Source organism: Enhydra lutris, unplaced genomic scaffold, assembly GCF_002288905.1.
Source record: "Enhydra lutris kenyoni isolate GAN:26980312 unplaced genomic scaffold, ASM228890v2 scaffoldscaffold21, whole genome shotgun sequence".
NCBI lineage: Eukaryota > Metazoa > Chordata > Mammalia > Carnivora > Mustelidae > Enhydra > Enhydra lutris.
In genome coordinates, this window is record NW_019154105.1 from 27,566,996 (window position 1) to 28,080,622 (window position 513,627).

Here is a 513,627-nt window from a genome sequence, read left to right on the forward strand (position 1 = left end):
TGCAGAATTTGTACACAAGTGTTCATACAACCATATTTATAATAGGCAGAATGTGGGAACAACCCAAATGTGCAACAAATGATGGATAAATAAACAAGAAGTGGTATAGCCATACACTAGAATATTATTCAGCAAGCAAAAAGGAATGAAGGTCTGATATATGCTATACCATGGATGAAGCTTGAAAACAATGCTAGGGGCGCCTGGGTGGCTCAGATGGTTAAGCAACTGCCTTCATTCAGCTCAGGTCATGATCTCAGGGTCCTGGAATTGAGCCCCGCATCAGGCTCCCTGCTCAGTGGAGAGTCTGCTTCTCCCTCTGCCTGCCGCTCCCCCTGCCTGTGCTCTCTGTGTCTCTCTCTCTCAAATGAATAAATAAAATCTTTAAAAAAAAAAAAAAAAGAAAGAAAGAAAAGAAAAGAACAGATTACTCTAAGTAAAAGAAACCAATCACAACATAAATCACATATTGTACAATTCCATTTAAATGAAACTTTCCAAATAGGCAAATTTATAGTGACCAAGAGTGAATCAATTGCTTAGGGCTGGGGTGCAAGTGGCAAAAGAAAGGGAATGAATGGGTATACAGTTTCTTTCAAGGTGGGGTGGAATGAAGTGTTCTAAAATTAGATTGTGGCTATGGTTGTACAACTATGAATATACTAAAAATATTGCATTACACATGGTAAATGGGTGAATTATAGGTGTGTGAGTTATGTCTCAAGAAGACAGTTTTAAAAATGCAATACAGGGGCGCCTGGGTGGCTCAGTGGGTTAAAGCCTCTGCCTTCGGCTCAAGTCATGATTCCAGGGTCCTGGGATCAAGCCCCACATTGGGCTCTCTGCTCAGCAGGGAGCCTCCTGCCCCCCCCCCCCCCCCCCCGCCTTTCTGCCTAGTTGTGATATCTGTTTGTCAAATAAGTAAAATCTTTTTTAAAAATGCAATACATTCTAGTTACATTTTGTAAAAATGTTTTAGTTCTGTTCATCATTTACTCTCAGCCATCCTTCAAAATGTAAAGGATTTCAGTGAATAGAAACATCAGATCCTGCATTTTCCTTCATCATTTCCCACATACATTTATTTTTCTTGCTCCCATATGAAAAGCATCGTATTTAGTGCTGTGAGTGCCATGTAGGCGCTCTGTAAAGTTTGTCCCTTTCAACGCCAAGTTCTAGGGCAAACTTTGCTTCTATTAAGGATGCATGGTGTTTTCTCTTTTCCTGAAAGCTCGGTTTTTAGTCTTAGTATTTTTTTTTCTCTTTAACCATTTGATCACAACTACCTTCAGGGGAGTCTGGAAAAATGCATTCTAGCTGCTAGCCCAGAAAGGAAAAAAAAAACAAGTTGGGGTGAGCTGCTTTCTGCTTCTGCTATAAACACCTACTTTATGCGTAGTTGTTTTGAGGTTTAAATAGATCGGGTACTAAGGCATTCAGCATGTCGCCTATGGTATTTACAGCATTTAGTAAATGGTAACTTGCATTATTATTTGTATATCTCTTCATAATACTTGACATTATGCTAAGCATATTGTAGGTTAAGTCCTTGCTTGGCCGTTATGTCAATAACCTCTCCATTCTGAGCACATTTTAATTGCCTTCTCTGGGCATTTCCTAATTCATTCTGACTTCCTTCCAACTATAGAGAGAAGAATGGCATCAGTATGCCAGGGAAAATTTCATTAGAGTTTTTTTTTCCCCCCTCCCTGTCTACAAAGGAGTAATAGTATTTCGGTTGTGTTGGCAGTCATTTTTCTGATTGACCATGTTGTCCCTCCGTGGCACATTGTGGGAACATCTATCATGATTCCTTCCTATGTAGCTTATCAGTGTAGCTTGAATTATTGTTCCTCTAGCAGGCTAATTAGGAAGTTGTTTTTAATTTCATTCCCAGATATCCTAAGTCAAAGAGATGAACTTTTAATTACTTTGCTCTCCATTTAATTTCATTGCTATTTAACTATCTTTACTGTGTAACTTTTACTCATCTCCTCCAGAATATAAATTACTAGACAAATGATACCAGTGTTGTCAGCTTGCTCTCCTCTGTGAACGTGCCCATTACATGGAAGTCACTGCCGCTACCTCAATTTTTGTATTTACAATCTGCCTGGTTTTAATCTAATTTCAAAGGCCACGGTCTTTTCATTTTTGTCAGTGTCTCTTCTCTGACCTCCAAATGCCATTTGCATTCTTATTTTACATGGAAATGAATGAAGCTCATTATGGCTGTGCCCACTGCTTCTTTTCTCTCTTCCTTCCCTATTTCTTGGAGCATGAACACGTCAAGGTCAGTCAGAACATAGTGAGACTATTTTTATCAGAAGACAAGAATCTCTTCTACAAGGAGAGAATACTTTTTAGGGAATGACAAAGATCCTCTGGTCTAACAAAAAAGAGAAATGATTTCCTCTGAAAAGGCAAAATAAGAAGGAACTCCTTCGTGTCACTTCAAGCTCTCAATTATGCCCTTTTTTTTTTTTTTAAACATCCAGGCCACTTTAGTATAAGCTGAGTTTGTGTTTTGCAATGACGGATGTTTGTTCCTCACTCACATGACATCTCCATGGTGGGTTGGTTGCAGCTGCTTTTCATCATCATGAATCTGGGACTCGGGCTGAAGCAGCCTCTACCTGCGTGTGTCATCGAAGACTACATCACCCTCAGCCAACAGAGTGGTCAAGCAGACCTCAGTGGGGCAAAGCTATACAAGAGAAGCAAGAAGTATTTTGAACAATAATGCAATCTATTACAATTCATTACATCTGATATATATATATATACACATATATACACACACACAAACACACACACACACAGAATTTATAGTTGTTAGTCCTTTTCATTTTAATTAGTAATTGATTCGTAGGTATTTAATTATTTTGATTATTTTCTTTTTTTTTTTTTGCCCAATACATTAAGAATTTTTTCTCATGGCCATCAACAATCTTCTGAAATGTGACTTTTAATGGCTTTCTGTTATTTCACAGCATGGTTATATATCATTTACTTAACCATTCCCCTTTTGATGGATATGTAGGTTGCTTTGTTTATGGTAATATTCAATAAACAGACTCCCTACCTAGAAAACATGAACATTTTCCCCCCATACAGTTCATTCAAAAGAGAGAGGTTACACGTCTCTAACAAAATGAAAGTGTGATGACCTTCTCTCCAAGAAACAGATGAACGTTGGCTTTGTTTTAGCCAAAGTCTTGAAGGCATTGGATTTTGCTTGAGATCGGCAGGCTTCAGCTTGTGGCTCCGAAGAAACAGAGGAGTGCTCCTCGCCTGCCTCTCTCCACTCTGGGCAGCTAAGTTTCTTTCCTTGAGTGGAAACAAAATGGAAGCTCCCTATGGCAGAGAAGGTTAGCTATCTGCCCAAACATTCCTGTCTGTCCTATGCTGGCCGGAGAACAGAGCTGTTACTGGAGAGGAGCTGCCGGCCAGAGGCTGCACTTCTCAGCTCTCTGGTGTCTTTGTGGGTTCTTAGGTGGCTGGTTCTCAGCAAAGGAGTGTGAGCAAGGGACGTGTCACTACCAGTTAAGGAGGTTGGAGCTGCCTCTCTCCTTCTCTCCTCTTCTGCCGGTGATGAGGCCCTAGGGAAAGGCTGAGCCACCAAGAGGAAGAGAGCCAAGGTCTTTGACTCATTACAAAGAGGAAAGCTAGCCTGTTGACTGGGAACACCGCCCTTGAACTGGTGAATGTGATGAAGCCACTGAAATGCTGGGGTGTATTCGTTATAGAACTAGGATTGCCCTAACCAACATGACCCTACCCATCTTTTTCCCCGGAGGTTAAGGGGGTATAAAAATTAAAGGGGATGCCATTGAGCACTCATTCTGTGCCCTTCTAGGCACAGGAAGGAGACAAAGAGGAATAGTCAGGTTATAAAATGTGAATGTGATGCTTGAACTAATTCTCTGGGCGTTGTTTTGCTGCCCCTCATGAATATTTGCTCAATAAATGCTCTCTAGAGAAATCAGTACAGCCAGGGATCCCGTCTCCTCAGTTGCCAGAGTCTTCTACTAAGTAACTCTTAGTCTTCAACTAAGGTTACCAGGAAGATCACTACATTCTTTTTGAACTGGAAAAATGGGGACCCTATTACAACTCTGAAGAGTGGGGCTTCAGAGAGAACCCAATCTGTATTCAAATCCCAGCTCATGCGTGGACTAACCTACAGCTAAACCAAAAGCCAAGCTGTATTCCTGATCTGTGGAGAAAATCTCCACTGCACTGAGCACTGGCTGCCACAGTTAGCTCCTCTGCCATGTCCTTGTCCATGCTAGGAACTCAACTCTCCTGTGCCCACCACCAACATCAGAGCCACCACGGCCACCAGACCTTGCCTTTTCGGCTGCCCTATCCACCAGTATGTCCAGAGAGGGTGTGTCTGTTAAGGTCCCTAGGGGAGAAAACGCTGGGACAGAATTAGAAGGGAAAGATATCTATGAGGGGAATACCCATGAAAAACAAAAGGGGGAGGGCACCTGGGTGGCTGAGTTGGTTAAGCCACTGCCTTTGGCTCAGGTCCTGATCCTGGAGTCCCAGAATCAAGTCCCACATCAGACTCCCTGCTCGACAGGGAGTCTGTTTCTCCCTCTGATCTCTCCCATCTCATGCTCTCTCTCTCTCTCTTTCTCAAATGAATAAATTTTTTTTTAATCTTAAAAAAAAAAAAAAAAAAAACAGAAGGGGAGGGAGCAGCGGTGGGCAGAGAGAGCCTTCAGAGGGTGATGCAGGTTTGATGGTTGTGAAAAAGAGAATGGGGAGGAAGGAGGACAGGGTGGAAAGAGCCAGAGACTGTGGTGACCTCTGCGAAAGTCTCAGCTGGCCAGAATGGGAATCTGTTGGAGGACCCTGCCCTGGAGAGGACTAGTCCAGGTCCCAGGCATCCCTTTCCCCCTCCACTGAGTGCAGATGCCTGGTTTGAGCAGAGGCATGGGATGAATGAAGGCAGTGGAGGCGAGAGGCTGTTAATATGCCCCTCACAGCAGGTTCTCTTGAGGGAGATCTGAGGGGCACCCCTCCCTGCCAACCAGAGAAGCACTCCAGTCTTTTCCTCACCGCCTCACCGGCTCCTGAATCAAAGTCGGAGGGATAGAGATTAGACCGTGTGCTCCTAATGCAAGGAAGCCCAGGGGAGCAAGTGACTGGCCTTTCAGCACCAAAGGAGGTAATATTCTCCTTAGATACAGGTCGAAACAAATGAGCTTAAGCATGCAAAGCCCTTAGCCCAATGTTTGCCGTGTATCCACTGTTATACTCACCCTCCCCCGCCAAGAATGTCAGGGAAGGTCATGGAAAGAGAGGCATTGTTACCTCAAGCTCTCCGAGGTTCAAATCTTGACTCCAGCTTTCCAATGCAATTGGGCAAGTGTCTTACCCTTTCTGGGCATCAGGTTCCTCATCTGGAAAGCCTCCTTTGTGGAGTCATTGTGAGGATTTGCGTTACCATATGGAAAAAGGCCCCAGGTAGGCTCCGAGGAAAAGAACAATGCTATAAGTCCTTTGTGGTGAGGGGAGTAAAGAGCACCAAGGTTAGAGGGTACACTCCGTGGGGCTGGGCACTATGCCAAGTTTATCCTTATAAGAACCGTGACATATTCTAGGACCTCAATAGATACTTGTTGACGAATGAATGAATGAATGAATGAATGAATGAATGTATTTTTTCTTATTGCTAGATAACAAAGAGAAAGCTACATAAATCCTTTTTTTAAAGATTTTATTTATTTGAGACAGAGAGAGGGAGAGCACAAGTGGGGAGGAGGGTCAGAGGGAGCGGGAGAAGCAGACTCCCAAATGAGTAGGAAGTCTGATGTGGGGCTCGATCTCAGGACCCTGAGGTCATGACCTGAGGCAAAGGCAGACACTTGACAAATGGAGCCACTCAGGCAGCCCTTCATAAATCATTTTAAATTGGGATTTTCTTTTGCAGACTCATTCTCCCTGATAATGTCTTCCCTTCCTATTTTTTCCTAACGTTCTTGTGTGCAATCCCACCTCTCCAAACAGTTTAGGGATTATATAGTCAAATAGTTTTATTTTATTTCATTAATCCAATCTTTATTCTTTTTTTTAAAGATTTTATTTATTTATTTGACAGACAGAGATCACAAGTAGGCAGAGAGGCAGGCAGAGAGGAGGAAGCAGAGAGCCCGATGTGGGGCTCGATCCCAGGACCCAGGGACCATGACCTGAGCCGAGGGCAGAGGCTTTAACCCACTGAGTCACAGGTGCCCCCTCAATCTTTATTCTTTTTGAAGTAGTAGAATACATAGTTTTAAGAATCACAGTGACAAAACATCTTTCCCCTGGAACACCCCTCCCTGCCCTTGAACCCCCCTCCTCAGGGACAACCAGTCTCGATTCCTTAGCTGTTTTTTTTTAAGACCCTCCCCCACTTTATTTTAGAGAGGGAGTGCATGTGCTCATGCATGAGTGGGAGGATGGGCAGAGGGAGAGAGAGAGAGAGAAAGAATCCTCAAGCAGAGTCCCCCCTGAGCGTGGAACCTGATGCAGGGCTGGCATGGCCCAATCCCAGGACCCTGAGATCACGATCTGAGTTGAAACCAAGAGCTGGTCACCCAACCAACTGAGACACCCAGACATTCCCCCCCCTTAGCTTTTTTTGGGGGGGGTATTTATTTCCATATTTCTATGTTGATTTTAAAAAAGAAGACATCACTAATTTTTTTATTATAGGACATGGGAGGTTAAATCTCTTCTCCCTACACATAGACATGCACACACATGCACACACACACGTACTTCTTGCCTTCTTCTATGCAATGTAGTTGTGACTGTTATTTCACAAATCTTTCATAAATCAGCAGGATTATGTTACTGCTGCGTCGCACAAAACACTGCAATTTTATTTTACTTCTCAGATAGTTTCTGTGTCCTCTTAGGATTATAATTAATTTCCTTTTTTTCCTTTACTTGTCTGTGATAACCACAAGTTCATTCCCAAACTATCCCCCCGAGTTGTAAAACCTCACGATCGTCAAACCCATGAGGCCTTCTACCAGTTCCCTTCTTCCTCTGGAATCTTCTCTCCTGGTGGTGCTCTCTACTCATGTTCCAGTCTGGACAGGCTGGTCTTCACACTTGCCCCAGACCTCTCATCCTGGAGCTTCCCATCAGTGCCATTTGAGAAACTGCTTTTGCCCCTCTTCTGTGTCGGACTCCCTGTTTCCAGGATCTCATCTCTTCCCCTTCATCGGTTGACTCAGTGGCTTCCTGAGATAGAGTACCTAGGAAGCAAGTGGGTTTTTTCAGGTTTTATCTGCAAATGTTGTTATCTATCCTGCCAGTACGATCCATTGAGATCGAGAAATTATTAGAATAGAAAACATGTCATGGCAATTATTCATCTCATTGTTTGAACAAATATGATACAGACACAGAGGAACAGTGACGTCAACAAGTTGAGGTGTTGTCCCTCTCACATAACTGTTGGCCTCCGCTGTCCTGGGTTGATATGATGGCTCTAGAGTCATCAGGATCCCAGGCTCTTGCTATTTTGTTGCTCATCATCCTCAACAGGAAGGTTCCACCTCGTGACTCAGAATAAGAGCTTTAGCGCCACACTCCGTATCCTCATTCAAACCAACAAGAATGAGGAAAGGGGAGAAGGACATTTCCTAAAAGTTGCGCACACTACTTCCACTCCCTTCTCCTATGAACTCTGTTGTATAACTGCACTGACAATTCTTTCCTTATTTTATTCTTGTTTTTAACCTTACTTTTTATGGTACCTCACAGAGATTTTATTGTACCTATACCTCTGCCTCACAACTATTATTAGTTTAAGCACATGGTGTGAGGTAAACAAGCATCTTAATTTTTATTACTTTTATAGCTTTAATTTGTGACCCAGATGTGGGGTCTCATCAAACCACCCTTCTGTTTAATAGATTATACCCAGTTTGAAGTACAGCGTCATTATATCCCCCTACAGCGTCATTATATCCCCCAGAAGCAAACCCGCTCCACAATTCAATAAGGATATTTGAAGGTTGGCCAGTTGTGTTCCAGTGGAGCTTTGCCCATGTTGATGGCTTCTTAGCCTCCTTGGTGGATGACGCCAGGCAATGGAAGGCAGGGGAAAGCTGCTTGTTTCCCACCACGTGGAGGAAAGTGGTTTGCAGTGGGACAAATGATGACATGAAAAGAAGGAAAGAGAAGAAAGAGTCTTGGCAGCATTCAGGTCCCTCTTTCCATTTGTTTCTAAGATCCAGCTGCACGTTTTCCCGTCCCATAGTTTGCTTGTTCAATGCATCCATGGATCGTATTAGAAAATAAATCCTCCCCTTTGCCCAAGCCAGTTTGGTTCCGGTTTTTGTCACTTGAAAACACAGTAATCTTAACTGGCTCATATTTAAACAAAGTAGCTTCTTGTCATTGCAACAGAGTTTTCTCACTGGGCACACAGTTGGGATGTGGGGGGTCAGGGAATGAAGGTTGAAGGATACAAAGTTTCTTTTTGAGGATGAAAAATGTTCCAGAACGGGGAGGGAGCAGGTTGGTGGTTGCACAACTCTGTGACTACACCAAAAGCCACGGAATTGTATACTTTGCATAGGGGAATTTTATGGTGTGTGAACTAAATTTCAAGAAAGCTGCTTTTAGAAACTAGTATAGGGGCACATAGGTGGCTCAGTGGGTTGAGAATCTGACTCTTGGTTTCTTCTCAGGTCATGATCTCAGAGTCATGAAATAGAGTCTGACATCCGGCTCCGCACTCCGTGTGGTGTCTGTTTCAGGTTCTTTCTACCCACCTCCCACTCCACCCCTCCCCACTCGCACTCTCTTAAATAAATAAATAAAACCTTAAAAAATTAAAAAAAAAAAAACTAGCATAAGTTGTAGAAGATGCACCTCTCAAAAATTAGCAAGGGATTCTCGTTATATCTACCCGGAGCCAATTTCTACTCAGAGTCCTGTAAGAGTGGTGATCAAGGTGATAACCATCATCCCCACAGGGGACAAGGCAGGTTGTGTTCTTGCAACAGCAGAGCAGGAAGTGCCTGTTCTCAGGAACCAACAGGAACAATTACCATGGTGGGGGGCCAAGAGGGCTCCTCAAAAGAGTGGAAAGGAAATCAATCATGTTGGCCAAAGTAAAGAAGATCTGCTTGAGTGAGCGCTTTCAATACAGTGAAAACAGAATTAGAGAGTCTCAAGAAATATTGAATATATATAATATAAGCAGTAAGTTTCCTTTCATTTAGACTTGTATTCAAAAGCACGATTGTAGCACAGGTTACAAAAAAGAATTACTCAGAAGACAGGCCTGGAAAATCCAGAATCAATCAGGTTTTTCTTCAGTTTGTACATTCTTCCTCATTCATTCTAACATTCCGTGGGGGCCTTCTGTGTGGGAGGGGCTGTCACGACCCATGAGTACACAGAGGGCATCAAGATACCGTCCCAGCAAGGGAGGAGCTCATGGCCCAGTGGTGGAGCCAAAGAGCCCAGCCTGGCCTGGCCTGGCCCAGCATGGAAAGTTCTGCGGTTCCTCATGGGAGGGAGCAGACCTGTGGGCCTTTGCCCTCGGAGTCATGGCTGTTATAGTCTGTTTATACACGGAATAATGTGATGCTCATTTACATGCCTAAGCCTCCATTTTCCCACCTACAAAGAGAGGGTAATTATAGAACATGAAAAATGATGGCATCTACACGCTAACTGGTCTGACTTGAAAGAGATATGGATCAAACGTATCATGCTTTAAGTTAACTCCCTCGGAAGACTGTGAACCGATATATAAATTTCTGGAAACAGTTGCCTAAATACAAGAATTTCATTCGTGTTGTCAGATTTGGATATCATGTATGTATCCGGTAAGTATTTATTGGACATCTATTATCCATGCTTCTCGAACTGGAATATATAACAGCGGTGAACACCAGAGTGACAGTGAATATGCAGACTCCGCAATTCAAGATTGCACACCTTCTCAGAGCATTATGGTTACTCAGTGTAAGCATTTCATCGTGCTTTTATGTTAAAATAAATGTGGATATTACACAGAAGGGTGCAAAAGGCATATGAAGTTTTAGGATCGAGCATTTAAGGCTCATAGTAGACTTCTTTGACATGTCTTCCAGAATTTGGCAGAGGGAATTTGTTGTCTTCTGCCATTATTTGAACCCCAGTTGTTAAATAGGCATCTTAGAAGATGCAAAATAGGGGGCTCCTGGGTGGCTCAGTGGGTTAAAGCCTCTGCCTTCAGCTCAGGTCATGATCCCGGAGTCCTGGGATCGAGCCCCACATCGGGCTCTCTGCTCGGCAGGGAGCCTGCTTCCCTTCCTCTCTCTCTGCCTGCCTCTCTGCCTACTTGTGATCTCTCTCTCCGTCAAATAAAAAAAAAAAAAAGAAGAAGAAGATGCAAAATAACATCCCTCCAAGAACCTGAGCTGAAACAAAATAGTTGAGCGAATGAATCAAATAGATCTCCATAGATGTGTCTTTTGAGAAGGGTTAAGGGATCACTGCTGTGTCTATGAAATCATTTTCTGTTAGACTCCTATATGGCAGAACTCTGAAAGACAAATTCAGGGGCCCCACTAGAGAAACTTCAAGAAGAGAATGAAATTCATCAGGTAGATTATTGAGGAAACAGATTGAAGTAGAGAAAACAAAGGGTCCTTCTTTTTTTGTTTTTAAGATTTTATTTATTTATTTGACAGACAGAGATCACAAGTAGACAGAGAGGCAGGCAGAGAGAGGAAGGGAAGCAGGCTCTCTGTTGAGCAGAGAGCCCGATGCGGGGCTCAATCCCAGGACCCTGAGATCATGACCTGAGCTGAAGGCAGAGGCTTTAACCCACTGAGCCACCCAGGTGCCCCAAGGGTCCTTCTTACATAGAACAAAATCTCACATTACTAAGGTGATCAGGGCAGATGGGCTTGGAGGTATGGAGAGGATGACAAAAGGCAGGGATTGGGAGAAGCCCATTCCAGACAAATGGAGTGACATCTAGAAAAGGGACAAAGTCAGGAAAGAAAAGTTATATATGGAGTTCAGGGAGTGAGCAGTTGATCTAAAACAGAAGTTTCACCAAGCACGCCAGCACAGTCTACTGAAGAAAGCTTGAACCCAAAGACAAAGAATGTGAAATGTACCTGCCCCTTAGCACGTGCTCAGAGGAAGCTTCCTAACTTCTGGGAAAAGGACGGGGCAGATGCGATGATGTACTCCTCTGCTCCCTGGCAAGTTAAAACGGCTTCAGCACCAGAATCAGCTTGAAATGGTTCCAGCCAGCTTCCTCTCCTCTCCTCTCATCTCATTAGCTATCCTCTCCCATTCTGACACACACACACAACACATTTTGCAATCCTGCCCACGCCATTAGCTTCATCACATGCAGTTAGGGCCAGGAGTATGTGATGGTTCAGGGAGAGGAGATCACAGCTTATACTGCTGGATGAAGGGGAAAGAGTGGGCTTGTCCAGCTTGGCAATATGGGACCCATGCGGTTTTGTAAGTTTTATATCTTCGTAATTGCTAGACTGTCCGCTCACCCTGGGAAGGAACACTGTCTTGATGAACATAGTTCCCTGCATCTTGGCACACCATGTAGCAGTTTGAAGGAATTGATAAGTAATCCCATTCTTCCCCACCCTATACCTGAGCCAACTGAGAAATACAAAGGAAGCAAGCAGATGGAGAATACAAACCTGGCAGCTTTGTTACTAGTAAAAGCTGAATGGGAGCAAGCGGTTTAGAGATGCAGCAACAATGCATGTCCTAAAAACAACTCAAGAAGTAGGCAGACTCACCCACACAGCCACCAGCACCCTAGAAAACCACAGGTCTCAACCCATGGGGCAGATCCCTTATTGGGTGCCCAACAGCAGAACAGAGCCTCTGCTTTCTGCTGGTTGATTCCAGAGGGAAGGGCAGAAGGAAGGACTGAGCATTGCATGTTAGGAACTCCTTCTGAAATCAATAGCCCTTGGAGAGACTTGAACAAGGTGCCCTGCTGTTACCTATTAGGTGTTCTTAGGGGCCAAGAAGTCCTTCCCCGGATATGTGGCATTCTGCACCACGTGTACACTGGATCGTCTATGCCAGGGAATTTACTAAGGCCAACTTGGAATAAGAGGCCCATTAAACAGAAGTGCTCAGTTGTTCTAGCTGATCCTCTGTCTGGTGATGGAAGCCGCAGGTCCCCCTCCTTGTCCGGGGAAAAATCATCTCAACAGCCCCTCTTTGTTATGATGTACATCATCCAGGAGGCACTGGAGGAGGACAAAGTTTGCATCAGAAGGAATCCTGGCACTGTTCTTCCCAGAGATCTCTGGAGTGCAAAGCAGGTTGCTGGAGAGAGATGAAATGAGTTTGCACAATGAGCCCAGGGCCTTCTAGGAGAGAATAAACCAGGGACCCAACACTTTGAGCCTCAACACTTGCTTTCAGAAATCTGAGATTTTGCAAACGGCTGGCCATGGTGGAAATAGCATCAATCTTTTCTAAGAGATAATAAAATTTAGGAATGCCAAACAGATTAAAGCAAAAAGGCTTTTATCTTTTATTTAAGTTATTTTTTATAACAGTATTTTTCCCTAGAAGGTGACACATTTTTTAACAATTAAAAAAAAAGCCTAATGACACAACGTTTGCCTAGTATTATATACATATATACATACAATAGTCATTGGACAATATTAAATCAGTGGCAATCACCATGGGACTGGACTGTAAGTAAATTACATACTATAACAGAAGAAAGTGAGATTCTAGGTCAATTAATAATATATAAGATCGTGACTAAAGCAAATGTCTAGACCATTTATTATAGTCAAAGTGTTTAAGCCTAGTAGCACACAAATAAGAAATAATCCCCTTAATTATAAATAATTACTACAAGTTCGTTTGTTAGAAAAAGGTCTGATTTACTCTCTTCTTAGAAACAGCCCAGTGTGTGTATATATGTACATCAAGTTTACAGAGGTTTTGAGTCAAAAAGGATCATAAAAATCATCTAGTTATTTAGTTCAGCAAATACCCCAGTACTCTCACTTTACAGATGAGTAAAGTCACTACAGATGAACCAAGGTCAAGTTGTTTCAGGGAGAGAACCAGACCAATCTCTTGTTTTCTAGCTTATACCATAAAAAGTATATTTAAACATATTTCCTAATTCTGAATTTCCTCTATTTTAGATTGACTTTCTATCCACCCAATCTAAATTAAAGCAGTTTTCTGAACAGACAGGAACCACAGAACAGAATCAGTACATAATACCAGGTTGTCCCCAGAAACAGCAGCACTTCTTGGGAACAGAAATAATTACAGTAAGGTGTGGAGATTTCCTGTGGACCTAATGCCCCCTGCAAGGGGTCCCAGCAAGGTGCTCACATGGGCATACGTTTAGATACAATTTTCAAAAGTAAACTATTTTAACCACCATTGGTGCAGACGGCTGTCCCTTTCCACTCCAACTTCCTGTCTGTGGCATTTCTCACCTGCCAAAGGCATTAGAGCATCTGAACAAAGTTTGGGGATCCTGCTAAGGAGAAATTGAGTGGGAAATAGGTCATGTTTCCCACTTGAAACATGCAACTTGGAAAGTGTTTTGGAAAGTTTCAGCAAAAGAGATATCATCGGACTTCTTATTTATTTATTAAAAAACTGAAAGAAAAACATTGTCTAGCGTTATTGAAGTATAATTGACAAATGAAATTGTGTTCATAGCAGCAACGGCCACAGTCACCAAACTGGAAAGAACCGAGATGTCTTTCAACAGACAAATGGGTAAAGAAGATATGGTCCATATATACAATGGAATATTATGCCTCCATTGGAAAGGATGAATACGCAATTTTTGTATCAACATGGACGGGACTGGAGGAGATTATGCTGAGTGAAATAAGTCAAGCAGAGAGAGTCAGTTATGGTTTCACTTACTTGTGGAGCATAAGGAATACCACGGAGGACATGGGGAAATGAGGAGGAGAAATGAGTTTGGGGAAATTGGAGGGGGAGACAAACCATGAGAGACTGTGGACCCTGAGAAACAAACTGGGGGTTTTGGAGGGGCGGGGGTGGGGGGTTGGGTGAGCCTGGTGGTGGGTATTAAGGAGGGCATGTATTGCATGGAGCACTGGGTGTGGCGCATAAACGATGAATTTTGGAACACTGAAAAGAAATAAAATAAAATGAAAAAAGACAAATGAAATTGTATAAATTTAAGGTGTACAATGTGATGATATATGTATATATGGTGAAATGATTACTCCAATAAATAAAGTTACTTAACACACCCATCACCTCCCAATTATCCTTTTGAAAGAAAATTCAGATAAAAAGTTAGTAGAATATGAAACAAAGGTGGTTACTACGAAGAATGAAATCAATAGAAATTAATCTGACATGGAGAAGCCGCCTGTGATAAAAAAATTTTGGATCATACCAAAAGCAGTAATTCATCAAGAGGAAGAGATACATTTCCGATAGAAGTAATAAATAGGTTTTTGGATTGTTTGATAATCCCGATAATGAAGAGGAGCAAAAATATATTTAATTTTAAAATATTTAAATTTCTTGCTCTCTTGATGTGAAATAGTGCCATCTAAAATGATAATGGGGGGCACCTGGGTGGCTCAGTGGGTTAAGCCTCTGCCTTCAGCTCAGATCATGATCTCAGGGTCCTGGGATCGAGCCCCGCATCGGACTCTCTGCTCAGCGGAGAGCCTGCTTCCCCCTCTCTCTCTGCCTGCCTCTCTGCCTACTTGTGATCTCTCTCTCTCTCTCTCTCTCTCTGTCAAATAAATAAATAAATAAAATCTTTTAAAAAAAAAACTTTAAAAAATTAAATAAAATGATAATGGAAATCATAGTATATTCCTACGAGGGGCTCACAGAGCCAAAATGGTTAATAATTGTTGTCCCTTCAAACCGTACTCCAGATTAGACACTGTACTATACAAGGAAGCTAGAAAATGTCCTGAAATCTTACTGCTGGTACATGAATGCTAGACTCGTCCCCAGATTTGACCACAGGCCTCAGTACGTACATGACATTACAAATGAATTGTGAGGCTGAGGGAAATTCTTCTCCACTATTAAGACTAAACAACTCCGACGAGCCATGATCGGGGAAAAATGGGATTATCTTTCTATTCTCACTGAGAAAATATTACAGAATCATTTTTAATGATTTTATTTATTTGACAGAGAGAGGGAGACAGAGCGCACAATCAAGGGGAAGGGCAGGTAGAGGGAGGAGAAGAAGCAGGCTCCCCTCGGACCAGGGAGCCCAATAGGGGCTCAATCCCAGGACTCTGGGATCATGACCTCAGCCAAAGGCAGATGCTTAACCGACTGAGCCACCCAGGTGCCCCCAAAATCATTTTTCATGGAATGACCACTAATGTTTGAAACATCGGGGAAAAGAGTGTTAGAGAGTGTTATTCAAATTGAGTAAGCTGTCTACAGGTCTCATGAAACCAGGACCTGGCCCTGGATATAAATTAAAATGTGTTTTCTTTTCTTTTTTTTTTTTTTAAGATTTTATTTATTTATTTGACAGAGGTCACAAGTAGGCAGAGGCAGGCAGAGAGGAGGAAGTAGGTTCCCTGCTGAGCAGAGTCTGATGCGGGGCTCGATCCCAGGACCCTGGGACCATGACCCGAGCTGAAGGCAGAGGCTTTAACCCACTGAGCCACCCAGGTGCCCCGAAAATGTGTTTTCTTAATAGGAGGACGTGAGGGCATCTTTTCACAACTTTGGGGCGTGCTCAGAAGGCAACCAGTGCAATCACGGTCACAGGACTGTAAGTCATCCGATGATTGACCAGCAGGTGGCAGTGAGGGCGAACAATTCCAATAATCACCCCAGCTGCCCTTAGAAATCGCAGCGAGGTAGAAGGCTAGTTTTTGCATACTGCCGGGTACCAGATGTTTTTACTCTGGTGCTTCGGAGTGTTGTAGAGGAAGAATGTTTTAAGAAAGATATGAAGCAGAAATATCGCTTCTTAAACAGCAATATATTTAATAGCATGGAGAACCCCCCATATTATATTTACTTCATTTTACCATTATGAGTACCATCCTTCAGAGTTTTACTATACTAAAACCAGTTACTCCTAAAAGGTGTCTTTTTCCTTATTACCCTGCAGGAGAGGCCATTGTTTTTCCACTAAAAACAGCCTCTTTTGGGGCGCCTGGGTGGCTCAGTCAGTTAAGCATCTGCCTTCCGCTTGGGTCATGATGCCCAGGTCCTGGGATCCTGCCCTTGCTCAGCGGGGAGTCTGCTTCTCCCTCTCCTTCTACTCCTCCCCCCTGCTTGTACTCTCCCTCATGCTCTGCCTCTGTCAAATTAATAAATTTTAAAAAATATTTTTAAAAGAACAGCCTCTTTTCATCTGGAAGAGCAAATATTAATTTACAGGGTCTGCTACACATGAAATTAAAAGAATTTCATGTTGAGGGAGAACAGCTAAAGCAATGGTAGCTGCAACATAGGCTGGTGGCAGGTGGAAAGGTCGTGGTCAGTGAAAAAGAACTGGGTTCTTTCAGGGCTGATGCCCAAGATCCTTGGCATAACAATTAGGAGTAGCAGCTAGAGACTTCCATGGGTCCAGCTCCGCCCCAGTGTTGTTCCAAGTCATTCAGTTTGTTTCCTCAGTTTCAACAACGCTCATAGCAATCCTGTCAGGTGGTCCTGTCATACTCTTGTTTTCAGATGAGGAAACTGGGCAACGGAGAGGTAAAATAATTTACCTTATGCCACACAGTAAGCGGCAGAGCTGGGCTTTGAGCCTAGGCAGCCTGGTTCACGAATGGAGGTACTAAAGCCACCTGCTACCGCCTTTGCTATAAACCCGTCCTATGTTTGTCCCTTCCAAGGAGGAACATCCCCCCAGAACAGTAATACTGCAATAGTCCCATTTTTTAACAATGATAAAAAGGATGCTACCACTCAGTCGGATTCCCTCCTCCACATTCAAAAAGGGGCATTGCCCAGGAGTGGAGCAGAGAGAACACTGTTTCACTCGCTTTCCTTCTGCAGCGACCGCCCACGGCGTCCATCAGCTGCACCACGCACACAGCATCTCACGGAGTTTCTCCCTCTGCGGCATCCTTTCTCGAGTCTCAGCCTAGCCGTGGACCTCTGGTACAACAGGCCGTGCTGACCTTCCCTACTGCCTCATCGCCTTCTCCACTCTCAGTCCCCGACCTAGCTCCTGGCCCCACCCGTTCCTGGGAAGCTGAGATCACCAAGATCATCAAGAACCTTCAGTCCCCCCAAAGCAGGACCTGTCTCTTCCCTTGGCTTATGTACCCCTTCTCCCTCCAGGCCTCCTCCTGCAGCCCAGCCCTACACTCCTTAGCCATGTTGGTGGCCTCCTCCCCCTCCTCTGCTTTTTCTTCTCTTTGCTTTTCTTACACCCACCCTGCCGTCCAGTCCCCTGACCCTGTCCCCCTTCTCACTTCATGCTTTGTATGGACTGGAGGTTTCTTTCTTTTTCTTCTTTTCAAAGATTTTATTTATTTATTTGACAGAGGGAGAGAGAACACAAGTGGGCAGAGCAGTGGGCAGAAAGAGAGGGAGAGAGAGAGAGAGAGAGAGAGAGGGAGAAGCAGACTCCCCACTGAGCAGGGAGCCCCATGTGGGACCCAATCCCAGGATCCCCAGATCAAGACCTGAGTCTAAGGCAGATGCTTAACCGACTGAGCCACCAGGTGCCCTCAGACTGGAAGTTGGAAACCCTTTCTGGTTCTGCAGCTCTCCTTGGCTCCTTCTGTCCATCATACATCTCTCTTTGGACATGTCCACTAGAAGGGCCCAAACGTTATCTTCTGCCCACCAGTTGCATTCCTTTTCTTATATCCCCTGTTTCAGCTCACGACATCATCCTTTACCCAAGCTAGAAATCCCAGCCCCATCCTACATCCCTTCCTCTCCCTCAGATCCACCTGTCAATGAGCACTGGTGACTCCCCCCGCCCACCCCATCATGCATTTTTTGTCTCATCCAGCATGGACTCCGATCTCCACTGCCCCAGCCCCTGCTCTGGCCCCTATTCCTCCTCATCGGTCTTGGGCAAATGTGTTTCCTCACTTGCCTGTCAGTGGCAAGTGACCCTTTACCTTTATCTTCTTGGCCTCTGCCCTATCCTCCCCCACCCTCCCACCACCTCCCTGCCCCACCCACCACCGGCCACCCTGTCCCACCTGTCTCCCTGAACAAAGACTGCCGGCATCCCTCTCCTACCTGAAGATCTCCGATGGCTTGTCACGAAGACTATGTATGTCCCTTAGGATGTCCGTTCGGGACTGCTGCTGTCTGGTCCCCCTCTGGCTCTAATGGGCACCTTCCAGGTGAGCCGCACATGGGCACCCCAGTCACATAGCTGGCAAAGAAGATAAGCCTGCCACGCAGAAAAGCCTGGGGTCTGCATCTAACTCCACCATTTCTAGTTACGTGACTTTTGAAATGTTATTTAACCTCTCCATGACTCAGTTTCTTTACCTACAAGATGGCTGTAATGATTTTTCTAACAAAGATGCTTATTCACTGAACAAATATACTTACAGCGTATCTACTACGTGCCACATGTTACATTAAGAATGCCGTAAACATTAGCTCCTTCCCTGGGTACCTACTTCCTCTTCACCTTTTGAATGTGCTTTCTATGTGAGCAGGATCGCCCAGCCCTGTTCTTCAAGGCAGTTCAGTAGTTCTTTGTGACATTGACTGAGTGCTGAGCCTTAGCAGGAGGGCTGGGGGCATCCCAGAGAGGTATACAGGGGATTTTGTTGGGTTTTCTGCTGGCTTCTTCCTCTAGACCCGGAGCTCTTTTGAAAGTAGGAATGATGCCCTAGGTATCTGCATGTGATGCCTTTAAAAACACATATAAATACATGCAAGAGGAAAAAAATTACAGGGTTATCTACCGTTGTCAAGACTTCATGACCCTTAGCATGAGTCTCTGGAAATTAATTATAAACAGACTCGTGTTGAAGCATCCCCAACATTTTCAGATTGCCTTTCATGTTGTGGCCAATAACTTCCTGCCTCCCTACCACAAAACCTTATTAATCTGATGTATGAAGCACTGATTGAACTGTTTGCATTTACTAATATTTGTATTAGATGACAGTTATTGATTAGTTAGTTAGAAAATGGGCCATTGTTAATGTGTATTATTTTGAATAAATAGTTTTGAATTAGTGATGTTTACCTACACTTGTTTCTGCTAATATTGAGCACATTTCTGTTACTTGGGTTTTTTCTTGTTGTTTTTGTCTGTCTCTCCTACTAGAAGGTAAATGTTCAAAAAGGAACGTTTGTCTGTCTTGCTCACTGTTGTGTCCCCAGTGCTTAGTAATATTTGTGGACTAGATGATGAGTAAGGAATGTATACGACATTGTGATTTTTAAGAGAATATGAATTATAAAATGCAAAATATGTGCACCAACATGTTTAAGAAATTAGTTGAATTTCTTAATTCAACTAATTTTTATAGATCTAATATTTGTAGATTTGTGGTCCAATGTTCGTAGACCTCCATTCATGTGACCCTCCAGCAGCCCAAGATCTCATGCCTTAATGTCTATTTGAGTTGTCAACCCATATCCTACAGCCAAACCTTTACCACACTCTTCTGGACCCAATCACACCGCCATTTCTTTCCTCTTTGAATATACTCCTGCTTCCTTCATTACTTGAAGGTTTAGGTCATCTGCTGTGATCTGTTCCATTTCCTCCTTTTCTATTTCAGAGTTAACTCAGTGTCGACTTTACTCATGGTTTCCTCTCCGTCTCCCACTGTTTCACCTCTGTACACGTCCCCGTTTCCCAGAATTCTCTTTCCAAGCCCACATGCTGGAACCCTGTTTATTCTTCGCTGCTCACTGCAGAAACCCGTTTGCCCCATGAAGCCTTCTGGACCTCGCCAGCCAGATATAACCCATCCCTCATCTGACTTTTCTCAGCGCTTTATCTAACATTTTTTTTTTTAGGGTTTCCTAGCGAAAATAAGACTGACTTTGTGCAAAGCATGGGAGGTGTTGGGAAGGTTACCAGAACATGGTTCTAGCCCTTGAGGAATTTACTGTCTAGGAGTGAACAACTACGAAGCATTATCACTAGGAATGTTCTTGATCTCTTTGTAGAATATGAACTGATCTAGAGCAGGTCTTTGGTTTTCTCATCTTCATACTCTATGAAACATCTTATATGCTGTCGTGCATTCAGTAGATGCATGTTTCTAGGTTATTTAAGAAAATTCCGGCTTTCTGCCCAAAAAGCGGGTTGCCTGCCCTTCTTACAACATTGTCCAGACCGGAGGTCCTCCACCATCACTCTCAGAATAAGGTAAGTTTTCCTATGATCAGTCAGCAGATACAGATGAGAAAGCCGTGTGCTAAAAAAAAAAAAGAGATTGTTCTTTTTTGTTTGTTTGTTTGTTTTTAATTAGCCTGCCCTGGGGCTAATAATACATTATATATTTATAAAAAATATTTAAAAATCAAATTAAAAAAAGAAAAAATAAAATAAAATTAAAAATAATGTAAACTAGTAATAAACAAGGAATTGGACAAACAAAAGTATAACTCCCATTAGAATTGAAAAAAAATTAAAAAATAAATTAGCCTGGATGGAATGGGGACTGGAACAGAAAAGGGGAAGGAGATGAAGGATGTGATCATTAAGATAAGCTAAGAAGAGCTGAAGAGCTCTGAGCAGGCAGATAGTTATTTTCCATAAGAAAAAGGGAGAGAGGAAAGGGGGTGGGGCACCAGAGAAAGAGAGGAAGGGAAGGCTAAGGCAAGGCAAGGCAAAGGAGAAGAGCTTCTGGGAAGAAAGCAGTGCTATAACGGTCAGAAACTAATTGGAAGAATTTTTTCTTTTTTAAATAAGAAAGATGTGGGGGGGTTTTAAAGTGCTTTCCTAATATATGCTTTAGCATGAATGAACCTTGGAAGCATTGTATTAAGTGAAAGAAGCCAGTCACAAAAGGCTACATATTATCGCTTCTGTGGATATGAAATGTCCAGTTTAGGCAAATCCACAAAGAGAAAGTAGATTAGCAGTTGGGAGGAGGGGGAGGAAGTAGGGAGTAAGAACTAATGGGTATGGGATTTCTTTTTGGAGCGGTGGAAATGTTCTGGGATGAGTATGATTGGTTGTGTCATTTTGTGACCATAGCAGGAAAAAAAACAGCAATGACAAAAAAACCTCACTGAATTGTGCATTTTAAGAGGATGGATGTTGGGACACCTGGGTGGCTCAGGTCATGATCTCAGGGACCTGGGATCAAGCCCTGCATCAGGGAGCCTTCTTCACCCACCCTCCCCCACCCCCCTCTGGCTACTTGTGATCTCTGTCTGTCAAATAAATAAATAAAATCTTAAAAAAAAAAAAGAGGATGGACTTTATGGCATGGAAATTACATCTCGATAAAGCTGTACTTTTTAAGTAACTATCCTTGACAATGAGAAATTTAACATCCAGGCAAAGAGATCTCTCTCCACCCTGCTAAGGCCTTCACCACCCTGGCCTTTACCAAAGCCCTAAGCAGCAGGAATTATTTAGCCAATCGTAATGCTAATAATTCAATCTAAAATTAGGGAGACTTTCTTCCTCCTGGAGAAACCATTCTTAAAAGTCTGTAGAGATTCATTCATGTGTCTGTTTTTAACTGAGCTACTTTGTGATCTGTTAAGTGGTCTTTAAGAATACAGAAACTTGGAGCGCCTGGGTGGCTCAGTGGATTAAGCCGCTGCCTTCGGCTCAGGTCATGATCTCGGGGTCCTGGGATCGAGTCCCGCATCAGGCTCTCTGCTCAGCAGGGAGCCTGCTTCCCTCCCTTCCTCTCTCTCTACCTGCCTCTCTGCCTACTTGTGATCTCTCTCTGTCAAATAAATAAATAAATAAATTTTAAAAAAAAGAATACAGAAATTTGGGGGTGCCTCAGTGGCTCAGTGGGTTAAAGCCTCTGCCTTTGGCTCAGGTCATGATCCCAGGGTCTTGGGATCGAGCCCCCCATCGAGCCCCCCATCGGGCTCTCTGCTCGGCAGGGAACCTGCTTCACCCACCCTCCCCCACCCCCCTCTAGCTACTGGTAATCTCTGCCTGTCAAATATATAAAATCTTAAAAAAAAAAAAAGAATACAAAAATTTGTATAGGTACAACTTCTTTTCTCACTTTTATACTCTAGTCAGATAATGAAAACCTCATTTATATTTATTTATATATTTTATTTTCAGTGGTGAGTTGTACAAGAGCCGACCAGCCGAGGTTCGCAGAAGGACCTCTATGAATAAGGAGGCTATTTCGACAACATCCAAAATATTGGGTACAGGTCAAAAGTTTAACATTAAGAAATGATTAAATTGGGGCGCCTGGGTGGCTCAGTGGGTTAAGCCTCTGCCTTCAGCTCGGGTCATGGTCTCAAGGTCCTGGGATCGAGCCCCACATCGGGCTCTCTGCTCAGCAGGGAGCCTGCTTCCCCCTCTCTCTCTGCCTGCCTCTCTGCCTACTTGTGATCTCTGTCAAATAACTAAATAAAATCTTTAAAAAAAAATTAAAAAAGAAAAAAAGAAATGATTAAATTATAATATACCGCCCAAAAGAAAAAATATTTTTGAGGGGCTATAGAGTAATATGGGAAAATGCTCATGAAGTTATCATAAATATCAAAGAAGATACAGTGTACAACGTATAATCCCAACTTCACCAAATACGTGCACGTGTAAGTAAAGACTAGAGGGAAATGCTCAAAATAGTATCAGAAGTAGAATTACAGGCTTTGCGAACTTTTGAATAGAGCTTGCAGTTCTTTAATTTTCAGTATGTGCTACTTCAAACAGAAAATACAAGCATATCATAATGAATGTAAAAGATACAAGAGGGTAATGTATAGAATGGTCGAATCATCCTACTGGACATCTGAAACAAATATAACATTGTATGTTAATTAGACTTCTATAAAAATTTTTTTGAAGATACAAAAGGGTATACAATGAAGGGTAAATCTCTTTCCCTTGCCTGTCCTTCATTTCCCTGCCCCAGAGGAAACCACAGTGATGTCTGGGCTTCTCGCGTGCGCTTGGAGAGAGATCTGGTGTGTACACAGGCAAGCATGATGTCCAGCTGTAGCTAGGGTGGGACAGTCCCCTGGGTGAGCAGCTACCCCTGGAGAAAAGAGACTAAGGACAATTCCTTCTAGCTACTTCCCCTCCCTACAAATTCTCTCTAAAAGGATCATAACATTTGCTTCTCCACAGCAATAAACCTAGCCTGATATTTTGGGATTCCTCCGGCCCCACAAGTTTTCCCCATGCTGCTCCCTGATGTCTAACATCCCTTTAACTGGAATAGAGCTTCTCCCATCCTTCCCATCTCTTACTCTTCCATTCCTCCCTTAGTACCATGCCCTGCTACCACCAGCTGTCTCCATCCATCAAAATAATACACAGCTTCAGGGCTCAGCTCAAAAGATTTCTCATCCATGAAGCCATCCTATGTCCTTCTGAACCAGAAATGGTCACTTCCTCCTCTTCTTTCCCATGGCCTTTGGCTATCTACAGGGTGTTAAAGTGTATCATAGTTACATTCAAGCTTGACTTCACTCCCTTACAGAATGTGAATATTCCTGGCAGCCATCTTGCCTGGTTGAGCCTCCCCGCTCCTCCCCAACGTCTAGTCCAATCCCCGACATCCATCATTTAATACTCTTTCTTGGACTCAACCTAACATGCAAACTGTCCCCTAGCGATACCCCTACCTACTCCACAATATCTCGAGTTTAAAAATGCAAATTAGCCCTAGGACCTATACTGGTTGAGTTATCATTTGTCCAGAGATATCTGTATTAAAAGGTTTCCCAAAACTTTGTACCTGCTTGGCAAGCCACTCCATTGTGTTCCTTTGGCTTGTATTTTGGGGTCTGACCAGAATGCTTCAAAGGACAAGGAAAAGAAACTGGGGGAAATTGAAAGATCCATAAATCTTACCTGTGCCAACAAGTTGCAACTAATACTCCATGTAAAAGGCGCCAAGAGGGAGAGTCTCTTGTGAGTCAGCCTTGGTGCCCATGTGAAAACAAGGGAAAAACATTTCCAGATGCTTGGCCTTTGGGAAACAGCACCGTCATTCCCTCTTAATTTCTCATAGAGTTGGAAAGGCCATGAAGTGCTTTGCAAATTTATTTCTTGGGCTTTCAGCCATGTTAAACTTCTATGCTTTGTATTTTCCCTTCTCGATTAAAAACTATAAAACTCAGCTCTAATTAGGCCTTAAGAAAGTGGCATAACATTAATTCAGAACTTCCTAAATGTGCACCTGCCTCATAGTGGGAGAAGAAATCCAAAAATCCATAGGAAGAACGATATTAGCAAAACCATCATCGCTTCTGAAGGCGTTGAACATTTGAAGCCTGAATCTTTGACTCTCCAGGTGGGACACCACAGAGTTCCATTTCCCTTACAACTCTGTTGCTTCAATTTCTAGTGCTACCTTCAATCCCAGTAGCTTCTAAGGTCTGCTCGCTTCTCCTCTAAGAACCTGTGTTGTGCTTATCCAAGAAACATTTTCTTACCCCTTAGCACAGCTGAGACAGGGCAGGATTTTCAAGAGGACTTTATAAAATGCCAAAGGGCAAACAAGGGAAGTTAAGTACAAAACAACATAAGAAAGAGTCTAGCTCAGTGGTTCTCAAACAGGCTTCCCCAGGGGACACTTGGCAATGTCTGGAGACATTTTTTTGTTGTCACAGCTGGGGAGATGCTATTGACAACCAGTGAGTAGAGCATTCAATTTCTCCCTGCTTTTGGTACCTGCAGTATGATATTGTTAACTCTCCCACAATGCCCACAATATCCCCCTGCAACAAAGAATTATCCAGTCCCAAAAGCCAATAGTGATGAAATTGAGAACCCCTGGTCACAGGTTAAGAACCAAGAGAAAGAAGAGGTCCCAGCTCTTTGAGGGAGCCAGAGAATAGCTATCTCAGATGGCAGATAGAATCAGAGGGCTAGGACTCAGAGAGAACATAGCCACATGGAGGATATCGTGTAGATATCCTTCTCATAGTCTCTCCCTCATCATCTTGACATCTCAGTGGGCATGACCGAGAGGAAGAAAGATCCCCATTCTGTTACTCCTCTACACTTCTCCCACCCAATTCTGGGATCCAGGCTTCTTGCCCCATGGACGACACAATGAATTATCTTACCCTTCAGGTATGACCTCACTCCTTAGTACATGAGAGTGGCTTGAACCTTATGCCCAATAGCACAAACATACATAATGCAAAACAATTATCATTGCATTGACATAACACTGAAGCTCCATGGACGGTCCTCAAGCAAATCATTTGGGCACAGGTGACATCCAACATCGACAGCTCTAGCTGCTGGGGAACGGTACTCCAACTATTACCACGGGTTGAAAGTCATTCAACAAGTCTTGGTGCCCAGCCCTGTGCTAGGTGCCAGATAAAGTCCACTGGATGATAAAAATGAATCAAGAAGTTGGTGATTCTCATTAACTGTGTGCCAGGCACAGTGTTGTCTACTTTATATATATAATTTCAACTAATTATGACAATAATCCCATATGTTGGGTCTTTAAAGTTGAGAAAATAGGATCAGAGAGGTTGGGTAACTTTCCTGATAGTCATGCTTTTTTTTAAGGCACAGAGGCAACATTCAAACCCAAATCTGTGTGAGGCCATACCCTAAACTCATAAGGCCCAGTGGGATGGGGATGTCAAGAGGCATTTTTAGAGCACCAGCCTCCTGTCTGGTGAACACAAATGTTACATCTCTTCCATGGCAACAACAGGAGGGGAGATGAAAGGGGGTGAGGGCTGCTGACTCATGCTTCTCCTTGCTCCTTTGGAACATACACTGGTTCATTTGCACTAAGCACCTGTTTTCTGCCCCTGAGGTTATATCCAGAGGGAGTGATCAAGGCCTTCTCCCACCTGTACCTACATCTGCCGGCCTGCTACTAGCAAGAGCTAGAAGCTTCTGGAAGAGCCAGAAGATAAGAAATGAAAATGTCTCCAAGTGGTGACCAGGGTGAAGCAAGAAAAGGCACTAAAATATCAGACAGGAGGAGCAGAAGAAAGAATAGAGAAATAAAGCATTAGGAAATAAATTTGTTAAGTGTAATCCAAAAGGGGGATGCAAAACTCCTTCTTCACAAATGTAATGGGAAGAGTCCGACATGATCATCTGTGACATGGAGCATGGAACCCTCAGGTCTGTACCCTACTTTAAATGCCAGTGCTGTAGCCAGGAATGGCTGGTCCAGAATAATCTAGATGACACAAGAGGGTACAATTGCTCCTGGTAATTGAGTAAATGCTTTTTCAACCCTGGAAAAGAATGGAATGGAAAAGAGATGAAGAAGCAAGGCAAAGCCAGAGACAACAACTTTCTAGTCCCTTTGGGAATCAACTTTGTAATCCCTGGGACCATCTGTAAGTGTTCTGGAAAGGGGTAGAAAATATGGCGGATGAGAAAATCCAACAGATTAGATTTGTGACTTCTGTGTGAAAGTTGTAATTTTAAGTTGCAAAGCAAGAGTAATCTTGAAGACATGTTTAGCCAGTTCTGAAATATTTAAGAGAGCAAAAAGGTAACTACATTTACAAATTTATTAAATCTACAAGAGTTATGTTAAGTGCTCAGAAAAGTTTTGTTTGCGAGGTCATAAATTTGTCTTGTCAGACGTTTGAAAAGCACTTAAAAAATTAAATATATTATACATACATATAGGCTTTGAAAAGTTTAAGGGAATTTAATTAAGTTTGTAAGCAAGACGGATGTTTGGGGGAAATTAATCTGTTCAAATTGATTTATTCTAATGTTACCTTGATCTTGTTTTATTAGGTTTATAAAAAGTCTAACAAGATTTCTAAATTTAACATAAAGGCTTAAAAAAAAGAAATTTTAATATTTATGACTTTAAAATAGTTGGAATTTTGAATACAAAAAAAAAAAAAAAAGAAAATACTCTTCTCCAGACAAAAAGACCACTCCTTGAGCATTTAAAAAAAAAATAAAACTCAGGTAACAAACAGTTCGGAAGAGGAGGAATGCTTCCCAAACTTTTTCAAGGACTCCAGAAGGATGGGTGGCAGTAGAAGAGACCACTTCTACTTCCACCATCTTTAGGGTTTTTTTAAATCTAAGAAGTAGATTTTGCATCCCATTCTGTCATATATTTTTTTCCATATGAACATTATTTTCCCCTAAAAACCCTCCAACAAAATTGACATTCCACTAAAAGGCCCCATGCTTAACCTGCAGGTTCATGCACTTTCTGGCATTCTTCTGTGTCCCTCTGGGGGACAAGCACCCTTGGTGGAGAAGCAGGAGCTTAGCCCATCCACCCAGCTCTGCTGGAGAACATCCCTCACAAGGACACATGAACAGGTAGTCTCTAGCCCCAGCAGCCATGCCTCTACCACCATTCCAAGGTTTCTCTTGCAAGAGAAGTCTGTCCTTTTCAGATGACCTTGGTTCAGAGATATCTGCTGAGGACAAAAGGGGAGTTGATAATAAGCCAGCCATCTCGCGTCTGCACCCCCAGCTACGATCTTCGAGTCCTTCAAATGACCTTGGGCTTCCCTGGCCTGCAGTGGAAACAACCTGTGCTGGTTATTAAGACCTTGCTTCTTGGTTCCAACCCCACCTTTTCCTAAGCAGAGACAAGGTGGCTGGACTCGACAAACAAGATTTTTCTTTTGCCTGCTTCCTCCCCTATTAGGTTCTACCACTAGAGAGACCGCAATGCTACCAGTGGCCTTTCACCCCAGCTGGAATGTTCCAGGCTCCCGCTTTTTCCAACATGACCAGAACCAGCCTCATTGTACCCCCTTCATGGTGCCGGGACCACGGAGACAGAGCTTCTTTCTCGGTTATCCACATCCCAGCTCCTAGAGGCCCATTCTCTGAAGGTCTGGATTCCGAACCTCCCGACTTCTTTGTTTTATCCCAGCAGCCCTGGGGGGTGGTGCTACTTCCTGGAGTGGTTGTCTATTTGAGTCATTGTGCCTTTTCTGCTCCGTCAGCCCTCCCACATCTATCTCTATATTAAATTCTCTCTGTTGGAATAGACAATATGGCTTCTGTTTTCCTGGCTTAATCCCACCTGGTACATTAACTCCATCCCCTGTTGCCCAGACCCCCATTCAGAGGCCCTTGAACTACTAGCTGTGTGAGATGCGAGAAAGAGAAGTCCCAGGCTGGGAGCTCGTGGGAATCTATCGTTGTCAGAGTCGCATAGTCTGTTGGCACTTGGCAGGCAAGCCCCTGTGGGTAGCTTGGTGCTCCAGAATTTGCTTCAGTCTCAGGGGAAGTGTTCTCTATATATCTTTGGGGAATGAAAAAAAAAATTTTTTTTTCATTCAAAAAGCTATATATTCTATTTAGGAAAATCCCTATGAAGAATCTTATAAGTCCTGAAACTCATATTGTTATAGTGTTTCTTGGGTTTATACCCAACTTGGAGTCCTCAAAAATCCCATGAGGGGGGCGCCTGGATGGATCAGTTGGTTAGGCATCTGCCTTTGGCTCAGGTCATGATCTCGTTCGGAGTCCTGGGATCGAGCCCCGCGTCAGGGTTCCCACTCTTCAGGGAGTCTACTTCTCCCTCTGCCTTTCACCTCACTCATGCATATGCTCTAGAGAGAGGGAAATTTGTTTCCAAGTTCATTCTTGTCATTGGTGGAAGTCAGGCCCTTGCCACTGGGGGACTGAGGTCCCTTTTTCACTGCTGTCAGCTGGGGGCCGCTCTCAGCTGCTGGACGTAGTCCATGTTCTCTGCCACTCCTTTATCCTCAAGCAGCCCCTCCCCTTCTATCTCTCTCCTGCTTCTAATCTCTGACTTCCTCTTCTGCCACCACCCTGAGAAAACTCTCCACTTTTTTTTTTTTTATTTGACAGAGAGATCAAAAGTAGGCAGAGAGGCAGGCAGAGAGAGAGAGAGGGAAGCAGGCTCCCTGCCAAGCAGAGAGCCCAATGTGGGGCTCGATCCCAGGATCCTGAGCCGAAGGCAGAGGCTTTAACCCACTGAGCCACCCAGGTGCCCCGAAAACTCTCCACTTTTAAAGGGTTGTGTCTTTAGGTCCACACACCCCCCAGATAATCAACTGTGTGGTATGATCTAGTCTAATCACAGGAGTAAAATCCCAGTAATCCTGGGATCCTGCAGGATGTGTGTACCAAGAACAGGATATCTTGGCAACTTCTCGGAATTCTCCCGTCACGGTGTTATCTGCGGACTCCTGCGTCAGAATAACCCAAGATACTTGTTAACAATGGAGATTTTCATCACAACGCAGACCCCTGAACCAATCTCTGGGGGCACGGGGTCTAGGATGCTGCCCTTTACTTCTCAGATGATTCTGATGCTCACTCAAATTTGAGAATCTAGGGGTGCCTGCCCGGCTAAATTGGAGGAGCATGTGACTCTTGATCTTGGGGTTGTAAGTTTGAGCCCCATGTTGGGTATAGAGATTACTTAAAAATAAAATCTTTAAAAATTTTTTTGAGAATCTAAAATCTGAGTTTAGCATTTTGTCAGCTTGGAATAAATGCAGCATGTTAGCCACTTTGATGGAAGTAAGGGTTAAGGGGATTCTAATGGATGCTGTGATGTACCATCCATATGCTTGAGTTATGATCTAGGCACTCACTTCCCAGACACTGAGAGCGCCAGGTCTGGACAACCCCCAGCTGAGTCCCTCTCCAAGAATTGCCATCCTGTGAAGGGAGTGGCAATGCCCAAGATCATGTCCTCCCTCCAGAAGCAGCCCCCTTCCAGTGATGAGTCCACCAGGGAAAGAAAGACCTACCCCTTCCTTGCTTCAACTGGGGACATATCCCAAGAGCCACTGCAGCTTCGGGTCTCTCTCTGCGATTGTCTGAGGCCATTGTTATAGTGTGGATCCACATCTCTGTCTGTCCCACCCTGTGCTTCTCACTTTTTCAATGGCTTTCTAGAGCATTCCTCAAAAAACTCCTGCTTTCAAATCTCCATCTCAGAGTCTGTTTCCAGAGTCTAACCTAGATAGCCTGACATCATCTGTCTGAGATCTACCACTCTACTTCACATTAGATCCCAAATCTGCCTATTTCTCTCCATCTCCATTGCCATCACTCTCATTCAAGCCACCACCTCTCTGTCTTGGTCATCTATGTCTGCTATCTTGGCCACTACCCTTCCCTCCTCCCTTCCCCATCACATTCCACCCTCCACACAGCAACCCCAGACAATTATAACAGCCCTTGTTACTTTGTCTGTTTACAGTCTAATTCCTCCATTGCAATGCAAGCTGGTGGAGGGCAGGGACTTTTTTGTGGTTGAACTTCTTCACACTGTATCCCTGGCATACAGTAAATGTCAATGAAAGCTTGTTGAATCAATTAACAGATTAAAGCACCAACCTCCCACCGATAACCAGAAGACACCATCAGATATTCAAGTACAACAAATTAAGATTAGAAAACACCCTGTGCTTTCTTCCCCAGAATTAGTGAATGAAGTCCACAAAGTTGTTTTCATACCAGGATTTTCTTCTGGAAACTTCCCTTTAATATCTAGGATTTGGGGTTACCCTTGGAAAATGTCGGAGAAAGGAAGACACTTGGGCCTCTAAGTCACCTTGGGTTCTAGTATCCGATTGTCATATCTTTTCTTTTTTATAATAGTTACATTCCAGCAAAATATGTTATAATAGTAACATCTGAAAAGGAAATCTTATTCTCTCAATGACTAGCAAAACTAGTGATATTTCTTGGGTGGGATGGGAAAAATCATTCATGGATAGATCCAATAGAAGACTCTTCAGGAAGATGTGTGAGGCTTCTCTTGCAAATTCTAGAAATTTTAACCTAGCTACAGTGGGTTTATTTAAAATGGACTATCACCGGGTAATGTCTGGGTGACTTGGTCATTTAAGAGTCTGAAGACTCTTGATCTCAGCTCAAGTCTTGATCTCAGGGTGGTGGGTTTGGGCCCTGTGTTGGGTTCCACACTGGGCCTGGAGCCTACTACACAAACAAACAAACAAATAAAATGGAGCATATCTGTATAATGTAACTTGCCAAGTGACCTTGAGAAATGAAAAACAGTTAATTCATTTTTACTGATAACTTCCTTTTTAGAAACATTCTAATATTAACTACTGTGATTAGTCAGGAATGGGGCACCCAGTCACTGAAATCATCATCCCTGAATCAGGATTTAGAAAAGGACAGCTTTGTGATACAAGTGCAATTTTGGAATGGCTATTATTAAGGGGAAAAAAAATGTTCTCTGGGTAGTCAGAATGATTCGGACTCCAAACGTATCACATGATTTATAACAGTAATTTGCCAGCCTTGGCTTCCTCAGGAGGAAAACAATCCTTGAGAATAAATAAATTTTAAAAATATATAGGTATATATATATATATATATATATATATATATATATATATATATTCTGTGTAATATATATGTTATATATGGCAATTATATATAGTATGTAATATATATTATAATATATAGTATTATATATAATATGTAAAAGCTAAAGCCAAAAAGTGCATGATATCACCATTAATTAATTAATTTATTTTTATTTTATTTATTTATTTGAAAGACAGAGATCACAAGTAGACAGAGAGGCAGGCAGAGGGAGAGGAAGGGAAGCAGGCTTCCCATCGAGCAGAGAGCCCAATGCGGGGCTCGATCCCAGGACCCTGGGATCATGACCTGAACTGAAGGCAGAGGCTTTAACCCACTGAGCCACCCAGGTGCCCCTCACCATTAATTTAAAAGCCAAAAAATAAAATAAAGAGAGAGAAATAAAAGGAAAAATTTGAGAACAAGAAAAGAACAACAACCCCATCCATTGACCACGGCAATCTTGTGAGACACATAGAGAATGAAATCCTAGTCTGTGTTTTGGAGCCACCCATGGCGCACAGAGCATCTTTGGCAGGTACTATGGCAAGTTACAAAGTAACAGATAATAGAACCACACATCCTGGTGTCCCATGGACCTAGTTATTCCTGCCTAGGTGTCAACATCAGACAAAAATCCATTGAAATTGGTTAGACTCAATACCCAAGGAAGAAATTGGAAACATTGTCAGAGAATTGGCTTTAAAAATGGACTTTAATACCAAGCAGTCACGTTGCCCATATTCCCGTACTTTCAAAGAACAAGTCATTCCCGTGCAATGCAAGTTGCTCCAACACATAAAATAGAACTACCTAACGTGTTCTAGAAAATGACTGGTAGCAAACCCTGACATGACTAGCCTCCAAAACAAAAAGTAGGAATACAGCATTTCTTCCGGAGAGCCCTTTTGGTTTTTATTAGCCAAATGAAGTATGTGTGTGCCCTCTGACTCAGAAGTTAACTGCTGAGCATATATCCTGGGGACATTCCCACCCAGGTCCATGGAAAGACATGGCAGGTCCCTGCGGCATGGTAGTGGAAGGAGCTAAAGGTTTGGGCATGCATCAATGGGAGGATGAATGGTAAAACATGTAAGCCTACCAGATTATTTTGCAGCAAGGAGAAGCAATGAGTTGGACATACTTATAGCAGCACGGATTGATTTTTTTTTAAGATTTTATTTATTTATTTGAGAGAGAATGAGAAAGAGAGCATCAGAGGGAGAAGCAGACTCCCTACCAAGCAGGGAGCCCAATGTGGGACTCAATCCCAGGACTCCAGGATCATGACCTGAGCAAAAGGCAGTTGCTTAACCAACTGAGCCACCCAGGTTCCCAGTATAGACTGAGCTTAAAACCATGGTGCTTAGTGAAAAATTCCAGAAACAGAATAATACAACACCACTTCAATGAAAAATATATTACGCAAAAAATAATGCACATTTTCAAAAACACAAAATAGAAATAAATATACACATTAAAAGGGTTGCTTAACGGGGACAACAGGACAGAGACATATGATAAAGGGTGTGCATACATGCAGGACTACATTCTGACTTCCACAGGCTCTGGGCCCTTCTGCATTTGTCTGCCAAAAAAAAAATAATAATAATAAAAATCGTACTTTTAATAATGAGCCCTAAAGCAGCATGCTTACTATGCCTGATGATAAATTGGGTCCAGATAAATGAATGAATGAATGAATGAATGAGAGAGGGTCCTTGCAGGACCCAGGAATAATTATGTATTATAAAATGAGGAGTAGGCTTCCTTCAGTCCTCTGCCCCTGTGTTCCAAAAGCCCTTCCCTAGTGTCAGGGCAGATACTGGAATTAGAGTCCTGCCGCACTATCCTAAGACTGCCCTGTAGAGTCCTAAAACTCAGGGGGCCTGTGGGGAAAATTCTGTATCAAACTCACCACAGAGTCATAAAAAAAAAAAAAGTGCTACGTTGAGAAACACTTCTTTGCATCACAAGACAAATTCAGGGCAGGCTAGCCCTCCAACCCTACCCATTTACAACCCCTTGATGAACTGAGATGGAATTATCCAGACTGAGCTTGGAACAACTCAACCTGGATTGGGTTTTTGATAGCTCACGCACGTGTTTTTATATTTGAATAACCTTGCTTTGGAGAAATGTGCTAATATCAGGCCATGATATGATTATCTTAGAGAGGCCATAGGGCTCGACCATTTTCTCCCGTACAGTTGCCCCAGTAAGAAATGAGCATTTCCAACTCTTAATCATCCATGCAATAGAACAATTGTCTGCAGTACGGAGGCCAAAGACAGAAGTGAGGAAGAAACTCCCCTTTCTCTCTAGGGATGGGAGACGATTGGCATAAACCCTACGGAATTTAGAACCTTCAGTACAGAGTGAGCTGCCCCAGCCCAGGGAAGGGAGACCTGGATCAGGCAGGGAGCTGGAGTATTATTAGAGAAACTGAGTCCTTCTGGTCTTTCTCTGTCTTGTGTACATCCCTTCTACTATCATCAAATCTTCAGGAAACTACCCTTAAAACAGAGGCTGAGGGAGTGAAGATATGGGAATGTGAGCAGTGCCTGCCTTACCAACTCCCTGGTGAAAATACCACCAGCTCTCAGGAGAAGACCACTTTGGCCAACAGAAAAGACTCCGTGAGGGTCAGCCACACACAAGGTCAGGAGCCGGTGAAAAGACAGTTGAAGTGCAGCCCGGGGATGGCTCAGAAATCACTCAGGGCAGCCTGCAAGGGACTGATTCCCCGATAATAATAATTCAAGTTACAAGTAGGACAGATCAGTTCAGATAACTGAAAAAGAGAGCCACATTGCTCATACTTCATCTCGAGATACTCATTCGGTTTGGGGATTAAACTTCAAAAACATCACCCTAAATCCTACGTGATGGTTTTTCATCCAGAGCTCGCCTAGGATCATTCCTAAATAGGTGGGTGGGTGTTTAAAAATTCTCTTCCTGTATTTGAAAAATGGGACAACTTTCCACTCCCAAAAGCCAACTCGCCTCAGAGCTATAAAAAGAAACAACCCTTTCAAAAGCTAGCTACCTAAATCTCTCGTGCTCCCGAGACATTAAAATAATCAAATGAGATTGCACAGTACCTGATCAATGACCTTGCTTGTAAGACTCCTTCCAAAGTGCATTTGGGCTTGTGGCTAATAACAGCCATGAATCACACGAGCCACACAGAAGACTGGGCAAGGGGTAATTATATCAGGTAATAAAAGTAAGAAATAGTCAGCCATTAAAACTGGGAAGCTATTTTTGTACAAAATACAGGATCAGGGTGACATATTTAGGATGTAGCCATCTGTGTATGAGCAGCAAAAAGAGGAAGTTCTGATCCCAGAGTAAATGATTCTACCACAGAAAACCAAGGAGGACTTAATGCTTGAAGCCAGCCCTGGTGTGAGACAGGGTCCAGGGACAACCACACCACCCACAGCAACTGACTGGGTGTCCTTTGTAAGTCACTTAGCCTCTCTGGCCTTCAGCTTCAGCTGCAAAAGATGAACTTGGAATAAATATTCTCTTGGTTCCTTACCAACTCCAAATTTCTCTTTATAGTTGATGCAGAATTTATTCAATACTTGGGAGGCAAAAAACCAAAAAAACAAACAATAAACCCTGAAATTGCTCATGATCAGCAGTTCTTTTCTTCTTCTTCTTTTTTTAAAATTTTAAATAATCTCTGCACCCAACGTGGGGCTTGAACTCACAACCCCGAGATCAAGAGTCGCAGAAAACTTGCTTTATGCCAACATTGACTCTGTGTGATCTCATTTCACCTTCGTGACAGTTTTTGGTTTGGGAAGAAGGGCTGTCTTTCCTTAGGAAGAGAAACCAACCCCAGTAGAAAGTAAGGCAATAAAGAATCCCGGATGATCCCCATAAATGAATTTCCCTTATGGATTCTTACCCAGTTAAATAAATGATGAAGCTAATTGCATGCATTCTTTGTACACTTTCTTCTTTTGAAGTAGGCTGATAGATAAAAGGAAAAATAAATTTCATACATTCAACATAGTCGCGTAAGTATAGCATACTTGCTTTGGAAGTAAGCTAATTGAAACAGCAAAAAAAAAAAATCAACAAGATTTAAGATCTTCCTTGGGTAAATTAAACTTGTCAAGTCATAATTGAAGTGTACATTTCATCTCGTGTATGCCAACCAACTGGAGCTCCAAAGATACTCTCAGCTGCAACGGAAAATGAAGATCTCTCATACCCCACGCCTGATGCTTAAACTCTCCATTTAATGATGTTTGGGTTTCTCCCTTTGGATATGCCAACTGCAAGGGAAGACTAATAAAAAGTTTTAAACTCCAGGTTGCTAGGATACATTATCCATTGATTTTGAAGTACAAATCTCCATTCTTGCTCAGGCTGGGATAAATTATCATTACTAAGAAATCTTTAGAAATACAGTCAGTTCTCAAAGTACTTTCCCCAGAATATTTATTCAAATAGCACTGTTCTAAAAAGGCTCTGTGTTCTTTATTCTTAGGAACTTGGAGGGTGTACAGACAGTCCTATGAGTTAGTATTGGGTAAGCCATTTGCACACTAGTGGTAGTTCACCCACTGGAGAAGAGAAATGTAGAGATATTTTGAAACTTCAGGGTGAAAAGAGAATTTGGACTTTGGAAGGATGGGGTGAAGTGAAGGGAATTTTTTCCAATATTTATTTTTAGTGTCCTTTCAGATCTAAAGTCATTCTGTCCGGGAACATGAAGATTGAATTATGACTGGTTAGTATAATTACCAAATTATCATGTGCGTCTTATATTTTAAAGTGTAATTTATTTAGATATTTTCAAATGTATTACTTGGGGGCTCTTCTCAACATTCCAAATTGTTCCTACAGGTGGAGCTATATATTCCCAAATTGAAAGTAATCCAGCACCTTCAGGTTTTGTTAAAAGCAAGCCAAAATCTACAGAGAAGAGAGGAAAGAAGCATTTTATATTTTTAAAAGAAATCTATTTATTTGCTTATTTATTTATTTATTTGACACACACACAGAGAGAGAAAGAACACAAGTAGGGGGAGTGGGAGAGGGAGAAGCAGGCTTCCCACTGAGCGGGAAAGCCCAACATGGGGCTTGATCCCAGGACCCCGGGATCATGACCTGAGCTGAAGGCAGACTTTAACAACTGAGCCACCCAGGTGCCCCAAAGATTTTATTTATTTATTGGACAGAGTCAGAGACACAGCGAGAAAGGGAACTCAAGCAGGGGGAGTGGGAGAGGGAGGAGCAGGCTTCCCGTTGACCAGGGAGCCTGATTCGGGGCTTGATCCCAGGACTCGGGGATCATGACCTAAGCTGAAACCAGACACTTAACCAACTGAGCTACCCAGGCACCCCGGAAAGAAGCATTTTAGAGCATTTCCTGGATGCAGGTGCTACACGTAGGTGATCTCATAGATTATCTCATAGAATCCTTGAGAGGTAGGGCTGCTGGCCCATTTTCTAGGTGAGGAAGGTGGGGCTTAGAGCAGTCTAGCAGGTTACACAGCTAGCAAGTGGTAGAAGTGGGTTGGAACTCAGTCTACTGGACTCCGCAGATGGCTTCTTCTCTCCCATCGCCCAATGACTATGGGGGCCCATTAGCCACCAGGGGCCTTTGGAGAGAGTGTGTTTGTCCACTAGCTTCCCACATCCTCTGAGGGTGATTAATCTTTCTGCCTCCACTGTCACAATGGCACCCGTGAATAAACCTGTGGGGGGCAAGAAAAGAAGCACGTTCTAAAGTTCACCCTTGACTGCATTCACCCTGTAGCAGGTGAAATCGCAGATGCCACCAATTTTGAAGACTTTTGAGGGTTAAGAATCAAAGTGAATGGAAAAGCTAGAGGTCTTCGTGGAGGGATTGTGTATGCTGAAAGGAGCAAAAGCAAGATGACCATAACTTCTGACGTGACTTCTTCCCAATAGTACTTGAAGTTTTTTCACCAAGAAAGATTTCTTTTTTATTAAAGATTTTTATTTATTTATTTATTTGACAGAGAGAGAGAGAGAGAGAGAGAGATCACAAGTAGGCAGAGAGGAGGAAGCAGGTTCCCTGCTGAGCAGAGAGCCCGATGAGGGCCTTGATCCCAGGACCCTGAGATCATGACCTGAGCCGAAGGCAGAGGCTTTAACCCACTGAGCCACCCAAGCGCCCACCAAGAAAGATTTGAAGAACAGTCTGCATGCTTGGTTGCACACAGCTGGTAACAGGAAAGAGAGTCACCAGTTGCATGACTGCTAGATTAGCAAGGATGAAGAAGAGGAGGAAGACAGGATCAAAACTCGTTTACCTGGAATGGTTTTGCGGGAGTTCTTGAATAAGACTTGGGAACCAAACCGAACAAACCAGAAGTGCCACTAACCGCTCACCATGTATCAGTGAGCTCCCACCATGGGATTCTGCTTCTGTGAGTCTCTACTACAAAGGGCCTATTAGTGCAGGACAGATGTCCCACATGAAGAGGGTCAGCTCCTTAGCCGGACAGCTCAGCCTGGGGTCTCCAGGGTAGCCCGGCTCAGGCAGGGAGGAAAGCTGTCACAAGACCAGCTCCTGCCAGCAGCTGGGAGCCGGCTGTTGCATTCAAGAAATGTGAGCCCTAGAAAAAGCATAGTAATGTGGATCCGGGAAAGTGATCCAAATTTCCCACTCTCCTGTTTGAAAATGTCACCTCACTCCTGATGTCGGGATTGGGCCCATGACACCCATCTGGCCAATCATAATCCTGTTTCCCTAGACACAATGGGTGATCCAGGAGTGGGCAATGACCCAAGCAGAGCCAGAGATTTTTTTTCTGAGTCTGATTCATGGATAACGGGAAAAAGAATTTCCCAGTGCGGAGGCTGTGACATTTCGGCTGCCTGGAACCATCTTCCCCACCAAGCCCCTGGGGGAGAAAGCATCTCTGCAAAAGGAAATGAGAGATGAGAAATAGAGTGAGGAAGAAAGAAAGTTCTGGTGGTGCCCAGTCCTGAGAACAGAGACTGGTACATGAAAGCTCCTCGTCAAGTCCTAGGAACTAACCCAGAAATCAGCTCAGTCATGTGAACCAATACTCCCTCTTCTGCTTTTAAACAAACTCGGGTGGTTTTCTGTGTCCTGGACTTGACAGAGCTTTGATTAATGCACTTGGTTACCTTTCCCAGGAACTGAAATTCCCTTGGTTTTCCTCCATGTCTCTTGCACCTCCTTGGCCTGGGTTAGCTTACAACGTCACCCAGTGAGCCCCTTGAACGTGAGCCATAGGGCCACACTTACATCCAGCTCTTGAATCATGCAGAAATAAATCACCCTGAAGAAAACAAGGGCACTGTATTCCAGTTAAAATATTTACGGATATGCAAGATATGCTATGTGGCACGTGATGCCACATAGAGTGATGATTTATCGTCTGTCTGCAGAGGTGGCTGAATCCCAGATAAGGGATGACAGATGAGGGGCCTCTGTGGTGCCAGATGCTTCTACTTCAGTTTGGAATCTGTCCTCATGGAATTCCAGCCTTATTATCTGGTTTCACTTTTAGGATGGCACATTTTGTATGTGCCTTTACAGAACGTGTGCTGATTACCTACTTTCCATGTGGGTTTCCACTAGGGTTTCTCACCAGTGGCACTACTGACCTTTTGGACCAGATAGATGACTCTTTGTTTTGGGAACTGTCCTGTTCATTGTAAGACGGTTCACTGGCCTCTACCCACTGGGTGCCAGAAGCGCCTTCTTCCATTTGTCACAATCAAAAAATGTGTTTGGGCATTGCCAATTATGCCCTGAGGGACAAAACTTCCCCTAGTTGAGAACCCTGGTTTAGAGAAATCACCAAGTTTGGACATTTGGTCTTTGGAAGATACTTTTTTCTTCCATCATTGTCCTCAAAAAAATACATGCAAGTTCATCATCTATGTATCTTTATTTTTTTTTTTTAAGAGAGAGGGGTGGGGCAGAGGGAGAAGGAGAAAGAGATGTGGGGTTCGAACTCACAACCCTGAAATCATGACCTGAGCTAAAATCAAGAGTCAGACGCTTCACTGACTGAGCCCCCGAGGTTCCACACCACCACCTGTCTGTCTTTAAACTCCCAAATAATTGAGAAGTTTTCTCTGGCAACTGCTAGGCTTAGGCCATTATTTCAAGTAAGTTTCTGTAACTATTGCTTCTGACCTGTTTACCTCCCTCTTATGAGGGCCCTTGTGATTACATGGGGCCTACCTGGGTAACCCAAGACAATCGTCCCATCCCAAGAGCTCTAATTTAATCACACCAGCAAAGAGCCCTTTGCCACATGAAGTGACATATTCACAGGCTCTGGATATTTTTGGGGACGATTATTCTATCACAGTCCTTGAGAGATTTCAATCAGCAAAACCCCACCTGCCAACCAGCCCTAGACATGTAGTATGAGCAAACGATAAACATTTATGGCATCCACTCACTAAGATTTAGGGGCTCATCTGTTATGGGTGCACAATTTAGCCCACATTTACACTGAGTTTCCTTTCTGTCTCTGTTTGTATGTTGCAAAGTTTAAAAATAACAGTATTAAATATGGCCATTTTCTACATAAAGCACGCTTTTAAGTAGTATACCCATAAATAATCAATCTATGGACAAACCAAGGAGATTTCTGTTGTTGTTCCTAAACAAAAGTAACGTTGATCTGCAAACTAGACCTAAAAATAAATATTGCACATATTCAAGACCCTAACAAAAGTCTTTTCTGAATCTGAAAAATCTTCACAGATTCCCTTTGGCCCAAAAAACTAACCGTTAGCAATGTGGATTTACTTAGATGTTGAATCGGATGAAAGTGAGGGAGAAAACAACTCACTGGAAGATGATTAAAGTTAATTTTGTTTTTCCTCGAAGTTGGGGGGAAAGGGACCTGACCATTGAAATGAAAACACTGAGTTTCCAAACACAATCCTTTTCTTAATTTCTGTAATTACGTCAAAGGTCATGAAAAGTAGAGTAACTAATATCTGACAATGCTAAAATGCAGAGTCCGAGGTGGACCACGACCCATACATCTTCTTCGTAAGTCAGGTGGACATGTGGATACGTCAGTCTCTGTCCGAAGCAGTGTTTTGCCCCTCTAATCGGTCTTCAGTACATACCTCTAATAGTGTACTCACCGAAGTGTAATGAGCATTACAATACCTACAGACACAAAAAGAACATACAGTGAAATAAATAACATTTCTAAATGCCCTGCTAATCATGATGGTATCATACTACACTCATTAATATTTTAGGACACAATATGCCTTAAGGAAGGGCTCTTTGTTTGGGCCCCTGGGTGGCTCAGTCGGTTAAGTGTCTGCCTTCAGCTCAGGTCATGATCCCAGGGTCCTGGGATCAGCACCACATTGGGTTCCCTGCTAAGTGTAGAGTCTGCTTCTCCCTCTTCCTCTGCCCCGCTCCCTGCTTGTGCTCTCCCACACTCTCTCTCAAATAAATAAATAAACCCTTTAAAAAATAGAAGAAAATTCTTTAAAATTTAAAGAAAAGAGGAGAGGCTCCTCGTAAATGATAGCAGGTGTGAATCCAATTGTAAACTTGGTAATTTTGAATATTTTTGCCCAGCTTTTCTGTCAGATCTAATTTGGCTCATGTTATTTTTACCTTTTAATGTGGATAGCCAAGAGTTTGTTTTAGGAGTGAAAGTGTCTGTTTTGTCATTTTTGTTGTTTGTTTGCATTTGTGTTACTGTTTTCACTTCGATCCATGGTTTCCTTGCAGGAAATCTTTTCCATTGTTTGTCTATTTTATGAGAGTTATTTTAATTAAAACCAGTGACTGTTATTGAAAAATGTGCTCATAGACCTGGAAAGGCATAAACCGTAATACATCACACTGTACTGAAAGCAAATGCAAGAATGAGGAAACCACCTTCAACCCTCCTGTGTTCTGGAACTCCCAGAGTCTCCTCAGAGTGGCTCCACATGATACAACCAGGACACAAGAGCATCCAACGTTTGGATCAAGTGAGGTTGCCCATGTCAATCCAAGTTCTTAGTATTCTAGCACTTTTGGAATACACATGCCATACTCTATAGAACTCTATACAATCCCCTCTTACTGATGGGGATATGCCCCAAGACCCCAGTGGATGCCTGAAGCCATAGGTTGGACTGAACCCCATATTTACTATGTTTTTTTCCTATACATACAGTCAAGTTTAACTTATAAATTAGGCGCAATAAGAGGTTAACAATAACTAATAATAAAATAGAACAAATAACAATATACCATCATCAAAAGTTACGTGAACATGTTCTCTCTTGATCAAAATATCTTGTGGGGTACTTACCCTTCTTCTTGAGGTGAGATGATAAAATGCCTCTGTGATGAGACGAAGTGAGGCGAATGACAGAGGCATTGGGACATGGCGTTTGGCGGCTACTGACCTTCTGACCATGTGTCAGACGGAGGCTCGTTGGCTTCTGGTCTGCAGTTGACTGTGGGTAACTGAAACCACAAAAAGCAAAAGCTGCCTACAAGGGGGGCATACTGTATAAATAACTGAAATGCAAGTTTTTAAAAAGGCTTTTGCAAGAGCAATGAATTCAGGTCCCTGACAGAAGATCTATAATCTATTCAATTAGCATTGCTCTCATAAACACATGACAAAAACCTGAAGCCCAGAGAGGCTGGCTGACTTTGCCTTGATCCTACAGATGGCTCTTGGCAATTAGGACCAGACACCAAATCCTATGCACCTCAGGCCAACATGATTCCCATTACACCACAAGGTTATGAATGAGTAAATTTAGCCATTTGGTGACTTGAATTAAGTTCTGCTGGTCTCCCTTCAGCATAGGGCTACATGATGAGGTAGAAACACTCAACGCCAAAACAAGGAGAAGAAGCCAGAAGCTCCAGCTCTGGAGATGGGAGAAGATTTTTAGCTCTTTGCAAGATATGAACAGGGATAGTTTGTCTTTCCACAGTGTCTCTCGTCCCCAGTAACTGTTTGTCTCACTGACACGGTCTTTAGTTTGATTGATTGATTGACTGACTGACTGATTAAGATCCTCCTGAAAAGAGCTCTTTTGTGTCTCCCCTTCCAGAGAGTCAAGGACATTATATTCAATGTCACATTGATTATATTGATATATATTGATTATATTCAAGGACAACCATCCAGAAAAGTGTCTGGTGTAGCAATATATGAGGAATGATGAAATGTCCCCGGAAATGTAGTAAGATGAAGATAATTCTGTTTCTCTCCCGTATCAGTAAATTTCAACCAGGGAAGCAAGACTACTAGGAGTATTGTAGGATAGATTAGTATTATGGTGCTAGAATTACACAGTTTGGGGAGGAGCTGAGGAAGAAAAGTTTCCAAAAGTACCAGAGGAAAATCCTACCCAGCCCTGGTGGACAAGTCAGAGCTCGCTGATGTTGGGTGAAATCAACGGCTGGAAAGGAACTACTAAGAGGCTGGTGTAGAAGCATCTGGAAGGTTGTCAGCTCTTTGTGGCTTCCACTTCTGTGAGATCACAGCAGAGCACCTCATGGTAGGTCTGGAGTCACCGCTGGTCAGTAGGGCCAGGAGTCGGGAAGAAGAGCTGGATTCAGAGTGGGAAAAGCATGAACAAAATGGAACCCACTGGGACCTCTGTGGCCATTCCTGGCTGTTCTGCTGACTTCCAAAATGGCTGCTGCTTTGTTTCCGCCTCTCAAATATCCTACATACGTCTCTTGTGGCAACCATAACTCTGAAGCATCCAGGATATTCCTGTACCCGGGTATCTGGACACGGCAGTTCCAATTTAGCTAAGTCGACACCGTACAAAGCCACTGTAACTCTTCTCAGGAACAAACACCGTGTGGCTGAAAGCGACACTTTGATAAGCTGCTTGGGGTAGAGGGCAAGATACCCAAGGCTCCGGCCCCAGTTACGATCCACGATAAATATGTTGCCTTCTGAGGATGTGAGGCTATCTGCATGGCTTTGTGTGTGGAATATTCCAGTTTGGAGCCAGACCTGAATCATGGAGGGGAGGAAGCAAGGTGCCCCCTATGGCACTTCTTTGCTGTCTTTGCCTGCGGCAGGGTTCAGCTTCCCTAGGACGAAACCTGGAACAATTTATAGAATATAGGTTTGGAGAGAAACCTACAATCACTATTAAAAATTTCCATGTAGGGGCGCCTGGGTGGCTCAGTGGGTTAAAGCCTCTGCCTTCGGCTCAGGTCATGGTCCCAGGGTCCTGGGATCGAGCCCCGCATCGGGCTCTCTGCTTGGCAGGGAGCCTGCCTCCCTTCCTCTCTCTCTGCCTGTCTCTCTGTCTACTTGTAATCTCTGTCTGTCAAATAAATAAATAAATAAATAAATAAATCTAAAAAAAATTTTTGTTTACATGTAAGTGCTCTTGCTCTTTGGGCCAGCAATACCCCTGCTGAGAATTTTGCTCTCACCACTTACGAACCATGTGAACTTGTACATACTTACAGATGTGCAAAATTCTGTTACTGGTGAATTCCTTGCAGCCTAAGCAAAAATGAGAAACAACCCTAGCATTTATCTAGGGGGACCTAGTTAAATAAAATGTGGTACATCCACAGGACAGAATTCTATGAAGCTAGGAAAAAAAAGAATAAGAAAATTTTCTATGGTAGGGGTGCCTGGGTGGCTCAGCCGGTTAAGCCTCTGACTTCAGCTCAGGTGATGATCTCACGGTCCTGGGATGGAGCCCCGGTCAGGCTCTCTGCTCAGTGGGGAGTCTGCTTGTCCCTCTGCTCTCTACCCCCTCCCTGGCTCATGCTCTCTCTCTCTCTCAAATAAATAAATAAAATGTTAAAAGAGAGAAAGAGAGAGAGAGAGAGTGTGTGTGTGTGTGTGTGTTTTCTTTGCTAATGTAGAAATACCTCTGGGATAGGTAGGGGAAAAAAATGAAAAAAAAAAAAAAGAGATAGATGCAGAAAAATGTTTATAGTCTCCCGACTTTTGTGTAAGACAAAAAGGAAAATAACTCTACACATTTGGATTTGCTCATATGTTCAAGTCATGGAAAGGATCCAAGAAACTAACAGAAGTGGTTGCCTATGGGGTGGGGGTGGGGATGGGGTGGCAGGAGCATGGTAGACGAGGACAGGGATGGGAACCAGAGTTCTCCGTGAACATCTTTGTCTATAGTTTTGATTTTTAAGCCATCTTAGTGTTTCACATATTCAAAAAATAAATTAATGAAAAAATTAAATTCAGGTTGCCTTCAAAGAAAGAGAAAAAAAAGAATTTGAGGAAGCATCAAATTACTAGCCTGCCTGGAAAAGCCAATATCTAGGTCAGACCCTGTCTCCTCTTTGCCCAACCACTTGTCTCAATGTGGGGGACAAACTCTGTCACATGGGTCACAGTCCAGAGCCTCCTGTGGGGCAGCCCATACCAGCTGAAACCACGCTGTTGCACAGTTCCTTCATTCTCTCTCTTCTGCTTTCCTCTCCTCCTCTTTTCAAATTTATGAACCCCATTTTGTTGATGGGGAAACTGAGGCACGGAGAGGTGAAGGACTTTCCCAAAAGTCACACAGCTTGCAAGGGATGTACCCTTGACCCCAGGCTGTTTGATTCCAAACATTGGGCCACTACACTGCATTACTGTACTGATTTATTTATTTACATTATTTACTTAACTATTTTGGTTATTGTGTACCTCCTCCCACTGAAATACAAGCTCCTTGAGAAAATGGATTTTTGTTCTCTTCAGTCCACAGCTGTATCCCCCGGGACCTACAGAAGTCCCGGGCTATACTAGGTCCTCAAATATTTATTAAAATTATATAGCTCCTGTGACTTCAAGCCCTTCTTTCTGGATCTAAGGTGAAAACAAGAATTTTTTAAGGTTTTATTTATTTATTTGAGACAGAGCGAGAGAGAGAGAGAGAACACAAGCCATGAGAAGAGGCCGAGGGAGAAGCAGACTCCCCAGGTGAGCAGGGAGCCTGACTTCGGGCTCGACCCCAGGACCCTGAGATCATAACCTGCACTGAAAGCAAGAGTTGGACGTCTAACAGCATGAGCCACCCTGGCACCCCGGGGAAAACACATTGTAATAAGGGTAGATTGGTTATGCAGCATTCACCCAGCAAATAAGAACCTCTTCCTCCCCATCTTGACTCTGTTCTGTAGTAAACAGGATGCATATATCTGAGGCACACAGTGATTGTTTTCAATATTGGGCTTCCGATTTAGAACCGAGAGTGTCACACAGCTGTGTAATTGCTCACTAAGATAATAATCTGGCATTCTGGATGCCGGAATTTGCAGTGATGCTGTCAGGGCCTTCCCAGAGACAATCGAAGCTGGGAAGACCTGTATGAATCTAGGTGGAAAGTGCATGGAAGTTCATGGCCAGCATCGTGTGTTATTACAACCCAGTACTGCTTGTGGTGACTTCAGGGGACCCCCCAAAATAGCACCTCATCTAATCTCAGAAGTGCTTGAGGGGAAACAGACAACAACAACAAAAAGACAGAAGGAAACCAAAACATCATGTTTACGCCTAAAAAAGCTGACATTGCAGAACGTGTGGCTTGGATGTAAGAGAGAAATGTTTTCTTAATACTAAACCCCAGAACTAGGCAAACTCACCCATGGATGACTACAGACCTCCCCAGGCAGGGCCTTGGCTTTAAACTTATGCCGTGAAGGGGCGTCTGGGTGGCTCAGTCGGTTAAGCATCTGCCCCGGGATCGAGCCCCACATCATGTTCCCTGTTCAGTTGGGAGTCAGCTTCTCCCTCTGTCCCTCCACAACCCACCCCCTCCCCCAACTCATGAGCTCTCTCTCTCTCTCTGAAACAAATAAAATCCTTAAAAAAACAAAACAAAACACGGGCGCCTGGGTGGCTCAGTGGGTTAAGCCGCTGCCTTCGGCTCAGGTCATGATCTCAGGGTCCTGGGATCGAGTCCCGCATCGGGCTCTCTGCTCAGCAGGGACCCTGCTTCCCTCTCTCTCTCTCTCTCTGCCTGCCTCTCTGTCTACTTGTGATCTATCTCTGTCAAATAAATAAATAAAATCTTTAAAAAAAAAATAAAAAAATAAAAAAATAAAAAAACAAAACAAAACAAAACAAAACAAAAACAAAGAAAACCTATGGCGTGAAGGAACAGAGCAGGATACACATTTTGTGTAGGTCCACCAGCTCCAAAGAGGACTACAGAGGGAAGGGTTGGTTACTCTATCCAGCTGTGGGTACCCTAAACCTGATGTGGGAAACAAAGGCAAATGAAAAATGAAATTTACTTACTACTTACAGCCCACTGACAAGTCCTTAAAACAGGCAGAGTGCCATTCCTCTAGGAACTCAGCTGCCTTGATGTTAATAATTTATTAACGGTGAAAAGCAATCTTAGCCCAACCTCCCAAGACCCTGAGTCGACTTCTGCATAAAAATTCCTTTGGAAACTTCCTTTATCTCTACCCCCCACCAAAATATATGTTGGCAATCATCCCCCAAGCACATGACCCACCAAGATACATCTGAAGGGTCTCATGACCAAGGTTGTACTAGATAGTAATAAACGACTTTTCCCCAACAATAGCTAGCCCCCTCAAGGTACTGGAAACCTTGCTTCCAACATTCCTTAGAGATTTTTGCTATCCTTAAGCCCCTCTGAACCTGAGAGTATATAACAGGCCACTCCTCATGACCCAGTGCAGCTCCTTCTGCCAATGGGTCCTGTCTTGGTGCTTTCATAAAGCCACCTTTTTGCATCAAAGATGTCTCGAGAACTTTTTCATGGTTGTTGGCTCCAAACCCCAACATCTTTCCTACATCAAACCCACTAGCTACCCAAGTCACTGCATCTCCCCAAGGAAAGAGTGGGTGAGAATGCAGAGATGGGAAGGTATCACATGGTGGATACCCCCTTCAATGGAAGGAAGCGTTAAGAGTGGGGATGACATTTAACTTCAACAGCAGTGTCCCAGGGGTCACTGGACTGCTCTCAAAAGAACCTCAATTACATTTCCGCCTTATGAATTTGGTGTTACAGTATACGCAGTAATCTCCTACAGTTACCATGTTGTCTTGTAGTTATCACAGCTAAAACTGGATTGAAATCCTAGAATTTTCCAGTCAAAATCGAAACTTCAAAGTTAAGCTAGACTACTGCTCTCCTTTCTGCAGATCATGAGACTGAGGCTCAGAGATGTGGTGGGATGTGTTGTCCTATCACAGAAATGCTGGTCACCCAGACCCAGAACTGGAAGCCTTGTTTTTTTGTTTTGTTTTTTTTTTTAATCTCAAGCCACAGCCTTTATCTATCCAATGGCCTGTTTTTCTGCTTGTCATCAAATTGTCCCTCATGTCAAAAAAGAGAAGGAAAGGAAAACCTACCCCAATAATGAGAAACAAAAATATAATACACATGTCTATGTCACGGCCAAGACTATGCAGTGGGGCTATGAAATGTTCCTGGAGAAGACAGAAGTGGTTTTTCTAAATGGTGGAAGATGAGGGCCTCGTCAACTCTCACTGTGCCTTTTGTGATTTGATACTCCTCACTGAAATCTTTTATCTATCCAAGTCTGTGGTACTATAGTTAGCTAAGTCTCTCTGTTCAGGGAGACTTAGCTTTCTACTGCCATAAAATTCAAGAGAACTAGGCAGATTTTTATGGGAACATAAGCTCAGTATCCTAATGACGTCTGTTTTAAATTATTTATGCACAGCTCAAACCTCCTAGGCATTGTTTTAAAAAAAAAATCCTACATTATTATGAATCATATGAGCTCATTCTCAATGAATGGTAAAAGAAATGAGTGTTATCTTCAGAAACCTGAAGGAGAGGGACATCTTATTTCAAGATTCTTTCACTTCCTACAATGCAATGTATACGTAGGGATGGCTAGAAATAGGGCCCAGTATAAAGATCATAAATCATCATGTTTGAAAATAGAAATAAAGAATATATTCAACATTATAATAGTATAGTATAATAATAGCAATGATTTTTTTCTTCTGTATATCCATAATTACTGCAGAAGTCATCCAATTTATTTGTTTATTCCCATGCTTACTATAAAAAGTTAATGGTATATTTTAAATTATAGAAAGTTTAGGTGGGTACAGAAACTTTCTATGGGGCTCCTGGGTGGCTCAGTTGGTTACGCTCCAACCCCTGATTTTGGTTCGGGTCATGATCTCAAGGTCATGAGATGAAGCCTGTGTGGGGGCTCTGAACTCAGTGGGGAGTCTGCTGGAAGTCTTCCTCTCCCTCTGCCCCATCCCCTGGGCTCACATTCTATCTCTCTCTCAAATAAATAAGTCTTAAAAATAAAATAAAGGGACGCCTGTGTGGCTCAGTAAGTTAAAGCCTCTGCCTTCAGTTCAGGTCATGATCCCAGGGTCCTGGAATTGAGCCCCGCATCAGGCTCCCTTCTCAGCGGGGAGCGGGCTTCCTTTCCTCTCTCTCTGCCTGCCTCTCTGCCTACTTGTGATCTCTGTCAAATAAATAAATAAAATCTTTTTTAAAAATAAATAAAATAAAATAAAAATAAATAACATTCCTGATCAAAAAGGACTTGCCCGTGTTACAGCCCAAGCAGCAGCCTTGAACCATGGCCGGTGGGATGGATGTGCATGTGGCTGTGATGTTTGGGGACCCACATGCTTCTGTGTGCTTGCTTCGGGCTCCCCAAGTAGGTCAGGTCATTACAAGGATGATTATACGCTGCAGCACGAGGGCAATGTGGTTGCTAAGGGAATGAAACCCTTACCCGACAAAGTACAGGCTCTCCCAGCAAATTCAGGTCACTGTATTGTGGAAACGCACTGTGATGTCTTTTTTTATTGGCCTGTATGGCAATTGTCGCAATCAGATATCTGTAACAGAGAGAACTAGTTCCACCGGCCTGGCAATCCTGATTTGTAAAGCTATTGTTCATTGCCTAGAAAGAGAAAAAAATGCTTTTAGACCTCACCAATGTCGGGTGGGATCGGCTGGGATATTTCTCAGTGTAGTGTAAGGAGGACCTCAAGAGAGGGGTCCCCAGGAATATGGATCTCCCATGGCGACTAACAACATATCAGAAAACCCTAGAAGCTGCACTGGTTTATGTCAACCCAGCATCTTCTAGGGTCATTCTCCTCAATAACAATAACAATAATAATAATAATAGTTAACGCTTATTTAGCAATTACTTTGTGCCAGGAACTGTTTTAATGGGCTTATATATCTCTAACTCATTTAACTTCACAATTTACTCTAGGCAGTAAGTTTACTAATATTACACCTAATTTACAATTGGGGAAACGGAGACACAATGAGAGGTGCCTTGGCCAAGATCCTAGTCATTAAATGGCAAAGCATGATCAGATTCCTTGTACTTTCCCTTCCCAGGTAGAGAAACTGTTTTAATGTGTTGCCTCTTATTGGTACACACGTATACAGGCCCGTATGAACCGACCCCTTATCCGAGTACTTTAGCAAAGCAGACCTTCAAGTTAATTGGTCAAGTAATAAAGATCTAATGTGAAAGCTTCCACATCAGTTCAGTTCTTCCAGATTTCATCCTTTTACGCTCATATTACTATTTTTTAAAGATTGATTTATTTTTTTGAGAGGAGGATGTGGGGGAGGGGCAGAGGAAAAGAGAAAGTAAGAAACCTATCTAACACAGGGCTCCATCTCATGACCCTGAGATCGTGACCTGAGCCGAAACCAAAAGTCGGACACTTAACAGAGGGCACCATCCAGGCATCCACACTCACCACCTGATGTATTTTACTTGAAAAAACAGGTTTTTTTTTTTAAAGGGAATTACTTTAAATTGCATATATCATGATGTTTCACCCCTAAATACTTCAGTATGCAACTCAAAAAAATGAGCACATCCTACAAAACCAAAAGAAATACTCATCATGCTTAATACACCACAATACTAATCATCTTAATGAGTTTTAATATCATTCATGACCCAGGCCATGTCCCAATTTCCATAAGTGTTCCCCAGATAGATTTCATCATGGTTTAAAACTGTTCACATTGGGCTCTAATCCAGGACCACATGTCCCATTGGCACTTGGGTCCCTCAATTTCTTTTCCTCTGTAACAACCTCTGTCTTTGTGATTGACAATTTGCTGAGAGTTTAGGATGGTGGACCCATAAAATGTTTCACCTTTGAGATTTGCCTGAAGGCTCTGTCATAGTGTTTAGCTTGTTCCTACTTTTTCCATTGACTATCTTCATTTTAGATACTCTTCTGATACTTAGAAGGGCAAAAAAAAATATATCAAGTCCGCAGACATAACAGCCTAGAAAGAAGTTTCTGAAGACTGAGGAGGGGAATGAGCAGAAACAAATGACTAAAGAAACACTTTGGGGTTATTTCTAGCCTTAGTTCATTTGGGTGATACGTGGATAAATGACCACAAGTAATTGAGAGTAGAAAAAAGAACAGCCCCAACAACTTTCATTCGGAGCAAAGACGAGGCACTGTAGCAGGCACAAGGCAACTTTGTGACATGGACGCCAACAGGCACAGTAGGATTTGGGATTTTAGCCTAACAGGCTTTATCACATTAGGTGGGGTTTGGTGATACAAGTTCTGATTGGAGATGCCAATCTTTCCAGAGTCAAAGTGTAAAAGAGCCAGGCTTAGTTGCTTAGGCAACCAATAATGTGAGACGTGATGAGTCATAAATTCAACTTGTTGTTAACTTGCAGTCATGAAAGTCTTTTGAAGCTTTGTTCCAAGACATCTCATTTGAATGCACTTTAAATGCTCAGGAAATGGCCCTGAAAAACATTTATTCAAGGCAGGTAAACAAAAGCTGTTTCTATGGTATTATCAAAATAGACTGGACACATTGCCAGATACCTCCCGCCTCCATCTACTCACCAAACAGTCTATCCTCCTGCTTTTTCCAGGATCATGGACGTGTCGCAGGTGTTCACCGGGGTTCAAAACAAGCCAGGATTCTTTGGGTCTCAAATAAAGTTATATTTGTTCTGAGCCCCCATTCACTCAGGAAATTCAAGTTTGTGAATTGTGGGAAGGTGGGGAAGAGGTAAATCTTCTCCCTAGGGTCAGGAGAAAGACTGTCCCTGCTTTCAGGGATCTTTATATCTTATAATAGAGGCAAAGAAAGAGGTTATTAAAATATAGCACACAGGAGGGAGCCCTGCACTAGAAGCTAGGAAGGGTTTTTCTGAAGGAAGTGGTTCTGAACACTGAAATGACACTTCCTACCTATGTACCAGACACTGTTCCAAGCAAGTATTTTGTAGCTATCGATATGCAGAGGGGCTAAGATCAGAGCCCAGGCAGTCTGGCTCCAAAATCCACCCTAAATCCTTAGACTCTACAGAGAGAACTGAAGGGTCTGCGTGGGCTTGCCACAGCAAAGTGTAGGTGTCTGAGGGTGGGGTAAGGTGGACGCGGTGTGCAGGTGCCCTGGGAGGCATCAGGAACAGGCAAGCTAGAGCTCAGCTCCCTGACACGACCCAGCTGAGGCTCCAGCAGCTCTCCCAGGGTACTGACCTGGGAAGGGGACTCCCAGGATAATGACCTTTGTTTCCCTAATGCTGTGGAAAGTGATCAGGTGTGGGAGGCTGACTCAGGTAATGAAAGGATTCTAGAAAATTCCTCTCATAAGTAAATCTTTGCTGACAATGCCAGATGCTGGCAAAGTATAAGGCAACAGAAACTCTCATTCATTGCTGGTGGGAATGCAAAATGGTACAGTCACTCTGGACACAGTTTGGACAAAGCTAAACATACTCTTTAACCAAAAAGTGGGAGGGGGGGTGCCTGGGTGTCTCAGTGGGTTAAAGCCTCTGCCTTTGGCTCAGGTCATGATCTCAGGGTCCTGGGATTGATCCCTGAGTGGGGAGCCTGCCCCCACCCTCCAGCCTGCCTCTCTGCCTACTTGTGATCTCTGTCGTCAAATAAATAAATAAAATCTTTAAAAAAAAAAAAAGATTTTATTTATGGGGCACCTGGGTGGTCATGATCCCAGGGTCCTGGGACCGAGCCCCACCTAGGGCTCTCTGCTCAGCGGAGAGACTTCTCCTTCTGCCTCTGCCCCTCCCCACTGCTCATGCACGCTCTCTCTCTCTCTCTCTCAAATAAATAAATGGAATCTTTAATAGATATACTTTTTTGAAAAAGATTTTATTTATTTATTTGAAGCCAGGACGAGAGAGAACACAAACAGAGAGCAGAGACAGAGGGAGAAGGAGAAACAAGCAGGGAGCCCTGTGCAGGTCTCAATTCCTGACCTCTGGGACCATGACCTGAGCCAAGGAAGACACTTAACCGACTGAGCCACCCCGGTGCCCCAGAGCTAACCATACTCTCACCACATGACCCAGCAGTCATGCTCCATGGTATTTCCCCAAAGGAGCTGAAAACTTCATGTGTACACAAAACCTGCCATAGATATTTCTAGAAGCTTTATTCCTACTGGCCAAACCTCGGAAGCAACCCAGAGGTCCTTCAGTAGGTGAGTGGTTAAATAAACTGGGGCACGACCAGACCATGGAATATTATTCGGGGCTAAAAAGGGAATGAGCGATCAAGTCATGAAAAGGCAGAGAGGAAAGAAACGTGTCTTACTAAGTGAAAGAAACCAATCTGCGAAGGCTACATGCTGAAGGATTTCAGCTGTTGACATTCTGGAAGCAGTAAAAAGGTCCATGGTGGCCAGGGGTCAGGGGGAGAGAAGGTTGCGTAGGCAGCCCACAGGGGAGTTTTAGGATAGCGAAACTACTCTGTATTACACTATAATGGTGGATACAAGTCATTATATATTTTTACAAACCCATGGAGTGTACAACCCCAAGGATGAACTGTAAAGTGAACTATGGACTCTGGGTGATCACGACCCACAGTCATTAGTTATAACAAATGCACCATTCTGATGAGGGATATTGATAATGGGGAAAGGTGTGTGTGAGTTGGGGGCAAGGGAGATGCAGAAAAATCTCTGTACCTTCTACTCAACTTTGCTATGAGTCTAAAACTGCCCAAAAAAGAAAGTCTATTTTTTTTTTTAAATAAGTCTTACCCAACCTTCTGTCAATTAGATTTTGATGACCACATGTCTGTTCTAGAACGGCGTGATGCCCTGCCAAGAGATAATCCCTGCTCGGATTTGTTGTACCTTCCACGGTAAAATCTGATTGCTTTTCTCCTACCCTGACTCCAGCGAGGCTGGAGGCCGCCCTAGGGAGAGGCTTGGGGCAGAGCAGGACACAAAGATGACAATGCGCCGTTGGAATGAGATCAGAATCTCCGCTGTAAGGTACCACTGGCCTCCCTTTGACCACATATTCTCTCCGCTCTACTGGGAGCATCCTGGGTTTTTGCACTCAAAGGGCTTTGTGTGTCATGGGCTATGGAAAGCAGTTCTGGAATATTAAAACGCTACACTGACTTCCAAGATGTCAATCACCGGCCTTCTATGAGTGAAATAAAGGCTAAGGCTGTCTCAAGGCAGACCGGGGACACCCAGCCAAATCAACATGCTCTCATCTTCATATTCATCAGATGTTCTCTGTTTGGGCCGAATTATGATCCTCGGGGACTGCTTTTCCTCTTGCGAAGTCTGGCAGTCTCAGCCTCAAATCCAGATGAAGCTAAAGCCGCCAGGGCTCTGGGTCGATGGCCCAAAGTCTCCAGCCGAGAGCCTGGCACCAAGCCTTGCCCGACAGTAGTGTCCACGCGTAAAGGAAAGCAGAGTCCGCGGTCAATCCTCGTGTGACACCTCCTTTCAACCCGACTGCTCTGCTTTTGTGTGACTTGACGTTATTTATTCCTCAGAGAGGGAATGAGTGACTCACAAGATCTTGTGATTCACAGAGCCTCTCGCAGAACTAGGCAGATGGCAAGTGGAGAGCTGGGACGAGAGAAAGGATGACAGGAGGGTGAGGGCCTCTCTGGTCCCTCTGAAGTCATCAGAGATGTCTCCCCCCCCCCCCCCGAAACTGGTCCACCAGGAAACCAGCCAGACCCCCTTTTACCCAGCAGGGAGGAGGCGGTTGGGAGGGATACTGGAGCTCCCTGTGGTGTGGATCTAGAGTTCATCTCCCCCCCGCCCCCCACCCAGCTCCCCCGCACCCTACCCCTGCCCAACCGAGACCCTCGGTTCCAGCCAACAGCATGGAACTATGTACAATGCTTTCCCCTTCCACCCCACTCTGCTTGCCTGGGTCCCTCGTCCTCCCTTCCTGCCCAAATCTCTTTCTGTACCTTCGTCTTGTCCTGTTACCTGTTCATGTGTCTCTTCTGCCCAGTGAGGCTATTGATGACATACGTAATGCAGAGGTTAAGGGCGTGAGTCTGGGGCCAAGCCACTAAGGTCTGAGTCCTGGCTGTGCCAATTCTCAGCTATGACCTTGGCCACATTGGTTACCTTCTCTGGGCACGTACATGCATGATACGTACATATGCTCACACACATATGCAATTTCCCATTGCAGAGCACACTGAGAGCCCAGCAAGTGGGAAAGTAAACTTGAATCTGGTAGGGCTGCCAGGAGGAGGTGACTCCCAGGCCCAGTCTTTAGGAACAAGTGAGAAAGGGGTAGAGAAGCAGAGAAAGGCTGAAATGCTGGCACAAGCAAAAGCAAAAGCATGAGAAGAGAGAACATCAGTCACTCCATAGGGCCCCAGGGGAGTGGGGGGGTGGCACAGATAGATGTGTTAGAGACTCAGACGGGAGCTGAATCATACAGGCCCTGCTAATGAATGTGGATATTGCCTAAGGCTAGTGCAGGGAAATGGAAAGAGTTCAAGTTGGAGCCTGCTGTGAACATTTTGGCACTTTCTAGAACACCACATTTTTCATAGCATTAGCCAGCGATAATCTCTGTGGTCATGAGCGTGAAGCCCCATAGGGTGCTGAAGAAAAGCCTGAAAAAGGACTCTGTTCAGTGTCACAGTCTTCTAGGGCCAAAAATATTTTATTGTACTCTAATTCTTTGGGAAATGATAAATTCTTTCTGGGAAGGATCTATGTCTTTTTGTTTTTTAATCACTAAAAACATCTAGAACAACATGTAGGTATACCAGATTTGTCCAACAAATAGTGAAGGGAAATTCATATAATCCCTACACATTGTATATTGGTAATCTCTGGTTATTTGAGGCAATTAACTGACCATTCTGTTGGAAAGTGGAATCGAGGATTGGGACATGGACTTGATTTTAACAAGATGTTAAAGGAAAAATGTCCCCCTAGGGTATTCGTGGGACATTAGACTTCTGTGTAATGAGGACGCTGTTCATGTTTTTCAGTAAAACCAGTTACAAAGCTTTTCCTTTGGTACCACGAAATGGCAGAGGTTAAACTTCTGACTCGTGGTAACACAAGGTGAAACTAGCAATAGAATGATATCACTTTCACTTGGAAAAGGAAAAGGGAGTGAAAAGAAACTGGCAAATTGCAAAAAGTAATCCAGTCTGGGGGATCTACTAGGGAACACTGAGCCTCCAAAACCACAGTATCTTGACACACAGCCTTCGGATCCCGGCTCATCCATCCATCCATTCATTCTTTCCACTACTATTTCGGGGCCCCTCCCGTATCTGGCATGCTAGGTATACAACAACGAACAAAACAGATATCATCTCCTTCTGTAGCTCAAGAACATTACACGGAGGCAGAGCAAACAGGCTTTGAAAAAAATAAGCTCAAAAATAAGTATATAAGAACAACACATGATACGCGGCAAGGAAGAAAATAGGGACTCCTGCTATGAACGAGAAGGGAAACCTACTTTCGGCTGGATGGGGGTCAAGGCAGGCTTCCTGAGGAAGAGTCAGAGAGGGATGAGTAGGGAAAAGCCAGGACAGGACTGATGGGGAGACGACTTCAGTCAAGGGGAGGCTCCATGCCAGACCTCAGGGGGACAGAACTGAGAGAACCTGAGGAACAGAAGGGAATAGAAAAGAGGCAGGAGTGGGTGGTGGAGGGGTCGGCGAGAGGATGAGCACCATGGAGGGGCTGAAGCCAGAGGCATAGAGACCAGTTGGGATAGTAGGAAACAGTGAGAAATGCCGGAGCCTTCTACTTGGATTACAACCTGTCTTCCAACTCAACACACTCCCTAAACCCCAGTGCCCTGATCCCAGGGGAGAATCTCAACTAAGGTCAGGATGAGCGATACAGATGACAAAGGCACCCAGCAGCTTCCCTTGTCAGACGTTGGGAGTGGCAGGAAGCCGGAGCATGTGGACAGAGAACAACAGAAAGAGAAGGCTTGGGAACCAAGCTGACCTGGCTCTCACTCCAGGCTCCCAGTGTGGCCTTGCACCACTCGATCTATAAAATGAGCTTAACGGTACTCATCCTAAAGGTCGTAAAAAGGATTGCATGGGGATGGGTGAAATGGTTGAAAGTGGGCAAATAGTACAGACTTCAGTTATAAAATAAATCACAGGCACTTAGTGTACAGCAATGGTGATGATAGTTAATAATATTGCATTGCACACTTGAAAGTTGCTGAGTGAGGGGCGCCTGGGTGGCTCAGTGGGTTAAGCCTCTGCCTTCGGCTCAGGTCATGATCCCGGGGTCCTAGGATCGAGCCCCGCGTCGGGCTCTCTGCTCAGCAGGGAGCCTGCTTCCCTTCCACTCTCTCTTGTTCTCGGGGTGGTGAGTTCGAGCCCTACCTTGGGTGTAGAGATCACTTAAATAAGTAAGTAAGTAAGTAAATAAATAAATAAATAAAAGCTCTTTAAAAAGTTGCTAGATCTTAAAAGTCTTCATCTTCAGGGGGAAAATTTGGGGGGAGGGTATTACTGTATAGTGAAGGATGTTACCTAGACTTATTGTGGTGATCATTTCACAATGTATACAAATATCTAAGCATTATGTTATACATCTAAAATTAATACAATGATATACGTCAATTATACCTCCATAAAAAACAAACAAGAAAGGCTTGCCTATAAGTGGAAGTAAACACTTGACCTAGGGGCAGCGTTCAGTAGATGGTTGTTGCCGGGTTCTTTAGGATGAAAGGAGGTAACAGGTGAACCCCACCGAGAAGGCAGAACCTACTAGGTGTCGGGACTCCGAGTGAGGCGGGAGTCTGCGAGAGCCGGATCTCAGCCTGAGCAGCTGCGGGTGGGCGCTGATGTCACCCCCCGAGAAAGGAACCGCAGCGGGGGTGGGGTGCGCTCGCAGAGGGGCGGAGCCAGAGGAGGAAGACGCGGCCCCGGCAGCTGCGCAGGAGGCGAGGACCGGGCGGCGGGGAGAGAGGAGCCGGGAGCCGGCTGCGGTGGGCGCGGGGACTGCGCCGGCAGGCGGGAGCAGTCTGGCTGCGGCTGCGGTCGCGGGAGGAGGCGGGCTCCGCTGGGCTCGGCGGGCGGCCGGGCGCGGCTGGCTCCGGATCCCTACCTGCGCAGGTGAGCCCGCCCCGGGTGACAGCTGGAGGCATGGCGAGGAGCTGGGGGCGGGGGGTTTAGGGGCGACGGCTCCTCTGCCGCTTTACTGCCGGGGTCCTCAGCGGCGGGGGGAATCCAGAATCGTCCCTGTCAATCCCTCCTGGCCTGGCTCGAGCTCTGGCCCAGGTCCCGCAAGCGTGGGGGGCTCCGGGTCGTGAGGCGGCCTGAGGCTGGAGATGAGGCGACACCTGCGGGCTGATAGCCGGCTTCCCTCCCCCGCCACCAGGAAGTGCCGCGACCCCCTCCGCTGTCCCTCTGAGCACGCGCCGGTCCTCTTCCTGCAGCAGGCCTCCCACCCCCTGCCCTGGTGTCGGCGTTCCTGCCGCCCCAACCACTGAAAAAGTGGAGGGACCCCAAGCCCGACCAGGGCATGGTGGTGGGAGCTGCACCCGGATGGCAAGACCCTCCCAGGAGGCTTGCTCAGATGTGCACCGGGGATTCAGTGGGTGCGAGGGGGCCTGACCACCAGAGCTGAGACATGGTACCTTTGCTCCCTGGTTTGAGTTAGCCGCCTAATGCCTGAGCCAAGATGATCTAATTTGGCTTTAGGTCAGCAAAATCTTCCTGGAGCTCATCAAGAAATAGGTCAATCTGAGGGCAAAGTTGCCCTTTACTGTTCATTGTGGCCATTGTTGGTAGAGGCGGGGTTGGGAGGGTTCAAGATCCACCTGGAAACATGCCCATCATTGCTAAATCACTTTTCTGAGCCATGTGGTACCGATAATTCGTTTTCTCCTTTGGGAACCCGCCCCCCGCCTTATCAACTATTCCTTCTCAGTCATTTCCTTAGCCTGTTTTGTTTCCTTTTTCTTCCCTTGTTGGTATTCCCTTGGCCTCAAATGTTCACATTTTCCAATACTCTTTGTAGACAACTTTATTTGTTTCTTGCTTTACCTCTCATCTTTATGATAGCTGCTCCCAAATTCCTGTTCCCTGCCTATCCCTAATCTGTAACTCCAGAACCAAATTATCAAATATTCTCATTCCTACTGGCTAATCCCAATGTATGCCCCCACAGGCACCAAATCCCACATTTCCAAACTCAAATTGATCATCGCTATCCTTCCCCAAGGTCTTGGTTCGGGTCTCCTCAGTTCCTTGGCTGGACTATTACAGCACCTTCCAAACTGGTCTTCCTGACTCCGAGTCCATCCATCCCTTGAAAACTCAACAGTCTTAGTCTTTGGTGTCTTCAGAACTAACCCGAGAGAATAGTACTTTCTTCCTCTCCTTCCTTAGTACCCTGTATACCCGTGAAGGAGCCCTTTGCATGTTGGATAGCTGCTGACTTGTCTGTCTTCCCCTTTAGACCAGGAGTTCCTTCAACACCAATTTTTGTCTTCCCCTGGCCTGGCACATAGTAGACACTCAATAAATATTTCTTATATAGTTAGTGACCTTGTAACAAATTGAAACCTTTTGTAGGACACAATTTTTAAGTAGTAAAACTGTGCATGGTGTGTCATTTCACTCCAACCTAAATCCTATTTGTCCCCATAGTGAGTTAATTTGTGTGTGTTGGTTGGGGAAGAGCATTACATGAGTCTGCAGGTGGTTGGAGACTAAGACTAATGACAAAATGAAAGTAAGTTTTCCAAATTGCTGAGCTGATGCTAAGGGTGTTTTTAAGGTTGATCTCAAATTCAGCCATAGTGACTGGATGGTGACCTAGCCAGCATGACTCCCTTCTTCTTTCCTTAGACATCGAGTCAACGAATAAGCTGAGCACATTCAACTAGAAGAGAATCAAAGACTAGAGTCATCATGGCTTCAGTGTCTACTCACGGAAACCAAGATAAAAGCCACCATTTGCCACCACCAAGCAAGCAGGTATATTTTTAATTCGGAAGTCTGCCAACTGAAGAGGACCATCACGTAGGACTTTCCTTAAACCTCATCCTTGAGCAGTCAGTCTTACTGTGTTCAATCTGGCACTTTGCTGGATGGGTTCAGAGACAATGTGACAGGGCAGGAAAGTTTTGTTTTGTTTTGTTTTGTTTTTTTGGCTTCCTTGAAAAGGAGCCTTTTAAAATTTTATTTATAAAATCCTTTCTTTTCTCTTTCCTGTTGAGAATCCAGCCTAACTAACTCTTATGTAGGCTGTCAGTGACTGAAGAAGTTTCCTTTGGCAGAGCAGCTCTCTTAATTGAATCTAACAGAATGATACATCATGCTTGTTTTTACATTTTGTTGCCAAGGCTAACCATATGAAGTGTATATGCTGCTGACAGGTGTTCCTTAACTACTAAAGTAGCATTCAGCTTGAGAACCGTAGCGTTAACAGGGGCACATCCTTACAAAGGGTGAAGAATGAATATTGTATGTTTCAGGGACACATACATGAAGCAAAAAGAAAGTATTTTGGTGGGTAAATGGAGTTCATATTCTCTAGCATCAACTTTTCCAGCTAAAAATGGTTTCATGAAGGAGGGGATGTTTAAGGAGCGAAGTTTAGGAGAGGCAAACAGACAAATGGTATCAAGTCACAAGGAAAATGTAGACGCCCGAGTTGCCTCTGTGAAATAGAGAGCCATGAAACATGTATAGCTATACAAGAAAGGATCACCAGAGCTCCTCCGGGGAGACAATGCAGAAGCATCGGTCTTGACAGCAGGACTCACAGCAGCTGTAGTGGTCAGGGTCCCTGACCCCAGATGTGGATATATATGGGTGTGTTTGGGGCAGATGAGGAAGGGAGGCGTTCCCTACCTCTGCCGCAGCCACTGGCAGAACCAAGAAGAAATTTTGACACAGGGATAAGGAGTGCTTGCTGAGCAACTAAGGTAAGTGGAGAGGGGAAACAGCTCCTCTCACTGCCATGACTCACCCTGACCTCCATCATCTGTGTGCTGTGCTGTGGGGAATTTTAAAGAAAGAAGATGGAGGTCTACCTACTTGTAGGTAGAACTCTGAAGGCATAGATGCCACAGGGTCCTTCCACCTTATCATCATGCATGTAAAGTGCTTAGCACAGTGCGTGGCCCATGGGAAAGTGCTCAAGAAATGGTGACCATCGTCCACATTGACATCTACTACAAAGAGTCCAAAAAGGAACATTGGCAAAATCAGCAAAGGAAGACTCAAAAGCCAAAGAGCTGCACCTCAAGAAAAACACTAAATATCCAAGTGGTAAATGGCAGAGGTCCTACATAAATAATTCACAAACAAGGAAATACAAGTGTGACTTGTTTAGCAAGGAACAAATTAAATAAAATTTGTTTTAAAAAAAATGGATGAACCACCCAGAGATGGATAAAATTATTTTCAAATCACATATCTGGTAAGGGTCTAGTATTCACAATATACAAAGAGCTCTGACAACAACAAAAGGACAGCCCAATTTAAAAAAAAAAATGGGCAAAGGACTTAAATTAGTATTTCTCCAAGGAAAATATGTGAATGGCCAACAAGCAAAGGAATAGATGATCGATGTCATTGGTCATTAGGGAAATGCAAATCAAAACCACAATAAGATACCATTTCACAATCACTAGCATGACCATAATTCAAAACAGAAACAATTTTGTTTATTTACCTTAAATTAACTAAATAAGTTATATTTTTAAAAATTTAATGTGCTAATTTGGAAAGGAACAGAAACAAAAGAGAAAACGAGAAGTGTTGACAAGAATGTGGGAAGACTAGAACTCTCATACTTCGTTGGTGGGATTGTACAATGGTGCAGCTGCTGTGGAAAATAGTCTGGCAGTTCCTCAACAAATTAATCATAAAATTACCATACGGCCCAGCAGAATTGAGAACAGATGTTCAAACAAAACTCACACATCCACGTTTAGAGCAGCTCTACTCACAACAGCCAAAAGGTAGAAATGACCCAAATACCCATCAGTAGGTGGCTGGATAAACAAAATGTGGTATATCAATACAATGGAATATTCTAGAGCCACAAAAAGGAAATTAATTACTCACACATGCTCCAACATGGATGAACCATGAAAACATTATGCAAAGGGAGAGAAGACAGCCATGAAAGGAAGCATAATGTATGATAGCACTTACGTATCCATAGAGACTTAAAGCAGATTCATGATTGCCAGGCAGCTAAGGGTTGGGGGTAAGCAGGGAATGAGGAGAGGCTCTTTAATGAGCATGCAATTTCCTCTTGGGGTGACAAGAAACTTCTGGAACTAGACCGGGGTCGTGGCCGTACAGCATTGTGGGTGTCCTTAGTGCGTGTATTGTGTACTTTAAAATGGTTAAAATGACAAATATTAGGTTTTGTGTCTTTTACCACAATGAAAAAGTATGGAGCCACTGTATAACCCAAGATGACAACCGAGGTTAGTTGAGGGATTGCTTCAACATGCGAGGAGAAGGGCATTCGGGCTGAAAAATATGTATATTCTCAAACACATTAGTTACCAGAGAAATGCAGGTAAGAATGAAATAATTGCATTGTACTTAGACTATCAACATTTAGAAAACTAGAGAATGCCAGATGTTCCAAAGTCTGTTCTTTACTCTAACCTGCTTCGAATCCAGCTTAACTAGCTCTCAGGCAAGATCTGCAGGCACAGAGGAACATTCAGGAACTGCTGGTGTGAGTCGATACTGATGCAGCCATTGGGGAGAGAACGCCAGCAAGACTGTGCAATCGGGAATACACATGTCCTCTATTTTACTTCTAGGTATCTATCTACACATGTTCTCATGGGAGACTGTAAGGAGACGTGCTGGAGAATTAGTTAGCAGTTAGAACAGTAACAGCGGCAAGAACAATTAGAACAGTGACCTAACAGCAGTTAGATCTTAAGCGCATAGGGCTGAGTTGAAAACATTTTTTGAGTAATGTTAAATATATAAAACAATGCCATTGGCATAAAATAGATGTCCGTGCCCGCAACAGTGACCATTGTACAACAACGCATACCAACAAATGAGCCCCATTAAACCCCCGGAATGGCAGTGATGGGTAGAGGAGAAAAGGAACGGAGAATGTAGGCAAGCACGAGTGAATAATACATGTGCGCAAAAGGGGGAGGGTCATAAATGGTGGGAGTTAGTCCAGATTATAGCGTATTGATAGGATAAAAAGAATACTACAGATCTAGTAAAAAATGATCACGTCAACCATGTCAGTATTTCCACCAGAAATTATGTGCAGACCACTCACAAACATGTAAAAGAACCTGTTAAGACAGAAAGTAGAGGGGCACCTGGGTGGCTCAGTGGGTTAAGCCTCTGCCTTCAGCTCAGGTCATGATCTCAGTGTCCTGGGATCGAGCCCTGCATTGGGCTCTCCGCTCAGCGGGGAGCCTGCTTCTTCCTCTCTCTCTCTCTCTGCCTGCCTCTCCGCCTACTTGTGATCTCTGTCTGTCAAATAAATAAATAAAATCTTTAAAAAAAAAAAAAAAGACAGAAAGTAGAATAGACAGGGCACCTGGGTGGTCAATCCTTAAGCGTCTGCCTTCAGCTCAGGGTCCTGGGATGGAGCCCCGCATCGCATCGGGCTCCCTGCTCCGTGGGGAGCTTGCTTCTCCCTCTCCCACTCCCCCGGCTTGTGCCCCCTCTCTCACTGTGTCTCTCTCTGTCAAATAAATAAATAAAATCTTTAAAAAAGAAAGAAAGAAAGTAGAGTAGACAAATAAAAAGCAGTCTGTTGATGAGTTCATGGCCTTAAAATGCAAACAGAAGTAGAAATAGGTGAATCCGAATGCCCGGTCTATAAATAACTATGCAGTCCCCTGCTCTGAGTGGGATCTCAGATACATAAACATCGTGCCTGAGGGGAAATCTCTTCTTCACCCAGGAGGCAATACTGAGTTGGGTCCTAAGGACGCCAGGCAGGCAAGGGGCGCGAGAAGCCTTGCAGGGAGAGTGAGCCGCGTGGACAGAGAGGCTGGAGGTTGGAAAGAAACTCGGGTCTCAGCGGTCATTCATTCTGACCAGATACCTGTTCCATGCTTGAGTCAGTGAATCACTCTGCTTCTCCCGCTGGGATTCTTTCCTTGCCTAAACCCATCCAGCATTCCGGGTTGGAAGGTACTGGCTGAGACCGGTCGTGACTGCTAGCAGCCACACAGCACACACGCTGGGTGACCAGAGTCCAGAGTCCGCCCTGCGCTCCTCTAGGGAAAACAGTGCACGTGCTTTGCTCATGATTCCGGTCAACTCACCACACAACTTTCCTTACAGAGTCTGTTGTTTTGTCCGAAATCAAAACTGCACATCCACAGGGGAGAGATTTCGAAGATTATCCGAGAATGTCAAGAAGAAAGTTTCTGGAAGAGAGGTAATTGCTCCCCTCTTAATCTTAGTTAACATTATATTTGCCGCAATAAACAGCCCTCAGTGTCACATTAGAACCATGGTAATGACTCACTTTTGAGCAGGGACTTTGCACTTCCTCCTGCCCGGCCTGCCTTATGTAAGACGAGGGTGTGAATTCACACTGTGCGTTCAAGTCTCTTCCAATTTAAAAAATTCATGATCTGCCATTTGAAAATGTCATGATGGGGGCCTATAGATATAGTCCCAGTGTTTTGCAGCATTGGGATAATGTATACTTTGAAATGTGCATCTTGATTTCTAAGATCAGTCAAGTTCAGTGTCAAAGGATCGGAAAGGAACATTTTAGAACTTGATATTCATTATACATTATTATGATTATTGATTGTGCTCCTAGAAATGCATGGTGTGTGTGTGTGTGTGTGTGTGTGTGTGTTTACAGCCAATGAGTCATAACTTAAGTGAGCACTAGAAGATTAACATTTCTGTATGACCCACTCATCTACCATCAGGTAGATAGGAATGGGGAAGTCGGTTGCTCTTTGATTTTTCTGGGTCGCCAGGAAGAGCTAGATGTTCATCTGCACTCTCTGCTCTTGGAAAAATTGTTGCGTTTTGATAGAACTAGAAACTGCCTTTGCCAGACTAACTTGCCTGTTTTAAAAATCATAGCTCAACACCACCCATGTTTAACACGAGTATGACCATCTTGTAATCTTCAGAAAACAGACCTCCCCAAATTGTGCAGCAAAGTATCACTCAAGACAAAAAGCTAGGAAGGGTCCTAGATGGGGTATGACGGAGTTTATAGTGTTTTTTTAACTTTTACATAGGATTAAAAATTTCCAAAGCCACAGCTCAAAGCAAACTCCCCAGTTCAACGGCTAAGTGGGCACACATGCCGGGATGCCTTTGTCATAGGTCGTGCTCCGAATCTGGTGCATGGGGGGGGGCATCTGTAAAAGCAGATGGCAGGGAGGGAGTAGCATGGATAGTTTTATCCCCTTCATGCTGGGCTTCAGGTTGAGGGACTGGGGCAGATCTCAAGAAAACTCTGCCTGCGGCGTTTAATAAATATTTGTTGAATAAGTGAAATAACAAATGACTGAAAACACGTTGCCCAGCATATTACATAGAACACGGGGTATGGTACATAAACAATGCATTCTGGTACACTGAAAAGAAAAAACAAAACTCGTTGCCCAGGTAGATAAGAGGAAAAAAAATCCCAGACTAATTTCCCATGACTTTCTGGATGGGGTGCCAAGCTTGGAAATAGCGATAACGAAAGACACTTTTCTTTTACAGCTTTGCCTTTTTCTCTTATGAGCATGCTCGCCACCCAAGGACTAGTCCACCAAGGTAAGATTCTAGATCTATTGAACAATTAAACTTAAGAAATCCCAGTTTTCCCTGGCCCTCCTGGCAGCTTTTTGGCACTTGGCCTTTGTTTTTTGGTGAGGGATTTATTTCTGCCGGTCTTTGCTAATTTTCAGACTAAGTACGCCGCTCTCCCGAAGATGTCCTCATCTCCAGGCTGAGTGTCTATAGTAGGTTATGTGGCAAAGGGAAATTAAGGTTGCAAGTGGTCATCAGCTGACCTTAAAATAGAGAGATCATTCTGGATTATCTGGATGGGCCTGGTGTCATCAAAAGGCTCATGAAAACTGCAGGAGTGGATCAGAAGGCGGAGCAGAGGGGTGGCAGCAGGAGAAGGGCTCGGTTCAACAGCACTGGCTGTGAAGACGGAGGCGGGGCCCATGAGCCCGGATGTGGCTCCCTCTAGAAGCTGGAAAGGCAAGAGACCCTCGAGCCTCCGGGAAGAAGGCAGCTCTGCCAATACCTTGACGTTAGCCCAGGACTATGGTCTGAATTCACATGGTGAACTCTTTAAAACCCCATGCAGTGGTATTAGGGGATGGGGTCTTTAGCGGGGAGGTAGAGCGCTCATGAAGGGGGTTAGTGACCTTGGAAAAGAGACCCCACAGAGCTCCCTAGCTCCTGCCATCACCTGATGAAACAGCAAGAAGTCTGCGACCCCAAAGTGGACCCTCACCCAACCATGCTGGCACCTGACCTTGGACTTCAGCTTCCAGAACTGAGAAATGAGTTTCTGTTGTTTATAACCCCTCCTCCCAAGTCTGCCATCTTTTGGTATGGCCACCCCAATGGACTGAGGCATCTAGGGAGACCCGTTTTGAGCTTCTGACCTCCAGTACTGTAAAGGAACAAATTTGTGTTGCTTTAAACCACTAAGTTTGTGGTAACTGGTTCAGAGCCCAGGAAGCCAATGCCGTGCCTTTCTGTGCACAGGAGTCCCTGTGTTTTCCTCGGGCTCTGCTACGGTTAGACAGAGTGTCTCCTTCAGAAGTGGGTTCCAGAGAGGAGATATGTGGCATGGAACTCCACCTGCGTGCTGGCACCCTGTCCAATCTGAACAACAGATCCAGAAACTAGGAGCGCCCAGCGTCTCCTCAGAGGGCCTCTCCCTGACTCTTAGAATTTTCCACATTTCCCATCTAACTCTCTTCTTTCTTCTTATTTCCATCTACGAGAGCACGTTTAGGCCTTGCTTGGGCCCCAGACAACAAGAAGGCATTTGACTTTGTTGAAGCTGTACTGAACACTATACTGAACACTGCTGATCACCAGGACTTTAAAAAGCGTATTATACCCAGCAAATGTGAGAGAAAATGTTCTAGTTCTTTCTGGGGTCTCAAAGACCATATATGTCATGCGTCTAGGAGAATCCCATCTCACTCAGTGTTACTCTTGTCTTTAAAGTTGATTTATTAAATATGATTTCATTTTTTAAAGATTTATTATTTATTTTAGAGAAAGAGATCACAAGTAGGGAGATGGGCAGGGGGAGAGGGAGAGACATCCTCAAGGAGACTTCCCACTGAGCATTGAGCCTGACATGGAGCTTGATTCCAGGACCCTGAGATCATGACCTGAGCAGAAGGCAGAGGCTTAAACCACTGAGCCACCCAGGCACCCTGTCAGACCATTTCTAACAACAAAAAAATATGGCCACAATATCTATGTTATGTTTTATAGACACTAAATTGCTTAAAATCTGCAGTCTCCCACATGTGTGCAAATATACTTTTCCAGGTTTGTGTATTAGTTTTCTATGGCTGCTGTAATAAATTACCACAAGCATAGTGGCTTAAAGCGATATAAATTTATTATCTCAAGTTTCGGAGGTCGGAAATCCAAAACAGGTCTTGGTGGGCAGAAATCAAAGTGCCAGCAATTCTAGCTTCCTTGGGACTCGGGAGAGGTTGGTCTGGGCCTTTCTTTCCCTTTCTAGCTTCTGGAGACCACCTACAATCCCTGGCTCATGGCCCCTTCCTCTGTCTGCAAAGCCAGCAACACTGAGGCAAGTTCTTGTCATCCTGCCATCTGTCTGGTTTGTCTCTGAATCCCTCTTCCACATTCAAGATGATTACATCTTGATTACATCGGGTCCACCCAAATGATCCAGGATAATCTTCCTGTTTTAAAGTTATCTGGGGACACCTGGGTGGCTCAGTTGGTTGGGTGTCTGCCTTCCGCTTGGGTCATGATCCCAGAGTCCTGGGATCGAGTCCTGCTCAGCGGGGAGCCTGCTTCTCCCTCTGCCTGCTGCTCCTTCTGCTTGTGCTCTCTCTCTCTCTGACAAATAAATAAAATCTTAAAAAATAAATAAATAAAAATGAAATTATCTGATTAGCAACCTTAACTCCATTTTCTTCATAGTTTTCAGGGATTGGGATGTGGACATGTTTAGGAGACCATAACTCTGCCTACCACAAATTTTAATGTTTTCATGTAAAAATTATGATCAATAGGCTATGAATCTCTAAACTGAGACTTTGTGTTCAGTTACTTAAAAGGAGGAGGAGGCGATGCCTAATTGCTTGGAACTAAGTTGTTAGTTCTGCCTTTGCCTTGATAGCTTTTTTTTTTTTTTAAGATTTTATTTTTTAGGAATTTCCACACCCTGCATGGGGCTCAAACTTAAAACCCTGAGATCAAGAGTTGCATGCTCCATGGACTGTGCCAACCAGGAGCCCCGCCTTGATATCTTTATTTATTTATTAAAATTTTACTTATTTAGAGAGCGACCCCGTGACTGTGAGAGAGCACGAGCTGGTGGGGGGGGTGGGCAGTGGGCAATGGAGAGAATCCCAAGCCGACTCTGCTGAGCAGGGAGCCTGACATGGGCCTTGATCTCACAACCCTGAGCTCATGACCTGAACAGAAACCAAAAGGCGGCCTAGAGCCAGCTGAGCCCCCCTGCCCGCCCCCATCTTGGTATCTTTAAGTCACTCTTGAATTTTCTGTTTCATATTCTTTTCCTACACATTTTGGCAAGCCAGTACATGCTACTCGCCGACAAAGGTGATTTGAGAGTTAAGCTCCATCAAGGACTGACTTTTAACTCTTTAAAAACCTTCTCTTTAGATTGAGAATCTGCGCGTATTGTAAACATTGACGTTTTCTTTATACTTTATAAATCTGAATAAGTTATAAAATGAAATAATAATGTATTTCTGTATTGTTCCTTAGGTTATTTAGCATCTAACCCAAGATTTGGATCATTGCCCAAAGTTGCACGTAAGTTATAGAAGTTAAAAAAACTAAATTCTTTTTTTTTTGAAGGATGTTTATAGCAACTGGATATATGGATTTTCAGGCCAACCAAATTGCATGTGTTGACACTCTGAAAAATCGGTCTCCATGTTTTTGTCTCTTTGCACTTCTTAGTTCCTGCAGCACTTTCTGGTATAAGGCTGGGCAGTAGGGACCCCACCTTCGACAGGCCTCTTTAAAGCTTGGACCAAAGAGAGACCAACAACAGAGCCTCCAAATGATAGAGCCGTTAAGGTTTTGAATTTTCTCCTTTTGGCCATCTTTTTCAAAATATTTTGTATGACGGACCTAGCCAATGAATACTTTTCAGAAAGCAGGGACTTTCTAATTCTACATTAACCACAAACGTGGGGGGTCGTCTTATTCGAATAACTCATGGTACATAGACCCGTTAGGTACAAAGAGAATGCAGTCCAGTGTGTGGGCTGAAACCCCATTCCCAGCAAGAAGAGCAGGTTGGGTGTTTCTCCCTGGGAGGTTCCCTCTGCCTCGTGACCGCTCCTCCTGGCCAGCAAGATGGGTCGTGGCTCCCCCTTCTCTAACCCATTGAGAGAGTTAAGGGGATTTCCTGCCAAGGAATTTGGAAGCTACCTATAGCCACAACCCAAACCCCATCCCTTCCTTCTGTGGTGGCCTCAGACATTCATTTGCCCGCTGGGCCTCCCTCTGGCTGCCAGTGTCTAAGACAGCACCTTCTCTTCCTCTATCCCGGTCCTTCTACCACCAGCTCAAAACTGAGGAGATCAGAAAGTCTCCATTTCCCAATCCTGCTCTTTAATAGGGAGATTCACTGGCAGAGATTTTGTTTGTTGATTTATTGTGGTACTTTTCACGTAAAAATTACTACGGTTCATGTAGAAAGTTCTAGAAGATAATTAATGGAGGAGATTCTGAACTTTTAAATGATTTGTCCTAACCTGCTTTTACAGTTGCAGGTGTCTTGGGATTTGCCCTTGGAAAGGCGTCATACATACGAGTATGCCAGAGTAAATTCCATTCCTTTGAAGACCAGCTACGTGGGGCTGGTTTTGGTCCAGGACATAACAGGTTTGTAACTTTTTAAAAAAATGTTATTCAGTTCTTATTCCAGTACAGTTAACATACAGTGTTCTGTTAGTTCCGGGTGTGCAATCTAGTGATGGTCGGTGCTCATCATGATAACTGTCCTCTTACTTCCCATTCCCTATTTCACCCATCCCCCCACCGACCTCCCCTCTGGTGACCATCTGTTTGTTCTCTAGAGCTAAGAGTGTTTCTTGGTTTTTTTTTCTCTCTCTCTCCTTTTCCTCTTGTTCATTTGTTTTGTTTCTTAAATTCCACATATGGGTGAAATCATATGGTATGTCTTTCTCTGAGTGACTTGCTTTGCTCAGCATAATACGCTCTCACTCCATCCATGTTGTTGTAACAGGTTTGTGACCTTTTTGATTGAGGGATTGTAAAGAAAGGACTGATAACAAGTTAAACGAAGGCCCTTTCAACACTTATAATATTAAACAATTATCTAAGTATCCATATATTGGGGAAAAAACCTCTTTAACTCTCCATTTTTGAGTTGTTGCTATTCAATTTCAATAATAATTACTTATTACTCAACTTACTCAAATAATTACCTATTTCATTTGCTCAACATTTCATGAGCACCTACTGCATTCAAGGCAATGTGCAGTAGAAAGAATGCCTTCATCAGCAGACATGGCTTCTACCATCACCGGGCCACACGCAACGGGAACAGGTTTCTCTGCTGCAGGACTTCTCAGAACCCTTCTAAGTTAATGTGTATCATGATTCCTATTCAGAGGTGTGAGCTCCATTAAGGACACATAAGGTGTCCTTAAGTCCAGAGCCCTGGACTTAACGACATTCCCTCTGCATTTCGAGTACCTGTTTGAAACCAGTTCTACCACTTACAAAGCTGGCTAACCTCGGACAAGCTTCTCACATTCTCTCATCTTCAGTTTTCTCCTCTGTAGAAAATGGTGATCAGAACTGTTTTCATGACATGTTGTAAGGAATAGAAATGATTATTTAGGACAGTAAGTGCTCAGTGTATAATAGCTATTTAGAAATAGCTATATATTTAGAGCTCTATATATATAGCTATATAGAGAGAGAATATTTATAGGACTAGTGGTGGGGACACATTTCTCCAAAGACCCTCACTTGTCACAGTGGATTCTATTCTAGAGGCAACATGGAAACAATGGACATGAAGATCGTTATTGGCCCTTTTGGGGGGATGAAATTCTGGGAGTCTCTCACCAAGAAACAGCTCCTGTTTTTCCTTTAAAAAATTAGACTTGTGAACTTTAATGTAGACGATGTCTCTTAGGGGATACCTGGGTAGCTCAGTTGGTTAAGCATCCGACTCTTGATTTCGGCTCAGATCATGATCTAGGGGTCATGGGATCAAGTCCCGCACTGGCCTCATGCACTGCATAGAGTCTGCTTGAGATTCTCTCCCTCCCTCTCCCTCTGCCCTTTCCCCACCGCTCGAGCTCTCTCTCTGTCTCAAAAGAAAAGAAAGACAAAAAGAAAAGTCTTTCGGCAATGTTGTCTTAAGACTAGACCTTCCAGTGTCAAAGCACAAACTTCTGTTTTTGCCTCCATTCTAGGCACTGCCTGCTCACCTGTGAGGAATGCAAAATTAAGCATGGATTACATGAGAAGGGAAGTTCACAGCCTTCGGCTTCCTAAACTTCTATCTATGGCTTTTGATGTTTCTCAAACCTCTGAATTTGTACACATTTAAAATTTCCAGTGTACTTTAAAATAATATATGTAGAGTGGAACAGAAACATTGTGATTTCTCGCACTCTTTTGAAATGCTTTCTGGGGAAGATTCCCAGTTGATTTGAGCAGTATGTGTTTGTCTATTTGAGAACATGTCCCGAGCACTCACACACCGAAAAAGAAATTATGTGGCACTCAGTAACTTGCATACAGCTAAGTTAAAAGATCTTAGAGTCTTCTCTCATCCAATCTTTCAGTCCGCATTTGTTCAGGGTTTTAAGATCTCTGATAGAGGATGAGAATGAGTGTTGAGGAACTTGGGAAGTTATGCCCCACCCAAAACCAATGTATATAGAGGTAGAAACAAAGGGCACAGAAGTGTGTGTCTTACAGGCTTGAGAAGTGCTTTCTAAAATGGAGGGACCAAGATTTTTAATTTAATAAAAAAATATCTCCCTTGAAAGAGTCAGAATCTGAATCTGCTGCCCTTTCAGTGATCCAGATCACTTCATGCCTGGTCAGTGGTGAAGTTTCGAAAAGCTTTACGTTACGTTACTTTACGTTATGAAAAATCTTTAGGTCACTTGTTTAGCTAACGGGTTCATGCTCACGGTCAACACTAGAGAACGACGTTCTTCTGTATACTGCTAGTGGCCTGTATATAAGTACATACGACTTTCCAAACTGCCTCTCCTCTCCCAAGGAACAGTTTGTTTATGGCAACAATCACTGGAAGAATTAATTCATGGAATGATAAACTTTAGAGCTTAGAAGCAGCCAATCCAGCCAATAGGTGGATTCCTATCCTCCTACCAGATTTTTTGCATGAAAAAAACGACCAACCAACCAACCTCTTCCAATGGGGACCTTGTGTTTTATGGCAAGTTGTCTGAGCCCTACATAAAAATTTCCCTTGCATCTTTGCATTTTCTCGGGAAAATGCTTTATGTATGTGTCACCATTTATATATTGGGCATGTGTGTGAGTGTGTGTACATGTTTGTATTTTACTTAATACATCTTAAAACCCATACCATGGAGGTAAAAAGGGAAATCTCATCAGAAGTTAAGAATTGATATAAAATATTTTATTTTAAATATCAAAAATATTTGGGAGTTTTTGTTTTTACATGAACTTAAGTGTCTGAAATGGAGTGATTTTGACTTTGTCTCCTGGCTGATTACATAGCGTGGTCTTTCAGTAAAGAAAATGCTGTTTCTGTCCATCCGAGCACGGAGCCAACATCCTAGCTTCACCTATGCACTTAAACTCCTGGTTTCGACAACTAGCAATTTGACTCTTTGTTCTCTCAGTGACTGGCAACAATTCAGAATGAGACACATTTATTTCCTGCGTGCCAGAAACTGATTTCCCAGGGATCACAACATCTTCACATCGCTAAGCACAGCGAGTCGATGTTGAAATCAGTCTTGGAGTACTGGGAAAAAAAAAAAACAAATTATTGGTGAGAGGGCCCATTGTTTTCACAGCTGACATCTTCGTCACTCTTCTGAATCCATTTGGATTTATGATTTGGGCTCTCTGCTTTTCCCAGGCAGGTAACTTATTCACCGAAACAGTTTATCACAGTGATCTTTCCTTTCACAGTGTGAAAGGAAATCAATAAATCAAAAACTGGAAGGTTATTGAAGAAATCTCAAAATTTTTGCGCATTATCTATCGTTTATGTTAGGAAGCACGTGTCTGAGGCAGAATGTCTGTTTCTTGTAGGAGGATGTGTCCAAGGAGTGGCATTTGTCTTTCAGCATTTAGAAATTATCAAGACTCATCAGCACCCTGGTCATTAGCTTGTGAAAGCAGCACTTTCATGATTTAAAAAAAAAAAAAAAAAGATATACTGTATATAATACTTATATATTTTTAAAAATTCTCACTTCACAAAGACATTCTCAGGGGCAACTGGGTGGCTCAGTCGGTTAGACATCTGCCTTCAGCTCAGGTCATGTTCTCAGTGTCCTGGGATCCAGCCCCACATTGGACTCCCTGCTCAGCAGGGAGTCTGCTTCTCCGTCTCCCTCTGCCTCTCTGCCTACTTCTCCGTCTGTCAAATAAATAACATCTTTTAAAAAAATTATATTCTCAAAAAAAATTATATTATCTTCCCTTGCTGTCAGAATAGATGACTTATCTATTTTCTGCTAATATTACGAAAGTAATAAAATTTATCTTGAGTGACTTGATTCATGAAAATGTCAGGTAGAGAATTTTCTTGATATTCAAATAATGCAATCTGTTAACTGACAAAATTTCTCCACTTTATTTTTTAAGATTTTATTTGTTTGTCAGAGAGAGAGAGAGCACAAGCAGGGGGAGTGGCAGGCAGAGGGAGAAGCAGGCTCCCTGTTGAGCAAGGAACGAGGTAGGCAGGACTCGATCCCAGGACCCTGGCTGGGGTCATGACCTGAGCTGAACGCAGATGCTTAACCGACTGAGCCACCCAGGTATCCCAGATTTTTCCACCTTAGAACTCAACTGCAGAATTCGATTTCATTGACATTGAAAGTTTGCAGAGATTTCAGTGATTAACCCAGAGGCAGTAAAGCCCAGGCCCAGACAGAGAACAGAACTGGGTGAATATGGGCGGGGGTGGGGGGCAATGCCAAACACTGGTATAGCGTTCACTTCCCACACACACAAATATGTGGGCCCACTGTTGCCAAATCTTCCAGCTTTTGAAAACAAGTAAGCACAGGTTTTTATATGAGACATCCTAGTTTTTGTGTGTTCATCCTTTCGTATATTCAATGACTGTGCTCCCAGTCTGTGCCTACACACTCTCCTAGATCCTGGAAATGGAGGAGTGAACACCACCAACAAAGCTGTTCTTATCACGAGTTTGTGGCTTGAAATCCAGTCCAACCTCCAGCCACAGCAGGAATCCCTTCTGTGGTCTGGGCAGTGAGATTATAGGAGCCGTGTACCTGCCTTCCCTGGGGAGCGACGCGCCTCTTCCTCTTCCTCCTCCTTCCTTCTTTTTTCTGGTCCCACCCAGCCCTACAAAATAGGATTCTTCCTCTTTCACACAGTAGCCTTTAAATATTGGGACACATGTGCCTCTGAGTTTCTCCAGCCATTGGAGTGGGTTTCCAGCCCCATCACATCTGGCCTGGGGACACCTTTTGGTTTTACTGTTCTCTCGATACCAAGACTGCAAACATGTATTGATCAGTTCAGGAGAGACCCAGATTATGGTGCTTTTCATTTCCAGCACTTGAACTGCTAGCAAGAGGCCCTGCATCACACCCCGTGCTCCTCTCAAGGCTCCACGGCATGTTGACCTTGAGTCAGCTACACATCTGCTCTGTGCCTCCATTTTCTCATCTGTAAAATGGAAACATTTTAGGCTCTCCTTACAGGTTGTCCATGAGGATTAAATGAGCTAATCCTTTAAAAATGCTTACAACAGGGCATGGCTTGAGTAACCACTCAAGGGATGTTAGCTATTACTACCACTACTACTACTGTCAATGGAGTCCAAAGATATGTGATTGTGCCACACACTTGGCCTGTGCTAAGCTTTCACATGACCCACCTTGAGGTCAAGTCTTCCCATTTTATGCTACACAGCCGGTCATTCTGAATTTGTGTAACTCCATTACACTCTTAGCTTTTTTTTATTTCACGATGCTATGATCTGTCCCTTTCAGTTTAAAATTTGTGATTTAACAGGTGAGTCGTGTCCATTAATCCCTTTGCTTTCTTAATGTATGGCATTCATAGTAAGTGCCCAAAGAATCTTTATCCACTGAATGTTTGAAGGATTTGTTGTAAAATACAAACCTGGAAGAGTGGTTAGGTTTATTAGAGCAATTCTCTCATCTCTAGATGTGGGTGGGACAGGAATGAGGGTAGGTATGGGAAGGCGACGAAAAGAAGGGTGGGAGGGAGAAGTTAATGATGGTGGGAAAGAAATACCAAAAAGGTACCTCACTGAATACCCCCCCAATTTTGAAAATTGGGGCTGCCACCACAGGCCTTATGATTTGAAAGCCCAGAAACGGCTTCACTCATTAACTTGACATTTTTCAGGATCTACTATATGCAAGGTAATGAGCTAGGAGAAATAGGGGTATATTCGTACGGAAGACAGTCCCCGCCCTTAAAGTAAGGAGAGGAGACAGGATCTGTAAATCAACAGCTCTACTACAATGTGATGTGTCTGGTCTGGGTGAGGTAGATACAAACTAAAGGCCACTAGAATTCGGGGCAGAAGTGGTTACTTTTGCTGCCCTTACGGATCATTTTCCTGGCCCAATTCATACACTCTTTATATCCACACCTCTTGACATGCAATTTTGCATTTCCTTCCCACTGTGAGCCGGGCAAACTACAGATCTTGACCTGGTTAGTCCACACGACTTGCCTTAGGCAAGCTGTGATGCAGAAATGATGGCGTGCCAGTTCCAAACCCAAGCCTAATGAACCTTGTGTTTCCACTTGTGTCTCTACTGTGACCATGACACAGGCCCAACCCTAGATGCGGAGCCAATAGCCTGCACGCTGCCTGCACACACCAGCGCTACCACAGCCTGGGATCTAATCCCTGTAAGAAACCCCTTACTATCATTCAGTACAGCAAGGTCCTGAAACCTAATGGAGGGAGAGAACCCCTGGCCAGACCCCACCGGCTCTGGTTCCCTGATGTCTGCCACATCCGGCATCTGAATGACCTAAGAGACACACAGCCAAATCGCTGTGATTCCTTCCTTCCTCAGGACTCAGAGAAAACAGATAATAAACGCCCGCTGTCGTAAGCCACTGGGTTTGGGGATTTACAACAGTTAACTGGAACGCTGTTTCTGGTAGAACTGCAATACGAGTAAGTAGAATTTACATGAGACCAGTGTCATTTTCCGTTCACCTGAACCAAAAACAAACATTAGGTCGATAATGAAAAAAGTATACCAAATTTTTATTCCTGGGGAATCTGCCAATTTTTCAAATATGACCACTGCTTAAAGGTGCTGAGCTATTTACCCTATGTTTATTTACACGCGCCACACTCATTGTACTATTAAATATTCAGAAACAGATGACTTCATTTCCTGTCCCTACCAACACTGCTTACTTATAATTATACTTAACAATAGAGATTACAAACAATAAAACCATGAAATCAACAAAGACGCATGTTCCTTTATGTTTTATTTACCATAAACATTAATAAGTGAATACAGCAAACACTGGAGAAAGGCTTTTTAATAATTTTTGGATGTAAAGCTTAACACTTAAAATTCCGCTTGCCCCCCCCCACTTCAACATGCAGGTATGTATTTTCATATATGCTGATGCCAGAGCGGACAATCTCTTTACAGTTTCATAAGAGAGTATCCTTACCCTGTAACTTAAACAATTTCACAAACTGTATGTGATCCTAGTATGATACCATCATTCAAACAGTTCTTCAAGAATATAGCCACACAACATTCACATTAAAATCTGTGTTTTTAAACATCATTTTAATAAGCCAAACCACAAGAACCCAGGTTCTAGTTTTAAATGTGTTTATGAAGACTGCTGCTGAGCTCAAGGCATGCAGATTTTCACGACCACCTAGATGAAGCTGGATATTGAAACGCCTTCAGTAGGTCCAATGATGCAATTTTTCACTCATCCCAAGTATCTCCATATTTGTTTACTTTGACTAGGAAAAAAGCACAAATAATTGATGATTCCAAATATTAACAAATGAAAGATACTATTTCAAGGCTGCTACTATGATGCAAATTACGTTTCAGTCTCACTTTCAATAAATGCGCATGAGAAAAAGGGGCTAGCTAGACTTTTGTGAACTGAAGGTTGGACATAAATAATGATGCACTCTACCAAGAACTTTACATCAATACTTGATCCTCGTAACAACCATCCCCATTCGAAGGGGGAGAAAACAGATTAGTAACTTGCCCAAGGTACAAACCTAATAAAGCAAACAGAGCCAAAATCTGCACACAGGTCTACTTAGGTCCAAAGCGTGGACACCTTCACAACTTTACCATACTAAGTGTGGTATATACTACAGCACATACAAAAAAAATTACCACGAAATAAAAAATAATAACAAACATTTGAATTTTGTTTTTCACAAAAAAATAGAGTAACAGAAATGATCACGTCTTCACACTGTGGTTAATTCATTCTTCTCCCCCATGAGCTGTAATACTATACAAGAAGGAAATGGTTTCCAATATTCCTGCATTTTACATGAAACTACATTTTGTAATAAGCTCCTTTGTCTTCTCTACTCTTTGGCTCTCAGCCTCCCTTCTACATAGCCTTCATCTGTGGATGACAACGCTTTAGAAGACTCGAGTATTCCTGACCACGTAAAGCAGCCATTCTCAAAGTAGGGACGAGGGACCCCTCCCCCCAAGATTCTTTCAGGAAGTCTAAGTTGAACTACTGCATTATTATACTCAGATATTATATACCTTTTCCCTATTTTGCCCTTTCCCCTGGCCTTCATTCCCTCATGAGCACAAGGTAGGCTTCTAGAATTTATATGATATATGGTGCGGTCATTGCCCTGATGGCTAATTGATAATACGCTTGCCTTTCTGAAATTTCTGTCTTCATTTCTAATTTAGGTAAATGTCAACAAACATAATTGACACAAACTGAAGGTGAAAACTTTAAGTGATACTTTCTGACCAAGTGAAGCTACACTGTACTAACGTCAAATTTCCTGTCTAGATTCTAAAAAAGAACATTCTAAAAAAATCACCCAAACTATAACTGTTTTTTTCTTTAAATTATACAGAGCACATGCCAAAAAATCCGTTTTCTTCTTACAAAGAAAATAATTATTCCACATTACTGTGTCATGTAACAGAGCTTCAAGGTTGTTCAGTCAAAACCACAAATGTCAAAATCCAGCAAATCCCAAAGATCTACCTTATTTCCTTTTGTAAACCTTTATTATTGAGGCCCGACCAAAACATTTCATATGCACTGATACATCAGTGCGTCCTATACTGTGCAGACATACAATAGAAAAGATTACAAAAATGAGAGAAATGCTACGGCCTGCCCTCATGGAGCTTACAGTCTAAATCCTCAAATTCAGAAAAAAGTACCAGTAAGTCTTTACATATTACAAAATAATGGCCACTGAATGCAAAATGTTTATGCTACAAGTTTTCTTCTAATGATAAACATTAACAGGTATTTTTTATTATAAATCTATTTTAAAGCTAGATTTTTTACATTAATAATAGGACAGCAGTATTACCCATGATTATGAAAATAGAATTCTAAATGAAGCAACCACTAAACAGAAATAAAACTGGTTCTAAAAGAATAATCATAATAAAAAATACTCAAAATTTTAATGTATTTTTGCATTCTTTGTGGCATAGGGCTCTCAAGAAGGTATTAAGGATCTTTTCTTTCCTTCCCTTTTTTTTAAAGTAATAAATAGAAAACCTTAAAACAATGACACTCAAATTCTTCAAAAATGTCATAAAATTCTACACTGATATAGGTACAAACCCCTGTTCAAAATGTCTTCTTCCATTAGGAGTAAACTTGTTTCAGAAAATTTATTTTGGCTTATGTACAGCTGCTCCAAAAGGAATGAAAACTATGATTTTTAAATTTGTAATTAATTATAGAGCAAAAGTGCTACTGAAAAAAAGGTCAAACTCTTTCAGAAGTGCCCTAAAAGGTGGTTTATGATGCATATAACTTCTATTTCAATTTCACAAAACATGTAAGAAAATCAATTTCATTATTCGAACAAGATTCTCTCATTCTGCTTAAAGCGGCATTACAGCCCGTTATCAATCTCAGGCAACCAGATCTGGTTTTATGCATTCGATGCATCATTTAAAAAACACTTATTGGGACGCCTGGGTGGCTCAGTTGGTTAAGCAGCTGCCTTCGGCTCAGGTCATGATCCCAGCGTCCTGGGATCGAGTCCCACATCGGGCTCCTTGCTCATCAGGGAGCCTGCTTCTCCCTCTGCCTCTGCCTGCCATTCTGTCTGCCTCTGCTCGCTCTCTCTCCCTCTCTCTCTCTGACAAATAAATAAATAAAATCTTTAAAAAAAAAAAAAAAACACTTATTAAGTCCCAAGGTGATTTCTGATAAGAGAAAACTTCATAAGGATTTAGAATTTCTACAGCATATTAAAACTAGTCTTACTCTCTTAATTCATACCACTATTTGGACTTTATTATTTTTTTAACACAAAATGGTCTTTGGAACAACTTAGAAAAGGAAGACTAATAACTGTGACAGAACTATTCTTTTTTTGTTAAAGTTATTTTTGTTAATTGCGTGCGGAATTAAATCACGTATTAGTATAATTAATATTTTTAACTAATGCTGCAGTTCCCAATCCTAAAGAGTAAAGTGATTCAGACTAAACTATCATACCTTCTTTTTTTGGCATTCTTTCCTGCATAGGCCTGACTGAGGGGTCAGTCTTATGTGTTAAAGTTACTTCATATGACTCTCTGTTCTTAGTCCTTAATTCCTCATATGTAATATTTTTTTTCTTAGGACTTTCTTCAGGGTTGGGATCAGGTCCTAAAACAACAAACAGTTAATAAATGGTGATAAAAGGATTTGAATAAACCCAAAGCAACTAAATTTTCTAAATGCTTCTTACCTACAATAAAAACAGAATAAAGTAAAATAGTCAAATTATTACCACCATTCCAAAGGTACTATATTTTCCACAAGATAATTACAAAATGAAAACTTTCTTAGACGTTTAAGCTTTTATTTCGAAAGTTTAAAATCCACATAAAAAAATTAAAAAGTAACCATGGCCAGAAGAATGGATATCATAATATATACCAGTGCAATTTATTCTCACTAAAATACTAGTGTTTTAAACTGGAAAATTATTCGCACTGTTTGTACAATTAAAAATTATACAAAAAATATATCCTACTAGTGGCAATTAAAATTTGGCATTACATATATTTTACTTAATAATATTTTACATAGTTGAACATTCCTATAACCATTATCTATACATGAACAGCTATTTAAAAAAAAGTGCCATCTTTATACTTAAACAAAAACACTTGGAAATAGCTTCTGAAAAGTATAAAACATAGCCTTTGATCACGATATGCATCATTTTTACTCAGGTCTAATGGAGCAATACTGTGGCAGAAAAAAGTGGCAATGATAATTTTGGCCAGGGAACCAGCATTAATTCTTTATCTCTCCCAAAGAAAGTCAAGGTGGCAACATATATATATCATCAAAGAGTTAAATACTGATGTAAATAGGGGACTGGTTACTCTTACTATTAGATGACAGGAGCAAATATTAAACATAGTTTACAAAATGTATAACGAGCAAAAAAATTCATATAAACATTTTAAAAGAAATGAACTAATGCTAACATAACATTGAGTCAACAACTAATTAACTTACAAAGTCTTACACACCACTCCAGAAGTAGTAATTTTCCAAAAAGGTTCTCACATACAAATTGGACATATCATTTTATTAATATAATCATTATTAATTAAGATAATTTTTTGAAAAGCAGTTTCTTGTAAGTGGTATTTTGGAACTCTGCAGTACGGTCCCAGTGAATAATCAGAATTTTCAAGTCAACATAACTACACTTTAAATGTTTTCAAGCATAACCTTTTATTTTGCTACAAAGTATACTGCACTGATACAAAGCAAAAGGCTTTAAATATTAATCTGGATATTATACCATTCTTGAAAACTAAATTTTTGCTAAAAAAGAATGTAAAGAAAAATATTATAACCTTATACTGGGTTTAAAAAGCACCTGTATTTCATCATTAATGAGTAATTATTAAACTCCTTGCCCTTTACCATAAATGATATTTTTAAGATTCTGAAGGAGACAATATGCACTAGATTACTAGTTAGGAACTACAAGTTCTTATTCTCATGTTGCCAACAATCAGTACATGTCCTTGGGCAAATCACTAAACTTCTTTGAATCTTGGTTTTCTCAGTTGCGAAATACAGACATTTGACTAGATGATCTATCTCTTAAGTTCCTTCCAGGTCTAAAACTTTTTCTCACTGAAAAGAAAATACTTCTCTGTTCCAAAATTCTGTGACAAATAATGGAAACATAAATCAGAAGATTAAGGAGAATTTTTTCCACTTACAAAGCCCAATGAAAATATTCTGCATTGTATAGGGAGCATGACTTACTATTTAGGGAAGGTTATGAAGAGCTGGAAGGAATAAAATATAAAACAGCAATGATCTGAATCTGACTGTAATAAACTATGATAAGTCCAACAGCAACGAAAGAGTGCTTTCTACTTTGAAAGATTAGTAACTCTATCAACTCCTAGTAAAAGCAAGCAGAATCAAATAGGGCCAACAGGACTTTAACAAAAGGGGTGAACGTCCTGGCAAGGGAAGACAGCAGCTGGGGCAAAGCACAGGAGGCTACAACTGGCCCATGTGGGGAGTGGTCAGAGTGGCAAACTTGATTTAGAGAAGGGACTGAGAAAGCAGAGCTATGGATGGATAGAAGGCTACTCTCAAGGACATAAAATATATTAAAATATGGGCCTTGCTGTAGTCTGTGGGCAGATACCAAAAGGCTTTTATGTCTGTCTGCTTTTATTTGGAAAAGGAATTGTACAACATAGTATGGAATTTTCTAGAGCAAATGGAAGGAAAGATAAAAGTCATTACAAGGGAAGAAGTGATGCATGGCTAAAACACGAGTAGAATGGATCTGAACTTGAGAGACTAGGAAAATGAGAGCTGCAGTGAGAACAGCTGCCTGTGCAGATAAATCCTAACCATTCTCTCCTAACTTGCCCACCTCCTTCTCTCTGACCAACTGGGAGGTCTTTGTTTCCAAGCCCTGGCTGGGGAGAATCAAGACTCTTCAATACCTTTCATCCACTTAAGAATGTCTTTAATTACTTTAACTTCCATGCTCTCCTGTTTCTTCTTTTCCAAGATGTTAATACTTACTGTCCCCCCCCAACCCGCTCTGAAGCAATGCTGTCCAATACCATTTTCTGTAATGATGAAAATGTTCTGTAACTGCACATTCCAACGGAGCAGCCACTAGCACATGTGGCTACTGAACAACTAAAATGCTACAAAGCAACTGAGGAATTGAAGTTTCAATCTGATTTAATTTTAATTAAGTTAAATGGCCACATATATTTAGTGGCTACTTTATGTTCTAACCTACCTGGAAGCCCTTCTACAACTTCTGCAACATTACTTGACCTATAATCAACTTCTCCCTTCCCACCGTGTCCCCTCCCTCCCTTTAACCTACGCATAGATCCCAATTTCTATCCCAAGCAGCAAGTGTTCCTTTAACCTTCTTTGTTCCTCATAGTTACTGGCTTACGGTACTTGCATTAAAGCAAACGTTTTCAAAGAATATTCTATCCATAATCCCTTATCTAAAAGTTGGTAGTCAGAAATGCTTCAAAATTCAGTTTCTCAGATTTTAGAAAGATTATCATGGTATACAGCTTGTTAATGTGTCACTTAACCATACAGTCAGAGGTTTGAAGCAGCAACGCATAACCAAACATTAATATTTTGTACAACAAAATGCAGGACACATCATATTAAGATAAAGATGATAAGGTCACGGTTTGAAATGAGTTAAGTCAGATTTCATCACCAGTTTAATTATAAAAAAAGCTTTGTAGGGTGGCTGACTGGCTCAGTCGGAAGAGCATGTGACGCTTGATCTTGGGGTCATGAGGTCTAGCCACATATCAGGAAAATAAATAATAAAAAAATTTTAAAAATAAAGCTTTGTGGTTTTCAAAGTTTTTTGGATTTTAGGATTTTTAGATAAGGAACTGCAAACCTGTACTTCCTGATTCTTCACTTTTCACCGCAAATTAGATTGAAAAAAAAAAAAAAAAAGAGGGAAGTGAACATCTGTTAAGAGCCTATGACTTGGCAGGTTTTACCTCTGATTATTTCATCTCATTCTCGAAGTTCTTTAAGAGAGGGATTATCAGCTCCATTCCAGTGATCAAGAAACTGAAGGGATCACAAAGTTACTTGCCTAAAGTCCCACAGCTAGCAAATGTCAATCATTCAAATCCAGGCCTTAATCCAAATTTGATGTTGTTTCACTTACATTCTGCGATCTTCAAAGCTAGCATTTACACAAACTTCACAAAGCATTTTCACATGGATTTTCTCACTTGACAAGAGTTCTGTAAGGCAGGTAATTATTATTTTTCTCACATTACAGACAAAGAAGCTGAAAGCCTTTAAGACCAGCCTAACAACTGTAACCTCTCCGAAGCCTCCCCGTGGCCCAATTTACCACTTCTTTGCAATCATCACTAAACTCTGTTAGTATTTTTGATTAGTGGGACATATTGGTAATTTTTTCTTATATTTCTATATCTTCTAACAATCTGAGAGAGTTTCTCAAGAACAAGAACCAGGTCTTACTCATCTATACTTCTTTCATGCCTCATTGAGTGCCTGACACCTACTGGATGTCAAAAAATGTTGAATGAATGAAGAATCAGATGAACAAACATGATGAGTTTAGGCAGATGGTGTACATACAGGTGATATCCAGCAGAAAAGGTCATCAAATAAAGTTTATACATACGTTGGACCATATAATGCTGAAACTCATTTCAAGAGAAGTTTCTACCTTGGGCAACATGATCAGTAATACCAGTGGGAGTAGATTCATTCATAGAAGCACTGAATGGAATTGGCTCATAATGAGGAAGCATCTCTTTTTCTATGTTGTCTGCTGCTGGAGACGTCACAAAGGATGAATGACCACTCAAATTTGAGTCATATTTTGACTTCTGAGAATAGTGCCTGTAAATCATATTGTATAAGAAACGCAAATTAAAAAAAAAAAATTAAAAAAAAAAAAGAAACGCAAATTATTGCCTATATCCTAAAAAAAAAAATGTGTTGAAGTATGAAGCTACTTATCTTACTTTCTAAGGAATTACGTAATTTTTACACAGTTATCTGTAACAGTAAAATGAAGTCTCTTTCTCTCTGCCACAAAAACCTTACAAATAAGTTTTGACCCATTTATACAACTTAAAAACACCACTCTTAATACAGAAGAGAAATGTATATCCAATTTTCTAATTCCCAACCTTCAGAGACCATTCTTTAAAAAAATATTTGAGAGAGAAAGAATGTGCGTGAGCGGGTGGAGGGAGGGGCAGAGGGCGGAAGAAAATCTCAAGCAGACTCCCCACTAACATGGGCTCCAAAGTAGGGCTCAATTTCATGACCCTAGATCATGACTTGAGCTGAAATCAAGAATCAGCTGCTTATCCAACTATGTCACCCAGGCACCCCACTTTAGAGATCATTTTAATGTGTTTAAAGTCCTTGGAGGGGTGCCTAAGTAGCTCACTCAGTTAACCATCTGACTCTTGGTTTTGGCTCAGGTCACGATCTCAGTCAAGGTCATGGAATTGAGCCCCATGCTTGAGATTTTTACTCCCTCCCTCTCCTTCTCCTCTGTACCTAGCCCCACTCGCTGGCACACGCTTGCTCTCTCTCCAAAATAATAAATAAATCTTTAAAAAAAAAAAAAAAAGGTCCTTGGAAAGAAAAAAGTATTTCAAATTAGAAAATATGTCCAGTTCCACATTAAGGGAAGTTACTTCCACAGCTAGCCGGCCATAAACGCTATTTTGTTAAAGCAGATATATAAGTAATACTAGCTTTCGTAGGGTTTACCATTTATAACAATTTAGGTATTATATCTACTTAATTACATTATTACTTATCTACCTATCCAGATGGACAGATTCATTTATTTATACTTACATAATTGAAACAAAACTTTGGAGAACATACTTAAAATAATTTCCCTAATTTAAACAGAAGGATTAAGAAGTTGAAAGTTTAAGGGAGCACGTGAGTGGCTCAGTGGGTTAAAACCTCTGCCTTCGGCTCAGGTCATGATCCCAGAGTCCTGGGATTGAGCTCCGCCTTCGGGCTCTCTGCTCAGCAGGGAGCCTGCTTCTCCAGTTCTCTCTGCCTACCTGTGATCTCTCTCTCTCTCTGTGTCAAATAAATCAATAAATAATCTTAAAAAAAAAAAAAAGTTGAAATTTAAGAAATGGGATGATAAAATTTAGGAATTCAAAAGAAAAGTCCAAAATATAGTAATCAAAGGTATTTGCCAAATTAAAAATCCTTTATTCTCATATAAGCACTACTAACAGGATGCAACTCTATATTTAAAACAAAGACTGGGGGGTGCTTGGGTGGCTCAGTCAGTTAAGTGTCTGCCTTCAGTTCAGGTCATGACCCCAGGGTCCTGTGATCAAGTCCCATGTCGGGCTCCCTGTTCAGCTGGGAGCCTACTTTTACCTCTCCCCACACCCAGCCCATGCTCTCTCTCTCTCTCAAATAAATAAATAAAATCTTAAAAATGAAATAAATAAATAAAAATAAAACAAAGGTAGGGGTGCCTGGCTTGCTCAGCTGGATAGAACATGGTGGCTCTTGATCTTGGGATCCTGAGTTCAAGCCCCAAGTTGTGTGAAGAATCTATTCAACTAAGTAAATACAAATAAATAAAAATGAAACAAAGGTAGACATATTTTACTCCCCTTTTTAAAACAAAATAGCTTTAGCTCGCTGCAAACAGCAAGTTCCCAATAGTCCTTCCAGTTACACAACTGTTTCATGCCCTGAATTATGGCAATAACCAGTTATAAGTTTTTTAGCTAAAATTAAAAACCCACAATAAAAATTAGAATTTGGCCTACCCAGATGGTGAAGATCGCCGTGCCTGTCCTGAGCGTAAAGCTTCTCCAAGAGGGGAATTCTCAAGATTTCTGAACTTCTCTTGGCAGGTTTTCACATAAGAAAGCTTTCCAGCAAAGTATCCCATGATACAAGCAACTTATTTGTAAAAACAAACAAAAAAATGTAACTCAATGTCCCATTTAAATAAAAATCTTTCCTAAAAAAACACTTTTTTAAGAAATGTGATCTTAAATAGGTCTTGATATGGGAAAACTGAGATCACATTAGATCAGATTCAGAGTACACAGAAAGATTTTGTAGACAGATCACTTTCACAAAAGGAAATAATCCAAAATAAAACTGCTCCAAGATATATAAATCCCACTTTACTCATTATTAATATAGTCAGGAAAGATGTGGTACAGGAATTAAGAGTTCTAGCCTAGTCATAGGATTTCAGGCCATTTCTTTTCCTTTAAGATGGGAATCATACTATTTGTCCAGCTAATTTTCTAAGACTGTTTTTAAAATTAGGTGCAACAAATTCCTTAAAGTAGTAAATTATGAAGTGTACCTAAATGTGACTACTGTTGCTTTATGTGTTTATTTACAATATGTAAGTGAGGCTAATCTGGAAAGATTCATAAAAAGTCTTAGGTGCTCTTTTTTAAAGCAATTTAGCTTCTTTCCTATAATCATACCATAACAGTAGATAAAGTATGCTTATTTACATCTTAAAATGTAAAGAGATTTTTAAAAGTTAGACTTAATTTTAAAAGACAATTTATTTCCCTACAGCTGGACAATTTTCTTTCCTCCAAAGACTTTATTTTAAAATACTATATAGTTTTACAAATTATTTAAAAGTAGCAGTTTTATTACATTATAAAAGAAAAAAATTCTCTTTCAAATAACTTGTAATTCTTATTGCTAACAGTAAAATGCCCAAGTAGTTGACTAGTCCATTTAATGAAAAGCTTAAATAAGCTGGTCAAAACAAATAACCAAATAACTGTTATGAGTTAGACAAGACAAAACATTTGGTAAAAACTAATTATTTTACTCAGGCAAGAAAGCTAAGAAAATGAGTGTTGTCCATACTTACATATAAGTTTAGGGATGGAACCATATTTGGGATGACTTGAAAGGATTCCTAAAGATGAAAGAGCAGATATTTCTAAGTCATATTAACTGTTAGAGATAGACACATTTAGATAAGTTAATTAAGATGTCTTATCTTTTATTAAAATAAAATAGGCATATGCCAAGTTTATGCTAAAAGTATGTTAAGAAAATGACAGAAATGATTAAAAAAATGCAAGAAAACTATTTCTCTGAGCCAGAATCTAATCTCTTCTAATGTGAGCAAATAGTAAAAAGTTTAGTAATATAAAGTTTAAAAAGTTTAGCATCTATTTCTCAGCAGCCTTGGGCAACCCACAAAGATAAAAGGAAAAATCAGGACAGACTATCTTTAAGTATTATTACCTGACTATATTAGCTCTTTCCATTACCTCAGAGAAGTCTAAAAGCTACAGCTATTTAAAAAGAGAACCAGGGGGGCGCCTGGGTGGCTCAGTGGGTTAAGCCGCTGCCTTCAGCTCAGGTCGTGATCTCAGAGTCCTGGGATCAAGCCCCGCATCGGGCTCTCTGCTCTCTAGGGGAGCCTGCTTCCTCCTCTCTCTCTGCCTGCTTGTGATCTCTCTGTCAAATAAATAAATAAAATCTTTAAAAAAAAAATAAAAAATAAAATAAAAAGAGAACCAGGAGCACCTGGGTGGCTCAGTGGGTTAAAGCCTCTGCTTTCGGCTCAGGTCATGATCCCAGGGTCCTGGGATGAAGCCCTGAATTAGGCTCTCTGCTCAGCAGGGAGCCTGCATCCCCCCCCCCTTCTCTCTCTCTGCCCACCTGTCTGCCTACTTGTGATCTCTGTCTGTCAAATAAATAAAACCTTTAAAAAAAATAAGTAAAAATAAAAATAAAGATAAAAAAGAGAACCAAGTAAATTCAACATCAACAGAAATATGAAGACAATCCAAAAGACTCTACAAGCTATTAGAACAGGTGAATTTATTAGCAGGATCACTTGATACAAGGTCAATATAAAAAAAATACTATACTTCCTGTATACGAGAAACAAACAAACCAAACCTTTTTCAAAGATACAATTTATTATAGCACCCAAAGACATCAAAGATCCAGGAGCAATCTAATGAAAAATGTGAAGGATCTGTGCACTGAAAACTACGAAACTTACTGAGAGAAATGAAAGCTAAGTAGAGGAATAATACATTCATGCCCATAAAGGGAAGACTATAAATACTGCCAGTATGACAACTGTCCATAAAGTCATCTATAAATTCAATCCAATCCCAATTAAAAATCAAAGTGTTCCTAAAAATTGAAAAACTTATTCTGAAAATCATGTGGAAATACAAAGAGCTGAGAACCAAGGCAATATTGAAAAACAACAGAAGTGAAAAACTGACTACCAAATACCGAGATCTACAATAAAGCTACAGTAGTTACGACTGTTTTAAGTGCAAGAACAGATAAACCCATCAAAACCAGAAGAGTCAAGAAACAGATTCATACACAGTCACTTATGACAAAGGCAACACTGCATGCAGTGAACAAAGACAGTTCTTTCAAAATACAGTGAGTGGTCACCTCCATATCCATAAGGGGGAAAAATGTACCTTTACCCTACACCTCACACAATATAAGTGTACCTTGGAAATACTGCAGGTTCAGTTCAAGAGCACCACAATAAAGGGAGAATCACAATAAAGTAAGTCCAATGCATTTTTCTGTTTTCCAGTGCATACAGAAGTTAGGTTTACACTGTCCTATATTAAACATGCAATAATATTATCTTAAAAAGTGTATATAAATATTTTACTGCTAAGAAATTCTAACCATCATCTGAGCTGTTGTAATCACTGATCACCATTACAAATATATAAGAGGAACATCTACTGTGAGAACTGCCAAAATGTGACACAGAGACACAAAATGAACAAATGCTGTTGAAAAAATGGCACCAATGAGACTTCTTCAAAGCAGGGTCGTCGTAAACCTTAGATTTATAAAAACCACAGTATCTGTGAAGCTCAATAAAACAAAGCACAATAAAACAAGATGTGCCTATATTCAAAAACAATTCCTGGGGCACCTGGGTGGCTCAGTTATCGTCTGCCTTCGGCTTGGGTCACGATCCCAGCGTTCTGGGATTGAGACCCATATTGGGCTCCCTGCTCAATGGAGGGCCTACTTCTCCCTCTCCAGCTCCCCTGAGCTTGTGTTCTCTAGCTCTCTCTGTCATAAATAAATAAAATCTTAAGAAAACAAAAAACAAAACAATTCCAAATGACTTGAAAATTTAAGTATGAAAGAAAAAATAAAGCTCATAGAAAAAAGCGTTAAGAGATTCCTCATGTCCTGTTATTAGGCAAAGGTCTTAGAGCGCATAAAGCCTTCATCATAAAAAACATGATAAATTATTTTATATACTAAGAACTACAGTTAATCAGAGGGAAAAATAATCACAAGACATACATCTGACAAAAGATTCACTTCTAGAAGATACAGAAAACCTCACAAAATCAACAGAAAAAGACAATCCAATGAAAAATGGACAACAGACCTGAACAGACAGTTTGCTAAAAAGGAACATATTCAAGTGAGCTATAAACAAAAGAAAAGGTCCCCAACTTCATTAGTCATTAGGAAGATACAACTTAAAACCATAATCAGTCTTAACTATTCACTCACCACAATGGCTAAAATTCAAAGTACACGAAAAGAGGAAGTGACAGCGATAACGTGACACAAACAGAACTCTACTAATAAATTGGTATGAGAGTGTACATTGGTCCAAACAATTTAGAAACTCCGGCAGTACCCACCACAGCTGAAAATATACCTAATCTATGACCCAAAACGACTACCAAAAGGTACCGTATTCATAGCAGAACCATTTGTAACAGTCAAAACTGGAAATTACCCAATTGCCAATGTACAACAGAATGGATACACTGCTGTGGTGTATTTACACAGCAGAAAACTACAGGGCAACCAGAATATATAATCTATAATTACATGCAACAATGTGGATGAATCTAGTGATGTGTTAGAAAAACCAGCTCTCCAAATAAAAAGCTCTGATTTGGAATGTCGGTTGATTTCCATGGGGAAAATACTTGCACCATGACCAATTTCAAGCTATCAATGGTTTCAACACTGGCTTGCCAAGCTGTTGAAAATTTAACAATCAGCTTTCTGGAAGTGGTACAAGCCAGCTCTAGTATACCACTGGATGAATCTAATAACTCTGAAGGAAGATATACAGAGGAATACTTAATTGTAGGATTTCATGTATATGAAATATGAAAACAGAACTAAGTTATGCTATTAGCTTCAGTTACACAATCGGTATGAGAAAAAGGAAGATAGTAATGATACCTACCTTCATTCAAAACAACTGTTCCTTCATTCTGTCTCCAAATAGTTACAGACCCCTTACAACATACAGACAATACCTACTAGAAAGTAGGAGTATAACAGTAAACAAGATGTTCTCTCTTGCTCTCAGAGTTTTAACAGTTTTGCCCTCTGATCAGTGCCAGAGATAGCCTGTTTCCTAAGATGAAGTAGCAAGAATAGAGGCAAATAGACCTGTTGACGGCTAATTCAATACTCTTGGCAACAGACGGCTGCACTAATTACGCTGGCAGGGCAGATGGAGGTAGACAGTTTATGGAGAGATTTAAGAGCAGGACTAGAACGAACATTCACTGGGCAAGGCAAATAAGGGGTAGAGGTTAAGGATAACGCCTTAGTTTCCTAGATGAAGAGTGTACCATTCAGACATGGGGACAAGAGAGAAACTGGTTTGGAGGCAAATGAACTCAGTTTGGGATGAAATAAGTCAGTCTGAAGAGTCTGTAAGAAGGGCCATTCCTGTGAAGATATGCAAAATACGGGTCTGGAGCAGAGATGGAGGCGAGGGAAAATCACGGGGATTTAGAGCAACAGACGGTCCTGAAGCCCACACCAGCACTCCCGTAATAGTTTACACAGACTGAAGACTGAAAGGCAAAGCAGAACTCTGAAGAACAAAAGTGGAGGATGAAAACCCACATTAAAATATTAAGTACTAGCACTTCTTGAATTTTTGTCTGTTGGTGTTATCTGCCCTAAACAGTGTATAATACATATTAGACTCTCAGAACACATGAAAAAATGGAGGAGTTTCCAGGGACAGAAGAAAAATCAGAATGTGCTGTCACAGAAGTCTGGGGAAAAGAACCATTCCAGAGATTGGTTAAAGTCCTATAATCATCAGGAACAAAAACTGCCCATCGAATTTAAGCAACAAGGAAGCTGTCCTCGTAACCTTCTGAAGTGTTGGTAAATCTCAGAACATATGCATAATCTTTTCACACAGATTGTAATGGGTTAAAAAAAGTAAAAATTGGGGGCACCTGGGTGGCTCAGTTGTTAAGTGTCTGCCTTCGGCTTAGGTTATTATCCCAGGGTCCTGGGATCGAGCCCCAGAGCCCCACATCGGACTCCCTGCTTGGCAGGAAGCCTGCTTCTCCCACTCTCGCTCCCCCTGCTTGTGTTCCCTCTCTTGCTCTCTCTCTCTCTCTGGCAAATAAATCAATAAAATCTTAAAAAAAAAAAGAAAAAGTGAAGTGCTCATTTGTGAAGTTTGACTTCAAATGCAAGACAGCTGGGAACAGCTGGAAAGGGATATGAGGGAAGATTTTTCTTTTTTATGTTCTCAAGTTACAACAGACCTGGGCATGTTTAAATGTTTTGGAAAAAAAGAAAAGAGAACAAGTAGTGATAGAGCAGCTAAGACTATGTTGAGTATGACATGACACACTGTGGATGAAAGCACATATAAAATGCTAGGCATTCTGATTAAAGGCAAAATGTCTTGGTGGATTCTGAATTCCTTTTCTAAAGTCTTCCCAATTTCTTTTTTTTTTTTTTTTTGAGACTGACTTTATTAGGACACTGCATCCAAAACAAATCCTCAATACAACTTAACAGTAATAAAATCCCTTAATCCTGGAAAATAGTTATATGAATAGCGCATCAATGTATTTTTTATAGTTTTATTCCAAATTATCAAAACCCCAAAAGGAACAACTCTGACAAAGTTATTGTATTATACAATAAACATCAGTCCATAAATTAATCATTTTCAGCAATTCTTTCCAAAAAATGGAGGGGCCCCTGGCTGGCTCAGTTAGTTAAGTGTCTGACTCTTGGTTTCCATTCAGGTCATGATCTCAGGGTCATGAGATCAAAACCCACGTCGGGCTCAATGCTGGGTGTGGAACCTGTTTAAGATTCTCTCTTCCCCTCTCCCTCTGCCTCTCCTCTCCACTCACAGCATGCACACACTCTCTCTAAAATAAATAAAATAAAATAAATAATTAAAAATGGATTATTAAATTCTACTGTTAAGGCTCCAGGCTCAGACCTTACAATTACAATCCTTTGGAACAATGTCGTTGATCATGGTATGACTTTTGCAAATGAAATCACAGAGGCATAAAGTGCCATTGATGACAAGTCAAATCATCACCAAATGGTGACTAAAAATCCAGGAAGATTTTACCTCTAAGAAAAATCTGCCTCTTCAGTTAAAAGTTCTAACATTTTCAGTGGGATTCACCCTATCCAAGAACAGTTCTATCATGATATATCTGCCAACTTATAAAAGGAAATTTCTGCTTCAGTTGTGTGTGTAATTAGTTACGTAGGAGGAAGGCAACGTAATATTCACACCAATAGAATCAGGGACAGAAAGTGGCCCCAACCCCCTTTCTATAAGATAAAACTCTGGTTTTAAGGAGCTAGAGAGCTACTGATCTTTAAACCAGTGCATTAAAAATTACCTGGAGCTTGTTAGAACAGATTCCTAGGCCCTACCTCAGAGATTCTGATTAAGGAGTTTTGGAATGGGGCCCATGAACCTGCATTTCTAGTAAGATCCTAGGTAATAGTAATGGTGGCCTTCCTAGACCAGGTTTTTTCCTCTACCTCCCTGCAAACAGTCTGCAGGTTTTTAGTTACTTTTTTGCTCTTGTAGATTGTGAATGTTGCTACAGTGTCAGAGGACATCAAATGCTTAAGTCTATTTATGAGTCGGGGTCCATGGAACATAACTCTCCTGATGTTGGAGAAGCATACCAATGATCATGTTTAATATGACATTATTATACTTTATCTAAAAATCAGGAAAACAACATAAAAACATGATATCCAAAATGCCAAATAAATCTGAAGTTTAAATATTTACCTTTACTAATTAATCCTTGAGTAATCAACATACTTGTTGCAGCCAAAGGCACAGCTAAAGGAAGAAAAAGAACTTGTCAATATCAACAAAAGGAAAAGACTTTATCTGAATTCACGAGGATAAATATGTATCAGTACAACTATCTAGGAAGATCTTTACAAGAGATTTTTCCGGGGCACAAAAATCTGGCTCAGTTGGTTAAGCGTCTGCCTTCAGCTCAGGTTATGATCTCAGGGTCCTGGGATCAAGCCCCACATTGGGATCCCTGCTCAGTGGAAGTCTGCTTCTCCCTCTGTCCCTTCCCCCTGCTCATGCGTTCTCTCTCTCTCAAATAAAAAAAATCTTAAAAAAAAAAAAAAAAAGATTTTTCCATTTTTAAAAGCTGTATTTTAGGGGCACCTGGGTGGCTCAGATGGTTAAGCATCTATCTGCCTTTGGCTCAGGTCATGATCCCAGAGTCCTGGGGCTCCTGGGATAGCCCCACGTTGGGCTCCTGGCTCAGCAGGGAGTCTGTTTCTCCTTCTCCTTGGCCTCAGCCTCTTCCCCTCCCCCTACTCATGCTCTCCCTCTCTCTCTGTATCTCTCGGTCTCAAATGAATAAATAAAATCTTTAAAAAAATAAAATAAACTAAGAGCTGTACTATATACAATCAGTAGAAATAAACTAAGAGCTGTATTATATACAATCCATAGAAATATTTAAATTTAAGAAAATATTATAAATATTAAACAATGTAACTCAAGAACCATCTAGATTTGGCTCTAAAAGGGCCATTCATTAATATCACCAATAAAGACAATATTCTAAATAGGGACCAAAAGTCATTTCTGAATTAGAGTAAGAGGGAATTAATAAGAGGCAAGAAGTAGTATTACACTAAGAGCTACTACTGAATAAGTACAAAATCCATAGCCTGTGCTAAATGCCTTATATACGTTTTCTCACTTACTTTTAACATATCTCTAGAGTTATTTTTTTTTCATTACTGCCATTTTAAAGGTAAGAAAATTGAAACTCAGAGATGTTAAGTAATTTGCTCAAGGCCATACAGCTACTTCAATGGCAGTTCCAGATTCTGTCTGATACCGTTATCTAAAGCTTTTAAGTTCTGTAGTACACTGTATGAACCAAAACACAAGAAATATTTGTCGACAATTACACAGTGATAGGGGCAAGAATACACAAGAATACATTTTAAATACTAGAGTTTTTTCTTCTAAACCAGTGAATTCTTCAAAATTAAGTGAAAATATTACATAATGCAACAGTGTCAACTACACTTAATTTTTTAAAAATCTATATATGTACGCATATTAACCCAGACTGAAAAATCCAAAACTCGCCATCATAATCTCCAAAAAGCTCATAATTAAATATCACTGTTTTTTCCACCAGCACTGTCCAAAAGAATTTTCTGTGATGATGGCAGTAGTCTGTATCCGTGTTTTCCAGTTAGGTAGCAGGCAGAAAAGATTTAAAATAGGAACCCTGAGACTGCTATCCTTAAAAAGACCTCCTTACAAGGTCCTTGGCTGATATGTGGGAACGTGGCTAGTAAACAGTTCTCTACAAGTGATAAAAAACTTGAACTGAGTAAGTGGCTCACTGTGCCTAAACTGCTTATACAAATATAGCTTATGCTGAACACCTGCTTTCCTTCTGAGAATCTGGAATTTTGGTACTTGCTAGGCTGAGTTCATGGGACCAGCCCCCAGTAAAAACCCCAGGCATGGAGTCTTTTTTATTGAGAGTCCTTGGTGGGTAACACTTCACTCACATTATCACAACTCACAGCTGGAGAAAATTACCACGTCCACTGGTGTGTGACTCTACTAGCAGAGTCCTAGAAGTCTTGCCTGGCCTGCCTGGTCTACCTGGTCTTCTTTGGACTTTAACCCACACTGCATTCCTTTTGCTGATTTTGCTTCGTATCCTTTCTGCTATAAAGTATTTCAAATTTAACTAGCTATATGTGGCTGCTACGCTGGAGAGCACAGTTTCAGACCAGGGGTTGGGAAATGTTCTATAAAGACCCAGATGGTAACCAGAGCCTCCGGGGCGCCTGGGTGGCTCAGTGGGTTGGGCCGCTGCCTTCGGCTCAGGTCATGATCCCAGGTCCTGGGTTCAAGCCCCACATTGGGCTTTCTGCTTGGCGGGGAGCCTGCTTCCTCCTCTCTCTCTGCCTGCCTCTCTGCCTACTTGTGATTTCTCTCTGTCAAATAAATAAAGAAAATCTTAAAAAAAAAAAAAAAAGACCCAGATGGTAAATACTACAGGTTTCACAGGCCACAGGTCTGTCTCATCTACTCAACTGCCAATTACAACCAAATGCATTGAGACAATAGTAAACAAATGAACACATGGATGCAAAAATATAAATTTAATGTGATTTTCACATGTAACAAGATATTGTAACTCTTTTGATTTGTCAACCATCTAAAAATAAAAATGTAGAAACTATTCTTACCTCATGGCCATACAATAACAGATTTGGCCCTTAGGCTATAGTTTACTCAACTTTGGTCTAGACTCCATGAGCATTCAAAAACTAAGGTATTTAAGACATCTAAACTATTAGAGATCTCATAATTGAAATCCATTAATTTTGGAATAAAGCATTAGCTTTGCCCAGACACAATCTGCAGAAACCCTAAGGTTTAAATCCTCGGTCTACTACTTATGAATGGATTTTACTTTTGCTAGAAAAATACATTCTTTAAGGTTGGTTGGTTAAAATACTTAATGAATTATCGTTTAATTGTTTTTTGAAGGACATGTCTCTTTCCATTACAGCACCAGTATAATCTGTTATCATTTTCCCCCTCAGCTTGACTCAAGGATGGCAACATGAAGCACTGAAGAATCACATAAGGATAAAACGTACTGAGTCAGCCCACCATCTCTATAATGGACGATGCCGTTCCCATTTCACTTTGTCCTTAGACCAAGATGGTATAATACAGAGAGTAACAGTTTGGTTAAAATTCTAGTACTAGTTTTGCCATTCACTACTACGTCTTTATATAAATTTCTTAACTTCTTTTCGTGCTATAATGGATAATGGATTAGAACTAACATCTGGTCTCATGTATTGTGTCACAGTAAAAGAGAATGGTAAAACCAAAACAGACTTCAGAGATTATCTAATCTTTATCTTAACCAGAGTAAACTGATAATTGGAAAAAATAAGTCATGTGCTCAAAAGCAACAAAGACAGGGGCACCTGGGTGGCTCTGCCGGCTAACTGACTGCCTTTGACTGCTTTGGCTCATGATCCCAGGGTGCTGGCATCGAATCCCATGTCAGGCTCCCTGCTCAGTGGGGAGTCTGCTTCTTCCTCTCCCTCTTCCCCCAACTTGTGCTCACTCTCTTTTGCTCTGCTCTCTCTCTCAAATAAATAAAATCTTAAAAAAAAAGGAAAAAAGCCAACACAGGTGGATAGTTTACGGTAGAGCTGGGTCTAAAACCCAGGTTTCCTGACCCCCAGGTCCACAGCCTTTTCCACTGCAGTATGACTCCTATCTCAAAGTCTGTTTTAAAATGTTTCTTTATGCAAACCTATTAATACTGCTGACCAGAAGCTTTTTTGCACTATGACCCCAGTCCTGACCATATCCAATATGAGGACCCTAAAATTCCTTAAACTCTTCTCCTCTTACAATAACAAAACGCTAATCTAAATTAGTAACTGTTCAACTGAAACATTTATTTTGTAAAATCACGGTAGCACAATTAGCCAAATACAGACAGTTAGCACTTATAAAATAAATTGAGTCAATCCTCATAATAATCCTATGAAATCAGTTATTATCCCCATATAGATAAGGAAACTGAGGCATACAGGCATCAGGTGCTTGTCCAAAATATGAAAGCTAAATAATGGATGGAGCTGGGATCTGGATCCAGACAGGCACCAAAGTCTACACTCCTCAATCAGTATATTATCTCATTAGGAAACCGATAGTACAGCGGCACCTGGCTTTCTCAGTCAGTGGAGTGTGCAACTCCTGATCTTGAGGTTGTGGGTTTGAGCCCCACGCTGGGTGTAGAAATTACTTAAAAATAAAATTTAAAAAAAAAAAGAGAGAGAAGAAAAGAGAACTAATAGTACACATGTGTATTAAACACAAAATCTATAAATGATGCATAAAACCGGTATGAATACATATACTTTTTCACTAATTCCTGTACACATTAAACTACCCTTTATGTAATAGATTCCTTCATTACCTCTACGTATGGGCACAGATATAACCAGTTTGTGGTTAGTGCATAAGACGACAATTTTAAGGGCACTGGAAATAAAATCCCCTCATAGTTGTATTTTAAAATTAAGTAGATTAAAGTAGAAATAAACAAGTTACCATAAAGAGAATGAACCCTAGATCAAACCTAATTTTAAACCAAGAGGAATATATTTAACAGATCTAAAAAAATGTGTAAAAATTACCCTAGGAAGTACCTTTTCTACTCACTCCTACTTCCACCACACCTTTTTTAAAAATCAATGGACATAAAATGATACTCTCCAAAGTAACATGGATTCCATAAATTCATTGATATAAAGTTAACATCACATATTGCATATTTAACATATATAAACATGCATATCCTTATACGAAGACACAAATATTAATGTATAAAATTTCCTAATACATGACTAATAGTTCTGATAACCATATGTTGAACTGCCTATTGTCCACGGTTACAGCCAAGGTTCTGTGTTTTCCATGCTTGATGTTACTGCAACATGCAACACCTACCCTATCTGCTTTAAAAAGTAATCATTACTTACTCATGTCCTAGTATAAGCTATTCGGTAATTTCCCAATAATCGAATATGGTATGTAACTAACAAGCTGAAATACAACTAACGAGGTATGCTTCCCAACTTGTGATTAATATGATTTTTTAAAACATTTTATTTTTAAGTAATCTCTACACCCAACATGAAGCTCGAACTCACAACCCCAAGATCAAGAGTCACATGCTCTACCGGATGAACCAGCCAGGCCCCCACGATTCATCTGTTTGATACACAGAATTACTGAGGCTCCCACTGTTCATATACTTCACATCCTACTTTTAATAGTCAGGCATACACGAGACCTCTGCCTACTGATCGCTGCTCTTCCGCACTTCTAGCATAATGCTGTTACAGCTGTTTAGAATGTTAAACCTGTACAGCAAGTAGCTTAAATTTATCAGCCAGAAATTAATCCGGACACCACAGTATCTACGTGGCCATGAGCCCAACATTACAATGATCCCAAATCCCTATCCACCAGACTTGTCTTCTTAATTGTGTCAAAAGTAGACTTGAAAATAGATCATTGTATCTATCTACTCTAGGCAACCCACAAAGATAAAATATCTGTTGCCAGAGTACAACTGACTTCCCTGAGAAATTATTGCCTATGGGCCATGAAAACGTTTTACAGGTCCCTGATCCACGACGACTGCGGATCTAAAAGAATTGTTCTCACCTGCAGATGTGCATCATCATCTAATTCTTACTCGGGTTCTTTCTAGCTTGAAAGCTCTGTAAGTCTCTGAATATCTGAACTGAAGATAAAATGGCACAAGCTTATATGACACTCCTATTCTCTTTTCAGTCTCTGTTGATTCTTTTACGACCACCTGTTGCCTTACCCAGGGGTGCCACCCAAACTTCTGCCTACCATTCCTACATATCAACCACATGACAGATATTATGCTTTTATTCCTACACTTAATTATTAATTAATCATTAAATACTTTATAATTTAATGATTATTCATTATGTATTAATTATTATTCCTACACTTAACTCCTTGAATTCACCAATACAACTATACCTCCAACCCTAATTTCTCACATACACCTTTGCTCTCTAGGTGCTTAATGTCATCATTAGTCTCCTAAGATGGGTATCTTGAAGTTAATATCGTTATAGCAGTTTATTTTAAAATCCTGTTATCTATCCTTTAAAAAAGATGCCATCCCATCTTCTGTAGTCCAAATGCACTACACTCAATGACTGCGTGCCTGAGGCACTGCCAAAAGCTCTAAGACTTCACAGTGCTACCTCTTATCCTTCTAAGCCATCCTGCACACTGCTACCTCATCTCCCTTTTAAAAATCTGCAAACCAATCCCTTGGCCACAGAACCGAAAACATGTAGTGAATCAAATCTTTAACTTTTTGGTATTGTGTTCATTTTCCACCCCCAACGAAAGACCCCGTTCCAATCAATTCAGCCTCAAGGCTCCAGTTCAGATGAAGTTATCATAGACTCTGCCTTTGCTCACTTTTCCTTTATCTAAATGTTCTTCTAACCCCATTATTCTTCATTTAATTCAAGTCCTATTAGTTGTTGAGTCTCATTTGTTTGATAAGGTCTTTTTTAGCTAAATCAACTCCAATTAATTTATCCCTTTTAAAAATGCCTACTGCCATTATGTATTTTATCTTTCTCCATGTGTTTCATGTGTTAGCTTTGTCTCAATTACAACAAAAAACTACTTTAGGACAAAGACTAGGTCTCATAAAACTTATCTACCAGGCACTGAAACCGTAAATGTCAGGCCAACTGATAAAAATGTAGGTCATTCTTTAATTATTTAAGTCGCCCCTTCCCTTTCTAAAATTCCACTGTTTTTGTTAGAATCACTTTATCTGAGGAGCACCTGGGTGGCTCAGTTGGTTAAGCATCTGCTTCAGCTCAGGTCATGATCCCAGAGTCCTGGGATCAAGCCCCACGACACCCCGCCTCGGGTTCCCCGCTCTGGAGGCAATCTGCTTCTCCCTTTCCCTCTCCCCCTGCTCGTTCACACGTTCTCTCTCTCTCTCTCAAAAATAAATAAAATCTTAAAAATATATATATAATACGAAAGGACTGCAGTGATCAGATGGAGCAACTTCAGGACTCTGTTCAAAAATAAGATTCTATTTTATGCTGCTTTCAACATTGTATTTAAAAAATAAAATCTTCATGGATGAGGTCTCTAGTTGCAAATGAGGACCCAGGAGCATAACAATATTTCACAATATAAAGTGGACACTAACTAGGTTTTGTAATAGTCAGAAATCTAAGAGTTAAAATCACACACTTCTGTCTCAGACAGACTTGGCTTCAAGTCCAGACATTATGACTCATAAGCTCATTTAAAATCTCTAAACTTCAATTTCTTCATTTGTAAGGTGAGAGTAGTAGTTATCAATCTAATTGGGTTGTTTTTATATAATCCACGTACACTCAGTAAATGCTAGCTGTTACTGTTACCAACAAAATTAACTCATGGTCTTGAACAAAGTTCTAGGAATTATTACTTTAAATATGTACAATTTGTTTCCCTTAATCAACCTTTCTTTAGCAGTAACCATACTACACCAAAAGTGTGCCAATTTTTTCCATACGAAGTCACAATAATTTCGGGTACTAAAGGTAAAATTTTGTTGATTAGAAAACTTAACTTACATCTGAACCAGAAGCTTTCATCGTTGCACTCTGCGAAGACTCTTCTTTCTTCCTCTGTTGGAATGTAATCAGCCCCTATGTCTTTTTACCAAGGAAAATTGGCAAACATTAAAATGCCCATGGAAAAGCTAAGCCTAAAAATTTAACTCAGTCTAAACATTAACAAAACACATCCAATTTTTTTAAATGAATGAAACAAATGCCTCATAAACTTTTTTTTTAAATTTAAATTCAATTTATTTAGTTTCAGGGGTAGAATTTAGTGATTCATCAGCTGCATGTAACACCCAGTGCTCATTCCATTAAGTGCCCTCCTTAATGTCCATCACCCACATACCCCATCTCTCCACCCACCTCCCCTCCAGCAACCCTCAGATTGTTCCCTACAGTTAAGAGTCTCTAAACGGGCTTATAAACTTGAAGCAAACTGACTTCAAAGAGAAGTCAGTGCTACTATTAGTCAGGACTGATTACATAATGTGCTGGTCCAGTGCAAAACAAAAATTTGGGACCATTTACTCAAATTATTAAGAATTTCAAGATGGGGGTGCCTGGGTGGCAAAGCCAATTAAGTGTCCTGACTCTTGGTTTTGGCTCAGGTCGTGATGTCAGGATCCCGAGATCTAGCCCCATGTCAAGCTCCACACTCAGCAGGAAGTCGGCTTGGGCTTCTCACTCCCTTTTCCCCTCCCACCATGCACACCTGCATGCGTGCTCTCTCTCTCTAAAATAAATAAATAAATCTTTAAAAAAAGAAAAATTTCAAGATGGCAACAGATCATTAAACAGAGTGAATCCCTGTCTGACTGCACAGGTCACACACCCCTAAACCAGGCCAGTTGCTGCTACTCAAGGCAGTGAGTTTTTATACATAGAAAGTGCTTCTAATTATAAATATTTAATTGATAGTTACGGGGAATTGGTCTTGGAACTTCTGCATTCCGCTCTTGAAAATCAGCCCTCCCATTCATTTTTCCTGCATCAAAAACATTTCAGTATTAGAAATCATTCAACAGACCAAACTCAATTAAGATATAGCATAGTAAAATCACTAGTCTATAGGCCAAACAAGCAACAAATACTTACTAGACACTACCAAATCTGAAGTACCTGACATAATAAAAAGTGACCTAAATAAAAATGTAACAAACCTATTAACTTATTTGGATCTGATTACCCATCTTAGGTCCCTTAACTGAAAAAGAATAGGTCCTTTATACCTATTGTACCAAAGAAATACACGTATCTCTCCTGAAGCTTGGTTATGTCACACTACCCTATGTTGTCCTTTCACAAATATATGCACAAAGATTACGATGATTTCCCAAATTAGAAGAAGAAACACCTCAAAATTCATTTCTGAATCTTCCATCTTTTTAAAAAAATGAAATAATCATCAGGAAATACACAACCTCTTCCACAAAGCACTACTCCACAAAAACTGAACAACAAAGACGTCATATCCTTCTCCCTGTGGTTAAAGCTAACAGCAAATTCTGCATCCTCCAAACTTTCCTCGCTCTCTAGAGACTCAAAATGTATGATTTCAAAATGCAAAATTTCAAGAACATACGTTATTTATTTTTTAACCCCATATCTCAGGACTTAAGAGACCAACAGATTGGATAACTGCGTATTTTACAGAATGTTCACACAGGACCATGATTATTCCTATCTTAAAAGCCATTTACATGAAAACGTGAAATGGCATACACGGCGGGAATAGCAACTGAGGCTATTTCACTCAATAAATTTCACTCAATAAACCATGACTGAGGGCCCACTGTATGGCAATCCCTTGTATAGAAAAAGAAATAGAAAGGGTAAAATGAACTCATGGACGGATGGAGCTTGCTAAACAGACTACCTATGAAACGTTATTTTCCGCAACAGCATCCTACTTAGAAACCCTAGCTACAGGGCCGTCAAGGCCCCTTCAACAACACAATTTTAACCTCTTAATGCTACAAAAAAAGGCTGAACAGAACCCTCGTCGGCCTACGGTCGAATCCCACACTGCATAGTCACAATCCCCGCGTCTCCCACCTGCAACACCCCGGGACACAGATTAGTCACCAAGAAATCACCCCCTCGCCTCCCCCAGGCACCCACACTCGGGAGCCCGAGAGCCAGCGGGCGACCTGCCCACTCTCGCAGGCGGGAAAATGGCGGAAGGTGCAGGGTAGCGGCTGGCCGCTCGGAGGTGGTGAGTGGGCAGGTGGGGGGCGGAATCGAGGTTCTTTGCGTCACCTCACCCACCTCCGGACCACAGCGGCGATCGCACGGCGAGCCGGGGCGATCGGGGGCAGAAGGCCTCGAGGGGACCCGAGAGGGCTCAAGGAGGAAGAAGAGCCCACGGAAACCCTCAGGCGCGCGGCACCGCAGCAGAGTTGGGGGTGGGGAGCAGCCAGCCACTCTGCCTCCAAGAAGTCACCCAAATACGGGCTCAAAATGACCGCGACCCGGAAGCAATGGCGACCTACGGACGGAAATTACGTAAAGACCTCCCTGCAGAACCCAAAGGCTCTCAGCCTCGGACTGGAAGGCAGCGCCTGCGTCTGTCGGCCCCGCCCTCCTCTGCCCGCCCCGCCTCCCTTCTCCCCCGGGCCGTGGCGCTCGCGAGCTTGCACTGCGGCTGCGCGCGCCCCTCTGCGGGTCCGGACCCCGCCCCGCCCCCTCGTTGAGGGTCCAGGGGTGGCTTGATTTCAGGCACTAGTGACGTACCTTTGTGGCCTTCCAGTGACAGGTTGACAGGAAAGTTCAGGAACCCCTTTTTAAACCCGTTATTAAGAATAGCCGGTTTTCCTTGATTTATTTGGTTTGGGGCTTTACATGATCTGTTTCATTCTTGGAGCCTCTAAGTTTAAGTAATGGAAAGTGATTATTAAGCCTGCGAACTTGGCTGTGTCATGGTGTCTTGAGTCCAGCTGCGGACTAGTTCTAGAACCTCAGGCATGGCACGTTCTCTCTCTGAGCCTCAGGTTTTTCTCCTCCGAAAAAATGGAAATTACACTTGCCTCATAGGGTTATTAGGATTAAAGCAACACGCTGAATAGAGACCAGCACTCAGTGGTTCTCTATTAATGGAAGTCTCTTGGAATGAGGGCCTCATGACTTGTTTCATCAGACATCTGCTGCCATAGCCGGCCACCATTGATTCATTTATTCATTTTTTACAAGTATTTATTAAGTGCCTACTATGTGCCGGATACTGAAAGTAACTGGTGAGCCGACAGTGAACAATTAGCTCTACTTGGTGGTTTTTGTTTCGTCAACTCCTGAAAACCTCTTTGGTTTCTTCCCTTTTTTCTGAGCAGCTCTGCCACTGGCCTCATTTCACCTTTCTCACTGACTGTAGAGCTGCCCTATATTTATTCTCCCACAGGCATATTTAAGAGAGACAGCCTACTGTGATCCATCGAAAACACAAATCCGGCCCTGTGGTTTCCTTTTGATAGCTCCCATCATGCACAGACTATTAAGGCCCTGCATGGCTCAGCCTCTGTCCTCTTGAGCCTCACTTTCTTCTATTGCACGGTTCAACGAGAAACACAGCCTGCAGCCCTTTGCACTCGCAGCTCCTGTATGCTCTTCCCCCCAGCTTAACCCTCTTCCCTGCCTGGTTCACTCTGTTGGTATTTCAAAATCCTACTTTTACATTACTTTCTTTGTCAAGCCTTCATGGAAACCCAGCCCAGAGAATTTCATTCCTCCCTCTTAGCACATCTTTTCTTTGTGCATACTTCTGTCATTTCAGTGTAGTTCTGCATTATATTGTGATCTTTTTGCTTATGTCTCTCTGTTACAGAACTCTTTTAGGACAGAGAACTTGGCTGATAAATATTTATACTCCCAAAATAATAATACTCATTTTGTTTCTGGGACATGCTAAGCTGAGCCTGGAACCAGGGACTTTGCACTTGCTGTTCTCTCTGCTAGAACACTGTTCTTCGAGGTGTTCACATGCCTTCTTGTCTCAGGTTACAGCTGATGTCACCCCATCAAAGGGACCTTCCTTGATATCCAATTAAAATTAGAACCTCAGTCACTCTCCATGTTACCATGTTTATTTTTTTAAGATTTTATTAATTTATTTGACAGAGAGAGAGAGATCACAAGTAGGCAGAGCCAGGCTCCCCGCTGAGCAGAGAGCCCAATGTGGGGCTCAATCCCAGGACCCTGAGATCATGACCTGAGCTGAAGGCAGAGGCTTAACCCACTGAGCCACCCAGGCGCCCCACCATGTTTAGTTTCATAGCACTTATGATCTAGAACAATTACTTGGTTTTTTATTGCTTTTCCCTCTCCACTCACTAAAATTTTAAAAGATCTATAAGAGTAGAAGTCTATCTAGCATCAAAATGAGTGGCACATAGTATGAAATCAATACATATTCTTAAATGAATTCATCGAGTACATCGAGTATTTTTATGAGAAAATAAACATAATTAAAAGACATACTGTGTGAACTTTATGGTAGAGCAAAATCTGATCTTTGCTTTCTAATTAGATAGTAAGATTCTGGAATCCAGTTCTGTCGTATTCTTTACTGATCCGGGCCTAACACATGGCACGTGGTATTTTGATGAGTACATTTTCTGTTGCCCCTGTATTTCTCAGCAATCAAGTCAATTAATAAGTTGGATTTCTATCGGTGAAAGGATGTGGTGCTCTTTCTGTGGAAACAAATAAGATTCTAAACACTCCATCGTGGGCAAGGAGCTCTTTGGGCTACCAGAGATCATTTATGTTCTCAACACCCAGAGAGCATGGCAGGCGTCCTAAGGTGCAGCTAGCAGGGTGGAGACCCAAGGAGAGAGGACCGGGGGTTCTGGTGCGTGTAGTTTCAGGGAGTAGCCCCAGAGAGCAGCCCCAAATCTCAGTCTTCAAATAAATTCAACATATCTGGCCTTTTGTTGTTGATGCATCCTTTTTGCGATGGCCAGGTCAGTTGCAGGTGGACTGCTTAAACAATGCAAATTAGAGCTCATCATTATTTTTGTATACTTAAAATCTAAAAGCTCATTTAGATTCAAAATGCACTGGAATCATTGCAAGACATTTCTGTGTCACATCTGTTAGTGAAAGATAAGAAAATTTAAGAGTCTTTAAATAAAATTTAAGTTGTAAATGTTGAAAGGTTATTACATTCAAAAGTTCTCATTGATAAGAACTACTAAGAATTCATTAGGTAAAAATAAATAAGTAAATAGAGGCATCTGGGTGGCTCAGTCAGTTAAGCATCTGCCTTCAGCTCAGGTCATTATTTCTCAGGGTCCTGGGATCCAGCCCTGCATCAGGCCCCCTGCTCAGTGGGGAGTCTGCTTCTGCCACTGCCCCTTCCCTCCTTGTGCTCACTTGCTTGCTCTCTCTCTCTCCCTCTCTCAAGTAAATAAATAAATAATCTTAAAAATTAAATAAGTAAGTAAATAAGATTTAAGGGGGGGGGCACCTGGCTGGCTCAGTGGGAAGAGCATGCGACTCTTGATCTCAGGGTCGTAAGTTCGAGCCCCATGGTGGTGTAGATGTTACTTAAAAATAAGTACATAAACTTAAAAAAAAAAGAATTTGAAGAGCTAATCATTAAAAAGAAAATTTGTGTGGCCATTTCAAATTTAAACCTACAATTAAAAGTTACATTTAGGGTAGCAAGTTCAAATTTATAAAATATATTTGGAGGTTTTATACAATTTAATATTTATTCAAATAGAGACAGTGTTTTGTTTTATACTCTTCCCTTGTGTTTTGTATTTTATTTTTATCACAATTATGCCATAAATAAACATGTGCCTAAACATATAAATAGATGTGTGTGTGTGTGTGTGTGTATTCTATACATATAGAATCCCAGTATAGATGCCTCAATCCCTTCCAGTTTATTTTAGTGACTTGCACAAATACTGTCATTTTTCTGTGTTTCCCATGATGTAAGAAAAAGTTGGGACATGTATAGAACTTCTGAGAAAAGAGAGAGAGGACAGTGAATCAAGATCCATCTTGATCTATACTGGGATTCTGTAGAATCCCAGAGGAGTATAGAGGAGTAAGCATACAGGTGATGTAGCCTAGACTATGAATTGCTGGTTAACAACCTCAAATACTTTGTCCAGCCTTCTAATTAAAATTTAGAACAAACATTTTATTATCTAGGGAAATATAGGGCTTCCAATGATGAAATATTTCAGTTCTAATCTATGCTGTTTGAGGGCTAATAAATCCCAATGATATTATTTCTTTGTTCTTTCATTAATCTCAGCTCTATCTTCAGTATCCTGAGTTTTGCACTCAAACATATATTTGTCCACTTTGTTATAACAATACAGAGTCAACTCTTTGTCAAAAGTTAGAGAAGGAGAATTTTTTCCACATCTAAGTGACTCTCTTTTGCTGAGAATCTTTTCACTACAATGCATATTTGAAGAGAAAGGCTTTCTTACTTACATCCCCTGCTTCTCTTTCTTGTATGAAAGTTTCATTTGTAGGCAGAAGCAGGAAGAGGGAGGGGGAAATCCTTCACAGGAGATGACCCTTGCTGGCGGTGCCCCTCATGCTGTCAATCAACCAGAGAACCATCTGTCCCACTTTAGATTTCAGGAGCCATCTTGCACATCTGCTGAGCCTTTTCTAATGTCACTTATAGAACCCACTAAAAGCTGTTAGATGAATTAGGGGAAGCAGAATGCAGCTGCACATAGCTGATTTTGAATTTTTGCAGCTGGGTCCTACATGGTACTCTCAGTTTTGAAGTCATTTTTTTATGAGATTGGAAAAACAAAGAAAGTAATTCATTTTATAATAATAACTCCTAGGGTCTTAAAATTTTGTTCTCTGAAAGTTTAACATATATTTTTAAAACTCCCACCAAATGTTTAAAATTTAAGCCAACTGTAAATATTTAAATAATTATTCAAGAGCTCCTCTTCAGAAAAAGTACCACATGGGGAAAAAATATTTTTAAAACTGATTCAAGAGTTTCTGCACTCATGCTTGGGCAGTAGGAGCAGGTGTACTCTGGACATACAGAACAATTCCAGTGAGTTGGTAGACCTGTATATGCTGCCAAGATGCTCCCTCGGCAAGGGCATTAGCTGCACCAAAGACCACGTGTCCATCCGGATGAACATGGCCAAGGTCGACAAGGTGACATGCAGGTTCAACAGTCAATTTAAAACCTATGCTATCTGTGGGGCCATTCGCAGGATGATGAATCAAATGACTCCAAGGCCAACAGCATCGTTTCAAAGAATTTCTGACTGGAGAGGATAATGAAGGTGGAATATTTTCTTTAAAAGAAAAAAAAAAAAAAGCAAATACCCAAAGAAAGAGAGAGAAAAATTGATTCAAGAGCCAAGTACTTTCTGAGATGGAAGCAGTTTGGTATCTAAATGCTAGAAGTTTGGATGACTTGAAAGTCATCTCTCCAGTTTATTAAGCTAAAGTATTTGGAGGCATCCATAATTCTTCTAGAAATCTAAAGTATTTTCACCTTCAGGACAGTTTCCCTATATCAACTTCAAATGGACTGAAAGACACAATATTTACTTATTTGTCTATGCAGGAAATGAGAATTTTCACATACTTAAAATGTTATATCATAGAACTTAAAAAGCTTGCTGACCCAGAATATTAAACCATAGGAAATTAGTCCTAGCTGCATGCTATATACTCTGAACATTCTGTTCAGAGTTTTTCTCAGTATTTGCTCCTGCAGTATTTTCATATGCCTTTTTGATAACACTACATCAAAATTACTTACCCACTTCACCCACAATACTGTTCCTTGCAAGAAAAGGGGACACTTCCATTTGCAAATCAACAGTGCCATGCATTCTAGGCTCTTTTAAGAAAGCATATTTAACTAAAGTGACTTACAGGAGCACCTGTGTGGCTCAGTTGGTTGAACATCTGCCTTCAGCTTTGGTAGTGATCCCAGGGACCTGGGATCGAGCCGGGCATCGGGCTTCCTGCTCATTGGGGAACCTGCTTCTCCCTCTCCTCCCACTCGTGCTCTCTCTTGCCATTCTCTATCTCTTTCAAATAAAATCATTTTTAAAAAGCGATTTGTATATGTAATAGAAAAGTGCTCTAATATTTCTTGAAAAGGTCTTTAATGCGATTAGAAACCACAAGCTCATCACAACCTCTACCTGCTTACCTGCATCGGTGCCCATATATTATGTCTTTCCTCCTATTACTACTAGGATCTTCTGCCTGGGCTCCCATCCAGGACCAACTCTACCCTTGTGGTTGTGAAGTAGATCCTATCCTCTCTTGTTTGCTCAAGGATGTCTCCTCAGCAGTTCTACCCACTCTTTCCCATATCCTTTGTTTCCCTTCATTGTTGAAGAAGTTCCCGTCAGTTTATAAATGAGCTATAATTCTCATACCATTAACAACAATGAACCTTGTAAAATGTCTCTTGGCCCCCAAATCCTCATTTATTGACTCATTTATAGCAAACCCCCCTGAAAGAACTCTCTATATTTCTGTCTCCAATTCCTGTTCTCCTCGTCTCTCTCAGACCTGCCTCAAGCATGCTTTTATCATTACCTTTCCATGGTAAATGGCCTTATAAACACACTATGATCTCCATGTTACTAAACTGATTTCTCATTTCTCAATCCTTGTATTAGTTCACCTAAAGCAATCGACACAGCTGATCACTTCTTATTTAATTATTTTCTTCACCCTGTTTCAAAATATCTTTTACATTTTTTTTCTATCTTCAGGAACTCTCTTTGTCAGTCTCTTTTGCTGGTTCCTCCTCATCTCTGTATCTTCTAAATTTTGGGGTGCCCTTGGATTCAGATCTTGGACATCTCAATGGTCACTTCCTAATCTCATTCAGTTTCAAGGTTTTAAATACCATCTGTACTCAGATAACTTCCAATTTTAGATTTCTAGTACAGACCTCTTCCTCTGGAACTCTAGACTCATATATCTGTGTACATATATCTACTTGGCATCTCAAACTTGACATCCTCAAACCAAATCCTGGTCTCCAACTCTACAACAGAAAAAAGAACCTCTCATTTTTAGTCTTCTCCATCTCACTTGAAAGTCATCTCTCCAGTTTATTAAGCTAAAGTATTTGGAGGCATCCATAATTCTTCTTTGTCTCACACACTATATACAATCTCTTGGTAAATCCTATTGGTTATATCTTCAAGTCATTTCTTTTTTTTTTTTTTTCATCCAACAAGAAGCCATAACTTTATTAATGATAGAAACAGTACAAATTTCAAACCAAGCTGCGGTTATTCTTTTGAAACACCAAAAAAAAGTCCTCGTTTTCAGATGGTTACATTGTTAATTCCATAATAGCATTTACAATGTCATTACTGTTGTTCTTCAGGGCTCGGACTGCCTTTGCTCTTGACACATTTGCTTGTGACATGACCAATTCTATGTCCTTAACCTCTACATCGGTTTCACCAACCTCTTCCTCTTCACTCTCCTCTTGTACAGTTGGAGTCTGTGTGTTTTCTTGAATGTTTGAGACAGCTTCACCTTGAACTTTGAATTTCTCAGCAGCTGCCAGTTGTGCTTGCTGAGATAAATCCTCGATCTTGGCTTCCCCAAAAACTATGTAGGTATCTGAAGCTGGGCTCTTGTAGACATCTGGTTTTGTGATGACAAAGAGGATATTCTTAGATTTCCGGATAGTGACTCTTGTAACCCCTGTAACCTGTCGAAGACCCAGTTTGGACATAGCCTTCCGTGCCTTCTTTTCACTCCGGCTCTGTTTTGCTTTACTGACTGGTTCTTCGTCAATTTCAGCGGCTGCTGCCAGCTGGGCTTGCTGTGTGGTTGCCTGTGTGGAATCCTGTTCCTCAAGCTCTGGTACTGATTCATCACTGTCAGATTCTGTTCCAGACCCTGTCTCAGCCTGGGGCTGTGGCAACTCCTGCTCTGTAGCAGGGACGGTTTCTGTGGCTTCACCAGGCATTTTGTGCGGGGGACGCGGAACCAAGATGGCGGCAGAAAGAGAGCGAGCGAGGTCATTTCTATAATCTGATCCCTTCTCCCTAGACCCACCACCACCACCCTTGTCCATGTCACCATCATCTCTTGCCTAAATTCTTGCACGAGTCTTCTAATTGCTCTCCCGACCTTGCTTCGTTTTAATCTCAACATCTCAGCCATAATGATCTTCTTAAAGCCCAATTCAGATATTTACTCCTCGGGAACCTCCAATGGCTTCTTATTGCTCTCCAACAAAGAACAAAATCCTTACAATGGCAAACAAGACCCTGTGGCCTTTTTCAACCTCCTTTACAGAAGTCACATTCTCCTACTCTTTCTCTTACTTATTACACGTCAGCAACACTGCTATTGCATTTTCTCAAACATCCCAAGCAGGAGCCCATCTTAGGGTGTGTGTAATTGTTTCTTCCTCTGGGCGAGACATTTGAGTTCCCTTGCATATCCACCTAATTCAATCTCTCTTCTACTTCAGATCTTTGCTGAAAGGTCATCCTCTCCATAAGCCTTTCTTTATTATCCTGTTTAAAAATTGCAACCCCTCTGTGCCTTTTTTCTTATCCTCAACACTTTCCCATCAGTAGCATTTCCTATCCCGCCAACACCTTGCCCATTTCCCCCCCTTCCATATCACTATTACTTACCAATTGTTTTACTTAATCCTTTTTTCCTCTAGGAAAACACTATGAGGGCAAGATTTTAATTTTTCATTGATATATCTCTAGTGCCTAGAAGTACCTGACAGGTGCTCAACTAAAATATGTTAAAAGACCTAATGAGTAAAAGAATTACAGTCACCAATGAGTACCATATGCCAGAGACTGGATAAAGAAGGCAGAGGTTTAACAACAAAACACAAATACAAACACAGCCTCCATTGCTAAAAAGCTAAGTTCATCAGCAGAGATAGTAATCCTACCTAATGTTTGTCAAGCACTTAACTTTGTGCCAGGCATTGTTCTAAGAATTTTACATTTCATAGCATTTAATCCTCAAAACAAAATAAGAGGCGAACCTTACTAAAATAATCTTTTCACAAAGAGGAGACCCAAGCATGGAAATTAAGTAGCACACTCAATGTCATGAAGCCAGTAACCATTGATACCAGCATCCAGATCTATACAGTCTGACTCTGGAACCCATATGCTTAAATTAACTAAGTAAGTATGCAATTTATAATGCAAGAAAATCACTACCATAATTAAGGGAAACCTAGGGCATTATAGGAGAACATAACAAGGCAGGGTTTCTAAGAGAGGTGATTTTGAAAAACAAATGAATTAGTGGAAGGAAATACAAGGGAATTGGTGCATAAGGCAGAAAGTGCAGCCTATTGCACCAACATTTGGAAAGTGGGGTGCTTTGGGCATCCAAAAAATAATATTAGTTATACCTAGAGAAGAGAGTGGTAGACAAAAATGGGTAAATGGGGTATACAGAGGTCATACCATGAAAAGTTTGTATGTCATAGTAACGATTTTGCATTTTTATCTTGAAGGCAATAGGAAAGGCATAGATGGATTTTAAACAAAGGAATGGAAATAAGATGAGATTTGAATTTCAGGAAAAACACTATCAGCTGTCTAGGTAATATTAAATTATAGGCAGGAAGAACACCTACATTAATTGAAGCTCTTTTGATATTTTAAGGAAGAAAAGATGAAGGCCTGAACTAGGATGGCTGAAGGGGTGACAAAGACAGAAAAAAAGATTTTGGAAATAATAAAAATGTATTTTTTATTTCTTTCATTAGTTAGTTGTTATTATTTTTATTTATTTTTCTTTTTTCTTCACTTTTTTAAGTAATTTCTACACCCAGTATGGGGCATGAGCTCACAACCCAAAGATCAAGAGTTGCATGCTCTACAGAAATATATGATATGCAAACAAACAAACAAACAAACAAAAATCAGAACAGATCAATGAAACTAAGAGGTAGTCCTTCAAAAGAATTGATAAAAGTGATAAAAACCCTAGCCAGACTTTTCAAAAAGAGACACAACCCAAATAAATAAAATCATGACTGAAAGAGGAGAGATCATAACCAACACCACAGAAATACAAATAATTATAAGAGAATACTCTAAAAAATTCTATGCCAACAAACTGGGCAGTCTGGAAGAAATGACAAATTCCTAGAGACTTAAAAACAGCCAAAATTGAAACAGGAAGAAATAGAAAATTTGAACAGACCCATAACCAGCAAAAAAAATTGAATCAGTCATGGAAAATCTCCCAATGAACAAAAGTCCAGGGCCAGATGGCTTCCCAGGGAAACTCTACCAGGTATTTATTTATTTATTTATTTAAAGATTTTATTTATTTGAAAGAATGAGAGAAGGAGAGAGAGAGAGAGCATGGAGGGGGGAGGGTCAGAGAGAGAAACAAACTCCATGCTAAGCAGGGAGCCTGCCCGACTGGGGACTGGATCCTGGGACTCCAGGATCAGGACCTGAGCTGAAGGCAGTCACTTAACCAACTGAGCCACCCAGGTGCCCCTCTACCAGACATTTAAGGAAGAGTTAATATCTATTCTTCTCAAACTGTTCCAAAAAAATAGAAATGGAAGGAAAACTTCCAAACTTATTGTAAAGGGCAGCATTACCTTGATTCCAAAATCAGACAAAGACACCACTACTGAGGAAAATTACAGGCCAATATCCCTGATGAACATGGATGCAAAAATTCTCAATAAGATACTAGCAAATTGAATTCAATAGTAAAAGAATTATTCATCACGATCAAGTGGGATTTATTCCTAGGCTATAGGGTTGGTTCAATATTTGCAAATTAATCAACATGATACACCAGATTAATAAAAGGGATAAGAACAATACAATCCTCTCAATAGATGCAGAAAAAGCATTTGACAAAATACAGTGTCCATTCTTGATTAAAAAAAAAAAAAACCCTTAACAAAGTAGAAATAGATAGAACATACCACAACATCATAAAGGCTTTATACAAAAGACCCATAGCTGATATCAGCCTCAATGGGGAAAAGCTGAGAGCCTTTCCCTTAAAACAAGGATGTCCACTCTCATCATTACGATTTAACGTAGTACTGGAAGCCTTAGCCTCAGCAATCAGATAATAGAAAGAAATTTAAAAAAAGAAATAATAGGCATCCAAATCAGCAAGGAAGAAGTAAAAATTTCACTATTTGCAGATAACATTATACTCTGTAAAAAACCTGAAAGATTCCACTAAAATATTGCTAGAATACATGAATTTAGCAAAGTTGCAGGATATAAAATCAATGTTCAGAAATCTGTTGCATTTCTATATACCAATAACAAAGCAGCAGGAAAAGAAATTAAGGAATCTATCCTGCTTGCAATTGCACCAAAAACAGTAAGATACTTAGGAATAAGCTTAACCAGAGAGGTAAAAGATCTGTACTCTGAAAATTATAGAATATTTATGAAAAAAAACTGAGGAGGACTCAAAGAAATTAACAAGCATTCCGTGCTCATGGATTGGAAGAACAAACATTATTAAAATGTCTATACTACCAAAAGTAATCTATATATTGAATGGAATCCCTATCAAAACTACCAACAGCATTTTCCACAGAGAACAAACAATCAATTTGTATGGAACCACAAAAGACCCTGAATAGTCAAAGTAATTCTGAAAAAGAAAAAAACCTGGAGGCATCATGATTCCCGATTTCAAGCTCTATTACAGAGCTGTAGTCATCAAGATAGTATGGTACTGGCACAAAAATAGACACATAGACCAATGGAACAGAATAGAAAACCTAGAAATGGACCCACAACCATACGGTCACCTAAGCTTTGGCAAAGCAGAAAAGAATATCCAATGGAAAAAAAAGACAGTTTCTTCAATAAATGGTGTTGGGAAACCGGACAACAACATGCAGAAGAATGAAACTGGACCACTCTCTTACACCATACACAAAAATAAAAATTCAAAATGGATGAAAAACCTAAATGTGAGACAGAAAACCATTAAAATTCTAGAGGAGAACACGGCAGCAACCTCTTTGACCTTGGCCGTAGTGACTTCTTACTAGACATGTTGCCAGAGGCAAGGAAAACAAAAGCAAAAAGTGAACAAGATGAAAAGCTTCTGCACAGTGAAGCAAACAATCAACAAAACTAAAAGTCAGCCTACAGAATGGGAGGAGGTATTTGCAAAAAAACATATCTAATAAAGGGTTAGTATCTAAAATCTATAAAGAACTTATTAAACTCAAAACCCGAAAAACAAATAATCCAGCTAAGAAATGGGCAGAAGACATGAATAGACACTTCTCCAAAGAAGACATCCAGATAACTAACAGACACGTGAAAAAATGCTCAACATTACTCATCATCAGGGAAATACAAATCAAAACTATGATGTGAGGGGCGCCTGGGTGGCTCAGTCAGTTAAGCGGCTGCCTTCGGCTCAGGTCATGATCCCAAGGTTCTGGGATCGAGTCCCGCATCGGGTTCCCTGCTCAGCGGAGAGCCTGTTTCTCCCTCTCCCTCTGCCTGCCTCTCTGCCTACTTGTGTTCTACTTGTCTGTCAAGTAAATACAATCTTTAAAAAAACAAAAACAAAAACAAAAAAACTATGATGTGATACCACCTCCACCTGTTAGAATGGCTAAAATTAACAACATAAGAAACAACAGGTGTTGATGAGGATGCACAGAAAAGGAAACCCTTTTCAACTGTTGGTGGGAATGCAAACTGGTACAGTCACTCTGTATTTGGAGGTTCCTCAAAAAGTTAAAAATAGAACTACCCTACTATCCAGCAATAGCACCATTATGTATTTACCCAAAGGATACAAATATACAGATTCATAAGGATACATGCACCCCAATGTTTATAGCAGCATTGTCAACAATAGCCAAACTATGGAGAGAGCCCAAATGTCCATCAACTGATGAATGGACAAAGAAGATGTGGTACACATATACAACACATGATGGAATATTACTCAGCCATCAAAAAAGAATGAAATCTTGTCATTTGCAATGACTCAGATGGAGCTAGAGTGTATTATGCTAAGGGAAATAAGTCAGAAAATGACAAATACCACATTATTTTACTCATATATTGAATTTAAGAAACAAAATGGATGAACATGGGGAAGGGGGGAACAAAGAGAGAGAAACAAATGATAGAGAACAAACTGAGGGTTGATGGAGGGAGGTGGTGGGGAATGGGCTGGTTGGGTGATGGGTATTAAGGAGGGGACATGTTGCAATGAGCACTAGTTATCATATGTAAGTGATGAATCTCTGATTTCTACTCCTGAAACCAATACTGCACTATATGTCAACTAACTTGAATTTAAATACAAATTTTAAAAAATAAAAAATTTTAAAATAATATGAGGCAAAAAAAGAAAAAGAAAAAGTTGCATGCTCTACCTACTGAGCCAGCTAGGCACCCCCTACTTAGATATTATTAACTAAGTAGGAAATTTCAAGGGCACAAGAGTGACTCCCAGCTTTTCAGGCTTGGTAGCAGTATCAGATAGTGGAAACACTGAGTGACAGAGAAAATAGTGGAGGGGGAGAAATTTGATGAAGGGCTGAGTTTTGGACATGGGGATTTTGCAATGTCCATAGGATACCCAAGGTGGGAGGTTGTAGCGAGCAGTTGGATATATATTGGTGTGGAGCTCAGCAAAAAATCTGGCCTAGAGTCATCAGGCCATTGATGGAATTTGTGTCATAGAATGTGCACATTTAAATGCATCAATATTTAAAGCAGTGATTCCCATTCCAAAGATTTTAAGCAATAGATCGCCTCAGGATCTAAAAGTTTAAAATCTTTTTAAAATTTAGATTTAAAAATATAGATTCTGTGGAACCCCTCTCTAAATCTACTGAATCAGAATCTTCAGAAATGAGACTGAGCGAGCCATACATTTTTAAAATTTACCAGTTGATTGTGCTACGGCTAGCCTGCAGCATGCTAAAAAGGGAAATGAGAACCATTGATCAAAATGATGGATAGAGAAGTCCAGGAAGTATTACTTAAAAGAAAAGGTAATTAATAATAATTAACATTTGCTGTGTACTTCCTGGGAGGCAGGCACTCTTCTAAATATCTTAGGGCAATATCGTAGGAAATCCTCCCAACTCTGTAGATGGTAGGCACTATTATTATCCCCACCTTACTATCCTATTCTTCTTCTTCTCTATTTATTATTCCAAATGAGGAATTGGAGCCACAAAGAAGTTGAGTGATTTACTCAAGGTCACAATGCTAATTAGTGCTAGAGCCAGGATTAGAATCTAACCCATGCTCTAAATCAATACCTCTCAAACTTGAAAGTGCTTTGAAACAAATCACCTGGGGATTTGTTTTAAAAAGTATATTTCTGATTGAGTGGGTCTGAGAATCTGCATATGTAACAAACTCCCAGGTGAGGCTAATGCCGCCATTCTTAGGATCACAGTTTGAAGAGCAACGGTCCACTACTGGTTCTCAGCTTGGTTACATATTAGAATCACTTCGATAGATTTTTTTTAAAGTAATGAGGCCCCTACCACAAACTAATTCAAGCAGAATCTTTGGGTGTGGGGTCCTGGCTGGGGAAGAAAATGGGGGTGGGGATGGAGCATTAAAAGTGACTGAAGTTAATTTTTTTTTAAGATTTTATTTATTTATTTGACAGAGATCACAAGTACGCAGAGAGGCAGGCAGAGAGAGAGAGAGAGAAGCAGACTCCCCGCTGAGCAGAGACCCCGATGCGGGGCTCGATCCCAGGACCCTGGAATCATGACCTGAGCCGAAGGCAGAGGCTTTAACCCATTGAGCCACCCAGGCGCCCCTGAAGTTAATTTTTTTAAAAGGGGCGGGGGGATAGTGATCATCCTAGGTCATCAACCAAAGAGTGCGATTAATCAAATCAATCTAACTCTGTGGTCTGTGTCTGTGGTCTAATTTTTTAAAAGCCACAATTTCAAATGATTTTTTAAATATATTTCTAAAGAAAAAAGTCTTCCTGAGCAAAGATAAATAAAAGTAATTTAGAAAGGATGAAAACCAGCCAAGTATAAAGTCCAAAGTTGACAATATTCTAATGAAAGCAATAAACATTGATTATTTTCTTTCAAATACTTGTTCCAACTTTAAATGACGAATGCTAAGGCTGAAATATAAGGCCGAATGAATAAAATATGGGTGGTTCTAATTTTAGAAGAAAGGTATATTGTCTTTTCTGGAGACCATTAATCCATAAAACCCACATAAAATGTACATACCCACATACCCACGTCATAAAAAACTTAAATTGCTCACCACTTAAGTTTAAATGTTGCCATTTTCTTCAAACTAAACAGATATGAATATACAGTCAAACCTGGTTAAAAGACACAAGGGAGATTTCTGATAAATCTTTTAATAAATGTTGCTTGTCAGATCTACCCAAAATAAGTCACACTGTTAGCCAGACAAGGATTCAAATTATTGACTGTGCCTATCTGTTGCTATCCAGGCTGAGAAGACAGTGTTTCCTAGTTTTATGTTGTGGAGTCCTTGTACGGTGGGTTTTCAACCCTGGCCACACGTAGCAATACTGAAGACCTCCTTGAACACCCACTCTTGGATTTCTGTGGAAATTTTTTGGAACTTAAGTACCCAACAGGAGAATAGGCATACCTGTTCTTTACTGAACTGATCTCTGGCAGATTGCTCTCCAGAATGGCTGTCCCAGCTGTGCTTCCAGCACAATGCATGGGATTTCCTGTATATATCACCCCATCCCCACCAACTCTTGGCATTCCCCAGCTTTCTAATTTTTGTCAATTTTTTATTCACAAAGTAGTGATCTCATTGTCGTTTTTATTTCCATTTCATTGACATTTTGAGGTAGAGTCCTCTAGGAAAGGCAAGCATGATAGGTTAATTTCCTAAGGATACCGTAAAAGAGTACCAAATACTGGGGGACTTAAAACCAGAAATTTAGGGGCGCCTGGGTGGCTCAGTGGGTTAAAGCCTCTCCCTTCCGCTCGGGTCATGATCCCAGGGTCCTGGGATCCAGTCCCGCATCGGGCTCTCTGCTCAGCGGGGAGCCTGCTTCCTCCTCTCTCTCTGCCTGCCTCTCTGCCTACTTGTGATCTCTGTCTGTCAAATAAATAAATAAAATCTTAAAAAAAAACAAAACAGAAATTTATTGTCTCTCAGTTCTGGAGGGTAGAAGTCTGAGGTCAAGTTGTCAGCAGGGTCACCATTAGCTACTAGTCACCATTAGCTACTAGGATTTGCCAGCAATCCTAGGTGTTTCTTGTAGATGCATCACTCCAGTCACACAGCTGTCTCCTTCCTGTGCCTCCACCTGGTCTCCTTCTGTGTGTCTGTCTCTGTGTCCAAATTTCCCCTTTCTATAAGGACACCAGTACTACTGGATTAGGGTTCACCCTAATGATCTCATTTTATCTTGATTACCATTTTAAAGACCCAATTTCAAAAAAAAAAGCCACATTCTGAGGTACTGGGGCTTGGGACTTGTATGTATTTGGGGGGTATGCAAATCAGGTCATAACACACACTGTGTTTATTTCCATGTGAAGCACTCCAAATTACTGAGAGGGTGGTGATACATTATATGCCAAATGTGAAACCAGTTGAGTACTAGAGGTACTTAAAATTTAAAAATCAGACATTTAGGTATAAAATATACTAGTTTAGACTATTCGATAAGAACTGCTCACAGTTAGTTTAAACTGCTCGATATATTAGTTAAACCAATCATGATCCAATCACTACGTTAAAGAATAAGCTATCGCACTTTGTGAAACAGATCTGCCTGTGCCATAGTACACATCTACCATTGCAACTGCTGGCCTCCCTTCTTCCTTCTTTTGAAAATAGGCAGTATCCTGATTTTCCTTTGTGAAACCAAGTGCTGCTCACTTTCAGTTAGTATGGTGAGGCAGAGGTCCATACCCCTCAGTTCTAGCTATGGGCCCACAACACAAGCTAGGCTGGTGATGGTCTACTCTGGGACTGTGGCTGGAAGTATTGGGGAAAAGGCACACTCCCTTTGCCGGGGTTGCTAAGCTGCTGGTGTCTCCTGGAGAAGAAGCCACCACAGAGGAAGGCAGAAACCGGAGTGGAAGAGAGAAGGTTGATACTATCTTTAGACTACTTGAATCCAGCTGCACAGGAGTAGAGCTCTACCTCTGGACTTTGCAATTTACATGAGCCAAAAGGAAATCCCCTTTTAATTTAATTTGGTTTGAATTGGTATCTAATTCTTGCCACAGAAAGAGTCCAGATGAACGCTTGGACTGGCAGGGAAATGTGCCCATGACATACTACAAAGACAAAACAAAAAACAAAACAACAACAACAAAAAAACCCCCCAGAAAACCAAGATGCAATTCACATATAGGAATATTCCATTTTGGGGTCAAAAATAAATAAGAAAGGGGCGCCTGGGTCGCTCAGTGGGTTAAAGCCTCTGCCTTCGGCTCAGGTCATGATCCCAGGGTCCTGGGATCGAGCCCCCCATCAGGCTCTCTGCTCAGCAGACAGCCTGATTCCTCCTCTCTCTCTCTGCCTGCCTCTCTGCCTACTTGTGATCTCTGTCAAATAAATAAATAAAATCTAAAATAAATAAATAAATAAATAAAATAAATAAGAAAAACAATCCTGAAAAAAAAAAGAAAAGAAAAGAAAAGAAAAACAATCCTGGAAGAATAGAAAAATAGATACAAAACTGTTAGAAGTGATTATCTCAAAAAAAAAAAATAAGAGGGGGTGGTGGAGTTTCTCTTTGATGAATGGCACACAGGGGATTTACCTTCTATATGATATATTTCCTTATTTAACAAAATTTTGGAGACTTAGCATATACTTATTGTTAAAAAGAAATATGATAGTGAAAAATTGGAAATAATGTATCCCACAATAGGGGGTGGGGGATAATTAAATAGATAATGACTCATCCAAACAAAAATGATAATTAAAAACACATGTTTTTTAACATTTAAATTCAATTAATTAACATATAGTGTATTATTAGTTTCAGAGTTTAATGATTCATGAGTTGCGTATAACACCCAGTGCTCATTACGTCATGTGCCCTCTTTAATGCCCATCCTCCAGTTACCCCATCCGCCCACCCCCCCTCCCCTCCAGCAACCCTCAGTATGTTTCTGAGAGTTAAGAGTCTCTAATGGTTTGTCTCCTTCTCTTCGTCTTAAAAAATCATGTTTTTAATGAATATGTGGTAATATAGTATGATGGTCACTATTTTACAGTAAATAAAAAAGGTGGCATGGAATTGGAACATGAGGATCCCAGTACTGCAGATAGAATAATGGAGTGCTTCACCGTAAGTTATATGACCTTTGGCAAGATTATCTCTCTGAACTGATTTTTCATCTGGAAAATGTAGAAGATGCTCAAAGTACCTACCTCACAAGGTTGTTCTGAAGAATAAATTAGATAATTAATGAAAAGCATATGCCCCATAGCAAATACTTCATAAAGGTGTTAGAAAAACATAAGAAAAATATACCGAAATTTTAATAGTTGCTTTTTTTTTTGATATGAGCTTACTGATAAATTTTATTCTCTTCTATATACTTTCTGTGTTTTAAAAATTACAATAATGGGGACACCTGGGTGGCTCAGTTGGTTACGCTGCTGCCTTCGGCTCAGGTCATGATCACAGGGTCCTGGGATTGAGTCCCGCATCAGGCTCCTTGCTCAGCGGGGAGCCTGCTTCTCTCTCTGCCTTTGCCTGCTGCTCCGCCTGCTTGTGTTCTCCCTCTCTCTCTCTCTCTGACAAATAAATAAATAAAATATTTTTTTAAAATTACAATAATGAGGAGCACCTGGGTGGCTCAATCGGCTAAGCTTCTGACTCTTAATTTCAGCTCAGGTCTGGATCTCAGGGTTGTGAGTTTGAGCCCTGTGTTGGGCTCCATGATGGGCATGGAACCTACTTTAAAAATAAAAAAAATATAATAATGAAAAAATGTGGGACACCTGGGCGGCTCAGTCAATTAAGTCTCCGACTTTTGATCCTTGGGTCTCCATCTCAGGGTCGTGAGTTCAAGCCCGAATTCGGGCTCCATACTGGGCATGGAGTATACTAAAAAAGAAAAGAAAAAAAATTATTTGGTTTCCTATGAAATGCAATAATGATAGAAGAAATTATCAGCAACAACATTCAGTGTCTCTGGAAGATTTATTGCAGTTTCCTGTTCAGAGGGTAGGTCTATAACTACACTATCACATTTGTCTCCAGATAATAATGGTGGGAAAGGGGAAATCCTGGGTAAGTTCTCAGTCAAAAGGAAAAATTTGAAGGAAATAATAATAATATCTTTATTTGTGTAGCACTTTTTACTTTACAAAGTGTGTTTACAAATGCTATTGAATCATCAGAAAAGGTCATATAGATACTGTTATTTCCACTTTATAAACAAGAAGGTGATGTTCAAAAAAGTTAAATGACAACAATAACTGAATTTGCAAATAATCAAGATGGGGCTTGAGTTTAGATCTTCTAGGTTAAAAAAAAAAAAAAAGAAAGAAAGAAAGAAGAAAAAAGAGCAGAGCATTAGTGTTGTTTCAGAACCTTTTCCTAGAAGTCGCCCATGATAAAAATATTAGATATTTTTTCCTGTGACTCATTCCGAATAATCTGTTCACTCCTTGGGGAAATTCCACAATATTATTTTAATCATTTATGAGCATTTTGTTTTTGATGTTGTTTGGTTTTTGCTAGACAAAAATTTTCAGTGCAGATGATTATTTGTATAGTTCTTGCAAAAATAATCAAATTTCAAGAGAAATTTGAATAAGGCAAATAGCACTAGAGATTTTTATGTGTGTATGTGTTTGTGTTGGGGTGGGAGTTAAGGGGAAGGTAGAGATAAAATGAGGAACTCTTATTAACAAAAACTGAATTGAGTTTACAATCGGAACATTAATGAATATTAAAAAAGCTGAGAAGTTGAAAGGTACTCAAGCTACATAGAGAGGGAAATGGAATGTGGATTTGTAAAACACACACACACACACACACACACGCACACACACAAGGTAGGAGCCTTAAATAAATCTGGGCAGGAATAATGTGTTTGTCCTAAAGTCGGGGGAAGAAGTCTGCTGCTCACACAAAGACCAGCACATGCCATTAAAGGGTATTTTAGAAAGGGGGTGACATTGTCAGAAGGGCGACAGAGGAAGTTGATTTTGGCAGCAGCTTTGGGAAAGGACTTGAGGAGGAAAAAGTCTGAAGAGGAGGCGTTTCTCAAAGGGAGTAATGACTGTACAATGGACATAGGGGGAATGGTAAAAACGGAAGTGTCTAAGCATACAAGAGTCATCTGTTTTAAATTTTTATGGAACCTTTCTAACTTCAAGTCCTTTTAATCCATCTTATTTTTCACCTGTCTCTCCACTATAAATTTACATTTAACTTTCAGTCATTTCCTGGCAATCACTGTAACAACAGTGCATTTAAAAGCTGACTGTCTGCTTTGACCACCTGCGTTAACCTTAGTTTGTGTCCCAACAAGACTCAGGCATGTTTAATCAGTTGCTGAGCCCAACCATCTGGGCATTCCAAACTCCAGTAGTAAGATTAACACCTTGGACTTGAAATTTTAGAACAAAACACCCATTGTTTCAAACATCATTCTGTGTTAAGAGGTGTTGGAGCGGGGGTGAAAGGCTGTTACTCAGGCTCTTTTAATAGCTTTTAGCTTGTTGGGACCCGAATTTCAATTCTTTGAACACTTGTCTACCTCCTATTTAACCAGAACAGTTCATTGTTGGATAAACACCTAGCAGCCTCAAGGTTTTCTCTTGTTTTGTTTTTTTTCTTTTTTTTGAAACTGTTACTAATTTATTTTGCACTAAGCTGCTTTGTATTTTTAAACTATATCCAGACTAATGGTAACGGTAAATAGGTGGTTGAAGTACACAAAGTAAGATAGCAACTGTCAAAGAGAAAATAATACAATTTAAACAGTTATTATTTTCATATATACTATTTTTTATCATGAAATTTAAGAAATTTAACCAACATCCATGATAGGACTTTTTTTTAGCGATTTAAGTGCTTTGGGATAGAGCTGTTCCATCACATCAGTTTTCACTGGTGTAACTAAGGAAAGGCCAATGCCGTTCCTAAGCTGCTCTTTCTTCTCAATACTGGAGATCTATAAGGTAAACAGACTACAGTAGAACTAATTAAGCTGTTAATGAATGTGCCTGGGAGCCATTGCATGTACCTTTGGACACCAAAGGAAGGAATTTTCCAAGACAATGTGTTCTTGATGGCTTAATGGAATTATCTGTGGAAAGACTCAGAGGATTTAGGCATAGCCAGGAGAACTCATTGGCCTTGGTAAAATCAGCCCTTTCCCTACTGTCATATCACCTTCAGTAGGACCAAAGAAAGGACCACAAAGCTGCCACTTCTTAGTGATCATGATACCACCTGCCTCTCTCCTGCAAAGTGTTATAAGCAGGGTGCCCATGGGGCTTAGTTGGTTGAGCATCTGACTTCTGATTTTGGCTCAGGTCATGATCTCAGGGTGATGGGATCGGCCCCGCATCGGGGCTCCATGCTCAACAGGGAGTCTGCTTGAGATTCTCTCTCCTTCTGCCCCTTGCCATGCCCCCACTTGCTCTCTCATGCTCTCTCTCTCTCTCTCTCTCATAAATAAATAAAACTTTAAAAAACAAACAACACCCAGTTAGGAAGAAATCAGGCACAAAGCAGAGGTTACAATGAAGACTGATACCCACCTTCTCTTAAGCCACCATCAGAATTAATCACATTATGCCAAATGCCTTATATACATTTCCATACAAATAGCCCAAGCCCCTGGGCCATTTATTACCATTCATAAAGTTTAGTACAACCACTGATCTGAATCTCCCACTCCTCACTGACCAGCCAAACCCTTCCACTCAGTGCTTTGGAATGCATGGTTCCTCTCTCCTTCACTGAAGCTTGTCTAGCCTTTGAAGACACTTCTTCCTCCTCCTGGACTCTCACATGGCAGCGGTATTTTCTCTCACACCCCACTCACAAGGACCTAGAGGTGGGGTCTGTGTTTCTCATTGCTGCTTTTAGGTACTTTTATCATTCTTCCTCCCAGAACAACAATACAACTACTACTGTCACAACCAACAACAATAACAACTACCACCACCACAACCGCCTACTCAGTGACTTTGAAGCACATGCTGTCAGACCACCAACCCTCCATGTTGAGTCATCTACTCGCCTCTTGCTGACTTCTTTAGTCAACGAAGACTTGTCATTCTAGTCTTCTTTCTCTCTACCACTAGTCTGTACTCTGTCTGTACTATGCTCCTTTGCTGGGTGACCATCCACAAAAATTATCCATGAACCCTTATACATACCCATGTATTCCCTAGCCTCTGTGTTCCTTAATCTTCGCACCTTCAATATTATTATCCTCCACTACATTTCAGCAACACGCTGTTGTAATCATATGCCTCAAAGAACTTTCTACCACATCACTTTATCATTTTCAAAAATTCTTGAGTCTTGGTATTCCCTATTCTTCTGATCAATTATCTGTTAACCTTTCTAGCTGTACCATTACCACCACCAAAATCAACTCCTTTGGAGCAGCCCATCTATTGGTCTATCGCTTTGTCACTGTCCATTTTTCCACTCGTGTCTTTTCTCCTTGTGCAGCTCACTGTAATCAGGTCTATTGCATAGACCCACGATTGCCTTGCCCCTCTCACTTTGCCTTGCCCCCTCACTCTCTGTCTTATTGGAAAAACCCAACGCTGCCTTAAACATAACTCCTTACTTCCCGTCAACATTGATATTCTGAATATCGCTAGAGAATGATATACAACCATGTGAATGGCTCTTCCGACATTCTTCGAGACAGTCTTACCCTGTGCCATAGTCTTGTTACATTTCTCTGGGTTTTCCCCACTGTCCTGGATAGTTACTTCAGTGTCTCCACCATCTTTCAACCACAAATATCCCCCACTCCCCACTTCTTGTTCTTAGATAATGACCACTCTTCTAGTTTGACTGAGAAAATAGAAGCAATTGGAAGAAAATTGCCTCAATTTTTTCTTTATTTAATCTATCCATCTACCAGCATCTGTAGCTATGCACTTCGCCTTCCCTTCTGTTACCGGACATAACCCTCCGTGTTCCCATCTGAAGACAACATGCGTATCAGATCCTGCCCTTTTGGCCCACCAATGTTTTCAATCAAGTAATATCCTCTCTCCCCTCTGCATCCACCATTTTCCCTTCTCTTCTTAATCATCCCCATCAGCATACAAACAGGATATAAATTCTCTCTAGTGTTCTTGTCCCCTTCAATGAATGTCACATTTTCCTACCTTTTTTTATTGCAGTAGCCCATTAAAATGGTTGATTATTACTGTCTCCACTTTGTCACCTTGCATTTTCAATTCCAATCATTCCATTTCTGGCATTTGCACTGACTATTCCTCCAAGAAGGCTCTTGTCAAAAACAAGTAATAGCCTCTATCTTGCCAAATCCAGTGGTCATATCTCAGTTTTCACCGTGCATGGCTTCTTAATAGCATTTCATTTGCTGATCATTCCTTCCTTAAACATTTCTTCACTGAGCTTCCAGATCACATCTCTTTTCTGCTTCTCCTACTTCACTGGCCAGTCCTTCTTCCAAGACTATTAATGGTTGGCATATCAGCACTCAGTCATTGGCCGTTTAAAAAAAATCATCTCTGCTCTTTGTGCTCATTTCTTAGATGCTCTTACTTAATCCCATGGCCTTGAATACCATCTATGCACTGAAGCTTCCCAGTTTATCCTTCTGGCCCTAACAACTCCTCTGACCTCCAGACTTACAGTCCAGCTCTAACTTGATAACTCACCTTGTATGTCAACTTGGTATCTCCAACTTCAGCTCTTGATTTCTTTCCCCAAATCGCTCCTTTCCATGTGTTTCCCTTCTCAATAATCAGCATTTACCTTTCACTTCACCAACCTGCGAATCATCCTGAACTCCTTTATTTTCATTGTACTCTGTCCATCATCAAGTCCTATCAGCTGTATCATCATAAAATATCCAGGATCTGATGAAATCTCACCACCTCCATTGTTATCACTCAAGTCCAGAATAGCATAATCTCTCCTCCAGTCTTTTGCAAGAGTCTTCTAGAAGGTCTCTCTGCTTCAATTCTTACCCTTACACAATTCATTCATTACACAGAATCCAGAATGATCTCTTTTAATTGGTAAATCAGATCATGTCATTCATCAGAGTCAAGGCCTACATGGTTTTGCATTGCATTTAAGAATACAAACTCAGTCTTTATCCGTGTTTACAAGGTCCTAATGACCTGGCCCACCTCTCTGACCTCATCCCTGTACTCTCCCTCTCCTTTACTCTTATTTGGTGACTTGTACTTCCTGCTCTTCTTTGAACATGCCAAACATGTTCCTGTCACAGGAGGGAAATAGGGCTTGTAGAGAATCTGAATTTGCTCCTAGGATAGACAAAAACTTAGCAGTGTTGTGGTTGATTAAGCATGCTTGTTGGTCTCAGAGCTAGATCTATCAATTGAATCAAATTCCATTTGCAATTGTATACATATTTGTTGATTGATTGTTGACGAGGTAGTGAACTCCATGGACATGTCTGAAAGCTCATAATCATATCATATAATTCCTCAGCTGCTGCTGATGGTAGTTGATCTTCAGCCAAGACTGCCTTGATTTGGATTATTTGTGTCACAGTGTACTTCTCTTTTCCAGTGGAATATGACGCAGAAGATGCTGCCCTCATGATTAATATATTAATAAACACTCATGAAATCTGGGTTATTTTTTAATCAACTCAGGACCCTTCTTCTTCTCTACTCCCTTGTTCTTCATCTCTCCTGTGGGAAAAGGCCCATGTGTTTCTTTTCTAGTTACTACTTTTCCCTTCATTCTCATTCTCCTTTCAAAATCTGTTAGCACACATTTTTAAGAAAGATTTTATTTATTTATTTCACAGACAGAGACCACAAGTAGGCAGAGAGTCAGGCAGAGAGAGAGGGAGGGAAGCAGGCTCCCCACTGAGCAGAGAGCCTGATACGGGGCTCGATCCCAGGACCCTGAGATCATGACCTGAGCTGAAGGTAGAGGCTTAACCCACTGAGCCACCCAGGCGCCCTGTGTTAGCACAAATTTTACTTGCCTCAAATTCTTAGTCTACATTACAGGTAACCTGAGGGCAAGGCCATGCTTCTGTTGTTCACTGCATTCACAGTACCTAGTACATTGCCTGGCACATAATTGGCATTAATAGTAATTGTGTGAAATGCACAGATGGAAGGAAAACAAAAATTCCCCAGTTGGAAAACAAAAATTCCCCAGTTTGAAAACAGAAACTTGTTGTTGGGGTAATGGAGAAAGAGTTCAATCTTGTAGAAATCAAAATGTTTCATTTGGTAAGAGGATTGTCATGACAGAAAGGCCAGCAACTGTCCTTGAAGACACTTCCCAGGAGTGTGCATTACCCAACCGGTGGAATTTACAATCATCACAGCAGTCATTGTCAAGGAACTCGGTCCTAGGCTTAATAGGCTCTGAAATCCCATTTTATCAACATACAAAGAGTAAATCCATTTCTTAAGACTGGACTGACCTTACCCAAATTTATAATAATGACATATGAGCCAGAACGCCAACTTATTAGTTTATCATGAGAACTATAATCATCATGAGAATTAGAAAATATGCAGTCTGTATAATCACTACATGCCTGTAGTTGTCCTTCATAAGAAGATGTATTAAATAAAATGGTTGCTTGATGAATAAGAATAAGAGATGCATTACAACATAGTGATTAAGACTCAGACAGACTTGACTTCAAATCCCGAGACTGCCACGGACTAGCTCTGTGACCGTGGGCAGGTTGCGTAAGCTCAAATGCCTTAATTTTCTCACCTGTAAAATGGGGATAATAGGGACGCCTGGGTGGCTCAGTCGGTTAAGTATCTGCCCTCATCTCAGGTCATGATGCCAGAGTCCCTCTGCCTGCCGCTCCCCCTGCTTGTGCTCTCTATGACAAATAAATAAAAATAAAATCTTTAAGACAAATGGGGATAATAATGGTCCATACTTGTAGAAGATACTTTTTGGAATGTCTTTTTTTTTTTTTTTAAAGGTTTTTATTCATTTATTTGCGAGAGAGACAGGGAGAGCACAGAAGGAGAGTGAGAGGGAGAAGCAGACTCCCCGCCAAGCCAGGAGCCCAGCCACATGGGATGTAGGATCATGACCCCTACGGAAGGCAGATGCTCACCCACGGAGCCACCCAGGTGTCCCTGGAATGTCTTCACAGGTCACTTCCTTTAAGAATAAGGATATTCGGGCGCCTGGGTGGCTCAGTGGGTTGGGCCTCTGCCTTCGGCTCGGGTCCTGATCCTAGGGTCCTGGGATGGAGTTCTGCATCAGGCTCTCTGCTCAGCGGGGAGCCTGCTTCCTCCTCCTCTCTCTCTCTCTCTTTCTCTGCCTACTTGTGATCTCTGTCTGTCAAATAAATAAATAAAATCTTAAAAAAAAAAAAAAGGGCATTTTCCCTTTACCCCTCCCTTTCTTCTTCCAGAAATGTGGGCCTTTACTATCCACATTATGTTGTAACCTGGAACCACTGGGCACAGGAAAATGGTGGGGGTGGATTCCTTATTTAGGTGGGACTAATCAGTTTCTCTCACCCAGACATTTGCAATTAGACTCAGAGATTCCGTCCGGTCTGGTCTGTTTGCTTGAATGAAGTGATACAAACTTTGGATTGGAGGCTGTAACTACAGAGCAAGTGTGCCTGTCTGTGTGCTGCCAGGACCAGCTGAGGCTGGTCTGCAGGGAGAGGGAAAGAGGAATGAAGCAGACTTGCCCAGAGAAGCAGAAATCAGAACCACAGGCACCAGAGAGAAGCTGGAGCAGTGCCCACTGGCTCCCTATTCTGGTCCTTCCGAGGCTCAGCATCCTTACCCTTTCTGGAGACATCCCTGTGTTCTCTCAAAAAGCTCCTCTTCTATCTTAAGCTTCTTAGGGTTGGTGTCTGTCATTTTCAACACAGAACCTTGAACAATATAGCACTACATGGTATTTTTAAAAATTTAAATACTATTAATTAACATATGATGTATTATTGGTTTCAGAGGTAGAGTTCAGTGATTCATCAGTCTTATATAACCCCCAGTGCTCATTATATCATGTGCCCTCCTTAATGCCCATCACCCAGTCACCCCCCCCCAACCCCCTCCACTCCAGCAACCCTCAGTTTGTTTCCTATGATTAAGAGTCTCATGATTTGTCTCCCTCTCTGATTTTGGTCTGGTTTTACTTTTTTTCTCTCTTCCCCTATGATCCTCTGTTTTGTTTCTTAAATTCCATATATGAGTGAGATTGTATGATAATTGTCTTTCTCTGACTGACTTATTTTGCTTAGCATAATACCCTCTAGTTCTATGCATGTCAATGTAAATGGCAAGATACCATTTTTTAAAAAAGATTTCTATTTATTTATTTGACAGAAAGAGACACAGTGAGAGAGGGAACACAAGCAGGGGGTAGTGGGAGAGGGAGAAGCAGGCCTCCTGCCGAGCAGGGAGCCCCATGGGGGGCTGGATCCCAGCACCCTGGGACCATGACCCTAGCCGAAGGCAGATGGCCAGTGACTGAGCCATTCAGGCGCCCCAAGATATCTTTTTTTTTTTTTTTAATGGCTGAATAGTATGGAACAAAATGGTCCAGTTTCATTCTTTTGCATGTGGCTGTCCAATTTTCCCAACACCATTTGTTGAAGAGACTGTCTTTTTTTTCATTGGCTATTCTTTCCTGCTTTGTTGAAGGTTAGTTGACCATAGAATTAAGGGTCCATTTCTGGGTTCTCTTTTCTGTTCCATTGATCTGTGTCTGTTTTTGTGCCAATACCATACTGTCTTGATGATTACAGCTTCATCATAGAGCTTGGAGTCTGGAATTGTGATGCTGCCAACTTTGGTTTTCTTTTTCAACATTCCTTTGGCTACTCAGGGTCTTTTCTGATTCCATATAAATTTTAGGATTATTTGTTCCCTGTGAAAAAAGTTGATGATATTTTGATAGGAATTGCGTCGAATGATAGATTGCTCTAGGTAGCATAGATATTTTAACAATATTTGTTCTTCCAGTCCGTGAACATGGTATGTTTTCCATGTCTTTGTGTCTTCCTCAATTTCTTTCAAGAGTACTCTATAGTTTTCTGAGTACAGATTCTTTGCCTCTTTGGTTAGGTTTATTCCTAGGTATCTTAAGATTTTGGGTGCAATTGTAAATGGGATTGATTCCTTAATTTCTCTTTCTTCTGTCTCGTTGTTAGTGTATAGAAATGCAACTGATTTCTGTGCATTGACTTTATGTCCTGCCATTTTGCTGAATTCCTGTATGAGTTCTAACAATTTTGGGGTGAGGTCTTTGGATTTTCCACATAGCGTATCATGTCATCTGCAAAGAGTGAAAGTTTGACTTCTTCTTTGCCGATTTGGATGCCTTTTATTTTTTTTTGTTGTCTGATTGCTGAGGCTAGGTCTTCTAGTACTGTGTTGAATAGCAGTGGTGGTAGTGGACATCCCTGCCACGTTCCTGACCTTAGGAACTGAGAATGATATTCACTGTGGGTTTTTCGTTTATGGTTTCTATGATATTAAGGTATGTTCCCTCTCTCCCTACACTTTGGAGAGTTTTAATCAAGAAAGAATGCTGCACTTTGTCAAATGCTTTTTCTGCATCTATTGAGAGGATAATATGGTTCTTGTCCTTTTTCAAATTCATGTGCACTACATGATATTTTTAAGAAGTCAGTAAGTTAGGGAGCACCTGGGTGGCTCAGTTGGTTAAGCATCTGACTTTGTCCCAGGTCATGATCTCAGGGTCCTGGGATCGAACCCCAGGGTGGGCCCTTGTTGGGCCTCCTGCTCAGCAGGGAGTCTACTTACCCCTCTCTGTCTGCCCCTCCCCCTGTTCATGCTCTCTCTCAAATAAATAAATAAATAAATAAAATCCTTAGAAAAAGTCAGTAAGTTAGCTCATGTAGAACATGGGTAACAATAGTATTTCTGCCACCGGAGTTGACAAACTGACTCCTTCACTTACGGTGTTCTCTCTCCATAAGGGCTTGACGAAGGCTGTCAGCAGTTTTCTGGGACTCTTCTACTCCCCAGCCTCAGTGGCAAACCATCCTCATTCTGTTGGACTCTTGTCTTATTAGATATGATGGCACATTTTATCCATTTCAGACAAGTCTTACAGTGTTAGGTGACTTTGGATTTCTCCTCTGTGATTCATTTTGTGCTTGCTGTACAATGAACTCCAAGATGACCTTTAGGCACTTCTCATTTCCAGATTTCTTAAAGACACTTCAGTGCAGTCTCCAAACGATGAAAATAATTTATGTTTCACTTGGCTTGTCGGTTCATGGGTATAGAAGAAGCAGCACAGTCTTAATGATTCTGTTGTCTATCTAATTCTCACCCTCTTCAGATTCATTTATAGATTTCTTAGGGCAGTTTATAGGGTCTTAAGCCAGACTTCTCTGTCTCAGCTGCTCTAATGCCACTATGATTAAGGACTACTCTCTTCACTTCTCCATTAACCTTGGACCCTACTCTTGTGAGAATTTTTTTTCAGTGCCATAGGCAAGGGCGATAAAGGAACCTGGAGAACAGCGTATAGACCAATTTGGTCCAAATATTAGGGAACAGTGGAAGTGGGAGCTAGGAGAAAGGGTTGGGGTCTGTAATGGCATTGCCATTAAAAATAACACCAACTCAGATCCCCTGAGGTGGGCAGAATCTCCACGTGGGGGGAGATTAACTGGAAGCATAGATGCTTTTTTCCTTCCCCTCACACAACAATGATCACGCGCGGCAGGAAGAACCACTGCCCTGCCATTAGCAACGCCACTTTCAGACATGCTATTGCCACCATTTTTACTGCTTTTGCTGGAAGCTCTTCAGTCACAAGTTCTCCAGTGTGAAGGACACTTTTGATGTCAGTACCATTTCGGAGGCTGGAACAAATTGTTTTCTTACTTGCATGAAAATTACCAGGCTAACATCGTACAGGCTAAAAATGTTCACATAGCAGGACTTCTATAAATAGACCTAAAATACTAAATTGTGTTGAGTGGGATTTCACAACAGCAATCAGATATCTACATATGGTTTGTAAAAAAATTTTTTTTTTCTTATGGAAAAAGTGACCTGCTAAAATACCAAGATGTGGAAGTTTGAGGATTTTCTTGAGGGGGGGGGGACCCTCATAGATAAGGATTTACACTGTTTTCCTGACCAAGTGAAAGAGCCTAATTCTCTAAAGGTAAGCTGTCTCTTTAAAAGATAATTTAACATAGCGTTCAGTTGTTGTGACTTTTTTTCTTTTTCTTTTTTTTGTGACTTTTTTTTATGTTAAAGGAATAGTTTACTGAAAGACGATTTTCTTTTTCAGTTGGTTGATAAAAATATTTACTATGTTGGTATTTTTATTATACGTAGAAGATAATTTCTGAGGTGATAACGTTCCCAAAAAAAAAAAATGAGAAATCAATTGCATTTTGTTCTGCTCCTTGAACTTGAGCTTGTGCTTCTCTATGATTATATGACTGTCATAGCTACCAGATTACTAATCTGCTTGTCATTTACATAATTAATATATGTGATATACATATATATTTTTTCAGTTTCTCAACATTGAAATTTAGGCCAAATTTACACTTGCAGAAAGGCAGGAAAACATTAAGACTTTTGTTTCTACAGTTCAAACAAACAAACAAAAAATACCAACTAATCAACAGACAGCTAAATATCAAGAGAATTGTAGCAAAGCTATTTTTAAATGTACCTGTATGATTGACTAAGTACTTCATTTCATTTTGCTGTAGATGACCTCACAGGAACATGCACTCATAAATCTTCATTATTATTCTAGTTGGCTGGTGGGATCTCTGTACATACCGGGTATCTGTACATGGTTTTGCAGTATCTTAGGACAACCTGGAAAATAGGCAAGTAAAGGCAAAGTTAGAAGACAATCCTTGGAGGGGTGCCTGGATGGCTCAATGGGTTAAAGCCTCTGCCTTCGGCTCAGATTATGATCTCAGGGTCCTGAGATCAAGCTCCGCATTGGGCTCTCGGCTCAGCGGGGAGCCTGCTTCCTCCTCTCTCTCTACCTGCCTCTCTGCCTACTTGTGATCTCTGTCTGTCAAATAAATAAATAAAATCTTAAAAAAAAAGAAGACAATCCTTGGAAAGGATAATGGGATGGGATGTGAGCCAAGATAATGATTCCACAGAGCCCATTTTTTTCGTATCTTTCAGCCTCCTGAGGAGTTCATGTGATAGCATATTTTATTCTTTTTTTTCTCCCTAAAAAGAGCAGGCTGTGTTTCCAGCTATAGCAAATGGTGATGTGTTTCCCAAAATGTTCTTTCTTTACCTTGAGAAAAGTAACTGGCTTTAATTTTGAATTAGATTTCAAAGCAGAGAAAAAAGACAGGTTTATCTGGAATCTGTAATGGCATCCAAAGTTGCTGATTTGCTTTTTTCTGAACTTCTGATGTATATTGTCACAGGGCAAGAAGCAGTGAAACTTCTCCCAAGGAAAAGGATCATATAACTAGTAAAAACAGACCCCATTGGATACAACCAAAAGAGATATCCTTTTTCCTGCAGGCCAGCAGAAAATTACTGCAACAAGTTAAGAAAAAGTGATTATTGTCACATTCGCTAGCATCAGAATTCTTCTTAGGGAGAATTTCAGTCTGTCTCGGTTTTGAAAGAATATTTCAACAAGTGGCTGAGATCCTGAGGTCTTAGAAATCAGCTGGTGACAGAGCATTAGAAAAGGAGTCCAACCTGCTTAGTTTGGGAATTTGCTCTATAGGAGGAGAGAAATTCTTGGCTGCTGTGAGAAAGTTGAGAAGACAGAGGAGGGGAAAAGGCATGTCAAGAGGGTGAGCAGGACCCGGGGATCATGGCCCAGGGCCATGAGAAAGCATTGGTACTGGGTGGCAGAAAGGACTCTGAGCACGGCTCGGAGCTGTTTGCAAGGCTGTGTCTGATGGAGCGGCTCCATTCAACTCCACTCTCCCGTGAATTCTTTTACCCTCATAGTGTTTCCATAGGTTTGCTGGCTTTTGTGATATTAAAAGAGCTCAGAAGGCAGTCTTCCATGAGAAAGAATGAGCCAGGAAGCAAAGGTGAAATCAGAACCCCCAATTCTATACCCTTGCGTGGGTAATTCACAAAAATCCTTGGGAAAGCACTTTGGAGTTTTATAAGGTATTCAGGCTCGTTTTTTCTGTTTCTGTTTTTGTTTTTTTGTTGTTGTTGTTGTGTTTTGTTTTTTAAGACTTTGTTGATTTGACAGAGAGAATGAGCGTGAGCTGGGGAAGAGGAAGAGGGAGAAGGACAAGCAGACTCCCTGCTGAGCACGGAGTCTGATGTGGGGATCAAGCCCAGGACCCCAAGATCACCACCAGAGCTGAAGTCAGACACTTAACCAACTGAGCCACCCAGGCGCTCCATCAGGCTCATTTGCTAAATCTGAAGGTTCCAGGTGTCTCCAGCTGATGTCTAGGTTTTATAGGAGGGAATGTTTTGGTTTCCACAGCGTAGGTTTGCCAGATAAAACACAGGATGCCCAGTTAGATTTGAGTTTGAGATTAAACAGGCGGGGCCTTTTTAGTGTAACTATGTCCCAAACATTACATGGAGTACTTTTCTGTAGAGAAAGAATGAATTATTATTTAAGATTTTATTTACTATACTTTTATCTTTGGGGTAAATAGCCAAACTGTGGAAAGAGCCTAGATGTCCATCAACAGATGAATGGATAAAGAAGATGTGATGTATATATATATATACAATGGAATACTATGCAGCCATCAAAGAATGAAATCTTGCCATTTGCAATGACATTGATGGAACTAGAGCGTATTATGCTGAGCAAAATAAATCAATCAGAGAAAGACAATTATCATATGATCTTGCTGATATGTGGAATTTAAGAAACAAAGCAGAGAATCATAGAGGAAATGAGGAAAAAAATGAAGCAAGATGAAACCAGAGAGGGAGAGAAACCATAAAAGTCTCTTAATCTCAGGAAGCAAACTGAGGTTTGCTGGAGAGGAGGGGGATAGGAGGGATGGGATGGCTGGGGGATGGACATGGGGAAGATATGTGCTATGGTGAATGCTGTGAATTGTGTAAGACTGATGAATCACAGACTTGTACCCCTGAAACAAATAATACTTTATATGTTAAAAAAATAAAATAAAATAAGATTTTATTCATTTGAGATAGAGAGAGAGTGAGAGAGAGAGAGAGAGAGAGCATAAGAAGGGGGAGTGTCAGGCAAAGGGAAAAGTAGGATCCCCACTGAGCAGGGAGCCCGACTTGGAGCCAGGACCCTGGGATCATGACCTGAGCCGAAGTCAGACACTTAACCAACCGAGCCACTCAGGTGCCCCAAGAATGAATAGTCTTCACGAGGGCTTCCCACAGATACCCAAGGCAGCCACCTCCTTGAATTCAAGCCTCATCCCCAGTAAACAATCTAATTTCTTGAAAAAGAGACTTGGGTCTGAGCCATGGCTATGGTCCCATAGAATACACCTTCATTTCTTTCTGACTCTTTTTCCTCACTCTTTAACTTTTCTCCTGCAATTACTTCCCCTAATTCTACAAAGTAGAGACAACTGAGGGCGTAGTAAGGGAAGTCTCCTCTTCCCTAACGGGAAGTGGTAGTGCCTTCTTATGGGATTGTTGTGAAATTTCAGTGAGTTAATACATGTGAAGTATTAAGAACAGTGCCCGGCATAGGTGAAATAGTAGTATTTGGCTCTGGGGCATAGAGTCTAGGGCCAAGAAGCCCGTAACTACCTGTAGTCACCACTGTCCCCCTCTGCTAATCTATTCTCCATCCTAGAGCCAGCGATCTTTTAAAAATTCGAATCAGGGGGCACCTGGGTGGCTCAGTTGGTTAAGCGACTGCCTTTGGCTTAGGTCATGATCCTGGAGTCCCAGAGTCGAGTTCTGCATCAGGATCCCTGCTCGGCTGGGAGTCTGCTTCTCTCACTGACCTCTCTCTTATGCTCTCTCTCTCTCAAATAAATAAATAAAATCTTAAAAAAAAAATGCGAATCAGACCATGCCATGACTTCCTGTGACTCTGAATAAAAACCTACCATGCCCTGAAAGCTTTTGCTTTTACTTTTTTCTCCAATTTAACTGCTTGTCTCATTTCCCTTCACTTTGCATTTCAGGGACAGAGGCCTTTCGTGGCATGTGCTGTGCTTTCTACCCAAAAGATTTTTCTCCTCCTCACCTGTCACTTCCCCATGTCAATTCATACTCATTTATCAGTCCTTGTCAAAGCCTGCTTTTTTTTTTTTTTTAAGATTTTGCTTATTTATTTGACAGAGATCACAAGTAGAGAGGCAGGCAGAGAGAGAAAGGGGGAGCAGAGAGCCCAATGCGGGGCTCGATCCCAGGACCCTGAGATCATGACCTGACCCAAAAGCAGAGGCCCAACCACTGAGCCATGCAGGTGCCCCTAAAGACTGCTTTCTTAGGGAAACCTTCCCTGACCTCCTCATCTGGATAATAAGTCATGATTTAGAGCTCTGGACTCTTCCTTCATTGCCATGTATTACACTCTTTAATTGTATATTTGTGTGCTCCCTCCATGAGGACAGGGACCATGTCTATCTTGTCACTTGTCAGCCATTATGGTCCTTAGGCCTAGCCTAGTACCTGTCACTCACTAGGCACCAAACAAACAAACAAAACATAGAATTACGTTAGACCTAAGACCAGAGCTCTTAGGCAAATCTGACCACTAATTCTGAAAGCTAGGAATGGTTTTTAAATTTTTAAATGATTGAAAAAAAAAGAAAGAGTAATACATCTTGACATATGAAAATTAAAGTTCCATTTCCATGCCCATGAATAAAGGTTTATTGGAATACAGCCTTGTGTGTTCACTTATATATTTTCCATGGCTACTTTTGTGCTACGGTGACAGAGTAGTTGTGACGGAGAGCAGATGGCCCGCAAAGCCAAAAATACTCACTATCTGGCCCTTCGTAGAAAAAATTGGCTGACCCTCGTGCGAAACAATAGTAATTTTGGTCTCGGGGTAGCTTGTGTTCAAAAACACCTGCAGGTGGCTTTTCTCAATTGTTAACAGTTTGCTTCTGTTGCTGAAACAAGTGATCTATTTATTTTGCTTGGCCGGGAGGATTAATTAAAGAGACTTTCCTTTGTCCTTTGTTTTTCCGTTTCTCTATCAGCAGACAGAAGTCCCCGAAGGAGATTAGTCATATGGCATACCCCTTTGCTAGTGGTATGATCGTGTAACTGTCCCCCACCATCAGGCTTCCCAGTTCACTGGATAATTCATGAGTTTCTTTCCCAAATGAGATCACGAGTTTGATAGGTGGTAGCACTGCATTTAAACAGAGTACCTCCATTTTCCCACCACCTTTCCACAAGCCAGAAATGGACTAAAACTTGTTTTGCCTTCTTTTAAAGGGACTATATCCCTTTCCAGTTACAAATTCATACTCAACCAGAGCAACACTTTAAAATCTAACAAGGTTTTAAGATAAGTTCAAAGTGATTTCATCAGAGTACTAGATAAACATTTCATCAGAGACAGATGATGTGTTCATGCCTTTAAATAATTTGATTTAAAAATTGGATCTGAAAAGTAACCACTATATAGGCTCTTGGCTGCTGAATTCAAAGATATTTTTACTAAGAAATAGACAAGGGGGATTGTACCGAATATAGGTGTCTTTCATTAAGTCATGCCTTTTATTTCTGAAAAGCAGTTTGTTGCAGGAAAATAGACCTAGTTGAATAGTATTCTAAAAATTCCCTCAGAATAATCCACTTATAAAGTCAGGATTCAATCCTTGATTTATCTCTTATTTAAATTCACATTTTCACATAAAATGGATCTGTTTGGAATGGAAGCCCCTTTGTAATGGAGAAAAAGAAGAAAAATGGCAGAATACAAACAGACCACCAGTAAGATATTTTGGACAAAGTTAGGATTTTATTGATAAAGGTTTAATAAAATAATATTAAGATATAAAGCTTCTAAATGATCTAAAATATGTATGGAAAATGAAGTAAGACAAAATAAACATAATATTTTATTAATGAAAGATAATTTCACATACATTAATCATGTATTCCACTGAATAAGAAATCAATTATTTTAAAAAAAGGAAATCGATTATTTGACCCCGTTTAGAAGGTGATATTTCTAGACCTTAATCATAGCACCAGAAGATTTCTTCTATAGGATGCTTAACCATTATGAGCTATCCCATCATAAAGAATTTATGTCTGATTGGGTTGCACTATTTAGAAGAGCACTTTTATATATAATTATGTATACTTGAGTGTATATGTACATATATATATTTGCATTAGTATAACACAAAAATTTCTTGATGTGTTTTAATATGATTTATATTATCATTATTACAATTGACACATGATAGACTTCAAGGTATTTACTGATGGTTATCAGGCACTTAACCTAAATTTTTGGAAGTTCAGAAAATATATGTGCTCTATGGGTAAAAATAATTTTTAAAGCACATAAGTTTTTATTGTTTGATTCATTGATGAGCAGTGGGGGAACTTTCTAAGGATTAAACAATAGTTTTTAAAAAGTGGTAAGCTTGGGGAGCTGGGATGGCTCAGTTGGTTAAGCATCAGCCTTTAGCTCAGGTCATGATGCTAGGGTCCCAGGATGGAGCCCTGCAGGGCAGACTGCCTGCTCAGCAGGGAGGCCGCTTCTCCCTCTGCCCTTGACCCTGCTCTCTCTCTCTCTCAAATAAATAAAAAATAAAATAAAAAATAAAACTGTTAAAAAATCAATAAAATATAAAAATAAATAGTGTTAAGTTTAAAAAAAAGTGGCAAGCCTCCCAAAAGGAAAGGGACTTCTACATGACATGGTAGATGAAGAAAAGAATTCAAGTAGCATTTTGCAAGCACTTTCATAAATAAGAACTTGTCTACAAATATTCTGGCAGGAAGCTAGCAGGGTAAATAGTGTGATGCTATGACATTTATTCGTGGGTAGAGGGAAAATTAACAAAAAAATCAAATAGTTTTTCCCTTGTATGGACACCATAGGGGAAAAGAAAACCTTAGGAATATTTTCATTTCTAAACCATTGTTTAAAAATACATGAAAAGAAGCATCAGATCAAGTAATCTGAAGTGCAAAGAATATTTTAGTCTCAACTGGAGGTTTGTGCAAGTGCTTTATAATGTCAAAGGTATTTAAAAGTCTTTTATTCTGAAGTTATAACCTTCCCAATTTTTGGTGGGTGTTTGTTTCTTTGTTTTTAAGTAGGCTCCATAATAGGCACGAGCCCAATGTGGGTCCTGAACTCATGACCCTGAGATTAAGACCTAAGCCGAGATCGAGTCAGGTGCCTAACAGAGTGAGCCACCCAGGTGCCCCCAAGTTTTGAATTGTTTTGTTTTGTTTTAAAGATTTTATCTACCTATTTATTTATTTAGAGTGTGAACAGGGGAAGGGGCAGAGGGAGAGGGAGAGAGAATTCCAAGTAGACTCCAAGCGTGGAGCCCTATGTGGGGCTAGATACCAGGACCTGAGACCGTGACCCAAACCAAAATCAAGATTTGGATGCCCAACCTACTGAGCCACCCAGGCATCCCTCAAGTATTGGTTTCAAAATATTTTTATTTTATGAAATAATGGGAAGAATAGATATTTATTTATATTTACTTTTATGCCTTTACTTTGCAAAATAAAAAGTTATCAAGGCTGTGTCGGTTACCAAAAATTCCTTGCAAATTTTAACAGTCCATGAAACAAAGTCTGGAAATCAGTGATCTAAACTCATTTCCAATCTCTAGACAGATTTACAATAAAATATTAAGAAATTAAAATATTCCTAGAGTAATATTCTGGTTAATTAGATTTTCACATTGTAAGTTAACCTTTTCATTTCAACCTTGCTCATTCAACCCAATTTGAAATGCATTTATCGAAAGCATAAGTTATGCCGATGCTGATACAAATTGCATTAAGTATGGCCTTTGATCTTGGAAAACAATTCAGATTGGTGCAAGAGACAAAAAAAAGAAACATTTAAGGCTTGTCTTCAATTTGATACCTAATCAAGTCAGGGAAGGGGGTGCATTCTGAAGTCTTCACAAAGAAGGTAATGCTTCGTTTGGGTTTTGATGGACGGATATATGAGACTCCTCCAGGTTAGCGTGGAGGGAAGGCTATTCTACACAAGGGAACCACATGCCCAAAGGCACTGAGCCTAGCTTGAATGAACAGCATCATTGACACAGAGCGGCCATTTTAAGTGTCAAATGAAGGAGTGGCCAGAGGAGAAACCCGAAATGTAGCCTGCAGTCAGATTATAAAGGGAGATGTATGTTTTGCTGAGTTGCTTGGACCACATTCAGTGTGTGCCTTGAGAATCTGAAGGATTTTGAGCAGGAGAGAATTGGAAATCTTTCTGAAAATATATTAGTATCTCCTTTCTGCCTCAGTAGATAGAATATACAGAACAAAAATGAATCTTTTACTGATGATTAAAGGTCGTTCAGTGATATCCTCAATGAGTATCGGTTCTCATTTTACAAAGGAACACACTGGAAGGTGTGAGGACATGGATCTCCTCTGTAGAGACCCAGGAACTATTTCTTTGAGATTAAAAAAAAAAAAAAAATCAAATTACTATGAACTTATTTTCTCTTAATTTGTCTCGTTCTTGTTACTATTAATAAAGGGCTGGGGGAAGGAATTTTTGCCGATAGCTTCTAGGAATTGGATTTTTCTTAATTTTACTGTAGAAAATCACTAGTTAATCACTAATTAACTAGTTAAAAATTAAACTAGTTAATTAACTAGTTAATTAGTTAATGTAGAAAATAATTAGTTAATAACTAGTCAATTAATAGCTATTATCCACTTAAGGACTAAGTGAGGGGTAAAGTTGTGCCACTTTTGGATGGAATTTGGAGATTCTGTCTCTGAAGAATGGAGACATATTCATTCTCCCCGCCTTCTTTACTTAACACATAATAGTTGCTATATAAGTGTACAGTGAAATGAACAGAATTTGCAATATAAATGGTAACAAATTTTCTAAAGAAAACTACTGGTTTCACTGGTAGTTCTTTGAGGTGGTTTACCTATATGTATAAATAGGGAGAATAAATGATTATAACATATTTCGCCTTTTAAAAGGGTTTTAAAAAGATATGTATGCAAGGATGTTAAAAAGCTTTAGTCAGGCTGGCACATTGGTAGAAGATTTTTTATTTTTGATTTGTTTAAAATAATCGCTACACCCAATGCGGGGCTTGAACTCACAACCCCCAAGATCAAGAGTTGCATGCTCTGCTGACTGAGTGAGCCAGCTAGGCACCTATGGGAATATTTCTTTTTAAAGAGTGGGGATCTAGCTTAGAGTTGAGAAATAAATGTATGGGATAATATCCCTCTAAGGGGAAAATGTAAATTGTACATTTCTGCAGGGACTGGTTCAGTAACACTGAACATCGTTTTTTTTTTTTTTTTTTTTAAGTTTTTTAAATTAAAAAAAAAAAAAAAAAAAAAAGATTTTGAGGGAGAGAGAGAGCATGAGAAGGGAGAGGAGAAATGAGAGAGAAAGTTGAATCTGAACTGAACATAGAGCCAGCCCCCAGGCTTGATGCTACAACTCTTGAGGTCATGACCAGAACTGAAATCAAAAGTCAGATGCTCAACCGACTGAGCCACCCGGGTGCTCAAATACTGAACATTCTTAAGAATGATTTGCTAATTGGAAGCTCTAGGTTTGCAGATTTTCTAAAAATTTCCTCTATGTAAATACTAATAGTAGTAGTAGGAGGAGGAGGCTGGGTGTATGAGCTGAAAAGTGATAAACAATCCTGTTGTGGGCAAGTGTGAAATAGAGAAAAAATAATATAAATTGTGTTTGTGAGGTGGTGATCTCAGCATGATTGGTTAAAGTAGGGAAGAGAACTTAGAGGTTACTGAAGACTGCCTTCTGGAGTTGCTGAGCCCAATGTGCTAGTGTAACAGAACAATCTGGACATCACAGAACAGGTGCTTTACAAAGAACCTGAAAACATCACCCAGACCTTGAACAAAACCTGCAGCTGTATACACATCTGAAATAGTAGATGTCTTTATTTCCAGAAGATCATACTAGATGTTAGATATTAGAATATAGAATATTCTTATTCTATTCATAGTCTAATATAGAATGTCAGAACCCAGAAGCAGCCTCAAAGCTTGACAGCTGTATATCAGAAGAAAGCCAGTATTACTTTATCTTGACTATAGTTTAAAAAAAAAAAAAAGGGGGCTAACAACCAAAAACCAAAATGGAATAGGCTGAAAATGGGGGTTTAGTTACAGACACTTAAGAGATTTATATTAGCATCTCTGAAGGCTATACAAATATAACCTAGGTAGTTCCTTGTCTCTTGCGCCCTGTAGAAACACCCGAATGACCTACAACCTTTCCCTGTGCTCACCCTTCTTATGGATATGTCCATAAGATTTTTGAGCTGAACTCGCGGAAAAGTCATTTGAGCTACCGATGTTTATTTCCCCCTTTCTGCCACTAAACTCCTTTCTAGGGTACCGCTGAGAGCTGTCACTTTCTGGGCACCACTGGGTTCCACTGCAAATGCACGAAGAGTCCTGAGGTCCGAAGGCTCTCAAAGCTCATCGGCAAACAGGGCCGGAACACTTACCCTTACCCTTATCCTTCCCTGGTGGGAAACCCACCAGGCTGTCGAAGAATTTTTCTTCTCCTGGGGGAGGTTTTGCTGCAAGGTCAAGCTTCCGATGCCAGACTCCCTCTTTCCCTCAAGGGATAGCTTTCTGGTGCCCGTTTGGGCTCAGCCTGGGCTCCCCCGGCTCCGTGACGGACGTCTTCTACTTTTGAGCTTGTCACGAGGGACATCACTTATTTAGTAATTTCAGAAGAGTAACTTAGCTTTCGTGGGGAACGCCGAGATAACACAAAGGACTTGAATTAAGCGGAACTTTTTAATGGAAATGATTTAAATGGTTTTTTCAATGAACGTTTGCGAGATGCCCCCTCCAAGTTTGCAGATGCCTTTACCAAGGCTCTTCGGCGCAGCGAGATGCCAGTGGAATCGACGGTGAGGGTAGAGTGGGCAGTGAGTGAAAACTTGAGCGAGTCTCAAGAGGAGTTAGGACCAGAATTTAGGTCTTCTAGCTCACTCTCACCAGTCCATTCACTAGACAGCGTGCTGGGGCTCCGCAGAATCCCAGCTCGCGATGTATTACCCAACTGGAGAAGATTTGGAATTTCTCTCCCCTCCCTTCCCCGCTTTCCCCAATACAGGCTGTGAGTTTGTCCACGACCCCTACCACCATTTAAAGGGACAGGCGCTTAGATGAAGGCAAAGCAGGGAGGACTTTGCAGCTGTATTTCTCAAACCCGTAAAGGCAGAGCGATAATGGGTAAGGGGCGTGCAGACTAACTCCTTTCTTGCCCAATCAGGTACACAGGAAGATGTCCTTTTACCAATAAAAATAAAGTTCGCTTTCCGGAGGCGGGAGGGTGAGCCTTGACTGCCAGGTCTCCAAAGCAACGATGGAGTAGAGGACAGAGAGTGATTAGAGGGAGGACCAACCCGGAGAAGGGGGCGGGGATGGAGGGTGGGGTCTCGGTGAGCGGCGGCCGGCTGGGCCAGTGGAGTGCGAGGATTGCTGTTCCTGTTGTAGTGCTTCTCGCCAATCAGGAAGGCGAGGGAGTAGGCGGGGCGGGGAAGGGGTGGGAAGAGCTAGCAGCACCGCCGGGCGTCCGTCGGGCTCAGGGGGGAGAGAGAGAAATCCGGTTAAAATCAGAGTCGGAGGTTTAACCATACATCGGTTCCGATCGGATTATTCCTTAAAGGGGACGCGCCATTGTCAAGAGAACGGAGCTCGGGGGCCGAGGGCGGGGACCGGCGGCGCCCGAGGAGCGAGGCAGCTGCACTTGGACTGGGGACGGGTAGGTGTTGCCGGGGGAAGGACGCTTCATTTCACTTTCTCTTCCAGCCCCGGGGCAGGCGCCGGGATGCCCGCCGACCGGCGGCCACAGCCCTGGCAGGAGACGAGGTCGCCGGTCCTCGCCCGGCTGCCCTTCCTGATGGGAGCCGAGGGGGAGGCGGGCCAGGATGGCTGGCAGGCTGCGCCGCCCGGGCAAAGACTACTAACGGACGGTAGACGGCGGCGCAGCCCCCGCCTCAACCGAAAACCCGCCGGAGCGGCTGCGGGTCCTCGGGGAGCGCCGCGCGCCCGGCTCCTCTCGCGCGCGCGGCTAGCCCGCGCGCCCCCTGCCCCTCGCGCGCCTCCCCTCGCGCGCCCCCTGCCCCTCGCGCGCCCGGCACCCCTTCGCGCGCGCGGCTCCCCTCGCGCGCGCCGCCTCCTCGCCGACTCGCGGGAGCCGCCCCGCGGGGAGGAAGGCGGTAGCGGCCAGGCGGAGGGAGGCCGGCGTCCACGGCTTCGCCGGCCCGGATCGTGAAGGGAGGGCTGGGGAGTAAACTTGGCGCGGCTGCAGGCGGCCCGGGGCGGGAAGAGGCGCCGGGGGGACCCTTGGAACGCGCGGAGTCGCCGGCCCGGCCCATCATTGTCCCTCTTTTCCTCTGCTCTCGTTTCTCCGCCCACTCTCCGCGGTCGCACCCCGAGACCCGGAGCCTGCGGGAGCCGGAGTCGGCCCCACGGACGCCGCAGCCCGGGCTTGCCGGGCTCCCGGGCCTGATGAGTGTCTTCGCCGACCTCCGTCTCCGCTCCCGCGCGGGCTGCCTGGGCGCTGAGCTCTTCTTGCAACTTTTCTTTGCCGGTTGATGGAAGTTGTGGCTTCCGGGCAGCAGGTTCTTTGGGGAGAGACTCTTCCTCCTTTCCGGAGAGGGTGATTTCTAGGGCGAGCTGGTTCTTGATTGCTGTCGATCGTTCTTCCCATCCCAGTTTCATTCCTCGGCACCTACAGTCGCTTCCCCCATGGACTTGAAGTTATACCGGAGCATTAGCCTCTCTCAGACCAAGATAATATGAGAAGAGAGAGGGAGAGAGGGAGAGAGAGAGAGAGAGAGAAGAGGGAGCTGTGTTGACGAGGAGCAGAAACTCTCTACGTAGAACTGAATTTACCTTAACCTTTGAACTGCAAAGTTACCTCGACTTACTGGCGGAGCTTCTTTTGGAATGAAAACAGCAACAACAAACCAACCTATTAGGTTGCTAGGGTCTGTAGGATTAGGAAAAAAAGTATTTTTGGTGGGGGGGATAAACTTAGTTTTTTGTAAAGTGCTGTTCTGACTAGCAGGGATCTACCACAGAGTTAATTTCTAGTACTGAGCTCATGGGCATCATAATTAGTAACAACAGCTTTTACTATTGATAAAACAAGAGATTTTTTTCTCACCCTGAGCATTATTGCTCTGCTATACCTGTCAATACTTGCTAAAGAAATCATTTAGAAACAGCACAGCCCTTGTTAGAGACCTTATTTAGAAAAGGAATGTTTTCATAAGCATTCATTTTTGACAGTTTCTTCTTGAGCAATACTTTGTAGAGTACTTGCATGTGCAAGTTACAAGCCTATAAACAAAGTAACAGTGGGTGTGTTACTCTGTAGTCTTTTTTGTTGTTGTTTTTGCTACTCATTATCAAAAATAGCACTCCATCCTGTCTTCTCTTCTGAGTTATTTTGTAAAATTATTTCTTTGGAAGAGTGAATTTTGTTGGAATGCCTGGCCCAGTGGTTTTTTTTTTTTTTTTTTTTTTTTTTTTTTTTTTTCTTTTAAAACAATACTAACAACTTCCTGAAGGGTTCCTTGATTAACTCACTGGTAACTTTCTGAGTGGTGTGGAACATTATCAGTTCACAGGCTCAGCAATAACAAGAAAGGAGAAACTGGGCAAACTGAAAGCCAATTTTGGATAATAACATTTGAGAAGTACTCTGTTCTTCCCACAGAATTTAGGAAGTGTAGGCAAACATGTTCTTTTGTAGTAATCTTGATGGTATCTGGCATTGTTACACCTATATTCCTCTCCTCCCTCCCCTTTGATCCTCTTCTGTGATAAGGATGTCAGGCCAGCTTGCTGGTATAATCTCCCTTTCCATCTCATAATACAGTTGAGTAGAAAATTAAAACAAGTTTCCAAATTTCGATCTTTGTTTACTTCCAGCTTAAACAATAGAGGAGAGAATTTCTGAACTTTAAAAAGAGCACATTCAGAAAGAATTATCTTTGAAACAGCTAGGCTATGCTTCCTGGAAAACATTTTTCCTTTGTGCTTTTCATATTGTTTTAAACACATTGTCTTATGTATACACATTGCCAAGACATTTCTTGAGTTTTGAACTGTCCCTTGAGATCCTTGGGAACTAGCACTGTCCTTCATTTCTCTGCAAACCCACCGTGTCACAATAAATGTGTTGTCTTAAGACTTTGTGACAAAGAAAGATAATGTTCTATAAAGGCTGCTTGAGAGATTTAACTTTTTTTTTTTAAGGTTTTATGTATTTATTTGACAGAGAGCACAACTAGGCAGAGAGGTAGGCAGAGAGGCGGGCGGAGAGAGAGGAGGAGGGAGCAGGCTCCCTGCTGAGCAGAGAACCTGATGCAGGGCTCGATCCCAAGACCCTGAGATCATGACCTGAGCCTAAGGCAGAGGCTTTAACCCACTGAGCCACCCAGGTGCCCCAAACTTTTTTTTTTTTTTTAAAACAAGCACCCTTTCTGAACAAGTCACACTAAAGCAGAGCAACTAGTTTAGTGTCTATGGGTAGATATTACTAGTCTAGATGCTTTTTGTTCTCTTGCAAAAACATGATTTAATTATTTATAGTATCTGTTCCTCAGACATCTTTTGTGTTAGTGATAGCTTATTGTCATAGGTATTAGAACTAGGTTTAGCCTGTCAACCGTATCTGTTGAGTATGTATTTATTTAAGAAGTATTACGGAAAGATAAGATAGAAATGGATTACAGTTATTGCTTTCAAAGGTATAACAGTTTAATGGGAAGACACAAAATTATCAGCCATAGGAAGAAGAGTGCATATCTCATCACAGTAACAAGTGCAAAGTGACAGTGATGCAGGATTCATGCCCAAATGGTAAAAGAATAGTGGAATAATAGAAGAAATCTAGGTGAGGTGGGACAGTTCTCATTGCTTTATATAGCAGGTTTTACATTTTAAAAGAAATTTTGAAAGATAAAGTATGTTGGGGTTGGCTTAGTGTATGTTCTCTACTTGAACTATTTTTATCTATAAAATATTTTTGTTGGGGCAGAGCAGGTGTTCTGAATTTCAACTGTTGTTACCTCACTAGAGAGACCATCCATCTAACCCAGCTCAAATGTCACCTTGTCTGCAAGCTCCTCTTCTTCTAACCATAAGTGATTGGTCTTTCTTCTTGCTCTTGTAAAACCCTTTTACAGCACAGACCATGTTCTGACTTACAATATGGTTATGTTTTTTTTTTTTTAAGATTTTATTTATTTGACAGACAGATCACAAGTAGGCAGAGAAGCAGGCAGAGAGAGAGGAGGAAGCAGGCTCCCTGCTGAGCAGAGAGCCCTACGTGGGGCTCGATCCCAGGACCCCGGGATCATGACCTGAGCCGAAAGCAGAGGCTTTAACCCACTGAGCCACCCAGGCGCCCCTATGTTATGTTTTTATTTTCTGCATTAGAGTGTAGACTTTGCTAAACCATTAACAAAAGTTGGAGGTACTCCCCTATTTATTTGTTCGTTGTTTATTTTTTACTGTTGCCTAAAGTGCTTGAGCACTTTTGTTATCCCACCAGTATTCTAGAAAACCATAAGCTGTAAAGAAGTTCAAATTGTTTTACTTGGGGAAAGCGTGTGTGTGTGTGTGTGTGTGTGTGTGTGTGTGTTTAGCAGTAAACCATTTTTTTCCCTTATCACCAGAGCTTTGCATGCTCTTGAGTACAAGGCTACTACTGTATGTGTTCAAAACATTTCAAAAAACTGGTCAAAATCTATGTCCCTGAACAGTTTTACCTGCCTTTACCCTGACATACTTTTGGAGTACATACTCCTAAACTTAATCTCTTCTCATTTCTTGATTCTTTTAATCTCTAGAGAGCATTAAGAATTGTTTGGAGCCTGCCAACAGGCACTTCTTTTTTTTTTTTTTTTTTAAAGATTTTATTTAATTATTTGAGAGAGAGAGAGCATTAGAGAGAGCATGAGAGGAGAGAGGTCAGTGGGAGAAGCAGACTCCCTGCTGAGCAGGGAGCCCGATGTGGGACTCGATCCCGGGACTCCAGAATCATGACCTGAGCTGAAGGCAGTTGCCTAACCAACTGAGCCACCCAGGCCCGCCCCCGACAGGCACTTCTCATAGTAGCCCAAGGAGGAATGTGGGAAGACATTTCTTCATGATCAAATCACATACGGAGGTTTTTTTTTTTTTTAAAGATTTTTATTTATTTATTTGACAGAGAGAGATCACAAGCAGACAAAGAGGCAGGCAGAGAGAGAGAGAGGGAAGCAGGCTCCCCGCTGAGCAGAGCCCGATGTGGGACTCGATCCCAGGACCCTGAGATCATGACCCGAGCCGAAGGCAGTGGCTTAACCCACTGAGCCACCCAGGCGCCCACATACGGAGGTTTTTACTCATACCTCCTGTTGCTCATTATGAGAAGGGAGCTACAATTTGGGCAGATGATGTAGGTGATAAGATTTTATTGTTCTAGGTGCTTCTGTAAACTAGCCTGGGGGGAAAAGGATTTTCTAAAGGTTCCTAAATAGGAAACCCAGCTGTAAACAGCCAGTTGGCTTAATCAGCTGAGAAATCTCCATTCATTTGGCAAATTTTCATTGAGAACTGCACCTACTTTGTGTACCTTGTCTAGCATTGAAGGTAAGATTAAGTCTGCCTCTGCCACAAGTTGTGAGCTCAGACTGGTACATGTGGATTAAAAATAGTGTAAAAAGTGCACACCTAGGTGAATTTATTATTCATTCTTGTTTATTGTTCTGCATAGCTTCTTCCAAAGTACACTAGCAAACAAACATGTCTTCCATTTGAGGTGGGTAGGAGTTCATGCACACTGTTAAATAAGTCTGTGAGTTCTAGAATTTTTTTTTTTTTTAATTTAAACCCTGTTCTTGTGGGGCAGAATATTTCTGAAATTCTGCAAACATAAATGTGTCTTTTTCTCACACCCTACAAGGGTTATCCGTTTCAAAGACCGGCATTATGAGACTATACCTATATGCTAGCAGATAACTGGTAGATGCCTTTTTCAGTTGGTTTTTTTTTAATATATTATGAAAATAACCATTTTGAAAAACCACTTACATAAAAATACTGTGTGAATTATTTTTAACTTTTATAAAATATACTGCCCTCCACCTCTCCCCACGTGTCTGCTGCTTGCTGTTTGTATCTTTGGGGAAGGAACTGGATTGTTAATAAAGGGACTGTGTAGGACTGTCAGTGATGAGGTCAGCCAGGTCAGGAAGAATATCTGACAGAGGGCTATATCCTATGGAGTTTGACCATAATGCAGTAATTAGGATTTGTCAGCTTTTGCAAAGAGTTCAAATTTTAAAATAACAGGGTCACCTGGCTGGCTCACTTGGTGGAGTATGTGAGTCTTGGTCTCAGGGTTGTGAGTTTGAGCCTTGAATTGGGTGTGGAGCTTGCTTAAAAATGAAATATTAATGGGTGCCTGGGTGGCTCAGACCATTAAGTGTCTGCTGTCTGCTCAGGTCATGATGCTGGGATCCTGGGGTGAGTCCTCCATCAGGCTCCTTGCTGAGCGGGGGCGGGGTCTGCTTCTCCCTCTCCTTTTGTCCCTCCCCCTTGCTCCTGTGCACGTGCGCGCTCTCTTTCATGCTCGCTCTCTCAAATAAATCTTAAAAAAAAAAAAAAAAGTTATTTTGTTGTTGTTGTTGTTGTTGTTTTAAGAAGAAAAAAAAAGAGAGAGACAGCCAGATAGGGAACACAAGCTGGGGAAGTAGGAAAGGGAGAAGCAGGCTTCCTGCAGAGCAAGGAACCTGATCCCAGGACGCTGGGATCATGATGTGAGCTAAAGGCAGATGCTTAATGACTGAGCCACCCATAAGCCCCTTAAAAAAACAAATCTTTTAAGAAGTTAAAAAAAAATGAAGGGCTCTATGGAGATGTAGTAATTTACATATCATACAATTCACCTATTTAAAGTATACAATTCAAGGGCACCTGGGTGGCTCAGTCCCTTACATGGCTTGCTCTTGATAGCCGCTCTCATGACCCCAGGATTGTGAGATCTAGACCCGTATCTAACCCATATTGAGCTCCTGCTCAGTGGAGTCTGCTTTTTTCTCTCCCTCCCCTTCTGCCCCTTCTCCTGCTCACATGCCCACACACTCTCTCAAATAAATAAATTACTATAAATTAATTAAATCTTTAAAAAAGAAGTAAAGTGTTCAGTTCAGTGGTTTTTAGTGTATTCCAGAGTTGTAAACCACCACCACAATGAGTTTTAGAACTTTTCATTCACCTTCCCCATCTCCCTCACCAGCCCCAGGTAACCATTGATCTCCCTTCCATCTCCATGCGTTTGTCCATTCTGGACATTGAATATAAGTGAAAGATAGCATTTTAATAAATGTGCATTTCTGTATAAACTGGTCCCTTTCAATGTGTGTAAATCCTAGGAGGGGAGAGATTCTTTCAATCATGTGTGCAGCTCCAAGTTTAGAAGGATTTGAAGAGGCAGTTTATCTACAATCCTTATTCTACCTAAGCCTGCAGAGTGATGGGCAAAGAGATTTTTTTTTCCCCTATGAAAATCACAAGATTCATTTTGGTGACAGTTTTTTATATTCATTTGATCATTTGGTGGCTCTCAACAAGTAAATAATTTATGTCTCAAATTTCTGCTTGCTGGACCTACATAAAGAATAGTACTTAAAAAAAAAAAAGCTGAGCGGTGCCTGGGCGGCTCAGTCAGTTAAGCGGCCTGCTCTTGATTTCATCTCAGGTCATGATCTTGGGGTCCTGGGTTGGAGCTCTGCATAAGGCTTCCTACTTAGCAGGGAGCCTGCTTGGATTCTCTCTCTCCCTGTCCCTTTAGAGCTCGTGCTCTAAAATAAATAAATGAATCTTTAAAAAAAAAAAAAAGTTGAAAATATTTAGCAAGTTTTGTTTTGTTTTTTTTAAGATTTTATTTTTAAGTAATCTCTATACCTAACGTGGGGCTTGAACTCACAACCCCGAGACTGAGGTACGTGCCCTGCAGATTAAGCCAGCCAGGTGCTGCTTTAGTAAGTTCTGATCATTGCTCGGTGTAATGTGATGCTTTACCTTATTGGTCCAAAATGTTTTGCTCCTGCTGTGGCACTTACCATTTATTTGATCAAAACTAGTGCTGTGTGGGTTCATGGCAGTGAACTTTTATTGCTCCCATGTGGTGCTGGTGACCCAACTTGAAAGCACTTAATAAATGCTTAATGATTGCCTGATCACTATGATCATAGATATTTTCATTAGCTCTACTAGTCCTTATTTGTCATTTTGAAATCATAATGTTAGCTAAATTTATAATAATTTATAAATAAATAACAATAAATAATGAAATAATACATATTAAATATATCGGTATATAAATAATTTAAATAAAATAAATAATTCCTAAATAATAGCTAAATTGAGTGCTTACCAAGTATTGTGATAAGTACTTAAATGTACTATCTTTTTTTAAAAAGATTTTATATATTTATTTGACAGAAAGAGATCACAAGTAGGTAGAGAGTCAGGCAGAGAGAGAGAGAGAAGGAAGCAGGCTCCCTGCTGAGCAGAGAGCCCAATGCAGGGCTCAATCCCAGGACCCCGAGACCATGACCTGAGCCAGAGGCAGAGGCTTAACCCACTGAGCCACCCAGACACCCCTTAAATGTACTGTCTTTTAAGGTAAAAGGATGCAATTTATTTTTGAGAATTTTCTGTAATTTACTCCACTGATTATAGTTTTACAGGTTTCTGATCATTTCTTCGTCTTTTTAACATTTTTGAATGAGGGGCGTCTGGGTGGCTCAGTCGGTTAAGCATCTGCGTTCAGCTCAGGTCTGATCCCAGGATTCTGGGATCTAGCCCTGCCTAGGCTCCCTGCTCAGTGGGGAGTCTGCTTTTCCCTCTCCCTCTGCCTGCTGCTCCCTCTGCTCATGCTCTCTGTCTGTCAAATAAATAAATAAAATGTTAAAAAATGAAAGTTTTTTTTGAATGACCGTTTTTGGTCAGACCTAAGACACTTTGATGCTGCTGCTTTCTTGATCTTTCCAGGAGATAAGATTTTCACCGATTGCCTCCTGCTGTTGGGTGACAGCAATGGTAAGATCCATCTCTAGTTCAGAGCATCTGTACCTCAGAGGGTTGAAGTGTTGTGTTTTGTTTAGTTTATTCAAGGGCATCTGGGAATTGATGAGGAAAGGATAGTAGTTACACTCACTGCCATGCAGCCTCACGTTTTAATTCATAAAATATTCACATGTATGCTTTGTTGCTTGAGTAAATTGCAGCATAATAGTTCAACTTCTCAGGATTCCATGTTTTGTTTTGTTCTGTTTGGAGTTCTGGTGTGTCTCTGTTTCATGGTAAAATTCAGATGTGACGGAATTTAGTTCAGTACTAAAGAATGCTGGGAAGATCATTTAATACAATTTTCAGTTTTGTGTATCTGTTTAAAAATAGAAGATGGATTGTGATGTTTATAATCCTGGTTAAAGAATATCACTGTGGTGGTTCCTTTTGTGTGTCTTGGGCAGTGGTGAACACACGATGATTTATTTGCAGAAAAGCGCTGGCCATCAGTTTCCTCAGTTAGCAGTCTACAGACCACCACTGGTGGTCAGACCGTGGCTTGTTCACTTGTCGCGAAACTCTTCCTTTCTAAATCATCTTGGTTTGGGGATTGGTTTGTGTATTACTTTACTGTTAGCTGTATCTCTCTGCTCTCATTATGCCTGCCTACTGTACCTACCATGCCTTTCTAATAATTTGATAGTTTGGTGTGCCATGAGTAGAACCCATAAACACACTTGTGGAATGGTGGATAAAAATATTAGAAGGTTCTGAAGAACGAGCCAAAGAAGCATAGGGCTTTAGTACTAGGACCTTGTTATATTGATTTTCACTGCTTGGAGGACTCTTGGCTTCTTTCCTGGTTTTGGACTCTGTTTCAGGTAGGCAATGTCTCTGGATAGCAGGTGGTGTAACGGGGTGGTACATAATTACCTTGTAGATGTTTAGCTTCCACTGAATAATAGACCTTTTAAAATTCTGTCCTACTCAGTCTAACTCCAGTGGATGGCGAATAATTAAGTGGATGGGAAAAAGGAAAAGTTCTCTCTTGGAGGTCTTGATATTCTTTTTTTTAAGATTTTATTTATGTATTTGAGAGACAGCATGAAGTAGGGGAGGGGCGGGGGGAGGGAGAGGCAGACTCCCCACTGAGCAGGGAGCCTGACATGGGGCTTGATCCCAGGACCCTGAGATCATGACCTGAGCTGAAGGCAGACGCTTAACCGACTGAGACACCCAGGCGTCCTGGATATCTTGATATTTTACATCTTGAGAGAACTGTCATGATCCCCAAGCTTGTACACCAGGATATTTGAATGCACTGGTGCCTGCTTGTAATACAGAGCCTCATATAGTTCCATGAGCAGAAGGTAGAAGCCTTCAATGACAGAAAGGCTACATGCAAAATAGCCACCTTTGCCTAGTATCTGGATATTTATATTTCTTTTTAAAGATTTTATTTATTTATTTGACAGACAGAGATCACAAGTAGGCAGAGAGGCAGGCAGAGAGAGAGAGAGGAAGGGAAGCAGGCTCCCTGCTGAGTGGAGAGCCCCATGCGGAGCTTGATCTCAGGACCCTGGAATCATGACCTGAGCTGAAGGCAGAGGCTTAAAACCACTGAGCCACCCAGGTGCCCCTGGATATTTATATTTCAACTGGATCTTCTGGTAATCTATTTTCTTTGAGGCAAAATTGTCTGTGCAGGTGCTGTTTTCTATGTTTGTGTTAATGATAACTTGGACTATGTGTTATATTTAATATTCCTGGCAATCATGAGACTTCGGTATACTTTCAGTAAATACTGGTTAGAGTTTAGTCATACATTTCTTGATGGTTGCTGTACTTTTTCCTGTTGTAGAACTCACGGAGTTACAGTGTTTTCAGAGCTGGAATGTCTTGGGAATGATCTGATAGAATTCTTACATCTTGTGGATGACAATGAGATTGTGACTTGTTTAAACTGTGGATAGAATAGAGTACTTTTTGATTCTCAGTCCGGTGTCTGTCCTGTTTTTGTGTATGCTTCCCTAAGTAAAACTTTGAAGGGTTAGATAGAATCTCAGACTTTTGTAGCTTCTGTAACAGAGGTCTGCACGTTTGTTTTGGTCATACTCCAGCAGTATCAAGAACTGTGTCTGCATTCTCCATATGTATGTTTGTTGTAGACTATATATTACCTATACTGTACATAGTAAGACGTTCATAAGAAATGAGATAAAGATGAAAAGACATCGTAGAACAATTTAAAATGTATTATTTTCATGTTTTTGATTCCACTTAAAATATTAGTAATTTTAAAAATAAGTATGACTGAATGTCATCACTCAAAGAAACTATTTTGGGGCACCTGGGTGGCTCAGTGGGTTAAAGCCTCTGCCTTCTGCTCAGGTTGTGATCTCAGGGTCCTGGGATCGAGCCCTGCATCGGGCTCTCTGCTCAGAAGGGAGCCTGCTTCCTCCCACCCCCCTCTCTGCCTGCCTCTGTGCCTACTTGTGATCTCTGTCTGTCATATAAATAAATAAAATCTTAAAAAAAAAACACCTTTATTTTAAAATAACTATAGACTCATAGGAAATTGTGAAAACAGTGCAGGGAGTGTGTGTAACTTTCGTTCAGCTTCCCCAGTGTAATATCTTACATAATATGACATTAACAGTCATGTTTAATCAGGAAACTGGCATTGGTATAATACTGTTAAGTAGCCATATTCCGTTTTCATGGTTTTTAGTGCACTCATTCATGTGTGTGTGTACGTGTAGTTATGTGCAGTTAATAACATTTCATGTCTAGATTTGTTTCACTACCACCATAATCACCTCCACCACTGTTCAATCACTGCCAAGAAACTCCCCCATGCAGCTCAAGGTCCCCCCCCACCACCCCGTCCCTGTTTACTGGCAACCACTCTTTGTTCTATCTCTATAATTGTGTCATTTTGAGAATGTTACATAAATGGAATCCAACTGTATCTTTTCGAGATTGACTTTTTTCCACTCAGCACAATGCCGTAGAGAACCTTGCAAGCTAACCAGTGTAGCGGTAGTTCATTTCTTTGGATTGCTGAATAGTATTCGTTGTATGGCTGTTCTACCGTACACAGTTTGACTACTCACCTGTCGAAGAACATACGAGTTGTTTCCAGTTTTTGTTGTTATGAATAAAGCTGCTGTGAACATTCATGTATAGGCTTTTAGGTGAACCTAAGTTTTCATTTCTCTGGGGTGAATGCCCAAGAGTGCAGCTGCTGGGTCATATTGTAAGTGAATGATTAATTTTATAAGAAACTGCCAGACTGTTTTCCAGAGTGTCTGTATGCTCTCACTAGCTGTGTGTGAAAGATTTGGTTTCTCCATACACTTGTCAGAATTTGGTATTTTCACTTTTTTTTTTTTTTTACATTAGTGATTCTAAGTAGTTGTGTAGTGGTAGCTCACTGTGGTTTTAATTTGCCTTTCCCTAATGGGCAAATTGTTTCCCTAACGAGCAAATTGTATTGTTTTTCACTGTTGAGCTTTGAGAGTTCTTCCTAGCATCTGGATATAAACCCTTTGTCATATAAATAAATAAAATCTTTGTCAGATGCGTGATTGGCAAAATTTTCTTCCCATCCAAGCTTGTCTTTCTATCCTCTTAACTGGGTATCTCAGAGAGCAAAAAAGTTTAAAATTTTCATATACTGCATCCAAAAATTTTCTTTTTTTTCATTTATGAATTGTGCTTTTCATGTCTTATCTGTAGACTCTTCATCCAGTCCTAGGTCTCAAAGATTTTTTTTTTCCCTGTATTTTCTTCTAAAAGTTATATAGTTTTAAAGTTCACAAGATAATCATTCTTTTACCTTACAGTTTTGGTAGAGCACTGGTATTGGTAATAGGCATTTGGCAGTTCCTTCATTTTCTTGTTGTGAGCTTGTATTTTGCTTTATTTATTTATTTTTTGAAAATATTTTATTTATTTATTTGACAGAGATCACAAGTAGGCAGAGAGGCAGGAGGGTGGGGTGTGGGGGGGGGAACCAGGCTCCCTGCTGAGCAGACAGAGCCTGATTTGGGGCTCGATCCCAGGATCCTGGGATCATGACCTGAGCTGAAGACAGAGGCTCTAACCCACTGAGCTACCCAGGTGCCCCATGTATTTTGCTTTATTATGTTTAATCTGCCTTTCTTTGCAAAAAACCCTTTCTTATTTATTATAGGGATAGCTAAATATCCAATTCTGACAGTTTATATTTATTTCTTTAAATTTTAAACATTTTAATTCCAGTGTAGTAGATATCCCGTGTTAATATTCATTTCAGGTGTACAATATATGATTCACCGCTTCCATATATTATTCAGTGTTCATCAAGAGAAGTGTATTCTTTAATCCCCATCACCTGGTTCACCGCCCCCACCACCAACCCCCCCTTCCTCGCCTCTCCCCCCCCACCCCCCGCCGCCCTGGCAAGCACCAGTTTGTTCTCAATAGCTAAGAGTCTGTTTTTTGGTTTGTCCCTCTCTCTTTGCCTTGTTCATTTACAAAAAATCTTTTAAAACCCATTCGTGGGTGACATGATAATTCTACCGAGATCTGCAGATGTGCTTACTTGGGCCCAAGGAAGCTGCAGGATGTTGGAGTTTGCTAAAAGTGAGCCCACAGGTGAGGGCATCACAAACAGCTCCTCCTGGGTGTGGAGGGGCTGCCTTTCCTTTAGGGGACATTTACCTACTGGAATACTGGGTGTGTGTTCAGGGCCACAAACAAAAGAAATTTCATCCGGAGATGAGGTGCTTACAGAGTTGTTAGAAGGGCCTAACAGTTGCTCTGGGATGGTGACACAGAGGGAACCCATAAGGGGGGGCTCAGAGGGCATCCCTGCCCCTAGACTGGGACCCAGAGCTTGGGTCCCCTCAACAGCTGCTGCTCCAGACGCCCTGGAAACTGCCGGACATGCCAGAGCTGCAAGTCAGGACTAGGAGGGCAGAGTGAGAAACCGCTGGTGGCCTGCCACACTGCTGCTCGCCACCCAGGAAGCCGGAGAATGGACCCTGCAATGATGCTGTGGTGAGGTCTTGTATGTCCATGACTCTGCTTGCCCCCCACACTGCCCAAAATGGTGCCTTTCTGGTCACCTCTAGGTAGACGGGAGGTCAAGTGCGCCAAGATGCGTGACGGGCATTCTTCACCAACGCGCCCGGCCACAAGGTTGACACTGTCTGCGCAGGACCAGAGACGGTGCTGGTGTCGGTTTCACACACTGAATATGAAAGCTCAGTTTCCAGTTTAAGATAACGCACGTATGTTCAGTCTTAGAGTATTTTCTTTTCACACCAGCAGCATGATCACCCTGCCTCTGTGGGCACATGTACCCCACTTTGAACTTTAATACCTTCTGGATTTCCAAGTAGTAGGAACAGAGTAGGTCTGGTATCCTTTTTTTTTTTTTTCTCAAATACTTGGATTTATCTGAATATTTCCCAGTTTCTAAAACCATATCTATCCTAGGGGCATCTGGCTGGCTCAGTCAGTAGAACATGAGACTCTTGATCTCAGGGTGGTGAGTTCAAGCCCTACACTGGGCATAGAGCTTACTTTAAAACAAACCAAAACCACCCACGTCTTTCCATTTTATAAATATATAAAAGTATAAAATGTTACTGTTTTGGGAAATCCTCATTAAATCAGTCAACATAATTTTTCCTTACTCTTGGGACCCGAGCCTTCTCTCTAACACCCATGTCTTCCTAGCTGTCCTTGGAGAATAATGTACAAGAGGTGGGTTTTTTCTTAGAACTGTGCTTTGGTGCCAGAGGCCCTACAGCCAACTGTCATCATTACTTTGGTATCTATTTGTCAAAAATGATTAAAGTTTGGTTTGTTTTATTGCATACTTCAGATTTTTATTCCTGGGTGTAGCAAATTTTGGCACAAACTCAAAAGTGAGACATACAGATATCCTTCTGAAGACTAGTTAGCTACGGTCTGTGATGGCAACAGATTTAAAATGCAATAAAATAAGTTGTATGAAAAATTTTGAGTATGTGTTCATGTGCCTTTTTCTAGTGAGAGGTCCATAGGTTTATCAGATTTCAAAAGCAGAGCCCATGATCCTGAGAAGACTAAAAATGGCTGCTCTAGAGGTAAAAGTTCAGTCAAGACATTTGCCAACAATTGAACACCAAGTCTTTTGCTGTCAATCACAGACTGTTTCCCTGATCTCTGTCCTGAGTCTGTAGCCTTTTTTAAGGACATATAAAGAAAATTATTGCTACTCAAGTGTTTAGGGGAGAGTGAAGGAGTATCACAAGAGTTCATTATTAAATGAGGGTGGCTAGCTGGAGCTCAGTTATATTGCCCCAGTAATCATTTTTGTCAAAAAGGATCCATTCCTGTATGGTTGATGGGATCCTGAAAAATGATGGGTTTTATGTGTCAAGATATCTTAAAACATTGATAATCTCTAATCCAATATATTTTGCCTTAGGGAATCTATCTGAATTTTTGAAATAGTTATAAAAATATTTATAACTTCAAATCTGGAGCCTAAAATTATATAATTTAGAGAGGAATCTACAAATCACATAATTTTAGCCTTGCTTCTTAACATTCTATCATATTATCTCTTCTCATAGACCAAAGCCTAGATGGAACCGATGTAGCATGGCAGAGATTTAAGCACTTTTTTTTTTAAAGATTTTATTTATTTATTTGACAGAGATCACAAGTAGGCAGAGAGTCAGGCAGAAAGAGAGAGGAGGAAACAGGCTCTCCACTGAGCAGAGAGCCCGATGTGGGGCTCGATCCCTGGACCCCAAGACCATGACCCGAGCGGAAGGCAGAGGCTTCAACCCACTGAGCCACCCAGGAGCCCCTAAGCACTTTTTAAACAAAATCATGCACAGAGATTTCTGATGATGAAAGGAGAGATGGTTTTGGTTAAAGTAGGGGGCAAGTAAAGCCTTTTTCCCTTTACCCCCAAACCAACACACACACACACACACACACACACACACACACGCTCGCGCGCGCAGTAAGAGGATAGTGAGGGCTTTAGAAACAGGCCAGTGGAGGCTGTGTCATCTGAGTCCTGGTTCCACTGGTTCAGCTCCGCAAACATTATTAAAATAGTATCTCTTATAAGCCTGACTGTTTGGGTTGTTATTTAAAGTCTCTCAAAGTGTTCTGGGTAGTCTCAGATTCCTCATGTATAAAATGAGTAAAACATTATTTCCCTCATAGAGTGGTTGTGGGGACTAAATTAAAAGATACAAATGAAGCAGGGCGCCTGGGTGGCTCAGTTGGTTAAGCCACTGTCTTCGGCTCAGGTCATGATCCCAGAGTCTGAGGATCGAGTCCCGCATCGGGCTCTCGGCTCTGCGGGGAGTCTGCTCCTCCCTCTGACCTTCTCCCCTCTCATGTTCTCTTTCTCTCTCAAATAAATAAATAAATAAAATCTTAAAAAAAAAAAAAAAGATACACATGAAGCACATAGCCGAGTGCCTGTGGCAGGCCGAGTAATGTCATCATCCCTCCACATCTTCGTCCCTGGAACCTGTGAGTGTTCTATTACAGAGCTGAAGGGAATTGAGGTTTCAGGTGGAATTAAGGTTGCTAATCAGCTCATTTTAATAGAGTATCCTGGGTTATTACATTAGGGTGGGCCTAATGTAATCTTTAAAAGAAGTAGGAGGCAGGAAAGTCAGGACCAAAGAGACGGCATCATGAGAAGGAGCCCAATGTCTGTTGGTGGCTCTGAAGATAAAAGTGGGCCGGAGCCATGTGAGGTGGGCGGCCTCCATAAACCAGGAAAGGCAAGAAAATGGAATCTCCTTAGAGCTTCCAGAAAGGAACCCAGCTCTGCCGACACTTTGGTTGTAGCCCAGTGAGACCTGGGTTATTTTGGACTTCTGACTGCCGGAACTGTAAGATAGTGAATTTGTGTTATTTTAAGCCACTAGTTTTGTGATAATTTGTCACTACGGCAATTGATTTTACTGCAGGAAACCGATACAGTGCTTTCTTAATAAATATTAGGAGCTAAATAAACCTCTTTCTCTCTTAAAACCACCTGCTGATGGGGCGCCTGGGTGGCTCAGTCGGTAAAGCAGCTGCCTTTGGCTCCACTGCTTTGGCTCCTGATCCTAGAATCCTGGGATCGAGCCCCACATCACGCTCCCTGTTCAGCGGAGCACCTGCTTCTCCCTCTGCCTGCCGCTCTGCCTGCTTGTGCTCTCTATCTCTCTGTTAAATAAATCTTAAAAACAAAACTGCTGAATTTAACCCTTGTCCACTTCAACATATCCTGTACCTAGTTTTCCCTTTTCAGAAAGAAATATGTCCTTTATCTTTTGACTTGAGCCCCAGAATCTCATTCCTTCCCCATTTTCTGTCCCCTCCTGTATCTTCATTTTTTTTTCTTGTCTCTTTGCCCGCTACCTTGAAATACACACAGAGCTATTTCGTCTTGGAGAAGCCCCTGTTTGGCATTGCTTTCCCTTTTAGTTACCACCCTGCAGTCACCCTCCAAGAACCACAAGACCTTAAAAGGTCTTCAATTTTTATGAGATAATTTCCTGTTTAATTTTAATTCTGTGTAGGTTTATAACTATTATATGCGATATAAATTCATACAAGAATTTGAGTGCTTCCCTTTTCATAAGCTTTATACCATGATGGTTGTGATGAGGTTAGGAAAGAAAGAGAAGGCGTCAGTCCTCTGAGGGATTCTGTTGCAGACGGTAAGTAAATTAGCAAACAGTTCACAAGCAGTAAATGCCAAGCATCAGGTGTCAGTGAGTGGTAAGGACAGTAGTAGATACCATTAGAGGGCAAAGTAGGGAGAGGCTATTTTAGAGTGCAACAGACTCTGAAGGTTTTTTTGTTTTTGTTTTTTTTTTAAGATTATTTATTTATTTATTTGACACAGAGAATGAGAGAGAGAGAGAGATCACAAGTAGGCAGAGAGGCAGGCAGAGAGAGAGGGGGGAAGCAGGCTCCCTGCTGAGCAGAGAGCCCGATGCGGAGCTCGATCCCAGGACCCCAGGATCATGACCCGAGCGGAAGGCAGAGGCTTAACCCACTGAGCCACCCAGGTGTCCCCAGACCCTGAAGTTTTTATAAGATTTTATTTATCCACTTGACGGAGAGTGCAAGCACAAGCAGTGGGGAGCGGCAGGTGGAGGGAGAGGAAGAAGGAGGCTCCCCATGGAGCAGGGAGCCCGACCAGCGGTTTAATCCCAGGACGCTGGGATCATGACCTGAGCCGAAGGCAGCCGCTTAACTGGCTGAGCCATCCAGCTGCCTCAGAAGGCTTTATAGAAGAGATTCTTGAGCCTTCTGCTCAGGTCATGATCCCAGGGTCCTGGGATCGAGCCCCGCATCGGGCTCTCTGCTCAGCAGGGAGTCTGCTTCCTCCTCTCTCTCTGCCTGCCTCTCTGCCAACTTGTGATCTCTGTCTGTCAAATAAATAAATAAAATCTAAAAAAAAAAAAAAAGATTCTTGAGTGAGGAATTTGCTCTTAAAGGAATTGGGGAAATTGGTTTCAATGAAATCTATATTATTAGAAACAGAAAACAAAAATTTGCTTATTTATTTTTTGTGAACACATGTGGAAAATATTTTTTTCCCTATTGAATTTTTATGGTTGAGGAGAGACTCCTGTAGAATTTTAAAGATGTATAACCCTAAATTACAGGAAATTGGCAACACATTTGTCTTGATACTCTCCAGTAGAACACCTGAGATCTTTATTTTCTCCATAGCTGTAAGTGATACGTATTGCTTTTTTCATTGTATTTATATTTGATGTGGTTATATAAACCTCAAAAAATGATTTGAAACATAGTATGGGGGCGCCTGGGTGGCTCAGTGGGTTAAAGCCTCTGCCTTCGGCTCAGGTCATGATCCCAGGGTCCTGGGATCGAGCCCCACATCGGGCTCTCTGCTCAGCAGGGAACCTGCTTCCTCCTCTCTCTCTCTCTCTGCCTGTCTCACTGCCTACCTGTGATCTCTATCTGTCAAATAAATAAATAAAATCTTAAAAAAAAAAAAAAAAGAAACATAATATGACCCAGTCTGGGTTCATTGTGTTTTATGCACTAAAAACGTTGCGATTACATTTTTAAAGGAAAGTATTACATGGGCTCACTAGAGACAGTATGATAGACTAACCTTACGTTTTAGGTAGGGTTATTAGGTTGTGGGTCAGGAGAATGCAGAGGATAACAGTATAAATGAATTTCTGCCAGGCATTCGGTAACATTTCTCTCTTTCGACAAGTGGGAGACTGGGGGCTGGCTGACCATAAAATTAGGTAGACTTGTGATTGCTTGAGTAGCAGCTCTGAAGATAAGTGAATGGTGAGTTGATGACAACTGGGGAAAAATTTCTCTTGCTGAAGGTTACTGTTAATATGTTTATAATGTGAATAAGAACACTGGTACTGGGGCGCCTGGGTAGCTCAGTCGGTTAAGCAGTTGTCTTCCGCTCAGGTCATGATCCTGGGGTTCTGGGATCGAGTCCTGTGTTGGGCTCCCTGCTCAGCACAGAGTCTGCTCTTCCCTTTCCCCTGCTTGTGCTCTCCTCTCTTGGTGGCTCTCTCTCAAATAAATAAAACCTTAAAAAAAAACCCAAAAAACTGACACTATGCTTTTGAAATTTTTGTATGGAATGAATTTTTTAGGGTTAACTTTTGAAAAATCTTCCTGACTGAAATGGTGGGCCAAGGCTAACATGGTAACTTAATGGGGCTTGATACAAAGTCCCCTATATGGGTTGAGAAGAGAGCTGCATAATCATAGGGGCGAGAGATGTGGCAGAATACAAATAAGTATGTTAATGACTGTAGTGAACTCAATATGGATATAAAATGTGATGTGACTACGAGGAAGCCTGCAGAGACCAGTAGTCTGGACTCCCAGGAGAAGGAGGTTCCAAAGAGGAAAGGTGGTAGTCTTACTCTGTTCTGTACTGTCCAGATGACACCGGGAGTGTTGTGTTGAGTTCTGGATGTCACCTTTGAAAACGAATGAGAAAACAGAAAATCACCCCTGTTGGTGAGGATCTGGAGAAATTGTTACCCTTGTACGTTGCTGGTAGAAATGGAAAAGGGTACAGCTGCTGTGGAAGACAGTTTGGTGGTTATTCAAACAGTTGAATCTAGAATTAGGATATGAACCAGATATCCCACTCCTACGTATGTACCCAAAAGAGTTGAAAACAGGTATTCAAACAGTTGTACATGAATATTTATAGTAGTTCTGTACTTACCTAGCGGTTCACATTAACTAAAAGGTAGAAACATCCCAAATGTACATCAACTAATGAGGGGGTCACCAAACTGTGGCATATCCCAAGAATGGAATATTATTCAACCCTAACAAGGAGGTAAAACTGATAAGTGCTGCAGAGGGCATGAACCTCCCAAACATTATGCTAAGTGGAAGAAGCTGGAAACAATATCCTACATTATGATTTCACTGATATGAAATATCCCACACAGTTAAATGCACACAGATGTAAAACATTCCTGGTTGTCAGGGTCATAGGGGATGAGGAGTAACTGCTGGATGGATGTGGGTTTCTTCTTGGGGTGGTGAAATGTTTTGGAACTAGATAGAGGTGTTAGTTGCAAAACGTTGTGAATGTCCTAAGTGGTATTGAGCTGTCCACTTTAAAATGGTTATACTGGGGCACCTGGGTGGCTCAGTGGATTAAGCCTCTGCCTTCAGCTCAGGTCATGATCTCAGGGTCCTGGGATCGAGCCCCACATCGGGCTCTCTGCTCAGCAGTGAGCCTGCTTCCTCCTCTCTCTGCCTGCCTCTCTGCCTATTTGTGATCTCTCTCTCTCTGTCAAAAAAAAAAAAAAAAAAAAAGTAAAATGGTTATACTGTCTGGATTTCACCTTAGAGTGTCAGTATGTAGAAATTAACTGGATAGTCTTGAGAATCCAGAAATAAACTCCATGATCAATAGATTTTTTTTTTTTTTTAACAAGTGTGCCAAGAAAATTCAATAGGGAAAGAATAGTCTTTTCAGCAGATTGTGCTGAGACACCCGGAGATTTGAGATTTATATGCAAAAGAAGGAATTTGAACTGCTTCCTCCTCCCATCATACACACAAATTAACTAAAAATGGATCATAGACCTAAATGTACAGCAGAAATGATAAAATTCTTAGAAGAAAATATGAATAAATCTTAATGACCTTGGCTAGGCAAAGCCTTCTTGGGGCACTGACAGCACAAACAACAGAGAATAAAATCGGTAAGCTGGACTTTATCAAAATTAAAAACTTCTGTGCCTCAAAGGATACCATTAAGAAAGTAAAAAGACAACCCACAAAATCGGAGAAAAATATTTGCGATTTCTATCAAATACGGGACTTGTATCTAAGGTCTATAAAGAACTCTGACAACTCAGTAATGAAAAGACAACCTAATTAAAAATGATGAATAAACTGGTATATTTTATGGTATGTGAATTATATCTCAACAAAAATGGTTAAAAAATGAGTCAAGTGGAATTATGTTTAGTGGTTTCTAGTCTTAAGGGATTCAAAATCAAAACCTTGGCTTTTTCCACTGATTCTCCTTTTCGCTTTTGCCTTCCTGCACTCTGGCTTCCAACTTCTGTCAGCTGTGCCTTTTAACTGACAAGTTCAAGAACATTTACATTCTGTTCTGTAACCTTAATGAAGTCTTTGGTGCTTCATTTTTATGTTGGTCTGATGTCTTTTAATTATTGTGCAAATACTCATTGCAGAGCAGAGAAGTTATGGTGACATTTCCTTCTCATGATACTGTATAGAATATACAGTATAGATACTGTATATAATAACTGTATAGAATATACAGTATAGATACTGTATAGAAGGCCGCTGTTCCTAGCTTCAAAGACCAATAGATTCTCTTCCTGTAATCCATCAGCTGCTCAAAATCATGTCACATTTTTCCACACTTGATCCATGACTTCCTTTTTTAAATTATTTTTAATTTTTCTTATGTAATCTCTACACCCAACGTAGGACTCAAACTCATGACCCTGAGATCAGGAGTTGTATGCTCTACCAACTGAGGCACCCAGGTGCCCCAGAACCATGACTTTCTTGAGTAGGTTCCCCCCCCCCGGTGTATCACTTTGGTTCTTTTGGCAACATTTTGCAGAATATCTAACTACAGGGGATTTAGGGGATTGTCTTGATCTTTCTTTTATTGGTGGTGGTTCCTATTGCTCCCAGCATCTTTTTCTCACTTACTAGAGGGTGGGACGAAGGGGGATAGGATGGGCACTGATTCATCATGATCTCCCCACCCTTTAAAAAAAAAAACAAAATGAACTAGTTTTGAAAAGTTTAAACACTTAGAAAATTTTGAGAATAGTAATGTGAACTCTTATCTAATTTTTACCTTGATTTATCAGTTTTAAGCATTTTGCTGTATTTGCTTTCTCCTTTGTGTATATATCTGTAGTTTTTTGGGGAATCTTTTAAGAGAAAACTGCAGAGATCATGACTTTGCTTTTTTTTTTTTTAATAAAGATTTTATTTATTTATTTGACAGAGAGAGTGTGAGCACAAGTAGGCAGAGCGGCAGGCAGAGGGAGAGGGAGAAGTAGGCTCTCTGTTGAGCAGGGAGCCTGATTTGGGGCTTGATCCCAGGGCTCTGGGATCATGACCTGAGCCGAAGGCAGCCACTTGACCCACTGACACTGAGCCATCCAGGTGCCCCATGACTTTATTCTTTTTTTTTTTTTTTTTAAAATTTTTTTTTTTATTTGACAGACAGGAGATCACAAGTAGGCAGAGAGGCAGGCAGAGAGAGAGAAAGGAGAAAGCAGGCTCCCTGCTGAGCAGAGAGCCCGATGTGGGGTTTGATCCCAGGACCCTGGGATCATGACCTGAGCCGAAGGCAGAGGCTTTAACCCACTGAGCCACCCAGGCGTCCCCCATGACTTTATTCTTAAGCGCTTTACTACACATCACCTGTGAAAAGGATTTTCTCGTGTGATCATGGAACAAGGATTAAATTCAGGAAATTGAACATTTGAGTTCACCGGGAAGCAGATGCTGAGGCCAGGAGTAGGACTCCTAAAAGCAGAAGCAGGATTGGGCAAGTGGAGCTGTCATATTGCGATGATGGTCTGTCTGCCCACCAGAGAAGCTGATCTGGAGTCAGGATTGTCCATTAGAAGAGTTCTGTGTTGGCTAGAAATTGCTTGGCTTGTACCTTGCCTTTCTCAGTTACATGAGCTTGAGCTGTTCGGAGATTATCGAGACCTCCTCTTGAGAGCTGAAGCCAACTCTGATGAAACTAATAGCTTAATCATACTCCTCACATCTGGTGGTGAGTCTTTGGCTGTGGGTGGTACATTTCCATGTCTACCATGATACAATACTATTATGTAATATACAGTCTATGTTCAAATTCATCAATTGCCCAGTAACACCCTTTGTAGCAAATTTCCTCCCCATCAGATCTCTTTTCATCTTGGAAGATCTTTCAAGAAGCTCCCCAGGTGATTTTTCCTATATGTCTCATTGGCCTGAAATGAATCACTTCTCCACAGTGGGACAGGAGAGGTTGCTCAGACCAATTGCCCGCAAAGGAGAATGTGAGTTCTCCGCTTAGTTTAGACCTGTTGTGATTTCATCCCATGGGTCTGGGGGAGAGGCTGCCGTTTCTAATCATGTGCTTCTCACCTGATAACTCGAAAAAGAGAAAGGAAAAAATGTAGGTTTCTTCAGCAAGAAGGAAGGGAGGAAAACTGGGTAGACAATTAGCATTCTGTGGGAATTTTCTGTTGCATAATTTTTTTTTCTATTGAGAAGGGAAACACATGCATTCCTGTCATTAAACCAGCTTCTTAGTTATTCTGCCTTTTGAATGGAATTCACTCCTTTCTTCCTTTCATGGAGTTCACTAATTTTCTGTTTTAATAGGATGAATTATTGTCTAGTCCTGCCGCACAGCTGCCATCTTGGGACGTCTTTTTCATTTCATTCTTGGATCATTTCCACTGTTTCTTGTGTTCTCATATCTACTTTATTGGTTTTCATCCTTGTTGCTAGAGAGTAACCCCAAGTAATGTCCTTACATGTTTGGAAGTGTCTTTATTCTGCTTTCTTACTTGATGGATCATTTGGATATGAAAACCTGGGTCAAAATTATTTTGCTTTCGAAATTTCTGAGGCATTGTTCTGTCTTCTGCAACTGAGAGTTCCTGATTTCAGTCCGATTCTTCCTTTTAGTCCTTTTTCCTCACATCCTTTAGAATCTTTTCTTGGTGGCTGTGTAATTTCACAAGATTTGCCTGGATTGGTTTTCATGGACCAGAAGGTAGGTCAATTCCTCTCATTTGTCACCTGGCTTCCTGTCTTATTTTGTTAAGTGCCCTTTATTACTAATCTTTCCTTGGGGGCGATTTCACCACTGATGTAGATGGTTCATCTGCTACTTTGGACAGACACTGTACTTACTGGTCTCTTTCCTCGCTAATGGAAGCCCAGTTTTGTTTGGGTGTTTAGTGCTCATGTGTTTCCTGGGCTTCCCCCGTCCCCATCCCAAAGAGGACAGTTTGTGAATGTGGCTCAGCCTAAAGCCAACTGTGTTAGTTCCATTCTCCTTGCCCATTATTGGTTTCGGACTTAGGACACGTCAGAAAGTCTGTGGGGAGTCTGGTGTCCTTTAACGTACAAAGGGATAGCCCTCCTTTTGGATGTTGTTATATGGGCTCATGATACTTGGAGCTACTGGAGCCATCTTGGATTGAAGACAGTGAGTTGGGAATAACCCTTACCTCAAAATTATCTACAGTTGAACTCCCAGTCTCCAGTCCTTCCTCCATCCCATTTCCCCCCTCCATCTTTTCAGTTGCTAAGGCCAGAAATGTTGGTGTTATCCCTAACTTACCTTTTCACATCCCACATTTTATTTATTGGAAGATCCTATGAGTTCCTCCTTCAAATTATAGTGTTACTGCTTTTTCATATTTGCCCCACAGCCATCCTGGTCCATGCTACTGCTGTTTCTTGCCTGGGTTACTGCAGTAGAGCAGTGCCTACCCAGGGAATTTTATTAGGGTTTAGCCAGACCTGTGGCCTATGGCAATCCATATTTGACATCCCATTCGCTTAGGTTATAGGAGAGGAGGGACAGGAAAACCAGCTTACCAGCAGAGAAGGACGAATGTTCTTTGGGGAGAGGGGAATGTCCTTGTAGCAGTGCAGAAAGAGAACAGCCAGGGGTACCTGGCTGGCTCAGTTGATAGAGCATGCAACTCTTGATCCCAGGGTTGTGAGTTCAAGTTCTACGTGGGTCCTGAAACTTACTTAAAAAAAAAAGAAAGAAAAAAGAGGAACAGCCAGAACTATTCTGTGCTTCTGCTTCAAGGTAAAGCTTAGGTGTGAGTAATGAAGCTCACCTGAGTGGGTATGTAGCTACCCTGGCTGAAGAGCCCCAAGTTCCACAAAGGCCATGACCTTGGAAAACCGCCCATGCGCATAGCTTCTAGAATTCCAACAGGATACATGCCAGACTGGAGGAGTCCCCACACTAAGAGCAGCCCAAAGTTACAGCCACTCTCCAGGTATTTATAGTCCCTCTCAGGCCCAAGCAGTTTACCAGTGGGTCATTTTTACCATAAGCCATGTTGCCTAGTAACACAGCTGACATTCGGTGGTTTCTGACATTCATGGTTTCCTGGGGAACAGAGCTCGAAAGTTAACTGAATCCAAGAGCAATCTCTCCTGCTGAAAGACAAGGGTTTTTGTAACACTTCAGTCGCAAATTGCCTGCCACCGAGAGGTCCCCCACATCGGGGCTTCTCCCCCTGCGCTCTTTCTCGGCACATTGGCCACAGCGCTCCTTTTCAAACAGATGATGATCATGTCCTTTTCCGGCAGACTCTGTGGTGACTCCCCAGCTCACAGCACATTGGTCTGTCGGCCTTCCGGGTGTTAGTCTCTTACTATCTTTCTGATCCTTTTTTTCCTGCTACCTCTAACCCTTGCCCATCTGCAGTTATTGCCTTTGTTCTGACTCTGATGTGCCAGGTTCGTTTCCGCCTTGGGGCTTTGGCGTGGCTCTTTTCCTGTGGCTGGAACGTGCTCGCTCCTGCTCCCCACCTGGCTGACTCTTCAGTTCTTTGTTCACCTGTCACCTTTACAATATGCCGTATTCCATTTAAAAATTGCAGCTCCTGCCATGCAGAGCGCTTGACATTCCATGATCCTTTTTTTTTTTTTTTTTAAATAGCTTCTTTCACCTTTTCATTCTCCATAATGATATGTGTTGTCTATCATCTCCTGCTGTTAACGTGTAAGTTACAAGAGGGCAGCATTCTTCGTTGACATAGTCCTCATTGACCTATCCCGGCTGCTTAGGACAGTGCCTAACTGAGTTGATGGTTATTAATTTTATTTTTCATATATATTTTTTCTTTTTTTTAAATAAGATTTTATTTATTTATTTGACAGAGAGAGACACAGTGAGAGAGGCAACACAAGCAGGGGGAGTGGGAGAGAGAGAAGCAGGCTTCCTGCAGAGCAGGGAGCCTGATGCGGGGCTCGATCCCAGCACTCTGGGATCATGACCTGAGCTGAAGGCAGACACTTAATGACTGAGCCACCCAGGTGTTCCTATATTTTTTTCTTAACAGTTTTATTTATTTGTCATAGAGAGAGAACACACAAGCAGGGGGAGCGTCAAGCAGAGGGAGAAGCAGACCCCCGGCTGAGCAGGGAGAGCCGACATGGGGCAGGATCCCAGGACCCTGAGATCATGAACTGAGCCATAGTCAGACTTCCAACTGACTAAGGCACCGAGGTGCCCCAGTGTGCTGGTTTTTGTGTGGACATGTTTTTAAGTCCTGTAAATACCAAGGAGCACAATTGCTGGGTAATATGGTAAGAGTATCTCCATTTTCTAAGAAACCTCCACACTGTCTTCTGAAGCATTAGTTCCATTTTGCATTCCCACCTGCAATGAGGGAGAGCCCTTGTCACTTCTCATCCCTTCCAGCATTTGTTGTCAATTGTTGCAGATTTTGGCCATTCTAATAGAAGTCTGGCAACATCTCATTTTAATTTAGCATTTCCCCGTTGACATATGATTTGGACCTTCTTTTTGTAAGTTTATTTGCAGTATGCATATTTTTGGTTAGGTATCTGTTAAGGTCTTTGGCTTATTTATTTATTTATTTATTTATTTATAAGAGTGAGAAAGAGTACACATGTGTGTGTGTGCCTGTGCAGAGGGGGTGGGGAAGGAGAGGGAGAGAAAGAGAAAATCTGTGTGGGGCTGGCTTTCTTGACCCTAATATCATGACCTAAGCCAAAACCAAGAGTCCAGTGTTTAATGGACTGAGCCAACCAGGTGCCCCTTTGGCCCATTTTTAAATCAGATTGTTTTCCTCTTCCGTTTTAAGATTTCTTTGTGTATTTTAGGTAACAACCCTTTCTTAGGGGTGTGTGTGTGTGTGTGTGTGTGTGTGTGTGTGTGTGTGTTTCGTAAATATTTTTTTTCCAGTCTGTGGCTTGTCTCCTCATTCACTTGATGTTGTCTTTTGCACAGTAGGTTTTTCATTTTAATTAAGTTAGTTATCAATTATTTCTTTCATGGATTGTGCCTTTGGTATTTAAAAAGTCATTGCCATTCCCCAGGTCATCTAGGTTTCCTCTTTTGTTATTTTCTAGTTTTAGGTTTTGCATTTCACATTCAAGACCATGATCCATTTTCAATTAATTTTTGCGAAGGGTGAAAGGTCTGTGTCTGGATTTTTTTTTTTTTTTAAGGTGGATGTCCAGTTGTTTCAGCCCGTTTGTGGAAAAGACCATCTTTGCTCCATTGTATTGCTTTTGTTCCTTTGTCAAAGGTCAGTTTGGCTGTGGGTCTTTTTCTAGGTTCTCCATTCTGCTCCACTGATCTTCCCCAGTATTACACTGTCTTGATTATCCTAGGTTTATTTTAGGTCTTGAAGTTGGATAATGTCAGTCTTCCAACTTTGTTCTTTTCCTTCCATATTATGTGGGCTATTCTGAGTCTTTTGCCTCTCTGTATAAACTTTACAGTCAGTTTGTTGGTACCTACAAAATAACATACTGGGATTTTGACTGGGATTATGTTGAATCTGTAGATTAAATTGGGAAGAACTGACATCTTGATGATATTAAGTCTTCTTGTCCACGAACATGGAATATCTCTCCATTAATTTAGTTCTGTGATTTTATTTACCAGAATTTTGTAGTTTTCCTCATATAGGTCTTGTACACATTATGTTAAATTTATACTTATACCTAAATATTTCATTTTGGGGGGATGCTAATGTAAATTGTATTGTGTTTTTAATTTCAAATTCTGTTTGTTCCTTTCTGGTATATAGGAACACAGTTGGCTTTTATATATTAACCTTGTATCCTCTAACCTTGCTATAATTGCTTATTAGTTCCAGGTGTGTGTGTGTGTTCTTTTGGGTTTTCTGTTTGGTGATCAATCATGTTATCTGCAAACAAAGACAGTTTTATTTTTTCCTTCCCAAGCTGTATATAATTTATTTCCTCATTGCACAGCTAGGACTTCCAGTACAATGTTGAAAAGGGGTGGTGAGAATGGACATCTTGCCTGGTTCCTGATCTTACTGGAGAAACTTACAGTTTTTCACACTTAAGTATGATATTAGCTGTAGTTTTTTTGTAGATAATCTTTATCAAGTTGAAGAAGTTGCCCTTTATTCCAATATAATGAGAGTTTTTATCATGAATGGGTGTTGGGTTTTGTCAGATGCCTTTCCTGCATCCATTGATACAGTCATGTCATTTTTCTTTTATAGCCTGTTAATGTAATAGATTACATTAACTGATTTCAAATGTCTTTTGGTACTTCTGGCTGAATAGGATGAGTTAGGAAGTATTCCCTCAGCTTCTAATCTCTGAAAGTTATTGTAGAGAATTATTATAGTTCTTCCATAAATGTTTGGGAGAAATCGCCAGTGAACACATCTGGGCCTAGTGTTTTCAGTTTCAGAATAATAGTTCAATTAATGATTGATTGAATTTTGAAAGGCCCATTCAGATTATATTGTCAAAGAATTAGTCCATTTCATCTAGATTATTAAATTTGTGGGCATATATTGTTCATACTATTTATTTATTTATTTATTTAATATTCATGGAATCTGTAGTGATGTCTCTGCTTTCATTTTTGGTATTAGTAATTTGTGTCCTCTCTCTTGTTTTTTTGTAGCCAGCTTTTGGCTTCATGATTTTTCTCTCTTGATTTTATGTTTTCAGTTTCATTGATTTCTTTCTTTTTTTTTTTTTTTTAAAGATTTTATTTATTTATTTGACAGACAGAGATCACAAGTAGGCAGAGAGGCAGGCAGAGAGAGAGGAAGGGAAGCAGGCTCCCTGCTGAGCAGAGAGCCTGATGCGGGACTTGATCCCAGGACCCCGAGATCATGACCCGAGCCGAAGGCAGCAGCTTGACCCACTGAGCCACCCAGGTGCCCAGTTTCATTGATTTCTGTTCTAATTCTCATTATTTCTTTCCTTCTGATTACTTTGAATTTAATTTGCTCTTCTTTTTCTGGTTTCCTAAAGTGATTGCTGATTTTAGATCTTCTTTTCTAATATACGCATTTACTACTATAAATTTCCATATAAGCACTGCTTCTGCTGAATCTTGCGAATTTTAAGTATTTTCATTTTCATTCAGTTCAAAATATTTTAAATTTTTTTTGAGATTTCTTCTTTGACCATGTATTATTTAGAAGTGTGTTCTTTAATCTCCCAAGTATTTTGTGATTTTCCAGTTAGCCTTTCTTTCTCCCTTCCCCCTTCACCCCAAGACTTTGTTTATTTATTTGAGAGAGAGTATGAGCAGGGACAGGGGAAGGGGCAGAGGCAGAGGAAGAAGCAGTCTCTCTGCTGAGCTAGGAACCGTAAGTGGGGCTGGATTCTGGGACCCCGGGATCATGACCTGAGCTGAAGGCAGCCACTAACCTACCGAGCCACCCCTCCAGTTATCTTTCTGTCATTGATTTCTGGTTGAATTCCACTGTGAACTGAGAGTAGGCGTTGCAGGATTTCTGTTCTTTTAAGTTCGTTAAGTTGTATTTTGTGGGCCAGAATGTGGTCTGTTTTGGTGAATGTTCCATGTGAGCTTGGGAAGAATGTGTATTCTCTTTTGCTGAATGAAGTAGTCTAGGGATGTCAATGATATCCAACTGATTGATGGTGTTGTAGAGTTCAGATATGTCCTTATTGATTTTCTGCCTGCTAAATCTGTTCATTCCTGAAAGAGGAGTGTTGATGTCTTCAACTATAACAGTAGATTCATTTATTTCTCCTTGCAGTTTTATCAGTTTTTGCCTCATGTATTTTGATGTTCTGTTGTTAGGCATATACACATTGAGGATTGTTAGGTCTTGGAGAATTGACCCTTTTGTCATTACGTAATGGTCCTCTTTATCCTTGACAATTTTCCTTGCTTTTAAATCTGCTCTGTATCAAAGTAATATAGCTGTTCCATTTTTATTTTGATTAGTGTTAGCATGGTATGTCTTTCTCCATGAAGGTTTTTTTTTGTTTTTGTTATTGTTTTTTTTTTTTAAAGTCTCCAAGCCCAATGTGAGGCTTGAACTCATGAGCATGAGATCTGGAGTCCAGTGCTCTACTGACTGAGTTAGCCAGGAGCCCCTCCATGCAGCTAACTTTAATCCAAATCTGTCTTTACATTTAAAGTGGGTTTCTTATAGACAACCTGCCTTGCTTTTTGATCTACTGTGACAGTGTCTTTCTTTTAATTGGTGCATTTAGACAATTGATGTTCAAATTGATTATTGTTATAGTAAAATTAGTAACTATCATATTTATTGCTGTTGCCTAATTGTGGCCTTGTTTTTTGTTCTCTTTTTTGGGTTCTGATCTTCTTCTGCCTTTTATGGTTTTAATTTAAACATTTTATATGATTCTGTTTTTCTCCTTTCTTAGCATATTGTACTTCAAAAAATTGTTTTAGTCCTTGCCCTAGAGTTTGCAATATACATTTACAACGAATCCAAATCCACTTTCAAGTAAGACTATCCTAAATGGGTAGTGCAGTTACTTTATAATAAAATAATCCTGATTCCTCTCACCCTTCCCTTTTCTTATATCATTGCTGTTTTTCATTCCATTTCATTTATATAAGTGTATATAATCAAATACATTGTTGCTAGTACTTTGAACAAACTGTTGTTAGCTCAATTAAGAATAAGAAAAAGTTCGGGGCACCTGGGTGGCTCGGTGGGTTAAGCTGCTGCCTTCGGCTCAGGTCATGATCTCAGGGTCCTGGGATCGAGCCCCGCATCGGGCTCTGTGCTCGGCAGGGAGCCTGCTTCCTTCTCTCTCTGCCTGCCTCTACCTGCTTGTGATTTCTCTCTGTCAAATAAATAAATAAAATCTTTAAAAAAAAAAAAAGAATAAGAAAAAGTTTTAATTTTACCTTTCCTTATTCCTTTTTTGATGCACCTCCTTTCTTTATGTACATTAAGAGGTCTGTTGGCAACAAATTACCTTCGTTTTGTTTGAGGAAGTCTATATCTCCTTCATTTCTAAAGGACAATTTAGCAGGGTACAGAATTCTGGATGTTTTTTTTTTCCTATCAACATGTTAAATATTTTACTTCACTCTCTTCCTGCTTGCATGGTTTCTGAGACGTAAAATGTAATTCTTATCTTCGCTTCTCCATAGGTGGGGTGTTTTCTTCCTCTGGCTACTTTCAGGACTTTTTATTTTTTATTTTCTGCATTTTGAGTGTGTTATGCCTGGTTAAAGTGGTTTTTCTTGGCATTTATCCTGCTTGGTGGTTTCTGAGTTTCCTAGATCTGTAGTTTGGTGTCTGGCATTAATTTGGAAAAATTCTCAGCCATTATTGTTTCAAATGTTTCTTCTGTTCTTTCTTCTAGTATTCCTGTTATGTATATGTGACCTATTTTGTAGTGTCCTACATTTCTAGGATATTCAATTTTTTTCCAGTCTTTTATTTTCAGTTTTCTTTTCTTCTCAGATTTATTTATTTGAGAGTGTGGGAGAGAGCGTGCAAGTGCACGTGCAGGAGGAGGGGCAAAGGGAGCGGGTCCTAAACAGACTTCTTGGGGTGCCTGGCTGGCTCAGTTGGTAGAGAACGCAACTATTGATGTCAGGGTTGTAAGTTCGAGCCTCATGTAGGATGTAGAGATTACTTAAAAAAAAAAAAATTCTTAAAATTTCAGATTTTCTCACCCTGGCACTGATCTGCATGGAAGTTTCTGTTCCATTAAGTTGTGATTCTCTGTATTTGTCTATCTGCTTCTTCAGTTCTGTGAATAGTGATTTTCCCTATGATCGCACTTTTTTAATGCATGTCCTAAGAAGTGTTTTGCTTTTCCAGTTCACCTTTTCACTTTTTGTTAGGATGAAGTGGTAACTTCTGGAAGTATTATTTGCTGAAGTGCAATGCTGGGGGTGGTGAATATTTAGGGGAATGTATTAAGAGCTGAGTTTGAAGTCCTAGTTGGTGTCCAAATAGGTAGTTAAATTTTTGAGGTTCATGCTCAGGAGAAAGAATGGGGCTAGAGATACCATCTACATGCCCACAAATCCCAAATTTGAATATAAGGCCTTGAGCCTGGATAAGTAAGGTCACTCTGTGCTCTTCAGGGTTCTGAGGTGGGAAAGAGGCAGAGGAATTGCAGCTCATAAGGAAGAAGAAGAAAACCAGCAGTGTGGCATTTTGCAATCCATGTGAAGGTCTTTCAGACAGGAGGGAGAGAAATGTTGCTGTAGAGTCAAGTCAGATGAGTCCTGATATTGACCTTTAGATTTCATGAGGTGTGGAAGTCATTAGTGACATTGACAAGAGGTCCTGTGGAGTAGAGGGTAGAAAGCCATGGAGTGGATAGAAGAGAAAATAGGACAAAGAAGGGAAGCTGGTGAAGTACTGCATAGAGGCAACCATATGGGAGACTTTTATTATGAAAGGGAGCAGAGAGCTGCTGTAGTCACTGACAGGTCTAGGTCTAGGGAGGTAAGTGATCTGGTCGCCAGTTCCAGTATGTGTGTATATGGGGTTTTCCCACACCACCAAGCAATTCTTAGACACTTCCTGGGAGTCCTACAGTTCATCTCAATTCTGACACTACCTAGAGATATCATCAGATCCTACAGTTTAAGGGCTGAGTCCTATAAGATCATCTCCTTCAGCCCCTATCCTCAACCCCCCAGACACACTTCAGATACCAGTCCAGGTTGTCAACTTGTGCCCCTGGACCTATAGGCTATAGACTAGGGGTTCTAGCAAATTCCTCCTCAGGTTCAATTCATTTGCTGGAGTGGCTCACAGAACTCAAACGAAACATTTTACTTACCACATTACCAGTTTATTATAAAACTCAGGAACAGCCAGATGGAAGAGATGAACAGTGCAAGGTATGGGGGAAGGGTGCAAAGCTTTCATGCCCTGAATGTGCCACTTCCCCCACATCTGCGCTTATGCAACACAGAAGCTCTCCAGACAGACCCCATCCTTTTGTGTTTTTATGGAGGTTTCTTTACACTGGCATGATGATTATATCTTTGGCCATTGGCGATTGATTGAACCTCCAGCCTCCCCACAGACACCACGTGAGGGGGCTGGTGACAGTGAAATTTCCAACCTTCTAATCACAGGGTTGGTTCTCCTGGCAGCCAGTTCTGATCCTTGGGTGTGGTCCAAAAGTCACCTCGTGAACAACAAAAGACACCTTTAAGGCTGTCATCGCTTAGGAAATTTTAAGGGTTTTAGGAGTTCTGTGCCAGAAATGGGACAAAGACCAAATATATATTTCTTATTTTAAATCACAATGTCATCGGAGGGCTCTTTTTTTCCTTCCCTTGGGGTGGGGATCATTATAGAATTTATGCTGATGGGAATGGTCCTTGGTAAGGGAGGAAAGAGATGGGGATTTTTGTCAGTTTGAAACCACTGTTTTAAAAATGGCTTGGATTAGGCGCCTGGGTGGCTCAGTGGGTTAAAACCTCTGCCTTCGGCTCAGGTGGCTTAGATTATGATCCCAGGGTCCTGGGATCAAGCCCCGCATCATCATCATCACATCATCGGGCTCTCTGCTCAGCAGGGAGCCTGCTTCCCTTCCTCTCTCTCTGCCTGCCTCTGTGCCTGCTTGTGATCTCTGTCTGTCATATAAATAAATAAAATCTTTAAAAAAAAAATGGCTTGGAGATGGTTGGTGTTAGCTTGAGTTTTCTCTACCCCACCCTCTTTACCGAGCCTTTATAATTTTATTTTTCTCTTTTTGGCTTGCTTAATCTTATTGTGTATCTTGATAGATTTTTATCTTTCACATTTCTGGTAAATAGTGATTATTAGGAATTAGAACCAATTGTGTGTAAAAAAAATGTAAAAGACATTTAGCGGGGAATGTGTTTCCTAAGACCCATTGTTTACCACAAAAAGGAAACCACTGACTTTGTATTACATCAGTGAAGATAAAATTATTTTGTGAACACAGTACTTCTTTTATGAGTAACATTTTTCATACTGTGCTCAAAAGGAATTATTTTATGAAAACAATGTTAATGGGAATTGTAACTTTGTTACAAGTAGGAATTTATTTAGAGAGAGGCCTTAAACAATCATATTTTGCTTCATAACGTTTTAAATTCTTTTAATTGTGGAGTTATTTGCCGTAATTTTAATCATGGAAAAATATAGTTTCAGCAGCTTAAACGTTAGGTATTTAATTCTTAATTTCTTGAAGTGTGATAAAAGTTTTAACTAATTTGAGGGAGAAAATATAGCAATACAGGATAGTGGGAAATATATACTTTGATTCTGAAGCACAAGGAAATCAAATTACTATAAATATAGCTAATATTATAGTGAGAATATATTTAAGCTGTAAGTAGGCCATACATCATAACCTTGTATCTCCATGTGTATCATAAACCCATGCTTGGTAGAAAAATTCTCCGTAAAGTTTGATAGAAACAACCATATTTATAGAATATAGGGATGTTATACTAGATTTGGGGTCATTGAAGAGAAGTCTCCTTGGACTTTTCAGTTGGAATTTTATCCTCCACTCCTGCCCTCCCCTGCCTTCCATTTCCCATTCCTGCTGGCTGGAAATATCTCTAAATATATCTTTGGCTGTAATAAAGTCTCCCAAATTCTGAGTATCTAAGAAATGTACCTATGGAGAAGCATCTCAGAAAAGCCAGAGATTGTAAGATGTTTAGATGTCGTATAATAGATACAACTTTTTTATATAACTATGACCCTTGCACTCGTGGTGTAATGATTTCCAACTTTATTTGGTCTACATATAATTTGCACATAAGGAGATAAATGTACATGTGGATATATGTCAGATAGTGGTAACTTCTATGATAAAAACAAAGTGGAATTAGGAAAGTAACATAGGAGGCCTACCTTATACTACATAGTCCCTTGAACCTTCTTTTTCTTTTACCGATTGGGAATAATAATAACCACCCTACCTCCTCAGGGTCATGTAGATTTAACTGTCTGCGAAATGCACCTAGCAGAATGCCTGGTATACCAGATGACCCACTGTGTGTCATTTTGCTTTTCCCTTTCTTTTTGTAGTTCAAGTCCTCTAAATCTCCAGGGTACAGAGTATGTGTAAACCATGCGTTTAAACTAGAATGTGTTTAAATCATGTCCCTTGTGTGGTTTTAAAGTTCTTGTTGAAGAAGTAGATGATAAGATGAATGAACCTGGAGGATATCCTGCTTAGTGAAATAAGCCCATCACAAAGGACAAATCCTGTGTGATCCCACTTGAGTGAGGTCCCCAGAGTAGTCAGACTCCCTGACAGAGAAAGTACAATGCTTTTTCCCAGGGGTTGGGAGAGGGCAGATGGTAATGGGGAGTTGGTGTTTAATGGTCACAGAGTTTCAGTTTTGCAAGATGGAAAGAGTTCTGGAGATGGATGAATGGTGATGATGTTTGTGCAACAGTCTGAATGTACTTAATGTTACTGAACTGTACACTTAAAAATGGTTAAGATGGTGAATTATATGTTATATGTATTTTACTACAATTTTTTTTTTTAAAACGTAAATGATGAAACTACTGTTTTTGGTAAGCTTGTTTTTGGTGGATATTACTGAATCAAGTTGTGTCCCTCCCCACATTTTATCGAGATATAATTGACATACAACGCTATATAAGTTTAAGGCATAATGACTTCACATATATGGTGAGATGATTACGAATCAAGTTGCTCTTGACTAAATAATGAAATAGTGGGTTACTGTTCTTACGTCACGAGTCTGTTTGAGATTCCCATGCATTGAAAACTGTTGATTATCAGAAATTTTCATCATCTTAACTTTTAGAGTTATCAAACCTTAAATTGTTCCTTTTAGGGCAAAGAGTGTAGTATGGCTAGAAAATAGAATTTGTTTTTTTTTGTATGTCAAAAAATATTTATAGCGTACTTATTCTCTTGGGTGAATAGCAGTAACTGCATTTGTTGAATGATATATGCTGCCTCTTAGTTTATAGTTAATAATTATAATGCTTGTAGCACTTGATGATTTTTATAAAGTAGTCCTTGAAGATGTGACAGTTGAGAAATCCAACACTCAGGTTGGATAAGTGAGTTTCTACTTTAAAAATGATTTTAGAGGAATTGCGGTGCATAGAAACAAAGAGTGGACATTCCATGCGGCGCTTGGGTGGCTCAGTGGGTTAAGCCTCTGCCTTCAGCTCAGGTCATGATCTCAGGGTCCTGGGATTGAGCCCCGCATTGGGCTCTCTGCTTGGCAGGGAGACTGTTTCCCCCTCTCCCTCTGCCTGCCTCTCTGCCTACTTGTGATCTCTTTCTCTCTGTCAAATAAATAAATAAAATCTTAAAAAACAAAGAGTGGACATTCCAGATGGAAAGAAAGATGTGAGTGTAGGAATGGAATACTTTTGCACAGTCAAGTTCAGACAGTGTTAGGGAGATATGCTAGCAGTTTACTTTCTGACATTAGGATCTTGACATTGAGGCTTATGAATTTCTGAACTCTATTCTGTAGGAGTTAGGAGTACCGCTGTATATTACCAAGCCTGAGAATTTTGTGATCACGGTTGTGCACTTGGCAGCCATGTCTGAAGTGCATTGGAGTAGTGAGAGAGGTGAGGTCAGATACAAGTCAGAACGGGCACTTAGAACTCTTCTGACGTCATTAGGAAGAGTATTTTAGTATTTAGTATTGGCGTCAGAGTGCAAGTGACTGGAAATTGAGGGTAAGTTGATAGGTGAGAACGGAGAGGCAGAGATGCATGCTAAGAGAAAATCAGGAGGAGAGTGTATGGTTCATGAATATAAGTGAGAATTTTTTTTTTTCCTCTTAGCGGTCATCTGACTGTACAGGTCAGATGTTAAGTGTAACTTTGAAAAGGGACGATATGGAGACCTTTAGAGGATGGGAAGAGGGAGTTCAGCACCCTTGAAGAGTTTACTTTGGGTATTTTCTTTCAGTTTAAGAGACAAGTCATCTGTAGAGTTCAGAGTATGGTGGGGCCTGGGAGCGTAAAGGGTAGACAAGTTTCAGCATCTCTAAGAACTCAGTAGGCTCAACCATCACTCTTTAGAACATGAGCTAGAATGGTGGGAATCGTGGTGTACTTTGTCACTCCTTTATATCAACTACTTCTATAGAGTAGACTTTCTGTGTCATACAATGGGAGTATGTATAATCAACCAGTATTGGGTTGGTTACATGGAAAATTTGTTTCAAGTGAGGAGTCTGAGAAAGATACAGAGCTTCCGTATTTCATAACTGGAAATTTAACATGCTTATACCTCATCAATCATTGGTATAACCCAGGTCTTCTCTTTAGGATATTTTTCAAGGGACTTGGCTTTTACAAATCATAGAGCTTAATTTTCAGAGACAAAGCATTTTTTTGCACTCATATTTTTGATGTAATATTTAATTAAATGACATAATTATTGCAAATACAATAGACATAAATGGATTTTGGGACAAATATAGTTTACTCTGGTAAGCATGCAACTCAGTTATTAGGGGAAAAATAAGATGGTGTAACAACAGAGGATTCCCTGCTTCCCCCGAGAGGAAATTGAAACTTGAAAGTTCTGGTTCATTTATGGTTTAGAATTAGCAAGAGTACTGTTTTATCTTGAATCCAATGCCTTCCCTATTGTATAGTGTTGCAAGGTGATAAGGAATAATATGGAAAATATTGGTTAGTGGTGAAGAAGTTACAGACTATATATATATATATATATATATATATATATATATATATATACAGCAGCTTGATTAAGATATAATTCACATACCATGCAAATCACCGAAGTGTACAGTATTCACAAAATTGTGCAGCCATCACCACAATTGATTTTAGAACATTTTCATCATCCCCAAAAGAAACACTGTACCCATTAGCAGTCACTCCTCATCTCCCCCCACCCCCGCCCTAGTCAACCACCCATCTATTTTCTTTGTATGTAGATTTGTCTATTCTAGGCACTTCGTATAAATAGACTCATGTAACATGCGGCCTCTGTGGCCTTTTCTGATTAGTTTCTTTCGCTTAGCATAACATTTTTAAGATTCATCTATTTCGTAGTGTGTATCAGTACTTTATTCCTTTTTGTGGCAGAAATATTCCATTGGATGGGATATACCACATTTTGTTTGTCCATTCATCAGTTGGTGACATTTGTGTTGTTTCTACCTTTTGGTTATTACAAATAACCTTACTGTGAACATTTATATCCATAATTTTGCATGGATGTATTTTATCATTTCTCTTGGTATATCCTACCCAGGAGTGGAATTGCCAGGTCATGTGGAACTTGGGTTGTTTTCAGTATTTCATTTTTACAGATAATCCCACAGCGGTCCTGCCGTACACTTGATTTTGTGAGTGTACAAGTCTGTCTATAGGAGAATGTCCCAGAAAGAGGATTGTTGGGTCAAAGGATACATTCTTAAGTTTGTAGATACTGACATTACCACTGGCAACAGAAAGTGCTTATTTCTTAGGATACTTGGGGGTGTACTTTTTTTTAAAATTTAAATTATTTATTTATTCATTTGACAGAGAGAGAAAGAGAGAGAGAAAGCGAGTGCACAGGCAGGCAGAATAGCAGGCAGAGGGAGAGGGAGAAAGCCCAACATGGGGCTTGATTCCAGGACCCTGGGATCATGACCTGAGTAAAAGGCAGACGCTTACCCAACTGAGCCACCCAGGTGCCCCAAGGGGTGTACCTTTTGAAATAAAGGCAGTTCTGGGGTCATTACCCCAAGTCCTGTAAAGTATATGTCCTCAGGTACTAGGGAAGTACTCTTACGATGATTGGTCTTGTGTCATTAAGAAACAGTTCGTTATGTTTAGATGGTAAGGAAATTTATAATACATTTGAGAAAGATGTTAGGGTGGCAAAAAAATCTTTAATTTAGAACCTTCAAAAGACAAATTCTCATTTTGTTTTCTCTCTCTTCTTTCCCTTTGTAGTTGAGATTTTTATATAAGAAAGTTCTTCTTGTCTAGATTCTCAGTTATAAAAACCAATTTCAATAATGGTACTTGTTCTATGAAAACCGTTCTATGAAAACAACTCCTGTTTTAAACATGGGTGTTACTAATAACCAACCATATTTCTTTCTTTTCTCTCATTTTTTTGTCTTCCAGCCTTTAACATTCCATATTCTGCTTTGTACATGGTGAATCACTACTGCTTCGCACCCGTGTGCCCACTTGTGTGCCTGTAAAGTACAAGCTCCAGATTGAAAAAGCTTCTAGATGGATCCTTTCCAAAATTGGTGTCTTTTCTACAAACTCTGTGCCTCAACAACCTGTTCTAAGTGGTAAGGATATGTACTTTTTATTTTTTCTATTTATTCAGTTATTTTAAAAAATATTTTTAAAGATTTTATTTATTTATTTGACACAGAGAGAGAGGTCACAAGTAGGCAGAAAGGCAGGCAGAGAGAGATGGGGAAGCAGGCTCCCTGCTGAGCAGAGAGCCCGATGCGGGGCTCGATCCCAGGATCCTGGGATCATGACCTGAGCTGAAGGCAGAGGCTTAACCCACTGAGCCACCCAGGCGCCCCTATTCAGTTATTTATTTATTTTTTTAAAGATTTATTTATTTGAGAGAGAGACAGAGAGCCCGAGGGGAAAGGAAGGGCAGATACCCTGACCCACCCCCCCCAACTGAGTGCAGAGCCTGTCTCCATCCCTAGAACCTGAGATCATGACCCAAGCTGAAACCAAGAGCCAGACACTCAACAGACTTGAGCCACCCAGGTACCCAAGGATATGTACTTTTTAACAGAATAATAGAAATTTATAAAAATTTTTTTTTGGATTGCCTTCCCCTTTATTATGCCTTCTCTCCTTATAGATGAGTAATACCTGCCTTTTTTTTCTTGCTAATTTTTAAAAATCACATCTAAAAATAGCAGTGACATCAGGTTTTTTGAGGCTGCAAAATGTTCTTTCCATATGAGATTCTAGGTCCAGTATAATATCAGATATTTATAAAGAGTAAATATAAAAATATGTAAACCACTGTGTGTGTACATTATGTACTCTGTAAGTACTCCATTAATCTGTTATTGGAAGGTTGAGGTAGTTCATCATGTTATTGTATTTTCCTATCTATTTGGGTATGTTGGGTCCATTGGGTCAAGAACATCTTCTTACTTCCCATTGATGTATGTTATGCAGTTACATATTTATGGAGATGATAAGAGAGGTGTGTGATGCCAACTCTTCTTTTTTTAGCCTGGCACTATGTGTGCCTTTTCATATTCTAACAGTTTTTGGAAGCATAGATGCTGGTTAGCCAACATGTTTTTTGAACATCCCTGAGATTTACTCAATACATTTTTGGCCGGGGTGGGGGTGGGGTGCGGCAGAGGCATAAAGTTGAGCAGAACCAGTTGCTTCTATAGGAGACGTTTAAGAGAAAATTATTGAAGTAGGCTCATTTTGAGTGTTAGTCAACAAATATTTACCAAAATGGAAATATATGACGATATTTAGCATTGTAGAGAAGTAAGTCACTAAGTGGAACCATGGTGTTAGATGAGGATGCAAGGTTGGGAGGTTGAGTGAAGAATGGGGTACATTATAGCCCTAGTTCTAATCATTAATTGCATAGTGTTCTTGAGTGTGAGTTAATTAGCCTCAGTAGACCTCAGTTTTCTCATTGATGAAATGAGTGAATTAAACTAAGTGATTTAGAAGGCGTTTTGGTGCCGTCATACATCTAACCCTTTTAGGATTGTAATGAAAATATTGGTAGATTGCTCGTTTTTTGAGGATACCTTTCTTCTGTAACCCCTTTGATAGAGACATTTTTAGACTGCATTCTGTGAATTATGGAGTTACAATAAGGCTTCCACTAACAGAACATTTTTCAGTTAATCCTTTTGTTTTGAAGTTGATGTCTTTTATTTCTCTCCACGTTTTTATTTTTCTCTTGACCTCTAGAATTTTCCATTATTTGATGCCGATATTCCCTTTCTTTCTCTTGTGTCATGTTGGTGGCTCTCATCATGCTTCTTTGATCTGCCTAGCCTCCATCATTCTCACCTGACTGATTTTCCAAGATCGCTATATCTTATACCAGAGCTTCTCATCCCGGGCCCCTTACCCATACAGACACCTTTTGAAATACGCTTGGGAGAAGGGTATGATTCTTTGGCAGGTAGCTGAAACCAATTAGTTAACCAGCATTAGTTCACTGGGACTGGAGACCCAAAGTTCTGTGTATTGCTCAACACCCCACCCCTTCTTACCTTCCCCATCACCTGGAACGCTTCTATTTCTGAGGTTTTGGAAAGTTTCCTGTCATGATCATTACCCTCTGTCACATCCCACTTCTCAAATCTGTTCTTAATCTTCATTATGACTTGCAGTTTCTTGGCATTTTTTTGTTTTTCTAACCAAGTGAGCTATTTCCTAGCCTCATTAGCTTTCCTCTTACCCAAACTCCATGATCATTCTTGCATCATATATTCTCTTGCCTTTTTAAAATTCTGAGCAACTGCTTTACCAAACCTCAAACCCAAGTTCCTTTGCCATATATATCCTTTCCCCCCTAGTTCTGGATGCTTGATATAGTTGGGAAAGGACACATGACTAAGTTTGGATCTATTCAGGAGTCATTGACTTGATCTCTGAACTGATTCTTTTCAAAGTCGGTTTCTTATCATTCCTTTGAAAGATTCATATCTTGTCACAGTCCGGTTGCCTTTTTGGAGTGATCTAGCATACTTCTCTGACCTATTCTTCTTTTTTATTTCCAATTTTTTTCTGTGTCTGAATAAGAAATGTTTTCTTTATTTGTAATTTTTATTAAGGAAAATTTTAAATTTATATAAAAGTAAATGGACTAGTATAATGAACCCTCTTGTATTCATCACTCAGGTTTAATAATTATCAAGTCATGGCCAAATTGTTTGTCTGTTTCCCACTGACTTATCTGCCACTCCTGTATCATTTTAAAGCAATGCTAGACATCATATAATTTATTTGTATTTCAGTATGTATTCTTAAAGTAGCAGACCTTCTTTTAAAAAATACAACTACAATACCATTACCACCTTTTAAAAAAAAAAAAAACCAGCAACAATCCCAGTGTAATAAAATATCCAGTTGGTGGTAATTTTGATTCTCTCATACATTTTTTTAAAGCAGGTGACTTGATTGACTCAGCATCTAGATAAGCCCTCCCTTCAGTACAGTTTGTTAATTTTTCTCCTAAGCTTCCCCCTCCCCGCTTGTCCTTAAAATTTATTTGTTGAACAAATTGGGTCTTCGTCCTGTAGATGTGAATGATCCTGATTACATTCCTGTTAAGTGACTCAACATACTCTTCTGTCCTTTGTATTTCTTGTTAATTAGTAGTTGAATCTAGAGACTTGCTCAGATTCGGGTTCACTTTCTTTTGGCAAGTCTGTGTGTTTGACAAGTGTCTGTCTGGTGCACAGAGCTTCTAGTTCTCCCTCTTTTAATGTTGATTAGTTGCCCTTTGTACTCAATGCTTTAGATCAGGAGACGGCAAACTTTCCCTGTAAGGGGCCTGACAGCGTGTGTTTTAGGCAAAGTGGGCCGTCTGGTTTCCTCTCACGCAGCTACTAACTTTGCCCTTGAAATGGGAAAGCAGCAATAGACAAAACATAAATGAATGGGTGTAGCTGTGTTCTAATAAAACTTTATTTACAAAAACAGGTGATGGGCTCCCTGCTTTAGGTCTGTTAAATAATTAGGGGTTGCAAGGCAGTGATGTGTTAATACTATAGCTTTACTGTTCATTTATCAAGTGAAATCTTCTATAAAGAGAAACTGTTCCTCATGTACTATTTGTTACCTAGTTGTATAGTTTGTATAGGAAAGGTTGGAGAAAAGCTTGATAGTTTCCTCTGGCTTACCAATTTCAAAACAGTGAGTTGGTTATATTAACCTTCTCTAACAGTGATCAGTTAGGGTTGCCCCTTCTCCCCTAGACTCATTATGGACTCTTAGATTTGAACATAATGGATTATTTTTATTAATGCTTAAATTATTTAAACCTCGGTCAGTGGGAGCCTTTTAAAGTCGCTTACTGAATTATTTTGACGTGACTCTAGTAGTTTTTGATAGCTTCTTGATTATCTGGTATGACAAGGAGTTCCAGGCACATCATGTACATTTCCTCCCTACACCTGGTATTCCTGGACCCTAGGGACCCCTGACTGCTTTAGTGGGGAATGGGATTTCAAGACTATAATCTGGGTTCTACGGGTTCGCATTTCTAATAGATTGATCATTGTTTCTAGGTATTTTCGGTAGTCAAAATTAGGGGAGTTTTTTTTAAGATAGAGAACCTCATGAATTTATACTGATACTTCCAGTTCTGTTTCAGCTCTATAAGATTTTTGCTCAGTCTTTTTTTTTTAATTTTACATCTATCTTTTTCTCTGCTGAGAATCCTGGTTCTCAATGACACCAGGAATAATACAATTAGAACATTCCATAATTCCTCATTTTGAGTACCCCTGTGTGTTATACACACAGCAGTCTTAGACCAGCAGTACAAGTTGTTAAAGCTTTGTGTCTGCCTTCTTTTGCCCAACATTTTATCTGTGAGATTTACCCATGTTATGTGAAATAGTTTGGTTTTTTTTCATAGCTGTATAGTATTCTATTGTGGGAACTGCTACAATCTATCTATCTGTTCTCCAGTTGATGGCTATTTTAGTTGCTTCTAGTTTGAGATAATTATGAATATGGTTGCTGGGAACATTCTTGTACGTGTCTTTTGGTGGACATAGGTGCTTTTTTTTCTGGGTAGGTACCCAGCAATGGAATTTGTAATTATTTTTTGATAAGGGTCATATTCCCTTGGGAATGTTTAGTCAAAGTACTGTGTGTGTTATCTCTTGCTGTGTAATGAATCACCCCAGAACTTAGTGGCTGAACGTAGTGAGCCATATCTCAGTTGCTGTGGGTCATTTTCTGTAGGGCACAGCATAATTGGGAGCCTCTCACTCAGGGATTCTCATAAAGCTGCAATCTTGGTGTCAGCAAGGGCTGCATTCATCCCAAGACTCAGTTGGAGGGGAAACAAAGGAGCCCCTGGGGGTGCTTTGAAGCACAGTGTGGTGATTATTGGCAGGTCTCAAATCCTTTCTAGCTCTTGGCCAGAAACTAGTTCCCTGGGCTTCTCCCCAGGGCACTTAACAACATGGCAGCTGGTTGTAAGGTTGGAGCAAGGGAGAAACCCAAAATGGAAGCCATGACCTTTTCAAAACCTGTTCTTGGAGTGACAACCTGTCACATATGCTGCATTCTTCTAAAAAAATTTATTGTGTTAAAAATATATATAATATGTAAAATATATAACATGAAATACACCATGTTACCCATTTTTGAGTGTATAGTTCATTTGCATTAAGTACATCACACAACCATCCATCTCCAGAACTTTCTCTGTCTTTCCAAACCAAAACTGTAGACCCCTTAAATATTACTAATGCCCCATTTCCCTCTTGCCTCAACCCCTGACAGCCCCTCTTTTGATTTCTTTCTCTGAATCTGACGACTCTGGGTCCTTCATGAGCAAAATCATAATGGTATTGGTCCTTTTGTGACTTATTTCAGCTTAGCAGAAGGTCTTCAAGATTTCATCCATGTGCACGTGTCAGAATTTCATTTCTTCTTTTAGGCTGAATAGCATTCCATTGTACATATACACCGTGTTTTACTTATCCATGCGTTTGTTGGTGGACATTTGTTTCCTCCTTTTGGCTAATGTGAAAAAATGCTGCTAGGAACATGGATGTTCTGCTGCATTCTGTTCTTAGAAACAAGTCTCTAAATACAGTCCTCACTAAAGAGGAGGGAATTACCTGAGGGTGTGAATACCAGGAAGTGTGGGGATCATGGGGCCCCTCCCAGAGGCTGCCTACCATACTGTTGAAGGCAGTCTTAATAATTATTCTCTGTTCAGCTATGCCACCAACTGGATATACATTTAAGCTTATTTATTTTAATTTTGATACTTAGTAATTGTTCTAAAATGTAATTTTGGTTTATAATCATGTATAACAGTTTCATAGTTCCACAGTCAAATCTGCAAAACAAGATTTATACAAAGGAGTCTAATTTCCATCTCTGGTTTCTCTACTTTCCCTTCCAAGTAATTGCATTCTAAAAATTTGTTCTTCCATTCTGTTTGTTTGTTTTTTTAAATATAATCAAAATATATATTCATAGTCTTCCTTTCTCATATAGAATACTATATGTATGCCTTACTTTTTTCACTTAATATATCCCGGAGATCCCTTCTTTGTAGTAAATTACTCATTCTGTTTTACAGCTACATTGAGTGAATAGACTGTGTGGTTCATTTAGCCGGTTCCTAATTGGTGGACATTTGAATTGTTCCCAATTTCTTGTTCATAGTACTGCTATGAATAGCTTTGTGCATATACATGTCTTTTTATATTTTGCCGTTGTGTATTTGGGACAGATTCCTAGATATGGAATTGCAGGGTCAAGGGGTAAATGAGTATGCAATCTTAATAGATATTGCCAGATTTATCCTCTCGTCTCTCTCTCTGTATTCCCATCAGTAATGTGTGAGAGTGCCTATTTGTCTATACATAACCTCAGCAACAGAATATGTTGTCAGTTTTTTGGTTTTTTTTGCCGAATGGGTATCCTTGTCGTTAATTTCCATCTCCTTATGAGTGAAATCGAATATCTTTCTTTTTAAAAAGATATTATTTATTTATTTGACAGAGATCACAAGAAGGGGGAATAGTAGGCAGAAGGAGATTTGAGCGGAGGGGAGGGGGGCTCAACCCCAGGACTCTGGGATCATGTCCTGAGCTGAAGGCAGACGCTTAACCAATTGAGTCACTGAGGAGCCCCTGAATATATTTTTTTAACTTTTTAAAATTTCTTTATCTCTAGACATTTTAGAATCATTTAAATCAACAATGAATTTCTAAAGATACTATTACACCAAATTTACATTGAGGTATACATTGGACTGAATATATTTTTATATGGTTAGGATGTAAGTGCATTCCTTTTTCTGTTAACTATCCATTTTTTTTTTAAGCCCCGTTTTCTCTAGGTTTGTTGATATTTTCTACTTTTTAACCCTTTTACATATTAGGAATATCAGTCTCTTTATCTGTTTTCTTCTTCCTGGCAGTTATATGGACATTTTTCTGATCTCCTTGCTTTATTTTGCTTCTCCTTTCCCCAAAATGTTACATTTACTCTTTCCCCTTTGGTATTCCACATCATACAGCTCAGACCTAATCCTTGACTTCTTCAACTTAACATTCCCCAGATAGAATTCCACTTTATCCCCAAACTTGTTCCTGTATTCCCTTTATTAGGTAATGGCGCTATCGGTAATTTTTCCCAGTAGAGCACCTGAAGCGGTCTTTCGTGGTCTGTTTATCATTCAGCAAGCATTTGTTAAGCCCCTGCCAGCTACTGGTACAGATGCCAGGGAACCAATGATCATAGTCCTACCTCTCAGGGAATAATCTAGTGTGTTGTTGGGGGGGGGGGGGGGTTGATCTGATATATACACAAACCCATGTCTAAATTTGTGGTGCGTATTTCAAGCGAGAATTTAAAGGTTGGGACATATGACTAGGTTGGAGAGGTTAGGAGGCTCACCTCTTTGAGTCATTTAAACTGAGATTTTTAGGCTAGTTAGGGTTCACCTGGTGGAAAACACCGGGTACCAGTTTCCGGATATAGGAAACAGTGCGTGAAGGATCCTGAGGCGGGGAGAAGTTGGGCTTCTAGGAAATGAAAAGTTCCGCCTGACTGGCACGTAGGGAGGAGGGGTGGAGAGCCTTGAGATGCAGAGTGGTTTACGTCATAAAAAAATCACTCTGGCTGGGGTGGGGGGAATGCATGGGAGGGGGAACATGCCAGTTGGTTAGGCGGCTGTAGTAGCATTTGTGAAAAGTGTTGGTCTCCCATTCGCCTGGCTGTGAAATTCTTTGAGTTTTACTTCGGTTCTTAGTGCCTCCCACAGCCTTCGTTCCAGGAAGTTCTCTCTTGACTACTCCCGTAGGTTTTTACAAACTGGTTCTGCTCTTTCAGTCTTTCCTCCTATCTGCTTCAGAAGGTAATTTTTAGAAATCACAGGTCTGTTCCTATCACTTCCTTTCTCAAAAACTCATGGCGGCTCCCTGCGTTGGTTAATTTTGTGTGTCAGCTTGACTGGTCTAAAGGATGCCCAGAGAGCTGGTAAACATGATTTCTAGGTGTGTCTGTGAGGGTGTTTCCACAAGAGATTAGCATTGAAGTCAGTAGACTCAGTAAAGAAGATCTACCCTCACTGGGGATGGGTGGGTATCCCCAGTTCTCCCAGGATCCAAATAGAACAAAAAGGCAGAGAGAAGGTGAATTTGTTTGTGTTCCTTATGCTGGGACCTCCATCTTCTGCTGCCCTCAGACATTTAAATTTTAGGTTCTTGGGCCTTTAGAGTCTAGGACTTACACACAGAGCAACCCCTGCCCCCACCTTTGGCCTCAGATGAGATTTACGAGAGTTACGCCATTGACCCCTCTGGGTCTCAGTTCCTTGTGGGACTACGGCTGAATTATACCACTGGCTTTCATGGTTCTCCACTTTGCAGATGGTACATCATGGGACTTCTCCATAATCACATGAGCTAATTCCACAGTAAACCTCTTATATATTTTTCTCTCTTTTGGTTTTGTTTCTCTGTAGTCTCTGAACCCTGACCAGTACACTCCCTCATTGTGGGAAGATGAATGCCCATCTGAAATTGAAGGCTCTGTCATTTTCTTTAAGCTTCAAAGTGTGCTACTCTGACACTACTTTCCTTTAGACAACCACACCGATATGTTCCTACCTCTTTTCTTTAGCTCTTGTTCATCTTCTGTCATGACATCTCTGTTTCTAGAACCCTGTCTTCTCTCTCTCTCTCTCTTTTTTCCCTAAAGGTTCTCCTCAGATCCTAACTATCCCCCAGTCCTCCTTACACCTCTTCAGTCAGGTTGACTTTCAACCCACATGCATACCCTATTTTTCTTTTTGATACGTCAGTTCTAAAATTTGTCACAGTGTCTGTTGTATTAGAAATATTCACGTTATTTATTTGGAGTGCAAAGAAGTGTGTGTTTTTCATTTTTCTAACCGATGACTCAATAGATATTTTAATTGATGATGATGTGAAATTCGGGGGCATTCAATGTGGTAGATCATGTATCAAAATCTTTTGTAAAAGAGATAAGTCTCAAATACAATTTAAAAAAAAATCTCATATTAAACCTTCAGGGATAGGAAAATCTTCCCTTTTAGACCAGTCTTCGCAATTTAGTGAACACCAAGTAATACTTAAACTGTCTATACTAGTTTGACAAAAATATGTTTATATGGTGATATCAGAGAGCTCTTACGACTTCTGGGGAGGGGGGAGGTGGGAAAATGGCTTCTTTAGAGAATTCAGTATTTGATTTCTACAGTGGTGGAGAATGGCCAATAAAATCATGACTATGTAGCATATCTGAATCTCTTTTTTTACCTGAGGTGTCTTGAGGACTAATCTACTTGGCTAATTTTTTAATCAGGTGTCTTGCTGGGTTGAATGCACTCATCTGCATGTTGACAAATCTTACTATACTTGCTTCTCAAGTGTGATTTTGTTTGTACATCAGGGCCGGCCTGCGGGTTTCTTTTGTGAATAGTACTAGCATTTACTGCTTGCAAAAACAATTTTATGTTATCCATCTTTCTTTTTAATTCTTACAGGTGTTCTTACTTCTTTTCTCCTTTCCTCTCTCTCTCTCCCTCTCCTCCTATAAATGAGGTTAAGTCACTTTGTTAATATTGCTTAATATTGTATAACTCTACTACATACATCGTGCTGCCTTCTCATCTGAGGTCATTTCTCTGTAATTATAATGGAGATGGGGTTTCTATAGATTGGTTTTACATGGGACTTTTTAGATACTAATGTAAGCTTTAGTCTGTTTGGATCACCTCTTGAAATAAATGACTATTTTTTGTCTTCTTACATATTGAAGCAATAAAATGGTTGGGTGATTTTAATAATTTTAATAATTCCATCCTGAATGGGATTTGTTTTTGTCTTTGGAAATGCAGTGGGGACTAAACCTTTTAAACCTATTTTAAAAGTTAATTTCCCAAAGTCATGTTTCACGTTTTTGGTGTTTCAGCAGTAATAACTAAAGAGAAGTGTCTGGTTATATTATTTTAAGGTAAAAATACCTTCATGGAAATTCTTAGTGAGCTTACTTAAGATGAAATTAGGGCATTAAGTGTGAGTTTCTGCAATATGATTTTTTAAAAAAATGGGTTTGAAACCTTACCCAGGAAAGGTGGTTATAGGTAAGAATCAAATCCTCATTTGATAGTGTGATCTTCAATAATATTGCATTTGGTTTGGAGTGGTGAAAGTTTTTATTTTTAAAACTGAGAATCTATAAAACAAAGAATGTTTCCTATAGCTCATGGTTTGATAGGTTTATGAAAGGCTTAAGTGATAAAATTGTCGCAAGTGAAATACTGCATTCCACATAGGATTTATGTAACCAGTAGTCAGGTGAAAAACCTGGTGAGGTAGGAGAGTGACTCACTTCCTTGCTTTGCACTCTCCACTGTTTCCTCTCTCCTTTCCAGTCCTTCATGAGAATTCTGGTTTCCAGTACAATCACAGCCTTAATCCACAAGCCCAATCTATTAAAATTTAAGCATTTGTTATTTTGTAATGAGTTCCATTTGTACCATATTGGAACTTTCTAAACACTCTCCTTGTAGGACAGTTGAGGAGGGATGGTCCTAGAGCTGGATGGATCTCAGATTCCATAAGGTCATAGATTTGTCTTATTCATTCTTTGTGTCCTTCACTGCCTAGCTTGATAAACCATCAGGCTCAGCGAAGGTAGTAGAATTATGTCTGTTCTTATTTATTACACTCTACCTGGCTTTACGAAAGCTTGAACTTTTTTTCTTCCCTTTTTTGCTTTATTCTAATAAATCATCTAGTTAGTATTTACATCTACCCTTAGTATGATTTCAGTGTATATCAAGATTCTTAAGAAGAAGAGTATAATATCTAAATTGGGAAGTTGGTGCAGAGACAGCATTCCAAGGGTATTATTCTGATGACCCTGAACTGTCCACTAAACTGAGCCAGGGACCAACCAACTATTATCCCAGCATAAAGGAGGAATAAAGGAAAATGGGCCTATCCGGCACTAGGAGAAAAAGGATGATTTAAGTGTAGTGCGGAAAAGTTTCATTTTAAATCACAGATGTGGCAATTGATACTTGTATAGTTCGTCAGTTTTCCCTGTAAATGTAGAGACTGCTAACTGTGTTTTGCAGCTGATTGAATTATCACCGGTGTTTAAACTGAGCATCCATCTTTGAGAAACATTTTAGGTGAAAGATAATTTTAAGAACTCTGGCTACAACAGAGGAATTTCACTTTCCTCTGTAAAGTTGTTCTAGGACTTTTAAATTAATAATAAGACATTAACAGAAGATTGAATTTAGTCTTAAAATAAGCAACAAAGCTCTGTGATTTGTTGGCCATAATATAATTTCTCCTTTCTCCCTCTTTTTTAGACTTAAAAAAAAAAATCGATTTGTAGCTTCATATCACTGTGGTTAGAAAAGATGTTTGATATGATTTCAGTCCTCTTAACTTTGATCATACTTGTTTTGTGGCTTACCATGTGAGCTGGTCTAGAGGATGTTCCCTGTGTACTCGAGAATGTACTGTTGCTTTTGGATGGGACATTCTGTATATATATCTGTTAGGTCTGTCTTGTCTAACATGTCAGTTAAGGTTGATGTTTTCTTATCATCTGTCTGGATAATCTATCCATTGATGTAAGTGGGGTATTCAAGCTGTTTTAGTACAGCTATTTCTCCATTTATATATGTTAACGTTGGCTTTATGTATTCAGATGCTCCTATATTAAGTTCATAAGTATTTGCAAGTGTTGTATTCTCCTATTGGTTTGACCCCTTTATCATTATATAAGGCCCTTTGTCTCATCTCCTCTTCTTACAATCTTTGTTTTGAAGTCTGTTTTTTTTTTTTTTTCTGAAATAAGCATAAGTATACCAGCTTTCTTTTAGTTTCCATTTATATGGAGTATCTTTCTTTTTTTAGAGAGTGTGTGCTTGCAATAGGGGGTGGGGTGGGGTGGGGATAGAGCGGGAGCGGTGCAGAGAGGGAGGGAGAGAGAAAGAATCTTAAGCAGGCTCCATGCCCAGCTTGGAACCCCATGCAGGGCTTGGTCCCAGGACTCTGAGATCATGACCTGAACCAAAATCAATAATAGTTGGATGCTTAATCAACTGGGCCCACCCTGGTGCTCCCAGGATATCTTTTTCTATCCCTTCACTTTCAGTCTGTATATGTTCTTACAACTAAGGGAGTCTCTATTGGGCAGGATTTAGGTTTTTTTATTTTCTTATTTTTATTTTTTTTAAAAGATTTTATTTATATATTTGACACAGAGAGAGATCACAAGTGGCAGAGAGTTAGGCAGAGAGAGAGGAGGAAGCAGGCTCCCTGCTGAGCAGAGAGCCCAACTTGGGGCTCGATCCCAGGACCCCAGGATCATGACTTGAGCCAAAGGCAGAGGCTTAACCCACTGAGCCACCCAGGTGCCCTATAGGTTTTGTTTTTAATCCATTTAGCCACTCTGTCTTTTGATTGTAGTATTTAGTCCATTTATATTTAAAGTATAGTTATTGATAGATATGTACTTATTGCCGTTTTGTTCATTGTTTTTTGGCTGTTTTTGTAGTTCCTCTCTCTTTTCTTGCTCTCTCTGTGGGGTGATGACATTCTTTAGTGGTGTATATTTACTGTAGGTTTTGTTTTGTAGTTAAGGTTAGCTTTTACTTTAACAACTTATATCTGTTTATATCTATAACAGCCTGTTTTAAGTTGATAAAATAGTTGCCAACTTAAGTTTGATCTGCATTTGCTCCACATTTTTACTCCTCCCCCGCATGTTTTTGATGTCACATTTTACATCTTTTCTCCCCTCCCTTTCTCTTTTAATCCTCTCCCTTCTCCAACTCTCAAAAAAGTACCCAGAGATTAAATGCAGGGAAGCTCAAAGAGCCAAGGTGAGCCAGCCCAGCATTAGCAGGTTCCCTCCCACAGGGGCCAGAGTCTGGGCACAGGGGTCTCCCTTCAGAGCCTGGTAGTAAAAGCTGGTGTGGAATAAGGTGGTTCCAGAGGCTAGCCATAAATGGGGCACCCCCAGCAGGGCCAAGCTGTGTAAGAAATGGTGTCTGTTGGCCTTGTCAAAGAGCTCCTTCCCTTGGCATCTGGAAACCTGCCACTGTGTGCCCCATAGGAGGCCAAGCCTAAGGCCCTGGCTCTGAACCAGGCACGGAAGCAGTGGAAAGCAGCCCATGGCAGTGGGTGGTCATGTGCTCAGAGAACTTACATCTTTTTATCTTGCGTATCTCTTAGCTAATTATCGTACTCATAATAACTACTTTTGTCTTTTTAAGGTTAGTAATAGGTGATGAATACATTATTTTTATTATCTTTCCAGTGAGATTTACTCTTTGATAGGTGTTCCTTTACTGATCAGTGCTCTTTCTTTTCAGCTTAAAGAGGTCATTTGAATGTTTCTTGTAAGGCTGATTTAGTGGTGATAAACTCCTTTGTGTTTTGCTCCTCTGGAAATCTCTCTCCAATTCTGAATGACAACTTTGCTTGATTGGAAGTTTTCTTCTTTTCAGCATTTTGAATTTATTATGTCACTCCTTTTAGGGCTGCAAACTGTCTGCTGGAAAATGTGTTGATAGTCTTATAGGGGTTCCCTTTTACAAAACAAGTTATTTTTCTCTTGCAGCTTTTAGGGTCTCTTTGGGTTTTTCCGATTTGGAACACTGGGCCTTCTGGATCTGGATGTCTGTTTGCACCTCCAGGTTAGGGATGTTTTTAGCTGTTCTTTTTTTCAAATGAGATTTCTGTCCTTTTTTTTCTTTTCTTCTGGGAGCCCTGTAATGAGAATATTAGTCAATTTGATGTTGTCCCATAAGTCCCTTAAGCTATCTTCACTTTTCTTTTTTCCCTACTTGCTGCTCTGATTGGGGGAGTTCTCCTGCCTTTTCCTTGAGTTCACTTATCCTTTCTTCTGCTTCATCTAGTCTGCTGGTGAACCCCTCTCTTGTCTTTTTCCATTGAGTTATTGTGTTCATCAGCTCTGGGACTTCTGTTTAGTTCTTCCAGAAGTTTTCCATCTCTTTGTTGGTGTTCTATGTTCGTCCATTCTTCTCCCCAGTTTGGTGAGCATTTTATGTCCATTACTGGGAACTCTTTATCAGGTAGATTACTTATCTCTGTTGTCATTAAGGGATCTTTTTTTTCTGAGGTTTTTATTAGAGCCAGATCTTGGCTCTGTTCCATCTGGCGAAAGTCCTTCAGGATCCCCATCATATCTGCAAAGCTGTTGGCCTTGGACAGAGAGACACAGTTACCCTCTTCAGATGAGCCGTGGTGGGGGGCTCTGTGTTGTGGTTTGCAACATTTGGGGCTGGCAGAACAAAGCAGTGGGACTGGTGGAAGCTCAGGGACCTCTACCTTGGTCTCCTTGGGGATGTCAAGGGAAGTTGTACAGTGGGTGGAGGATCCTAAAACAAGGTAAGGGAGAAGAGACATTTAAACTTCCTGGAGATAAGACATCTGGTGTTAATGAACCCAAAGCTGAATCATCTGCCAGTATCTTAGCAATCTGGCTGTGCAGGTGGCTTAGCTCATCTTGTGCTTCTGTGGTGTGGCTTAGGGCACTGGCAAGGCTGGTTTCTTCAAGGTCAGGAACCTCTCCTCCGACCCCTGCAGTCTGAGCACTGAGGTATTGTGCTGCATGACCATCTGAGGGTTCGGCTGCCAGGTACGCCTTAGGGGCTGTGTGTCACCCCTGACCCGGGCACATGTCTCCTCTTGATCTGCAGCTATCGAGGCGATGTCACCCTGAGTGGGGACGCAGGTTGGACATGTTGGGCAGGGTCTTGAAGGGTGCCCAGGGATCTGACTTTCGGGACAGGTTGGTCCCAGTTCTTCTCACTAAACTGTGAGTAGCCCCATGTGGCTTGTCTTGCCATATTGGATGGTCACATTGGCTACCATTCCTGATATTTCAAATGGTTCCTGCACTTGAAGGACAAAGTAGCCAGAGGGCAGCTCTGGGGGCACGGGTTGGCTGGAAGCATGACTCCTTTCTATCAGGCCATCTCAAGGAACACCAGATTTCTCTTCCTAATGGCCCCTCCTACCACAGCAGGCTCCCCCCCACCATTTTTTTTTTACTTTCGATACAGCCAGTTTGTTCTTTCTTTATTAAATAATTAACACACAGTATAACTATGCTTAAATCTTTAATTCTGATGTTCAGAATCAATATAAAAACATTGAAATCATAATTACATTTTAGATTAAGAACTTTATTGCGTAGAACTCTATATATAACAGCTTATTTTTTTTTTTAAAGATTTTATTTATTTGACAGACAGAGATCCACAAGTAGGCAGAGAGGCAGGCAGAGAGAGAGGGGGAAGCAGGCTCCCTGCCGAGCAGAGAGCCCGATGTGGGGCTTGATCCCAGGACCCTGAGATCATGACCTGAGCTGAAGACAGAGGCTTTAACCCACTGAGCCACCCAGGTGCCCCAACAGCTTATTCTTTTAAAAGATAAAAGAATCCAGATGAATGGTATTCTTAGTTCATTTAGGAGCTTTGTCAGTTTCCGTAGCTGCGAAGTTGAACATTTACAGAAGTTATGGGTTTGTTCCTTATGCATAGTGGGCCTCAGTAATTAGTGGTTGTTTTTGTCATTCTTACTGGCTACTTAATTAATTCGGATTTTTAGGGCACCATTTCTTTGGGTGCAGTGAACCAGTTCTGAATTCTACCCTCTTGTATTTGTCACTTGTTTAAACTGACTTAACCGCTGTGAAGAATAAAGCCTATTGGTGGAGTAGGGTGGGGTTTTTGGACTTTTGTGTGCAGTCCTTTTAGAGTTACTGCGTGTGCTGGAATGTGAAGGCTGAAGCTTTGTGGCATGTTCTATATGGTCATCCATAGTGACCAAACTCATTTGGAATGTTGTTTTGTTACTGACTTTGAAACGTGTTATTTTCCATACAGAGGATTTTGATCTGAAGAAATTGCTTCTCATCTTCTATAAATTTCTAGAGCGAGAGGACCTGTCAATCAGTGTAAACCTCACCCTACACAATACTTCCTTTCAAAACATGGGGAGGAGGCGTCCCCAAGATCACTATTTCTGGGATAAAGCCAGGCACCGTTGTGTAACAAGGATGGTATGGGATAGCACCCAACTTCGGAGCTTGTCACATGGGAAAGCTGTGGCTCACAGGCCTACAATGATTTTTTTTTGAGCTTTAATAGGTTACTTAAATGATTGGCTTTTTTGTCTTTTTTTTTTAATTTTATTTTTTATTTATCTTATTTATTTAAAAAAATTTTTTTAAAGATTTTATTTGTCAGAGAGAGAGAGAGAGAGAGAGCAGGCAAGCATAAGCAGCGTGGAGCAGCAGGCAGAGGGAGAAGCAGGCTTCCTGCTGAGCAAGGAGCCCTGTGTGGGACTTGATCGAGGACCCTGGGATCGTGACCTGAGCTAAAGGCAGACGCCTTAACTGATTGAACCACCCATGCGTCCCAGGTTTTTTTTTTTTGTTTGTTTGTTTGTTTGTTTGTTTTTGATCAACAGCTAGCTATCTCCTCAAAGAGAGCCAAAAGCTGTTCGTAGAGTTCCAGATTGTCGATGCAGTGAGTCTTCTGACTGCAGAGATGGTGAGCCCCGCTTACTTGGAGCAGTCTTTCCGGTCCCCTCCTCCACTTACACTGATGATTGTCTCCCTTGTTTGCACCTGATTGTTGCTTGCACGTATTTGGGTAACTTTTGCCAAAGCACCTGAAACTGTCATCACACGTGTCTCTTTTCTGGCTGGTCTGTAAGTTTCTGGGTGATGGTGGTTGTGTCTCTGTAGGTACCACTTAGTGCACATCCTGGGAACTCAGGCTTGACCATGAGTCACTGTTAAGTGCGTGTCTCCCTGGGGCTTGTGGAGACTCCTCATTAACTGGTCCAGTAATATGGTTGGATGTTATCTCTAACAAATCTTTAATGAAAGACCTCAAGAGAAGCTAATCCCATCCTGTATCCTCTACCACCCCCATCATACCCATTCTTATTTCTTTCTCTTATGCCAGTGCAAGTTCTCTATTTCCTTTATTTCTTTCAAGGAACATTTCAAGTCCTTCTCCATGAAGCTTTTTCAAGGTATGTTTAATTTTGGTTTTTAGTAGTTAAAATTTAGAAATCTGTGAAAAGGTGAGAAATGTTAACCAGAACTGGAATTTGGAATTTCTCATTAAAATACATTATTCTTGGGGTGCCTGGGTGACTCAGTGGGTTAAAGCCTCTGCCTTCGGTTCAGGTCATGATCCCCCAGGGTCATGGGATCTAGCCCTGCATCAGACTCTCTGCTTAGCAGGGAGCCTGCTTCCCCCCCCTTTCTCTGCCTGCCTCTCTGCCTACTTGTGATCACTGTCTGTCAAATAAATTAAAATAAATAAATAAATAAATAAATAAATAAAATACATTATTCTTTTAGGGGTACCTGGGTGATGCAGTTGGTGTGTCTAACTCTTGGTTTCGGCTCAGGTCATGATCTCAGGGTCACGAGGTCAGTCTCTGCGCTTAGCACATTCTCTCTCCCTCTGCCCCTCCGGCTTGTGCTCTCTCTCCCCTCAACATAAATAAATCTTAAAAAAAATACATTATCCTTTTAGTAATGAAAACGTTTGTAAACATTTTCCTCATTTAAAAATCAGAAATGTTAATTATGTTAAATTTTCAAATTTTTTTCCAAGTAATTCAAAACCTCAAAGTAATAGGAATTTTAGGTAGACCTTATGGAAAGAAGGTGAAAGTTGGTTTATAATTTTCAGGTTATCATGAGAAAGGGGTCTTTTGTTGCATCACTTGGCATTTTATATCTTACAAAAGGTATAGGGATTGGCTTTATTGTCCTTATTTATAAAAGGTTTCTTTTTCTTTTTCTTTTTTTTTTTTTAAAAGGTTATTTATTTTAGGGCACCTGGGTGGCTCAGTGGGTTAAGCCTCTGCCTTCGGCTCAGGTCATGATCTCAGGGTCCTGGGATCGAGCCCCACATCGGGCTCTCTGCTTGGCAGGGAGCCTGCTTCCTCCTCTCTCTCTGTCTGCCTCTCTGCCTGCTTGTGATCTCTCTCTGTCAAATAAATAAATAAAATCTTAAAAAAAAAAGATTATTTATTTTAGAGAGAGAGAGCGCAAGAGAGCAGGGGGAAGGGTAAAGGGAGAGGGAGAGAGAGAATTCCAAGCAGACTCCGCACTGAGCATGGAACCATGAGGAGTTTGATCCCAGAACCCTAAGATCATGACCTGAGCCAAAATCAAGAGTTGGCAGCCTAACCACCTGGACTACCCAGGAACCCCTATAGAAAGTTTTATTGGGATTTAAAATTGAAAGTCCTTTATGTAGGCTCTTTTTTCCTTCCCACCACTGCCCTGCTTCAATTAAACTATAATAATTTACTGAAAGTTAATATATATAGGCAAAAACTTTGATGTCATTGAGTTTTTTTTTTTTTCGGAGAAAACTGCTCCTCCTAAGACAAAACCAGAGGAGATCATTTGAACCAAGAACTGGTGAACCTTGGCGTACTATAAATCATGGTTGAATTATGAAAGTTTTATATTGCCCAGTTGTTTGCTGTTATTTTTTGTTTGTACAGGGCCTAGTTTTGCTGATTTCTTTACTAATTAATAATATCATTAAGCAGGTAGGGGGAAAAATATGATTGAAACTAAAAGTTAGTGTATAATTTGATTCTGAGTTTTAGAATAATTTTACAGTGAATTGTTTTATCCCTTTATGACAATGTGATAAAAATGGTATTTGCTTTGTCACACAGATATTATATATACAGATACATATGTAGACATACACATAATACATTTTACATTTTTATGCTTGTGAGTTTTCAAATAATACACAATAGCATTGATTTTTTTTTACATTTAATAGTGTGTAGACAACATAGGTTTGACGAAACCTTTACATTTATATGTAAATATATAATATAATAACTAATATATAAAAATATGCTTAGTTGTATAAATAAAATATGCTTAGTTTGCATATTAATAGTCAAATTTAATTTTTATTTAGTGCTTTATTTTTATGAAAGCCATTTTGCTAGGCACTGTGGGAGATGCAACGATGAATTTCTTACCCTTTAGGGACTCATACTGTCAGAGCCAATTCTTAGAACCATAGAATTTTAGAACAGGAATAAATGTAAGAGATTATCTTCTCTTGGATGGGTGTGTGTGTGTGTGTGTGTGTGTGTGGGTAAGCAGCAGTCTTCTGATTCCAACCCACTTCATTGTTTTCTGTCCCCCACCTCTCCATCCTCCCAGACATGTAATAATGTCATTTTCTGTGCAGGGGAGAGAGTTCAAGCAGGCAGATGATTGGCTGGTATGAAATGTGTAGCTTTTCAAGTATCTCTTCCATCTCCTTTGTTAGTAAGCAGTAGGAATTGTGGGCCATTTTTTTTTTAAGTCTAGGGATTTAAAACTATGAACTCAAGAAATTGTTTTAATGGGTAGTGACTAGAATGTAACACTTTTTAAAAATAGATTGGAGACTTATCAAAATGTATTGCGGATTATTATTTCAAGCGTATCATGTGGGTGTGTGTATGTATACATAACACACACACATATATATATATATTCTGGGTTATATAAAATGTATTATAAGTACATTTATATACAGTGTGTTTTGTTTTGTTTTTTTAATTTTTTTTACGGCAGAGGAGAGTTCGGAAACATCTCTCTAATCTGTCCATTTTACCTTTGTTTTAAACCTGGGGAGCAGCCATTGATACTTCCCCTAGATATATGACTTCTTCTTTTTGCAATGCTCTCTTGCTATCATGACCTGACATCAAGGTACACTTTTCCACACAGGTAGAAATATACCAGGTAGAAATATACACAGGTGATATTTTACCACAGTTCATCTGAATAAAAGTAATGCAGTGAGGTTTTTGTTTGTTTGTTTTTTGTTTTTGTTTTTTTCATCACACTGCCTCTGGGTACAAAAAACATGTCGGTGGATCTAACTGTTAATCTGTAAGTGTTGTTTACAATTTGCCTAACTTGGTACCAAGATGTGATTTAAGCACCAAGAGAATTTGGATTATTTAATACTAGTACATAATAAAACTGCTTATCAGATATTCATGTGGGCACATACAGAGGCATAATTGTATTCTTGTAATGCACAATATAAATACTAATATTGTTTTGGAGAATCAGCATGGTATGCTGAAGCCATGGTTTGGAAAAAGGCATTGTAGTATGTTTTTATCTGTGGGAATTACTGGCAAGTATAATTGAGAGATTCTAAATACTGTGGTTGTTTACTTCGCTTTTGAATTTGGCTTAAATATGTTTGGTCTTGCTTTTTTTTATTGATCATTGAATTACTCTGTAAGAGTTATGGTACAAGCTAAAACTTACCATTGTTTTATAGATTTTAATAATTATATCTTTTGAAGATTTAAAAACAATGTCTCCCACCAAAGGTAATTAAAAAATGTAATTTTTTTTTTACATGTGACCATCCCCAGCTTCAACATTTGTCAACTTTTTGTTACCTTTACCCACTCCCTTTCTCCAGTTCCCAGGTACCTTGATGCAGTCTCCTGGCCATGAAACATCATCCATAAATATTTCAGGATGTGTTGCCAAGAGACCAGGACTTCATTTCTAGACCTATAAAGCTAGAATCTTCACCTTTTGGGGAAGGTACTGAAGTTCTGAGTACTCCGATTGTGTTGGGGATATTAGAGCGATACAAAGGAAATGTGAGATCCTTTAAATGGGCTAAATGAAAGAAAGTGAAATACTTGATAAGCATTTGTGCCAAAAAACAATAGAAAAGTTACAGTGAGAAAGCAAATGAATATCTTCTAAGTGCCCCTGGAGAAAAAGGAGAAGTCAGCATTTTTGAACACCTAGTGTGTGTCTGCATTCCATACAGGTCAACAGAGGAAAGAAGCCAAGTGCCTTTCACACGGCTTGAGATAGAAATTTTGGTCCTAGATTCTTTCTTGAGGGAATTTAAAAGATGTATACAGGGGCACCTGGGTGGCTCAGTGGGTTAAAGCCTCTTCCTTCAGCTCAGGTCATGATCCCAGGGTCCGGGCATCGAGCCCTGCATTGGGCCCTCTGCTCAGCAGGGAGCCTGCTTCCTCCTCTCTCTGTGTCTGCCTCTCTGCCTACTTGTGATCTTTGTCTGTCAAATAAATAAATAAAAATCTTAAAAAAAAAAAAAGATGTATACAAAGACTGCCAATTAAGATATAATACTGCAATATTATTTATAACAGTGAAGAGTTGAACCTCACTCAATAATAATGAAATGATTAAATGCACATAATATATTTATAAAATATTTTGTAATTGCTAGAAATGATACAGTGTGACACCAGTTTTATAAAACATCTAGTCCATATCGGAAGACCTGAAAGAAATGAACCCAGATATTAACATGAATTAGTAAGCGGCTCTCTCTAGGTGTTAGAATTATGACCGATTTTTATTTCTTCATTACATTTTTTTGAAGGTGTTACACATCAGGCTGTCAGAATATGTGATCTAAATTAATAAATAATAAACATTTATTCAGTACTTACTGTGTGTCAGTCTCTAAACATTTTTCATCTTTTATACTTAATTCTCACAATAGCTGTGAGGTTTTATTATCCTTATTTTGTAGGTGAGGCAATGGGAACACAGAGATTCAGTGCCTTGACAATTTGATTCTATTTTTCTATGTTTATATTGTTTGCTTTTTTTTTTTTTCCAGTTTATTTTTTGTAGTAATCTCTACACCCACCATGGGGCTTTAACTCATGACCCTGCGATTAAGAGTCTCACAGCCTTCCTACTGAGCCAACCAGGCTCCCATATTCTTTGCTTCTAAATGTAGTTTTAACTACCAAACATTTGGAAAGATACTCTAAATACTGTTCGGTTACTCTCTTTTTACCTTAAGATATATGGTGACTATTGTGGTATAGTAGTAAAAAGTCTTCTTAAATTGACAAATAACACTTTATTTCCTGAATATACCATGGTTTGTGTTTGTTCTGTGCCTCTTCTATAGCTTTCTGCTCATAGGAATAATGGTACAGTGAACATCTTTGCGATACTTCTGATTATCTTCCTAGAAAAAAGGTCTTTATATAAGTAGAATTATTGGATCAAAGAATATAAAACATTTTAAAAGCTTTTGATACAAATCGTGAGATTGCGGATGACAAATGATCATTCCTCCTTAGACTTAAGTTGTTTGGGGGCTATAACTTTGGGAGAAATAGATCATCTAAACATCAAGGGGAATTTGTGCTTTCATAGTTGTTCTTATAAAAAGTCAGGCTTCTCTAAGCCTGCTGGAGACCGTAAACAGGAAAAGAGAAGAGACAAACTTTGGGAGTTTATATGGTGGTCATTTACTTTTATGACCTTGCGACCATTTGCTTTTTCATTTTTCTGAAAAACTTAAAACTTGAATTAGCCCAGCAACCTTTTTATTGGAAATTGTTTTATAAAAACGTACAAAATATTCATATCATTATTTGCATGCAGTTTCTTTGATGTTTCACCTGATAGGACCTCAGGGTGTGACTTCCATTGTATAATTTTAAAAATTATACATATAAAACATACAGCACCTTGATTAGAGACTGTAGTGACCCCAGAAAGTACTTTAGATGTTGCATTTTTAAATAAAAAAGACCTTTCCCCACTTTTTGTTATTTTCTAAGGAGGCACTCTTCTTGTGACAAGCAAAACCAGAAAATTTTTGGTTAATTAGTTGATAGTTTCTGTTAAATGATTTAAGGTTTTATTGTGGTTTCTCTTGAGCATATTTCTTCCAGAGATTCTGTAGGCAACCTTGCTTCAAAGACTAACAGGAGATTTGGGTAGTGGGAAGGGGATTTTAACTCAAGGGGGTCCAGAGAATAATTAATGAAATCAGAAAATTTCCCTGTGAAGCTACCAAAGACATTAGGATCGAGTTTCTAGAAAGACCAATGTTGATAAAAGGTAATCTGACAGCCTAGAAATTTGTAAGAGGTACGATTTGAATAAATAGAAAACATTACATTGAAATTTGAAGGCTATAAGTGTTTTAATGGAGAAAAAGTGTTATTTTTTTTTACTATGAACAGTAAAACTATGAAACTGCTATAAATGGCAGAGCTAGAAAATAAACATAAGGAGGATTTTTATCAGGGGTTCTTAACCCATGATTAATGATTGGATTAGAAAGGTTCATACACTGCAAAATTAGGTATATATGTGCATTTTGGAAGGAGAGACCTTCAGCAGTTTTTTCAGATTCTTAAATGAAAGACTCCCAAAAACTCAAGCTTCTGTTGGAGGGTGTGCCTCATGAGGTCAGGGATTTTTGTCTGTTTTATTCACTTCTCTGTCCCTGGTTCCTGGCATGTAGGTCTGCTTAATAAGTCTTTGTTGAATGTATGATTTCTGTACATTTATATATGGCATGGATAGTGATAGATTTATAGAAGTTAGAGATTGGATGGAATACATTCCAGATTTAGTGAGGTTGATGTCTTAATGGTCTGCTTCTACATTTATTTAAAATTTTTCTCTTGGGGGCGCCTGGGTGGCTCAGTGGGTTAAGCCGCTGCCTTCGGCTCAGGTCATGATCTCAGGGTCCTGGGATCAAGTCCCGCATCGGGCTCTCTGCTCAGCAGGGAGCCTGCTTCCCTCTCTCTCTCTCTCTCTCTCTGCCTGCCTCTCCGTCTACTTGTGATCTCTCTCTATCAAATAAATAAATAAAATCTTAAAAAAAAAATTTTCTCTTGGGTATGCCTAGGTGGCTCAGTTGGTTAAGAGTCTGCCTTTGGGTCAGGTCATGATTCCAGGATCCTGGGATGGAGCCCTGTGTCGCCTCTCCCTCTCCCTGCTCTGCGGGGAACCTGTTTCTCTCTCCCTCCGCCTGCTGCTCCCTGTGCTTGTACTCTTTCTCTGTCAAATAAATAGATAAAATCTTTTTAAAAAATATGAAAAATAAAATTTTTCTCTTGGTGTTTAAATCTAGATGAGTAGGCAGAACGTTGATATGATACTTTTGGGATTGAATTCCCCTTTTTTTTCCATGCCAGTATGGAAATATAATAGGAAAATTATTCTAAACCATACATATTCTTCAGTATATTAGAAAATGTAGTGCTAGTGCTCTGGTGCTGTTTTCATTTGATTCAATGAATGAAACCTTTGTACAAAACTTCCCCTTAAATTTTTGAATGGAAAATTTTGCCACTTGTTTTCATTAGATCAAGTAGTATGATAACAACTGCTATTCTGGGTAAAAATGTAAAATCAACAAAATGTTGATAAATTTACCTACAGAGAACGTTGCTTTATCAGCAAGAAATTTAGATTTTTTTTTTTTTTTTTGCAGTGAAACCCTATTTTAGCTCAGTACCATTATACAGCATTTTTAGCAGGTAATATAGCATAATCTGTGATTACCTTAGTGTAGTAAGTTTCTGTACTTCTTAAAATTGAAATTTGGGAGAAGGTTAAAAAGAATGACAGAAGGGTAAAGGTGCAAGCCCACTTTAAAAATCGTAAAAATGATAGCATTTCTAAAATTAGAGAAAAAGTGAATTTCTAAAAATTGAACTGTGATGGAAGCTGAAGATTTTGTGAATCATCAGTTTTCTTTGTTAATTAAAGGGATGATGCTACTTTTTTTATGTTAATGATTTTTACCAGTCAGACATAAAAGATATTTGAATAATTGTTTGCTGCCTGCACTTGATTTTATGTGAATAGATTTCCCATACTTTATAAAATTTTTGGCAGATTAAAAAAATTACTGGATTTTATATTTTTCCAAATTATTTTGCTACTGTGAATAGGAGCTGTGATTATTCTAAATTTATTTGAAAATGATCACATCCTTATTCTAAAAGGCTGTCAGAACATTTGAATCATTTTGGTCTTCTGCATCATTTTAACAGGCCTTGTGAGATTCCCAGAATAATTTTAATAGAAGGGCAGGAATTTGCCCTCATAGATTACATATCTTGCAATCTGGTTTCTTTCTTTAGTTGAAATATAATGAATTTCTAGTCCCTACATATTTTAGTGTTCAAGCACAGTTGACCCTTGAACATCACGGGTTTGCAAGTGTGCCAGTCTATGTAGACATGGATTTTTGTGAATAAATGCAGTATGTCTTTTTTCTTACGATTTTCTGAACATTTTTCTCCTTATTGTAAGAATATAGTATATAGCACATACAACCTACAAAATATGTGTTCAGCGACTGTTTGTTATTGATAAAGCTTCCTGTCAATGGTTGACTCTTAGCAGTTTAGTTTTTGGGAGTCAAAGTCTAAGCAGATTTTTGACTGTGCATAAGTCAGCACTCTTCACTCATGTTGTTCAAGGTCAACCGTGTAAGTATCAAATACATCCAGAAGTCAAATTCAGAGTTTTGAGTTGGAATCCTTGAAGTTAATCATTTTACCCAGTGGGATAACCATTTCTATGGCATTTTCTAATAGCTTTTTCCTTAAAAACACAGTAAGCAGGGATTTCCATTTCTTTATGAAGCAGCCTTCTCATCAATTATGTAATAATTAAGTTTTTCTTTTTTTTTCTTTCTACTTTGTGCCAGACATCATAACTGCCTTGTTCTCCTTTTGAAGTTATGAAGTATATAGACAAGCGTTAAGAATATTATAGTGAACATCCCTAAGATTCATTTACTCTTAATTTTTCCTCTGTTTGCCTGAGATTATTTTCTGTATCATTGTATATCATAGACCTATACTTCAGGTGTCTTCCTACAATTAAGATACATTAAATTTGTAGATTTCTGTTCTTTATAATTCTGGTAATCCTGTCAGAAGGGAAATGAGGTTAACGTGCTATCTGAACACCCATTCAACTTTCTCTTTTACTTTTGGACTGAAGTGAAACAAGGCTGTCCTTGGAGGACTTCATTTGACCTGAGATCCTCCCGAGCACCAGACCTGGGCCACTGTTCTCTTTATTTATTGCACATGGAAGCTTCTAGACCATTTTTCTTGCTGCAGGTTTAAAGCCTTGCTCCTCAAACCTTGTGCTGTTTGACTCTTTACAGTTTCTTCAGTGTTGCCCAATACCAACTGACCTCTGCAGGTCACTCTTGTTTATATGACTTTTTTCTTAAAATAAGAAACTATAGCATTGATTACATGTACACTAAGACCTCAGTTACAACCTGTTTGACCTTAACCATGTCAAAAGTAGTATTATCAAAGTAGTAATAGAAATGACTCTTTTTGTAGATAAAATATTCTCCAAATTAATCAAATGAAAGGAGGGTTAAAATGAGTCCCATGTTAAGTGAATATATATGGACACAAGATGGAGAAGACAATTGACATGCAGAAAGAAACCCCAAACCAAAAGGAAAACAATAAAACCCAAACCTGCTAAAAATGACTATAACCCATAATGAAGGCCAGAGAGGTATAAACCAACCATTTCCCAAAGGTAACCAAAGACCTATGTTTATTTTATCAAAAGTGGAAGTTGGAAATAGGAAGGTTTTGTATCTGTTAAGGAGTCATTGAAAATTCTAGACAGACATTGGGAAGTCTTGAAATGACACAGTGCTCTGACAATGTGGTTACAAGAAGAGAAAACACATTTTTATAAAAAGTATGGCATTAGCTTTTGCTGTGTCTGAGCAAGAAATTCCAGACAGAAGCACAATGAGAGACCTGGGCATCCTAGTACAAATCGGTCCTCTTTGAAGTTATAGTATTCCTAAAACTGCTTTGTACTCTAGGAGTAATTGGTTTTGTGATTCGTCGTAGAAGAGGAAGTGAAAGTTTAAATTTCATTAAATACAGACTATTCTGTGACTGTACTACCCAATATAGACAGGAAAGATGGGCTGTTTGTCATAGAAGCTTTATTTGCTTTGAGGGAGAAATGACAGTATCAAGAATTATGGTAGAATTGTGGATATTGCTTTGTTTACAGATTCAGAAATACTTGGTGGGGCAGTCAAAATATTCATATTTATAAGTTCTTTAGCTTTGAAGATTTGGTTTTAATCATGATTTAATCAGTTGTGCCTGTTAGCAAATAGAATATCATATTTTTCTAACTTGGCTAAGGGAATTTTAAATTAAGGTTAAGTTCAAAATTAATATTTCAGAGAGTAGTTAGTCCTTTCTCTTGGGTTGGAGATTAAATTCATTAAACAGAAAAAAAGTAGTAAAAAACCGGTTATGATTTCAAATGAAGTTAATTTGAATATTCAATGCCAGTTTTAAAATGTGGCCTATTTAGCTATTGAAAAATGCCAAGACTTTCAATGTTATTAAAAACATGGAATATGTACAATTACCTGAGTTCTTATGTATAGTAAAAGGAAAACTCTCTGTATTGATTGGTTTTATTCTTAGTAACCATCCAGTTGTTTTTATTATTTATTTATTTATTTATTTTTAAAAGATTTTATTTATTTATTTGACACAGAGAGATCACAAGTAGGCAGAAAGGCAGGCAGAGAGAGAGGAGGAAGCAGGCTCCCTGCTGAGTAGAGAGCCCGATGCGGGGCTCGATCCCAGGACCCTGAGATCATGACCTGAGCCGAAGGCAGAGGCTTTAACCCACTGAGCCACCCAGGCGCCCCCATCCAGTTGTTTTAGATGTGGTATAATAATTTATAACCCATAACTCCATCAGTTAATATAATAGGACTTCAAAAAATATGTATCCCATAACTTTTCTGTAAATGAAGTAAATACTAGGCCTCATGGGTATATCAACTACTTTGCAAATCTGTTTATTTTCATGAGTAAAATAAAAATGTATTAAATGTACTATTGTATAATGAAGGTATTGACATGTTAGTTCAAGCATTGTCTAGTAAAAGCATTACTTGTCCTGTGAAGAAAAGAAAGGAAGGGGGGAAACTGTAGATTAAAACGGATTTAAGAGACACGGTAACAATTGCCTATATGGATTTTGTTTAGATCTGGATTAGAACAAACTTAAAAAAAATACTCTGATACAATTGGGGAAATTTGAGCACTGATTGGTATTTGATGTTATAAATTATTATTATTAATTGTAGATATTATCATAATTGGCTTATGTTTAAAAAGTAAATTTCTACCTTAAAGAGATGGCATATAGAATTATCTACAGGTGAAGTGGTACGATGTCAGGAATTTGCTTCAGGATAATCCAGAGTGGTGGGCTAAGGAGTTAAGGGGTGGGTGGAGATATCAGTGAAATATGGTTTGCTAGGAGTTCATAAGGGTGGGGGTCATAATACTATTCTCAATAATTTTGCATTGGTTTGAGTTTTTTCGTAATAACAGATTTAGAAAAAATACAGTGCAACAGTATTAAAGATAACTGACAGTACTAAGTTACTCTGCCTTATCATCTGTTCAGAAGTAAAGACGTGTATAAGCACCACAAAGGTACTTAGAAATGTATCTTATGTGTAAATCTTATATTTTGTTTCCCTTTAGAGCTGAAGCCATTTATTTGAATCTTGGATGATTAACACCTAAATGCTTAACTCTCAGAACTACTGCTCAAGAGTCCCACCACAGTCAGGATTAGATGATTCAAGTTACCACCGAGAAATTACTGTCTTGAGTTCTCCGGTAAGACGATAATAAATATTCTAAAGACTAAATAATGACTGTGCGGTCTAAAAAGATTTTTAAGTGCTGGATGTGAGTGACTGACTTCTAGTATAATTTTTTAATCCTGACTCCTGTACCAGCAGTTGGAAGCTATGATCATCAACCAGAGAGCTTAGAAATATCAACAAGCAACAAGACTTCATGGCCTTTCCGGATAGATTTAGCTAGCGATGGGCACAGTCTTGTCACTGGAATGTCCCTGGAATGCTACGCTTTCCCCTTGCTGTATGTCTCAGGGTGGGTCCTTCCAAAGCTGATGCTGAAAAAGTCTGGCTTCCAGGATGTTCGTTAGGGATCCACACCTGCCAACAGGAGAGGTGAGGAAGCAGATTAGGCAGAGGAAATCAAACCACAATGCCGGCTTAACAAAGCCTTGGCCAAGCCCACAGGAAGAACTGTAGTTGTGAGAGTTTCTTTCCCTTCCTAAATAAATAGTAAGCTCCTTGGGAGCAGAGACATATTTTCAGTGCCCTTGTACGTTGCACAGGCCATTGTAGAAGGCACTCAGCAAACATCTGTGGAATGAGAGAAATCTGAGAAAAATCTTGTGACTTCTTCCGTAACACCTTGCCTTTTCCTTCGCCGGTTGAAAGTGCCGTTGAGAAAGTGGGGTTCGTAGAGACACAGGCAGTTATCTTGTATATCATGAACAAAGAAGGGAACTTGCCCTCCATTATCAGCCTGTGTTATAAACCACTGTTTCTGGGCTCCATAAGATAAGGGAGACCTATAACGGGACCCCAAGAGAACCGCAAACCGAAGTTGGAAAGGATATGTGATCCTATCTATTGAGAAGTAGAGGGAAAGACCCTGGCAGACACAGCAGTAGCTTCTCAGATCTTCAGACATACCGATTACGGTTCTAACCAGTTGTTTTTTTTCTGTGTGTGGGGAATAGGTTGTTCAGATAGGAGTTTTTATCCTTTCATGCTCAGGGGTTAAGAGAACATCCATTTCTTAGGAGCATTTTTTGAAAGTCAACATTATTTTCTAGTAAGTACGGTCCTGCTTTAGGGTAAGAAATTTAAGTCTTTCATTTGATTTCCTTGTTTATCCTTCATTTTTAATGTAGGATTCCCTGAGACAGGATACGCATTAATAAATCCTCTTAATTTTCCCTGAACCTTAGTAATATATTGCTGCTTTACATGTAGAGGACCTTCAATTAATATCTTTTAAATGAATGAAAGAAAAAATAGTTGACTTCACAATGTGGTAGAATAATAAGGATTAAACACTCAGCAATTTAGAACCAGAAGTTCTGAATTTTTCTTTTTTTTTAAAGATTTTTTTTTCTTTTTTCTTTTTAGATTTTTAATTAATTAATTATTTTTTTTTAACATTTCATTTATTTATTTGACAGACAGAGATCACAAGTAGGCAGAGAGGCAGGCAGAGAGAGAGGAGGAAGCAGGCTCCCTGCCGAGCAGAGAGCCCGATGTGGGGCTCGATCCCAGGACCCCGGGACCATGACCTGAGCGGAAGGCAGAGGCTTTAACCCACTGAGCTACCCAGGTGCCCCTCTTTTTAGATTTTTTAAAGATTTTTCTTTTAAGATTTTATTTACTTGCAATAGAACGAGAGAGCGAGAGAGCGAGCATGCAGGCAGGGGAAGTGGCAGAGGGGGAGGGAGAAGCAGGCTCTCTGCTGGGCAGGGGCCCCATCTGTGGCTCTATCCCAGGGCCCAGAGATCATGACCTAAGCCCAAGGCAGACAGACGCTTAACCGACTGAGCCAGCCAGGCGCCCCTTTATATTGCAATTTTTCCTGATAGCTATATAAACTTCTATGCTTCATCTTTTAAAATAATGTAAGTTATTTTCTTCGTGTTGAGTATTAGAATGAGATTGTGCTCATTCACTGAGTGAATCAGGTTTTTTTAAATTATTACTAAAATGTATATCCTTCGAAGTTATAAATTTGATTACTTAGGGAGTTTATACCTTACGTGATCCTTCTGTTTATTTACTTCTTGCTCACTTTGTACCCCCACCAGAGGGCAGGCAAAGAAAAGGAGAGAAGGAGATACTAATTTCAGTTCTCAAAGTCTCATGTAGGCACACTTCACTGACATATTTTGTCCTGCTTCTGGACTACAGTAAGGCAGTAGGATCAGCTGCTTTTGTTATTTCAAAATATTTAGTAGAATGCTCAGTTATTTGGAATTAAATTATGTAAGGTTGATTACTGGGTTTATAGCACTAAATATTTATACTTTAAATTCTTCAATTTTGCATTCTTTAGACCCATGTACTTTTAAATTATCAATCCTTTTTGATAATTCACGCCAAAGTTTTCATTGCTACTATCAATAATCACCATTGACTGCAGTGAGTTCTTTTTGTGTTTAAAAGTACCTTGGAAGGTTCGCAATACAGTATCAAGTTTTAAATTACTGCTTTTAATCTCCCATAAAACTTGATGTTTCTGAGGTCTCAGTGAGTTTTCAGAATGATAAGAATTATCTTTTGAATATAAGTTACTGTTTTGCACTTCAGTTGTAAGTTTCTTTAAAAGTAAGACACTCCCCAAAGTAAAGTAAATTTGTCTTAACATTATCCCAGCTTAGATTTTCAGTCTAAATGTTAAACCAAGTGGATGCTAGGCATTTTATAGTCTCCATATTGCTGTTAACACCCATTGTGCACGTACATGTATGGCTGTGTATGAACGAAGTGCGGTTTCATGGGCTAGAGCTGTTTGGTTTGTTATCAGTGTGAACAGCAAATGTCTTAAAAATCAGCTTTGGAACAGCTGGCAGTTGACCTGCTGGTGTTCGGCACCACCTAAGTTCACGTGACGTTTCTTTGCTCTTTGACACTAATAGTGTAACTGACCTTCTCATCAGGAAGTTGGTGCAAACATCTTTCCATGTGCTTGTGGGTCTAGTAATGCAGAAGAACCTTAAAATGGATTTTTTAAAGAGAGTCATTCCTCCCATTCTTCCGGGAGATGTGGTTTTGGATACTAGAGATAGTTTTCTGGAAAGCTCTCCAAGATTACTTAAGATGAGACGTCTTAGTTGGCTTTCATCAGAGAAGATCATAGCTGAGAAAGATGGAATCCATTTCTGTCACAGTAATTATGACAGACACCCACATCAGCAACTGGGTAAAGTAAAGATGCATTCTTTTCAATTCTTTAAAATATTTTAGGAAAGTAAAATTATTTTTACAAGTATGAAGTCTGGTGAGCATACATCTTTATTTTGAAAATCAAGCATAAATAGTAAAAATGTTTAATATAGTAGAGGTGTATTTGATCTAAAATTTTTTTAGTATCAAAATCGTTGTTTTGAGTTTAGATGGAGAAATATTGATGCCATACATCAAGATTAAAGCCATTAGTAAAAGAAAAAGTTTGGTGATCTTTGGAAAATATTTTGATGAACGAGTGTTATACTTACTGAAAAAATGTTATTGGTACAACCTATGAGATATGTAAATGAAAATTAAGATACGGGTTTTATCTATCATTATAGAATCCACTTAAATTTTGTTTAAAAATATATCCCATTCTCACTATATATATATATATATATATATATATATATATATCTCCCATTCTTTTGTTCTGAAGATAAATATTTAGGGTAAAATATTAAAAAAGTCACATCTTTGAATATAATTATTATTTTGTGTCATTGTGCCTTTTTTTCCTATAGTCTTGCAAAATTGAATATAACACCTTTTAAAGTCTGAGAGGATGACAGTTATTATGTATTAGGAGAAAAATCAGTTTTGCGTATAGTAACTAGAAAATATTAAAAGACAGGAAAATTGTTTAGGAAGAAGATGGAAAAATGCTTTAAGTTTTTACATTTTTGACTTAAACATTTTAAAATGGTGAAATGTTCTGTGTTAAGTATGAGCTTTGTAATCTTAGGGAATAAATGTGGGCTCATATAAATTAATGTAATATTTAGTAGAAAGAGGAGAGTTCCTGTAAACCCTCTGCAAGTGTGATACATATTTTTATAGTTGTTTTCTGTGTATATTTTAATATGCACATACACATTTTTACTTATAGCATTAAATAATGAGATTTACTCTCCCAACTATTCTTATACTTGCTTTTTCAGTTAATACAGCATAAATATGTCTCACTTAAAATGCTCTCCATTGTGTGGTTATAATAATATATTCATTCAGTGTCTTATTGATGAACATTTAGGATGATTTTAATTTTTAGTTATTAAAAAATTGTTATGTAGTAAATATCCCTTGGTATATCACTTTATATTTTTGTGTGATTACTTCTCAGTAGAAATTTCTATCTGCATTTTTAAAAGATTTTATTTATTTATTTATTTGACAGAGAGAGAGAGAGAGAGAGAGAGATCTCAAGTAGGCAGAGAGGCAGGCAGAGAGAGAAGAGGAAGCAGGCTTATCCCTCGAACAGAGAGCCCAGTGAGGGGCTTGATCCCATGACCCTGTGATCATGATCTGAGCTGAGGGCAGAGTCTTAACCCACTGAGCCACCCAGGCACCCCTCTATCTGTATTTTAAGTTTTTACAGACAATGCCAAGTAACCTTTCAAAAATTTCTCCATGTAAGCTCCCCAGGGCAGGGCGTTTCCCTATTTCTTTTTTTGTATTCTCCCTAACACTATTTCTTGTCAGTTTAAAACATAGGGTGATATTTCTGAGAATCCATATATTTTGTTTTAAAAATATCCATTTTTAAAAGAAAGGAGGAAGAGCTTTTAAGGTTTAAGAAGAAATATATGTTGGCATTTACAGTGTACTGGTAAGAAGTCATTTTCCATGCTCTTCACTTAATTGGGTGGATGAAGTGGAGGTAAGGCCACTGATGGGTTAGTGTGTCTTAATTTAAATTAAAATCTGTGAGTTGTTCAGCCCCTAGTTCTGTGTTCAGCAGTGTACGCATATGTGAAACATATTAATATATTTATATGTGTACTTATTTAAGTTATTAAAAATTTACCTTTCCTTTAAGTTTCCCTCTTGAACCATTTGATTTTCTTTACTGTGCCGTGAACAGTATGGTTAGACTTGATGCTGAAATGGAATGTGCCATGCCCATTAGTTTCATATGACTCTTTTTTTAGTTTAAAGACTGTCTTACACATTTTTGAACAAAGCACGCATATTATGAAGTGTGATCATTAGAGGCGCCGAGGCAGCTCAGTTGGTTAAACGTCTTGAGTCTTGATGTCGACTCAGGTCATGATCTCAGTGACCAGAGATCAGGCCCTACATCGGGCTCTGTGCTGAGCATGGAGCCTGCTTGAGATTCTCTTTCCCTCTCCCTTGGCCCCTCCCCACCACTTGTGCGCGATGCTTTCACTCTCAAAAAAAAAAAAGGTGTAACAGTTTTGTAATTTATGTGAATTTGCAAATAAACACTCAAGTTAATGATTAAGAATTTTCTGTAGTATCTTTTTTTTAAAAAAAGATTTTATTTATTTATTTGACAGAGATCACAAGTAGGCAGAGAGGCAGATAGAGAGAGGGGGGAAGCAGGCTCCCCGCCGAGCAGAGAGCCTGATGCAGGGCTCTATCCCAGGACCCTGAGATCATGACCTGAGCCGAAGGCAGAGGCTTAACCCACTGAGCCACCCAGGCGCCCCTCTGTAGTATCTTTTTACTAATCACGGTCAAAGCAAAGCAGAATCATGGAGTACTGAAGAATCTGTTGTCTGAAAATTCAGGGGCTGCAAGTTCTTTGCAGAACTCTTGCTTGGTTTTTCTCTTCAAGAATAAAATTCAGCTTCATGGAGTGACTTAAAATTAATTGACAGGACTTCTTTGGCAATTTCTGCACAGGGACTCAGTTTTAAAATGTTTGGTTCTTAAATTTAAATTTACTGATCAGTTCCTTTTCTTGCATCTCAAGATTTGATAATAAATTTATATCGTACATAAAAATAAGACACACATGCTGGCAATTTGCAAACCTGTACCCCTGGGGCTAATGATACATTATATGTTAATTAAAAAATAAAAATAAAAAAATAAGACACACACGATTCACAGCAATGTGCAAATAGGTTGCTTGGAACTCAGCTTGAGTGAATTTTATTTCCTGTTTACTGGTGGTTCTGGGATAGAGATAATGCATTAGTTTAGCCAGAAGTCATGCAAATATGACTGTTCTGCAAATATGACTGGGTACATAGTTCTTCTAAGGGGTGTTACCGTTTTGTTCGTGCCGTGAAAGGAGAAATCAAGACTATGAAAAGATTTCATATCACTAATGCCAAGAACAAACTATGCTTTTACAGAGAAACTAGTGTGATATCTCATAGCTTTGTACTTGGATCAGTTGCCAACTTGTTTACTTGCTAATTCAAAGTGGAAGGTGTGATTTCTAAGGAATGTTAGACAAGGTTGTAATATGGATAGATGACACTATACTTTGTGAGAGAATCAATTGAGAATAAGCTAGTCTGCGATATACAGAAATTTACTTGCTACTTGTAACTCCAGAAGTGTTCATAGATGCGTAGGGTTTCCTTAACAAAAAGATGTATAGAATTTTGAGGTATTTCCAGGATTGACATTTTGAACGTTTTTCTTTGCTTTTGATCAACTCTTTCATTTTTTCTCCTAAATATTAAGTTAACCTAGTATTTTAAGAATTTTGTAGAAATTCTCAAACAGCTCACTGGATTTGCCGGAAATCCTTTGTTTCTCTGTAAAACATCTATAAACAGATGCCTGTGGTACACTGCACATTGTCCAAAGCCTTTCCCACCATTTTTGCACCCAACAGGTTAAGTTGTGTGGGCTTACCAAGAGTTGGCTGTGTTTTAAGCTAAACCTGTTTATGCCAATTATGCTTGTAATTGTGATCCTGTAACTTAATTAGGTATTACGTAATTCACTGAAGTATGAGACTGAAAAGAAGGGGTTGTTTTGGTATAAACAAGGTTGACTGGTTGGGTGAGACTCCACAAACATCAATTCCTGAAAAAAATAAATTGCGTTTGAATTACAGGTTGGTCAGAGAAGTGTATAAGATTGGAAGCGTTTTTTTCCTCAGATACTTTCAACTTCCCTTTCCACTTTGAAGAAATTTAAATTGGAAATCATAGGCAATGTATATGGGTTGGACTTTAGGCAAGGCAGACAATGCTGTGATCAGCAAATTCATCTTAAGGACTTGGCACTATATCAAATGCTAGGGAACAAATTATGGATTTTATATTTTAAGTTAAAATAAAACTTTTAGTGGACCTATTGATCTTTGTTTCCCCTGATTCCAGCTTTAATAGAGCTTTTTGATTAGATGATTAGCTAACAGTTGTAATTTATAGTAAAGGAACTCTGCTGTATATAGTTCTGTAAAGTTGCGGTTTTGTTAAAGAAGTAAATCATTTCTGTTCCAGCTTCTTTGATGAAAAAAAAAAAAGGAATCAAGTTGTTCATGGTATGTAATCTTATTCATAATGTGCTTAAGTAGCCATGTATTTTTGGTGTAGAGTCCTAATCATGTGATCAAAGACTGATTTCACTGATAAATATTGGTAGAATTGGCATAAATGATATCTATCTTCAGACATAAAAGTTGGTGGGGAGAAGATGCCCTTCACTGATTCAGAATATACCACAATGTTGTCCAACCACTGAAGAACAGTGACTGTTAGGCACGGTCATGAGTCAGATCCTAAGAATCAGGCAGTGTGTTTCCCCAGGCTTCTGTTGTGACACATGCAAGCCCTTCCATCTCCAAGACTGGGTTATTTTTATTCTGATGGAATCAACCTTTATTTTGTTGTTGTTCATTCTGTTTGGAGGCAAGAATAAGTGAGTGTAAATACGTTATAAGATTGGTTTTAAAATTCACCAGGAACAGAGATGATTGAACGGAATTGAGTATATATCACTGTTAAGGATGGAAGAAACTTTTGAGCACCTTCTGTATTCTGGGCACTGTTTTCTTGTTTTGTTTTACCAGTAGCTTAATTTTGTCTACCTATTTAATGTATACCACAAGTATAAAGGAAGTTGAAAATAAACTCTACCTACTGATGTGTTCCAGGATATGGCACATAATAGTTGCTCAATAAATGACTGGTTGAATGAGAAAATGTTCTCTTAAGTCCTCCTGCAAACCTTGTGAGATACGTTGTTATACAAAGTTTTAAAACTTCAGAGAGGCTGAAGCGAATTATTTGAGGACTTTTAGTTCCTAAATTGTAGCCCTTGCTTTTTTTTTTTTCCTCCCCTTAAAGATTTATTTATTTATTTATTTGACAGACAGAGATTACAAGTAGGCAGAGAGGCAGGCAGAGAGAGGAGGAAGCAGGCTCCCCGCTGAGCAGAGAGCCAATGCGGGGCTCAGTGTCAGGACCCTGGGATCATGACCTGAGCTGAAGGCAGAGGCTTTAAACCACTGAGCCACCCAGGTGCCCCAGCCCTTGCTTTAAAGTCAAGCATTTGTTCCTTGTACTCCATCTCGGTGCAGTGTTTGAGGTTTTCAAATCTTTATTTATAAAGTATTATTTTTTTAAATTTACTTATTTATTTTTTAAAGATTTTGTTTATTTATTTGACAGACAGAGATCACAAGTAGGCAGAGGAGGCAGGCAGAGAGGGGGGGTGAGCAGGCCCCCTGCTGAGCAGAGAGCCCAAGGTGGGACTCGATCCCAAGGACCCTGGGATCATGACCGGAGCCGAAGGCAGATGCTTTAACCCACTGAGCCACCCAGGCGCCCCTAAAGTATTTTTTTTTTTAAAGAGGGAGGGCATCTGTCAAGTTTAATTTTGCCGGTAAAGTGCATATCCTTTTTTTCCCAGTGATTTCATTTTAATTAAGAGCTATATTTCAATAGGAAAACACTTTAATTTCAATATAAAGCATTACTGTTTGAGGCCCCGTGTTTCATTTTAATGAGCAGTTGATAATTATTTTTATAACACTCTGGTTACCTAAGCTGATGAAGTGAATAGCTGTTTCACGTGACTTTTACGAAAACAATTAAGAGGCATGCATTGGGATGCTATTCCATTTCATTACAAAGCATTCATGACTCCATGGGATGGAAAATAAACTTTTAAATGGTACACTGGTATACCTCTCTTGAGGTACTCAGCACAGCTCACTAGCAGGGACAAAGCAGAATGTAGCATTTAGTATAAAATTCCAAATGCATCTTGTTTGAGTTTAATTTATTTATCTTTTTTTTTTTAAGATTTTATTTATTTGTCAGAGAGAGCACAAGCCAGGGCAGGGGTGGGGAGCAGTAGGCAGAGGGAGAAGCAGGCTCCCCGATGAGCAGGGAGCCTGATGCAGGGCTCCATCCCAGGACCCTGGGATCATGACCTGAGCCGAAAGCAGATGCTTCATGGACTGAGCCACCCAGGCACCCCTCTTGGCTGACTTTTGAAGGCTGCTATCTATATACGGCTAGTAAAGAAAAGGGGGTGCTGTTATTAACTGGATTTCCTTAATAAGGGATCTTTCCAGTTTTGTTTTTGCAGAACTGATCTCAGTGGCCAGGTTTTGTTTCTCCAGAACAGCTCAGTTTTGTCTGATACGACCTGTATTGGCTAGAGGACTAGCATGGCAGGTCAGTCTCTTGTGAGAACGGAATGAGATGGGCAAAGAGCCATTGAAGTCTTCCTCAGAGAGTGGACCATTAGTAGGGAGTTTAGAGGAGATCCTGGGAGAACACGGAGATGAGGTTTTCTTCTGGCACTTCTGCCTGTAGACAGAACAGACCTAAGGAGATGGGAGAATCGTTTGGAATTCAAATGTGATGAAAAGGATGGTGGGCAAGGCAATGTCTGGGAGGAACCTGAGCTCCAAATGATAATCCGTCTGCTCTGGGATTTCTGGCCTGACCCACATGATAACTTGCTGTAAATATGTGAAGGAGCTCAGGAGTTTTTCTTGCTTATACAAGTGGGATTTGGAAGCATTGGGGCTTTCATAGTGTCATGAAATCAAGCAGCGTCCCTGACTTCAGAGAGCCTTGGGAGCACTTCCCAGGCTGTAATCATCAGAGGACATAGAAGCCTTATTGGGTGTTCTGTTCGCGCCTTTTCTGTCTCTTCAAGAATTCCCGTGGCGGAGCTATTGGGAAGACCCCCAGCAGCGATAGCAAAGGGGCGGTGGGGTACCATGAAAGGAGCAGAGTGGGCTTTCATCCAGATGGAGCTGAGCTGGCGCGGTGACCGGCTGCGTGTCCTTGAACAAGTTACTTCATCTCTCTCGGCCAGTTAACCTCCCCTCTCAGTCTGAATGATAGCTTCTTTTGTAGCTTTGTTTTTGAGATGATAAAAAATGGCAGCAGAATCGACACATGGTTGAATACACGGTGGCTTTTGTTACTTACAAAAAGTTTTGGAGTTTTGACCTGGAGGTAGATGAATCATGTCTAACTAGCATTCATGCCTGGATCACTGCGTACTGGGAAACACTCTAGGAATTTGGATCTAGGTCTTTTACTGTGCCTAATTCCAAAGCTTTAGCCTGTGATTTACGGCGACGGGACAGTTCACAGGAGCTGGAAATGCACACTTTTTCTTGTGCTCCCTTTGTCCACAGTGTGTGCTCCGCCAGATAACCACCGCCAAGTGATTGCACGATGCAGATACAGAGGTTTTTGGAAGTCAGTGCTACAACGTGACCTTGTACTTCCTTGTGGTTGGGTGGTATTTCTTAAAAAATTATTTATTTACTTTTAAAGATTGTATTTATTTGTCAGAGAGTGAGCACGCACAAGCAGGGGGAATAGCAGAGGGAGAGGGAGAAGCAGGCTCTCTGCTGAGCAGGGAGTCCAACGTGGGCCTCAGTCCCGTCCTGAGTTCAGGACCTGAGCCGACGGCAGATCTTAACTGACTGAGCCACCCAGGTGCCCCTCTCTTGGTTGTTTTTGTTTGTTTGTTTGTTTGTTTTTTATTTTTTTAAATATTTATTTATTTATTTGTTTGACAGACAGAGATCACAAGTAGGCAGAGAGGCAGGCAGAGAGAGGGGGGAGCAGGCTCTCTGCTGAGCAGAGAGCCCGATGCGGGGCTTGATCCCAGGTCCCCAGGACCATGACCTGGGCCGAAGGCAGAGGCTTTAACCCACTGAGCCACCCAGGTGCCCCTGTTTGTTTGTTTTTTAAAGATTTTATTTATTTGTCAGGGAAAGAGAGAGAAAGAGTGGAGGGAGAGGGAGAAGTTCCATGTGGGACTCAATGAGCTGAAGGCAGACGCTTAACTGACTGAGCCACCCAGGTGCCCCTCTCTTGGTTGTTTTTAAAGTGAGCCTAACACTTCATAAGAAAGATCATTTTAGACCGTCTCCTCAAGTGACTTGGATGTTTATTTTTTTTTAAGTTGGCACAGTTACGTATGGCTTCGGTTAGGGTCAGAGTTTTACTTCCTTAGGCTTTAGAAAGGACTTGCAAGAAACTTAACTGAAGTAAAGATGTATCTGTCTCACTTTTTTTTTTTTTAAAGATTTTATTTGTTTATTTGACAGAGAGAGAGATCACAAGTACACAGAGAGACAGACAGAGAGAGAAGGGGTGGGGGTAGCAGGCTCCCTGCTAAGCAGAGAGCCGGATGTGGGACTCGATCCCAGGACCCTGGGATCGTGACCTGAGCTGAAGACAGAGGCTTGACCCACTGAGCCACCCAGGCACCCCTCTGTCTCACTTTTTAAGGGGCCTGGAATAGCCTCTCCTCTCTCCCCATTTACTGGGCTGTTTCCTAATCACAGAATTGATACGGACCTGGTATGTACTGGTACAATGATAGTAGTTGTTAAAATATTACAATTCCTCCTCTCAGTTGAAGGTATTATATCTAGGATAAAATAGTTGAAACAGAGTAGATAAGAAAAATATATAACTGGAGCACCTGGGTGGCTCAGTGGATTAAGCCTCTGCCTTCGGCTCAGGTCATGATTTTAGGGTCCTGGGATCGAGCCCCACATCGGGCTCCCTGCTCAGCGGGGAGCCTGCTTTCCCTCTCTCTCTGCCTACTTGTGATCTCTCTCTCTGTCAAGTGAATAAATAAAATCTTTAAAAGAAAAATATATAACTAAATAGGGTGGCCTCAGTGGCTCAATCGGTTGGGCTCAGTCAGTTGACCTGCCTTCAGCTTAGGTCAGGATCCCAGGGTCCTGGGATCGAGTCCTGTTTAGGGTTCTCTGCTCAGCAGGAAGCCTGCTTCTCCTTCTCCTGCTCCCCCTGTGTGTGCTGTCTGTCAAATAGATAAAATCTTTTAAAAAAAAGAAAGAAAAATATATAACTAAATAAATACTAGAGGAAATATGCTGAAATAATAAAGGCATAGAAAGGTGAATAAGATGATACATAATATCTATATCAGAAGACATTAAGGAAACAGTGAAGATGAGGTTAAAAACAGAGGCAGTAAAAGTAGGTACAGATGAGTAAAGCTGAATGTAAGTTTAAAATGTAACTAAAGGAATATACTGGAGAAGTTAAACAAAAAATAGTGTGCTGTAAAAGGAGTTTAGGAAACAGCAAACAGGCCAAGGGTTAACTCCACCCACATACAAGCAGGAGCCTTTGGATTGAAACAGCCTTGGGCTCAGCTTCCAGTCCTGGCCACCCACCCCCCCCCCCCAGCTGCAGCTCTGCAGGCGGGAAGGGGCGGGGTGGACACGGGACAGGATGGGGGGGTGGGGGGATGGGGGGTGGCGAGACACACGACCGAGGTCTCTGCGTCTGCGTCCTTTTCCTTGGCTTCCAATCTTTTCCTCACCCTCAACCTCAGTTAATTATTCTTTGTGACAGGACTAACTCCTAGTCCATGAGTTTCTGTTACTCCATTTAATAATGTAAAAGCATCGTTTCTTTTCACCCGATGGTGAGTTTTTTGTGATCAGAGTTGATCTTACTTCTGTGGGGAGCCCCAGCGCTTAGCCTGATGTCAGGTGCTTAGGAAACAGTAAATGTTGGCTGGGTTTTTGAGGCCTCTCTCCTTTGGTTCTTGTCCTCTGTGTCCTAGAGCAAGTTTTTACTTGTTCCTGAGAGCTGCTGTCAGTTGCCATAATTAGGCCCCGCCTTTTTCTTCAAAGTCGTCTAGTACATTGCTCAGTAGGCCATGGTTGCTGAGGCAGAACTAACCTTCCAGTAGCTTCACAACGAAAACAAACAAACCAAAGACCCCAAACAAAATCCTCGAAGCGTGCAGACAGTGATCTAGAACATAGGTCAGCAAACCTTCTTGACTTCCTGGAGCGAAGGGGCCAGATGATATGCAGACAATGGGCGGAGTTGTGTTCCAGTAAAACTCTGTACAACCACAGCCGATGAAGCAGATCTGGCCTGTGGGCTGAAGTGTTCAAAGCCCTAAACTAGATATGGAAAGGAGTCTTGTTGAGGTCAGAGGGCTCCCTGTGGGTAACTTACCTGGGAAGCAGAGAACGGAAGGGATCCATCGGAAGAAGGCATCTAGCGTTATACTTACTTCTATTTTCTACAGCCCCTGAATAGTGCTTTATCCTTAGCAGGTGTTCAGTAAATATTTGTTGATTGAGTTCGGGATCCTGCTCTGTTGCTTGTGTTCCCTGGCCTTCGGTTGTCTCATCTAAAACTTAATGGATTATGTTATGTGATGTTTAAAGTCTCTCCAGTTAGGAAAAAAAAAATCTGTGACTCATCAACTGTTTGTGGAAGGCCAGATGGTTTATTCTTTAAAGACAATAATTGTTGGCTTTATTACATTTCCCGTATGCCCTTAGTGCCCTCCTGAGTTCTGGAATGGTCGCTTTTATCAGATGGTTTATAGTCTTTCCACATTGGAACTCCCCATCCATGAAACTCTTCTCTCTCACTCCATCCGACCACGTATATGAACAGAACACACACTCTGTCTGTTTTAATCATCAAATTTATTAAACCTACTCATTTTTCTTTGTTATTTAAAAGAATAAAGTAGCTATAAAGTTAAGTAGATAATCTCAGGTGATTGTAGAAAGACGGCAATGAAGATGAGGATCAGTCTTGTGGCTTAGAATTATATTTTTCTAAATTTTGTATCAGCAAAGTGAACATTGCATCATTTGATTTATTCATTTAAATTGTTAAAGAGAAACAATCCAAAATTAACTTACTTATTACAGATATAAATTATAGTCACCTTAACTAAATTCTAAATTCTTTCTCTTAGATTTTTTAAAGAAGATTTTGTTTACTTATTTATTTTTTTGTCAGAGAAAGAGAGAGAGAGAGGGAGTGTGCACACAAGCAGGCAGAGAGGCAGGCAGAGGCAGAGAGAGAAGCAGGCTCCCTGCTGAGCAAGGAGCCCAAGGCAGGACTTGATCCTTAGACCCTGGGATCATGACCTGAGCCAAAGGCAGCAGCTCAACTGACTGAGCCACGCAGGTGTCCCTTTTTCTTAGATTTTTAATAGCTTTTTCTGTTTTTAAAGAATGATTTACGACTAGGTAAGCTGTGTGATGATCTCTTACACTATTCTCAAGAAGTCTAAGCCAGGGGGTGCCTGGGTGACTCAGTGGGTTAAGCCTCTGCCTTTGGCTCAGTTCATGGTCTCAGGGATCTGGGATTGAGCCCCCCATTGGGCTCTCTGCTCAGCAGGGATCCTGCTTCCCCCCATCTCTCTGCCTGCCTCTGCCTACTTGTGATCTCTCTCTCTCTCTGTAAAATAAATAAGTAAATGTAAATTTATTTATTTATTTGTAATTTATTTTGTATTTGTATTTGTATATTGTATTTATTTAAAATTTATTTATTTATTTATCTGTAAATAAATAAAATCTTAAAAAAAAGTATAAGCCAGTATATACTTCTAGTCTACTTAATAAAGAAACTTAAAAAACAAAACAAAATAAAAAAAAGAACTCTGAAAAGTTCTTTGTAAGGAATACAGAAAATTTATTTTTTAGGCCTCTGAATTTTTCTAATCTCTATTCCTTTTTTTTTTAATTTTTAAAAATTTTTTTATTTTTATTTTTTTAAAGATTTTATTTATTTATTTGACAGAGATCACAAGTAGGCAGAGAGGCAGGCAGAGAAAGAGGGGGAAGCAGGCTCCCCGCTGAGCAGAGAGCCCGACATGGGGCTCAGATCCCAGAACCCTGGGTTCATGACCTGAGCTGAAGGCAAAGGCTCAACCCACTGAGCCACCCAGGCGCCCCCCCCCCACCTTTTTTTTAAAGTAGGCTCTGCACCCACCATGGAGCCCAATGCTGGGCTTGAACTCACAACCCTGAGATCAAGACCTGAGCTTAGATCAAAAGTCGGATGATTTTTTCTTTCTTTCTTTTTTTTTAAGGTTTTTATTTATTTACTTGACAGAGAGAGAGACAGCGAGAGAGGGAACACAAGCAGTGGCAGGAGGAAAGGGAGAAGCAGGCTTCCCTCTGAGTAGGGCACCCGATGCAGGGCTCGAACCCAGGACCCTGGTATCATGACCCTAGCTGAAGGCAGGTGTTTAACAGCTGAGCCACCCAGGTGCCCTGAATCCGATGCTTAACCGACTGAGCCACCCAGGTGCCCCTTCCAATCTCTGTTTTTTTAAATGAGTATAGTTGTGTGCTAAAAATGGCATATACAAAATAATAGTATATTTTAAAATAAAAATAGTATATTTTAAAGTAGCTCTTCTTAAACTTTAATGTGTTTGAGAATGACCTAGGGAACTTATAAAAATGTGGATTCTGCTTTACTGGGTTTAGAGTCAGGCTTTAAAGAATATTAAGATTATGAAAGCAGGTTTTTCCAAATTCCTTTTCATGCAGTTTATGGTAAGGTGACCTGTGCATAAATATTTTTCTGTGTTTTGCCTGTCTAATTCTGCTGGACAGGATCTTCATCTTTTCTTCCTACCCCTACTGGTATTCCGCTTGCTAAGTGTGGTTTTTGTCTGTCCATTTGGTTTCCTGTGGAGTTCATTGGCATCTACTTTCCTCTTTGGTTTTGACCCTTCTACTTGACGGGAGCCTTGCTGACTCACTCCTTTGTTGTGAAATCAAGAATGGTATCGAAGGTGGCTTTAATGATAAAAAGTTCTAGTTGATTGAAAACTTACATGCTCCTGGCAGTGCAGGAACAACCCGGAAGGGCTAGTGTTGGCAGGAAATAGTGAGCCTTCACTTGGTAATGGATGGTTCGTGGGTACAGTGACCACAGGTCTCCGGAGACCCTGGGTGTGTTGTGGTTTAGTCTCTGCTCTGGCATGTCATTAATAGGGGCTACTTTCGTGCTCAAAAAAGTCTGGCCTTGGTCATTTTGTGTTCACCCTGTTCATAGCTTATAGAATTTTATCTATCTTTACCAATAGGATTGGCCGATTATAATGCATATAATAATACCCTTTTCTTTCCAATACATCTGAATAATATATATTGATGATAGTGACAGTATTTTAGTACTAACAATTCTATTTTTTGGGGGGTAGTGAATATATGTTACATGTATTATAATAAAAGTACAAATCTGATAATGAGTAGTCTTTTGAATGGAAATTTTAATTTTAATTTTTTATTTTTAATTTTTTTTAAAGATTTTATTTATTTATTAGACAGAGAGAGATCACAAGTAGGCAGAGAGGCAGGCAGAGAGAGAGGGGGAAGCAGGCTCCCTGCTGAGCAGAGAGCCCAATGTGGGACTCGATCCAAGGACCCTGAGATCATGACCTGAGCTGAAGGCAGCGGCTTAACCCACTGAGCCACCCAGGCACCCTATTTTTATTTTTTTAATTATTTTTTAAAGTTTTATTTATTTCAGGCAATCTCCGTACCCAACACGGGGCTCAAACTCAAGACCTGGAGATCAAGAGTTTCACCCTCTTCCAACTGAGCCAGATAGGCATCCCTAGAAAATTTTAAATCTGGGTTTTTATTAACAGTGTCTTCAAAATTTTTTCAGGCAGTTGAAAACAATTTCTGATATCCAGGTAAGGATCTCAAGAATTAATTTTAAATCTATTTATAAACATTTTTTTCATTCAAGAAATAATAATATCTTAGCACTGAGCCAAATAATAGCAAGTTGGTATGGTTTGTGAAGGCAAGGAAGAAAGTATGATTACAGGGTCTGGGAGGTTTCATTTTAAGCAGAGGAAGCAATTTTTTAAAATATGTGAAATATATAAAAATAACTTAAACCAAAAGCTAGGAACAAGTTGGTCTATTAATAAATGCCCCGTGTCAGGAAGGTAACAGTAATTGTACCTTACCGCATACACAAGTAATATAATTGCTGCATAGGTTACCACTCCCAAAATTATAGAGTGTGGTTAAAAATGCTTCTTTACAGATTTTATGCTGCTAATTTGTGAATATATTGACGCCTTGACCCAATCTGTGAAATTTGCGTAAAACTTATCTTTATTAGAAATCCTTTTATAGCTATATCTATTAATTCAGAAACTCGATTTACATTTCTAGAATAAGCAGTTAATGTGGATGTAACCTGAAACCTTACTACCCAGAAACAGATGGAATTCTGGTTCATTGAGGGAGCAGTTCCCTTCACTCCTGACTTTATTTTGTCGGTTCATTCATAGTGCTGTATTTGAATTATTGTCTCTCTCTCGCTCGCTCTTTTTTGTTTCTTGGTTTGGTTTGATTTGGTTTTATTTCTCTTGAGCGGAATCCATTAATTTCTGGTTATTGTTGGCTAGGGATTACTTGAAAATAATGAATTAGTTTTTCCCCCTCTTCAGCAGAGAAGACAGGCAAGAGAGCTTGTGGGGTCTGTCTACTTGTCCTCTGTCTCTGTAGCCTCTGTCTTACCTATAGTCCTGACATCTCCTGTGTACTTTTGATCATTGTAGTCCATACTCTTGCTGTGACCTACATCTGGTTTTTCCATGTTCCGTGCACAATCCACGGACTCACCTAAACCTAGGGTTCACTCTTGACTATTTGAGCTTTATTTTTTTTTCCCTGTCCTGTTGGTCACCAAATATATCAAGAAGTATCTAGTAGGAAAAATTGGAATCTCTCTTATTCTCGTCTTTATTGCTTTTTTCCTATTTTTTTTTCAAGATTTTATTTATTCAACAGAGAGAGATCACAAGTAAGCAGAGAGGCAGGCAGAGAGAGCGGGGGAAGCAGGCTGCTTGCTGAGCAGAGAGCCCGATGCGGGGCTTGATCCCAGGACCCTGGGATCATGACCTGAGCTGAAGGCAGAGGCTTTAACCCACTGAGCTCCCCAGGTGCCCTATTGCTTTTTTCCTAATTACTGCAAGTATACTATGTATTTTTTAGTCCCTTTCTTTCCCCTCGGCAACTTACGCTCAGTAGACTTCAGGAGAACCTCCACCTAATCATCAGTGGGTCTGTCTCTCCTTGTTCCTGTTCAGAACTCTTCTCCAGTATCCAGCCAATGATTTCAGTTTTTCTTGGAGCCCTCCAGATATTTCAGGGGGTCTTTTCAGATTTTCTCAGGTAAGTGAAAGGAAAAAAGTGGGCATGACGCTGGTACCCTAATCCTTGGTTAGCCCAAATTACTTTGAATTTTTTTTAAAAAAGATTTTCTTTATTTATTTGAGAGAGAGAGGGAGAATGAGAGAGAATGAGTGAGAGCATAAGAAGAGGGAGGGCCCAAGGGAGAAGCAGACTCTCCCTGCAAGCAGAGAGCCCGATGTGGGGCTCGACCTCAGGACCTTGGGATCATGACCTGAGCTGAGGGCGGACACTTAACCCACTGAGCCACCCAGGCACCCTGGACTTACTTTGATTTTAATCTGTTTTTTCTTTTTGGGTTTAAGCATAAAGATTCATTCTTTAGGAGGTACATGCCAAACAGATTTGAGAGTTGCTATTGTCCCCTCAGAGTGGCTGTCCCCGATCACACTAACTCAGTAGGGCCTCATCTGTTTTTTTATGTAAGGAGACCCACTTTATTACCTTCACAGCCCTTAGTCACAATTTGTAATTTTATATTTGCATGTTTGTATGTGGGGACTTCCTCCCCCACCCCCAAACTCCTAATCTGTACCATTGTATCCTAGCCTTCCCAAGGGCACACAGATCTGTTTTATTCATTAAATTATCATTTAGCACTTGGCAGGGTGTTTCCAGTGTTTAGACAACTTATATCTAATATAATGGGTGACATGGTTGGGCTTAAATGTATCTTGTTCTTATTTTCTATTTGTTCCATCTGTTTTGTTTTTACCCCCTCTTTTGTTGCCTTCTTTTGGACTAATTGTATATTTTTAAATTGTAATTCTACTATTGGCTTTTTAAAAAACTCTTTTTTTTTTTTTTTAAGCTAGTTGCTCCAGAGTTTACAGAATGAATTTTGGCTTATCACAGTCTACTTTCAAATAATAATAACATTTAATGTATAAATGTAAGATCCTAAAATCTTCTATTTCTCTCCTCTATTCTTTGCACTGTTGTAGTCAGATTTTTTATTTTTACATGTTATAACCCTGACAGTATGTTAACCACTTCTGCTTTAAGCCGTCAATTAACTTAAAGAAATTTAAAATGAGAGATAAAGGGTCTCTTTCCCTGCAAATGTACCATTTCTGGCATTCTTCCTCAATTGTGTGAATTCAAGTGTTCATTTCATATGATCCTGTTTCTGCCTGAAGAACTTTCTTTAACATTTTTTGTATGCAGATCTGTTCGTGACAGATTCTTTCAGCTTTTTTTCTGTGTCAGGAAAATTTTGCTTATATCGTTGCAAGCTATTTTCACTGGGTATAGAATTATAGGTCATCCGGTTTAAGCTGTAAGCTTTTCAGCGATACCATTATGGGTGAAATGTTACCAACCAGAGAAACACATTAGAGACTCAGTGCCCAGGACAGAGCCTTGTTGGTTTCAGACGAAACATCTGTGTTGGTTTTTATCTTTTTCCTCTGTGTGTAAGTTATTTTCTTTGACTTTTTTAGATTTTCTCTTTGTCATTGGTTATTGGCAGTTTGCGGTGTGCCTTGCCATCGGTTTTTGTTGTTGTTGTTTGTTTGTTTTTGTCTTTGTTTTGTGTTCTTGCTTGAGGTTTGATGACAGTTTGGAATTTGTGGGTTTGTAGGCTTCCTCAATTTTTGAAAGTTTTTATTTATTTATATTTATTTTATATTATATATCTATTATATATATCATATATATTATATTTATTTACATTTATTTATTGAAAGTTTTATTTATTTCTTCAAAGAGTATTCTCTGTTCATTCCTCTCAGATTCCAATTACACATACATTGGACTGTTTGATGTTGTTCCAAAGGTCACTGAGGCTTTGAGCTTTCTTTTTTTTTTTTATTGTTTTGACATCAGTACTTCAGTTTGGAGCTACTGTTTCCATTTCTCCAAGTTTACTGATTTTTTTCTTCCCCCAAATCTGATCTTTTGTTGGTCCCATCTAGTGAATTTATTGTTAAGGACAGCATGTATTTTTTTTTTATCTTTCAAAGTTCTATTGGAGTCTGTCTCTTATATCTTCTGTTTTCTCTTCGTGAGTTCGTCAGTCTCATATTTTCTCTTCATTTTGTTTATTTTTTTCCTTTAAGTCCTTGAGCCTATTTATAATAGCTTCTTAAAGAGCACTTATGCTGATATCCATCATTTCGGTCATTTCTAGATTTCTGTTGACTGATTTTATGGGTCATATTCTCTTAACATCTTGACAGATAATTTAAGAGTGATTTTGAAGATTTTAAATTATAATTTTTTCTTGGATGCTGGACATTGTAAACATGACATTGTTGAGAGCTAGATTTTGTTATATTCTTTTAAAGAGTTATTTGTTCTGGAAGGCAGTACTTGCAGATAGCTGAATCCTTTGAGGCCTCTTGGATCCTTTGAAGCTATGTTAAGGAGGGCTTAAAGTAATCTTTAGCCCATTACATTTCTGAAGTATCTATAGAAAGCCCTGGCTATTCAACTAATGTATTTTCTTAGGCTTTTCTTATTTTTAATTGCCTTGATAATGCTGAGGAATATTGGTTTGGCAATTTGTACACTCTTCAGTTTAGGTCTTTGTGATTTTATTTTTTTTTTCATAGTTAGACGGAGGTGATGGCTTTTTAGTAGGAAGAACACAGAGGTAAAATGCCATTTTCATCATAATCATATCAAGAGCATGTACTCTTATCACAGATGATGTTAACCTTGATCTCCTGGCTGAGATAGGTTTCTCTAACAATAAAATCACTCTTCTCCCTGCTGTCTATATTGTACCTTTGGAAGGAAGCCACCAAGTATATAGCTCACGCTTTTAAGGGTTGAGAGTAAGGCTCCTTTTTCTTGAGAGTGAATTATCTACATATATTATTTGGAATTCTTCTAAATATGTCTCAGAGGTCCATGAGGCCATTCTCAGAGTTAAGGATCTACTCGAAAGACTCATAGGACACAGCATGTAGTTGTACTCACAGCTATGATTTATTATAACATAAGGGTACTACACAAAATTAGCAAGTAAAAAGGCATGTGGGGCAGAATCCAGGGGAAACCAGGTGCCTGCTTCCAGAATTTCTTCCAGTAGCATTAGAGAGGAGGGAGTTGATTTCCCAGCAGTGAGCTGTGACATCCAGGTGGCATGTTACCAATCAGAGAAATTTATTAGAGACTCAGTGCCCAGCATTATTATTGGAGCTGGTCACGTAGGCATCCCCTGCATGGCACATCCCCAAATTTTAGACTCTGAGTGACAGCAGATGTCTAGCATAAACCATATTGTTCGTACCAACAGTTTAGGCTTAGTGAGCCATGCTTTTTAGTTCTGTGAATGGTGGGGCCCTCTGAAAATCGAAGTTCTTAGATGGTAGCTACGAGCCAATCTTGTAAGCAGACATTTCAAAGGATAACAGACCTGCTAGGTTAACTCTTTTCTGTACAATGTGAGATTTGTCTCTTCTCTCTTAGTTATTTACTTACTTATTTAATCATTTATTTATATCTGTGTAGACTCATGGATATTTATTTTATACTTGGGATTCTATTCCAAAACTACATTGTTTATTTTGTTGTTCAAATTGCTACAGCTTTGGCTCTTGGCAGCTCTCTCAGTGGGCTCCCATATCCTCTTGATATACCCACATTATTTTGTGTTTTGAGCCCTTTCCTACTCTCTGACCCTACGAAAGATGTTCTAGGCTTATCATGTGCGTGCTCTGGCTTTAGGAATCCGCCGTTTACCCAGGGAGCCCTGCTCCCTTTTTGTAGTGAAGTTTTAAAATGTTAAATTAATTGTGGAAAGTTTGGAAAATATATAAGAAGTAAGTAGAAAAGTAAGTGCAGGGGCGCCTGGGTGGCTCAGTGGGTTAAAGCCTCTGCCTTCGGCTCAGGTCATGATCCCAGAGTCCTGGGATGGAGCCCCGCATAGGGCTCTCTGCTCAGCAGGGAGCCTGCTTCCTACTCTCTCTCTCTGCCTGCCTCCCTGCTTACTTGTGGTCTCTGTCGATAAATAAATAAAATCTTAAAAAAAAAAGAAAAGTAAGTGCACTAAGAAGCAAATGTTAATTACTGACATCATTATAGATAATTAATGTTAACATGTTTTGTTGCATTACTTAATAAGAATCCAAAGAAAACTCTGAAGAAATTTTATAACCATTTTTTCTTTTTTTACAAATTTTATTTATTTTTATTTTAAATTGGAGTATAGTTAACATACAGTGTTATTATATTAGTTTCATGTGTACAATAGAGTGATTTAGCACTTCCATACAACACCTGGTGCTCATCACAAGTGCACTCCTTAATCCCTATCACCTATTTCCCCCATCCCCCCCCCCCGTTTTCTTCTTTGTATTTCATGTATAGTATTAATTACCTAGCAGACCGGAGAGACTCTTTCCTTCTATACCTAAAGCCTTTCAATCTCTTTTTTTAAACTCCAGAAAAGATAAGGACTTTTTGAAGAGGCTGTAGAAGGCTCTAGGAGTGATAGGGTAGTTGACATTTTATATAGAAAAACTTGCCAAGTTTCTGGGTTTTATCATATTATAATTGTTTTGGATTACCAGTTTAATAATTTCTGAGGTATTTTAAAAAGTGTCAATATAGGGACGCCTGGGTGGCTCAGTTGGTTGGGTGACTGCCTTCGGCTCAGGTTGTGATCCCAGGGTCCTGGGATCGAGTTCCGCATCGGGCTCCTTACTCTGCCGGGAGCCCACTTCTCTCTCTCCCTCTGCCTGCTGCTCCCCCTGCTTGTGTTCTCTCTCTCTCTCTCTCTGTCAAATAAATAAATAAAATCTTAAAAAAAAATGTCAATATAAGGGATAATGCTTATATTTTGTACCTTTTTTAAGGATGTTAATAATTGAAGACTTTTATTTCCTTATAGATAAATTTCAGTGAATTGTATGATAGTTTCTATTAAATCCAAACTCCATTATATATTGGGGAACATTTTGTTCAGATCCTATATTTAAATGGAGTATTTCTGAAGGATTTATTGAGATTTTTTCCTGGTACACATTCTTTTAGTGTATTAGAGTGTACCTCTATCTTCCTTCTACTTAGACATGTTAAGCAAGTAACTAATTCCATGAATCCCTAAAATGCCAGTGGAAAGGGCATGGAATTAAATGGAAATTGATTAAAAGGAAGAGGGAAACCTACTTTCTAACTCCTTGAGGGCAAGAGAACTATCATGGTCAACCTTTGTACATAATGCTTTATATTATCTGGTCCAGGCCAAGAGGCTGGTAATATTGAAATTGTGAAATTCTTAAAAATATTCTAAATCTTATTTTTATTTTTAAAGTCTCATCTTTTTTTTTTTTTTTTTTAAAGATTTTATTTATTTGACAGAGAGAAATCACAAGTAGGCAGAGAGGCAGGCAGAGAGAGGAGGAAGCAGGCTTCCCGCTGAGCAGAGAGCCCGATGCGGGGCTCGATCCCAGGACCCTGAGATCATGACCCGAGCTGAAGGCAGAGGCTTTAACCCACTGAGCCACCCAGGCGCCCCTAAAGTCTCATCTTTTAAAAGCATTCTTTAATATATTGTAACCTAAATGGTGGAAAGGAGTAGAGTTAAAGGAAGTGATCCAAAACAGACTTTTCTGTTTTGCCAAGGATATGCCATTGAGAAATGATATCTATCACTATCTTCCCGTGGTGAGGATACCGAAAAATATATATGTATGATACAACTTGGAGAATTCTGAAGTTATAGAAGGAGTAAAATCGAGGACTGATGTTTAGACTGGTCTTCAGCAAACCTGCATTAAGCCGTAGGGTATGTGTTTTTGTGATTAATCTATAGATTAAAAATAGAGAACTCACTTGAAGAAAGGTGGGAGTATTATTATCTGTGTAATATGAAAATATGACTAGTAAACTGAGGAATTGAGAAAGCATTCAGAATACTGTAGGTCTCTGCTACCCTAGTCTTCTAAAAGGGTTGTTGGGCCCATATGTAATTATGGGTGGATATGTAGTTCTTCTGATTAATACTTGAGTGATTTGGGTGATAACATTTTGGGAAGGGTTAGAAAGGAAATACTTATTCCACTAAACGTTTTTAATTTATCATTAATATTTGGAGTAGTAATATGACTTATTATTTGCATTTCAGAATAAAGTTCAGAGCCCAGGCTCTGCCCATACAAGTGGGCTTGTCAAATTATTTCCCATATAAATGGGAAGTGCCATTTTCACTCCCCCTCTGTCTATAAGGAAATCCTGATGTCAAGTAGAGCTTCCAAAATAAGCCCAGAAATTGATTTTATACATCTGTGTCCCGGAGAAGCTGTAGATTTGCCTTGGCTATATTTACAGAGTAACAGACTGATTAGATATAATAGAAACTGATATATTCTTTTAGATCCATGCAGACAAAAGTTAGGCAGAAGAAAATGCTTTTTTTCAAGGTTGTGAGAGACTCGCCCATTATTTAATCTCTACCCCCCACTCTCAAAAAAGTTCTCATACTCTCATGTTCTATAGCATGTTCATTTTGCTAGTTATGGTTCATATATAACTATAGTTATAGTTATATACAGTTCATTTAGCTAGTTATAGTTTTTAAAGGTTTACTAGAAATGAACTTTAACTACTTTCGTGGGCCATTCTAGCCAAATGGTGTTGAGTAGCTTTTAAGATTGATGAGGCTAGCAGTCTTAGCTCAATAGGGGTAGAAAAAATATGGCAAAATAATCTGGGTACACGCCCCCTAACTTGTCTGCTTGTTGACATGGTTCAGTTCTGAGTCTTGGTGTTTAATAGCATAGTTTGCTTGGGTCTAGATCAGCTTATTCCCTGAATCTGATAATAGTTGTTCAATGAAAAGAGGATTGTATTGTCAAATCACTTTAGGGAATACTTTAATTAAAGAGAAAAACTGGTTTTGTATACCACTCAGAGCCCTGTGTTTGTTAATATGCATTGTTAATGTATAAGAATGGAATGTAGGAGGTCATGCTTTTGGACTGTGGAATGCCCTTCATGCATGCGACACTGAGTCATTTGTGTTTAATTTGACCAGGGGGAACCCTGCTCTTTACTGAGGTCTCTGATCAAGAAGATGTACCCAGACAATGTGTTTTGGTCCCTGGGGGTCTGTTTGGTTAGCCTCTGCAGCCCTGGTTTGAATTTAGGTTTGGGGCCTGTTCAGGAGTAGGAATGGCTCAGACTTACTCCGTATTTCTTGAACTCCTCTGAAGAAGCACAAGCTTTAAATGAAATTCCCAGCAGTCCTGTTACCTCCGACTATGTCTTAATGGATAGGATTATCTTTTCCCCTTAGTATATGGAAGGATGTTCTTTCAGCTTTGAATAGAGTGCCTAGCCATTTGGCTATGAATAAATTTATTCAGTTATGCTTTGATCATTGAATTTACTTATTCCTTGTGGTATTTAAAGGATACGGTAGCATAAATGGGTCAATTCAAATGTATTGCCACATATGGAAAACCACATGCTCTCTTGACCTTCAGCATCATAGTGAGCTAATTATGGGGTCCAGACTTTTTCTTCTGACAGTAACAAAAAATTTGTTGGGTTTGATTAGGGAATTTTCCTACTCTTTTGAAGAGCAGATAGGCTTCGAACAGTGTCAGTTTCCAGTTTCAGAACGATTCCTATGGAATACAGTTTTGAAAATGTGCATTTTATTTGACCAGAAGATCTCTCGCTATTTGTTGATATTCCGACTGTGAGATTCCCTAGGGGAATTATGTGCTCTATTAAGAATAGAAGGCCCTATGTTTTGAAATAATCCCATTATTATAATAGAGTTCCCTCTTCTGAATAAGTTGCATGCAGCAGAGGAAACTTTGTCCTGAGCTGAGCAGTTTAGAAGGCTGATGGGGGCTCCGCCACAGCGTTCATTACATCATCTTTTCATCCCATTAGCCTGCGTTCTCTCCGGTGGGTTAAGTGAGGCAGTGGACTCTGTACCATTAGCCTGCTGAGAAAGTCACCGCTTGCTGCTTGGGGGTGGAGAGAATGTACTCCCAAAATCACCTAGAGAAGACTGATGTTGGAGTGGGATAAATACCACCGATCCTTTTTTTTTTTTTTTTCTTCTTCTTCTTCCGTTTGGTCGGCTGTTCTAGGAAGTGATTTAAAGACCTTCTGCTAGACCCGAATTTGTTTTGATCCCGAAGGCCCTTAGTGAGAAAAGTTGGCCTCCCTTGTCTGTTTACTAGCAGTCAGTAGTGAGTGACTCCACTGGAGGCAGCGGGAGACACAGCTCCTCAGAACGGCAAACAGGAACAGAAGCGGAAAAGATCATTGGGGCCACGTGTATGGCCACCTCAAGAAAGGTGACGCTGTCCTTCAGGCCACTTGTAATAAACTCGTAAGCTTTTATTCAACGGGCGAGTTCATCTGCATTCAGCAGCCTTTCCACTATAGTCGTGCGTCACTGCGAGACTGCATGGTAATGAAGCCAAAGCACTGTGGGCCAAAACTCTGCTGCTTGTGAGAGGAGAAGGGACAGCGGCTTGGGGAGAGAGATCAGCACATCCGCGGCTGCTGCTGCTGCTGCTGCTGGGGCCGCTCCTGCTGCTGTAGCCCAGTTGAGACACAATGTTGAGCCTACAGGATTCTGTGTTTTTTGAAATTAGCATAAAGTCCTTGTTAAAGTCCTGGAGCAGCAGCTGTAAGTATAAATATTCCTAAATGGGAGAAATGCTGATGTATGATCATGGCCCTTCCTTGCATGCTAATTCTTTAGACCAGTCCAAACGCAAGAAAAGCTGTTGAAAATAACACGAGGAGTATTTTCTTGGTTGGCAATCAGGGAGACAGATCGAAAATCTGGACGTGCACACGCTGGGCAGTTGTAATACCGGCAGTTAAAGAGTCTGAGGCTGAAATTGACCGGCGTTGGTTTTCTTGGTAATCTGTATCATTCTGGCAAAGTTTCTCTCAATTGGTCCAGTACAGGGGGGGAAATGACAGATAGCCTCTGATCTCTGCAGGGTCATCGGATCCCAGTACTATTCCACAGTTCTGTTAGGACAGGATGTTTGCTTGAAACCACATCAGCTATCCAAAAGCATCAGACAATTTAATATAATGATCACAACTTTCCCCTGTTCCTATAATTGAAGTTACAGTGAGTAATTTTCGTGTATATAGTGAATTTTCTGCTAAAGAATGTTCAAAGTTTAGGTAGCTCAGTAAAACTAACGTCACTGAGTTACTATTTTGTCTGTAATTCCCTTCCTAATACATAGGTTTGGCAGAAATGCTAATTTTTTTCAGTATTTCTAGTTTTTTTTCCAGTGGTACTTGTCTCTGAAGACCTGAGAGCACTTATAGCAATGATTTATTACCATAGCCTGTTTTTTTCCTTTTTGGTCAAAATTACCTTGATAATATGATACCCAACTAATGAAGTACTCAAACAAAGATTCTGTTATAATGTCTGTTTCGCCCAAAGAAAACTGAAATGTAGAAAAAAAATATGAGTCTTCCAAGGTCATACAGTGGCAGAGAACTGGAATTAGAACCCAGTTGTTCTTGCTCCCAACTGTGCTTCTGGTGCCTGAGCAAACTGATGAATAAAAGATGAAAGACTATATTTAATTTTTTCTGGTTAACTCCTTACCAAAATATTTATTTAGTGTAGTTTTGTTTTGTAAGCAAATAATACAGATGGCCAAATGTTGACATAGGGGGAGAAAACCTCTTAAGGTAAAGCCTTATGGAGTATAATTTGAGGAGATTTGTGTTTTGCCAAATAGACTGCATTTACAATCTCCGTATTTCTTTTATTTTTGATCTGTAAGGAATTCTTCCATATGGAGATATTGTTGTGCCAGATGGCAGAAAGTTATCTTAGTTCTAGGAAAGTTTCTTTTTTTTTTTTTTAAAGATTTTATTTATTTCTTTTGACAGAGACAGATCAGAAGTAGGCAGAGAGGAAGGCAGAGAGAGGAGGAAGCAGGCTCCCTGCTGAGCAGAGAGCCCGATGTGGGACTCGATCCCAGGACCCTGAGATCATGACCTGAGCTGAAGGCAGAGGCTTTAACCCACTGAGCCACCCAGGCGCCCCTCTAGGAAAGTTTCTAAGTGAATTAAAATATTGGGAGAATTATAACTGAATTATAATTACTAATTTAAATTAAATACTTTTACTACTGCAAAGTGGAATACAAGAATGCATTTTTACTAAAACAGACTGTAGTTTCTAATCTTTCTTTCCCCCCATCCCTCCTTCCCCCATCCTCACCATGTACTTTTTTAAAAATAATAAGACAGTTTTATAGTGAGAAGGAAGCTATAATTAATGGGTTCTTCTATAGGAACAGTGCTTTAGATTATATCACAGCAGCTTGTCTTGTAAAAACTTAGTTCACTTAGATATTTTTGAATTATGTGGTTATTTTGTTTTGTGACCATTTAAACATTTCTTCATGTCATTGCCTGAACCGTGTAACCAGCCACCGCCAAATCTCATGTAATCACATCCCCTGAATCCAAAAGTGAACCCAAAACAGATGTTTATAAAACCTTTACTGTTAGCTGTTAGTAGTATAATGATTCAGGTTGTGGGCATCCCTTTGCCCTTGGCCGTTCATGGTACGTATCTCCTGAAGGTGTTCTTACAGTTGTAAAGCGATAGGTTAATATTGAGAAGACAACACAAAGTCTCACTGTTCACTGAGGCCCCCACTAGGTCTGTTCTAGCCCTGGAAATTGGGAGAATATTTGTCTTTTACCATTTATCTGCAGATGGTCTTTTTAAAATCTCCCCTTAGCCCTATTGTATTTAAAAAGAAGAGAGAGAAGATTAAAATATGTTTAAAACCCTAGAAAAGGACAGCAGTTATCTGTCTCTGCCGAGGACTGTGTTAAGAATCCAGCACTTGCATCAGCCAATATTGACTGAGCATATACTATACTGTAACAAATGGACGTGATCTTTGCTCAAAAGGAGCTTCTAGCTTAGTCGGAGTGCTAATATGCATAGGACGTTAACAGTAAGGAAGTTCAGTGAGCACACTTGCATATGTATCATGTCTTACCACGTGACTTTTACACGTGAAAAGAATGGGGGGTACAAGACCGAAGGAATCCTATTGGACCACAGGGGACACCCCCTTGTGGTAGACAGCACTGCCACCCACAGTTTCCCTGAGCCAGAAAGCAGGTTTGGGTTCACAGCCCTCTCACCCGTACACCACCTACCCTCCATGCCTTTCATCCACTTACCAAGATGTATCTTGCACAATTTCCTTAGACTCTCCTGCCTTCTCTTGCCAGAGCCACCTAACTTAGTTCAGGCCTCTCTTCCTTATCATCTGGAATACTGTCATAGCTTCCTTTTTGTCCTCATAGCCCCTTCCACGGTGCGGCCAAGGGCTCCTTCTAAAAGCCCACTCTTAAAGTCTCTCCCCTCCTTCACAGTCTTTTTTATCGCCTGGGGGATGAGCCCCTGCTCATTCTGTGTCTCCTGTTGCTAGGCTTGCCCAGTTCCTGCTGTATTTGTGCCTTGTATCTGCTGCTACCTTTGCCTGGAGTGCGCCCCCCTTGTCCCCTCTGCCCCCCTTGTCCCCTCCGCCCTCCTTGTCCCCTCCGCCCTTAGGCCTGCTTCAAAGTGAATTCTCCATCTTTGAAGACCCATCCTTTTCTTCCCTTAAACATCACGGAATCATGCTTATTATCACTTCCTTCATGGCTTTCTCTACCACTTCAATGTAAGCTCCCAGAGGGCAGATTGTCTTTTTTGTTCTTTGCAAAGTTAATACTTCTTTGTATACTTAATGCTTAGTTAAGTTCTCATAACTGTGTAGGCAACTAAGAGCAAGCTTGGGGATGCAGTCATTTTTGTTGGGTTGGATTAATAACGGGAAAAAGGAGGATAAATATATGGTCCCTCTTCTACTATGTGTTTATTATTATACTAGAGAGGTCTCTAAGGGGAATAGTTCCTGAAGCAGGAATTTATTAAATGATACCTTAGTGAATTAAAAAAAAAAATTCAGCATTTTACTCAATTCCGTTTAGTGAATTTCCCAGGAAGAATAGAGAAAAACCCAATTTATAATAGCTTTTGTGTTAAACAAAAAAAAAAAGGAAATGGGAAATAATTTTCCCATTAAGTAAACTGTATATTTCAAATGTTACCCTTAGCGTTGGTGGTATAGTGGTGAGCATAGCTGCCTTCCAAATGTTGCCCTTACTCTCCTTAAAAAAGAAAAATTAAATTTTTTGTCATTGAACAAAACTTAATAGCAGTGCATGTTATAGTTCTTGATCATTAAATGACAGTGTTTCACGTTTATAAGATGCGTTTCCCATGATTTGTATTATTGTTAAATGCTACCTTTTATATTAATCGCGAGAGGCCCTCTGGTTTCAAGGCCTGCTTAGCTGGCAGAATGTTGATACAGCGCTGCTGAAGTTTGATTATAGTTGAGCTTACTTCTTTCAGTAACAACAATGAAGTGACATTCATATGGCCTAAATTCAGGATTTTGTCTTTGTGCCAACCGTTTTAGGCATTACTTCTTTTAAAAACTGAATCAGGAACATTCTGTTAAACCAGCTGTGTAGTGAGGATGTTATCATTAAAAGATTGGCTTAGTTCCCTAAAATTGCTAAGACAATGCAAGATTCAGTCCTGAGATCTATTCAGTTACACATCTGCAGTGTTAATTATGGTCACACACACATTATCAATATAATACTTCTTGTAAACATATTTATAAGATTTATTTTGCATTCATAATTTTACAACAGCTAGTGTTTCAAAAAGTTCAGTTATCACAGACATAGAGGAGATACGGACTTATATTTAACCACAATTTTTATAAATTAAAATATGAATGAGGTATGGTATGTTAAACAATCTGCATAAATTACTTGGGCTTTTGCACAATGAACAAAGTTCACAGAGTTTTTAACGCTCAGAGATGTTTTTCCTGGATTGCAAAAATAGTAAATGTCAGCCCCAGAGGCACAATTATGCATTTATCTAAACTTCAGTTAAAATTTGTATGTCTTTTGATTGAAATATTACTACTTACCATGTATTGAAGTAATTGTGAGTCAGGTATTGTGGTAAGTACATATATTGTGTGTGTGCGTGTATGTGCATATACAGTCAAGTTATGTGTACATACATTTATTCTATCTCATGTAAGCATCTTGAAAATTTGATGGAGCAAACTATTATTGCCATTTAAAAAATATTGGGTTTATGATATGTAAGATATCTATAATTCACATACTATAATGTCATCCTTTTAAAGTCTGTCATCCAGTAGTTTTTAATGTGTTAACTAAGTTGTACAACCATCACCACTCTCTAGTTGTAGTACATTTGTGATTCCTAAAAGAAACCTCATACTCATTAATTTACTGTCCATCTCTACGGATTTGGCTCTTTTGGACATTTTATGTAAATGGAATCCTAATAGGTGTCGTTTTGTGACTATCTTCTTTCACTTTCCATATTTCCAAGGCTCATCTATTAGTAGCATGCATCAATTTATTTCATTACTTTTTCTGACTGAATGATATCCCATTGTATGGATATACTACATTTTGTTGATCATTCATTGGTAGATAAATTGCTGTTTTTTTAATAGAAGAGTAAATTGGTGTTCATATAAGTTTAAGAGTAGTAAGAACACCCCCCAAATACCCAAACTCCCCCCACCCAAGTTTTATTGAGATGTAATTAACAAATAACATTGTCTAAGTTTAAGGCATGTAACATAATGATTTAATATATATGTACATTGCAAAATAGTTACCACAATGAGATTAAAATCCATTACTTCACATGGTAGCATTTTTTTCCTTGTGATGAAAACTTTTCAGACCTACTCTTCTAGTAACTTTAAAAAAAATACAACACAATATTGTTAATTTAATATTTTCAATAGAGTATAGTTACCATTGTACATTACACACCAAATTCTCTAGCTAACATCCTTTAATTCTTCATGTTTCAATGGAAAGTCATCCCTGATCTCTAGTGATACTTCAGAATTAACAGTTTGGGGGAAGGGTGGGTGGGCAGAAGGGATATGACATGGTGGGCAGTAGAGGACACATGACCAATCTGGCTGGAGCGGAGAAGCATGGGAATGAGCTGGAAAGGTAGACCTGGGCCAGAGCGTGTCTTGAAGACTTAACTATGGATTTGGAGAACTACTGATGGACTCCATGACAGTGGTTGGGATGATCTCATCAGGCTAATGTTTTTCATGGAATGGTGGTGGGGGTAGGAAGAGAGAGGGAGGTACTGTGTATGGGAAGGAGTTAGGATGTGACTGCTGCAGATCAGACGTGAAAGGAAGGTTGAACAAATGAAGAAAATGTCATTTCTTTCTTTCTTTTTTTTTTTCAGCAAACATGTATATAATGCCTACTACATGAGTAGGTACTCTTCTGAGTGCTTCATGAAATAGGAACTCATTTAATCATGGCTATGAGAAATATTTAAGAGCTGGGAACAATAGATATGGGAGGTGAAGGAGATTTTTAACTAAGTTTCTACACATGAATTCAGTAGGGTAATTTATGTTCTCAGTAACATTAATTTCAGAGATGGAACCATTGAGAGTTAAAATTGATCACAGTGTAAAAGAATCACTTATTGCTTATTGCCAAAATACTCTCTCATCCCTCAGAGAAATCTGTCTGCTTTGGGAAATGAAGCCTAGACAAAGAAGCCAACTCATTGTGCTAAGTGAATAGTTTGAACTCTGTGATGGTCCCTGAATTTAGAGTTCTAGCTGCAGACATCATTGAATTTAGGAATCGTGGGTCTGCTTTATCCATTTAGGAAATACAGATTCTAACTCCTTAAGCTAGTTTTACAAACTCATTTGGCACAGATACTTTATTTTCTTCTTCTTCTTCTTCTTCTTCTTCTTCTTCTTCTTCTTCTTCCTCCTCCTCCTCCTCCTCCTCCTCCTCCTCTTCTTTTTTAAGATTTTATTTATTTGTCAGAGAGAGTGAGAGTGCGTGAGTGAGCGCACAGCAGGGGAAGCAGCAGGTGGTGGGAGAAGCAGGCTCCCCACCGAGCAAGGAGTCCCATGTGGGACTTGATCCCAGGACCTGGGATCATGACCTGAGCCGAAGCCAGGGACTTAACTGACTGAGCCACCTAGGCGTCTTGATACTTAATTTGTGTGTGAGAAGTGTAACTGATTCTATAACTCATTAAATATTTAGTTTCATGGTTTGTTTGAAAATTTTGTATTGGTAAGTATTAGAATAAAGCATATAATTTACTCATGAGAAAATTCAAAAGTGGAAAAATCTAAGATGAATGGTCATAATATTCATAGGTGTCTAAGATTATTCAAAAAGGACAGTGTAGGGGCACCTGGATGGCCCAGCTGGTTAAGTGTCTACCTTTGTTAGCTCAGGTCATGATCCCAGGGTCCTGGGATCGAGTCCCACATCGGGCTCCTTGCTCAGTAGGGAACCTGCTTCTCTCTCCCCCTGCTCTTGCTCTCTCTCTCTCTCCCCCACTCAAAAAAATAAATAAAACTTAAAAAGAAAAAAAAAAAGACAGTGTAACATCTGTGGCAAGTTTCCGATCTGCTGTTTTATAAACCTGGGTGTCATAACCTTCCCCTGTTTGTACCTTCTGTTGTAGTTGTTTCTAAACTCCTTCTTGGGGTGCTTGGGTGAGTCGGTTAAGCATCCAACTCATGATTTTAGCTCAGGTCATGATCCCAGGGTCATGAGATCAAGCCCCGCTCAGGCTCCACTCTCAGCATGGAGTATGCTTGAGTCCTTTTCTCTCCGTCTCCCTCAGCCCCTCCTCCATACTGCATACTTGCTCTCTCTCAGATAAATCTTTTAAAAAAGAACATAAAACCTCTGTCTTATTATCAGGCCCTTGGTCCTATCCTATGCTAAGATGGTAGGTTTCGGAGAGCCCTAGCTTTCTTGTCCAGACAATTCAGCATCGGCCCAGCCTCACTACAAGCTTTGGCCTGACTTTGTTCTTCATTTCTAGTGTCTGGGCTGCTACTCCTTCTTGTGTCAAAGAATGGAGGTCAAAGCCCTCACCTCTACTTCTTGGTACTTCTTCCTTCCAGAGCCTTGCCTTGTCAAACAAACTCTTTGGTAACTGTTTCCATTAAATACGGGGTTCTGCTTTGCTCCTCAAGAAAATGAAGTTCTCATCCAAAAACAACTATTAGGACCCGAAGAGAATCAAGTTCTGCTGATGTACCTTTTTATTTTATTTTATTTTATTTTATTTTATTTTATTTTTTTTTTTTTAAAGATTTTATTTATTTATTTGACAGAGAGATCACAAGCAGGCAGAGAGAGAGGAGGAAGCAGGCTCCCCTAGAGAGCAGAGAGCCCGATGCGGGGCTCGATCCCAGGACTCTGAGATCACGACCTGAGCCGAAGGCAGCGGCCTAACCCACTGAGCCACCCAGGCGCCCCTGATGTACCTTTTTAATGATGAGATATACCTCCCTTATCACATGTCCATGTACTTCCTGTACTTAGACTTTGTGGAACATACCTGTTCGCTAACACGTAACTGTTGTTCTTTCATGGGTCTCCATGGTGCTTTTTACCTGTTATCAGACTCTTTCGATGCCATGTTCTGCCTCCATTACTAGATTTCTCAACTACCTCCAGCATGACTGATGTTCAGCCATTATGCATCCTTATGGCTGTACTGGGATTTGTAGTCAGAGTCAGTTCTAACTGTCCCTCTGTACCAATGGCTAAATATTTGAAATGTGACAACTGACAGGTACCTGGCCTACATTAGTGGTTAAGCACCAAATCATTATCATTGAGTTCTGGCTTGTTCCAATGTTCCAAGACTGGCCATATTCTTTTAGGTTTCTTTTCTGGAAGGAACCATGTTTATAGTTTCATCACATTGATGAGACAGAGTTTGCTAGCCTTTTGCAGGATGGAATGGGGTTTGTTCTCTTAATTATTCCTCCTCCTAATCTTTAATGCATGATGTCACAGGACACAGCCTAAGTGGAATTTCTTATAATTTTACTTTGAATCTTCTAGTTGATGGAAGCATGGTGTTCCCCAATTTTAAAAAACTTGCTAAATGAGTAAAGTTTTAAGGGTTTTTTGAAAAAGAGAATTCAAGAGAAATCTGTTTGGGGGAAGACTGTGGAAGCCAGATTCCAAACTGTCAGACCCATTTCTATTAGATGATAATGCATTGGAAATGTGATGGCAGTTCATAGTAGAAAATCATATGGATGGTTTAGAAATAATGCATGTATTTATAGACACCTGTGGCACAGAAAGTGAAAATAGCCATAAAAATGAAGGATGAACTAATACCTATTAACATATTAACAGTGTAACAATTTATAAATTATATATGATAAATGCAGATTTACCTTAAATGCATTAAATGAATATTTTTTATTTAAAGTAATCTTCACTGATGTTTAGAGCAGCTTTAGTCATACTTGCCAAAACTCGGAAGCAACAGAGCTGTCCTTAAGTAGGTGAGTGGGTAGATAAACTGTGGCCCATCCAGACAATGGGATATTAAGTGCTAACATGAAATGAACTGTCAAGCCATGAAGAGATTTGTAGGAAACTTAAATGCATTATTACTAAGTGAAAGAAGGCAGTCTGAAAAGCCTACATACTGTAGACTTCCAACTATGGATGTTCTAGAAAAGATAAAACTATGGAGACAGTAAGAAAAGTAGTTGCCAGAGGTTAAGGGGAAGGTCAGATAAATAGATAGAGCTCAGAGGATTTTTAGGGCAGTGAAACTACTCTGTAGTATACTATGTTGATGGATGCCTTTGTTCAAACCCATAGAATGTAAAACACCAAGAATGATCTCTATGGTAATCAATGGCCTTTGGGTGATTATGACGTGCCCAGGTAGGTTCATCAGCTCTAACAAATGGACCATCCCGGTAGGAGATGTTGGTAATGGGGGAGGCTATGCATGCGTGGGAGCAGAGGCCTATGGGAAATCTCCATTCCTTCTTGTTTTGCTGTGAACCTAAAAGTGCTCTTAAAAAAAAAAAAAAAGTGAAGTCTTAAAAAAAAATTGAAAAACTAAAAGCTTCACAGAAAATGTTGGGGCAATATATGAATGAGTCATTCTTATTGTAGGGAGACTGTGGAAGAAAAGAAAATGATGATTCCAATAAAATGGCCTTAGTAACACCCTTGAAGGTAAGGCTAGTGGTGCATTTTTATGCAGAATACAGAGGCGTGCATTCCACGGTTTGATGGGCCCGGCCTCACTTGGTTCAAATCGGAGTCACTTTGGCTGCTTTGTGACATTGTTAGCTCATCCGCTAAGAAGCACAGGTAACTGTGAAGGAAGTTTTTTCAGGAGTCCACGCGGAGTATTCTTAATGCACTCAAAGCTTAAGCATGCAGGAAAAAGAAGGCATTCCTTTCAGTACGCTGGGGTTTGGTGACTAGACTGGTTAGAGGATACAAGGCATGGGGGAAGGATTGATGTGATGGTTCTCGAGTTCTCGTCACTGAAACCTCACCCCTCAAAATCACCGAAAACGGGAGGCAGGGGGTTCTTAGGGCACCAGGATACGTGTTTTGGGGCGCGGTTCGGGGCGTGGTTCGGAGAGCAAGGGGAGGGGGCTGAAACCACGAGAGAAAAAGCAGTTTGTCGAGATTTCTAGCTTGAACTGGGAGAACGACGTATGACTTTTTAAAATTAGGTTTTTGAATTGTTTTATTGATCCTTCACTCTGCTTCCTAGAGCGTTCCCCCAGTGACATGCTTTTATTTAACAACTCTCCGAATTGCCTGATGGATGTTATTTGTGGTTATTCTGTACCCAGGTTTCCTTATTTCTGGTGTTTTTGAAACTTTCTATTGATCAGAATTAGTTTTAAGTAAAATCACTGTAGAGAACCAACTCTTCCACCGAAGATGAATAGTGTAAGGCAATGATTCTCAACCTTGGCTGCGCCTTATAATCGGGATGGGGGCTTGTCAAAATCTTACAGATGCCTGGGCCTCCCTCCAGAGATTTTGATTGTGATTTAAGGAATTACCAGAGAAGGCCAGCAAAGACCGGGATCGGGTCAGAAAACTTGACTTTGCCTTAATGCTGAGAGTGGATATGAAATCTGTTTCAGGAGGTGGAATTGTAATAAACAGTCTGACAGAGACAAGTTTTTAAGTTTGCCAGTTTACTAATTTACAATGAGAAACGTGCCAAGTGGGTGTTAATGCTAGGGCTGGCGGGCACTCCTTCCCTCTCCTTGTGGGGTAGGTCATAGGAAGCTAAATTCTAATCAGAAAGTTGCATGGAAAGCCTGTAGATCAAAGAAATTAATATCTGTGGAGCTTCCTTTAGGGGCCAGAATACTCATCTTTTTGTTCAGCCTACTGGACTGTACTTGGGTGGACGTTATATTTCTGTCAGCAGTAGGTAAAGTGTTCAGTTTCTCTGTACCTTGCCAACAATAGAGCTGATTTTCTCTTTAATATTTGCCAGTCTGATGTGTAGACAATGAAAGCTTATTGCTACTTTTGATTTGCATTTTCTGGGTATACAAAGTTTGAATATCTTTTTCATATATTGTCTTTTCAGATTTGTTCTTATGTGAGTTGCCTAATTACATTTTTTTTGCCAATTTTTGTCTATTGTGTTGTCTTTTTCCTGTTAATTTCTAAGAGCTCTTTGAATACTTTATATTAGCTCTTACCTACATTATATTTTTTTCCAAATTTGCCCTGTCTTGTTTATGGTATTGTTTGCCTCATGAATATTTAAAATTTTCATTTGGTTGAATGCGTTAATCTTTTTAAAATAATTTTGGGTTTTCTTCCTGGGCCAACAGTCTTCTCTCTCCTGGATTCTCTATGTTGATTCCTAAGTTTTTTCTTTAAAACATTTTAAAAACTTAAAAAAACTAATTTTCAACATCCTGTTAATCTAGAATTTGCTTTTTGAATATAGTGTATTTTTTTCAGATGCATAGTCAGGTGATATTCCAAAATTATTACTAGATCATCTTCTTCCTTCCGATTTTGCCCCTGTTGAATTCTTATTCTGGGATTTTTTAGGAGGCTGTCTGGTGTTTTACATTAATCTGATTAATCTGTACTTATGTTTACTGAATTGATTACTGTTATATTATGTTCTGAAATTGTTTTATATTTTGATGTAATGTTTCAAATATAGTTATAATGTGTTCTGATTATAGTTTTGTGGTTTTCTGATTAGGAGATTCTCTCTCTCTCTCTTTCTCTCTCTCTCTCTATATATATATGTATGTATTTATTTTAGTTTTTTGACAGAGAGTGAGCGAGCAAGCACAAGTAGGCAGAGCAGTAGGCAGAGGTAGAAGGAGAAAGAGGCTCCATTGAGCAGAGAGTCCCATGTGGGGCTCGATCCCAGGACTCTGGGTTCATGACCTGAGCCAAAGGCAGACGTTTAACCAACTAAGGCACCCAGGCGCCCCTCTTTATATATTTTTTTAAATAATTTTTTAAAGCTTTTCTGGGATACGTATCAGTAGTAACAAGAAATCCTCATTATGTGTACCCTAAGATGGTTTTTTCCCAGTACAACTTAAAAAAATAGTATTGAAATCTTAAATTGGAATTGTCATGATTGATATATTAATTTTGTGAGAACTGACCCTTACAATAAAAAGTATTCTTACCCACAAATAAGTCTTTTCATTTGTTCAGGTCTTCTTTTATGTTCTTTAAGAGGTTCTCTTAGGGCGCCAGGCTGGCTTAGTCAGTAGAGCACAAGATTTCTGATCTTAAGGTCATGAGTTCAAGCCCCATCTTGGGTGTAGAGATTACTTAAACGAAAAAAAGAGGTTCTTATAGTTTCCTCTATAAAAGTCCTGTTTTCCTTTTTAATTTATTGTGACTATTTTTATATTTGTGAAGAGAAGATTTTTATCTACTTTCCTTTCTAGGTAATTATTGCTTTAATAAAGAAAGCTTTGTTTCTTTTTCAGTATTTATAACAATGATTTAATGTTTTTGTGCTGTTGCATTTACTTATCTCTTAACCTTCTGATGTTAAGTAATAAGGCAAGAGCCTGCATTTTTGTTTAGTTTCTGTTTTTAATTGAAATAGATTTGGTGTGTTGAAACCCAGAATGGTGTTTGCTCCTCATGTTTGGTAAATAATTTTGTTTTCTTTGTCTCTGGCCCCTCAATTATCTTTAGAGTGCGGTTATATCTCTTTGCCTGCTTCTGAAGGGTGGGCCATACAGTTACAGTGCTTTCAAGAGTAATCCCAAGAGTGATAGAAGGAAATCTAAGGCAGTCTAAGCCCTTGTGAGCCCCTCTTAGTTGGCTCCCAGTTAAGATATTAGGAGGAAACCCCTCTGGTCCTGTCTTCTCCCACCGTCTCAACCTCATGGGAATGGAGGATTCAGCCCCCTTATTAGACTGCGCTTAGCTTCTTGGAAGGCAGAGAAGATGGTTATACATCCATATGTAGTCGGTGACTTCCCTCAGGCCCTGAGTCTACATATATTTGCTGGACGAGGTCCTGCAAGGTCCTGGTGTTCCCATATTCCCTTCAGGGCTGTCCTTGTCCTGATCCCCAGATTCTTGTCCCGCTAGAAGAGGAAAGTCTGCCACAATAGCTTTTTTCACTGGCAACAAATGTTTTTATGGGAGGAGGAGAGGAGAAGAAAAACGAAAACAACTTTCTTGTTACTACTGATACGTACCCATGGTTGAGATAGAATTCAACCCATTCATTTTCTCAAGGGAAAACAAAAGCTTAGAAAGGTTAAATAATATGACCAAGATTATAATGATACCAAGTAGCCAAGTCAAGTTTGGGCCCTGGTCTTCTGACTCCTGGGTTCATGCACATTTTAAAAAAATACCACATTATTTCTAGATTTTTAGAATAGTTCCTTAGCTGAGTTTCTGACCGTTCAAAGAGTACAAGGAAATAATAACCTCAGGGAGATTCTAGCTGAGTGAATAATGGATTATTTAGAGATAGGTCATTTTTCTTGAGCTTTATAATAAGCGTTATTTCTGTAGTAGACTTCAAGTAAAAAACACTGGAAATGTGCCAAGGATGTCATGGGACTTCTATGTTTAGAAACTGTTTTCAGTAGGAATAGTTTAGAGTAGGATAAATAAACATTTTAGGAACAGATGTCCAAAGAACAAGCAAAAGTCTTAATTTTTCTATCCATTGTAATTCCACCAGAAGAAAAAAATGTTGGACTGAATGGTAAGAAAAATGATGGCATTCACACAATAGAAATTCAAAGTATTTATGATTAGAATTAGTAAGAACTACATACTCTGATTTTAAACATTAATAGCTTGAAGAGTGAATAAAAATTCAAATCCAAAAAAAGAATTCTATAGATCTCTTATGAAAGAAAGTATACTTTTGGGGGGCAGTTGAGGTACACAAAGGAAAATAAATTAATGACGATATGCCAGGTTCCAGACAAGAAGTCTTAATTAAAATGTCAGTTTTTTCCCAATTACTTTATGAAGATATGCATAAGCCTGGAAGTATAAGTGAAAAACAGTAGCTGAGAAATTACTGAAAATGGTGAGTAAACAGCAGTATTTGTGCCAACAGATAATAAAGCCTATGATAAAGGTACAGTAATTAAAAGGAGGTCCTGATACAAAAGCAGATTTTAAAAATTTGATGATGCTTATATTTTATTATCTCACCATGATCTTTCTACATTTGTTATTATGAGACTGTAGTTTCACTGTGTCATTAATTTGGTAAATTTGTGATCAAGAAAGGGATCACAGCCTATCACTCCTCAAAAAGACAGGTATCCAGGTACGAGATTTAAAGGAACAGTCCAGTACAAATAGGCCTAAGAGGTATTTGCAGCCTATGTCCTAGGCCTAATTCACCTCCAGTCCTTTTCCTCTTTAAAAGAATCTCTTCACAGGGCACCTGGTGGCTCAGTCGGTTGAGCATCAGACTTTTGGGCTTAGTTCAGGTCATAATCTCAGGGTCGGGGATTGAGCCCAGTGAGGGACTCTGTGCTCAGCGGGGAGTCTGCTTGAGATCCCCACCCCCACCCCCCGCTTGCCCACTCTCTCTTTCTCTCTCTCATAAATAAATAAATAAATATCAGTCTTTTAAAAGAAATTTATTCTCTCAGCTTCCCTCTATGTATATAACCAGGCAGGGCAAAGCATCCAAAACCAGAATCTTTTTGTTGTTGTTGTTGTTGTTTTGTTTTGTTTAGGATTTATTTATTTTGCTCTATTTACTTATTTATCACTCCAAATAAACTCCAGTTGGATGACAGATTTAAATGGGAGAAGTAAAACTAAGTAGATAAAAAGGAGTTAAAAGAAAATATAGGCAAATATCTGTCAAAGTGGGAAAGCTTTTTCTTTATAGCCCACTTTATGTAAATGAACTTGAAGATGCAACCAACAGATTTGATTTGGGAAGCAGTTATTCTAAGCGAATAGTATGTTAACGATCTAGACCTTTAAAGAATTAAAAAAAAAAAAAGGATGTATCAAAATCTGGTGATTCTCAAGAAAGTAAAGCCACTGATCTGAAAGTTCTTAGGAATTGAGGACCTGACTTCATTATTTCATGCCCATGTGACAAGCGACTTTAATTAGAAGTCAGCTTCCTCATCCTAATTGGACAGTAATTTGAAGAGGTATATTCTGGATCTAGTCCCTGCTAGGAATTTTACCACCTTGCTGTTAAACCCATGGTGGCTTGAAATCAACCATGATGACTATATTTACACAATAGAAATGGGCAAATGATGTGAATCAGAACTTTTTTTTTTTTCCCAGAGACATTTACCAGCATATCATTTGAAATAGGAATAAGTTTGTGAGAACCACAGAGAACAAACTGATGGTTACCAGAGGGGAGCTGGGCGGGAGAAGGGCTGATAAATGTGATGGAGATCAAGGAGAGCACCTGTGGTGATGAGCACTGAGTAACGTGTAGAACTGTTGAATCACTGAATTGTACACCTGAAATGAAGATAACACTGTATGTTAACTATACTGGAATTAAAATAAAAAATTAAAAAACAGGTTTTTTAGGGTAACAAGATTATATGCAAAATACCTTGATAACATATAGATAATGTTTCATTTCTGTCAAATAAGATGCGAGTTTCCTGCATTTCTGAAGAAATTTTGAGATTACAGCAAGCTATGTGTGTGTGCACTGAAGTCATCAAATGACGCTTTCATATTATACCTCAACACCCACAGCATACCTATTATTTATCTTTATTTCTTCTTCTGATACAGTTGCTTCCAAATGTGCAGTTTTTCTCTGGATAGTTTGTTGAGAGCTTACAACAACCTAATTGGCCTCACCACCAAAAGTTGAAATTTGCTATTATTCCCTGATACTGATTTTGCTAACTTTGTTTCTCCTTTCAGTCTACCATGTAACCTGATTTGTGTTTTTGACATTTTTATTTTTAATTGATTTATAATCTGTTTCCTTTCTCTCAGCTTGATCCAAGTACATTATTGTTTTAAGCTTTAGCTTGAGCTGTTGTTTATTTTGACTCTTCCCAGGCGTCTTTGGTTCTGGCTGACAGGGATAGAATGGGCTTTTCTTTTGGTGTTTTTTGTTTTTTGTTTTTTTTAAGATTTTATTTATTTATCTGAGAGAGAGAGCGCACAAGTGGGGAGGACTGAGAGAAGCAGGCTGTCTGCTAAGCTGGGAGCCCCATGCGGGACTCATTCCCAGGACCCTGAGATCGTGACCCGAGCCGAAGGCAGATGCTTAACTGACTGAGCCACCCAGGTGCCCCTTCTTTTTGAGTTAAAAAAAAAAAAAAAAATTAACAGACTTTATTTTGTAGCGCAGTTTAAAATTTACAGAAAATTTGAGCAGAAAGTACAAGCAACTCCCATGTACCCCCTTATCCTGCCCCCATTTCTCCTATTATTAACATTTTATATTAATGTGATATAGTTGTTATAATTTATGAACCTACTTGACACATCATAATCACCCAAAGTCTATAGTTTACATTAGGGTTCACTCTTTGTGTTGTCTATTCTATGGGTTTTGACAAATGTAATGATATGTTCCCATCATTACAGTATCATACAGAATAGTTTCGGGATCCTCAGAATCACCTGTGACCCCCTATTCATCCATCTCTCCCTCCAACCCCTGGCAATCATGCTGCTTTTTACTGCCTTCAAACTTTTGCTTTTCCTTTCATGGCATACAGTGGGAATCATGTAGTTTTTCGGATTGGCTACTCTCGCTCAATAATACACATGTAGGTTTCCTCTAAGTCTTTTCTTGGCTTAATCATTCATTTTGTTTTAGCACTGAACAATATGCCATTATCTGGATGTGCCAAAGTTTATTTTTCCATTCACCTACCGAAGGACATCTTGGGTGATTCCAGGTTTTGGCAGTTATGAATAAAGTTGTTATAATTATCCATATACAGGTTTTTATGTGGACATGTTTTTAACTCCTTTCAGTAAATACTAAGGAGCATGGCTGCTGGGGTCATATGGTAAAAGGATGTCTGGTTTTGTAAGAAACCTCTAAACCATCTTCCAAAGTGCCTGTACCATTTTATATTTCCACCAGTGATGAATGACAGTTCTTGTTGCTCCACACCCACCACCTACATTTCATGTTTTCAATGTTCTGGATTTTTGGCCATTCCAGTAGGTGTGTGGTCGTATGTCATTGTCCTTTTAATTTGCAGCTCCCTGAAGACCTGGTGTGGAGCATCATTTCATATGCTTAATTGTCATCCCTGTGCCTTCTTTGTTGAGGGATCTGTTCAGATATTTGGCCCCCCCTTTTTTTTTAATTGGGTTATTTTCTTGTTGACTTTTAAAAATTCTTATATATTTTTGGATAGCGGTCCTTTATCAGATATATATTCTGCAAAGATTTATTTTCCCAATTTGTGCCTTGTCTTTTCATTCTCTCTCACTTTTAAAAAAATATTATTTATTTGTTTGAGAGAGAGAGATAGAGAACGAGAGCGAGCACAAGCAGGTAGAAGAGCAGAGGGAGAGGGAGAAGCAGACTCCCTGCTGAGCAGGGAGCCCGCTGTGGCTCCATCCCAGGACCCTGAGATCATGACCCGAGGTGAAGCTGGACACTTCAACTGACTGAGCCACCCAGGCGCCCCCTCTTTTCATTCTCTTTACAGCGTCATTTGTAGAACTGAAGTTACTAATTTTAATAAAGCTCAGCTTATCAATTTTTCTTTCAAAGGCTTCCGTTTTGGTGTTATATCTAAAAAGTCACTGCCAAACCCAAAAACACCTAGCTTTTCGTCTGCCTTATATTCTGGGAATTTTGTAGCTTTTTATTTTACATTTAAATCTATGATCCATTTAGAGTAAATTTTGGTTAAAGGTGTCTGCTCTGTGTCTGGCTGACAATTTCTCTTCCGCCTCTGGCCGTTGATGTCCAGTTATTCCAGCATCATCTGTGGAAAAGTCTCCTTTTCCCATTGATTGCCTTGCCTTTGTCAGAAAGCGGTTGACTCTGTGTGCATCTATGCCTGGGCTCTCTGTTCTCTTCCACCAATCTATGTGTTTTTTCACCAATACTACACTGTCTCTTTACTGGAACTTTTTTTTTTTAATTATTTTATTCATTTGTCAGATAGAGAAAGAGCACAAGCAGGGGGAGCATCAGGCAGAGGGAGAAGCAGGCTCCCTGCTGAGCAAGGAGCATGATGCAGGGCTCTATCCCAGGGCCCTGGGATCATGACCCGAGCCAAAGGCAGACGCTTAACCGACTGAGCCACCCAGGTGCCCCTTTCCTGGGACTTTAAAGTGAGCCTTGAAGTCGGGTAGTGTAGGTCCTCCAGTTTTTTCCTTCTCTTTCAGTGTTGTGTGGGCTGTTCTGGGTCATTTGCATCTCCATATAAACTTTAGAATCAGCTTGTTGATATCCACAATAGAACTTGCTGGGATAGGCTTGCTTTTACAAACTAAAAATTTTGGTTTTGCTTTTTAAATTCAGAAATATTTTTAACATTTGTTCTTGTTCCAAGGCCATTTACCTCATACTTTTTTTTTTTCCTTGGGTGGTCATCAAAATTTTTATTGTTAGCTTGTGTAAGTAGTAATGATAATTTTTCAAAAAAAGATTTTTTTACTTGAGAGAGAGGAAGTTGGGGGAGGGGCAGAGAGAGAGAATCAAGGTGAGGCTTGATCTCATAACCCATGAGATCATGACCTGAGCCAAAACCAAGATCAGATCCTTAACAGACCGAACCACCCAGGTGCCCCATTGTGAAAGTAATAATTATGATAGCAGTTGTATGGAACTTTGTTATTCTTCTGCATTTTTATACATAAACATATGTGTGTAATATGTCCGTACATATAGAAAATTGTGATGATAAAGTAGGAATTTTTACCCCTAAAGAACTTTTCTCAGAGGTAAGCCAACTGTAGGCATTTTTCATAGACTCCACTGGGATCTTTTTGAACTACAGCTACCTGCCCCCAATCTGAAATATCCCAGTTGTTGAGAATCGCTCTGTATTTTGAGAGATGTTACTGTTTAGAGTGCTGTGCATAGGAACATAGTGGAAGCAAAAAAAAAAAAAAAAAAGCTGAGAATCGTTGCTATAAAGTAAGAAAATGGACACCTGGGTGGCTCAGTTGCTTAAGTGTCTGCCTTTGGTTCATGTCATGATCCCAGGGTTCTGGGATCAAGTCCCACATTGGGCTCCTTGCTTAGTGGGGAGCTTGCTTTTCCCTCTGCCCGCCCTCCCCCCTGCTTGTGTTCTCTCTGACAAATAAATAGATAAATTCTTAAAAAAAAAAAAAAGTAGTAAAACCAAACACATCTCACTTTCGGAGTTACGTCTTCTCATTTGTCTGCTCTCTTTGACTGAATTTAAATTTATTTTATAAGGGTCTAGGTGTCTTAAAAACATGAAAAAGATAACTATTTTAGTAAATATGCTAGGTACAGTGCTATATAGAATAAGCTGTCCAAAAATATCATATTTATTTTTTAGTTGCACTTTATCTAAAAGAAAGAATACACGTGCGAGCTTATAGTCCCATGTTTTAGTTACTCAGGTCTTGCGTTATTTCCTGTCAGTAGTTAGAGTTTAGTGAATTATAGTCCAAGGATGCTTGATATGACATTGGGCTCCTACAATTTGTAATTCAATGCCTGAACTGCGTTCTTAAGAATTATGCTCTAGGGGTGCCTGGGTGGCTCAGTCGGTTGGACGTCTGCCTTCGGCTTGGGTCGTGATTCCAGGGTCCTGGGATCAAGCCCTGCATTGGGCTCCCTGCTCGGAGGAGAGCCTGCTTCTCTCTCTCCCCCTCTGCCTGCTACTCTGCTTACTTATGTTCTGTATCTCTCTGTCAAAAAATGAATAAAATGTTCAAAAAAAAAAAAAGAATTATGCTCTAACAGGTATGTCTTCGTTCTCTCATAAGCTTACATAAAGTTTTCAAAATTTTATGATAACATATAGGGAATTCTTACTATTTTACATTATAAAACGTTTAACTCAAGCAGTGAGATGATGTCAGGTTAATCTAGTTATGTGGAAACTAGTCTTCTCACCTTGCGTAGAGAGATGACCCTTGTTCTTTAACTATTAGCTGAATGTGAGAAAAATTCACACATCTTTACCAAAGCTGAACATTATAGTGAAATACAAAACTGGGAGAGGGGGTAACCACTTTGAGAAATGTTATCTAATTTTTACTTGTTTAAAAAACATTAGTAGAGTTAAATATTGTCTTTTGTCTAGTTTTCAGTTTGGGGGTGAGGGTTTTTTTCTAACTGACTTCATTAAAGCTTTGTGGGTGGAGGTAAATTGATTAGCTCTGTGTTTGCTCTATGTTGCAGATACTCTTCTTGCCTTTTAATTTTTTTTAAAGATTTTTATTTATTTATTTGACAGAGAGAGAGAGAGAGAGAAAGACATCAAAAGTAGGCAGAGAGGCAGGCAGGGGCGGGGTGGAAGCAGGCTCCCCACTGAGCAGAGACCCGATGTGGGACTCCATCCCAGGACCCTGAGATAGTGATGAGCCGAAGGCAGAGGCTTTAACCCACTGAGCCACCCAGGCGCCCCTTATTTTGGTTTTATGTACTTATTGTCTTACGACCTTTTCACACCTAACTCTATACATTGAATATTTTCCCGTGCCATTCAGTATTTTTTTTAACAATGTCATTTCAACCATCTACAGAGCATTCTGTTTATTAGATTATAAAGATAATTTACTTTGCCAGTCCTTAACATCAACGTTAGATTGTTTTGTGACCAGAAATCTCATTGAGTAGGTATGTTCTGTATTACTTTTTGATATTAATGGAGTCAACAAGCATTCATGAAATACTAAGAAATACAATTGAAATAAATTAATTTGTTTGATTTAAAAACATTCATTTTTCATAAAAATTGGATTTTCTCAAGCTTGAGATATTTTTATTTTGAAAGGTAGTGCCGATATTTGGAAGAGAAATCTTTAGTTAGAAGATAAGTGTAGGTTGTTCTGAAACTTTTGGCTTTATTGGCAAATTTCTTTTTTTTTTTTTTTTAATATTTTGTTTATTTATTTGACAGAGAGAGATCACAAGTATGCAGAGAGGCAGGCAGAGAGAGAGAGGGAAGCAGGCGCCCTGCTGAGCAGAAGAGCCGGATCCGGAGTGGATCCCAGGACCCTGAGATCATGACCTGAGCTGAAGGCAGAGGCTTTAACTCACTGAGCCACCCAGGCGCCCGGCAAATTTCTTAAAATATGCTATTTTGATGCCTAGAAGTATTTGTTTATGCTTAATTTATACTTTTTAGGAAGTGTAAGACGGTAAAGGCAAATTATTTGAGAGGTCATTTTAGCTAAAGTTTTTTTCTTTTTTGGAGAAACTGTTAAAAAAAAATGTCATTTAAAAAAGGTTATACCTTGGGGCCTGAATGGCTTAGTGGGTAAAGCCTCTGCCTTTGGCTCAGGTCGTGATCTCAGGGTCCTGGAATTGAGCCCTGCATCAGGCTCTCTGCTTAGCAGGGAGCCTGCTTCCCCCCTACCCCCGCCTGCCTCTCTGCCTACTTGTGATCTCTCTCTCTCTCTGTCAAATAAATAAATAAAATCTTAAAAAAAAAAAAAAAGGTTATACCTCATCAAAGTCTAGAATTTAAATACCAGATTTATTACAAGGCTTCTTCGGTTACGTTTATTGTAAAGTTAAAGCCAAAGAAACTTTGTAACTGCTATGATCTTATGAATCTCATTTCAAGGTTTACAGATCTTAATTAAAAGAAAAGATATATTTTGTTAACTATGACCTTAAGTCAAAGTCTTGAAAATGTTTATCCTCGTTTTTATGTCTAAAATATAAATTAACCTTCTGGAAACTATCTGAGTAGTTTTTGTTGTCATTGTTGTTTACTATTTTATGATTTCCTATGGTTATCCAACATAATATGGATATAAAATATAGAGTTCTATTAATGATCCAAAATAATTTCTTTTAAGATCTCTATTTTTCACAGTAACAGTTGTGAACAGTTTCTCTCTTTTATAATACACAATGTTGGATCATGGAACAGAGTAAACAAACAGGTCATTGTTTAAAATAAATAGTGTGTACTGTGTTCAAAGGACTGTGAATTTTTGTTTTGAATTGTTCTTATTATATAATTTTAGTTCTAGAATACAATACATAACATATTTTGATTTGGAAGTGTTGCAAAGATATTTAGTTTTAGGTGCAATATTAACAATTTGTAATATTCTTTAGATTATTTTTTAATATATAAGCATCATGCATGACTAATTTTTAATTTTGGTTTTGGAGGGGAAATACTCTGTTTTGTGGGAAAATAAATAAATAAAGATTATGACTAGGACATGAAGGGAGGCCAAGTATTTGGAAATTCTTTCAACAATTTTTTTTCTTAATTTGCAGTTATTTTTTCTGAAGTAAAATATTTGTATTTTGCATTACTTTCTAGAATTTTCTTTTGGCGTTATCATGCGTCACTTTTATTTATTTTGGCACACTATGGTATAGTAGGGTTGGGTTGGTTTGCTTTTTTGACAGAACAGTTTATTGGTTTGGAGAGTATGTATTTAGAATAAATTTGCCCCATAGTTATGTAAACACATACGGAAATTCGGCATGTTTCATGTTTTCATGGAGGGGTTTGCTTTGGGGACACCTAATGCAAGGGCATTACCTGGAGATCAGGTTGGGGTAGAGAAGTACAAATTTGCAGGTTTTCAGTGAATATCTAGGCCACAGTGACGTGAGCTGAAGTTTGGGAAGGGAAGGGTCTGTGTTACACAGCCGGCTGAAAGACCGAGGTGACTGGATAAAGTGAAGATAGGAGGCCCAGCAGTCAAGAGGACAAAACCTGTGACGATAAAGAGCCTGTAGCAGTCGACGTGTGCTCTTTTTATACCCCAGCTGGGGCAGGCACTGGGACATCCCTATCTGAGGACATGGCACCACTGCCCTTTGAAAGATAGCAATAAAAATCTTACAAGTCTTTGCCAGTTCCTTTCCTTCACCTTAATGCCAGATTCACTAACACGTAACAAATGTCAAGTCCTTTCCTTCTCTCCTGTGCATTCCATCCTCTTACCCTGAGCTAGTATTGTCCCACCTGGGCCTGTGTAGTAGCGTCCCTGAGTACCCATGCCACCTTCCAGTCCATTCTCTGGAGGAGCTGGAGAGATCTTTGAAGAGAAGCAAGATCCTATCCCTCTCCAAGTTAATACTTTCCACTGAATTTTAATTTCACTTAGAATAAAATCTGATTTTCCTACAAAGTTCTAAATTCCTGACTAATGATTTTGACCTCGTCTGAAATTGCCCGTCACTCCCTTAAGCTCCAGCCACACTGGTCTCCTTTCTGTTTATCAAACATGTTTATCAAACATGCTCACTCAGTTTAGCGCTTTCTGTTCCTGGTGCTTTGCCTTGCTGCCTCTTTTTTGCTATCCAGATGAGTTCAAATGTTGCTTCTTCAGTGAGGCCTTTTCCTAATCATGCTTTCCCAAATAGATTCTTTCAGTGCTCTAACCAGTCGTGTTTCCTTTATTCCCGTCTGTTTTATTTCCTTCATTGCACATCACTTTGTTTAGAATTGATAAATTAGTATGTATTTATTATATACCCAGTATATGCTAAGCATTGTTCTAGGCACTTGGGATTTATTGAGTGAACAAAAAAGACAAAAGAAAATCCCTGTTTTTAGGAAATTCACATTAGTAGGGTCAAAAGAAGAACAGTACATAATAAACAACACATAATTACAGTTGGGCAGTTTGTGAGAATGTAGCAAGTGTAATAAAGAAAAATACAGTATGATCATACAGATTGGGAGATCTGGACAGGGTTTAGGGACAGGAAGCATATTAAATAGGGTGGTCACGGTGGGTCTCATCCTTGTGTTGATAATTAGAGTTCTTTTGTTTCTTTTATTTTTAGCTTCAGCACCAGTCAGCAAAGTGAATAAGTACTGTGCTTCCGCCAACTTTCATTCCACTTTGGGAAAAAAGAATATCAGCATGTCAAGCATTACGATTGACCCAGATGTCAAGCCTGGTGAATATGTCATCAAGAGCCTCTTCGCAGAATTTGCTGTTCAGGCTGAAAAGAAAATTGAAGTTGTAATGGCTGAACCCTTGGTGAGTAGAGCTGATCTATAAATCTGAAATATTTTCTTAACTTTTGCATGAACCATTATAATACAAAGTTTCCAAAGGAAATAATGTACTTGAAAAAGAATTAAAGGAAGCCAATCTAAAAAGGCTGCATACTGTAGAGTCCCAACCCTGTGACATTCTTAAAAAGGCCAAACTATGAAGACGGTAAAATGACCACTGGGGACAGGAGCTGGGGGTGGAGGGATGAAGAGGCAGAAGGAGGAGGATTTTTAGGGCAGTGAAAATAGTCTGTGTGATACTGCAGTGGTGGACACATGTCATCATACGTTTGCCCATACCCACGGAACGTACAATGCCAAGAGTGGACTGTAATGTCAATTATAGATGATTAGGAAGTTGTCATTGTAGTTTCATCTGTAATAACAAATGTACCACTCTGGTGGGGAGGCTAGGCCAGTGTGGGATGGGATATATGGGAAATCTGTACCTTCCACTCAGTTTTGCTGTGAACCTAAAACTGCTCTAAAAAAATAAAGTCTAAAAATTAAGAGATAGATTAGTAAAGTGATGATCTAGAAAGCTGTAATGACTTCAGACTGGACCTTGTTAAGTCACTGCAGGTCACCAGAGAACAAAAATGGATTTTACCAACAGGAATTGTTGAGACCAGATAAAAACATAAGAGAAAATAAAGGTAAATCTAGAATATTCTGCAAGTTGATGATACTGCAGTCGCCAAACTTATAATAAAACTGTAAACTTCTTTTTAGACATAGAGTGCATGCATAAGGCAAACTTAAGCGTACTGAGAAGCTCCATGTGATTAGAGCTTACGGTAAAGAGGAAGGAAGAGAAAGAATGAAAACAAATATTTGAGTCAGATTCTGAAGGGCTGTCAAGGCTGTTGTGATAGATAATACAGTGGACACTCATAGGGAGAAGAGATTAAAAGCAGAGGGTAGAGGGGGCCCTGGCTGGCTTAGTGGGTACAGCATATGACTCTTAATCTCTGGGTAGTGAGTTTAAGCCCCATGTTGGGTGTTGAGATTACTTTAAAAATACAGTCTTTAACGGCAGAGACTACTGTTTAGTTGTTGTATATAATTCAGGCTGGAATGAAAAGAGTCTTGAATTAGGGCATTAACAGTGGCGTGTTTGAAGAAGAGAGTAGGATAACAGAATTAGTAGAACTCAACAAACAGGAGTAGGTGTTTCAAGGGAAAGTGAAGGTTAAAAGTTCTTTGACATGTTAGAAGAGACAATATTAGATTAAAGAACACGAGAATGTTATTGGGGTAGGAAAGGAGAATAAGATAATTTTTCTTGTGTGAATGATAAGCTCGAGATACTGGTAATGTAAACCACGTGGAATTACTTTATTGGTAGCTGAGAATTCTTTGTCAGTGACCAGAAATGATGACCGGAAATAGAGATTTTGGCATCATCTATGAGAGAGAGTGGTAAAGCCAAGAGAGCAGATGATGATCAAGAGAGAGTGTAGAATGGTATTATTACTGTCAAATGATATGGAGGGAAAGAGTACAATGAACAGTGAGAGAAGTTACTGGACTTGGGAATTAAACAGCCTGAGAACAGTTTTAGTAGGGTGATACAACTTTAGGAACTCCCTTTGGGAGTTTGAAGGGGTTGGATCTGTGATGTATCAAGACCACAGTGTCAGTTAAAATTAGGATGGTCACAATGAAGATGGAGGTGGGGTATGTCACCGCTGGAATTTACTTACTCCTTACGCAACTGGGTTAGGGATAGGTTTTCACCAGCGATCTGAGACCCCAGGGGTTTGTTCCTTGCCTGAAGCTCAAAGCCACGGAATGGCAGAATGAGAAGTTAGGCACACTAATGGCTTCAGAGTCTGTATACTTACTCACTTTGCTGTACTTCCTGCCTAGGAAGGAAGTGGGGAAAGGAACAGAAGAGAGAACAGGTGATAATCTAAGAAGGGTGGGAAGTTGAAGGAGGTAATGTTCTGTGTTCTTAATTCCTACTTCACTAAGAAAAGTAACATGGCTAAGATTGCAAAGGGATGTGAATGGGTCTGCACATGCCTGCAAGCTAGTTTCTTGCTGTCTTTAAGTAGAGAAGAAACTACTGTGAAGAAAGCAGCTCCGCAAAAAGTGTTTGGGGTACGGTAAATAATAATATATAAGAGAGCATTAGCCACAATGTATGTTTTAAAACAGCAGCTCACTGTATTCCATTTAAATCATTCCACAGTTGCTTTCTATGTACCACATTAATGATTTTGTTTTGATCGGTGCGTATACATTTACAGCAGTTCCCCCTTAGAAACAAGGTTTATAAGGACTTGTAGGTATGAATTAATGGTTATGAGGTTTGATTATTGATGTGCTTAATCTATAAAGTGTTATTTTCTTCATCGGTGCTCTGTGAATTACTCTATAGTATGCTACAGTAGCTTGTTTAACCGACATACAGTAAGAAAGGGAACCACTTTAAAAAAAAAGAAACATTAAAAAAGTTTTTGGAATATGGTCACTAGTTGATAATACTGTATTATAAACTTGAAATTTGCTGAGAGTAGACCTTAAATGTTCTCATCCCCCCCCCCAAAAAGGTAAATATGTAAAGTGATTGACATGTTAATTAACTCAATGTGTACATACACCAAATCATCACATTGGACACTTCAAACACATTATAGTTACATTTGTCAGTTCTATCTCAGTAAACCTGAAAAAAAGAAAAATGTTTATGAAAAATTTCAAGTTATATATAAAAGTATAGATTATAGTGTAATGAACCCTTTAGGACCCATTGCCTGGCTTCAACAGCTTTCTTTCTTTCCTTGTTTTTTTAGGTTTTTTGTTTTTTAAGATTTTATTTATGTATGTATTTATTTATTTATTTATTTTAGAGTTTATTTATTTATTTGGCAGAGAGGCAGGCAGAGAGTGAGAGGGAAGCAGGCTCTCCGCTGAGCAGAGAGCCCGATACGGGGCTCGATCCCAGGACCCTGAAATCATGACCTGAGCTGGAGGCAGATGCTTAACTCACCTGCCACCCAGGTGCCCTCTATTTATTTATTTTTTAAAGATTTTATTTCTTTATATAAATAAAAGAGAGAGAGAGAGTGAGCACAAGTGGTGGGAGGGACAGAGGGAAAGGGAGAAGCAGACCCCTGCTGAGCAGGGAGCACCTTAAGGGGCTCAATTCCAGGACCTCAAGATCATGGCCTGAGCTGAAGGCAGATGCTTAACTGATTAAGCCATCCAGGCGCCACTAAGGATTTTGTTTTTTAAGTCATCTCTTTTCCCAACATGGGGCTCAAACTCACAACCCTGATATCAAGAGTTACACCTTCCACCGACTGAGCCAGCCAGGCACCCCTGGCTTCAGCAACTTTCAACTTGCACAGCACTTTTAAAAAACACTCTACCTATTTTATAAAATATTTATTTATTTATTATTTTATAAAATATTTAATAAATAGCAACATGTGGTATGGTCCTGTCAGCTCTCAAATATTGTATGTTAAAGGAAGATTAATTTTGACATATAAAGTTCTTGAGAGTAAAAGTGTTACAAGAAAATATGGGTGAAATTACCTAATTTGAGTTTATAAAATGGTGATTTTATATCTTCCTCCTTTCTTTTTCTTCCAATGCCGTGGTCACTATCCTAGCTCAGGGTCAGCTTCGCTCATAGTAGGTCATTGCAATAACCAGTAAGTAAGTGTTTTGTCACCTTTCCATTTGTCTTGCTCTCACCAGACTTTGCTTCATCTAAAACAAATACTATTACCTTTTTCCTTTAAAAGTCTTGCTGACTTTTTGTTGCCGTGGAATGAATTCAAGTTCTTGGTGGGTCGTTCTGGCCTCTTCACAGTCTTATTACAATTTGTATAATGTCTCATGACTCTCTTACCCTCATGTCTCTATGACACTTAACATATCCTCTATATATTCTTTTGTCCTGGTGTGTTCTTCCTTTTCTCTTGATCCAAAATACTCTTAACTCTTCTCTATTTTAAGCCTCTACTCATCCTTCCAGACTTCCCACATGTTCCCTTTCTCACAGTGATTCTCTTCAACCTGTACGAATCTTCGTTTTATCATCATAATTTTTCATACTCCTAGATTCTGACATTGTCCTGTTAATTGCTTATGTGTTTATCTCCTCTGACGTGAGCTGCTTAATACCAGGACCCAGGTCTCCTTTGCCTTTTTACAGTCCTGCCTGTGGTGGTAGATGCCCAGTAGAAGGTGAGGGTGAAGAGTCGTATTTTAACTTGACTTTAGCCTTACAGAACATCACTGTGTCGTGTACTCTTTGTTCTCTAACAAAATAGAATATCCTCATTCTAGCCATAGCTTTTAATAGTTCTTTTATAACAGTCTGATGCTGACTATATTTTATTCTGTAATTTAGTAGCTAATTAAAGAGACATCTGCTATGTAGTCTGAGATTATAAAACTTGGTGAACAGTGGTGAGGTTTCCATCAGAAAATTGATGTTTTTACCCCACCATTGTACTTAGAAGAAACACTCCCTGCTTACTCTTCCTGACATACCAGGAAATCCCCAGTGTAATGGACTGTAGCAAACAAGGACAAAGTCTGTTAAGCATCCGACTCATGGTTTCAGCTCAGGTCATGATCTCAGGGTCCTGGGAAGGAGCCCCACATTGGGCTCTGGGCATAGGGTGGAGTCTGCTTTGTCCCTCTCCTTCTGCTCCTCCCCTGCCCCCCCGACCCCAGAATAAATTAAAATTTTTTTTTTCAAAAATTTTAATCTAATCTTTAAAAAAAATTAGACAATGATACATTTAATCTAATACTCTGACAGTGTTGATATTATAGCTTTAAATTTGTTTATCGTGATTTCATTTATTGTGAAATTTATTCAGTATTTTTATTTTAGTTAAAACAACCATCTAAGATGAGTCTCTTGAGTTCTTGAATGAAACTCTTGCAGGCTCACTTCAAAGAAACTAGCATCCATGGATTGTTACATAAAAGGATACTAGCATGTCTCATCATCAGTCGGACAGAAAGTTACATAAAAACGTAGAAGCACAGATGTGAAGGGATTTTGCTAAAAGAGTTAATCTACCACTAAATGAGAGACCTGGCCTTCTCATTCTCATATTGGAAGCCATAATAAAATTAGTGGAGCTTGATTTTTAGCCACAACTTCGTTTTCATTTTAGGGGGAAGACTGGGGAAGGAAGGCAATCACTGATTGAAATTGCAGTTTGCAAACCACAATCCAGTACCTTAGGTCTCTTCCCCCCTGAAAGGAGGTGGATCAATTCTTGGTTAATGATCCAGGCACGCTCTAGCTTATCTGTTAATCTTTTAGATTGCCAGTGACTAGAAAAGAAGATAAGAAAAAAGGCTTTAACCAATCACCTGCTCATTTAGACTTCATTTGGTTTAGGCCCAGCATTTTTACAGCTTCGAAATAGCCAGTATTTTTTTTTTTTAGAATATTAAGTACATATATGTAATTAAAAAAAAATTTCTCCTCATATGATCTGTTTCTTCTTCTTTTTTTTTTTTTTTAAAGATTTTATTTATTTATTTGACAGAGAGAGATCACAAGTAGACAAAGAGGCAGGCGGAGAGGGAGAGAGGGAAGCAGGCTCCCTGCCAAGCAAAGAGCCCGATGCGGGACTCGATCCCAGGACCCTGAGATCATGACCCGAGCCGAAGGCAGCGGCTTAACCCACTGAGCCACCCAGGCGCCCTGATCTGTTTCTTCTAAAAGTTTTGCCTTCTCCTTACATGTATGCCTGTTGTAATTTGTTCTATTTTATAACCACGGCATAAAACAGACCAGAAACCTGGGTGGATAGGCCTTTTTGACTGTGGTCTTCAGTGTGTAATCATCTGAATGAATCATCAATGTCAGGTCTATTTCTGGGGTCTGTCAGGGTCCCTAGGGAAGGTCCTTCCAGTACCCCAGATGGGAGGCTTTAGCTGATGACCTAGAGGTCTCGAGGCTGAAGATAACTGGGTTTGTTGGTATTTGGTACATAGATGTTTACTTGAGCTCCCTGTCTTCAGTGTGTTATCTTGTCTTCGACTGTAGCGTCCCCCAGTCAGCATTTCTGTTTCGCCCTGTCCTGAGAAGGACAACTGTTCCATGGGGAAGGTGAAAAGACAGAGCTGGTGAAGGGAAGGAAAGGGAGGGTCTCAGTTTTCCTTAATCCTTCAACCAGCCCTCTTGTTTTTGACTCCACCTTTACCTATACTTTCAGAGCACTGAAGTTCTCCAAATCCACAGGAATTGCAAAGTACTGACGGGATTATCTTTCTCCACCCTGTGTGGCAAGCTCACCCACTTTCCCCCTGTTGTGACTCAAATGTCATCTTCTCAGTGGTCCTTCTGTCTAAAATCTCACCCTGCATTCCAGCCTCCTATCCTGAAATCTATCTAAGAGAATAGACATTTTAGTTGGTTCTCTCATTAGACTTTTAGCTTCATGGGGATGAGGATTATTTTCCATTTTGCTCATGGTTGTGTCTCTAGAGCCTAGAACTGTGCCTGGCATACCGTACACTCAGTAAATAATTCAGGTGAATGAGTGAGTGGCCGTGTGGAGAATAGACACCCAACTTTCCCCCTTGCCTACTTAGGACGCACTCTTGTTGGCTGAAATGTCTTGGCTGGGCTTTACTGTCTCTCGCATTCTCTCTACCCTTTGGTTTTAATTTTTAAGTCTTCTAAAAATTCTTTTACTGTTGTCTTGGTCGGGTTTTAGGAGAGAATGGAGGCTGTGTGTGTGTTAAGCCTGCTCTCTTTAATTGCAAATTGTTGAGGTATTTCCACATCATTGTTAACACTACCAGAATCCTTTCAGTAAATGCTCTTGCTGTCCCTGCAGGCTACATGCTGCTCTTGGTACATATGTGCTACTTAAAGAATCAAATTAGAACATAAAGATTGGGAACCTTAGAATATTCGATCTTTAGATTTTTTTTTTCTTTTCTTTTCTTTTTAAGATTTATTTATTGATTTATTTATTTGGGCGGGGGCATAGAGAGAGGGAGAGAGAATCCCAAGCAGACTCCCTACTGAGTGTGGAGCCCACTGCAGGGCTCTGTTCTGCAACCCCGAGGTGCATGACCTGGGCTGAACTCAAGAGTTGGAAGCGCAACTGACTGAACCACCCAGGCGCCCCTCATTGTTAGTTTTTTATATTATTATGAAATAATGACATTATAAAAAGTGGAAATAGTTCTAAATTTCATGTAACAAGAGTAAGGACTCTTACTTGCATTCTATATCAAGATAAACACTGTCCACAGTTTGTAGTCTATCATTTTCCATGTCTGTTATCCCTCTCTGTAGCATCTGCCACCTTTTTTAAAAATATTTTTTATTTTTAACCTTTTTTGCCACCTTTTTTAAAAGCACAAATGGGAGGTTTTATATGTGTGTGTTTGTGTGTGTGTATTTCTGTACTTACATATTTTGAACAAAGTAAATTGGAGATTATTCTGCATTAGCCTGTCTAAACTTGCCTCGTTCTTTTTAATAGTTCAATATTATTTTTTTCCTTTTTTAAAAATTTAATAGTTCAATATTGTTTTATTAATTTTTAAAAAAGATTTTATTTATTTATTTGACAGAGAGAGAGAGAGACCACAAGTAGGCAGAAAGGCAGGCAGAGAGAGAGAGGGAGAAGCAGGTTCCCTGCAGAGCAGAGAGCCCGATGCGGGGCTCGATACCAGGACCCCGAGATCATGACCTGAGCCAAAGGCAGAGGCTTAAGCCACTGAGCCACCCAGGCATCCCTGTTCAATATTATTTTGATAAAAGAATGTAACATGATGTTTTTTACTAGTCTCTATTGATAGTCGGTTTGGGAATTACCTTAATTTAGGGCTACTTTAAAAAAATATGGTAAAAAAAATATGGTAAACATTCTTGCACAAAAGGCTTTGCATATGTGCATGAAGATAGAGAATAATTTCTATTCTTTTTTGTTGTTATAATGGGTTGCTTATGCTATAAACATTTTTCAAGGGTGTATCTTTTTAAATGTCTTATTGGAAGACACCCCGACTGCTTCCGCAATGATAAGGGTGTCCTCAATCACCCTATGCTTAAATTGAGAGGTTAGTACAGATTTCTTGGTTACTAATTTCTATTTAGTACAGTACACTTGTTTTATGTTTTTGTACTTATGGTAACTTGAGTATTCTTTTGCATTCAAAAATCATTTCTGAGTTCTTCTTCTGGGAAAAATAGTCTACTTCCATTTCTTGGTTTAGGGAAAGCTCAGGGAGGATGTCAGATCTTTGAGGAAACATGAGCTTGTTGAGAAATAAAATATGTTAATATGAAACAACATTTTGTTTCTGAAAAGCTCTCCATTGTGCTTGGCCATTACTCTAGTGTATAAACATGTTATTTGAGTAATAAACCATTTAGGTCAGCAGTCCTCAAGATATCACTGAAGACCTTTAGACAGAGTGTAAAAGGGGATTAAATAAGTGCGAAGAAGCCACTTACTGTCTCCCCCAACCTCCCATTTTAAATAGTTCATATGAGGATAGTAGAGGCCCTTTAGCTCACTATTTTTCAAACTTCTAGATACTTTTAGAAATGGTGTTCTATGGAACTGCTATAAGACTTTGTGTTTTACTGAAATTTTAGAGCTAATTGGTATCATCCATATGGTTGTGCAGAATCATCGTGTTGGATATAAATGATGTCTAGGTTGGTTCTTGAAATACAGAACTTGTCCTGCAAGATGATCACCCAAGTGTGCTTAGCCTGTGAAGGCCCAAGTACCAAGGACACGCCAAAAACCTATCCTTATTAAGAAGGTAAAGTGCCCCAGAATTCAGGCACTTTCCTGATCTCGTTTAAATTAGTTAGAAACAGGTTGCACTGATAGCCAGACTGGGAGTTTTTACAATTTCACTGGCAAATATACTTGCGGGTGTATTTCCATCAAGATTAGCCATGAATGCCAGAAAGTGATAGGACTCTACCAGGTAAAGAAACTTCAAAATATACGTATTTCTAAATTCTCATTTCTTTCAAAGAAGGATGTTTGTTTTTCTTTGATACATGTTTAATATGTATTTAAAATTCAATAAAAAAGCCTAACATAGAGAAGTTTAGAAAATCATCCTAAAAATCAACAAAACAGCCATCGTGTATTTGAATATAACCCTAGCTGTCTCCTGTATTTAGTAAGTAAGTTAGGTAAGGATAGGTGGGGTTGCCGGCAAGGCAAGTAGGTAGGAAGACGCATGGAAGGGATCACACTGTCTGTGCTATCTTAATTTAAATTCATTATGTTATAAATTTTGTTTGAATTAAACAGAACAAAAAGAAACAAACTAGAATGATTTAACTTCTGAATTTCAGGTAACATTTTCTTTTATAGAAAGAACAGTTCTTGAGAGATCTTTAAAGTTGGGGCACCTGGGTGGCTCAGTTGGTTAAGCATGTGCCTTTAGCTCAGGTCATGATCCTGGGGTCCTGGGATCGAGTCCCGCATTGGGCTCCCTGTTCGGTGGGGAGCCTGCTTCTCCTTCTCCCTCTGCCGCTGTCCCTGCTCATGCTCGCTGTCTCTCTGTAAAATAAATAAATAAAATCTTAAAAAAAAAAAAAAAGATCTTTGAAGCTAAATGTAAAGAAATAAACATGTGTACATGGAGGTTTAGTGACAACTAGATTTGAAAATGAGGAAATTAAATCACTTCTTCATAATTCATGATTTTGTTTAGTTACATTGTTTTTTTCTCATATTTTAAAACACGTCTGTTCTGTAACCATAACTTTCATGGTTGTACCCTACATTGTTCTAAAATTAAATGAATTTGCTGGATTACCACCAAGCATGGGAAACTCAAGAACAACCCTCAAGTTTAAGAATGAGAGGAAGTAATTTACGTTCTTTGTACAAAATACAGAAAATAAATGTAAACTAATTGTTCAACCACAAAACAACCTGTTATTCTGTTTTTATTACTAAGGTGTGGTAAATATGTTTCTGGAGCTTTAAATGTATTTATATGTATAATACCACCATATATGCATTTTATCCTTTTATAGGAGAATTAAATGTTATTCTCTAATTTGATTAATACATTGAGAACATTTTCCCAATCTACCAATTTAGTTCTACCTGTCACTACTCTAATGTGTAGCTATATCATGATTTTTTGACCCAAATTCCCCATTGTTGTACTTTGATGTTATTTCTTATTTTTGACTGCTTAATGTCCCTTTATGTGCTTTTTATAAATGTGGAACACATTACCCCCCACTCACCCTGGATCAAAGAGGAAATTAAATCAGAAATGATGTTTTTACTAGGATTCTCCAGAGAAACATAACCAATAGGTTGTGTGTGTGCGTGCATGCGCGCGTGTGTGTGTGTGTGTGTGTGTGTGTATGTATGTGTGTGTATAAAAAGATATTTATTGGAAGGCATTGGCTCACATGATCCTAGAGGTTGAGAAGTCCCTTGGTCTGCAGTGGGCAGGCGGGGGACCCAGGAGAGCAGGTGGTGTGAGCTCCAGCCTGAAAGCCAGTCCAAGAAGAGCTCCTGTTTCAGTTTGATATGGGAAAAGTGGTAGGGCTGGGCTAGCCTGATGCTCCAGCTCAGTGTAGTCAGGCAGGAGGAGTCCATCTTACTCCAGGAAGGGTTGCCATTTTGGCTCACCTCGGGTTTTCAGCCTGTTGGCTGAAGTCCACCCACATGAGGGAGTCTCAGTCTACTTGCTTAACTCAGTTCACCAGTTCAAATGTTAATCTCATCCCAAAACATCCTCACAGGCAAACCCAGAAGATGCTATCACAGGGTGCCCTGTAACATAAAATTAACCATCACAGTGTCCAGTGTCGATCAAAATTTCTGTCTGTCTAGGATTTACTTTGCTCCCTCTTCCTCTCAATCCATTGCAACGTAGTATCACAGCCCATTCCTTCACTCCTTTGTTTTCTACTGTGTGGAGGCCCCTTTATGTCCCAATGTCATCCATCCATCCATCCTTCCTTCCTTTCTTCCTTCCTTCCATCCATCCATCCTTCCATCCTTCCAGAGAGGGAGAGAGTGGGGGGAGAGAGAGAATCTTGACGTGAGGCTGGAGCTCATGACCCTGAGATCATGACCTGAGCCAAAATCAAGAGTGGGATGCTTAACTGACTGAGCCACCCAGGTGCCCCGCCATGACACTCTGTCTATACTAACTTTAGACACTGATCTGGACTGACCTCTTTTGAGTCATTTCTTCATACAAGCAAAGAAGAGTGCACATACAGGTGAGAGGGTAGAGAGTTTACTATCAGTTACGTCCCCCAGGCCCACTGGGTGAAGGGTAAAGGGTCTAAGCTTTCCACAGTGAGTCCTCTGAGCGCTCTTTGGGTCACAGATGTTGCTTGCTCATAGTAGGAACTCAGTATGTGTATTTTCAGCAAATAAATGAACAGAACAAATAGAAAGTTAAAAAAAAAATTCCAGTACTGTTGTGTGCTGAAGGAATACACAACACTAAATTAGAAGATTAAATTAATAGGAAGCAACCATACTGAAAGGTCACCTCATGAAAGTATCATGTTTCACTGTCAGTATCTTGCTCTTTCTTTATGTAGTACTCTTTTCCCTTGGCTTCTGTGATATGCAATTTAAAATGGTACAAAAATCTATGTAGTAACAACTTTCCATCCCGAGCCCCCAACCCTCCCTTTATTCTAACTGTCCAATTTCTTTCCCCATGTGCAAACACATATTTCTTTCTTTTTTTTTTTAAAAAAAGGTAGTCTGTGTATTTAGTAGCAAGTGTGTGTGTGTGTGTGTGAGAGAGAGAGAGAGTCTTACCTTTGTTTAAAATAAATCTAATTACAAATGAAAACAAAAACACAACCAACTCATGAATCTGCTTTTCATATATAAGATTTCTAATATTTTGTATATATACTTTTTTTTTTTTTTTAACCATAGGAGAAGCCATTGTCTAGATCTCTTCAAAGAGGTGAAGATCTTCAGTTTGACCAGGTATGCCAATATTGGGGGGATATTTTTTCTCCAAAGGAAAATGTTTATTCTAAGAGTCTGGTCCAAATAAATCCAATATTAAGAAATTGTTTTATTTTGTTTAGTGAACCTTTATATACACATTAGATTCAGTCTGAAATTGGTAGTTTGTTTTTTAACAAATAGAAGGAGTTTTGAGCTATGACCTTTATAGTTCATGGAATGATCTGTGAACTTGATTGGTTTCTGTCATTTATTTATTTACTATTTTAAGATTTTATTTATTTGATACAGAGAGAGAGAGAGAGAGAGAGAGTGTAAGCAGGGGGAGTAGGAAAGGGAGAGGGAGAAGGAAGCCCCCTACTGAACAGGGAGCCTGATGTAGGTCTTAATCCCAGAACCCTGGGATTATGACCTGAGCTGAAGGCAGATGCTTAATTGACTGAGCCACCCAGGCACCCCAGTTTCTGTCATTTAGCATCTGAAAACTTTTTACTTTTCATTGGTAATCTCTTTATTGTGTCCTTTGAAATTTTCTTTAAATGTTTCCAGTTACATACCTCAATCTTGTGTACCAATTCATAAAATTTTTACATAATAATATTTTACCCTTTTTTTTTTTTTTTAAAGAGAGGGAGAGAAAGTGGTGGGTAAGGAGCAGAGGGAGAGAGAGAATCTTAGGCAGGCTCAATGCCCAGTGTGGAGCCCGATATGGAGCTCTGTGTCACAGCCCTGAGATCATGACCTGAGCCAAAATCAAGAGTCAGACACTTAACCTACTGAGCCACCCAGGTACCCCATAATATTTTACCTTTTAATGTTTGGTTTTGTCTCTTTGGGGCTATCAGAACCTTAAAATAGAACATTAATATTTAAAATTGAGTGCAGTATTCCTAGGATGTTAATTCTTTCCTCTTGCTGAGATTAAATGTTTGATCAAGTGTTATTTTTGTCATAATTATGTTCATTCAAGAATTATTTTGTTATATATTGTTTGCAAAAACCAATAACCCAGATTAGCTATTTGTTTCTAGTATTCCTGTACTACTTTTCTCATAATTATATATCTAGAAAACAGAAATTTATGTTCATGTTCATCTCATTGACTAGATAAAGATGACTGGCTACAATTACCTGATAGAGACTTAACAGCATATTGCGTTTCTGGACTCTAGCCCAGTTCTGAATCAGAGTTACCAAGAGCAGGCCTCCAGCACCTGTATTTTACAATTGATCCCTGGGGGATTCTTAGTGAGTAGCCATTGACCTAAGAAGAAACCATAGATAGGAAGCCTAGTTTCTGTTAAAGTAACGTCATGATCACTTTATATAATGCTCACCAAATCTCAGTGTTACTATAAAAGGTTCTAATTATTACAATAATTAATTTTATTTATCTGTTACTAATATATTATTTTAAAGATATTTAGATTATTTAGATCTTAAATCCGCTAATGAATAAATGTATAGTCAGAATTTGAAATTCTATTAAAGTATTTTAAGGAATATTTCCATTTTTTAATGTAAACTATTAATAAAACTTTAAATGGTTATGCCCCATAGTTCAATTTTGTTTTCCCTCCCCCACAATAAAAAACCAGGTGTGGGAGAAACTGTTTTAATATATACTTAAAATAGTAGATGGTATTTTATTGTTCCTTCTTTAGATATTAAAAGGATTTGCTTTGAGTGATCTTTATTGTTTATGAAATACAAATATGAAAAATTAGTTAAATAAAATTAGAATCTTGTTTTTACTTTAATTTTCTATATTAGAAACCATTACCTGTCAAATTATGGTTAATTATAAATAAAAGTATGACTAGAGGAAGGCAGAGATAATGAAAAAGAGAAGAAGAGCTTATACAATCAAATAAACTGTTTTATTCTTTTCTATTTCCTTGGATGAAGTACATTTTGAAATTATATGAATTAGGAAAATTAAAGGTTTAATTCCTGGAGGTACCGATTTATCTTCTTTAACTGACACTTTCTATAATCCTGGACCTGAACAAGACTTGAATATTCCTGTAACCCATCATTTTTTAGTTAAGAAAAACAAAATAAAGCATGTTTGACTGTATACTTTGAAGTATTATTTTTACAAGCAATGAGTTGCATCAGATATGGAAATTCCTATGCAGAGCGATTTTTTTGCTTGAGATCCTTCAGATGAAGAGTGACCTTAGGGACTGCTTGCTAATGATAGCTGGTGTGCCTCTTACTGCCACTGCAGGAACGCTGGGTTCATTCGTGAAATGCATCTGGCATTCACCTAGAATTCGGATGGTTTCCAGGATGCCTCAAATTGAACAACATTTGTTCATCCCACTACGTTTATCTTTACGCTGTCCTCTTGCATATCCTAAGCTTTAAAAGCTTGTTATAGCACGTTTCCAATACGGTCATGTGTGGGTGTCACAAATTAATAATGCAGTTATAACTCTCCATTCTGCGGTAGAGTGACACAAAGTTTACTCTCATACACTTCTCACATAACACAGTCTTCTCCGTTCTTCATCTCTTCTTTCATTCTAGCGGCAATATTTCCAACCTTTTGTTCTCATGAGCATGGAGCAGGAACTGGCCGGGGGAAGGAGGCAGGTGTGGTTTTCTCATGATACGCATACCACTTCCCCCACAGGTATCCTTCTGTATAACCAGAGATGTTACTAAGGGTCATGTTTTTACACACCTGAGTAGTATATAAAGGCAGGAAAAAGGTGGACAGCTTAGCCCACTTTGTTACTTGGATAAACCCCTAATTCTTATTTTTATTTTAAAACACGTTTATTGGGGCACCTGGGTGGCTCAGTGGGTTAAAGCCTCTGCCTTTGGCTCAGGTCATGAGTCCAGGATCCTGGGATCGAGCCCTGCATCGGGCTTTCTGCCTAGCAGGGAGCCTGCTTCCTCTCCTCTCTCTGCCTGCCTCTCTGCCTACTTGTGATCTCTGTCAAATAAATAAAATCTTTAAAAAAAAAAGACACGTTTATTGCATTTGAATTATTCAGTTCATCTTAGAAATATCAGTCATTTCCAAATGATGGCTAATAAAGTTAGGAGTATGATACCTCAATGATGTGTTTTAACTTCCGGTGACATCTTGTGTTTTCAGTTGATAAGCTCTATGAGCTCAGTAGCAGAGCACTGTCTCCCTTCCTTACTTCGCACCTTGTTTGACTGGTACAGACGCCAGAATGGAACTGAAGATGAATCCTATGAGTACAGGCCTCGATCCAGCACAAAGTCTAAGGGGTAAGGGGCTCATTTTCTACTCCTCTACCTAGAATTGAAACGCTTTCAATGAAGGGGGCGTTAGTGTTCTCAACCAAAGACTGGTATTGTTTGATTTCTGAGCAAGAACATGGACTACTTTTGTTATGAAACTGATAATGAAAGCAAAGCATAGTCCATACTTAAGTGTAAATCAGGGGAAGGTACCAGTTAAGGTCGATGGAACTCCATGTTACCGATCACTGGGATAGTCAAATGAATTTCAGGAGCGCCATTTCAGTAGTTCAGTGAGGACCTTTAATGGTTCTAGAAGAAGTTAAAATATTCAAAGAAGGTCCAGTTCATATGGCTTGTGATGGAAGCAATTGTTGTGATACAGGAGGACTGCCAAACCCTGTATTATGATACCGTGAGACTCTCCCTGTTGCTCAAGTCCCCGAATTTCTCTTCCCCTCCTTCAAATTTGCCAGGGAGATGTTGGCTTTGCATAAAACATCCATCTGGGTTCAAGAGATGATCCATAGTTCAGAATTAGGTTTTAGTTGATGCCACCTGTGATTTTTCACATTAGATACGCAGAAAGTTTCCCGGCACTGTATTTTCATTAGAAAAGTTATTATTTTTGTTTCAGTTCTTAATTAAAAAAAAAATACTAATCAAATATGGAGTAATATTAGATTTTCTAAATAAAATTTAAAGTATATTCGTTAACTGATTCCTTTAGAATGGATTTAATTTCTGACAGATACAATAGCGACGTGTTTATCGATACTGTACAAAATACCCAACACGAGAAAGAAAACGAGAGCATACAGACGTTGGGTAATTTAAAAACAACTTGAACTGTCAGTAGCCATAGGACACCATACATACGAGGAGCTCAGGAAATAACCAAACTGTTAACCAATAGCTATTTTAAAATGTATGGTCTTAAATGCAATCCTAATTTGGGGTTCTTGTTGCAGGGATGAACAGCAACGTGAAAGAGATTATCTTCTTGAAAGGAGAGACTTAGCAGTAGATTTCATTTTTTGTTTAGTTTTAGTTGAAGTTCTAAAGCAGGTAAGAAGCTTTCTTTCTGCAGAGTTTGTGTTCCTTATTCTTATTTTGCCTTCACGTTTCATTTACCTTATTTAGGGTGTTACGTCTAAAATTCTGGCCCACGTTAAGTAGATTTCTACAATATAATTACACATCTTTCCGTTGCCCGGGGCTTTCGTGGCCCGTACCTATCACTTCCTATTCTTTTTACCTTTGCAAAATGCCGTTTAAGATAGGAGATCTTGTTAGCAAAATTGAGATGAATAGAAATTGGGTTACATACGGGCTTTTGGCTGTGAATACAGTCTGCCTGTCATCCATCAACTTCAGTCCAGTTTCGAAAAATTTCTCTTCCAAAGTGATCAAGCCTGTGTTCCAACGTGTAATCATCGTGCAGTTACAGTCAAGGGATAGGGACGTGTTGACCTGGGGAACACCGAATTGTCAAGTGCAAGTGCTTTTTGGACAAGTGAAAACCCCTCAGGATAATAGATGTTTCATGTCTATTCAGTGTCTGGTGGGATGCTGGTATCGTGTTCACACTGTGCTTGTGAATGTGACATCTGATGTCCGGCATCCTGTGTATTTGTACTACTCAAAGTCAGTGCAGGTATACCTTTAAATACACCTAAGTCCTTGTACTGATTTTGAAAGTGGGGGTTTTTTTTGGTCATTTTTTTTTTTTTTTATTTACGAAAATCAACTACTTTGTTCAAATGTGTGAAAGTATTTTTTGTTTGTTTGTAGTCTTTAAAAAGCTCTATATCATTCAAAGTCAAGCCATGTATTTCCAGCCACGTACATTGTAATGTTTGAAAAGGTTAGGAAACCTAAAAGAAAAAAAAAATCACATTTTGCATGTGACATATTTGGACAAGGATTTTGTTTTTGTTATACAGAATGAAATAGAATGTATACTACGAAAGCAAATAGCAAATGTTAGATACAGAAGTTAATTGACAGCCAGTTTTTTTTTGACGGAAGCAATATAAAATTATTTGAGTTATTTTTTTTTACACTTTGCCTTTGTTTTTATAATGTATGTGAAAAATCATTGAAATCTGAATAGCTGAAATTCACAAATAAAAATTTGAAATATGAAAAGCAGATAAGTACATTAATCAGTGGTGAAAACCATTTTAATTAATTTGTACCTTTCTTAGAGTTCTTTCTGTAGGTTTAGGAAAGAAATTTGCTGTGGGAGTTGTGCTAATAAACCAGGTTTGCTTTCTGTGATCTCAGTTTCACTGGGATCCTAAGAGCCTGAGGCCAGCATAATTTGGGGTAGAAGAACTTAGGACCAGAGCAGCCATTGACCATGACTGGACTTTGCCTAGGACTCATTGTGGTTGATCTCTAGCATCTCCTGTGTGCTGATGTAGGTCATGTGAGTGATTGGGTAACCAACATTTTGCATTGCCTAGTTAAATAATCCAGGGTTTTTTCTTTGAGCAGGAGAAATTGTAAATTCCCCTAGACATTCAGGCCCGTCTCTGATCTGGCTCCATGGTACCTTTTCTCCTTTGTTTCCCGAGGCATTCTTTTGCTTGCCAATCAGTGTCTCCTCTGAAAGTTGCCCCTCATTGCAGGTTCAGAGCTTCTGTGCACAGATAACCCTATGTAAGTTTTCTCTCTCCTGTTCCCCTTGCTCTCACCTGCTCTCTCCCCTTCCCCGTTCTCTTGGTCTTTATCCTCCTTCCTTCCTCCTCCTCTTAAAAAATAATGTAGATAGCTCTTCTGGTGGAGAAGACCATAGGATTCATAAACTTTCATTGGGCCCATTTTTTAAAGTCCATTCCACAAAATCCCTTCAGATCCATGGTGCACATGGACTCAAAGTGTGGGGAAAAAAGAAGTAGCTCCTTTTTTTTTTTTTTTTTTAAGATTTTATTTATTTATTTGTCAGAGATTTCGAGAGAGAGCAAACACAAGCAGGGGTGTAGCAGGCAAACAGAGAACAGGCTCCCTGCTGAGCAGGGATTCCGATGTGGGACTGGATCCCCAGGACCCTGGGATCATGACCTGAGTCAAAGGCAGCCACCCAGGTGTCCCTACAACAACTTTAATAACTAATCTCTGTTTTTTGGTTCTGCCACCAAATTGTTCCAATCTATAGCAGCCTTTCTACTGTTTTTTCTCTTTTACCATTATCCTCATACTTTCACTCAGATGCACCCATGAAAGAATAAAATCTGTCACAAAGAACAGTGAGATACTTTATTTATTAAAAATCATACATAGGTTTTTTTTTTTCTTTTCCCCAGTAAAAGGGAAGTCTTTTTAGCTTCTTCAAACTAATAAAACCAGAGAAAATGAAGTAAAAATCAATAGAACTTTCTGAAGTATCATGACGATCTAACCCAATTTTCTACCGTGTCAAAGTGATGTAGGGTTTAATAGATCTGGAGACTAATCAGTGTCATATATCTTTAATAGGACTTTTACTTTTGTCCTCCATAAGAGACACATATTAAAACGTGACTCAGTTTTATTTTGATGAGACAGACGGTCCCAGGAGTACTGAAGTATTGATACTTGGTTGGGCCAGTCATAAAGAGGAGTAAATATTCTTTACGGGTTAGTCCTTGACATCCTATATTATAAATTTTTTGTTTCTTGAACAATCTGTTGTGTCTTCATGCGTGTTTAGAATTCTTCACGATGCGTAAAGGCTCTATATCCTTTGTATCAGCCGGTCATTTTAATAAAACTAGGAAACAGCCAGGACAAGTGTTTTCGTTCCAGCTGTCATTTTTTTGCTGCGTAACTTGGATAAGTTATTATTCACTACCTTTTTCCCCCTCTGTAAAAGAGGGATGATAATATCATTTTTGTAGAAGCGTGAGTGTTAAATACAGTAATGCCTGGGACATGGAAAGGGCTCTGTCAGTATATCTGTTATTTTCATTTTGCAGATGAAGAAATGTTCTGAATTTAGTGACTTGCTGATGATTATAAAGTTAGTTCACTTTTTTATTCCAAGTTTTCTGCCATTAATAATAAGAATATTGGTAAAATCAGTGATACAAAATTGGGTGAAATAGGCAGCATCTAGGAAAATTAAAGTTTTAATCATAAATTAGAGAAAGAATTGAGTTAGTGTAAATATGATGAAATGAGTATGATTCATTATGGGAACAAAATTAATTCAAGATGATAGAGGACCTAATTTTATTTTTTCAAGAAAGTCAAACATAATCTTGGGCTCATGGCCAACTACAAATTTTAGCATGTCAATACCAAAGGCTTTCAAATTCATAGTAAAAGCATGTCTAAACGGCAACATCAACATTTAGAAAGTTTGAAGCAATTTTCTTTCCATATGAAATTTTAGTCAGACATTTACTCATTGAAATAAACAAGATTGGGAAACTTGGTTTGTAAACCTTCTCCGGCTCTTGGCTTAGTTTTATTCGTGCTGTTGCAAAGTATTAGAAGGTGGAGTACATCCTTAGTATGTTCAGATTTCACATGTGCATTTTTGATGTGGATGAGTTCCCTGAAGGCTGTGCGGTTATTTGTGATTTTTCTGAGGTTAAATGCATTCCTTCCCCTTGGCACTGAAAGCTGGTCGTTTAGGGAATGAATGAGCCTCATTGACTCCGCAGTGTCCCTATTGTAACCTGATTTTGTTATTTTTCACTTTCGTGATGTGATAAAAGCATTAAAGTTTGGGAGGTGGTGGTGGGAAGGGCCTTGGAATAAAACTCGGGTCATCTTTTTTTTTTTTTTTTTTTTTTAAGTTTTTTAAAGTTTTGTAACCAATCTTTGTATGCAACGTGGGGGCTGGAATGCATGACCCTGAGGTCCAGAGTCCCATGCTTCCTCTGATGAGCCAGCCAGGTGCCCCTGGGTGTTAAGATTCTGCCAGATATATATCCTTCTGGAATGTTGAAGAAGAATTAGTGCTGCTTCTAAAATCACAAATGACAAGGCCTGAAGAAGTCTTGACAGTATGGGTGGGAATATTACTCCAGGCAAGTAGACCTCTTCCTCTGTAAGCGGAAAAGGGGTTCTGCTCCCTGCCCCCCACCACTGTTGCCTTTTTTTTGAAATTCAGTTTGAGAATGTTTTTATTATTATTACTGTTATTACTATTCTTGAAAATAAGGGGAGAAATAGGGATTTCGAGAATGTCTATGCATCCTGATCTTGTTTGTTCTTAAAATTAGGTAAGACCTATTTCTTCTTTCACTTCTATTTCTGGCTACATACAATATGATAAAATTGAAAGCTTTGATTTCTTTTGCCTTTATCAAATGCATTTTTATATGGCAGAAACTGGGCGTGCAGTATTTTCTAGAGAAGTACACATCAGCTTCTGAACTTTAGTTCCCTCATCTGTAAAATAGGGAACCAGTATCTACCTTGTAAGACTCAGTGTTACAAGCGATACTTACAAAAATGCCTATCTAATGCCTGACACACATACACATACCAGGTGTTGATGGTGGCCATAGGAGGGGAATAACTCAGAGTGTAAAGCATGACTAAGCAGTGTCCCTAGCTGTCATTGTTAGACATCAGACATCACTGGACCAAATAAGACAGTTTAGGAGAAATTGCAGGTTTAAGTTAACCTGTATTTCATATCTCTGGCCTAGAGCGCACTGAACATCCCTGTGAGGAAATCCATATGGTAAAACCACAGCACAGAACAGCAAATGGAGTATAAAAATTAAATCACATAAAATGTAGTGATGCATTATTGCAAGGTTAATGAGATGTCTGGGACCCAGCCTGTATAATTAGCGCCATGAATTCTGGAATAGGTTCTAGAAGTCAAAATGCTTGATCCAGGTACAGCCTCTTCCCGACTGGTTTGTCATCCGCTGGTGGTAGGTGTCTGCTCCATTTTAACCATCAGTGGGTAGCCACAGGGCTGACCCAGTGCTCGGGACAGCAGCCTTGATGGTAGTAAGTAACTGTTTCTGTTACCTTAGGGCCTATTAATGGGCCCAGTTGCGGGGAGATCAGGCTGGGAGACGACATCTGCCTCCTTGCTTCTCGAATGGGCCCTGGTTTCCTGCCATTTTCCTTACCAGCCTTTCCCCTCAGTATCTCCATCCTTATATTCTAGCCCCTTTGTGTGGCCTGCTTTCTCAGGAGGTAAGAATTTTGGCCTAGTCCCTTTTAGAAAAAGATGGAAAAGGGGAGAGGACAAGAATCAATGTCCAATTGTATTATGCTCGATTTTTCATTCTCTCAGTACCAGTGATTATAGGGTTCCAGTCTGTTGTCTATGTTTTATAGGTGGGGAAGTGGAAACTTGCTCAAGGTTATATAACTAGTAAAAAGAGAAGCTGTGGCTTGATTAAACTAAGCCAAAATCCACAGTCTTTCTATACTTTTATCATGGTAGTGAAGAAAATGTTTTTATTTATTATATAAAGATTTGATTATAGTTTATTTACAATAAATTTATCAGCTTGGTGTGTATAAATGGAACACTTGGGGAATACTGTTTTGAGTTTCTTCTTAATATAAGAGAATAGTATCATCCTAAAAAGAGGTATTTGGGGTACCAAGTAAAAGATTGTAATGCATCTACTTGATTGATCAGCTACTATTCTGAAATTCCTGTATCAACAAACATGATTGTTACAATTCTATAAGGAAGCGTCTGCCTATAAAAGATTGAAAAGCGGGGCGCCTGGGTGGCTCAGTGGGTTAAAGCCTCTGCCTTCGGCTCAGGTCATGATCCCAGGGTCCTGGGATCGAGTCCCGCATCGGGCTCTCTGCTCAGCAGGAGCCTGCTTCCTCCTCTCTCTCTGCCTGCCTCTCTGCCTACTTGTGATCTCTGTCAAATAAGTAAATAAAATATTAAAAAAAAAGATTGAAAAGCTTTTAAAAAAATTTTTTTTAAGATTTTATTTATTTGGGGCGCCTGGGTGGCTCAGTGGGTTAAGGCCTCTGCCTTCGGCTCAGGTCATGATCTCAGAGTCCTGGGATCGAGTCCCACATCGGACTCTCTGCTCAGCGGGGAGCCTGCTTCCTCCTCTCTCTCTGCCTGCCTCTCTGCCTACTTGTAATCTCTGTCTGTCAAATAAATAAATAAAATCTTAAAAAAAAATTTTTAAGATTTTATTTATTTGTCAGAAAGAGAGAGAGCACACAAGCAGGGAGAGAGGCAGGCAGAGGGAGAAGCAGGCTCTCCGAAGAGCGAGGAGCCCAATGTGGGACTTGATCCCAGAACCCTGGAGTCATGACCTGAGCTGAAAGGAGACGCTTAACCGACTGAGCCACCCAGGTGTCCCTGGAAAGGTTGTTTCGTTGTTGTTGCTGTTTTTTTTTAAGATTTTGCTTATTTATTTGAGAGAGAGAGAGAAGGAGCCAGGGGGAGAAGGAGAAGCAGCCTCCCTGCTGAGCAGGGAGCCTGACCTGGGGCTCGATCCTGGGACCCTGGGATCATGACCTCAGCCAAAAGCAGATGCTTAACCCACTGAGCCACCCAGGTGCACCTGAAACATTTCTTATAATTTATATAGTCAATCATAAAATTCCTAGTTAACTATTTCTAATGGCTAAAGAAATTCTGGCTTTAAAATTTCATCTTCCAATGTGGGATGAAGGTTAAGATTATTCTTGTAGAGTGTGAATTCTGTAGAATAAATTCAGTTTCTGTGCAATTTATTAACACGGGATTTTCAATCTCAGCTTCTACAAACAGATGAATAAATATCTTTCCTCTGTCGTCAGGCTACTACTTTTAAAGGTTCATTGAGAGCTAAGACAGGTAGAGTTTGGATGACAGCTGCTTCCTCACTTAACCCTATTTGATTTTGCAATGGAGCACATTTTCTTCAAACTGGATTCCAGGTACAGGCCTTTAGGACGGTCCCAATTTCTAGGAAATCTGAGACATGCTCTCTCTGATCCTCTTCGGTCAACAACAAATTATCAATCTGCTTAGCCAAGATAAAGCTATAGCCTTCCGTCCTGGAGTTAAAGGTTCACCATGAGCCTTTCCAGCCTTTCATAGCTGCATGCCTCCCTCTGCTTGGACAGCACTTTAAATATAGTGCCAGTATTCTCATTGAGCTGAATAAATGGCAATGAGTAGTTACTGACTGGATTTCTTGTATCTCTTGTCCCTCATTACAGTGTAATCATGGTTACTGTTACTGATGCCTCTCTCCTATTTACTAGATTTGAACTAGCTTCCAATCATTATTCAGGACTAAATTCAGCTCCCTCCTGATAGACTCCTGATTTACCTTTGTAAAAAATAAGTTATCCTGGAGTGACTGGGTGGCTCAGTGGGTTAAAGCCTCTGCCTTCAGCTCAGGTCATGATCTCAGGGTCCTGGGATCGAGCCCTGCATTGGGCTCGTTACTCTGTGGGGAGCCTGCTTCCTCCTCTCTCTTTGCCTGTCTCTCTGCCTACTTGTGATCTCTGTCTGTCAAATAAATAAATAAAATCTTAAAAAAAAAATTATCTTTATTTTAAATTAAAATGTCTCCTTTATCAAACCCTCACGAAACATTCTCTGACCATCTCTGAATAATTAGTGTTCCCTGCTGTTCTTTACCCTAGGCTAGTTTGTGGCTTTCTTGATAAATTAAAATCTCTATTATGATTTTATGCTATTAATGAATTTTTCTCTAATATATATAGTTAAATTTTTTTAAGGAAGTGTGGAATTCCTGTGTGTTTTGTTTTGTTTTGTTTTAATTGGACTTCAGGGCCACAGAATGGGAGAAATCATGATCTTGGTTCAAGATATGCTGTTACCATTGGTCTCTGTGTGGCTGCCTCTGTATTTGTTTACAATATAATGGTTACCTGTGGGCCCCCACATACCTAGAGCTTAAGCCTAATAATATGAATCTCTTCTAGTTCAATCCCTGGCTACCCTCGTACCATTACACTGATCTTTATGTTAATGATTCTCTTTTAAAGATTTTTCATATATGTTTGAATAGTAAGTTTTCCTTGTCTTCGGATTTTCTTAAAGAACATATCATACTATATATTGTCCTCTGGGACTTACTTTTTCACTCAACATTATGTTGCTAGGATTAATCTGTGAAGTGTGCAGCTATACACACTTTCTTAGGTTTTCTTAGGCCTATAATTGCTAGTGTAGTGGAGCCCCACCCTCTTAAGTTTATTCCTGGAGCCCTGCAAATTAAATTGACAACCATCACATGAACAGGAGGAAAGGTGTATTACCAACACATATTGAGGTCTTCATGGGAAAGAAGTTGAAGACATAAAGAATGGTTAGACCCTAAAATTTAACAAAGAGCAACACATTGTGAATGACAAAACAAAGGAAAAGTGTCTGGGCTTCTGGGGGTGGTAAGTTGGGGGAAGGAAAATATGTGGGGGAACTCATGGAAGGTAAGGGCTGTTTAGTAAGTTTGTGCAGTCCTATCTCATTGTCAGCTTTCTGTTTCTGATGATAATGGTTGTTTTCTTGGTATGGGAAAGAGGAGGGGAGACTGCATTTAGGCAGAAAGGGGGAGGCTAGAGAGCTTTTCCTGCACCTGGAAAGTGCAGTTGGCTTCAGCTCAAAATAATTCCCATGCCAAAGTGCCATGTTTTGTGGTGGCATACTTTGATCAGCTTCACTAGATTGTGGGCTGTATAAAATACCGATTTGAACTTAACACCAGCAATGTCTGTGAAACCTCATTTATTTATGTTATCTCTACTATTTGGTATTGTCAGACTTTTCTCCACTGAGTGGGTGTAAAATGATACCTTGTGTATGTTCATTCTCCTTATTACTAATTAAATCAAGCATCTCTTCATACTTATTAGGAATAAGCCCACCCAAGGACAAAAACAGAAAATTGTAAAGCCTTGATAAAAACCTTTAAAGAAGTGAAGAGATATTCCATGTGAATGTAGAAGAATACAGTTAGCCCCAAATTGATCTGTGCATTGACTGCAACTCCAACAGAAATCCTGACAGTTTTTCTGTAACTTTGAAGGGTTACTCTAAGTTGAATATTGAGGAACAATGGGCCAAAAATGGCTAAGCTCTCTCTGAAGAAAAATAAGGGGTACTTTCAGTACCAGACATCAGAACTTATTCATAAAGTCTAATAATGAAGACTACATGATTTTAGTACCAACATATAAAAACTGATAGAACAGTGAGTTCAAAAACAGACCCACACATGTATAGAACTTGAATATATATCAGTGGTGACTTGTGTAATCTTTGATCTATCAGTTCCTCCTTTTGGGCTCTTTCCCATGGAATTACACAAGCATTTAACATTAAATGTACAGGATATTTATTGTATAACATTATGTATACTGATTATTGAAAATCAGAATGAAATGTTCAGCAATAGAAAGCTCATTAAATAAATTACAATACACTGAGTAGTATATGGCCATTGAGAAGAAAGGAGGAACTCTAAGTACTGACATGGAAAGATGCATCATTTTGTTAAGAAACCTAAAGTTTGTATGTATGGGTGTGTGTAGGAAAGAATCTGAAAGGATGTACACCAGGCTATTAGTAGAGATTATAAAAGGGAGATGAGGCAGGGTTTTTACTTCCTGGTTTAAATATTTTGGTTTGTTTTATGTATTAGGAAGTAGCATATAACTTTTAAAGAACCAAGCAAAACAAAGATATTTAAATGACAAATTTCTAATACGAATAAGGCCATACATAGTTTTAAGTTGTTGAGAAAGTTGGTATTGTTTTGGCTGCTGTTTATGATAGAAAATCAGACTAATGGAATGTGTGGCTGGCTCAGCTAGAGGTTGCTTTTCTGTATGTGTTGCAAAGAGGTACGTGTGGGTGTCTTCGTAATTTCTGGGCAGTGATAATTACAGTCACACCAGCAATCATGTCTCCTTGTTCCCCTTTATGGGCTGTAGTTCAAGGAATTTTGATTATGAAGCTAACATTCTTAAACTTAGAGCTTATTAAATTAGACGGGTAACTGAATTCTCAGGGAAAATAATAACATCCTTAGAAAAGGGGAAGATTGACTAATTAGTAATAGATCCTATCGTGGAAATGAAAACTGGTTTTTGATTTAATTAGTTGAATTGTGGAGAATACTCAGAAAAGATTTGTAACCCACTTAGCTCTTGCCAACTTGACAATTTGTTTTGTTCCAGATTCCTGTTCATCCTGTACCTGATCCCTTAGTTCACGAAGTTCTAAACTTAGCTTTCAAGCACTTTAAACATAAGGAAGGGTAAGTAAAATGCTAGCTTGGGATCGATGCTTTTCTCTGCAGGCCACGTTTGGACCATTTAAGTATGATTCAAACTCTCATTGATCTTTTGTTTTTAGAGTTCAAAGCATTTTCCTTCCCTTCCTTCCTTCCTTTCTTCTTTTTTGAATCCACACCAAATGCTTACAAGAAAGGTGTTTTGTTTTGTTTTGTTTTGTTTTTAGGCTGTGTCCCCATAGGAAAGATTTTATTTAAAAAATTCTTAAAACTATTGATTGGATTTATAAGAATTAGAAGGTTAAATTTCATGACAAAGTAAAATCCAGATAGAAGAAAATTCATGTGGTTTTTATTATCCTATCGATGAATGTTTAGAGAGGGGGAAAAAAAAACCGTATAACACCCTGATGAGAGATTTTCAGATTTATTAGGGAGAGTTTATAGAAAAATTTGATAATACATTTGTTCTTTTGTTGTTGTAGATATTCAGGAACCAACACTGGGAATGTGCATATTATCGCCGATTTATATGCAGAGGTGACAGGGGTTCTTGCCCAATCAAAGTAAGTGTTATAAATCACTGATTTCAGTTTGTGTTTTAGAATGCTTCCTTGCTTGGGGTGCCTGGGTGGCTCAGTCGGTTAAGCATCTGCCTTGGGCTCAGGTCATGATTCTGGAGTCCAGGGATGGAGTCCGTAACCGGCCTCCAGCTCTGCAGGGAGTCTGCTTCTCCCTCTGAGCTTCTCCCCTCTCATGTTCTCTCTCTCTCTCTCTCAAATAAATAAATAAAATCTTTATTAAAAAAAAAGGAATGCTTCCTTACTAGTATAATAGATACAGTTTTAGATCTTTTTTTTTTGGTAGTTATTTTGTAAAGATGTTTATTTATTTATTTGACAGACAGAGATCACAAGCAGGCAGAGAGGTAGGCAGAGAGAGAGGGAGAAGCAGGCTCCCCGCTGAGCAGAGAGCCCGATACAGGGCTCGATCCCAGGACCCTGAGATCATGACCTGAGCTGAAGGCAGAGACTTTAACCCACTGAGCCACCCAGGTGCCCCCATAGTTATTTTGAACTCCATCTTATATTACTTTGCTGCTCTAGTCCTTAGAGGATTTCAAAGTTACATTCATACATTAATTTCACAACTTGTTTTCATTTATTTGGGGTTTTCCATAAATTCTGAATTAAGGAAATTGGAAATTACCAGGAATAGTCAGGACATTACCTTATTGCCTATTTTTAACTATTCTATGAGAAGTGTTTTGTTTTGTTTTGTTTTTAAGATTTTATTTATGTATTTGACAGAGAGAGACACAGCGAGAGAGGGAATACAAGCAGGGGGAGTGAGAGAGGGAGAAGGAGGCTTCCCGCTGAGCAGGGAGCCCAATGGGGGGGTTGATCCCAGGACCCTGAAATCATGCCCTGAGCCAAAGGCAGTTGCTTTATGAACTGTGTGACCCAGCTGTCCCCATAAATGTGTTTTTTTTTTTAAGGTTTTTTTTTTTTGTTTTGTTTTTTGTGTTTTTTTTTAGAACTCTACAGAGCTAGTAATGACTTTTCTAAAAAAGATTTTATTTATTTATTCATGAAAGACAGAGAGAGAGAGGGAGGCAGAGGAAGAAGCAGGCTCCCCAATGAGCAGGGAGCCCGATGTGGGACTTGATCCCAGGACCTTGGGATCATGACCCAAGCTGAAGGCAGGTGCTTAATCACCTGAGCCACCCAGGCACCCAATAATGACTTTTAATACTTTCTAGTTGAGTACTTCCATTTCTGAGTACAGTGTCTTCCTCCTAATTATCTTATTTGTTTTAGCACCAAATAGTGTTTTGGATAGATAGAAGAGATACCAAGAAAGAAAAAGGAGATAATAGATTACTCCATAACGGTGTTCATTAGGAGTTATACTCATTGCACTACCTTGAACCATCAGTATAGTAAACAGTAAAAATGTTTGTCTTTAGTATCTCGTGGTTGCTCTGAAGACTATGGAATTTGAATTTCCTTTGTTGCTACTGGGAAATTTGTGAGGTAAAAAGTTATCAATGAAGATTTTCTTGGATGTCATTTAAATAAATGAGTCTTTGGTCCTGAAATCATCAGATGAAAACCTTTCTGAATTCTAAGAAGCCAAGTCCACTTCTTGTTAATGTTTGGTTCCTGTGATTTTAGTGACTAATAATTATTATGAGAAATTTAATAAAAAAAGAAAAACCCTTGGATTTTAGTGTTATTACAGTGGGAAGGGTTTTATCTACTTTATATTTTCTTTATGAGATGCAAAAGAATATGTTCATGAAAAATGGTATTGTTTTCCCCAAGACTCAAATGGAGGTGGATAAGTAGTGTTTTCTATCATGTATCCATATTTCATTAGTATGCACTATTTTTTTCCCCTATGTAGTCAGTGATGATTGGAAAATATGCCTCATTTGTTATTTTTACTTTCAGGAACTGGTTTCCCCAAGTAACATTAATAGTAAAATCTTTAGCTCTTTCATATTCTATAGAGGGGGGAAATTAAGTATTATTGGTTATTAAATTGTTAGGTATCTCTTTGTAGTGTAAGCAGAGAAAATAGTTTTGGTCATTTGAATCCAGGATGGTGCTTATATTTTAAAGCATTTCAGTTCTTTCACTTATTCACTTTGTATGAGACCATGTCCTCCCAGTCCTCTCCTTCAGTTTTTCTGCAGTGTAAGGAGATAATAATTTTAAGTGATGGTGGTCTAAAATTGTTTGGTTCATGTCTTTGAACAAATTTGTGTAGTCCCTAATCTGTTCTCTGTATACCTCAAATTACAGACTTTATAAAAAGGAGCCTTAAACATTAAAGATACTGTCTGATTGCTAAGGGGATGTTTTATGGGTGGATTATTTGATTTTGTTTTTATTATGATTATTATTAAATGGCAATGGAGCTGTATGGATGCTATGATAGGAAGAAAGAAATCTTGTTTTTTTTTTAAGATTTTATTTATTTATTTGACAGACAGAGATCACAAGTAGGCAGAGAGACAGGCAGAGACAGAGAGGAAGGGAAGCAGGCTCCCTGTTGAGCAGAGAGCCAGATGCGGGGCTCGATCCCAGGACTCTGGGATCATGACCTGAGCCGAAGGCAGAGGCTTTAACCCACTGAGCCACCCAGTTGCCCTGAAATCTTATTTTATCTACTTACGGAACATTTAATTTTACAATAAATGAACAGCAGATTTGGAATGACAAATAACTATGTTTTTCTCTATGCTTTTCTGGTAATTTTGAGGAAGGCCAAGAAAAGAGATGATGTCTAGGTGTAATATCTTTAGATTCCCATGTCGAATATCGTGTGGGACCCTAGTGTTTTAAATTCATATCCTGTTATATATTCGTGTATATTGCAGGTTTCAGGCTGTGAGGAAGAAGTTTGTGACAGAGTTGAAAGAGCTACGGCAAAAGGAGCAGAGCCCACACGTGGTACAAAGCATCATCAGCTTAATAATGGGAATGAAATTTTTTCGAGTAAAAATGTATCCTGTAGAAGATTTTGAAGCATCCTTTCAGTTCATGCAGGTGATAAACCTTCTCCATTGCAGGGATTAGAATTAGCCTCATAGTGGTTATTCTTGCTCTTTAGGACTTTTGAAAAGAAACAAAATGTATAGAAATTAATGACATCGTTATTAATTCCTAACAACAAGTGTTAAATTGGTCACAGGTGTGAATTAACTTTTTTAATTTGAGCGTGTTTTGACCTTAACTTTTCAGTAAAATGACAGTACTTAGAAAATTATCATGATCCTAAAAATTCTTAAATCTTCCTCTTTTGTGAACCTAATATATACCTCTTTCCCCCTCAAGGAATGTGCTCAGTATTTCTTAGAAGTAAAAGATAAAGATATAAAACATGCACTTGCTGGTTTATTTGTGGAGATTCTTATCCCTGTAGCTGCTGTAAGTATGTTTTAATTTTTATATTCTATGTTAAAAAGTACCTTTTCACTGAAGAAGTTGCCACATGAAATATTCTTTCTGGTAATTTCGTAGACTAATAAGTGGAAACTTGGAATGTAATGTGGAAACGGGGAAAGTGGTTATTCGCCAAATGCCAGTAGAGCACTGGTTCGTCTTTTAATTAAAAGAATGGGCCCAGGCCCTTAGGATTCAGAGACTGTTAGGAGGGCAGAGTATCTGCAATGTGGCCTCTAGGTTATGCTTCTCTGTCATGGCTGCCCAAAGTAGCTCAATGCATTTACTCGTGGTTTTGCTTCTAAAATGTGACGGCCATTTTAATAGCCTCTGAAGATACTCCATATTCAAAGTACTGTAACGTGTACCTTGGAATTTACAGGACTGATTCGATTGTAAACATTCTGTTCTGTAGTTGCTGTTGACATTCATCATATTTGTTGAACTATATATGCTAAATTATTTAGAAGATAGGATTATTATAAATATGATTGCATTAACATCTAGGGAAGCAGATTTATAAAAGCCTTTCTTGGTGTAAAAGGAGTGTGTTGTTTGAAAATAATTTTTGCAGTGACTAGTAACAGCATGCTATAAATAGAATTAAGGGATTTTATAATACTTAGATGCCAGGCTTTTTATTTCCCATGGGTTTTTTTTTTCTCTAACCCAACTTAGTTGTTCTGTATATGTTATACACTACTCACTTTCAGTATACTACACATGCTGTGTAAATATTCTTTTCATGTATATCATTATTTTTAAACATGAGGTCAAATTGACATACAATAACTATGCATACTTAGAGTATATGGTTTAACATCCGTATGCACCACTGAAACCATCACCACAATCAAGATAATGTACATATTTGGAGCTCCTGGGTGGCTCAGTAGGTAAAGGCTCTCACCCTTGATTTCGACTCAGGTCATGACCTCAGCATTATGAGATCGAGCCCGGTGTCGAGCCCTGTACTGGGTATGGAGCCTGCTTAAGACTCTCTCTCTCTCCCTCTCCCTCTGCAACACCCCCCCAAAGATAATGTACATATCTATCACACCCTAAAAGTTTCCTTATTTTTTTTTTAATTACCCCCTTCCACTCACCCCACCTTGGTGAGTGTAACTATCGATGTTCTATCACTCTACATTGGTTTTGGTTTTCCAAGAATTTTATATCAATGGAATTTTACAGAACAAAGCTTTTTACTCTGAGTAATTTAAGTTCCAGCTGTGTTGTGGAATATATCAGTGGGTTTTCCTTTTTTGAGTAGTATTTCATTTATGTAGCTATGCCATGATTTGGTTATGTGTTCACCTGTTTTTGGACATTGGGTTGTTTCCGGTGTTTGGCTGTTACAGATAAAGCTGCTGTCAATATTTATGCACAACTCTGTGTATGAGAAAATAAATTTTTTTTTAATTTCTTTTGGGGGAAATGTCTAGGAGTGGAATTGGTGGATCGAATGATAGGTGTATGTTTGGTTATTAAAGAAATCGTTATTTGGTTATTATATACATTAATATGTATAAAATATATATATAATATATATATTAAAGAAATCGTCAAACCATGTTCCAAAATTGTTACACATTTTGAGTTCCAAGGAGCTGTGTGTGAGAGTTCTAGTTCCTCCACATCCTCACCACCCCTTGTTTTAGTCAGTTGTTTTAGTTTTAGCCATTGTAGTGACGCACCAGCAGAAAGCCCAAATCAGGGCTCCATCCCACAACTCGCGAGATTATGACCTGACCTGAAACCAAGAGGCTTTTTTTTTTTTTTAATTTATTTATTTAACAGAGAGCGAGGGATCACAAGTAGGCAGAGAGGCAGGCAGAGAGAGATGAGGAAGCAGGCTCCCCGCTGAGCAGGGAGACCGATGTGGGGCTCGATCCCAGGACCCTGAGATCATGACCTGAGCCGAAGACAGAGGCTTAACCCACTGAGCCACCCAGATGCCCCCAAGAGTTGGAGGCTTAACCAGCTGTGCCACCCAGGCATCCTAATGCATTTTTAAAACATGTTTTATGTGCAGATATTTTATCAGATATATGCTCCGTGAATATTTTCTCCTAGTCCATGATTTGTCTTTTCATTCTCTTAACTCTCTTTGGAAGGGAAGTTTTGATGAAGTCTGATCTATCATTTTGTTCTTTCATTAATTGTGCTTTTTGTATCATAGCTAGGGAGTCTTTGCCTAACCCAAGGTTGCAAAGGTTTTCTCCTGTATTTCAATTTTAGGGCTTAATTTTAGGTCAGGATTCATTTTGAGTTAATTTTGTGTATGATTGAGGTATGAGCTGGTTTTGTTTTAAGTTTTTGTTTTTTTACGTATGCAATCCATTTGTTCCATCACCATCTGACCTTTTGTTGACAAGACAATTCTTTCTAAGTAGCTTAGTATTTTGTTCAAAAAATCAAGTTGGCTGAGGGGCACCTAAGTGGTGGCTCAGTCGGTTAAGCATCTGCCTTTGGCTCAGGTCGTGATCTCAGGGTCCTGGGATCGAGCCCCACTTCAGGCTCCCTCAGGAGGGAGTCTTCTTTGTCTCTCTCTCTCTCTCTCTGCCCCTCCCCACTGCTCATTCTCTCTCTCTCTCAAATAAATAAAATCTTTTTTTCTTTTTCTTTTTTTTTTTTTTTATTTATTTTACAGACAAAGACCACAAGTAGACAAGAGAGGCAGGTAGAGAGAAGTGGGAGTGGGGGGAAGCAGGCTCCCCGCTGAGCAGAGAGCCCGATGCGGGGCTCGATCCCAGGACCCTGAGATCATGACCCAAGCCGAAGGCAGAGGCTTTAATCCACTGAGCCACCCAGGCGCCCCTCAAATAAATAAAATCTTAACAAAAAATCAATTGGCTATATGTGTGTGGGTCTATATATCTGATTCTGTCATGTTCCATAATGGTTCTTTAAATGATAGGTTTATTTTATAAAAAACAGAACAGACTAACTGGAGTGGAAGGCTATCTGACTCAAACTACCTGCAAAGCAATAATTCTTGACTTTTGTTCATACCCATTAAAAAAAACTTCAAATATTTAATTATAAGGAAATAGTTTCTGTAAGTAAGAATTTCAAGAAAGGTGTAAAAAATCATGCCTATCACTGTCATAAATATTTGAAATTCTTCACTTTCCATACAATTGTTCCCTGCCCACCTTTTCTAAGTATGCTCTAGACAGGACCTGAATGCCACAAATCAATTCATAGGAATATATAGATCACAAGCCATTTAATTCAATATTATAAAATCAAAGTCTAAACTACAGTTTGATTCTCAAGATGAAAATAAATTTCTCCTTTTAAATTTTCAACTAAAATAAAGCCTGAGTAAATGGAAAGTTACTAACTTCCATTTCTAGCCAAGATGATACAATTTATAAAATCCTTTCTAAAACCATCAGTTTTAGTCTATTATCATTAGTACATGTGCTCAATTTGTTTTTCTAGAAGTAGTTTGAATTACTGCCTATCCAATCCCAGATTGTCATTGGTTTTGCCAGTTACCTGAGATTAGGTTTTTTTTTTTTCAGGTAATTAAAAGGAGCAGGTTGTAGAAAGAAGGACCCTTGACTGTGGTCCATTAATACTGTGTTGCCTGATTCTTCTTTTTTTGCCATGTTTGCTTTGTTTGTTAAGGCAGCCCTAACAAAATACCCCAAACTAGATGCTTAACCAACAATTATTGACTCCACAGTTACAGTGGCCGGGTGTCCGAGACCAACGTGTTGGCAGGTTGATCCCCCCCTGACGGCTGAGAAGGAATCTCTTCCAAGCCTCTCACCTAGTTTCTGATGTCTTTGACCTTCCCTGGCTTACACAACCATCGCCTGAGCTCTGCCTTTATTTTTACATGGCGTTCTCCTATGTGTGTCTTTGTCCAAATTCATTTTTTTTTTTTTTAAGGACAGCTGTCATGTTGGATTAGCGTACCCTAACCCCAATAGGACTTCATCCTAACTTAACTAATTACATCTGCAATTTCCAAATAAGGTCACACATTATGAGGTACACAGAGTTAGGACTTCAGTATCCGAATTTGGATTGTGGGAGAGGTGACCCTTCAATCCATAGCGCCCACTCTGCACATAGAGCTCCTTCCGTCTGGAACCTTCTTGCCTCTTTAATAACTTTCCTACCTCCTTTGTCTGGTTGGACCCCACTTACTCATTCATTACGTGTATGGAGTGCTTTCTTTGGATCAGAACCTCTTCTGTGCAAAAGGAATGCAGGAATGATCAAGGGAGGAAAGACTCCCTGCTCTTAGCTACTTTTAGTGCAGACAACAGATAGTCATCTAGTAGGTACAATATATAGTAAGTAGATGGTGATCAGTACTATGGAGAAATGTAAAATAGGGTGGGGGGGAAGAATTGCTGAAGGAGTAAGGAAGTTGAAATTTTAGATAAAGTGATTAGGTGAGACCTCCACCTGGAAAGAGGTGATTGTGTGGTAACTGTTGGAAGAGCTTCTTGGGCATTGGAAACCAGTGCACATGCCCGGAAGCAAGACCATGCGTGGTATGTTCTAGGAACAGCTAGCTGAAGAAGCTAGCTGATGTGGCCAGATCCCAGGGCAGGAGGGCAGGGTAGTGGAGGACAAGGCCAGAGGTTACGCAGGGAACTGTTGCACTCTTTTCAGGCAAGAGGAGCTGGATTCAGCTGAGGTGTTGTTTCCTTGCGGAGGTTTTCTCTAGGGGCCTCTTATGCGAGGCAGAGTACCGAGAATTTCTCTCTTGCAGCCGTCTGTTTGCTTTAGCGCATGCGCACTTGTCTGCTCTCGTTCCCCAGTTCTCAGGGCAGGGACCCGGCTTATCTTCTTTCCTGAACAGTGGTCATTAGGCAGTTTACAGGACTTCAGTGAGATAGTCGTGAATTATTATTATTTTTTTCAAGATTTTCTTTATTTATTTGACAGAGATCACAAGTAGGCAGAGAGGCAGGCAGAGAGAGGAGGAAGCAGGCTCCCCCCCAGAGCAGGGAGCCCTACTTGGGGCTTGATTCCAGGACCCGAGATCATGACCTGAGCCGATGGCAAAGGCCCCAACCCGCTGAGCCACCCAGGCGCCCGGATAGTCGTGAATTATTAACGAATTTTGAACTTTACAGAAGTTTCTTGTAATTCTTGGATCATTTAACTTAATGTTTGTAACCATTTTCTTTCTTTTTCTATTATCTCTTGACCTAGGCTGTTAAAAATGAAGTGAATGTTCCCTGTTTGAAAAATTTCGTGGAGATGCTCTATCAGACTACTTTTGAACTGAGCTCCAGAAAGAAGCATTCATTGGTATTGAAAATCACTTCAACCCTTTACATATTTCATTAGGAGTTAGAGTAATTGATTTTATGAATTCAGGAGAGATTTAAGAGAATTATAAAAGCTGAAATTATAAAATATCCAAAATACAGCATAAGGGCAAGTTTTTTTTATATTTTTCCTGCTCTTTTTAAGACTTTCTAGTCCTAATTGGACTAGCTCTACATTTGATAGGCGATTCAGATTTCATTTTAGGTATTGGCTTGTCTTGACAGCTGCTTTAAATTATGTATTATACTATGTGGAAGGTTGACTATACTATTGAACCATAAATTCCCTTGTTTTACATTATAATAAGTTGCACTCAGAAGTATTAGATTATTTAGGAACCGTTGTCTGTCTACTGACATCATTCCTATTTAGAGATTTAAGATTTATCCCCTCCCTCCCCCGCCGCCCCGCTTAACCACCCATTTCATATAATGTTAAAGGAGTTTCTGTAAATTTTTATGCAGCTCGGAGAAAGTGTGGAGAATTAGACATATACTTGACCACTTAGGATAGAGATCTAATGAATAAATAGTGATTGTGCCAGGCATTGAACTAAGTGCTTTGCATGCTTTGTTTTACTTTAAGCCTCACAACCCTGTAGAAGACACGTAATTATTATTCTGAGCTCCGCATGTTAGGAAAGCGAGCCTTGGAGCACATCATGTATCTGCCCTGAAGTCACGCACCTGGCAAATAGCTCAAATTTTAGTGCCAGTCCCTCCTTGATCCCAGAATCACTAACCCCTGTATTGCTTGAAGGAGCAATGGGTCTGTGGAAAAATAAAAGCATGAGAGGAGATAGATTAAGGAGTTTTACTGATAGAAAATTTGCCTTTTATCATGTTTTTGTTAGATTCCTCTGTGAGATCTTACCTCTTATGACAAATGGGAATCCTGCCTAAAAAAACCGTACTTCTCTTTGTTGATGAGAATAAATATAATTAACAGATCCAGTGCTTTTCCCTGAAAAATGTTAATCCCCCTTTCCCTGTCTCCTACAGGCTCTATATCCACTAATTACCTGCCTTTTATGTGTCAGTCAGAAACAGTTTTTTTTAAATAACTGGCATATTTTCCTACAGAACTGTTTGTCACATTTAAAGGTAAGACGTAGTCACGTTTCTGACCTGTAAATATTCTTGACTATAGTATATTCACTTATGTGTGTATATATATATTGAACAATATGTATTAAAATGTTCCTTGTTACTGGTACATTTGAATAGTAATACTTTACCATATTGCTTTTCTTATAATCATTCTTTCTGTGAGAAATCATGTATTGATATGAATAAACTTGTGATTGAAAATTTAGTTTGACTTAACACAAAATTATACATTTTTAATAGCTGTTGTTTATATTATCTTAGATCTAGCAGTATTTGTTAATAAATACATTCCTTTAGAATTGCAGAGTATTAATCTTACAGAACCTTCCAGATACTTATTTTGTGTTTCATTTTGAAAAAATTAAGTAACGTTGTCCCCAGTCTGAAAAGGAAACAAGCCTTGATATTAAATGTCACTAAAAGCACATTTAATGTAAGTATGCCCAGCGGAATCAAAAAGCCTGGTATTGGATCCACATGGGTACGAAAGCTCCTTAAATGATTCTGCCTTGAACCAAGAGATGGTTGTTACTAACACTATATGGCATATCCATGTCCGGTCTCTCACTGTTGTCTACAAAACTGTGCGATAGTAGGATCTTTATCTTCCCAGGGTACTCTGCTAGCAGGATCTAATGGGATTTTCCTTTCTTCTGTGGATAGGAGCTCAGTTCGTGTCTGCATAAAACATGGCACTGTTCCTCACCTGAATGTCATGGAAATGCTTGATATGAACACCGTTTTTGATGCATGGATAGATATGTTTGAGTATTTGCTTACAAGTTATAGAAACATGATGGACATGACATTTCATTTCCTGTTACTCCTCTAAGTTAGGGATAACATCAAAAACTTTTATACTTTGAAGACAATGAAAGCAAGCACAGATAGATTAAATGACGTTTCTCTGACCCTATAGGTCATTGGGGTATTTGAGAAATAGGTCTGGCTCTTCTTTCCCACTTTGGGAATGGTCCACGGAACCACATTATCCTATATATACTTTCCATGACATTGTATATCATTTTCCAAAGTGCCTTGATCACTTAAAGAGGTATACAGAAAAATATCAGTCTTTGAAAAACAGTTTTGGTTATTTTTCTCTTAGCTACACATCAGTATTACTCTTACTTAGATGAGAATTGATATGCTCTCTTTGCTTCCTATATGAAGATTCTCAGGACCAGATCAAGCTTGTTAAACTTTTTTTGTCATGCAACCAGAAAATAGGTTTTATTTAATTAATTGCATTAAATTGTTTTCTGTCCTCATTTTGAAAAATTCATATAGATATAGATACTGAAAGGGAATTGATCATTTTCTGGGTGGTATGATTTTTCCATACTTGTAATAAAATATTGTAAGACATGCATTTAAGTGTTTGCTAAAAGGTTGCTTTGTTTCATGACAACTCATACTTTTCTGTTGCTTGTTGGAATTTTTTTATATATATACGTTTCCACCTAACATATTTGCAATTCTTTCGCAGTACCTTAACTTTTATTTTTTGTCTTAAGGCTTTCATTTAAAATGCTGTTTTCTTTGAACCCTTACCTCCTATTAAATATTTCTGGCATATTGTCCATTTTCATTAATGGCAATGTCCATCTGCCAGGCTAAAGGAGATAAGAGCCACCTTAGCATGAATATTTGGAATATAGTTGTCTTGGCCATTAACCCTTAACTTACATTAAGGCTCTATTCAGCAGAAATTTTCTGAATCGGCTCCTGTTTATTAGGCTTTAGAGACTGTGGCTACACTGCAGTTGAGGTAAGACATTGAGTATGCAGGGAAAAAACCTACACTAGGTAACTGGTACGGCAGATATGATTTATTTGTTTTATATATAGGAAAAACTGGTTCAAGATAAAGGCCTACAGTGATTTTGTTTTGAGATTCAAGTAACCTCCTGATTTAAAAAAAAAAATCTATAACAGTTTTTAATTTATTAGACTATGACTTCTTAAAGCTTGTTTTTATTAATATTTACCATATGCTAGATGCTCTAAATATAGTATCTCTTAATTCTTACTGTAACTGAGGCTATAAGAAGATAAGTAACCCATGCCAAAAAGTGGTAGAGATAGGATCTGTATCTCGATCCATTCAGTTCCATAACTTTTGCCTTTTTGAGGTCCACCTTTTAATGGTCTCTAAGGAATTTTGCTATACTGAAAATTTTCAGAAAATATTTGGCTACAATTCTAGGATAGTAAAAAGCATTATTCTCTAGAGCCCTAAAAATAAATAGGAGACATTTTCAAAACACTTCACTATTGTCCACTTTTTTTTTGAATGACCCTACTAGTTTTTCAAGTTGGCGGCCATGAGAAATGGGCGTTAGTCCTGTTGGCCCATAACTGCCATGAGAAAGCATCCATTGATATTCACAGAAAATACTAAATCTGTGTTTTGTGTCCTAAACAGAATTTAGTAGTTTCCTATTTCCTGATCTTTATATCCGTTAAGGTCACTGTGTGAAAAATGCTGGCCAAGTTTCTGAAGAATAATTGGAGAGGGATTGGGGGAAGGGGACTAATAAGAGTAGATTTCCTATAGAAATAATTGAAGATTTTTTTTTTCTACAGTGCATGCTTATTTTCCTTTAAAAATTTACCCTTGCTCAGACTCAAAAGCTATGGTCTGAGGAACATTTAAGATAGTTAACAATTTAACCATTTTCTCTTAGTTCGAGTACTGTAGATGTATCCTGTGATCCCCGAATTGTAGGATTTTTTTTTTCCCCTTAGTGTTTCTGGCCACTGCCTTGGAACTTTCAGATTTCTTCTAAATAGAGACCTTGGTGAAGAGCTGTCTTGTTTTGTGCTTATTTTCATCTAACATGCATGTGCCGCATCTCACGTTTACGTTTGCTGTCTCACATTGCTTTATTTAGATGCCATCTAACAACAGTATCAGAAAACAAATAGAAACACTCCAGGTGAGTTGTGTTGACGGTACAAAGTAAACTACTGCTTTATCTCCTTTAAGTGTGGCTTTTTTTCCCCCTCTGACCCATTGTTGCATTGCATGTCTGATATATTTATTCCAACCTGCTTCTCTTGCTGTCAAAGACTAGCTCCCAGCAGGGACACTCTCCAGGGTTCATATTAACGTGGGCCCAAGAAGATGAGCTTACAGGCTGGAAGGGATATGAATGTGGATTCTTAACCCACATCCTTGATTTTAAAATAGTCTGTTTAATTTATTGTCTAACATTAATTACATTATTATAAATGAAACTTTAAGAATTTAAGTGAAATTAAGGTGATAGTGGCTTAGATTGTGACTGTGATTTTTGATGCATGACTTTTCAAAACTTTCATCCTATTGGTTTGGGTTTTAAACAAAATATTTTGGTTTTGGTTCCCAGTAGAAAAAAAAGGGAAACATTAAAAATGATTGCCACCAGACATATTGGATTTTAATTTACGTAACAATCTGATTATTCATTTTATACCAAAAATTGTGACTAGGGAATTATATATATATACATCTATCTTTGTTTAAGGCTCAGATCAATTTAGGATGTTTTAATTATTCAGACATGTAGAGCAGCGTTTTAGTGACTGAATAAGTATCATTGCTTGATCATTTTTCATGTGGTTTTGGCTTTGTTCAGTATAGAGTAACTCTGCTTTGTAAACATCGTAGTCCATCTTAGAAAAGTTTGAAAGTCAAGTCGTTTTCATTCTGGATACCTCAACTTTTAACATGAGATAACCCAAATACTTTATTAGCCATTCATACAAGAACATTTTTTATATGAAATTGGACTTAAATATTTTTAATATATTTTGAAAATAGAATGTGATAATGTGAAAATAGTACTTGGAGTATACATATTATATTTTGATATCTTGGATTTAAATGATAGATAAGAAAGTACTACAGGGACGCCTGGGTGGCTCAGTTGGTTAAGCAGCTGCCTTCGGCTCAGGTCATGATCCCAGCGTCCTGGGATCGAGTCCCACATCGGGCTCCTTGCTTGGCAGGGAGCCTGCTTCTCCCTCTGCCTCTGCCTGCCATTCTGTCTGCCTGTGCTCGCTCTCTCTCCCTCTCTCTCTCTGACAAATAAATAAATAAAATCTTTAAAAAAAAAAAAAAAAGAAAGTACTACAAAAAACTTGGTTGTAACTAGTAACAATGGATATATTCCTTGATACTTCATATGTTACTTTAGTTACATTAGTAACAAATTAGTAACCACTAGGGAGTGTATTTGAAATTTGGACTCATTATGGATTTAGCAGTGGCAGGAGATTGATGTTGAGACACTGACCAGCAAAATAATTGATACTCCATTCCTTTTTTTTTTTTTTTTTTTTTTTGTTCCCTTCAGCGGTGGGAAGGGGCAGAGGGAGAGAGAGAATCCTTAGCAGGCTCCACATCCAGAGTGAAGCCCTACCTGGGGCTTGATCTCAGGATCCAAGGTCATGACCTGAGCTGAAATAAAAAATCAGTCCCTTAACCAACTAAGCCATCCAGGCATCCCAGTATTCCATTCTTAATTATATCAATTCTTCATATAGATGTGTAAAATCATATTTTCTAGTGGCTGTTTTTTTCTTAATCCCAAGTTGTTACTGTTTTGCATTGCTTTTCATACGTAGTTGTCCGTTTTTCTGCATATTAAGAGAATGTAAAATAGAGTGGCTAAATTATTTAGTATTTTAAAACTACCTTTTATTCCTTGCTGTGTATAAAATAATTGTTTAACAATAAGAAGTCCCCAAACCTGGGGCACCCAAGTGGCTCACTCAGTTAAATTTCTGCCTTCAGCTCAGGTCATGATCCCAGGGTCCTGGGATGGAGCCCCTCATCAGGCTCCCTGCTCAGTGAGGAGCCTGCTTCTCCCTCTGCCCCTCCCCTTGCTTGTGCTTTCTCTCTCTCTCTCTGAAATAAATAAATAAATATTAGGGAAAAAAAAATGTCCCAAACCAAATTAAATGAATGCTAATTTATAGCAAATCAGTGCACCCTAGAACCAATCAACATGCATGAAGAAATGCTTCTGGGGCACCCAGGTGGCTCAGTCGGTTAAGCATCTGACTCTTGATTTTGGCTTGGGTCATGATCTCGGGGTCATGTGATCAAGCCCTGTGTCCGGCTCTACGCTGGGCATGGAGCCTGCTTAGAGGTTCTCTCTCTCCTTCTCCCTCTCCCCACCACCCTCCCCCCAGAATGCTCCTAATGAAAGTGACCAATTAGCTACATTTTGAAAATTCACAATTACATCTCATTACATGACTCTGGTCATTTGAGAACTTAACTTTCTAGTAGAAGTAGCATGAAGAAAAAGTTTACAGATCAAAATGTGATTGAAATGGAATAATTTTCTCATTCTAAATGATAATTTAAGTCATTTCTCATTCTAAACAAAATGTAAAGGTATAACAACTAACATATTGAGCATTTAACATGTGCCAGGCAGTGTTCCAAGTGCTTCTCACATAATAACTTCCTTAATCTTTGAGGTAGGTACTATTTTGTCTCCATATGAGAGATGACAAAATCGCTTGTGACACCAAGTGATCAAACAGTGCCCCAGGATGGACTCTGGCCGGTATCATTCCTGATTTCAGAGTCCATGCTTTTCGCCCTCTATTCTGTTTTCCCTTATAAGGATAATCACCTTATAATCAAAAAACAAAACAAAAAAAAAAAAACAAAAAATAAAAGGATAATAGTTCTCATTTTTTCATAAATGCAAGTATCTAAAATAACTTTTAGTGTTCTGAATTTCAACTATGTATGGGCTGCAGTGAATTACTCCAAAGACGAGTAATCCTTCCATCATGATGTCAATATTGTGTGAACCATTTATTATCAAGTAAGTTGATGGGTGTATAATTGAGAAGTTCTTTAAAGTGTTAATGTAATATTAATATAATACTAATATTTTACTATTTTGTTTGAGCATTTAAGGAATGGCTAAGGATTTCCTTATTTATGGTTACCTTTCAATTTTCTGTACTTTCCATATACCCGGATGTGTATTTACATATCTAGCCTGCTTTAGATTGAAAGACAGAAAGGAGTAGGGCAATGGCTTTTAGTTCTTGATAGATTGTATTTGGTCGGAAATGATTACAAGTGGTTTAATAAGTTTATTTTTTTTCTCTTTTGTTTTTAAACAGAATAAAGATCCTAAAATGTCTCGCGTTGCACTGGAATCTTTGTATAGATTGTTGTGGGTTTATGTAATTAGAATAAAATGTGAAAGCAACACTGTAACTCAAAGGTAAGTGCCTTTGTATTAAAGTATATATTTAGGGGTGCTTGGGTGGCTCAGTCATTAAAAGGCTGGCTTCGGCAAGGGTCGTGATCCCAGGGTCCTGGGATCAAGCCCTGCATCAGGCTCCCTGCTCCGTGCGGAGCCTGCTTCTCCCTCTCCCGCTCCCCCTGCTTGAGTTCCCTCTCTTGCTGTCTCTCTCTGTCAAACAAATAAACAAAATCTTTAAAAAAAAAAAAAAAAGTGTATGTTTTTAAATATCTTGGTTAAAAAACATCACACTGAATGGGCTTTAGTGAGCCTTGCAAAGACCTTAAGAAGGAATATGAATTCTCTTGACATCTTCGAAGAGTAGGAAGAATGTGGTCAATGTCATTAGCTCTTTATGACAGAGTCTTTTCTTTTTTTTTTTTTTCCTGTAGTCGTCTTATGAGCATAGTGTCAGCACTTTTTCCAAAAGGTTCACGTAGTGTGGTTCCTCGTGATACACCTCTCAATATATTTGTGAAGATTATTCAGTTCATTGCTCAGGTGAGTGCTGTACCCGATAATACACATATACCTGCAACTTACACATAATTTATTATAGTAATTTGGAGTTTTAAAATTTGTTGCCCATCTAAAAGCATGATAACAAAACACTTACTAATTGTGAATAGTGAAAACTGAGCGTATGCTAATAATTTTTTTGTGACAAAGTCAGTTTATCCTTGATCTGCACCCTTGCAGAAGGCAGTGAGACCCACAGGCAGAAGAAGCACGTAATTTAGGAAGGGTCCAGGAGGTCTCTCCCAAGATTTTTGGAAAATTGTTCTCTCGTGCATTAATCTAATTTCTTAGGGACAGATATAGAATCCACTGCAGCTAGCGGAGCCCAGAAGGATCTTTGAAGCAATCTGGATGGTTCACAGAGTTGCTAGTAGGACAAGTCTGAATGACTAAGAGGAAATTGCAGAATTGGGCTATCAGGGTAGCTGCTGCCGTGGTCCCCATCAGTAGAAGATTCCTTCTGTCCCGTCCTCCTTTTCCTCAAGTATGCCGGTTCCCATGGACTCACATGGGTATATGCCCCTTGGCAGGTTCTAAATCACATCCCAAAGCCCGCTATAGTAAGGAGCTCTGGGAAATACAATTTGAGCTCTTAGTCTCTGCAGTAAAGGAGGGTTTATTACACAGTGATAGAAGCTGAGAGAGCAAATCCCAGGTTTTGGTCCCCTTCCCTTTGGGGACATCAGCCTTGGAGAAGCATAGGTAGGGTTACCTCGCCAACTAAGGAAAATGCTTTGATTTCAGAATATTCATTGTGTTCGCTCTGAACTAAAACCGTGACAGTTTTGACAATTGAGATCATCTATAATGTAATAATTTTGAATAGTGAAGAAATGAGGAATATTTAAATACAGTGAATGCATTACTGTATACTGGAGCACAGAACTAATGATGATTAAATGAGTATAAATGTTTCCTTAAGGTGAATGAAAGCAAACTGCTTTCGCCCTTGTGTTTGGAAAACTTTTGCCACTGTGCACATCTGTGTTTTTTTTCTTTCCCCTCGGATCTTACCTACTCCCTTGGATTAATCACCACACACCAGTGAGAACTCTGTGACTCCTATCAAACCTCAGTTAATCTTACTAATCTTTCATGTCCTTGGAGGTTTCCCTGGAGACCTATTCTGCCTGTCTTACTATGAACTCACCACTCTCTGGGCCTGCTACATGACTGTTGCTTTGGGACTCCCTTTTGTCATCATTCTGGGAATTCCTTCGCGTAGATATTCGGGTGTGATTTTGGTAAATGAGTGTTTGAAATGTTTATCCTATTTGTTGGAATACTAAATCATTTGATAATTAAGTAATATATTTATAGTCACATTTTTCCCCCCTGAATTTGTAGGTATTTTTCTTTTGTCCAGCTAGGTTAATGAAGTTCTTATGGGCACAGACCTGTGTTGTTGCTATTATATGTTTAATTCTTAACATGATACCCAACACATAGTAGAAGGTTATAAGGATTCCTTGATATTTTTTTCTAGGAACGTTTGGATTTTGCAATGAAAGAAATAATATTTGATCTTCTCAGTGTTGGAAAATCTACTAAAACTTTCACCATTAATCCAGAGGTAAAAAAAAAAAAAATAATATGGTTAATACCCTATCCTATATAATCTTTTTATTTTATTTTTTTTAAGAGCAGCTTCTGGAATCAGAATGCTTAGGCTCAAACCACTAGTTAGAAGCTTTGCTTTTAATTACCAGTGTGATCTGGGACCAGTTATTTCACCTTTCTGATGGCCAACTCAATGGTTTCATAGCATGGTGAAAAATAATCAAGAGAGGAAGTTTTCCAGATCAATCAGGTCAGCAGACTTCTACAGGTTGTGATATGAGCTCAGGTTCCTTTTATCAATATCAGTATCAGATTTTTATTTATTTCTTTTTTAAGATTTTTTTTTTATTTATTTGACAGGGAGATCACAAGTAAGTAGAGAAGCAGGCGGCAGGGGGTTAGGGAAGCAGGCTCCCCGCTAAGCGGAAAGCCTGACACGGGGCTCAATCCCAGGACCCCGAGATCATGACTGGAGCCGAAGGCAGAGACTTAACCCCCTGAGCCACCCAGGCACCCCAGTATCAGATTTTTAAATAAATAGTATTTATTTAGCATTTAGTTTAGTTAAAAGCCAGAAAAAAGTTACACACTTAATCAAATATTGGCAAATTGCGATACATGGGAAGAATGAATAAGTGGGGGTCCTTCTGTGAACCCCAGTATATTATGGACCTTTCCCACTTCCTTCATGATGTTTTCTATGACTGTGTGACATGACCATGTGATATTTAGACAAAGGGAGGACACCCGTGCTATGTCGTATATAAAGACGAGTAAAGCTTAAAACTTTAATCTTATTTAAATTCAAAAATACATATAAATACAAGTTTTTATTTTCTTCTGGTATTCCAGTGAGCTTGTCTTGCACACCCATCAGGATGCACATGGCCACTTTAGAGACCACTGGCGTAGGGCAGAGAAAATGGTGGCGTAGGGCAGAAACAATGGCGGCGTGAGTGGAGAACAGTGGTGGTGCGGATGGTGAGAAGGTTGTTGACCATGGAAGGAAACCTCGAAAAGGGATCGAGGTTGAGGGGAAAGTGCATTTGGCTTGAATGAGTCGAACATGAGGCATTTTGACATCCAAGTAGAGCTGTCATGTGGGTCTGAGGGTCCGAGTTCAGAGAAGTGAGGCTTCAAATTGGAGGGCATTGTGGTATGGGTGGTAATGGAAGCCACGTGGACTGAAGTTGCCCTGGGAGAGAAAACCTAGTGATAGAGGAGAATGCTGTCTCAGACCTCGTCCTGAAGCAGTCTCACATTGACTCTGTGGCGAAAGGAGGCCAGAGCTACAAGGCTGGCAGAGATGACTCAGCCAGCCATGGCACAGATGAGTCAGAGGAAGGGAGTGTTGCAGAAAACAAGGACGAGTTGACAGAGTCCTGTGCTGCTTGAAAAGTCACTGCTGAAGCAGTTGCTTCAAGGAAGTATTATAGAAAGGACTTACTCCATCAAGATAATTGAACATAGTTAATGAAAGTTAACAGAATATATCCAGTTGAAAGGGAAACACTGGAGATGCAAGCACGAGAAGGGGAAATGGGTGGTGTGCCATTGCCGGGAAAGCAAGAACAGATGGGATCCCAACACCAGGGAAGGCCAGCACCCCCTTGACTGTCAGCAGAGCAAAGGAGAGGGAGAAGAGGCGTTACCTCGTGAGAGACTGAGAACAGTTGATGGTTTTTTCTGCTGTGAAGTAGGAGACACATCATCCCTTAAAGGAGGAGATGGTAGAAGGGTAGGATTGCTGAGGAAGGAGCAAAGAGGATGGAAATAAACTTTCTAGAGAACAGGAGAGCCAGCTGGCCTCGGAAGTGAGGGGGTGGCATTCAGGAATTTGGTATTAAACCGTAATGCCCAAACTACGTAAAAAACACCAGACAGAAAAGTTAGATTTCCTCGTGTCCTCGTGCCCCCTATCCTCCCCAGGGTTAACAGATAAGATGTTTTCAATGTGAAAAAAGGATATCTTCTGACTCTCTGATTTCATTCTGAAACTTTTTTTTTTTTCCTGAAGAGAATGAACATAGGCCTCAGAGTCTTCCTTGTAATAGCAGACAGCTTGCAGCAGAAGGATGGGGAGCCACCGATGCCCACCACGGGAGTTATTCTTCCCTCAGGAAACACTCTTCGTGTCAAGAAAATTTTCCTCAACAAAACCTTGACAGATGAAGAAGCAAAAGTCATAGGTTAGTGTTAACTGGGCCAAATAAACTGCTTTGTGATAGAGTTTAATTTTCTTTTGAAAAAGTTTATGAACAACTAAATCTAAAATTAATATGTTGGTCTAATGTGGTTATTCCAGTATAGAGTGATACAGAAGGTGAATACAATTTTGATAAGACCTCCAAGGTTTCTCATTAAGAGTCTTCCAATTCAGTCATTATTTTCTTACATGATACTATCCACTGCATTTTGTACTTCCCTCCAAGTAATTTTAGTTCTGTGCGTGAGTTGTACACATTTTCTTCAATATACTGAAGCTGATCATTAGGGAGAAGAGTGTAGCACAATGGACATTCCTTCCTTGGTGCCAACAATAGCTGATGTCCTTGAAAGATAGGCTTTTATTTTTTATGGAAAGTAACTACGGCTGTTCTTTATGTAATTTCTGACATTTTATAACCACGAGGCTGTTTCCCTAGGAATGTCAGTGTACTATCCTCAAGTACGAAAAGCATTAGATAGCATTCTCAGACATTTGGACAAAGAAGTTGGGAGACCGATGTGTATGACCAGCGTACAGATGTCCAATAAGGAGCCCGAAGACATGATCACGTATGTAGTTCACTATTTCTCTTCATTGCTATTTCAGTTTTCTTAAAAAGGTAGATATGGTTCATTCTTGCTTCCTTTCTTTCTCCTCTGGAGTTGCCCCATATTGCCATCTGCTGCACTTCTTAATACAGCGATTTCTTCCACCTGCTCCGTTTTATTCTTTAAAATGCTATCATTGGGCACCTGGGTGGCTCAGTCATTAAGCATCTGCCTTCGGCTCAGGTCATGATCCCAGGGTCCTGGGATCGAGCCCCACGTCAGGGTCTCTGCTCGGCAGGAAGCCTGCTTCTCCTTCTCCCACTCCCTCTGCTTCTGTTCCCTCTCTCACTGTCTCTCTCTCTGTTTCAAATAAATAAATAAAATCTTTTTTAAAAAATAAATAAAGTGAGGGGTGCCTGAGTGGCTCAGTGGGTTAAAGCCTATGCCTTTGGCTCAGGTCATGATCCCAGGGTCCTGGGATCGAGCCCCGCATCAGGCTCTCTGCGCAGTGGGGAGCCTGCTTCCCCCCTCTCTCTGCCTGCTTCTCTGCCTACCTGTGATCTCCATCTGTCAAATAAATAAATAAAATATCTTAAAAAAACAAAAAATTTTAAAAAAAGATAAAGTGCTATCAAACGAGTTGAGAGAACAAAAGTCCTCCTGAATCTCAATGTCATTGTCAGTGACAAGGCCCTGTCCTTGTTCCATGACCGATAGATAAATTCTGGTTACCCTTGACATGTGTGGGTGTTGATGGTTTAGTAAGTCAAACACATAGTCTTGTTTCCAGAATCCCAACAAAAAAGAAAACCTAAAAATCTCCCGGTAACAAGAGGTACAGAGAGGAATAATATGAGTTGTTTTCTTGAAATACTACATCAGCCCCCGCAAACACCCCACCCCCGCTGGCTTGTTGCTGCTTGTCATTCAAGCATCTTTTTTTGTTATTGTTGTACGACAATAACTTGTATTTGCTAGTAAGTATCTATGTATCCTATAATAAGAGAGGATTTTTTTTTTAGATATTAATATCTGCATTAATAGGTTTTAGAACACCAAACTGGATATTTGATCTGTCAATTTAATTAATGTAGAGTTATTATATACTGGCATCTGCTAACATCTCTGAGAACTTATCCAGTGTTGACGTTTGTCCCCTCTGCATTCCTTTCCCTGGAAAGTCTCTGTCCTCTTCGTCACAGCCACCTTCCTCACTTTGTGACCAAGTTGGCCCTCACTAGCTTCCTCTGGCTGTACACATGGGGTCTGCAAACACAGCAGCGTGCACACTCCCTGCCAGCTGTCCCCTCTGTAACGCCATTCATGTTTGGTTCCAGTTTCACCTACAGTGAGACCACTTTTCCTTTCTCTGCTGCGCTTGTGTCCTTGTCGGCCAGTTTCTTCTTCTGATGATCCGTGCTTGTAAAACATAACCTGTTTATCCCGGGAGACAAGGAAACAGCACAGTTACCTGCTTTGCTGTCTGTGTGAAGGAGTAACAAATGTGCAGTGACCAATCACAGCAGACTTGGACATGTCTGGGGCCCCTGGCTGGCTCCATTGGAAGAGCATGCGACTCTTGTTCTCCAGGTCATGAGTTCAAGACCTGTGTTGGATATAGAGATTACTTAAATAAATAAAACTTAAAAGAAAAGTAACATGATTCATCAGGGATTATGATGCACATCTGTTACTTACATAGTGCTTTGTGGGCTGTAGAGCTAGCAGGGAAATGGGTAGTATTCAACTGAATTGTTGTAACTGGAATTCATGCATATTGGAACCATCTAAAGAGAAGGTGGACTATATAAAATGTTTAAAAGTACGTTAGCAAGGCTTTTGCCACAGTAACGAATACTGACCCAAAATGCTGAGAACATCCAAATTCTTTTCTACCTGAGAGGATTTTCGGCCACTTCAAGAACAATTTGGATAAAATAAACTAAAATCCTCACCTTGAAATATAGACCAAAATAAAAACAAAAACCAGTGCATTAAGAAGATATTTCAAATAAGATTTTAGAAATCATTGAATAACCAGAAGAAAATATAGTAGAAATAAATTGTATTGAGCCTCTGAAGGAACCAGGGTTTTCAGAATTGACATATAATTAGATAAAAAGGTAAGTATATTTGTGTGTATTTGTGTATATTCTAAAGTAAAATAAAAAGAGAATAGACAGTACCAACAGTGGAATGTGAGAATGTCTTTAAGACCCTGTTAATTATACAAATACTATATGTATGTATATGTGTATATATATGTATATATATATATATAATTATACATAACTATACATACATACTAATTATACATATTAATGTATAATATTAAGTATTATACATTAAATATTAAATTTTGTTAATCTTATATGTTCCTAAAATAACCAGTGTTTTTTTACTTAATAATATCAATTGTATTTCCTATAATTTAATAATTAAATATACTTTATTAAAGGTTAGATATTGATTAAATTATATTTTATTTTTAATTTAAAATAATTGTATTCTAAATAATTAAATACTATTTATTGTTTAAACATAATAGTTCCTGTGGCTTTCTAATTACTGAAAATCTTTTTTGCTTGCTAGTGTTTTCTTTCCTGAATTATCTCTTTATTCTTTTGTCGGCTTGTAAACTGATGACTTTTCACTGCATTTGCATGAGTTCTTTTTATATTAAATACATTAAACTTCTTTAGGGGGAGGAGACTCCTATTTTCTCTAATTATTTTTCCAGCTTTGCTTTCGTTGTCTAGCATATGTAGTAAACTTACTAAATCCTGTTATATATTTTTCAGGGGGGAAAGAAAACCCAAAATTGATTTGTTCAGGACTTGCATCGCTGCTATTCCAAGGCTGATTCCGGATGGTATGAGCAGAACTGACCTCATTGAACTCTTAGCAAGGTAAATGAGAATGACTCTTTGCTCCGTTACTTTTTACCTCTTTCAGTCCCTTTAAATGTCGAATACACCCCGCTATTGTTCTCATGAACAGAAAGACATGTTCAATTCTTTAGTTGATATACTTTCTTTTTTTAAAAATTTTTTTAAATTTCTTTTCAGTGTTCCAGAATTCATTGTTTAAATGTGATATACTTTCTAGACTTCCATGTTGTCTTTTATGTTTTGTTAAACACATTCTCCCCACTCATTTTTAACTATTTAAAGTTCTTTTGGATTCCTCTACAAATCCTATTTTTCTGTTTTCCACCTTTTCCACCTAGTATATTTCTTAGAATTTAGATAACATGTTATTCCTTAACAGATACGAGGTGTTGCCCAGCAGGCAGTTAACTGTTGGGCCAACACTTGGAGTCCTTCCCCTAACACCCAGGGCGGTGTCCGGATCTCATGGTCACTTACTTCTCCCATCACAGAGCCCATAGGGTTTATGCTGCTCTTTCCTCTGTTGGGCTTCTCATAGCTTTATAAAATAAGAAATAACATGACAACCGAATTTGAATACTTGCTCCCAAAACTAACTCCAAGCTGAGGTGAAGGTTTATTGAAAGCTGCTTCTTTGTTGATGGACTTAGGGATTCCGTAGATAAGGGGTTGGCAAACATTTTTCTGTGAAGGACGAGATGGGAAATATTTTAGGATCACAGGTCATACTCATCTCTGCCAGTGGCTCAGGAGCAGCCTTGGGCAGCCGGTAAAGGAGAGGGCATGACCACGTTCCCATGGTGCCCTTGGCCCTTGAACTATAGTTTGCTGGCCTCTGCTCTAAATGAAAAAAGTCAAGTATCATGGCTGTCACAGAGCAGGGGTGCTTGATGTTTTGAAAGTTGTTTACTGGTTGCCAAACACTTATCTCTAAGACTTAAGTTAAACTTACCGTGAACAGCTAAGACTTCTTCAGAAACCCTTTTTACGTCCTCCTCAAAAACACCTAGCATTTCACACACCTGTCACTACCCTGTCCTCAACCCGTGCAGGTTGCCATCAAGATACAGAACAGCATTTGTCTTCTCCTCCATTCAGGGTTATGAGGGGAGAAAGGAGTCACTTGGAAACTTTGCACCATGAGCTAAATTCCTCCCATTCCACTCTCTTAATTTTTGCTGTGAATTGGATTGAAGAGTTACAAAGTTCATGTCAGTGTTAGGGCAGGAAAGGAGGTTTAATGATTTGTAATGTTATTGCTTGGAAAAACAGAAAACATCTCTTACACGATTGTACGCTTACTCCTCCCCCTTGGTAACTCGTCTACACCTTTGTGGATAAGGATCCCATATCCCCCACCAAACGGAAACTGCATCTCTAAGGGGCAGGGACTGGGGGGCCCAGTGAAGGGAACAAACATCTGAACGGTGAGTGAGTGACAGCTTTGCCACTTGCTTTGCTTCCTTCTCCTGTGAGATTCATTTGCAAGTTAATTTACTTCACCAGAAAGGAACATTCTAGGGTCTCTTCTATTTTGTGCCTCATTCTTACCATTTGGAGTTACGATCTCTAAATCTTGGGTTTTTGGGTTTTTTTTTTTTAATGAAAGCAAGTAAACAAAATGAAGATGCATTCATAGACTTGTATGCTATGTCAAAGAAAGTTAATTCCTCTGTCTTAAATTAGCCTGACTGCATTGTTGTTCTCTATGCAGTGGGTGGTTAGCTCCTCTGTGTAAATTCTGAGTTACACAGATGGGTGCAAGGTGGACATGTGTACATTTGGGGATTTGAGGGCGGTTGAAATCATCTTTAAAATGAGCATCATGGAGACAGTCATTCTTCTTCCACAGAATCTCCCTTGGTGCCACTATCAGAGACAGAACACTGGGCTAGAGAGCCTGAACCTGGCCCCAGATGATACGTCTGCTGCTCCAGGTTCATGGCTTACTTTCAAGTCTATCGAGCTGTAATAGATGTTCTCTTCCATCTCCCTGTCAGCTGAAGGTTGACTTAGTGAAGACCAGAACTGAGTTGAGCAGGGTGAAGACAGTGACATCTCCTTCCACCTAAAGCACGCAGCTTTCCTCCTCTGTCAGTGAGGATAATGCCGCTGCCCCAGCCTCCTGTCAGCCTGTCATTGTGGCGTAGTCTAATATTACCTACTTAGCCGTTTCACTCAGCCTCTTCCTAACTCCGATGCCTGTGTCCTGATGGTCAGTCACTAAAGGAGTCCTCTTCAGCCCCAAATCAGAAACTCTTGCTCATGGAGGATTATATATTCGTAGCTTCACTGCTGCAACCATCTTTTATGGTTTTCTGATTCTCTGCTTTATGTTCTGGTAAAATCCTTTAGCTAATATTACTTTCATGTCCTCTTATTGCTTTGATATCTTTATTTTATTTTCTTTTTCTTTTTTTTTTTTTTTTTTGCTTTGATATCTTTAAAGGGTGATTTTTTATAGCCTCTCCTCAGTCTCTTTAGGGACTTGTATGTTAGATCAGCACTTTTTTTTTTTCCATTTTTTCCCCTACATATACCCCATTTATGATGTTACTCTAAAATTTACGCTCACACTTCGGAATGATTTCTGTTGAATTGCTTTCATCTTGGTTTACTGTATTTTCTTGTTTACAATCAGCCATCTTGTATATAACTGTAACCGCAACAGCACGAAGAAAATGACCGATAAATCATGTTCTTTCCAGTGATAATAAGGGACTGAACATCCGAGAGATAGGGCTAAGGTATTATATGACTGGATATAATTTTTGACTGATTACAACATAATATACAGCATTTCAAGGACTAAAGTGTCTTTAAAATGTAATTCTGGGGGCGCCTGTGTGGCTCAGTAGGTTGAAGCCTCTGCCTTCGGCTCAGGTCATGGTCTCAGGGTCCTGGGATCGAACCCTGCACCGGTCTCTCTGCTCAGCGGGGGACCTGCTTCCTCCTCTCCCTCTGCCTGCCTCTCTGCCTACTTGTAATCTCTGTCAAATAAATAAATTTTTAAAAGTCTTTAATAAAAAGTAAAAAAAAGATAAAATGTAATTCCGTTATGTCAAGCTCTATTTTTTTAAAGTACAGCATTTTAATTATGATCAAACATATTATCTGAATTACAATAAAAGTACCAACTACTATTAATAGATTTATATGGGAATTTAAATAAGTGAATGTAAAATAACATAGGGGTGAATATATATGAAAGGGGAACATTGGTTCCCATCTTCAGACTTAGAAATCAACAAAGAGGACAGATTCTTTAGGGTCTTAGTTTTCAGTTTTACATGATAAAACTGGATAAAACTGGGAAGGTTTTGAGGTTTGCTAATAGACTTCTGTTCTTGATAGGCTCACCATTCATATGGATGAAGAACTTCGTGCTCTGGCTTTCAATACCCTGCAGGCACTAATGCTTGACTTCCCAGATTGGCGGGAGGATGTTCTTTCAGGATTTGTTTATTTTATTGTCCGGGAAGTGACGGATGTCCATCCCACGCTCCTTGATAATGCTGTAAAGATGTTGGTACAATTAATAAACCAGTGGAAACAAGCAACCCAAGTGCATAACAAAAACCAGGACTCCCAGGTACCAAATTCTTTTGTCTGGTCCCTTTGTACGTGGTCAGTGAGAAATGCCCAGCAATGGTGTTAATATATGTTGCTTTCTCAAAAACCGAACATTGGCTTAGTGTTGTTGACTTTGGAAGTATTCATAGTCCCTTAAACTGAACCTTCCTGCAGTTCAGATATTAAATATAGTGTTTGTGTGTCCAGCCTTTCCAACCTTTGGTAACAGTTTTGAATGAACACAGAGAGTGGAGGCCATCCTAGCTTACATTTAGGCTATTTCCAATATATTTAAAGCTGATAGAATAATAATTTTTGGTAGTATTCCATTTGAGCTATTTGATTGTTTTACCCACGGCACTAATCCCTGCTTCACATATGCAGTGTGTCTGTTTGTTTAAATGAAAGGTTCTCAGATTATTGATTTATGTAATGTATTGTCTTAGAACCTTGTAATTTTGGAGTTGGATCATCCAAATCCGTCTAGCTTCTCAACCTTAATTGAGCATAGAAATCACCATGGGCTTGGGCGCCTCAGTGGCCTAGTTGGTTGAGCATCTGCGTTTGGCTCAGGACATGATCTTGGGGTCCTAGGATCGAGCTCTGCGTGGGGCTCCCCACTCAGCGGGGAGTCTGCTTGACCCTCTGCCTCTCTCTCTTGCTCTGTCTCTCAAATAAATAAATAAAATCTAAAAAAAAAAAAAAAAAAAAAGGAAATAAAGAAATCACCAGGGGCCTAAGAATCTCTGTTTTCTACAAGCTTCTAGGTGATGCCATGCTGCTGGTCTACACTTTGACTTCAGATGGTCCAATTCAACCCCCTTATTTTCCACAAATAAATGTTAGACCACGAGTCATTAACAGTGTCAGCTCCAAGATTACAAAGTAGCCAGAGAACAGTAGCAGTTCAGTACAGAATTCAGAGACTGCCAGTTAAATGCTTCTTTTCCTCTGTGTATACTGTTAAATTTTGATAACTTAAGTATTATTTAAATTGCCTGAGCTGAGGCAGACCTGTTGCTGTAATCGAGATAATTTGCTTTCCTCTTTATTAATGGTTGCACCAGAACATCTACACATATTATGTTGTTTTATTGTTAATTTCTGTTTATTTTTCAAGCATGGTGTGGCTAATGGAGCTTCACATCCCCCTCCTCTGGAAAGGAGCCCGTATTCCAATGTATTCCACGTGGTCGAAGGGTTTGCACTCGTCATTCTCTGTAGCAGTCGACCTGCCACTAGAAGGTTAGCCGTCAGTGTCCTTAGAGAAATAAGGGCTCTGTTTGCACTTTTGGAAATACCTAAGGTAAGATTTAGGTATATTGCTTAATTATCTATTGAAAGTACTTAAGAACCCTCCTGTTGTTCATTCTTGTGCCTTTTGCATTGCTGCCGTGTGGTTATAACTTACCTTCATAACAAAGGAACAAAGTCTTTTTGACAGGGTTTAGACTAGCCCACCTGCCCTCAATTCCATTTGTACAATTCCATTTTTACAAAAAGCGCTAACATGAACTTTGTTATGTTTTCTTAGATTTGGTTACTTTTCTTAATCATTCCTAAATCTTTTTAGACATGTGATACTTTTTTATAGGGTGATGATGAACTAGCCATCGATGTGATGGACAGGCTGAGCCCATCCATTCTCGAGAGCTTCATACATCTCACTGGGGCCGATCAGGTAACTAGAATGATTTCATGCTATTCAGTCTTGAATGCTGTTCAATCTTGGAACTTTAGATAGACATCTCTGATTTCCCTTTACCACTTTAATGCATTGGAAAGTATTTTATGTCCAAGTCATAAGTGATTCGACTCAGTAAGATGAAGAAAAACACTTTGTCAGCACACACAACTAAGAATGGGTTGATTTTTTTAAAAGGTCATACATCAAGATTTCAAGATTGGATGTAAACATAACTATCCAACTTGATTACCTGAAGTTTTTTTCTTCCCCTTTGAAATACAGGGACAAAGTTTCTGTTCTCTGTCTGTGACACTTGGCTCTGATAACTCACAACTTAATAATATATAACCGAGGGACATAATAAAAAAAAGTTATAAACCTAAGTGATGATTATAAATCTGTACAGTTTAAAGAATTCTGTTTTAGAATATTAACTATGATTTATGCCAACAAAAAGAATAGTGAAGCACTCTCTTCTAGTGCCTGAAGTCTTGCCTTCCTGCCTCAGAGCAGGTGTTTCGTAAATATCTGTTGACTTGATAGAGTATGAATTGAGTTTCTGTTCAGTTTAAGACTCCATTTGTTTTTGTTGTTGTTGTTCGAATGACACATAGTTTGCTGTGAAGGTCAGTCAGTATAAGAGCTTAGAATATTGTTGAACAAATATGTAAGAATAGGTACCTCTGTGAAGTCCCATTTTCCAGTCTGTTCTACGAATGCCTATTTCAGGCATGTCAGCATGAAGTTAATGGTCCCTTTTTCAGTTCCCAGCAGCGTCAGTATGCCCATGCAAGTTGCCTATTCCTATATGAATTACGTAAGTCGTGGTTCTTCACCCTTTTTGGTCTGTAGAGCCTTTTCAGACTAATGAAAGCTGTGAAATGTCTCTTCAGAAAAGCACATGTACACACTTAAACACAAAAATGGTGTGTGCAGTTTCAGGAATTCACTACTCCCTTAAACCCACTTTGGACCTCATCATTACCTCTGTTTTAGAACCTCTGTTCCAGAAACTACCAATAGGCCACATATAGTTTAATATAATTCATATGGCAGAATTTTGAAAATTACCGAAATGTGTGATAACCCATTGTTGTTGTTTTTTTTCTCTTCATAGACTACTTTGCTGTATTGCCCTAGCTCGATAGATTTACAGACATTAGCAGAGTGGAACTCTTCTCCCATCAGCCACCAGTTCGATGTGATTAGTCCATCCCACATATGGATATTTGCACACGTGACCCAAGGCCAAGACCCGTGGATTATAAGTCTCTCCAGTTTTTTAAAGCAGGAAAACCTCCCCAAACACTGCTGTACAGCTGTGAGCTATGCTTGGATGTTTGCATACACAAGACTTCAGTTGTTGTCCCCACAGGTTGATATAAAGTAAGTAATTTCCTAGTTGATATAAAGTACATTTTTAGAGGCACCCGGGTGGCTCAGTGGGTTAAAGCCTCTGCCTTCAGCTCAGGTCATGATCCCAGGGTCCTGGGATCGAGCCCCATATCGGCTCTCTGCTCCGCAGGGAGCCTGCTTCCTCCTCTCTCTCTCTGCCTGCCTCTCTGGCTACTTGTGATCTCTGTCAAATAAATAAAATCTAAAAAAAAAAAAAAAAAGTACATTTTTAAATGTGTAGACTGTCAGTTTTTATAAGTATGTATTTGAAAAGTCATATAAGTTGGAAATTCCACAAATAAATGACGTGCCATAATTGGACTGATGTATTAAAGAGGGAGATGAAAGATGTGAAAGATGTAGTCTTATAATCCTATCTTCCTTTTCATGTCATTCAGTCTCACCAGATTGTTAGTTCACTTACTAGGACAGTGCTTGGTACATGGTGTGTGTCTGATGAATCCGTATGGAAAGAAAGAACTAAGGAGGGAAGGGTCAGAAGAGGAGGATGGATGTGGATATAGGGAAGTTTGTAGATGAACGGTGTGAAGTGAAGAGACACTGATCTCAGGGACCTGACTTCTCCTGATGACATCAAGAGGAAGGCCATTTGCTGATAGGCAGTGACAATGGCATTGAACTTCCATTTGGAGGCTAATGGTAAAAATTTGGAGTAACTGATGGTGTGATAGAGTGTGGAGGCAGGTCATCATCAGCTGCAGTTAATTTCTTCTTGCTCTTAAATAGGACAGAGAATTTTTGAACGTGAATTTGAGTTCCTGGTTTCATTTGATCCAGTATGCCATTCATCAGATGGCATAGAATGAGTCCTCTCTTCATAGATGTTGCCACGTAAACCCAACACCCAGACAAACTCAACACCTTAGGCTCACGTGAAAGGCTCTCCGAACTTGGTTCCAGTCTATACATTTTTCCTTACTTTCAGTCATGGCTACCTATGTGCTCTTATGTTAGAACAAAAAAAAACTTCTCAGAGTTTACTGTGTGGGTCTACAGTTTCTAGTCTCTTGAGTTTTTATTCACATGAACCTAGAATGCTTTCTGTCTTCTCCATGTTCTATGTGTTGATATCTGATGTAGCTCAAATTACACCTTATTTTTAAAGCTTTCTTCTACATCTCCAACCCAGAGTAGTCATTCCTTCTTTTGGACCTGAATATAGCTATTTTTGGTATTTCTCTATGTGTATACACACTTATTATATATCTGTCTGTGTTCTCAGGAATTGTGTATTAAATGGTTTTTTGTTGTTGGGTTTTTTTTGTGGTTTTTTTTTTTTTTTTTTTTTTTTTTAGTGAAAATTGACACCTGTCACCTTGCACAAATAACCTTTATGACTTTATCTCATTGGGTCTCCCTAATTGCCATATTTTAAATTGGAAGCCCCTCTCCTACTACCATTCTCTGTCTCTTTTATTGTTCATTATCACACTGGGCACCATCTGACATTGTTTTATTTATTCTGTGTTGTGTATCTTCCCCAACACACATGATGGTAGTGATTTTTTACAGGGTTTGTTTTGTTTTACTGCCATCACAATATTTTCTAAAATAGTAAAACACTGTCGGTGAATTAACATAGTGGTATATTGTTTTGCTTATCTTAATATATAAATGTATTGAAGCCAAGGACAATGTATCTTTCTGCTTTGTTTTGCTCTGAATCCTTAATCCCACCAGCATTTTGGTATTTAGAAAAATTTATAGAATTGTGCCAATATATTTTATTGGTCTGATGTTTCAAGACAGAAATTTGACAGAAGCCTTAAAAATGTAGCTGTCCTTTTGTTGTCGCAATTTCAATTTCAAGAGTTTACCCAAGAAAAAAATGAAACTTTTATTGTAATTAAGCATATATTCAAATGTATAGTGCTGTGTATTATAGGGGAAAATTGCTATTAGCTAAAATGTCTAATAATGAAAATTTGGACAATAAATTCTGATAATCTTTATAATAACATAGCATACAGCCATCAAAAATGATGTCAGAGAAGTATATTCATTTAATGGAAGATGTTTAAAACACACATTAAGTACATATGAAAATCAGCCGTATTATTCAGCTTTTATAAGTTAAGGGAGATATATTCATTTTTTATATATCTGTGTATTTGAATTGAAAATGTATAAAAGAATATACAGTGCTTATATTGACATGGGACTAAAGGTGATTTTCATTTTGTTTTCCCAGTTTTTTTTAACACTGAGTGTGTATAATAAGTTATAAAATGTGACCTGATAAAAATATTAACTTTGATCACAGGAACAGTAGATTATGTTAAAATGATCCTACGATGTATTTAAATTTTCAGATAGTCATTTATATCTTATACCATCCCACAGAGACTTAGTGGTTAGTAATAAAACTTTATTAACCATCTTTCCTAAATTGATAGAATTTAGCTTTAGTTTTAAAAAAAAAATTCAGAACACATTGAATTATTTTCAGCTCCCTGTTTCTCTTCTTCTTCTTCTTCCCCCAGTAGCCCCATCAATGCCAAGAAGGTAAACACCACCACCAGCAGCGACTCCTACGTCGGCCTGTGGAGGAACTACCTGCTGCTTTGCTGCAGTGCGGCGTCGTCCACATCCTCTTCCACATCCACGGGGTCTGTGAGGTGTTCCCCGCCCGAGACGCTGGCATCCACCCCTGACAGCGGCTACAGCATTGATTCCAAAGTAAGCTTTCCCTGTCCGCCACTGAATCTGAAGGGCACCACAAAGTAATGTTTTCAGATTTCTTTTCCAGGACAGTAAAGTAATGTGGTTGAAAAGTGTGTTACTTGTATGAATGAGGAAAATAGCTCAAGGAGTCCCATTACTATGGATTCCTGGTTGGAATCAGTTTTATATATGTGTGTGTGTGTTCCTGTATATTTGTGTGTGTGTGTGTGTGTGTGTATAATTGATTCCAACCAGGAATATATATAATAAAAAACTATATAAAACTATATATATGTATATCGTTTCTCTTTGGTGAAAAGCTGATCATGCACATTAAATTCATCATAATATTTTTAAAGTAATTTTCACCCCCATTGTTGCTCACTTGATTTCCTGTAGTTCTCACAATATAAAAGAAATCATTTAAATAATTAAATAATTTGTTGACTTTCCCTAAATTATGCAGTGACATGTGATACTTGGTAAGAACAGTTCTGTAGTCTTCATGATGTGACACAAAATATTGTGAGGTGGTTGAAGAAAATTTAGAAAACTGAGTAAGATCTGAGTGTCTTACTTTAACACCAATGACCTGGAAATAATTTTGTTTAATTCACTTTCACGGATCAAAAGACATAGAATATCAGAATATCCTCCTACAGTGGAAGTGAGCCTATTATGTAATGGTAAGTATCTGTAAGAAATTAAGAAACCCACAGAGCCCAAATTCTTTCAGTGAACTTAGAGTGAACCATTGGACAAATCATTTAATGTTCTTAGATTATGTACACCACAGGTGAATTTTGAAGTTCCACTCACAGTAAAAATTCATCTCTCCGTTGCCCTTGATGAAGTATTAATGAAATGCCAAGTTATTTAGTTGGATGTACTGTCAATAATGGCTGCTATAAATACATATTTTTTTTCCAGATTATTGGCATTCCATCCCCTTCATCCCTGTTTAAGCATGTAGTTCCAATGATGCGCTCTGAAAGCATGGAAATCACAGAATCCCTTGTTCTAGGTCTTGGCAGGACCAACCCAGGAGCTTTTAGGTAATTACCTTCATATGTTTTCTCTATGCACTAAAATAGCCAATATACTACTGGAGAGGTGAGATAGAGTCCTTACAATCAGGACTGTTCATATCAGTCCTGACATTTACCAGTTAACTAACCATGTAACATTAAACGAGTCATTTAATTTCTTAGATCCTTTTTTCCTTCATTTTGACTGAGCAAATAAGATCTCCCCAACGTTCTTTACAGAATTACTATGAAATCTCATATATACTATATATAAATGTGTTCTAAAAATGATAAAATGCCACATAAATTTTTAATATTTTCCTACCTATTGACACAATGATATGATTATTTTACAGTTTTGGTCTATTGGTTGAAACTATAGTTTTTCCTCTTCTTGTTCAAAAGAATTAGATTTTTTTCACTTTTTTTTTATTAACATATAATGTATTATTAGCCCCAGGGGGTACAGGTCTGTGAATCATCAGTCTCACACATTTCACAACACTCACCATAGCACATACCCTCCCCACTGTCCATAACCCAACCACCCTCTCCCTACCCCCCTTCCCCCAGGAACCCTCAATTTGTGTTTTTTTTGGTTTTTGTTTTTTGTTTTTAGATATTTTATTTATTCATTTGGGAGAGAGAGAGAACACAAGCAGGAGAAGAGGCAGAGGGAGAGGGAGAAGCAGACTCTCCCCCGAGCAGGGAGTCCGATGCGAGACTCGATCCCAGGACTCTGGGATCATGACCTGAGCCGAAGGCAGATACTTAACTGTCTGAGCCACCCAGGCGTCCCCCTCAGTTTGTTTTGTGAGATTAAGAGTCTCTTATGGTTTTTTTCCCTTCCGATCCCATCTTATTTCATTTTTGCCTTCCCTACCCCCTAAGCCACCCACTTTACCTCTCAGATTCCTTATATCAAGGAGATCATATGATAATTGTCTTTCTCTGATTGACTTATTTCACGCAGCAAGAATTAGATTATTTGTAAAAGAAATATTTTTTTTATATCATCCTTGATGTTCTTTATCTTGACAAAGTAAATCCTTCACTTTTGCATGAGATTCTGCTTTATTGTTGCCTGCTGGGCCTTGTATTTATTCTTTTGAGGTTATCCTCTATTGATCTAAGGTGATGTTTGTTTGATATCTTATCTCTGAGATAACACGTACAACAGAGATAATAGGTCAGTATTTGTGGGATGGCATTCATCATAAATGAGCTTTTGAAAGATTATTTTATGATAAAAAATACATTATTTTGCTAATAGCAAAAAAAAAAAATGGGTTAGAAAAATGATCTTAGCTTCTTAAAAAAACGAATTTTCATAAACAGAAACAATCCGGAGGCAAATACATTAAAGTCTGCAGTAGTTTTATAGATGATGAAATAGTGGATGCATTTTACTTTTTTTCTTTTTTATTTTCCCCATCATCTATGATCTACATCTATAATGAGCACATTTTCAATTTAAAATCAGATTATAAGCAAAGATGAGATTATCATTTTCATGAAGTTCGTGCCCTTTGACTCAATTCCATTTGTAAGAATTAATCCTAAGGAGATAATCAGAAATGAATACAAAGATGTTCACTGAGGCAGTATTTATAATAATAAAAATTAGAAAAAATTGGAGCACCTGGCTGGCTTAGTCAGTAGAGCATTTGACTCTCGATCTTGAGATTGTGAGTTTGAGCCCCACATTAGGTGCAGAGATTACTTAAAAATAAAATCTTTAAAAAAATTTAGATGAAATTTAATGAACCAGTAATAAATGAAAATGTTTAGAAAAACTATGGTATCCCATAGTTTTGGGATAATGTGTTATCCCATATGGTATCCCATGTGGTAGGATGTTGTGAGTTAACTAAGGGCACGTGGATGTCATTATGCTAGCGTTGGAGGAAGAAAGGATATCTTCTCATATCTGCTGGGGCTTCAACTATGTAAAGTACACCTGGGCTGCAAAATGATGGAACACCAGTGTTGATGATATTTACCTCCGCAAGTTAGAATAGGTGGGCTGTACCATTTTTTCTGCTTTCCCAGTGGTCTACAGTGTGCATGTGTTCTTCTGTAACCAAAACAATGAGGACTGTGTTAAAACAGTAGAACTGGGATTAACACTTTACTGTGTGTCATTAAATGAGTATTTACGTATTTGTGCATCAGATTATACCTGTTCAGCCATTATTTAACAATGTATATAATTTTTCTTCTAGGGAACTAATAGAGGAATTGCATCCCATAATTAAAGAAGCACTTGAAAGAAGGCCAGAGGTAAATGTAGTTTTCCTCATTAAATAGTTATTTGGCGGATACTTATTTGTCTTCTGTATTCCCTACATTATACCAAAAGTTAGCGATTGAGAAGTAGATATGTAAAAGACGGTCTGATGCAGTCTTCAACCCTTTCTTTTTTTTTTTAAGAGAACATGCAAGGGTTGGGAGGGGCCACGGGAGAGGGGGAGAGAGAAGCTTGAGCAGGCTCCACGCCCAGCACAGAGCCCAGCGTGGAACTTGATCTCATGACCCTGAGATCATGACCTGAGCTGAAATCAAGAGTCAGACACTAAACTGACTGAGACTCCCAAGCATGGTGCTCCTGAACATTTTTTTAATGTACAGAATTCTTCCCTGCCCCCTCATAGAAGATCTTACGCAGAAACTCATTGTAGAAAACATATTAAATTGCTCTAACTCAAGTGGGCCCAGTCAGAGTCTAGATTGGGGTCAGCAAAGCTTTTCTCTAAATGGCCAGATAGTAAATATTTTCACCTCTTTGGGCCCTGCTGTCTCTGTTGCAACTACTCAGTCTGCTCTAGACAATGAAACAAAGGGGCATGGCTATATCCCCCCCAATTCTTTTTTTAATTTTATTTTTTTTAATTTATTTTTTTAAGTATTTTTTTAAAAAAGATTTTATTTACTTACTTATTTGACAGAGATCACAAGTAGGCAGAGAGGCAGGCAGAGAGAGAGGAGGAAGCAGGCTCCCTGCTGAGCAGAGATTTCCCCATGCGGGGCTCGATCCCAAGACCCTGAGATCATGACCTGGGCCGGAGGCAGAGGCTTTAACCCACTGTGCCACCCAGGCGTCCCCACTCCCCCAATTTTTTTTTTTAGGCAGCAGTGGACCAGGGTTGGCCTGAGGGCTGTAGTTTGCCAACCCCAGGTCTATGTCCCTAAATCTAAAAATCTGCAACTTTTAGAAACCACAGGTCTGGTGGGGACAGGTAGATACGTGAACCATAATTATGACAGCGTATTACACACTGGAATGAAATCACAGATATGAGGTGGCTCAAACCGCAGAGAAGAAAGCCTCTGGCTCTGCCTGTCGAGGAAAAGTAGGTCTGAAGCACCAATATTTGAGGAGAAGTTTGAAGCATGTTCCCCAGTGGACAAGCATGGGAAAGACATTCCAGGCAGGGAGACGGCATTTGCAAACTTTATAAAAAGAATGTGGATGTTGCAGATTCTTTTGCATGATTATGTTATGGAGAAAGTGATTGATGATCGATTAGGCTGCAAAGCAAGACAAGAACTATCTCATGAAGGACTCCTGGTCTCAGCTTTATCCTGCAGACCACTGGGCACCATATGGCGTGAGCATTAGAACTGCCTGGAGGAGTTCCTACACATTATAGATTCCTGGGCCTATGGAGTGAGATTCCCTGGAACAGAGCCCAGAAATCTTTTAAAAAGCACCTTAGATGAACCTAGTATAGGAGACTGAGAGCCACTGCTGTTGATGTCCCAGAGGAATTAAAACAGGAGAAGGACATGGTGACAAGAGCCACCCTTTTAGAAACTTTAAGATGGCATCTGTAAGGCTTCAGTTCCTTTCTTTAATTCAGCCCTGTAGAGTAGTGATAGTAATTGATTGGACTTTTGTTTCAGAATGATCATGTTGATTACAGTGTAGGATGATTCATTAGAGAGACTTGGAATTGGCAACAAAATTAAGTAGCAATGTTTATATTTCAGAATTTCAGGGGGAAGAAGTCCTCCTAGCAAGTGAGTGGGTTAGCTCAGTGTTGTACCTGGAATGTAAGATTTGATTTTGAACGCTTCACACTCAGGATCTTTCTGTAGTGACAGAATGGAAACAAGTCAACTAAAACTTCGCAGAGATCATCAAAGACTGCTTAGAAACTGTCCTGTGCAATACAAATGGCTGTAAACTTTATAAAGAGCGATAAGAAATAGGAAACGTGGGGCGCCTGGGTGGCTCAGTGGGTTAAAGCCTCTGCCTTCGGCTCAGGTCATGATCCCAGGGTCCTGGGATCGAGCCCCGCATCTGGCTCTCTGCTCTGCAGAGAGCCTGCTTCCTCCTCTCTCTCTCTGCCTGCCTCTCTGCCTACTTGTGATCTGTCAAATAACTAAATAAAATCTTTAAAAAAAAAAAAGGAAATAGGAAACGTAACAAGCTGGTCATCAGCAAATTGGTCTGCTCTAAAAGGCAGGAAACTGCATTGTTGCTCTGTATTGTGAAAATCACCTCCCAGTGATGTAATGAACAGTAGAAGGAAGTGGTAGAGCAAATCTGTCTCTTCCGACTACACAGGTTCCCTCAGAATCCGGGGGAGATATGACAGCTAAATGTGCTAACCATTAGTCCTTCGGGGCTAGTAAGACCAATTTATTCAGACCGTAATGATCAGGGAAATTTTTTCTTCTGCATTTAGTTTCTGTGTCAGAATTAACTATTGAGTGGAAAACTTCGGCGTGAGCAAAATCTGTGGGGTTTCTTCATTCCCCTATGTGTTCTTTTCCCTGTCCTGTTGTTGTATTTTGGGTAATATCTTAGGGATTCTTAACCATGCAGTGGGAACAGTTTACTGACTGCTTCAGTGCTTCCAAGTTGCCAGATTAGCAAATCACCTGAAAGTAACTGAGAAGTAACTATAGGATTTTATTTTCTCCCCACACAAGGAGTGTTGCCACGTAAAACATCATGTGATTTATTTTAGCTCATTAATTTCAACTATTCACACGTATCTCTGATTCAGTAGCCAGTAGAGTGATCGAAGTGTGCATTACACTTATTCTTCCCAAGTTATACGGGAAAGTTTTCTAGCAACTTCTCTGAAGGATGTTTACTGAATGTCTTTCTGTCTTTGGAATAGAATATGAAACGGCGCAGGCGTCGAGATATTTTACGAGTACAACTGGTACGAATATTTGAACTGCTGGCAGATGCTGGTGTCATTAGTCACAGGTCAGTATTGGATTTTGACTTTTCTAAAACTTTGGAATGATTAGGGAACATATTTTTTCTCTTATGAACTATATAGAAACAGAAAAGCACCTTTGCAGCAACAACAAAAAACTGCTACCCTGTGAACATTATTTACAGAAGATGCAGCCAATACGTTAAAAGTGGCTAAAAACTGTATTGAAAAAAATCCACCACTAGTACCAGATTGCTTCGGGCAAAAATCAGCTATAGTGTTCCTAGGATTTTTGATATTTGCAGGAATCTAGTAAGTCAGGCAAGTGGACAGTGGCCTTTTTTGGTGACTAACTTAACGATTTCTTACCTTATTTTAAAGATCTGTTTCTTTTGGATTGTAAAATCATATATATAAAGGCTAAATGCTCGCTATAAGGTTTGTAAATTTATTCCAGTCGACTCTTAATCTCTCCAAAATCCACGAGCATAAATCACAATTCATAACTTACCACGCTTCACCAATGAAAACATAAAACCTGGAGTTATTGCTAGAATAAAGGCGTGTGGACACTAAGACCAGGAAAATTCCATTGACTTTGGAAGGGTAACTGTGTTGCCTGACTATTGAAGGAGGAAAAAAAAAAAAGATCTGATATCTCCAAAAGTAACTGGAAACGGAAAAGAGATCTCAAGGGAAAAAGAATGTTCATAAACTAGTGCCGTATTGTGACTTTGGCATTTGTCCTGATTATTTCTTAGAGTACCTCATACCTTCCGTAGTTAGCATCAAATGCTTTTGATGAGTGCTTTCAAAATTGAGCTTTAAGGGGCACCTGGGTGGCTCAGTGGGTTAAAGCCTCTGCCTTCGGCTCAGGTCATGATCCCAGGGTCCTGGGCTCGAGCTCCGCATCAGGCTCTCTGCTCAGTGGGGAGTCTGCTTCCTCCTCTCTCTCTGCCTGCCTCTCTCCCTACTTGTGATCTCTGTCTGTCAAATAAATAAATAAAATATTTTTAAAAAAATTGAGCTTTAATTAAAGAGAATTTAGACCACTGACTTACCTTTTCTTTTATAATAAATGAAAAGAAAGAAAAAAAGAAACAGCATTCTTTTTTTTTTTTTTTTTTTGTCCTACACAAAAATAAAACAGTGGAAGTTAGGAAAAGAGAATTTGAAACATACTGGGCTTATCTCTGTATCTTTTTTTTCTTTCTGTTTTGTTGCTTTCAATGTAGTGTTAGTGAATGAAGAATCTTTGGCACTATTTGGGGAAACTGCTGGATGTTGGTATATTTAATATTTACAAAAGCTGTAGTCACTATTGAGCAGTAATGGTTTTGAACACGGTTACATGTTTTGTTTTGGTTTTGTTTTTTTAAGAGAAAGTAATCCTGTAAGGCTGTTAGTACTATGGACTTTTTATTTCCTTGATTAAGGGAAAAAAATGAATTCTAGAGGCCAAGAAGGCAGGGATCTTGGCTTTGTTCAACCAGCCGATCTGATGTGCCTGATGCATAGGAGGGATTCAATGAATAGTTGTTAAATGAATGAATGTTTTTTTTCTGAGTCAGGTTGCAATCTATTAAATTGGTTTCCCATCCAGTAGTAAATCACAACTCAGAAATTAAAAACATTCCTTTAAGGAATGAAGAATAACATTTCATTTTGAATTTATTCAACATATTTTTATTGTTGTAGACTGGTATTTTTAATACATTGTAGTACCATTGTGACTCCTTACTTTTCTTTTCATGGCCACAACTCCTAAAAATTATTTTTACCTTTTTTTTAACTTTTTATTTTTTAAAGATTTTATTTATTTATTTGTCAGAGAGAGAAGGGGCATGCACAAGCAGGGAGAGCTACAGGCAGAGGGAGAAGCAGGCTCCCTGCAAGGAGCCCAATGAGGGACTCAATCCCGGGCCCCTGGAATCATTAACCGACTGAGCCACCCAGGCATCCCTATTTTTACTTTTAAAACCACATATTTTAGAAGTACTTTTCAAATATAGCAAGGAAAAACCGATGAAAATAAATGTAAATGTAATAGCTAACCATTTATATAACATTTATGGTTTACTAATCCTTTATTATATAGTAACTAATTTATATTCTCACTAAAATGCTCTGAAGTAGCTGCTGGTCAAATCCTTAATAAGTGTGGGAACAAGACCAGAATCCAAAACTTCTGACTAACCCAATGACCCCCTTTCAGTCTGTGGTTTCCAGGCTCAGGACCCTTACCTCAGAAAATTACTACAGAGAGTTTTGAGGCAACTCCATAGGTGTTAGAAGACTTGAAAACCAGCACTCTTTCTTGAATTCTCTTAAATTTTTGTATCCTTGATACTCCCTATGCTAGAATCCTGCTGAGAATGGGTACCTAATGGATATTTGATTGCTTGTACTAAAGGCATAATGTGAATTTGCATGGCAGCTCTGAGAATATATAGAACTAGTCTTTCTTCTTTCTACCCCCCCCTTTTTGTAAGTAAGTTCCACCCCCCAGTGTGGAGCCCACTATGGGGCTTGAACTCACAACCCTGAAATCAAGACCTGAGCTGAGATCAAGAGTTGGCCACGTTACCAGCTGAGCCACCCAGTCACCCCTCCTCTTTCCACCCTTCTAAATTGATCCTCCCTATCCCATATACCTCCTTATTTCCTTGTTTTGAAAAGCTATGTATTTTGCCAGAGGGAATAACATTCAGCACTCAGAAGAGTTGATTAAAGGTAGATATGGAATTGAATAATATAAATTGAAATAGCAGTTTCTTGATTGAGAAGCACCATCTATTTTGTATTTGGAAGCCAAATCACGTTCATTTAATTTTTGTATATTAAGTTGCACATTATCATATTGTGCCAAGTTTAATATACAGTTCACCTTTGAACATGGATTTGAGCTGCATAGGTCCGCTTGTATGTGGATTGTAACAGCACAATACTATAAATGTATTTTCTCTTACGATTTTTTTAATACTTTCTTTTCTCTAGCTTGCTTCATTCCAAGAATATAGTATATAATACATATGACATATAAAATATATGGTAATCGACAAGTTTCTATTATCGGTAAAGTTTCCAGCCAACAGTAGGCTATCGATAGCTAAGTTTTATGCAGATTTTTGCCTGGGGTGGTGGGGGTAGGTGCCCCTAACCCTGACATTGTTCAAGGGTCCACTGTGTATTATTCTGATTTTGATTACTAGGAATTTATTTTGATTTGAATTATAATTTAAAATCACTTTCTTTTTCAATATTTTCAGTGCAAGTGGTGGCCTTGATAATGAAACACATTTCCTCAACAACACTTTATTGGAATATGTAGATTTAACTAGACAACTCCTGGAGGCAGAAAATGAAAAAGACTCAGACACACTGAAGGATATACGATGCCATTTTAGTGCCTTAGTGGCGAATATCATTCAGAATGTTCCAGGTACTCTTTCCAGTTTCTTAAAACACTATCGACTATTAAGGAACCATCGTGTGCTTTCTTCCCCTGAGGGTTTGCAGGCTAAGGTGATAAAGCAGCTTGGGAACATAGTGGGAAATATGTCAGCGTAACATGGGTGGCCAAGAGTTTGTTTGAGCTTCAGTGAGTGTCACGAGTAGAAATCAAAAAGCAACACCACATCGATTTTTAATGATAATAAAGACATTAACAAAGAATTTAAGAAATCAATAGAAGAAGCTTCTTTAGGCAAACTTGCTCGAGGTGCAGTGAGCAAAGAGCCATTATGTCCCAAATGGTAATTGAACAGAATTAATAAGATACTGCTGAATGACGGAAGAAGGGCATAGCCACAGTTACGAAGTCTGCTAAGGATACCGTGTTACTGACTGATTCCTTTAAGGTATATGTGCCTGTTACTCCAGTACCTACTATAAGCCAGGTCCTGGTTTAGGCCCTAGGAACATTGATATATACACTTACATTTTAAAAAGCCATAAATCGTTTACAAGCATGAAACATAAAATGTGACTGTAGCCTTTGGTAGACAATGTCATTGCAAATGTTTCTTTTTCTTTCTGAAAAGGAATTACTTTATTACCTTTAAGAGAACATGCAAACAGTTGACTCTCTAAGTGAGAGCATGGGTTATATTTTATAAAAGACGCCTGTAAACATTTCTTTAGGTCCATTAATTTCAAGCGCAGGAGGCCTATTTTGAACTTCAGAGGGAAATGATTTCTTCATCTGAAGCTCAGTTAGCATAAAGATATAATTTAGTCCATTACCAAACATTTGTCTACAACCTCCAGATTGGTTCATTAAGGTACTGTTGAGTTTCTTCAACAAGGATTGATGCAGAGAACTTGTAGATAGAATTTTCAAGTGGAAAGAATTCTTGGAGATCATCTCAATCAGTGGTTTTCAAATGATGTTGTTTTTCTTCTGCCCAAGAGACAGACCAAGAGGCAGCAGAATGGGTCTAGACTCTGGGCCTCCCCCCTTACTTGAAGTAGATCAGCCCCTCCTTTGTCTGTTCCATATATCAAGATTCCACGTAAGGATTCTTTGAAAAAGATAGCTGTGCAGCTGAAAACATACAAAGCTCAGAAGCAGCTTACCTATTCCAAAGCTTTGTCTTGGCAATGAACCAAGATCCAGACTTGCATTCGTGTTGATGTCTCGGCCAAGCTTGCCATGTAGCCAGCAGCAGCTGGGGAGAAGCAGGGGCCCGACTCCTGGCTCTGTGCCTGCCTCTGGGCAGTCCTGCGCCTGCCTTGAAATCCTGCTTGCAGAGATACTGTATCTCTCACCGTGCTGAGCTACATGCTGTCAGAGACTGTTGCCCTCTTTCCTGGTCCTGCACGTGCGTCAATGATTGCCATCACCGAGGAGGTGTTTGGTAGGCTCAAAGGAAAACCTTTGCTGGCTTTCTTGCGGTGTTACGTACTCAGTACCAAATAAGTTGACATGCATGTTAAAATAAAAAGAAATGGAAATAAATTTTTTCCCTTTTTTTTTTTTTTTTTTTTTTAATGCACAGTGCACCAGAGAAGAAGTATCTTCCCTCAACAGAGCCTTCGTCACAGTCTGTTTATGCTGTTCAGTCACTGGGCAGGTCCCTTTAGCATCATGTTTACACCTTTGGACAGATACAGTGACAGAAATATGCAAATTAACAGACATCAGTACTGTGCACTAAAGGTATTGCTTAGAAATCTAATTTCTTTTTTCTCCCGTGAAGAGTGCAGTTAAATATTTTGGTCTCTCAGTGTCTAGTAGTATAAAAAGGATGGATTTCTTCTACCCTTAGAATATTTGCCTGCCGTATTCGAATATTTATACTGTACATTTCTTTAAATACATAAAAGACGATGCAAAAAAGTTACAGAATCTACCCAAAACTTAAATGCCATTTTCTTAAAGAACTGAGAATTGCCTCTTTTTTCCTACTTAAGTACTTTTTCTTGGTCTTTTCTTCCTCTTCTCTTCCAGTACTGTCCAAGCTCATGCCTTATTTCATATCATGTATTTACTTACTACTCATCATAAATTACTTAGTTTCGAAAACTGCTATTATACTCTTCTTTGTAAAGGAAAGAATTAAAGATACTGTGGCTACATAATCATGAATAAAAATATCCTGCCTCTTCACATTAAGCAACCAACATAAAACCTCTTAAATGTTTTAAATGTAATTCTAATATTATTGTTTGAAGGCTATGTCTGCTGTACTATGTTGTGGCCCTGTTGCAGATAATGTAGGACTTTCATCAGATGGCTATTTGTACAAATGGTTGGATAACATTTTGGACTCTCTGGACAAAAAGGTGATTATGACGATTCCTTTAAGATTTCATAATAATCCACACTGCTTTATTTGGAATTATAGTATGACCCATTAAAAATAAGTCTTTTTTTAAAATTAGGTGAGAATTATATGCAGAAGGCGTGTTTTGTAAAATTAAATAGGATGCAATAATTTAAGAAATGTCTAATTCTCATTTATTACTTATTTAAATAATGTTAATTTCCTTTTTGTATTATATGATTAATGCGGTTGTCTCATGAGAGAGTTCTAGATCTGTAAATAAAATATTAATATACAATATGTTGAGCTCCACGGAAGAAATGTGTTATTTGTTATGTTTAATATCATTTTTTTGACCACTCTCCAATTAATCTTTCTTGCCTTCCCTTTTCCTCACTCCCCTCCTGTGCATGCCCAGACTTCACAATTTAAAATAGGACTTATTTTTTTTCCCCTCCAAATAATTTTTCTACTGGGTTATCAAAAACAAGAATAAAGCTTGATAAAAATAACTGGAGAGGTTAATAACTCACTTTTCTGAAAGCACTTAATCATTGTTCATACTCATCAGCCGCCTTCAGGGCTCTGCTGGAGGAGAGAATCGTACTACTTAAGAATCTTGTATAAAAAGCAGGAGACCAAGTATAATTTATCCGTGTCATTTTTTTTTCTTTTGTCTGAATAAAATGAGAAGGACTTGAACAAAAGGAGATTGAGTTTTGTGCTTAAATATAGTAAATATATATACTATATTATGGGTATAGTATATATACTACATATACAATATAGTATATACAATATATACAATATAGTATATATACTATATATACACACTATAAATACAAAAATACATATATACTATATTGCTAAATACATAACTATACTATGTATACTATTATGTATATATATATAGTATATATACTGTAGATATTGTATATATAAATTTTTTTGTCCTGGGCATTGTTGTGACCTTTACGTAGGTTCACCAGTTGGGCTGTGAGGCAGTTACATTACTGCTGGAACTGAACCCGGACCAGAGCAACCTGATGTACTGGGCTGTGGATCGATGTTACACTGGTTCCAAGAGAGTGGCAGCCGGCTGCTTTAAAGCCATAGCTAACGTATTCCAGAACAGGTACCCTACATACTGTCTTTCGTATTTTAGTTAGCTTTTGTTTGTTTGCTTCTTTCTTTCTTTCTTTCTTTTTGTTTTTAAATGTTTCCTTTTGAAGTCAGAAATACTAAGAAACCAGTATTTTCTTTCCTTGAGCTTTAATGAAATTTAACCAGAATAAGAATAATGATCACCAAAAATAAAATTTAAAAAAAAAAAAAAAAAAGAATAATGATCACCTTGCATCTGTTGTGTACCTTTTGCCTTTAAAAAAAAAAATAAAACAAAACAAAACAAAAAGCAAAAAAAAAAAAAAGAAAAAAAACCCACCTAGCCATAGGCTTAACACTTGATGTCTGCAGCCTTGCCCTTTGTATATCGTATTTATGAATGATGTGAAAGCCTCTAAAATTTCTCTAACATGTAAAATTTATCCCTAGGGATTATCAGTGTGACACAGTGATGCTTCTAAATCTGATACTGTTTAAAGCAGCTGATTCTTCTCGAAGTATCTATGAAGTTGCTATGCAACTGTTACAGGTTTGTAAGCAAATGTTAGTTAAACTATAAGTTATTGATGATTTAATGAAGCCTATAAATATTTAGCCTTTTCTTTTTTTAAGATTTATTTTTTAGAGAGGGAGAGCGTGGGGCAGGGAGGGGCAAAGGGAGAGGGAGAGAGAAACTCTAGCAGACTTTGTGCTCAGCGCAAAGCCCAACACAGGGCATAATCTCATGACCCTGAGATCACAAGCTGAGCCGAAACCAAGAGTTGGTCGCTCAACAGACTGTGCCACCCAGGCACCCTTGGGCTTTATTTTTAATAGGGAGGCATGGCACCAATTCCTGATTATCATTAAAAATAGAGGACAAAGAGAAGAGATGCCTGGGTGGGGCTCAGTCAGTTAAGCATCTACCTCGGGCTGAGGTCATGATCCCAGGGTCGTGGGATTGAGCCCCATATCTGGCTCCCTGCTCTGTGGGGAGTCTGCTTCTCTCTCCATCTCTGCCTACTGCTCCCCTTACTTGTGTTCTCTCTCTGTCTCTGTCAAATAAATCAATAAATAAATCTTAAAAAAAAAAAAGACAACAAAGATAATATGGGTCACTTAAGTCTGGAAATAATACAGACTATTCACAAATGAAACAAGATGGGATCGGGAGGGAGACAAACCATAAGAGACTCTTAACCTCACAAAACAAACTGAGGGTTGCCGGGGGCGGGGGGGCAGCAGGTAGGGAGAGGGTGGTGGGGTTATGGACATTGGGGAGGGTATGTGCTATGGTGAGTGCTGTGAAGTATGTAAACCTGGCGATTCACAGACCTGTACCCCTGGGGCTAATAATACATTATATGTTTATTAAAAAGTTAAAAATTATTAAAAAAAAATACAGACTTTTCAGAAATGTATTACAAAGGGCTTATGGATCTCCTCCGACATATACACACATATGCGCCTGTGTGTGTTCAAATGAAAATGGAGTGGTTAGGACTTCTGTGTGCCTGGAACTATCTCTGTCCAGCAGAGAAGAATATTGTGAGCCAAAGGTTTTTTTTTTGAGAACCAAATAAAAGTAATTAGCCCTTTTATGATATGCTTGTATAAATTTTCTTTATTAGACCTAGAAAAATAACCTAGAAAGTTAACTTACCAAGCATGGAGATTTTATAGTTATTATTATACAGTTGTTATACATTATTGTGTAGTAGACATTATTATACAGTTATTATTATACAGTATCTAACCAATTGATAATAAGATGTGGTTCTTCCCTCTTAACCAAGTTAAGAATGAGATTCAAGTAGATGCTGATTTTTCCAGAGGGTTTGACTAGTGGTACTGATGCTGGTAGCCACCATCTTGGGAATTATACCCTCATGGCTTTATTAATTATGAAAAAAGTTCAGTGCTGTACATTTACTTGGTATAACATTAAAATAATTTTTAGCTCATAGTCCATATTTAATCTTTATTTAACCAAGATCTGTTTGAGGATTTTTTTTCACTTATACATGTTTTATATAATCCTGTTTTTGAAATGGAAAGTGGCAAATCTTCTTCAAGTAATTGCAAGTTGCTAAAGTCATTTTCAGACTATGCTCCTAACCCAGACCGGTGGCATTAAGCACAAGGAGTGTAAAGCCTTCCGAACAGTTAAAGATCTTTTGCAAACATTCCTGGGAATTAGAAATTAACCTCTGAAATACTCTACAGTATGCATAACTATGTAATTTTTGAGCTGGAATAATTCTTAGAAGATTTTATGTTACAGTTATGGCTGAAATTCAGAGGACTCATAAAATCTCGCGTCTACATTCCTGCAGATCCTGGAACCGAAGATGTTTCGCTATGCCCACAAATTGGAAGTTCAGAGAACAGATGGAGTCCTCAGCCAGCTGTCTCCTCTGCCGCACCTGTACTCTGTTTCATATTATCAGTTATCCGAGGAATTAGCAAGGGCTTATCCTGAGCTAACTCTCGCCATATTCTCAGGTATGACCGTTGAACTTGTCCGTGGGTTTTCTTTAGCAGTCATTTCTAAAAAACTACTTGTAGGAAATTTAAATATAAGAAATTTGAGGTTGATTCAAAACAGAACATGTCTTTATGTAAAAAAATAATTTTTTTCCTTTAGTAAGAACATGTAATACTAATCTATCGTGGTAGATTTCTTATTAATGTAGTCTTTCCAAGGCTTCTTACTTTACCTTCCCTTCTCTACCCCGGGTGGGGGAGGGCTTCACATACAACTTTAAAATGTTTCTTTGATAGACACAGAACTTTCTAAATCTTCTAGTACGTACTTCATCTTGTGTATTGGTCTGTCTTTAATACTAGAAATGGGCAGCAATAAAGATACAGGTTTCTTTCCATAAGTAACACCTCTCATCATAGGGAAAGGTCCTGCACTGCTTGGAGCAAAACTGTTGCTAAGGGGGCACCTGGGTGGCTCAATGGGTTAAGCCTCTGCCTTTGGCTCAGGTCATGATCTTGGGGTCCTAGGATTGAGCCTCACATCGGGCTCTTTGCTCAGCAGGGAGCCTGCTTCCCCCATCTCTCTCTGCCTGCTTCTCTGCCAACTTGTGATCTCTCTCTCTCTGTGTCAAATAAATAAATAAAATCTTAAAAAAAAAAACAAAAACAAAAACCTATTACTAGGATTCCACATTGCTTTCTATTCCCATTTCCTTTTCTTGGAGAAATGACAGTTCCTTCCAGGGGTTTCCAGAACAGCAGCACTATGTGTCAGGCAAGATATCCTCTTTATCTGCATCTCTCAGGACTCAGATTTAAGACAGTTTTTTGTTTAAAATCTAGTTTAACCTTCCACTCAATGAACGTATTATTGTAAGTGTTCCTAGAGTGCTTTATCCTTCTACTGAAAATTTAATTTTAACACAGCACACTTAGGTAGTTTTTCTGCTTTCACTTGCTGTGAGATCTTATTTTAACCTGAAAATTGAACATGCACCGAAATGGCCATCCAGGAGATGACAAGATTCTGCTGTGGATCTTTCTTTCATTTGGCCTCAAGATTTAATGACCTTAGTTAGCCTTCTTGGAGCATCCTTCCACGGCGCCCGCTTCAGCAGTAGAAATAGTTTCCCATCCCTCACTAACCTGAACGGGGAAAAACCTATGTAAATCCTTCTAACAGTTCTTGAAGCAGTTTACCTGTCTGGTTTGCACTAGTAGACGGCAGTGATCGTGCCCCTTCCCTTTTCGTACTGCCCAGAGTCCTGATAGCCCTTTCGGGATCAGTGCGGATGGTTATCAGTGCAAAGCAGTGGCTGCCATGGACCCTGATTCTGCTCCTGGGCTGCTTCTCAGGGCTGCCACACACAAGGCAGAAGAGTCCAGCTGAGTCTCAGAGCTCAAGAAATTGGTGGGGATGGGGGATGGCAGCCGGGACATGTGGAGACCACGCCCACAGCTCAGTCGCCTTGTCCTTCACTTCTGTCTTCAGATAGTCTTGTCGTTAGGACCTGCTAATTATAACTCCTTTGCTGAAAATGGTCTGTTCTAAACCAAAATACAGCCTGTAAACCTGCTCAGTGCAGTTTTCACTTTTACTGCTTCTGAGGTAAGATGAGCAGAGTGTTTGTTAGGGATTGTATGGGGAAGGCTATCAGTAGAAACGTTGTCCACTTTGAAATTTGAGGGTCCTGCTCCTTCCTTTCTCTGGGACCAGTTGCGGTGATCTTTAAATGTTTTTCAGCTCCCTGGCTCTTCTCATCATTTTCTTCCTTTACACCCACTTCTGACCCTTTCCCCACCCACTTTACCTGCCTTGAGTGTCCACATTCACTTTTTCTCGTCCCTTATGCATCTTCATAAATGGCCTTCAGACTCCATTAGTGTGAGTTTCTTCTCTGTAAAGTTATTGAAGACTTCCTCACTGCTAACCCTAATCATCAGCTTTTGGTCTTCAATCTGTTGGCTACTTTGCCAAGCAATTGGTGTTAGTCACCTTACATTTCTTTAAATCCTGAGCTCTCATGATTTCTAGAAATTTTAATGTTTCCTGGTTTTCCTTCTGCTATGAGATGTTCCTTTTCTGTCACTTTTGATGGATTCTTTTCTTCTATCTTAAATATTTGTGTTCCCAGGCCACCTCCTCAAGAGACCCTGTCTCCCTGAGGGAGGTCATTGCTATCGCTGGGGCCTCCCCCGCTCCCACACATACCGCCGCCGCCTCCCCTGGTCAGGATCTCTTCATTCAGCTACTTTCAGAGCTCCAGGTCTTTCATTTCATACCAGAGGTAATTACAAATCAAAGGAAACAGAAATGATGCCGGTTGTTCCCTCTTTCGGCTTGTTTTTAATTACAGAGATAAGCCAGAGAATTCAGACCGCTCACCCCGCTGGGAGGCAAGTCATGCTGCACTATCTCTTACCCTGGATGAACAACATTGAGTTGGTCGATCTGAAACCTCTGCCCACAGCAAGGCGACATGATGAAGATGAGGAAGACGACTCCTTAAAAGACCGAGAGCTCATGGTGACCAGCAGGCGCTGGTTGCGAGGAGAAGGCTGGGGCTCTCCACAAGCCACTGCGATGGTTTTGAACAATCTAATGTACATGACAGCGAAGGTAAAGTGGAGTTGGTGTTCACAGTTGCTGCGCAGAACTATTTTTTTTTTTTTTTGGTTTGTCCATTTAAAAAAATTTTTTTTCATATTAACATATAATGTATTATTTGGTCCAGGGGTACAGGTCTGTGAATCATCAGTCTTACATACTTCACAGCACTCATCATAGCACATACCCTCCCCAATGTCCATAACCCCACCACCCTCTCCCTACCCCCTACCCCCCAGCAGCCCTCAGTTTCTTTCATGAGAAGAGTCTCTTATGGTTTGTCTCCCTCCTGATCCAATCTTGTTTCATTATTTCCTCCCTTCCCCACAGCCCCACTCCCTGCCTTTGAAATTTCTCATATCAGAGAGATCATATGATAATTGTCTTTCTCTGATTGACTTATTTCCCTTAGCATAATACCCTCTAGTTCCATCCACATCATTGCAAAATGGCAGGATTTCAGTGGGGGTGGGGGGTTGATGGCTGCATAGTATTCCATTGTGTGTGTGTATATATATATATATATATATATATATACCACATCTTCTTTATGCATTCATCTGTTGATGGACATCTAGGCTCTTTCTGTAGTTTGGCTATTGTGGACATTGCTGCTATAAACATTCGGGTGCATGTGCCCGTTTGGATCACTACATTTGTATCTTTAGGGTAAATACCCAGTATGCTGAACATAACTATTAAGAGGAATCATAAAGGGTAAAAATAGATGAAGAGATCAGATCATCCTGTGATAACCAAACAGATAATGGTCTGAAAAGAACCAAATTCCTTCCCTTAAAACACTTCTCATTGGATACAGGATATGGTCTTGAAGGGAGGAGAGAAAATCATGTATGATTAATGATGTTTATGTTTAGATTTAAAGAAATGTTTATTCCTCTAGAGGATGGAAAAGATTAAAGCTGTCTCTAAAAACATGAGTTTCTAATATTTCACGGTGTGACAAAGTTGGGTACTGAATACACAGTCATCACTGAAGTGTGTGCTGTGTGTCCTGCATCTAGTACGGGGACGAGCTGGCCTGGTCGGAGGTGGAGAATGTGTGGACCACGCTTGCAGACGGCTGGCCGAAAAACCTGAAAATCATTTTGCACTTTCTGATCAGTATTTGTGGAGTGAATAGTGAACCAAGCCTCTTGCCTTACGTATGTATTCAGGTTTATTTAATTATTATTTTATTTTTTGTGGCTTAGATTCTTTTTTTTTCTTTTCTTTTCTTTTTTTTTTTTGACAGACAGAGATCACAAGTAGGCAGGGTGTGGGAAGCAAGCTCCCACCAAGCAGAGAGCCTGATGCAGGGCTCGATCCCAGGATGCTGGGATCATGACCTGAGCTGCAGGCAGAGGCTTTAACCCACTGAGCGACCCAGGCACCCCTATTATCATTTTTTTAAAGTAATACTTACCTGGTTTCTTATAATACCAGAAGGTGGGCAGCAGGAGAGCAGCAGAAGCAAAGGCCCACAGTAGGGACTCTGCCTGGAAATCAGCACATGCCTTTGTCCGTTGCTTCATTCAACCGCTGTCATCTGGCCTTGACCACAGGCCAGTTGCTTTTCTAGATTCTGAGCATTTCAGTCCAAAGGGTGATGGAGATTTTATTCTTTGAACCTCCGCCTAATGTATTTAATGAGTAAACCAGTAAATTAATACAGTACAGTCTTGATCAGGGCTACAGAGGAAAATTGCAGGGTACTGAGCATGAATAACTGAGAAACCACAGCTCTCTGGGAGGAGTAGAGATGATCCCCAAGGTGAAGTCATCTAGAAGTGAGACCAAAAAATTGAGAATGTTCATGCTTTCTTCTAGGCAGGAGCTGGATAGGAGATCAGTATGGTGAGTGAGAGAGCTCAGTGCTTGTAGAATGGCGCTGACAGCTTCCAGAAGCAGGGGGAAGCGTAGGAAAGAGGTATGCAGTGAAGACTGTCACAGTCTTTACCTTCTGGAGGGGAAAGCATTGCTTACATCTGCTTAAGTGGAGAGTAACACGAGAATGTGAAACATGAAGGTTCGACTGGAGGCACACAGGCGGACCAGTGCACACGTGTATGTGCACACATCGATGTCAGGCAGGACCCTAAAATCATGACCTGAGCCTAGATCAAGAGTCGGTGCTTAACCGACTGAGCCACCCAGGCGCCCCGTCCCTGGGCACATCCTAAAATATGCTTCATTATATCATACCAGAAATCTTACAATGATTACCCATTGATAACTGACCTACACACAGCTCTGTATCTATTGCTGTCTTCCCAGAGCCTAGACTAGTGCCTAGCACATAGAAGGCACCTGTAATTGGATAGAAGGATGTGTGAGTTGGGCTGGAAGAAGAAACAGGCATGAAGTAATAATGCCAAGAAGCCAAGATGAAATTTAGGGAATAACCATTTGCCAGGAACTTAAAAAAGGAGCGATTTTTAATGACCGTCATAATTTCTCAATTTTCATTCTTAATCGCTTATTCTAGGCCAGGCATGGCATAAGCACCTCATCTACATTGTTCCATTGAATTCTTAGATCCGCGTGTGTGAAGATTACGGCGCAGTTCTATGGATGAATACAACAGGGCAGAGAGAAGAGTAACTTCTTCAACAATGAGCAGCTATGAGCTCTGTCACTTAGTAGAGTGAATTCCTACTTTGTGGAGAAGCCTGGCTGCTTTCTCACAGTCAGATGGATTAAAGGCACAGAGGCAGGAATGCATCTAGCAGGGTCAGGAGGTGACTGAGTCTGAGAACAGAGACTTAGCGAAGAGTTAAAGCGGTTTGGATAAAGACAGAGCTGTGTGTAGGTCTGTTATCAATGGGTAATCTTTATGAGATTTCTGGTATGATATAATAAAGCATATTCTAAGATTTGCCCAGGGTGGGGCTCCTGGGTGGCTCAGTGGGCTAAGCCTCTGCCTTCAGCTCAGGTCATGATCTCGGGGTCCTGGGATCAAGCCCCGCATCGGGCTCTCTGCTCAGCAGGGAGCCTGCTACCCCCCTCTCTCTCTGCCTGCCTTCCTGCCTACTTGTGATCTCTCTGTCAAATAAATAAATAAATAATCCTAAAAAAAAGAAGAAGAAGAAGAAGATTTTCCCAGGGTGGGGCGTCTGGGTGGCTCATTTGGTTAAGCACCCGAGTCTTGATTTGGGCTTGGGTCATGATCTTGGGGTCCTGGGATGGGGCCCCGAGTTGGGCTCCACATTCAGTGGGGAGTCTTCTTGAGCTGCTTTCTCTCCCTCTCCCTCTGTCCCTCCCCACTCTGTCTAAAAATCAATCAATCAGTCTTAAAAAAAATAAATAAGATTTGACCTGGGGTCACGTAAAGCAGAGTTGCCCAGTTGTCTGTGGGTTGGTGAATCACCAGGGTATCTGGTTCTGGCTCCGGGGGGTGAGGGTGGGGCCCGAGATCCTGTATTTCTAGCAGCTCCCCCTCCCCCAACCCCCATGATGATGCCTGTGCTGACAGGACCACGTTTTTTAAGCGCAAGGATTGAAGTACAAAGAAAAAAAGAGGCTGATTAGTTAGTATTGTAACATATTCATTAATATATATTACCGAGACAGAATGCATACTGCTGAAATTTTTTTCACTTATTTAACTCAAACTATGTACTAGGCATGTTTAAAGTGCATTCTTAAATTTACTTAATCCTAACGACTCTAGGAAGTAGGTGTCGTCCCCATTCTACAGAAGAGAAAACCGAGAGTAACTGTGCAGTCACATAGCTACCAAGTGTCTACACCCCAGTCCACTCTGTGTGGTCTGGGTTCTAGTTCAGCTCTAGTTCTTTGCTTGTAATCACTACTCTGCACCTGCTGGGTTAAATACAGAGTCTTAGTAGGGGAAGCAGAATAAAAAATTCTGTGTTTGAAGTCTAAGGGAAACGTTGGGATGATATTATTAATTGAAATCTCTCCATTAAAAAGACACTGATTTATAGGAAAGCAGTTATCTTTTGCTTTTTTAAAAAAAAAAAAAAAAAGCAGAATAGTAAGGAAGTAGATAATGTGGAAACCATTAAACAGGTCATCCCGATTAAATCTAACTCTGAGGGCCAGGGAACACCGTCTTTATAAAGCCAACTAACGTCTTACTGCCAATTGATGTTCAGATTTAAGTTGGGCTTATTTAAATACCATTTCGAATGGATCTTAGCTGATAAAATCTGCTTCGAGACCCAATTTATGAAAGAAAAGTTGTCCTTTTTCTCTTCTGAACCGTTTTCTCTTGTGACAGGTGAAGAAAGTTATTGTCTATTTAGGTAGAGACAAAACCATGCAGTTGCTGGAAGAGCTGGTGAGTGAGCTCCAGCTGACCGACCCCGTCAGCTCAGGCGTCACTCACATGGATAACCCCCCGTACTACCGCATCACTTCCAGCTACAAAATCCCTTCCGTCACCTCAGGTAAGAAGTCCCTTAAAACCGACCCCTTGGTCTCCGAAGAGAAGCTTTACCTAACTGTTCAGCTCAGCGGGCCTTTGCTTTCAACAGCGTCAGGAAACACAAAAGCCATCATGAGTCCCGTGTGGGGACCAACTTGACAGGACTTTGTAAATCCTCACAGGAGTGAAGAAGTTGGACCGCGAAAGGGTTCTTAGTATTATAGAGGGAAACAGACTTACACATATGTGTGTGGAACTGGAATATAGATTTATATACCCTTATACTACAAGCATTTTTAAAATAAGTATAATTAGTATCTTAAATATAGAAAAGGCTTACTTATTGACCTACTCTGTAATTTCATATTATAATTATTTGGGCGTATATGATACCTAATGTCCAGTCATGTGAGTGTTATATGTATGTACAGATATAATCACAGTAATATTTTCAGTTGCAGAAACTACATCCCTGAGGGAAGAACTGCCTCTGAAAATCAGTGTAATATCAGGACTATTTTCGATTATATTTCCGTGAAGTTCTTTGTCACTCAGTTTCTATGAAATGTTTCTGGCATGTTAATAACATCTGTGTAATTAGAAATATTTCATAATTTATTTCTTGTCATCTATTTTCATCTCTTAGCTCCTTTTGTTCTGCTTTCTAAGGGATTTCTGATAACACTTCCCTTGAGTTTTTCATATCTGTCAGAATGTTAATTCCAAAGAGTTTATTTTTTAATGAATTTTTTTTAGGAGCGCCTTATTCATGTTTCATGGTTGGGCTGTCATCTATAATTAATTTTCTTCTCCCTGCAGAAGAGCCTGTTTTCTCTATATTGCTCTGTTTTGATTTGTCTTAGTAAAAGCTTTCCTCAAAAGCCTACCAATTCTAGATCTGTATTTTTTGATACAGAGTAGAATATTGAAAAGTTGATTGGATATTTTATAGGTATATATGGAGCTTGTTGACTTTGTCATTTGTTGTGTGATGATTTCACTGATGAAAGTGTCTATAGGTCTCTTCTCTTGGACTAATCCAGTTACGCAGACAAAACTCTACTAGTCGTCTACCCAAAGTAGAGTGTATAGGGCTGTGTGTATGTACACATACATAGAATCCATAGATAGACATACACACGTACACGCAACATTGTCTTCATGCCTTCTGGTAGCCCAGTGGGGTGAGAAGCTTTCAAGGGGATACCATCTCATGTTTTCGTGTGTGTATTTTCCCTCAATCCCCCTATTCTCAATGAAGTTCTTCCTCTTTCAGCTGTTAAATAATGTGCCCTAGTCCAGACTGTTAAATAATGTGCCCTAGTCCAGAAATCTTTGATTTACTCTTATCAGAAAAGAATCCTGGGGGCACCTGGCTGGCTAAGTTGGAAGAACATGCACCTCTTGATCTCAGGGTCATGAATTCGAGGCCTATGTTGGATATAGAAATTACTTAAATGCGTAAAGTTGAAAAAAAAAAGATTTCTGGAAGTGGAGGGGCATAGATCTTGGGGACCAACTACTTCTGAAATAGATTTTCAACCAAGCCCGCTATTTTAGTAACATTTCTAACCTCTACACCCAGAGATACTCAGTGCTGCTAATGCCTGAGTCTTTGGGAGGTTCAGCAATAAAGATATGGATGCTTCTTGGTCTCCCCCACTACCAGCTTAGGATTCAGCCTTCTCAAAGCTGACTTGCTTCTTATCCCTTTGTTTTCAAGCTTCTAAACTTTGGTTGCTGTTGTCTCCTTTCCCTCTTGGTCATTATGAGTACATTTCTTTTGAAAAATCACCTTGCTCTCATTTTAGTGGAGTTTTAACATCTGTAATTTTGAAATCTTTTGTTCTTACTGAGTTATCCCAGGCTTTAAGCTCACAGATAACGTTTCATTTCTGATTGCAGGAACTACTTCCAGTAGCAATACAATGGTAGCTCCCATAGATGGCAATCCTGATAATAAGCCCATTAAAGAGAGTATTGAAGAGAGGTAAGTAGCTCTCTGTCCTTCATTAGCCTTTCAGGTTGACAGATACTATTAGCACCAGAATAAATGATCATTTCTGCATTGCAATGTATGTTTCATTGAATGTATATTTCAAAATTCTAGTGAAGAAATATATTTCCGTTGTGGAAATTTTCCACCATGACTGTTGCATCATCAGAATGCTGATGTGCTAGATTCTTTTATGTGCTCTAATGGATGATAGATTATGTCCAGTCTTTTTGTGTTGTCTGCATTTTTAGAGCTTTCTAAATGGCTGTTTACTCTGTTTTTGATAAACTGGGTTTCACCAGAACATTATTACCACAACAGTTTAAGAAAAGTCTTCAGGTAGAAATAATTGACTTAAAAGCTTAAGCTTGGGGTGCCTGGGTGGCTCATGGGTTTGTGTTGGCTCTATCTCGGTTAAGCGTCTGCCTTCCGCTTAGGTCTTGATCCCGGAGTCCTGGGATCGAGCCTCGAGTTGGGCTTCCTGCTCGGCAGGGAGCCTGCTTCTCCCTCTCCTTCTGCCTGCAGCTCTGCTACTTGTGCTCGCTCTCTCTCTCTCTCTCTCTCTCTCGCTGGCATATAAATAAACAAAATATTTTTTAAAAAATAAAAAAAAAAGCTTAAGCTTTTTAACTATATGGTGGAAATTAGGATATATCATAGGAAGCTTTTGTCAGTATTTTCTGTACTGTGTTCTATTTTAAACATAGAAAGTGAAAGTACAAATACCATTCTACCGTGAACTGTGACTAACTGCCATGATCATTCCCATAGCTATGTGCACCTTGACATCTACAGTGGACTAAGCAGTCACTTAAATCGTCAGCATCACAGACTAGAATCTCGATACAGTAGCAGCTCGGGAGGATCTTATGAAGAAGAAAAAAGTAATAAATTCCACATGTTTTTTTTATGACTATAATGGCGAGGTGTATTATTATGTTGATGCCAGTGAATATATTTTTCTGATAAGTTGTTTTTAAGAGGAGTATTTAAGTGCCACTGATGGTGTTCCAACATAATCCGAAATGTCCTGATTTTAAGCAGCAGCTCGAATGGGGGAAATTTGTTTTCAAAGCACAGGTTCCCTTATAGATAAATCAAAGGGAACATAAGAATTGGTTCTCGAGAAGCACCGTAGACACTGGCTACAGCCTGCTTTTTCTACCAGGTTTGCTCTTTCTCTGTGGATTCACATTTTACTGGAAAATTCGCCCTTGCAGTCACAAAGTGCATGTCCACCCAAGTCTCCCTCTTAACACTGGGGGAGAGTGGAATAGAGGCACCAGCCTTCAGACTGGGAAGGGACCCTGAAGGTGATCTGGTCCAATCTCCTCACTTTGCACATGATGGAACTGAGGTCCAGAGAGGTTAAGTGACTTACCCATGTCACACAGAATTCACATTTCCTGATGTCATTTTTTCACCGCACCCTACAGCCCCGCTGCGGTAAAGCAGATTTCCTTTTACATGGGTTTGTGTTGGCCCTATCTCAGGAAATTTAGAATGGAGTAACTTACCAAGAAGGCCCTTGCTACAAGGCAGCTTCACCTCTGATGGGGTTCATGGCTTGGACATCAATTATGGAGTCTAACAGAGTGCGAATATAGTTTTGCTTTGCTATAAACGATGGAATCTAAACTGATAGTTCTTTCTGTCTCTGATTTGCTTAACTTGACAATAGTTGTGCTCAGGTCTTCCTAGCAAACCTATGTCAAAAAAGAGTGGGAAGTTATTTTCTTATCACTTTCCAATGCTGTAAATAGATGGTGTCTTACTAGAGTTTGCTTATGTTGGCAGAAAATAGATGGTGTAGAAAATGAGATCATTTTATTTTGATAGGTGATTCAATGCCACTTTATTCTAATTGGCGACTGAAAGTGATGGAGCATAATCAAGGAGAGCCACTACCCTTCCCACCAGCTGGAGGCTGCTGGTCACCACTGGTGGATTACTTGCCTGAAACGTCATCACCTGGATTACCTCTTCACAGGTGGACCACAGCGTCATTCCTATTTCATATGAGCCAAATCGCTGCTTAACACTTTCAGCTTTCTTTTTGCTATCTGACAACACGGCATAAGAGCAGTTTCTTTCTTTTGGTACTGCAACAGATGAGATCCATGTGTTTAGAGTTCAAGAAATCTACAGACTCAGAATTCTGTTTACAATTAATATTATTAAATCTCCTTCTGCCGCTGCTTTTCTGGGTGTCTGGCATAGTTACTTGACCTTTCTGGGACCCAGTTACTACATCTGAAAAATAATCTATGGCACTAGGCATTATTATTTTGAATTGTGTTAAAACTGAATTCTACTTAGCGAAATCACAATAGAACAGTTACCGCATTCTCTCAAAATTTATTAATGTATCAGACACGTACTGAACACCTACTATGTGGCAGGCAGTGTGCTAGGTGTCAGGGTTGAAGATGAAGAAATTATGGCCCTTGACTTTGGGGAGCCCTTAGCAGGTAATGTTTTATTCTAAAACTATCACTTAATGGTTTCTTCAGCTATATTTCTTTTCATCTTTTTTTCTTGAGAAGTTGTATTTTTCCATAAAATACATTATTAAAAAGTCTTCAAGTAACTGGCGTAAGATTTTCTCCAAGTTGACTCGGATAGAACATTAATAGCACTCTCATTTGTCACAGGTGTAACATAGCCGTGATCCTTTTGACTGATCTGATCATTGATCACAGTGTGAAGGTGGAATGGGGAAGCTACCTCCATCTTCTTCTTCATGCAATTTTTATAGGTAATAAATATTGCTTCTAACTCAATGTCACATTATATTTCTACAATAATTTAAAGACAGTCTGTTTTTTTGGTGTTTCTACTGTCGTTCTGTTGTATATCATTTCCATAATGCCTTTTATAGTGATTCTCATGGCCCAGTAGGGACTTAGTCCTTACCTCTCTCTTAACCACAAATAGGTCTTCTGTCCTCATTCCCACTCCTGTTCTGCGGCCCCTCCACTGCTCACAAACACACCCTCTATTAGGAAAAATTCGGGAGCTATAGCAAGAGTAAAGTTAATTTACCTCTGGAACCGGAAACTTCCAGTGTAAATGGAAAATTAAAATGGGTCCTAAGTGTTTCCCAAAAGAATGGGATTTTGGACAGCCTGATTATTGAAACTCCACTGGGCCCTCAGTCACAGACACATGGGGTCCATCCCATCAGCAGTCCTTTTCATGCTCATAGAATTGACTTCCTGAAGCAGGTCAGGGTAGCCATCTTCTCCACAGTTTTCCTGACATGCACACTTATTATATATGTATTCATTTCTTGGATAATCAAACATCTACTGACTTTCTGTTATATGCTAGGCACAAAAAATCTTGCCTTTATGAAATTCATTTACATAAAGTGTTATGTAACAGTAATTTTTTTTTTTTTTTTTTTTTCATTTTAAGAGAGAAAGAGAAGGGGAGTTGGAGAAGGGCAAAGGGAGAGGGAGGAAGAGAGAATCCCAATCAGGCTCCACGCCCAGCATAGAGCCTGATGTGGGACTCGATCTTACAACCCTGAGACCATGACCTGAGCCGAAATTAAAAGTTGGACATTCAGCCAAATGAGCTACCCAGGCACCCCCAGAGTAATAATAATCCCTAATAGATTGCTAAATTTTAGTCAGAAATGCATTGAAAACTTGTCTTGATTCTCCCTGCTGCTCTAAGACAATAATAAACATTCCAAACCAATAACTATTTTTGTGTCTTCTACATCGTCTTCTACAAAACATGTTCTGTAATGTCCGCTTTTCTTTAAAATATGTGTTTGGAAGCAGGAGTAGTCATTATTTCTCTTTATTGATGATTATTTTCTCCTGTCCTTTCTAGGGTTTGACCACTGCCACCCTGAGGTGTATGAGCATTGTAAACGCCTGCTTCTGCACTTACTAATAGTAATGGGATCCAGCAGTAACATCCGCACTGTTGCTTCTGTCCTTCTCAGGAACAAGGAGTTTAATGAGCCCAGGGTGCTTACAGTCAAACAGATTGCACACTCCGATTACACTTTCACAGGTATTTGCTCCGAATGCCCAATCTGACTGACAGTGGAATCGCACTTCATTAATTTGAAGTCTGCGGTGGAGAAAGTCAACGAAATCAAAGTTGAAGTACATTTTTTTAAGTGTAGTTTTATTCGTTTAAGGACCATTTACATTATTTATTCACTAGTAAAAGAAATAAGCATGGAGTATTTGAGTGTTTTGCCTTTTAAGGGTCTTCGTTGTACAAATTTTAAGTTCTCAACATACAAGTTGAAGATCAGTGAAAGAGAGCTTAGCTGATTGAGCACAGTTATGGAGAAGACGTTGAACTTGTATTAGATTCCTCGTACTCTCAAGATCTGAAAAATGGACAGAGGAAGACATTTAAAGTTTTTTATTAACTTGATTATATCTACTGTATGTATGTATGTATTTTTTAAAAGATTTATTTATTTGAGAGCGAGAGAGCACATGTGAGTGGGGCCAGAGGCAGAGGGAGAGGGAAAGAGAATCTCTCGATCTCTTGACCCTGAGATCATAAGTTGAGCTGAAGCCAAGAGTCAAGGACACTTAACTGACTGAGCCGCCCAGGTGCCCCTATATTTACTGTATTTAAAATGTTATGCGTTTTTAAGTCAAGTAAGTTCCAAGTTATACATTTTGGATAATGAGGTCCAAATTATTGACTTTCATATAAAAGTTGTTTCATTGTTGGTATGAATTTCTTTACTTTGCAATTTATATTTTCTTCTCTCCTGATAGCCCTAACTTACTACATTTGTCTGTATCATCAAGTTAATAATAGATGATCTAGAAAGTGTTTTTATTTTTTTTTTAGTACTTTTTTTTTTTTTTAAGATTTTATTTATTTATTTGACAGAGAGAGATCACAAGTAGACAGAGAGGCAGGCAGAAAGAGGGAGGGAAGCAGGCTCCCTGCTGAGCAGAGAGCCCGATGCGGGACTCAATCCCAGGACCCTGAGATCATGACCTGAGCCGAAGGCAGCGGCTCAACCCACTGAGCCACCCAGGCGTCCTAGAAAGTGTTTTTAAAAAGTGAAATAAAACTACCTTTTTTAATAAAACTACTACTAGTCCTATAACAGATACAGGGTTAAAGTACTTTGTTAAAACCCTATTATTTACTTAAAACCGTGTAGTTAGTAAGGAAACAATTAGGAAGTATTTCACCTTTTAAAATGTGATTAGAGGGACGCCTGGGTGGCTCAGTTGGTTAAGCAGCTGCCTTCAGCTCAGGTCATGATCCCAGCGTCCTGGGATCGAGTCCCACATCGGGCTCCTTGCTCGTCAGGGAGCCTGCTTCTCCCTCTGCCTCTGCCTGCCATTCTGTCTGCCTGTGCTCGCTCTCTCTCCCTCTCTCTCTCTGACAAATAAATAAATAAAATCTTTAAAAAAAAATAAATAAAAAAAAATAAAATGTGATTAGAAGATCAATAGAATAAAGCTTACATGTAACTCTTTTATGTTGAAGCATCTTTATTTAAAATTCCATAGTTCGTTTTTGTTTTTTGTTTTTAAGACCCCTTTTGCCATCTTGTGAAGATCAGCGTAACAGCCTGTAAAAGAATTTAGTAATTGACATAATATCAGTATTACAAAGTTTTGAAAATTATCTTTCTTCAAGTAAAATGAAGCGGAAAGTGTCAAATCCTTTCCCTAAGAAAAATCAGTTCACGTTGTGGAAACGCTGCTGCTCAACGCATGTTGAGACAACGTGCCAGAACATTAGGAAAGTGCCACTTTCAGTTCCCTCAGCAGATGGCAGCAGAGCACTTCACAGTAAATCCAGATAGTTAAGTTTTGGTTTTGTTTTTTAAGATTTTATTTATTTATTTGACAGAGAGAGAGATCACAAGTAGGCAGAGAGGTAGGCTCCCAATGTCTCCCAAGCAGACAGCCCAATGTGGGGCTTGAACCCAGTACCCCGGGATCATGATCTGATTCAAAGACAGAGGCTTAAACCCACTGAGCCACCCAGGTGCCCCAGTCCAGATAGTTAAGTTTTAATAGGAAGCTGTGGAAAACAGTGTTGGCCCCCAGACTCATGCACTGGAATTTGGTGCTGATGAGGCTCACAGGGGAGGAGTGCTGATTTGCACCAGCGGGTGCCAAGATTCCCACGTGGGTCCCGTATAACCTGTGAGGAAGGAGGGTTTAACTGTAGATAGTGTGTGAGATCCTTTCCTGTCTGGTATTCATGCCATCTTTTCTCTTGCAGCGGGCGTTAGTGACTTTATACCTGATTACCAGCCCTCCCCCATGACTGACTCAGGGCTTAGCTCAAGTTCTACCTCTTCTAGTATCAGCCTAGGAAATAACAGCGCTGCCATTTCCCATCTGCACACCACTATCCTCAATGAGGTCGACATCTCAGTAGAGCAGGATGGAAAAGTCAAAACCCTCATGGAATTCATTACCTCAAGGTAACGTCACAGCTCTCGCCATTCTGGCAACTGGGCTGTGTTAAGTCGTTCTTGCATTTGTCAGCTACGGGGAACCCTGTTTTTCACTGCTGGCGGGCCACTGATTTGGAATACACAGGTGTATACTGTGTGACACTTGGAAAAGTTGATGCCTCCAAAGACTTCTTTTGTGTTCACACAGTTCTCCCTGAGGTGGACCTTAATCGTGTCTGAGTACCAAGTGGCCAAAGAGAAGACAGTATTATCAGAATACATGTTCCGCTTCCATTAGCTACATTGCAGTCATCAGATTTTTACTTACGGCCTATTCTTTACAAGGCACCATAAGTAGGGGAGACACCTAGATGGGGACAAGGGGGTTGGTGTTCCACAGCAAGAGAAAAATCACCAGGAGCCTGAGAAATAAAATGTGTTTGGAAATGGTGAGTAAGCCAGTCTGACTGTAATGCTGAGGGAGATGTTTCTAGACGAGAAAACTCTGTAGGCACGGGAGAATTCAGACTGGAGGGCCATGAGGCCTAGGCCACAGGCTACAGATCTCTCATCTTTCCAGAAAACAGAAATTATTGAATATCCTTGAGCTAGACAGAAAGGGGTGGGAGGCACAATTAAGTACGTTGAGAACAATCCGTCTCATGGCAATGAACAGGATAAATTAAAGGTTTTGGAAACTAGTGGCTGTGTGAGCTCCTAAGGTTTTCAGGGCCCTCTGGGCCTGAGGTAATGAGGAGTTTAACCCTTACTAACCAAGGGGCAGCCTTGAGAATGCAAAGATATTTTAAAGAATCAACAGGAAACCGTTCCGTCGTAAACATTACCTATATTTTTAGCTAGTAAATTATTTTCTTTGCATTACAATCTAAATACAGTGTAGCCTCTCCAAATTATGTTGTGACCTGTCACACAGAAACAGTAACCAGTACTCTTCTCACTTGGCAGAATTTGTCATCTTTTCCTACCATCTCCGGGAGAATTTAACTGTAATGATGGAGGCTGAAATTTCTTGTAACCCGGATCTTCCTCTACTTGAGAGAGACCATTACACATTCAAGTACATAAATAATAGTGGACTGTGTGCTATTTGATTTATTCCTCTGGTGTCCTTTCTAGTGGCAAAGGCACATTTTAGGTGACTAGGAGTGAAACTGTTAATGCCAGTTTAAAACCAAGGGAATTATGTCTGTTCTCTGTTTTCAGAAAAAGAGGGCCCCTTTGGAACCATGAGGATGTTTCTGCCAAGAATCCTAGCATAAAGAGTGCTGAGCAGTTAACTACGTTTTTGAAACATGTGGTTTCTGTTTTTAAGCAGTCAAGTTCAGGTATCTTCTATTAAATATTTCAGATGATGCTGACTTTCAATGAGATATTTTAATGTGATGTGACAACTTCTGATACTGCTTAGCAGAGAGTTGACAGTTGACATGTCTGCATTAAAAAGTTTTAGATGGGTTTTTCTTTCTTCTTCTTCTTTTTTTTTTTCCTTAAGATTTCATTTATTTGAGAGAGATGGAGAGGGAGCATGGGCGGGGGGAAGGCAGAGGCCGGGGTGGGGCTGGTGCTCGAGACTGGATCCCAGGACCCTGGGATCATGACCAGAGCAGAAGGCAGATTCTTAACCAACTGAGCCACCCAGGCGCCCCTAGACATCTTTTTGAACTCTTTTTTTTTTTTTTTTAACTCATTTGTGATAACAGATTTGTTTTGGTTCGAGAAAAACTTAGTCACTCCTTAAAAAATAAGAAAGTCACTTGTGACATTCTGGGGTTCTTCTTTTCATACGTGATGACAAAGTTACAGTGCGGTGACATATTAGGAAACAGTTACGTGACGGGAGCATAGGCGGAGATGACAGACTCAAATTCTGTTTTAATCTGTAACAGTCTTCTATGATCTCAACTTGACCTTTGAAAATCAGAGTAAAAATGTATCTGTTTAAAGCACTGGTTCTCAACTAGGGGTGATTGTTGACCCTCGGACATCTGGCAATGTCCGGAGCCATTTTTGTCACAATGGAGGGGGGCTGGGAGAGGCAAGGGACCACCGGTCACTCTTGGTGTCCAGCTGGGCAGAGGCTGAACCACTGCCACACAAGTATGCCGCACAGGTCCACCTTCACAACCAAGACTTGTGCAGTCAAAACGGCATTATCGCTGAGGTTGAGAAACCCTGTTCTCCAAGAACACTGCCCTGGAGATGGGAGCCAAGCGTCCTCTAAAATGCACATGAATGTAGTGCAAAGACAAGGCACTGACTTCTAAAATCTGGGTGCCTGCCCGGTTTGCCAGGCAGTGTGCTGGGCGCTGGGTTTAGAATGGTTCACGTCTGGTGATAACCCTGCCTTCCAAGCAGCGGGAAGCACTCACTGGTACCCTTTGTCTTCGCAGAAGGAATGCACTTGGAGCATCACCTTAGTGAAGTTGCTCTGCAAACAGCACTTTCTTGTTCTTCTCGACACTATGCCGGGAGATCCTTCCAGATTTTCAGGGCCCTAAAGCAGCCTCTTTCTGCAACTACACTTTCTGACGTTCTCTCCAGACTCGTAGAAACTGTAGGGGACCCAGGGGAAGATGCACAGGTATTGTTTTAAATTCTTCCCACGCCATTGAGCTACTCACTGTCAAGGTCTCATTTGCCGAGTACAGAGCATAGCAGGTGTGACGGTTACGTAGAATTCGTGTCAGATACTCACAAGCAGGCAAAGAATTATGAAACAGAGTTCTGTAAATGATATTTAGTAACATACTAACTGAATCAAATATCTGGTGCCTGTTAGAGAAAGCTTTACATTTACACACGCACACACACACTTGGATATTATTTTGGGATGACCACAAGGTAAAAGAGATGGGAAATTAAATTTAAATGGAGAGTGCTGAGTTTTTAAGATAAATTAAGTGAAGTGATGCAATTGAGAACTTAACACCTATACAGAGTAGAGATTTTATTAACACTGTTCTAGATACTGGGGATACAGTAGTGAACAAGGGAAAGTTCCTGGCATCTAGAGCTCACATTCTAGTGGGAAAATAAGCCTCTAATCCACCAAGAATATGTAACACGATTTTATTTAGTAGTTAATGCTTTGAAAACAATAAGGTGGAGTAACAGGTTAAAGAGTGGCAGGGAAGAGGGAGTTGTTTGTATATATGATCATCTGAGAAGGTGAGTTTTAAACATACATGTAAATAAAGTGAGGCCTGAGAAATAGGACTAACAAGTGCAAAGGCCCTGAGGCAGAAACAGTAGGCCTTTCTTTGAAGAACATGAAGCAAACCAGTATGGCTAGCATATTGGATGGGGTAGTCTAGCGTCAGGAGTTGACATGGGCAGGTCCAGATTGTGTGAGGTCTAGTAGACACTGGTGTGAGGTGGGCATTTGGTTTGGGTTGATGACAAACAATGCTCCTAGGCTTTGAGAGGAAAGTGATGGATATAATTTGCTATTTAGAAAACTTCAGAGCCCAGGTAGAGTCCTTAGGAGGACAGTAGGACTCAGCTAAGGTGCTTATCATAAAAGTCCACACTGAAATGGGGGCAGTTTAGATTAAGGGAAGCTGTGGAGGTATAGAGAGGGGTCAGATTTTGGATATATTTTATAAGTAATATTTTCATGACTTGCTGATGGGTTTAATTTAGATGTGAGAGAAAGAAACAAAAGTGACTCTGATTTTTGGCCTGAGCAATTTTGGGTGAATTGTGCCATTATAACCATTAGTTTGATGAGTTTTCATCAGTTAGCAAGATCATGTTGCTCAAGAGTTTAATCATTTTGTAACATTAGTGTTGAGTTTGTTCTAATTTTAAATCTCATCGGGAAGTCCGTTACAATATTTTTTCTTCCAGAGCATAATTAATGAAAATCTGCCCTTTCTTCGCCCCCTAGGGATTTGTGATTGAGCTGCTTCTCACATTGGAATCTGCAATTGATACTTTGGCTGAAACCATGAAGCATTATGATCTTCTTTCTGCCCTTTCTCAGTAAGAATTTAAGCCAGACAAACTGTAGATTTGTAGTTAGAACTCCAATAGCTAAATATGTGCATAACTGTGACATTATATTATTATTATATTGGTGGTGAGAATAATACCGAACAACTCAGATGAGTTACCAGTGGGAACGAGAGCCTCCGACAGGGAGGCCGTGTGCAGTCTTACAGAGCTGTAAGTGGCGGGGTGTTCTTCTGAGGTCCTGGTCAGAGATCTTTCTGCTGCATGACGGGGCATCAGCGCCACTTGCCCAGCTCCGTTCCTGCCACACCCAACGTCCCACTGCCCCACACGCAGCAGGCCAGCCCCCTCCCGGCCCACAGCAGCCGCAGAATGTCCTCTCCCACTTTGTCTTCCTCGCAAATCCAAATTGGCTTATCCTTCAAGACCCATCTCACCACCTAGCCAAGCATTTCGAACTCCCCAAGGGCGGTGTAAATTATTCCATTTTGGGGGTTCTCTTCAGAGTTGGATAACGGTAATTAACAAGCTATAAATGTTTACATCTCCCTGTCTCCCAACAGACTTCAGTATTCCTAGCGCTTTGCATGCTGCTGGTAACTGTAAGCAGCATTCTGTCATTATTTTTATGAAATCAATGATAATTGGATGTGAGGGAAAAGGAGAGATCAAAAATAAATTTTTGAGCTTGATTTTTGGGGGGAAAGAGTGTGCATTGACAGAAATAAGGACACGGGAACCATCAGGTCTGGGGATAAGACAAATGAGGTCTGCTTTGGACTAAATCCTAGAGCTGAAAGTTGCCAGTGATTATTGTGGCAGAATTTTTACTTCAAATCAAACGTCATCCAGCTCACGGGACACAGTCAGCCACGGCAGGAAAGATACTGTTGTACATTTCACTTCCATATGGAGGAAAGAACCGAAATTTGAATAAGCCAAGTCAGATACACTCTAACATAATTTTTCCTGATTAACAGTGCTTTTTCAGTGTTTTCAAGAGTAAAATTGAGCTAGCCCAAGAAGTGATGGTACATGCATTTATCTTTTCTTTCTTTCTTTTTATTTTTTGGTCCAGAACCTCATACCATGACCCTATACTGGGAAACAAGTATGCAGCTAACAGGAAAAGCACTGGACAACTCAATCTAAGCACAAGCCCCATTAATAGTAGCAGTTACTTGGGATACAACAGCAATGCAAGAAGTAACTCTCTGAGACTAAGTTTCATCGGTGACCGAAGAGGTGACCGGCGGCGGAGTAACACACTGGATATAATGGACGGACGGATAAACCATAGCAATAGCTTAGCAAGGACTAGAAGCCTCTCCTCTCTGAGAGAGAAGGGAATGTATGACGTGCAGTCCACTACTGAGCCTACCAACTTGATGGCCACCATCTTTTGGATAGCAGCATCGTTACTAGAATCCGATTATGAGTATGAGTACCTCCTAGCACTCAGGCTTCTGAACAAACTGCTTATCCACTTGCCTTTGGATAAATCGGAGAGTCGAGAGAAGATCGAAAATGTACAAAGTAAATTGAAATGGAATAACTTTCCAGGCCTTCAGCAGCTCTTCCTTAAGGGTTTTACCTCAGTCTCTACACAAGAGATGACCGTGAACCTCCTCAGTAAACTCATCGCTGTCTCCAAACTCACGCTGGTGGATCCTTCCCAGCTGTCAGGTGATGTTAATAGAATTGCACCAGCTCTCTGCTTTTGAATGGAGTGAAGTGTAGACTAATGTGTTTTGAAGTCTACTAATTTCCGCTTTTCCACACAGGGTCACGGGTTGATTTGTTTGCTTGTTTGTTTGAGTATGCGAGATAGCTTCAGTTCCTTGGTAAAAGCAAAAAACAAAACAAAACAAAAAAGAAAGTAGAAGGTCAGGTGTTCCAAGAAATAAAAAGAAAATGGTTTCCGTGAACCATGAAGAAAATACCTTTGGTTTTTAAAGTCATGTGCAATAAAATTGGTTATTGTTTGCTTTTTTTTTTTTTGATAGGCTTTCCTCTTAACATCCTTTGCTTATTGCCTCACTTAATCCAGCATTTTGACAGCCCAACTCAGTTTTGCAAAGAAACAGCTAGTCGAATAGCAAAGGTAAGCAAATGTTATGCTGACAGATAACGCTAAAGGGAAATTTTTCTGGAGTTTATCTTAAAGGGGGGAATCTCTTAAGTCTTTCTACTGTCACTTCCTCTGTGAATTTCACGTCTAAATTTTTATTCTTTTCATGCATCTCAAGGCGTTTTAAAGTAATGATGTAAGCTACTACTCTTCAAATCGCAGTGAATAAAATTATTTGTTTAGCGTAATGCTCCTCTGAGTCGAGTCTTTTTCTGCTCCGTTTCCCTACTTTATCTTCTACCTTTCTGTCAGTCTCCAGTTCATTCATTTGTTTTACCAGATATTTGCTGAGCACTGGGCTGGGTGCCAGAAATGCAGTGATAATCAAAGGAGACAGAATATTTGCCCCTGTGGGTCTTAGAGTAGGGATCCTAGCAAGTAAGTAGACAGTCCCCTAGAGTCTGATAAGTGTGCAATGAAAAGACAGGTCTCCAGGGGCACAGAGAGCAAAAGTCTGCCTAGACACCGAAGGCTGAATAGGATAAATCAAAATAAGATCCCTGGATAAGAAACAAGGAGCAGGGGGGTGAGGTTAGGTTTCCAGGCAGGAGAAATTGCATTTGCAAAGGCCATGAGAAGAAGAGGGCATACTACACTCTGTGACTCCAAAAGTTCTCTCTCCCTTTACTTTTGCCCTTTTCCTTTTAACATTCTCTTCACCTCTCTTTGTTGGCTTCATTCTGTTCCTTATTTTCTTTCCTTCGAAGGTTTCTGAAACAGGGATGTACCGATTTTTAAATCATCCGTTAACATTTGTTTGAAAGTGTTAGAGCTCTTAATCATAATTTTAAAGAAGAGTATGATTTTTATTAACTTTTTAATAATTTCAAGAACAGTAAAGAACCTTGCCTTCTGCTTAAACTTAATTCTTAATTTTCTTTCTTCTTCCTTTTATTTTTCTGTCAATTATTGAGTCTTGGAAGAAGGGCTTTACAGACTGAAAATATAAACAGTCATGAGAAGGCATTCTCTAAATTTCCAAGCCTTGTACGTACAATAGGAAATTAGCTGAACTGGGGGAGATGAGTGAATAACAGCAGAAAGAAGATAACCCTTTTGCAACAAAAGGGAATAAGCAAGTGAAATTCTCTGAACGAGCTTTTTTATATAAGCAAATCTTTAAATAGCTACAGGTCATTTAACAAGTAGCACAACAGTAGATGGAAAGGGCAAGCACGCAGAAAGCCAAAGAGAGTACCCGCCTCTCCAGGGCCCGGATCCCAGCACGGGCAAGTGCAAAGTCATTTCTGAGCTGCCCCAGCGCCATGAATCCTGTTAACAGCCACACACAGAGAATCCTTTCTGTTAATTTGAGAGATACTCGTTAGTAAATGACAAGGTAATATTTAATAAAGTATGCTGTTGAATCCCTCTCTGATTAAATTGCTAAATTAATAAATTAGATATGGAGAGATCTTTAACATAACCGTTTGAAAAGCACGCATTTAAAAAGAAGAGCCATTGGGGCACCTGGGGTGGCTCAGTGGGTTCAAGCCTCTGCCTTCGCTCAGGTCATGGCTCAGGTCATGATCCCAGATCGAGCCCCGCACCAGGCTCTCTGCTCAGCAGGGAGCCTGTTTCCCCCCGCCCCCCTCTCTCTGCCTGCCTCTCTGCCTACTTGTGATCTCTGTCTGTCAAATAAATAAATAAAAAATCTTTTTTATAAATAAATAAATAAATAAATAAATAAATAGAAGAGCCATTACTGTAGTTAGTGGAAACATATCTTAATTTTGAAAACGATTGCCTAATAAAGCCCCAACAACATGTATTTGCATTAATGAGTTCTGAAAGTGATATAAAATAATTTACTTACTAGACAGGAGCTTTAATAAAATAATTTATTAAAATATTGTTCACTTTAATATTCTAATAACCTGTCATTAAAAGAATGTCGTAAACAAGTTCTTTTTTTTTTTTTTTTTTTTTTTTTTTTGGTGAGAGGTAAGAAAGAACATATAAAGGGGAAAAAAAAGTAAATTGGCTTACTTTGGGATTTCAAAACATAAAAAGCACCAGTCCTTTAATGAGGGAAGTAGGAGCATTTAGTTAGAATGGCAGGGGATGCCGTTGGAGACCCTCCTTCCGAATGCTTACCCAAGCCAGGAGCCCAGCCTGGGCTGGCCAAAGGCTGTGGAAGCACGGGGAAACTCCCAGATACCTTTCTGTTATTAAGAAACCAAACACAACTTTCTATGAGTCATAAATTGTTTCTAAGTCTGTTTTCTTCCTGCCGAGTGGGACACAAAGGTTCCCTCTGCTTTCAGTGACCTGTAGGGTATAAATTAAATCGATTCCTTAATTATCCCCTCACTTAAAACTGTTGAACGTCATTTTCTGCCATTATGTGCTTCCTCATTATGCAGATATCCCCGGTTCTGTGTGAGAGCACAGAACTTCAAAGTAAGGCAACACTTAGGACAAACATTGTCCTTTTAAGCTATTCATTATAGTAAAAATAGTATGCTAAAAATATTTGCTTATAAGACATACTCTTCTGGGGTCAGACTTTAACCCGGTCATTCAAAAATTCCAAAATTAAATCTAAGCCATTGTCTTTACAATTACACAGCATCTATTCCTAACAATTTCTTCCTCTTCAGCAACAGGTTTTTTAAAAAATCATGCTTTAAAAAAAATATTTTTTAAGGACAGAAGAGTTCTTTAAGAATGACTTATTTTTCAGGAAAGAATGCTTTAATATTAAAGAACTTACTTTAAAATAGTAAGATGATTCCTAAAAAGATAATAAGTTGTAAAATTTTAAAATTATGTGATTTTTAAAAATAGTATGATTATTGGATTTTGAAATACAAATAAACATCAAGAAATTTTTTTTTTCTGCCTACCCCGTCTGTCTTATGGGTAAAAGGGTAATGCATGAAACTAGCTTCTTTTAACAATCTTATAAAATAACTTCCAAGATACTATTAGGAGTCCGCAGTCTCGCATGCCTTCCTGTTTCAGGCCTATCCAGTGATAACATCCACATGATGAGTCTGAGTAATAGTTACGTCCATCTGAAAGTTGAAAAGTACATATATTTTAAAAGGTAATATTCTGCAGTTGACCTTGAACAACACAGTGGTTGGGGCACAACCCCCTGCACTGCTGAAAATCGCAAAACACTTTTTACTCTCCCCAAAAGTAATTGCTGATGTCCTGTTTACTGTAAGCCCCACCGATAGTGTAAACAGATCAGTTAACACATATTTTGTTTATTACCTGTATCATATACTATATTCTTACAATAAAGTAAGCTAGAGCACGGAAAATGTTACTACAAAAATTGTAAGAGAAAATACCTGTACAGTCCTATCCTGTATTTATCAAAAAGAATCTGCATATAAGTGGAACCGCACCCCCTCTGCCCCCGCCGTTGTTCAGGGGTCAAGGGTACTTGATTGAGGTTCTGTAATACTGGATCAGACAAACTCTAGGAAGTCTGCACATTTTGAAGTGGCCTTAACTTACTGGCCAAGGACCTTAAGAGTTTGTGGAGGTTTCCAGAAGAGCGATCTGGGGTCCGTCCTGCAGGCTCTCATGCACGGGGTCCTGCAGGATGGCCTGGAGAGGCAGAACTCAGGGTTTCATCAGAGCCCCAAGGAAGTCCTTTGAATAGGTCACGCATGTGAGCGCCTCTGCAATTGACTGTCCTACTCAGAGAACCAGGGGAGCTTGAGACAAAAGCCTTTCTGCTCTGGCTCAGCGTCTCTCAACCCCGTGGAGCCTGCCTGTTGCGTTAATGTGCACTGAACCAACCACATAGGGATTTTACAAAACAAAACTCTTTACAAGACAGCTGCTAATGATATGTACCATTTCCAAAACCACGTATGGGTTTTGCCAGAGGCAGCTTTACAAAGCATCAGACTGACAAAAACAGAAGTCCTACTATTTAACCCCCATGGGAGTTCTCGACATCATAATCATCTTTCCATGTTACCCATTAAGTTACTCTCTCAAGAATGCCTCTTGCTATTTTCCTCTCTCTTCTACTGTATTAAAATAAAATGCATTAAAGCTTCAACATCTACCTCTAAATTATTGAATAAACACGTTTAGTATAAAATAAAGTTTGAAGGGGCGCTTGGTGGCTCAGTGGGTTAAGCCTCTGCCTTCGGCTCAGGTCATGATCTCAGGGTCCTGGGATCGAGCCCTGCATCGGGCTCTCTGCTCAGCAGGGAGTCTGCTTCCTCCTCTCTCTCTGCCTGCCTCTCTGCCTGCTTGTGATCTCTCTCTGTCAAATAAATAAATAAAATATTTTAAAATAAAATAAAATAAAAAATAAGGTTTGAACTTTGAATTGGCTTTCTTTTAGGTGAGTGAAATTTTTTCCTTTGTTTTTTTAGGTGTGTGCAGAAGAAAAATGCCCAGCGCTTGTCAACCTGGCTCACATGATGAGCTTGTACAGTGCGCACACCTATTCTAGGGACTGTTCCAACTGGATCAACGTCGTATGTAGATATCTGCATGACTCCTTCTCAGATGCTACGTTCAATCTTGTGACTTACCTTGCAGAGGTAAATTTACCAAAAGGGAAAAAAAAAGTCCTTTTTAACTCTTCTGTGGGAAAATTTTCAAGTAGACTTAGTTCTAGAAGCAGTACTGATACTGATGAATCTTGAAACTGTCTTTGAAAGTGAATATAGATAACATCCTTTTTGAAAGGAAAATATGGGTAGTTCCTTTCAAGTAGAAAGAAAGTATAAAGTATACTGTCAAGTATAAGGGTTTGTTTGTTTTTTTTTTCATTTTCATTTTCAGTGTGTATTTTCTCATTCACTGTCCTTAAGTGACATAAAACTCAAAAAAATGTATATTTCACCTTTATTTCAAATTAAAAATGGGTTTTCAGTGGTCTTGATCCTAGAGGATGGTTATAATTTTTGCTTCTAAAAAAATTAGTTCTTGACTTTGAAATCCATTCTAGAATAATATAGCATGCAAAGGCTTTTTCTCCTGGCTAAGTTCTTATTTTAATGATACTTTTGCTTCCTGTTCGAAAATATGATTTGGGTGGCTAAAGATGGAATTATAAAAACACTAGCCCTACAACAACATAGAAAGTAAATATTTATTTGTTGAGGAACTAACTTCATACCTAAAAAAGTAAATTGTTAGATATCCACAAAGAACCTCAAAAAGTCCTAGTTACTAAAAATGCTTGTCCACTTATAATAAAGTGATACCTTCCTTTTTAAAACTTGACCTCTAGGGTGCCTGGGTGGCTCAGTGGGTTAAGCCGCTGCCTTCAGCTCAGGTCATGATCTCAGGGTCTTGGGATCAAGTCCTGCATCAGGCTTTCTGCTCAGCAGGGAGCCTGCTTCCCTCTCTCTCTCTGCCTGCCTCTCTGCCTACTTGTGATCTATGTCAAATAAACAAATAAAATCTTTAAAAAAACAAAACAAAACAAAAACTTGACCTCTAAAAATTAAATGTAAAACACTGTATCAGCTTAAAAGAAATTATTCATAACTCAGTAAACATTTTAAATATTGCTCATGACACTGTTAAGCCTAGCTGTGTCGCAGATACTGACTTTAATAGCATGCTTTAGGACTGGTGTGCATTTTTAAGGTGTTGCTTTTGATAGGTTTGCTACCATCAACCTTAGATTTAGGAGAGATTCTGATGGGGCAGGGGCACCAGGCTGGCTCAGTCAGTGGAGCATGCAACTCCTGATCTCAGGGTTGTGAGTTCAAGCCCCACATTGGGGGGTGTAGAGAGTACTTTTTAAAAAGAAAAAATTTGAAACAACAAAACAGAGCTGATAATGGAAACTATCTCTGTAGCAGCTTCTTAACCTGAATAAATGCAAGTCTCTAGCTAGGCTTATCTTATTTTATTTTATGTTGGCTCTTTAGGACAAGAGCCAACATAAAACCAAGGCTAACTTCTTCAGCCTGTTCCTTCATTAGCTTTGAAGTCAAGCTCCTTAGATCAGCTTTACATTGGTATCGCCATCAAGCTCACCACTAAGGTAGCCCTAGTTCTCCCATCCTGGGGTCATGGAGTCTGGAACTGGGACAGGACAGCCTGTGTGTACCACATATGTGACTGGTTTTCACTCTGTAGAGAGAATGCTTTGCCCCAGATGTTACCCTCAGTAGTGTGAGTTATCCTTGTTTTATTATTATTATTAATTTGGAAATTATTACTGACAACAGTACTGAAACCAGTTACATAAACAATATGAAGTTTAGATAGTATTTTCTTTTTTTTTAAGATTTTATTTATTTGAGACAGAGTGAGCATGAGCGGGGGTGGGTGGTGAAGGGCAGAGGCAGAGGGAGAAGCTGACTCCCCAGCAGAGCAGGGAGCCCGACATGGGGCTCGATCCCAGGACCCTGAAATCATGACCCGAGCCGAAGGCAGACACTTAACCAACTAAGCCACCCAGGAATCACATGATTATTTTATTATTTTTTTAAAAATCTTATGGACATTGGGGAAGGTATGTGCTATGGTGAGTGCTGTGAATTGTGTAAACCTGGTGATTCACACACCTGTACCCCTGGGGCTAATAATACATTATATGTTAATTTAAAAATTAAAAATTAAAAAAAAAAATCATGGTTAATCAGAGGTTAAGAAACTTGTCCAAGATCACATAGCTGATAGGTGCCTGGTATGAATGGTTTGGGGGTAGGTATTCTTTGGTGATGGTGGTATAATGATTTTTTTCTTAACCTAGAATAAATGGTGGTCAACTTAAATTAGTTAAGGAAATGAAAAAAAAACTAAGATTAAAATGAAAAGTAATTATTGATCCTTTCTCAACCAAGGACAAGTAATAGTAACAGACATTATCTTTTACCTTTATTATATATTATTTTGTGGATTTCTCATCTAACCATAAAATCATGGATTAAATCTATTATGTTTTCAATATCATAAATATAAATATTGAATTTTCCTTAACCTAATGAAAGTATCCTTTTTAATACTATTTTAGCTGTTAGAAAAAGGATTGTCCAGCATGCAGCAATCGTTACTACAGATCATCTATAGTCTTTTGAGTCACATTGACCTCTCTGCGGCCCCAGTCAAGCAGTTTAATCTGGAAATCATAAAGATTATTGGCAAATACGTACAGGTGAGTGAACACAAAATTTATGTACAGAATCATTCATTGCAAAACCATTTATAATCATAAAAAAGCCCTGTAAAGGTCCCAGAGTAGAGAAGTAGGTTAGTCCATAAGTCATGTTTCCAGGAATATTTATAACATGGAAAGGATGTTCTAAATGTAAGTGACAACAAGCAAAATCTGAATGGTAGGATTGGCATGACTCCTAATTTTGCTGAATCATTGTATCTGTGATATACATTTCAGTAATGACTGGAAAGAATCTACACAGATGGCAGCTCTCGTCACCTCTGGACAGTACACTTGTGACTCTCTTGGGCCTTCCTGCTACTCACCAGGTTCTACATAGTAAACAAATGCTACTTTCAGAAACAGAAGAGCTCTTCATAGAGTCTGTGTTTTAGACTTGCTTTCTGTGTCTGATACAGGAAGCCCAGATATATAGAATGTAGGAAATCAAACTTGGTTTCATGTAAATGATGACAAGTCAGTCTGGTCTGTACTGAATTTCACCTTTGAATTACCTGTTAGGAAAGGCCTTGCTGAGCAGATCAGTATTGTGGATACAACTTATCAAAGAGAAAAATTCTCTTAAGAGCCTAAACAAATTAGGGGCGCCTGGGTGGCTCAGTGGGTTAAAGCCTCTGCCTTCAGCTCAGGTAATGATCACAGGGTCCTGGGATCAAGTCCCGCATCGGGTTCTCTGCTCAGCGGGGAGCCTGCTTCCCCCTCTCTCTCTGCCTGCCTCTCTGCCTACTTGTAATCTCTGTCAAATAAATAAATAAAATCTTTTAAAAAAAAAAAAGAGCCTAAACAAATTAATATTTTGTTTCTACTCCAGTTATATTGCATTCGCTAAAGCAAAACTTACAAATGGAAATAACTTGGCTAGCAATGAGTTTTGTTGTAGCCCATATCTAAAAGTAATAAAACTGTGTTGGTTTCCATTAGTCTATTAGGTAACCCAAATTCTTTTTATATTCCCCTGACAGTCAGTGAATGCAAATATTCAAAAAGCATAAGATTCCTTGGTGACCCTGTTTATCTTCTCTATCTTCTCTCTCAGTGAATAATGTTTCACCGAATAACAATTACAGGTTTTTTTCTAAAGAACATTTCTCTTTTCTTCTTAAGGCGTCAAGAAGTTAACTCATCAGATATTTGCTAGGTCTCTCACAGAGACACATACCACATTGAACGACTAATTTATAAAGTGTAGATGCATTTTTTTTTTTTTTAATGTTCAGAACCACAGGCTCACTTGTCCACTGGGCAAGCGAGAGATCATAAGAGGGCACAGATTTCTGACTAAGTGAATGGCATATTACCCATCCAAAAGGAAAAGCACAACTTAGCTTTCCCTAATGGCTGCCATGTTGGAGGACAGATCCAGTGTGGCAAGAACACATAACTTTTGTAGAGAAGCTGGAAATGTGGGTTTTTCTCTAAAATCTCCTAATTTCAAAATGTTGACCCAAATTTCTTAAATTTTATGTGAACCCAAGTCATACTTAGCTGATGGGCCATCACAGTTAGTGACTTCTGCTTTATTCAAACATAAAATATTTCACAGAATGGAACTCCTCCTGATAATCTTTTATATTTTAAGCACAACTGCCAGTATAATTTATAGAAATATCCCTGAAGAAGTTTTAACTTTTTACAGTGTCCAGAGCTTCTAATTATTTCTGTCAGAAAAAATGTCATAACTTTGTTAAATATAAACTACTTGTTTGTTTTTACAGTGACGTACGTGCTTAAAATGTCATATCTATGTGGACGTTTTTATAATTATTAAATATTTTGTGCTATAGGCGTCCTCATACTAAGATGTTATTAAAGAAATTGGATGAGGGACGCCTGGGTGGCTCAGTTGGTTGGGCGGCTGCCTTCTGCTCGCGTCATGATCCCGGCATCCTGGGATCAAGTCCCGCGTCGGGCTCCTTGCTCGGTGGGGAGCCTGCTTCTCCCTCTGCCTCTGCCTACCATTCTGTCTGCCTGTGCTCGCTCTCTCTCCCTCTCTGACAAATAAATAAAATCTTTAAAAAATAAAAAAAAAAGAAAAGAAATTGGATGACTCAGTTCTGCCAAAGACGTTTCACTTGCTGTTGGTTATTGTTTTAGTGACATTTTCCCCTCAGAATGGTCAACTGTGACACAGTATGTAGAGCACAGGTTGAGGTGTAATTTTGTGACCATAAGTCAGAAAAAAAAAAAAAAGCAGTTTTTTAATGTGTAGTTTTTCAATAGATGGCAAAAAAAAATAATAATACTATAAATTCTTTATTAGAAATTGATTCTTCTTTGGGCTCCTGAGTGGCTCAGTTGGTAAAGCGTCCAAATCTGAGAGCGAGCCCCGTGTGGGACTCCGTGCTGGGTGTGGAGCCTGCTCGAGAGTCTCTCTCTCTCTCTCTCTCTCTCTCTCTCTCTCTCTGGGTGTGTGGGGGGGTCCCCGCCCCCACTTGCACATGCACACTCTTGCTGGGGGAAAAAAAAAAAGAGAGAAAGAAAAAGAAAAAGAAATTGATTCTTCTTCTTCTCTACAAGTATCTGTTATGGTCATGTAAATCATTTTTAAATTATGTTGGTAGAAATACACAAAACTAAAAGCAGAAAAATAACTCAAAGACCTTAATAACTCCAATAACCTCGCCTCTTTATCGCCCCACTGGCCAATCAGAAGACGACACAACCACAAATGTAGGGGGAAAACTCACCCTATACAACTCAGTAACCCCTGAGAACATCACTTTAGCTGTAATGATCAATCAAAATTAGAAATCATACCGATCCTACCATTCAGATTTGGGCTTGGGCCATCAAGAAAAATCTAGATTTTTTTTTAGTTTTTTTAAAATATTTTTATGCTTGAAAAAGAAAATATGCATTAAAAATCGTCTCCAAGACTTTAAATATTTTAAGTTTGGAGTCTTAAAGGTATAACTTCATGCATCTAGAAAGTTCATATATATACAACCCCTTTGTTTACCACTATGGTGAGATTACTACATAGACTTTCTAAATTAATATTTACAAATGCAAGGTATTCTGAGTTGGTAGCATTATCTATATGATGTCTCATGAATCCAACAGTAGAAAATAATTTCCTTACCTGTTGTAACTCAGACCCTCTGTTAAAGGACCTTAAAGTCAAAATGAATGATTTATAAAAAGTTTTTGTAAAAACAGTATTTTCATTGCTTACAGTGTCCACTCAGTTTTTGTTCTTAGTTAAATATGTATTTGTAACTTTTATATGCCTATTTTTTTTTTAAACCAGAGTCCTTACTGGAAGGAAGCCCTTAACATATTAAAACTGGTGGTGTCTCGCTCTGCAAGTCTTGTTGTACCCAATGATATACCCAAGACCTATGGAGGAGATCTAGGTTCTCCTGAAATTTCCTTCACCAAGATTTTTAATAATGTCTCTAAGGAGTTGCCTGGGAAAACCTTAGATTTTCATTTTGATATCTCTGAGGTAAGGTGCTCTATTAGAAATGTTCGTTTGTTCATTTATTCGCCCATTCGTTAGTAGGAAACGACAGGTGCTGTGAAAATGGGGTGGGGTGGGGAAAAGCCCTGTCATTAGGGGAAAAGCCCTGTCATTAGGGGAGGCCTACATACTCTTGGGAAAATGGGTGAATAAACATTGTGAGAAGTGCTTTGGTTGGAAGTCAGAAGTACTGTAGGAAGATACAGTGTGTACCTCTAACCTGATCTGCATGTTGAAGCACGAAGTAGGCCTTAACAGGCGTATATGGGAGTTTGGGGAGAGAAGATTAATGCAAGAAAGAGCAGCATGTATGAATGAAGCCTTGTAAGTGTGAGAAAGCATGGTGTTCTGGAAATTTCGGCACAGACTGTGGAGAATGGAGGTGTAGAGTAGGACGGGAGGTGTAGCCGAAAGCACAGGAAGGGGCGAGATCATAAGGACCTTGCATGCATCATAACAAGATGGTTTTATCTTGAAGCAGTAGAAGCTCCTAAAGAATTTGTAACTGGAGTGGAAATAGTAGGATTTGCATTTTGGGAAATTCACTCTGGCAACAGAATGGAAAAATAGACCAGAGTGGAGGAGAGAGAAGTCAATAAGGAATCTGTTAGAATAATTAAAAAATAATGTTGGAATGTCTCTAGGCAATTGCCAAGGAAATGAAGAGGGTTGGGATGGGTTTCAGAAAGCCTGAGGAAGTCCTAAATGGGGTTTCCTGGGAAGGAGAGGAGGTGTACTAAGTGAGGAAGAGGCATCAAGGACAGTTGCTTTGCCAGCGAGAGGAGTGTTGGTGCCGTTCAGAGAGAGTGAGAAGGCAAGGAGAACAGATCTGAGCCAGAATGGGAGGGTGATGAGGTCAGTCTTGGCTAAACCAACTCTGACACTAAAACACATAAGCTTCCTAGTAGGCAATTAGATTTTAAGGTCTGAAGTTTTGGAAGAAAACTTGGATGGAAATAATCATGTAGGATCTTCAGTGACAGTTAAAACTGTGAAAGGAAAAATAAAACTAAAATAAACTAAGACCCAAGAAGCCCAGTACTTTAACGAGTGACGCAGGGCCCAGTGCAGAAGGGAACCTGGGCCCTTTATTATTTCACATATTTAACACAAATCTCACATAAAAAATTTTGACCCTTGTTGGGAACCCCCAATTTTTTTCCCAGCACCAGAACCCATTCTTATTGGCCTTGGAGCCATGAAAATCATCTTTTAGAAGCCAAAGAAGGAATTTTTCAAGAAGGACGTTACTGAACAAGTATTGTAAGGAAGTCGAGAATGATTTAAAAAAAAAAAAAAAAAAAAAAAGGAAGATCCAGGGGCACCTGGGTGGCTCAGTTGTTAAGCATCTGCCTTCCACGCAGGTCATGGTCCCAGGGTCCTGGGATCGAACCCTACATTGGGCTCCCTGCTCTGCAGGAAGCCTGCTTCTTCCTCTCCCACTCCCTCTTCTAGTATTCCCTCTTTCACTGTGTCTCTCTGTCTCTCTGTCAAATGGATAAATAAAATCTTAAAAAAAAAAAAAAAGGAAGATCTGATCGGTTTTATATCAATCAGGATCACATAGATTAAAAAAAATTATTTTGGGCACCTGGGTGGCTCAGTGGGTCAAGCCTCTGCCTTCGGCTCAGGTCATGATCTCAGGGTCCTGGGATCGAGTCCTGCATCGGGCTCTCTGCTCAGCAGGGAGCCTGCTTTTCTCTCTCTCTCTCTCTGCCTGCCTCTCTGTCTACTTGTGATCTCTCTCTGTCAAATAAATGAATAAAATCTTTAAAATAATAATAATAAAATAAAAAATAAAAAAAATTATTTTGCTGTTTAGCCTTGGTATTAGAATTTATCCCAGGCTTATGGGTTATGTTTTTTAGATAGAAATTATGTTTGTTGCTAATTTTTTAGTTACTATCAGAATTCTACCATAGGGCATGATGGAGAAACCAGCTTTCCTGTTCCTAATTATCTTGTCTAAAGCAGTGGTAAGAATTCTCAAAAACACTTGATATGCTTCTTTTCAATTTGTTTCCTCAAGAATTCCCAAGTACCTGCTCTGCGTAGGCAGAGGGGATATAGTGGGGGAGCAGAGATGAATCACACAAGGTCCACAGGGCTCACGTGTAAGACAGCAGTGGAAACAAGGCCCTAACGCCTGGCAGATGTCCACATGTAATTACCTGGATGTGTGGTATCAGGGAAGGCCTCCTTGGAAGTCTGGCGTCCCCATTAAAAGATGATCACGGGTTTGGTTGGTTGGTGAATATTGCATACAAAGGATGCAGCATGTGCCAAAATGTAGGTCCATGAGAACGTGGTGTGTTTGGAAAATGGCAGCAAGTTAGTTGTGCTGGAGTGTGAGCTTCAGGCGGGTGTGGTAGAAGTTGACTTCCGGGAGATAAGCAGGAGCCACATCATAAAGGGACTTACTTGGATGATACACAGATGAGCTTGAATATTATTTTCAAATATAAATTCAAGACACTTCACAAAGCCAGAATAAATATAAATTGAGTTTTGGATAATCATAGAATTTTTACTGTTACAAATTTGGAAATGTTATACATCAGATTTGGAGTAAGAAGCTACATAGATACCTTCTTCTTTGGAGTTGTTACTTAACTTGAATATTGGCAGAAGTACATTATTGAAGCACATACAGCAATATGAACGGAAAAAACACCAAAATGTTAATAGACGTTAAATCTGAGTGGTAAGATTACAGGTGTTTTTTTTTTAATCATCCTAATATTTTCTGAGGTTTCAAAGAGGATGTATTTTATAACCCTGAGGAGACATGAGGAGGTGGTGATTTTTTAAAAAAGCGGATCTCTATTTAAAATAGGAATAAGCTCTCTGTAGTCTTCTCAGAGAGTCATTTTCAATAAAGCGAAGTCTCCAGATTTAAAAAAAAAAAAAAGAAGAAGAAGAAGAAGACATCATGGGCAGCCCCTGGTTGGCTTTTTCAGACAAGCGTGCAACTCCTGATCTTGGGGCTGTGTTTTGAGCCCCACGTTGGCTGTAGAAATGACTTAAATAAACTTTTAAAAATGAATTTAAAAAAAGACATCACTTTTTGTTTCTGTGCAGACACCAATCATTGGAAATAAATATGGCGACCAGCATAGCGCAGCTGGGAGAAACGGGAAACCGAAGGTCATTGCTGTTACTAGGAGTACTTCCTCCACTTCTTCTGGTTCTAATTCTAATGCCTTGGTTCCTGTTAGTTGGAAAAGGCCACAGTTATCACAGGTACATAAAAAACCATCAAACGCAAAAATTTATAGAAGAATCAATTTTGTTATATGTACGACAGCTCGAGAATTTGCCTTCTTGATCGGTAATCCTAACATTTGAATTTTTTTTCCCCCTTAGCGAAGAACAAGAGAAAAGCTAATGAATGTGCTTTCTCTCTGTGGTCCGGAATCTGGCCTTCCAAAGAATCCATCAGTGAGTAACCATGACCGCACGCGTAAAAGTTTTAAAAATCCTGTTGTTCCGTGAAGAAATGGAGATGCCTCCATCTCCTTGCTTGCCTCTTCTTACTTCCCTTACTTTATGGAATTAACTAAGAATGAAAGAGATATTACTGGTCTCTGTGGCACTGGGCAGTTATGGTAATTAAGTATTCAGTCAGTTAGACGTTAACATGAAAACCAGATTAAAGCTCGGAGTTCATTGACAGAGGAGACCTGTGGTGGCTTCTCAGGCACCAGTCCTCAGACACAGAGTGACGAAGCTGACAGGTGGCTTTTGTTTTTGTTTTTGTTTTTGGCCGGGGCTCAGGTTGTATTTTCTTCTAATGAGGATTTGGAAGTCGGTGACCAGCAGACCAGCCTAATTTCTACAACAGAAGACATGATCCAGGAGGAAGAGGTAGCTGCAGAAGATAACAGCAGTGAACAGCAGTTTGGCGTTTTTAAGGATTTTGACTTTTTAGATGTTGAATTGGAAGATGCAGAGGTAAGGATGTGGGCTCCCCATTATCATATTTATAGTTTACAGTTGCAAGTTTATGAGAATTAAGGATTTGACCATAGGATCTTTACTTGTTAAGGTCAAGAAGGTACAAATCCAGTTAAATGGGTGATGGGTATTAAGAAGGCCACTTGCGATGAGTACCGGCTGTTGTAGGGAAGTGATGAATCACTAACTTCTACTCCTGAAACTAATATTACATTATATGTTAACTAACTGGAATTTAGATAAAACTTGAAACTATATACACATATATATGTCCATAAATTTTTAAAAAAAAAAAGAAGGTAAAAATCTAAATTGGGAACAAACATGATTAATACGATTAGTCAGTAGCAGTAGTCTGAAACAAAAGAGGAAAGAGGAAATCTAATTTTTAATTTTTTCCCCAGAAAATAAAAAGTGAAAAATGGGTTTCTTCCAAAGTAGGTCTTTAATTTAGGGCGTGCTTAGACTTAAATGTTCCATATGAGCCCAACAAGTTAAAATGCAGCAAAATGATAAAAAAGTATTAAAATTTATCAAAAACCGTTTTAAAGTATAAGTACAGACGCTTACACTAAGTTAAGTTAAATTAAATGAACTCACATGAGTACAAAGGCCTCGGCTTTCTAGAACTTTTTCCTGTGGCATATGACCAGTATTCTACTTGTGACATCCTCACCAAAATACTTCACGAGGTAGCCAGCTCCCCCAAATGACTCATTTCATTTAGCACCGGAGAGCTTTCTCCTCTACACCGACTCAGTCTAGAGTAAGTTGATAGTTGTGTGTCAGTGTAGGTGATTTCAAAACGGAAACTAACTCAGAAGGTGGACTTATTAGCTTACAGAACTGAGAGAAGCCAGAGGTAGAGCTTACTCAGATGCGGCTCAGTGAGGTCTCTGGTTATGTCTCTGCAGCCAGCGAGGCTCTGCCCCTCTCTGCAGGTCTCTGCCAGATGCTTATGTCCACAACGCGGCAGGGTTCAAAGCAAGTGAGGGTCACTTCAGAGATGCTCTTGTGCTGAAGAAGTGGAAGTGGAGAAGTTGCTCTCCTCTAACGTTTTTAGCACATTTCCCATTGTATGATTGGGCCACGCTGGGACATTAGCTAATTTCTGGAAAGTCATTGTGGTGAGGAGAATAGGATTGTCTCGACTGTGTTGGTCTATATAGGGACCTATTTCTGTAGCTCAGTCCCCTAAACTTCCAGCTCCTAAACCTGAAACGTCTATGGAACATGGGTTTAAAACATGTGCACTCTAAAATTTTTATAAATATCTCTGTTCCAGAAGCCTTAATGGCTTGTCGTCTAGTAGCCACACCATTGTCAGTTGAGATGTTTTTCCCCAAAGAATTCAAAGTCACTCACATAATTGTACACATTCATTAACCCTCTTGAAGGGATGTTTTCCTTTGGCTCTGATAGGTGAGGGGGAGTGAAACGTAATGGCCCGTGCCGTGTTACAGCATTAGCTGCTGAGAGGAGACCAGTGTAGGGAGGTCCTCGTCCATGCTTCAGCCTTCCCTGCACCAAGGAGGATATGCGCACGGTGGCCCTGGGTCCAACCAGTGCCTTTGCACTAGCTTGGCAGTGGACAGGCTTCCATAATGGCTCACCACTGACATACTCCCGCAGACCCGGGTTCACCAGAGCCTCAAAACAAGTATTATTCAGCACCATGGAGGGCAGTGGCTTTTAAAGTTGTTTGTTTGTTTTTTTTAACCATAATCCATAGTTAATACATTTTATATCGTGTCCAAGCATCTAAATACACATACCTTTAAAATTCAAGTTTCAGGGCGACTGGGTGGCTCAGTCGGTGAAGCCTCTGACTCTTGGTTTGGGCTCAGGTCATGATTGCGTGGGGCCTGGGATGGAGCTCTGCCTGGGGCTCCCCATTTAGCACAGAGTCTGCGTGCAGACTCTCCCCTCTGCCATTCCTCCTGCTCAAGTGTGCACTCTCTCTCTGTCTGTCTCTAAAATAAAATAAATATAATCTTTAAAAATGCTTAAATTTAATAAAAGTTTCAAGAATATGCAGCCTTGGGCATCTGGCTGGCTCAGTCAGTGCAGTATGACTCTTGACCTTGGGGTCATGAGTTTGGGCCCCACATGGGGCATAGAGATTACTAAAAAAAAAAGAATATGCAGCCTTACTCTGTTATGCACACTGATATTTCCTATTCTCTTCCATTTTCTTTTTCCCAAAGTGGCAGGCCATCACCCTCTAAAATTGATTTCACATCCCCAATTTGAAAAATATGTTGTAGGAAATAAGGCTGGCTTGAATAATCAGGTAAGAAAGTGTGACGGATCGAAGAGGCCTGTGGCCCTACCTCGAGCGCGTCATGAGCAGCTTCTAAATCTTTTGTAGTTATTTGCTTTTTTCATTTGAGAGTTTAAAATTTCTAAAGGCAGACAGGCTCCTGACATGTTTGTAATGGTAAGGTTATTTATTTTGTTTGCCTTTTTTTTTTTTTTTAAGAACCCTATAAATGCTTCCAAGTTTATCCCATAACCTAACATGTCAGTAGTAACAAATATGGCTTTTTTTTTTTCTTTTTTTTTCTTTGGCAGGAGGGAGGGAGAGTGGGGGGAAAAGGAAAGAGAGAGCAAGAGAGAGAGCTAATCCTAAGCAGGCTCCACACCCAGCATGGAGCCCAACACAGGCCTTGATCTTAAAATCCTAAGACCATAGCTTGAGCCGAAATCAAGAGTCTGATCCTTAACAAACTGAGCTGCCCAGGTGCCCACCGCCCCCACCAAAATACGGTTTTTGAATAGAACCTTAGTCAAATTAGATTAAAGATATTTAATGTAGTTTTTTCTTTAATTCAAGTCGGTGGGGAGGGTGGTGTTAATTTATGCCTCATAAATTAGGCAAATCAAATAATAAAGATTTTTTAAACCTAAATATAGTCTTGCTTAAAACAGGGTAATAGGAAACACTTTGCTACAAATCAAATGGGACTGTTCATTAAACTTCTAAATCACCCCCAACCTGGAAAGCTCCCCGTGCATATTCATTCATTCACCAAATAAAGATTGAGGGCTGCATGCCACTACATAATGATATTTGAAATATCTTGTAGGAAGATAGCTTTTCAAACTTTGACCTTTAGGGCCTCTGATAGCCTGGGAAACAGGGAAAGATTCCAGGGCCAAATGGGCAGAGCCCCTGGCTACCTGTTGTCAACCAGAGCAGTTTGGGTTTTGTACATCAGTTTTGCATGGTTGACTTCCATTTTAAATCTCATTTGAAATAAGTATTCCTAGGGTGCCTGGGTGGCTCAGTCGTTAAGTGGCTGCCTTTGGTTTGGGTCATGATCCCAGGGTCCTAGGATCGAGCCCCAAGTTGGTCTCTCTGCTCAGAGAGAGAGAGAGAGAGAAAACAGTTCTCTAATAAATAAAAAATAAATAAATAAAATTTATTTAATAATAAATAAATAATAAAGTTTATAATAAAAATATTTTCTCAAATAAATGTTTATTTTATAATAAATATAAATAAATTTTTATTTATGAATGAATAAATAAATTTTTTAAAGAATTATTCTTTTGCTTTATTAAAAAAATTTTGAAAACCTCTACTCTGGACCATCCCTCTTGAGTAAAAAGGAAGACAAATCCTATTTGGCTGGCCAAATCGTTGTAATTTGTCACATCAGGGCTTGTGAGAGAATATAAGAATTACATCCTTGCAGAAGGAGGATCGGTTTAGAGTAACCGACACGTAACTTACATAAACCCATAAGTGGCATGAAATTGAAATCTGTCCTATTTCCTCTTGACCTTTTGACATTATCCAGGGTTATCTTCTGATAGCTTTGATCTTGATCTTAAACTGTTTTATAGCAAAAAATGGGTTTAGCCAGAACCATCCTGCAGACTAAAATAATTGTGACCCTGTATGTTGTCGACTGAATGTGGGTATTTTAAGTCAGTTTTGCATCATATCAAGTATTAAAATCCATGTAAATTTCAAAGATTTTCCTAAAGTTCGTGTTGCCAGAGTGTATCATAGAAATGTTGTTTTAAGTGTCTGTCTCTGACTTCTTCATAATATATCTTGCATAAAAAAGTAATTTGAATCACCTGTTGGCTTCCTACTCCGAGCTTAATCCAGAGCTTGAATCAGTCTTTGGGTTTGAGAAATCACAAAGAGTTTTCCCCCAAAGTGTAGTGTATATTTAAATGTTTGTCTTCGTTCTTTCTAATTCTGTGTGTTTTCCTTTTTGCTAACCAGGAACTGCAGGTAAGTTGCAGCCTGGTGTCGTGGACCGTTTATGTGTTGTCATTTGTGACGTACGTGTCTTCCTCACGGTCTCATCTGTGTTTATGTGTTAGAATAGAAATGGCCTAGATGGTAGGTTTAGTTGGTCCCTGATCACACATGATAGAAAGTCCAGAAAACTATTTAGTTTAAACAGGATCAACCAAATCTTTTGATCTCTTTAAGTATAAATATTTAAGGAAGTTTTTAAGTTTCGAGACATTGAAGGGCTGATTGAAACTCTGCTTATGATGATGCATTAAGTGCTTTTCATCCGGGTACATGTTTTCCTGGTGTAGCATGTTTGCCACCTGCACACGTACCTGCGTCTTAGAAACCACGTCTTGCTTTTCCAGGGTGAAAGTATGGACAATTTCAACTGGGGAGTCCGCAGGCGCTCGCTGGACAGTATTGACAAGGGGGACACTCCATCCCTGCAGGAGTACCAGTGCTCCAGCAGCACCCCCAGCCTGAACCTGACCAACCAGGAGGATACAGACGAGTCCTCCGAGGAAGAAGCGGCGCTCACCGCAAGCCAGATCCTCTCACGCACGCAGATGGTAAATGGTCACCTTCCCAGACGGCGACATTCGCTCTCGCTTTCCCTCTTAACTTCCAATCCCGTCATTACTCTGTCCTGGGTTTTCTGATTTTCATTTCACCATGGGTACAATGCACACGCTGAAATGAAAATTCAAAATTACACTGCTAATGCAGCGTTCCGTGCACAACAGGACTAAGCATTTACGTGGAGGCTGCGTACCCCTTAGGGGCTGAGACCGTCGCCTCTTCTCTCCGAGTGATGGCGAGTCTGCCTCTGTACTAGTAGTACATCATATATGAATTCAAACAATAAATTTTTTAAAATTACATATAGGACCAAAAAATGACTCTCAGGTCAAGATAGACATGGTTACGTGGGGCTTTTCCACGTTGGTAGTTTTTGCCTAGTGAGACCTACCTTGTTGTGAGCCGAGGCAGCACCGATTCCATCGGAGACAAAAGCGGGGCCAGAGGTCATTGTAGGAGGTCAACGAAGCTCTTTCTAACAAAGCTCCCCACCTACCTGATGACAGTCTGTTCCTTCTGGCCTTTGTGACCATCCCAGACCCGTGAGCAAACTCCTCACTCTACTGTCTCTCCCTTCAGTTGAACAATGATGGCGCCGCGGACGAAACGAGGCCAGACCCTCCCGATTTCCTCCTTCAGTCTCAAGATTCCACAGGCAGCGTCTCTACAGAAGAAGTGCTTCAAATCAGAGATGAGACCCCAAGTCTGGAGGCTTCTCTAGATAATGCTAACAGCCAGCTGCCTGAGGTGGGGAGAAAGGCGGGCTGGTGCTTGGCCAATCTGGGCTCCTTTTAGCAGCCTGTTACCTCCCTCGCTTGTCTTTTGAAAGAGTTTTCATCTGATACACTGATTTGTGGCCAGTATTTCTAACCTGTTGGGTTATTTTAAATGAAATAGACAAATCTGATTATTTAAAAAAAAAAAAAAAAAAAAAAGGAAAGCTGCTGGATTAAGGAAATGACCTGCAGGTTAAAAATAATCTTGAGTGTTTGAATGAGCCTTTTGTGTTGCCGAGTATGATTTTAGGTCAATGGACAGATGCTTCCTGGGGGTGGCGAGCATCTTCTTTGGGGCTGGATCTTGGAGGGGCCGCTTTTTTGTTTTTTCTTCTTTTTGCTTTGTGTTGGGGTTTATGTGATTGGTGCTCTGATTGGGATTAAAACCTCAGGCCAGCTGCGTTAGCGGTTGGTTAAAGGAAACCTTTTTAAAAGACGTTGGAACTACTAGTATTATGACTTTTGGAAGGGCCTGTGAGAAGTAAGCCAGATTCCAAGCTAATGAGTGACCAAAAATAAGTAAGTATTAGTTTTCTTGGTGTTTTTTTTTTCCTTAAGATTATTATAGATACTCTTTCTTTCTTCTTCTTTTTTTTTTTTTAAACTATAATTGCTATAGATTTGTCATATGTGCTTTAATGCTTTGGTAACTATTAGGAAAATAGTGTATTTTTTCACAGTTAATCAAACTAATGTTACCAGATCCCACTATTTTAGTTAGTTGAATTCTCATGTTCTTATTAGGCTGACAGTGTAAAAAAAAAATTTTAACAATAACCAGAGTTTGAGGTGAAGGCATTTTGGCATTTTTTTCAATGTATGACTAGTATGGCTTAAGTTTAGATAACTCAACAAATATTGAGATTTTCCTGCATGCCAGGCATTGAGTTAGGTGTTTGAATAAGGCTTGGTGACCCCTACTCTGAGGAAGTGCATTGTCTATTAAGGAAGACGAGAAGGTTGGGGGAAAAAGGCATTACATTTCCGTATGAGAAACTTAGTAACAGCCATGTCCCGGGCTTTGTGAAAACTCAGGAGAGGCTGATCAGCTGTACACTGGGGTAATGGTGGTGAAGGACAGGTTTCGTGGCATATGGGACATTGCAGGCAAAGGGACAACATGTGGAAAGACAAGGCAACGTGAAATAACGTGGTATATTTGGGTAATAGCAGGAAATTGAGTATTTCTAGAGAATGAATTGGATGGAGGAGGAGGAAAAGGAGAAATGAATAGGGTCCAAGATGAGAAGGGTCCTACGTGCCATACTGAAGACTTAGACTTGACCTCAGGGTGATCACAAGTCATGAATTTTCACTGTTTCAAGAGATAGCTATTCTGTGACAAGCACCGTACCAGAACCCTAGATGAGAGTACAGGCCATGCAAGTATTCAGTGATTTAACCAATGTTTCCTGAGCCCCTACTGCCTGCTGGTTGCTATTCTGGGCACTGGGCATATGGTACTATGTGGAAAAAGGCTCCTGGTTTTCTGGAGCTTAATTGTAGTAAAAGGAATGATAAACAGGTAAGACAAATAAAATATAAATAACATATCAGAAAATGATCTTCCTCTTAGTTGCACTGAGAAAATCTAACAGTAACGTGGAATTGGTGAAGAAGAAAGGTAGGGTGGCATTTGAAGTGAAACCTAAGTGACAAGAAGATGTGGGGGGGCGGTGTCCCAGACTGGGGAGGCAGCAGGTTGGGGAGGCAGCAGGTACAAAGGCCCTGGTGTACCGAAGAACGCTGGCCCTGAGGCTTGAGCCTGGGGAGCAGGAGGGCTGGATGGAGGAGGAGTCAGAGAGCGGCCGGTCTGAGAGCCAGGCGCCTGTCATCAGGGGAAGGCACCGTCTGGTTTGTGTTCTAGCAAAGTCTCTCTGTCGGAGGTGTGGAGGGTGGGCAGCAGGAGGCCAAGATGGGGAGATAAACCAGAACAGTATTACCAAGAGATAATGGGGCCCGAAGGAAGAGTCACAAAACAAGGAATGTTTCCAGGAGGGGACCGACCAGTTTAGAGATGCACTTTAAATAGACTGTATTCCCTTCAGTTGTTGGGAGGCTTGTTGTGTGAGTGTTAATTCCTAGTTCATAATCTGTCAGCTGTATCCGGTTTGGATCACAGCATGTACAAAGGCCTCATTAGAAACAAGGGAACACAGACCCATACTAGAAATACCCTTTTAACAAAAGCAGTAAGGTTAATGGTTGGGTGTTGTCATTTTGTTTACTTGACAAATGGGAAATCTTTTATTTTGGGTTATTAAAAGAGCTATAATCACAGTAAACTTCTGATAGAAATCACTCATTTATTGGAAACAAATTGGAAATTCACATATATTTCCGTATATATTGGAAAATTATTTCAGATGGGACAGCCATTCATCCAACAGGACTGTATTTGATGTCTTCTTTCCAAGACACTATAAAGTTCCTGGTGACATTTTTTTTTCCCCTAAAGGAAAAACATCTCACTTTACTAGGTTTATTTCCTTTATCAGTCGTGGGTTTCATTTTTGCCATAAGCTTTGTGACACAGATGAATGAGGATGAAGGAGATATTCATAAACATAGTATTTCATTAGTAACAGTTCTGTTGACTTTAAAATTATCACCAAAAAAATGGCTGTCCGCAGGAGAACATTAGGTATTTTAGCCTAATGTGTTTTCCCCTGTCATGCCAAATAGTGACGGACGACCTCAAATTGCCTTTTTTTAAAAAAGTGTGAAACCACCAAGGTAATGAAACAAAACCATAATTCTGGTTCTTTGTTTTGTTTTGTTTTGTTTTTTAGAATTTATTTATTTATTTGACAGAGAGATCACAAGTAGTCAGAGAGGCAGGCAGAGAGAGAGAGGAGGAAGCAGGCTCTCCGCAGAGCAGAGCCCGATGTGGGACTCGATCCCAGGACTCTGAGATCATGACCCGAGTCAAAGGCAGAGGCTTAACCCACTGAGCCACCCAGGCGCCCCCATAATTCTGTTTTTTAAAGCAATTTCTTAAGAAGAGGAATTAATTTTAATAGGCGAAATACTTTATGAATTAAAAGGAACATCCGTTCCTAGAACTGTTAGAGAGGGGTTTTTTTCCCCTTAAATTCTGTTGCTATCAGGGAGATGAAACAGAACAGGCTACAGCATTTCGTGTCATGACAGAAGCTTTAGAGCCATCTGCTGCTTTCTTCTCTGTAATATGTACACATCACACTTTGAGCTGTTATACGGGATTAAGTCCATTCTTCATTTGCATTTATTAGAGAAACCTTCACAGATGAATTTCTTCTAGTATTTATAATAGCTTAGATACCAATTCATGGATGGCAGAAATTATTCCTTATAGGAAATGAATCTTTGACTGTAATTGGGTTGGGGGGGGTGTTTGCACATACACGCATCACTGTGTAGTAAGATAAAGTTCAAGAAAATTTGATTCTCATAAGGCACATAACAACAGTGGAATCCATTCCATGAGCCCAAAAGCCTCTCTTCATGAAATCTAGGTGTTCCCAGGAAATTTCAGCATGTAGTATATGTTAATAATTACAGATAAAACATCTATTTTCTAATTATTATTTAATAATAAATGTCAACCAGATACAAGTATAAACCAATGAAAAGTGAGGACATTAAACTGAGAAGTTTGGTGGGTTATTGCAAGCTGGTATATTCAAATTGGTATAGATGGAAAGATTCATGCTAATAAAATCTCTAGGTGTAGAAATATCTCTAGCACTGTCACAGAAACTCTCTTTCCAGATAACTAATGCTTACCGCTTTAATGGCCAAAGCTTTTTTTTTTTAAAATTTCAGAAGCAAACAGTGTATTGAATTTTTTAGAGTGATTGAAGTTTGTGGAATGATTCAGGAATGATGGTCCCATATTATTTAAAAAGTGCTATTCTGTGCAGAGTCAGAATTTCTCCTTTCCCTGCCTCACTAACCTTAGGCCAGTGTTCCCGTAATATCCTTCATGTCTTCCTGCCACACTTCTGTGCCATTCCTGTCTTCTAAGTCCTCTTCCCTGAAATGCTGTCTTGGTCCACTTGGGCTGCTTTTACAAAATAATGAGAAACCGGGTAGCTTATCAACAATGGAGATTTACTTCTCACAGTTCTAGAGGCCAAGGAGTCCAAGATCAAGGTGCCAGCAGATTCATTGTGTTGGGGGAGCCTCTCTTCCTGGTAGCTCTTCTTGCTGTGTCCTCCCTAGCTGGCTCTCTGGCCTCTTCTTGTAAGGGCACTCATCGCATTCCTGAAAACCTAATCACTGTCCAAAGGTCCCATCTCCTGGTCACCACACTGGGGGTGAGAGTTTCAACATAGGCATTTTGAGGAGATAAAAACATTCAGCCCATGACAGTATCACTAACCCATCTTTGTCATACCCCATCACATGGTATTTCCTCCAAGGAGACTAGTCTCCATGCCTTAACCAGATGTGACCTCTCCCTTTTTTGAGTACCAGTAGTCCTCTGTATATTGTTTGTAATATTTACCTAACACTTAATGTACTCTAGATGACTACTATTTGCATATTAGACTAACCCCATTATTAGGTTGTAAGCTGATTGGAGATAGTTACTGATTTATCCCAGAGCACCCAGCCTAGAATCTGGTCAAAATCCTTCATTCATTTTATGATATAGATGAATTTTACACATGTATAAACTGTGGCCCAGATTGGTCCAAGGTCAGGGGCTGTCTCCCTTACTTTTCATGTTTTGGGAGAAAAATTGTACTTTGAACCAAGAAGAAAAGAAATGACTGCACAACTAATTAGTAAGTTAGGACTAAGCACCCTTGAAAAGGAGCTGGTCTTTACTCCTAAAACTGAGACCACAGTGCTTATTTTCAAACCGATTAAACTAACATCCGTGCACATTAAAATTAGTGTTGACCCGGAATGGGAGAAGACATTTGCAAATGACCAATCTGATAAAGGGTTAATATCCAAAATCTATAAAGAACTTACAACTCAACACCCAAAAATAAGTAATCCAGTTAAGAAATGGGCAGAAAACATGAACAGACATTTTTCCAAAGAAGACACACAAATGGCCAACAGACACATGAAGAGATGCTCAACGTCACTCATCATCAGGGAAACACAGATCAAAACCACACCTGTCAGAATGGCTAGAACTAACAACCCAGGAAACAACAGATGTTGGTGAGGATGAGGAGAAAGGGGAACCCTCTTGCCCTGTTGATGGGAATGCAAGCTGGTGCAGCCACTCTGGAGAACAGTATGGCGGTACCTCAAAAAGTAGAACTTACCCTATGGCCCTGCAATTGCACCACTGGGTGTTTACCCAAAAGATACAAAAATACAGATTCACAGGGGTACATGTACCCCAATGTGTATAGCAGCATTATCAACAATAGCCAAACTGTGGAGAGAGCCCAAATGCCCACTGAGTGATGAATGGATAAAGAAGATGTGGTATCTGTATACAATGGAATGCCAGTCAGCCATCTAAAAGAATGAACTTTTGCCATTTGCTAGGATGTGGATGGAGCTGGAGTGTATTTTGCTAAGTAAAATAAGTCAGAAAGACAAATGCAGGATTTCACTCATATGTGGAATTTAAGAAACAAAACAGAGGAACGTAGGGGAAGGGGGAGAAGAGGGAAGCAAATTATAAGAGACCCAACTACAGAGAACAAACTGAGGTTTGATGGAGGGAGGTGGGCGGGATGTTGGGCTAAATGGGTAATGAGGATGAAGGCGGGCACTTGTTATGATGAGCACTGGGTGTTGTATGTAAGTGGTGAGAGCACCAAATTCTACACCTGAAGCCCATTTTACCATATATGTTAACTAACTAGAATTTAAACCAAAAGTTGAAATAAAAAATTAAAAATTTTTTCTTATGTTTTTAAACTTGATAAAAATATGATTGTTTTACAGGATACAAGTTCAGTATTAAAGGAGGAACAGGTGATTACAACGTTTGAAGATGAAGGTTCATACATAATTCAAGAACAGCAGGATTCTCTTGTGTGTCGGGGGATTCTGGACTTAGAAGATGCTGACATGCCAGAGCCCCTCGCTCCTGAAAGCTACCCTGAGTCCATCTGTGAGGAAGATGTTACCTTGGCTTTGAAGGAACTGGATGAACGATGTGAAGAGGAAGAAGCTGATTTCTCTGGACTGTCTAGGTGAGACTATAGTGTCACAAACACTGGAATGAGGGGGTATGTCCTCTCTGAGCCCCTCCCAAGTATGGTTCTCTCTTCCAGTTCACTTAACTTTTGTTTCTGTGTTTTAGCCTGTAATCATACCACCTTCACTGTAAAAGATAAAATGACTGTGACGGATTTATTTTCTGTAACTAACCTTTAATTTGCTTAAAGAGAAGCAAAGCATAGCGACCAACATTCTACACCAAATTCCTCTTTTGGCAAAATGCCAAATGGCCAGTTGTTAAGATCAATATTGCATCATGGCTAGAGCCAGGTGTCAAAATCATGGGACAAACTTGTGATACCAAAATAAATCTAAAATATATCCAAAAAATTATTTTACAGTTTCCTCATCAGTGGTCATGGTTGTAAAGTTTGACCTTTATAATGGGCAGAAGTGATCATTTCTTGGTACTGTCAGATGTTAGATGACTTCTTTTAAAATGTTCATGTTCCATACATTCAAAATATATTATCGAAAGTACCAAGAATTCCCAAAGAGGGCATTTTCTTCACTCATGGGCTAACAAAACTGAATTATCATTATTGCATATAATTCTTAGAAGAAATCTTGGCTGTTATGAAATGTGTAAACCAAACTGTTCTATAATAATCTAGAATTATGACATTAGTCATAATAGTAGATATAGTCATAATAATAACATAATATATAATATAATAGTCATAATAAATAGATATTATTATCTATTTTTCTTTTACTTAAGTTTTATAAATATTTCTTGCTCAAAATCATGTTCTTTATAAAGGTGTCTAGTTTAATGCACTGTCCGTGTATCTACTTCCCCATTCATTAATTTCAAGATCTTTGATAGTTATTTTTAAACAAATATTAATATTTAGTAGTCATCAAATATTTCAGAGTTTCACTCTTACAATAAAAACCATTCATTTGTATTTCAAGTGATAATAGAAGGGTGTGTGTGTGTGTTAAACTAAGCACTATACCCAGTGGGGGGGCTTGAACTCACAACCCTTAGATCAAGAGTTGCATGCTCCCCCAATTTAGCGGGCCAGGTACCCCTTCCGGTAATAATAGAGTTTTAACATACATAGCACAGAAGGAGGTTTTTACTCTTCAATATACCTAGAATATTCTCCTGTATTTGAAAGTCTACATTCAGATATTCACCACCACAGTGATAAACCTTATTCATGTTACCGATTTGGATGGCAGTAACCTGCAGTCACTCATTCATTCATCAGACACAAAGGCAGGGATGCCAGAAGTGATGTGGAGGTAGATATTCAACTATTGGGCTTTCTAAAAGGTTGAAGCCAAATGATGGACTTTGGCCAAATACCAAAGATGAAATCGAGTAGTGTACCCCTACCAATACAGAGGGATAGCCATCCGGGTTTACAAGAAATACATTTTGCTAAGATCAGTCACCACAGTGACATTGTAAAAATATACTTTCTTGAGGTATGGCTTAAAGTTTTCACTTCAGATGTCTGCTTTATTTTTATTTTTTCCTCTGTCTTTACTCAAATCCCTCCCTTCCATATGAATTTCTCCATAATTTCTATAAAGCCTTACAAAGCTACTTTGTCGTGTGAAACTCGCAATTTTAAGACCTTGGATAAAACATTTCTTTATGGAGTTTCTGACTCAAACACCTCTTCAGCCTTAAGACCCAGGGTCACACATTTCGTTATAGAATATCCAACCCAAACATACCTTCATCTCTTTTCATTGTTCCATGGTTGTCTGTATTATCTGACTGTTGGGATTATAAGTTCCTCAAAAGGGATGGCCTGGTCTAATTTTTCTTTGAATCCACAATCTGTTACACACCCACAAGGCGTATAATATATACTCATGAACTAGCTGAGCTGCCAGTATGTGTCAAGGCTTATAATCTTGGGTTTGGACCCGTAGTCCTGGGTTCAAATTCTGACTGTGTCATTTCCCACCCAATAACCTAGGCATAATACTGAATTTCACTGAACTTTTTGTTTCATCATGGTAAAACTGAGGTCATACAGGGCACCTACGTGGCTCAGTCGTTAAGTGTCTGCCTTCGGCTAGGTCATGATCCCAGGGTCCTGGGATTGAGCCCCCATCGGACTCCAAGCTTGTCAGGAAGCCTGCTTCTCCCTCACCCACTCCCCTTGCTTGTGTTCCCTTTTTCACTGGGTCTCTGTCAAATACATAAATAAAATCTGAAAAAAACAACAACTGAGGTAATAAGAGCCCAACCCTCAGAGTTGCTGTGAAGATAGACTCATACAGTCCTTAAAGCAGCTAAGCTAGCCCCTGACCCAAAGTCAATACCAGAACACTTTACATGTTGTCATCACCAGTTCGGACCTGTTCAATTAAAGGCCTCCAAGATTGATCATTAAAAATGAAAGCATTCTACACGGCGTTATTCACAGAAGTTGCTGGAAATTACTGCAGAGCACTGGCATATTATAGAGCTTGGCTTGTTTTAAGGTGGTTGCTTGAAAGTAAATTTCTAATTCCAAAGATGCTTAGGAGAAGGAACATGGAAACCTGCTTCCTTGTACTTTCTTACAAAGTTTAAGTTGTGTACTTTCTTTTTTTTTTTTTTTAAGATTTTATTTATTTATTTGTTAGAGAGAGAGAGAGCATGAGCACAGGCAGACAGAGTGGTAGGCAGAGGCAGAGGGAGAAGCAGGCTCCCCACCGAGCAAGGAGCCCGATGTGGGACTCGATCCCAGGACGCTGGGATCATGACCTGAGCCGAAGGCAGCCGCTTAACCAACTGAGCCACCCAGGCGTCCCTCTTTTTTTTTTTTTTTTTAAGATTTTATTTATTTATTTGACAGAGACAGAGATCACAAGTAGGCAGAGCAGCAGGCAGAGAGAGAGGAGGAAGCAGGCTCCCTACCTAGCAGAGAGCCCAATGTGGGGCTAGAGCCCAATGTGGGGCTCGATCCCAGGACCCCAGGATCATGACCTGAGCCGAAGGCAGAAGCCCTAACCCACTGAGCCACCCAGGTGCCCCTGTTGTGCACTTTCTAAATCAATGTGTAAATTTGAATAAAAGCAATCAATGTTGGATGACTCAAACTATTTTAGGATAGTATTATGATTACTGTGATATTTGCATTCACAGTCAAGATGAAGACGAGCAAGACGGCTTCCCGGAAGTCCAGACATCCCGTCTACCATCACCGTTTCTTTCTGCCATAATCGCTGCTTTTCAGCCCGTGGCGTGTGATGACGAGGAAGAAGCCTGGCGTTGCCATGTCAACCAGATGCTGTCTGACACCGACGGGTCCTGTGCCGTGTTCACTTTTCACGTGTTCTCCAGGCTGTTTCAGGTCCGGCAGGTTTAAAGTTTTCTGAATTTATATTAACAGTTATGGGTTTTGTTTTGTTTTTTTTTTTTAATCTAAAATCAGTACCTCAAATTCTATTTTCGTTCATTTTTTTATCCAAATTCTGTTCTATTTTTATTTTTCTTAATGTCTCAAATTTTCATCTTCCCACTGCTATTTTTTTTTAAGATTTTATTTATTTATTTGACAGACAGAGATCACAAGTAGGTGAGAGGCAGGCAGAGAGAGAGAGAGGAGGAAGCAGGCTCCCTGCTGAGCAGAGAGACTGATGCGGGGCTCGATCCCAGGACCCTGGGATCATGACCTGAGCCGAAGGCAAAGGCTTTAACCCACTGAGCCACCCAGGCGCCCTCCCACTGCTGTTCTTTAAAAAAAAATCCCGCCCCCCCCGGAGCTCACGGGTGGCGTAGTCTGTTGAGCGACCAGCTCTTGGTTTCGGCTCAGGTTGTGATCTCAGGGTCATGAGAATGAGCCCTGCATTGGACTCCACGCTCAGAGCTGGGTCTGCTTGGGTTTCTATCTCCCTCTCCCTCTCCTTTACCCCTCCCCCCAAAAAATAAATATTTAGAAAAAAATTTTCCCCCAAAGATAGTGATATTACTTAAATTTGTATTGTGACACTGTAGTACTGCCGATTATTGATACAACAACTAGTACAGATATCTCCCCTCAGGCAACTAAAATAAAACTTGAAAGTGATAAAAACTGATAAATTTTCTGCAGTAAGGTGGGCACCATCCAGGATGCCATAAAAAATCAGAAGCATGGTCCCTGCCTTCAAGGGGTTTGCAGTCACTAGCATAAAACAGCTTATAATTAAGTACTCAGTTAATTGGCTGTGTCTCCGCACACCTTAAAAATTTTAGCTAAGATTGCTTCCAATAGTAGGAATAATAACATGAGCTCACCTGTATCGAGCACTCACTGCACGCCTGGCATTGCGCTTAAACGATTTACGTTATTTAATCCCTAGACCAGACCTACCTATGAGATGTAGACTTATTTCTGGCGTTCTGTAGCCAGGGAAACTAAGGCACAGAGAAATGCCAGCTCAGTCATTACGCTCCCGCTTTTCCCCTTGACCCCAGCGAACGCTGCCCATCTTGGAAGACCGAGCTAAGTACATACTCTCAGTGGAGCTTTTCAGCCACTCCAGCCTCCAGTCTCTCCCTCCTGGGGGTTATTTAGTGCTCATGAAATTATTCTGTCCTTTTGCACCGCTACTTGGTTTCCTATTTATGTGTATTTTTTCTTCCCAATGATACTCTGTTTCCTGATGCCTGAGATTGTAGCTTCTGACTTTATTATTGTTAAAGCAGAATGATACCTGTGGATACACATTAACTATTCATATCATTACACCAGTGAAAATGTAGTCTGAGTCACTGAGCACTCACTATGGGTAAGGCACGATCTGTTTTATGTTAATGAATATTCTTGAGTTTTGAGAAGATTGTACCTTCAATGCATCTTTAGGACTTTTAATTAAAGCAGATGGATCCCATAGCCAAGCACAGTAAACTGCATTTACTAAAGGTTTCTTTCAACTAAAACTTTAGAAGAGCTAATTCTTCAGACATGTAAGGACTTTATTTCCAGTGAAGTGCAGCCTGTATTCCTTCTCTCTCCCCTAATGAAAAAAATCTTAGGAATGGAGATGAATGGCATGGATCATTGCTTTCTTTTTTCAGTCATAATGATTTTGTAAATTTTGATCATTTTGTGAAATTAACATTTCCTAATGAGCCTAAACACATGAATTTACAGACCAGTTATTAGAATTCTGTGTATCACTACAATAATAATTTTAAAATAAAATTTGCCCTAACTATAAATTACGCTTCTTAAAGATGAAAAAAAGGCCTTCTTAGGAAACACTAAAAATTTTGTTAATGTTTTTCTCCATAGGCAATTCAAAGAAAGTTTGGAGATCTAACTAATGAGGCAGTCAGCTTTCTTGGTGAGAGCCTCCAGCGCATTGGTGCCAAGTTTAAAAGTTCGCTGGAAGTGATGATGATGTGTTCAGAATGCCCAACAGTCTTCGTGGATGCTGAAACAGTAAGTTCTTCTATAAAGGCTTATTATAAAGACTAAATGTGAATGGCACCAATCAGTAAATGGTCTTTTTTTTTTTTTAAAGACAATTGAGAATTTTGAAGTGTAAAGGTTTATATTTTCAGTTTGACTAAAAATATCTAGCAAAATGTAATTCTAGCATATTATAGGCAGTGACTTGTGACTGTTTCTGATTCTGAGCCCTCACTGTCCTCACCCTTCACAGAGTCCCAGATGGGGAAGCTGGAGAGCCCTACTCTAGACATGGCTACTTCTTTTCCAATTCTTGAGTAAAAGTAGGTAGGAGAGGGCTAGACCTACCCCCGTGAAGAACCCAGAGCTCAGTCCTCCCATTTTGTTTGCAAACATACTCAGAGATTATGTATCAAGATATTTAGAGGGACGCCTGGGTGGCTCAGTTGGTTAAGCGGCTGCTTTCGGCTCAGGTCATGATCCCGGCATCCTAGGATCGAGTCCCACATCAGGCTCCTTGCTCAGCAGGGAGTCTGCTTCTCCCTCTGTCTCTGCCTGCCACTCTGTCTGCTTGTGCTCACTCTCTCTGACAAATAAATAAAATCTTAAAAAAAAAAAAAAAAGATATTTAGAGAGGGGCGCCTGGATGGGTCAGTCGGTTAAGTGTCTGACTCTTGATTTCCGCTCAGGTCATGATCTCTCAGCGTGGTGAGATCAAACCCCACATTGGGCGCCACGCTGGACATGAGCCTGCTTAAGATTCTCCCTCTCTCTTTAAAAAAAAAGAAGGAAAAGAAAAAGATATTTAGAGAATTAAGGTTTAGGAAGCTTTAAGGGTGTTACCTTTAAGATATACACTAGTCTGGCTTGCCATTTCTCACCTGAGGCAGTTCTGGAAAGCATTTGTAGCCATGCTTGTCCTTGCTGGCATCCCTGAAATCCCACTGCATTCATACTGTGTTTCAGTAAAGGGTCAGCCCTTAGTATGGGACAGAATGCAGTAAAGGGACATTGGCACTAAGTTGGGCCAAAAACCAACTAACAGAAATTCCATGGCCCAAAAGTTACCAGTCTCATGACCGTGATCAGAAATGATAACCTGGGGGTGCCTGGGCGGCTCAGTCGGTTGGGCATCTATGTGCCTTTGGCTCCAGGTCATGATCCCAGGGTCCTGAGATCGAGCTCCGCATCGGGCTCCCTGCTCAGCGGGGAGTCTGCTTCTCTCTCTCCTCCCTGCTTGTGTTCTCTCCCTCGCTATCTGTCTCTCTCAAATAATAAATAAAATCTGAAAAAAAGAGAAGAAATGATAACCTGGCTCACTGTTTCTGATTCGACAGCTGATGTCATGCGGTTTGCTGGAAACACTCAAGTTCAGTGTTTTGGAGTTGCAGGAACACCTGGATACATACAATGCTAAGAGAGAAGCAGCTGAGCAGGTCAGTCTCACTTTCCCACGTGAAAAAGTAGCTCGCTTTTGACAATAGAAATGTTAACTTGGCAGCTGAACAACCAAGCTAGAAAAGGGGACCTCTTAGCTCTTGCCTCAGGGTTTTACCGAGAAACGTGGGGCCTCCCTCTGAACTCTCTGTCCGGTGAATTCCCATCGTTGGCTTTTAGAAATCAGCCCTCTAAGAGCTTAAGAACACCCTGGAAAACTATCCACAGGGCAAGTGGGGAGATAAAAGCATTAGTTCTCCGAGAAGGCACTGTGCTGTTGTGATCCAGAAAACGTGTCACCTGTGACAAAGCTGGCATCTTTTTCCCGCGACCTGTATGCGGGCAAGCAGCGGGAGAAAGAGACGTGTGGGAGATTACAGACAGCGCTTGCAAAGAAGTGTTTCTTCTGCTCCCATCAGGCACTGCAAAACAACACTAGTCCTGTTCCCAGAGAGGAAAGGTTTTTTAGTCAGCAGGGGCAAGAAAACTGAAAAGTGTTTATTTTCTCCTTTTCACACAAACTATATGTAGGAGACGTTTTTTTTCCTAGAATAGATAGATCTTTCATTAATTAGTATTAAGTATGTGCCGTGGAGTGCTCACTTGACAGCTCATATACTAAAATTGGAACAGTCCCAAGATTAGCTTAGTCCCTGCGCAAGGATGACACACAGATTCGTCAGGTGGTCCATATTTTGGGGGGTGGGGGGGATATTACTCAGCCATAAAAAAAGAATGAAATCCTGTCATTGCAACGACATGGGTGGACCCAGAGGGTTTTATGCTGGGGGAGATCAGTCAGTCAGAGAAAGACAGTTATCACAGGATCTCACCCGTAAGTGGAATTTAAGAAATAAAACAAATGAGCATAGGGGAAGAGAGAGAGGGAGCAAACCAAGACATAGACTCTTAATTATAGAGAACAAACTGAGGGTTGCTGGGTGGGGGGTGGGCGGGGGATGGGGTAAATGGGTGATGGGGATTGAGGAGGGCACTCGTGATGAGCGCTGGGAGTCGGAAGTGATGAATCACTGAATTCTACACCTGAAACTAGTTTTTGAAAGAAATTTTAATTAAAAATATGTATCTATCACATAAAGGCCTATGAAAAGTATAAAACCTGGCTCTTGTTCCCTTAATATACTGGGCGAGACTATAAAGCACAAACACTATATATGAATAATTAGTAACAGAAGTGAAGGGTCAATGTATAAATAAAAGTACTGGCAGTGAAAGAGACTTCACAGCACTGCGCAGGTCTAACAGACCCGATGCTATACACCGTGATTTCCGAAGCAAGGTCACTTTGGGCCATTAGGAAAACTTCATGGAGTAGAGATCGGACCTTAGGCCTGGACGGATGGTAACTTTAGATTGTGAGATTCTTTCAGGGAAGGAATATGGTATGAGAACATACTAATATTAAGGCTTTCTCCCCTTATAAGGGAGGAGGGAATCTTACATTTGGACTGACGGAGTAATGATAGATGGGTAAAGAGGGAAGAGTTTTCGATGTTGGGAAACTATCGGGCAAGATCTGGTCATCTTACAAATACAGTAGTCCCCCTTATCTGTGGGGGGTACATTCCAAGAGCCCCAGTGGATGCCTGTAACCATAGAAAGTCCCAGAACCTTATTTATACTGTATTTTTCCTGTACATGATAAAGTTTATAAGTAGGCTCAGTAAAAGATTAACAACAATAATAATGGACTGTAAGAGAGGCTGTGTGAAGGTGGTCTCTTTTTCTCTCAAAATACATTATTATATGGGACTCACCCTTCCCGTGATGACGTGAGATGATGCAGTGCCTTCAGGGTGAGATGGAGAGGTGAATGATGGAGGCTCTGTGACGTAGCGTGAGGTGACCATTGACCTTCCAGTGATAGGTCAGAGGAGGATCACTGCTTCCGGGCTGCCATTGACTTTGGGGGACTGAAACCACCCTGCCATGTACATGCTTGTGCTTGTCTTTTGTGTACTTAGGATCGCATATCTGTTGAGTGTCTACGGAGAATTGCTGGGTCATGGGGTAGAACATATGTCCCCCTTTATTAGATTCTGCCATGCGCTTTCCTAAAAGATGCTTCATCAGTTTATATTCCCTGCAGAAGTGTGGACAAGAGCTACTATTGCTTCATATCTTCACCACCACTTGGTATTTCCAGCTTTTAAAATTTTAGTCATGCCGGTGGGTGTGCATGACTTTTTAATGGTATTATTGTGTATTTCCCCTGAGCACCTACTCAAATAGGTATTTTCATTTAGGCATTTTTTGAACTGTGCCTTCAAGTATCTTGTCCATTTTTGGAAATAGGTTATTTATGGCTTTCTTATTGATTTCGAGGAGTTTATTCTAAACACAAGCCTTTTACTGGATGTATTATAAATTTTTTCCCTTCTCTGTGGCTAGCATTTTCACTATTAATAGCATCCTTTGATGAACACAAGTGTTCAGTTTTAATTAAGTCCAAGTTATCCGTCTCTTTTCCGTTATAGTTAGTGCCTTTTGTGTCTTCAGAAATATTTGCCTACCATAGAAGCTGTGATAGATTGCTACTATTAGTGACCTTGATAAATCATGCCTGTGTCCACAGCCTTTTAGAACTTGGCTACATGGAGGCTAGTTTGCCATCTCTGAAGTCTGAGATATCCTTGCCTTTTTCTGACCAGTCACCCAGGCGCCCCCTCCCCCATCTGTTCTTTGTTACCTTTTCTTCCTCTTTTCTTGTCTTGGAACCAAGTTTTTCTTATTGCTCAGGGTTTTTCCCCCCTCTAATAGTTTTTACTATTACAGTATTATAATTAAAATGTTCTTCCATTATTCCTTGAGTCCCCTGAGGGTCATGAGTGAAAGCCTGGGGTGTGCATCAGGACCCCCACCATCCTGGCCGCTAATGACCAGTTCTTCTTTTCAACACGAGGAGACCAGAAATCTCTGCTTGGATTTTTAGCCTCCCAGATGCTGCTGCTTGGTTTTCTAGCCTTGCCTCCCACACGCGTTAGACATTAGAGCAGCAACGTCCCAAGGGAGGCTGCACACAGTTGGGCCCCTTCTCTGCAGTCCCCTTTCCTCCAGCATCCTGGCCCTCAGAACTTCCCTACCTTTGATGACCCTGTTTTCCCAGCTCAGTGAGACCGTGGGCCACACACCCACTATCTGTTCAGAGGCTATCTGTTCAGCCTCTGCCTGAGGAATAAGCAAAGCTTCCAGTGAGCAGATCTCCTGCAGTAAACACTGGAATCTCCACCGGGCTCCCTTTCAGGGCTTTGGTCTAACTCCCTCAGTCCTGGCGGATGGCATTCTGCTTCTGTGGTTGTCCTCGGAGGACTGGCCTTATACAAGCTACTCCATCACGCCCAGCAGCCGAACCTCTCTGTTGTCTTAACCTTCACTTGAGCCTTGAGTAAAGAAACAGTAATGGCAGGGAGACTGACTGGATATGAACTGAAGACATTGTGTACACAGACTACTGTGTCTGGTCCACACTGGCTGGAATCGCGTGGGCCTGTGCTGTCCAGGCCAGTGTGCAGCCATGGGACTGTAGCCTCGGGACATGTCTTTTAACGTGGTGGAAAAAAAAATTAAAGCTCCCAAAATGCTAGATCACTGGGCATACAGTAGAAGAAATCATATTTTCTAAGAATGGGACATTAAATAACTCATTTACTGTTTTTTCTAATTTATTAGTAAACGTGAACAAATTGGACTAGATTAGTGAGGATGATTAAGTATGGATGCATTTTAACATTCTGTATGAATAAATACTGACACATTCTACAGTAGATTTCAGCCGAATGTTCTCGACATTAAGAAGTCTGCTGGATCGCTTCTGACAGTGGCTGCTGGCAGCTGTATCTCGCTAGGAAAGCTTAACATGTTTCCTCAGAGATGCTGTCAAGCCAAAGCCTAAGGGCCTGTGCAGTCTGAGGGACTAGAATAAAAGCAACATAAGGTCAAAGAACTGTTTTGAAATAACTGAGAGGTCTAATTTTCATTCTCTGCGTGTAGAACATTCAGCTACAGTTGAGCATTTTAAGATTTTTTTTTTTAATTTATTTATTTGGCAGACAGATCACAAGTAGGCAGAGAGGCAGGCAGAGAGAGAGGGGGAAGCAGGCTCTGAGCAGAGAGCCCGATGTGGGGCTCGACCCCAGGACCCTGAGATCATGACCCGAGCTGAAGGCAGAGGCTTAACCCACCAAGCCACCCAGGCGCCCCCAGTTGAGCATTTTAAATGCCTGGTAGTACTGAGACATTTCAGAGTGCATCCTTAATGTAGCGAGTAGTTTCTCTCAAAGTCTTAATTTCTTATAGATATATTAGTTTTATGCTTAATCTAGCACATACGTAAAGACCCAGACATTAAGAATATCGAACTGCCGGGGCGCCTGGGTGACTCAGTGGATTATAAGCCTCTGCCTTCGGCTCAGGTCATGATCTTAGGGTTCTGGGATCAAGCCCCACATCGGGCTCTCCGCTCAGCGGGGAGCCTGCTTCCCTTCCTCTCTCTCTCTGCCTGCCTCTCTGCCTACTTGTGATCTCTGTCAAATAAATAAAATCTTAAAAAAAAAAAAAAAATATCGAACTGTCAAAACCCAGGGCTTCACTTGGAGGCTCTCAGCTTTTACTTCAGCTCGGACATTCCACGAGCCCCACACTTTTCCCCACTAAACTACAATACTGTTATGTTATTTTTATTTGACCAAGGAAAGGATACCTTAAATAAATCCCCAACTTTAGGAAAAGCCCGTGGATGAGGGGGAAAAAACCACATGTGGCTTCTGGATCCAATATTCTTTGGAGATAACATGTTTGTCATTCATTAATGTCCAAAAGGAAGAAAAGGGAAAAGAAGTAAAAACAAGATTTAAAATGGATTTTGGTTTCTGTTTCACTAATTAAAACGGACACCAGTCTTCTGAGAATTACACTTCTGATAAGCAAACCGACCTGCTTAATTTGAAGTTGCTTTTATTAAATTGTGCCTCCGGAGGGAAGCACGTCTTTTATTGCCCCATCTTACGTTAGACACAGGTCAGGTATAGGTTGAGAAGATTTCCAATAAAATCTGCAAAATGAAGGCTGCTGTTTACTGACTGAAAAGGAGCGCCAGGCGTCCCTGGAAGAGAAGACGCTTTATTGCATTTCTGTGAGCGAAGCCCGAGTGTGTGTGTCTGCTTGTACTTAACAGCACTGCCCTGCTCTGGGCCACTGCGCATAATCAGGCTCAAGTGGAGACTGAAGTATCGGTCTATAACCAATCCCAGAACTTCAAGTTCACTTGTAAAGTGATTTTTATACACACAGGCTGTTTTATTACCAGTTTCATGGTGCGCTGTACAATCACTGTGTTAAAATTTACTTATTTCTTTAGTGGTTAGACAACTGTAAGAGGACATTTGGTGCCAAAGAAGACCTATACAGGATAAACACAGAAGCCCAGGTAAGTCTTCTCTGCTTCGTTTTGCTGTATTTCTAGATCAGGTAAAATGAAGTGTGTGCGTGCGCAGAGGTCCCTGCTTGATAATCCTAGAATTAAAATTTATAACACTTTTCATTTTTGTTATCAGAACCATCTTGGTCAAAGTTGGGTTCAATGAGATATTGGCTTAGTAATGAAAAATGCACTTTAATAAAAATGAACCACCAGCTTGGGACTGCAGCTTAATAACATTCAGCAGATAAGCTTGATGGGTATCTGGGCAGCCCAGGTTAGACCGTACTTGCTGCATCTGCCTCTTCAAAAAATGTTTGTTCTGCATTAGTATTCTGCAGATCAATTGGTCGGGAAAGCAAACCCGAGAGTAATGTTAGATACATTCATGGTGGCCTTTCTAAAGGTGAAATTCTGAGATTGGATAAATTATAACTTTTGTATAGCATGAAAGTAAAAGTAAAATATTTTCTTCAAGTACATATATATAACACATTACGTTAAATGAGGATAAATTAGGCCCTACAAATTATTCTAATAGGAATGAATATAGCATCCTATGGGGAAAATGCAATCATCAGTTAAAATTAACGACGTCTGCATTGACATCAGAATTCCAGGCTTTTTCAACATTGGTTACGCTGTTACTCATTTCTAGTCACTGTAAAAGCTATTGTACTATTATAACTTGAAGTTTTTTTAAAAAAACTGAAATGTTGAGAAAATAACAGGATACATTTCACATTCAGTATCTCTGTCCTTACAACTGTGTCTCATAGATGCTATTATTATCCCCATTTTGCAGATGAGGAAGCTGAGGCTCAGAGAAGTCAATGTATCTAAAATCAGTAAGAAAAGAGAGGGGTTCCTGGGTGACTCAGTGGGTTAAAGCCTCTGCCTTCAGATCAGGTCATGATCCCAGTGTTCTGGGATCGAGCCCCTCATCATGCTCTCTGCTCAGTGGGGAGCCTGCTTCCACCTCTCTCTCTCTCTCTCTGCCTGCCTCTCTGCCTACTTGTGATGATGATCTCTCTGCCTGTCAAATAAATAAATAAAATCTTTAAAAAAAAAAAAAGAGAGAGAGAGAGAGACAATTAAGATTTAATCTAGGCGGGCTGACTCCTAATCCTGCGCTGTGTTACAAGGAAATGGTCAGATGACCTGTGTAAAGAAAGAAACATAGGAAAATGAGGAATTAACTCTAAACTAGAATTGGAGCCTTTGGTTTTATCTTCACCACTGTTTAACTGCATGGCTTGAGTATGTAACATAAACTCCTTTTTTCCTACATAAGTTAGATGATTAGACGAAGTGATTTCTTACATTTCTCTGCCTTGAAGAAAATGAGTTCCATCTGCAAGAGTCTAAGTCAGTTAATATAGCTCAAGGCTTTCGACTAAGTGAAAACGGAAAACTGTACATTTTAGAATTTCATTTATATCTTCTCTCTCCTTTTACATTCAGCTCCTTGAGATTGGGGACACCTGTTACACATTACTAGTATCTGTCCCTGTGTATGAAAATTCTTTTGCATAATAAATACTTATAAATGAAAAAAATATACCTGCCAACTTCAGTATACTGAATATCAAGAATTTCAAATCTGGAAAGTTGGCATATTTAAAGTAACTTCCGGTAATTCAGAGCTACACGATTAACTACATGTGTGTTATCTCCTACAGTTGTGACCAGAGATTGATTTGAGAGAGGGAGAGAGCAAGCAGTGGAGGGGCAGAGGGAAAGGGAGAGAGTCTCAACTCTCAGGCAGACTCCCTCCGGAGCCCGACATGGGGCTCAGTCTCATGACCCCAAGATCATGACCTGAGCTGAGAAACAAGAGTCGGGTGCTTAACTGACTGAGCCACCCGGGCACCCCATCATGATTTCTTTTCCATTACATCCCAAAGTAGATGCTATGAGTGTATGCATCTAGAGCTGGTTCCATTTTTTCGGCTACTAGAAGTGAGAAAAAGTATTTGAAACTCAAGTGGTTGTTAGTTTCCATATAAAACTGTATAAAGCAGAACCTCAAATTTAGATATGCTAAAATGTTTGACATTGGATTATGCTCAACTAATAATTCACGGAATGACTATCCACGTATGCATAAGGAAGCAGAATGGAGCCGAAGTTCACCTTTGCTTAGAAAATCCATTCTAAATGGATAGGAATGTTACATAAACAGTCCTTCAGAGGACACGGTTTAGAAAAGCAGACTTCAAAGGAAATTTTAGAAGCAATATTTACATCGTAACAATTGCCATTTGAATTAGAAATCATTCTTCTCTAGAATGGACCAGAAACTAGGTCCAAGTGGCTATATTTTTTTTTTAAGATTTTATTTATTTGACAGAGAGAGATCACAAGTGGACAGAGAGGCAGGCAGAGAGAGAGGGGGAAGCAGGCTCCCTGCGGAGCAGAGAGCCCGATGTGGGGCTCGATCCCAGGACCCTCAGATCATGACCTGAGCTGAAAGCAGAGGCTTAACCCACTGAGCCACCCAGGTGCCCCACCTATAGATATTTTAATAGAATTTTTTTTTTATTTATCTGACAGAAATCACAAGTAGGCAGAGAGGCAGGCAGAGACAGAGAGTGGGGGAAGCAGGCTCCCCCACCCAAGTAGAGAGCCTGATGTGGGGCTCGATCCCAGCACCCTGGGATCATGACCTGAGCCAAAGGCAGAGGCTTTAACCCAGGTGCCCCAACAGAATTTTTTTTTTTATTAAAGATTTTTTTATTTTTTTTATTTGACAGACAGATCACAAGTAGGCAGAGAGGCAGGCAGAGAGAGACAGGAGGAGGCAGGCTCCCTGCTGAGCAGAGAACCCGACGCGGGACTCGATCCCAGGACCCCGAGATCATGACCCGAGCTGAAGGCAGAGGCTTTAACCACTGAGCCACCCAGGCGCCCCCAATAGAATATTTTTAAATAGTCCTTAAACTAGATGTTTTGCTCTATATTTTACGTACATCATCTCTTTTGACTCAAACGTAGTTGGGCTGAACTTCTGAAGTTCACTGAAATTGCACTCTGGGATGCATTTCTTTTTTTAAGATTTTTTTATTTTTTATTTGACAGAGATCACAAGTAGGCAGAGAGGCAGGCAGAGAGAGAGGGAAGCGGCTCCCCGCTGAGTGGAGAGCCCGATGCAGGGCTCGATCCCAGGGCCCCGGGATCATGACCTGGGCCGAAGACAGAGGCTTCAACCCACTGAGCCACCAAGGTGCCCCTGGAATGCATTTTAAAACACACCTCTGCGTTTGACATTCTGTGTTCTGACTCCACCAGTTAGGGCAATGTGGGACCTAATTAGTAAGGGTCAGAAGCCTGGACCCACACCAGAGATAATCTTCTCGTGGGTATTTATAAGATCATAATCAAGTTCGTTTCTAAAAACAGTAATTCATGTCTCATTGTCCAATCAGAAATTTTCTACTTTACTGATGGAAATTTTATGACATTTGCTTTTTCTCTTAGATCACTTATACTAGCCAAGTTTCCCTAGATCACATTAGTTCACTTTTGTCCTGTGTAGCTTTCACACAAGAAACAAATTATAGCCTAAAGATAATTTAGTTATTTGTCAAAGAGTTTAAAGTACCCTGGATTGTTACAGTAAGTATATAAAAAGTTTTATCCTGGAAATAGCAAATTTTTCTTTTGGATGCAATTAAATGTTCTTCAGTTTGCCTGGGACATCTGTGACCCTACTTAAAATGATTTCTTACACTAATTCTTGGTCTTTTTCTTCCTTTGTATTTTTTGTGAACCGATCACCTTCTTGCTTAGCAAATGGAAATTCTAGCAGTAAGTGACCTGTCTTAATTTATAGACTTATCCATGTCAGACAAACTGATTTTCATTTGCCATTTGTGACCTAGCAGTGTTTTGTCACGGACTACTTTAAGAGTATGCTTCAGTTCCGCATAGCCCTAATCCATGAAATGTTGGTCCTCTAAAGAGGAGATTTGCTGATACGTGCAACTAGCAGCCACCTTTTTTGTACATCTATAAACTAACAATTTAAACTTAATTTTAAAAATCAAAAGTGCCTATGTTAATTTCATGGTCTCATTTCCATGAGATTACAAGGTTTTGGGGTTTTTTTGTTTTTGTTTTTTTTTTAGAAAAATGAATTCATTTTTAGGTAGGAGATAAGCCTGTGTGACTTTGCTTTGTCACACATTTGTTGATAAATGCTGTGAGATATACATCTCAGTGGGCAAAAGTATTTGCATTTGCCCTTTTCATTACGAATTTCAAGTTAAAGTGAATCCTTTTTAAAGCATTTGATGTTGCCTGCCGAAAAATTCTGACGTGAAAATGTGCTTCTCACTAAATGAATTATGTAACCAACAGTCTTTAAATTTGTATTTTGATCCCAGTTTTCAAAGCATCTTTCCTCAGTTTCACACTGTATTAACTTGCTTACTACAGAGAAATAAATGTCAAGATAATTTTTAACATAATTACTTATAAATTTTTACTGGAAATGTACTGTCTACTCAAACGTCACGGACAGTGGCACCTGAATTTAACGCAGTGTTATTTACTTACCTCTAGGAACTGGAGCTCTGCCGAAGGTTATACAAACTGCATTTTCAGTTGCTGCTTCTGTTCCAAGCCTACTGCAAACTGATCAGCCAAGTAAATACAATAAAAAATGAGCCAGAGGTAAATATTCAGTTCTAACAGGAATTACTGATCCCAGAATATTAAATTATAACACACATATTCCTTGTAGGAGATCTTACATCAAAAGTCACTTAACAGTGAGTCCTTTTTTTCAGAATTGTCATTTTAGAAATGATGTGCTGTTTCGGGACCTGTCAGTAAATAAAACAGCAGACAGCCAGCGGTCTTGAAAGGTTCAAGACCTTCAAGGTCACAGCAACACCAACAGAGCATCTGTAACCAAAAGTCAAGGAAAGCACATCAGCTGAATAAAGACACAGTTAAATTATGAAACTCCCCTAACGTCTTGTCCATATATTTTTGTAGTTTTGGTGACACACATACAGCCTGTCAAAAACACTTTGAATGTTGGAAATCCATGTAGTGAATAGGTTCAAAGACAGTGACTTTAGTTTAGTCTTTTTACCCCCTTATCAAAGCTGATACTGAAACAGGAAATGCCTTTACTTTCATTAATTGGTTAAATCAATTTTAAAAATACATACTGGTTTATATAAAATGCACTGGGTAAATAATCTTTTAAAATATAAAGACTTTCCTTCGCTGTCAAAAAAATTCATAACCTCCCCCCCATAACAGTGAATGACTTTTTTTTTTTTAAGATTTTATTTATTTATTTGACAGAGAGAGATCATAAGTAGACAGAGAGGCAGGCAGAGAGAGAGGAAGGGAAGCAGGCTCCCCGCTGAGCAGAGAGCCTGATGCGGGACTCTATCCCAGGACCCTGAGATCATGACCTGAGCCGAAGACAGCGGCTTAACCCACTGAGCCACCCAGGCGCCCAACAGTGAATGATTTTTACCATCCAAGATGTAATATCACATATTAAAACCAATATAAACATTGGTTACAACTAGTTTTATTACATCATAACATCTATTATAACCTGTTTTTTTTTTTTTCTTCCCTTAAATAACCTCTGTGCCCAATGTGGGGCTCGAACTCACAACCCCAAGATCAAGAGTCACATGCTCCACCAGCTGAGCCAGCCAGGCCCCCCATCACTTGTTCCTTATCAAGAGTATTTAAAGATGACGGTTTGGAAGTCTACTGAATGGAGAACTTGAAATTTTAACTGCCTTTAACTACTAAACTTAACGTTTGCCAGTCTTGAAGAGAAGCTACTCCTATCATCAGACACAACTTTATAGCCAATTAGATGCCCCATGAGTTCTTTAATATACAGATAGATCCTTCTAAGGTATATTTATTTGTTTCAGGTCATCAACATGTCTGAGGAACTTGCCCAATTGGAAAATATCCTCAAAGAAGCGGAGTCTGCTTCAGAAAATGAAGAAATCGACATTTCCAAAGCTGCGCAGACTACTATAGAAACTGCCATTCATTCTTTAATCGAAACCTTGAAAAATAAGGAATTTGTATCAGCTGTGGCACAAGTGAAAGCTTTCAGGTAAAATGGATTTCATACCTCTCCACCTAGACGGACGGGGATTTTACACTGACTGGGTTTGGGCTTTTGATTTCTTGTTTCAATATCACCTCTTTATGAAAGCGTGACTTTGGTTTTTCTATAGTCATCACTGAAATGACACCAGTTTTAGACTTTGTTCACTCTGCTATTTTGGGGGATACATTTGCTCAGATATTAAAACAGATCCTCTGATTCACAAGGAAATTTTGTTACAGGTATTCATTTAAAATGTCGCTGACTTTAACAACTGCTTGAGTCTCAGGACTTAAAATTGTTATTCATTTCAGGGGCGCCCGGGTGGCTCAGTCGTTAAGCGTCTGCCTTCAGCTCGGGTCATGATGCCAGGGTCCTGGGATCGAGCCCTGCCCTGGGCTCCCTGCTCAGCGGGGAGCCTGCTTCTCCCTGTCCCCCTGCTTCTCCCTGTCCCCCTGCTTGTGTTCCCTCTCTCACTGTGTCTCTGTCAAATCTTTAAGAATATACGTATATTGTGTATTTCAGAGCTCTCTGGCCCAGTGACATCTTCGGCAGCTGTGACGACGACCCCGTGCAGACGCTGTTACACATCTATTTCCATCATCAGACGCTGGGCCAGACGGGAAGCTTCGCGGTGACTGGCTCTGACCTGGACATGTCCGAAGCCAGCTACAAACTGATGGAACTTAATCTAGAAATCAGAGAGTCTCTGCGCATGGTGCAGTCCTACCAGCTTTTAGCACAGGCCAAACCGATGGGAAGTCTGGTGAGCACTGGATTCTGAGAAACTTCAGGCATTTCGGGCAGAAACAGAAACGGAAGCTGACGAAGACTATGAACGGGCACCTTTTCTGAGCCCTGCAGTTCACGGATGACTCTTCCTGGTGGCATCCACAAGGCGAGCGAACTAGTGTCCGGCTCTGATCAAGACGGAGAAGGTCGGACGGAATCAAAGATCTGAAGAAAAGAAATCTTAGCGGTTGCCAGTACCTCCCACGAGCAACTGTCTGAAGAAGGCATTTTTTTCTAATTACTTAACCTGTGTGAAAAGAAAAGGGCTAAAAGCGATGCATACAAATACATTACTTTCTGGAGAAAGGGGAGAATTCCCAGACTGTTTGCAATAATGGCCTCTAATACTGAGACCTTGGAAAGCAGGTGACATGAGGCTAAAATCCAGGCTCGTTCATTTTAGCTGAAGACCTGCGCGGCTGCGTGGTTCCCAGCAGCCGGGAGCGTCCTCTGGAGTTGACGCTCAATCATCTACATGAAGATCCTTCCGTCGGATAGATACACACGGACTTATTTGCAAAGACCATTGATTTTTTTCAACACATGGGATGAGGGCGTGGGTGTTTTGTTTCTTAGTCTGTATAAGGGGTTGTGTGTGCGTGAGCTGGGATGTGTGCGTATGTGACAGTCCTATTTCCAAGGTATGGATGTTTGGTGATACCGTGTCGGCATGCCTCAAAGAGGACTGCAAGATTATTTTTGAAGAAATTTTATTTTATTAGATCTAACTCTTCATAGTGTGTAAATGTTAGAACATTTTAATAATATTTTAAAGCTGGGCTTTCCCGGTATTTTGAAAAGAAATAATATATCTGTTAATGTTATTGGAATGCTGCTCAGTTCTCTGATCAGTGCTTACGTTACGATTGTGGATAGCTAACCAAAGTAGATGCCTGCAGAGACTTTAAAAATGTAAAATAAAGATGTATGCTGCCCGTCAGCTATTCTCAGTAGAAAAGTTAACTTATTTTACTCCATAATTATTATAGAAACTGTAAAGATTAAAACCAGTATTGTACATCGGTGCAATGCAGTGTTAGACAAGAACAGGTGTACAAAGCTAAAGAAAAGATTGCGGTCACTGATGGTAGCGTACATGACCTGCGGGCCCCGAAGTCTGCAGAGAATTCAAGAAGAGAGATGCAAACCCATTGTTCTCTGTTCGTGTTCAGGACTCACGTGTTTCACCCAAAAGGAACCTGGGGCTATGGGGGAAAATGAAGGGAAGCCGGAAGACTGACTACCAAAACATGCAATATTCTTACTCCTGTCGAAGCCTGTAGCATAACACGAACTGGATTCTGTCCTTTTCTAAATAGCATTTTGTAAAAGAAATGAATGTAGTCCCACAATTCCTCTGATTTGAAAGGAACACCTTGTATTTTTATAGGCGTCTCTTATCCACTGTGACTTTCTTTTAAACTGGGCTCTGGGATTCCAGAGTTTAGAATGTAGAAATGAAATGCTAATAGCTTTGCCTTTTCTTGGGGGTGTGGACCCTGCCAGAAATGTAATTATGCTCAAGTGCATTAATTGAAGGCACTGTGCAGGCCGTTGGACTGATGACTCGAGTTCTGTCACCTGTAAAATCCAGAACTGGTCACGGCACATTCATGATCACTGTATTTTTTGACCCCGATAAACACACACACACACACACACAGTTATTTTAATGGTGTTCTGGTACTGTAAATGGTGTCCTTTAAATTATTTAATAACTTCGGGTGTGGGGCAGGAAGAGAGGGATGGTGTCCAGAGACACACCACACTTTACATCCTATCCTACCGTCCCCTATTTTCTCACCCTCCTTATATCCTTTTTGTTAAAATAAAAAGCATTGTAGCTGCTGGTTTGTGTTGTATTTTAAGGATGAATGACGAGCATGTGCAGCGTGCAGAAACTTGTCAAATATTATCCTTATCCGCAAACATACTTCCCCTAAGAGGGGGAGAACCAAGTTGAGAACAAATCGGGGTGACTAATTAATTGCCCAAACCAAACCTTTAAACAGTTGAAATTTCCTTTTCATGCTTATGTAGCTCAGTTGATTAATAAGTAAGGTGAAGGGGCGCCTGGGTGGCTCAGTGGGTTAAGCCGCTGCCTTCGGCTCAGGTCATGATCTCAGAGTCCTGGGATCGAGCCCCGCATCGGGCTCTCTGCTCTCTAGGGGAGCCTGCTTCCTCCTCTCTCTCTGCCTGCCTCTCTGCCTGCTTGTGATCTCTCTGTCAAATAAATAAATAAAATCTTAAAAAAAAAAAAAAATAAGTAAGGTGAATACACCTACAGAAAGCAGAAGGCAAATACAAAGTAGGCTTGTACTTTTGCCATCGAGTTTTCCTAAAACCTATACTAGTTTGCCCCTCTGAATCCAGAGTTTGCATTTAGCAAAATATACCAGATGCTTAATTTATTAAATACCATATGTGGTTCCAGACAGAGCTGTTTGTGCTCATACGACCTTTCTCTTTTGCCCACCAAGTTGATCATTAGTAAGCTTGTACAATAACACCAAGAGAAAAGCTCCGGCAGTCTTTTCATTCTGCTTCTAAAATAGAAGCCCAAAGTTTTTTTTTTTTTGTTTTGTTTTTGAAACACAATTTAAAAAATATTTTCTTCTTTTAGTGATATAACACAGGGGGTATAGTACAACCCAAACAATCTACCATAAATTTAGGAAATAGCCATTCTCTTGGAACAAACTCACCAAAGCCAGAGTAAGTTTTCCTTATTTAGGTCCCGGAGTGCTGCTCTCACACCATGCCGGCATATTCTAAATGAAAAGAAAGAAGATACCAGAATCAATGTAATTATAATTGTACTTCGAGACATTTAAAATACTTTTCAAAGTAATGCACGCTTGCCTTAGAATCACTGGACACCCAGAGATAATGTATCCTGGGGATTTCCTTCTAGTCATAATGTCTGCCTTGCCACCTGCCTCCTCCACACACAATTCCCTTTGTAGAGTGTGACAGTGCTAATTCCCAAAATGTTGTCACAACTTTTAGAATATTTTTGTGCCACTTTGTGCAATACACACTAGGTAAAACCTACTTTGGTCCTTGCTTTCCTCAACTGTAAAACGTTAGCTGCTCTGTTAGGAAAAGTAATGGCAGGCTCTCTAGTTTGAAGAATGATTTAACTACCCATATTAATAGACTTGGGACTCTTTAGCAGGTATAGTTTTATGGTTCCCTCATTAAGTGTTTACTTGTTTACATGTTTGCATGCCACGAGTCAAGTAAGTTTCCTTTCCCTGTCCCTCCCTTCAACCAAATCTGTAGGAACAGGTGTTCGATCACCTTCCCCTACACCTAGAGTGGTCATTCAGCTCTTTGGTCCTACCACCATTTTATCTGATCTTTGCAAGTCTCCTTACTGGTTTACAGGCAGCCACTGTGATTATTTCTTTTTGAAGGTAAATCTGTGTCCTACCACAGCTTTAACACCTTTTAGTGAATTCAAATGGCAAAGACCAGTCAGTCCTCAGGGAAAGTCTAAAAAGTCCTCCTAGTCTACGCCTACCAGTGTCATTTGCCATCATGCCCATCCCTGTCCCCCAGAGTATTTGACTACTTTGGTTTCCTTCTGGTTTGGTCTACCACTGGGCCTTTGCACAGGTTACCTTGGTCTGAAAACTTTCTCCTTCCCCTCTTCACCTAAGTTCTCCCAAACTTCAGGCTAGCCCAAGTGTCATTTTCCAGGCGAGCCTTCTCTGACCTCCCTAAATCTGACCCTCCATTATAGGGCCCTGAGTAGCTCTTGTGTGACAAACTCCATGTTACCTGTTTTTAATGTAGAAAAGAACGGCCATCTACTCACTACACTGGAAGCTCCAGGAGGGCAGAGCCACACCTGTTTTCCTGAAGTAGAAGGCTGACTCAAGCAGTAGTTCCCATACTTTCATTCCATAAGCAACACCCAGGATGCTTGCTGAAATGCTTCACCCCAGACAGTGATTTGGGAAGGACAGGGGCCTCGGAATCTGTTTTTACAAGCACCTTCCCCGGTTCATGTGGATGCACAGGGGACTTCCCGTTGCTCGAAGGGTTCTAGAGACCTCAGATTCATTTTAGGTTTTTTTTTTTAAGATTTTATTTGACAGAGATCACAAGTAGGCAGAGAGGCAGGCAGAGAGAGAGGAGGAAGCAGCCTCCCCGCTGAGCAGAGTCTGATGTGGGGCTCGATCCCAGGACCTTGAGATCATGACCTGAGCCGAAGGCACAGGCTTAACCCACTGAGCCACCTGGGCACCCCTTTAGGTTCTTTATGCCTTACATTTGTCTACACCCACGCATCCAAGATGTTAACAGACATTTCCGCATACTTTCCTCTAAAGTCGCAAGGGTTAACTTTAATGGGAGGATTAGAAAATTGGGAGGCATAACTGGCACCTGGTTCCAGTTAATGGGGTTCCTGTAACTATTAAACCAGTAACCCTCAACTCTGATACCGTTAAAATCCTGAGGCTCTAGACAACATGCCATCCCCGACCAGGAGAGCTCTGGGAGCAGGGCCTTCATGCTCTCTTGGCCATCATGTGGGAAGCTAGCAGGCACGGACAGGGTGAGAATTCCTGGGTTCGTCTGCAGTTACAGAAGTGCAAGACAAAAAGCCAGCCCATAGCAGTCTGTTAACTAACTTGAAATCTTTACATTTAGAAGGCCCATTTGAGTTACCACCTGAAGTCCAGATGATGAAGTTAACAGCTTAAAGAAGCTGCCCTTCGCCACCCTGTTCTAGTCCCCACCTGTAGCCTCTCTGTGAAATGGTCCGTGTAGTTCCCAGCCTCCCCCTCCACAGCCACCAGCTGCTCGGGAGCAACCCAGAGGCAGAACCCTCACTCTCAGGGTGCCTGGGTGGCTCGTCATTAAGCATCTGCCTTCGACTCAGGTCATGATCCCAGCATCCTGGGATTGAGCCCCGAATCGGGCTCCCTGCTCGGTTGGAAACCTCCTTCTCCCTCTCCCACTCCCCCGGCTTGTGTTCCCTCTCTTGCTGTCTCTCGCTCTGTCAAATAAATAAAATCTTAAAAACAAAACAAAAAAAACCCAAAACCCTCACTCTCTTCATACATCAAGGCTGGGCTCTGCCTCCACCTCACTGGGAAGAATGTTACTTTAATGGTTAGGTGGCTTTTCATTCAATCACCCTCTTGCTGGAAGCTGCGGCCCTATAGCCACACGTAAGCAGTAAACCTCACAGTGACTGATGCAGACAGAAAAGTGCTCCTAAACTTTAAAAAAAAAAACCTTATGCCATTTATCGTTTTTGCAGTACTTTTATTTGAAGGCTTTATCAAAAATACAGCCTTTCATGAAGTATTTTTGAGAAGGGAGAGGCAGAAAGGAGCGTAGAGAAAAGCTAACGTGTCTGCTCCGTTAGCTCACGTTCAAGTAGGACCATTTCTTTTTTTTACATTCATTTAAATGATATACTTGAAGCTGAAAGTGCTGTCACAGGACAGGCGTTTGCCTTTGCATCTCCCACACAAATCTTGACGATGGGGCCTTTTAGGGTCAACATGGCGAACTTTTACAGTGCAGGAGCATCTAGTCTGTTTACAATTCTGCAAAACCAAAGTGAGAAGCACAGGAGATAAGCCTGTGGGGACGTCCTCAAACTTCCAAGTTATTTTTCTAGTCCATTCGAATACTTACGGAATGCACTCTAAACAAGGCCCTGGGCTGATTTTGCTCTGTCTGCGCCCCTCCAGCAAGGACAGGATAGGAATAAAGGGTGCTTAACCAGGTGCTCGTGCTCTCATGTTGTGTAAGAGTCAGTGTTGACTTGTGAAGTTGCTTTTTGAAACACCATTAAAGGGAAATCTTTCTGCCCTTAAAGAGTGGAGAAGAATCCGCCAGGGCAGGGGAGTTGGATAAGGAAAGCTAGGAGAGGAGACTAGCTACTAGCCTGGAGTCCATGGACGTGAACCTGCCTCCCACACACACACCTGCTGCAAATGACCTTAAGCGGATGCCAAAAGCAAAGCAGCACCCCCGGAGCCGGGAGCAGCGTGGTCAAGGCATCCTACTTTATTTAGAACCTGACCCTACTCTGCCTTCATCTAAGGCAGGCTAAACCGTTTTCTCCATACTTGGGTTTTCTCTTCCTACCCTAGCCAGTAAGGCCTCCAATGTCCAACTTGAGGAAAGTGCATGGATTAGGCTTGTTAGCTAAGACATCAGGCTCCGCTACTGAGGGCTAACACGTCATCACCTCAGGGTCCCAGGATCGAGCCCCACATCGGGCTCCTCTGCCACCACCCGCCCCCTGGCTTGTGCTCGCTCTTTTTCTCAAATAAAATCTTTAATAAAATAAGACCTACAGACCATTTATCTCAAAGAAAAAGAAAAGTTTAGTCACTTTTTTCCTTAGATTATCTAACCCTCTTCCCACAGTGCAGTGCTTAGTTTGCTTAGTTAAAAAATGAACCAGCCGAGGGGCTGGGTGTCTCAGTCCTTAAGCATCTGCCTTCAGCTCAGGTCATGATCCCAGCATCCTAGCTAGGATCAAGCCCTGTGTCGGGTTCCCCATTCTGCAGGAAGCCTGCTTCTCCCTCTCCCACTCCCCATGACTTGGGTTCCCTCTCTCTCTTGTACTGTCAAATAAAATCTTTAGAAAAAAAAAAAGTAAACCAGCAATGTCACTCATTAGCCCCATAAAGGTGGGCAGCTTAAATTCACCCTGGAAATCATCCTCCTTTTGCAAGCACTGGGCAAGACTGGAACTTTCAAACTCCATGCTTATCACTAAGTATCCTGACTGTGGGGTGGGCTTCATATAAAGCATTTGGGCAAAACAGGCAGCCTCATGGCAGTAGAAGGCATTCTAGGTTTTTGACCTATTTTCTCCCATCAGAGAACCAGGTAAGGCCAACGTTCTTCCATGTTGCAGGAGGGGGCCAGCATCTCAGGAGGTTAACATAACCAAGACTTGCAAGGACAGAAGGAAACAAGACACCTCCCCACCCAAAGGCCCGGTTTCCCAGTTGAGTAGTACTCTTTCCCCGTTCCCACTGAAAAGCTGTCAAAACCCAGGTAACTAGGAACCTCGCCTCAGGATACATTCAAGAAACTCCACCAAAGCCCTCTTCCAGTTACCCAGTTCAGACACAAAAGGGGAGTATTCGATTTACTTGACAGGTGATATCCTCCACTCGGTAAGGGTTGTAAGACTTCTGACAAGTTCTGCAAAACTGCTTGAAGTAAACCTGTGCAGAGAGAGGAAAAACGTGAAGCAGAGCCCTCTGGACACCTGGGTCAAAAGAGGCCAGTTCCGCAGCGTTTCTTACCTTGCTGGTGCCCTGCACACACCACACGTAAGCACTCTCCCATCGGATGTTGCAGTCCTTGCAGTGGTAGTAGCCGTACTTCTGCTCCAGGAACTGAACAGAGAGACGCCAGGGTTTAACTCACGGGAAATGGGAATTAGCCTTCATTTCACAAACTGGGAAGGGACAGATTTGCTACTTAAAACTGGCAGCCTCCTTCCAGATCATGGAGGAAAGTAGGCTCAAGGTTTTGCCCATTAGTCTCTACAAGGTGGTAATCAGGTGACCTGATGGTTTAATCAAGCGCATAAGCAAGCAGGAGCTAAAAAAGCTCATGTTCCAGATTGGTTTGGTTCTTCAGTTTCCAACAGTGTTAGGCGTCTCAACTGGGGAAAAATCAGAATTCATATTTAACTTGAACTGAAGCTCACGGTCTTATTCTTAAGCTTCTCTTCTCCCCTCCCCGTGAGAAACAGGTGTTTGGAGTTAGGCCTTCAAGCGCTCTCCAAAAGTTCCTGCCAATTCTAGAGCAGTTTCATGGGTGAGCGAACATAGGTCCAGGAAAGTTAGGAGGCAAGCGCACACATGGTTTAAATTACACGCAGCTTCTGGCGAACTTGACTCTCTCCCTCTTTCCTCCCTTGCCCCCAGCAGTCCTGGGCTGACCGTGGGAAAGACCCCAAAGGAGGCCTCCAGCGCTCGGACCACGCCTGCCCTGCACTTCCCTGCCTCACCACTGCCCCGTGCGCACTCAGCGAGGGTGAGCTGACCCACCGCGCCTGCTGCGCTCGGGAAGCAAAACCCAAGGGCCCGGGGCCGTTAGCAATGCTGAGTTTCCGAATAGGGTTTCTAGGAGCTAGAAGAGATCCCAAGGGAGGAACGTCAAGAGCTCTAGCTTCCAGGAGGAGCTTGGGGAATTCGGCCAAGAATCAGGGGAGAGCCGACCAGGACCCCAGTCACTGTTAGGGCTTCTGCCGCACTGAACTCAGACCGGAGAGGGGGACCCGCGGGGAAACGACTCTCCTGCCAGCACGTACCCCTTAGGATGTTCTGCTGCCTATCCCTCCTAGATCGTCCAAATGAGGACTGAACGCCCGACTACACGTCCACGGTCAGGGTTTTGTTGTTTTTAACCGTAAATACGCTCGAAATGCGAGTGTTACCAGGGCCCCCGTCTTACGATCGCCGCCAACCACAACCGGGCGGCACTCGCCGAACTCGGCTGCGGGGAAAGGACGATACCCGGCCGCTGTGCGCGGCCGCGAAAAGGCGCCCGGACGCCGCCCGGGTGCCTCCGCGTGTCGCGCGCAGCCGGGGACGAGGGCCGGGGGAGGCCACACGCTCGGGGCTCCCCCGCGCCCGTCAGCTCCCGCGGCCGCCCGGGCCTCACCTGGAAGCGCGGCCGCTCCTTGGCCTGCTCGGGGCTCCGCGGCGACGGCGTCTCGCCTTCGGCGTCCTGGGCGCGCTCCAGCGGCGGGGGCGGCTCCGGACCCCTGGGCGCGCGCTGCCGGGCCGCCTCGCCTGTCCCGCTGTCCCGCGGCGGCAGCCCGGGCCCAGCGGCCGGCTGCTCCCAGCTCGTCCGCACGGCGGCCTGGGCCCCGGCTTCGTCCTCCTCCTGTTCGGGCCGCGGCCGTCGGGGCGCCTTCCTCGCCGACGCCTCTCCCTCCTCCGGGCCTCGGGGCCTCGCAGGCGGCGGCCTTCGCTCTCCCTCCGGCGCCGCGGGCCTCTGCTCCCCGGCCGTGCCGTCGGCGCCTTCCGGGAAGGTGGTGAGGCGGCGCGAGGCCACGGGCGAGTACACGGCGACGGTGCGCTGGAAGCGTACGGGCCGCGGGGCGCCGCTCGGGGGGCTGCGCTGCTCGGGGCCCCGGCGCGCCGGCTGCGGGGACGCAGAGCCGCCGCCCGCCCCCGCCGCACCCTCGAGGCCCGGGCCGACTGGCGCCGCGGGGTCGCGGGTCCTGCGCAGCAGCGTGCGCCGCCCCAGCGAGCACTGCACGGAGGCGTCGCGGCGCGGGTTCACCTGCACGGCCACGTCCCGGCTGCCCGCCCTGCGGGGCGGCGCGCCCAGACCCGGGCCTACCTGCGACAGCAGGGCCATGAGCTGCGCCCGCTGGTAGCTGTCGAAGTACTCGGCGGCCGTCAGCTGCCCGCAGCCGGGGAAAGACGACGCGGCCGCCCCGGCCGAAGAGGAGGACGAGGAAGAGGATGCGGGAGCACAGCCCCCGCCCCGGTGCCGCCAGCCACCCCCGCCGGCCGCGCCCTTGCCCTTGGCGGCCGGAGGGTAGGGGTACGGGTACGAGTAGGGGACGCACGCCGGGTACATGTAACCGTCCAGCACCTCATCCCCCAGGGCAGCCATAAGCGCAGCCCGGGCCGCTCCCGCCGCCGCCCTGCCCTAAATAGGCAGCCGAGCGGAGGCAGCCAGCCGCCCACCCCACCGCCGCTCCCCGCGCTGCGCGGCCCCCCGCACCCTGCCCGTCACCCCCTCGAGTCCCGGAGTCCCCGCCTAGGTGGCCTGGCCCAGACCTTCTCTGCGTGGAGCTTTTCCACACCCGGAGGTCCGCACAGATACCCTTAGGGGATCGGGAAAGACTGCTTCCTTTGTGATGCAAGAACTGATTTGCAAGTAAGCTCGCCCGAGGTGAAGCGGGTCCCAACAAAAGGGCGCAATCACCGGGATTAGCGGGGCCAGGTGGTCCCCATGTCTGGATGATTCCAGGTGTCTGCACTGCTGGGGAAGCTGAGGCGAAGCTGGGGGCCTCTGTCAGGCTAGTGAGCCAAAGGCAAAGGTTTGGGGTAACAGCTTTGGGTGTGTTACCTATGATCTCAGATTCTGGTCTAATTATCTCAGAACTGCTCTGAAAGTCCACACCTTGCACCCTTTCGGGAACTCCCGAGGGAAAGCACTCTAAGGTACCCACATCTAAGCTAATTGTTTTCTCTCCTGGAGCTCGCTTTCCCCTCCCCTCCACTTCCCACCTCAAGTGGGTACCGAGAGGTACTGATGTCAATTGGGGTGGATAGTACTACAAATTTTCCTAACCAAATTATCCCTCCAAAAGAGCATTGATTTGCGATGTGCGCATGAATGCCCAAACCAAATCAGTTACCAACTGAGAAGAAATGCCTTGTTCCCCAGAAAAATGTTAGCTGTCCATTACTAATCGATATCAGATACACATTAATGTATGTTTTGTGTTGATTTGACACAGGTTTGACAATAAAATACTGTCTTTCATTGTTTAGTTGACCTGTTTGGGGATTTTTTTTAATACAGGTCAAAATTCAACACTGTCAGATATTCATAAATTGAGCAAGCACTTTTTTTTTACAATTACATTAAACTCAATTATGCTTTACAAATTGCTTTACAAATTATGCTTTACCAAAAAAATAGCTTGTTTTTACTCATATAAGATAATGCACCAAAATTCTACATTTCCAAGACCCTGTTTTCTAAGAGCTTACATATTCGAAAGAGTCATAGAAATTGGTACTGATAAAAACTAAAGAGCACGTTGAACACGTTCAGGCTTTACTTTAGCAGTCCCAGGTGCAAGTTATATTATGACATTGATTTGTAATTTGTGAAAACGCGTGGTTAATACACCAATGCAACCTTACAATGGGAAGATCCTAATTGTGACATGTATGATAATGGGAACCATTTGTTATCCTTTATGTAAACCATATTCACTACCACAGACCATAACTATGAAGTGATATTTCAGTAAGATAGAAGCTCCTCTGTATCTCCACGTTCAGAGAGAAGTCTGCGTGGTTTCCATCATAATTAAATTATCAGCTTTCACTGTGCCATAGGAAGTGTCTGCCATTTCCTCTTCTTTCAGTTTCTTGTAAGAAATATCTGTATCTTCATCTTCATCTAGAGGATCCCGCTTGTGCAATATTTCACTTCCATACACTTTATATATTAAAACCAAAATCCCTGCTTCTGCAGACTGGAAAAGGGCATAAAGCAAGGGAAACATGTACATGCTTCCTATGAATCGTGGTGGGAAGGCCAGTTTCAGAATAGCAGTACAGAGCTGCACATTCTGACTCCCCGTTTCCAGGCATACAGTCCTCCTGCAGTTGGGTGGAAGATGGAAGAGAGTAGCTAAGCCATAGCCTGAGGCATAGCCTGCCAAAGGCATAAAAATTGCTATCATGTAAACACTTGCGGGGATACTCGCCAGCAGTTCAGGTCCTAACATAGTGCCAGTCATTATGAAAAGGACCACCAGCGTCACTAGCAGAGACCACAGGGAAACCTAGTAACAGAAAATGAACAGACAAACCATCAAAAATAGGATAGCTGAAAAGGAATTCAGGCAAGTGAATCCTAGGCTCTTGGAAGAAGAGACACATCGAGTCTCACCTCCTGCACCATGGAGATCCTTGCCATAAGCAGTCTTGGACAAAGCACTTCTGAGGATAGGTGGGTCACCTCTTTAGGATGAGTCTGTGTCCTTCGTGGACAGTTCTAATGGCCTGCAGGCCTGTCCTTAGGAAGAGTGACAATCTGCCTTCCCTAACAACTAGTCTTTATCTTGGATAGATGCTCAGGAGCAGCGCAGACCAGACTCCTGTTTAAAAAACAAGAGGACAGGAGCTCCTGGGTGGCTCAGTTGGTTAAGCCTCTGCCTTTGGCTCAGGTCATGATCCCAGAGTTCTGGGATCAAGTCCCATGTATTGGGCTCCTTGCTCAGCAGGGGTTCTGCTTTTCCCTCTGCCCCTCCCCCCTGCTCATCACTCCCTCTCTTGCTCTCTTGCAAATAAATAAAATCTCTAAAAAATAAATAAATAAACAGGAGGGGAGGGGTGCCTAGTCAGTTGAGCATCAGTTCTTGATTTCAGCTCAGATCACCATCTCAGGGATCAAGCCCAGCAATGTGCTCCTCACTGAGAACAGCACCTGCTTGGGACTCTCCCTCTCTCTCCACCCCTCTTTTTCTCTTTCTCTCTTTCTCTAAAAAAACAAAAACAAAAACAAAACAGAAGTTTACTCTTCTTCAGGCACATTGTCTCCAGACTTTCATATAACTCTGTAGTGGGAGTCTGGACTGTTCTGAATGTGTGTTTAATTTGTGAGTGTACTTCTTAAAAACAGGACTCAGAATTGAGCCCAACCCAGCAGGTGTAGTGTGATGAACAGAGTGGGCAGATGAACATTACCTTCGCTGAACAGGACCCCATGTTTTCCACAAGAAATTCTAGTTTTACACGTGAGATAAAAAGCTATTAAAATTTATGAAACTTACATGTGATGTTTTCAAACTTTAAAATACTTCATGTTTCAGAGAATTAACGGCGATATTGAAACAATGACCAACTCTTAGATTACACAAGTGAAAAATGTAAACAGAAGATGTGAGGAATTCTTTGTGATTCTGAACACCCCCTTTTTTCATCTGTTCATGAGAAACTTCCCACCTGTAAATCTCTAATGATGCCTAAAAGTGCTTTACATATAATAGATGGATTTTAGGGGCGCGTGGGTGGCTCAGTGGGTTAAAGCCTCTGCCTTCGGCTCAGGTCGTGATCCCAGGGTCCTGGCCCCACTCCAGGCTCTCTGCTCAGCAGGGAGCCTGCGTCCTGCTCTCTCTGCCTGCCTCTCTGCCTACTTGTGATCGCTCTCTCTGTCAAATAAATAAATAATCTTTTTAAAAAAAGTAGGTGGATTTTAGATGAAGCACAACTGACAGTATAAGACATGGTATCGTCTTGACGTCCGACTGGTACATCTCACTCGTTTAAGTAAGACAAACTGTGAAAACAGTAAGGGGGAAACCTAAAAATTCCTCTACTACACTCCTTGATTAGTAGTTAGCTAGTTTTTGTTTTGTTTTGTTTTGTTTTTGTTTTTGTTTTTTAATGGGGGTGAGGGTTGGGAGGGGTCTGTGCAGGAAAGCAGAGATCCAGAAGAACAGTTGAAGTGTTGATTCTGGTTTGCTGGATATCTGGGGGGAACCCCTTTGGAGTCTGTGGGATTGGCATATAATTTATACTCCTTTAAAAATTATTTAAAATTTCGGGGCGCCTGGGTGGCTCAGTTGGTTAAGCGACTGCTTTCAGCTCAGGTCATGATCCTGGAGTCCCGGGATCGAGTCCCGCGTCGGGCTCCCAGCTCTACGGGGAGTCTGCTTCTCTCTCTGACCTTCTCCTCGCTCATGCTCTCTCTCACTGTCTCTCTCTCAAATAAATAAATAAAATATTTTAAAAAAATTATCTAAAATTTATCTGGGCTGGACAAAAATGCTATGCTAGCTGGTACTGAAATAATTATATAAATACTCATGCTCCAAAGGTACAATGGGCAGAAACCAAACTGTTATAAATCAAACTTTTGTTAAGTGCTCTACACCCAATGTGCGGCTCGAACTCATGACCCAGAAATTAAGAGTTGCATGCTCTAAGGCTGAGCCAGCCAGGCACCCCTGAAGCCTTTTTTATATTAAGATGTGTGTCCACATCAAAAGCTTTGACAGGAAATCTTGTAAAAATCTTGTAAAAATATTGTCTCCAAAGTTTCTTTTGAACTATTTTAAATCGTTTGGATAACACTGACATTGAATAATCATTTTAAAGTGTTTGCAAAAGTGTAAAAGTGTTATAAAGCATACTTTATGAGTGTTCTGGTTAAGGAGTAGGAATTGGTTCAGCTTAAATTCAAAGTGAGCCACATCTTACCAAATTGTCTGTTACTTAAATATACGTATCTGTTTTCAGTATGGGAATAGCTTATTTGACTGACTTTCTCTTAGAATTCCTAAGGTTTGGGGGTGCCTGGGTGGCTCAGTGGGTTAAGCCTCTGCCTTCAGCTCAGGTCATGATCTCAGGGTTCTGGGATTGAGCCCCGCATAGCATTGGGCTCTCTGCTCAGCAGGGAGCCTACTTCCTCCTCTCTCTGCCTGCCTCTCTGCCTACTTGTGATCTCTCTCTCTCTCTGTCAAATAAATAAATAAAATCTAAAAAAAAGAATTCCTAAGTTTTTATGGTATTAGCTTAATGGTTAAGCTTAATAAGTTCTTAATGCATTTCAAGATTATTTGTAGGTATATTATATATGTAATATATAAAATATATGTATATTTACATGTATACATAAATTTATTACATTCAAAATATATATGTTTATTATTAAACATAATTTTTTTACTCAAGACTGGATATATAAGTACAAAATAATCCTTTATTTTTATATTAATAATAGTTAGCTATTAATGAATAATCAGATTTTAGATGCATCTATTCTTTATTTAAAATTAACTTACTTAATTACTATAAGTAAAACACAAAAGATTATGTCTTCTTAAATCTACATTATGGAAACACTGGAGAAATTCTTTTCACTAGTCTAAATGAATTTGCCTGCGCATGAATAGTAATTACTTATGCATTTTTGAGTAGCTTCCTAAAATGTGAGTCGAGTCCTATTCATGGTTTACTCTTACTTACTATTTTTGAGCTTTCAGAGAAAGCCTGATTGGCAAATATTTAATTTTTTTCTCTGGTCAACCGTTACAAAAATCTCTACCCCTCAAAAAGCACCATTTTTTTTTTCTTTAAATAAAGCCATACTGGAAATAGGGTACAAAATGATAGGAATTCTCATCCTTTCACTTGCTTTAGAAACCATATGCAATACTGCAATGGGGAAGGAAAAACACACAGATTTACTAATGGTAACATACTCTGCATTATTTATCCAGGAACCAATCTTATTTTGTGCTTTAAAGCCAATAGTTTGCATATCCTATTGCTGCAATGTGATTTTTAAGGTACTTTTGGTCTTATTAGTGTCTCTTTTTAGAAAATGAATAAAACATTTTAAAGGAAACTTCTCCAGAGTTTCTCCGAATTAGAGTTCCACTTTTGAAAAATATAGTAATGCATTTCTAAAATACTGGACAAATTCAGCTCATATAATTGTATTTCCCCTGCTTTGATTCTTAATGCACGATTTCTTAGTGGAAAATATGTTGCTGGTGAATGGCACGGGTATATCTTTCTTTCCCCTGTGATATATTTCCTCCTGTGAATACTAATAGCTTTCTTTAGCTGTTTTTAACTAATCTTTGTCTTAGTTAAAGCTGTGAGTTTTTGAAATGCCAATGATAGAAGCTACTTTGTGGCACAAACTTTTTTTTTTTTTTAAGTTATCCATGCAAGGGTTGCCAAGTTTTCTTCCGTATCCCTCTTTCCCAAACTTCTTAACATTTCAGCCAGGGGTCAGAGACCATGGGCTCTCTGAATACATAAAGGACATAAAAAGAAGAGTGACCTTACCTTCACGATGTAGTCCGCCACCCGGTTGTATTTGTACCGAATGAACACCCCCAGGCCAATAGGGATGAGGGTGCCGCAGAGAGTTAGGGTCACTGCCCCCAGCGGTAGTAACTGCACCAGGGGGGTGTTGATCCAAGCCCGGCTATAGATCCACAGGCACAGGGGCATCAAGACTAGGGCCAGAAGCGTGGAGGAGATGGTCATGATGATGCTGCAGAAAAGGCAATGAACAGAATTCAGAACGGGCTCTGCGCCAAGAGTCTCTCTTGCACATTGGGGAACCACTCTCTCTTGCACACTGGGTAGAGGAGAAAGAAAGAGACTTCAAGTCTGGAGCTTGAAGTGTGGGGAGAACCCACTTCATCCGAGGGGAGGGCCAAGAGAACGGCACCTCTAAACCCAACTGAAACAGGAACGCGGCGGGGGGCGGAATCGGAGGACGGAGCCCCGGGATTGGGGGGTAGGGTCTGAGGACGGTTGCCCTGGCTTTATGAAGCCTATTGAGCTGGCCACAGTCTGGATGATTCCGAGGGCAAAGAACAAACATCTTCTTTTCTTTTTGAATTTTCCAAAACACCCTGTTAGACATGGTCAAGCTGCTGAGCACGACCTGTTGGACTGAACTCAATCATATATGAGATCTATATGAGATCACCTTCGTCACTGGGGCCAAGAGCCCTATTTCGCTTTTGCATTTCCGGCGAGACCCGGCTTCAGGCTTCTCAGTTCCCTTTGTCTTCCCGAGGCCTAAGACCTCCCCTGACAGCCCAGCCTCAGGGAGGAGGGTCGGAGCGCCGTCAGAGCCGCTCTGTCCCCATCCAGATCTTTCCCCTCCAGCACCACCTTCCTCACATCTGCCTGGACTTCTCAAGCCCGGGCTCTCTAAAGTCAGCCTCTCCCCGCACGGCCTTCCTCCCTCTCCCACGCCGCTCCTTCCTCTCGGCTCGGTCTCGAACCCACGGCTGAGCGCGGCTGCTGGGGATGCGAGAGAGGCGCAGGGACCGGACAGCTCCGTACCTGAGGTTCATGTCGCCGTCCACCAGCAGGGACATGAGGTTGGAGAGATTCCCGCCGGGACAGCAGCCGCACAGGAGCACGGCCACGGCGGCCACCTCGTTCAGCGAGAAGGCCAGGGCCAGCAGGAAGGCCAGCAGCGGCAGCAAGCCGAACTGGCAGAGCGCGGCCAGCAGCGCGCCCACGGGCCGGCGGACGTGCTCCCCGAAGTGGTTCACGTCCACCGTGCAGCCCAGGCCCAGCATGGTGATGCACAGGGCGGCGCCCACGAACACGTTTAGCCCGTGGTTCAGCGGCGTGTCCCAGAACGGGGTCTGGGGGTGCGCCCAGGGGTGGGGGAACAGGGACGGGCCCAGGCTGGCCGGACCGCCCGCCGGGCCGCCGGCCGTCGCCTCCGGGGTGGGCGCGGGGCCGGGGCTGAAACCGACGCCCAGACTGGGCGCGAGACTGAGCCCCGGGCTGGGGCCGGCGCTGGAGGTGGGGGCGACGGGCAGGTCCGAGCCGGGGCGCAGGCTGCTGGCATCGGGCGACAGCGTGTAGTTGTCCGGCTGCAGCGAGGACGGGCCGAAGAGCAGCGTCGCGTTGTCGGGGCCGTCCATGGCGCTGCGGCGGGAGGCTGCGGGCCTGCGGTTCCCGGGCCCCGCGCGCCTCTCCCCGTCCCGCGGTCACCGCCGCCGTCCGCCCGCCCGCCTGTCCGTCGGTCCGCGGCCGCAGGCGAAGCTCGGTCCCCAGGCAGAGCTCCGCGGCGCTGACGTCTCCGCGGCGTCGGGTGCGGCGCGGGGGCCGCGGGGGGCGAGGGGTGGGGGCGCTCCTCCGCGGGCGGCACTTAGAGCGCAGCCCCCCAGGGTGAGCCCAATCGCTGCGCCCCCGCGCCGGGCAGGCCCCGCCCCGCCGCCAAGTCCCTCCTTTTAATCACCAGTAAGTGGTTCTGTTAGAGTGTAGCCAGGGGCGGAACAAAGACCTGACAAAGGACAAGAAGAAGAAAAACCGTGCCTGGCTGCCGATCAAGTTCTCTGATGGGCTCTGCCTCTTTCATAATGAAATCTGGAGGCCCAGACACAGAGGGGGGGAGAGCGCGCGAGCGAGCTTATCTAAGACGCACGTAAAGTACACGCACTGTTCAAACAGCCTGCATCCCTGAGCCCCGAGAGGGCTCCCGGACTTAATATGAGCGGTTCTCTGGGAGCAAGACACTGTGTCTGGCTTTAATTTGCTAAGGGATTTTTAAATTCTTTTAATTATTATTTTTTAAGTAAAATAAGTAACTGGCTAACAGTTTTTAAATAAGATACGTTCGGACTTAAAGTAGAAAGTAATAATGCCGGTGGGTTTGGCAGGGGCGTGTGCATTATTTGATTTGATCCTCAAAGCGCAGACTTGAGAGGTGCTGTTAACTCGGTTCTTCCACAGGAGGAGTCTGAGGCCCGGGGACATCTCCGCCTCATCAAGCAGCTCCTGGAGAAATGTGCACGGTGACACGTCGTTAGAGGGGAGAGAGAAGAGCTCTGCTAAGAAAAGGCTCCATGAACAATGTGTTTTGGAAATTACTGGCAGACGGGGAGAGGGTGTCTCTCGGTGGCCGTAAATTTATAAAGTGTTGTGTGAGTACAGCCCCGGCATTAGGATCAAAGGATTGAAGAGAAATAAAGTGGTGGGATTCCCCGCTTCGGACAGGTTTAGTCCCAAACAAATCAAATTCAGAGCTCAGGGCACTGTTGACTCAACGACTTTCAGTCAGTCACCAGAGGCAGCTACAAAGGAGAGGGGCCTCTGCCTACCAAGGATGTGGAGCCATTCGAGAAGCTTCTATCTGTCACCAAGCCACAGCCTGTGAGTTGTGAAAGCCAACAGGAGGACTTTCCAGGCAGAAGTCTTAGCTCAGGGTTAGTTTGAGTGGAGCTAAGACCCTAGAGTGAATTCTTCCTCCCCTTTTCTGACATAGAGGAGAATGCTAGACTTCCTTTCCCCACTGGTGGACTGAGCTCCTGTGTTTATCTCTTCTCCCCACCAAATCTCATGAAAATGACAGAGAATACGAAAAATAAGATTAAATTCACAACCTTATGCATTCATGATCACAAATGATTTCTTTTTTCTCCATTAGACCATAAATTCCACGTGGACAGAGCTGCTGCGAGCGTTTAGGAAACTCATGTGCCTTCATATTCCCCAAAAGCAGGAAACCCAGGAAAACCATGCCGTGACATCTGTGTAGATTTGGAGAAAGAGGGATGGGATCATCTACGTTTTCGTTTAGGTTCACGTAAGCAAAACAAAGACGCTCAGATATACTATGAAACATGCTACCCAAATACTCTCATTAGGTGGGCATATCCCAGGGAGATGGGGAGAAACAGACAAGACAAGGAGTCCCTGCTGAGCCTGTACATTCTTCAAACCACAGGAGGAGATAAGCCAAGAACACAAATGGCAGGCACGTCCCTGTTTGCCCCCTCCTCGTGTTAATGATATTAAAATCCACAACCAAATTCAATAAGCAGTAATTAGAGGCAGACCCACTCATCCAACTAGCTCCTCTCTTGGCTTGGGGAGGGATTGGGGAGGTGATTTATACAATGGGCCAAGAGCAAAAAGCAGAAAGGGGTGGACCTGTTCTGTAAATCAGCAGGCTCACTGTAAACCTGCTGCCTGGGGGGCTTTTGGGGTCCTGCAGACCTGTCGTCTCCCTGCTGATGTGGTCGCTGTCAGTGTAAAGAAAGCAGATGTTCCTGCCCCCCCCCCTTCTTTTTCATCTCCTTCACTATTTAGGAGAAAACCCCAGCAGTAGAAAACAGAGCTTATAATCCAGATGTAGCACTGGCATGGGTCCCTTAGCCTCCTCAATTATCTTCCTTTTACTCTTGCTGCCACCGAGGAGGGTGTGACCCACCCAGCGAGAATATATCGAAGGGATAGACGACAACACAGCACTTGGAAAATATGTTATGGAGGGCTGAGGTGGGAGGTGAGAATAAATTTAGAACCTAGTTGCACATCTTACACCAAAAATAATTCCACATAGATTAAAGGATTAACTACAGGGCGCCTGGGTGGCTCAGTCAGTTAGGCATCTGTCTTCAGCTCAGGTCATGATCTCAGGGTCTGGGATCGAGTCCCACATTGGGCTCCTTGCTCAATGGGGCGTCTGCTTCTCCCTCTACCCGCCGCCTTGTGCTCTCTCTCTCTCAAATGAATAAATAAAATCTTAAAATAAAGTAAGAACATTTTTAAAAAGATTTTATTTAACGGAGAAAGAGTACAAGCAGGGGGAGCAGCAGGCAAAGGGAGAGGGAGGAACAGACTCCCTGCTGAGCAGGGACTCGATCCCAGGACCCCCAGATCATGCGTGAAGCCGAAAGCAGATGCTTAACAGACGGAACCACCCAGGCACCACTTAAATAAATAAATCTTTTTTAAAAAGTGATTTTTAGTTTTTTTCTTTTTTTAAATTTTTACTGTTTCTGAATTTCTGCCGTAAAAATCTTATTTTTTTAGAAGTATCAAATCCAGAGGAAAAATAAATTCCTCAAGTGTCAAAGGGTAAATCACTTTAATCAGCCCATAGGTTGGTAGAGAAAAACAGGCAAAAGACACAGACAAATTCTAATAGTAAAAGTATATGCTATTTATTAAATAGAAAATGTTTTATTTCACTAGTAGTTAAACACAAAACTTAAAATCAAATAGACAAAGAGTCTCAAAGTAACAACATTTAATGCTGAATGAAATGCAATGGAAGAAACTCTTGAACCCCCCGATGATGGTGAAGGATATGATAGAGTTTCTGGGGAAAGCCATTTGATAATACAATTCTGCTTCTGGACATTTTTTTAATCAGAATTATTTCAAATGCAGTGCCAGAAACCCTAACTCACATTGGTTTAAGGCCAAAAAGGGAATTTATTGACTCATGAAAATGAAAAATCTCCAGGTGTGGCTGGCTCCCAAGTCAAAATGAGGACTTGGTGACTCTCCATTTCTCAGCTCTGCTTCCCTCTACTGTTCTCGTCATTGTCACGTATACTTTACTTCACTGTCACGTATATTCCATAGGGAGGCTAGGCAATTTCACACACCGGTTTCCCCTGATATCTGAAAGCAGAGCATTCCTTTGAAACCTTTCATAAGCTGGAACGCCATCAAAGGAAGAAGCCATTACTATTCACCTATGCAGAAAAATTTTTGAGCATTCCTAGACCTGCAAAGTAGCCTTGGGGCTCCTGGGTGGCTCAGTCAGTTAAGCATCTGTCTTAGGCTCAGGTCATGATCTGGGGGTTCTGGGATCGAGTCCCGCATGGAGCTCCCTGCTCAGCAGGGAGTCTGCTTCTCTCTTTCTCCCTCTCCCAGGCCCCACGCCCCCACTCCTGCTCTCTCTTCCTATTTCTCTCTCTCAAATAAACAAAATCTTTTTTTTTTTAAGATTTTTATTTATTTATCAGAAAGAGAGAGAGAGAGAGAGCGAGCACAGGCAGACAGAGTGGCAGGCAGAGGCAGAGGGAGAAGCAGGCTCCCCACAGAACAAGGAGCCCAATGTGGGACTCGATCCCAGGACGCTGGGATCATGACCTGAGCCGAAGGCAGCTGCTTAACCAACTGAGCCACCCAGGCGTCCCTCAAATAAACAAAATCTTAAAAAAAAAAAAAAAAAAAAAGCCAACAAAGTATATCTCTTATGCTTTTCTGATACCTTTGGACACATCTTGCTAATGGTTGCAAGTTATAAATGGAGATAAAACAGAGAGGCTCACAGACACAGTTCAAATCTATGGAGGCTTGCTTGCTGAGATGCTAAGCCTAGTTCTCTGGGAAGGGCTGCTTTCACTGCTGTGGGAGAATGGCTTCTATCACATCTATCACAACTCATTGCAAAACAAACTCTGAATGCTATTTCCCCTTTTATCGTTAAGATGAAAATCCTCTTCAGATTTCTTTTGAAACAAGTGCGAATGTAGGTCTTTCATAAAAGGGAAGTGGCTGAAGGCAAACTTTTGAAAAGTGAGGGGTACCTGTATATCCTACCACTTGCAACCACCTACGGAAAGAAAATGTCCACTGCCCAATAATTCCCAGAACAGTCTTGAGACAAATTTGGCCCGTGACCTTCTGCAGCTATCCTGTTTTTTTCTGATAACACATCAGAGCTCCATCCTCTTTGTAAAAGTAACATCTCGTTGCTCTTGAATCATGTGATTCAACTGTACACTTCCTAGTCGCTACCAAAAAGCCATCAGGAGGGATTTGACTTAATCCAGATTCTCCTTTTTGCTTTATCTCAAAGTCTGTACCAGAGAAGCCCTCGGCTTTCCACACATTCCTTCAATGGTTGAGCAAGAATTTGCTTTACGTGGAGAGATTTACTTTTTTCCTTTTCTTCTGCTCATGATCTGTTCTTTAACCAGTTCTGTTCTTATATCTTTTTTTTCTTTAAAGATTTTTTAAAATTTATTTTATTATTTATTTGACAGAGATCACAAGTAGACAGAGAGAAAGAGGAGGAAGCAGGCTCCCTGTGAGCAGGGAGCCCGATGCAGGGCTCAATCCCAGGACCCTGAGATCATGACCTGAGCTGAAGGTAGAAGCTTTAACCCACGGAGCCATCCAGACACCCCTGTTTTCAATCTCTTCTTTAACTTTCCTATCACTGCCAGCTAACCTGAAAGTTGAGAGGTCTGTTGCTTTCTTGAGGTTGTAACATCTCAACATGTTTTGGATGCACAGACATCACATAGTGATCTTTGTGTGGCATTGGGCTTGCATCAGGAGGCGGTTGTCATCTGATAAACTGAAAAGGAAGAAACAATATCTACAATGCTCTAACAGGATATTAAACTGAGAATTTATTTGATCTAAACACACACAAAAAAAATCTCCAGATGTTTTTCAAGTCTCCCAACTGAAAAATTACCTCTTGTTAAGTTGCCAAACAGTACAATAAATAAGAAAAAAATGATTGTTTTAAAATAAAATTTATTTTTTTTAAAAAATGAAGTTTTGGGGGCACCTGGGTGGCTCAGTTGGTTAAACATCTGCCTTTGGCTGGGGTCATGATCTCAGGGTCCTGGGATTGAGCCCCTCAAAGGGTTCCCTGCTCAGTGGGGAGCCTGCTTCTCCCTCTGCCTGCCCTTCCTCCTGCTTGTGTTCCCTCCCTCTCTCAAATAAATAAATCTTTTTTAGAAAAAGAAGTTTTATTAAAATTAGGCTCCACTAATTGGTTTGGATTTTTTTTTAAAGATTTTATTTATTTATTTGAGAGAGAGACAGTGAGAGTGAGCATGAGCGAGAAGGTCAGAGGGAGAAACAGACTCCCCATGGAGCTGGGAGCCCAATGCGGGACTGGATCCCGGGACTCCGGGATCATGACCTGAGCCCAAGGCAGTCGTCCAACCAACTGAGCCACCCAGGCGTCCCTGGTTTGGATTTTTTTTAAAGATTTTATTTATTTATTTGTCAGAGAGAAAGAGAGCACAACAGGGGGAGCAGCAGGCAGAGGGAGAAGCAGGCTCCCTGCTGAGCAAGGAGCCAGATGTGGGACCCGATCCTAGGACCCTGGGATCATGACCTGAGCCGAAGGCAGATGCTTAACCAACTGAGCCACCCAGGCATCCCTGTTTTTTTTTTTTTTTTAATTCCCATCATCCCATACAAGGTAGATAAAGCATTAACATTTTTAATTCAAGAAATGTTATTTTGAAACATTCTTTAAAGGTGGATTTCTCTTGGAATAATTTAAAACTTCCTACCTGTTGAAGGGAAGGAAAAATAAAATAAAAGCAGAGAGGGAGCCAAACCATAAGAGACTCTTAGCTATAGGAAACAAACTGAGGGCTGCTGGAGAGAAGGTGGGTGTGGGGATGGGGTAACTGGGTGATGGGTATTAAGGAGGGCACGTGATGTTATGAGCACTGGCTGTTATATGCAGCTGATGAATCACTAAATTCTATCCCTGAAACTAAAAATACACTATGTTAACTAAATTGAATTAAAAAAAAAAAAGTCTTGCCCATTACACAAGAAGCAAAGAATAAAAACTACCACTTGCTTACTCATTTAATCTTAGTAATATGTGTTGGAGAATAGTAATGAATTCTGGTTTCATACAATTCTGAGAAAGACTGTCATTTGTTAGTAATTTTATATTTCATATATTTTATATTTCATTCTTTTCATACTTTCAATATTGAATTAGTCTTGCCATTCAGTAGATCTGAGAATGATTACCTGTGGCTTCCGCTCACTGGTATCTGTCATGGCCATTCACAGCCCTGCTTTGTCTAGAATACTGATTGGGAGAGAGTGGATAAGGTCACTACTTTCCCCGCATCACTTCTGCAAAATCACGCTGAAAGGACTTCACTGGGGCTGGATATGGGGGAACTGAAAGTTGGTACCAATGTTTTTCAAGTGCTTAGACTTTCTTCTAAGTCCAAATGCTCTTCTCAAAAACCTGGTATTTCAGAATATATATGACATATACATGTATATATACACGAAGTGAGCATATATATATATTTTTTCTTCTATTTCTCTACACCTTTCAGAGTTGTTTGTAATTAGTAGATATGGATCCCTAGAAATTTCAGAGTTCTTTTTGTAATATTGTGTTATAACAACTCAGTTCAAGCTCTGTGTGTTAAGCTTCCAGTGTTTTGCTGGACAGGATAGAGATGGACAGAATGTTTCCTGTTCTCAAGGATCTTAGTGCTCCACCAAAGTGTACAGCTAAGTGGACAAATGCAAGGCATATTGTGCTGAACTTTGTATTTTCAGGTTCACATGAGAGGAGAGAGATGAATACTGGCTGTGGAGTCCACGCCTAATTAAACAGTGAGTCCTAGACTTTCAACATGTAAAGCAAGGCAAAGGATGTTCTAGGGAAGGGGAACAGTTGAACAAAGTCATGGGAGCATATGTCTTCCCCTGAGCACAGGCGACAGAGCGTGTGTACACAGTGACAAGGATGGGAAACAAGAATGGGCAGGGCAGAGAGTGAAGGCAAATTTTTCAGGGTCTTTGTTGCCACGTGAAGAGCTTGAACTTGATTCTGTGACAGCAGAAAGTTAGCTAAGTTTCCCACCCAGGGAAGTAGCATACCCAGATGCAAGTCTCAGGAAGACGATTCCAGAAGCTCTGGGTAAATGGGTAGGAAGGGCATAAAGAGCAGGGAGAGAGTCAAGGAGGAGGCTGACTACAGCAGTGGAAAATAATGGCAGCGTACAGTACGGAATAAGCATGGCAATGGAGAGGAGAAAGTGCATTGGTGTGAAGGAGAGAGATGACTCAAAGCAAATTTAGGCTCTCATTTGGAAGACTGGGTGGATGGGAATGGTATTAACTGAGACATAGTATCTCGGCAAAATCGAAATTTCAGGTCATGATCTGCTGGAGACTCAAGCAGTGAGGTTTCAGATGTGTTGGGTATTGGATATTTGGAATGTCTAGTTGGAGTCTAAAACGCAATGAACTTCAGTTCTGAAGTATGGCCGAGATCTGGGGAACAGACATAAACAGTCAGGCTTATGGCTACTGTTACCCTCCACTCGCTGGCAATATGTCTGACTCAGTAAACTGAAAATCCCAAAAATACCCAGATGTGCTGCACAGAGTATAACATCTTTTTCAAGGCACCAACAAAACACAACAGAGGCAATGGAGAGCCCCCACGTACGTCTCATGGGCATACCAGAAGGAAAGAATGTACAAGGAACAATATCTTTAAATGTAAGAGTAAAGAATTTTCTAGACTTGAAGAAAGACACGAATCCAGATGCAGACAGTGTGAGGAGTCGTAAAAAGGGTAAAGAGAAATAAATCTAAACCTAGACGAAGAACACGTTTTGGCTTTGCTTCTCATTTCTGAGACAGACTGGGTAATTTGAATGAATGTCAGGTACTAGGAAGATGGTTTCTGTGAAACAGTGCCTACTGTCTACCACATACTGCTATTTTGTACTCCTTCTATACTCCTCAGACTCCTTTACTTTCCTATACTTCCGTCATAACATTAAATGTTGCCGTTCCTAGGATTTAGTCACAGGCTCTTTTTTCTTCTCACTTTGCACATTCTTTTTTTTTTTTTTTTTAGATCTTATTTATTTATCTGACAGACAGATCTCAAGTAGGCAGAGAGGCAGGCAGGGGGTGGGGGGCAGGAAGCAGTCTCCCCGCCAAGCAGGGAGCCTGATGCGGGGCTCGATCCCAGGACTCTGAGATCATAACCTGAACCAAAGGCAGAGGCTTAACCCACTGAGACACCCAGGTGCCCCTAACTTTGCACATTCTTGGGTGATTTTATTAACTCTCCTGGCTTTAGCTATGAACTATAGACACTGACTCGTGAATTTCTTTCTTTCCTTTTTTTAAAAGATTTTATATTTATTTGAGAGAGAGCGTGAATGAGAGAGTGCGCGCACATGAACAGGGTCAGAGGGAGAGGGAGAAGCAGACTCCACTACTGAGCAGGGAGCCCAACAGGACACACAACATGGGGCTCTATCCCAGGACCCCAGGATCATGACCGGAGCCCAAGCAGACACTTAGCCAAGCCATCCAAGAGCCCCTGACTCATGAATTTCCACTTCTAGCCCCAAATCTCATCTGAGCTCTAAATCTACCACAGGTACCGCATACATGACCTAAAGCAAAATCCGTTCTATCCAACCCCATTCTACACCCTCCCCACCCCGATCTTCTTTACCTTAGTTAATGGCACGGTCTCTGCATTCTCTCGCCTTTATATACATGTTTTTTTGGCTGGCCCTACATCCATCCCGCTTTCCTTCCTCTGGAAATATCCAGTCTGTCCCTTCAAATTTACTTCAAATATCACTTTCCCTGCAAGCCCCTTTAACTTGTCTTTCATTTCCCTGTTAAGAGAAGGTGCTAAAAGAGAGAGAGAGAATGAGAGAGAGAGAGAGAAAGAAAAGGTGTTGTCTTCTTTGGTTTCCCAGATCAGTGTTCTGGACCTCACCCATACGTAAGTATTTTTTTGTTTTTTTCAAGGTCTCCTTCTCCAGTAGACTCTGGGTCTGGTACTAGCAGGAGCCGGTGCTAGGGCTGTTTGTTGTCCTACGCCTTGCCTTTCCATCCTTCCTATCCTTTTTTTTTTTTTTTAAGATTTTATTTATTTATTTGACAGATATCACAAGTAGGCAGAGAGGCAGGCCCAGGGTAGGGGGGCGGGAAGCAGGCTCCTTGCTGAACAGAGAGCCCAATGCAGGGCTCGATCCCAGGATCCTGAGATCATGACCCCTGCCAAAGGCAGAGGCTTGACCCACTGAGCCACCCAGGCGCTGCCCCCCTTCCTATCCTTAAGAATAAGCCTGCTTTGCATATAGTCGAATGAATGAGCAGATGGGCTAATGAATGGGCGTGGCCTTATCCAACCGGCTCCGAGGGAATCAAGAGTGCGGCTTTGGTGTCCTAGCGTCATCTGGTGACAACATTTGCTTCTGTTAAATCGGCTCTGACGGGTAGTCGGGTCATGGAAGCGGAATATTGCACAGAGCACAGCAGCTGGCTTCGTGCGGTCTGTTTTCCAACAGCAGGGTGTCGCCAATCATCGTCACAAAGGCATCTCAACAGCCCTGCTCCAAATGACCTGATGGGAAAGTGTCTGGGCTGTGGGCTGGAATATTAAGTGACATTGTGTTTCTGCAGCGAGCTGAGCTGCTTGAGTCACAGCTGCGGTGAAAACATTTTAACAAAATTAAAATTTCGGTGGAGGAGGGAAAGCGGAGAATAAACAAGGTTGGACCAAGGCGGAGATGGGAGCAATGGCGAGACAGAGACATTGGTTTGGCCGACAGCCTCCATTCTACAGTGGTAGGAGAGCAGAGATTAAGATGGAGAGGTCCCCACATGAGATTGAAAATGTCTCAAATTTGCTCCCCACTGAGCTGGGGGAAAAAAGAAATAAATAAGAACCTTCTAGAAAATACATACAGTAAATTGAAAGGGGCTGTGGGGCAAATGCATAAAAGCTCTCTCCCATGAGAGCAAATTGAAATAGATCAAGTACCTCTTGTCACTTCCTATTTCCAAACGAATGAATTACTTTTTTAAAAGCCCTTTGCACTGCTGGGTTTGGCACGAGGAAGGAAATTCCTGATGTGTATCTCACGCAAATGGAAAATGATCTGGGTGATAAGGCACTGCCGCTTCTTCAGGGAATTGAACATAAATAATTCTTGTAAATACAGGAAAACTAGAACTTAAAAACCCTTTCTGGAAGGTTAGAGCTCTGAGGAGCACACTATTTTACTTTCACTCAAAGGAGTATTTCCAGTGTCACCTTGAGCAACGGGTGAGGGGAAGGGACCTAAAAACTCTAAAATGGAAGATAGCTTTCTTGGGTTGGCTCCATTAAGAAAGGAAAGATTAACTTGTCTCACTGCCTTCCAGATCTTGTGGGTACAGAGGGAGTAAGAGGAGATCTCTGCATCTCACAGACAAATGTAGAAGGACCAGATAGAGCTCAGCATTAGTGTCAAAGAGCCCAAAGGCAGGAAGAACAGCTAGACCCCAGGAGGGATTAGAGGCAGGCCCTGATGGTCAAGAATCTGCTTTTTTCTCCATTTCTTTTCCTGCGTCCATGGCAGAGGAACAGGACCCGTGTAGACACAGAATCGTGGAAGGTCTGTTCTGTTTAGGTATGAGGGGACTGGGGTCTGGGCATCATGGAGGAGTTGAGGGAGGAATGACAAAGCTGGGGCGCCTGGCTGGCTCCGTCAGTAGAACACATGACTTTGACTTCAAGGTCATGCCAGGGTTGTGAGTTTGAACTCCATGTTGGGTGTAGCGATTACTTAAAAAAAAAACAAAAATTTAAAAAAAAGGGACGACAAGAGGTGAGAGAGATAAAGAGGGGTTAGCAGATGGGTCTTAATTCTGTAGGTTGTGGAGGGATGAGCTCATAAGCAAAGAGCGTGATATTTTTAAGGAAATTCTCTCTGGCAGCAACATGGAGGCCAACCCAAGTCCACGACTCTTGGCCTTTTCCCACCATGACATCCACGTTCATGTCTTCCCATTTTCCACGTGGAACTAATACAGGGGTTTCCATCCTCAAGAAAGCAGAATGAAAAGCAAGTAAGAGCATGACTTGAATCCATTCCAAGTTATTTTAAACTAAATTTATCACAAACTTTGGTGTTTCAGTTACTACTAAATTATATGCAATGTACCTTAGAATTGATCATGAGAGTCATGATGTCATACTTGAGAACTACTAGAGCAAAGATGATTATCTGTGCTCCACAGACACCTGGGAGTTCATAGGAGATATCTTGGGGACCAGGGAGAAGCTAAGAGGACAGAACTCTGACACGCCCCAAAACCCACATTTCAACCAGAGAAACCATGTTGTTTTCTTATTGTTGTAAGCCTTTCACCAAAGTTTTGTTTCAATAAGATACTCCACTACTGGGTCGCAGGGTGGCTCAGTGAGTTAAGCATCTGCCTTTAGCTCAGGTCATGATCCCAGCGTCCTGGGATCAAGTCCCACATCAGGCTCCCTGCTCAGTGGGGAGTCTGCTTCTCCTTCTCCCTCTGCCTGCTGCTCCCCCTGCTGTGCACGTGCCTTCTCTCTCTCTCTTTGACAAATAAATACATAAAATCTTAAAAAAAAAAATATGTTCTGCTACTTGAGAAGGATGACTTGCCATGGATAAAAGATGGGAGAGATTGGAGGCAGATAAATCAAATAGGAGATCATTGTAATAGTCTGGGTGAGAAATAATAAAATTAGTTCAGCTAAATTTAGTCGAATGGATAAACTAAAGCTCATAACTCAACATGAATCACAATGCTCAAGATATAAGGAATTTCCGTAATATATATAATGGAAACCCATACTACTAATTTATTTTGGCATGTGAAAGGGTACAAATAAATAGATAAAATATAACAGTGCTTCTTGGACTTTAATGTATACAGATGTAAGTTGGGGATCTTGTTAAGATGTAGGGTCCAGGGGCGCCTGGGTGGCTCAGTGGGTTAAAGCCTCTGCCTTAGGCTCGGGTCATGATCCCAGGGTCCTGGAATCGAGCCCCACATCGGGCTCTCTGCTCAGTGGAGAGCCTGCTTCCTCCTCTCTCTCTGCCTGCCTCTCTGCCTACTTGTAATCTCTGTCTGTCAAATAAATAAATAAATAAACAAAATCTTAAAAAAAAAAAAAAGATGTAGGGTCCAATTTACAAGGTCTGAGTCAGGGCCTGAGGTCCTACATTTCGAACAAGTTCCCAGGAGATGTGTGCTCCAAGGACTACCCTTTGGGTAGGAGGGTATCATAGAATCTTACAAAGAGTTTTAAGCTTTCAAAATATCACTAACTCAGGAAGGAGCAGGGGCTTTGAAGTCAGAGAACCTTAGATTTAAGTCCAAGATTTACACTTACACATCAGGGCTCATGTCTCAGTCTGTCTCCTCATCTCATGATAGTACCAGACTAACTGGGGAGCTGTTGTGGGGATTAAGAAATAGTACAACATTGGGGCTCTTGGGTGGCTCAGTCGGTTAAACGTCTGCCTCTGGCTCAGGTCATGATCCTGGGGTCCTAGGATAGAGCGCTGTGTCGGGCTCCCTGCTCAGTGGGGAATCTGCTTCTCCTTCTCCCTCTGCCCCTGCTCATGTTCTCTTTCTTTCTCTCACTCTCTCTCAAATAAACAAATAAATAAAATCTTAAAAAAAGAAACAGTACAATGTAAAGAATTAGCACAATGCCTAGCTCACAGCAAAAACTTAGTAAATATCAGCTTATTGTTATTTTCTAACAGCCAATCTTACAAGAGTGATCCACAAATCGCCTCTATCAGAACCACTGCGGTGCTGGTTCAGAATGCAGACACCTGGAGCCTGCACTGACTCTGTTCATCCAGAAGGTCTGAGGGAGGATGGGCCTTCTTAACCACCTCCTCTGTACCCTACAGCTGTGGGACCACTGCTGGAAGCCACGTGCATGCGTGGCAAGCATGGTCAGACCATCTCTGAAGAAGATCTGTTTAGCATGCAGGGCCCCAAACCTTGGCTCACACCATGACCTGGCTTCCTGCAGCAGGTGGAAGGAGAAAGGCAGTGTAGTCCTTGGGCTCTAGAGACAATAACATTTTTAGAATTGAAGAAGACACCCATGTCCTGCTTTACTGTGTTCTTTACTCGGTAAGAAGCTCCTGTCCCCAGACAAAAAAAAAAAAAAAAAAAAAAAAAAAAATCCATCTTGGAGCCTCCTTCCTTCCCCAACTCTCGTGCAGGTTTCTTGCCAGGATAAGAGGAACTGCATCTTTTCAGATCAATTCTGGGCAAAGTGGACCCTGGACTGAATATCAAAGTTGGTCCAAGTTATTTATTTCTGAGGTTTTTCTACTTTGCTTCCCACCATCCCTTTCCTTTCCCCAACCCCCCACCTCCTACTTTTTAGGTCTACATTCTCATCTAACCTTCTGGTGCCCTGTGCCACCTAGCTCTTCCAAATCCCTACTGCAGTGTCTTCTCCCTCATCTGGAAACTCATTCTTCCTTCCTATCTAGCAAACTACTTTGGTGGAAGTATAGGGATAAGCAGGGGGAAAGGTGGGCATCTTCTAGAAGAAAATGGTGGACTGAACCAAATTCCCATTTGGACCAAAGCTAGCACTACCTACAGACAAAGCCAGGACTTTATTTAGGAAGCAAGGTTAAATCTGCTCTAATACATGATTACATGACCATCGGGGTCCCCAGAATTACAGAAAATAACTTTAGCCCTAGAAAAAGACAGAGGTGACTAGTTGTCTGCCATAGACAAATCCTAAAAGTGGTCCACAGGAATATCCATTTTTTTTTTTTTTAAGATTTTATTTATTTATTTGACAGAGAGAGAACACAAGTAGACAGAGAGGCAGGCAGAGAGAGAGAGAGAGAGAGAGAGAGAGAGAAGCAGGCTCCCTGCCGAGCAGAGAGCCCGATGCGGGACTCGATCCCAGGACCCCGAGATCATGACCTGAGCCTAAGGCAGCGGCTTAACCCACTGAGCCACCCAGGCGCCCCGGAATATCCATTTTTGATCAAATGAACTTTTCAGTGAACCTGTGAGGGCCATTTACTCATTTTCTAAAATCTTGTGCACCTGTACCTAGGAGGCAGCCAGTCAACAAATTACCTGTTGGATATCTGTCACATGGCAGCTTACTTTAGTTTCTGGGGCTGCTACCTCATAGATTGCATTTCTTTGTTTATTTTCTAAACACATGAGTTAATTTTAGGTGACAATAGACTCATATGCTGTAATACATACTATGAAGAAGACAGAATAATGTGGCATGTGGGTGGGGTGGTTAGGGGAGCCATCTCCCTGGAAGTACCATTCAGGTTGAGATCTACGTGAGGGGAACATGGTAGTCAGGGAAGCATCCAGGGGAACAGCAGTCCAAGAAGGACAGTAATGCAAAGACCTTGGATAAGAAAATCTTGGCATGTGTTCAGGGACAGAATGAAGGCACCAGTACATGTTCACATTACATATGTGGATGTCAGTGGGGTGCATGGGTAGCCCAGTCAGTTGAGCGTCCAGCTCTTGGTTTAGGCTCAGGTCATGATCTCAGGGTCATGAGATCGAGCCCCAGGTTGGGCTCCACATTCCACATGGAGTCTGCTTGTCCTTCTTGCTCCCCTTCATCTACCCTTCCCCCTGATTGCAATCACATGTGTTCTCTCTCTCTCTCTCTCTCTAAAACAAATTAATAAGTAAAATCTTTTTTTTTAAAGTAAAGTCATCTTTAAATAAATAGAATAAATCAATGGACATCGAACATCTAACAGACATGATTGGGAGCCTTAGTAGAATTTGAACTATGGCATTAGCATGTTATCAATTACTTTTTTTTCCCAAAGATTTATTTTTTTTTAGTTTAGAGAGAAAGAGCTTGTGAGCCAGGGGAGGGGCAGAGGAAGAGGGAGAGAAGCAGGGAGCAGGGAGCCTGACATGGGGCTGGATCCCACAAACCTGAGATCATGAGATCATGACCTGAGCCGAAACCAAGAGTCAGATACTCAACAGACTGATCCACCCAGGTGCCCTTCAATTACCTTTCTTTCTTTCTCTCTTTTTTTCTTTCTTTCTTTTTTTAAGATTTATTTATTTTACAGAGAGAGAGAGAGAACACATGTGCAGTGGGGGTGGGGTGCAGAGGGAGAGAGAGAATCTCAAGCAGACTCCTCACTGAGTGTGGAGCCCAATGCAGGGCTCCATCTCACAACCCTGAGATAGTGACCTGAGCTGAAATCAAGAGTTGGATGCTTAACCCACTGAGCCACCGGGGCATCTCTCAATTACTTTTCTTTTTAATCTAATAAGTATTAAATGTCTGTCCCCCCCATCCCCACCCCCACCCCTGCCTCCAGCTGGCAGGCTTTCTACTAGATGCAGAAGATAAAAGATGCATCTGAAAGTGTTTGCCCCAGGTAGCTCAGAACTGGTGGTGGAGACAGATAGGCAAGTACCCAGTTAAAGTCACCTTCGGAGTGAGTTACAGCGCAGGAGCAGGAGCACCATGAGGGGCTGGGGAGTCTTAGAGGAAGAAGGTCTCATTCTTCCAGAAGTATGGAAGGCTTTTACATAAGAGGCGACCTTTGAGTTGAGACCTTCAAGATGACTAGGATTTAACAAGACGAATAGTTCCCAGCAATACTGTGGACTAGATATTCTGAAAAACCCTCCAGTTACAAAACACTGAACTGCAGAATTAAATACAATAAATATCCTTTGGAAGCCAGGAATGTATAATGGGGAACTAGTGCCAAAGCCCCATGTTGTCTTGAGGGCATTTGTCAGTACCGGGAGCCCAGAGTCCTGGGGGAGGGTGGTATGGGGGCACGTGGGGGACAGGACATGAAAGGCAGAGACTCAGTCACCAGTAGATAGCTGGGACACCGGAAATGAGGCACCCCAGAAAAAGTCAGGAATCCTGAAGACCCACCCCCTTTTCAGAAAGGCAGGAGAGAATGCTATCTGCCCCTTAGCCAGGGCAGAGCCTGTCAAGATTAGCTTGTTTCAGTCTAGGTGCTGGGGACAGAAAGAAAGGATCGGACTCCTGAGGGAATGAATTACCACAGCTGACCCTTCTTTCACTTCAAGTTGGGGTCTGATTACACTACCATCTCCATGTCCACCACAGAATCCCGCAAGGCTCAAGAATGGGTGCCCCGTGTACTCCAGGAAGATGGTGTTAAGGATGGGCTAAAATGAGAATTATTTAAGGAGCGGTTAGGGCCACCCTGAAAGTCTATACCTTTCTCAGTATGTAAATTATATTTCAATACAGATTGTTTTCCCCCAAAGGAGAAGAGGAATAGTGAGATGAAGAGAAGGAGGAGGAAGAGTTAAATGTCCAGATCTACTCCCTAGTTTATGTCTCTAGATATCCTCCCCTAGACTACAGTCTGGAGAGGGTAAAAGTTTCTCTGTACTAGGGAACGTCAGATATAGTTAAGGGTACACATGCAATAAGCAAAAATAATGGATGAATAACACGAGATACTATGACTGGTTACTCTAGCCTTCTTCCCCCTCCTTGGTTTCCAGAACTTGGCAGCTAGCGTAAAAAAAGAACACCAGGGTCTCCCCAATAAAACGGCTGATCCCAGAGCACCATAAAGGGTTTTCAGAGCTTCCAGTCAGCAGTTCAGTCCCCCTCTCTTAAGCATGAACACACAGGGGAACCTGGGTGGCTCAGTGGGTTAAAGCCTCTGCCTTCGGCTCAGGTCATGATCCCAGAGTCCTGGGATCGAGCCCTGCATCAGGCTCTCTGCTCGGCAGGGAGCCTGCTTCCTCCTCTCTCTCTGCCTGCCTCTCTGCCTACTTGTGATCTTTCTGTCAAATAAATAAATAAAACCTTTAAAAATAAAATGAATGAATACACAACCGGGAGTTGAGTTGTCAGTTGAGTGTCCGACTCCTGATCTCAGCTTAGGTTTTGATCTCAGGGTGGTGGGTTCGAGCCCCACATTGGGCCCCATACTGGGTGTAGAGCCTACTTAAAAAAAATAATGAACACGCAACCAAAGATTATTAGACATCTATGGAGAACTTCCCCTGTAGAAGATAAAGACCCATACAAACCAAAAAGCAAACAAGCAAGCAGCCTACAAAAATAAAGACCAAGCATGGGAAATAAAACTTTTTGAAGTTAAAAAAGACCCTTTCAGACATAGGGACTGCAATTGCAAAATAAGAACAGGAGGCCACAAAAAGGAACATATAGAAAACAACAAAAATAAGAGGTCTTAAACATTTTAAATATGAAAGCAGAAATGAAATAGTCATGGAGTTGGAACATAAAGTTAACATTTTCTACAGAAGAAAGCAAAATGACAGAGGCAGAACATAGGAAAGATTACAGAAATTAAAGGGTGACTTAATTAGCTCAGGAACTATAAAGAAAGTACCATAGACAGGCTGACTTTTAAACAACAGAAATGTGTCTCTCATAGTTTTGGAGGCTGGAAGTCTGAGATGATGGTACCAGCATGGCCAGTTTTGAAGAGCTCGCTTCAGGGTTGCAGACTTAGAGTTATATCCTCACATGGCACAGAGAGAGCAAGCTAGTTCTCTGGCCTCTTCTTATAACGGCACTAATCTCATTCTTGAAGGCCCCACTCTCATGACCGAATTATCTTCCAAGGGCCCCAGCTTCCTAACACCATTGCATTAGATTAAATTGGATTTTAGCCTGTGAATTTTGGGGGGACAAAAACATTCAGTCCATAACAGAGGGCCAGTCCCCAAGGTACAATATGTTAATACTCATTCCTGGAAGGACAAAGAAAACTGAGCAAAGTAAATCTTCAGTGCAGGTTTTCAAGGTCATTCTTAGAATCTAGGGACAGGATGTGCAGACTGGAGGGACACACTGATGAAGCCCAGCACAATGGATAAAACAGGACCACATTGAAGTACATCATTATGACATTTCACAAAACTAGCATCAAAGTTTATTTGCTTTTGGAGAAAGAGAAAATGAAAACAACAACAACAACAACCCTGGTTGTATATAAAAGATCAGGCATCAAATGACTTAGGACTTAACAGTAATGCTAAAAGCAAGACCTGAACAAAGCAATTCAGTTTCTATTAAAGGCAGGATAGGAAACTTAGCAATCCCCCTGCTGAAAACAATGGAAAACACTAGATAAGATATATTTTTGGAGACAAAAATACCTCAAAAGCATTAAGGACCTAGACAGTTGGGAACTCTCAGGACTAGAGCTTATAACAAGAGAGGCAGGCAGAACATCAGAACAATAATGCCAAACCAGAGCTAGACTTGCCCTCCTTCCCCTGCAGCATAGGGAACTGTGGGGAGGACCACCTTGGTGCTGTCTTGGGGAGCAGGTGGGGAAAGAAAGGGAAAGAAGCTGACATGGGAAGGTCATGCCCAAGGATGGTCCTCACAAGAAACTGTGTTCAGAGCGTACATAACCTGCATGGGCCAGGAATTCTCAAAGCTGGATGTACTTCTTCCTGATAGGGCACTTATACCTGGAAGAAACAAATGGAAAGTTCTGCAGGAAGGCACATCCAGCCTAGACCTTGGAGAACGACCACAATCATTTTTCTAAGGTAACATCTAGCAGTCAGCAGAAGCACACCAGAAAATAAAACCTGAATCTGAATGACTACAGATATTGGAATGATCAGTCATGAACTTTAAACAACTAGGCCTACCAAGTTTAAAGAACTAAAGAGTTTCACTTAAAACTATCTTTAGGAAACAAGGAATTGTGAGAATGGCACAGCAGTTATGAAAAAGGACTAAAGATCATTTCCAGAAATGAAAAACACACAAAATTTAGAAAAAGACAGTACAGAAATGCCTTCACAGTTCAGAAGGAAAATGATTGCTAATCTGAAATTCTATACCCTGCTAAACTATTAATACATTACCAGGTTAGGATAAAGAGACTTTTTTTTTTTAAGATTTTATTTATTTATTTGACAGACAGAGATCACGAGTAGGCAGAGAGGCAGGCAGAGAGAGAGGGGGAAGCAGGCTCCCCACTGAGCAGAGAGCCCGATGTGGGGCTTGATCCCAGGACCCTGGGATCATGACATGAGCTGAAGGCAGAGGCTTGACTCACTGAGCCACCCAGGCACCCCTGTACTCGACTTTTCTTAAGTGTTGTTACAAAAATTCCTCTTTTCCCTTCCAGGTCCTGTTATTTGGATCATCTAAGAAGCTAATTTATTCCAAGATATTTTGACATACTCCTAAAAGCTGAAGTTAGGTCATATGATTTTAAAGATTTTATTTATTTATTTGAGAGAGAGAGAGAGAGCAAGCACAGGTAGGGGGAGGGGCAGAAGGAGAGGAAGAAGCAGGCTCCTCACTGAGCAGAGAGCCTGATGTGGGGCTCCATCCCAGGACCCTGGGATCATGACCTGAGCCAAAGGCAGACCCTTAACTGACTGAGCCACCCAGGTGCTCAGGTCATATGATTTTAGAAGCAAAAAATACAGAACTTTCAACTCCCTTTGATACTATTTTTGATGACAATCTGTATGTTCTCCCAGCAGCCCTGCCAGATGCTCCAGCTGTGGTCAGCCAGCCGTCTGTTTTCCAGAACTCATTCTTGTCCTACAAGTTCCCAGAACTCAATCAGTTTTTAAACATCAAACTTAGTAAAACACCTACACACTTACACAGAAGTAACAAACCCCCACATTGGGATGTAAAATGATTAAAACACCACCTCCGGGGTACTTAGAAAGGCTATCACAAGCAGTTGACCTGTGAGATCCAGCAACACCGAAGCCGGTGGGCTTGGTGCCCCTTTCAAACCATCCCCTCGTCATTCTGCCATTTCCTTATCAGTTTTGGAAGTGATCTGAGACTTTACCTATGTATCACTTTGTTTATAATGTCAGATTTGTGGACATAAATAAAAAATTTTTCTCATAAACTTCAGCTGGAAAATGTATTAAGAGGCTGCACTGTGTGAAGTTGGGAGATTAAAGCCAAGGGGTCTTCTAACAAGGAGATATCAGAAACATTCTGCTAATTGCCCCGTAGCCTGGAAATCTTTCTTCCAGGGACATCACCCCTGAGCTGAATGCCAAGTGAGCCCGCTGTCAGCTTTGGTCCTGGGACCTTCCACCATACAAATTGAAGGAGAGGAGATAGATGCCGATAAAAAAATTCAGGATATTCATCAGTGGTTGAAAAAACATACCCCATAGGGATGGTTTCCCCCTCTTGTCTGATTGGTCAATTAGAATTTGATGATTCAAGTAGGTCCAGGAAATAAGACTCATGACGTCAGTCTGTGCTAACATTTGTCTCAATCATTCCATTCTCTCTTGGTAACTGACTGTGTTTAGCAGTGTGACAAAGCCAGGTGGAGTCAATTACAGGGTGAATTTCACTAGATGCTTCTTTAGAGCTCACACCATTAGAAGACATTCTGCCAAGAAATTTTACTGCAGTCTTAAATGAATTAATATGACCCTGACACACGCAATTTACTCACCATTATTATGTTTCAGGTTGGGAGTGTGCCAAGAAAACAGTCCACGGTGTATCTGTTTGTTATCTATACTTTTCAAGGGCTAAAGTGATTATACAACTGAATTGAGTCATTATTTGCTAATTGACACCCAGCTATTTTAAAGGACTGAAATGATTGGGCTAGTATTTCAGAGTTTTTAATTTGAAACGAAGCAAAATGTCTCTTATTGATGTTTTCCTGAAAGTCATCTATTAAAATTATGAAACATTCACTTTGCTATTTAATAAAAAACCACAATAATGGTTTTTGTAAGAAGGAAGACTTCTTTCCTTAAAGCAAGATCAACAACTGTAGGGTCATGATACTGATCAACAATTCTGAGGTCGTGGTGGGGAGTTCCCCAACCACTGAGCAATTATCCAACTCCAGCAGGGTGTTCCACAATTCCATTCAGTCCTGACGCTATCTACCTGCAAATAGCATCAAATTCCCCAGATTAAGGGCTCAGTCCTATAAGACTGCCCTCCCACTCCCCGCTCAGGGACCAATCTTAAGTCCCAGTTGTCACTTGGTTTCTCATCCACTGTGTATAGATTGGAGGTTCCAACGACCCCCTATTCTGGTTTGATTACTTTGCTAGAGCAGCTCACAGAACTAAAAAACCATTTCACTTACTAACTAGAGGACCGGCTTACTAGAAGTGGGTATAACCCAGAAGAAGTCAGATGGAAGAGGTCTGTGAGGGAAGGTGTGGGGAAAGGCTGCAGAGTTTCAAAGCCCTCTCCACTCTCCCGGTATCTCCATGTGTTCACCGACCCTGAAGCTCTCCTAACCCCCTTCCCTCATGTTCTTATGGAGGCTTCATTACGTAGGCACCATTGATTAAATCATTGGCTGCTGGTGATGTAATTCAACCTGAGGCCCCTCTTCCCACCTCAAAGGTAGGAGGTGGGACTCAAAGTCCCAACCCTCTAATCACACAGTTGGTTCTCCTGGCAACCAGCCCTCAACCTTAGGTGACCAGGAGCCATGCAAAAGTCGTCTCATTAACATAACAAAAGACACCTATCACTCGGTCACTTAGGAAATTCCAACAGTTTTAAGAGCTCTTTACCAGGAACAGGAGAGACCCAATATATATTTCTTATAATATCATGTAAGGTATATAACTTAAATGATTACATCCTTGGTTAGAGTTTGAGTTGAAGGAAGACATACAACTGATAAAGAAGAGATATCTCGGAGTGTAGTTGCAGTTTCTCTAAAGGCAGTATGTAAGTTAGGAGAGGCTAGCTGCTTTAACAAACGGTCCCCAGATCTCAACGTTTTGATTAGTAGAAGTTTACCGCTCATTCCTATAAAGTCGCAGGGGAGATGTTCCTAAGCACTAAAGGAATTGCTCAAGAACTGATGCTCCTTCCGTCCTACAGCTTCGCCATCTTCCTCGGAAGGCCACCAAGTTGGGAGAGAGGGAGAGATTTCAAGTGGGAACAGCCTTGGGCACATAATTCCTTGCCTCTTAAGTGACAAGTCGCTTCTCTCATCTATCTCAAATAAATGTAATGCCTGCTCTACGACATAGCTACTAGTAAAAAAAACTAGATAAGAAGCCAGGCCACCCCACCCACGAAGTCCTCCTTTTGGAAAGCGCAGGGTAACCTAGATGACTGACCAGTTGAGTGATGTTGCTCTTCCCTTCCTGTACCCTTCCTACTCTTGGGTTTTAAGTTCACCAGTGAAGAGGACACCTGTCTGGCTCTGTGGGCAGAGCCGGTGACTCTTGCTCTCAGGGTTCTAGGTTTGAGCCCCAGGTTGGGTGTAGATACTACTTAAAAATATTTAAAATAAATAAATTCACCAGTTAGAAGTGAGCCTTAACCATCTTACCCTCAGACCCCAGTAAAAGCTGAGCCTTAAGTCCATACTTTCTTGTCATCTCTCTACCCTCAACCTTGCTGTGTGGCCTCTAGAATTGGTGAGTGATAAGTCTTGTTCTTCAAAGTTCTCCAACGGTTTTTCACTTAGGTGCATCTTCTGATCATGATAACCACAAGAGCCCATCCAACCACAGCAACGGCTGCAACCAGGGGAATGTCTGTGGGGTCTGTCAGCCCTACAGGTCCAGGCAAGGGCCTTGAGCATTCCTAGCCAAGAGCATCACCATCAATAGGCTGAGACCAACAGAACACCCACCTCTGTGAATGTTAATCTCATGCAAAGACTCTCATAGAAATTTCTAGAATAATGTTTGACACATGCCTGGGCACTGTGGCCCAATGAAGTTGACACATAAAATTTGCCATCACAATGAGAGAAGAATAAGATATTTTCAAAAATTCAAGACCTCCAAAAGTTAACCTCCTATGGACCCTTTCCTATGAGCAGCTGAGAAATCTTCAGCAGAACAAGGGAGTAGACAAAGAAAGAGAAGCCGTGGTTCTAGAAGTTTCCTACACAGGCCAGTCTAAGGACAACAGCTCTGCAGCAGGTGGAGGAAAGCGCCTGGGCCTGTGGGAGCAGCAGGATGGCACTCTTTAGGGAAAGCAAAGGAAGATGTTTCCTTGGGTTGTTTCTCTGGGCATCTCTAAGGGTGGTTATCAAGGGCACTGACGTTGGAGCCATACTTCCTGGATTTCAATCCCGGTTTACTCCTCAGTACCTGGGTGATATTCATCTCCCAGGGCTTCCATTTTTTTCACATGTAAAATGGGGGAAATTAGAGTATGTTTTGCTTAGAGGAATGGTGGATGGTCAGGGCGAGTGACACTATGTTGCTCAAAACCCCAATATCTCAGTGGCTTAAAAGCAGAAAGATACTTTTCTTTCTTACGTTGTATGTCCCCAACTGTTGGCTGGGGCAGGCCACAATGTCCTCACTTAAGTGTGCAAACTGTGGGAGGCTCCATCACCAGGAATGACAGTGTTTTCTGTGGAGGGAGGAAGAAAACCTGGGGAGTTATATACCGGTTTTTACAGGCGGGTATGTTCCATGGGCTGAGGCAAGGGAATCGTAATTCTACCTTATGCCCACGTGGAGGACAAAATGTCAATGGACACCCTCACACCTACCACAGATCCCTGCGCCTCCCCATGACAGGGAAGGGATCCATGGCTTTAGATGAGGAGTGGGGCCACCTGAAGGGAGGAACTAGGAGGGAATAAAATGCCCAGAGAAGGGAAGGGAGCCATGAGCCTGAGGACTGTGGTTTAAATTTTGAGAGAGAGAAGAGAAATGAGAGAGCTCTTGTAAGGAGTAGAATCTTTGAGAGTGTGAGAGAGGTCTCAGGAACTCTTGGGAAGTGGTGTGCTACATAAAAACACGTATCAGAGAAGAGTTCTCTGATACCTCCTCCAGGAAGTTTTAGCAGATTTTTGTTACATTTCTTGGAGATAGTACACCAGGCTAAGAGGGGCTCAAGGGAGCCCATGCGTGGGAGTCAGCAAGAGAACTCAAGGGATTTCTCAGACATTTAGGTGCTTGAGGTGGGCTTCACTACACTTGTTCTAGGAACCTCTCCTCCTTCATCTCGGCTGAGGGAGGGTTTGGTGGGAGTTTGCAAAGCTCGGATAACAAAATTTTTTTTTTTATATTTCAGTATTTTAAATCTATCCAATCTTATTTAATTATATCTTGGTATACTTAAAGCTCATTTAGCGAATTTTTCTTTTTAATATTCAGGTTATCTTGCAAATACATTGTTTTGAGAGAAGGGAAATTATGTTCTGGGCTCACTTTTTAAATGAATTTTTTAAATAAAAAATCATTTTATTTTTATTTTGGCAGCTTAGATGTCTAGAAAACTGGCAAAGATAGTACGGAGAGTTCCCTCATACCCTCTGCCCATTTTCCCGTCTTGTTAACATCTTACATAAGTATGCTATATTTGTCACAATTGACAAAGCAATATTTTTTTTTAAAGATTTTATTTATTTAAAAGAGGGAGAATGAGAGAGGGAACATGAGGTGGGTAGGGTCAGAAGGAGAAGCAGACTTCCTGCTCAGCAAGGAGGCCCACATGGGGCTTGATCCTGGGACTCCAGGATCATGACTTGAGCGGAAGATGGTCGCTTAACCAACTGAGCCACCCAGGTGCCCCTTGATAAAGCAACCATGATATATTATTATTAACTAATATCCATGCTGTAGTCAGATTTCCTTAGTTTTTGCCTGATGTCCTTCTTCTGCCCTAGCATCCCGCCCAAGACACCACATTACGTTTAGTCATCATTCTCATTTTATTTTGATAAATATGAAAATCTCACACTGATTGACTCATACTGAAACAAAAGTAAGTGAATTTACAGCTAGCGAGGGAGACTTGGGCTTTAAGGACACTCCAAGAGAAAACAAGATTGCCCCCTGGTGTTCAGACTAGAAAATAGCATCTTGACTTTCCAAGGTGGGGCTGTCGCGGAAGGACTCCCCTTCCTAAACAAGTTCCTTGTGGAAAAGCTAATAAATACCATAGTTTAAATATCATCAAAAGAAAGGGAAGATGCTATCAATAACAAACAAAGCAAACAACCTCAACAATGAAATGTCCTTGAAGACAGAGCCTCTGCCACGGCAGGTGGTAATGTCAAAAGACTGGGAGGTTGGCGAGTGGCTATGGGATGGTAATCTAAAAGGTAAAGCATTCAGTGCGTGTGTATAATATAACCCTTAAAAGCTGCCTCTCCACTTCACTAGTCTGCGAGCTTTGTATTTAGCAGCACTTTCCCCCACTCCCTCCTGTCCCCTCCTTAATTAGGGGATATTCAACCGTTTGAACATAGTGAAAAGTCAAGAAGCATGCCCAAGACATGCCCAAGACAGAGAGACAGAAAGTAGGCATCCATATAGAAATAGACACAGTTAAGAACCTAAAACTTGGGTGGCTCAGTGGGTTAAAGCCTCTGCCTTCGCTCAGGTCATGATCCCAGCCTCCTGGGATCAAGTCCCTCATTGGGCTCTCTGCTCAGCGGGGAGGCTGCCTCTTTCTGTCTGTCTCTCTGCCTACTTGTGATCTCTGTCAAATAAATAAAATCTTAAAAAAAACAAATAACCTAATTTAGATGTCTTGCACACTTATATATGTTTCTGAAAAGCAAGTTTTCTGTTACTTGAAGACCAAATTTATTATATACTGACCGATTAATATTCTTTTTTAGTATTAATAATTAAAATAATTAATATTTACTGAAGCCCAGGCAGTATGTGAAGTTCTTTATATGCTTTGATTCTTTTAATCTGCACATCAAGTTCTTGGTATAGATCTTATGATCAAGCACCTTTTGTGAGGGGTGGAGGGATATTTGAAATTTAATGAAGTGGCCTCCTAAGGGTCACACAGCTGCTAAGGGGTGGAGCAAGGACTCAACTCAGGCCTGATCCCAGATGCTCTTATCCACTCTGCCACGATCTTAACATCAGTTTCCACAACTGAGAATGTTTGGAAAAAACTGAAATAACTTAGGCTGTGACCTTAATAACTGTAAGAGCTCCTTACTGTATGAATACTGAGCATAACGTAGGCCCTGGTGCATTGACGTCGGATAATTTGTTGAATGAATAAGTATGTCTCTTCTAATTCTTTCCTGACCCTGAGATTTAGAGATTTCAAATTTTTTTCTTTCTCTCAAATGTTAGTAACTTTTATCTTCTCATGGATACTCACAGACCTTTTTCTGAAGTTTTGTGGGAAAGAAACCTACAACTTGATGAAAATATGTTGTGTGTCAGATTATGGTGGAAATATCTTGGTTTGAGAAGAGAAAGTTTGAACATCCATTTATAATAAAAACTCTGAACAAAGTGGGTATGGAGGGAACATACCTCAATACAATAAAGGTAAAAAGCTGAAAGCTTTCTTGTCAGTCCACAAACGAGACAAGGAGGCCCACTTACTTTTATTCAACATAGAAGTGGAAGTCCTAGCCACAGCAATTAGGCAAGTTCATCAGTGGATGGACCATCCAGAAAATCAACAAGAAATAGTGGCTTTGAATGACACATTGGACCAGATAAACCTAGCAGATATATTCAGAATATTTTATCCAAAAACAGTGGAATACACATACTTCTTTAAAAAAAAAGTTTTATTTATTTACTTGAGAAATCGAGTGAGACTGCAAGTGGGGGAGGAGCAGAAGGAAAGAGAGAAGCAGACTCTGAGCCAAGTGGGACTCCATCTCAGGACTCCAGGATCACGACCCAAGTCAAAGGCAGATGCCCAATCAACTGAGCCACCCAGGGGCCCCTACACATTCTTTTCAAGAGCACATGGATCTTTCTCCAGAATAGGTCACATGTTAGGCCACAAAACAAGTCTCAACAAATTAAAAAGGACTGAAATAATACTCTCCATCTTTTTCAACCATAATGGTATAAGACTAGAAATCAATTGCAAGAAAAAATCTGGAAAGAACTCAAATACATGGACACTAAATAACAAGCTACTAAACAATGAATGGGTGAACCACTAAATCAAAGAGGAAATAAAAATAGTACATGGAGACAAACAAAAATGAAAATGCAATGGTCCAAACTCTTTGGGCTACAGTAATAGCTGTTCTAAGCTGTGCTGAGAATATTATAGCAATACAAGTTTACCTTATGAAGCAAGAAAAAGCTCAAGCAAACAACTTAATCTTATTCCTAGGGGAGCTGGAGAAAGAAGAACAAAGCTAAAAGCCATTAGAAAAAAGAAAATACTAAAGATTAGAGCAAAATAAATGAAATAGAGACTAAAAAAATCAATAGAACAGATCACTGAAACCAGGAACTGGTTCTTTGAAAGGATCAACAAAATTGATAAACTTCTAGCCAGACTTAACAAAAAAAAAAAAAAAAAAAAAGAAAGAAAGAAAGAAAGAAAAGAAGAAAGAGGACTCAAATAAATAAAATCAGAAATGAAGGAGAAATAAAAACTAATGCCACAGAAATACAAAGGATTATAAGAGAATATTATTAAAAATTATATGCCAACAAATTGGACAACCTATAAGAAATAGATAAATGCCTGGAAGCATATAACCTTCCAAAAATGAATCAGGAAGAAATTTAAAAATTTGAATAGACTGATGACTAGCAATGAAATTGAATCAGTAATAAAAATTCCCGACAAATTAAAGTCCAGGACCAGATGGCTTCACAGGTAAATCCTACCAAAAATGTAAGGAAGAATTAATACCCATTCTCCTCCAGCTCGTTCCAAAAATACAAAAGGAAGAAAACCCTCCAAATTCATTCTATGAAGCCATCATTACCCTAATACCAAAACCAGATAAAGACACTACTAAAAAAGAAAACTGCAGGCCAATATTTCTGATGAATATAGATGCAAAAATCCTCAACAAAATATTAGCAAACAAAGTCCAATACATTAAAGAAAAATCATTCACTATGATCAAGTAGAATTTATTCCAGGGATACAAGTGTGGTTCAATATTCACAAATCATTGTGGTACATCACATCAACAAGATAAAGAATAAAAATGATATGATCATCTTCAAAGATACAGAAAAAACATTTGACAAAGTACAATATCCATTCATGATAAAAACTCTCAACAAAACATGTTTACCGGAAACATAGCTCAACATAATAAAGGCCATATATGAAAAATCCATAGCTAACATCATACTCAATGGTGAAAAAATTGAGAAACTTTTCTTTAATATTAGAAACAAGACAAGAATGTCCAATCTCACCACTTTCATTCAATGGAGTACTGGAAATCCTAGCCACAGTAATCAGACAAGAAAAAGAAATAAAATCATCCATAGGTGCGCCTGGGTGGCTCAGTCAATTAAGCATCTGACTCTTGATTTTGGCTCAGGTCATGTTCTCAGGGTCCTGGGATTGAGCCCAGTGTCAAGCTTTGCACTCAGTGGGGAATCTGCTTGGGGATTCTCCCCCTCTCCCTCTGTCCCTCACCCCTCTCACACAGACACACACTCTCTCTAAAATAAATAAATATATCTTTTTTTAAAAAAAAGCATCCACATTGGTAAGGAAGAAGTAAAATTTTCACTATTTGTAGAAGACATGAACTAAATATGGAAACCCTGAAGTCTCCACCAAAAAGCTATTAGAACTGATAAGTGAATTCAATAAAGTCATGGGATACAAAATTAATACACCAAAATCCATTGCATTTCTATGCACTAATAATGAAGTAGCACAACAGGAGAAATTAAGAAAATAATCCCATTTATAAATACACCAAAAATAATAAAATACATAAGTATAAACTTAACCAAGGAGGAGAAAGATCTGTACTCCACAAACTATAAAACACAGATGAAAGAAATTGAAGATGACCAAGCAAATGGAAAGATATTCTGTGTTCATGACCTGGAAGAATTAATATTTTTAAAATGTCCATACTACCCAAAGCAATGTAAACATTTAATGGAATCCCCATCAAAATACCATTAACCTTCTTCACAGAGCTGGAATGAATAATCCTAAAATCCATCAACCAATGAATGGATAACGAAGATGTGTTATATATAAACTATGGAATATTACTTGGCCATAAACAAGAATAAAAGTTTGCCATGTGCAACAATGTGGATGGACCTAAAGGAGATAATGTTAAGTGAAATAAGCCAGAGAAAGACAAATGTCAGATGATTTCACTTATGTGAATATAACAAAAGAACAAAGAATGAAAGAAAAAAAGACAAAAAGAAAGACTTAAATACAGAGAACAAACTGGTGGTTGCCAGAAGGGAGGTGGGGGGGGATGGGTGAAATAAATAAAGAGAATTAAGGGTACACTTACCATGATGGGCACTGAAAAATGTAGAGAATTGTTGAATCATATTGTGCACATGAAACTAATATAACACTGTATGTGAATTATACTTGAATAAATTTAAAAAAAAGGTTTGTAGAACTGAAAAAAAACCCCACTAAATAATAGTGTAATAAATGTCCTTATATTCACATGTACACTAGCAAATGTGCAGATATATCTGTAAGATAAATTCTTAGAAGTGGGATAATTGAATCTAAAGGTACATTTTAAATTTTGTTAAGTGTTAAAAATTGCTTTATAAAGACTCTCACTAGCAACGCTTTCATTCAATATTTGAACACCTACAATGTGTAGGTACTGTTCTAGGCACTTACAACATAATGATGAATAAATCAAAGATCTTTGCTTCTATGAAGCTTATTGTGTGTGTGTGTGTATGTGTATGTGTGTGTGTGTGAGAGAGAGAGAGAGAGAGAGAGAGAGAGAGGTGGGGTTTGGGGAGGCAAGGGAGAGTCATCAAGACACCAAAGACTCCAAAGTTTGTTTTCAGCCTGTTGCCATCAGCCAAGGAAGATGAAAGAGTTTGCAAGCTCAGAAGCTTGGTTTTGCGCATGCATACCCTGAGATGTCCACGGATATCCAAGATGCTAAATCAGCAGCTGCATATGTAAATCTAGATTTCAGGAGATGGGTCTGAATTCCAGACATATAACAGATGAATTCTAAGCCATGAATCATTGAGTGAGTATAGACAGAGAAGTAGGCCAAGGACGGGACCCTGGGATGCATCAAACTAATAGCTACAAGGATAAAATTGAAAAATTCCTGGTGAAACTGATTAAAACTCATTAAAAAGATAAAAATCACAAAAAACTACTAAAAACTGCATATACTTATTATCCAGGATACATACAGAACTACAAATCTGTAAGAGGAGGAGACAAGCTATTTGAACAGCATCCAACAAGAGAATACCCATTTGTCAATAAGATATGAAAATGCTCAACCATCACAAGTTATCAAAGAAATGAAAATTAAACCCACAGAGGTACCATACAACATGCTCAGAATGACCAAAATAGAAAGGGCTGTCAATACCAAACATTGGCAAGGACGGAGAGCGATGGGAATATTCATGCACTGCAGTAGGAACGTAAACTGGTACAACCACTTCGGAAAACGGTTTAGAAAAGATTTGCAGCTGTTGAGCATACACACATCATTTTACCCATTAATTTCAGTTTTCCATGAAAACCCAGCAGAGATCTATGCACTTACACCAGAAAGTTCAGAGTAGCATTACTGTGACCTCACTGATTTCACAGTTGTTTTGTTTTCAGGTGCACGGATTTCTACTCTTTATTCTTCTGCTTCTTTCCTTTTTCTAGTTTCTTAAGGCGGAAGCTTAGAACATTGAATTGAACACTTTCGTTTCTTAGTTTCTTACTGCTGCTGTAACAAATTACCACTAACTTAGCGGCTTACAGCAACACAAACGCATTATCTCACTATTCTGTAGGCCAGAAGTCTGAAATTTTCTCACGAGGCTACAACCAAGGCATTAGTAGGGCTTTATTTCTTCCAGAGCCTTCATGAAGAATCCATGTCCTTGCCTTTCCCGGCTCTGGAGAGGGCCTGCATCCCATGGTTCACGGCCACTTTCCTCCAGCAGTATTAGGCTGAGTCCTTCTCATGCTGCCATCTCTGTGTTTCTCCCGCCTTCGCCTCCCTCCTCCAGATTAAGGACCCTTGCGTTTTCATTGGCTACACCTGGATAACCTATCTCAAAGTCAGCAGATTAGCAAACTGAATTCCTTCTGCAGCTTTAAATCTGTTTGCCATGGAACTAAACATACTTCCAGGTTCCAGGGATTAGGATGTGGACATCTTTGGAGGGATTCTGTTCTGCCAACCACATTTTTTTTCTAATATAAGCACTTAATATTATAAATCTCCTTCTAGTTACTTGAGCTTTCCCCCCAGATTTCAATGTTTTTAACCTTCATTTTCATTCAACTAAAAATATTTTCTAATTTCTAATGAAAGTTTTAAAATTTCCAAATTGTTGTTTTTCAGATATCTATCTTACTGTAATTGATTTCTGCTTTAACTTTCATTCAGTGAATAAAATTTAATAGAAAATTTGTTCTTGTTTCATGACGCAGCATATAATGTTTTGGTGAATATTCCATGTGTAATTTAAAAGAATGTGTTTTTTTTGTTTTTTGGGTTTTTTTAAAGATTTTATTTATTTGACAGAGAGAGATCACAAGTAGGCAGAGAGGCAGGCAGAGAGAGAGGGGGTGGGAAGCATGCTCCCCTCTGAGCAGAGAGCCCGATGCGGGGCTCGATTCCAGGAACCCGAGATCATGACCTGAGCCGAAGGCAGAGGCTTAACCCATTGAGCCACCCAGGTGCCCCAAAAGAATGTGTTTTATACTGTTACTGGATTGTAAGTTTAGTCAAGTTGATTTATAGTGCTGTTCAAGTCTTCTGTACCCTAATTTTGACTACTTGTTCTATCAACTACAATTGTGGATTTGTCATTCTCCTTTCAGCTCTATCAGTTTTTGCCTCATGAATTCAAAGATCTGTTATTAGGAGCATACATTTTTTTAGGACTGTCACATTTTCTTGGTGAATTAACCTTTTATCATTATGCAATTTCCCTTTTTATTCCTAGTAATATTCCTCATTAAGTCTTTGATAATATTGTCAATTTTTTTAAAGATTATTTATTTAAGAGAGAGGGAGACAGACAGACAGACAGACAGTGGTGGAGGAGACAAAGAGAAAAGCAGACTCCCTGCTGAGTGTGGAAACCAACACAGGGCTCCATCTCATGACCTTGACATCATGACCTGAGCCAAAAACTGAGTCCATTGCTTAACCAACTCAGCCACCCAGGTGCTCCAATCACTAGTTTTCTTTTGATTGATGTCTGCATTGTATGCCTTTTTTCATCCTTTTACCTATGTCTTCATATTTATATATAGCTATGACTATATATAGTTATAGTTATAACAGCATATAGTTGGATATCCTCTTTTTTTAATGTAACCTATCTCTTTTAATTTGGTGTGTTTAGGCCATTTTTTAACATTTCATGAAATTATTGGTATGGTTGGATTTAGTCTACCATTTTTTTAAAAGACTTTATTTGACAGAGAAAGTGAGCAAGCACAAGCAAGGGGAGAAGCTGTCAGAGGGAGAGGGAGAAGAGGTCTCCTTGCTGAGCAGGTAGCCTGATGCAGGGCTCGATCCCAGGAGCCCGGGATCATGACTTGAGCCCAAGGCGGTGGCTCAACCAACTGAGCCACCCAGGTGCCCCTAGTCTACCATTTTAATATTTACTTTGTCCTCTGTTTTTGTTCTTCTTTTTCACCTTTCCTGCCTTTTGTAGTATTTCAACAGATTTATAACTTAATCTTTTTTTCAATTATAGTTTCAATATATACATATATAAAATATATACCTAATCCTTCAATCTCTTTAGAGTTAATATTTTGCCATTGCAAGTAAAATAAAGAAGGCTCATAACTATACACACACACACGTATATATATCCCTTTATTCTTCTTATAGTCATATGTATCGTTCCTAAATGCACTGAAAACTTCTCTTGACAATTAGTTTTTGCTTTCAACAGTCATATTTTAAAGAACTTAAAAAATTGTCTTTTCTCTTTACCCATATATTTAACATTTATGTTGTCTTTCCTTCATTCTTACAGTTCTCAATTTCCTTCTAGCATCATTTCCTTTAAACAAGTCTGCAGCTACAAATTCTTATTTGCCTTCACCTGAAAATGTCTTTATTTTGCCTTGATTCTTGAAAATTTTCAGTAGATAGAAAATTGAGTTGGTAATTCCTTTTTTCCCAGCACTTTAAAAATACTGTTCACTATCTTCTTGCCTCCAGTTTCTGATCAGAAATCTGATCAATTCAATTGTTGTTCCATTATATATAATGTGTTTTTATCTTGATGCTTTCAATATTTAATTGCTCATTTTTAGCAGTTTGATTAGCTTCTTTCTGGGTATGTGTTTGAGTTTATCCTGTTTTCTTGAGTTAAGCAGGTTTTTTTTTTAAGTTTTATTATTTATTCGAGAGAGATATCACGAGCAAGGGAGAGGGGTAGAAGGAGAAGCAGACTTCCTGCCGAGCAGGGAGCCTAATGCAGGACTCTATTCTAAGACTTTGGGATCATGACCTGAGCAGAGGGCAAATGCTTAACTGACTGAGCCACCCAGGTGTAGTTAAGCACTTTATTTTTATTTATTTATTTTTAAAGATTTCATTTATCTACTTGACAGAGAGAGAGAGAGAGCGAGCAAGAGCGAGAGCGCACAAGCATGGGGAGTGACAGGCAGAGGGAGAGGGAGAAGCAGGCTCACCTCTGAGCAGAGAGCCCAATGTGCGACTCAGTCCCAGGACCCTGGGATCATGACCTGAGCCAAAGGCAGACGATTAACCCACTGAGCCACCCAGATGCCCAAGAAGTTTATTTTTTATTTTCACGTAAGCTCTACACCCAACACGGGGCTCGAACTTACAACCCCAAGATCAAGAGTCACATGCTCCACCACCCGACTCAGCCAGGCACCCCTGAGTTGAACAGTTCAGTTATGATGTGTCTGGGTGTGGTTTTGAGTTTATCTGGTTATCAATATAGACAGACTCGGGTCATTGGCATTCTTGAATATGTAAATTTACGCCTATCAAACTTGGGAATTTTTTAAGATTTTACTTATTTGACAGAACACAATTAGGCAGAGAGGCAAGCAGAGAGAGAGGAAGGGAAGCAGGCTCTCCACTGAGCAGAGAGCCCGATGCGGGGCTCAATCCCAGTACCCTGGGATCATGACCTGAGCTGAAGGCAGACGCTTTAACCCACTGAGCCACCCAGGCGCCCCAAATTTGGGAATTTTAACCATTATTTTTTCAAATAATTTTTCTGTGCTACTTCTTTCTTCTCCTTCTCTGGGACCAACACTGGTGTGCTGAAGCCAGCTTGTTGATTGTGCAGGTCTCTTCCCAACTCCATGTTCAGTGACATCATGCTGATGCCTTAAAAACAGCCATGCTGGGAATATTTACACCTGGACATAAGAAAACATTACAAAAAAGGACTTTTTTTTCTTTTTGAGAGCCAGTTTACTGCTGGACTCAATAACACAAATATTAGAACAATTTTGGTATTGGTTTTCAGGTTCATGTATTTATTTATTTTTGGTCTTTTGTTACTCTGTTCTCAATTGGACAAATACTACTGATTTATTTCTCTTCAACATCATTGATTCTTCTACCATCTTCAGTCAGCTCTTGAACCCATCTAGCAAATTATTAAAATTTCAGCTATCTTTTCAGTTCTACACTTCCCATGTGGTTCTTAAAAAAAAATTACTGTTTTTTAAAATTTATTTTTTAAAGAGAGAGAGCGTGAGCACACATTTGCAGGCGGAACAGGAATAAGAACAGGGAGAGAATCTCAAGCAGACTCCCCCCTGGGCCTGGAACCCCATGCAGAGCTCTAGCTCATGACCTGGAGATCATGACCTGAGCCGAAATCAAGAATCAGATGCCTAAACGAGTGCGCCACCCAGGTGCCCCCCTCTTGAGAATTTCTACAGTTCATTCATCTCATGTTTTCCTTTCTCCTAACAGCTGCCTTAGAATCTGATCATTCTCCATACCCCTGAAGCAAATAACATTGTGTTAATAAAAAATTAAAAAAATATGATAGTTCTAACATCTGGATCATCTTGGTATTGACATTTGTTGCCCTCCTTGAGAACTGATCACAATTTCCTAGTTCTTTATATGTTGAATGACTTTAGATTATAAGTTGAACATTAATATTATAGACTCTAGGTCCTGTTAAAATATTCTGAGCAATGTTGATTTTTGTTTAACACCCAACCCAGATAGGATCAGATGCAAGTTCTCTTTCATATTCTGCAGGCTGTGGTTCTAACGTCAGTTTGGTTTACAAAGGCTTGTTATGCTGTATTGGATCAATCTCACACTCGCCCTGATATGCAGTAGCTGGCCCGTGTCATCTTCAGTGCTCTCAACTGTAGCTCAGTTCTCAAAGACCTTGCTGTGCTGTTGGGTCTGAGTATGTACAGGTCAAGGTTAAGTTTAGAGGTTGTGCGAATTACAACAAAATAAGAGGAGTCCCTGCTCTAGCTCTCTTCTCTTTGGTATCCCTTGCCGCCCAGGGCCCCTTTGCCCCGTCTCTTGGCCAGATACATGGGGGTCCTCCTGGACTGTTAGCTCTACCACCATTACTGTGCAGCCCCCACAGCACACCCATCTTCAGGACAAGGAGAGTATAAACAGAAAAAAAAAATGAAGATCATTTCAATTCTTCAGACTGCCGAGTGTTCTCTTCCCATTTCTTCTGTCCAGAAAGTTTCCATCAATTTTAACTGTTGGCACTGCTTGTTATCAGGATTTACCTGGGGGCTAACCAGTGACATGTCATGAGAGAAAAGAGAGACAAGAGAAATCCTCAACATGCTCTTTCACCTCAGAATTTCCTCTGGTTTAACCTATCAGAGGGACGAACCACTATGATAGCTCTACTGGATGTCCTCTCCTGACGTGGGGCCAAGAGAGAAGGCGGAGGGGGGGATGAAAACTCACCCTTGTATGGATCTCTTCTCCAGGTTTGACTCTACTCCCATTCCATCTGCTTTTGTATATTTTTCAGTGTCCTCAGGTAGTTGCCTTTTGCATTTTTAGTTTTAAGTGGGAGAGGCTTTTGAGCGCGTACTCCATCTTGACTATGACTGAAGTCCAAAGCTGAATTATTTTTAAGAGGCCAAACTGGAAACCCCACTGTCCTTCGACATTAGAATGGACAAATTGTGATATATTTATACAATGGCATATAGCATGGCAACGAGAGTGAACTACGGTGACATCAGCAAAATGGGTGAATCTCATCACATTACTTTTGTTGTTTAGTGGCTGAGTCCGAGAGAAACCCCATTTTACCCCTTTAATCAAAATAAGATAGGCAGGGGCGCCTGTGTGGCTCAGTGGGTTAAGCTACTGCCTTCGGCTCAGGTCATGATCTCAGGGTCCTGGGATCGAGCCCCACATCGGGCTCTCTGCTCAGCAGGGAGCCTGCTTTCCCCTCTCTCTCTCTGCCTGCCTCTCTGCCTACTTGTGATCTCTCTGTCACATAAAAAAATAAAATTAAAATTAAAAAAAAAATAAGATAGGCAGAAAAAAAATTACAGTATATGGTTCCATTTGTATAAAGCTCAAAAATAGGTAAAACTAAATTATAATATTGTAAGCCAGGATAGCTGCTATCCTGAAGAGAAGGACGCAGTGATTGGAAGGTGGCATCAGGAGAGCTTTTGGGGTGCTAATAGTCTATTTCTTGCCCACGTGGTTACACATGTAATCACTTAGTAACTCACAGAGCTCCACATTCATTTTGTACTTTTCTGAACATATTTTGTATATCAACTTCAAAAATCATTTGAAAAATTAACTGTTTCTTCTCTGAGGAATGGACAGAACCTTAGCTTAAACTGACCTAGGTACCAAGGGGAATTTATAGTGACTGAGGTACTTCATGGAATTCAAGTACAGGAATGATCCTGGGACTCAAGGACAACTGAACCAAGGGTTAAAATACTGTTAGAGCCTTCTCTCACTGCAGATGTTACCTCTAAGAACATATGACCGCTGACATGAAACAGTCATTTCAAAGGATATGGACTAAGACATTTGTGGTGCAAGCACCATGTTCAGGGAAAATGGTCTTTCCTCACTCCATCCATGTTTTCATAGGGGCTGCACGGCTTTTAATTAACCCTGATCATCTGACCACAGTCAACTAGTCCAGAAATGAGCACCTGACTGTGTTGAGGAATCCTACTCCTAGAAGTTTTGTTCTCAGAATCAGAGTTCTATTTTTGAACAGGCATGCTTGGGTGGGGTGCAGAAACCTGTTTTAACAGCCAATCAAGTGATCCTGAAGACTGATAACTCTAATCGAGACCATCTCAATTCTTTATTTGGTTGTGCCTATTATTTCTTAAGAGGTACTTTGTTTTAAAACAGGAACTGTATTCAACCAATACTGTCAGTTCAGTCTGCTAGACTGCTGTGGCGGCGGGGGGGGGGGGGGGGCAGCGGTGTATGTGGCCAAGTGTCAATAACAGATACTATATGAAGAACTATGATAATACTGGTTTGGTGAAGTTTTGGAATTGTTATCTGTAGACTCTTTCTCAAACTCCTCTCCCAGCAAAATCCATCTATATGATGGCAGTGACCTTGGAGTCAAGATAAAGTTACTGTGTCAACCATGAATATGATCCCAATTTCCTAAGAAGAAAAAACAAATTGACAACCTCCTTAAATTTAAGTGGTTGATTACCTATGGAATTAAGTGCTTTGTCTTCTTTTATAATGTCATTGTATTTCTCTAGTTTTATACAGTAAACGTAATTTTTCATAAGAAAACCAACTGTTATAAAGATATAAACAATACACAGGACAGATTTTTTTAAATAACATTTAGGAATATCTGCACTCAGGAATAGAGAAATGTGGGTCAAGCTTCCAACATCAGTTAATGTACACCTCTGTTCAAAAGCAAACTCATGGGAAAATATTTTTCTCATTCTAAACAGAAGACTTTCTGCCCTTTCACTTAGCATTATGTTACACCAGCACTTACTTATTTCTGGATGGTGGGATTGCAGGATCCCAAGGTGAAATATGGGTTCATTTATATTTTCATTTCATTTATATTTTCAGTTTTTGAAGCAATGAGTCTCTACTAGTTTCAAAATCAAAGACTTTTTGTTTTTGTTTTTTAAAGAGAAAACATTAAGTTTAGCCAGTTTAAAGAATTGGCTTGAAATTGGCATGCAGTTAACATAGTTTTAAACTCAGTTGTATTAAGTAAGGTCCACGACTGAAATGTTCCATTTTCAGACTAGTAACCAGAGGACCACTTAGTCCACTCAGACTTGTATTTAGGATCATTAAAAATGTATTAGGGGTTCCTAACTTTGGCTTCATGCTCATGTGAACACTCTGTTCACTGCCTGTCTCGAAGTTGGTTTCTCTATTATTTATTCTGCTTTTGTAACTCAAAGCTAAACTTTGATATAGCAAGTATCTCACAAGAACCTCCATATGGGTTTTCCATTGTACTGGGTATATAAGAAATTTAAGAAAACTTTTCATTCACTGATTTACAAATACACTGACATTTAATTTTAAATAGTTCTTAGAAGTTTTGGGGTTGGTTTGAGGGAAAATTCAAACATGGTATCATTTCTCTATGCTGCATTAATGAGACTAATTGTAACGTAAGAGACAGTAAAAACTTCCAAAAGGAATGTGGGGAACTAACTAAACAGAGTATAATTTCTGGATTTTCCCCATTTATCTCTGAGAGAAAAATGCACAATTAACCAAGTAAATGTATTTGGTTTGAAAATGTATTAATTTTCCCTTCTGGAAACTCATAAATAATGGCTTTTTGCTTGTTTTACATATGCTGGCTTTTTAAAAGTAGGTATCAATTCATAGCCAGTAACAAAGTTCCAAGAACATACCAGTTTCGAATAAACTATAAGTACACTCCAAATAATTCAAATATGAAATAACTAGGACAAGGAGAATATAACATGATATATTCCAACTCATGAAGATCAAGTTTGAAAGGGCAATACAACTTGGGTCTGTGTGTTTAAAAAAAAAAAAAAAAAAAAAAATCAACTGAGAAATTTATTATAACCATAAGCAACTTGGGGTGGGGAATCTTACCATATCCAGAAATTCATAAAACACTTGAAAAAACCAATATAAATTTAATAATAAACATTATGGTCAGGCTGTTTTATTAAGGAGGCAACCACACATACAAGTTCAGCTATAGAAATGTTTGCAAATCAAACTTCATGTGATCTGAAAGGACCATGCGTAATGTCAAAAATGGATGTCTGTACATTCAATAAAAATTTAAACATACATAGTCTAGATCATTCTAGAGTCATACAAATATCTGGGGACACATGTTTCTAATTTCCTTTCAAAAAAACTCTTATAAAAGTGATGTACTGAGATAATTTTAAAAAGTATCTGACAATTATGAATGGTCCCCAGTTTTACAAAATGTGATTTCCAGGGCATGAAAACTGAAAAAAGTTAACTCTTCAGAGAGTGTTTCATATTATACAAACAAGTTCTGTAGAAAAATGATCCAGCAAATGCTCGAGTTAAGAATATTTATATTTTTTTCCAATTTTTTACACTTTTATTAACATACTTACAAAAAAATAACATTCAAACACTGAGAAAATTAAATAACTTTGGAAGCAGAGCTCAGAGCTCTCTGCTTACATATAAGTGACAATTCTGGGCTGTTGGCACAAAAAAATAATCAACATTCATAAAACCCTTACTACTATATATCAAACATAAGTTAAAATCATAGGCACTAGTTTATCAAATCCACATTTCTTCTGTAAGACTAACCACAGCGAATCCTTAGATATTCCCAAACAGAAAAATTGGCAATACACAAAGGCCTTCTAGTAAAAAGGCAATTTTTCTCTTTAGGAACCGAAAAGCCAATAGTCTGTGGTAGTACAACAGCAGGTAAAATAATGTTTTACCCAACTCAGATCCAAATACGTTTTTAATAAGTGATGAAGTATTTTAATAAAAAAAAAAATACTTTTTTTTTCTGATGCAGCCATTTAAAAACAAAGTTAAATAACCTGAATACTCCTTTTGAAACAGATAATCTAACTTAATGTAATGGGTGTTTCAAATAGAGTTAAAATTCCTTGTAATTATTAGATTGCAGCATATTTTTCTTTTGCAATGTTGCACTGAAACTGAGACCTATTTTGTGTACATATGGTTTTAAAAAAGAGACAGTGGCTAGTTCTTTCTTTTACTTAGATTTTTACATGAGATACTCCCCACCCAAAGCAGATGATTTCTTTATCTTCCTCTGAAAAGCAACATTTTTTAGTTCATCATCATGTGGAATTCTGGCGCTGCCCTTCCCTGACCCACACCCATCACCCTCAAATTCAAGGATAAAACTTCTTCCTCGCATCATACACCAAATACATTAGCACTGGCAGTTTAAATCTCCAGCTGCATGTGCTAACTGAATGACTCCCTAATGGTCAAGCTAATAAAAAATACCACAGTGTCATGGCAGAATGGGGGTCCTGGTTTTAAAAATTTTATCATTCTCTCAACCTATCAACCTTAATGCTATCCTGAATATCAAGTCTCTCTTTTGTCTCTCAATTTCTGCCAACTTACAGAATGTCTTTTACTAACAAGAAATGAACTTATGTTCACATCTCTAAAATCCCTTCAGTAACCTGATTGCCAGTATTTCAGAGCCATTCAAATTAAGTATTTTAAAACAGACCTCACCATGAAAAAGGAGAAGCCTGCTGAAGAAAGTTTGTCTTGTAATTGTCTAATAAAACCGAAATAAGTGATTTCCAGAATACACAAGGGGCCACTAGAGAGCAAGTATTTAACAGGTTAGAGTCATACGGAGTGGGTTTCATTTGTTACCAAAAATGTAAAAATTAACGTAAGGCAGAATCCAAGTCAAAAGGGACAGTATTCTCAAAGGAGGTTGTATACAGTTACCTAGTTTGAAGTGGATCAAGTGAAGTAGGATCCAGCAGGCTGTATCTTCCTACCACATCACAGACCGTCGTCAGTAAACAGTAACAATACAACGGTCATTACCAGAGATTTTGTAAGTGAAGTGCATAGATTTCCCCCTTCTCTCTCATGGTATGGTTTTGTTCGAGGCTGTGAGCACGGAGGCGGTGTCAGTTAGATCAAGGATGAAGACACACACTACTTGCTCTTTCCTATCATGGAGACCTGCTAATGAAAACACGATCTCTTAGTTCTGTAACAGATATGACAGCATGTGAAGACGTTGGCTTCAACAGCAAAGGCTATCTTTCCTGAGCCAGGAGCTATAAAGTTTAGAAAGATTGTACAACTGTTATTAAGCCCTTTTGGCAATCAAAACAAACAGGCAGAAGTCCGATGTGTCAATGCAACATGGCGGATGCACGGTGGAACGTTCTCTGGTGCTGATGGTACGGGAGCTACATCCAAAACTTAAGACCAAGCAAAATGACAATTTTTTTCTGGTGAATCTGCAAAAATAATTTATAGAATTCTCACAAACTTAGGTATCATGTTTGAAATCTCTAGCCTAGATTTCTTCCCACCCCCATCTTCCCTTCCATCTCAATTTAGTTTCTTGGAGTACTAGTGAAACACTAGTGAAACATTTTAGATAATTAGTCAGAATATTAGTTCTCATTAACACAAATATTTATTGATGCTATTTATACAGTAAATTAGGTTGAATGCGAAGTTTTGGAGAGCGTGAATTCACCATTTTCTTGAGCACAAAGGTATTCTCTCATTGACAAATGGGCATTTCTCTTTGGCATCCGTTAGTTTTTTGCCCAGATATTGGCCTCTGTCAAATATTAAAAAAATCAACTTAGTTTCTATTAAACAAAACTAAATGTGATTCCATGGAGAGTGATTGTATGATTACCAAACACATCTGATGTTAAATGTCATTAAAGTGCTGCTTGATCATCTCCGTCAGTTTGTGCTAATTAAGACAGAGAGGGCTGGGATTTATAAACCCCAAGAGTCTTATCTGAACAGTCTGCATATAAAAGTTGTCTTTTAGCCTGGTGAAGGGGTATCCATGAAGCTGTGGACCTCTGCATTCCCATCTTTGCTGGTCAGTAACAGCCATCTTTCCAACTGTCATCTTTCATGCTACCATAGGTTTTAGGAGCTGGCAAGGATCTGAAATAAAGCAATTTAATAAAGTGATTTGTAAGGCTTTATGAAATGTTACCATACTATCTCCCACAGATATGTTTTTGCAGGTGGCATCCCAATCCAATGAAGGCTGTTTCAGGGGACTACTGAGATCAAAGCTCTAAACAGCCTATCAGCACAACAGTCCCATACCTGGCACTGCCAACTTCTTAGCTGATGTCACTAACTGGGCATCAGGTGACTTCACTAACATCTTTCTGTTAACACAGCCACTATAGTTAACAGAGCCACTAAAAGAAAGGAAAAGACGGTCTCATCTCTTCCAACAGCATGGATCACCAACATTTTAATTAACTACTTAGTTTGAGGGGGGCAGAGTGATGAATGTGACAACAGACTCTGTGTCACCATCACTAGAGAGGCAAAATGATGTAAGTGCTTAAATGGACTTTTAAGTCAGACATACTTAGAACTGAAAGCCCTTAGTTGTATAATCTTGGGCAAATTACTTAATGTCATTAAATTTCAATATTCTTCTCTGAAAACCAGGGATAATAACAGTTTAATATCTGTGTTATTGTCACACCTAACGTTACTGTAAAAATCCAGTAAGGTACAGGTTATTTAGCACAGTGCACAGCAAAAAAGCTGCTGTACTCTACTACTGAATTCGGAAATGTAGTAAGTCTATCTTAGAATGAAAGATAGGTAATTCAGTTTAAATTCGTACAAGATGAAAGCCATTTTTTCCCATGAAAATAAATATTTCAAGTTTCATTATAGTTGGCCTCCTAAGTTTACTGATGGTGGCAATCACATTCCTGAAAGGCACATACTACGATTACGCAGACGCATGGTTCCCAGCCTGGCTGATCTCAGAATCACCTGAAGATGCAACAGACAAAAAAATTACCCACAGATTTTGGCCTTCATACCAGATCACTCTCTGGGCGTAAAACTTAGGTCTCTGCATTTATAACTCTACAGAAGATTCTGATTTGCATCAAAGTTTGAAAACCACCCTCCTGGGTTATACTCAGATTTGGTAGCTAGAAGTTTTATCTTAAATCTCACTCGAGGTTCTAACAAGTCTTTATCTTTACTGAATAACATACTCAAAATGAATAAACAGCACAAGCAAACTGAGTGGTTCTAATCGTTTTTTCTAGGAGTTCTCATAGATGCCTAATCACGTTAGGCATCTGGCTGAATTTTAGCTGACCAAAGTGGAGTGATCCTCTAGTATCTTAAGTGACAATTTCTTTAAAACAACAAAGTAACATTTTATTCCAAGTCTCCTAAGACTCTCACGGGAACCCACTAGGACTCTCCAGGTTTGCTATCACTTGCACTGATGAGCATAATTCTAAACTACCCACTTTGCTGTCTGTCACTTACCTGCGAACAGGCTGTGCAAGTTTGCTGCGAGGCACTGGTATACCCCCAGCAGAAGGGGCACTGGGTCTGGGTAAGCCACTTCTCATCGCGGTTGTCCCTGCAGGTCTGGTTAGAGTAGTGCTGTTGATATTGTTGGGAGGATTTGCTGGGACTGTGTTCGGAACCATGGGAGGCCCAGGTGAGGAGGTGGTCTGTGTGAGCTGTGTTGTTTCTTGGCTACCAGGAGAACCAGAGCCAGGGTTACTAAATGCTTTTACTGGTTGCCGGAGAGCCAAAGGAGATGGTGCTGCAGGGGAGCGGAACTTGCCTGGAGAAGGTACTGCAGAATGGCAAAGAAAAATCAATGTTTTTAGTAGCAACTAAGTGTAAGTGAACCAGTGCTTTACATTATACTTGATGACTAGGCCACCAGTACATCTGTATTCACAAAAACTCGCTCTACAGAAATGCAAGGAATAAAGAATATTTCTGGGCTAACAAAACAAAACAAAACAAGAGAACTGGTAAATCCTAATTAACCAAGTCCTTATTCAGAGGACTGCAACTATCCTCCATGACAGTATTTTAACTCTGCCCAGCTAGGAATCCACAATACCAGAAGAGAAAAGGCACTGCAGGGTTCTATTTCACTGTAGCAGCTAACCTGGGCCATATTCTAGAAATGAAAAAATGGCTATGACATGTTGACTAGAATTTGAAACATACCCTCCCTTCAAAAAAACCATTCATGTAAACACGTATCAAATATCTGGTGGCTATACTTTGAAGTCCTATGTCACCTTTAGTGTAACTTAAAACTCAGAAATAAAACATTAAAAACAAAACAGAACAGCTTCTACTGCTGGGCTTCACCAAGCAGAGAAGTTGTAATTCTAAGGGCATATCAAGAGGTGTTTGAAGGCACAGGATAAAGATGGTACATTCTTCTGGAATGTCAATTCTATAAGTTAACACACTTTTAAGTTAAAACAAATACTGATACATGAAAGAATAAAACGTAAAATTTGCATTAATTTTTAAGCCAAAATAGGACTACAAATAAGTTTTATTATTGTGGTTGTACCTTAACGTTGTAAGTTCAGATCTCCTAGGGGACACATTCATCGTTCCCTGTTTATTTGGTTTAGCTAAGTCACCTCTAAAAGGGCATCAATTTTAGTTTCTTCAAATGTCCACAAATGGCTACACACCACGTAAATAAAATTTTACCTTGACTTGCTTATCTAACAAAGAATTTGGGAGGTGAAAAGGATGGAGATGAGGAAGGGGAGAGTTGGATGAGAGACAGAATCAGGTCATCCTATTCTCACTCAACACCATTAGTTTGGGGATGTTATGACTGAAGGGAAAACCTTAGTCTTGAGACTCCAGAAATGGGATTATTCCACACAACTCCATCTTCCTCACTTCTACTAATCTGTCTAAATGGCATAGGTAACAGTAAGGTCTGCCACAGTAGCAGGTAGGAAAGGAAAAAATGGATGAGTCTGGCCACTATTTTCGACTGCTGAGAGAAAGTAGAGAGGAAACACTTTAGCTTCAAAAGTCCCAAATGGGAAATTCCTCTCTTACCTTCCTTACAATAAGTTTTTTTTATACATAGCCTCCTTCCTTCCCAACTGATCTTTCTTGCCTTCTGTTTGAATGAAGTCCCAAATGTCAGCATCTCTGTACTTAAAATATATTAGGCCCCCAGTAGTTGACAGACTCAAATGATCTCTGCTTGGCTCCAAAAACCCTAGAGCCACGATTCCCAAACTTGACTGTGCATCAGAATCCCGAGGCGCTTTTAAAAAAATACAGAAAGCCAGGTACCACCTCCAGAAAATCCAGTCTAGAATGAAACTCGGGTATTTATTACTAAAACCACCACAAGAGTTTCAAGCCATGATGGCAAAACTGGGAAGGGGGGTTACCTTCCTACTTGTAAACACCTATACAACTGGACAGAATATACAGAACAGTTTTTAAATATTGGACAACAGGCAGCAGAGAACTGTAATTCTCGAGAAAAGGAAAGTAAATGTGGTGAGCTCTGTGAGCACACTGGCTTTTCTGAGGGGAAGGACATGCTTTTTGGAATGTAGAGCAAGAAGGATCCTGAGCAGATGGAAGTTACCTTGCTGAGCTGAGAAGATAAAAGTTGGAATTTGAGGAGCAGAGTACCTCAGAAGCAGGAGCTGCTCCAGAAGACCTCCAAAACTCAGCTGAGGAGTCTGCTTGAATCTTTGGCTAAATATTGTGCTGCACATATACCAAGTGAAGTTCCAGGAGACTGAGCAAAGGAAGACTGAAACACTGTAAACTAAACAAAGCCTATTACTTGAAAATAAACATATAGTAAGTTAAATTGGCAAAAAAAAAAAAAAAAAAAAGCAGTAGATGAAAAATAAGGCAACAATAAAAACAAAATGTAATGTTAAAAGGTACTTAGTTATTCCAGAATAAAAGAGGAGGGAGAAAAAAACAACAAAAAACAAAGATCTGAAGGGACAGAGAGAAGAAAACAAACTGAGCTTGCAAACCAACCATATTGATAACAGCATTGAGTATGAACAGCAATCACTCCAGTGAAAAGGTAATGATTGTTGGTACCCACAAGAGAAAGAGCAACATGCTATCTAAAAGGAACACATTCTAGAGAATACTTTCCAAGATGGCAGAGGAGTAGGAGACCTTAGTTTTTGTCTGGTCCCAGTAATTCAGCTAGTTACCAAATCATTCCGAACCCCTGAGAACTCAACTAGAGATGTAAGAAAAGAATTGCTGCAATTCTACAAATAGAAAAGTGGCCACTTTCTGCAAGAATGACAAGATGGAAAAACTCACCTCAAAAATGAGAACAGAGGCAGTACTAACTGCCAGGGGCCTAATCAGTATGGGTAGAAGTAAGATGTGAGAACTAGAGTTCAGAATAATAATTGCAAAGATACTAGCTGGGCTTGAAAAAAGCATAGAAGACACTAAAGAATCCCTTTCTGGAGAAATAAAAGAACTAAAATCTAATCAAGTCAAAATAAAAAAGGCTATTAATGAGATACGATTAAAAATGGAGGCCCTAACTGCTAGGATAAATAGGCAGAAGAAAAAATTAGTGATAGAGAAGAAAAAATGATGGAAAAAAGAAGCTGAGAAAAAGAGAGATAAACAACTACTGGATCATGAGGGAAGAATTCAAGAGATAAGCAATATAAAGCAAAACATTATTAGAATAACTGGGATCCCAGAAAAAGAGGAAAGAGAGAAGAGGGGGGCAGTAGGTATACTGAAGCGAATTATACAGAGAACTTCCCTAATATGGGGAAGGAAACAGGCATCCAAATCCAGGAGGCACAGAGAACCCCTCAAAATCAGTTAAAACAGGACAACAAAACAACATTTAATAGTGAAACTTGCAAATCTCAGAGACAAAGAGAAATCCTGAAAGCAGCCTGGGACAAGAGGTCCATAACCTACAAGGATAGAAACATGAGACTGACAGCAGACCTATCCACAGACACCTGGAGGCCAGAAGGACTGGCATGATATATTCAGTGTGCTAAAAAAGAAAAACATGCAGCCAAGAATACTTTATCCAGCAAGGATGTCGTTCAAAATAGTGATAAAAAGCTTCCAGGACAAACAGAAAATAAAAGAATTTGTGATCACCAAACCAGCCCTACAAGAAATATTAAGAGGGGTCCTTTAAGCAAAGAGAGAGCCTGAAAGTAACACAGACCAGAAAGGAATGGAGACAATATAAAGAAACAGTCACTTTACAGGTAATACAATGGCACTAAATTCACATCTTTCAATAGTTACTCTGAAGGTAAATGGGCCAAATGCCCCAATCAAAAGACACAGGGTATCAGACTGGATAAAAAATGCCAATCAATATGCTGTCTGTAAGAGACTCATTTTAGACCAAAAGACACCTCCAGATTGAAAGTAAGGGTGTGGAAAGCCATTATTATGCTGATAAACATCAAAAGAAAGCGTGGGTAGCAATCTTTATTTCTGACAAATTAGATTTTAAACCAAAGACTATAGTAAGAGATGAGGAAGGACACTATATTATACTTAAAGGGTCTATCCAACAAGAAGATCTAACAATTATAAATATTTATGCCTCTACCATGGGTCAACCAATTATATAAACCAATTAATAACAAAATTTAAGAAACACATCAATAATAATATAGTAATAGTAGGGGACTTTAACACCCCACTCATTGCAATGGATAGATCATCTAAGCAGAAGATCAGCAAGGAAACAAGGGCTTTGAATAACAACACTGACCAGATGGGCCTCACAAATATATTCAGAGCATTCCATCTTAAAGAACAGAATATACATTCTTCTAGAGTGCACATGGAATATTCTCCAGAACTGATCACACATTCTGTCACAAATCAGGTCTCAACTGGCACCAGAAAATTGGGAACATTCCCTGGATATTTTCAGACAACAATGCTTTGAAAATGTAACTCAATCACAAGAAGATATTTGGAAAGAACTCAAATACATGGAGGCTAAAGAGCATCCCACTAAAGAATGAGTGGGTCAACCAGGAAACTGACGGATTAAAAAAATTGTTGGAAACAAATGAAAATACAACTGTTTAAAACTTTTGGGATGCAGCAAAGGCGGTCCAAAGAGGGAAGTATATATAGCATTACAAGCCTTTCTCAAGAAACAAGAAAGGTCTCAGATACACAACCTAACCATACACCTTAAGGAGCTAGAGAAAGAACAGCAAATAAAGCATAAACCTGGCAGGAGAAGAGAATTAATAAAGATCAGAGCAGAAATCAATGAAATAGAAACCAAAAGAACAGTAGAACGGATGAATGAAACTAGGAGCTGGTTCTCTGAAAGAATGAGATTGATAAACCTCTGGCCAGACTTATCAAAAAGAAAAATGACCCAAATAAATAAAATCGTGAATGAGAAACGATCACAATCAACACCAAAGAAATACAATTATAAGAACATGTTATGAACAACTAAATGCCAACAAATTAGGGAATCTGGAAAAATGGATTCATTCCTAGAGATGTACAAACTACCAAAACTGAAAAAGGAAGAAACAGAATGCCTGAACAGACCTATAACCAGCAAGGAATTTGAAGCCATTATTCAAAAATCTCTCAACAAACAGGAGTCCGGGGCCAGACGGCTTCCCAGGAGAATTCTACCAAACATATAATGAAGAATTAATACCCATTTTTCTGAAGCTACTTCAAAAAACAAAATGGAAGGAAAACTTCCAAATTCTCTCCATGAGTTGGTCCCAACATTATGTTAGTCCCAAAACCAGACAAAGACCCCACCAAAAGGAAGAATTACAGACCAATATCCCTGATTAACATGGATGCAAAAACTGTCACCAAGACCCTGGCCAACAGGGGGATGCCTGTGTGGCTCAGTCCGTTAAGTGGCTGCTTTCAGTTTGGGTCATGATCTCATGGTCCTGGGATTGAGTCCTACGTTGGGCTCCCTGCTCAGTGGGGAGTCTGCTTCTCCCACTCCCCCCACCACCACCCCCCTTGTCCGCTCATGTGCATGAGCGCACACTTTCTCCGGTAAATAAATAAAATCTTTTAAAAAAGTACTAGCCAGGGCGCCTGGGTGGCTTAGTGGGTTAAAGACTCTGCCTTCACTCAGGTCATGATCCCGGGGTCCTGGGATGGAGCCCCGCGTTGGGCTCTCTGCTCAGCGGGGAGCCTGTTTCCCCCTCTGTCTCTGCCTGCCTCTCTGCCTACTTATGATCTCTGTCAAATAAATAAATAAAATCTTAAAAAAATTTAAAAAAAAAAATACTAGCCAACAGGATCCAACAGTACATTAAAAAGATTATTCACTATGGCCAAGTGAGATTTATTCCTGGGCTGCAAGGGTGGTTCAACATGAGCAAATCAATGTGATACACTACATTAATAAAAGAAAGGGCAGGATGCCTGGGTGGCTCAGTTGGTTAAGCATCTGCTTTCGGCTCAGGTCATGATCCTGGGATGCTGGGATTAAGCCCAGAGTCGGGTTCCCTACTCAGTGGGGCGTCTGCTTCTCCCTCTCCCTCTGCCCCTCCCCTGCTTGAGCTTGCTCCCTTGCTCTGTCTCAAATAAATCAATCTTTAAAAAAATAAAAATAAGGGCGCCTGGGTGGCTTAGTGGGTTGGGCCGCTGCCTTCGGCTCAGGTCATGATCTCGGGGTCCTGGGATCGAGTCCCGCATCGGCCTCTCTGCTCAGCAGGGAGCCTGCTTCCCTCTCTCTCTCTCTCTGCCTGCCTCTCTGTCTACTGTGATCTCTCTCTCTCTGTCAAATTAATTAATTAATTAATTAATTAAAAAAATAAAAATAAAATTTAAGGGAAAGAACCATATGATCCTCTCAACAGATGCAGAAAACACATCTGACAAAGCACAGCATCCTTTCTTGATTAAAAGTCTTCATAGTGTAGGAACAGAACGAATATACCTCAGCATCATAAAAGCCATATACAAAACGCCCACAGTGAATATCATTCCCAAAGGGGAAAAGCGAAAGCTTTTCCTCTAAGGTCAGGAACATGGCAGGGATGTCCACTATCACCACTGCTGTTCAACATAATACTAGAAGTCCTAGCCTCAGCAATCAGACAAACAAACAAACAAACAAACAAATAAATGACATCCGAATCCATACTCTTTGCAGACGACATGATACTCTGTGTGGAAAACCCGAAAAGACTCCACCTCAAAATCGCTAGATCTCATACATTAATTCAGCAAAGTACAGGATATAAAATCAAGCATGGGTATCAGTTGCATTTCTATACACTAACAATGAGACAGAAGAGAAATTAAGGAGTGGACCCCATTTACAATTGCACCCAAAACCATCAGATATCTAAGAATAAAACTAACCACAGAGTCAAAGTATCTATATTCAGAAAACTACAGAACACTCATGAAAGAAATTGAAGGAGACAGAAAGAAATGGAAAAACATTCCATGCTCATGGATTGGAAGAACAAGTCTTACTAAAATGTCTGCTACTTAGAGCAATCTATACATTCAATGCAATCCCTATCAAAATACCATCAACTTTTTTCTCAGAGCTAAACATGGGTGGAATTAAAGGATATTATGCTAAGTGAAATAAATCAATCAGAGAAAGACAATTATCACCATATCTCACTGATATGTGGAATTTAAGAAACAAAACAGAGTATCATAGGGGAAGGAAGGAAAAAAGGAAACAAGATGAAACCAGAGAAGGAAACAAAACATAAGCCACTTTTTTTTAAAAAAGATTTTATTTATTTATTTGACAGACAGAGATCACAAGTAGGCAGAGAGGCTGATGCGGGACTTGATCCCAGGACCCTGAGATCATGACCCAAGCCGAAGGCAGAGGCTTTAACCCACTGAGCCACCCAGGCGCCCCCCATAAGCCGCTCTTAACAATAGGAAACAATGTGAAGATTGCTGGAGGGCAGGGTGGTGGGGGGATGGGGTAACTGGGTGATGGACACTAATAAGGGCACGTGATGTAATAGAACACTGGGTATAAGACTGATGAATCACTGACCTCTACCTCTGAAACTGATAATACATTATATGTTAATAAATTGAATTTGAATAAAAATACGGAAGGAAGGAAGAAAAAAAGAAACACATTTTAGACGTAAAAACATTAAAAGTAAGGTTAAAAGTAAGGACAGAAAAGGTTAAAAGTAAGGTTAAAAAAGGTTAAAAGTAAGGACAGAAAAAGATACACAAAACCAATCATGAAAAAGCTGGAATGTCTAAAATAACAACAGAAAAAAAAGATTACCATGAGAAATAGAGTTCAATGTTAAAGGGGTTGATTCAGAAGAGAACATAACAATTCCAACTGCATATACCCAAAAACAGATGTATGAAACACACGAAACAAACTGACATAACTGAAAGCTGGGGGAAAATCTATAATTAGATATTTCAATACTACTCCACTCTCAGTAACTGATAAAACAAATAGGTAGAAAATCAGAAAGGACATAGAAGACAAACACCACCACCAATCAAATTAGCCTGACATTTAAAGAACACTCTACTCAACCGATCACAGTTCAAACTTTCATTAGTGGGTGAATGACTAAATAAACCGTGATGTATCCATACAATAAAATATTACTCAGCAATAAAAAGGAGTAAACTGCTGATACAATAAGGATGACTCTAAAAATAATGCTGAGTTAATTAAGTGCCACAAACAAAACAGCACATACTGAAGGACTCCATTTATATAAGTTTCCAGAAAAGGCAAATCTAATTTATGGAAACAAAGCAGATCAGATATTTGCTTGAAGTTGGAAGAACTGACTGGGAAGAAATACGAGGAAACTTTTGGGGATGATGGAAATGTTCTATGACTTCACTATACTGATGGTTACATGAACGTGTGTGTGTGTTTAAAGATTTATTTATCTGAGAGAGAGAGCACACGGGTGCACAGTGGGGAAGGTCAGAAGGAGAGGTACAGAGAAACTCCAAGCCAGCTCCGGAGCATGGAGCCTGATGGAATGAGGGATCTCAAGCTCTGAGATCACAACCTGAGCTGAAACCAAGAGTTGATTGCCCAACTGACTGTGCCGCCCAGGCACACCATGAATGTGAAGTTTTGCTGAAATTCAAAATGTGTTTTTAAAATTCCACCTGAATACAGCTGACTTTAAGAAAACTCCACAAGGGATTCTACAGTAGAGCCAAGGCTGAGAATAATGACTCGTGAATGAATCATGTCCTGGTTCCCCAACAACTGTTGCAACTCCTCTGTAGAAAACTGAAGATGTCCACAGGGCCTGAGTACCCCTGAATTGCAAATTCCTGATTTTCATGGAAGATTTTTTTTTTTTAACTCTTACATAATCCATATTGCCCTTTCTATAGGTGACTATAAATATATTTTCTCAACTCCATTCTCCACACTTAGCCTTATCTCCCTTGCCAGATCAGTCTCTACCCAAGCTGTTTCAGTGGTTTCCTGGAAGCTTACTGGGTAACTAAGGCTCCAAGGCTCTAATTCATCTAGCCACTACTTGAGGGTGTGGCCTGGACTTCCTCCTTCTAGTACCAACTCCAAAAAGGCCATCGTCAGTCCTAGCTTTTCCCATGGTTGGTAGTCTTTCAGCTAGGGTTTGGTTTTTGCAGGAATGCAGGTTTCTGATAGGAGCAAGAACAGTACAGTTCAGAGGATCATAAGCTTCAAAGAGTATTCTGGAAAAGTCTGGGGAGTTGAAGAAAGATGGCAATGAGGTGAGATTAAGAGATGCACTAAAACACTGTGACTGACAATCTGTTAGATGAGGGATGCCTAAAGTCCTAGGCCTCCTTCTTACGGTGACTGATATAAAGCCCATGGTGAAATTAGGCACTTACACTAATGAGACTAAGAGTGTTTCATTGCTACATGACAACCTTACATATACTGGAATACATCTATAATGCTCTGAATGTCTTACGCAAACCTTACCTTGAAAACAAGCTTTGTGCAAAGCATCTTTTCCTCTGGAAAAACTTTGTACAATTTTTTGAACTGATAATACTAATACCAGGGAAATGACTGTGTCTCAAAATTATTTTTATTATTTTTTTAAAAGATTTTTCTGTTTATTTATTTGACAGAGACACAGCAAGAAAGGGAATACAAGCAGAGGGAGTGGGAGAGAGAGAAGCAGGCTCCCCACTGAACAGGGAGCCCTATGCGGGGCTCGATCCCAGGACCCTGGGATCACGACCTCAGCTGAAGGGCAGATGCTTAACAACTGAGCAACCCAGGCGCCCTCTCTCAAAATTTTTTAAAAATGTGAATCTCAGACTTCCACTTGGGAAAATGGGATAAATGTATTTTTCTCTACTTCTCTCACTTAAGTATAATTTAAAACCCTGGGCATGATATTTAAAACAGACATAAAATTCTGATGTGGAGTGGAAAAAGGAAGACTGCCTAGGGACCCTGAGACCTAAGGGATGACATGATAATGAGTTACTAGGGTTTTCTTCTTACTACATACACCCCAAACTGGAGCTGGAGAAACTGGCAACCTGGAAAAGCCATTAGGTGTGACAGAGGAAAAAGTCTGCTCTCTCTCTAGCCAAAGAGCTAGGAAAGAGAGTTTGTTTTTTTTTTAAATACTGTTTCTTTTTATTTTTTTAAAGATTTTTATTTATTTATTTGACAGACAGAGATCACAAGCAGGCAGAGAGGCAGGCAGAGAGAGAGAGGAGGAAGCAGGCTCCCTGCTTGAGCAGAGAGCCTGATACGGGGCTCGATCCCAGGACCCTGAGATCATGACCTGAGCCGAAGGCAGAGGCTTTAACCCACTGAGCCACCCAGGCGCCCCGGAAAGAGAGCTTTTAGATGATAACTATTCTACTCCAGCCAACACTACAGAAAAACTGTAGCCTTACTCTCACCCATCAGCAAAAGCTGGTGGGGTGTCCGGACTACTATTCTTGTGAGGTTTAACAAGGTGCCCCATATATTCTCCAGGAAGGGGTCAGAGAACAAGGTAATTGTTCTTTCCTCTCCTCATGGGTTGGCGTCAGAGGAGGTCCAACATAGAGTCAGGACTTTGAGGACTGCTCAGTGGTAACACGACCACCTCCACCACAGTGTGAATGGAGACCAAGTGGGGAGCCAGAACACCTACCTCTACCCACCTGGCTCCTCCCCCTTGGGTGCCAGCAAAGACTGAGTAGAAAACCCAGGTTTCTATTTCCACCTAGTAGTAGTAAAATACCACCAAGCCTCGGCCACCAAATGTCGGAGTGACGTCAGAGAAAGACACAAAAAGCCAGAAAAAACAAAACCAGAAACAAAGTATCAAAAAAGAAAATCATAGACTCATCTCTCTTGTGAATGTAGATGTAAAATTCCTTAACAAATTATTAGCATATAGAACTCCATGATATATATATATCTCATATACCATGATCAAGTGGGGTTTATTCCAGGATGCAAAGTTGGTTCAAAATTTGAAAATCAGGGGCGCCTGGGTGGCTTAGTGGGTTAAGCGTCTGCCTTTGGCTCAGGTCATGATCTCAGGGTCCTGGGATCGAGACCCACATCTGGGCTCTCTGTTCAGCAGGGAGCCTGCCTCCCCTGCCCCCGCCTGCCTATCTGCCTACTTGTGATCTCTCTCTGTGTCAAATAAATAAATAAAAATTTTTTAAAAAAATTTGAAAATTAATGTCATCCACCATAAAACAGGCTAAAGGAAAGTCACATGATCACATCTACTGACACAAAAAACATCTAACAAAATTTAGCACACATTCATGATAAAAATTCTGAGAAAAACAGGAATGGGGGAACCTGAACTTGTTAAAGAACATTTATAAAAAATATACATATAACATTATACTTAATGGTGAAAGACTGCTTCCCCTCTAAGGAACAAAGCAAAAATATATGCTCTTACCACTCTTACTCATGAAGTTCTAGCTAGTGTAATAAGCAAGAAACTAAAAGGCATACAAATTCAAAAGAAACTGTCTTCAGGATTGTTACCTCAAAAATCCCAGGGAATCCACACAAAAAATAACTTCTAGATACTGAGTTCAGTAAAGTCGCAGGATAGAAGATTAACATATAACAATCTACTGTATTTCTATATAGCAGTAATGAATGTATAGAAATCAAAGTAAAACACGCAACACCACTTACATTGAGAAAAAGAGAAAAGAAATATTTAGATGCAAATCTCATAAAAACAAAACTCAGCAAGTTTCAGCAAATATCACAGGTTAGCTGTGAAAATCAAATGAGTAATATTTGTATAAACAGTTGGCAAATGTGTAATATTACACAAACTGTAAGGCATACTACATCTGCGCCTTCCTTATCTAGGGAATATTGGAGCCTTTCAGCCTGTTGCAGCTGAGTTCTCTGGAAAGATATTCAACAATGCCACTCAAGACAATCATCTCCTAGGCCATCCTTATAAATTAACTAAAACACAGGGATTAATTAGGCTTTCCTGTCCAAATTAATTATGACAGTAGGTTATAATTTTTCTTTACTCACTTTGGATACTGAGAATTGCACTTAAATCGAGGCATAAAATGAAGCTGTTATCTACTCTGAACAAGAATTAGAACTCTATTTATAAAACTGACATGTGACTAAAAATACTAACCTTAGTGTCTCAGTTAAGTCACCTCTGAAATGAAATGGTGGGTAATATGAGGATTCCTATTTTCAAACATTCATTTGTCTCTTAGTAAGCATTTAATAAAAATGGTAAGTTTTCTAATTGAGGCTTAGAAAATACAATAGGCACTTTAGAATGGGAAAAACTGAGTAAACTATGTATTGTTTTTTAGCTTGATAAATATTCAGAGTGTTTTATAAATAATGTATCTCAAATGTAAACAGCAACATGAAAAAACATAGATACTCCAAATGGTTCTCTTTACAGTGATGTGTCTAAACTAAAAATTCCATTAATTGTATAATTGCTAAAAATATGTAAATATCAAATATATAGTTTACAATAAAAATATACACATTCTGAAACACTGGCCACTATGATGGGGAGAAAAACATTTATTAAAATAGATATGCCAGTTATTTAACAAAGATTAAAAACAAAAATACGTGTTAACTCTCCCTTACTACAGTAAGTTACATCATCCCAGTTACGCACCATCAAGGATAATAAGAGGTTACTGACATAATAAAGACTTAAAAAAAATAAGTTCTGGTTATTAAAGACTGCAGAGATGATGTCAATATGATTCTCTCGTTATAGAGTCAAAAAATCCTTGCTACAAGAGTTACTAGTGACTATCTGTTCCCACGTTTTCACTGTGTAGAGAAGAAAACTTGCCACAACCACAGAGATCAACTGAGCAAATAAAAAAGAAAGAACTTGAACCCACAACTCCTCATTCCCAGATTGGTATTTTTTACTGGGAACTAAGAGAAAAACACCTCCAGAAGTAGAAATTAAAATGTTATTTTCACCATTTTTATTTTCAATTAGACTCAGGACATATTTGTGGGGCTACTATCCTAGACAGTATTCATAAGGCATGATACCAAGGCCTATGAAATTTGTGAAGGCTGACAAGTAATCACACACACACAAAATTAACAAGGCATAGAAGCCTTTGATTTCTTCTTCCATTACTATACATGAGTCACCATTATTTTTGTAAGCACAGAGTTATCATGAGAAGATTTATTAAATGTAAGAGGCAGGAGACACCCCTGGGAATGGGCTTCACTATAGGTTTTCTTCCTTACATACAAAAAGATTGATAGATAGGAATAAGTAAGCTACTGGCAAATACTTGCAGCATTAGTATTTTCAAAAGAGGCAAAAAGTGGAAAGAACTCGGAAGTTCACAACTGAGAAATGGTTAAATGAAATTTGGTATATCCATACCAAACTGGATATACATCACAATAAAAAGAACAAAATACTAATATATGCTGTACTATGATGAACTTTGGAACCTTATGCTAAGCCAGTCACGAAGATCACATATTATATTTACAAGAAATGGCAGAGGCATAGGTAAAAGCAAAGACAGGAAGATTACTGGTTGCCAGGCGCTGGAAGGAGTGGGAAATGGGTATGATATTTCTTATGTGGGTGATGAAGATCTCTAAGGTCAAAATAATTGCTCAGCTCTATAAATATACTAAGCAACACTGACTTATATACTTTAAAAGGATGAATTTTATTTATTTAAAAGATTTTATTTATTCATTTGAAAGAGACAGTGAGCAAGTGAGCAAGTGAGGGAGCACAAGCAGTAGAGGGAGAAAGAGAAGCAGGTTCCCCGTTGAGCAGAGAGCCCAATGTGGGGCTCAATCCCAGGACCCTGAGTGATCATGACCTAAGCGGAAGGCAGCCACTTAACTGACTGAGCCACCCAGGTGCCCCAAAAGGATGAATTTTATAACTAGGGAAGAAGAGCAAGGGTAAGAAATCTCAGAAAATAAGCAGCAATATTTTTTTAACAGTTTTGCAATCTCTATAGACATAAAATTAGAAAATCTTAAATCAAGGTCCCTTTCTAAATGTTTAGAAAAAAACAGTTCCAAAGAAAAATAGGCAACAGACAAGGACCGAGGTCAAATCCCATGTGACGTTACTATTAAAAAAAAGAAAAGAGCAGAATAACATTTTTTTTTTTTAAGATTTTATTTATTTATTTGACAGACAGAGATCACAAGTAGGAAGAGAGGCAGGCGGAGAGAGGGGGAAGCAGGTGCGGAGCTTGATCCCAGGACCCTAAGATCATGACCTGAGCTGAAGGCAGAGGCTTTAACCCACTGAGCCACCCAGGCACCCCCAGAATAACATTTCTACTAACAGTACAACCTTGCCAGAAATCATGTCCACCATGCACACATACACAAAAGGTGAAAATTATAACCTAATATTTCAAATTCTAAAAACATTTAAGAAAATGATAAAAGATATGAAAGAACATCATAAAACAGAATGGGAAACATTAAAAAATGGGTGATAGAGAACACAGAAAAGAACTGGACATAAATCATCTTAGAATGAAGTCTATGGAAGAAAGAACACAAGAGTCACCACACATGACAGATAATGCTTTAAGAGAAATAGACAATGAAAAGAAACTTTTATAGAACAACAACAACAAAAGAAGATGGATATGGATTCAAGGGAAGGCAACAGACACAGAAGATAGGCGAAGAATATCCAACATATGTACAACAGGCATCCCCACAAAAAGAAGAAAGCCAAAAAGAAAAGAATACTAAAAACCATTAACTCAAAAGACTTTGTCTGAAATTTTAAAATATGTGCAATTCCATACTGAAAGAACACACCACCTATCTGGGGAAATCAAATCAAAATGACCAACATTAAGATATATTCTCATAAATTATTGAACTTTAGGTGCGCCTCGGTGGCTCAGTTGGTTAAGTGGCTGGCTCTTGATTTTTGGCTCAGGCCATGATATTAGGGTCCTGGGATCATGCCCCATGTCAGGCTGCTGCTTCAGGATTCTCTCTCCCTTTGCCCTCCCTTCACTTGCTCACTCTCTCTCTAAAATAAATAAATAAATCTTTTTAAAAAAATGATTAAACTTTAAAGGAAAAGAAAACATCCTTTGGACATCCAGATAAAGAACCAAATCATTGTAAGAGAAATAACTTTTTATTCCTGACAAAAATAGAGTAATATATATTTAAGACACTCAAGGAAAGAAAGTATGAACCAAAGACTTCATATCTAGTTAATGAATTTCAAATATAAAAAGGATGGACAAACTGTCATCAGCACACAAAACTGGAGGGAATGGATACTGCTTCTTTAACTCCCTTTTAAGGAACCTACTAGAGAATGAAACAAGAAACTTCAAACAAGAAAAATGATTGGTGAGGCAACAATGTACAGACTGGTGGTAAGCGCTAAAATATTATTTAAATGTAGAACTAAGACTAAATAAAAGTACAAATGACTCTTCAATCTGATAATGGATATGCAGTGTAACTGCTAAAAGAAAAAGGAGCAAGCATATGTGAAAGGTTTTATTAAGTATTTTCAGTAATCACATTGTATGATATTATGCTAATGGTTTCCCCAGGTTTTGTGTGTAATATGGGATAAAACAAATTGCTAAATGATATTTTAATTCTATCTGCTGGTGAGAGACAGGATTCTTAGAGCAAGATAAGGGAGATACAGGTGTAAGTTAAGAGATTAATTATCCTTAAGCCCTGAATTTGAATAGAAGTATCAGCATGAACTCATTAAGGCATTCAATCTTAAAAAATACACAGTCACGAATCTATGCATATATTTACTAACTCCAGTAACTAAGAAAGCCTAAAAACAATGACCAACCCAGTAACAATTAATATAGCTAAAAACTCAGATTTTGGTTTTGAAATTCCATTTCCTATCAAAAGAAATTGCGACTTTTTGGAGAAATGATTAATCTGTGGCAGGAAATGTACAAGATGTGCCTATCCTATCATACCAGTTAGCAATAATTTATCAGACTACTAGGGTTGTATCAAAAAGACTTGAGGGCCAACTTGAAGAAGCTTCCAACAAAGCTGGGAAAATGTCCAGAATGAATCAAAACACATAAAAAATGTTTGAATCTGTAAGAGCTTAATGATACATATCTAAGAAAAATATGGGTCACCTTTGGAGGATGGTAGAGTGCCAATTTATTTTGTAACTGGTAAATAATGAGAAAGAATTCATTTATTCAGAATTTCCTAAAGAAAGTATATTGCTGGGTGAGCAAAGAATAAAGGAAAGTTTCTCTATATATAAATATTTTGACCAAAAAGAAAAAAAGGGAGTATTAGAATGGAAATAAACCAATTCTGCAATACCCAATAAAGTAAGGATATAGGTATTAGGCATCAGTGACTGATAGTATCACACCAAAAAAGAGGTAGTCTTGCTTTGTGCACTTGTGGCTAAAGCAGCACACCACCTATGAAGTACTCTTACCCCAAATAGCAAAACCGAATCCAGTTAAGCATCTAGATCCAATTACCACTTTATGGGAAATACAGAGAAATGTACTAAACGACACCATGGAAAAGACATCAGCAAGATCTGGCCTGTGGATCTACATCCACAGCTACAGGGCAAATGATCTGGTGGTTTCTTTAAACAAACTTAACGGGGAGTGCAGAGTTAGAAGAAAACTATAAATCAAGAGAAACGTAAAAAAACATAAAGAGGCAGAACTACAGTTTCATTTCTTGGATAATCAAAATGTCCGAAGAAGTAAGGAAGTGACCGCTATAAAAATTCAGAAGAATAGCTACTCTGGGGGAGTAGGTCAAGGGAGGATTGTGTCTGGAAGCAGACAGGTAGTTTCTGAAGTACCAAGTTACAGTCTCCTGATATGAATGGTGGTCACTAAAGGTTGCCTTATAATAATTCATTAAAGTATGTATTATACGGTTTTCTGAATTTGTGTTATATTTTAAAATAACAAAATTTAACAAACAGATTTATAAATTCAAGAAGTTCTACAAATTCAGAATGTAGAGAGAAGTATTTTATTTATTTATTTATTTATTTATTTTTTAAAGATTTTTTATTTATTTATTTGACAGACAGAGATCACAAGTAGGCAGAGAGGCAGGCAGAGAGAGAGGAAGGGAAGCAGGCTCCCTGCTGAGCAGAGAGCCCGATGTGGGACTCGATCCCAGGACCCTGGGATCATGACCTGAGCCGAAGGCAGCGGCTTAACCCACTGAGCCACCCAGGCGCCCGTAGTAAAGATTGTGTGTGTTTTTTTTTTTTAAAGATTTTATTTATTTATTTGACAGAGAGAGATCACAAGTAGATGGAGAAGCAGGCAGAGAGAGAGAGAGGGAAGCAGGCTCCCCGCTGAGCAGAGAGAGCCCGATGTGGGACTCGATCCCAGGACCCTGAGATCATGACCTGAGCCGAAGGCAGAGGCTTAATCCACTGAGCCACCCAGGCGCCGAGAGAAGTATTTTAACAAGGTAATGTATAACCTAAGGGAAAACTAGAAAGTAAAGAAGTGCACTAAGCTACAGTTTCACTATTATAAAAAGTGTTTCCTCTAACGGTAGCAGCATTTTTGTCTTATCTATAAACTTGAGGGCTAGAAAGGAAAAAGAATAAACTGAGGTTAATTCAAATTAGGTGATTTTTTTTTTTTTAAGATTTTATTTATTTATTTGACAGACAGAGATCACATGTAGGCAGAGAGGCAGGCAGAGAGAGAGAGAGAGAGAGAGAGGAGGAAGCAGGCTCTCCACTGAGCAGAGAGTCCGATGCGGGGCTCGATCCCAGGACCCTGAGATCATGACCTGAGCTGAAGGCAGAGGCTTTAACCCACTGAGCCACCCAGGTGCCCCAAATTAGGTGATTTTTGAAGGTTTTCTAGCTCTAACTTTAATTTCCTAAAAGTCAGTCAGCTTTTAATCGGAAAAATAAAGGCACCAATTTCAGAGAGGAGAAAATTTTGATCTAGGACTTCCTCTACAAAAGAAATGGACAGATGTAGTGAAGACGTAACTAAAGAAGAAAAAAAGGTCTTGGAAAATCAAAAAAGACTTATCAACTCTAAATGTAAGCAGAATCTATTCAACTATCATTCCAAAAATAGTGTGAAATGGCTAACAAGGATTTGTATATTTGTAGAGAGCCCTATGCCCACTCCTTTCCCATTCTCTCAATTTTCTATAATAAAATCATGGGAAAGGGAACAACTCCTATGATTTTAACTGTATCTAAAAACTCCATATGGCAGAGCTGGCTTTGACCACAACTATAATAGAAGTAAAGAGGGACTAGACATGGTGGGGGTGGGGAAGGGAAGGATATAATGAGTGTATCTTGTTTATGATACAGAGTCAATAAATACTTGTTAGTGAAAAACGAATATAAGAAATTTTAAATTTTGGATCCAAGGTAATGGCAAAATTCCTAGTTTCTCCATTTTCAGATAGTCTGATATCAAACAGCATTTTAAACTCCTATCAATATGGCTTCTTATAAACATTTATCTCATCTTCTATAAATATTCAAAATACAGTGAATTAAAGCAGTACGGGACAAAAACCATCGCCAACTCACATTACACTGCCACCTCTTTCCTTCTAAAGTATGTTTCTACATTTTAATTTGTCCTGATCTATGCATTACTTTTTCTAAGTAGTCCTATTTTTCCCTCTGACTTGGTGAGGACTTTACTTTGTTTACCTCCACTTCACTGAGTTCCCAATAAATAGGAATGAGTATCTCTTTGTCAGAGCAGTTTAAACAGTCACGCCCAGGAAGCCTTAACTATACACAATGGATTTTTTTTTCCTTAAAGAGATGGATGGGCTGAAGAAACAAAAAAACCCTTGCAAGAAGAAAATGCAAAGAGGAATTAGTCCAGCCTTGAGTTAGTGGCATGACTGTGTTCATTCAACAGATGTTTATGGTGTGTCCCTTTGTGCCAGGCAACACAGTTCTTACTTCTCTTCCCATCTTCAAACTCCAAATACCACTAAATGCAATTAAAATCAAAGTGACCGGGGTTCCTGAGTGGTTCTTAATTTTGGCTCAGGTCACAATCTCAGGGTCACAAGATCAAGCCCTACTTCGGGCTCTGTGCTTAACATGGAGCCTGTGTAAGATTCTCTCTCTCTCCCTGTTCCCCCTCATACGTGTGTGTTCTCTAAAAAAATAAATAAAATCATAGTGATATTTCCAATTGTTAAGGGAACTACCTTCTCCCTCTTTCCATGATCCTTTGAGTCCTTAAAGTAAGTACACCAAATTTCTAGAAGATGTTACAGATTCATCCCCAGGATGGGACAATTGATTTATGTGACAATTTACTGACGAGTCCCAGGTTTAAAATGCCAAAGGTTCCTATGAACACATGGTGTATGAATCTTGTCTGCCTCAATTCCCTAACAAGAATAGAGAATCCCCCAGTCCAGTGCAGACCCTCTTTTTCAAAGTCAAGATATGAGGGAAAATTAGAAAATCTATTTGGCCTTGGACCCAAGAGATCTGTCTCTGATTCAGCTTTACCGGTAATTAACCTAAGGTTTTATTTTTTAAAGTAGGCTTGATGCCAAACATGGGGCTAGAACTCAAGACCCCATGATTAGTGCGCCTGGGTGGCTCAGTTGGGTTGAGCGACTGCCTTCAGCTCAGGTCATGATCTTGGGAGTCCTGGGATCAGAGTCCTGCATCGGACTCCCTGCTTAGCAAAGGGGGGGGTCTGCTCCTGTCTCTGACCTTCCCCCTCTCATGCTCACTCACTCTCATTCTCTCTCTCAAATAAAAGAAATGAATGAATGAATGAATGAATGAATAAACAGACTCCAAGATTAAGAATCAAGGACTCTACTGACTGAGCCAGTCAGGCACACCTAACCGGATTATTTTAAATCCTATTGTATATCTGTGTCCGTTTTTTCAATTGGTTCAGATTTTTTTTTTTTTTTGGTTCAGAACTTCTAGTAGTATAAAATGATCACCCCAAACCACAATACCAATAAAAAAAATTATGAGTCTGGATTAAATTAAGAGATTAAACAAAAAGAAACAAAACAACAATAAAACCCAACACGCAAACATGCAAACTTCTTTCCCTTTACTAAAACAACTAGAGGTACCAGGAATTATAAAATTGGGTTTTCCTGCCATCGTATCATGGAGGGTGGGAGTTTGGTGGCTTAGTCACAAAAATATGCAACTTTCACAGGCCGAAAAAAAAAACAGTAAGAACCCCAAAACAAAAAAACCAATCACCCAAAAGTTATGATCTTCTTAACCTAATAAACAGCAAAAAATCCTTGAGTAAAAATTTAAAATAATTTAAACCTACCTGATTCCCCTAAAAATTATGAAGCAGTTTAGAGAGACATACAACAAAATGTATATAAACTTAAAATCCTATGTTTTATTATGATATAGTAATCTCCTGTCCTGTTTTAGACACCACAATCTTTCCATGTTCCTGTTTTCACTACCTCTCACCAAGTACTCAAAAATATCTAGAAGTCTCAAAAAAAAAAAAAAAAAAAGCCTTTGGTCCTCAAATAATTTCTGTAAGGACGCTTTTCTATTATAATTCCTAATACGTCACCTTCTTCTCTATCAAAAGAACATATACTATCCAGTCTTTTTTTTTTTTTTTTAAGATTTTATTTTATGGATTTATTTGTGGCAGTGAGGGAGAAGGACAGAGGGAGAGGAAGAAGTGGACTTCCCACTCAGTGGGGAGCCGGACACAGGGCTCGATCCCAGGACCCTGAGAACATGACCAGAGCCAAAGGCAGACACTTAACCAGCTGAGCCACCCAGGCTCATTCTTATTTCTGACAGTAGCACCGAAAGACATTTGTATTGCAGGGCTATGATCAACTTTTGGTATTCAAAACACAAATATTTACACATGCGAAATTTCCATTTGATTATTCTCTTCCCTTCAGATTCTATTATCTAAAACTATTTCCTTAAATCATACTTAATTCACCAAATCATTGCTAAAACATTTACATATAAGTGAATATGCCAAAATATGTATTTCAGTGCTTTTGTACCCATATTAACCAAATCTTTTTCTTCAACAATCAAATCTTAAATCTCTTCTTTCCACATAATGTCCTTTAATACTTTATCCTCCTCATATATCTTTGTTATTTATTGAGTTCTGAAACTGTCGAGAAATCTACATGTCCCGGATAGGGTTAATATTTTTCCTCATTGCTTATATTTGTTATGTCCCATTTCCTCTGAGGCTTCTATTCATTCTTACTACTGCTGGTCCTACCCCATTCCATGGTATTTCCCCCAATTCTACTTCTTTCTAGCTGCCCATACATCCAATCTGTTCAAACCAATATGATAGTTTTGGTGTCCAACCTTCACATACTTCAACTTTCAGTTCTTAAAAAAGCTACCACTCCTGTAAATAAGTCCGAACATTACCAGTGAACCACAACATCTTGTGTTTTAATGTTTATCAACTTCTAATAGAAAAGCATTCCCATTTCATCCTACAGATAAGTAAATCCAAAACTCAAAAGTCAGAAGAAAAAAATTTACATACAAAATGTCCGGCATTTGGTTCATTTTAAAGCACTTATTAGTTCATCTACATTAAGCTAAAACAATGACCTTCAGTTTTAGGTTGGTAAGAAAAATGATAAATTCTCTAAAGAAAATGCTACATATCATTTATTCCTTTCAGAAGAGCAATCCAATACATACCTCTGCAGAAAATAAGTTTCTTCTGGATTTATCCAAGAGAGAATGAATCCACATCATTTTATTAAAAAAAAAAAAAAGAAAGAAAGAAAGAAAACGTGCCCTACAGACATCAATGACTCAGTATATCAAAAGGTATAAGATTTAACTATTAGATCATTTGCTGAAATTTAAAACTTAGTAAGAGGCTGTAGTTACCTCTTTTTGTAGGTGAAGTTTGAAGCAACTGTTTGGCTTTGAGGGAAGTACGAGGCAAATTTTTCAGCCTTTGCGAAGCTGTTGAAAAATAAGGAACTGTAATATTTGCCTGGAAGGACAAGATAAAGGCTACAGCTTCTGTAAACTTGAATATTTTAATACATACTTGAAAATTTATCAAGGAACAGAAACCATAAGGTGAAAACATGTTAGAAACCTAGAAGCAGAAGAATCTGAAAGTGATGCTTAGTGCATTAAGTCGGAAAGGAAAAGGGATGGAAATCTTAGTGCAAAGTGCATACTTAAAGAAATAGTTTCTTATGGATGAGAAAATCTACAATATGTAAACCAATCAAAATACCAAAGAGAAAGCAAACCACCAGCAAACATGCTACAGGATGCAAAGAATATAAAGCTAATTAAGTAAAAGTGATGAACACAAGCACACAGTATAGAATAAAATAAAAGTAGTACTTGTTCAATGCAAAAAAGCAGACTTTGGCAAAGCAGTTATTGTTAGATGAACTGCCCTAACATAAAACAGTAATCCCCATACTCAAAAAGGAGAAGAAAACTCAGAACGAGGCAGGTCCTCAAGGGAGCAAAAATCCAGGGGCTTTAATATATTCAACATCATCTTGCTGTAGAATAAAACTAATTTGTACTTTAGACTTTGTGTAGCAACATATCTGGGCTATGCTCATATTAAATGGCGTGGATAGAGGGTGTGTGTTGGGGGGTGCACAGTGTGTGCTGGGGTTGACGGGTTTGGAGGAGTCCGAGCATCCGCTTCTTAAAGTGATCAATGAGGAGTTCTAAGCTTTCTCTAAAACTCCTAATCTATTAACTGCAACAAACCTCTAAAACCTGGCATGTAAGTGGCAGCTCAGAGCCATCCAGAGTTAAAGCTCACTATAGTTTCATTGAACTGAAAAGACCCACATCTACCAGTACAGTTACCTATTTAAGTGGTTCTAAAATGTTACTCTACTGATTTTTTAAGTTGGACTTCTAGGATTTATATGCAGAGAGAAAGAGATCCCACAACCATAAGTCTGGCCAGCACTTAATCATCAGGTTGGCAAAGGAGTACCTGATAATATCCTCAAAGAGAATTAAGGAGAATTTCTCTTTTGCTCTATTGCTTGACTCTATTAATGCTTTTAAAAAACTTTAAATGCTGGGGCGCCTGGGTGGCTCAGTGGGTTAAAGCCTCTGCTTTCGGCTCAGGTCATGATCCTAGCAGGGTCCTGGGATCGAGCCCTGAGTCGGGCTCTCTGCCCTGCGGGGAGCCTGCTTCCTCCCCCTCTCTCTCTGCCTGCCTCTCTGCCTACTTGTGATTTCTCTATGTCAAATAAATAAAATCTTTAAAAAAAAAAAACAAACAAACAAACTTTAAATGCTTAGGCATTAAGTCGGAAAGGAAAAGGGATAGAAATCTTAGTGCAAAGTGCATACTTAAAGAAATAGTTTCTTACAGATGAGAAAATCTACAATATGTAAACCAATCAAAATATCAAATTTGTTCTTCACTAATAGTAAATATTTTTAATAAACATATTTGATTTCAAATTTTACAGTATTCCACACATTACTTAGCTAAATAATATACCAATTCAGCCTAAATATTGCCAGGAAGACTACTAAAAACTTCTTCAAAACTTAAAAAAAAATCAATTTTATAATTACCTCATATCTATCCCACAGAAATACAGGATTCTATCATCATTGAATATTCTCCACTTGCATAATTATTCATACTTCCAACCATACATAGTGTCATTCATTTACTCATTCACTGCTGCTGCTTTTTTTCATTCTTTTAAATAGTTAATTATCTACTTTATTTCAGGTACTATTTTAGGTACACTGGATTTCTTCAATAGCCAACTAGATGATAAAATTCTTACTTTCATGGAACTAACATTCTGAAAAGGGGAAAGAAAAGAGTCAGACAGTGAGAGCTGCTAAGGAGAAAACTAAATAGGGAAGGGAGACAGGAAGTGGGAGATTTAAATTGCAATTATAAATGGGGTGATGAGGAAAGATTTCCCTGAGATGACATTTGTGCAAAGATCTGAAGGAAGAGAGGAAGTAGGCCATACAGATATCTGCGAAAAACACTGTAGGCAGATGGAAAAGCAATGGTAGAGGACCTGAGGTAAGTGTGTGCCTAGTGGATCTGAAGAACAGGAAGTACACCACTATCACTGGAATAGAGAAAATGAGGGCAAAAGGTAATTATCAGTATGTATGTTGGCAATCCACAATACCTATTACCATTAAAAATTTTTTTAGTGAGGGGGCACCTGGGTGGCTCAGTAGGTTAAGCCTCTGCCTTCAGCCAGGGTTATGATCTCAGGGTCCTGGGATCGAGCCCCACATCGGGCTCTCTGCTCAGCAAGAAGCCCGCTTCCCCCTCTCTCTCTGCCTGCTTCTCTGCCTGCCTCTCTGCCTACTTGTGATCTCTCTCTCTCTGTCAAATAAATATTTAAAAAAAAAAAATTTTTTTTAGTGAGGGCTTAATATCAAATATCATCTGTAATCTGTTTTGGAAAAGTCCTACTTAAATTAATAGCTATAACTCCAATGGACTCTCTCAAGCTTGATGGGTAACAACAAGAGCAACCATAACAAGTAAAAACGATGCAATGGTTACCTGAAGAATCAGACTGCAAACAGAATTATGCAGTATACTCTAAACTTGTCTAATACAACAAATCTAATAAATCTGACAAAGAAATGAGTGATTTTCATAAGATACTGCATAGTGGTGTATTACTCAAATAAGAAAACTAAGTTTTTATCTGAATTATCACTCTTAATTTGATCAGCCTTCTAAAGACAAAATCGTAGTAAACAGAAAGTCTCCAAATCTTTCCACAATAATAGAATTCAGCATGTTAGCTGTTTAAAAATACTTGTTTCCCTGGTTTCTCTCTTAATATTTATATAATTCCAAATTAGCAAGACCCCACCATGAAAAGCAAAGATGGTACAATAAAAATATTATTCTCTCATGCTACGTTCGTTAGGTTAATGTCTTCCTCCACAAATCAATTCCGAAAGTCTCTGTATTTCTGTTAAACATACACCACCATTCTCCAAGTCATTCTGGCTCAAAGTTTTCTTTAATTCCATTTAGTCATCCCTATAGTTCTGTTTACATCCCCCTATTGTCTCCCAAATACCTAATTCAGACCTTCATCATCCTATTTTTGGATTAGGACAGTGTCTTTTTGGGTTTCCCTACATCCAATCCTTCCACTTTATTCATGTGCATCAAGGCAACAGTAGTGGAACTGCTGAACCAGCCCCCACACCCTCACTCCAGTGCAGGCAGGGCAGTGAGTGAATGGTGTGTAAGGAATTCAGAGCAAAAATAAAACCAGCTTGGTCTTTTTTTTTTTTTTTAAATCATCATCATGTCCTGGATTAATAATCAATGTTGGTGATAAAATGCTCCTCCCTAAAGAAAACAATTTGTCAGCCTAAGTTATAAACAATTGCTGCAGGTACCGTTACCTTTTAACAGCAAATATTAAAGATTTAAATGAACGTACTTATCTTTTAATGTACATTGCATTTCACATGAAAAATAACCAGAACTCCCAGTTATATGGTCTCCCCTAACACAGGTAGATTCAACTACACGTTTCTTTCCAGAGTTAAGGTCACAGAGATGTGAAATCAAGCTCACTTAGCACACTACTATGTGCTTCTAACCCCTTTTGTACAATAATTTTTTTCCTACATTTACACGGCTTAGAAATAAGCCATGAAGGTACAGTGATAATTAAGTCAATGAAACAGAATCTGAGTTACTTCAATTGTAATTATATGTGACTGAGTATTACTTGAAATTTTTCAGCTGTGAAGACATTTAAAAATCATTAGATTTGGGGGCACCTGGGTGGCTCAGTGGATTGAGCCTCTGCCTTCGGCTCAGGATGTGATCTCAGGGTCCTGGGATTGAGCCCCACATCGGGCTTTCTGCTCAGCAGGGAGCCTGCTTCCCCCTCTCTTTCTGCCTGCCTCTCTGCCTGCTTCTGATCTCTCTCTGTGTCAAATAAATAAATAAAATCTTTTCAAAAAATCTTTAGATTTGATCCCCAAAGGAACTAAAATATGGACAAGATGGGAATTTCTGAAATGTATTGTAAAATGGAAATTTATGAATTTCTGTCAAACTTATCATTATGTTGACTATTTCCTTACTTGTGCAACAGGTGCATTGTGGGGAAGAAGAAAAACTTTTCAGATTTAAAAATTGAAGACTATTCTTCAGTCAGTATGACTGAAGAGAAACTGATAAATCTGGCTATACTGTATCTTGAGCTTCAGTATACAAAGATCAATTCTGAAGAAGTTATCGGCAAATTTCCAGAAACTTAAACTATAGTACAGTGACAGACCAATATGTAAAAACATTTTCCTTTTTTATAAAAAATGATTTAAAAATACTTTTGTAATGTTGATATAATTTTTTTACTGATAGTTATAAAATAACACTCAATAAAAAAGTATTTCTCATTGTCTGCATTTTCTCCAGCCATTATTATTATAACCCATTCTATTTCATTATTACTGAACATAATTTTGTCATATGGAGAGATGTTAAAAATAATTCCAGGTCCCAAATACTAAGTAAGCATAAGCCACTATAAAAGAATGTTAATCACTGCCAGGTAAAATGTTCAGTGTCCCCCCCAACTCTGCAATGACATTTTGTTTTGAAACTTTCATTGCTTACAAATTCTCATTCAGAGTCACCTTTCAATCCTCTCTCCCTCTCCACCTTCCATCTTCTCAGTGTTACCAAGTCACATATCCTCTTTCATTTTTAAAAATTCATCCAGATCTCATCACCTCCCGAACCAATGGCTTTGTTCAGATATTCATTTCTTGCCATGATTGTACAATAGCCTTCTAAATGGTTTCTAGTCTCTCAACTTTAATCCATTCTTCATATTACTAATAGAATGGATTTTCTAAGAAGCAACATTGATTAAAAGTCTACCATGGCTTTCCACACTTATAGGATGAAATCCAAATTCCTTAATATATTAAAAAACTCCCAGTCTGTGCCCTACATATTTCTGTCATCCTTCATCAATGGAAGCACTAACCATCCTGCCGCACCCTATACTCTAGTCATACAAAACCACTATAAACAGGGTGCTACTTTTCAGACTTCATTACCAATCCTACTGTTAGGTAAATCTGTCTTTCCTTTCTTCATGTGGTCTCATAAGCTCCTCCTGAGTTAGCAGAAAGATAACTTCAATAACATTCCTGAAAACCTCTCCACACACACATAAGAAGTTTAATGCCTTTCTTCTGTTCCCACAGAAGTTCCTGCTAATCACTCCGTGCTACTGAAGGGCACGTGCTCTCATTTATATCTATAATCCCACGGTCTATAACATAACAGATACCCAATATCTGTTGAATAATTAAGGACACATGAGTGATTGATCACTAGATAAAATTTGAAGAGAGATCTGAACTAAGCATTCAAGATCCTCTGTAGCAGAGATCTAATCAAGTGGTTCTCAAACCTGAATATACCGCAGAATCAGTGAGACACTTTAAAAAAATACACATGTTGGGTAACCATCCCAGATGTATTCAATCAAAATATATACGAGTGTCAGAAAAACATTTATAAAATCTCTTTGTAATTAGATAATTGACCATCATTGTGCTGCTTATTCTTAAAAAGAAATTCTACAAGTATCCCATTCATTCTTACATCAGCCCATTACACAGATTTATCATGACTTATTTGATTTTATAATTCACAATTATGTGAAATTCAAGTGTAATCTTTTAAGGTTTGGTTCCAAGCGAAATCTGGATGAAAATTCCTTCCCCATGGGTCTCAGGGTAGTCTGGTTACGTGTAAGCGGACCACTGTCTTGGACACTCCCTCTTCAGTAAGAAGTCTGGAGTAGAATACTGACCATATAACTTTTCTCTGGGGGAACACTCTGTATCCTATGCAAAAATATTCTTCCATTTGACTAAATGTAAGTAAGTGGATAAATATTACACTGGATTATTTTACTCTTTTGTGGTAATTCACAAAGTATAGCTCAATAATGCTCCAGTAGTCACTCAGGAATATTTTCCAAGATGCCTACTCATTTGCAGTTAGGTCAGCATGATGTAATCAAAAAATTATTGGGAGGATATCAGGGGACTCAAAGAGTGGTTGGGAGGAGGGAGTAATTTGGTTTGGTTTTGCACTTTTCCAGTTATATGCTACTGCATGTGTAATACATATGGACATCTACTTTCTCTCTATGAAAAGAAACGGGTTTTTATGAGATTCAAATGAGATTATTCATGTGAAAATAAACATTTAAAACTACTAACCAGAGTTTTAAGTATTAAATTTTTTTAAATCAGCAGATTTTCTAGGGTTTTTCTCCCTTTTCTTATTTCTGAACCGATAATTCCTGTATCTTTCTGAAAACTAAATTTCCTACTGAACCTTTACTCTAGTAGTCTTAGCAAGGCACTAGTCTTTTGAAAAACTCTGTCCCTGACAAACATTCCTTCCTTTAAATGGAGAAACTGAGAAAATGACATATATCCATGACCTCTGCAATGCTCTGGTTTTCTTTAACTTTTTAAGTTACTCACATTTCAAATATAAAAGTTGGAAATTGGTAATAGCTATAAAAATGAAAATATATTAGAACTCTCATAATATTCGTATTTGAATGCCAGCATCCACAATAATGCAGCCATAGCAAATAAGCATATAAAACAGTGATCAGCATAGTACAAGGCAAAAGAAGTGGTCCCGTAAGTGGAAATAACAGCAACCTCGCAAAGTTAGGTTCATGCAGACCAGCAAGTAAGAACCAAAGCTTTACCACCTAAAGGCTGGAAAAATAAAGACTTAAAGGAAAACAAAATGCAACATGTATTATACTAACCAACTGACACAAAAAATAAAAAATACTAATTCATGTATAAAACATATAAGACTTGCTATTACATTTATAAATAATTCTATATCAAAATAAAAAGGCTATTATGAAAGCAGTATATATATACACACACACAGTAATTAAAAGAACACATACATACATTTCTATCAAAGATATATGTAAAATTTTAAGAAAAATAAGTACATTACAAAATATAATGTTAATTTTAAGCAAAAGGATTTACAATTTTTTTATAAAATAAACTTAAGTTTTAAACTTGATAAATTCTGGATTTACCTTTTTCCAAAAATATTTTTGGACTAATGTGATTTTACATTAAAATAAGTATTTGTGGCATTTTAATTGTAAATAAGCTTCACTACAGTTTCAAATATAAAAAAAAAAACAAGTATATGAAATTGATCAAAAAAAAAAAAAAAGGATGGTACCTTGCTTTCTCTTTTGCTTATATACTGTTCAATATACTTTTTCAATATACTGTTCAATATACTGTTCATATATACTTTTTAAAGGGAAATTTAATTTCCCTTAAATTTTGGGGCTTATCTTACAAAAAAACAGACACTATACTAACCAACTGACACTGGACTATTTTTAAATCTTAGTTCTAACCATAAATGTGCCAAATCTCGCTAGGTGGACTTGGATTCTTGAGCACACGGGTGTGAATCCTAACATGCCGCCTATAAGCCATATGATCAAAGATAAGTTATTCAACCATTCAAAGGTCCTATTTCCTAATTTGCCAAATGTGTTAATAATTGTACCTACTTCACAGAATTGTTGTGAGGATTAAGCAGAAATATATATGTATGGTACAGCACAACGTGAGTTTCCGTAATGTAAGTAATATCATATACAACCAGAAAATAAGGAAAATGTATCGATGTTATCACAAAAATCATTTGTGATAAAAATACATGAATGTATTTTTATTTTGTATTTTATTAAAATTAATATTAAATAATAATATTAAGAATTAAGAATTAATATTAATAATCTTAATTTTTATTATTTTAATGTATTTGTTATTAATTAATTTATTATTTATGTATTTAAAAACATAAATGTATTTTTTCCTGTTTATCTTTGAGTCACCAAGTAACAGCAGTTTAACACAAAATACACAAAGTCAGCTAAACACAACAGAGCCAAGAAAGAGTGTAAAGGAATTAAAAAATAATCAAATGCTTCCAAAGTAGTATTATTCAATAAACAAGTTACATAAATGAACAACCAATAACCTCATGTTTGTGCTACTTCTTCACAGCTCTGAGGAAATGAAGGAGCACATCACAGCTACCACTTCAACCGGTGACACAATGTGCCACAAAGGAACGGAATCAGACTACAAGACTGATGCGAGCTGTGGGATACAAAGGGTGCATATTGAGCATTTCTAAAATTATAGAACTGTGATAGTTTGTTTAAACCTGATTGGATTACATGCTCTTATCTACTGTAGGTAACAAGTAACACTCTTTGGAAAGTGTTCAATTCATTTTTCATCACCTTGTACACCAAAGTACACAGTATCCATCTATTCCCTTATCACTTCTTGGCTCAGTCTGGCTCCTTTGTCTTAGAAGTTCTTTCCGCATGATTCTTTCTGATCTTTGTTTATGTTGCATATGTCTTCTTCATTCAACAGACTCAGCTCTTCCTTTTCATCAAGTTACCTTCAACTTTTTTTTTTTATGAAGTTCTATATTTGCTGGAGTACTTATTTTAGTTACTGAAAATTTAACATGCTTTTGATTATGCTAGTATTTTTTGCAGGATCATTATTGCTTTTTATTAACGTTCTAGTAAGAAAGCTGCTTGGGTTTTAAGTTGTCTGTTCCAGGAATACTTCTCACAAAAACCTGTCATTTTTTAATGTGTAGGTTTCTAAGGAATACACACACACACACACACACACACACACACACACACACACACACACTTAACCAGTAGCTCTGCTTATTTTAAAATTCTGGAGAGACCAAAGTTTCATTCAGATACAAGTACTGATACAAGTGGGTACTGTACTTTACTGCAGATATGGTTTAATACAGCTATTCAGTACAAAATTACTACCTATTATTTTCACTTTCCTTTAAATAACTGGTACAATAAAGGTACTTACTGGCTGAAGCCTGAGGTTGCATGCGAGGTATTCCTCCATTTGGCACTTGAAAATTTGAGTCACTTCTGCTGCTTTTCACTGAGTCAACTTGTGTACTAGATGGCCGGGACAGGTTTGGAAGACTGCGTCTTAGTTTTTCTGTAACAAGAGAATTTAATGAAAAAAAAAAAAAAATCACACCATTCTTTTAGATGAAGAAAGAGTTAAAATATTAATTGGCAATCAAAAACTGAATTCTTTATTTAAGCATTCAGCATATTTTATTAGAGTTAATAGGAAGTACATGTCTTATAACAACTCAACCCAGGTTCTATAAATGGGTAGAACAAAACCTTTAAAAAGAGCCAGAAATCAATCAAATAAAAATCTACATACAGACCACTTCATGAGTAGGACAAAGCAATACTAACATAATCAAGTAAAATTCACTTTCTTCTTTATTTGTGTATTGATCACTAGTAATAAAACAGTAAACTGACTAAACTTTTCATCTACTTGTCTGAAATACAAAACCCTGGTAAAAATTTGTGTCACATACTGAAATATGAAGGAAAATTGTTTCTCCAGAAACATTCTAATTACCTTCATTTTTAACACTGCTTGTCTGTAGATCTGTGGGATGACCCTGAAGTGAAAGGCGAGGTTGCTGTAAGCGGCTAATCATAGGCTGTGGGGACACTCTACTATATTCTATTCCCCGAGCAGGAGATCGTGAACGAGGTGAATTTCTGGGTGACTGCTTAGGTGATGGTCGAGGTGAATTGCGTGGTGATGGTGAAAACCTGTTAACAGCAGGGTATACTGCATGATGCATATTGTCATCTTCATCATCTAAACTTTGCGCATCAAGTTCCTGATCACTAAAAGTACCCCGCCTTGTAGAATTGCAAGATGAACCAGAACTGCGCCGAGATGTGGTGGCTGCATACTCTTGACGGAGACCTGACAATAATGAATGTGTTATTTCATTTCTTTAGGTATATTTTTAAACATTTAAATATTTTTGAAGTTTAAAAACAAAAGAATACCATTAAGAAATTCAAACAGGGTATAAAGTGTAAAGGAAAACTCCCTTTCCACTTGAATCATCTTACACATTCTCCCATATGCCTAAAACATTCAAAAAGATTATTTTTAAATTGAATGGAATTCTATAAACTTTTGCCCAATGCAACATTTTCTTCTTAAATCTGAAACCTATAGTAGAGACAGAATGATAAACTTGAAAATATTCCTACTCCTAAAGACAATAATCGCAATTTGAGATCAACATTTAAGAAATACTAAGGGAAAATAATTACTGTGCAACCAATGGAAAGAATACACAAGTGAATAAATAAACTCCCTGGATACTAAATTCTCTGAATTGATGTTATTGATGAAGGAAACTTCTATCCCACCCTCAGGAATTCAATATTTGGGCATAAATTAATTTCAATTGCTTCACAACCCAAGACTTTAGTAAAAGAAGCTTAAATTCTAAGCCATCACGTACAAATTTTCAAAGGGCTCCCCTATGTATCCTGACATCTCCAGAAACACCCAAGGAACCTTAGGCCCTTCAAATAGTATAAAAACTTCTGGAACAAAAACAAATGTTGATATATATTCAATGAAGAAAAAAATTACTATTCAAGAAAGTACAGAATTTAGCTAATATTTTGAGCAAGTCCTGCTACAAATATGGACAACCTAATTTAAAGATCCCTACTATTACATAGTAGTATTCAAACTTTTAAGATGGGTACTCATACACAGATAGTTCTATCAATATGGTACCCAAAGAAGTGGGTGAGAATCACACCAAGGTATCTGTAAAATACATATTCCTGGGGCCTATCTCGTCCTTCAGTCAAGCCACAAGTTTCACTAGTACCCAACAAGTTACTTAGTGTCTCATTACAGCAAACACAGCATTAAAGACACCTAACAAAAGACAGCAGACCAGTGAAGAGCACTGTTTTACAAAGAAAAACACAGATCCCAAAGCAGGCCCTCCAGTACTAGGGGATCCTCAGGAAGCAACAATCTCTATGGGATTATGTTTTTCTCATATTAAAAATAAGGAGGCTTAACCAGGCAACAGCTAAAATCTGTAATTCTACATTTCTGTTAGAAAAAAAAACCACACACACACACACACACACAAAAACAGGGCACCTGGGTGGCTCAGTTGGTTAAGCCATTGCCTTCGGCTTGGGCCATGATCCCAGAGTCCTGGGATCGAGCCCACATCAGGCTCCCAACTCCCTGGGAAGTCTGCTTTTCCCTCTGACCTTCTCCCTTCTCATGCTCTTTCTCTCTCTCAAATAAATAAAATCTTAAAAAAAAACCACACACATGCACACACACAAAAAAACCCCAAAACAAACAAAAAAACCCTGAAGAAATGGTACTTTAAAACATTTGCTTAAAAAAACAGAATCATTTGCTTAAACAAAACAAAACAGGCATTTGAAGGCAGTATAGGGCACATTTTTAGCATCTTTTAATTCACCAGAAAAAGAAATATTTGTGCATGGGGATGGCCTAAAAAGAACGATTAAAGTAAGGCTAAAATTTCTTTTACTTGTTACCAAAACACAGTAAGAAAGTGACAGCAAATAGCTGGTTGAGTTGCTAACAAAATCCTGGGGTCTAAAAAGCCAGAGTTCAGGGGCGCCTGGGTGGCTCAGAAGGTTAAAGCCTCTGCCTTCGGCTCAGGTCATGATCCCAGGGTCCTGGGATCGAGCCCCGCACTGGGCTCTCTCCTTGGCGGGGAGCCTGCTTCCTCCTCTCTCTCTCTGCCTGCCTCTCTGCCTACTTGTGATCTCTGTCAAATAAATAAATAAATAATAAATAAACAAAAAATAAAAAGCCAGAGTTCAGAGAGGAAATGAGACAATTAACTCTAAGTTATAGTGAGGAAGCATTCTTTATTCTTTCACATCCCTGATAAAAACTAGCCTCTCACTAGCTGACAATACTAGTCTCAATGAGGAGTTAGAATTACAGAAGAAAAAAAGAGTACCATATTATTAGTTTCTAGGGCTTAAGATAAATAAAGCAAGCACCAAATCTTTGTTTTTCTATGAGAAGTAGTGTAAAAATGGGAAATGAATCAGTAGGATAACATTCTGCAGTTTCTTAATGTTATAGTTTAATAAAACTATATATTTATATAAAGGGGCCTAATGTAGAAAGCATTTCATTAAATTATAGCAATGCTCCATATTACCCTTAGTCAGCTGTCAACACTCTGAAATGTGTACTTCAAGAATCTTTTCATTGTAGGGGCGCCTGGGTGGCTCAGTGGGTTAAAGCCTCTGCCTTCGGCTCAGGTCATGATCCCAGGGTCCTGGGATCGAGCCCCACATCGGGCTCTCTGCTCAGCGGGGAGCCTGCTTCTTCCTCTCTCTCTGCCTGCCTCTCTGCCTACTTGTGATCTCTCTCTGTGTGTCAAATAAATAAATAAAATCTTTAAAAAAAAAAAAAAAGAATCTTTTCATTGTAAAGATTAAAGGGGTCACTTTAGAGAGATTGCTTGCTTCAGAGTTAAGCCTGTGGTATTTTATGCTAAAATGTATAGTCAAACCATAATACTTTACTAAAAACATAAAACAATCCCATCCTCCCTAAAAGCCTTTTAAAAATGTGTACCATTATCAGTACAATTAGGTGAGGATATTTCACATGTTCAAGTTTTCCTGTTTCTTCAGGTTGAGAATCCTTTTATGATCTCCTGAGGATGACACTGTGATTTTCTTAGTCTGATTATTTTCACTTAACTCTTTTCATTCCTCATCTTTATTTACTCACATTTTGTGTACTGAAATATTTTTTTAAATCTTTTACACACAAATATGATAAGTGCAACTATATAAATAAGAATGAATTGCCATTTCCATTAAAAAGAAATGTAGAGGCAATACTCTCACCACCATCTTAAAATGAAAGCCAGGGCATCCATAAACCCTTACTATAGTATGAAAAATTCTGTGCACATGTGCATTTTGGGATGGCAAGGGATATAATTTTTATTGGATTCTCAAAGGTATCTGTGACCTGAGAAGTCGCAAGGACCACTCTGCAGCAAAGCAAGATCATAGGCTTCACTTCATTTAATGTCATAATTCCAATTTTCTCATAAAGGTCTTTTTTTTGTAGTCTCTATCATATATTCTGAGATTATGTCCCCAAGGGGGAATAACTGGTTCTTGGGGTATGAAAAAAATCTTAGTTACCATAATAATTTATGGTCCTCATAGTACATAAAGATATGCAGGGTGGATCTGTGGTATTAAAATATCATGGTGGAAAAAAAATAAATAAATAAATAAATAAATAAATAAAAAAAATATCATGGTGGGAGGTGGTAGGCAAAAAGGAAAAAAAATGTCTGAAAAGGCACTCCTGGGGGGCTAATAACGGAAAAAGGTTGAGAAACACTGATCTAGAATAAGAAAACACAAAGTCACAGGGTAATAACTACTCTAGAGAGTTCCTGCACAAAGTAACATGCAGGGTATGGTTACCAGTCATTGAAGCAGAGTATTACCTGCCTTTCTTTGCTCCTCACACAAGATGTTCTATGTAAAATGAACTCTGAAAATACGTTAATGAACAAGCAAGTCTATATGTTGAATAAGCCACTGAAATTTCAACATTTGTTACTACTCTTCCACATCTTAAGACCTATTTAATAACCCCAACAAAATTATATCTTAACTAGACCTCAACTTTAACAATTAAAATACTTACTTTCTTCCTGCATCCGAGCTAGAATCTGTACATCGGTTACATCATTTAGCTTATAATTGGATCCAATTGAATCTTCATCTAATTCTGAAGCACTTAACTCACTGTCTATAGAGGATTGAGGGCTGAGTGGAGGATTTCTGTCTGATGAACTTTTCAAATTACCTTAAAAAAAAAAAAGATTTGAAATTTGGTTAAACAAAAACTGAATAAACATCTGTTCTAATTAATTTTATATTAAATCTTTGATCCAGTTCACCATTATTCTGTTTTGTTTAAAAAATTCCCAAATACTGAAATTAAAAATTGACCTTAGTAAGAATAAAGAGGATGGAGCACCTGGCTGGCTCTGCAGTGGAGTGTGTGACTTTTATCTCAGAGTTGTAAATTTGAGCTCCAAGTTGGGTGAAGAGATTACTTAAAAAAACAAAAGATAAAATCTTAAAAAAAAAAAAAAAAAAGAATAAAGAGGACTATAGGGTCTCCTTCATACGTTATGGCATAAAAACAAAACATTTTAACTATAAATTATCTGTCCTCTTATGAAACAATTAAGCTTTTACCACAGTGCTTGGCAAGTAGGTAGTGTCCAATACATGTTAGAGGATTCCAACTTTTGTAAGACAGCCAGTGGAACTGCTTATAAACAGATGCATTTATGATGTGTCTTCTCCTCTCAAAGTTACTCGTTAGCAAATACCATTATTTTTTTCCCTGAATAAAAGCATCTACTTTTCCTAAGCAAGAAAAGTATAATTTGAGGAAAATCAAGATTCCTTAGAGATTTAGGAGCAAACCAAAAAAGAACACTATGCTCATTTTTCCTGCATTATGGCATGTTTACAAAATTCCTTTGTCCAACTAGTAATGGGGATCCAAAGAGCCCTCTGAAGTGTAGCAGTGAAGCCCAAAGATGGAATAAAGAAAATAAATAGATTTAAAAAAGCATTTAATCACTCAAAACAAAAAGGGATAGAAGACAGGTCAGAGGAATAAAGGATATACTTTTAACTTATAAGATAATAATAATTTAGTTATAAATAAATGGTTTAAATACTTATTTCGTTATTTTAAATATTTATTTAGTTATAAATAATAACTTATTTCTAAGGAAATGCTTTCATCGGATCATCAACTTCTGGTGAAGCATAAAGTCCCAACACTGTTACTAATATTTCTAATATAGGTTGATTTGAAATCAATCAATTCCCAGAACTCTTTACCATAAAAGTCAGCTTTCACAGAGTGTTATATGTAACTGATGAATCCCTAAATTCTACATCCAAAACCAACTTTACCATATATGTTAAATAGAATTTAAATAAAAACTTGAAAAGAAAGAAAAAAGTCAGCTCCAACATGAAAGGACTATAAGAAGAGTTAATGTGTACATTATGAAGAAGAACACAGTACATATGATAGGAAAAGTACTACAAGGTCAAGCTCAAATAGTGCCCAAATAAAATTCTTTATATTAAACAAATATTTTTAGGATGCAGTCATGGGTGACATAAATAGCAGCAAGTGACAACTTACGTACAAAGTAAACAGCAGGATCAAGAGAGTCCACAGACTAGGGAATACACAGGTCAAAAATTTGGGGTGGTTAACAATAACCTTAGTTATTAGCTGCAATAATTACCCATAACAGCAGCAGCAGCAGCAAGAGTTAACCAGGGCTTGAATTCCGAAGAACAGTAAGTCAGAGAGAACATGTCCATCACAGAACTACAGTAAACATTCTTTCCCTGAGTTACAGCAGTCTATCCCTCCCCTATCATTTAGGGCTCCACTCTGTCGGCACATTTCACATATGGCCTTCTACTTCTCGTTAAGTGCAATATCAAAGCTTATTAAATAAAGCTTGAATTGTTTAACAAAATAAGTGAAAATAAGAGCTCTTATTTTTAGTGATGCTGGGTAACTCAGTTGATTAAGTGGCTGCCTTTTGCTCAGGTCATGATGATCCCAGGGTCTTGGATCAAGTCCTGCATCCAGCTCCTTGTTCACTGGAGAGTCTGCTTCTCCCTCTGCCTGCCACTCCCCCTGCTTGTGTGCTCTCTCTCTCTGACAAAGAAATAAAATCTTAAAAAAGAAAAAAAAATCGGAAAATGCTATTTAAACAAAAAGAGCTCTTATTTTTAGCTTTTACAGCCCAATCAAGCTATTCGGCAAGCATCTATTGGTTAAGAGAATCAAAAGCTTGTTAATCTAATCAAGCAAGATCAACAAACTTAGTACATGCTAAAAAAAAAAAAAACTTCATGGATGTAACCTGGTTTACCTGTATCCCTGGGACCTAGAATAGTACCTGGTGCTCCTCACTGATATTTTCTCTAAGCACTTAAAAGTTTCATAAATAAAAGAACTTGAACAACTGATGATTATGTTATTTTTGAGGCAGCCCAATAAATTCTTAATTATTCATTTCATTTTCTCCTTACCTGAATTTCCAGGAAGTATTAGCTGTTTGACTATAGGAGGTCGCACTGGGGTTGAGGATGGAGAATTGAAACCACTGCTGTAAGGGCTACTTGCATTAGGACTGTAAGGACTTGTGTAACTCATGGAGTTGAAAGGATTATTATATAAATTCTGCCTCTTGAGAGCTGTGTTAATGAGAAGGGGAGAAATCAAATTTAATAACTGAGAAAAGTTAACATTTTACTTAAAAATTTTTCTTACTGGAAAATTCATTTAAGTCATTATCTTAATTTAAATACAGAAACGTTCTTATAGTAGCAGAGGAAATACATCAAATTAGGAATTCCAACAATATATTTCCATTACCTTCAATTGTGCTATGCAAATAAAACAGCAGCTACACCAAACAACAAAAATAGTATCACAGGAAGAATATCTTTTCAAAAAATTATTAGCCATTAAATTAATTTACTCCTATCTTGTCAGAAAGTTTGTTCCAACTGTATCAACCCTGAATAGCCTTAAAAAATAAGATGAATGAAAAAGTATATTTGTGTGTTCTCATTTTTCTATAACAAGCATGTACTGCAAAGAAAAAAAAAAATCCTATGAAATGAGATTTACAAACAGTCTTTCCAGGGATGCCTGGGTGGTGCAGTTAAATGTCTGCCTTCAGCTCAGGTCATGGTCCCAGGATCCTGGAATCATCAGGCTCTCTGCTCAGCGGGAAGCCTGCTTCTCCCTCTCCCTCTGCCTGCTGCACCCCCGTTTGTGCTCTTCTGCCCTGACAAATCAATAAATAAAACTTAAAAAAAATAAATAAGGGACTCCTGGGTGTCTCAGTCAGTTAAGCCTCTGCCTTCAGCTGAGGTCATGATCCCAGGGTCCTGAGATAGAGTCCAGCACTGGGCTCCTTGCTCAGTGGGGAGCCTGCTGCCCCCTCTGCCTGTCGCTCCCCCTGCTTGTGCACTCTCTTTCTTGCTCTGACAAATAAATAAAAATCTTAAAAAAAAAAGTCTTTCCAAGGTTTGGATTTTTGTAAAAATAATAAAGGAATATTGACTACTTAGACAAGGTTAAAGTCAAACATGTGAGAATTCTTTTTTTTTTTTTTTAAGATTTTATTTATTTATTTGACACAGGGAGAGAAATCACAAGTAGGCAGAGAGGCAGGCAGAGAGAAGCGGGGGGGAAGCAGGCTCCCTGCTGAGCAGAGAGCCTAATGCGGGGGCTCGATCCCAGGACTCCGAGATCATGACCTGAGCTGAAGGCAGAGGCTTAACCCACTGAGCCACCCAGGCGGCCCGAGAATTCTCTTTTTAAAAGGAAAAAAACCTCCCCCAGCCCCAGTTTTCTGACGCAAGAATATTTCTGCCAAAAGAGGGGAAAAAATTTATGCTATGCATATAAAATTATAGAAACAGTACCAAAGTAGAACTAAGATACTGAGTGCAATTATATACAAGAAATACACTTAAAACAATACTTATTTCCTCTATTCTAGAATCCATAGCTTATTCAATACTTCTAACCACTGGCAAAGCAATATGTAGAACATATAGACAAATGTGACATGGCACTACTTTTTAAGAGGCTTACAACCAAGTAGTGCAGGCAGAAAAAAACCAATGATTTCAGGGCAAAATGAAACGAGTACTATCATGAAGGTGTAAGGGGCTGTGGAACTTTTGAGATAAGAGTAATTCATTACAACCTAGAGAAACCAGGTAAGCCTTTTTGGAATGAAGCCCTGGGGCAGTCTTGAAGAGGATGAGCAGCAATGTGATCGACACTGAAAATGAGCAAAGGCTGTGCTTTCATCGGTGTTTATAATAGGAACAAAAGCAGTGCCTTGAAAACACGCAACATGTTCAGGGAGAAAGAGTGAGTAATATAGAAAGGTAAAGCACATAGCTGAAGGACAAAACAGGAAAATCCGGCTGGGCTAGGTCATGGAAGTCCTGGAAACTATGCTTAGGAGAATGACGTTTATTCATATCAGTGAATTTTGAGCAAAAGTAATATGATCCGGGCGCCTAGGTGGCTCAGTTGGTTAAGCGACTGCCTTCAGCTCAGGTCATGATCCTGGAGTCCCGGGATCGAGTCCCACATCAGGCTCCCAACTCCATGGGGAGCCTGCTTCTCCCTCTGACCTTCTCCTTGCTCATGCTCTCTCTGTCTCTCTCTCTCTCTCAAATAAATAAATAAAATATTAAAAAAAAAAAGAATAATATGATCCAATCACTTTAGGAAGAAAACTAATGGACATTTTTATGTTGAATAGATTGGACTGAACCAGGCAGTAGAAGTGACAAATATAAAAAAGAAAAAAAAAAAGAATAAGTATTAAAAACTAGAAGGATCACTAAAGGAAACAAAGTAAGTCTTTAAAGCGTCTTTAAAGTTTCTGATTTATCTACTGGGAAGAGTGGTGCTTTGGAGAGAAGGAATATATTTTCTGTTTAGATTTTCTGTTTAGTTGGATGATATAGAAGCAGCTGGACAATGCGATTTTGTCCATATTCACCATGAGACAACATGCCACACTTCAAACATACTTAGGATGTAGTATGTGCCATGATCTCAGAAATACACATCTGAGCAGAAATTGGGGTGCTAATTTCTCCCCCTTTACTCTTTGATCTCCTTTTATGTTTATTCTCTTCTATTTGGTTATTTGTTTAATCATCAGCATTTCAATTCCTCAGCCCTTTTGTCTTCTCACTCTATATTCCTTCTCCTAAGAAATCTCATTCATACCCATGACATCAGTTATTATCTGTATTCCCAAAACTTGCCATTATTTATATCTCCAGTCCTAAGCTTTCCTGGTCTTCAGTCCCGTATGTGCTGCCCATTTAATGTCTCCTCTATGGGTCTGGTGAATGCACTTCAGAGGCAACATTTCCAAATTCAAACTCATAATTTTCCCACTAACACTGAATTCTCTTTCTGGGTGTATTATCTCAGAATGATTAATAACATTCACGCTGTCACACAAGCTGGAAACCTAGATCATTGTTGATACTTCTCCCAAATGTCCTCAAATCTGGTTCATTCAATTTTCCTACCACATCTTTTCAGCTCCACTACCATCAACACACATTGCCCAGCGGTCACGATCAACCCCCCTTAAAAGCACCCTATATTCATTCACTTTTGGCCCTTTCCAATCTACTCTCCATACTACAGCTAGCAACCTTAGCCAAACTACAAACCTAATCATGTCTTCCTGCCCATACACACCATAACCTTGAATAAAACTCTCCAGTATCTTTCTATTGCTTTTAGAAAACATAATCTATAAGGCCTTAACAAGTCTGGCTCCTACGTATCTTTCTGACCATACCTCAGATCTCTCCCTTCCTTAGTCTTCTCCAGCCACACGCTGGCTTGTTCCAGGTCGTCAAATGTGGGCCATACTCCCCACAACATGCTCCCAGACCTCCCACAGAGCTTTTGCACATGCTGTTTTCTCTACTTGGGATGTTTCTCCCTCTTTCACCTTCCCCCTTAAATCACTCATGTCTTTCTGAATCTTTAGGATTCAGGTCAAACATTGCTCCCTGAGGAAAAATTCCTATTTCTCAAAGCTCAAAGCACTAGGCACCATTCTTTCATTATAAATCACCAGTTATAAAAATTATTTGTATTAGTACATTTCCCCTAGTAGAACACAAACTCCATGAGTTCAGGTACAGTGTTAGGTTTTCCTCATCATGTATCTTCTATCCTTTCCTCAAAGTCTGATACACACCAGGCTCTCAGTAAATATTAACTGGATATATACATGATGAATAAGATTAATCTTAACAGACAATCTGGACACCTTATGAATGGATGAAATAATCAAAACAGAGGGAATCCAGGCAAAAGAGACATGGGTCACCATAAACTTAAAAGGCAGGCAAATGGGGGACAGGGAACTAGGAAACTGAATGGATACAGAATTTTAGTGTGGGATGGTGAAAAATTTCTGGAGATGCACAGTGCTGATGGATGCACAGCAATGTGCATATACTTAATGCCGCTGAACTGTATACTTAAAAAAAGATTGAAGTGGGAAATTTTATGTTACATAAATGTTACCATAATGAAGAAAGTTGGACAAAGAAGGAAGACCCTCCAAAGAAGACTTCAAAGAAAACAGCAGGGAGGATAAGAAAGGGCAAAAACCACAATGCACTATCATAAAAGAATAAAAGAAGAACATCTTAGGGACAAGAAGTAGCACAGTGTGGAGAAGCTGAGAGTGACAGAGCAGAATCCATTCTCTTAGAATACAGTAGCTATATTTCCAGGGAGCTCTGCCTTATCAAAGAAATACACCTGAAAAATAATCTCCTACCAACATGGAAAAAGGGGGGAATTTAGGACAAAGGTTCAAACGTGCAATAACCAAGTTATTCTTCTTTTAAATATACATTACAGGGATGCCTGGGTGGCTCAGTGGGGTAAGCCTCTGCCTTCAGCTCAGGTCATGATCTCAGGGTCCTGGGATGGAGCCTCGCATCAGGCTCTCTGCTCAGGGAGCCTGCTTCCCCGCCCCCTCTCTGCCTGCCTCCCTGCCTACTTGTGATCTCTCTGTCAAATAAATTTAAAATAAATAAATAAATAAATAAATAATAAGTAAACATTACATTTATAGCTGCAGCTGCTGCTCTGTTTGTAAGCATAAACTCTAACCACTGTTAAATCCAGGACATGATTACACCTAGTTCAAGAGTAACAGTTTCTCTTACACACTCCTACTATCTTTAATATCTTGTGATATAATAAAGCAACAAACTACTCCCTCAAACTGCTATTTTTGAGGTGCTATTCTGGTTTTCTCCTTCTAAGTGCAACTTAACTATTTACCAATTCTTAATAGTTCCTATTTCTTAGGATGTTTTAAGCCAAGGTTTAGTAAACTATAGCCTGTGAGCCAAATCTAACCCATCACCTCTTTTGGTAAATAAAGTTTTACTGGAACACACCCATCCCAATTCACAGTCCACAAAGCCTAAGATGCTTCCTATCTGGCTATTTACAGAAAAAGCCTGCCAACTCTTGTTTATAGGTTTATTTAACTATTATCTGCCACACCCATTAGAGTACAAGCTCTGGTCTGTTTTTATTCATTGCAATACCCTAAGAGCTGAGAACAATACGTAGCACATAATAGGTTACGAATATATAGTACTGAATGAAGAAAATTCCTAACTATAAAATATACTTACATTATTTCCAAGGTGAGACAGAGTATTAATTGTTAGTAAAGTTTTTTTATTAATTATTTTTTATTAACAGATAATGTATTATTTGCTCCAGGGGTATAGATCCGTGAATCGTCAGGCTTACACACTTCACAGCACTCACCATAGCACATACCCTCCCCATGTCCATAATGCAACCACCCTCTCCACACCCCCTTCCCCCGGCAACCCTCAGTTTGTTTTTTGAGATTAAGAGTCTCTTACGGTTTGTCTACCTCCCCATCCCATCTTGTTTCATTTTTTCTTTCCTTACCCCCACGGCCCCTTGCCCTGCCTCTCAAATCCCTCATATCAAGGAGATCATATGATAACTGTCTTTCTCTGATTGACATATTTTGCTCAGCATAATACGCTCTAGTTCCATCCATGTTGTTGCAAATGGCAAGATTTCATTTCGTTTGATGGCTGCATAGTATTCCATTATATACACACACACACACACACACACACACACACACACACACACACACATATATGTGTGTGTATATATATATATACATCTTTTTTTTTTTTTTTTTTTACGATTTTATTTATTTATTTGACAGACAGAGATCACAAGTAGGCAGAGAGGCAGGCAGAGAGAGAGGAGGAAGCAGGCTCCCTGCTGAGCAGAGAGCCTGATGCGGGGCTCAATCCCAGGACCCTGAGATCATGACCTGAGCCGAAGGCAGAGGCTTTAACCCACTGAGCCACCCAGGCGCCCCATACCACATCTTCTTTATCCATTCATCTGTTGATGGATATCTAGGTTCTTTCCATAGTTTGGCTATTGTGGACATTGTTGCTATAAACATTCAGGTACAAGTGCCCCTTTGGCTCACTACATTTGTATCTTTAGGGTAAATACCCAGTAGTGCAATTGCTGGGTTATAGGGTAGCTCTGTTTTCAACTTTTTGAGGAACCTCCATACTGTTTTCTAGAGTGGTTGCACCAGCTTGCATCCCTACCAACATCCTAGGAGGGTTCTTCTTTCTCCACATCTTTACCAGCATCTGTCATTTCCTGACTTGCTAATTTTAGCCATTCTGACTGGTGTGAGGTGGATCTCACTTCGGTTCTTTTTTTTTTTTTTTTTTTTTTTTAAGTTTTTTTTTAATTTATTTATTTGACAGAGAGAGAGAGAGAGAGATCACAAGTAGGCAGAGAGGCAGGCAGAGAGTGGGGGAAGCAGGTTCACTGCCGAGCAGAGAGCCCGATGTGGGGCTCGATCCCAGGATGCCGAGATCACGACCAGGGCTGAAGGCAGAGGCTCAACCCACTGAGCCACCCAGGCGCCCCCTCATTGTAGTTCTGATTTGTATTTCCCTGATGCCAAGTGATGTGGAACACTTTTTCACGTGTCTGTTGGCCATCTGGATGTCTTCTTTGCAGAAATGTCTGTTCATGTCCTCTGCCCATTTCTTGATTGGATTATTTGTTCTTTGGGTGTTGAGTTTGATAAGTTCTTTACAGATTTTTGATATGTCGTTTGCAAATATCTTTTCCCGTTCTGTCAGTTGTCTTCTGGTTGACTATTTCCTTTGCTGTGCAAAAGCTTTTAATCTTGATGAAGTCCCAATGGTTTATTTTTGCCCCTGATTCCCTTGCCTTTGGCCATGTTTCTAGGAAGAAGTTACTGTGGCTGAGGTCAAAGAGGTTGTTGCCTGTGTTCTCCTCAAGGATTTTGATGGATTCCTTTCTCATATTGAGGTCTTTCATCCATTTTGTGTCTATTTTTGTGTGTGGTGTAAGGAAATGGTCCAGTTTCATTTTTATGCATGTGGCTGTCCAATTCTCCCAACACCATTTGTTGAAGAGACTGTCTTTTTTCCTTTGGACATTCTTTCCTGCTTTGTCAAAGATTAGTTGACCATAGAGCTGAGGGTCTATCTCTGGGCTCTTGATTCTGTTCCATTGATCTATGTGTCTGTTTTTCTTCCATTTCTTTGAAAAAAAAAAAAAAAAAAACCTGATGGTATTTTGATAGGGATTGCATTATCCATGTAGATTGCTTTAGGTAGCATAGACATTTTCACAATATTTGTTCTTCTAATCCACGAGCATGGAACATTTCTCCATTTCTTTGTCTTCTTCTTCAATTTCTTTCATGAGTACTTTATAGTTTTCTGAGTACAGATTCTTTGCCTCTTTGGTTAGGTTTATTCCTAGGTATCTTATGGTTTTGGATGCAACTGTAAATGGGATTGACTCCTTAATTTCTCTTTCTTCTGTCTTGTTGTTGGTGTATAGAAATGCAACTGAATTCTGTGCATTGATTTTATATCCTAACACTTTACTGAATTCCTGTACAAGTTCTAGCAGTTTTGGAGTCTTTTGGGTTTTCTAGGTTAAGTATCATATCATCTGCAAAGAGTGATAGTTTGACAACGACTCTGCCGATCTGGATGCCTTTAATTTCTTTTTGTTGTCTGACTGCTGAGGCTAGGACTTCTAGTACTATGTTGAATAGCAGTGGTGATAATGGACATCCCTGCCATGTTCCTGACCTTAGCAGAAAAGCTCTCAGTTTTTCTCCACCGAGAATGATATTCGCTGTGGGTTTTTCATAGATGGCTTTGATGATATTGAGGTATGTACCCCCTATCCCTACACTTTGAAGAGTTTTGATCAAGAATGGATGCTATACTTTGTCAAATGCTTTTTCAGCATCTATTGAGAGTATCACATGGTTCTTGTTCTTTCTTTTATTAATGTATTGTATCACACTGATTGATTTGCAGATGTTGAACCAAACTTGCAGCCCTGGAATAAATCCCACAACCAAGTGGGATTTATTCCAGGGCTGCAAGGTTGGTTCAAC

General features: G+C 40.1%; 7 protein-coding genes and 2 pseudogenes across 10 annotated transcripts in view; 3 read left to right on the top strand and 6 right to left on the bottom strand.

Moving 5' to 3' along the window:
- Positions 1 to 57,648: 57,648 nt before the first annotated feature.
- Positions 57,649 to 72,524, top strand: LOC111149043 (OCIA domain containing 2). Its single transcript, XM_022505935.1, has 7 exons — positions 57,649 to 57,813; positions 59,554 to 59,682; positions 64,009 to 64,105; positions 65,410 to 65,463; positions 68,659 to 68,706; positions 69,672 to 69,789; positions 71,358 to 72,524. Exons 2-7 carry the CDS (start codon positions 59,617 to 59,619, stop codon positions 71,437 to 71,439), a joined length of 465 nt encoding a protein of 154 aa, XP_022361643.1. The 5' UTR covers positions 57,649 to 57,813; positions 59,554 to 59,616; the 3' UTR covers positions 71,440 to 72,524.
- Positions 72,525 to 76,618: 4,094 nt separating this feature from the next.
- Positions 76,619 to 103,456, bottom strand: LOC111149111 (OCIA domain containing 1). Its single transcript, XM_022506032.1, has 9 exons — positions 103,243 to 103,456; positions 101,897 to 101,959; positions 100,984 to 101,064; positions 93,524 to 93,577; positions 87,308 to 87,355; positions 86,223 to 86,358; positions 84,119 to 84,294; positions 79,873 to 80,025; positions 76,619 to 77,140 (listed from the first exon to the last, which is right to left on the bottom strand). The coding sequence occupies exons 2-9, from the start codon at positions 101,952 to 101,954 to the stop codon at positions 77,103 to 77,105; spliced, it is 744 nt and encodes a 247-aa protein (XP_022361740.1). The 5' UTR covers positions 101,955 to 101,959; positions 103,243 to 103,456; the 3' UTR covers positions 76,619 to 77,102.
- A 2,465-nt stretch (positions 103,457 to 105,921) lies between these two features.
- Positions 105,922 to 108,236, top strand: LOC111148847 (annotated as a pseudogene).
- A 1,929-nt stretch (positions 108,237 to 110,165) lies between these two features.
- On the bottom strand, positions 110,166 to 110,977 carry LOC111149013 (nascent polypeptide-associated complex subunit alpha). Its single transcript, XM_022505891.1, has one exon. The coding sequence runs from the start codon at positions 110,930 to 110,932 to the stop codon at positions 110,285 to 110,287; it is 648 nt and encodes a 215-aa protein (XP_022361599.1). The 5' UTR covers positions 110,933 to 110,977; the 3' UTR covers positions 110,166 to 110,284.
- A 34,026-nt stretch (positions 110,978 to 145,003) lies between these two features.
- Positions 145,004 to 407,989, top strand: LOC111148913 (FRY like transcription coactivator). 3 transcript variants are annotated; one of them, XM_022505700.1, is made up of 64 exons: positions 145,004 to 145,050; positions 184,046 to 184,221; positions 212,593 to 212,730; positions 263,498 to 263,697; positions 275,630 to 275,683; positions 278,778 to 278,917; positions 279,862 to 279,958; positions 290,033 to 290,112; positions 290,574 to 290,654; positions 293,477 to 293,645; positions 293,934 to 294,026; positions 299,229 to 299,327; positions 300,350 to 300,451; positions 303,355 to 303,399; positions 306,599 to 306,702; positions 307,116 to 307,224; positions 308,729 to 308,815; positions 310,820 to 310,991; positions 311,448 to 311,580; positions 314,361 to 314,468; positions 317,805 to 318,042; positions 319,144 to 319,329; positions 319,618 to 319,704; positions 320,828 to 321,096; positions 323,610 to 323,805; positions 324,721 to 324,845; positions 327,044 to 327,101; positions 329,954 to 330,045; positions 333,268 to 333,440; positions 334,999 to 335,159; positions 335,675 to 335,785; positions 336,747 to 336,901; positions 337,321 to 337,420; positions 339,207 to 339,375; positions 341,715 to 341,977; positions 342,991 to 343,131; positions 346,212 to 346,380; positions 348,264 to 348,348; positions 349,126 to 349,238; positions 350,194 to 350,344; positions 351,009 to 351,112; positions 352,201 to 352,386; positions 354,595 to 354,799; positions 355,997 to 356,118; positions 357,184 to 357,374; positions 358,683 to 358,777; positions 359,826 to 360,433; positions 360,754 to 360,851; positions 365,231 to 365,401; positions 367,837 to 367,977; positions 371,252 to 371,449; positions 374,546 to 374,707; positions 374,831 to 374,905; positions 375,242 to 375,418; positions 380,048 to 380,251; positions 380,841 to 381,008; positions 386,945 to 387,195; positions 390,324 to 390,531; positions 392,458 to 392,607; positions 393,915 to 394,013; positions 399,392 to 399,460; positions 404,018 to 404,128; positions 405,370 to 405,560; positions 406,080 to 407,989. In XM_022505700.1, exons 4-64 carry the CDS (start codon positions 263,578 to 263,580, stop codon positions 406,336 to 406,338), a joined length of 9,078 nt encoding a protein of 3,025 aa, XP_022361408.1. In that variant the 5' UTR covers positions 145,004 to 145,050; positions 184,046 to 184,221; positions 212,593 to 212,730; positions 263,498 to 263,577; the 3' UTR covers positions 406,339 to 407,989. The 3 variants fall into 3 exon arrangements, with proteins under 3 accessions (XP_022361408.1, XP_022361409.1, XP_022361410.1); XM_022505701.1 differs by lacking the exon at positions 303,355 to 303,399 and adding an exon at positions 403,244 to 403,261; XM_022505702.1 differs by lacking the exon at positions 303,355 to 303,399.
- Positions 198,061 to 199,998, bottom strand: LOC111148848 (annotated as a pseudogene).
- Positions 407,990 to 411,772: 3,783 nt separating the features above from the next.
- On the bottom strand, positions 411,773 to 415,976 carry LOC111148810 (zygote arrest 1). Its single transcript, XM_022505625.1, has 4 exons — positions 415,011 to 415,976; positions 413,642 to 413,734; positions 413,486 to 413,560; positions 411,773 to 411,916 (listed from the first exon to the last, which is right to left on the bottom strand). The coding sequence occupies exons 1-4, from the start codon at positions 415,974 to 415,976 to the stop codon at positions 411,773 to 411,775; spliced, it is 1,278 nt and encodes a 425-aa protein (XP_022361333.1).
- Positions 415,977 to 417,059: 1,083 nt separating this feature from the next.
- On the bottom strand, positions 417,060 to 423,522 carry LOC111149367 (solute carrier family 10 member 4). Its single transcript, XM_022506381.1, has 3 exons — positions 422,927 to 423,522; positions 421,910 to 422,120; positions 417,060 to 417,891 (listed from the first exon to the last, which is right to left on the bottom strand). The coding sequence occupies exons 1-3, from the start codon at positions 423,520 to 423,522 to the stop codon at positions 417,379 to 417,381; spliced, it is 1,320 nt and encodes a 439-aa protein (XP_022362089.1). The 3' UTR covers positions 417,060 to 417,378.
- Positions 423,523 to 462,996: 39,474 nt separating this feature from the next.
- Positions 462,997 to 513,627, bottom strand: part of LOC111149220 (SLAIN motif family member 2) — a 94,086-nt gene continuing 43,455 nt past the window's right edge. The window contains exons 3-9 of one of the 2 annotated variants that reach the window (XM_022506167.1): positions 505,589 to 505,753; positions 503,148 to 503,309; positions 498,990 to 499,349; positions 498,408 to 498,545; positions 489,315 to 489,392; positions 467,395 to 467,713; positions 462,997 to 466,020 (exon numbers count right to left, since the gene is read on the bottom strand). In XM_022506167.1, coding sequence (XP_022361875.1) covers positions 465,954 to 466,020; positions 467,395 to 467,713; positions 489,315 to 489,392; positions 498,408 to 498,545; positions 498,990 to 499,349; positions 503,148 to 503,309; positions 505,589 to 505,753 — 1,289 coding nt within the window. In that variant the 3' untranslated portion in view covers positions 462,997 to 465,953. The remainder of the gene's footprint in view (positions 466,021 to 467,394; positions 467,714 to 489,314; positions 489,393 to 498,407; positions 498,546 to 498,989; positions 499,350 to 503,147; positions 503,310 to 505,588; positions 505,754 to 513,627) is intronic. The other variant, XM_022506168.1, reaches the window with a different exon arrangement.

Coding starts and splice junctions, on each gene's coding strand:
- LOC111148810 (XM_022505625.1), bottom strand. CDS start 415,976: ATGGCTGCCCTGGGGGATGAGGTGCTGGACGGTTACATGTACCCGGCG. Junction 413,735..415,010: donor AGGAGCGGCCGCGCTTCCAG/GTGAGGCCCGGG, acceptor CTCTCTGTTCAG/TTCCTGGAGCAGAAGTACGG. Junction 411,917..413,485: donor TGGAGGATATCACCTGTCAA/GTAAATCGAATA, acceptor TTGGTTTTGCAG/AATTGTAAACAGACTAGATG.
- LOC111149043 (XM_022505935.1), top strand. CDS start 59,617: ATGGCTTCAGTGTCTACTCACGGAAACCAAGATAAAAGCCACCATTTG. Junction 64,106..65,409: donor AGAAAGTTTCTGGAAGAGAG/GTAATTGCTCCC, acceptor TTTCTTTTACAG/CTTTGCCTTTTTCTCTTATG. Junction 69,790..71,357: donor TTTGGTCCAGGACATAACAG/GTTTGTAACTTT, acceptor CCTCCATTCTAG/GCACTGCCTGCTCACCTGTG.
- LOC111149013 (XM_022505891.1), bottom strand. CDS start 110,932: ATGCCTGGTGAAGCCACAGAAACCGTCCCTGCTACAGAGCAGGAGTTG.
- LOC111149111 (XM_022506032.1), bottom strand. CDS start 101,954: ATGAATGGGAGGGCTGATTTTCAAGAGCGGAATGCAGAAGTTCCAAGA. Junction 101,065..101,896: donor AGTTCCAAGACCAATTCCCC/GTAACTATCAAT, acceptor CTTGGTAAAAAG/ACATAGGGGCTGATTACATT. Junction 87,356..93,523: donor TCAAGGATTAATTAGTAAAG/GTAAATATTTAA, acceptor TTTCATCTTTAG/GAATCCTTTCAAGTCATCCC.
- LOC111148913 (XM_022505700.1), top strand. CDS start 263,578: ATGTCAAGCATTACGATTGACCCAGATGTCAAGCCTGGTGAATATGTC. Junction 350,345..351,008: donor CCTGGATTACCTCTTCACAG/GTGGACCACAGC, acceptor CATTTGTCACAG/GTGTAACATAGCCGTGATCC. Junction 358,778..359,825: donor CTTCTTTCTGCCCTTTCTCA/GTAAGAATTTAA, acceptor TTTTTGGTCCAG/AACCTCATACCATGACCCTA.
- LOC111149367 (XM_022506381.1), bottom strand. CDS start 423,522: ATGGACGGCCCCGACAACGCGACGCTGCTCTTCGGCCCGTCCTCGCTG. Junction 422,121..422,926: donor GACGGCGACATGAACCTCAG/GTACGGAGCTGT, acceptor CCTTTTCTGCAG/CATCATCATGACCATCTCCT. Junction 417,892..421,909: donor TGGCGGACTACATCGTGAAG/GTAAGGTCACTC, acceptor TTCTGTTACTAG/GTTTCCCTGTGGTCTCTGCT.